The sequence below is a fragment of the Myotis myotis genome, unplaced genomic scaffold (genome assembly GCF_014108235.1).
Source record: "Myotis myotis isolate mMyoMyo1 unplaced genomic scaffold, mMyoMyo1.p scaffold_m19_p_15, whole genome shotgun sequence".
In the NCBI taxonomy this organism is placed as follows: domain Eukaryota; kingdom Metazoa; phylum Chordata; class Mammalia; order Chiroptera; family Vespertilionidae; genus Myotis; species Myotis myotis.
Genome location: NW_023416319.1, coordinates 1,371,118 through 1,938,888, shown reverse-complemented (window position 1 = coordinate 1,938,888; position 567,771 = coordinate 1,371,118). Strand labels below are relative to the sequence as shown.

The window sequence follows — 567,771 nt, the reverse complement described above, 5'->3', positions numbered from 1 at the left end:
CTGCCCCCTGAGACCCCCCTCAGGCCCGCAGAGCCTGCGCGTCCCTGCGCAGTGCCCACCCCTCGCCGTGGCTGTGCCCGGCCTCCCTGCGTGAGTCCACGTCTGTCCACGTCTCTCTCCACACAGAGCCCCCTGCCCAGGGCTCTGCCCGAGACACAGGCTCCGGCCGTGGACACCGAGGGGTAAAGTGAATTGTTTCCTGGGCTTTGGAGAGAAGAACAGCAACCGGCCCACAGCGAGCGCTGCACGTTGCTTTCCCATTTATTTTTATAACGAGTTTTCTCGGGGCCTTGTCTCGCGGGCTCAGCGGCCGGAGTCCTGGCCCCTCTGGAGGCGGAGTGGAGGCCACGTGATAATTAATCTGAGTCTTTAAAGACAGCGATCATGCCCGTGACTGAGTCTGTGCGGACGGGCTGAATCCCAGACAATCTAAATAGGGAAGCATGGCCCTGGCCGGGTGGCCGGGTTGCCAGGTGGTTAGAGCATTGTCCCGTGCACCCAAAGATTGTGGGTTCAATCCCTGGCCGGGCACTTTTGGGAGGTAACTGATCGGTGTTTCTCTCTCTCAAACCAATAAACGCCAAGGAAAAAGCGATCAGGTGGGGCCTTAATTCTTCCTGCAGGCTGTGTGCCTCTGAGCAAACGACTTCCTCCCTGGGCTGGGGGGTGGGGTGGGATCCCGCAGCCCTTCCCACCCTCTCCCCTTTGATGGGATTAGGAGGTGTAGGGGGTTGGCGGGGGCAGGGGGCGTGGGAAGGATTCATTTCCCCTAACGGGCTCTGACCTCTGTCCTCTGGCCGGTCAACTCTGAAACCCCATGGCCTGAGGGACAAACATTTCTTCTTGGAAAATAATTTCTCGCAGCTGCCTTTTCAGTTCTGGGGTGAAGCTACCAGCGAGCAGGGCCCAGCTCACGCAGCCCCAAGTGGGCAGCGAGTGGGAGGCACCGGCAGCCCCAGGAACCTCCCAGGCCAGGCATCTGCACTCAGGCCCCCCCCTCCTCCACACACACACACCCAGATTGCACTGCAGAGATGGGTCTGAAACCACCCAGGTCAGTTCTCACCGGGCACTGAGGCCACAGGTGAGTGACAGGCGATAGGGATCGCTCCCTGTTTACCTGTAAACACCCCCAGGGACCCCTGGCCCTAATCCCTTCCTCCCTGCCCCCTCCGAGCAGAAGATAACAGGATTAAAGGGCCAGGGCAGGGAGGGGGGCTTGTCCTTTCCTGAGGGAGGCCGGGGTGCCTGCCCCCCCCCCACACACACACATAGGGACTTGATTTCCCTCTGTCCGCTCCTCTGCACCAGCCCGGGGAGGGTGCGGGGGCCCGGCCGGGAGGAAGGAGCGAGCACACAGACCGTGAGATGTCAGAGAACAGCAGAGACATGGCCAGTCCCGGGCGGAGCTGTGGCCCCAGGAGTCGGCGGACTGGCGAGATGGGCAGCAGCCGGAACGAGGATGGAGACAGCGGGATGCAGGGGTGAATCCCAGGAGGAGAGGCCCCGTGCGTCTCTGCACCCCACCTGCCTGCTCTCCGCTGGGCCCACAGCCATGGGTCTACGCTGGCCTCGCCACCCCAGGGTCCAGTCCGAACCTGCCTTCAGCTCCATTGTCTCTCTCCTCCCGTCCGAGGCCCAGCCCCGGGTGGGCTGAATCCCCAAACCCAGACATGTGGCCCTGGCCGCCGTGGGGTGGGGGACGCACACAGCTCACACCACACTTTCCAGGAAATTCTCGCTGCAGTGGACGCCCCGTCAGCTCAAGCCCAGGGTCCCCCCAAATCCACCCAGAGCGGCCAGGAGCTGCCTCTGAGGAACTCACTCACCCCAGCTGCGCATGCTCGGGGCTGGGGAGCCACTGGATTGCTCCCGGGACAGTGCTCCCCCCCCACCCCACCGCCCGCTGAGCCCTGAGCTGGGGAAGGGCCCCTGCCCTCGGGGCCCCACTGGGGGCGTGATTTGCGGAGCCTCCGTTCAGGGCTCGCGGAGGCTTTCCCAGCCTGCGGACCCGAGGCGATTGAAGTTCTCCAAACTTTCCCAAGGGAAATGGTGAGATTTTGTGATTTTTAAAACGTCTGTCACTTCAGTAAGGAAACCGCACTGCTTGCGTCTTTGAAAGCAAAGATGGGGCTTCCGGCGCCCGTGAGGGAGGGAAGCCCCAGGGAAGAGGCGGCCGCTCCCTCTGCACAGACATGGCGGGCGCCTCCCGGGACCACAGCGGGGCCCAGTCCCCGAGCGGCGGCCGGGAGTCACCTGGGACAGCCCCTCGGTGAGTGAGAAGACGTGGGCACCGGCACAAGGCCTTCCAGTCTGTGCATCTCGTCCGTCCTTTGCCGTTTGAATCAGCACCAAGACGAGTGTGGACGCCAATCACATGAACACAGAACAGGCCCGAGTCCTGCTTTCATTGTGCAGCTGAGGGCGGAGGAACTGCACCCTCACACACTTGCCTCCCGTGTGCGTGTGCGTGTGTGCACGTGTGTGCATGTGTGCATGTGTGTGTGCACACGTGCACACGTGAAATGACCATGCGATACCAGAGGGCCCTCATGGGTGGACGCCAAGCCGTCTGGTACTTCTCCTGGGACGTGGCTCTCGGCACACGGCCTCCTCTGTCCTGTTTGGCGGAGAGGACAGGTGGCTGGCGGCCTCTCTAGGGGGAGGAAGCACCACCTCCCCACCTGTGCTGAGGGTCTGCCTCCCCGTCGCCCCCATCTTCCTCCCTCCCCCCCCCGTCTTAGGATTTTTTGGGACGAAGGTGACAGGTGGTGACATGGTGACAGGAGTGTTGATTTCAGATGATGCATGAGCTCAGGGCCGTTCCCAGGCGTGTGTCTGCCTGGCCCTGGCCCTCCCCGCCTGCCCAGCCAGTTTCCCAGGCGGGAGGTTTCCCGAGGCCCCTGCTGTCACCGGTCACCATCCTGATCAATGAGGGAGAGTTTGCCCGGGGGCATCGCTCCTCCACTCAGTCCTGGGGGCAGAGGGCTCCCCGCATTCCGCAGGGGCCTGCGCTGGCCCTGCCTGTGGGCCCCACGGGGATGGGTGCTCTGGGCTGCGTTCCTGGCTCCTGCCTCCTGCCTCCTGGGTCCGGCCGGGAGGGGACTGGCACTGGCTCTGTGTGTGGACCCACAGGGGTGGACAGACGGCTCGGGTTGCCGTTCCTGGCTCCGGCCGGAAGCCAGTGCGCTCTGGCGCCTGTCGGCGTCACCAGGTCTGAAGCGGGGAAGGTCAGTGCTCTGCCCTCAGACTCCTGAGCGTCCTGGACACCGAGGCCAGCGTCACGGCCTCACTCGGGTCGCACAGCCAGGAGCTCAGGCTTGGGGCCGCCTGTCCCCATCTGCCCTCGGCCGCCACGAAGCCAGGAATGGCGCCATCACTAGGTAAAGGAAGGCCCCACTGAGCTCCCCCCGATGCGCCCTTCACTGTGCGGACTGGACCCCGAGACCCGGAGGGGAAGGAGCCCCGGTTCCGGTCTCCGGGAGGGAACGATGGAGGAGGCGAGCGGCAGGGCCGATGAGAACATCGCGGCTCTGGAAGTCTCCACGCGCCCCCAGGGTGCATGCCGGGCAGGAGTGAAAGGGGGGGCGGTGGGAACAGTGTTCCCAAAGGAGCGAGACACCTCACGCCGGTCAGAGTGGCTGCCATCGAGTCAACAAACCACAAGTGCTGGGAGGATGCGAACAGGGAGCCTTGGGCACTGCTGGTGGGCGTGCAGACGGGGCAGCCACTGTGGAGACCAGTGCGGAGTTTCCTCAAAAACTAAATACGGAACTGCCATGTGACCCAGTGACCCCACTGCTAGGAATATATCCCAAGAAACCAGAAACACCCATCAGAAAGGATATATGCACCCCTATGTTCATGGCAGCACAATCTACAATAGCTAAAATCTGGACATCACCAGGTGAGTGGATTAAAAAGCCGTGGTACATTTACACCATGGAATACTATGCAGCAGTAAAAAAGGAGGATCTCTTACCCTTTGAGACAGCATGGAGGGACCTGGAGAGCATGATGCTGAGTGACATAAGCCAGTCAGAGAAAGACAAGCATCCCATGGTCTCACTCATATGTGGAATCTAATGATAAAATAAACGGATGAATAAAATGGATCCAGAGACACAGAAGCATAGAACAGACTGAGGAATCTCAGAGGGAAGGCGGGGTGGGTGGGGAGAGATGAACTAGAGAACATGTCTGCATAAATGCATGGCCCATGGACACAGACAATAGGGTGGTGAAGACCTGGGGAGGGTGCGGGGAGGAGGGAGTCAGTGGGGGAGAGAGGGGACATCTGTGATACTTTCAACAATAAAGATACATTAAAAAGGGGCGGGGGCTCGACACGCACCTCTCGCATCACGCGGCTGAGAAGGCTGTGACGAGACGCCCAAGACGCCGCCGCCGCTGGGCTCCTGGGAGGCCTTCAGGCTGCAGGGTTCTCGCCCCCCTCACTTAGTTAAGAAACGGGGGGACTTCCGAAGGCCAGGCCACCCTGCCCTGGTCACTCTTCCTTAGATCAACGGCTTTGAAAAGGGCAGGACGTGGACGTCAGGGAGGTTACACGTGGGCTGAGAGGGCTCAGGCGTCGATTAGAATCCGGGCTCCTATCAGCACTGGGCTCGGCTCACCCCATCCTGTGGGTTTTCCTCCGGAGATGAGCTGCCAGGGCGCGATGTGCAAGCGCAGGGCCACCAGGGGCCCGCAGCCCCAGCCAGCGCCCTTCGTCACAGGGGTCACTGCAGGCGGCGGAGAGCGGGTGGCGGTCAGGCCTCCTGAGCGAGGCTGTCCCGACCCCTGTCACTCAAAGACAGGCGGGGTCGGCGGCTCCAGGGGGCACTGCTGCTGGGGGGCGTGGGGGACGTGGGGGACAGGCGCCCGTGGCTGCCAGGGCTGCGTGGGGAAGAAGCCAGCCCGCGCAGGGTGTCAGGAGGCAATTGGCGCCCGCGGCCGCCTGTACACAGACATGCTCGGCGCCGGCCACGCGGGGAGCCAGCGGGGCTTCATCGGTCGGATCTGCGAGTGGCGTCGTGCCCGCTCCCGGGAAACGGCCTTTACTGGTATTTTGTCGCCCTCTTTTCGGCAGCCAACACCCAGCTCCACCAGCTCTTACTAAAGGGCCAGCTGGTTGCTGTTTCTCAAGTGAATCAAAAAGACCCCAGACATCCTGGCAGGTAAGCCTAGCTGAGTTCCATGAGCCTTTACTGAGCGCCCACTGTATACCATGTCCCCGGTCCGATGCAGGGGCTGGGAAGACAGAGCTGAGTGTGGGCTCCGTGTCCGCCCTCAGCAGCTCACTGTGGGTGGGCAGGTGGCCGGGCCACACACGGGATAGGAAGACACACTCAGGAGCGAGTTCAGTGCCTGTCTCCCGTGGCACCGCCCCTCGCGGGACCTAAATGCCCATCTGGGAGTGCCTTTCACACCAATGGAACAGCAGGAGCTAGACTCTGCGTGAGACACACAGTGAGTGAAAATAGAACAAAAACGGTTTACATTTATGTGGTGCCCAGCCCTGGCTCAGCAAGTGGTAAGTATTTAATAAAAGTAATTACTACGGCCCTGGCTGGGCGCTCAGTTGGTTAGAGGGTCTTCCCCATACACCAAGGTTGCAGGTTCAATCCCCGGTGAGGGCACATACTAGTACAAGAAGCAACCAATGAATGCGTAAATAAGGGGAACAACAAATTGATGTTTCTCTCTCTTTTCCCCTTCCCTTCCTCCCCCCTCCTTCCCCCCTCCCTCCCCCTCCCTTTCCCCTCCCTCCCTCTCTACCTTCCTCCCTCTCCATCTCTTCCTCCCTCCCTCTCTCCCTCCTACCCCCATCCCCCCTCCCTCCCTCCCTCCCTCCCTCTCTGCCTCCCTTCCTTCCCTCGCTCCCTCCTTCCTTCCTGGTAATGTTCAGTCCCAAGAATCTCCCAGCAGAGGTCATGCTTGCCTTTGGGATGAGCCAAGGCATTTTTTGGTGGAGAGAATAACAGAACCGATCGGCCTGCGCTGCAAATGTCCAGGGTGTTCGGAGAGATGTCACATGCCACCAGCCATTGGAGGTGGGGGAGACGGTCTCAGAGTCTAAACCGTGAGTGAGCTGCGCATCGCACTCCGTAGATGACGGCACCCACACTGACGATGTCCGGAGGCCCAGCAGTGGCCTTTCCTGCGGCCACTGGATCGGTCCCCGCGCGGAGGTGTTGGCCGAGCTGGTGGTGGGGACCCCTGGACATTAGCCTTTCCTTGGGGGGTATCCCAGGGGCCCCCTAGCTAAACCGTGCTGTCAGCAGACTGGCTGCATGAGCGCCTCAGGGTGCTCTGCGTGGCCTACAGGACCTGTGTGTGTCTCACTGACCCAGCGGGGCCAGGGCTCCCGGTGCTGAGCGCTGACCCCATCCTCCTGAGGCCGGGGGCTCCATGGCGGAGGGGCGGGCGCTGAGCTGGGCTGCAGCTGCGTGGAGTCGGACCGGCAGAGGGAAGAGAGACCCCGTAGCTCAGTAAGAGCCCCAGCAATCGGCTTGGGAAGTCACGTAGGTCACTTTCCCGGGTGGCCGTCCACTTGGCTTCTAGCACTGAACACAGCACGAAGAGCGAAGACTCACCGAACGCTTCTTAAAGCCGCGTCTCCGAGCCGAGCTCCTTCCTGCACCACGTTGGCTGGCAGCTGGGAGTCAAGGTGAGGGAGTCTGCCCAAGGTCGTGCTGCTTTTAGGCGGAAGGACCTACAGGCAGACCCAGGAGCCTAAGGGAAGGGCCAGTTTCTCACCAGGAGTCTCAGCTGCCTCTCATCATACAGCTCAGCTCACAGCCCAGCCGTTCAGCTCCCCGGCCGCTAAGCAGGGCTGGGAACCCCTGTGCAACGTGTTTAAAATACAGCACTCGGTGCACGGGCAGCCGCCATTCCTACCTAGGTCCCTCCAACTCCTTTGCACTCACACACACACTCACACTCACACACACTCACACTCACACACTCACACTCACACACACACACTCACACTCACACACACACTCACACACACTCATACTCAAGACACACTCACACTCACACACACTCACACTCACACACTCACACTCACACACACACTCACACACACACTCACACACACACACTCACACACACACTCGCACTCACACACACACTCACACTCAACACACACACTCACACACACAGTCACACACACACACACACTCACACACACACACTCACACACACACTCACACACATGCAGTTACCAATGGCAACAATTTGAAAACTCTTCTTAATGGGACATATGTGTGTCTGGGACTCTGTGTACACAACTGAAGGGGTGCTTTTAATCTAGGATTTTTTATGCCATATATATATATATATATATATATATATATATATATATATGTTGATTTTAGAATGGGAAAAAGTGAGAGAGAGAGAGAGAGAGAGAGAGAGAGAGAGAGAGAGAGAAACATTGATTGGTTGCCTCCCAGTGCTCTCAGGGCAACAATTGTGACCCATCTCATTCACTGTGGCTGGGTTTCTGGAATGCCACGGGCATTTCTGGAATGGAAGACCACCGTTCTCACTTGCTAACAAGCCGGTGGTCTGAGCACCCCCTCTGGCCGCGGAGGTCCTGACCTCACCCACCGAGTGACCTTGGGAGGCACCCCGAGTTTCAGCCACTGTATTGACAGTCAACAGTGAGGAGAGCTGCCCAGCTGTGGGGCCTGTCAGCGAAGGCAGGTGTCTGATGCTGTTCTGACCGGCATCCAAACCCTGTTTACTGTAAAGCACTCGGTTGCTTCGCATCTCCTGAGCACATTCGGGAAGGAAGCCGGTTCTGCTCAACGACCAGAATCATGTCGCCGGGAAGCGATGTGCGGGTCAAGCCCTGCTCGGTCCCGGGCGCTCTCGGCGCAGGCTGGGGAGAGACGACGGCGACAGACACCCCAGCCCCAGTGTCATCGAGGGAAATGCCAGCCGGTGCACAGCCGGCTGCAGGCCGCGGAGAAATGAAGCCACCCGCCCGCCGCCTCTCTGTCATACCCGTTCTCCACGCTCAGCGAGTGGGTGGCTGAGGAACACCGTCTTGTTATCTCCCTGGAAATGAGACAGCATATTGGTGTTTACCAGGCTGCCGGCTGTGTCAGAAACCCCCACTGCCGTTCCCATGGCAACCAGATGCTCTGGCACCTCTCTGCCACATCAGCGTGGCTTTCCTGAGCCATTTCCCAACGTGCTGGAGGGCTCTCATCCCCGGACACGGCGCCTGAGGCTGCTCTTACGGAATAACCAGCCAGGGAACTCGGGAAATTCAGGGACGCTCAAACTTGGGAATTTTGCAAAAACAAAACAAAACAAAACAAAAAAAGGGTCCGTCAGCAGCCCAGGTGGAGGCTAGCTTAGCAGGTCAGGGCACTCTCTACTGAAGAGGCATGAATTCGGCCCAAGAAAACAAGGCACTGTCGCTCATGTATCTTAGATGAAGTCGCCCTTAAGAAAAAGCCAGCACCCAACACAAGGGCCTGGAGCTCCTGCCAGAAATGCAGAACCGGGGGGCGGGGGGTGGGGGGAGCAGGGGCAGCTAGAAGGGGAAAGGGAGCGTTTTCGGGGGAACAGGGGCAGAGAAGTGGCCCTGAGCACTTGGTCAGTGCTGCCTCGGCGGCTGTGGCCTTGAGCCTGATGTGGCCGGGGCTCCACAGAGGCTGTGTTAATTCTGTGGCTTTGCGAAGGCCACCTGACCTCTCTGAGCCTCCGTTCCTTATCGGAAAAGTGTGGTTCACAGTGCTAACGCCCGCGGGCTGTCTGGGGTACCAAACACCACAGTGCTAACGCCCGCGGGCTGTCTGGGGTACCAAACACCACAGTGCTAACGCCCGCGGGCTGTCTGGGGTACCAAACACCACAGTGCTAACGCCCGCGGGCTGTCTGGGGTACCAAACACCACAGTGCTAACGCCCGCGGGCTGTCTGGGGTACCAAACACCACAGTGCTAACACCCGCGGGCTGTCTGGGGTACCAAACACCACAGTGCTAACGCCCGCGGCTGTCTGGGGTACCAAACACCACAGTGCTAACGCCCGCGGGCTGTCTGGAGTACCAAACACCGCAGTGCTAACGCCCGCGGGCTGTCTGGGGTACCAAACACCACAGTGCTAACACCCGCGGGCTGTCTGGGGTACCAAACACCGCAGTGCTAACACCCGCGGGCTGTCTGGGGTACCAAACACCGCAGCGCCTGTGTGCACGGGGGCCTGGACACGGAGCGGGCGCACTGACCTCCGGGCTTTCTCACCTCGCTTATTGGGCATCGCCAGGGGAGGTGGACACTCAGGCGCACATGTGTCAGCCCTTGCCTCGGAGGAGCGGACGCCTAGTCCGCAGGGTTAGGGGGATAGGTATCATCCAATGGCCTTGCAGGGTGACCTGGCCGAGGGCAGAGGAACAGACGTGTGGCTAGCCTGCCGGAGGGGTGGGGTGAATGGCCAGGCGCAGCAGCCAAACACCATGCCTTACAAGAAGCACCGGGGTTCAGCGGGTGGGGGTGTAGCTGGAAGGCACTCCTGGCCGGGCTGGCATCAGGCAGAGGGGCTTCTTGGTGCACGGAGATGCCTCGAGTCCTTGGATGAGGCTGCGGTGTTGGGCCGTCACCCAGCGCCCTTCAGCACCGAAGCCGCGTGGACAGTTCCCTGGTCGCTGGGTGTGTTTGGGGGTTTGGGGGGTGCACACACTGCCTAAAACCAGTTCAGCTTGTTAAGAAAACCCAACCCATACCACCCCCCGTGATTACTTTTTAATTAAAATAATAATTTGATTGAGAGAGAATTCACGTATCGTTTACCCCGCCCGTTTAGAGGACGCAGCGGGGTGGTGTGTGGGCTGCCTGGCGGCCTCTGCCCCCTGCACCGTCTCCTGCACCAGGACGTGAGGGATCGGCAGGGCTGGCCTTTGCTGGTTAGCTCGCCGTGGAGGTCCTCACTTCTGTGTTTCCGGGGAAGCGGCGGCTCCTCCAGTGGGGCCGCCGCCTCAGCCACCTCAGGTGTGGTTTTGGCCTTTGGGCAAAGCCCCCAAGAAAAAATCTCCCAAGGCTGCCCCTTTACTCTTTCCTCCCAAAAAACAAACAGTCCCAGTTTCTCTGCAAAATCAACTTTGAGTAAATAGAACAAGTAACAAAAATAACAATAAAAATCCGAAAATAGTTGCTTTAGACCAGCGGTTCCCAACCGGTGGGTCACGACCCCTTTGGCGGCCGAACGACCCTTTCACAGGGGTCGCCTAAGACCATCCTGCAGATCAGATATTTACATGACGATTCATAACAGTAGCAACACTACAGTTATGAAGTAGCAACGGAAATAATGTTATGGTTGGGTCACAACATGAGGAACTGTATATAAAGGGCCAGAAGGTTGAGAACCACTGTTCTAGACCAACAGAAGCCTGTCTGTCCCAAGCCCCCAGCCTTCGGAAGGCCACATCCAGGGATTCCTGAAGACACAGGGCAATCTGCGGACACACTCACACGGCCTGGGGCCAGAGCGGGGAGGGTGTGGCATCCTGGGCTTGTGGGCAGGGGGCTTCTTAGCCAGGCCCTCCCTCCCCTGGGGGAGGGTGCGGAGGCCACGGCAGGTGTGCGGCATCCTTGGACACCGTTCCCAGTGGGAAGGCTCTGCTCAGCTCCTGGGAGATGCAATTCCATCAGGTCCCAGTAGGGGGCGCACGACCTCCCTGCTCCTTCCCCGCTTCACAGCTCTGCCTGTCAGGGCGGCCCATTGGGTGCTGTAATTCAGAGGTGCTTCTGCAATGCTCGATGATTTATTCAGTCAGCCAGGTGGCGTGTTTCACAGATGAAGGACATGCACAGATCATATCGCCCAGCAGTCTTGGTTTCATACTAAGACCCAGAGACGTCAACTTTGGCTTTAGTCGCATAGCGAGTGGATGGCGGAGCTGAGCTAGACCCCAGACCTGGACCCCCTTGCTTAACCAAGACAGACGGTCTCTATGTCTCTATGTTAAAATATATATTTTTAAATCAACTTCATAGAGGAAGGGAGAGGGAGAGGGAGAGGGAGAGAGAGAGAGAGAGAGAGAAACATCAATGACGAGAGAGAAACGTTGGTCAGCTGCCTCCTGCACGGCCCCCACTGGGGATGGAGCCTAAAACCCAGGCATGTACCTTGACTGGGAATCGAACCGTGACCTCCTGGTTCATAGATCGAGGCTCAACCACTGAGCCACGCTGGCCGGGTCAGCCATTTTTATTCTAGTTGGACACACGAGTTGCTGTCTGTGTCCACTTTTCCTCCTGTTCTGACGTTTTCTCAAGCCGGGAGGTGGAGGGTGAGTATTCTTTGACCTCCTGTCACCTTTTCACAGTACTGATCGGGCCTGAAGCTTTAAGGAAGAGCAAAGGCCCGCCACCACGTGCCGAAATGCTCTCAGGGAGACGGAGGCCCCATATCCTCGGCTTGGAGACAGTGGGCGGCTCTCTCGGGGACAGCCGGCGACCTCTCCAGCTTGTCCCCCGGCGCCCCGAAAGCGGCTGAGCCAGAGAAGAAAGCCGGTGACTGACTTTGAGAAATGAAAGCTGGAGTCCTTCAAAGACAGGTGGACACCCCACTTCTGGCACAAGTGCCTGCCGGCATCGAGTTTCAGAGGAAAAGCATCAGTAAATACCATTTGCTTTGGAGGTAAATACTGGGCTGGAGGCTGCGGAGCAGCGCTAGCTGCTGTCTGCTCGGCCGTATGCAAATGGCTGGTGCAAGTGCAAGCCACGGGCTCTGAGCGATCCCTCCCGGCCAGCACCCCTGGGCTGAGCAACCCCAGCAGGTGTGTGTGTGTGCGCGTGCATGTGTGAATGTGTGTGCGCGCGTGTGCGTATATGTGTGTGAATGTGTGTGTGAAAATGTGTGTGTGTGCGCGTGCGTGTGTGAGTGTGTGAGTGTGTGTGTGTGTGTGAGTGTGAGTGTGTGAGTGTGTGTGTGTGTGAGTGTGTGAGTGTGAGTGTGTGTGTGTGTGAGTGTGAGTGTGTGAGTGTGAGTGTGTGTGTGTGTGAGTGTGTGTGGTTCGGAAGGGGGAGGAGAATTCAATAGTTATGTTTCCCCGGAAGATGAGGGGCCCTTCTTCCCCTGCGCCCTCTGTGTCTCCTTTCTTCCTTCCCACGTTCCTTCTCCCACACCATGCCAGGTGCCTCCAGGCCAGCCGTGAGACAATGACGTCACCATCGTCCCTTTACCAACACGAGGTAGGACCAAGCCTGAGCAGGTCCCACTCCACGGGCGGGAGGTTCCAGGACAGCGGGACTTGCACGTCGCTGCTCGTCCCCGAGTCTCTGGACACCACGCGCACGTGCAGAGCGGACTGTGCTGGACACTCAGCAAACATGTGAGGAGGGAGGAAGGGAGGGCCGAACCCAGAACCCATCATCCTTCTCCTGGTGGTGCAATGGCGGTGGCAGCTGGCCCTTTCCTCAGACCCGGCTTCACAGAGTGGGTGCAGCTGAGTGGGGTGTGGTGGAGTGTGTCCTTGTCGCCTGCTCCTGCTCCATCCCCCCCACCCCCTTTTACCAGACTTCATTTCTATCTCAGACATTTATTGCGAACTTTGGCTACTTTTCCTGGGAGTCATGCTGAGGGTGAGCTGAGGGTCTGCTGGCTCTAGGACAGTGGTCGCCAACTGGTGGTCCACAGGCCACTGGTGGTCCATGAGGTGTGAAAGGTTGGCGACCACTGCTCTAGGAGACCCATCTGAGGCTTTCTTTTTCTCTGACATGAAGGCAGTGAGGAGGCGGCCACCCGGTCCTCGGGGGGCCTCCCCAGGATGAGTGGGAAGGGCCTCTGGCTGGGGTCAGGGTCCTGGTGTGCCTTGTCCGAGGCAAACTGGCCAGGTGGGGACCCGCCACATGGACCGTCGGCCTAGCTTCTCCACTCGGAAGATGGTGATGAAGAAAGTCCAGCCGCCTCACGGGGTTGCTGGTGGGGACCCAAGGGCCATTTCCGTGTAACAGACAAGTGGGTTCTGTGACTGCGGGAAGATTCAAGCCACACACTGTGGGTTCGAATGCCAGCCCCGCACTTGGTGGCTGTCCTTTTGGCAAGTGGCTCAGCCTTCGCGGTGCCCGTGTGCTCGTCTACAAAGAAAAGACAGCAGCCCGCCGGCGTGGCTCAGGGGTTGAGCATCGACCTATGAACCAGAAGGCCATGCCCAGGTGTGTCCTTCGCCGTGGGGGGCAGGAGGGAGCCCAGGAGCTGGTGCTTTACACGATTTCCCAGGAGTCACCTGACGGTAGAATAGAGCCTGTGGGCGAAGTCGCTGCCCATATTCTCTCCAGGGCACCGCAGACAGTTCCCAAAGCAAGTGGCACAGTCATGTCCTCGCATCTCTCCTCCCTGGCCAGCCCCTCTTGGCACCATGAGCGTCCACCCCTTTGCTGGGCTGCCCTGGGCACCACGGCTCACCTCCCGGCCTCATGGCCTGCCACCCGTGCGGGCACCGTGCCCTCCCGAGCTGCCACTGCCCTGAAACACGCCCACCTCTTTCTTACTTCCGAGCCGTAGGCCCTGCTGCTGGGGGACCTTTATGTTCTTGTGCTGGTTTCCACTGAAACAGCATTATGGTCACGATGAAGCAGAGAAATGGCTCGGGAAACGATCTCGAGGACAGAAATGCATTCTGCTTGCTGGCGGCTGTGCCGAGACGGGGCCCTGCGAGAGAAGACGGACCAGGAGGCAGGCTGTGCTGCCCCGCGGGCCGGGCTGGGAAGGCTGTTTATCTGATAAGCAGGAGTGTCCCTTGTTCTTCGCTGTTAATTAGAGAAGCTCTTCTGTCTCCTTGACATTCAGGGCCCGCAAGAATCGCTCCCTGAATGCCAAGCGGTCACAGCGCCTGCTGCAGCTTCTCAGAGGCGAACGCGAGCTCCAAAGCTGGTGAAGCGGGTGTTAGAGAAACGGCACGAAATGACACAGACGCTTATGACGGGTGCGCAGCAGTGGCTCCTAACGACGCCCCTGACCAGTGGGTTAAACGGGAGGGAAACACACCAGGCCTGCCCCCCGCCCCCCCTGTTCCTCTAACACAGTGGTTCTCAACCTTCCTGATGCCGCCACCCTTTAATACAGTTCCTCATGTTGTGGTGACCCCCAATTTCATTGTGACAAATTGAACATAATGAAAGCATCGTGATTAATCACAAAACAATATGTAATTATATATGTGTTTTCCGATGGTCTTAGGCGACCTCTGTGAAAGGGTCGTCCGACCCCCAAAGGGGTCGCAACCCACAGGTTGAGAACCGCTGCTTCTAACATGTGGCCGCCCCCCCGGGGAACTCGCTGGAGAGGGGTGCACCCACCCCGGCTACTTCCGTCTTAAAGGCCTCTGGTGGATTTGGATGCGAACATACCAGAAGGATGTCTTTCTTCAGCCCCAAATGCTCTCGGCTTCTGTTGAGATCTGAAGTTTAGTCTGTGCTGATCTGCTCATGAGGACACAGGCCTCCTCCCAGGCTGCAGCCCTCCCTGCGGCCGACCACACAGTCACTCGTGAGGCAGGAGTTTATTAAGCACCTACTATGCACCAGGCAGTGTTCTCTGCCGAGGCCAGGCCAGCTCGCTTTTTGAAAAGGCCACCGGAAGCGTGGCCAGCCACAGCTGGTCTCTGCCACACGTTCTTCTTTGCTTTGTTTGCTGTCTCTGTTTCCAACCTTCTAGACACGCAACAGCCATTCTAGCTCCGGGTGGTACAAGCGTCCAAACACGGCCCCACCTCAGAGGTGATGGATGGAGAGTGGGCCTGGTGGTCGAAAGGGGAGCTCAGGGGGCATGAGGATGGAGGACAGGCCACCTGGAGGCTCCCTGGAGGGGGTGCCCGCCTTTGGGTGGAAGGGGTTGTGAGGGTGACCGCAGCCAGCACACTGGGCGGAGGATTCAGGCAGAAAATGCTGTGTGTGCGACGTCGTTGAGAAGGAGAGAGAAGGAAAAGGCCGGGACAGCTGCACTGAGGGGCTGTCAGGGGTGGGCGTGGCCAAGGAGAGATGGGGCTGCGGAGCCTGCAGGCTGGGGCAACGACCTGGGCTGCAAAGGGGGAAGAGGTACTAAAAGGCTAAGCCAGGGAGGCCAGAGCCATCAGCCTGGGGCTGCAGAGGTGGGTGGGAGAGGGAGCACCGGGCAGGGGGGCAGGTGGGAGAGGGAGCAGCAGGCAGGTGGGCAGGGGGGCAGGTGGGCAGGTGCTACCCGAGGAGAAAACAGTGAGGCAGGAGAGAGCAGGGCTTGGACTCCTCCAGGGACTTGGAAGCTCACCAGCCCCTTCGAGGCAAATTGGAGTCAGACACAAACTCAGTGCTGCTTCCCACCCACCTCACAGTCCTGAAGAAGAGGAGGAGGAGGAGGGGGGGGAGGAAGAGGAAGAGGGGGAAGAGGAGGAGGAGGAGGAGGAGAAGTAGGGGGAGGGGGAGGAGGAGGAGGAGGAGGAGGAGGAGGACGAGGAGGGGGAGGGGGAGGAGGAGGGGGAGGAGGGGGAGGGGGAGGAGGAGGGGGAGGGGAGAGGGACACTGGCTACCTTCCTGGGAGAGCAAGGACCTCAAACAGAGAGACCACTTTACAACCTGTTCCTACAAGGGGGGAAATGGGACCTTCTTGTCATTTCACCCGGAACCCCTGGTGAAGGGGTTAAGATGAAATGCTCCTATCGGTCAGCTGCAGGGAGCGGCATCAGCAAGCCCACGACCTCCCGGCCCTCAGCTGCGGAGAGCAGGAAGGAGACGCGCGGAGGCAGGAAAGTGGGGTTAGAGGCAGAGAAAAGCCACCTTAGCGGAAACCCTCGCCCACACTGCCCCCCCCCCCCCGCCCCCCAGCACACTGCCTCCCCACTGGCCCGGTGGCCTGGGGACACGTGACCGCCCTTAGCACAAGCAGAAGGATCAGGAAGATTGGCGGGCGCCAGCCTGGCTGGATAGAGCCATCCTAAATGTTTCATATAAATTCAGGGGAAAGAGATTTTTGTAGCCACAGGCTTTTTATTGCGGCTGTTTATCGACCTATCTACGCGAAAACTGGGGCTGTTCTTCAGAGAGTGACATCCGGAGAAATCGGTTTTGAAAATATTTTCATTTTTATTACATTTTCTCCCTCCCCATTTCGAGAGACAGTAAAACGCGATGACACGTGTGATCTGATCCGCTCCTTCACTGCCAACGTGCGGGGGCTCCAAGTTCAACCTTGAGGTGGTTTTCAGTAAAACATCCGAAGCCGGCACGGTGCACGCAGGGAAGGGGTTTCGCCCGTCGAGTGTCGCCTGCAGAAGGGGCGGCACCCTCAGCTGCTGGTCGTCAAGGCCGACGTTGGCCAAAACTGGGTCACCAAAGCCCCCTGCGGCCAGCCGGCGACGGGTCCCCTGCAGAAGGGAACGGGGCCGGATTGACTGGGGTCTCACTGTCGGGGGCTCATCCTTCACATAAAATTAGTGTCGGGGTCTGGGGACAGGATGAACACACCTGTGCACATGGCCAGGCCCCGGGCGGAACTGGAGTAAAAGCCAAGCTCAGGACAGCGGCGGAGATCCTCTGCCGGGGAGGCGGCCGTGGCGCTGGTGACAGGCCTCCCGGTGGGAGCACCTGCGTGATCGATCTTCTTCCCATCGATCAGGCTGTTTTGACTTGCTTTCCGCTTCTTTTCGATGTGAAGAGTGTGACTGAAGCCGCTTCATCTTTCATGGCTGCACTCCTCTGCTCAGCTGACGGGCCCTCAGGAATAGGGGCCACGCATTCCCCCCACTCCGCATGCCTAGCTGCCTGCTGTTTCAGGGCCCTCGCGTCTGCCTGGCCCGGCGTGGCTCAGTGGTTGAGTGTCAACCTATGCACCAGGGGGTCACAGTTCGATTCTCGGTCAGGGCACTTGCCCAGGTTGTGGGCTCGAATCCTAATGGGGGGTGTGTAGGAGGCAGGCGCTCAATGATTCTCTCGTCATTGATGTTTCTCTCACCCTCTCCCTTCCTCTCTGAAATCAATTTAAATATATACATATATGTATACACACACACACACACTCACACCTATATATATATATAGCTCTAGAGTCTTTGCTCACCTAGTTTTTCTGCTTCCTTCCTTCTTTCTTCTTCTTCCTCTTCTTTTTTTTTTTTTTTTTTGAGAATAAGCCAATCTTTATTTCTCTTGCTCTTTAAGGCATCCGGATATTAAGTATATTTTTAAATGTTCCCCCATGAGCTGGGCTCCTCTCAGTGGAAGGGTCCGTGTTCCTGAAGGGAAACCCCGGCTGTGCTTTAGCTCTGCCCTGACATCCCCCTGTCTCTTGCGCGCTGGCTGTGGAAAGCCTTTGATCCGATCGCCCCGAGGTGAGCGTGTCCGTCTGACCGCCCGCAGCGCCGTCAGGCTGTGTGAAAACCGGTCCAGTGGGTGAGCGAGACGTGCTGTCTCGGTGCCGGCCGGTCCCGGTGCACCCAGGTCTGCTCAAGGCCCTTTTCACTGCGGACGCCCCACTAGGCCCTCGCGGGGCTCTGAGGTTGCGTCTGAATGAACCCACGTGAGACCTGAGCCGAGTGCCCCCCACCCCCAGAGGTCAGGAGAATCTGGAAACATCCATCGGACTAGTTATTTGAAAGTGTAAGGCTGTATCCTGTTAAATCTCACTTTAACTCTGTGGCTGCAACGAATGCATAAATGCGGCCTGGCTACTAGCGGGCTCCCACCCTCAAACCCTGACGACGAAGAGCCGTCCCTGCCAGCGACGGGGAAATCTCGTTGATAAAAAGGATTATTGCTGTAGATCCTTATCGTCTTCACACCGTTCATGTATGATATTCACTAACCAGGGCACTGCAGAGAAATTAAAGCAAATGTGACTAACCTCTCACAAAAAGCTTAGGGGCAACGAGTCTCCTAAGAATTGGGTAATGGGTTAAGATGTACAAAGTTCCAGCTACAAGATGCATCGATCATGAGGATGTAACGCACACCATGGCAACCACAGCTCATAACGCTGAATTGCATATTTCAAAGTTGCTAAGAGAGGAGATCTTAAACGTTCCCATCACACACAGAAACTTTGTAACCATGTGGTGATGGGTGTTCTTTAACTAGACTTATTGTGGTCATCATTTCGCAATGAGTGTCAACAAATTACCAAATCATCATGTTATACACCTGAACCTAGTATCATGTTACTTGTTAGTTATCTCAATAAAAAAGATGAAAAAAGCAATTGCATAACAGATAATTTTTTAAATGTTTTTCTCCCTCCCCTTAGAATTCCTTTCTTGAGTTGCATTGTTTAAGTAGCATGACAAAGCCTTTGGGGCCCTCCAATTAAAACACATGACGTGACTTATTCTGTTTGAGCTGAAACGGAACCTTTTAAAAATCAAAGGACGCGATGTAACGGAAAGCAAAGCAACCAGGCCATCCCGGTCCCTCAGGGTCACAAAAGAGCCTGAAGAATCAAGGGCCACCGTTTCAAGAGCCCTGACACAGGAACCTTCCATCAAAGCAGCCGCTCCACTCTCAGCAGAAGCCGCCTCCCCGCCACCTGCCCCCGGGCTTCTGGGAGCAAAGCGCTGAACACAGCAAAGTGAGGTGCAGCCAGAGGAGCGGCTCAGGCGCAGGAGTCACCGCACCCCCACCCCCGTCAGCCTGACCGCTGGGGCCGGAGGGGTGAGGGCCAGCACGGGTGATGGATTACTGGGCGCATTAGGGGCTGGAGACAGGCAGAGCCCTGGGCAGGTCCAGAGGCAGTAAAACCTGTCTATCGCACCTGCTTTGCCTCTCCCCGTCTTTGAGTTTTGTTGAGCCTCCCCTCAGCCCACCACCCCTGCAATTTCTGTCCTCAGAGTCTTCCTGCCTTTGAGGGAGCTCAGCCTTGTCCCAGATCCGGGATTCAGAGAGGGAGGGTGGCCTGGAATAGGCCCGGCGCCGCTGGCAAACAGGGACTCCTCCCTCGGGTGAAGGTGCATGTAGCTGCTCTCACCAGGTGCAGACAGGAAGGTGTCAGCGTGGATTCCGGGGACGTCATCTGTGCTATGAGGATGGTTTTCCTGTTCCAAGTAAGGAACTTATGGGGCTAACCAAGCCTTACGGGCCTCACCCCCCACTGCACCCCTGAACCGTCCCCTCCCGCACGCCACTCAGCACACAGCCCTACAGCACGGAGGGCAGGGGCCTCTGCAAACCGACACTTGTTCTCAGGGCTCTGTCTCATTCACTTTGTATCTGGAGGGTCCAGCAGAAGGCGTGGCCCCCTGCGAGGAGGAATCAGCCCCTCATAGGAGACTGGGGGGCTTATACCGGAAGGGGTGCCTCTGATGAGTGGGTGCAACTATACTCATCCGTCCATCCACTCATTCAGCTGCTCCCACCCGGTTCTACAGGATGTTACTGTGAAATGAAGCAGGCAGGCTCCTCCTCACAGAGAAGCAATCGGGGGAGGGGGTGATGCAGTCCGCCAGGGGCTGCAGGAGCGGAGGGGCCCCTAACTTTGACTTGGGGTGTCAGGGATAGACCCCTGAAAAGTGCGGTCTCTCTAAAGCCTGCAGGATGGTGTGGGGGGCAGGGAAGTCAGGGGCAGCGGGTAGGGAGGGTCCTGCTGACCCAGCTCAGTATTATCCGCGGCCTCTGCAACAAATCAGTCACTTGGTCAGTCGGAGCCTCAGTTTCTGCATCAGGAAAATGGGGAGAAGGGTGCTGGCTTCACTGGGTGGCTGTGGGGCTTAAGGAGATCATGTCTATTAAACATCCGCAGACTCTGTCCCCTTGATGCTCAGTGGGTGTCGGATGGATGAACGTGATTCCTGGCATAGGGGACGCCTCCATGACTCATCAGCTCAGTTTGCTCTCTATTAAAGCAGGGATCTAATACGTTGTGTGCGCACGTGAAATTCCAACCTAATATACAATGTATTTACCCTTCGTGAATGGAGTAAAACCCCAAATAGTTCGCATTCTTTGTGTTCAGCCGCTGATCTCAAAGTCGTTATTGCAGGTGCCAAGCCCTTCGCCTTGAACACTGTGGTTTAGCAAATGTAATACTAGACGAAGAGAGGAAGAGTTCCCCAAACACCAACTAATGGTGCAGGGATGTGCCAGAGGTGCCCCCCCCTCCCCCCAGGACTCTGGGAGGGCAGCTGGGCTCACCCCTGCCATCTCCCCTCCCCCTCCCGGCAGATCTCCTAAGAGGACAGGCTTTGCATTAAGGTTCCCGAATGGGGCCGTGGAGAAGGAGCAACTGAGCTGACTCCTCCGGCAGGGTCGGCTCCTGCCTAAACCACAGGGAAGGCGCACAGCGGAGAAGCCCACACATCCCCCTTAACCAGCAGGAGGCGGGACGCTTGGCGAGGGGAAAACCGGCGTGGGAGCTGTGTGTGTGCCAACGAGATGGCTTTGGACTGGACCGTAGAGCCATCGTTTTTGCCGGAGAGTCACGGTGCAGGCTGACCGCGCCCCTCCCTGTCGGGTCCCTGGACGGGCACAGGCCATCCCCGCGGGCCTAGCACCGAGCCCAGGACACAGCTGGCACCGGGAAGCGTAGTGAACGCAGCACATTTATTAGGACACGTGTGGCCCAGCTCCTGTGGCACCTGTGGAGCTTGCTCATTCCTCTCCACCCAGAGTCCAGTCCTGAACGAGAAAGGTGCTCTCCCAGAATCACTGGAAATCCCTGGCCTTTGCCTGTCAGGGAGGCGCTGTCCTCATCCAGCTGCCCTTCTCCCCTCCCCCTCCGGCAGCCTCGGCCTTAGGAAGCCCCCCTTGAACATTAGGAAGCCCCTCTTACACATCCCAGTGCACACAGCGGTGAGGGTGAGGGGCGGCTGAGCCCCAGCCTGTCCTCCCTTTAAGGGAACATGGGCCCAGGTCCGAGCACTGGGAAGGCAGCAGGAGCAGGGCAGCTCACCTGCCCTGAGTGGCCTCCGGGAGAGGGGCCTGCGACAGGCCAGGGCACCCAGAGGCCGGCACTGCGCAGCTCAGTGCCATTGGGACTCTGTGTCCCTCGGGCCCTGACCTCTGGGGTTGTCACCAGACGGGATGGACACTTCCATCAGCGCCTCTGGACAGGACACGGGGACAGTCCCAGGCTCCCTTCAAACTCCAGTCCCTTCCCGGCTGTAGACCAAGTGACTGACCCTGAAGCCGGCGGCCGCGGTCTGGAGGCCCGTGGGGCGGCCTGGGGAGGGGCCAGGGGGCTGGGGGCCGTCCACCGCCGCGGGTCGTGGGAAAGAAAGGTCGCCCGCCGCTCCCCCGGGGAAGGCGCCCAGGCCGCCAGCCAGGGCACCCATGGCCGAGGCGAAGCCCGAGAAGCAGGTGGCCGCCTCGGAAGCGGTCGGGGACGCGGGGGCCTGCGGGTCCGGGGACCCCGCGCCCAGAGCATCCAGCACAGGCGCCCGGGCAACTCCCGGACCCCGGGCTCCCGGGAGCGCCGCGCCCGCCTCCCCGCGCCTCCTGCGCTTCCGTCGGAAGTTCCCGTGGTCGAACATCTTCTCGCAGTTGGGGTCCAGGGTCCAGTAGTTGCCTTTGCCTGTGGAGGGAGAGCCCCGCTCAGAGAACCTGGGGTTGGGAGCCGCAGTGGGAGCGTGAGAGATGGAGGCGGCTTTGGGAAGATTCCCGGCCCCACCTATAGCCCCCCCCTCCCCTCCCCGGTCCTCCCCTTACCCTCCCTTCCCCTCCCCTCCCTTCCCCTTCCTCTAGCCTCGGGGAGGCACTTTGTGCGGGTAGGACGGGCCTCCGCAGCCGGGCTGGGGAGAGTTTGGACTTTACAGGAAAAGGGGGAAGGGCGACCCCCAGGAACTACTGAGGCCCCCTAAGCCCCGGGGCAGAGACAAAGCGCACGGGGCGCAGAGCAGGTCCCAGCGCGTCCCCAAGCGGCGCCTCCTCTGCCTGCAAGCCCCTGGGGTCGGCACTGTCTCCCCGTTTACAGAAGGGACCCCAGGCCCAGAGAAGGGACTAGAAGGGTTCCCCGCCGGCTAGCGCGGGCACGAGAGCGCGCAGGGGTTTCCAGACGCACGGAGGACCCGACCTGGGTCAGGGCCTGCGCTTCTGCCCGCAGCCCGGCTCGCCTCTCCCCGCCTCTCCCCGCCCCTCCCCGCCCCTTCCCGCTTCTCCCCATCCGGCCTCAGGATCCCCCTGGCACAGTGAGGGCTGCCCGTCCAAGACAGCCCCCCGCCCCCCCAACTCCAGGGCCGGGAGCCGGGCCGAGGGAACTGGCGGCGCCCGACGGGCAGCCCCGCCCGGTACCTGGGTCGCCCTCGCCGCGGGGCACCTTCCTGAAGCAGTCGTTGAGCGAGAGGTTGTGGCGGATGGAGTTCTGCCAGCCCGCCTGGCTGCGCCGGTAGAAGGGGAAGTTGCCGGCCACGAACTGGTAGATCTGGCTGAGCGTCAGCCGGCGCAGCGGCGCGCTCTGGATGGCCATGGCGATGAGCGCGGAGTAGGAGTAGGGCGGCCGCACCAGCCTCAGCAGCTCCTGCTGCCCCGGGAGGCCCAGCCAGGCCAGGTCCGCGCCCGCCAGGCCGCCCGGGGCGCCCAGGAGCGGGCCCGGGGCGGTGTAGCTGGGGGGCGCGTAGGGCGCGGGACCGAGAGCCGGAGTGTTCAGCCACAGGCGCGGGCCAACGCCCGCTGCGCCCGGGTCCCTGCGCCCGTAGCCCGTGGGGTGCGAGGCTGCCGGGGCCTGGCTGTGCGGGGCCGGGCAGGCCCCCAAGCCGTCGCAGTATGTGGCCATGTCCGGCCGCTCCCGGGCCTGGCCGGGCGGCTCTGACCCCAAGCTCATGGGCGCCTCATCCAGCGCAGCGCAGCCCTGGCCTCGCCCTTTAAATGCCGTCGGGGCCGGGCAGGTGAGGGTGGGTGCGGAGCCTCCTGGGACACCCGCATTGGAGAGGGCGGTCTCTGCCTCTGCCCCAGGTCAGCTTTCCGCCCCGCCCTGGTCCCCACCTGCTCCCGGGAGCAGGGAGCGGCTCCAAGAACGCCCCACCCCTTGCCTCCTGCTCCCAGAGCCAAGTCGCTCAGGACCTCTGCCATGGGCGCCCGGGGTCCCTGGATCCACCGACCCGCCTCGTCAACCCCACGGCCCCGTTGCCCTGGACACTCAGGCAGGCCCTGCGGGTTGCAGCCCCCTCGCTCTCCCATGGGGAACGCTGCCCCCCCCAATCCCTCCCCGCCTCGGGGGCTGCAGTGCGGGCCAAGGAGCCCCGATGACGTCCACTTATGTGGCAGGGCTGGGGCCACCAGGAGGGGCGATGCGGCCTGGCTGGACGGGGACTGGCACGGGAGTCAAATGGAGTGCCCGCGTGGCCTGAAAACGAACCAGACCCCTGAAGGGTGGAGACTCTGGAAGCTCGGGACCCCCACGGTCCTGAAGAACCTTTGCTTTTCCAAAGCCCAGGGAGCGGGACCCCCTGGTTTGTCTGCGAGGAGGCCTTGGGGGCTGAGCGCAGGGCTGGCAACACCCTCCACGCTTTTCCCAGGCCGGCCCCGCAGCGTGCGCCCGACTCCATCCCCAGCAGCAGCAGGACATGGACATGGACTGGTTCTCCCGCCTGCCCAGCTCCTCCGGCACCCCCGCAGCCTCTCAGGACCCCAAGCCCCCATGCCTTGGCTCCCCACGTTGCCCGCCTGGCCCTTCCCCGCTGCAGGCTCATGGAAGGCAGTCTGAGGGGCAGGCCTCTGAGCTGCAGGGCCTTAGGGCTCCAGGTTGGACCCCCTACCCTCAGGGGGAGAAGCGAAAATTCTCCCCAGGTGGGTCAGGTTCAGAGGTGAGCTGTCCCCATCACTAGCACCTATCATCAGAATTAGCATTGCCCCGGGGCCCTCCTCAATATCTCCCGGGACTGTGGATCCTCAAAGAGAATACATTTAAACTCATTTAAAGAACAACATTTCCAGCCCTCCGCCCGCCTTGCTCCCACTTCTGGCTTGGGGAGGAGGCCCGGGGGCTGGGCTAAGGACTGGACGCCATGAAAGACTTGGGAGGGAGAGTTCAGGGGCTTTAGGCCTCTCAGATTGTGATGTCAAATGTTATGAAAAACAGCCAGCCTGTGGGACAGTGTAGCAAAAGGCAGAAGGGAGAGCCCACTGTTGCCTCAATGCCTCTGCCCTTGCAAGTACCAGCCCTTTAGGAAGTGGTGTCTTCTGGAGGGTAGAGACCAGGGAGGCGTGTGCCCTCCAGTCCTGGGCACGAAGCACCCGGCTGGTGAGGGGGCCCTTCAGCCGGCCTGCACCCACCTTAGCCCCCCCCCCCCCCCCCCAGATTTCTCATTATTGTCAGAGGAGGAGGTGCTGTGGAATCCCAGGACCTTCGGAAGCCCCTCCCCAAGACCACGCTCAGGGGCGGCTGGGGGCAGAGGAGGCTCCGGATGCGAAACCTTCCCTGCACCAGCTTTTCCTTTCTTGTGCTCTCCCTGCGTTTCTATCAGAAAGAGCAGCCGGACCATCTGCCTCCCAGCATCCTGGTTTCCAACACGTCCTCACCATTTCAAACGCGTGTGCCCGTGGGTGTGACTAGACTCCAGGGGCGGCGTCATGCAGAGAGGGTCTCTTGTCAGCCAGGGGACTGCAAGCTGGACTCAGATGTGTCGCTGCTGGCAGGCTGGGCACCAGTGCGTGTGGCCTACAAACAGGATGTAGTCTGCTGTCCTCGAAGTGGGTCCCACACCCGGCGTTTTCAAGTAGCTGCTGGTGAGCCCCCAGCTCTCCAGAATCCGAGCTTCAGGAGGATGGAGAGTCCCCGAAGCCACACAGCCCTGCCTGGACCCAAAGGACAGGCATCATGGAGAAGGGAGTGCAGGTGGGAAAGGCAGCTGGTGGGAGGGCTGACCTGCTGGGCTCGCCTGCCAGGCTGACCCCCAGGACCAGCCTTTGTTCCGCTGCCGCCTCACTGTGGGGCGGTGCTCCTCCTAGTCCAGGGCTGGGAAGGCAGACGACGCTTCCCTGGGAGTGACCCAGGGGTTTGGGAGAAAGAATGACCTTCATCTGCAGTTGACGGCACGGCTGTGTCACGGGACCAGCGATGCTGAATGTTAAAGAACAGCTTGTGTCACCTCTTACAATGTAAGGGGGTAAAAGGATGCCAGTTCCTTCCAATTCCCTTTAATTTTAACAGCCGTCTTCCTGTTCAGGCTGTCACACTTGTGAGGTCTGGAACCTCTCAGAAGATCAGGTGAACCTTCATGTAATTGCCCTCAATTTTACTTTATAAAACATCAGTACAACCAGCGCCGGGCAGGAATGCACATATTTTAACCGCACCGAGCCCCGGATCCCTCTTCCATCTCCACTGCGGCAGCTTCCTTCTCTCTCAGCAGATTGGACTGAGTCGTTTTTGTCTTTCAAATTATGTCCCATGTTCAGGAATTGTAAGCTCAGGCTGGGGAGTCAGCCCGACCTTGGCTTGAACCCTGCTTCCAGCAATGGACCCTGAGTCAGGGATCCCATCTCTGAGTCCCATTCCACCCTCAGCTGGGAAGTGCTTTGACGTATTAGATTTATCAACTAATCCGTATCCTATTTCCTCACCACCCTGCGGTAGTTCACAACTGAAATTTGCCTCAAACTCTTAAAAAAATTAAAGCAACATCAGGGCATGCAGACTGCCAATAGTTGTGGGGTTTTTTGTTTGTTTTTAAGCTGGCGAATGCAGAAGGTGTGAGCTTCAGCTACAGGTGGACTTGGGTTTGAATTCTGGCTCTAGTCCCAAGCTGCTGGGTGGCAGGCTGCCTAACCCCTCAGGCCTCAGTTTCTCATCTGCAAAGTGGAGCTCAGAGTGCCCATCTTCACCATCCTGGGGCTGAGATAACGCACGCACGGCAGGGACTGACTGGGTGGTGTGGTTGGTACCGTAACCGCACAATGCTTCTTTTCCTGGGTGGGTACATTTAACAAACAGGTGTGAGGGAACGGATGAAGGGCTCCTTGAATGTCAAATGTAGCCACTGGGGTCACCTAAGGGCGTTCTAAGTGTCATGGTTCCATCTGCTTTCTTGTACCTTCACAGAAGGCAGACTGTCAGAGCCTGCGTGGGACCACGCTAACAGCGGCCGTCGGCGTTGGCACGAGGAACGGCGTGTGACCGGCCAGCCTGTGGTGTCAGACGGGCTCCGGTTTGAATCCCGGTCCTGCCACTTACTCACCGTGTGGCCCTGGCTGAGTTCACTCGACCTCCGTCTCCTCCCCTCCCCACGGGGGTGAAACGAATTATTGCACATAGGGCACTTCGCACACTTCCCGGCACAATACACGCCAGCTCATGTTATCAGGGTGACAGAGAAGGTTGCGTTTCTTCCTCTTTACTAGTCTGTTTTGATTTTCAGGAGTTACACTGCAGCAAATAAACAGGAAGCTTCCGTGAGCTGGGGGTGCGATGAGGTACCACCTTAGGGTCACGTGGTGGGTCTGGGCATCGGTCATTCCTCCCGCCACCCCTCTCCTTAACTGTGACTGTGACGCCATCTAGTGGGAAACGGTAGCTTATTTCCTCCAGCGGCCCCACTTGCTAACAAACACCCCCTTATTCATGGTACAGAATGGGCAGGTTAAGTCCTGTTCCTCGCCCATGAAGAAGGTAATGAAATAGATAAGAGGGAAGAAGTACTGAGAATCCATAGCTATCAGTGAAGATGTTTTGGAATAAAAAAATTTTTTAAAGATGTGACCTTCCCTTTACAAATGAAACATTTGCTACCGACGGTGTGTTTTATTATAAAGCTTTAAAAAATATTAGAAATTCTAATGCCAACGTTTATGAGAATTCTACTGAGTATTTTTAACGCAATGCTAGTAAAAACACAAGACTTTATAGTAAGTGTTGGCATTTTATTTAAGAAAAAGCCCTGTTGTGTTCAACACCATGAATGCTGCCTTGATTAAAAAGAGAGAGCCCTGGCCAGGTGGCTGGGTTGGTTGGAGCTTCATCCCGTCACCGAAAGGTAGCGGGTCCGATCGCTGGTTGGAGCGCGTAAGTCGGCGCACGCATGGGAGGCAAACGATCGATGTTTCTCTCTCACAGGAGCTCCCCGAGTTAAGACTCAAAGGCTGCTTCTGCACATTAAGAAACAGGAGGACAATTCGTGTGGGAACCAAACAGTGTACGGAGTAAGCTTCTCGGAGAGGGAGGTGCATGGCAGCCCTGGGTCCCCGAGGAGGAAGCGAGTGGGGAAAGACTCCCCCTGTGTGTCGGGGCCACTGACTCCTAGTCTGACTCCCCCTGGGGTGCAGCAGGGGTCGGGGGGGGGGACACCTTGTGTCAGGAAGCGGCGGGCGCCACCGCCCAAGCACTTAGCCGCCTGTGGACATGTCAGCGCCATGACACAGGTGTCCCCAGTGGGGACCCAGCATCAGAGGCGAGCAGCCCAGCCCAGGGAACTCAGTCCTGCAGATGCCTTGACTGAGGAAGCAGGAGACTGGAGCGCGACGTGCTCCCACTCAGACCCGCCCTCTGCTGGCGAGCTGGTGCCCCAGATGGCCAGACTCCCCTTTCCAACGATGGATCACTCTGGCGGGACAGGTGACCAGGTCATCAAGTCAAAGCCAGACGGATACAAAGGTTCCTGCAAGGAGTTCCCTGGGGTCCGGAGTCTGCCATGAAGGGATCACAGTTTTATTTTCCAAGTCCGTCCTGTGGGCCAGTTGCCTCCCTCTGTGGGGCGACCGTTGGGGTGATCAGGGGCGTTGGGGGGGCCCGCTGGCACCTGCCTTGGCTGGCCTGGGGCCTGTGGGCTGGGGGCAGCTCCTGTGTTGAGCATCTGGCCCCTGGTGGTCAGTGCGTGTCATAGCGACTTGTTGTTACACGGGTTGTTCCACCTTTTGGTTGATTTGCATATTAGGCTTTTATTATATAGGATTATTGACTGTATTCCCTACGCTGTACATTACATCCCCATGACTATTTTTAAAAAGTGTGTCTAGAGTAATTTTCCTGGTGAATAAGTATGTGAAATTACTGTGAAGGATGATATAATCAGTGCATTTTATGAGTTTAAGGGTAAGCACGGAAATATGTTTTTTCCATGGATTAGTTGTATTAGATCAAATGATTTTTTTAAAACACCGATAATACTTCTTAGTGTAAGAGACTTGCTATTTTTTTCTTGGACTGAGTCATTGGAGGGCAGTTTAAATTGAGCTGGTAAAAAATTACTCTTATTAAAAAAATTGTGATTTTTTAAAAATGTTCCATAGACTTGTAAAGTGGAGTGGCTTTCATTGTAGAATGGTGTACATGCTGTTAGTGACTCCTTCGGAAAAAATATGTTTTCAGAAATAAAATGCCCCAAACTGTTGGCACACTGCATCTCGGTCACAGAGGGTCGGAGCAAAACAGGAAGCAGCGGCATCTGCACCAACAGGAGCATGGGGGATGGACAGGCCAACCTCCCTTAGGCCCAGCACCCTGGACAGCTCCTTCCACCTTCTGGATTTGAACAGATCCCTGCACGCATGAGTGAGAAGTTAGAAGTCACATCTGTGCTGAAATTGCTTGAGAGGTGCATGGGCTTCTAATCCGTTCATTAGGCTCTGACCCCAGAAACCTGTGGTTCCATGGAAACCAGAACCCTCCTGTCATGGGAAGCCCTGTGAATGGCGTGCTTACTTGTGAATGTCAAACCCGAGAAGCCCCAGCTGGCCCCTGCACAGCAATGCCCAGGCTTGCCTGGGACGGCGTGTTACCCACCCCTGGGCGCTGGGAGAATGAAGGCTGATGAGCAGATGAAGGCGGCAGCATCCTCCCACACACGTCTTGGTGGACAAGAGGGGCCTTTCCGTAACAGAGTTCTTAACATTTGAACTTCTACCATTTCTTGCATTTCCAGGTCAAAATTGGTCACGGACTTTATGCTAGTTGAGAAACAATACAAGCATGGGCAAAAGTAGGTTTACAGTTATATGGAAAAATACATACTAGAACAGCGGTTCTCAACCTGTGGGTCGAATGACCCTTTCACAGGGGTCGCCTAAAACCATCGGAAAACACATATATAATTACATATTGTTTTTGTGATTAATCACTATGCTTTAATTATGTTTAATTTGCAACAATGAAAATACATTCTGCATATCAGATATTTACATTACGATTCATAACAGTAGCAACATTACAGTTATGAAGTAGCAACGAAAATAATTTTATGGTTGGGGGTCACCACACCATGAGGAACTGTATTAAAGGTTTGCGGCATTAGGAAGGTTGAGAACCACTGTACTAGAAGAGTGAATAATAAGACAAGAATAAGCCCTGTGTTTCGCATACTCACAACTGTAACCCTATGCTTGCCCCACCTGTAGAGTTTCATGGCGAGGCAAATGGAGGACACAGATGTCTTCCAGGTCGATCTTTCAGGAACCAAGTGCAGCTCAGGGTTCCAGTGTCTCAGACAGCTGTCTCCCCTTGTCTGTGGTTTTGTTTCCCGTGGTTTTGGTTACTCACAATCAACCATGGTCCGAAAATATTAAATGGGAAAATCCCAGAAACAAACAAGTCATCAGTTTTAAAGTGTGGGTTGCTTTGAGTAGCATGACGGCACCGCGCTGTCGGGGCCGGACGCCCGCTGGGCCATGCTGTGCACACCGCCTGCCTGTCAGTGTCTTAGCAGCCGCCCCATGAGCAGATCGACTGTCGCGGTATCGCAGTGCTTGTGTTCCAACCACCCACATAGTCATGTGACCCCGCGTCACCGTGCCCGAGTCCCTCACCTCCTCCACTCATCACAGAGGCGGCATCAGTTCACACCATCACCAGGACAGGTGAGCACAGCATCATAAGACCTTGGGAGAGAGGGGCCACATCCACGTAACTGTGACCATAGTCTATTGTTATAATTGTTCCACTTTATTACTGTTGTTAATCGCTGGCTGTGCCTGACTCAGTGGTCGGCAAACTGCGGCCCCTTGAGTCTGGCTCTTCCACAAAATACCACGTGCAGGCGTGCACGTACAGTGCGATTGAAACTTCATGGCCACACTCAAGGGGCCAAAGAGCTGCATGTGGCTCGCGAGCCGCAGTTTGCCGACCACTGGCCTAACTGATAAACGTTGTCATAGGTAGGTACGCATAGGAAAACAGCACATACAGGGTTCAGTATAGTCCGCGGTGTGAGGTCCTGGATCGTATCCCCCCGAGGATAAGGAGGGACGATGGGTAATATTGGAGTAAAAATAAGGCATTTAGCCAGGGGAGCCCTCTGTTTTGTGTCTAGACGGAGCAGGACCCTGCGTGGCTGGCTGTAGTTCACGGGCATTTTCAGTCAATCACGCCTCGCTCTGAGCTGTCGGTGCCCAGCACAGGGCACCATCCATCTTCCCGGCCAGTGAGCTACGCGTGATCGATTCCTCTGCAAAAGACGGTCATCGCATTTTCGGAGGTGACTGCAGAATTCTCATCTTGCACAACGGCACAGCGTGATGCACTGCGACCAACGTGTCATCAGAGACGGGAATGACAATGTGCAGCCGGGGCCCAACCCACGACCCACGGGAGGGCCTTCCTCACTCGCTACTCCGGCTAAGCAGCCCCGAGCAGGTCCAACTGGTGCTAATGGTCCCGCCTCTTCATCCCAGGGCCAACTGGTGCTAATGGTCCCACCTCTCATCCCAGGTCCAACTGGTGCTAATGGTCCCGCCTCTTCATCCCAGGTCCAACTGGTGCTAATGGTCCCGCCTCTCATCCCAGGTCCAACTGGTGCTAATGGTCCCGCCTCTCATCCCAGGGCCAACTGGTGCTAATGGTCCCGCCTCTCATCCCAGGGCCAACTGGTGCTAATGGTCCCGCCTCTCATCCCAGGTCCAACTGGTGCTAATGGTCCCGCCTCTCATCCCAGGGCCAACTGGTGCTAATGGTCCTGCCTCTCATCCCAGGTCCAACTGGTGCTAATGGTCCCGCCTCTCATCCCAGGGCCAACTGGTGCTAATGGTCCTGCCTCTCAACCCAGGGCCAACTGGTGCTAATGGTCCCGCCTCTCATCCCAGGGCCAACTGGTGCTAATGGTCCCACCTCTTCATCCCCAGGCTCCCATGGAGCGGCTGCAGGCCTCATTTGACACATCCTCCCCCTCACTCCGCCCACCCGCTCTACCCAGCCTGCCCTTGTCGGGGAAACATCACATTAGCAGGGACCCTTGTCTCTGCTGGGATTCTCTGGCGATGGGGCTTGAACTCATGGGGCGCAGGCTGACTGCCCATGTTGGAGCTGCAGGTGGAGGCGAGATGCCTGAGACAGCCCGCCTCCAGGAGGATGCTCTGCGGCTGCCCAAGGTCCAGGCAAAGCAGTGGCATTTTCTCCTCTACAGTTTTTAAAATATGTTTTTATTGGCTTTAGAGCAGCGGTTCTCAACCTGTGGATCGCGACCCCTTTGGCGGTCAAACAACCCTTTCACAGGGGTCGCCTAAGACCATCCTGCATATCAGATATTTACATGATGATTCATAACAGTAGCAGCATTACAGTTATGAAGTAGCAACGACAATAATTTTATGGTTGGGTCACAACATGAGGAACTGTATTTAAAGGGCCAGAAGGTTGAGAACCACTGCTTTAGAGCGAGAGGAAGAGAGAGGGAGAGAGAGAAAAACATGGATTGGCTGCCTCCTGCATGTCCCACACTGGGATGGAGCTGGCAACCCTGGCATGTGCCCTGACCGGGAATGGAATGAACCAGTGACTTCTGGGTTCATGGGTCAATGCTCAACCACTGAGCCACACTGTCTGGTCTCCCTCTACTGTGTGTGTGTGTGTGTGTGTGTGTGTATTAGAGAGGAAGGGAGAGAGAGAGAGAAGTATAGAAACATCAGTGATGAGAGGGAATCACTGATTGGCTGCCCCCTGCATGCCCCCTACTGGAGATTGAGCCTGCAGCCCGGGCATGTGCCCTGACAGGGAATCGAACCGGGACCTCCTGGTTCATGGGTCGATGCTCAACCCCTGAGGCACACCAGCCAAGCATAGATTAGTATTTCAAAGTTGATGAGCCTCTCACTGGAATTCCATTGTTGAGGCGAGTATTTTTTTTTTAAAAAAAAGAAAGAAATGTATACTTAAGCATTATCTACTATCACTGAGTATTGTCTGTGCCTTTGAATTATATTTCGATCGCATAGTTGATAAAAATTATGGTGGGTGGTATTTTTAAAAGCTCGGTAACATTCCTTTTAGTGAAAAATAAAATAAATCTGAAATGCCATTTTAAAGCGCTAGTAGATACACATAAAAATCTATGCGCATCTATTTATAAACACATGTATATAAACACATACATATTCATAGACAGGCATTTGCATGGACATAAATGCATATGTACACAGACCGTTTTAAGAAAAATTATGCCTATTACTTGGCATTTCGGTTTCTTGATTTCACAGGGCCTCAGTCATCCGTTACCTTTGCAGGAGCGCGCTGGTTTCTTAGCGCACTCCCCGGGGCTTACTACCTTGTATTTACCTTATTTTCTCTTGGGGCTGAGTTTGAATGTAAATTAAAAATCCTAACCATCAACGGGGAACATGGCTCGCGTCCCCCTCAGATTTCCAGACGCGATTTTATTTTACTTCGCTTGGTCTCTGATTCCTTCCCACCTCCATGTTTTCGCTCATCCTAACGAGAAGCAGGCCTCTCTTCTAAATAAAATGTCTGTGAACGCTCATCGCTAATTGAGCGGCGTCCCCCCCGGCCTCTCACCGTCCCCGCGGCGGGCGCGCCTGCATCTGGATAAATGTCAGCGCATAAACAAACCTCTCGTGCTGGATGAAAGGAGCCTCCTCGGTGCACACGGAGCTCAGAGCTGTTTTTAAGTCTGTAATCATTTAAAGAAGCTCTTCACGCCACGATTCTAATTTCTAGCCCCTTTCGGTGTGATTGACAGGTTTGTAGAGCGTTGGTCACATTCGTTTACGTAGCGAAGGAATTTATAATTATACCATTACATTATTTTCCATTGCATTTTAATGTCCAATTAAAATCACTCCCTATTCCGTAGACCTTCCTATTGCATAACACGGGAATTATCGTTGTGATATTTGAAATGTGGGCTTGGGAAAAGCAGTGGATGTCACTTCCAGGGGAGCCATGGCCTGGGTATCTAACGCATTTCCTTCTATCTCAGAGTGTCGCACGTTTACTGGGCAGAGCGCCGGAGAGGACGCCTGCAGCCATGGCATGAGAGACGATGGGGACAACCTGAGTTCCCACAGGGACTCTGACAGCAGGAAGACGGCACGTGCTGCAGCCAGACCATCAATTAATGTCCGCAGTGAAAGAAATTGAGGAAAAGGCTCACAGAAGGGGACTGTCGGAGCGTAACACCTTTACAGCAGTGACTCCTTGAGACTCATCCTAATAGCTGTTAATATGTTAAATGAAGTCTCAATAATGAACACAGTTTGGTGCTAAAAAAGAGATGGAGGTCATAGTGGACCAGAGCAGCAGATCCACAAAAGGATCAAACTCAAAAGTTAATTCGTAATATAACATATGCAAGCACTTCAAATAAATGGGAAAAGAAGGATTATTTATTAAAAAGTATAACTGAACCACAGGCTGGCCTTTAGAAAGAAAGTGTGAGAGAGAGGGTGGGGGAGAGAGATATTCCTATGATGTACTTTTTTACATCATAATCAATTCTAAACAGATTGAGTAGAACATAAATAAAATAACAATAAAATGAAATAAAATCAAGTCATAAAAGAAAAAAAAATACCCCTACACATGAAATGTTTATAACTTGAAACTTGGAGAACCTTTTTAATAAAAGCAGGACATGAAAATAAAAAGCCATAGAAGAAAATTGAGAAGTTTTATTACTTATGTCTGAATAAACCCATTGTAGGTTGAAAATATCGTAAGTCAAAAAGGCATTTAATACATCTAACTTACCCAGCATCACCCCAGCCCACCTTAACCAGCTCATAACACTTACATCAGCCTCACATCAGGCAAAACCATCTAACACAAGGCCTACTTTATAATCAAGTGCTGAATATCTCATTAATTTATTATGTGTATTGTTTCCACACCATCATAAGGTCAAAAAGGGGCTAATTTCACTAATTTACAAAAAATAAAAACCAAAACGAAAGAAAATAGAGAACTCAACAGAAAATCAAGCAAAGGGGATAAACATGGAGTTCGTGGCAAAGAACGTCTACCGATTAAGCTAAGAAAAATCTTACACATAAAGAAACACAAATAAATATAATGACACAGTATTTAAAAATCTATCTGGTTGTCAAAAATTTGACAGTACCTGATATTAGCCTAATTTTGAAACCTGAAACCTTAGTTACGTTGGTCAGACTATAAATTAGGACAATAATTTTTAGAGGGTTATGTTCTAATGTTCAAATAATTTTTTAAAATATGAATGAACCAAAATTCCTGCTTTTGATAATGGTGGGGTTTCAGACTAATCCACATGTAACAATTAAAAATATTTTCTAGCCCTGGCTGGTGTGGCTCAATGAATAGAGCGGCGGCCTGCAGACTGAAGGGTCCTGGGTTCAAGTCCAGTCAAGGGCACATGCCTTGGTTGCAGCCTCCATCCCCACCCCTGGTTGGGGCGCTTGCAGAAGCAACCGATCAATGTGGCATCGATGTCTCTCTCTTTCTCTCTCTTTCTTTCTCCCCCTCCCTTCTACTCTCTCTGCAAGTCAATGGAAAAATATCCTCGGGTGAGGATTAACACACAACGATAATAAAAATAAAGATTCTCTTTAAAAAGATATTTTCTAAACAACTAATTGAATATTCTAGAAAAGGACTCTAAGAAGACAGGAAGTGGAGAAGGTAGAGCATTGCAATAAAAGACAGGCATTGGGTAAGATTCAGAGTTGTTTTGCTTGAAGCCACTCCCCAGTGTTCACCGCATGGGGGAGCCAGAAAGGACCCAGAAACCCAGGGACTCACTGCCTGGGCCGCTCAGAGGGACGGAAAGAGAAAGCGGGGGGTGGTGACCCTGAAACAGAAGGCGCTGCCCGGGGAGAACCCAGAGTCTGAATGCGAACTCCACTCGAGTCCTTGGCCGACACCTGAGCCGGGGGCGCGTGGGGAAGACACGGGGAGCCCTTGCAGAGAGCGACAGGTGACAGGTTGAGAAATGAGTGATGGCTTCCGCCTCAGCCACCGCCAGAGCCTGCAGTTTAATTGAGCCAAGTCGATTGCACGCCGGGAAAACATCAACACTCTTCGAAGAAACATAACAAAACGGAGACTGCTGCCTCCCTCCCCTCGAAGATGTCCTGGCCTCGGGTTAGAGGCTTGGGGAGTCCAGGGTGACTGAATGAATGAATGAATGAGCACACGCGTGCACAAATGAATGGATGAATGAATGCACGAGGCGCCTCTTAGGGAAAGCGGCAAGTGGCCCTCTGCCTGGGATGTCCAGGCTTTAAGATCTGACCAAGACTCAGGGCCACCAAAGGGTAGCTGGAGTGTGGACAGAAAGGGTCTCCTGGCCTCCCTCTCCCCAGCGACCCCAAGCACTCCGCGTTGTTCTCGTCGGTGGTGCTTGGTGCTTGGTGCGTGCTGCCTCCGAGCAAGGCGACCCGCTTCACGTGCGGGCCTTGACGTGCCCTTTCGAGAGCACCAGCAATCAGTTTGCTTCCTGATTGCCTCCATCCATGAATAATTAATATGTTATTAGACCTCAAGTGTGACTAATAAACAGCCCTCTTCCAAGGCCTCTCACATTTCCCATCGAGTCCTCCCGGGGCTGTTGACATTAGGCTGAGGAGCTGTGACTCCTGCGGGACGTTGTCTCAGGACTGGAGAGGCGCCTGGCTCCTTAGGTGGCTGCTAAGACCTGGCTCCTCCTGCAAGGTCAGGCGTGGTAAATCCTGGTGTCGGACGCGTTCAGCATGAGCCACGCGTTTTACCTGTGGGTCCTCGTGTAACCTGGTCAATAGTCCACCGGGATGGAGGGGATCCGGTCATTGCCGATTTAGTGGAGGAAACAAGGAGAGAGCCTGCCCCGGGGCACGTGGGAATGGGTGGCCGATGTGCTCGCTTCAGTGATGGAAAACCAAGCGGTTTCTTTCCCACTCGCACACCTCATTGTCTCCAGCACGGCACCCCTCTGCAGAGGGACGCGTCTCCTTTTTATCAAGTAATAATGGGGGTGGGGGAGGGGGAGGGATGGCAAGACAGGAGAGAGTTGTCTTGGATTCAATTGTACACAGCTCATCGCCTGTGTTCAATTCCGCTTTTCTTTCTTTCTCTTTATTTTATTTTATTGATTTCAGAGAGGAAGGGAGAGGGAGAGAGAAATAGAAACATCCACGATGAGAGGGAATCATTGATTGGCTGCCTCCTATGCTGGGGACTGAGCCCCCAACTCAGGCCTGTGCCCTGACCAGGAATCGAACCATGGTTCATAGATTGATGCTCAACCACTGAGCCACACCAGCCGGGCAGTCCTGCTCTGTCTTAGCACGAAAGGACCCCGGGGTTGGGTTCTTTTATAAATGCGGCCAAAACTGCCCAGGCTCGGTTGTTGAGCTGTTTCTGGAAGCATTTTCCCCCAGAAGCCCCCGCGCACCCCTTAGCCTGACGTCAGAGAGTATCTGAAGGCAGATCTATAACAGAGAAGCAAAGCAAGCAGATCCGAAGAGGCACCAGACACATAAATCATCTTTAGCCCGAACGGCAGTGATAACTCAGTGGGTAAAATTTATACTGCAAGCACTTTTACTTGCAAGGGAGCCGCAAACTACCTGAGACGTTTTTCAGGGGAAAATCCCTTCAGGAAGAAAGTGGGTCTCGTCTGCATTACAGGAGCCCAAGCCAACCGCGAGGGCCTGCTGTGGTCAGCGTCTGAAGACCACGGCCTCGTCGCCTGTGCCTGGAGGATGCTGGGGCGCAGGTAAGTGAAGTCGGGCCTCCTCCCTGCGGGATCTGAGTGTCAGCACCTTCCGAAGTGCAGGACCAAGTGGACAGAGACCCCGAAGCCCCATTGCCACCCTCGCCGCACACCTTTTCGTGCTGAAATGAACGTGTGCCCAGTGGATGCCACGTTGAATGCGCCAAACACTTGGCTTCATTTTCAACCCTTGCCAGGCTGTCTGTTACAGAGTCATCTGGACCCGAATCGAGCTGGGCAACGGCTGAATCGACTCATTCCGCGGGACGGAGATCTATTCTGCCGCACGTCCTGGAATTACACCTTTTAGCTCATATTTTACCGCGAGCCGCATAACTAGGAACAAGCCGCGAGACGGATTGCACTCTCGGGCGCTTTTTGAAGGGAAAGAAGTCAAGGACATTGCTCGCCAGGAAAATGCCTTTGCAGGAGGCAGAGTCTATCTGTGCGGTTCCCTGCCCCTCCCTCCTGGCTGCAGCCTCCTCTGAAAGCGCTCTGCAAAGGCGACGTCTGCTCCCTCCCCGCTGCCTGGCCCGGAGCCTTGAGGAGCCTGGACTGTGGCTGTGCGGAGTGGCTGGGGTGGGGGTGGGGGGGCTGCCTTGGTGACGGGCTGATGTAGGGGCTCCCAGGGAAGGGCCTTCAGCGTCCATGTCTGCCCTGTCAAGCTGCCTCTGACCTGCAGACAGCAAATGAATCCCAGGGCAGAAGGGAAGCTGGATGTTCAGGCCCGTCGAACCGCTGGCTGCTCTCCAAGGCCTGCCAGGCCTGGGCAGCGCTTGGGACAGGCGGGGGCAGTATCCGTGGGCAGGCAGCCTCCTGCCCGGGGGGTGGTGGTCAAGTCAGGCAGGGCCCCTGGTTGTCTAGGGCAGGGGTCGGCAAACTGTGGCTCATGAGCCACATGCAGCTCTTTGGCCCCTTGAGTGTGGCTCTTCCACAAAATACCGACTTCTGCGCATGGGCCACGAAGTTTCAATTGCACTGTACGTGCGCGCCCGCACGTGGTATTTTGTGGAAGAGCCACACTCAAGGGGCCAAAGAGCTGCATGTGGCTCGCGAGCTGCAGTTTGCCAACCACTGGTCTAGGGAGCAGCCTTCTGTCACCGACAACATGGGCCAGCTTTCAAGTAATTAAAGGATTTCAGCAAATGCCAAACCCAGGCGACAGGAGGAGAATCCCATGTTAATGCACTTGACTTTGAGCAGAGCTGGCGTACAGGAACAAGGGCTGCTGTGAGGCGGTCGCGCCCACAGAACCGGGGAATCGCGAAGTCCTCGGAGCACCTAGGGCTCCTACGGCATTGCGTGGGCGAGGAACGTGAGGTCCCGCGTGGGGAAGTGACGTGAAGGTCACATAGTGAGTTTGCCTTCCTGATCTCATACTAATTTGTTCAACATTGAATATAAGGTCTTCGGCCTTTTCCGAGTTACAGGGACCGGACGCAGCAAGGCATTGTGGAGGTGCAAGGGTAGGGCTGTACGCTGCCATGCCTCGGGGAACGGGGTGCATACAGTGCAGGGATGAACTGGCCACACACGGCCACGGTGAGCTCAGTGTCGGGAGGCGAGAGGGAGCGGTGAGGATTCGCGTGAAGCGAAGGCTGCTCAATGCACAGGACCGGCCCCGCCGGCTCCAGCCCTTGGTTGCCCCGAGGGAGGGAAGGCCCAGGTGTCAGTTCGTTCTCCTTTTCAGAAGAAGCCAGAAAACCACAACGTTCCAAAGTTTAAAATGCCAATAACAAGTTTGATCTTGAAGTTGGTGACGGGCAAACACCACCCGCCCCCTGCCCCCCGGCCCCCGCCAGCAGGCTCAGTGTGGCTCAGGACCACGCGTCCAAGATGTCCGGCCTGGAGGGCGAACGGGACTTGCCTCTCAGCAGCCCCGTGGCCTCCAGGCCTGCCCGCCTGTGGCTCCAGCAACTTTACCTTCTTGGTTCCCCAGCTGCTGGGAGTCGAGCCTTGAGAGACGAGCCACCGCCTCTCAGTTCTGCTGCTCTTTCCTCGAGCTCAGACCCGCTGAGCTGTGCGCAGGCCTCTCAGAAATGTCCATCCGTCCCACCTCAGCATTGCGGGGCCCACAGGGGCCTCCATCCCTCACGCTGCCTGGCAGAGGTGGGCTCCACCCCCGGTGCTGGGCGCAGAGCGGAGGGGGAAGAGGAGCTGCTGCCTGGTTGACCAGATGTTTCCTGGATCCCCGATCCCTGCGCTTTACATTCAGACCTTTCGCGTTGTGCCAGGAAGGCCGTGGCCTGTTGGCTTGCTCCCGCGGACCGAAGGACCCTCCTCTCTTTTCACTTTGACTCTCAAATGAGGAAACGCCGTGGGGCGTTTAGATGATAAAATACTGTGCAGACTTGGTTATTTTCCTGCCCTCCGGGCAAAAGCAGCGCAAAACCATGAAGGCGAAGTCCAGTGGCTCTCAGCCTTGGCTGCCCATTAGAATCACCTGGGAATCTTTTGAAAATCCTGATTTCCGGGCCTCGTCCTCCGGAAATTCTGTTTCTTTGTAATGGGGCGGGGGCCACAACATTCGTAACAAAGACACAGAATTTCCGGAGGATGAGGCCCGGAAATCAGGATTTTCAAAAGATTCCCAGGTGACTCTGATGTGCAGCCGAGGTCGAGAACCACTGGCGAAGTCCGTTACGTCCAGCTGTTGGCAATGCCTGGGACTCCGCCCCTCCTCATTCTCGCCTCTTCTCTCGGGTTTGTCGTCTCCCTCCCCTCGTGCGTTTTTCCTGGCGAGCAGTTCTACCTTCTAGTCACTTCGCCTGCGGGACACGAAAGCCTATTCCCCGCCCGGGGGGGGGGGGGGGGGGGGGGGGGGGGACTGGGCGCTGTTTCTACCCCGAGAGCGTCTTAGTGGCTTCAGCCTTTGTTCATTTTTTCACAGAGGTTGGAGGATGTGCCGCGAGCCCTAGGACCTGATTCCACGTAACTCAGCGCCTGCCTGTCGGGCGTGTCTGGGCCTCGCGGGGCCCGTTCTCTCTGAGGGCGGTGGGCGGCGTGGGCTGCACTGTGAGCTGCTGCGAGGGTGCCAGCCAGCGCCCCGTGAAGGCCAAGACTCCGCGGCTGGGCCAGTGCCCGCGACGTCTACTTACTCCAGAACAGATTGGGAAAGCAGCTCGCCGGGAGCATACGTGGGGAGTTGAGAAGCACAATTTTCTATATGAAAGTCAGAATATCATATTAAATATTTTATTAATATCCCACAACGAAATTACAGCCTGGCTCCTTGGGTTTAGTTTCCAGTTCATTTCATCATCTTTATGACTTTCTTATGGAGCCTGCCACGAATTCTCTATATTTCTCATATTAGTTTTACCAAAACAATTTACATCATCTCTAAATGAAACTTCAAATAGATAGAAAAAAATCACTTAGATTCCCGCAATTCAGAAACAATGATTCTCTTTCTCTATGACTAATATTTATGCACGTGTAAAAACTTCATCTGGAGATGTCGTTGGAACCAGCACTTCACGCTGTGATTGATTGGATCATTCCGTAGCAAACAAGGTACTTTTTATGCTTTCTCTTCACTTTTGTTATTATTTTCTTGAAGCTGCAGCAGCGTTTATTCGAGACACAATAGTGGGGCGTGAAGGAGACCTGGCTCTCTCCAACCCTGGCCTTGGGTGGGGCCTGGCTGGGCCCTCACTCACGCGTGTGTCCCAGGCCCTGTTGCACACGCACCTGGAGGCAGAGAGTGAGGCGTGGGGAGCGGCGGTGCGGAGCAGCCCCGCCTGCAGAGCCCCCCGAGAAGGACGGGGTGACCCTCCTCTCCTTGCAGACCTGACGCTGTGCTGCGCCTCCTTCCCACAGGGAAAGGCCCACTCAAGGCCCCATGGGGTGAGCGCCCCCCCCCCCCAGAACTCGCCCCCGGGAGCAATGTTCCCAGGGAACCGTCTCTGGGGCGGACTACCCCACTCCCTGCCCTGCTCCCCGGACTCTCACGCCCCGAGCAGTTACTGTGACGTGACGGCTAAGCTTGAGTGAGCTCGTAGATACCCGGTCACCCAAATAGCAGCGCCTTTAACGTGTGATGAGCAGCGGTCGGCTAAGGAGCTGCGCAGGCGCACACGGCCAGGGCGCCAGTGGATGGCCCACACGCGTGGCCAATAAAACACTCGATGAGCAACCCTCTGTTTTCAGTAACACGAAGCATTTGGAGGGAAGGGAGATAGGGAGGGGAGTCGATCTGTTTTCACAGAGCAGGAGGAGCGATTAAGCACCACAGGAGAAAGCCGGGCGTGTGTTCAATAAGATGGTGGCTATAGGTGATTTCAGTTATTCCAAACTAACTGAAACGTCTCCAAGGAATCCTGCTCCACAGCCTCCCTGAGAGAGAGACGTGCAGAGGAGAGCTGGCTGCCTTCTGCCTCAGAAACTCCCAGAACAAACTTCCACCTTCCACCCGCCCCGCCTGCCTCAGCGGCTGAGCATCAACTTGTGAACCAGGAGGTCAGGGTTCGATTCCTGGTCAGGGCACAGGCCCGGGTTGTGGGCTCCACCCCCAATAGGGAGCATGCAGGAGGCAGCTGGTCCATGATTCTCTCTCATCATTGATGTTTCTCTCCCTCTCCCTCTCCCCTCCTCTCTGAAATCAATACAAATATATTTTTTAAAAACTCCCTACAACAAAATTTCGCCTTCCTCTCACCCGCCAAGACGGGGCCTGCAACTTAGACGTCACAAGACACCAAGGTCACGGTGGCTGGTTGTCTGGAGGAGGCAGGAGACCTCATTTAAAGCGCCCATCTCTGCTCCCAGGAAGTGCCCATCGCGGTGCAGGCTCCTGGCTGGGTTTACACTCAGTGGGAGCCTTCCAGGCGCCTTCCCGGGGCCCAGGCTCTTCCTGGAACTTTGCGGCATAAGGAGGGCCGTCCCAGGCGTGATACAGCCCCGGGCGCGCGTGCAGATGATTACGCTAACATGTCATTAGAGCAGCGGTTCTCAACCTGTGGGTCGTGACCCCTTTGGCAGTCGAACGACCCTTTCACAGGGGTCGCCTAAGACCATCCTGCAGATCAGATATTTACGTGACGATTCATCACAGTAGCAACATGACAGTGATGAAGTAGCAACGGTAATAATTGTATGGTTGGGTCACCACATGAGGAACTGTATTTAAAGGGCCAGAAGGTTGAGAACCGCTACATTAGAGCGCCAACACGCCCCGGTGATAGGTGACACCAGAGACCCGGGGAGGGGCCCGTCTGGGGTGATGAACTGCCTGCTCGCTCTGATATGCGTGCAGCCCTGGCCGCCCGGTCCCTGGTGAGGGGAGAGGACAGACCGCAGGGCGTCTCCTTTAAAGAAGCAGCAGAGCCCTTGGCAGGGGAGCGCGCCCTGTGGGGCACCTCGGGGCGCGAGTCCATCCTGAGGGGCTGGTGATGAAAGGACGTCGTGTTTTATTGGCCAATATTGTCTTTGTAGGAAAAAATAATGATGCTCTCGTAAATTCCTTAAGAAAGGCCAATGGGTACAGAATTCTCCTAATTATTGCATGCTTACAAACACTTTTCTTTTGCTTTGATGCTGTAGGACAGAATGAATGGAAATCAAATCCTTGAATTATAATTTCTTTCCTTGAGTTTTCTTGAAAATTCCACCTAACTCTGCTTTGCAAATTACTTTTTAGAGGCATGGTATTAGTTGAATTTTCTTGCACTTGTAAATAGTTTGTTGTTGTTGTTGTGTGTGTTTGAGAACTTTTGAATTTTTTCTCTACCATTAACATCTAATCATTTTTCTTGGATGTGCCTCTGACATCATTATTCCTGGTCAATTCTCTCAACTACCCATGGAGCTCTTTTGTTATGGATGGCCAGGTCTTCCTTGATTTTCAGAGGGTTTAATTGAATTATAGTTTTAAATATTAGCTCTGTTTAATTATTTACCGTCTAACTTTAGGGGTGACAATTATATGTATGTTAGATCTTTGCCTGGCTTCCATTTTAACCATCTTCCCTCTAAACACTTCTCCTCCTCTTCCTCTACCTCTCTTTCAGTCTAATTTTTTCCCTTCTATAGTTTTCACTTTTCTTTTCCTATACGCATGTTATTAAAATTTTATTCAATATATTCTTTTGGGCGTCATGCAGAATAGTTGTCATTTCTGATACGATGCTTGTCTTCTCTTGTACTTCTTTTGTAAATTCAATCAACTCTTGTTTTATGACTCTTTTTTTTAACATTTAAAAATTTTCCATTTCATGGTGGCTCTTCATATCCCAAAATGCTTGTTAAAGGATATTTCATTCGGTTTTGAATTTTTCCTTCCATCTTTCTTCTGTTGTATGGTCACTGGCAGCAGAGAGAAGAATTGCTCCCAGCTGAAATGTTTTGTGATTATGGCTTGTTTCCTCTGAGAGAGGCTTTAGAAATGAAGATTCCTCGTGTTTTTATCGCGCACGCACGCCACGTGGCTAGGGTTTGGGGTAATTTCAGGAGCATGCTCTTCCTACCTGCTTTGCAGTTTCTTCAATGGCTGGATTCTGCTTGTTCTTTTAAGATATTTTATTGCTTTTTAGAGAGAGCGGAAGGGAGAGGGAGAGAGAAACGTCAATGGCTTCGGGTGTACACCCGAGAGAAAGGGTATACACACCTTTTGACTGTATTTTTATTTTAGTCTGTTTTACAAAACCTAAATTTCCTCCCTTGCTCCCTTTTTTCCTCCATCACCTGTCTCCTGAGCCTCTTCCTGGCTGTCCCTTTGCCTTCAGAAACACTCCTTTCCAAACTGCCTGTTCGAGCCCCGTGCTCACCTTTCAGCCCGCCCCCTGCAGCCAGCGCTCCCATCCACGAGGATTCATTCTCAGTGTCTCACGTGTCCTGTGCACGTTCTGTTTCTGAGAATCATGCGTTTCGGCCCCTTTGTCCTCCCCTGTGCAGCTGTTTCAAGGGCTCTCCCCGTTCTCCCAGTGTAGACAATTGAGAAGTAGCCCTCCGCCTGCCTGGCTGGTGTGGCTCAGTGGTTGAGCATCAACCTATAACCAGGAGGTCCCAGGTTCAATTCCCGGTCAGGGCACAGGCCCAGGTTGCGGGCTCGATCCCCAGTGTGGGGCGTGCAGGGGGAGGCCGATCAATGATTCTCTCTCATCATTGATGTTTCTATTTCTTTCTTCTTCTCCCTTCCTCTATGACAGTGATGGCGAACCTATGACACGCGTGTCAGAGGTGACACGCGAACTCATTTTTTGGTTGATTTTTCTTTGTTAAATGGCATTTAAATATATCAAATAAATATCAAAAATATAAGTCTTATTTTACTATGGTTGCAAATATCAAAAAATTTCTCTATGTGACACGGCACCAGCGTTAAGTTAGGGTTTTTCAAAATGCTGACACGCCGAGCTCAAAAGGTTCGCCATCACTGCCCTATGAGATCAATAAAAATATACGTATTTTTAAAAAGTAGTTCTGGGCCTTGATGCTCACTCTTCACATTGGTTAGAAGAATTTCGTGTTCTCTGGGGGGTTTTTTTGGCAGAAGGCATGGGACTAGTGTGGCTTTATTTGTTCTTTGTGTTGATTGGTCAAGTCCCTGGCGGATGGGTGAAGGTGTTCGTATTTAAGTAGTCTCCGTTACCTAGGCAACCAGGAAACCCCCTTGATGTAGCTGTAATTCACATCTACTCTCTCTTTGACTTTCTCTGTGGAAGTCCTTTATACTTACCGAGTAAGTGGAGATACATGTCTTCAAAATTTGATTTGTGTCAAACAATAACATCCTTGCCCCAAAGACACAAATGCTGTTTGGTAAACCTTAATGAACGGATACTATAAATTCTATTGTTAACAAAATTAGGATAGCCATCAATGTTGAGTACCCTATTGGGAAACTCATAATCGCATGCTTCATTCAAAGTTCTGAGTTTCATGACATTTGAAGTTCTGGACTCCGGGCACCGTCTCTGGAGCAGTTTAATGACACCTCAGCACGAGACGTACATGGAATACTCCAGAGCGAGGCAGCAGCCTGGGAACCAGAGGATTAAATGGGATTGAACCATGCACTCTGCGGGGTTTAACCTCGCTGAGGTTTCCTTAGCGTTACATGTTCATAAATAACGTCTGAACAGTGATGAGAAGTTTGTTTATACAACATAATTATATCGCACGATGAGTCTTCCTGTTATGCAGATAATAAAGAACACTGGGACGCGCTTTGCAGAAAATGCTGAAGTTTATTAAAGATATAAATTATGGACCCAACAAATGCAACATAATAAATCTGCACCGTATCGTGTGTGTGCCCAAGTAATCATTCTCTTATTTTCTTCTAATATCCTGTTGTTATTAGAAATTTTATGCTCTATTAATCTTCTTGGACTTTCCCCCTGAAGTGTAACGTTACTATTAAACCTACGCACATGTACAAACAAGGAGGCGTTCACGCCTGGGCATGTCCTGAAAGCACTGACTAGCGTTCAGCGTAAGTGGTAGTAAAACTGAAATGTAAGAGACAATAGGCATCTCTTCCCAGCAATATAATGACTGTGTTCTAGCTTTATTCTAAAAAAATGTGAGCAAGAAAATGCAAATTCGGAGGAAGTCCTTCACATGGAAAACCTCCGCACAGAAGCTGGAGTGGTATTTTTTGTGTAAATCTTCACGCTTGGCAGGAAGTCAGGCTGCAGTGATTTTGAACCACATCTGGCAGCCCCAGGGTTCTGAGTGTTTTCTCGGAGCCACAGAGAAATTGTGGTCACGTGGCTCGTCCTTACGGCACGTCGTCGTTCCTTGAGAGGCACAGGGCGAGTCAGTCCACGTCGCCCGAGGGAGAAGGGTGAGCTCGCGGCCTGGAAGTCAGTCTATGTGGGACATTTATTCTCTCACCACCAGTAACCAAGTGGGTGACTCCAGGATCAATCGATTCGCTTTATATTAAATCACACCTTTTCCAGAAACACTCGGAATATGTGTGACCCAGGGGGATGGCGAGGAAATGTTTGATTGCAGAGACTTTCAGGGATGCTTACACGTTCACAAGTGCACTGATGTGCGCTCTGCACCCGTCAGCTGGAATGGGGAATGATGCAGACTAGGTGTTCTCATCCCTCATTGGCTCAAATCACCCAGTAGAGCGGGACGGAGGCAGAAGTCTCCTGTCCTCTCATTCAGTGTCCTCCCACGGGTGTCTTCCCCTTCATGGCTTGCACATCGATCCCACACTCTCTGGGTGCAATGCATGTAGGAAGCTGGTACCACAGCTTTGCTCTCTGCTGAGAGACCTCTGCTGACTCCGATTCTGGACTGGTTCCACTTCTTAGAGAGTTTGGGAGATGGGTGCAAAGAGGGTGCCAGGCAGTGAAGACATGGAGACAGTTATTGGTCACTCGGTTGTGGCTGAGACCTTAATCCTCACCCGAAGCTGAGGTTTGGATGCTCATCAGAGAACCCAAAGTCCTTAACACCTGGGCCTCCGCGCCTGTGCATGCCCGCCGACCCGTGGTCAACAGGGGGCAGCAGTCTCCGAGAAAGGCTTCAGTGGGATGTCTCTGGGTGCCTTTCTTTCCAAACTGTTTTCTGGGTCATATTTCACCTCGGCTCATAATCTGGATCAGGCCAATATGAACCCAAAGCTCACACTTTCTGACACATTCATCTAAATCATTCTTTTTCTTTTATCCACCACTAGAGGCCCGGTGCACAAATTCATGCATGGGTGGGGTCCCTCGGCCTGACTGGTGATCAGGGCCAATGGGGGCCGAGGAGGGACTGTGGGAGGTTGGCCAGCTGGCTGGGGAGGGACCGTGGGAGGGCTCTAGGGCTTGTCCGGCCCTCAAGCCCAGTCCCGATTGGCTGGAACCTAGCAGAGTCTGCCCCCCTGGAGGTCAGTCCACATCATAGTGACTGGTCGACCAATCGGTTCAGCACTTAGCATATTACACTTTTATTATATAGGATGGAAAAATCCATCCTTAAGACGGGGGTAAAATAGATCTTCCCCTGTAAAAACAGTGCACACAGAAAGTCATATTGTTTTTTGTGTCTTTTGTAATAGACACTTATTATTTTCACCCAAGGAAGTGTCAGATTTGATTTCTGTAAAGAAAGGGTTGGTAATAAGAAGATTATGAGTTTCAAATCCCTAGTCAGACTCCTTTAAGCAAGGTCCGTGCTAAAGATCTGGTCTGAACCCCAGTGAGCACACACACACACACACACACACACACACACACACACACTTAGGGAGGATTAAAATATTTTCAAGGCCTAAGAGAGACTCAGAGTCACGCATGGCTTTTTCATACTGACTCGCACCATAATGTGGGTGTAAAGACAGTATTTCAGAGACAGTATCCCGAGTGGTAAAGTTATATGGTGCTATTACTTTTGTGCTATGCCAGAGGCCTTGACTGGAAGTTAAGACCCAATTCCTAGACACAGCCTAGATAATAAAAGCCTAATATGCAAATTGTCCTCTCGACCAGGAGTTTGACCAGGGGGCAGGGCTGGCCAGCTGACCGCCCTCGGCCCTCCCCGCCCTCCGCTGACCCCACCCTGGCTGGCGTCTGGGGACCAGGGAGGCCCCGGCCAGCAGTTGGCAGCCGCTAGGGGCCATACCCGTGCATGAATTTCATACCCTGGGCCTCTAGTGGGAATATACTAGTATCTCAGATAGTTGACACACGGCATGACCCTTGATTTATTAGAATCCATTTTATGCATTTTTTTTTTTTTTGGAGGTAGCATTTTGGTATTTGAAAATTTGGGGCCAAATCCACTAGGTCACATCATTGCTTGCTGCATTGTAATGGCGGCTGTATTTACTATTTTTAAATGTATATATTTTATTGTTTTTTACAGAGAGGAAGGGAGAGGGATAGAGAGAAACATTGATGAGAGAGAAGCACTGATCAGCTGCCTCCTGAACGATCCCTACTGGGGGTCAAGCCAACAACCCAGGTACATGCCCTTGGCCGGAATTGAACCTGGGACCCTTCAGTCGCAGGCCGATGCTCTATCCACTGAGTCAATCTTGTTAGGCTGTAATTACTATTTTTAAATGGGTCTCTCCAAAATGTCTTTAAATAATACCAATATTTTGATCTACATTTGTAAGGATAAAATGTCTGTTTTTGCACTGGTCTTAGAGTGAGGACAGCCCAGCCAGCGTGGCTCAGTGGTTGAGCATCAACCTATGAACCAGGAGGTCACGGTTTGATTCCTGGTCAGGGCACGTGCCCGGGTTACAGACTTGATCCCAAGTGTGGGGTGTGCAGGAGGCAGTCGATGGATGATTCTCTCTCATCACTGATGTTTCTCTCCTTCTCGCCTCCCTTCCTCTCTGAAATCAAGAAAAATAAATTTTAAAAAAAGTGAGGACAATTCCAATGCATTCCTTTCTGTAAGCACCAGGCTTATGACACAGATATGCCTGCTTTTCGGTATGCATTAGGTTTACCTTCCAGAACAGGGAAGCTTTCGATGTAGGCCAAGGTCGAGAAATACCTTCGCCAGCATTCCACATAGTTCTTCAGGCCCAAATGGAATCACTGAAATTTCAGAATTCTAGCTGAAATTCTCCTAATCAAGAAAATGCATTTCCTGGGTGTTGGACCTCAGCATTCTGATCTATGTGACCAGCTAAAAGTGGTCTTTAAAAAAGTGATAGAAATATACCCTTGCGTTCCAGCAGGTGGGAGAATGTAGACCTTTCAGGGTGTCCTTTTCCAGCACTTGATGAAACTGTGTGCGTGTGCGTGTGCCTTTAATTTAGATCACCCCAACCTGCTGTTTTCTTCTCTGGCGGCACTGTGCGGCCTGGGTAGGTAGGTCTTTTTCTTCAGCCTCCTTGAAGTGTTATTATAAATTCTGTTGGAATGTTCCTAACTTTGAACTTTCATATTTGCTGTAACTCCATTTATATCGCCGCTCTCTAAGTTAGCAACTTCCAGCGTTCCTTTTGCTGAGGTCATTTTTCTTCTTTCCCGACTTCATCCTCTAACGGAGTTTAGAGAACTGGACCCAGTTACATTCATCTTCTCAAGGCTCGGAGACCCGCCTGGGCCTCACGAGTACCTTTGAAATCTGGCTGCCTGTCCTCAGGGCCCACCCAGTGTTATTCTAGCACCTGGAACCCCGATCCTCTAAGTGGGTCCCCAACTGATTTGGCTCACTTACCCAGCCCCCCCCCACACACGCACAAAAAAAAATTTTTGTAAAACAACCTACCCCCTAAAATACTTTTGATTCCACATCCAAATGCTGTCATCAAGCCTGTGAAGGATGCAAACAGGCAGCAGTTCCAGAATACTGCAAATCTTTACATTTACGAATAAAATAGTCTCATCCTTTTTAACGGATCTAGTGGAATTTGATACCATAGTGATTCGATATTCGTCATCATTGGAGAAATACACAAACTACCCTTTAACAGTTAGAAATTTTATATTTTCTTCTATTTGAACTTGCATGTTCATTCCACTTCTGAAACAGAATTTTCTTTGTTTCTAATAATAGTTTGGATGCTTTTTTGCAAAAACAAAATGTGTGTGTGTGTGTGTGTGTGTGTGTGTATCTTAATTTTAAAAATATTTTCATTGATTTCAGGGAGAGGAAGGGAGGTAGAGAAACATCAGTGATCAGAGAGAATCATTGATCCATTGCCTCCTGCACACCCTCTACTGGGCATGTGCCCTTACTGGGAATTGAACCGTGACCTCCTGGTTCATGGGTCGATGCTCAACCACTGAGCCACATTGGGCGGGCTATATATATATATTTAAATTTAAAAAAATTCATTGTGATTATAAGGCTGTTAGACATTGTTGCAGCTGAGACTGCAGTGAGGTCGGTTTATAACTAGAGAAGCATAACATTCTTTTCACAGATCACTTATTCGGCTGTGACCCTTCTCTCTCTCTCTCTCTCTCTCTCTCCCCGTATATATAACACTGTGAGTTTATATTGTGGCTTTTTAATCAGGTATTTTAAAAACTCAGTTGAGTAGTTGATAGTTCATCATATTTTAAATTTGTAGTTGGCTATAAATTAAATTTTTACTCAGTAAAATTTCAAACCTGCTTATTTCATATATTTGTCATGGATATATCTTGTCAGGAAAATAATAAATAATAATCATAGTATTTTATTCCCACAGTCCTGTAATTTATTTTAAATCTGAGTAATTTCAAATTCCACAAACAAAACTGAAGAAGGGCCCTGCGTTGTTTGAAGTCTCTCTGTGCACACTCAGTGATCGGACCTGTGTACACCCCGCTCTCCAGCGTGGAGAGCCCAGGGAAGGGCTGCTGCACACACAGACGGGGGGCACGGTGCTGTGTGTGCTAGAAAGGACGGGTCCCACAGGACAGCCCAGCACATAGCCCCGCAGAGGGCGCCCGCCACATGTAAAGTGAGCAAAACCACCTGGCATGTTCTACATGCGCCCTGAGGACACCTGCACGGTTAGCGGCCCCGTGGGCCCATTTAGAGTCAGGCAAGTGGTCAGAGCGTCCCCACCCTCTGCCGGGCACTGCCGTGCAGTGTGCACGCGCGGTCAGGGTGGCCTGCGGGGCGCTGACCGTCGTGCTGGCCGCACACCAATATTTCCCCTTGAGCTTTTCTTTGCATAAAGAGATTTCAGTGCATGTAGACGTCACGCGTTGTAAGCTGCTTACGCCGCTCAGTGCAAGAGCTTCGATGCCAGCGTCTCTTTAAACACCACAGAGTGCAGGTCGGGCTGCTCACAACTGATTGAATATTAAGCAGTTTTTCAAAGAACAAGAAGGAAGAAGAAAAAAAAAGCCCAAGGGAATAAAACATGAAATCTATTCTCCTTTGAAAATGAAAATAAATTCTAAAATGAGGCAGAATGTGAAAGTAATTACTTTTTAACAAAACTAAGCAGCCGCACTGTCCTGATCAGCCCTTAGGACGAGATGATGAGAATCACCCGCGGACATCCATCGGGGGACGAGGCGCCCCAGGCGGTGAGGGCTCTAAGGGGCGGCATTCGGGAGCATCTCCCCCAGTGCCAGGGGGGCCACGGGTCCTGAACTCAGGTGCCACAGGAGCCCGCACAGGCGGCTTCTACTCAGATTGGAGCTTCCGCTGCGACCGCCATTATTTCTCATGCACAAGGCCCCAGCCTCACATTTCACACGCATTCCAGAAAGGCGTCCGTCCCCCGAGAAAAGGGACTAACAAGGGGGCACTTAAACACCTCTCACTGGCACTAAAAGAGGGTCCCCTGAGCCTTTACCGCGGCGAGCAGTTCCGTGGTCACACACAGAGCCCGGGCCTGGCGTGCGAGTCTCTGCAGCGGAGCCTGGCGTTTCCTCTCCGGAACAGAGCCCCTAAGTGCACAGTGACTTCAAACGCCGCTTGAAGCGATGGCTTATGTTTCCTATTTCCCACGCTGGTGAGGTTGTAATGTCCCATCCAGCTCCAATTTTAGGTTTGCGTGTTAACATTGCTTTGTGTTCACTCTTTGCACGTGCCGAATATGACCCTGGTTCAAAAGCCCACAGGGCATGGTCTCGGAGTCGGACATCCTCGGCCCCTCCATCACTTCCCATCGTCTTTGTCCTGCTTCATCCCCACAGCCTTGGCTTTGGGCAGCCTTGGGTTCTCTTCCCTTCTTCCTTTTCCACATGAGCACGATTCGCACCCTGCTCTGCCTTTCGCTCTTTCGTTTGGTAGCTCATGGAGACCCCTTCATGCAGGACAGCGATGCCTTTCTCATTCGTTGACAGGGCTCCGTGCTGTTCCTGTGGGTGGGGGGCCCACAGGGCTGTCCACCAGCCTCCCGCTGAGGGATATCTGGGTTGTGTCCCATCCGCTGTCATTACAAAGGATGCTCTAATCAGCAGCCTTAGGTGTGTGTTGCTTCAGACTTGAGGAGGTACCAGTATATCTTCCAGGTAGACTCCTGGAAGAGGGGTTTCCGGGTTGAAGGTGAATGCAGATGTGCTTCTGATAAATGTTGCCTATCAGAGGGTTCCTGCGACGCTGTACCCCCATTCGCAACCTGTGAGAAGGCCTGCTCCCCCAAGGCCTCGCCAGCGAAGACTCTGATTGTTTTGTTGTCACGGAAATGTTTTCTGGGACTGCCACGTCACCACGGTACGGACGATCAAAACCCGCCCGTGAACCTGGTGATTTAAGGACCTGTGTGTTATCATTTAATAAGGTGGTTAAGGCCTATTCCAGTCCGATCATGTAACCAAGTATTTGATTTCTTTTTACGTCATTTCTCACTGTGACTAAAAAAAAAAAAAATGTTTCATATTTTCAACTTCTCGGTAATGAAAAAGTAAAATAAGCTAGTTGCTGGACAGATTGGGCTTTGGCAATATATCATCTTCTTCTTAATTAAACATGTAGGAAAAGTTTATGAAAATTAATGGCTTTGCTGCTGACTTTCTGTCTAATTTATTGAATTATATTCAAGAGCCTATGAACACATCACTGGAGCAGGCCAGGCCTTCGGGCCTCACTTCGAAACTGACCTGTCATTTCAGTCTCAGGTTAGTTAATTGTTATGTATAATTACTTACGGTTGTAGCTGCACATAATTGTATTAATGCGACCTAAGTGCTGAGACATAACACGTTGACTTATCTCGTTTAAAAAATGAAAACAGGTCCGTTGCCCATTTCTCAGGCGTGTTATTATTACTAGAGGCCCAGCGTGATTAAATCGTGGGTGTGTAGGGTCCCCCAGGCCTTGCCTGCCATCAGGGCCATGTCCGCCGCCCCGAGACGCCTCACATGCTCCGTGGACGCTGCCGGCGCCCCGCCCACCGCGAGCCGCTGCTCGTTTGGTCATGACGGTCCCGACCGCAGGCCTTTAGGACATATGTTACTGCTACTGAGTTGCATGAGTTCCTCAGATACTGTGGCTATTAACCCCGAATCCGATACGTGGTTTGCAAAAATGTTCTCCCGTCCTGCAGGCGGCCTTTCCGCTTTGTTGACTGTCTTTCAGATTCGCCTTTCCTGCCACCCCCTCCTCCTCCCTGTGCAGGGTCCTTTCCACCCACTGGGGCCGAGGGGGCCGGGCTGGGGCGGCCGGGAATGCGGTGGGTTTTCCTGCAATTCTGCAGGGGGCCGGGCCCGGCCAGGCGGGGGGCTTGGACGCCTCACCAGCTGTTCTGCACGCTGGCTGTGTCCACCCAAACGCTTCGCAGTGCGTCTGTGAGCAGGAAAAACCGAACCCTGAGCCCGAGGAATGAGTGATGCATCGAATGAAGAAACCAGAATGCTTGGGGGAGAACCATGATTCAAGGGAAGCACCGTGAGAGAACACATTGCCTCAGTTTAAGAAAATCTGATTCTATGCAGATAAAAATGGCTACCGTGTTCCAGACCAAATTAGTTAGAGAGCAATTGCATGCTTGAATGAGATAATTAAAGGGAAAATCCGAGACGCGCCTTACGTAGATAAGGCATGCTGCTCCTAAGAACAGAAACCAGCCATCTCAGGCTCCTTTGAAAAACCGCAGCCCAGAGAGCAGGCTCGCTGGCCGCGGGCCCCGGGGCGGAGCTGGGAGGTCGCGCTCTATCCACGGGCACATTTTGATCATGTGCAGAAATAGCGCGACGATCGTCCCCGGCGCGTGGGCTGAGAGGCAGGTTTTAAAACTCACGTTGACACACACCTCCTGCCCACAGAGAGATGTGGTCTCATTAAATGCTCAGGTTGGGCAAGTCCTTAAAGAGCAGCTGGGGAGAGGCAGGCCAATTAAACAGGCGGCTGCGCGGCAACCCTTGGGCCTGTGGTTCTAGGAAGACTGTACGAATAAGTAAACATGCCGACACCACAGAGCCGCACATAGGAAATGCAGCCGGTGGCGGTCATAACTACGTCCTCAGACCGCAAATATGCTAAGTTCTTCCTTTTTCCTGGGCAAAGAGGAAGGAGAGAAAAAAATCAAGTCTTGAGAGTGTGATTAAAGAAACGCCGGCTCAGATATTTCTGGGAATGAAGTTACACTCCATTAGTATTAAAAAACAGATGGAGAAACACTGACCAAGCAGCCGATGTAGGAAAGAAAGTGAACGAGCTGAAAGGAAGCCATGCGCAAGGCAGGGCGAGGGCAGCGCGAGGGTTGCCAGTGGGGCTGTCGGGCGGCGCTGTAACCAACGATTGCTGAGCCGTGTCCTGTGGGCGAGACGTTTCAAAAGCTGTTTCCACAATTAAAATGCAGATGCGGGCCCCACACTGGCTGCTGGGTGAGAGCAAGGATCGCTGGCTGAACTAATTTCCCCGGGAGTTCCGCTTGAGACCCTCCGTTATTGAATTCCGGGAGTTTGGATTAGATTTAAGAGTGTCCGGCTGCATGCTGCCTAAAGACCCCCTCCCCCATAAAACTAAGATGGAGTGTTAAAGAGACAAATATAATCATAGAAGGGAGGGGCTGTATTCATCTCAAATACAGTGGAATTTAAGGCCGAAACCATTAAATCGGAAAATGTAGTTTCCTATTGATAATATGTCATTCCCAGGAAATGTAATAATGAGTGAGCCATGTTAAAATGAAAAGATACATAAAACAAAATACTAAGAAATGATGGCAGTCCTTAACTTTTCTCTCTTTCCCTCTCCCTTTCTCCAGTATCCTTTGTAACTGAAAACCAGTAAACACTTGCAAAAATTAGGAGTATATAATATATAATAGAAACAAACAAATGATCACTTCAATGAATTCTAAAATAGCAAATTACAGTCCACATCATCAGACCACGTTGTCATTAAAGGAGAAATGACTAGAAAGATGCTTTCAGCTACCATCCATTGAATTTCAACAATGCAGCCAGGTATTAGGATGTCTGCATTACAGGTATTATTTCCATTCTTACCCTAAGTTTTCAGGAAAGTGTATTGTATTTGCTTAAGAGATTAAAACCTGTAAATCAGAAATGTTACCAAGTTAGCCCAAGGTCGCTAAGAATAAGAGGGAGGCCTTAAAGCTGGTCGGCCAGACACTGTGACTCATCCATTCATTCATTTAACCCACGTTTCTCGAGCACCTAGAATGTGTCAGCCACAGCTTAGATGCCGGAGCCCAGCTATAAACAAACACTGGGCATTAGGATGTGGGACGGGTTCTCCCTTTGCTGCAACCTTAACTCACATAGTAGGTCCGAAAATCCTAATGCAAACCTGCACCTCCCTCCCACCCAGCCAGCCTCCTGTCCTGGGAGGGGGCCCAACACAGGAGGCTAACAATCCAACAAGGTGGTTCCAGAGGCGGCCACCGAGGGTCATGGGAATGGAAAACCCCAAGGCCGCGCCCGCTTTAGGCTTCGGGTAGACAGTGTCCCGGCGCTGCCCGCTTGGCTCACCGCCAGTGACGGCTCTGATCCTGGAGGGCGAGGGCTTTATCACCGAGCCTGCCCACCCCTTTCAGCCTTCCTCACAGACCAAGACAAAGGGCCTCTCCAGGAAGGCTCTGATGGGCTGGGCTGGCCATGTGCCCATCTCCCAACCAATCACAGTGGCTCAGAGGCCTGGTTTGCCAGCTTGGGTCATGTGCTCATCGCAGGGACCAAGGAGGTGTGTTTAGCCTCTCTGAGCGCAAAGGGATGGAATGAGATGGATGTGAAATGGGACAGGATGCTGATCCGAGAACCACAGCTTCGTAGTGCTGATACTGCACTCACATGCCCTCCCAGAACCTTCCAGAAGAGGAAGGGCGGAAGGAGGGCCATCAGCCTGGCTACACCTCACGCTTAACGAGCAAAGGGTGATGTCTGATGCCGGGGATTCATTCACTGCTCAGTCAGAGCAGGGCGGGCCCAGCAGAGGGCGGCGCTGAGGGCCTCTGGGTGATCCTCCTCCCAGGTCGTGTCAGTGGTCGAAGTCCTTCCTTGCTAGGCCCCAGTGAGGAAGGACCAGCCTGCTTGTATCTTTACAAAGCAAAGCCCAGCTGCCAGCTGTACAGAGTGGGGTCACCTGGGGGAGGGAGGTTCACCAGGGAAAGCCAGCAGCTGGCCCAGCCTGACGTGAGCTCCTCCCACCTCAGCCATGGTACAGGGCCGTGGCTGTGCTCGCAAGCTCCTGACCCCGAGTCCACAGGAGGCAGCTGCTGGGGAAACAGCTGCCCCTCCTGTGTGGGGACGCGCCCTCCACGCGTTACTAACAGCCCCTGCCCGGGTTCCGGGGCAGGTCAGACCCTGCACAGGGGCAGCCTCCACAGCTGTCCTTGGAGCTGGCTCGCCTGACCCTCCCCTGCAGCTGCTGTGCCCAGAAACACCATGGATATCTCCCCTCCAGACGGTCTCTGTCCATCGCGGCTGCTTCGCTGGCTGCTTCGGCTACGACCTCGGCACCTGGGCATCATAATGGAACTGTTACCCTCAGCGGCCTCCTCTCTGCGCGTCCTTGGATGGTCCAGGCACCTGGGAAGGAAGCATGTTGCCCGTCTCTGTGGTTGCGTCCGTCATGATTCCTTGTCGCCGGCGCTTCATCTTCCTCGTGGGGTTTAGGAGGCCCGGGGTGCGCAGAGCGGAGCTCCCTGCCAGCGAGCAGCCGTGACTTCCCCGCGTGGCCGCGCTTTTTATTACGGCGGCGCTGAGGGGGACGCAGGCACTTGTCTCTAAGTGCTGCCATTGGAGACATGGAGAGCACTCGAGTGCGCTGGTTTTTCTTGTGTGTGGAGCTGTGAATTAGTTCGAATGATTCCCCCGCCCCGCCCCCGCCCCGGTAATATAAAAGGGACGTTTCCCATGTCCGAGCTCCGGAGTGATGGTGTGTGCTGTCTGTCTCAGCAAGTTAGCCGCCCAGTTCAGTGAGAGTTTACTGAGCACCTACTAGTCCGGTGGTTCTCAACCTGTGGGTTGCGACCCCTTTGGGGGTCAAATGACCTTTTCACAGGGGTCACCTAAGACCATCGGAAAACACATATATAATTACATATTGTTTCTGTGATTAATCACTATGCTTTAATTATGTTGAATTTGTAACCATGAAAATACATCCTGCAATCAGATATTTACAGTATGATTCATAACAGTAGCAACATTACAGTGATGAAGTAGCAACGAAAATAATTTTATGGTTGGGGGTCACCACACCATGAGGAGCTGTACTAAAGGGTCGCGGCGTTAGGAAGGTTGAGAACCACTGTACTAGTCTAAGCCTTCGTGTCCCAGGCGAGGGACATTCAAGGTGAATTGTCTACGCCCCGCCCTCAAGGAGCTTGCCGCCCAGGGAGCAGGTCAGACAGGGGAGTAGCCGCCCAAAGCAGAGCAGGACCTCCAGGTGACTGAGTGGAGAGACACCTGCGACCCCAGCAACAGGCACCTCGGGGAGGCTCTGAGGAGGCGGCATCGGAGCGTCCGTAGGATTGAGGTGGGCAGAGAAGGGGTGGCGGTCAGGAGCTCAGGCAACAGGGGTTCGGGGCGTGCGCAGCAGACTCAGTGGAGGACACGCGGTCGCTGGGGCCACGCTGGGAGAACCTGAGCCCCAGCTCAGAGGCCGAGCGCTTTCCCAAGACAGTGGGCTCCCTGTGCTCCGCTCAGCTCCGGCCCCTCTCGGAAGGACTTGGCCGGAGCACCCTTCTCCGTGTCCTCGCTCTTAGGAGGCGCGTGGGTGCCTGTTGGGATTTAGGAGCGAAGCCTCCTGGTGTCTGTCATTTATCCCCAAATAGTCCAGCAGAAAACGCGAGAGAGTGAACATCAACAATGCCCCGTCAAGAAGAAGGATCTAGGCGCGCTCACTGCGCTGCTTTTACTTTAACTTCTGAAAGCCGGCCAGTTCTCACGATAAAGCTGGTGAATAAAGAAGGGGTGCGGGTGGGGGAGGGCCATGAGGGATCATTGGGAGAAAAAAGGGACAAATGTAATACTTTCAACAATAAAGTTTTTTTTTTTTTTAAAGGATTTTACTCCCCCCTCTCCCTCCATTCCACCAAAACAGTGTAGGCAGGTTGGCAATCCCTGCCGGCACCTCAAGTATTCTGGGTCTAGGGATTTAGCTCAGTGAGCAAACACTCCGTCCTGACAACCCCACTGCCCCCGCCCTGAGCCTCAGGCAGGACACAGAGCCAGTCCCCTGTGAGCATCTGGCCCGGGGACCTGTCCAGGGGACACCATGACAGGACAGCCTGCCCCCAGGCTGCGGGGATTAAGTGAGAGGATCGTGCCCCCCTGCGGCCCTGAGCGGGGGCCTGGCATGGTCTGCGGCGCAGGGAGCGAGGCTGACTGTTGATATCACTAAGCCTGTGCTTACACCTCGCCGAGTCCTGTGCCCCCTTTCCTGCCCGCCCCCAGGATCCATGTGGCAGCTCGGAGCAGCACCCCACTCCCCGCTCTGCTGATCCACCTCCCCCCCGCACCCCCATCAGCTGGGCAATGAGACACAGCACCCACACTGGGAAGTGCACGCCGCCCAGCCTGGCCTCGAAGGAGCTTCGAATGACCCCGGTGAGCAGGTTTCACTGTTCAGGTCAAATGTCAGTGCCCTCAGCAGAGTAATCATTTGGTTTAAAAAAAAAATTAATTGATTTTTAGAGAGAGACAGAGAGAGAAACATCGATGTGAGAGAGAACTATCCATCGGTGTGTCCTGCACATACTCCAACTGGGGATTGAACCCGAAATCCAGGTACGCTGCCTGACTGGGAATCGAACCCGCCACCCTTCAGTGCACAGAAGATGTTCCAACCCACTGACCCACCAGCCAGGGCCGCATTCGGCTTAAATAACAAAGCAGGCGAATGACGGGTGAGAAGGTACCGTGCCCCCGACCGCATCGCAGCCGCGCTGCCCTCTTTACGAGTTATCGTGTCTAAAGACAGACAGCATTTCACGTGGCCAGAAAGCGTCATAAACACGACTGATTCGAAGATGGCCCGAAAGGCTCAACAGTCATCGTGTCCCCGCACGCGGGGTCTCTTCCTCGTCCCACGTGTCCCTGTAAAACGGCTTTCCCCTGAACCAGGGCGTCTGCACTTAAAATAGAACACTGAGTGCGCTCACCCAACGACTCAAAGGGAAGCTGAAGCAGTCGGCATCGAAGCCGTCGGTGTGTTTGCCTCATGCGTGTGAGTGTGACAATAGACGTATGTGTGCACAGGTTCCGACGTTCTACGCACAACCAAACAGGAGCGATTCAGCGAGTTTGTCGGTAGCGTGACCGCAAGTCTCCAAGGAGACACGGCAGTTACACCAGCCACGGAAAACCGCTGTGGGCAGCCGCACTGGCTGTAGGTCCCGCCAAGCCCTCTGCACCGGCTCTACTTTTAAGTGGAATTTCTTTTTGAGAACAGTTTTAGATTCACAGAAAAAAATGGGGAAGCTAGGACAGTCACCAGACACCTCACACCCAACTTCCCCACTATTAACATTCTTACATGATTTGGGTACATTTATTACAGTTAAGAAGCCAATATAGATAAATATTATTGTTAACTACAGTCAGTATTCAATCACATTTCCTGCCTTTTTAAATATATTTTTATTGATTTGAGGGAGGAAGGGAGAGGGAGAGAGAGATAGAAACATCAATGATGAGAGAGAATTATTGATTGGCTGCCTCCTGCACGCCCCCTACTGGGGATCGAGCAGGTGCCCTTGACCGGAATCGAACCCGGGACCCTTCAGTCCACAGGCCGACGCTCTATCCACTGAGCCAAACCCGCCAGGGCCATATTCCCTTCCTTTCTACCTAATGCTCTTGTCCTGCTCCAGGCCCTCACCCAGGCCCCCACCCTGTCCAGCCCCCCCACCCCAGACCCCCACCCTGTCAAGCCCCCCCCTCGCCTTGTCTCTGAGGCTCCGCTTGGCTGTGGCCGTTTCTAAGCTGCCCCTTGTGTTTGAGGACTGGAGAGTTTTGAGCCTTCCCATCTTGTTCGGCTTCATTTCTCAGCCTTCAGTTTCTAACCACTTTTCTATATGACGCTAGAGCCCCCGGCGTCGCTAAACATGGCTGCACGCTCTCGGAGGCCTGTGCCGGGGAGAGGGACGTGTGATACCAGGTCAGGGCCGCTGAGCTTGGCTATAGTTACACTTTCACTACGTGCTCCTGTTTAGCAACAGACGAGGGCATTTGCAGGCGGGACTGCTTTCTGGTGGTGAGATATTTTGAGATGGGTCATAGAATCCCAATTTTCATCATATTTAAAATTACAGTTTGCTGTACTTATGAATATAACCCATTTACCCAGGACGAGTCTGGTAGCCATTATGCATTATGGGCATAATTACCACTCCCCTGCATTCACGCCTCCCTCATGCTATAAAAATGTAACAATTGCCACAAAGCTAGAGTTGGAGGGGAAGTCTTAGAGGGAAGGCCTGATCCGTTCCCTTCCGCGCTTCCCGGTCACAAACTGCAGCCCCACCGCCTGTGCCACGGGCCTTGCGCCCCGAACCCCGCTCCCAGGGCTCTGAGGGTCACGGCTGCTTCTCCAGTTACCCTAAAATACACCCCAAGCAGCATCTCTCAGCCCAGCACGCGTCACAAGAGGACAGACACTCGCCCCGGCCCTCGGGGCTCAGGCCGTCCAGGGAGATGGGCTTCGAGGGGTTACATCACTTAAGACGTGGTCTCCCCAGAGAACACATTTGCCAATGAAACACAGCTAAGGGGTTCCCACCCAAAATGTACAAAGAACTCAGATAACTCAACACCAAAACCCGCCGACTGGGCCGATGGAGGAAGAGGCCAAGGACCCGAATAGACGCGTCTCCAGAGAGCGCACAGGCGGCCGAGGGGCACGTGAGATGCTCGGGGGCGGGCTCCTCAGAGCGTCCCTGCTGCCCGTGCCCGCGCTCCGGTGGACCTGCTCAGGGAGCCCCGCCGCCTTGGGCGTGAACACCGGTGGCCCTGCCTGGGCGGGGAGGGGGCGCCCGGTTCCAGCTCTGCCTGGCCGCCCTGTCCCGCCGAGAGGGGAAGACAAAACAAAATGAGCGGCACGTGTGGCGGCCACTGCCCGCGACGCCGGTTCACAGGACTGAGAGCGGACCCCCCCCACTCCGCTCCCCGCTCCATGCTCCCCCGCCCCCCTCCTCCCCGCGCCTCTGGGGCACGGGGGGTTACCATGGAAACACCTGCCCACCTCAGGCCTCTGAGGAAGAATCTCTAGAGCAGTGGTTCTCAACCGTGGCTGCACATGAGAATCACCTGGGGATCGTTTTAAATCCTGATTTCTGGGCCTCATCCTCCGGAAATTGTTTCTTTGTTACTAATGTTGTGGCCCCACCCCATAACAAAGAGACAGAATTTCCGGAGGATGAGGCCCGGAAATCAGAATTTTAAAAAGATTCCCAGGTGATTCTAATGTGCAGCCAAGGTTGAGAACCACTGCTCTAGCCCAGGGGTAGGCAAACTTTTTGACTCGAGGGCCACAATGGGTTCTTAAACTGGACCGGAGGCCGGAACAAAAGCATGGATGGAGTGTTTGTGTGAACTAATATAAATTCAAAGTAAACATCATTACATAAAAGGGTACGGTCTTTTTTTTTTTTTTTTAGTTTTATTCATTTCAAACGGGCCGGATCCGGCCCGCGGGCTGTAGTTTGCCCACGGCTGCTCTAGAGTCTAGAGAATCCCAGACAAAGGGAAAAGCACCACCGAAGGAGGCAGCCTCCTGCGTCTCCAGCCACACAGACGTGAACACAGGCAGCTCCCGGCCAGGTAGACGAGGCCTGACCACCTGGCCTCCCGTTCCCACCACGTCGCCTCCCCTTTCAGCAAAAAGGTCGAAAGCTCACTAGGCAACAAACAGAAGCAACAGAGGGACGGGAGGAACATACGTGCACACATAGTGGAGTCTCACCTGGCCTTCCCGCTCCCACGGCTCCCGGGCCAGCCACCGGGCGCCCTCCCTCCGCTCCGGCCTCCTCCGGGCCTGGTCTCGGCCTCCTGGACAAACAGTGTTTCTCCTCGGGCCCTGCAGGCCAGGAGGCCCGAGGCCGCCTTTCTCCTGCCGGACGCGCTGGCGCCAAGAGGCGTGGCTCGCGGGCTCCCTCCTCCTGCGGAACCTTCTTCACTCGAGAGCCAATCCAGCCCGTGGAGACCCAGCTCCAGCGCAGGCCTGCCACCGCCCTGTCTCCTCCTTCCAGCCATCCTGGGGGAACAGTCCTTTCAGACCCCCTCCCCGCCCCTCCCCACAAGTGCGAGCCACTGCATCAGGGCGCCCTGTCTCCTCCTTCCTAGCCATCCTGGGGGAACAGTCCTTTCAGACCCTCTCCCCTTCCCTCCCCACAAGTGCGAGCCACTGCATCAGGGCGCCCTGTCTCCTCCTTCCCAGCCATCCTGGGGGAACAGCCCTTTCAGACCCCCTCCCCGCCCCTCCCCACAAGTGCGAGCCACCGCATCAGGGCGCCAGGAGAGAGGGCACCTGGCTGCTGCCTGTGCCTCACACTCGGCCGCTGTGCCCAGGGCGCAGGCCGCTTGTGGCCCGAGTCGCACCTACTGCCACAGGCTCTGCACCCGCCGCCCTTGCGGCACCGAGCAGCTCGTCCACGGGCACAGAGCAAGCGCTCCAGGCGGGCTTTCTGAACAGCCGCTGCTTTGCGGGCTCACCCGTTGGATGTCTGTGGGCCCAGGCCACCGTCCGGTCTCCCTCCGCCACGTCCAGCGCAATGTCTGTCACTGCGCGTTACGGATGGGAACTTCTGTGAGCAAGACCCATCTCCAGGAGCAAGTGACCATGGCGTTATTTTCTAGCGTTTTGTTTTGCTTTGTAAGCAAAGCAGCATGAAGTGGCTTTTTAAGTATTTTAAGGTGAAATATGAGTGAATGGTCCCTTCTGGTCAGTAGTTGCATTGCAATGTCTTTATTTACTTTCCGTGTCAGGCATATTCCTGCTAAAAGGCAGCGATCATGTGAATACATAGCGATTTCAGAGACACCCAGATGCCAACTAATCGGAATCTCAAAGGTACAGATACTCACGGGCACCTGATAGGATTTTCCTAAAATTACTGTATTTGAGGAATGTAAACTGTACCTTTTTCAAAAAATATATTTTTATTCATTTCAGAGAGAAAGGGAGAGGGAGAGAGAGAAACATCAATGATGAGAGAGAATCACGGATCAGCTGCTTCCTGCATGCGCCCTACTAGGGATCGAGCCCGCAACCTGGGCATGTGCCCTGACCAGGAATTGAACCGTGATCACCTGGTTCATAGGTTGATGCTCAACCACTGAGCCATGCCGGCTGGGCTAAATTGTGCCGTTTATATTAACCCTTTACAGAGCGTAAGCCCCAGCTATGGCTTTTATTTCAGTCTCCACCTCTATCACCCATGTGCCACTGGCCTTCCCTGCCCGGATTTTACCTCCAGCTCCTCAGTCTGTTGCCATCGAATTGCCCCTTATGAGAAACTAAAAAGAATAAGTTAACTCTGGTGTATTTGTACAATGAACGGCTTGCCACTCAGCAGGCAAAAGTAATGAGCTTTTGATTCATGGAACAATATGGGTGAATCTCAAAAACATTCTGTTGCGGAAAAGAAGCGAGACACAAAGTGATCTGGATGATTCTGTTCATGTGAACTTCTGAGCAGCTGCATGGGAATCTACGATGATCTCAAAGTAAAAACGTTTACTTAATTTTTACAAAAAAACTGTAGCAGAAAATGCCACTGGCTGCCGCCCACCAGCTCGCCTCCGCTGGGGGGTCTGGGGGGTTCTCTCTCCAGAAATGCTTTGTTCACACAAACACCAGGACAGGGCTCAGGGCCGGCCACAGCGCGTTCCCGGAAACCAACTACCAAAAAGGGGAGAGTCCGCTCGGCACTTTCCATTTGGCGTTTGCAGGGTAATGACTTGATTACAAACGTATTCCCTTTGCGTGTTTTTTTCTCTCTTGTTACTGTCATCGGAGGCTTATTCGAAGGAAGTGAAGACACGTCCGTGGTGCAAACTCTCACACTGGAGGCGGTTTTCCACGCGCACGCGTCCTCCCCGGGCCGGTGTTCGTTACAGAAGAGAACCCTGACCTGCCCAGCCAGGTTAGCCTCCTGCCATGGCTGTGTCGGCGCAAACATTTTGTTGGCCAAAATGCTTCGTTGCCTGGTTGCAGCTGCAGGGACGTCTCAGGACGAAAATGCCCGCAAACTCCGCCCTGGCCGGTCAGCGGTCAGCGGCCGGCTCCATCCGCGCTGTCAGCCTCTCGGTGAGGGTCAGACCTCCACGTGGGAATGTGAAACATGTTGCTTTCAAAAGGGAAGTCCAGTGGTTCTCAACCTTCTGGCCCTTTAAATACAGTTCCTCATGTTGTGACCCAACCATAAAATTATTTTCGTTGCTACTTCATAACTGTCATGTTGCTACTGTTATGAATCATACTGTAAATATCTGATTGCAGGATGTATTTTCATGGTTACAAATTCAACATAATTAAAGCATAGTGATTAATCACAAAAACAATATGTAATTATATATGTGTTTTCCGATGGTCTTAGGCGACCCCTGTGAAAGGGTCGTTCGACTGCCAAAGGGGTCGCGACCCACAGGTTGAGAACCGCTGTTGCAGACGCACCTGGGAACAAGTAAGACGACACCAGGAGAAGGAGACACTCAGGCCTGTGGAGTCTCCAGGGGTTGAGACCACAGACCTTGGTCTCGGAAGCTCCCTGCGGACTGCGAGGAGCAGAAGGCACCCCGCAGGGCGGGCACCCCACATGCGGAGGGCACCCCACGCAGCGGGCAGCCGGCAGCCGGCAGCCAGCAGCCAGCAGCAGCCGCTCCTCAGGAGGCCTGGGTCTTCCTTAGAAAGTTGTTTCCGAGATGAATTTTCCAACCGTGCAAAGCAAACACGCGTAAATCTCAGTGTCTCCTGTTTAAGGAAACGGAATAATAAATTACAGAAGGCCGAGACCGTAATGGCGCGCTGGAAAACAAACCCGCGGCTGGAAAGGAAACCCAAGGCTGTTTTGCACCTGGAAAGGCCAAAAAGAATGAGTGAAAGGGACAAGCAACTGAAGCTTAAAATGAGAAGTCGCTCGACTCTCCCATCGAGCTTGGTTTCAGAAATCACGTGCGCAGCGAAACTGGCTTCACAGGAGCCGCGTGGCCGGGGCCGGCTTCATCCGTGTGACTGAGTTCCACCCGGCACAGTCAGGCTGCCTGGCCGGGGGACGGCCTTCGCCGACGGCGGGACACGAATGACTTCATTCTGATGGAAAGTCACTCTTTGCTAAGATAAACAGGAGACTGAGGTTAACGCAACCCTTCGCCCTGCAGTCGGGCGATCCGTGACAGTGATCAGGGCTCACAGCGCCTATGATCTGGGCACCTGTGGGCACGCACTGAGCCGCACAGCTCCTGATGGTCAGGTAGGGCACGGGCACGTTCAACAATGCGTGAGGCGGTCTTTTTACCATTTCAGGGTTGTCCCGGGGGAAAGGCACATTTGGATGTACGGATGGGGCTAAAGTGATGGCGGCTGATGTTTTTGTTCGGGTCCCTGAGAGCAGCTCCCGGGATGAAGATGTCTGGGAAAGTCGTTTATCAAGAAGTGATCCCAGGGAAACTGGTGGAGGAATGGGGAGGTGGGCCCGGGAGGCCAGGAAGCCAAGTCAGGCTGGGCCAGGCTCCAGACCTACAAATTTGGCCTAGCAGCCCTCCCCCTCCCCCGAAGCTGTGGAGATAAGCACTTATAGGATTGGTTAAGGGCTGATTCCGGGGGTGGGGTGTGAATTCCCAATCACTTCCCTTCTCTCCCTGTAGATGAGCAAAGGGCACTCCAGCAGCCTGGGGCAGCCTCCAACGAAGAGACAAGTCCATGCCCAGTAGGAGTTGAAACCGGACACAGTGGGTCAGAGGCCGCCTGTCACTACTTGAGCCAAATTAAGCTGAGACAGGGTTGAATCCTATATGAGCGTTTATTCCAATAATGCCGGCAGTGTGGGAGAGTGGTTGGTCACCCTGAAAATTCTGCTCTGAGCCCCCTCGCCGGTTGGCTAGTCGTATACACACGAAGGAGAAGATAGCTGCCTGCAGCTGTGAGCTGCAAATGTAACAGGGAAAGGGGAGGGGAGCTCTGAGTGGATAACAAGGCAGCTAATCCTATATAACAAAAGGGTAATATGCAAATTGACTGAACGGTGGAATGACTCGTCGCTATGATGGGCACTGACCACGAGGGGGGAGACACTCAACACAGGAGCTGCCCCCTAGTGGTCAGTGCACTCCCACAGGGGGAGGCCGCTCAGCCACAAGCCAGGCTGAGGGCTGGTGAGTGCAGTGGCCTGCTTCCGCAGCAACGCTAAGGATGTCCGACTGTGGCTTAGGCCCACTCTGGACATCCCCCCAAGGGTTCCCAGACTGCGAGAGGGCACAGGCCGGGCTGAGGGACACCCCCCACTCCAGTGCACGAATGTCATGCACCAGGCCTCTAGTCTTCTATGATGTTACAGACAGCTCAGCCTGTTCCTGGGACCGGAGAATGGTCAGCGTTCCTGAGGCAAATGCCTGGAGGGGGTCAGGCTCCCGGCACAGCAACCAAATCAAAGTGTCTCCTGTCCCTGCTCTGTTCTCAAAATGTATTTCTTTTCTGAGTCATGGACCCATCGAGGCATCTTGTCTTTTTACAGCCTTGTTTCATCCTCCAGTTCCCCAGGTTTTTAAGAAAACGTCTCATCTATAGTTAGCAAGGTGAGTAATTGTCAGACAGCGGTGGCTCTGTTCTCATTACATGCCCTTCCCCATGATCAGAGTGATGGCAGGTGTGCACAGAAATGGTGCAGGGTCAGGGGTGTGAGCACTGCTGATACAGCTGCTGTAGTCCATTGCACTGGCTACGCGCGTCAAGCCTTCTCCCCTCAAAGAGCCTGTTCCTTCGTTTCGAAGTGTCTGTCCAAGTCCTCTTGTAGCCTAGGCAGCATCTATTACCCTTTTCCTGATTGGGTTGCAGGCACAAGATAATCAGCTAAATCAGACACATTTCCAGACTCTCTTGCAGCTAGAAGTGGTAGATGTGCCGCTCCTTCACTTCTCCCCATTTCTTTTTTTTCTTTCCTGCTTGATGCCAGGCTGCAGGGGTCAGCTGTGGCAGGAGATGGCAAGCATGATGGTGATGAGGATTGCCATAAAGGCAGTGGCATGCAAAGATGGGAATGTAGACTGGCCTAGGTGCTAGGGGCACCTGTACCAGCCCCAGGTGGCCAACTCCTACATTATTGTCTTGTGGGTGAAACAAATTCCAAGCTAAGCTTATTGATGGCCATTATTTAAGTGTTATTTACAGCTGGAAGTATTCTAAACCAAGCAGTAAATAGAGAGATAAAGATGATACATTGAATAGCATGGTGCTTTCTTGCTTATTTTTGGTTACATTTTAATAAAATGGGAAGTTGCCTTAAATTGTTGTCCTGATGCATGCATACTAGCTGACTTGGGTGGGAGAAGGGACTGGTCAGAGTTTCCTGTTCACGGCTGAATTACTGTTTTTCTCTGAAGAGGGAAATTAACCGCCATCACTTGGATAAAGAGAACAGGTTCATGGTTCCCCCAAACATTGAAGATGGGCTCGCAGACCCACTCTATTGCAGCAGACGGTTAACCCCCTTAATCAACAACCGCAAGGGAAAATGGGACACGTTTATTGCCGATGACAAGATTGTTGAAGATGAGTGTGGGGCTTGGACGAAGACTATTGATCATGAAGACCATTAATCAGTGCAGACTGTTGGCTCATTTACTTGGGATAAGATTTACTGCATTTGTTGCAAGATAAAGTACATCATCCATCATCTTTCCTTGCCGAGAGCTGGTTGCGATGACCTTGTGGAGACTACCCAGGGTGCACGCCCACGTGTTTAGCCCCAAAGCCCCGTGTGAGTGACAGTGGGCGCAATTGCCAATGTCTCTCCCCCCACACCCCCCAGGTCCTGCCCGCCAGGGGGGTCGGATGCATCTCTCGTTCCTTGTTTGATCCCACTCCTTGGCCGCCGATGGACTCGCAGCTTCCATGGCATGCCTTGTCACAGAGAGAGTCAGCGACCCCTTCCGTTGGCAGGTAAGTGACCTCCCAATCATTGAACTTCCCACCAGGGGCATCGCAGACAGCGCCCGACACTGCTGTGGGCAGCCACAGGGGCATCACTCGTAGGAATTACTCTCGTGTGGGTGGGAGAGAAGTGAGCAGCTCCGAAGCCGTTGGTCTTCACGCACGGACGCCAGCCAGCCTGGGCTCTTGCAGCACTGAGCGGCACGTCAGGAGGAGCGGGCTGGACACAGAAGCCGGACGCAGGGGCAGCGCTTTGCAATTCCGTACAGATTGTGGGAACTGGCAGGATCCCTGCACCCGCACCTCATGCGCTGGACAATGAAGCAGGAAGGCGCGCCTTTGTTCCCTGCTGGCATAGGTAAATGCTCAGTGTTCACGTTGGAGCACGCGCCGATGCGGATTAGCGTGTAGGTGCGAGGGGAACACCATGACCTCCGCGAGGTACTTCCGGGGAAGTGAAGGCTCCGGGCAAAGACCCCGGTGCGTGTGCATGCGATTGTGTGTGCGTACATGTGTGCATGTGTGGGGAGAGAGAAAGAGAGCGGGACAGTGCAAAAGGTTCACAGTTGGTGAATCTAAGCAAAATGCTCTTATACTATTTCTACTTTTTTCCTGTGGGTTTGAAAATTTTCGAATAAAAATTGGCCCAGAAATATGTTCATCTTTGTCATGGACAGTGACTCTGCAGCAGCTTATCCGAATGCAGTCATTAAAGCTGTAGGGAGAATATGCTCAACACCCCAACGTCCATGAAGCTAGGAAGTCACAGTCAGATGCCCGCCCCTCGCGGCCCCTGACACAGGTGGCACTCGGCACATTTTCACCGAAAAAATGAGCATTTGCATGAGAGGGTGATGGGTAAATACGTTAGAGTGTAATCACATCACGGAATACTGTGCAAACATTCCATGTGTTTTGCTAAATATGTGATGACATTGAAAAAGCTTTTGCTATGTTTAATGGAAAAAATCAGGCTACAAAACCGGCATAGACGAAGGTATTTTCTAAAAACACATTTTTAAAAGATGTGGAAAAATAAAAAAAATAAAATAAAATATCTGGAAAAGCCAGGGAGAAAATCACCTAAAAACTTAAAGCAGATTGTCTCTGGTGACAGGATTTGTGTTTGTTTACACTTTGTCTTGTTTCCCGATTTTCCACACTGAGTGCACTTATTTTATTTCACTTCCCAACATCTGAAACCGTGTTTGTGTTTAGCAGTGCAGTGCATGGAAACAAAACACATCTATGAAAATCCCTTAAATCAAGTATTTTAGGGGATATCATACAGAGGTAAGTGAGAGCCACCTGTGTGATGAGTTCAATAAATGCTTGATTAATTAATTGAGTCGCAATTATTTACCTTATTATGGCCAAGCCTCTGGACTTCACTTGAGTTGGTCTCTTGGCTGGGAAAATATTGCAATAGGTTAATAAGTATGTGTCATGAAATGATAGCCCTTCCTAGTTGTGTATGACTCATGCGATGGAAACCAAATGAAATGAAACCGTGGTGGGAATGCAGACTGGTGCAGCGACTATGGAAAACAGTGGGGAGTTTCCTCAAAAAACAACAACAACCAACTAAATAGGAAACTGCCGTTTGACTCCGTGACCCCACTTCCAGGAATATAGCCTAAGAAAACAGAGCACAAAGCACCCCGTGGTGGGAGGCGCTGGGAAGGGCCACCCGAGGCCGCCCTCCCTCATGCTGTGGTCGCTGGGGCTGAGGCCCTACGCAGCCCCTCTGCCCCTGCACCTGGCTTCCAGGGGGTCCTGCATCAGGGGGGCTTCAGGGCCAGGCATCCCAGGCCCTTCCCTGCAGCCAAGGTTCCCTGACCCTGAAGGTCCACTCTGCCGCCTGGAGGAGGAGCCCGGACTGCGCCCCACGCGCCCCACTCCTGCCCCCTGCTCAGCATGCGCCCTTGACCCAGGAGGACCCCTCCCAGGGAAGGGCGCGGCCACACGCAGTGACAGTCCCCTGCTCCCGGCCCGCCACCCGGGATGCGTGTCGGTGATGGCGCTCCTGCTCTGCAGCTCGGTTGGCTGGAGGCCCTGGGGTCTCGTTCCTGCTTCCCGGGTGGCGTTGCTTTGATTTTCTTCTTTTCTGCTGCTCTGTGTGGTAGCACCTGAAAAAAACCTCAGGCCACATACACGTGCTCTACAGCGAGGTCCTGTGGAGTGGAGCGTGTCACGCACAAACGCAGAGGTAGCTGGACCCTGCTGCCCTGGGGGAGGAGGGCCGCCCCCGAAGTCCGGAGGTGTCTGGGGGCCCTCATCCCCCATTGCAACCGGAGGACCCCTGCGGGGTGTCGGGTCCCGCCCGGGCCCTCTGACTTGTAGGGAAGTGAGAAGCCTGGTGCCTGTGAGTCACTGGACGGAAGCCGCGACATTGGGCAGTTCCCACGGTGACCACCACCGGGCCTCCGAAACGCTCCCCGTCCGGACCCCACGCGGGGGCGGGAGCACGGGTTTTCTCGGGTCTCTTCACCCCGCGAGGGACTGAGTGTGACAGGCATTGCAAGAGGCCATTAATTTTTATGAAAAGAGGAAAAACGTCCTCTACTCGGAACTCTCCCTTTTTAAATGAAGGGGAAACGACTTGCTTTTTTTCACTCAATAAAAACATAGTCAGCGCCATTTATTAACCAGCTGGTGGCAGTGTTTTCATTAAAAAAAGATAAAGTGACATTAGGCCCACTTCCCCTCTAATCCATGCTATTAAGTGTTTCAGAGGGTGGATTTTTCGCTCCTTCTCACTCAGATGCTGGAACGGCAGCTGAGCAGTGGGGAGCCGAGTTTCTGATCGTTCCTAAGTTTCTGCCACCAGGAACTGGCATATAACGCACGAGGCAACATTAAGATGTCCGGTGTCTTTTCTGTGGCCAGCCCCCGTCTCAGTGTGTCCGAACGGACGGCGGAGCTACCTGGCTGGGGCTAGGCTTCTGCTGCCGGGTTTACCAGTTGCCCTGAGCTGCCTGCTGGGTGCGTCTTTGACGGGTGAAGGCAGCGATCCTCTTCCCTGTGCTCTGCCGAGGGGAAGGGAGTTGTATTCCGCTTTCTCCTCTAAAATTATCCCACGGCTCTTCCGCACGCACTCCCTGCAGGCAGCGCCACTGAGTCATACGTCACAGACACGCAGAGCGCCGGCTGTTATTTCTGTAACAGGATCAGGTGGCAGCAGCCACAGCCCTCCCGGCCCACATTTAAACCCCATCACGCCCAAGAGGGCTGCCGACCAGGTCTGGGAATGACGTTGTCCTCCAACTCAAAGGACCAAAAATACCCACGGCCTTGACCCCTCCATCTGGGAATAAGATGTTACTCCTTCCCCGAGAGACGGAGGCCCCCCCCCCCCTCCCCATACGTGTGTGGCTCCATCTGCCCGTCTCCATCTGGGAATCGAGTCCTGAGCCCACAGAGATGTGCTCAAAGCCAGTGCCTGTACCCGCAGCCGCCCTGACCCCTGGGCCCGCAGGCAACACTGAGCAACGCAAAGCAATGGTCCCTCCTCAGAACCCAGGTCTCCTCACTCTCCCGGGGATCAGAATTGGGCTTGATGGTGTCCAGAGTTTTATTTCCAAGGGCATGTTGTTCTAATTGGCCCTGCATTTAGGCTGATCTTTACTAATTAGTGTTGCAAAGCTCCCCTGTCCTTTGAGGATACCCACCAATGAAGGCCCTACACACACACACACACACACACACACACACACACACACGGAGGATGCGGGTTACCGACCCAGGGCTGCACACACAATGGAGAAGTTACAGGAAAATGGCAGCCTCGGATCTGCCTTGTGTGTGAGCAGAATGCACTTTGTTGAGTGAAATACTAGTAAGTAGGTGTGCAAAACCTGCCCCAATATCAAGGGGCGTGGCCACGAGCAAATGGGCCATCGGTGGTCACTGCTGTCTTCACACTGTTCAAGCTCACACAGGTGTGCGAGGATGACTAAGTGAGCCCAGCACTTGTTACCAAGGCTGTGGCAAGGCCATCTGAGGATCTGAGAGCCCAGTGTTCTGTGGGTTCAAGGAGCAGCCCCCAGAGAGAAGACAGTTTCCAATGCCCTTGAACTTGACCTTGGCCAATGACCCAAGCCCCTCATCTCCTCGTGGGTGCTGGTGCCCTGAAAACACGGCATTTGAGGTGGGAATGGGGGGAATGGAGTCTCAGCTTCAAGCCGCTGGAGGGGCAGCTGTCAAATGTTCGAAGGTCATCACATCAGAGAAGTGACTTAGTGAGTGGCTGATCCCAGCTCAGGGCCGGGGGGAGCTGGCTCCCCATCCAACCTGCTCCGCAGAATCGCACAGGCGAGAGCGTGCCTACACTGCCCCCAGGTGGTTCCAGTGCCGGGACCCACGTCTTACTCACCGGCCGGGGGACCTGGAGATCACCTGCTCCTCGCTCTCTGTGTTCCCTGCTCCTCCCACGTCGGGGTTCCCGTGCCGGCCACGTAAGGATGTGTGTGATGGGTCCCCATCGAGCCATACGTGGTCTCACCTGAAGTGGTCACCTTGTCAAAAGAGAGGTGGAGACCTCGCTGGTTTGGCTCAGTGGATAGAGCGTCGGCCTGTGGGCTGAAGGGTCCCAGGTTTGATTCCAGTCAAGGGCACATGCCCAGGTTGCAGGCTGGATCCACAGTGTGGGGTGTGCAGGAAGCAGCCAATCAATGATTCTCTCTCATCATTGAAGTTTCTATCTCTCTCCCTCTCCCCTCCTCTCTGAAATCAATAAAAAATAAATAAAAAGAGAGGCGGAGTCCGCGGTTGCCAGGGCCACAGGTGAGGCAGTGCAGAGGGCAAGAGCAGCCACTGTGCTCCGAGTGTGCCTGGCCTCAGGTAACCCTCGGGACCTCTGAGAGCAGACGGACCTCACCTCGCAGGTCAGGCCCAAGTGAATGGCAGTCCTGAGCTGCGGACCCGAGCCCAGCGGGCCTCTGGGCTCCCCTCTCATTCGGATGCTCATTCATCTGCCCCTTTCCGTCAGTGAAGGTCGACGGGGATCCAGGGATCCTGGCAGGGTCGCCTGCAATACAGAGGGGAGGATGGTACAAAAGCGGGGACACCTCCCCCCGTCTCCTCCCTCTGAAGGCAGATAGCACCGGGCGACCGGCATTCGGTTAGCGGTCCTTTGCCTCTTACTGTCCCACCGAGCAGCCAACCGTCAAGTGTGGGAGGCAAGTGTGGGAAGATCAAAGGCTTGCCTTCAACAATCTGTTCTAAGTCGCTGCAAACCTCTCCTTTAATCTGAAAGCTAAATTCTACAAACAGAGCCGTGACCTCCCACGTGGGTCACAAATGTGTGAACAGCCGGGCAAAGCCACGTCTAAAAACGCTCCTCACCTTACTCGCTCCACTTTACCCTCCTTCCAAAGCTGTCAGTGCCTCTAATGATCGGACCCTTGGAGGGAAATGTGCTATAAACCAGCTTAACTCTAACGTCCCCACTGCCAGTATAGGGTTAAGTTTTCTAGGTTCTGCGAGGCCATTTGTCCAAATTTTACTTCTGTCTCTCATTCTCCTTTGCCGCGATTCTAGCGCCATTTCTGCAGGACATAGACAGGGACACGTGCGTCCCACCTTCCATCTTTAACTGTAGGGCCCGCTAACATTTCCCCGATAAAGGTTTTAAAAATCAATGTCACCAGAAATTACTCTCTTGGGTCTACGTCAGACATCCTATATTGGTGTTTAACTCACTTCCTCTTGGCGCATTTCCATGAAGGTGAGAGACGGCTAACAAATGTCTTCCTTGTCACGCTGCCGAGGGCTCTGTGAAGCCACTACCAAACCAATGGAAGTGACGCCTCTTTCATTAAGAACCATATCAATTTTTAATGTGTGTTTAATTGGAGTTTATGACCTACTGTGATTCCTGGGGTCATTTGCAGCTCTACGTGCTCCTGGCTAGTCATTTCTTTAGCATAAAGCGAGGCGTAAGTAAACAACGAATTCGTTTAGTGAGCAGGTGCCCATTGCCTCCCGGTCCCCGTGTTCAACGCAAGGCCTGCAGCAGGAAGGGAGGGGGGGAGACTCCGTCCGCGGGGACCGTGTGGTGGAGCAGCCACTCCGAGGCCGTGGTTCAAACCGCCCCTTGCGATCTGGCCTGACCCGCGTTCTTCGGACCAACGAGCTCCCCGCAGTGTCTGTGTCTGTGCTCACTTCGCCTTATCCTCTGAGGTCCTTTCTGCAGCCCAGCGAGTGCCCCACTCCTGTCCCCAAAAGTCACCGGAAATGAACAATCACTGTGAAGCCTCTGGGTGGGAATTAAATTCTAGTTGCCATCAACTTGCAGTGGGGACATCACTGCTTTTCCGGGCACATAGCTTTCATTTATTGTTTTAAATATATTTTTATATGCTTTTATTGATTTCAGAGGGAGGAGAGGAGAGAGAGAGAGATAGAAACATCAATGATGCAAGAGAATCCTTGATCGGCTGCCTCCTGCACACCCCCTACTGGGGATGGAGCCCACAACCTGGAAATGTGCCTGGGAATCGAACCGTGACCTCCTGGTTCCTGGGTTGATGCTTAACAACTGAGCCACACTCGTGTGTTAACGGTTTGTAGAGCGACTGACTCATTTGGCTTGGATGCCATAAGACACAATATTCGTGTAAAAAATTGTGTTGCTTGTCGTACTGTATTCTGACTCCTGTGTGTGGTGCCTGAGGTATGATATCCAAGCATATCACACCTGACCTTCAATGGGAGACAAGCAAGGTCGTGGGCCCGTGGAGTCAGGGCATGCGATTGTGAGAGGTCACAGAAGATGGATGACCAGAGTCCCCAACAAGAGTCCTAACTTCGTTCTGTGTGTGTGTGTGTGTGTGTGTGTGTGTGTGTTCACAATAATGCGGATGCTGCTGGTGCTGAGCTATGCTAAGAACGATACTAAACTGGCAGCGGTATTCGGTAAGTACTTACTGGTATGAGGCCTCCGACTGAGGTTGTCTATGATCACCTCATTTAATCTTTATAACCCTGTAAAAGAGTTATCCTTGTTAAGCACATCTTACACAACAGGCAACTGGATCCTAGAGAGAAAAGCAACACGCCCCAGCGAGGAACGGTGAGCTGGGGCTGCCCCTGGTTACGGCACGGAGCCCAGGGTCCGGGGTCCATAGGGGTCCCCGCTTCCCGACCTGCGTGCTCCTGTGCAGGGATCCGAGGCCAGGCTCTGGAGCTGCCTGCCCACCTCGGTTTGCAAGGGCTTCACTGCTCGTTGTTCATCACCAGGGCCCAGGGGCCTTGTCATCTTGCAGATGTCTGTCCCTCCCATCCGATACGATGTGCTGCTTCCGCGATGATGACGCTAAGGAGACATCGGCTGTAAGAATGATTTAAACCTTCCAGGAGTTCTTCTGAAGTATTGAACGTAGCCTCTAAAAGTTAATTGGTTTTAGGGGTTACTAATGAAATCCTGGCACCAGCTGAAACGCTGCCAAGTGCTTCTTGTATCGGGTGGCAACGTCTGGGATCCCGGACAAGGGATTCCCGTCGGCGGCGAGTCCACGCACACTGTCCTGGAATACCACGCTAAACCACCGTCTCTAACCAGAAAACAGAGAACCCACGGAGGGAGGGAGGCCACGCCCACGTCCAGATTCATAACCAGTGATCTCCCCTCGCTCGTTCCAGCATCTCAGCGTCACCCGCCACAAACGGGAAATGACCACATCTTTCCTACCATGCCATTCAGATACAGACGCGAACATTTTGGGGAAATAAGAAGAAAACCGAATCCGCAGGGAAGCCATTATGTGTTATGGGCACACGCACAGAGGAAAACAAAAGCGTTTGTCAGCCTCCTCGCGCCCTCCCTGTCCGCTCCTCCATGCGGTCACCTCGCAGAGCTCAGCGCAGGCTGCCTAAGGGGAGGTGCCACTGCCTCCAGGTGCCTCGCTGCTCCCAGTTTATAGGCGCAGCCATTCAGGGCCCATTGAGACGGAGGGAAATGCAGAGCCTCTCTCTCCCCTCCACGCCTGGGAGGGCATTAGCGTTTACTCAGAGCTGGGAAGGAAGCCCCTGCTCACCGAGGAAGGAGAGAGCGGGCATTCGTTTAGCTTGGTGAAAGCTTCACGTAGTACTTCCAGTGCATCAACACCCTCAGGCGGGTTCCGCGGGCCAATGAAATGCTACAGCCAAGTTCCTAGAGAACCCCAAAGTCATGTAGTGGAACCCAGGGCCGGGAGGGAGGGCTGACCCCTGACTTCGATGGTAATAAAGAACCATGAAGCCCTTGCTCAGGCGTCTGGGATGCAGAAGTGTGTGTGCGGGGGAGGGGGGAAAGGAGGGGGGAGGAGGAGCATGTGTTTGCAAGCTGCAGAGGACTCGGCTCAGAGCCCTTTAAATAAAAGGGGTCTGTGTTAGCTCACGTCCAGGGAAGGCATGGGTGGACATGCACAGGCAGGACAGACTCCAGGACCCCAGCCCCTGTGTCCAGGGCCTGGTGTCTCCCCAGTCCCTGCATCACTCACCACTGGTGAAAGTCTTTCCTCAGCATGACAACAGGGCTGCCACAGCGCCGGTCCTCACAGCTCAAGCCCATTGACGAATGAATGACACCTACTGAAATCTGTCCTGGTAAGATTACCAAACTTTGAAGAAACTCAATGAATCTTACAAATATTTAATAGGAAGAAATAGGTGATTTATAAGCAAAACCAACAGCAACAACAACAACAACAAAAAACAGTAAAAGACTTGTTGGAACTTCTCAACAACATAATATTTCAGGGGAAAATGGAGCAAGGAAATGTCTATAAAATTTGAACAGAATAAAAATGCTAACGTCCAATAGTATACTGAACAAGCTGTTATTTAGATGAGAAGTCAGCCGAAGGGCATTCTAAATATGCAAAGAGGATTAACGCACCTTTATGAGAGTTTAACTCGGCCAGAGACGACGTCCTGGATCAGAGATTTAAATAAAACCTGAAAACCTTTCATTATCTTGGAACAGGACATGTTTTCTTCCCCGTGACCCAGCAGCCAGACACTGCGAAGGAGAAAAATGAGCGATATCCATGCTAAATACAAACAAAGTAAAACGTAATTACATATGTGACAAAAGTGCTTAGTATCTTATCACACACCAACGTTTTAACATCAACAAGAAAAGATACCCAGCCGAAAACAGCCACGTACATGAAAAGGCAGTTCATAATGGAATCTCAAGTGTGTGTGTGTGTGTGTGTGTGTGTGTGTATACATACATATACATATATATGTGTGTTCTTACCAGTAATTTAAAAAATTACAAAATTTCAAAGTGAAACCATGCTTTTCACCAAGTAGCAACATTAACAAACAAAGACAATGCCCAGTCCCCGCAGGGATCCGAGTGTCCAGGCTGCAAGTCAGCAATAGCGTTGAGATTGTAAATGTGCACACCTGTTGGTCAGCCTCTCCCCTTCCAGAACTAGATCATTACGCAGCAACTGGACAGGCGTACACAAGTATGTACGGTAGCGGTTTCCCATTCACACTGTACTGAGTGACCTGGAAGTGCCCATTAATAGAAGGTGGTTTAGCTCATTGTGATACACGCATGTGATTGGACACCGTACAGACATTCAGCCAATGGGCTGTTTCCATGTTCACAGACATGGAACGCTGTACCCATGCATGTGGTGAGATTGAAAACAGAGATGTAGAAATGAGAATTGTGTGACCACATTCATATAAAAAGATGTGTGTGCACACGTGTGTGTGTATGTTCCCAGTCACATCGCCCAGATACCTGAAAACACAGCGCGGTCACCGATGGGGAGTGAGACTGAGGTACTGTTTTTGTTTCCTTGTCGCTTCTTTGCCTAAATTTTCCTCAATGTCTAATTTTTAAATTTACAGTAAGGGAAATAAATAAAAGTGTCCTTGTTTTAAAAAATAATTCAAAGTGGCCAGTGTGGTTCAGTGGTTGAACATCAACCTATGAACCAGGAGGTCACGGTTCGATTCCTGGTCAGGGCACATGCCCGGGTTGCGGGCTGGATCCCCAGTAGGGGGTGTGCAGGAGGCAGGTGATCAATGACTCTCCCTCATCATTGATGTTTCTATCTCTCTCTCCCTCTCCCTTGCTCTCTGAAATCAATAAAAATATATTTTAAAACATACTTTAAAAAGTTCATACCAACAGATTTTGACTTTCAACAAATATTGTGGAGTTCCTTAACGCAGGCGAAGGTCTTCTTAATGCAGGCCGCCTCGATCACATCAGCATTGCAGAAATAAACAGACCACCCCCCACCCCCCAGTGAGAAGGCGCAGGCCGTGCGCCCAGAGCTGCCACAGCCAGGGTCTCGGCCACCATCATGGTGTTTGGCCGAGACTCGACCAGCAGGCAGAGGGACGCTTTGTAGGGGAACGAAGGCCTCAGGTGGGCCCTGATGGAGGCTGCCCCTGGGGAAGCTGGAGGCGGGCCGGTAGAAGCAGGGAGTCCTGAGTGATGGGCCTGGGAGCCTGTGTGGAGTTCTCGGTCGGTTCTGAGTTGGAAGTGGGGGCGAATGAGAGAGAATCTGGCCGCGGTTGACCAGGCGCAGACTGTGTGGGGCCAGTTGCTACCGAGCTTGACTTCTGGGACCGGTTGCCTCATGGTGGGTCTATGCTATCACCCGTGCTCTGGCCACACGTGTCTCTCTGTCCAGCCTCTCTATGTCCTTCCATTAATCTACAGGTTCGACCACACTGTTCCTCAAAACACGGACATTTTCCCGGGACTCAGCCAGACAAGCATCTCCATTAGCTCGGCAACACACTGGGGATCGGACCCAATTTATATTTCCATCAGCGAGCAGTAGCGGCCTCCAATTCTTTACCGACTTAATTTGTGAGTGTGAGTTACAGGCCCGGCTTCCATGCCATCGTAACGTGGGCTGTTCACAGCCCTCCTGCAGCCGCCGCCCCCACTGCGGGGATGCTGAGACCAGCCCTGTGCCCCGTGCCAACATGCATCATCTCCCCCTCCCACCCACCTCAGCATGGGGTCCGTCTCACAGAGGCGGCCACCGAGGCTGGAGGGCCGGGCGCATGGCCGCAGTCCCGTGCGGGATGCTATTCGAGCTCAGACGTGTCTACATCCAAAGCCTGTACGTCTCAAGCGACACGCGGCCCCTTGGAAATGACTCGGCCGCACACACGGCTCCCGGAGCCAGAGGCGGCTGGAGAGGGACCGGCCCGATGCTGAGCCACGGACCTTGCTTCTTCGAGGCTGTGAAAGCACCAGAACCCGTGGTTCTTTCATGGACCCGGAGGTCCCATTGGCGACAGGAAACAGAACTCCGGGACCTTCCTCCCCGGGCAGTGACTGCAACTCGTGTAAATAATGACCAACAGCTTGCCCATGGATGTGGGAAGTGCTCCCCCCTCCACCGTGTGTGCAGGGGACGGGGCACAGCCTCCTCCGGGTTGGCTGTTCCAGCAACGCGTTCGCACCGGGACAGTCGTAGATGGAAATGCCCGTCTGTTCTCTCTGGGAAGGTCCCTGACAATAGCCCGTCGGCGCTGACCCAGGGCAGAGGCAGCGCCTTCCCGATGGCCCAGTTTCCCCGCTGGAGCCGCATCCAGTCGCTCTCGGCTGCTGCTCTCTCCGCTTCACCGCGGGCGCGAACTGCAGGCACACCTTCCTTTAGGCCTTTCCTACTTGCCTGCCCTCTGAGAGCCCCCCGCCCCCCGGACTCGAGCTTGGCCAGCTCTTCTTCTTTTTTTGTAAAAAAAAAAAAAATATTTTGATTGATTTCAGAGAGGAAAGGAGAGGGAGAGAGAAAAACATTGACCGGCTGCCTCCTGCACGCCCCACACTGGGAACCGAGGCCAGGGCCCGGGCCTGTGCCCCAACCGGGAATCGCCCCATCTCTGTGGCCAGACCACCTGGATCCCCTCTTGGTTCTGCTGCTAAAGCGGCCCTGGGCAGGCACTGACCCCGCTCCTAAGGCTTACCGGGCCCAGGCGGACAGCCCCTGCGGAGAGGGAGGCCTCTGTGTGTATGGCAGCCGAGGGGATGAGCCTGTTCACACACACCCCCCTTCGCCCGGGGCCTGGCACACAGGAGGCTCCCAATACTTACTTTTCATCACGTGCCTAAACCAGCACGTCTGAGTCTCAGCTCCAGGCTGCTCCACGGGACACGGGGGGCAGGCCGGCCACATGAGGGGAGGAGAGCAGGCCTGACGGGCGTGACCCTGCTGGTGAGGCCCCTCGCAGACTCTCCCCACCAGCACCGCCCCGTGGGGTGCGGCTCCCGGGTGCCGTTCCTGCTCCGTCCTCTGCTCCAGGGTGGAGACAGGTGGTGGCCTCTCACAGCCGGGTACTCCCCCACCCCTCCTGTGATGGGCAGACTCTAAAGGGGCCCCTGTGACCCCCACCTCCCATGGTAAACCCCTCTCCTAGGGGGATAGGACAAGGGTGACGGGATGTCACATTCACAATTATGTTCCACAGGATCCCGGGGCCACTGGCTGGATGACTCCCCTGGCAGGTCTGGAGGAAGCGGGCATGAGGGGGGCACGCCACGGGCTTAGTGGGCGACATGGAAGGTGCTCCCGGAGAGGCAGACCCCCTGACAGAACACGGTCCGGGAAACGGGTGAGCGTCCAGACGCGCGCAGTGAAGAGGAAAGGCAGCGGCTCCTTAGGGTGCGCTCGCGTGTCGCAGAGCCGAACATGCGTGCGCACGTTTATTAATGTTATGTTCTGAAATAACACCTCCACAAAGCAGCAGCAGTATTTTAGAAAGGGTGTCAGGGGCTGCTATGGGGGGGTGTCAGCTTTCCTGGGGGGCGGGGTGTAGATGGGGCCGATCAGCAAAGTTTGGGGAACTGGCTCCCCAAAGATCCAGTTCCAACCCACCCACCACCGGGCACCCAGCCGTCCGTCCGTCTGTCTCATGACCTTTACTGGCGAGATTTCTGTTTTAAGATTTTGAAACGGTGACAAATTTCCAAGACAAAACATTGACCCATGTCTGAATATGTTTGCTAGGCAGGCGGCTAGGGTTCCCTCAGCAGGGCAATGCCGCTTCTGGCCTCGATGGCGAGAAGTACGGGGGGCCGCGGCGGCGCACTTTGGTGAATGTCACCAGGCTCTCAGAAAGGGAGACAGCGCGTCCCAGAAGCACGGGCCTCGCTAAGCCGTTCCAGAAACCACATTGAAAAGAAAGTGATTCCGGATCATGCTAGCACAGGATCACGGGCAGGGAAGGAGTCATAGCACTGCCATTTGGGTAAAAAGACTCATCCTTTCCGGCCAATTGAAGATCACAGCGAATGTGTCCACTGGCCCTCGGGAAAGCTACTAACGGGCCCCAGGAATGGTGTATGTCTTGCAGCGGAGGCTGGAGACGGTTAATGCTTTTTAAAACCCCATTTACTCTAGACCAGGGAGGAGGGGAAAGGGGACTCAGACAGCAGACCAACACGCAGGGGGGAAGGTGTGACTGATTTCTCGCCCATGAGTCACGCTCTACGGCGCTGGAGGTGCAATCCCAGCGTCCTTTGCACACGCCTTCATGACTTTGCTCTTGGGAAGGGAGTTTTTTTCAGCCCCGTGCCCACGCCGTTGCGGAAGGACCTTTTCGCCAACGCCTCCTCCAACAGCGGCTTCCAGACGTCCAGTCCCTCGCCCGGCCCCGCCCGGGCCCGGCAGCAGCCCAGCAGGAGGAGGGCGTAGTCAGGGGTCCCGGACACCTGGGGGCAGACGGAGGAGGGGGGAGTTACACGTGTGTTTCCACAGTAACCGTTGTCAGGATCTCACGGCCATGGACCCAAGAGACTGCTGTCAAATAGGACGTAGAGGTTCTCTAGACTCAGCGTCCTATTTGCAGCCGCCTGCCCTCCTGTCTGAGGTCACACCCCGCAGGTCGCGTGGCGCTCCGGCATCGGCGTCACACACCGGCGGAGCCACCTTGTCACGACCACTTTATGGGGAAGCTTCTGAGCTGCGATAATGAGCCCGGGAAACGCTTTTTAAATTTCACTGAGAGAAGCGATCCCTGACAACCCAACTCCAGCTTGCAGTTGGGACGGCTTCCCTTCGGGCAGGTCCTGGCCGCTGGCCCGGGTTCCCCCTGAGGCGTCGCCCTACCTACACGGAGGCGTCTGTGCCTCTGGCCTTGGGTTCGGGTCTTCGTCTGGGGCTCCCCGGTCAGTGAAGGGGGCGCTTGGTGGGGAAGAAAGAAGTCTGGAGTCTCAGAGCCCATGCTGCCATCGCGATGCTGGGGTTCAGCCCTGGCCTTGTGGGGGAAGAAGCCACGTTCAAGAGCAAAGGGCGTGTCCCAGGACACGGGGCGGGCGTGACCCAGAATCCGGTGAGAACTTTCAACCCTTGTCCTGTGTCCTCTCCTCCGTGGCCTCAGAGGCAGCACAACACGGACAAAGCACAAAAGGACACACTTTTCACTAACGGGAGGGCGAGTGCCTGGCCTGGTGCTGCGCGCTCTGGGTGCCCTCTCTCCGGTCAGCCCCTCCGCAGGCTCTGTGAGCGGTCGCCGCCTCAGTGGCACCCGCCCTGGGATGAGGAGGTCACATGCTCGGAGGTGAAGAGGGACTGGAGTCAGGGCATCTGACTCCAAGCCCACGCTTTCAACTCGACGACGGACAAGGGGGGAAGGGGAGTGCGCGCTTTTATTACAAATGAAACAGACTACAGAGTACTGATCACACACTGTCCTTTCCTGGGGTTTGGGGGACTTTGGAAGTTGAAATGGGACCAGAGGCATAGAAGCTCCCGGCCCTCTGCCCATGACTGGGAGGAGGTGGGGGGGGGGGGGGGCACGGGGTGGAAGATGAAGGCTCCCCAGTCAGAGCTCCCAGGAAAACCACGTCTACGTCTACGGGCTCCTGGGGAAAGATGGGCTTTTTTGTTTTTTGTTTTCCTTTGATCTGGGAATAGTCAGAATCAGAAACACTGAGCTCGGGAAAACCAGTCCACAGCTGCCATCTGACTGCACTGTGTGCCTCCCGTTAGAGAGGAAATCTCAGCCAGACCTGAACGCCGCCCACTGTCCGGCCCGCAAGGCCAGGCCCGGGGTCACTTCAGGAAAGGGGTGCGACCGCTCTTCCCAGAAACACCCCCGATGCCACCTTCACGTTGGGAAAGAGACGCATCGGATCTGGTCATGAGACCCCGAAAGCCTCCCTAACAGGAGCCGGTGCCCTCTGGGCCCGAGGGAGCCTGCCGAGCAGACTCATCAGTGGCCCTTATGGGACAAGCCCCCCGAGGGTGGACTTGGGGACGGACGTTCCTGCAGAAATTCCAAACGCCGGAGCCGCCGTCTGCTGCACAGTCACCTGAGCCGCCAGCTCACGCTGTGGCTACACGATGGGTTTATCATGAGAAGGGAGGGCACGGCAGAAGCAGAGGCGGACACGCGGGGGGCAGAGCTGGACAGGGGGCGCTCGCAAGCGCGTGAGGGGGACGTGTGCGCTTCATTCAAAAGGAAAACTGCACACAGTGCCTCTCGCTCAACCGGAGTGCCGGACCGCACCTTCGGGGGGAGGACAGAGAGTCGTTAGGAAGACGCGTGAGGAAATACGCCAAGTTATGGCCGGGGACTCAGCGACTCGATCGGGTGGGGCCTGACAGAATCAGTGACTACATTTGGGCGGAATGCAGGCAACACAACAGGGAAAAGGGAGCTGGAGTAATGAACACAAACGCAAAGATTAGTGAGAACGCCAATGATATCCATGACGACTGGGCATGTATTTGTTATTGGCCACTTACGTGGCATCTAAAGGTAGTTCCATAATTGCATCGACTTTAGTAACCCCAGGGTGCCAGGGGATGTTTAGTGACACAAAGTTAAAGCACGAAACACTAGGGGACAAAAACTATTTTAAAAATGCAAATAAAGAACTGACATAAAACAACAAAGGTCTCATGTGGAGGTGGTATAAAAATTCCAAGAACGCCGTGCGGCTTCTGACGTCCTGAGCAGTTGGATGGCTACAATTAGGAGCTCAGTCGATATTCTTGAATAAATACAGGAATTAATATTTTATGTGATATTTGACTGAGATCTGACATTTTATCTACATTCTACACCTGAACAAGTTAACCATTATCGCAAAATTAGGAAATTCACTGTTTTTGAAAAATGAACCATTGTATTTTTTCTGTTTTGTTTTTTTTTTTAAGTTGAATCTATTGGGGTGACATTGGTTAATAAAATGCTACAGGCTTCAGGTGCACACTTCTATAATACATCATCTGTACATTATTTCAATGATCACATGTTCACTTTGATTATGTGTGGATGCTGTGGAATGAGTAAATTGTCATGGGCAAAGCAATTTACATTTTACAGTGAAATAAATACTGTCCTATCTAGTGGCCAACTTCTAAATAATTCCAAGCACACTGTGCGATATTCCGGTATTGCCTATCGTCACATATATGCTTATTTTTACTAATTTCATGACTTTACTTACATACTTTTTTCTTTAGAAGCTCTAACAATAAGAAAATTACTTTCCTGTCACATCTCCCTGGCAATTAGTTTGAATTGGCACTGTGCAGTCCCCGCATCCACTCAGTTCTCAAAAATGGAGGCGGAACGCTCACCTTCGGCGATGGGGCGGGGTAGCACCAAAACACGGGCATCGCGGAGACGGACAGGACGAGGACAAGGTTGAATTTTAATGAGCTGCAAAGTAGAAAAAAACACCTGGGATCAGTATCGCTCAGGCCAGCACTACCTTCGAAAAGCATCTCTAAACAGCATGCACACAGACAGCATTTTTTGGGGGGAAATGCAGTCTTTTACCTGATCATCTCGGACGCTCCGAATCGCTGCGGGCCGGAGGCTTCCCTGGCGAGCCCCTCGCACTCGCTGTCGCGTCTCCGCGTCTCCGCGGCGGCCCTTTTATAGCGGGAACGTTCAGGAGTAGAAATGCCATCACGTCTCATCCTCCGTGACTAATGGGTCCGGCCGCGGCCTTTTGTTCTTGTCAAGTTCGAAAAGGACAACCCTGCCCCGGCGTTGGCATGAAGCTGCCAGCGGTTGACTCCCTTTAAAGGGCGCCGTTAGCAACGGTCCCCCCGCAGCAGCGCCTTCTGGGCGGCATCGCGGTCTCCAAGGAGCCGGAAGCCCGCTCCCCTCTGAGCACCAACACGCCTGAGGGGGACATGATCTCTGTGAGCGGCCCAGGCAGAGACTAACGCAGAGGGAACCCTGGCAAGACGGAGAGCGCACACCACACAGCCCCTGCGCGGAGGGGTATTTTCCCCAACAGATTTCCTTCTTCTTTTTTAAAAAAAATATATTTTTATTGATTTCAGAGAGGCAGGGAGAGGGAGAGAGAAACAGCCATGATGAGAGAATCACTGATCGGCTGCCTCCTGCACGCCCCACTCTGGGGATCCAGCCCAGAACCTGGGCAGGTGCCTGAACCGGGAATCGAACCCTGGCCTCCTGGTTCACAGGTCAGTGCTAACCACTGAGCCACGCCGGCCGGGCAGGCCTCCTTCCTTAGGACTCGGAGGCTAAAGCCGGGAAACAGATGTCGCCCCTGCTCTTCGCCGTCAGTCGCTCACGTGAAGGAAGGGCGCTGTCTCTACCCCCCTCCACGCACATCCCCCACGACCCAGAGTCCTGCCCCCTTTCCTCCAGGCTGTGGCCGCTCCGGGGGAGTCTGTGGAGCTGCACTGCCGGGGGTGCTCACAGGAGCACACTGATGCCGGAGGCTGCGTGTGGACGGGTTGCTGAGGCTCACGGTGGAGGGAGGCGTCACTGGCGCGCTCTGCTCGGATCCCTGGTGCTCCCGGGCCGGGGGGAGGGAGCCGGCATTTGTTGAATCCAAAGCAACCGAGGAAAATCCTTGCCTCCTCAAGAGGAGCATCTGGGGGCCAGAGCTGCCGAGGTCTGAGGTTTGCTGCCTCCTGGTCGGCCCGCCCTCCCTCTCTCTGGGAACTGCCACTCTGGAGGGTGTAGCTGTCAATCACCGAGGCCCAGGTCGCCAACCACAGGTGACCCGGACGCTCAAGGGACCCAGGCCCCAGGATGAGTGCCAACGGGGAGCAGGGCATGGGATCCAGCCCTGTGGTCACAGTCCTGCTGGGGACATGGTGTGAGATGACATGATGGCGGGGAGATATGGAGCCTTTAAGAGACCGAGGGCCGGAATGCCCGCATTGATGGCAGGGCTCCCCCTGAACCCAGACGCAGTACACACATCAGAACGAAAGGGCACGCGGGGAAGATGGCAGCACCACATCTCGTTGCGTGATGAGCAGTCGACTGAGGAGGTCTGAGAAAGGTGCCTAGTGGCGTGGTAATTTAGTGACGGGCCCACAGCAGGCATTCGCGGAATCAGTTATATTCGGATATGCAGCAGGTGGCACTAGAAAGAGGAGGATCCTTTGGAAGGTTAAGACTCAGTTCAGTCCCATGTCCCCTCCTCACCTCCCCCTAGAGCCCAGAGATGAAGAGGGAGGGGGAGGGAGGGAGGGAGGGAGGGAGGGAGAAGGGGATGCACCTGAGACTGATGATGATGTGGCCAGACGCTGGGATCCAACCGTGCTTGAAAGTAATTTCTCTCCTTGACACCCCAGTTACACAAGCCAAACACCCTTGTAGACAAAAACCAGTCATTTTAACCAGAAATGCTTGACAAACACGCCGTAGGCCAAATACAAGAGAATGAAGATCAGCCTTCATCGGGTGCTTGCTGTCTGCTGACCCCGCACAGCTGCTGACGGCGGGTCAGCTCACCGTCTTCCCCGCTGGCCCAGGTCACTGAGTGCGAAGGGCAGCGCGAGACTTTGACCCCAGCCCCGTGTGGCTTCAGAGGTCACATTCCCAACCAGTGTGTCCTGCTCCCACTCACGGGCCCAGAACATGGCCCATCGCTCAGGCGCTCAGGTCTGGCAGAGACGGCGCCTTTTCCCACCATCTCTCTCTCTCTCCTGCCCCCCCCCCCCCCCCCCCCCCCGTTTTGTGACTCTCTTGGAACCCTTTGCCCACCCTGTCACCTGAGAGTTCTCACACATCCTCATCCCCAGCCCGGCCCCACGCCCGGTCCTTCCGCTGGACCTCAGCGAGACGGCGGGTCCCCCTGCTCCCCTGCTCGTCTCCCCAGTCCTACGGCGTCTGCATCGGAGCTAACTAACAACAGGCCCAGGCCCAGGAGGGCAGCCCCGAGAGAGGGCCGGGCTCGGGTCCTGTGCGTGGCCCTGACATCCGAGGCAGGGCCAGAGCTCCGGCGTCTCGGCGTCCTTCCCAAACTGCCGATCAAGGCCTGGCTCCCGAGGACCCGAGCTGAGCCTTTCCTCACTTCCTGGGGGTCCAATCAGGACGCCTGGCTCAGCAGCTCCCAGATCGCACGCGCCTTAACCCGTGACCGTCTAAACCAGGCTTCGAATGTGGGGAGGGGATAGATGCTGGGCCCTGGATGCCTGAAACTGTGGGGTGACTTCTGGGCCTATGATGGGGGGAGTGGGTCTGGCGTCAGGGGCCTCCAGCACAGCTCCCAGGACTTTGCCCCGGCCTGGGCCGCCGCCGTGGTGACGGCACCTGCGGTGTGATGTCTGTGACAGGTATTTGTGATGCGATTAGAACATGCGAAGACCCACTGTCAACCCCGAAAGGGCAGGTCAGCATTCAGCACAGTCTTGGAATTTAAAGGACCTTCCTCATGAAAAGTTTACCCTCTTCTTGGTCACGCTGTCCCCGGCTTGGAGTCACCCACGCCCTTTTCACAGGCTCCCTGGCGACAGCCGCGTGAAGGCGGAGTGAGAAGACACGGCCTTCGGGACCTTTGCTTCTCGTTGGCCGACCCCGAGATGAGAGACATGCGGAGTCCCGCCTCCGAGGTTCAGGCACGTCCGTCAGACGGACTTTGGACGGAAAAGATCCAGAAGGCCCTCTCGTTCCTGATTTCCAGAGCTTCCTGCAGGCGCCGCCGTTCCTGCTGCCGGGCGCGCTCCTGGTGGGAACGGGACCGGGACTGTGTGCCAGCGACTGTGAGGAGGCGGGCGACACGCTGGCGAAGGTCGTCGGTTCAGGGTGATTTTAAATGTTGGTGTCTTTTTAAATAAAAACTCCACCTTTGAATCCCTCGCTCCTAATTATGATGTGCAGTACGCCCTGCAGCTCTCAGCATATGTGGGAAATCAATTTACTTTTACTGCTTCTTAATTCATACAACTGCTCCCCTCGGAAAGGACGGTTAAGGGAGAAGGCGGCTCGGTGCACTGGCGGCTTTCCTGCGGCGTCCGGAAAGGGAGGCTTTGCAGACGCAGGTGCATTTATGAAAAGAAGCTTTGCTCAGGCTCACGGCGACCCCGACACGGTGCGGGTGGGGTTGGCACATGGGCATCCAGAGTGGGCCCAGCGCTGAAGACGCAGGTTCTGTGGACACGAAAGGCGGAGACACCGGCAGGGGGCTGCCGAGCGTGGGGATGCGGCGACTTTCCCCGTCTGCTCGGCCCGCGGGTCCCAGCGGCGGCTGAAGGCATGTGGGCTGAGGGTCCCAGGGGTCGGGAGCTGCCGGGGGCGTGAAGGATGCTCAGCCGCATCCCTGGCCTCTACGGACGAACAGCACTGCCGCCCCCGCGTGAAAACTGCACGTGCCCCGGACACCACCAGTCACAGTGTCCCCTGGGATGGGAGCTAGCCTGCCCGCTGGTAACTGAGAGCTGCTTCTCTCTCTCTCTCTCTCTCTCTCGTAGATTACTGCCATCAGCCTACAAACATATTGTTGCACTTTGTATCAGAAAAAATGTCTGGTTGTTTTACTTCTTTTCAATGAAAGGCTGGTTAAGACTTGTCTGATTCAGCCCTGGCCAGTGTGGCTCAATGGATAGAGCGTCGGCCTGCAGACCAAAGGGTCCCGGGTTCGATTCCGGTCAAGGGCAGGTACCTGGGTTGCAGGTCGGGGCGTGTGCAGGAGGCAACCCATCGCTGTGTTCCTCTCACATCGATGTTTCCCTCGGTCTTTCCCTCTCCTAATCTCTCTAAAAAAATCAATGGAAAATATCCTCGGGTGAGGATTCACAACAAGGAAGAGTAGCCTGATTCAGCCGATCTACACATCAGCACGGCCCCAGGGCAGGTCTCCACTGCCTCCCCCTCAGAGGGGCTCTGGGGGCTCTGGGGGGCTCTGGGGGGCGGGGCGTGCAGCAGGACAGCGTGTGTCTGCCTGCAGCGTGGATCGCGCTTCCCGGGCTGCGCGGGGAGGCGCCGAAGGAGCCGCCCTGAGAGCCGTGTCAGCGTCACACAGGGACGCGGCAGAGGGGCCGTTCAGCTCGCTCTGGACAAAGAGCCTCAGCCGAGCGGGTGAGAAACACGTCATTTCCCAGCGCAGCCGCCAGACTGAATCCCGGGGACACTGTGGCCGGCAACGTCGCGGGACACGCAGAACACAGCCCCTGACGTGGAGCCCGAAGAGCAACCTGCACCCCGCCCTGGCCGTCCCTTTTAACACGTCTGCGCCGGGAATGGCCAAGAGCAGCTGGCGTCCTCACGTGCTCGGCTCCTGAGAGCTTCCCTTTGCTTTATACCCCGGACCGTTCCCGGCGGGAGGGCAAAGGCAGGGCGTGGAGACCGGGCCCTGTAGCCGGGCCACCAGGGCAGAGCCTGCCCATCAGCCGGCTAAGGCAGGTGCCGTCCCCTCTCCCCGCAGGCGGCCCCTGTCCTGTGGGTTGCAGCCGGCACCTTCTGCCTCCCGAACCCACTGCCCTGCGGGTGAGCGGGAGGGCATCACCGTCCTGGGACATTCAGTCCACCCCTCGCTCGGACCGGCCGCCGTCCTCCCGCCCCGTCTGTGAGAAAGTGTGAAGATGGACGGCTGGGACCCGGGGCAGCTCAGCCAGGACAGCCCACCGCCTCCCAGCCACACCCCTGATCCAGCCCCCACTCATCCCGGAGTCCAGGGGAGAGGGGGTGGGGAAGCACCCCGACAGCTGAGAGCACTGACTGTCACCGCCTGTCACAGGCAGCGATGCTGAGTGTCAGCCTGACTCAGCGCACTTCAAGGGGTAGTGCCTGTGGGTTCCAGGCCTGCCTCCCTCCCTCCCCACCCTGGACCGGGTAACCCTGCACCTACACCACCTGGTGGGTTCTTAGCTGACCAGGCAGGACCTGTGGGCGAGGCAGCCGGGGAATAGACACGCCAAAGGGAGGTGTGGGGAGAAGTCAACGGCGTCGATTCGTTGGGGACGTCATCTGCGAGCACTGGTTAAATACGGGGGATCGTTAAGGGAATTTCCTCACTGCAATTTGCATGGTAGTCAATTCATTCCTAACGACAACACGGTTAAGATCTGGGATCGTTATTTCTGCTAAATCCAGAGTCGCAATTGCCACTTCATGGGCACCCCGTTCTGCCTGCACGAGTCAGAGATACGTAATAAAACCTCCCTTAGCGGGTGCGTGCATATTCACTGTGGTTTCCCCAAATCGCTAACTACCCATCTTGCTACTCAATTTAGAGACGTTTTCCTCGGAATGAAACCTGCACGCAACACGCGTCGCACCAGGAACAGGCGGCGGCCTGCGAGCGTCTAAGCCCTGACAGGCGAGCCAAGAGGGCTGCGGGGCCGGACGGGCCGGCAGGTGACATGGGCGACACAGTCCAGGGGGTTCATGTACCCACCTGCGCTCTGCAGGGCCAGGAGGGAGGAACCCAGGGGCCCGGGAACACGCAGGAGGGAACCCAGCTTCTTCCTCAGCCAGTCCGACACCCTGAGAGCGAGAACGTCGGTCTGGAAAAGCCCAGCTATGTAGGCAGCGCTGTGCTGAGAGCAGGGACTCCGATCAGTCAGTGTCCTGGTCCCCGTCCTGCACAGTCACAGCACAGCGGGGAGGGGCCTGCACCAGGAGATCGGGCAGCTCAGGGCTGCACAGAAAAGCCAGCAGGACACCCAGCTGGTGTGGCTCAGTGGTTGAGCGTCGACCTATGAACCAGGAGGTCACGGTTCGATTCTCGGTCAGGGCACAGGCCCGGGTTGCACGCTTGATCCCCAGTGTCGGGTGTGCAAGAGGCAGCTGATCCACGATTCTCTCTCATCACCAATGTTTCTTTCTCTATATCTCTCCCAGCCTCTCTCTCTAAAAAAAAATAAAAATAAAATAATAATAATAATAATAAAAACATATTTTTCAAACTAGGAAGGAAGGGAGGGAGGGACGGAGGGAGGGAGGGAAGGCTGATGAGGCCTGACCCCTCCCTGTAAGTAACCCTAAAGAGGTGCAGCTTGCCTGGAAGGGCCCTCGCTGGGCTGAAGCGTGTTCCTGGGTTAAAAGGACCTCCATGCGGCGGGTATGCTGTGACCTTGACAACCAGACGACGGAGAAGAAAGTGGGACTCGCACGCTGCAGCACCGGCGGCCAGGAGCTGTCAGAGTGACAGATCGCGGCCCTCGGTGCGCAGATGTTTCTCTCCAGAGCAGACGCTGTCTGTCGTTCATCCAACACACCCCCGAGGGCCTCCCACAGGCACACACCCGGAGGCTAACCAGGCCGAGGCCGAGGTTCGCAGCCACTCGGGAGAGCGCTCCTCCCCCAGCCGCGTGGGGCGTGCGCTGGCTGATACTGGATGTATTACGAGTTACTTTCCTATTGCGGCTGTGTCTGCGTTACCACAGTGTAGCACTTGGAACAATTCAGATTTATTTCCTTAGAGGCCAGAAGTCCCAAACGAGTCTCATGGGGCTAAAACGAAGATGTCGGCGGGATGGTCGGCGGGACGAGAAAGAAGGAAACCCTGCCATTGGCCCCACGACATGGGGGCCGGGAGGGCATGGTGCTCAGTGAGGGAGGCAGACAGCGGAAGGCAGATGCGGTCCGATCGCCCTTGTAAGTGAGGCCTAAAGAGCTGAACTCTTGGGAACAGCGGAGAACGGTGGTTTCCCGGGCTGGGCGGGAGGGGCTGGGGAGATGCTACTGCAGGGCACAGACTTACCGCCTGAGGCTGGGTGAGTCCCGAGGGTCTGATCCGCAGCTTGGTGACCAGGCCCAACAACACTGCAGTTGAAACGTCCAGTGGCCAAGAGACGAGACCTTCATTGTTCCCCCCACAGAAGAGAAGTGATCGTTACGAAGCGACGGAGGCATTAGTTAGCTCACCCCACAGCGGCAGCCCTCTCGGGATATAATCACATCAACACATGAGCACATTAAACTCACACAGCTGTATCTGCCAATCGTATCTCCCTAAAAATAAATAAATAAAAGCACCTCTAAGAGAAGAAAGGGGAAGTGGGCCAGGCTGTGCTCCCGAGAGAACCCACCCCCTCCCCGCTCCAGCCCCGAGGCTGCCAGGATTCCTCGGCTTGTGGCCCTTCCTCTGTGGTCAGGGCTCATCACTCCACCCATTGTCCCCATCGTCCAGGCTCCTTGTTCGGATTCACCTCTCCTGCCTCTTCCACATGGACCCGGTGATGCCACTGGGCCCGCTCCGATCGCCCAGGGAACCTCCCCACTTCGCCCCCTGCCAGGTCCCTTTGCCCATCAGGTGGCTCCACCGGCTGCAGGGATCAGGACCAGGATGGGGTCGGCTTTGGGGTCACAGTTCGGCCCTACAATAACGACTGTCTCTTTCTTCCTGAGTGCCTTTCACGTGCTCCCTCCCTCCACTATTCCAGCAGCAAGAAGGGCTTTCCCTGTTTCCCCACCCCCTGCCCAGAGCAGCGATGAGGGCTCAGAGGAGCCGGGAGCAGGCGGGGTCACGAGTGTGCAGAGCTCTAGCACAGGAGGCGCTCTCTCTCTCTCTCTCTCTCTCTCTCTCTCTCTCTCTCTCTCTCTCTCTCTCTTTCTCAGCTCATTTGCATTCCAGGGACCTGCGGTTGGAAAATCAAAAGCTGACATCTGATGTCTGAGGGCTGAGGGCTGAGGGCGCTGAGCTACTCCATGTCCAGCAGGTTAGAGAGAGAACTCGCTTGTTTTGTCCGAAGGGGAGAACGCGTTGCCCCGCTGTTCACGGCTTCCGAGACCACGGGCAACGGGAGGGCATTTAGGAGGCAAGTCCCTGCGGGTCGGTACCCTGACCAAGGCTGAGGTCGGCACTCCAGAGCGAGTGTGGGGGGGTGACCCTGACCCCCAGGGTGGGTGGCACTGCCCTTGGGCCCCTTGGCATGCAGGGAAGCCAGGTGCAGGCACCTCAGGGCTCTGGTCCCGGACCCTGGAGTTCTGTGCGCCCCGCGCCTCCGCCCGTCCCATCCCGTGGGCCAGGAAGGCACCTGAGATGTGCTTGTCCCTCCGGATGGGAGTGGACGGGCCTGACAAGGACCCGAGGGCCCCGTTTAGGGAGAAGAGGAGGCTCCGCCCGCAGGGGGGGACACACAGGAGGGACCCAAGGCCGAGCCCACCCAGAGGAGGCAGCAAGGACACAGGCAGCCTCGCCCAGCCCGGCCCAGGTCCCGGGACCCAGCAGCGCCGGGCCCTGAGGACTCTGGTCTGGAGCCCGGGAGTGGGATGCAGAAGGAGCGGGCCTTGAGCTGCTTAAGCAGAAGCCCCGTGTGACCATCTCTACAGCCGGAGGAGCTGGGCAGCTTTACTGGGAAAACGGGGGAGGGACTCGGCCGCAGAGAACACGCAGGTCGAAGGAAAGCCAGAGTCCCGTGCGAACAGCGCGAGGTGCCCCGGGGAGACGGGGGTGGCGGGTCAGAGGTCACCCTGGGCGGCGTGTGGCCCGAGATCTGCCGTCTCCGTCTCCACGCTGGCTCGCAGCCACCAGCTCCTCGACCCCTCTTCCTCCTTTTCAAAAGGGTCGACCCCGTGTCTCATTGGAACCTCTTACCAAAATGTTTTCTCTAAAGTGAGATTTCCGTCCACCGTCCCTCGCAACCTGGGCACCTCAGCGGCTGCCAGGGAAGAACAAGGACCAGGCAAGTCCTCACGCAGCGGACGCGTCTGCAAAGCCAGCGGAGAACCGTCCCGCCCCGCCCCGCGCTGCTGAGGAGACGCACAGCGAAGGACTGGCTGATTCTCTCTAGTGCTCATACCTCACACTGTATTCATTTACATATACGCTCCCCGAGGACCCACCAAGCTCACGTTGGGGTATTTACCTGAAGAAGTCCAAACCACTAATTCAAACAGACATACGCACCCCATGCTCATTGCAGCATGATCTGCAATAGCCACGAAGGGAGGAAACCTAAGTGCTCATCGACACCAGGGAATATTAGTCTCCCAACGAAAGAACGAGATCTGACCATTGTGACAGCATGGGTGGACCTGGAGGGTGTTACGCTAATGCAATAAGTCTGACGGAGAAAGACCGACACCATATATGATGTCACTTACATGCGGAATCTGAAGAACAAAATAAACCAACAAAATAGAACCAGGCTCATAGGTACAGAGAACACACTGGTGGGTGCCAGAGGGGAGGGGGTTGGGAGGCCGGGTGAACAAGGTGAAGGGCTTGAGAAGTACAGATGGGCAGTTACAGCATAGTCACGGGTGCAAAGGACCGCACAGGGGATACAGTCACTATCTATAATAATAAAAGCATAATATGCTAATTAGACCAGATGTCCTTCCGGACAACCTCCCAGACGAAGCCGGGGCTGTGAGGGAAGCCCAGGTCCCGGGTGCCAGAGGGAAGCCGGTGCCAGCAGCCGGGGGAAGGGAGGCCTGCTCTTGCATGAATTTCATGCATCAGGCCTCTCGTTATTGTACTAACGATGCATGGTGCCAGGTGGGCGCTAGACTTCCTGGCGGGATCACTGTGTGAGTTGTATAAATGCCCACCCACCGTGGTGTGCAACCTGAAACTCATATAATGGTGTGTGTCACCTGTAACAAAAAAAAATTAAAATATGATCTGGAAAGAGAAAAACTCATCAAAGACAAGCTGTTAAGTGAATCAAAGTTTGCAAGGAAAGAAATAAATGACTCAGGGAAAGAGAGAAAACAAGGTAACATAATATATGCACATTCAGGATCCTGCTTTCCAATTTCCCGCAATCTGCAGCGCTCTGAACCTAACGACACGGGTGTAATTACTTCTGTCTGAACTTTGCAGCATCATAACTCAGGATCACAGATGAGAAGCAGATCCGTGGTGCTCACAACACGGCAGTCATTATGTGCCTGGGTTGGTACAGCTCGGTGCAGAGTAGTCACGTTATATTTTTGGTGCAAAGCATATTAACCTGTGGAAATTACAGCCCATGGAGTGTGAGAGACGGCTGTGTTTCTGATGGGAAAACACCGAGGTTGGCCTGCGAAGAATTCCAACCCGAGTGAGGCAGCGGGAACCGGGGGGTGTCCCCGAAGGAGGAAACCACGGGTCAGCTCACCAGCTCCCGCGTGGACAGAGCGAGCACCCGTGGGCCCGTCAACACAGGGACGGGCCTTTTGCTGTGCAGAGCGCTGGCGCGCTGGCCGTCTGGCCTCCCATCCGGATGGGGCTGTGGCTTGAGGCAGGCGGTGGCATGGCTGGATGCTCTGCTCCGTGGCTGCACCACAATTTGTTCATTAAGTAGCGGTTGCCTCTGGGGAGTGGTGGGGGTGAGTGTGAGGCTGAGTGACGTGTGATCGAAGAGGCGTAGCCAGTGGGTTTCCACATTTTACTTATTTAAAAAGAAAATTAACTATGTTTTTATTGATTTTTGGATAGAAAGATAGAAACATCGATGAGGGAGGAACATCACTGATCGGCTGCCTCCTGCGTGCACCCCTACTGGGAATTGAGCCCCACAACCTGGGGATTGACCTAGACCTAGAATAGACCCGGCAACCTCTTGCTTCCTGGTTGATGCTCAACCGCTGAGCCACACCGGCTGGGCTATTTTTTATTTATATTTTTAGAGAGAAACATCGATCAGTTGCCTCCCACATGCTCCCTGACTGCGGATGAACCCGCAACCTAGGTAAGCGCCCTGACCGGGAATCGAACCCGCAGCCTTTGGTGTACGAGATGATGCTCCAACCGACTGGGCCACCCGGACAGGGCAGTTACTTAATCTGTCCTCCCGCCCTTTGTCCGATGCCCGTCCTATTTCTCCTCGCATGTGAGTTCCAGGCCATCTCTCTCAAGTTTGCCTCCGGAGCCAGTTCCTGTGGCTCCTCCCAAGTTCATGCTCAGCCTTCCATCCTCACAGGGTCGTGTCTCTGCCTCTTCTGGTAGCTTCCAGTTCCCGCTGGAATCCCCCTCCGAGGACACCACCTCGGGGCAGCGTGCGTCTGCGGAGTCTGCCCTTCCGTATGCAATAACAGTTTCTCCTCAACCTTCTAAACTCTGCTCCCTACTGTTTTGTTTCCTTGAGTTTGTCCTTCGAATCCCCCTGACGCCAGTTGTAGCGGATTCGGCATCGATTCCCGCGATTACTTGCTTTTCCTCTTCCGCTTCTTCCCTCAGCCCCTCAGGTGACCCTTCTGCGCCGTCTGTCACCTTCTCGTCGGCTTTGAGTTTCGGGAGCTCGTATGTGGTGCTGATTCAGGGTCACCATATTGTCATTTGTTTGTTTGTTTGTGTCACAGAGAAGTGCTTGTCCACAAACAGCCGCTGTCCCCTGGCCTCGCTCTTCGTCGTGAGCCTGAGCCGCCCTGGGGTCCGTGTCTCCTCCGTGGCACGTTGTTTAACACGCCGACCGCTGAGGCTCACGCGGGTGTCATTTGATGGCTACTCGTCTTGATGTGAGTCCCGCGAGGCCAGCCCTTTGCTTAGCGCAGCCCGGAGGGTGGGCAGGACGGCGTGCTGGACGCAGACCCAGAGCCTTGTTCTGCCCACGCGCGAGCCGCCCTGAGGACCCGCCCTGCCCGGGCCAGCAGCGGCCTGGCCGGTCACGGAGCAGCGGGTCACGGCAGGTCCTTCTGGCGGGACCTCACGTGGGTCTCAGCGGGGCTGGTCAGTTACAGGGCACAGACCTTGGAGGTGCCAGACGCCCTGCCGGGGCCCGTTCTCGGCCTCAGACCCAGGCCCTGCAGCATGGACTTAAACTCCTCCATCTGAGGGCCACGGACTAAGAGGGGACGCGCATGCAGGCCCGGCCCAGCGGGCGCTCTGAGGATAAACCCAGGCCCCGCACCCTAAAAAGCAATTACACTCCCTCTGCTGCCAGGCAGGGGCTGCGTCTGTCCTTCCTCCACCCAGCAGGGCCCGGTCGCTGGGGAGCTGGCTCTCGTCCATGAGCCTGTGACGTGGAGCCAGGGACAGCGCAGGAGCATCAGCCCTGCTGACCCCCGGGGGACGGACAGGCTTCTGCGTGGACGTGAGCCAGGGACCTGACCCGGACGGGAGCCAGAGTCCAGAAAGCACAGGTGCGTCGCGTACAGCAGATGTAGGTCCTGCCGTGACGCTGATGGAAGCACAAGGAATCCAGCGACGGCCACAGGTACCGGACACGCCGTCCAGAGCGAGCGGTCCCAGGACACGGCGGGAGCACAGATACTGTGACGGCGGGTACAGAACGTGCACAATCACATACTAACACAGCAGCCCTGCACGCCCCCCAGCGCAGGCGTCATACCAGGGGCTCCGGCAGGAGGCGGGTGGGGGCCACGGAGCTCTCTGTCGCACTGCTCAATTGTTCTGTAACCTAAACTGTCAATTAACAAAATTAGCGCGGCCGGCGTGGCTCAGTGGTTGAGCATCCACCCATGAACCAGGAGGTCAGGGTTTGATTCCTGGGCACCAACCAGGGCACATGCCCAGGTTGCAGGCTGGATCTCCAGTGTGGGCCGAGCTGGAGGCAGCCGATCCATGATTTTCTCTCACCATTGATATTTCTGTCTCTCTCCCTTCCTCTCTGAGATCAATAAAAAAAACCCACATTTTTTTAAAATTAAAAGGCAGCCGAAAGGACGGAAGAAGATCCACTGACCTCCTCATTCGCAGGTTGAACTTGACCAGGTTATGGTCGTAGAGAAGTGGCCTCCTCAGCTGGTGACCCCGTTGTCTCGTGGTTCCAGGATAGGCCTATGTCCCCCCCTCCTGTTAGGAAACCTACCCCATATGTGGACATGCACTTAATCTACAGTAAGAGCGGGAGGTCACGGTGGGAAGGGGGTCCGCGGGGGGTGGGGGAAGGAGGAGGAAGGAGATGGGAGCTCCAGCAAGCCCTGGGTCAGCTGAGAGTACATGACCTTGACCTTGAACGGATGTGATAATCTGCACCACTGGCTCCCGCAGACCTGCACTGTGGTGTGTGGGGTGCCGGCTCACAGACGCAGAGGTGTCTGCACCCCCCAGGGCTCACACCACATGGAGGGAAAAGCGACACTGTCCGCAAACAGAGGCGGGATGTCGGGGTCCCCGCCTCTGGAATTTCTCATCCAAGGAGAGGAAGTGGGGAGACCATATGGTCATCCACGGGGCTGCCCAACAGGCATTTGCTGAAACTGCCCCTCTGCTTCAGAGAAAAGTCCTAAGTAACAGGGAGAAGAAATGAGTTTTCTAACATGAGGGGGAGTTATTAGACACACCCAGCAAGTCCCAGCCGGTTTGCCTCAGTGGATAGAGCGTCGGCCTGCGGTCTGAAGGGTTCCGGGTTCAATTCCAGTCAAGGGCACATGCCCGGATTGCGGGCTCCATTCCCACTAGGGGTCGTGCAGGAGGCAGCCAATCAATGATCCTCATCCTTGATGTTTCTATCTCTCTCCCTCTCCCTTCCTCTATGAAATCAATAAAAATGTATATTTTTTTTTTAAAAAAAAAAGAAAGAAAAAAAAAGAAACACCCAGCATTAGCTAATAAATCATTAGGCATCTCTGGTTGAAGCCGGATGGCAAAGTGACAAAAATGGCCACACGTTCTCCCTCCTGGCGGGCACAGTCCCTCTGAGAGCTGCTTGGCCGCTGACCCCGGAAGTGGAGGGGACCGGGCTGGGCCTGTGACGTGCTGGCACCGTAAGTGGAGAGGACCCCGTGACACGCTGGCCCCGTGACGTGCTCTGCCCTGCAATGAGGTGGGGGTACAGTGTGTGTGAGTCCGAGCCGAGGTGTCCACCGGAGCCACACGGGGCAGAGCGGTGGCAGCCTCCCCTGCGGAGTCGCTGTGCTCGGTGACCTGGCATCCGGTGCAGGTAGCGTCCCCATCCTGCTGCTCGGAGGGAAGAGGGGGCCGACGAGGAAGATGGACGATGCGGGCAGCCCCTCCCGTCGGCTTCAGAAGCTCTTCGCGCTGTCGGTGGGCGGTGTCTGTCCACACGCACATCAGAAATCAACGCGGGCTCTTTCCACGCGGTATCGGCGTACAGAGCCACTGTGTGGGCCCCTAAGCACGGTATTTTATAAAAAGTAGCTCTATTTTTCAAAACAAGAGGAAGAGCCGAGACGCGGGGCCGGTGCGCCTCCCTCGGTACCGTCTGCTCCGTGGGGGACAGTGGTGCTGCTCCGGCTGAAGGATGTGAAGAAAACAGCGCGCGCAGAGGCCCCGTTGGAAAAGGCGGCCGCGTGTTAATAGTCTCGCCAGAAAGTCGCGGGTTCTCCTCCCACGTGACGCCGGCCCTCTACAGATGCAGGGTCTTAATGGTTACTCGCCCCGTCGAGCAGGAACCCCGCCGCCCCGTGAACTTCCCCAACGTCACCCCATCGAACGCACCGGTCCCTCCGGCGCTGTGACTGCATTCTCCCACACGCGACTCGGTGCCATCACGGACTGGCCGTGTGGAAAGGTGTGGGCTCGCCGGCCCCGGATGCTGCACATTCCATTACGGTCACATTTCCCAAAGGCACACCCGTCTCGTCCGTGACGTGTTCAGGCCCGGGAGCTGTAGGCTCGCGGTGGCGGATGCAGAGCCCCGAGTTCCGATTTCCGCTTGAGAGCTCACATGTCATTGCTGTCGTGAAGTGACAGCTCCCTCCGCTGGTTTTGGAGGGGATGTCTAGCAGGTACGGCGTCTGGGGGCCACCATGTGGGGGCCACACGCTGAAGCCTCGCGGAGCTCCCAGGGAGCGGGACTGGGGGACTGGGGGCAGGGGGGCAGGGGCAGAAACGCTCTGGGCTCCTCCCGGGATGCGAGGCTGAGCTGTAATAGCATTAATGGCGCTGCCTCGTCAGGGACTGCTCGCGAGCCTGGCTCTTTGCTTTAAAGTGACAATGACCCTCCCTGCAGGTTCAGCCACTCTCCCCACCCCGAGTGCAGTGACCAGGGAGAGAGGGACATGACACCCAAGGATGATCCTGAAAAGCCCCTGGACCTCACAGACCCCCCGAGAGAGTGGGGGACCCTCGGGGTCTCCTCGGGGCGCCCTGCCGTGCTGGCCCCATGAAACGAGCTCACGCTGGTTCAGAGATACCTGCTCAGGGGCGTCCCTCCCAGCGTTGTTTGAAACAACGAAACCTTGAAAATGACCCGCATGGTTCTAAGGCGGACACAGCTGTTTAATTAAAGGTGGGGTCGCCCATCTGGGCAGCGAGACGCTAACTAGCCGCCTGGGTGTCCGGAATGAGACCCACGCAGAGGCTGCCCCCTGGAGGCGCGTGGGGACGGGCACTGGAGAACAATCCCATAAGGACACGGGGGTGGGGAGGCGGGAGGGAGGGAAGGGGGTGGGAGACAGGTGCCTGCTCCTGGGGGTCTGGGCGGCTCAGCACCCACTGAAGCTCTGAAGGAGGCGCGGACCCTGAGCCTTGAACACGCGATGCCTTCACGTGGAGCATCGGTGCCAGCACCGGCCACGGTCCACACGGGGCTGCATCCCCGGGGCTCGCTGGCGGGGCAAACGAGCACAGGGAGCGTCCTGCTGCCCCGGAGAAAAGCTGGCGGGGCAAACAGCTGCCAGGCTCCTCTCTGGGGCAGCATTGAAGGGAGTGCTTTCCTTAAAAAACCCGGTCCTTCTACATTTTAAACAGCGAGCACACATTCCCTTTGTAAACAACCAGGCAAAGGTTCCCCGATTGAGAAAATAGCGCGAGAAGGAAGCGCTCTGTTAGCCTCAGCTTCGCGAACGCAGACGGGACGCGGCCAGGAGCTGGCGGAGCGAGCGGAACGTGTGGCGACAGGGACTCGGTGTCCAGAGCACAGGGAGCGTCCGTGTCCCCTGGGGCTGGAGTCCTGCCCTCCTGTCCTGTCGGCTCCTTGAGGCCTAGAGGTGAGGGGGGCGCCCGGGGCGGCCCTGTGACATCATAGCTGGTGGGGACAATGACAGGCCTTGGAAGCAGGGGTGGGGTGGGGGTGGGAGAGGCCGGGAGCCGGTGTGGGGGTCCCTGTCCCTGTGCAGATGAGTCAAGCGCAGGGAGGGCGGGGCTGGCAGGGCCTGGGCAGCACCGGGCACCTCAGGGACCTGTCGCGGGAGGGACAAGCAGCGGGCAGGCAGGGGCCGCTGGGAGCGTCTGTGCGAGCGAGCCCGTCATTCTGGGGTGGAACCTGCACTGGCCCGGACCCTCCTGATGCCCAGGACCCGGCCCCCGGGCTGGCCAGGCGGCGGGACTGCGTGAGAACCGTGCCCATGCGGACGGAAGCCAGGCCTCTAGCAAACTCCAGTCCACGTCAATGCTGATGGGTCAGGAAGCCTCAGGCCAGTGGTTCTCAACCTGTGGGTCGCCACCCCTTTGGGGGTCGCCTAAGACCATCGGAAAACACATATATAATTACATATTGTTTTTGTGATGAATCACTATGCTTTAATGATGTTCAATGTGTAACAATGAAATTGGGGGTCACCACCACGTGAGGAGCTGTATTAAAGGGTCGCGGCGTTAGGAAGGTTGAGAACCGCTGCCTCAGGGGAAGATGAGAGAAGGTGGAGCCCGATGGTGCGGACAGCGTGGCGGCCTTGGTGGGATGGAAGGGGGTGGTGAGGGAAGAGCCCGGACCGCCCCAAGGTCCCAGCAGGCATGTGGGGGTGCGGTGCCACTCCCTGAGCTAGGGGTGGGAGGGCAGGCTGGGCACAAGGGACAAGGTGGGCGGGGGAAGGTAAGGACCAGTGGGGACATCAAATGGTCAGCCAGGGGCCGAGGTCACACCCATCAGGGTGACCCTGGGGACAGCAGTGAGGCGCTAGTGACATGATGGGCAGGGTTCAAAGGGCAACGGGGGTGGGGAGGTGGGGGTGAGGCTCCAGGAAAGGGAGACGAGGAGGGAGCACCCCCTGGAGGCAGAGGAGCGGGAGCCCCGGGGCCTGAGCCAGTGCATCGCTGCATCCGCCGGGCCGGGACCGAAGCCAATCCCCAGCCACACGGGGAGGAAACCACCAACCTTGACCTCCTGCGACCCGCCAGCCTTGCCAGCCCAGAGGGCGAGGGAGCAGCTGGCTCAGCCCCGCAGCCTCCTGGGCATCGGCGGGTGGAGGGGGTGGGGAGGGTGGAGAGAGAGAGAGCAGAGCAAGGTGACCGTGAGGGCCCAGGGCAGCCCAGGGAGCTGTCCCTCAGGGTGGAGGGGGGGCGGGGGACAGGTGCCTCTGAAGCCAGGACAAGGCCTGTGCTGCACACATGCGTGTGAGGGGCCGGGAGCCGGGGCTGGGGTGGCGGGGAAGGGCCCACTGAGGCTCAGGAGAGGAGCCATGGAGGGTGGGAAGAGAATGGGAGAGTGTGTCTCCCCGAAGCCCCAGTGACCAGGGCTCCCGCCGGCTTGGGCCCAGATGAAGCGCTGGGGTCTTAAACAAAGGCCGGCCGAGCATCTCCTCTCCTCTAAGCCTTTCATCCACGCCGAAGGGGACGGGGGACGGAGCAGCACCTTCCTGGGCCGCACTGGGGGGGTGGGGGGGTGGAGGAGGCAGCCTTACAGGAACAGCGCACTGACCGTGTCCACACATGCCTGCGGCCTGTCGCAGCCAGGGTGCTATTAGCCACCAAGTGACACGGCCTGGAGGCCATTCCGGACCCCCAGGTCCCTCCCTGACTTCACCCACTATCGGGAGGTCGTGACACCCCTTCCGAGTGTGGTGGCGACAGTTAAGTGGGACGACGACTGTCAAAGGCCAGAGGGCCTGGCACACGCAGGCGCCAGCACGTTGGCTGCTTCTCTCTCTCCATCCCGTGCGATCGGGGAAATGCGCGTCCGCCTCTCCCACCTCGAAGACTCAGAACCTAGAAACTCCGGGGCCGCCCAGCACCACCCGGGACGCAGGGAGGAAACAGCTCGCCTGAGAGACGGGCGCGGCCACGGGCCTCCGGGGAGACGCTGCCGCCTCCGCTGACCAGGGAGATCTTGGCGCAGAGCAACCGAGACAGATCTTCCTGGGAGGGCACCCCCTGGCCTCGGGCAGAGAGAACGAACCGTTCCGTCCGGTGATTCGATCCCGAGTGCCGGCTGGTTTCCTTGGCTGGGGCTGGAGCGATCTGAAATCAGAGCGAAGAATGAACCGGAGCTTTGAGACAACCCTCAGCCCCCGGCAACGAGTGGAGAGGGCGGGGGAGGGCGTCCTGTTTGCTTAGCGTCTCCTCACGGTTCCGTCCGACAGGAGCTGTTTTGTTGTCAACAGACTTGTTATAAATTTACGAACCATTTTAACCTCTTCCTGTGGCGGGGGGACGTTTTCTGGTGAGAGAATTTGAGGACATTGTCCTAGGCTGGCTCTCCCGTGGCATCCCCCACCCTCCTGGAGGGTTGGCGGGGATGCACTCGTGTCTGTGGACGGGAGCGCAATATTCAGGACGCCTGGAAGTCATCTTCGTAATATAATCAACAGGACGACCATGAGATTATTCATGTCTACTGACCTGGGAACGTGACAGACATGGTGTGACCACCTTAAAAAAGGAAGTAAAGTTCCCTTTATGAAAACATTTTTTAAAACACTTTACATTCTCTCATGGGCCCCAACACCCATGATTCTTCTTGGTTAAACTCCTCTTCTTAGTCCAAACTCTCCTCTGCCGGCAGTGGGGGCATAGCTGCGGGTCTGCGCCGCTGGAGCTGATACCAGGAGTGACCGACCACGTGATACTTGTTGCCAGCAGCTTGAAACCAAGAGGAAAGGGTCCCACCTCCCACTGTTGGCTTATGCTGCACAGCCAGGTCGATGGAAACATTTCCCTTCATGTACAAAGGCGGCCATCGCCCAGATGAGCTCAGAGGACGCCCATCAGAACGCGACCATTTGGCCCAAGAGTCGCCCTTTCTCGTCTGCAGAAGGAATGCAAGCTTTCAGCTCAACTTGTCCAGCAGCGAGTAGACACGTTCTGTGTGCAGCGTCCCTAAGGCTGCCCTTCACGGCACAGGCGGCCCAGTGAACACTCAGGGGCTCTGGACGGCAGCAGTCTTTCAATATTTTGATTCATGGGCACTTTTGCAAATTAAAACAATTTCAAAAGGAACTTCTGTGTTTTAAAAATGTTGAAAACAAGTAGCATAAAGAAGTTACAACCTACGCTCCTGCTAATGAAATATTATAATACTAGAGGCCCAGTGCATGAAATTTGTGCACGGGTAGGGTCCCTAAGCCTGGCTGGCAATCGGCGCCAATAGGGGCCTTCCGACTGCCGGCTGGGGCCTTCCTTCCCCCTTTCTTCGTTCTGCACCACCCCCTGGTGGTCAGCGCACGTCATAGTGAATGGTCGAATTCCTGGTCAGTAGAGCTCCTGAGAGGACAATTTGCATATTAGCCTTTTATTATATAGGATCCACATAATTGTCCCCATATGGCCTTCAAGCACAGGCGAATGCTCTTTCTTAGGGAAGATGCTGCACAGACCACGTGGTACTGTGCGTGTAGCACACGGAGCAGCAGTGAGCAAGCATCGGGCCAAGAGCCACGAGGGAAACATCTGATGACGCCACACCTACTGTGCGCAGGGACCCCACAGGCAGTGTGATCCACCTGCTCGGCTGCCTGAGGAGCCAGGCGGCCTGGGCGGGCGGTGGACATCTTTGATGGAGAATAATGAAGCTGGACAAGACGAACCTTATAAACGTGTTTAAGGGCCCTGCCACAAGGGCTGGGTTTTGACACAGAGGTAATATTGTGCTTCGATCGAAAAGTCGGCCAATCTGCATGTTTTTCTATAAAACAACACTTCGTAGAGCAAATGTGTGCCCAGCTGACACTAATCATTGGCTTTGAGATACATTATTCAGTAAACATTTGGGGATACATTCAAATTGTGGATGTAGATATTTGAATAATATCTTATTATTATTATTATTATTTTAAAATATATTTTATTGATTTTTTACAGAGAGGAAGGGAGAGGGATAGAGAGAGATAAACATCGATGAGAGAGAAACATCAATCAGCTGCCTCCTGCACACCTCCTACTGGGGATGTGCCCGCAACCCAGGTACATGCCCTTGACCGGAATAGAACCCGGGACCTTTCAGTCCACAGGCCGACGCTCTATCCACTGAGCCAAACCGGTTTCGGCAGAATAATATCTTAGTATTATTTTTTAAATCCTCACCCGAGGACATTTTTTCCATTCTAAAGAGAGGATAAGGGAGAGGGGAAGAGGGGAGAGAGAGAGGAACATCGCTGTGAGAGACACATCAGTTGGTTGCCTCCTGCACGTGCCCAAACTGGGGCTGCAGAACCTGCAACCGAGGTACAAGCCCTTGACCTGGAATTGAACCCATGGCCTTTTGGTGCGCAGGCCGACGCTCTATCCACTAAGCCAAACCAGCCAGGGCCTGAATAATCTATTATTTAAAAAACTCTGTGTTTCAAGCACAGTGCCAACCCCTGGGGACGTGAGGAGGAGGCACAGCAGCCCTGAGCCCAGGGAGGAAGGCAGACACTCCAGCAGTCACTCCAATGAGCCTAGACCGAGAGCTGCGGCCCAGAGCTGACCTGGGGAGCGGCCCCCCTGCCTGCAGCCAGGGACGCTCTGGAGATGAGCTTGGTTTCATCTCTGAAGGAAGACAGAAAGTGACAGGCTGGGGGAGGAGGGGAGGTATTTGCGGTAGAAGGGCCAGGTGATATATATTTTAAGTTCTGTTAATATTTTTGTATATTTATGTATATACACACACATCTACATCTAAATCTATAGAGGAATACATAAACACACACAACTTTATACTCTGGAGGTAACGGACATGATTTCAAAGTATCCTTGCGCCATGTATAAAAATTAAAAATATTCTAAAAGTAAGGAGTGTTGAGGTCACCTTCTCAGAGCACAACGTTGTAAAATTACAAATGTTATGATTAAAAAATCCACCGCTTGGAAGTCAAACACGTCAGTCCTCGCGCCGACACCTGAGCCCAGGGAACGGGGACGGTGACGGCGGGGTTTCTGTAAACGGCAGCGGCAGCGCCGGCGGCGAGAGCCTCCGTCACGCGCCCATGTGCTTCTTATAAGCCAAGGAGATGCAACGCTTATCATTCAGTTAAAGACGCGAAAGAGCCAGGAACCCGAGGAGAACCCGATAAAGAAACTTGATCAAGATAAATAAGAAAACAATGAAGCTGGGACGTATAAGAAAGCTCAAAACACTGACAGCCCAAACACCGTTTCTATAAAAAGCCACAAACCAGACGAGCCTCCGGAAAATCTCATCAGGCAAAAGGACAAAGCAGCCTGGTTACGCGGGAGGGAAGGACAGCAGCACCGACATCATCGTCCCCGGGGCCGAGGAGGCCGCGCTGTGACGATATTGGCACTTTAATGGAGTGGGTGCTTTTTTCCTACGTTTATAAGGAAACCAAAATCACTTTTGTAAAAAAGAAGGAAGCAAAACTAATTTTTAACTCTCTCAAGGAGGGATCAAGACGTCAACAATCCACATAAGCCCAAGAGAAAATTTAAAATCTATCGAGAATCTGCCCTAGCCAGTTTGGCTCAGTGGATAGAGCATTGGCCTGCGGACTGAAGGCCCATGGGTTCGATTCCGGCCTCTCTCACATGGATGTTTCTCTCTCTCTGTCTCTCTCCCTCCCTTCCACTCTCTCTAACAATCAATGGAAAAATATCCTCGGGTGAGGATCAACAACAACAACAAAATTCTACCAAGAATCTACTTCCAAAATTCAACAAAGGAACAAAACCTGTTGTTCTAAACGAATTTGTAAGTGAATTCTATCCAATAGATTTCCATGTGCTTTTAAACACCCAGAGCATAGGAAAATCGGAAAAGCCTCCCAATTTATTGCTCCAAATAACAGCCATATTACTTAGCCGTCGCTGCAAATATGGTACCCCTAAGACCCAGTGGCTGTGAACAGCATTTCTTATCAGTTTCTGTGAGTCAGGAATACAAAAGCCACGGACTTAGGTTCTGCCTCACCGTCTCTCCTGAGGTTCATAAAGGTGTTGGCTGGGGCTGTAGTCATCCGAAGGCTCGACCGGGGCTGGAGGGCCTATTTCCAAGATGGTTCACTCTCACGGCCATTGGCAGACACCACGATTCTTTGGCTCTTGGCAGGTGACCTCACCTCCGCACTGTAAGGCCCCCCATATGGCGGCTTGGGTGTCCTCAGGACATGGCTGGTGACCTCTTACAGAATGAGTGACCTGAGGGAGAGGACAGGGGAACGTTGCAATGATTTTTATGACAAAGGCTGGGAATTCACCATTCTGCTTTGTTCTACTCAATAAGGGGAAGCCACCAAGTCCAGCCACACTAAGGGGAGGGGAATTAAGTTCCACATCTTGGAGGAAGGTGTATCAAAGAATTTGTGGACATAATTTAAATCCAATGCAGTCTGCCTTCTGGCCACAAAAATCTTTCCATTTCTCCCACGTGCAACATACACCGACCCCTTCTGAGGGCTGCTTCCCAAAGTCCATTGTCTTAGCGTTTGCTCTAAACCCAGGACCTCACATCGAAACCAGGTCCAGACCTGAGGGTCCTCCGCTGGCTCCTTGGGTACCAAGTCCACTTCCTCTGGCCGATGACCTGGGAACCACACGGAGCAGTGACCTGCCCCTCGCACACCCGACAGTGATGGGGTGGACACGGTCACGGGTACGGACACCCCTGTTCCCAAGGGGAGAATGAGAGCAGAGAGAAGTCGCATCCCCATTCTGAAACCCAGCCAGGCAGACGCGGGAGCTTTTCTTGTTCCTCCTCCTGTCTGAGCTCTTGGCTCTGTCCTCTGGACTCTTGGTTCTGCTGAGTCATCCTTTCTCTTTCTGGAAAAGATAAGCATGTTTCATGGCAAAACTCTCCACTAGCTTCCTGCTGGCGGGACTCTGGGGGCCCACGGTCTCTCATCATGGTGACCTTTGGCCTTTCAGTCCAAGCTGGTGCTCCTCACGTCGACACACTTCTTTTAAGTGTGTGTGTGAGTGTGTGTGAGTGTGTGTGTGAATGTGTGTGAATGTGTGTACATGTGTGTGTATGTGTGTGAGTCTATGTGTATGTGTGAGTGTGCATGTGTGTAAATGTGTATGAGTGTGTGTGAGCATATGTGTGGGTGTGTGAATGTGTGAGTCTATGTGTATTGTGTGTGTAAATGTGTTTTTGAGTGTGTGTGTGTGTGTGTGAGTGAATGTGAGAGTGAGTGTGTGTGTGTGAGCTCCTTGTTTGATACTAAGTGCCTTCCTCCCCAACGCAAGTGTTCAGAATGCTAAATTACCTGTTAACAAGCATGTAAAATAGCACAGTTTATGCTAATTCAGATTATCATGGTTCCCAGAGCGCTTATTTTTACCTTTGAAATCGCTGCTCTCTGAGCCAGTGGCGGTGGCGTCAGGGCCTGTGATCGAGCATCCGAGTGGCGTCTGTGCTCCCGGTCGTGGCCACGGGGGTTCCCACGGACGCGTGTGCACAGCCTGTGCACCATGTGCCGTGGATCTGATCTGCAGGTGGAGTGAATTTCAGGAGCTCGGCAGCCACCTTCCCTGTCCTTCCAGGCCTTGGCGGGGAGAGCCGTCCCCCCTGCCCTCACCCGTGGGGCACTGTCCCTCTCCTGCTGCATTTGGCCCTGACACCCACGGCACCCGACCCCCTCCCCCGACGTGGATGCTTCCCTTGCTCTGTCTCCGATAATGACCTTGGAGCTGAGCTGCTCAGGAGGGAGAGGAAGGAAGAGAGAGGAGCCAGGCTTTACCTTTTGGGCCAGGACATCCCGGGGAAGGTCCTCAGAAGAAACCAAACGCCCCACCTGGCCCATGAGGAGGAGCAAGCCTCCTGGGAGAGACGGGGCCCTCGGGAGGTCAGGTCCCCTGCAGGCCTGTGACCGCACTCGCAGGCTCATCAAAGCCGACGACGGACAGCTCGGCCTCTGCACAGGCCCTTTCCTGTCGGTGCAGCCGAGGGTCATTGGGAAACCACGGCGAGGGGCTGGCCTGTGGTGCCTCGTAGGCAGGCCCCCCAGGGGCACAGGATCCATGACCTGCCCTTTACCAGCCGGGACATGCTCTGGAGGGCTGGCGAGTCCACCAGGATACCCTGCAGCCTGGCCTCCCTCCCTCCACACTGGCCTTCAGTCCCGATGTCCACCTGCTCCCTCACTCCCCGTCACACTCCTGTACCCCACCAGGTTCCCGTTCTCCCCATTCCTCCCTCTCCATCATGCTCTAGTCAACAGTTCTCAACCTGTGGGTCGTGAACAATGAAAATACATCCTGCATATCAGATATTTACATTACGATTCATAACAGCAGCAGCATTACAGTTATGAAGTAGCAACAAAAATAATTTTATGGTTGGGCCACAACATGAGGAGCTGTATTAAAGGGCCGCAGCATTAGGAAGGCTGAGAACGGCTGCTAGATGCTCCATCATTCTTCTTCATCCTCTCTCACGCTCCGGCACCCTCCATTCCACTCCAATAGGCTCCTTCCTGCTCCCCATGGCCCCTGGGAGCCATTCCCAGGAGTACTGACCGGGGCTGTGTGTCCTCCTGGGCGCACAGGGCAGAGCCCAGGGGTTTCATGGCCTCGAAGAAGCGTGTGCTGCCGCCTGGGTGCTGCTCAGCCCCTGCCCCCTCAGCCCGCTCCTCCACACTGGACCGTCCTGCTGGTCCTCCGGAAGTTCCTTCTAAGCACGGGCTCCCTCGTATGCACCGTTTCCTCCACGGGAACACTCCCTTCCCCGCCGCACCCCTGTCCCCGTCTGCCCAGGTCTCCACATTCTCGGGTGTCTGTGTTAAAGGCCTCTCCCTGCTCTGTCGTGTTCGGAGCTCCCACGTGGCTGTGGTCAACTGAGCTGTGGACACTCCACATTCTTATGAATGGCCCACCCAGTGACGAGAAACGATGAAGAACAGATGACATGCAGCCCTTCTCAGGCCTGAAATAACCCTGAGGCGGCAGGGAGGCCGAGCAGCGGCACCAGGCGGCCGGGCTAAAGGAGGCCGAGGCGAGGAAGGAGGCTCTGCAGCCGGCGGGTGAGCGGGCCTCCGGGTGGGAGGGCAGCCGGCGGGTGAGCGGGCCTCCGGGTGGGAGGGCAGCCGGCGGGTGAGCGGGCCTCCGGGTGGGAGGGCAGCCGGCGGGGGAGCGGGCCTCCGGGTGGGTGGGCAGCCGGCGGGTGAGCGGGCCTCCGGGTGGGAGGGCAGCCGGCGGGTGAGCGGGCCTCCGGGTGGGAGGGCAGCCGGCGGGTGAGCGGGCCTCCGGGTGGGAGGGCAGCCGGCGGGTGAGCGGGCCTCCGGGTGGGAGGGCAGCCGGCGGGTGAGCGGGCCTCCGGGTGGGAGGGCAGCCGGCGGGTGAGCGGGCCTCCGGGTGGGAGGGCAGCCCGGTGCTGCAGGCCTGGGACTGAGCGGTGAGGGTTCCGCGTCCAGGGGCCCTGCGCGCCTGCTCAGCCTGAGCCCAGCATGGGGGTCATCACAGGGCCCGGGGCAGCCCCTGCTGTTCTGAGCTGGTGACAGACACACACGGGGGCACGGGGTCAGCTCATTTGGGAGCAAAGACGAATTGGCCCAGCAGGTCCCCTGTAAGTGCTGCTGAGCCACCATCAACTAAGCAGATGTGTAAATAACCCAGGAAGGGCAGATGGGAAAAATAAGGAAGGTGAAGTCCCCGAACAGACTTTAAAAAGTAAGCCAATTACTGAAACATCACGGGAGATAAAAACTAGAAAGCAAAGGCTGAAATGCATCACACACCAAAGGCTGCGGCGGAGATGAAAGCAAGGCCCGAACCCGCACAGAATCCAGGGCCAGAGATAATGCAAGGGATCAAATCTTCACATAAAAGCACAGTCCCAGCGTTGATTAAAAATAATTTCTTTAAATACCAGGAAGCAATTTTCAAGCACCAAGGGTGGTTTTAAAGAAGCAAAAGACTTTTCTGCTTATAAAATCTAGCTTCCATACGCCATCTCCTTTTTTTTTAATTTTATTTTTAAAAAATATATTTTATTGATTTTTTTACAGAGAGGAATAGAGAGTTAGAAACATCGATGAGAGAGAAACATCGATCCGCTGCCTCCTGCAAACCCCCTACTGAGGATGTGACCACAACCAAGGTACATGCCCTTGACCTGAATTGAACCTGGGACCCTTCGGTCCGCAGGCCGACGCTCTATCCACTGAGCCAAACCGGTTAGGGCTATACCATCTCCTTTTAATAAAGATTTGAGATAAGCACATATGAAAGGGCACGGCTCAAATAAAGATGAATTTGTAATAGATCACCAGGCATTTTGGAAGGCTGCAACATGAAGCCCCAATCCGAATGTGTGGGAGCCAAGTTGGACTTTGAGCTTCCCGGCATCCAAAGCAAAAACAGACCAGAAGCCCCTCCCGGTGAGCGATACCGAGGAAGGGCTGCGGCCCCCCGGGGGGGGGTCACACAGCGCTCAGAGAAGGTAAGGAGCAGGGGGCAGCGCTTGTGTGTTACGTCGGGGATAGAAACACAATCTGCGGACACCGTGAGTCTTTTAAAATAACATTTTATTTTTCATTGTCAGTGATTAACTCTGGAGCCTACTAGAAGGGTATCATGACTACAGTGAATAAAAAAATATAGATGACAGCATAAAAATATTAGGTTACACAAAGTTAGTTTTGTTTTTTTTTCAAAATCATCATCCAGCGACATTTTCAGGACATTGGAGCTTTGAAAAAACAACAACAGAGCTTCACGTGGACAGTTTATTATTTTTTTACATCGGCAGGAACTGAAAGTGAAGAGCCCGCATGGAGAACGCCTGCGGACACTGTTCCAATAAACGCAAGGCCCACAGAGACGGAGACGCGCCCCGAGAGCCATCGTATATACGCAGTCTGTACAGAGGATGAGAATTCACCCCGTTCGGCCACCTCCTGGGGCTCACCCATTCTTTATTTAAAAAGAGAAAGAAAACGGATCTTCCTATACGCAGTTATTTTTCCACTTGATCCAGGATTTGTAAGCGTGTTTCCACTCCATAAATTAGTAGCTGTTCAGTAGCTGAGAAATATCCTATTTTAAATTATCCCAAAGGAGACAGACAGGACCTCCGGAAAGGGCTGATGTTACGATGTCGGTGGAAGAAGATACGTCCCACCAGCCAAGGTCCCCGCGAGCCGCAGCGCGGAGGGAGGAGGGCTGGGCCCCATCCCGCGGGGAAGCTGGGTCTGGCCGAGGAGAAGGCGTGACGCCCGACGCCCAGCGCTCTCGGTTCTCCGGCCGATGGGCTAACCCCGGCCGCGCTCACGTCAGCTCCACCTGCTCCTGCTCAGGTGGCATTTGGCACCGAAAGGAAGGGCTTTGAGGCAAGACTTGGGCTCTCAGGGAGGCCCATCGGCAGCCCCCGATGTGGACACACGCCCAGGACGCCCCAGGCCCGCGTCCACCTCGCTCCCCACTCCGAAGGGCTGCGCATCCCATGGCTGAGAACAAACTCTTTTTAAGGAGGAGCAGCTGCCCCGAGTGTCAGACATCACGGGTCCGATGAGGTAAACGCCAGACAGAGGGGACAGGGAGGGGGACGGCTCGCTCACTGCACGATCCCGGAGTCCACGGACGTCTGCTTGCGCGTGGTCTTGGGGGGCGGCGGGGGCGGGGTCTTGCTGGGCAGCGGGGGCGGCAGGTGCTGGAAGACAGAAGGCCAGGGGGGTGCCCGTTACTGGCGGGGATGGGAAAGCGAGGCCCGCAGGGGGCCTGGCCTGGCGCAGGGCAGGGAGGGAGCGGACCTGCACCCCTGGTGGGGCTGCCTTCTCCGCGTGGCGTGGGGCTGGCAGGGCGGCCGCGCTCAGGCCTGGGCTGCTGGCGTCTCTGATGAACCGCTCCGCACAAAGCCCTTTGGCATCTGCACAACCCCTGCTCTTTGCATGGTGGCTTTAAGTCTGGGTGCTCTTGATCTAGGGCCCCAGAATGAACCGACTACGGAACTGGGCAGTTTCACGGTTAAGAGCCAGTCAAGAGGGGCCAAGCCCGTCTGATGAGGACCCACAGGTTCCCCCCCCCCCCCCGCTCTACTTCCAGGTTCAGGATGTTCAGCCCCGGGGTGTAGGCAGGCCTGCTTTTCTGGTCAAATAAAGGCACGGAAATAAAGATCTGATTGGTGGACTAAGCTGCTAGGAAAACAAGAGGCCCAGCCAATAGAGTGCGCAGACGGTTAGTCAAGGCCCTCCCGGGAAGAGTGTCATCGCACACCTCAGAGCCCCGGGCGAGAGAGTGTCCACAGAGGAAGGAAAGCGTGCAGAATTCACAGGGGGAAAAGCACGCCTTCTGTTATCAAAAATCTGCAGCCACGTGAGCCACAGGGTCCTGTCGTCACGTGGTCACTGTGGGGGCTGAGCAGACACAGATGTGCTTGTGGTCCTTCCCTCCACACTGCGCTCATCTAAGCGCATCGGGAGGAACCTGGACGGGGCTCTCCCGGCCGCGGGCCATTCCCTGTGCGGCCCTGCACTGCGCGCTGATGTTACGATGATGTCGGTGGAAGAAGATACGTCCAAACAGCCAAGGTCCCCGCGAGCCGCAGCGCGGGGGCATCGCTGTGGTGGAGCAAAGACACTGACAACGTGGCCGGGCCACGGAGCCACGGAGCCCCGCGTGAGAGTGCCTGGAGAGCCAGAGGGAAGCATGGCGGATCTCACAGGACTGCCTGGGACTGCCGAGGGCGAGAGCACTGGTTCAAAAGGCTCGGAAGACTCAGCGCTAATATTTACACTAGCGGGCAGGCCGCGAGGCCACTGCACATGAGCCCTCAGAGGAGATTAAGGACTAAAGTAGTTGCAGGAGGTGCCGGCCTCGGGGAGCCAGTGCTGATAAGGGCTCCAGCTGCTGGCAGCCAGCTCCCCAGATCGAAGTGGGGAGGGGCCCGGGAGGCACGGCCGGGGGTGGGTGGCCTCGGGGATCTGGGCTTTGCCCAAATTGGAGACAAATCCTGCAGGTGCTCCGAGTGGCAAGGACCCGTTCCCCCAGGAGCGGCCAGGGCGAGGGAAGCTCCTGGAGGAAGTGCTGGCGTGGGGGTCCCAGGGCGGGTGGTGCACGGGAGCCCGTCCCCATGCAGCGTGCCGGCACCAGCTTCCTCACAAGTCGGACCACCCTCCCTAGAAAAGCCACTCTCCCAAATCAAACCTCCACGAGGACTGCACCTCAGGGCGGCCCTCCTGCCCCTTCCCTTGTTCCAGGGCCACATCTGGACGTGTGTCCCCGTGACAGGTCCACAGATGACCCAGGCCAGGGTCGCGATCGCCGTGGCCTTTTCCCCAAATCCAACCCTGGCCAGGCCCGCAGCCACACGCCGACGGGTGGAGCAGAGACACTGACAGCGCCCGGCCGCCTCCGACTTACCCTGTGGTGAGGAGGGGGCGGTGGGGGCGGGGGCGAGCCCAGCAGGTCCTGGCTGTCCATCAGGTTCCCGTAGTCCGCCATGCTGCCCTTCAGGGGCAGCGGGGGCGGGACCTCGGCCATGTCCATCCCGCTCATGCCGTTCAGCTCCAGACCTGGGGAACGGGGTGGATTTAAAGCAAACCCGCGCCCGCGCGCTGCTCCCCTTGCCCCGGAGCCGCGGGAGGCAGAACCACTTTACCCCGAGCGATGCCGGCCAGCGGGCAGGGAGGAGAGCAGGAGGGGGAACGGGCAGAGGGCGGCCCCTCCTACAGGCATGTCCCGGGAAGAGAACGTAAGGAGCCTCGAGGCCCCGAACCCAGGGCTGGAAGCCACTGTGAACACAGCCACGTCACCCGGGATCCTTCCATCCCTCCCCGGGGCCCTTCGCCTCCCGGGCATTGAAACAGCTGGGGGTCAGGAGACGGGTCTCCGCCTGCCCTTTGCAAAGCCCAGCAGGACTGGGCACCAGCCCGCCGCAGCCGCTGCCTGGAGAGCGTCGCTAAGCGAGGCCTGAGGTGCACACAGCCGCCCGCCGCTCAGCGCTCTCCACGGGCAGCCGTGGCTGCATGAAATGAAGTTATTAGCAGGAGCGGGCCTGGCTGCTGCCTCCAATAAGCCCAGGGAAGTGGATTGATTTTTAAAGTGGACGGAAGAAGTGGCAGCTTGCAAATGGAGGAGCAATCGTCAGGGCGTCCCACCCTCCGCCCGGGCGAGCGGCTCAGACAACACTGGTTTCCTTTCGGGCTAAAGAGGAAGACGGACACGTGGGCCGGCGCGTCTTCTCTACAGTTTCCCCGATGACGCGGCGGCTGAGGGAAGGTCCCTCTTAGGAAAGCTCTTCCGGGAAGAGCCGCGTGGAGAGACCCGGAGGCCTGGCCGGTGGATGGGGAGCGAGAAGGAGGCCTGGGAACTAGCGCTTGCCCGGACTGGTGGGGTGGCTGGCTCGTCCCCGCCACCATCACTGTCTTGTTCTCAAAACATCCTTATCCCCCGAACGCAAAGCCTCCACCCAGAGGCACCGCCCTCCCTCTCCCGGTGCCAGGAGGGCCCGAGAGCCGGGGGCGCACCTGTCACCCACAAGCCCGGCTGCACTTTGCCCTGCGGAGCCCTGTCCCCGGGACCCGGCCCGGGAATCAGGGGCTCACGGACACAGCCAGCTGCCCGGAGGAGGCGGGTCTCACTTCAGGGACATGGACCCCGGGGGAGGCACAGGGTGCCGGGTTCAAAGGCGGACAGCGCCCCACTCACTGGACTGCAGGCTGAAGCTGAGCTTGGTCCGGGGCATGACCGGCGGGGGCGTCTGCTGGGCGGTGGGTGACGTCGGGGACACGGAGAAGCGCCTCTCGCTTCCGATGGCGTTGATCACCTGGCTCTTCGGCCTCTGGGGCCGCAGGGGGCTTATCTGGAGGGGGGGCGGAGAGAAAGGGGAGTTCGGGTCTGTCTTGGGCTGCGGGTGCCACCTCAACATTCAGCGGGAGCCAACGGGACTCCCTGGGATGTTATTCATGTCAACGTACCAGCACGTGTCACGTTAGGTGCCTGACAATCCCCTCAAGAGATGGGAGTGGGGCGCAGAGGAGGCGGGTGGGTAGCGGGGGGCCACGTGCGTCTGTGGAGCCGAGGGGAGGGCTCGGGGGCTCGCTGAGCCAGGCGGGCCACCCGCAGTCACCCAGGCGGCCCAGAGGCGGGCGGGTTCCGGGATTTACCGTCTCGGACAGGATCACGGCCTCGGAGCCCTGCGGGGCCGCGTCCACGGGCCTCAGCTCCTTGTCGAATATCTCCTGGTGTTTGCTGTTCCGCTTCTCCTTCTTCTTGTCCTTCTTGTCCTTGTCGGGGTCGTCCTTGTCCAGCTTGTCCTGCGACCGGGAGTGCATCTTCTTGGGCAGCAGGGGCTCCAGGGCGAACCTGGAGGAGAGGGCTCTTAGGTCAGGGGCCTCTCCATAGGCGAGTGGCTGCTGTCGCCCCAGATGTGCGGGGCGCAGTCCCTCCCGGGAAACCTAAGCGCTGCCTGGGAACCTCGACTTTTACAGGAAAGGAGGGGCTGCAAAGGGAGGCGGAGGGAGGCGAGACGTGTGTTAACCCATTGCAACAGATGGACTGCGTTTGCCCCTCAGCAACAACAACCTGGAGGGAAACCCGCAGCTGCAGGATGATGGGGGATGGAGTCTGACGCTATGAGGGATTTCTGTCGATCTGCGAGGGGAGGGGGCACTTGAGTCTATTCCAAAGGCAAGCCCTTACCTTTTATTTATTTCATATATGTCATATATATAGTATATATATTGATTTCAGAGAGGAAAGGGGGGGGGGAGAGAGAGAGAGAGAGAAACATCAATGATGAGAGAGAATCATTGATTGGCTGCCTCCTGCACGCCCCACACTAGGGATGGAACCCAAAACTGGGCATGTGCCCTGACCGGCAATCCAACTGTGACCTCATGGCTCATAGGTCGATGCTCAACCACGAGGCCACGCCAGCTGGGCGAGCCCTCGGCTTTTAGCGATTAAGACCGAATACGCATGCGCAGTGGGAGGGAGCAGGCGGGTGCAAAGGTCGCAGAGGAAGGTCGCCTCCATCTGAAAGCCTGTGCTGAGGGCCCAGCTTGCAGGTCCCAGGTGCGCTCAGGTGTTCAGCCCAGAGCTGAGCTGCAGACAGAGCCCCCGGGTCCCAGCTCGGCCACGGCGGCTGGACATCCTCAGTCACAGGGAAGGGAGGACACCACACCTTTCTGCTCAGTGACACCAGCCAGACGGTGGGAGAGCGTGGCAGGGACACCCTGTCAAGTACATGGTCTTGGGTAGCTTCTCAGGCACGTGGCCACACCGAGCACGCACACGCGCCTGCACAGTCGCCACCTGCTATTTTAATGTACGACTCGGGGAGGGGGCATCCTGTCCCTGCCCCCCGCAGTCACATCACAGAGGGAAGGAGCGGTCCCAGGAGACGGGGACCTCACTCCCTGTGGCAGGAAGGCGGAAGGAGACAGGCCAAGGTGTGCTATACCAAGGTGTGCGCAGGGCGGACACGGCCCTACAGCCTCTCAGCGCTAACGCCCACGTAAGGGTCCTTGTCATCAGCACCTCATGTTTCTGAAAACATGGCCCATGAAAACGGTTTCACAAGAGATGGGGTCTCTTACACGGCCTCGCCGTCCCGCAGTCACAGAGGAGAGTGTCCTGCACTGTGATTTCTGAGAAATGGCACATCGCTGCCACACGATTGAAAGAAACCCACTCCGAAGCCAGCAGCGTTCACACTCCCTGACCAGTGTCCAGCAGGCCCCGAGCCCGGCGGGCTCACTGCAATGTTCTGTCCACTTGGTGTATGACTGACCTTTTCCATAGTAAGAACTTAGAGATGATTGAGGAACTCACCATGTGGCTTTCCACCACCGAGGCATTGTGGGACACCCAGCCTCCCGCTGGATCGCATTCACCCATAAACCCACATTCATTATGCTACATGGTGTGTCTGTTATATTATCAGCAATAATCAACATGTTCATAATGGTCTTCTAGGTTTTGCAGAACTGAAGACAACTAATGTAGGAAGGAAGGTTTTAGTGGACGCTGTCCACTTAGACCAGTGGTTCTCAGCCTTCCTGATGCCGCGACCCTTTAATACAGTTCCTCATGTGGTGGTGACCCCCAATTTCATGGTTACAAATTGAACATCATTAAAGCATAGTGATTCATCACAAAAACAATGTGTAATTATATATGTGTTTTCCGATGGTCTTCGGCGACCCCTGTGAAAGGGTCGTTCGACCCCCAGAGGGGTCGCGACCCCCAGGTTGAGAACCGCTGGGAAGGACAGGCATCCCTACAAAGCACCGAGGGAGAGGCAGGCTGAGGGTTACATTTTTCACCGGGAGAAGCAACTGCCGGCGGCGCCCTGTGTTCTGCAGGCAGCCTGTGCCATCTGAGCCCAAAGCCCCACTTCCTCCCCACCAGTCACCTCGCTAGGGGAGGAAACGCTGAGAATGAGCAAAAACCTGGCCTCTATCCAAGATGCCTCCAGTTCAAGGTTAAACCACGGCTCCCAGGGAGGCCAGGCCTGCCCGCGCGCGTGCATTCACACGTGCAACACACCGCACTTCTGATCCAAACCTGCAGAGCCACGGCACCCGCACCCCGACCTTCCTGGGAACAGGAACCCTTTCCATGCCTAGCCCGGGGATTTTCTGGGGGAGCCGCCGAATTAAATTTCTCAAGCAATCTTGTCGCCGGGAACAAGCACACATGATTTAAATACATCCAAATTGAGACTTTCCACACGGACTTGGCCTTAAAAATAGCAGCCGCTGATAAAAATTGCTGTTAAGGAAAAAAAGAAGTGGGTACAGTTTTCAGTTCCCCATCGGGCACACCAGTCGCTGGCAAGAAAGGGCGCCCGGGAACGTCCTGTCTGCGCGTTGCCGGGGCCGGAGCCCGCGGGCTGGCAGGGTGATGGAGTGGCAACCGGACGGGGTTGGACAAGCACACAACGGTGCAAACTCCACAATGAAACCGCTGGAAGCCCTTCGCGGCTGTTTAAATTGCAACATTGTTTCTTGTTGTTTAATAAGAACAAAGGTTACATGTTTGCTACTCAAAAGCGCAAAAAGTATCAACATGGAGGTTCTCTTTGAACAATGAGGCAAAGAGAGAGAGAGAGAGAGAGAGAGAGAGAGAGAGAGAGAGAGAGAGAGAGAGAGAGAGAGGAGGCTCGGCAAGGGCTCAACTGTTCACCAGCCTATTAGGTCCTTGTTCCCTTCCTGGCGGCTCTGTGCTCTGACCTCAAGAGCCAATGTGGCTCCCAGAGTCTCGCAGGTGAGGCGGCTCTCAAGGAAGCTGAGCGACAGGTGTGACCCTGGAGGTGAGCAGAGGGGGAGGGTCCCCGCGCACCTGGCCAGGGCGCACCCTGCTTTCTCCTGGACGTGCTGAGCCGGACAGAAGGCTCATGGGAGGTGTTAACATTGGACGGAAACCTTTCTACCCAAAGTGGTTCCCGAAGGGAGAACGTCTCTCTCACAAACTCACAAGACCCTGAAAGTCTCACTGGGCACTCAGTTCGTAACATCATAAAGGGTCTCAGTTTCAAAGACAGTTTTGATTTTTAAAATATCCTCAGGTGTGAGCAAACCCACCCAGGGCCCCGGTGGCTCCTCCGCACCCCTCCCTGCTGCCGAGCCCACTCACCCATCCGAGCCAGGCCTGGAGGGGGTGCTGTCCGATGACAGGGAGGAGACCGAGGCCACCGACAGGGGCCGGGATGCGGAGGGCATGGTGAAGGACCGCACCATGGACCGCGGGCGGCTGCCTCGCCGGTCATCCAGGCTGGAGGGCTGCAGGGGAGGGAGAGGGCGGGACGGAGAGAGAGGCTCGTTGGATGTTCGTACCAATGGGCTTCCGGTCTGGCGGGGTCAGAGTCCTGGACCACGTTGTCTTAACAGCCTGGAATCTAGATCCAAATTGTCAGCACCTCTATGTACAGCACATGTTCCCACTTGGAGTCAAAGATGAAAATGAAGATGATTTGGTTTTAGAAAATTTTAGATGCAGATTGATTTTTATTTTTACTTTTTTTTTTTTTTTTTTTTTTTTTTTTACCAAGACCACGATCCATCAGCCTCTTCCAAAGTCCTAGCAGGAAGCACTGACCAGAAAGCCTGGTTTACAGAGTAACATCTGGAACAAGATGAAAGAACCTGCAAGACCTTTGGATGAACTGGGTACCACTCTGCATGTTGACAAAACGTGCCCATCAAGGACGCGTGACCACTGGACTCCTGTTGACTAAACACGATGCCCCTGCTCTTAGTTAGGGGGCTCCTCCCCTGCGGAGCCAGGCCCGGTGGGTTCGGGGCAGCTCGCTGGGCCTGCCGCTCGTCCTCCCCAGGGGAGGACTGGGGGTGCATTTCATTCCCCAGAAAAGTGGTCTCGGGACGGAGTTCTCCATCCTCTCTTGGATGTGTCTGTATGTCACCAAAAAAGGTGTCCCTGACAGATACCACGTGTCAACCTCTATCAGGAGAAAACGCTCGTGCCTGCGCCCGAGCCAGCTGTCGGCACATCCGGGACCGCAGCTGCCGCCGAAGCTCCTTCCTTGGCCCGAGGACGCGGAACCCCACGCCTGTAGGGCACGTCCTCTCTGTGTGGCTTCAGCCGCCACCCCTCACCCCCACGCCGACCTGCCACGGATGACAGATTTATAATCACCACTTTCACATCTGAAAAGTGGGCCCGTGCCTTAAATATGTGTTTTGCATACGAGTTAAATTTGATTGGCTCACTGTCTCTTTAATAAGAACAGGAACAAAACTGCAGGAGGACCGTTCAGAGCAGGAGACGGGGTGCCTTTTCTGTGAAGTGCCAGACAGCCCGGCCAGTGGCTCCGTGGTTGAGGGTCAACCCATGAACCAGGAGGTCACGATTCCATTCCTGGTCAGGGCACATGCCTGGGTTTCGGGCTTGATCCCCAGGAGGGGGCGTGCAGGAGGCAGCCTATCGATGTTTATCTCTCATCATTGATGTTCCTCTCTCTCCCTCTCCCTTCCTCTCTCTAAAAACAATACAAACATATAGGAAACATGTAAAGGGCCGGATCACTGGTACGTTCGGCTCGCAGGCGACACAGGCTCTGCACCTCAACACAGAAAGAGCGGAGGTGACTGCTTGCCAATAAAACTTTATTCACAAAGGCAGGTGGCGGCCTCAGCCTGCCAACCACTGGCTCGGAGTGATATGCGGCTGGCAGCGGGCAGTAGGGGGTCTGCCCAGGCCTGGGCTTAGCACCAATCATGGGGCCAGAGCCACCCACTGGCCTCGGTGAGAAAACCAAAGAGGCAACAGCGACTTGCAGCCCAGTCCAGGCTGTGAAAATGCTCCTCAGACAAAACCTAGAGCTGAGCCTGCAGTGTCCTCTCCCGGCCTCTGCAACGCCCCCGGGCCGGCCTGCGAGGGTCCTGCGGCTGGGCCCGGAGCCCGGCTTCTGTCCCTAGAAACTGAGGATCAGGACTTGACTTTTCCATCGGAAGCAGCAGTTTCCGCAGTCCTGACAGACGGGCCTCTGGGGCCAGGACGCGTGAATGGATGCTGTCTGTCCCGCAACAGGGCTGGCAGGGCCGTCAGAACCAGGCTGGCCAGACCATTGGAACCAGGCTGGCCAGGCTGTCGGAATCCGGCTGGCCGGGCTGTCAGAACCAGGTTGGCTGGGCCGTCAGAACCAGGTTGGCTGGGCCATCAGAACCAGGCTGGCGCCAGGAGCTAGAACCAGGCTGGCACCGGGAGTTAGAACCAGGCTGGCTGGGCCGTTGGAACCAGGCTGGCACTGGGAGTTAGAATCAAGCTGGCCAGGCCATCAGAACCAGGCTGGCTAGGCCATTGGAACAGGCTGGCACCGGGAGTTAAAACCAGGCTGGCACCGGGAGTTAGAACCAGGCTGGCTGGGCCGTTGGAACCAGGCTGGTGCCGGGAGTTAGAACCAGGCTGGCTGGCTGTCGGAACCAGGCTGGTGCTGGGAGGTAGAACGAGGCTGGCTGGCTGTCGGAACCAGGCTGGTGCTGGGAGGTAGAACGAGGCTGGCTGGCTGTCAGAACCAGGCTGGTGCTGGGAGGTAGAACGAGGCTGGGGTTCTGGCTCCAGCAAGGCTGTGACTTCGCATAAAACATGGACTCACGCTGCGCTTGCTCGCTCCCTCCCGAGCACACGGAGCAATCGTCTGACCCAGGAGGCCGTGAGGAGGGGATGAGGGAAGCCGCGGGGCTGGCGGCTGCAGCTGTCCTCGCTGTGTTGTTACCGTGGCCTGAGCACCAACTCCCCTGGGCTCTCACCAGGCTCGCCCTCCCACTGGCATCACACCCGACGCGGTGTCGCCAGGCTGAGCTGCCCCCCACCCCCGGGTGCTCCCTGCAGTGTAAGCGCAGAGAGCAGCGTTTCATGGGCTGAGGCGCAGGCAGCGCAGGAGCTTCTCGATCTGTTCTTTCCACACACCGCACACATGCCCACGTGGGTGGGAACTTCACGGGGTGACATGCCCGCCCTAGGAGCGGGCTGTGGCGGTGGGTCTGGGGTTGGGGAGGGAGAGGTGGGCCGTGGGCTCCATCTCCTCCCGACCACCTCCAGGGCCCTGCTTGGCCTCCAGCAGGGACCATCCTCCCACAGGCGAGTCCCCACTGACCATCTCAGACCTCGCTAACCCCTCACGCCTCCCTCAGTGACGGGGACTTGGGCCGGGCCCGGGCTCCCCGCTGACCTGGGACACTGTGAGCCGGCGCCCTGCGTGACATGTGACTGATCCTGTGTGTGTGAGTTTCCCTGTCGCTCCCCCACGAAGGGGAGTCGGAGATGCAGCCACTTCATGGACGTTACCGTCGCCATTTCCCGTGGCTGAAAGGAGGTGCTGGTTTTGCTGGCCGACGAGCGACACAGGGGACCGAGGCCCGACGCCCCGCTTCCTAAGCAGGCGTCCCGTCTGCATCTTAGTTACCCCGCCGCGTGAGCCTGCCACGTGGAACGCCCCCCCCCCGCCCCCCACGCGGGGACCGCTCACCATGGCCCGGACGCCGTACTGCTTCTCCACCTTCTCCCGCAGCTGCCGGAAGCAGGCCTCCATGCGCTCGTGGAAGGGCCGCAGCGCCTCGGTGATCTTCTCCCCGTGAATCCGGATCCCTTCGGCCAGGTACGGGATCTGGAAGACGAAGGGGCGACCCTCCTCGTTTCCGGTCCGGGAGAGGCGGGCACGCAGGGCGGGGGTGGCACCGCCACGGGGACCTGCTGTGGCGTCCACGCGGGACGGGCCGATTAAACACATCAGCAGGCTTGTCACCCCCAAAGGCCAAAGTGGAAATTAAAATCGTCTGCGTTGTAAATCGGCCGTGTCGGGGGCGGGGCTCAGCGCTGAGGGCGCCTGGAGGCCTCCCTTCCCGGACTCGCCTTGGACTCCCCTTGTCCTTGCACCGGAATGCCCACCTGGCAGGCACTGGCCTTGGGGAAGAGCTGCATGCGAGTTTGTTTACATGCAACCTGATCTGTTAGCCACGGGCCAGGTCACAGGGCAGAGGTTTTTCTCAGCGAAGAATATTCTATGGGATACGAGAGCCCAGCTCCCAAACGCAAGCATCTACCTCTATGGGACTGTGGTCCTGAAAGACATGCTTTGGAAACGAATCCACATCTTTTCTTCCTCAAAACTAAAAATAGTCCCTTCGCTGCCAACACGGCTGTCACACAGTCTCCCGCCAGCACTTCCCTTCGGAGCGTGGAGACGCAGGTGACCTTTAAAAGTGTCACCAAGAGACGTTCCCTCCCCAGCACCGACCAGGACCCTCCGGCCATAGCTGTCGGGGGTGGGGGGAGTGGGGGGGGTGGGGGGGTGGGGCAGGAAAGGCTCGCTCCCTCCCCCTTCTGCTGCCAATCCCACCCGCCCCTCCCTCGCCGACAGGGAGCTCGACACTCCTCACCGCAATCAGGAGAAGAGGCTCCCTCTTAATAATTTATAATTAAATCAGCGACTGATTAGAAACAGATTTCCTCGTAGAGCAGATTACCAAACTCGAGGAGCAGATTTAGAAGACGGGTAATAAGGACACAATTGAATTTCAAGTGAACAAATTCTCGAAACCTTGTCAAGACGAATCACGGCCTAACCTGAGCTTGGCTGGCATCGATGGCAGGCAGCTGTGGCCCTGGGCACTCCAGGAGGGAGGCTGGGGATGTGTCCCCCTACCCGCTCCCCTGCCCCCCGTTTGCAGCCCTCTGGCTGCACCCACACAGTGTGTTTTGCTGACAGTCGGGCCTGACCCCGCCAGGCACCCGCTTCCCGCGGGGACTGCCAGCAGGACAGTGTGCAGTGGGGTCCCGGCCAGCGGGTGTTTAATATTCCGTGGGAATCGCTCCCGGCTGCTGCGGTCTGTTCGGGGGCAACAGTAGTAAACGCTGACGGGAATCCTGCTCCCCGAGTCCCCCGCAGAGGCAGGCTGTGGGCAGCCTGGGCGGCTGGTAGAGGCGGCGTGTCTAGCTGGGTGCGAAGGCCAGCATGGGGGTGCGGCCTGCAGGTTAAAGCACAGCCTCTCTGCACACTGAGAACAGTTCGATGGAGCAGGGTCCTTCTGGAATGTGCAGAATGCAACCCAATCCTTTCCGTGTGTCGTGCTGGTTTGATAAAAGCCTGCATTGGGCAGAATCTTGACACCAAAGAAGCTACTTGCTGAACTAACGTTAAGACCACGAACTGCCATCTGGCAGGTGACATTTATGGGGCGTGAAATTTATCCCCCAGGGAGGTGCCTGGCCTGCGTCCCCTAGAACCTTCTTCGAGGGCGGGGTCTGCGTCACCTGGGGCGGAAGTGCAGCCATGAATAAACACCCTCTCCAACTGCTCAGGTGCTGAACACACGAACAGAGGCCACGGCGCGAGGCCTGGTGGCCTTTAGAGACCTGTCAATCCAGGGGGATCGACCTGGCGGAGCATCGAGATCTGGGGACAGACTGCTGACTCCCATGTGGGCCCCGATTTGCTCTAGGCCGGGGCCCAGGAACCTGTCTTTCTAAAGAGCCTCCCAGAGACGGGAGAGCCCCCTCGCGTGGCTCACACTGAGCAGGAGGCCCTTCTACCAGGCAGCGCTGCCTTTGAGGCTGGCCCTGTGTGTCCAGCCTGGCCTGCTGGCAGCAGGGAGCACTGGGAGGGCAGCTCCGTGCTCAGGGAGCGCCACCCCGGCCGCGACGTCGCACCTGTCACCAGCTGGGGACCACAGTGAAGCTAGCCTCACATTTCAAAGAGAAACACGGACGCATCCCAGCGGGTTCATCTGAGTCTGTGTGGGCTCACCTCTGGACAGTGAGCAGGGATGCTCAAGGGGACAGCTGCTCTGGGGAGCGACCCAGCTGGGCCCCTGGGGAGGGGGCTGGCGCTCACCGGCAATTACGAAGCAGCCTGCGCCTGCCTCCAGGCCCACGGGGGAGGAGCAGGCCCTGGCACAGAGCCGGGAGCTGCCCGGCATCGATCACCAGCCTTCACCAGCGGTTTTAGGAACGAGGATGTGCTGATGGCGCCTCGGTGGTGGGAATCGTGCTGGCAGGCCCGGGGATTCCCGGGGGGAAGCTCATTCCACCCACACGGAGTCTCAGAAAAAACCAAGCAAGCAAACCAACAAAACCAGCAGCGAACATTCAGAGAGCCCCACACTTCTTCATGGCTGTGAGGCTCAATTAGGGAGCGGAACACATGGGTTTTCAAAACATTGCAAATGAGAGCGAAATCGCAGGTAATGTCTGAATATGAGTTTCCAGCGCTTTTGATTTAATGAAGTTGCTAGAAAACAGATGCCTCCTTTCAACTCCCCCGCGAGCGGCGTTAAAGTCATCCTTTAATAAAGTTATGAGGGGCCATGACACAGTGCTGACACACAGTTCTCTCTGGGGGACAAATTATTTTCCTCTGTAGGACTCGAAACTCTTAAAATCCAATTTGCTGTAAAAGCTCGCAGGGAACAAAAATCAATAGAACTTCTGCAGACCAAACCAGTTTTTGTGTGGCAATCGCTGCATCGCCGTCAGGAGGTCTGAATTGTGCACCTTTGGCTACAGCAACATCTAAATTGGAATGTTCCAGACACTTCAACTCTCTCCCTGTTTTTAGTAACAGGAAACCACCCACAGGAGGCTTCCAGCCTAGGCAGCTTGGCCCAGGAGGTCCCAACATTCCTTTCTTCCTTTCTTTCCTTCTGACTTTTTTCTTTTTAAATATATTTTTATTGATTTCACAGAGGAAGGGAGAGAAAGAGAAACATCAATGATGGGAGAGAATCATGGATCGGCTGCCTCCTGCACGCCCCTTCTGGCCTCTCACTGGGGATCGAGCCTGCGACCAGTGCATGTGCCCTGACTGGGCATCCAACCATGACCTCCTGGTTCATAGGTCGATGCCCAACCACTGAGCCACACTGGCCAGGCCCAACACTTATCGGAGTAATTCCAAGCCAAACAGATGTCAGGTGCGTGCATGCGATGTGCGGCACCGTCACACCCACTAGGATGGCTATTTCAACACTCGCACACAAACAACAGAGACGGAAAGCAGCAAGTGTTGGGGAGGATGTGGAGCAACGGGGACCCTGTACATGACCGGGGGCGGGATGACAAAATGGTGCAGCTGCTGTGGCAAGCCGCCTGGTGGCTCCTCAAAGGACGGAAAGTAGAGTTAGTGCATCAGCAGCACCCCACTTCTGAGTGCACCCCCTACGCCGCAAAAGCAGGGAATCGAACAGGTTCACGGCAACGTGATTCACAGTTGCCAACAGGTGGGAACAACCCAGTGTCCCTCGGTGAGTGAACGATTAAGAATGTGGTTGAGAGACACAACGGAATGTTATTCAGCCTCAAAACGGAGGCGCGTTCTGACGCGTCACAACACAGATGAACTCGGAGACACATTGCTAAGTGAAATAAGCCAGGTGCAGAGGGAAGGATGCTGTGTGATCCCACTTACGTGAGGCTCCGTGAGTAGGGGAGTTCACAGGGACAGAAAGGAGAAGGGGGCGCCAGGGCAGGAAGAATGGGGAGCTGTTTAGTGGGGAGAGAGTTTTAGTTTTGCAAGACGGAGAGTCCCGGAGATGCTGGTGTAATGCCACTGAACTGTGCATGAAAATGGTTAAAGTGATAAATTGTGTGCTCTGTAAATTTGACCACAGTCAAATATAACATAAGCCCACTCCTCCCTAAGAGGCCACACTCGCTAATAGGCTGATGATGGAGGAGCCACGCAGGTGAGGCTCGGACTGGCCAGGACAGAGGGGTCCCCAGAGGTGTCTCCTCAGGAGGAGCCGACCATGTCAGGGACCCAGTGTCGGCCTGGGAGCCTCGCTTGGCAAGGTGGCCAGGGGAACCACACCCGGTCAGGCGCAAGGAGACCGGGCTCCCTGACATCCCCCAGCCTGCGCTCTGCACCCAGCCAGCTGTGGGTTACACCAGCCAGCACCCTGCTCGCCGCCCACGAGAGAAAACAGCTGCAAGAAGTGAGCTGCCCAAAGTGAACAGAGCAGGTGGACAGAGCTCCCAGGAGAACCGCCCCTCTGAGGAAAGACTCAGAGGTCTCAGGAGCACGGGTAGAAAAGCAAAGCAATGAGCTGCAGTGGAGTTGGGAAACGCAGATGTGACACCCCCCGCCCCCCGCTTGTGCCCCGTGAGGCTGCATTCTCACACTCACCTGCCACGCGATCAGGTCCTTGAGCTTCTCGATCTTCTCATGAGCCTCCGGGTGCTCCTGCAGGTACCGCTCTGTGAAGAAGGCCTGGAGGGGTGGGAGCCACTCAGTACCGCAGCACCCACTATGCGCTCTGCACACCTACTGTGTGCCAGGCCCCGGGGACAGAGCTGTGGGTAAAACAGACTCACACTCCTGCATTCACAAGGACAGGGGGCGGCTTGTGGTAGGAACACTGGGGCCAGACCACACCGCTGTAGGTCAACCCTGCCCACTCCCATCGAGATGCTTCCCGGGGGCCAGCTGGCCCTCTCCATGGAGCCGGCCCTGACAGACTCGATTCTGTGGCCTCAGTGGTCCCAGGGCTCATGAAAGCCACGGGGTCCCTCTTAGAGCCAACCTGGGGGGACCGTGCCCCGCCCATGCCTGGCCATGGCGGGCCCTTGACCGTCTCTAGCCTGCAAGGGCTGCCCGGGCCCCCTGGCCTGGCCTTAGGCCGCTTGGGAGACCAGGGTGGGCTGTCCCTGGACAGGGCTGTGGCGAGCTGGTGGGCCACCTGCCTTTTCGTAGTTGGCGAAGCCGCCCATGACGGCCGGGTCCACGATGCCGTTGAGGAGCATGGAGAGGGGGTTGATGGGCAGGCTGGGGTCCTCCAGGTGCTGCTGCACCATGCCGTCCAGCTTGTCGTTGGTCAGCTGCATGGTCTCGATGGCGTTCTCCAGGGGGCTGATCTCCACCTGCGGGGGCCGCACAGGCATCGGGCCGGCTGCTTCCATGCCCGTCGCCGCTCAGGCTCCCGGGACCTCGCCGGGGGGAAGCACTTCTGAGCAAGGACCGGCTTCCTCCTCCCGTGTTCCTGTCTTCCCAGCAGCCTTTTGGGGCGCGGTCCCCGATTGCCCGGACGCAGGCAGCCAGGTATTTCCGTCTCATCGGGTGTCCACAGGTGTGGTCCCCACGGGCCAATCCCAAAGGAACGGTGCCCGGCCGCCTCCTGGAGGCCGCCTCCCCCCCCCCCCCCCAGGGGTGAAGCTGCTGCTGGGGCACCTGGCAGCTCCCCGACAACAACCCCGAAGTCAACAGACTCATGGACAGAGGCTCCTTCAGAGGCTGAGCGCCCGGGGGCGGGAGGGCCTCTTCTGCCCCGTCTCACGCGGTGGTGCCCGCGAGGCTTGCGTGCTGCCACTTGTCTCCTGAGCCCCCCCCCGCCAGGCCCTGCCTGGGTGCCATGGGCCCACGGAGGGCGCTCCCAGCACAGGAAGTGAGAGGGGCCAGGGTGGGGACAGGCACGGAGCCCAGGGCTTCGGAGCAGGAGGGTCACCTGGGGTGGGGAGGGATATGGTGAGCAGCGCACGCTCTGGGGTGGTCCAGGGCTCAGACTGGTGAGGATAAAGGACTGGAGGGAAACACAGCCGGGAAGAGAGGGTCCCATGTGCCCTAGAACCACATCTGGACTTTCAAGGGGATTCGCTGGAAACTAAATGGTAGCCAACGCCATCCGGCTAAGACCCTGCCAGGGCACGGCAGGCAGGAGACACCACAAAACGGGCATCTTTCAACCGGACCGCATATGCAGGCCATCGCTGCTGCCACGCATTCACAGGGAGCCTGTGGCCGACAAGTCCCTAAGGAAACTGCCTCACAGCGCTCCGCAGGCAACGCAGGGTTAGCTAAGGAGATGCAAGTCTTTATTTCTTTAAAAGATGCTGGGGAGGTGCCCGGCCAGTGTGGCTCAATGGTTGAGCGTCATCCCATGCACCAGGAGGTCACTGGTTCCATTCCAGGTCAGGGCACATGCTCAATCCCCAGTCGGGGGCGTGTAGGAGGCAGCCGATGCATGATGCTCTCTCATCATTGATATTTCTCTTTCTCTCCCTCTCTCTCTCCCTCTCTGAAATTAATAAAAGAACATTTTTTTCTTTAAAGTGCCAGGGAGGAGTAGCAAGCTATCTTGGCTTGAAATGAGCAAGTGCTATTAATCAAGGTGTTTGTCATGCAAATGGCGATGAAATCATGGGAAGGAGCTGGGAAAAGCCCTATGCAAATGGGACCTGGCCCTAGGCCAGTGATGGTGAACCTTCTGAGCTCTGCGTGTCAGCATTTTGCAAAACCCTAACTTAACTCTGGTGCCGTGTCACATATAGAAATTTTTTGATATTTGCAACCATAGTAACACAAAGACTTATATTCTTGATATTTATTTTATCTATTTAAATGCCATTTAACAAAGAAAAATCAACCAAAAAAATGAGTTCATAGGTTCGCCATCACTGCCCTAAGCGCTCCCCGTAGCTAAGAGGGGGGGCTGGCAGACCATGGGGAGGCTGGTGCCCCACCTTGTGGGAGGCATGAAGCTGTCTCCATTTCCCATAAGTTCGACCGGCTGTGCTCACCCATCTCACTAGGAGGTTTGAGGACGAAGAGACGGGGAAGGGGGGAAGTGCGATGTCGGGTTCAGTCTGTCTGATCTGGGGGCGGCGTGCGCCCGGGCAGTGACCACAGGGCACACGTGGGGAAGCGGGAGCGAGGGCCACAACAATCCCTCCCGGGCGTGTCCTTACCATGAAAACGGACTTGACCTCAAACCACCTGAGAATTCCAGGCAGCTTGTACGCGGTCGTGTAGACGGTCCTCTCGATCCACATGTTCTGCGAAGGGAACACACGCCCGTGTGAGCAGGGTCAGCAGCTTGGCGGCTTCTGCCCCAGCGGGACTTCCGGCCCTCGCAAGGCCAGCCCCCAAGACGGGGTCCCCTGGGAGAGAGGACGCTCGGGGAAATGAGGGGGTTCCCTCGGAGCAAACAGGTTTCTGGAAAGGCTGCCGTGAGTGAGGCCCGGGCCTTACGGAGCCGCCACGTCGAGTGAAACTCAAAGGCACGTGCATCGAGGACAAGGGGGCTTCGTCAAAGTGACGCTCACATAATAACAAAACCAGTGCTTTACGCTTTAGTATTCCCACATAACCAGCACATGTTTACGTTCCAAAATAAAGACACGGAAATAGGAGGGAGAGCCATCACCCACTGCTCAGACACGTCACTTGCACGTTCACTAAGCATTGAAAAGTGTGTACAGTTTCAATAAAAACACCACTTCACAATCTCCATGTTTTGTAAAGGCTGCCTTACATATGGGAGGAAACTGTTCCAAGCCAACAAACACGACTCCTCACCCCACACTGAGCGGCTGAGTCTGTGTGCAGTGGCCCCGATACAGACACAGGGCACAAGGGAGGCACCTGTGTGCTGTGAACTCAGACACTTTCGCAGCCCGTCACCTGTCACAGCCTCCTGGGGACTGGGACGTCGTCTGAGACGCCATTGTCTATATTTGAGGGGCGCTATGCTAGCGTGTCTGCACGGCAGGGCCTTTGAGGCCATACTATCCCACAGGCCGTTTGGTTGGGGGGTGGAATGAGCTTTAGGGGTGTGTGTGTGTTTACCGCAAATTCATTGTCTGGGTTTTTCTCTCCCTTACGGATCGGCCGAGAATATTCAAATCGCTGGACCTCGTTCACCCTGTAAAAGCTGCAGAGAGAGAAATCATTAGGCGTTTAACCCCCAAAGCAGTCGATTTCCTTTGCGGGGCGAGGCCGTGCCTCCCAACGGGACACCTGTTCCCTAAAATATCCCTGACCTTGACCGGAGGCGCTAGCTGAGCCTTCTCCCCAGCAGCGTCCACGCGGACGTTGGCAGGTGGAAAAATGAGCTGGAGCTGCCTCCTCCCCGTCCCCCAAACCCTCAGGGAGACCAGATGCAGAGTGACAGAGAGACGCACAGCGGCGAAGGTGACTCGGAGGAGAGGGAAAGGCCCGCCGCCGCCACGCCTGTGCTTGTTACGTAAAACTGTCAATTAATAAAGGATCCGTTTAACTTAGTCTTTCAACAACGAACTTCTTAAAATAATTTCACTTAATACTTTATTATTCTGAAAATAAAAAATGACATCTTTATTATTTTTGAACAGGTCTTACGTGCGTTACTAGTAGTTTCAGATCTACACACGGCAGATCTGCAACCACCAAGAGTGGCATGGACAGACCAGCGTGCCCCCTCACCTGGGGGCAGGGGGACCTCTGCATGGAACGCAGGTGGGCTCCCCACATCGGAGGGAAATGTCTGAGCCTACACTACGGTTCACTCTTTGCTTTATGTTTCTGAGAAGAAATCGCACCACTTAAAACGCATGCCCCGTGGACGCTACCATTTGCAATCAGCAGAATCCCAGCCTATTTGTCATTACTGCTGACAAGAGGTTAAGGATGGGAGTGAACCCACCCAACCTCAGGCTATGAGGTAAGCGATCCTGAGCACTGATAAGCCATCCAATAGGTTAGTTTTTTGTGTGTGTGTTTTTTTCCCCACCAGAACATGGATCAAATGGAAAAGAAAATTCTTAACATCAAAGAAACATGGGAAGCAGGCTGTGTCCACAGCATTGCTGAGCCAGGTACAACTCAAGAGGCGTAAAATCTCACTCAGATTCGGATGCCTGCCCTGTGAGTTTTGAGACCTGCCTCACAATCCCACGTTATGTGATCGCTGGGTACAGTTCCCCACGGGGAGCGCGCCTGGGACTCCCTCTTCCTGCCTCGCAGAACGCAAACACCCAGGCACAGGGCACGGGGCACGGCTGAACACTTCCCAGGATCCTCTGCCCAGGGCGTCGCCAGCAGACCAGGTGCCTCCTCCCGCTCCTGTTTCCTTGGGCTGCCGACCTCTGAACCCCGGAAAGAAATAACCCGGCACCCTCCCAGCCTTGAGTGTCGACTTCTTCCTCCACATCCTTTACAGGTGATCCTCGAACAACGCGGTGTGATGTGCGCAGGCCCACTGAACGTGGATTCTTTTCCGTAATCGGGTGGCTGTTTGAGGGCTGACTGTGCGCATCGGTCTGTGTCGCGGTATAGAGAGGGCCTGAGCAGGGGGTGCTGGAACCAACGCCCTCAGATGCCGCGGGACAAGGAAGGTTTGTGGTTGTCAGAACTTATACAAAGGCTTTTGGACCGTGGCAGCGGGCGCCCCTAACCCAGGCGTTCTCCGTGGGTCAAGTGCACCTCCTGCACTGCACCCCACTTCCTTCTTGATGCTGAAAGGAATCTGCTCCCCCTCGCCGAGGCGAAGCCTTTCCCAGTGAAATGGCCGATGAGCTGTCCGTCCCCTCCCGCCCTCGTCCGGGCAGGAAAATGGGGGGCTTACCTCACGATCTGCTCGGAGACCGGCCTGTGGAATTTCGGGGGCAGATCCAGCTTGGGCTTCACCGTGAAGCACTGGATATCTGAGGGGGACGAGGTCAAGGATCACCCCCGGGGAGGCAGCCCCAGGGCCCCAGCCCTCCCCCTGCCGGCCTGGCGTTGGCCCGGGTGCGCCTGGCACTGTGTAAGGATACACTGGCCGGGGGAGCTTTTGATCTCCTCGCTGGGCGGGGACGTGGTCTTCATTTTCTCGGCGTTTGGAAACTGAGTTAAGAGCCGAGCCTCAAAGTCCTCCCGGCGCTCGTACTCCTTCCCCCGGTAGATGAAGACTTTGCCCTGGAAACGGGACATTCATTCGGTACCGGGAGGGGCGGGGGGAGGGCCTGGGACAAGTTCACACACGAGGGTCCTACCCGTCTCATTGAAAGGACAAGGCTCTGCCCCGGCCGGCGGGGCTCAGGGGTTGAGCGTTGACCTAGGAACCAGGAGGTCACGGTTCGATTCCTGGTCGGGGCACAGGCCCGGGTTGCAGGTTCGATCCCCAGTGGGGGGTGTGCAGGAGGCAGCCGACCCATGATTCTCATCACTGATGTTTCTATCTCTCTCTCTCTCCCTCTCCCTTCCTCTCTGACATCAATAAAAGTGTTAAAAAAAAAAAAAAAAGAAGAAAGAAAAAGGCACTGACCGTGTAATTGCATGGTCTTACCCAGCAAGAGCCCAGAGCCAGGGCCGCGTGAATTAACCCTGCGTCCTCAGCAACGAGCACAGGGCACGGAACTCAGGTCACGTGCTGCAGGCTTCGCAGCAACAACCAGTTTACAAAACCGTGAAAAGCCAAGTGCACAGCCTCCAGGGGGCGGGACGCGGTTAGAAAGGGAAACCCAGCGCCAGGGCCAGTGGGTCATGGTGTCTCGCACATGGGGCAGGGCCAAGAGGGACACAGCTGTGAATATGTGAGACACAAGCTTACTCTGGGGACCTTGGGGGAGGGGAGTAAACAGGTCTGTGTGACCTTGGGGGGTGTAAGCAGGTCTGCGTGACCTTGGGGTGCAAGCAGGTCTGTGTGCCCTTGGGGTGTGTGTAAGCAGGTCTGCGTCATGCCTTACACAGGCTGCCTTGTTGGGGCCACTTCTGCCTGCATGTGACACAGCCACCCTGTCAATGCATCTGTAAGGAATGTCCTGACTCCAAGATGTACTGGGGCTCAGGGCCTTCGCGGCTGAGTGTCGGTCACACGAAGGTGGCAGTGGGCAGACAGTGTGATGCCACCATTGGGCCCTGGCCTGCCGCCTCCCTCCACCCCTCCTGCCCCATCTCAGAGCTGTGAACCCAGAGGAGACTGCGCCAGGCGAAGGCAGCAAAAGCGGCCCGGGGCCTCAGTCACGTGGCATCTCTCGCTGGTTCAGCCTGGGGGGTCTGGGCAAGGGGCTCTAGGCTGGCTGGTCCCACGTCAGCTGCAGTCCTGCCAGCGGCCGTGACCCTGGACAGATGCCAGAGAGGAGGAGGGGAGAGACAGGCGGACGGACCGAGAGCAGCAGCCCACTGTATGTTTTTACATGTAGTTCCCTGAGACTCGGCTCCAGGTCACATTAAAATGGGTCTAATTAGTGAGTTTTCAAAAGATAAAGAGAGATCTCCTGGTATGCGCTTTATCTCCTTCCCTAGTCTCACCTTATCCGCTGCTCCTGTAAATTATTAAAGAAGGAGCCGTTTAAGAACTGAACATTTCATTCACTTTGTGCTGAGGTCTGTCATACAGTGCCCGTTACAGATGAAAAATGCTCTCTCTGAAAACAAAATGTCACGCAGAAACCACAGGAATACGCAGTCTTCGTCGGAAATGTAAGTATGTGCGTGGACATCTCGAAAGGCTAGATAAAGCCACACGCCTCAGGAGCTCAGGGAGCTTTAACATGTAACAGGTCCTATGAAATGAGCGGGGGTTTATCAGGCTTCGCACCAGAAGGAAGACTTAATAATAAAAAACATATCAAGGCTCTAACAGAAAAACAATGGTGAGTTTTAGGTGAAAACACTGATAACATTTTCTAGAAATGCCACTTACTTTGCATTCTGACTCGGGCCCTTCACACATGAAAACACGGGGACATTACAGGCCAAGTTAGTCGTTCCTCGCGAGGAACGTAACTAGGAATCGGTTTACAAAAATGAGGTAAATTCCTGCAGAAAACGTCAGTTCCAGAGGCAGCCGCAAGCCCTGCCTGCAGTCGCCCGTTTCTGTAACAACTGCTCACGTCATCGCCAGAGGCCCCCGGCAGGTGGCCTGTGAGGCGGGTGAATACATCGCCACAGCCCCGCAGGATGACTGCAGTTCACACTTTGCACGTGTCCCTCCGGTGGGGGGGTGCCCCGGGCGGACGTGGACCCTCGGACGCGCAGCCCCCGCCCGCCCTCCGCGTGGAAAGGGCTCTAGAGCAGAACTCACCCGCAGGAACGTGGGAAATCCCTGCCCGTAGTAGCCGACAGCGAAGTAGTCCGGCTTGGGTCTGATCACCTTCACGATGTTTTCGTAGAACTGAGCTTGTTTTTTCTGAAAGGAAGTAGAAACTGCGTTTCGGGTCTGAGCAGAGCATTTGGGGGTCTGTTCCGGATGCCCCCAGCGGGCTCCTCGGGCCCTGGCAATGCCAGGAGGGCGGGCGAGGGGCATGAAGCTGCCCCGAGTTGAGCTCACCACCCCGGCTGAGGGCTGACGGCATTTCTCACTGACCGTCCGCATTCCCAGGGAAATCTGACCCAAACCCCACATTCAGCAACCGGTGTTCTCAACAACCACAAAACAGGTGTTTGTCTTCTGATTAAATGGCTGGTCTGTAGTATTTTTAAAAAATATACATATGTTTTTATTTCAGAGAGGAAGGGAGAAAGAGATATAAACATCAATGATGATAGAGAATCATTGATGGGCTGCTTCCTGCACGCCCCACACTGGGATGGAGCCCACAACCCGGGCATGTACCCTGGCTGGGAATCCAACCCTGACCTCCTGGTTCACAGGTTGATGCTCAACCACTGAGCCATGCTGGCCGGGCTGGTCTTTAGGATTTTAAAAATGGCGTTGATCAGATACTGGGACACATTAAAGAAGGATTTAACGGCAGAATTCAGTGAGTGCCATGGTTTGAGAAGGCAGGAGGGAGGAACTGACAGCTTCGGTGGCAAGAGAAAGGTCTGGGCTGCTCTCCACCCGCCCCGTCGGGGCTCCTGTGCGCCCGGGGTCAGCACTGTTCACATGTAAACCCTCCATGGGAGCCCGAGAGCTTGGTACCTGAGGGCCAGGAGCAGCCGGACACAGGGATCCAGGTGGGACGCTGCCCGAGGCCACGGGAGAATCCCCACGTGGAAAGGGAGAGGGAAATGCCACGAAAGTACGTTCAGATGGTCCGGGACCCTTTATGTAGGAAGAAGGAAGGACCTACCAGCAGTTTGCTGAGCTGCTCATAATCGAACATTTCGTTTTCGTACTGTTCGGCCAGCTCCTTGCCCAGGGCGATGGCCTCCTCCCACATCTGCGAGGAAAAGGGAGAGAAACCCAAACCTGAATCGAGCGGTCAGAGCGTAACACAGTGACACACCCGTTCCTGGGAACACAAGTTGGAAATCAGCTTAAGTCAAAATACGACGAAGGGAATGTCGGAAAGACCACAGTTCCAGAGGTTCGTGTCCTCTGGCCGCGACTGGCATCCGCTGAGCACCCTGCGGCCTCTGCCCACCGTCCTGCTGACCCGCGTGGCCACCAGCCCATCTGCGTGGTCAGCCGAGGAGCCAGGGAGGGGGACCGCAGGGCGAGGACAGGCTGTGACGAGCCTGATTTTGCTACTTTCCCCAATCGTCCCGTTTCATAAATGCTCTGTCTCAATGGTCAGAAACACCAGACCAGTGATGGCGAACCTATGACACGCATGTCAGAGGTGACACGCGAACTCATTTTTTTGGTTGATTTTTCTTTGTTAAATGGCATTTAAACGTATAAAATAAATATCAAAAATATGTTTCATGAACAGAACAGAAGGCTGTTGGCTTAGAATCAGGAAGGACCCCACCATCCCAAATCCGGGGTCCTCAGGCACCAATCGCCTACTTCTCCGCCCACCATGGCCGCAGACGGAGCACAGATCCTCGGGGCGAGTGATCTCCTGCATCCGAGAGGTCCATCCTCTTGTGTAAGTCCTGCACCTGGCCAGGTGGGTCTCTTGTTATACCCATTTTGCAGATAAGGAGATTGAGGGTCGAACGCGTAAGGGCACAGAGTGGGTAGACTGGGCCCAGCTTGGTCTTTTCCTCAGTTCCTGCTCATGATGACTGTGAGTTTGAGCTGCTATAAAAACCACCACAGACGGCGGCTTCCCCAGCACAATTCCTTGCTCACGGTTCTGGAGCCGGAATCCAAGATCAAGGTGCGGGCAATTCGGTTCAGTGAGGACTCTCCCCCTGCCGTGCAGACAGCTGCCTCCTCGCTGGGTGCCCCGTGGCCCTGAGCTCGCTCTCTTCCTCCTGTATCGGCACTGATCCTTCAGGGGCCCATCCTAGTCATGACCCTGTCTGGACAGAGTTCCTCCCAAAGGTCCGACCTCCTGACACCATTACCTGGTGGCTGGGGCTGCAACATCTGAATCGGGGTGGGCTGGGGGATGCAAACATTCAGCCCTTACACGGACCACGGGGGGCACTTGCAGCTGCCCCAACCCTCCTGCTGGGACGGTGTGAAAGGTAAGTCTACTGAGACCACAGGCTGCCAAGCCCCACACCTGGCATTCCCCGGGCACCGACCCCTCACCTGCCGGCCAGTCATTGCCTTTTCTTAGCCCAGTGGTCGGCAAACTCATTAGTCAACAGAGCCAAATATCAACAGTACAACGACTGAAATTTCTTTTGAGAGCCAGATTTTCTAAACTTAAACTATATAGGTAGGTACACTGTTATTAACTTAATTAGGGTACTCCTAAGGCTTAGGAAGAGCCACACTCAAGGGGCCAAAGAGCCGCATGTGGCTCTCGAGCCGCAGTTTGCCAACTACGGCCTTAGTAGAACGACTCCACCCAGGGCCTTACTTACTACTGAGTCACCCAAGGGATTAAAATACGTTCACACAGCCACGGCCTAAAGAAACCATCTGCTGTTTTTGCTGAGAAAAGAGCTATTCTGATAAGAGCTGCATTCTCGCACTTGGGAAGACAAAATGAAAACAAGCCCAGAGTGGAAACAGATTTCGGGGAAGAAAGCGTTGGCGAAGAGCTTCCCACGGAGGACACACTTGCTCCTCCCAGCACCGCCCCCGCCCGCCCCGCCTCCTTCTTGCTCAGGTGTCCAAGTCTCAGGCATCCCCCCCGTCTCTTCACGGGCTCCCGGGGCCCAGCCGCATCTCCAGGGGGGAGCGCCCCTCCTTGCCACGCTTCCTCCAGGCGCCTGCGTGTTTCCACTTCAAGGAAAACGATACCCTCACCTGCGCGCTCTCTCTGGGCTTCACTTTTCTGCAAACTCACTCACCCCTAAGCTGCCCAGAGCCTGGGGGCTGCCCGTTCCCTGCCTAACGTGTTCTTGCCCTAAATGACGGATGAGATGCTTTAGACACATATCAAAGCCATTGTGTTTAAAGCAAGTCTTTTTAAAAAATATATTTTTATGGATTTCAGAGAGGTAGGGGGAAGGAGAGAAAGAGACAGAAACATCAATGATGAGAGAGAATCATGGATCGGCTGCCTCCTGCACACCCCCCACTGGGGATGGAGCCTGAAACCCAGGCCTGTGCCCTGACCGGGAATCGAACTGTGACCCCCCTGGTTCATCGGTGGATGCTCAACCACTGAGCCACACTGGCCAGGCAAAAGCATATGTGTCTTGAATAAATATCTTATCCAACTCCTCCTGAGGTTTCCCGGTTGTGTTTTCTGTCAGATTTTCTATACGTACACCCACCCTCCACCCAGCCTCGGCGAAAGGGTTCCGCATGGAGGAGATCTTCACCCGCCTTTGGGGAGGGCGGGGCACTCCCTTTTCCAACGTGAAAACCTCGAGGAACAGCCTGAGCCAGAGAGAACCCAGGTCAGTACGATCCCCACGTAGTTTATCTCGGCGAGGAAATCGCATCAACTTGTGCGACTGAATGGCCGGCCTGGCTCGAAGGGCTCTGGGCTCTGCGGCTCCCATCTCCACGCACAACCCTATTTTCTGGTGTGAAATCCTTAATCCGTCGGGAGCATTCTTGACATTGTGCGTTCACTGGCCACCCCGCGTGGGGAGCGGTGAGGGTGCTGACTCTGAAGACGGGTTTTCTCATGCTTCCGTAGTAAATGGTTGCTTTTCACAGGAGCGGATCAGAACGGACGCTCAGGCCAAGTCCTGGGTGATGGAATAGATCCTGGAGAGTATCAGGATTTTTCTAAAACGTAGGCAATGCTGGCATGAACCCCAGAGAGGGTGTCATTACATTTGTACCTGCAACTCCTCTTAGTCACCACCGTGGTTTTCAAGGGTGAAACTCACAGGATGAGGACATTCCACCCCCAATTCTTAGAAAAGAAGGCCAAGCATTTCACCAAAAACAGAAACTGGCTCCCAAACCCCTATTTTTGGTTCACGAGATGACGCAAGATGCCTCGTTCCTCGACTTGGGCACGAGGCGAAGTGCGGCTGTCAGGGCGAGGCTATTTTAAGAGGGGAAAACAGAGCTGGGGTCGGAAATAGTCACGGCTTCCCACGTCACGTGGGCTGCCAAGCAAGCGCCCCTCTGTGGCTGCTGCCCGTGGGCTGCTAAGCAAGCACCCCTCTGCGTCAGCTGCCAGGGGCTCCGGGTTCCGAGGGGGCCTCGTGGTGGTGAGTGCGGGGTGGTGAGCGCGGGGTGGTGAGCGTGGGGTGGTGAGCGTGGGGTGGTGAGCGCGGGGTGGTGAGCGCGGGGTGGTGAGCTCGGGGTGGTGAGCGCTGGGTGGTGAGTGCGGGGCGGTGAGCGCGGGGTGTTGAGCGCGGGGCGGTGAGCGCGGGGTGGTGAGCGTGGCCCTCCCGACCGCCGTTTCCTGCTGCAGGCCTATTCTGGACTCCTCCTCCGCAGAGAAGCCGGTCATTGTCAGCGGCGCGCCGGTGTGAAAGGCTTTATTGGAAATTACTAGGCCTCCACGGAGCACAATGAGACAGGCAATTCAGAGCGTGTTCAGGGAGGAGCGCGCGCCCGCCATGATTACACCCGACAGGAGGCATTCGGGGGACGCTGGCGCGGCGGCGGTGACAGCACAATAGGAGAGGGCTGGGAGCGACTGTCAGCCCGGGAAGGAAGAACCGGAAAAGAATGAAAGGGGACAGAGATGGAAATGACATTTTATGGAGGGAGAAAGAGTAAAAAACAAAACAGAAACAGGGGCTGAGCTGAGAGACACTGAAAACTTTTTAAAACGGGGGAAAAGGCACAAAAATAAAAGAATGATTTTACGTGGAAGAAATATAGGAAGATAATTCAAAAGCCGGAGGAGTGTCCGATATAAAGAAACAGACCATCCTCTGGGCTGCTGCTTTTGGGGCACAAGCTAGAGGAAAAAACTTTTCAATAAATACATCGTTTACTGACCTCAGAGAGGAAGGGAGAGGGAGCGGGAGACAGAGACATCCATGATGAGAGAGAGTCACTGACTGGCAGCCTCCTGCACAATCGGGGATCAAGCCCGCAACCCAGGCATGTGCCCTGACCGGGAATCAAACCTTAATCCTCCCGGTTCAGAGGTCGACGCTCAACTACTGAGCCACTGCGGCCGGGCAAGCAAGAAACACTGCTAGCACCCGACCCAGCTTCCTGCCGGAACTGTGGGCGTCTCTGCAGCCACCACGCAGTCCACAGCCACGCCACGCCCACGGGCTGCCCGAGCGCCTGCTCCCGGTCTTTGCAGGCAGATCCCACCTGGGCCTGTGAGCCCCCTCTCCCCTGGGAAGCTGCGTACGTTTAAGGCAGTGAGAGCAGCTCTGGGTGTGCCGTCTCCCCCACCGAGGACAGAGTGACGGCTCCTCAGTTCTGCAGGTGAGCCTGTGTCCATGAGCCCGAGCCATCCTTTGCCCACTCGTTTTCACGTCTCAGTTTTGTGACCCCAGCAGTGGTTGGTCTCACGTTGAACTGTGGCATTGTTCCCTTACTGAATAGATGGCTTTAAAGAACCGCAATTTCCCCCTAAAATCAAATCGAGCCAAAGTCCTGGGATTTGAACACTCCTGCGCCGCAGAAGTGACGCCGAACGCAGGCCGATGGAGCCGTGTCAGCAGTTCCCTCCGCGTCTGTCCCGGCGCGGGAAGGCCCTGCCTGCCTGCCGGTCCCGGCTCACACCGGGGACTCCTGCGATCGCTCTGAACGAGGACGGCTATTTCTAACAGGCACGCAGGAGTCGGGGCAGGAAAAGCTGGACCGTTCTTGCAAGAATCTGTGTTTGTCTAACCCAGTGGTCAGCAAACCACGGCTCGCGAGCCACATGCGGCTCTTTGGCCCCTTGAGTGTGGCTCTTCCACAAAATACCACATGCGGGCGCACGTACAGTGCGATTGAAACTTCGTGGCCCATGCGCAGAAGTCGGTTTTCGGCCTGGGCGAGTCTATTTTGAAGACGTGGCGTTAGAAGAAGTGGGGGGTGTCAGTTGGTCGGGCCACGGGAGACGCGGCGCAGGCAGGCGGGCCGCGGGATACGCAGCGTGGGGGAGGCGCGCGCGATTCATGCACGAGTTGGGAGAGCCAGTCAGTCAGCAGTCTCATGTGCAGTGGTTAGTGCTAGTTGCATCCGCAAATCGCGCGCGGGTAACAAAAGTACCTATTCGAAGCATAAAGTTACCTGTATGTTTCCAACCAGCTGCAAATCCTACAGGTATTTTTGTCATCAATTTAAGAATTGTAATTCTTTTGTGTTGGTGGCTTTATTATTATACAATGAGGACGTGTTTAGCGAAGGCCAGCTTAGGAGCACCCTAATTAAGTTAATAACAATGTACCTACCTATATAGTTTAAGTTTAGAAAATTTGGCTCTCAAAAGAAATTCCAAACGTCGTACTGTTGATATTTGGCTCTGGTGACTAATGAGTTTGCCGACCACTGGTCTAACCTACGGCCTCTGCAAGAAAACCCTCCAACTCACAACTTGTAACAAATGCCGGGGCCACAAGCACGCAGCTCAGAGGTGTGCACGTGGCACGGGCAGGTGCATGCGAACAGGTGCACGGCAGGTGCACGCAGGGGCCCTGGGGAGCAGCGCCGCACGGCCTCACCTTGCCCTTGTCGAAGTAGTGGATGATCTCCTGGTACAGCTGCTCCTTCAGCTGCCCCTGCGTTGTTGCCTGGTACCCGTCCCGCTGGGTGAGGTGGGCCACGCACACGTCCTCCGACCACTGAGGAGGAAGCAGCATGTGAGTCCTGCCACCGGGACAGGGCATGGCCAGGCCCCGCTGCCCACCCTCGGGCAGAAAGCGCAGGGAGCTCGGCATTCAGAGCCCTCACGTGGCAGCAATGCCGGGACGCTTGGCGCTGCTGTCACCAGGCTGCCGGGCCTGGAAATGAGCAGCGCCCTGTGCAGAGGCCCTGAGGAGGCAAAGGAGGCAAAGTGGGCTGGAGTCCAAAGGAGAGAAACTGGAAGGTCTGGGAACACAGACCTGGTAGCTGACGGTGCCCTGTCACACCTGGAAAGAACAGGGATGGACTCTGAGCCCTGTCACACCTGGGATGGACTGGGATGGACTCTGAGCCTGGTCACACCTGGGATGGACTGGGATGAGCTATGAGCCTGTCACACCTGGGATGGACTGGGATGAGCTATGAGCCTGTCACACCTGGGATGGACTGGGATGAGCTATGAGCCTGGTCACACCTGGGATGGACTGCGATGCTTTTCTATGTTTAAAAAAGTGAGGCTATAGCTAGAAAGATGCTCTGATGACTTGCTCATGTTCTAGAATGTGAACCTGGAGGTGGTGTGGGATCCCCTCCCCCTGACCCGGGCCTGGGACTCTGCCGGGGTCGGTAAGGGTGTGCCTCGCCCCTCCTGCGGCTCCTCCAGCCCCGACATGCCTCCTCGAGGACGCCCTTCCCCACCGTAGCTGCGCCTGGTTGGCGTGACGAGGCCCTGCGGGGTCTCTCCCTGCCAGCTGACAGCCAGTGATGGGCGTTTACGTGCTTACGACGCTGAGTGACAACTTGCTGTGACACCCTGTCAAATCTGCCTCCACTGGGGCCAACCTACCGTCCAGGCATTTCCTGAACGTCTCGGTTGCTGCCACTGCATGTAGCCAACACCACAGAAGGAATCTTACCGTGTGGTTTCCTGACACGGCCCTGAGAGCAGCTGGACGCGGCGCGGCGGTGTCCTTACCTTCAGCAGCTTCGCGTGGAGCAGCAGGGTGTACGCCGCCTCCGTGTAGTTGTCACACTCCTTGTGCAGGTCGCACAGTTTGTACAGGTACCTGAGGCGAGAAAACACAGGCGCATTCTTACAATGTCACCGGATGGTTTCCGTCAATGACGGCGAGAGCTACATCTTCCTCCAGCAATAAATCGAGCTGTGCTTTCTTTACACAGCGCTCTCCGCCCGCCACGCCGACGGCGCATTTGCTGCAGGGAGCACTAACCCCCACAGGGTCACGGGCAACCGTTAATGTTTCAAATCCACGTCGTCTCTTTTCGGGACAGAACTGGAGACGGAACAGGGAGGTAGACGGTACTTCAGGCGCTTCCAGGTTTCTCATTCCTTCCACCTTTCTGAGTTGTCTCCGTCCGTGTGAAATGAGACGACACAGTGCTTGACTGTGATTTTCTTACGTGACTATGGAATCCATAGGCCCCCCAAGCCCATAAAAACACAAATCGGTAAGAAAAAGGACTCGGGGGGTGACGGTGACTGTGACCCAAAGGAGGTCCTGCCATACAGAAATCAATGTGAAGCAACCGACGGTTTTGGAAAAAAGGAACTTGGTTGTTTTCCCAAAAGTGTATTATTATGTCATGTGGCACTTTTTTTTAAAAGGAGAAAAAAAAAAGAAAAAGTAAAAATCCAAAGTTGGAAAACCATGGGGGGTGTAATAAACCCATCGTTAAACACCAGTGCCCGTGGAGTGCGACCCTAATGGGGGTCTTGCTGAGGGTGTGATGCTGGCCCCTACAAGGAGGCGGGCGATGGGAAAAACCCAGCAGAAAGTACAAAACACGAGGCGATGGGGTCAGAATAAGAACGGACTGAAACCTTTCATGTTGCCTGTTTCCGATAAAGTTAACCCATGTGCGCCGTAAGCATCTGTAGATGTAAGCGGTGGACTTTCCCCACACACTACACACGTCTATAGAAAAAAATGTGTCCCTAAGTGGCAGCCCTGACCAACTTTAAAGTCATTTTCTGTGAGAATTTTCAGCTGAAACTATTCAAGAACACCCGAATGGTGAGTTCTATATTTATTTTTATACTATTCATTGCAAATTGATTTTTTAAATTAAATTCAAGATATCTTGGCATATGGGATGGTTTCCGTTTAGGCCGCGTGGCAATTAACGGGTTAAAACTGGCCTTTTCATTTGATCCTGTGGTCAAGAAGTACAAACCCCAGTGAAATAATCATTTGTCTTTCTTCTGAGCTCGCTAAGTATGACGACCCCCCGCACCCCAATCTCCGCACAGGCCTGGACGGCTGCACACAGGCCCCAAACACATATGGGCGCTCCCCAAATTCAATCTCTAGGCTTCACGACTCCCACACGATGAACCTGTGGTTCTTCAACATTTCCTGGCGTGGGCGTGACCCACGGAATTGTAACAGACACGCAGAGGGCGCGACACACACGGCACCTACATACCTGATATACATTTCTTCTCTTTCAATTTCTTTGTAGAAATTCTGAAAAATCGAAGCACAACATCTTTAAGAAACCTGTTCTAGAAAGGGTGTGACATGCACAATGAAATTTCACAGTTCCTCAACGTGTGTCCAGCACAGCCACATGGGCCCAGTGCTCTGCACTAAGGCCACAGGGTCACACGTGATGCAAAACCAACGTGCACACGCCTTCCCTTTTTATGGGGGGGAGGGGTTGAGGAGGGGCAATCCTAATGATCACAGTTCCTACACTTTGCATCCTATTCAATCCTCTACTTCACGACTGAGGCAGATGCTCAGAGTTTTAGAATTCCAGTCGGAACCACCGTGGAGGGGCCTCGAGGAGAGGAACCGCGTCTGTAAAATAACCGTGAGTCGGCCACTCTCGGATGGGCCTGCTTGGCGAGATGGCACAGAGGAGCGAGGCCACACAACAGAGTTCCCGACCAGGAGGTGCAGGCTGCGGGGTTACCAGGCGGCGGAGGAAAGGCCACTCAACCCCACACGTGCATTTTCTCTGCGGGAACCACAGTGGCTATACAGGCCCGGAGACTGCGGCGCAGGCTTGTCTGCCGGGGAAGCCGGGGGCCAGAGGTCACCGGGGTCAGAGGTCACCGGGACCTGGGGAACCCGGGGGTGGGGGGCTCGCTCACCAGCACGTTGACGGTGCAGCTCATGCGGTTCTCCTTGCTCTCGTCGTGCATGATGGTCCTGTAGTCCAGCAGCCGCTCCATCAGGCGCACCACCAGCCGCACGAACGTCTCGCCCGTCTTCGCCAGGTACTTGTGCTTCCGGCAGTGCTCCAGGAGGCTGCGGGAGCCGCACGTGTTCACCCGTGTTCACGCGGCCCGAGCCCCGCGGGGGTGCCGTGCAGGGAGCAGGACTTCCCATCGCGGACCCCGGGGCATCACTGCTGGGCTGCAGAGCTCACTGTGGGCTCGCCGCCTCCCCCGGCTCCGCCCTGCAGCACCCACCGCGCCCCGCCCCGCCGCGGAGCAGCACTCACATCTTGTCGAAGAGCACTTTGTACTGCTCGTCCCCGCGGCCACCTTCCACCTCGTGGTCCAGCTTGGTGATGATCTCGTTTTCGAACTGTAATTACACAGAGAGCGCATCAGCAGGCAGCGTGGCGGGCGTCGCATCCTGTGACAGATGCCAGCAGCACATGCATCCACCATGTCGGCATCTGCTCATCAGTGAGCCGGATTTCACTTCGGAGTTCCTGTCCCCCAGCCCCCGGAGACTGCTGACGGTCTCCTATCACCGGGGACCCCTCCATTTCCTTCCCCGGTTAATGGGGTCTAAACGTGTGGATCCTGAGAGCAGGAACAGGAGCCAAAGAAGGGAAACTGGAGGGAAAATTTACAGTGTGACATGAGGACATGAGACCACGTCTCGAACTTCATTGTGAGGAATAAGAAACATCTAAAAGAGCTCCGTGGCTCCCGGAGAAGGACGGATGGAGGAGGACAGATGGCGTTTGCTCCCCAGGAATCTGAACACATTAGGGCCCTGATGGAGCCCCAGGGAACTCCTCCCTCTGGTTGAAAGAACGTTGTAAGACAAAGAGAGGCACTGTCGCCAGAGACACACCCGCACGCCTCCTGAAGCCTGGGGTGGGGCGTGCAGAGACCATGGTGCGAGGAATGGTCACAACCCCTGCCTGGCCCTCAGACCCGTGCTTGGGGAAACTGGGATCTGTGAGGTGCGAGTCTGTAAATGTTTTCAAGGCTCCATGACCCCCTGTAGCTGATCGAACTGGAAATACAACCTTGACAATGACACACGTGTCCCTATCCTGGCTGCCCAGCCCCCTCTCCCTGGCAGAATTCAGAGCCCTGAGGACTGGGATTCCGGCCAGGTGACCACCACGTGTAGGGGGTCCTGAGGTCAGCCACCGACCCTGGCCAGACAGGCATGAGGGGCAGGAGGGCCTGAAGGAAACACGGCTGAGTTCAGGCGCCGGAGGCAAGCACACCATGGACTGCATATATGTAAGGGTCGCTGGGTCCCGTGAACATATCTGCTCAGACACTGCATCTCCAGGCAACCACCCCAGCCTCCCCCTTATTATCAGGATCCCACGGAGTTTAAGCTGCGGGAGACGAAGACGTTCCTTCTCTCTTGGTCACGGCTGTGTCCCCAACACCTAGGACAGCACCTGGCGTGGGTGACGCTGAGAGGACCACACGTGATGTGCATGTGATGTGCACGTAAATTCCTGGATAGAGTGGGTGCTGCATGCAGCCGGGGGGGCTCACTCTGTCAGTAGAGGGTTTGGCTGGCAGGCTGCTAAGACACGCCTGCTCTCTTGGCCATGCAAGCCACGCGTGAACACATGTGTCCGAGTGCTTGTCACAGGTCCTGCCCTGGGGACTCTGGGCGTGGCACGTGCAGTGGCAGTTGCCTGTGGCTCCCCATGGAGCAGAGGGCAGGGGTCTGGGCAGCCCCAGGAGCAGCCTGGATGCAGTCCCACCCACTGCACATGAAACGGAGCTGCCCACAGGTCCACAGAGCAGCACTGGTTCCCGCTCAACCTCAAGCGCTCAGCAACCTCGTGAGGGCCCGGGCCTCGGCGAATCCCCACAATCCCCCTTGATCTTCTCCCCCGACAAGCGCCCCCTTTTGGTTCTGTGTAGCCTCAGCAGAGCAGGGACGGGGCAACACAGGAGCGAGGGATTTATCGAAGGAGAAAGGGCGACCTGCTTTTCATTTCCACCTGCAGCCTCATGCGATGGCTGTTATTGTAAGTAGCAGCCTCTGGATAACCCACGACCCCTCTGCTCTTCACAGGGTGCGTTCTGCAAAGGGCGGGTCCTGCAAAGGGCGGGTCCTGCGGGCTCCCGTGCGGGATGTGGCGCTCCCAGCGGGGCTGGCATGGGGAGGGCTGATGCTTCAGGAGAAATCACTGAGATACAAAATGAGACTCCATGTCATGAAAACGCACGAGTCAATCCCACCCGTGTTGCATGAGCACCCAACACGGAAGGCAGCGGGGGCGCAGAAAAACACGAGTGACCCTCACGCAGGCAAACGCACGTGAGCATTCCAGACAACTCGTCCTATCTCATCAGACGGCACTGAACTGGGAGTCTTCCTACTGGACACGGCATGTTTTCTCTGCTCCCGTGTAAACCGAGCTGCCACCAGGGAGGACAGCAGGGGAGCCCGGCTCGTTAGGCTGCCGATCAGATTGAGACTGAGGAGGCTAATGTCTTCCAAAAACAGCCCGTGAATGATACGTAAATCGGAGTACCCAGCTAAGCCTCGTTTGACAAACCTCCGGTCTACACCAGGCCATCCGCACCACCTGGCAACCCCGTGCTGTCCGTCGGCAAGGACTCAACCCACAGACCCGCAGCGAGCATCTGATCCCAGGGTCCTCGGGGAGTTTTCCAGAAGGTGCTAGAAGCCACTGGCTGGAGACAGGGTCCTGGGGAGGGTTGTAATGAGAACGAAGTGAAGCTGCCCGACGGAAGGGGAGAGAGTGCGTGTAGGCAGAGCAGAGCTGGCTGCGTACGTCACGTGGATTATGCCCGGACCTGCCTGCCGCTGGGTCATCTGCAGCAGGTTCCCCACGGGCTGAGGAAATCAGCAAGTTTATTTACTGCTGGAAAGGGGGCGGGAGCTCCCTTGTGTGATGAGTGAAATCAGTCCAAGCATTTCCCTCTCTTTCTGAATAGTCAATATCATACAAAAATACCCACAGCAGCCTGGCTGGCGTGGCTCAGGGGTTGAGTGTCCACCTAGGAACCAGGAGGTCACAGTTCCATTCCCATCAGGGCACATGCCGGGGCTGCTGGCTTGATCCCCAGTGTGGGGCGTGCAGGAGACAGCTGATCCATGATTCTCTCTCATCATTGGTGTTTCTCTCACTCTCTCCCCCACCTCCCTTCTGCTCTGAAATCAATTTTTAAAAATTTAAAAAACTACCCACAAGGGCCTGGCTAGTGTGTCTTAGTGGTTGAGCGTCAACCTATGAACCAGGAGGTCACAGTTCGATTCCCGGTCAGGGCACATGGCCAGGTTGTGGGCTCGATCCCCAGCAGGGGACCTGCACGAGGCAGCCGATCCATGATTCTCTCTCATCATGGATGTTTCTCTCTCCCTCTCCCTCCCTCTCTCTGAAATAAATAATAATAAAAATACCCACAGGGCATCGGACTGAAACTACTGCACGGAGCACCCTGTGCGTCCGAGCCAGCTGCCGTCCGAGAACATGGAGCGGAAGAGGCCACGTGAGGCAGGGCTTTTGGAAGGTGTGGTCACACTGAACGTGGAGGAGCAGGCTGCTCGCAGGGGTATGGACATCGTTGTTAATTAAGTTAACGTGGAAAGGAAGCCTTGCTCAGTGCCTCGGCTCACCTGGGGTTACCGGCTCCAACGTAAGCGGTCCTGGGGCACAAGGTCTCCGCTGGGGATAATCCAAAGCCCCTTCCATTTGGTTTAGAAGCAGGTCCGTGTTTTGGGTGAAGGCCGTCATCTGGCTGTAAGTGCGTGAAGTGTACGAAAGGCCTACATGCACCTATAAATGGATGCAGCCAGGCCTGCACTTGGCAGCCACCCGCCTGGGATATGTGCGAGCAAGTTGGGCAACTGGGCTGGGCAGGGGAGGTTTGCCTAATACTTGCCCAGCGGATGCAGTGCCTACAGGTTGCCCAGAGCCGGGGCAGCTGATCTGGGAACATGCCAGGCGTCTGCGGCAGGTGAACCTGAGCGGCGGCGGCACTGACACTGCCCAGCGCGCTCCGCTTCCTCCTGGTCTTCAAAATGCTCATGAGCTACCGGGCACGGGACTGAGGCCCAGGGCCCCCCTGGCAGCAGGGAGCGTCCAGGAGTCCAGGAATCGGAGTCCCGGCTTCTGCCCCTGCAGGCGGGACCAAGCCCGTCCCGGGAGAGGGCAGGACCACGCCCCTGGCCGTGGCAGGGACAGGAGGGGTGGGCGGGAGGAACCACTGAGCCGTGTCTGCGTGGAAAACGTGGCCCGAGAGAAGCAACGGGCGTGGCTGGGCAGAGGGCAGCTGCTCGCCACCAACCTGGGTGCAGGCTCGCGTGGTGACACCCACGGAGCATCGATTCCCGCAGCCTGTCACTCTGCTCAGACACACTCATGTTTTCCTGTGTCCTGCAGTCCTTGCTTAACCGCTCGTAAACTTAATGACACACTTAATTAGTCTTTGGCGCTCCACATCCCACACTCGAACATCTCCACGTCCTTCCGTGTCCAACGAGCAGGCGGCTCGCTGGCCTGGAAGCTTCTGTGAAATACTCAGGAGGCCAGAGGCTCTGAGGCCCCAAACCCGGGCGGCCTGGCCGGGCCCCATGCTGCCAGCTGCTCACGTGGCAGCACCTCAGGCAGGTGCGTGACTGGATCCTGCAGTGACGGCCCACGCTGGGAATACGCCCCACAGGGAGTCCCATTCGATTTGGTTAAAGAAGATGCAGGGAGTGTGGGCACCTGTGGACCGGAGGGCTTTTAAGAACAGAATTTAACGGGATTAGAACTCTTGGAGTCAAGGGTAAGGGTTTCCATGATCTCTCCAACCGCTTAGGGTCTGTGCTTTAATGAAATAACAACCTAATCTTGTCCGTGTTTCCCCTTTAAGCATCCAAAACGACAGACTCGAGAGAAACTAAGATGGCGGCATAGATAAACACTGGGAAATTGCCGCCTCCCACAACAATTGACCTGGAACTTTCAAGAGAAGGCCCAAGGCCCCGCAGCAGCTTGCATTGCTTCACAGCTGAGCCTCTTCGTGGCTCCTGCTGTGTGGACTCAGGCAGAGGCTGAATTAGCACCTCCTTAGATACAGGAGCCACTGTACCCAGTGGTCAGAGGGGGACCATCCAGATTGCAACTCCTCAGATCCATAAGGGACACACTTAGGGAGTAGACTCGTGAGCACCAAAGCCCCACTGAAGCAAGTCTTGCCCCAGAAGGGTGTCTTCAGCACAGAAGTTCTCCCACTTCAGACACAGCTGATTCTCACAGCCAATTGGCCTGGAGGTCAATTCCTCCCAGTGATCCTACAACAACCAAGGCACCAAGAGTGCACCAAGAGTGTCCACCCCAGGTAACTGGGGAGGCTGAGCCACTGGGCCCTACAGGACACCTGGCGCGCAGGGCCACTCTATCAACACAGGGAAGCAGCCAAAATGCGGAGACAAAGAAACAGGTCACAAACGACTGGATATAGAGTTCAAGGCCACGTTTATAAGGTTTTTCAAGAATTTTATGGAAACCGCCGATAAATTTAATTAATCCCTCAATAAGGATAGTGAGACCATGGAGGACATGAAAAAGGACCAACTAGAAATTAAGCATACACTGACTGAAATAAAGAATAATTTACAGAGATCCAACAGCAGACAAAAGGATCCCAAGAATCAAGTCAAAGATTTGAAATACAAAGAAACAAAAAATACCCAACCGAAAAAGAAAAAAGAAAAGAGATTCCAAAAATATGAAGATCGTGTAAGGAACCTCTGGGACAACTTCAAGCGTACCAACATCAGAATTATAGGGGTACCAGAAGGAGAGAGAGGGCAAGATATTGAAAACCTTTTTGAAGAAATAATGACAGAAAACTTCCCCTACCTGGTGAAAGAAATGGACTTACAAGTCCAGGAAGCGCAGAGAACCCCAAACAAAAGGAATCCAAAGAGGACCACACCAAGACACATCATAATTAAAATGCCAAGAGCAAAAGATAAAGAGAGAATCTTAAAAGCAGCAAGAGAAAGACAGTCAGTTACCTACAAGGGAGTACCCATACGACTGTCAGCTGATTTCTCAACAGAAACCATGCAGGTCAGAAGAGAGTGGCAAGAAATATTCAAAGTGATGAATAGCAAGAACCTGCAACCAAGATTACTTTATCCAGCAAAGCTATCATTCAGAATAGAAGGTCAGATAAAGAGCTTCACGGATAAGAAAAAGCTAAAGGAGTTCATCACCACCAAACCAGCATTATATGAAATGCTGAAAGGTATTCTTTAAGAAGAGGAAGAAGAAAAAGGAACTCTTACCATTTGCCACAGCATGGATGGAACTGGAGAGCGGATAAATACCACAGGATCTCACTCATTTGTGGAATATAATGAACAACATAAGCTGATGAACAAGGACTGATCCAGAGACGGAGAGGCATTGATTGGACTGTCGGGCCTTGGAGGGAAGGTAGGGGAGGGTGGGGGTAAAGGGGAAAGATCAACCAAAGGACTCACATGCAAGCATATAGGCCTAATCAATGGACATGGACAACAGGGGGGTGAGGGCATGAGCGGGCGGGTAGAGGGTAACGTGGGGACAAGGACACATATGTAATATCTTAATCAATAAAAAATATATTAAAAAAAAAACAACAAAAAAACAAAACGACAGACTCAGGTATGACTCTGAAACTGAAATCAAAATACAGCAACCAGCACAATCCCAACGAACGGAGAACAAACACGATAAAATCGCCACCAAACGCGTTCACATGCATCTTCCAGACCGAAAGGCATCGGCTCCCCACCAAGTAGCAAAAGCCGCCCACACCCACTCGGGTCATTTAACTACTTGCCTCTGGTTCCCGGCGCGGGCGCGGCGCGGGCCGGCACTCACACGGCAGCGCGGGCACAGCGCGGCACCGAGACCACTCACGTGCGGAGGCCTTACCGCCACCGGGAGTTTCGGAAGTCCTGGCGCACTTTCCGCACCCGCGCGGAGATGGCCGGGGCAGCTCCGTGACCGGGAATATTATTTTGCTGTGCAGCCCTTTCCGGTCCCTTTTTATTAATGGCCTAGAGCCCCCACGGTCATTTGCAGCCACGCTCGGCTGTGAGTTCTGTATTTTCCAAAGACGTAACAAATGGGACTCTTTGAGCAGGTGCCAGGAGAGGAGAAGTGTGCTTCTCGCAGGAAGCAGAACCCGGTGAGTCTGAGACGGGAAGGGGTACTCACTGGGGGGCAGGGGACTCAGGGAGGTGGGGCGAGGGGAGCCACGGGGCCCCATGGCCCGGCAGGTCTGCATGAATGATCTAAGCGCTGCTAAGACTCGGACGCCCAAAGCTCTCAGGCTGGCTGAGCAGATGCTGAAAGCTCACACGGAGAATCTCCCCTTTGAAAAAGAAAAAATCCATATCCCCCAAAGTTCTAGTTTAAGTGTAAACAGCCCCTCTGGGCCCAGGGGACGGTGAGCACAATTGCTGTTTTCTCTGCAAAGGAAGAGACCAGAGAACGTGTCCGCTGGGACTCGGGGACAGGAGAGGAGAGGGGCACGGGCCGCTGTAAGAACAGGGGGTACCAGGGCAGACTGAGTGTCGGAGAGGCTGGGAGGCCCAGGGCGGCCCAGGGTGGCCGGAGCGTCGGAAGCTCTCAAGGAGAACGGAAGAGGCAGAGAAGACTTTTGCTGCGTGGAGACGCAGGACAGAGGGGCGGATGCACGGGACAGAGACATCGCCGTGGCCCCAGGAACAGGGCAGACAATGGAGGGGGGCTGTCGTCCCTGTGGTCAGTGAGGGCAGGCAGGGGTCACCCCGGAGGGCACAGCCAGAGTGGACACCAAGCTGAGGTGGGCACGCACACACACCCACACCCCCCCACACACACCCCCCCCACTCCCACACCCCCCAGCCACACCCACACACCCCCCCACACACACACACCCACACACACACACACACACACCCTTACCATCTGGAAGCTGCGCGTGGAGTGGAACTCACACTGCATCATGTCGAAGAAGATGGGGATGGTGGCCTTGCGCAGCTCCGTCTCGGGGATCAGCGTCATCTCCAACATGGGGCCGACCATTTCCGGAATGAACTTTATCTTGTGCTGACCTGGAGTAAAGACACCATTCGTTAGAAAGTCTGTAAAAAGAGTTCTGGAATGGGCGTCAGTGGACACAAGGACACAGGCCACGCGATGTGGGTGCCAGGGGCGTGGGAATGAACGGGCATCCATGTCATCTGGGGGCATCATGGACGCGCCCAGCCTTGCGAGGGAGAAGTGGACGGTGTCCTGATTGTTGTAACTGAAGCCACTAAAACATCCAATACGAAGTCTGTAGCCCTGACTTCTGTTAGAGGAGACCAACCCCGTTTCACAAGTACACGATGTGAGCCCGCAGCTAAAGGAGGCGAGCGGCTCATTGCACGGAGCGGGGCTGGAGACACAGCACCCGCATCTCAATGTGTGGGCAGTGAGTACGGGGTGGGGCGAGGGCGTCTGAGCAGATGGTCCCGTCCTCTCTGGCTTTGGCGTCTTACAAAGAGGAGGTTTCCACCCGGCCGGGGTGGCTCAGTGGTTGAGCACCGACCTATGAACCAGGAGGTCACGGTTCAATTCCTGGTCAGGGCACAGGCCCGGGTTGCGGGCTCGATCCCCAGTAGAGGGTATGCAGAAGGCAGCCCATCAATGACCCTCTCTCATCATTGATGTTTCTGTGTCTCTCCCTTTCCCTTCCTCTCTGGTATCAGTAAAAATAAATAAATAAATAAGTAAGTAAGTAAGTAAATAAATAAATAAATTTAAAAGTTCTACCCTCTTTAGTGTCAAAAATCTTGGAATATTTTCATTTCACCCCATTATAATTTATGTCATTTCATTTCCAACATATGCTGGAAGAATGCGCAAGAATTAAACGCTTGAATGAATTATTTGATGCATTTTGTGTTATTAACACCAGCAATTTATCCAGTTAATCAACCTTAACAGTAACTTTACACACTCAGAAAATAGAATCGATAGTCTAAAGAACTTAGTTTCGTTGATAACTCTGCTATTTGACACAGATTTCTAGAAAGAGAACCATTAAACAAACCTGGCTCTTATCCATAACTATACCTAACAGGCTACATAATCCTCCTCTTCATCTAACTTAGCATAGTTCTAACATTTGAATGGGGTGGACACAGTCACAGGCCATCGCCTTTGATGAGGAATCCGAGTATAATAAAAATCTGAGGTTCTGCTTTTACTGAATAATTAATATTGTGACTAAGGCCAGACTCAGGGGATTCTCATCAGTTCCCAGACGCTCCTTGCTTCTGAAAGGCGTGTAACAGCTGCGAGCCATTCTCTTAAAAACGCCATTATCCCCAGTCTCTCCGGTGACACTTTTCTCGTGTTTCGCCCAAAAATGTCAGAGCCGATGTTTCAGAAAACAGTTGACAGTGACAGTGAGTTGTTCATCAACCACAACCTGAGTGTCACGGAGCGCGGAGCGCTCTGCTGGTCACGGCGGCTTTGACGCTCCCGGCTGGAGGGACAGGCGCTGACAAGTGGCTGTGGGCACCGGGGTGGAAAAATACGCTACTGGGTGCGGCGCCTCACCTTGGAGACACCCTGGCCCTGAACACGGGGGACTTGGCGGGGCCAGCGCCGAGCTCCGTGGCCAGGGCTCTGCCAGGACTTAACCGTCCAGAAGGAAGGCCCTCGAGGTGGGCAAAGTGGGGGCTGGTAGGGGCTGGGAAGACAAAGGCAAAGGGGGTAACGGGGGGTGCTCTGCAATCCTATCAACAAGAAAAAACAAACAAAAAAACACCAATAAAACATACTCTCGCCCTGACCGGTTTGGCTCAGTGGATAGAGCATCGGCCTGCGGACTGAAGGGTCCCAGGTTTGATTCCGGTCAAGGGCATGGACCTTGGTTGCAGGCACATCCCCAGTAGGGGGCGTGCAGGAGACAGCTGATCGATGTTTCTCTCTCATCGATGTTTCCAACTCTCTATCCCTCTCCCTTCCTCTGTAAAAAATCAATAAAATAGATTTAAAACAAACAAACAAAAAGCAAACAACAAAACCATATTCTCAACAACCAATATGCCAAAGAAGAAATCAAAAGGGAAATGAGAAAACATCGGAGACAAAAGACGAGAACACAACATACCCCAACTTGCGTGAGCGGCCAAAGCAGTACCAAGAGGGAAGTGAATAGTAATACACGCCTACATGGATTCCCTACCTTCAACGCGCATGTCCCTATTGCTCTGATGGCGTGAGCATGCTGAGCTGCCACCACTTGGTGGCAGCGGACCTAAAGCCGGGGTCGGGTTTGGAGTGGGGACTAGACCAGCCGGGGGCAAACTACGGCCCGCGGGCTGGATCCGGCCCGTTTGAAATGAATAAAACTATTGAAAAAAAAGACCGTACCCTTTTATGTAATGATGTTTACTTTGAATTTATATTAGTTCACACAAACACTCCATCCATGCATTTGTTCCGGCCCTCCAGTCCAGTTTAAGAACCCATTGTGGCCCTCGAGTCAAAAAGTTTGCCCACCCCTGGACTAGACCCTTGGGAAGGCAGAGTCGATGACATGAAGCCCATCTGATGGCACGTGATTCAACAGTAGGATGAGCTACGTGATTGGATGCATGAGGCGGTGGGGGAATGTTCCTGACGCCCAGGGCTGAGCTGTGGACGCCTGACACGGGGGTGCTTTCCAGATGCTTCCATCTGCCCCACCCACCAGATTCTCCTCCTTTCACTTGGCCTCCCAGCTCTTACTTCCTGAAAAGAGTTCTGGCAACGAACAGCAATTTTTCCCCAAGGAGCAGAAGCCTCGGACATTTGTAGATGCCCCAACGCTGACGAACAGGGCCAATGCCGCCTCCCACCTCGGACGGGAGACGGCCCCCGATGGCGGAGACCGCGGCGACTCACCGAGGTTGTACCACATGTCCCTGATCTCGAAGCCGATCTGTCTTCTCATGTCTCCATACCTGAAAGGCAGGAAGGGGAAAAGCGCCCGGTCACTCTCAGGGCACGCGAGAGTCAGACCCGGTTATTTGTACGTGCGACCCAGTCTTCCATCACTGAGACGCGTCAAGAGAAAACGGCGCTCCTTCCTTCGCCACCAAGGGGATGGAAGGAGCTGGGATCCACACGTACTCGTCACCACACACTACCCCCCCCCATCCCGGCCCCCCACCGTGGGACTTGGGGGAGGTGGTGAGAGTAATGAGAGAATGTCACTGTGTCACTGTCTTCACTCTCCAAGGGCAGGTGAGAGAGCCCAGCTCCTTGGCCCAAGAGGGGGGCGGGGGTGTTTCTGTGCCCATTGTTAGCATCAGGGCCTGCAGACCCTCGTGACCTCCCCCACCCCGAGAACAGAGAGCCCTGGAGGCTACACTCAGAACAGGGCCGCCTCCTCCAATGCCCCACCCCCCCTTCTTCATCAAGTTCAGTGCAAGGGAGGGCTGGGCACCTCCTACTCAACAGATATTCCCCCAAGTTTTTGTTTACCGGGAAAACAAATGCTAATTTTCCTCCCCGTGGGCGGGGAGGGGTGTATGTTTCCAGAGTAAACAGAATCCCGAGGCTGCAGAAGATGAGCCTTTATGAGCTGGTGAGCAATTTACCTTTCCCTTTATTGCCCGAGGAAAAGGCTGATCGCGTTCAACCTAATAACTGCTGGAATTAGCTACAGCTTTTGGTTTCCCAGCCCCTCGTCCTCCTCCTGTCAGCTGACCGGCAGGGCCCTCTGAGTGCAGGCCACTGCATGTGGTGCGTGTGGCTGGGAAGTCACAGGGGAGTCAAAACCCCAGCCCGCGGCCACCTGAGGGTGAGGCCTCCGTGTCCGACACCCCTGCCCATCCCGTGCAGCAGGAGAGGGCGGCTGATGCAGGCCAGTCCCGGATGGAGAATCTGAACATGACGCCTCAGCCCCTCCCTAGAGGGACAGGCTGGTCCCCCAGGGATATTACCTTCCAGCCCAGCTCCACGACCCACCTGCGTTTTCCTGGGCTCAAGCCTCTGGCGGGAAGACACACACTCACAGAATCCAAGGACGGCTGAGCCGCTGCCACCACCAAGACCCCCTCTGAACCCCTCACCACAGTGAGTGGCCTGGGGGTGGCAAGGCCCGGGGTCATCGGCCTGCCCCGGCGGACTCACTTGTTCAGGATCTTGGCTCTCTTGGCGCTTGAGAAGTTCTCCAGCTGCAGGGACTCCTGGGTGAGGAACGCGACCGCCAGGTGGAAGTAGTTGTTCCAGAGCTGGAAGCGACGGGGGCAGAGGGTTAGCAGCTCAGCCGCGGCCGCCGGCACCTCGTCTGCCCAGCGCCTGAGGGCAGTGGCTCTCAGCCTTGGCTGCACATTAGAATCACCTGGGAATCTTTTTAAAATCCTGATTTCTGGGCCTCATCCTCTGGACATTCTGTTTCTTTGTTATGGGTTGAGGCCACATTAGTAACGAAGAAACAGAATGTCCGGAGGATGAGGCCCAGAAATCAGGATTTTAAAAAGATTCCCAGGTGATTCTAATGTGCAGCCAAGGTTGAGAACCGCTGCCCTAGGGAACGTTTCAAACCATGGGCCCACTCCCCAGCTGCCAGCCGGCCGCCCCGGGTAGGGCTCCGGCTGAGCGTGGGCTCAGTCCACGGCACGTGCTCCGACGCCCGCTCTGCCACACGCGTAGGGCAATCTCTCTCCTGGGTTTTGTGCCTGGGTTTCACGCTGAGCTCAAGGGTGCAAAGCCACTTGCCGGCCTCCCACCACCACCTTAAAGGCTCTGAGAAAATCCTGGCAGCCACACTCCGAGACCCCGTGGCCTCCCTGCCGAGTCCCTCCTTGTCCCCGATCCAGTACTTGCTCTTTGCCATTGTTAAACGGAGCAAATACCCAGAAGGCACAACGTTCAAGCCTGGGTGCCAACAGGACACATTGTAACCACCATGTCCACACCTTGGACGGGCGACCCATTAAGTGTGCGGATTAGAAAGAAAAGATGGCGCTCAGAGGAGCAATTTGCGGTAACACGGCTTCCCGACCAAGGTCATGTCCACCTGCCTTTCTTCTCTCACCTGCAGCTCGAAGTTGGCTTGATCCAGGAATTTTTTGTTCAGCATATCTGCATACTGATTAATCGCTCGCAGGAAGACTCTGAAAGATCAAGAGGAAATTACATAATTACACACTCCGCTCCGGCCCCTCTGTGGGGCTGGCATTTCAATTAGACCCAATCCGAGGCTGTCGGGAGGTGAGCTCTCCAGGTCCTGGGGAAGGTGGCAAGGTTTTGCCCATGAAAAACCCAGACAATTACACGCAGACTTAATCGGGGGACATTAGCGTGTGCAAGATAAGAGAAACAGACAGAAATAATGGTGTCTGAATGTAACATATGAAAAGCATCACCGGAAAACCCACTTTCAAAAAGGCGCAAATGAAGCCCTTTGCAAGTCGCAGTGTCTAAACGTTACATCTTACACTGGTCTTGGCTCGGCGGGCTTTGCAAAGTTAAGCTCTGACAACGCTGTACCCCCTGGCGTGGCAGTACGTTTAATTTCAGTATCATTTGTCCTATAATTCAAATGCTAATCTTGGTCACTGTTTACTTGTTTAAATAAAAACTTTTAAAAACCTTTAATAGCAATGAAAGTGCTTTAACAAGAAGAACTGTCGCAGGGATGCTGACTGATTAATGATGTACCATTTTCAGCACCCAGAGCAAAACATCGCATCCTTCCACGCCCTCACTTCTGTATTTATGATGAAATATGCAATGTGGACTCTCGTACATGACTGGACCAAGCCCTTCACCAGCTTGTTCATTTAGATTTTCTTTATTTTTTTTTAAATATGTTTTTGTGTTGTTTTTTTTTCAGAGAGGGAAGGGTGAGGGAGAATGAGGGTAGAATGATGAAGAGACTCATCGACCGGCTGCCTCCTTGCACGCCCTACGCTGGGGATCCAGCCAGAAACCTGGGCATGTGCCCCGACCAGGAATCGAGCCCTGACCTCCGTGTTCATGGGTCAATGCTCAGCCACCGAGCCACGCGGGCCGGGCTGGATTTGTTTATTACTCTTGAAAGTGTTGATGATAACAAAGCTTCCTCCGGATACAGCTTTTTAAGTGGCCCCTCTCTTTGCCCACAGTCAGGATGCAGGAGGAATGCGCATGAGGGAACAGATACTAAAGCAACCTAACCAGGCAAAGAGAAACCTCAACAGGGGATCCCTTAGGTAAGAATCTCCATCAGCTGCTGTCGTTCGTGAGTTAGTCCTGATACGTGTCAAACTAGGGAAAATAAGCAGGGAACGCATTAGAAGCTTGTGTACAGTCTGCTTCCCGTCACAGGGAGCATGAAGATGATCACAAGCAGCCACACGACCACAGCAGGCTGCCTGCTCTTCAAGAGGAAGGCTCAGACTTGGCTCAGCACAGCTCAAGATCCAGCCTTCCTGCTGGGAGCCTGAGAGCGGGGGGGGGGGGGGGGGGGGGGATGCGAGTGGCAGGGCTCTGTCTGTGCTGAGCACAGTTGGAGGTATGTTCAAAGACAGGGAAGCCCCCTAGACTGTTCCCAAATGGTCCTGTCTGCTGACTCACCCTCGTGCCCGCCAGGCCAAGTCAGCATCTGACAGACTGCATGTGCTCTCTAGGCGTTAGTCACAGGAATTAACAAATGGGTGAATGGATAGATGGATGGATGGATGGATGAGGGATGAAGGGATGGATGGATGGATGGATGGATGGATGATGGATGAGGGATGGAGGGATGGAGGGATGGATGGATGGATGGATGGATGAGGGATGGAGGGATGGATGGATAGATGGATGGATGGATGGATGGATGAGGGATGGAGGGATGGAGGGATGGATGGATGGATGAGGGATGGAGGGATGGATGGATGAGGGATGGAGGGAGGGATGGATGGATGATGAGGGATGGAGGGATGGATGGATGGATGGATGAGGGATGGAGGGATGGATGGATGGATGGATGGATGAGGGATAGATGGATGGATGGATAAATGGATGGATGAATGGATGAATAAATGGATGGATAGATAGGTAGATAGATGGATGAATGGATAAGGGATAGATGAGCTGGCCCAGAAGATCAGGCCTGAAATCAGAGGGCTCAGAGAGGCTAGAATATTTGGTAGCCTTTTGCTCTCCCTGGAGTCCTTGCATTTCGAGTAGGTTTTCCACTGTGAGGTTCTGCTCTTTTGAGGTTCTTGTTAACCGAACTTCTCATTAAACACTTGGCACTTACGGCTGGGCACGGTCCCCAGTCTCCTCCCCACCCCCAGAGCTAGTCCCCTGAAGGCAGAAACCTTGTCTTTGTCCATCAGAGCCCCCCAGCAACTAAAGAACCCCCACCACCGTGCGAGTCCTGAAAGGTTCTGACTAGGGAACCTTTGCTCGATCACCACACCACCACGTCCCAGCATCGGGGGACCAGGAGCTCCCGCCTGCCAAACAAGGAAAGCAGCAGGCCCGGCCCGCGCCTGCGCTGGTGGAGAGACCCCACCCTGTGGCCTCGAGCTCGCTTCATTCTCCGCACCCAACGTCACCGCACAGGAGCACAGGGCACAAGAACAGAGGCCACGCACAACGCTGGCAACTTTCCGAGGACAGGAGAACAAGGTGCTGCAGGAGACGGGGAAGGTGGGAGGTAGGTGCCAGGGAACAGGACACGGCGACGCGGCTGGTACCCGGCCAGAGTGAGGGACTCGCAGAAAAGATCCGTCGCTCTGTGCTCCGTGCACCAAGCCACTCACGTCTAACCCCAGAGAACCAGCAATTTCTAAGAAACAAGGCTTCGGGTGTGAGAATAAAAGCCTTCAGGAATGCCCCCCATTGTTCAAAATGACACTGAACTTCAGTGAGCTACCCTCTGAAAAAAATGCTGTAGTGTAATTCCCGCTGGTGCTGAATATGCATCTAATTGTTGTCTACACACACACACACACACACACATACTTATACACACACACGTACTCACACACTCACACTAACTTACACACGCTATTCTATCTCTTTTATCTATCATCTATCAATCTATCTATTTACCGACCTATCCACCTGATGTCCACGTAATCATTTAGCTCCATGACCTTCAGAAAGCTGCTCAAGTTATTGAGATTCTCATGTTTTCAACCAAGAAATGAAAGTACAGGGCCTCTCAGCTCCGTGAACTGTGGATCGAAGGGTTGTCAGTGTGTGTGGGTTTGTAACTTGGAGCTTAAAGGTTGGAGAGATGAAGCCACCAAATACAGTCCTTTCAGCGCCATCATCTCGGCTGACACTTCACAAAATGTCAGGGGACACTGGCAGGAAGGCAACACGTTGGCCCTACGACTCCCACACTTTGCTTTTCTGTAGGCGTCAGGCTGGGTGTGGTGGGGGCTCTGCCTGCAGGAGGCACAGGTCCTTCACCCACACACGTACAGAGGTCTCGCCAGCCCCGCCTCTCGGCCCACATCCCCGCTGTCTCCCCCAAAACACCGTGAATGCCATGTGGGAGACCATCCCCCAAGTCTGCCTGGTGGAGCAGAGCAGCGAAGGCTAACCTTACAGGGGGAACCCGGCCTAAATCCGCATCTGCTACCTGCAGAGGGGACCGGCGAGGGCAAGGTAATCGGACTCTTAGTGCCAGGCACTACGGCGACTCCGTTCTGATGGCGCCGCGGGCACTCCTGGCATCTCTGCTACTCGGCGTTGCTGCCAACAGCCGGGATGGCGAGGGGCCTCCTCGCTGCAGGGGAGGCAGGAAGAGGCCTCGGACGCCGGCGGAGGTCAGCGCCCCATTTCCCGCGTGGGGAAGCGGTTTGTTGCTGGTTTTTTATTCCTTCCCTAAACGTAATGTTAAGTTCCATAATTAGACTGTACATTTCACTGCGAGGGCATTTAAATACCTCTGGCATTAAAACAAGAGTTGCTTTTGGGGGGAAATGCATCTTTTAATAAAATGTTCTGCCCCACGTGGGTGGAAAGAAAGGAAACAAATTGGAAGTGACAAATTCTATCGCTGCAGACCCACACGTCAAGGGACAGGAACTGGGAACTTGCCTTGAAGGGATTTCCGTGTCATCGGGGACTGCTGGGAAGGAGAAGCTACGGAGGTGAAGCGAGGAAAGGGGTGCCGAGAACACAGGTGAGACGGGAAGGCGAGATGAGGCTTCCGCAGCGGCCGGCCTCAGGCCCCGCCCTCACTTGGCCACGTGGCTCTTTGTCAAGGGGAGGGAGTGGGGGGGACCCTGAACACTGGAGCCGGAAGGAGCGGGAAGGCCAACAGCGTCAACTGCCATTGTTCCCGACACTGAGAGGCGTCTCCGTTTCCCAGATGTCCTGGTTTCATTTCCAGATCACCAGGCGTCAGCACCCCTCACATGGCTAACTCGGGTCCACAGTGCTCCCAGCCTCTGTGCGGCGCGGCCCTGGGGAAGCAGGCTCGGCCTGTGGTGGCCCCGGGAACACAGCATCTGGGGAGCGGCCGCCCTGGCGGGGACCGTGCCCTCCCTGCTGTGGGGTCTCCTGATCACAGCCCTGGCCCTGGGCGACTCGTCTGACTCCGGCTCCATAGAGAGGCCCGCTGGATGCACTGTATCCGGTTCCCGCCCGAACAGGACTGGTGGCCAGTGAGCCACCGCGGCTGACGGCGAGGACTCCTGAGAGTGACAGCGTGACCAGAGCTCTCCCCTCCCCTCCCCTCCTCTCCCTTTCCCTCCCCTCCCCTCCCCTCCCGTGTGACCAGCCCTGGCTTCGGCTGCTTGGCTCACAAGCATGTCCTGGGCACCTGGCATGTCCCACGCACGGCTGTGACCTCACGCAGCTCCAGCTGTTCACTGCTCACAAGCACTCGGGGACGAATCACCTCACGTTTTACAAGCGGGGACTTGCCGCCCTGTGCTTCCCGCCCCCCTGGTGGGCTCACCTCCCTCCTGGTGCACCGACCTCGCACCTTCTGCCTGGGACCCCTTTCTCCGGCTGCTCTCTGCTCTGCAGCCCCACCCCTCCCCTAGCTCTGACCTCATTCTGGGTCCGTCATCCGGCCCAGGGCGTCCGAGCTGATGCTATCAAACCTGACACGCTCCGGCCACGTGGCCACGCGGGAGGGAGCCCAGGGCGTCTGGTTCTACTTACGCAACTGCTCTCTGTCTGCCCGGCCCTGCGTGCCGGCCGCCCCGCCCTCCCCGCCAGCCTTCTGGAACGGCTCAGAATAGATGTGTGTTTTTAAACTAACTCCACATCTGCCTCTGCTCCCCCTGGCAGGCTCCTCTCTCCTGTTTTAAATGACCCTTTATTCCTTTCATGCTCTTCGAATCGCGTGTCTGCTACAGAGGAGAGGTGGGAGTGGAAGCGTGAGAGCCCGCAAAGCCAGGCTCCGGGACCTGCTGCGAGGAGACGGCGCTGGGAGGGAGGGCGAGAGAGGAAGCCGGGAGGAGCCGGGAGCACGCCCGATGCAGAAGGCGCTGCTTTACTTACTCCTGGATGAGCCCAGAGGTGGGTCTCTTACCTGCAGGAGATGAATGGCAATGGGCCACCCGAGGAGCTGATGGAAGATGAGCTAAGATCCAGGAGGAATGGACCAGGGCCCGTGTCCTGTCGCCCCTGCCCCTCGGAGCCCAGGCAGCAGTTTGCCCTGCTGGACACGTGGACGGCAGACCCCGGAGCAAGGCGAAGTCTGTCCGCTCTGAAGCCCACGACCCCGAAATGCGATCAGTAAAGCTAAGCCGCGCAGACACGTGGCCATGCTGGGATCCGCCTCTGGAGGGGCTGGCGGCCACCATCCCCAGACGTGAGGGAGCCGGGCATCGCGTGGGCTGAGCGGGAAGGAAATCAGGTTTCCTTGTTCCGTCTAGAAAATCACATTCACCAACTCAGCATCCACGGTCCACGTTTCTCCAGTTGTACCACCTGCACGCGGCCACGGGCCGGGTCGTCGACGTTGCTGTCAAGGAGAGACGGGGTGATCATGGGCGCTGCTCGCCGATCGCCGACTTTCTTCATGCCGGGCGACGGGTTACCCATAAACACACACAAATGCTCCGGAAAGCGCCCGCAGCCGCACACTCGCGCGCTAAGCTTCTTAATTGAAAATATAATCTGTATTGCAGAGATTAAAATGTATTGGATTCATTTTGCCTCTATTCTTCCCCATTGTCCCACATACATTTTCTTTATGCCACACAATCAAATTAGTTCCCTTGCTATGGAAATTATTCCCAGACAATAAAACAAGCTTATGGCGGGGCTATGGCTGCACATCCCATTTCGGGGGGTGGGGAGACGATTTCCTCGCTGAGGCGATCGCTGTCATAGCTGCTGGTTCCCTCCCTCTAGAGTCCTCGGTTTCTCCTCTTCCCCTCGCGCATCCGTGGGGAGGCGCCGTGCTGGTGGGTGGAGGGGGCAGGTGGGGTGCGAGGCTGCGCCGGCACCCAGTCCCCCGCCGGGAGCAGCACAGCCTCCCGGGCACTCACTAGCCTTGTCATTTTTTCCATAACACGTACTGGTCGCTGACGTTATATACACGAGTGACACGCCTGCTGGGTCTCTGTCGGAGCCCCGCTCAGTGGAAGGCAAACTTCATGAGGACATTAGTCGCCCTCAGCATGAGGTCCCAGCTGGTACAACAGGGCCGGGCACAGACGTAACCCAGCACCGCACACAGTGGAGACGAGACAACGTGCCCCGTGGAGGCTGAGGCGCGGGGAGCTGCCTGCTCGCGGAGGTGGAGGCAGGGGAGGGGAAAAGGGATGGTGCTCATGCAAGGTGGCCTGGAGGCCCTGGCGCATGAACCTGAGGATGGGCACAGTGCCAGGCCCTCTGGCTTCCTGCAGTGCTTTCCACGTGCAGGGCCTTTGCACACGCTGCCCCCGCTCCCAGGAGGGCGGCCGCTTCCTGCCTGGACACAGCGGGTCCTCTCCTTCCAGTTCGTCAGCTCCCAGCCTTCCCGTCGCTCTAGGCCCTCCCACAGGCTCCCGAGAACCAGGTACCTCGGCACGTGGTGCCTGGGCCCCCTCTGTCGCTCTATGCTCTCTGGCCTGGTGGTTTGTGGGCGATGCCCAGTCTCCTGCCCACCTAAGTGGTCTCTCAGCTCTCTGACGGCAGGTCCCCATCTGCTCTGGCTCACATGCAGCCCCTGCGTGACCCTTAGGAGGCACTCAACAAGCCCGTGCATGGAGAAGGCATGTACAAACGTTACTGAGAAACGGAGGCGGGAGCTCATCTATCATTTTCGATTTGGACGCCGTGGAACTTGGCCAACCGGACTCCCGCTGTGGCCTTATGCCCACGTCCGCCTCGAGGTGGGGAAGGACCGTTAATAACTGCTGAGCACGCTGTGCCCACGACATGCTTGCTGTGCAGGAGACCGGCCTGCTCTCAAGGCCACCGCCTTCCCCGCCCTCCAGCCACGCGGCCACACGGCCCACGGGCGCCGGGACAGCGCACACTCCACAGGCGGTGATGGCTAAGAACCTCACGGCTCGCTGGCTGCGGTTGTTTAAACACCTCGAGGGTCAGGGCCAGAGCACACGGCACGCCCAGCAGCTGGGAAGATTTCATGCCAGCTTTTCTAAGCCTGCCAGCTTCCTCATCTCCACCGACCGCGCCCAGAAGGCGGCTCTGAGCCCCACCATGGGTTCCGCTGCCCTCCGGGAGGCCACGGTGCGATCGGGTGTCAGTGAATCACCGCCTCCCTGGGACCAGCCAACGAACCCACACTGGAACTCGGGGTCCTGACTCCAGGCACCTTGTGCTCACACCACCTCAGTTCTGGAGTCACAGGTCATTTTGGGGGTGCAGAGCCACAGTGCCGGCTTGAGGAGGAGACACCCAGTCTGGGTGGCCCCCTGAGCGGCACCTGTAGGCACATGGCAGGCAGGTGGAGAGAGAAAAACCTCCAAGATTTTGACAAGCCAGAGGATCCCCTATTACCCCAGGTTTTACAAGGCACATCGTTTCCGTGCCTTTTTGGAAAAGAGTGTAGTGGACCCAGCCTGTCTCTCCTGGTCCAGCGTCAGGAACGCAGAGAGGGCACGAAGGGGGCACAGAGAGGTCATGGAGGGGACACGGAGGGGGCGGCTTTTTCTGCTTGAGATGCTCGAATAAAACAGCGCGTGCCACCCCGCCCGACCCACAGGCTCCTACAAAAATACACATCTAATGAGGTCACACAGCTAGGACCGAAGCGGCTGAAACCCAGAGTGTGGGCTCAGAGAAGCTGTCAGCAAAGTCCAAAATAGCTTCACTAAGGTCTGTGGAACGGGGGGGGGGGGGAGAGGGAGGAGAATAACCCAGGGAAAGGATGCCGCGTGGACACAGAGGCAGCCGCTCGTTTTAGCCAATGGCGGCCCAGGGAACGCCGTGTTGGGTGAAATGTTTGATTATCGAAGGGAGTTGCTATGTTCCACGCTGACACTTCCCAAGGCATCAGGATGAGGGTCCTTGTTCTTCGTTCAGGGGGTCATTTCCAAGTCCCTCCGACCTCCCTGGGGAGGTAGGGAGGGGCGGGCAGAGGGGCAGCTGCCAGGGGACCGTGGGGCCCCGTCTCAGGCCCCAGGCTGGCGCACCTGTGCACCTGGCTCTTCTGCAGGCAATGCCGGTTCCTGGGCCCACACGCAGCTGTCCTGCCAACACCGGATGCACGACTGAGGCAGCCCTCGGGGCCGCTGCGGGGAACAGGGCGGTGCTGGGCGGCTCGGGCGGCCACACAGAGCTCCACAGACGGGGGCTCACACCACAGACACGTGTTCCTCACCGGCCTAGAGGCCAGACAGCCGAGATCACGTGTGGGCAGGCGGGTTCTCCCAAGGCCTCTCTCCTTGGCTGTAGATGGCGGCCTCCTCCCTGTGCCTCTGCATGGGCTTTCTCCTCTTCTTAAAAGAGGACCAGTCATGCTCAGCTGGTGTGGCTCAGTGGTTAAGCGTTGTCCTATGAACCAGGAGGTCACGGATCCATTCCCGGTCAGGGCCCAGGGCCCAGTTGCGGGCTTGATCCCCAGTGTGGGGCGTGCGGGAGGCAGCCCATCCATGTTTCTCTCTCATCACTGATGTTTCTCTCTCTCTCTCCCCTCCTTTCTCTGAAATCAATAAAAACATATATTTTTTAAAGGGGGACCACTCATAGAGGACTAGCGTTGACCCTAATAATCTCAGCTTAACTTTAATTATTGGTGTGAAGGCCTAGCCTCCAAATGCCGTGGTGTTATGAGGTCCTGGGGATTGGGCTTTGGCACGAATTGGGGGTTGGAGTGCATGATGCAGCCCATACAGATTCGTTCCCCTGGAATCTTTCTTGTTTGTTTATTTATTTTTCTTCTTGTCTAGTTTTAACAGCCCACAGGACAGGCTGCCCAGGAGGCACCCGCGTGGACATTTGGTGTTAATTATGTTTCCTCGCCAACACCCGTGGCACCAGATCCCATCCTCTCTCACGGAGGAGGGCCCGGCCTCCCACGGTGCCACCTGGATGACCCCTGGGCATAAGGAAGGAGGAGCTAGAAGAGGAGGCACCGGGGACCAGCCCCAGCCGCGTGGGAACGGGCACTCGCATCTCCTCCACGGGCACTGCCCACGCTGCCGTGATCGCGGCTGCTATCTGCTCATCTGCACGGGAGGTGCCCAGAAGCGGAGCCCAGCCCCTCCATCTCTGAATCCCCAAGGCACAGGGCACGGGCACAGCACACACTTTCCACACAGCCTGCCCTCCAGAGTGGCGGTACCCAGGAATGCTGGGGCCGACAAGCCCCGTGCCAGCCCCAGCCGCGGTGAACCGGGCCAGGCCTCACACAGATGAACTTCCCCAGGGCACAGACCAGGTCACTGCCCACAGCCCCTTCCCAGAGGGATCTGGGGAGACCCTGACACCAGCCCCTCTCTCCCCCCGAAGTGCTGCTGGGCTCTCCATCGGAGAGAAAGGGCTTTCGTCACGTCCTGACTCCTGGTTTTCAACAGAAACTAACCGTGGAGCGGAATACAGGGGTTTGCCCGTCTGCACACGGCATTCACAACCACTCGGCGAAGCGGCCGCTCCGGGGCCAGAGGGCGCTCAGAATCACCCACAAGGAGCAGCGCCCATCGCTAAGGGCAGTTGTTAAGGTTGGTCTGGGCTTTTCCCAACAGCAAAGGGATGCTCATCTCCGACGCCAGCAGGTGCAGCTGACCCACGCTGGTCCAGACCCTCCTCAAGGACCCGCCCCTTGTTCCTGTCCAGGTCTTTGGCCTTTGCTATTCCCTGCCGGGAGCCGGTCCATGCTTGCTGTTTCAAGGGACCTGGCATATATGGCATACTGTTCTTAATATGTTTGCTCACCTTCTTGGCACTATGTGTTTTAACCAAGGTCACCTCTCTGAGAAAGGTTGTTTCCCCAGGTAGGGATTTTCCCCTGAAGTTAGGGAGGGAATAAAACCTCTTAACTAGTGCCAGGTGGGTAATTAATCACTTTACCTACGAACAATCATGCTTAAGCTACATAATCTTTACTCCCTGGAATGGAGATAAGAAACGCCCTAACCTTTGTAATAGAGATTGATAGGATTGAATCAACTGGTATAAATACAGATGTAATAAGACAGCAAGACAGAACTTAGAATACGGAACCAAGAGAGACGGGACCTAGGCACAGAACCTACACAGAACGTTCTCTAGAGACAGAAAAACTTCGCTGGAGAGAACATGGCAAAAGATACTGGACAGAAACTGGCCTCAGAACCTAGAGACAGAACCTAGCGAGAGAACATGGCAAAAGATCCTGGACTGAACCTGACTACAGAAATTGGCAAGAGAACCTGACTAGAACCTGGTGACTGAACCTGGCTGGAGAACCTGGACAGAACCTGGCTGGAGAACCTAGCGAGGGAACATGGCTACAGAACCTGGCTGGAGGACCTGGAGAACCTAGCAAGAGAACATGGACACATATCCTGGCTGGAGATCCTAAGCAGAACCTCTCTGGAGATCCTGACCAGAACGTGGCTAGAGAACCTTGCTATGATGATCATCTGAACGCCCTCTCCATGTCATTCCTTCTTCGCTGACTCCGTCCACACCTTTGGGGACCCCTGGACCTGCTGGGGTTGGACCCCGGCAATTCCCTTCTCCTTTCTTCAGCGTGTAGTTGGGGAAATAATCTATCAAATCACACTTCAACGCACGTGCACACACACATACAACCCCCCCAACCTCCAATTCTAAACATTCCACGCCATGGAGAGCATGGCTAGGGCCCGTCCTCTCTTGTTTTCAGGTTGCACTAAAAATAGACGACATTCCCGTAGCCCAGCCCCTGAGGAGTTCCTGTCATGAGCAGGCTCATCAGCCGAAGTGTGAGAGCAGGTGCGTGCAAGACGCTCCCCAGGGAGGGACGCGCTTCCCGTGTTAGTATCCGTGGGCATGGCGAGCCCAAAACCACAACGTGAAATTGGTCCCACATAAAACCTCTCCCAGGACAAACCAACTGTGTACATCAGAGGGAGCTGCTATGCAGAATCACACACACACACATACACACCCAGATCGGATGTACACACACCCAGATGAGATGCACACACACACACACACACACACAGATCAGATGTACACACATACACACACACACACAGGTCAGATGCACAGACACACACACACCCAGATGAGATGCACACACATACACACCCAGGTCATGCGCACACATGCACACACACCCAGATCAGATGCACGCCCGCACCCAAAGGAGAACGGTTAAACAGCGTGGTCTATTCGTACAGTGGAGTATTACTCAGCCTCAAGAAGGAACGGGCACACAGGCTTGTTGCTAAGCAAAACAAGCCAATCACAAAAAGACAAACACTGTGGGATTCCACTAACACCAGGTTATCTGGAGCCGTCCCATTCTCGGGACCGAAAGCAGGGTGCTGGCTGCCAGGAGCGGGCAGGTGTGCGAGGGTGAAATGGAGAGTGAGTTTGACGGGTGCAGAATTGCAGTTCTGTAAGATGACAACGTTCTGGCACGACCCATGGGGATGGACTGCTGAACTGAGCACTAAATTCTGTGTTAGGGGTATTTTACCACCATTAACATTTTTTAAACATTTTAATGAAAACAAACGAAGGCAGTCAGCAGGCTACGACACAGGAAGGGCTTTGGCGCTGCGCCAGACAGCCCATCGCTGCTGCTCTTCGTGGCCACCTTTCCAGCTGCGTGGACAGCGGGTTAAGGAACCCCTTGTCATGCTGCGAAACTGGGACCGCCTCTGTGCTGTGGGTGCCCGGGGAAGTGGGCAGAGGTGAATTGAGATCATCCGAGGCTGCCAACCCGCAGACCATCCCCAGATCAGAGAGTTTGCGGGACCAGCCCTGCCACAGGGACAGAAAGACTCAACGGGAGCCCGGGCCCCTGGAGAGGACGAGGCGACTCAGGCCGAGGGAAGCTGCAAGGAAGCGAGGACTCAAGGAGCTTCAGTAACTCCCGGACCCACCTCAGCAGGGAGGGCACCATTCTCGTTGCGGAGTCCGGTGCAAGAAATGGCCTCGCTGAAGAGACACAGAAACCCTGCGCAGGGGAGGGGGGTGAGAGGGCGGGTGCCAGGTGGGGTGGGTGCTGAGGTCACTGAGTCCATGGTGGCAGGAGGATACGGGGGATGGGGGGGCGAGCCTCTAGAACAGTGATGGCGAACCTATGACACGCGTGTCAGAGGTGACACGCGAACGCATCTTTTTGGTTGATTTTTCTTTGTTAAATGGGGTTTAAATATATAACATAAATATCAAAAATATAAATCTTTGTTTTACTATGGTTGCAAATATCAAAAAATGTCTATATGTGACCCGGCACCAGAGTTAAGTTAGGGTTTTTCAAAATGCTGACACGCCGAGCTCAAAAGGTTCGCCATCACTGCTCTAGAAAGGCGGCCTGCACTGGTTTGCGAGCAGCTGGGATGGATGAGAACCTGCCCTAGGAGAACGGCCTTGAATGCTGGCTCCAGGCCCTCCCTGGCTCTGGATTGGAATCGAGTCTGCATTTTACTGAGCGCTCCGGGACATCCGTGTGCGCTGGGCCAGCACTGGGAGGGCCCCCGGGTCCAGGAGCTGGGTCCCAAAGGAGAAACCCCACTGAAGAGGCGTGGGGCCAGCCTGGCCCCGGCACAGCATCCCACGCAGCCCTGCTCGCACTCGCTCCAGCTGCGTGCTCTGGCTGCCCATCTTCCTTCTCACCCTGCATCTGACAGGAGGTAACAGGAGGTAACTCAGCCTCCTGGTCCGGGCAGTCGGAGGCTGTGGCCATGGGCGCCGGCGGCTGCGGAGTTTATTTCCTCCTACTTCATGGCAACCGAGGCATTAAACAGCCTTTAATCGCCGCTGTCCCTTGCCGGCTCCGTGGCCACTCCTATGGCTTTGGAAATCCAATATGAGAAATCCTCCTTTATGGCAGCCTCCGTAGCTGGGAGCAAAGCAATTTGGAGACCGTGTTTATGAGGACGGCTTGTGCATCCTCTGCTTCTGTTACAAATTAATTCCTCGCTTGGGCGGCACTTACAAAACGCACAGTTTAAGGAATATAAATGGGTTATCAACCCGCCGCCGGATAAACAGCCAGAGAAGGTGCCGCTCATCGACGAATCGATGGGAACGCGCGAAGGAGCCCAGCTCCGCGCAAACGTGGCCCGAGCAAGGAGGGAGCAAGACCCGTGTCCTCACTTCCCAGCTCACGTGCTTCTGCTACGGGGGAGGCGGGCCGGGGCATGTGGGATGCAGCAGGCAACACGCTCCCACTCGCAGCCGATCCCACGCCTACTTCTCAGTTTTAACGCTCGCCGGGGCCTCGACAAAGCGCGCGGAGTGAGGGATCCCCCCGGCCCCGCACAGGAGCCGCGAGGGAAGTTCCTCATGTTGAGAGCTGTCTCCTTGACTGAGCACCTCCTACCTCCACGTTAAATCAATCTCAGATGGAGCCCAACGGCTGTACGTCATGAAGGTCCACCAGCAGACCCACGTTTAAAAAAAGGCATTAGCCCTACGTTTAAGAAAAAAGCAAAAAAGGGAAAAGTACAAGAGATGCATTTATATAAAAATAAAGTGATCAAGGTGTGTGCTAATGATGAAGACAGCTCCGCTGCTGCAGCGAGGCACCGACTGGGTGGACCCCACGAGGGCCCTTCTGCTTCACCGCATCACAGGGACGCCAGAAACCCCAGGGCGAGGCTGGCGTTTCCTGTGAGTGACGAGCGAAGATGCAGAAACTCCTAGAGTTCTGCTCCTCACCACAGAGGAGCTTATCCTCTGAGGCACATGAAGGACCCGCTAGGGTCATCTCGGGGCTGCATGTCGGCCCGCGAGGGCGGCGCCCCACAGAATCGCAGTTTCGATTCGTCTGTGCGTGCCGGTCCCCCTGCCTGCTCTCCACGCTCAGCTCCCGACCCTCCGTACCCCCGGGGCGCAGACGGAACTGTACGTCCTGGGAGGCAGGGGCTTGGCACGCGTGGCTCCCACACCCCGTGCCCTTCCCACTCAGAGACGCTCTGCCCAGCACACTGTGAAAACACGTGAGAGCTATCCCCAAAGTGGCGTCCACACCAAACTGCCCTGGGCCAGGCTGGGCCAGAGCGCGTCCTTCCTGCGCGAGAGCCCACACTGTGGCTGGCTGTGCGTATGAATTGTGGTCCGACTGGTATACAAGGCTGTATATGTATGTGTGTGTGTGTGTATGTGTGTGTGTATGTGTGTGTATGTGTATGTGTGTGTATATATGTATGTGTGTATGTGTATATGTGTGTGTGTGTGTGTGTGTGTGTGTGTGTGTGTGTACACACACTAGAGGCCCAATGCACAAATTTAGTGCAAGAGTAGGCCTTCCTTCCCCCGGCTGCCGGCACCGGCTTCCCTCCAGCAGCAGGGACCTGGGCTTCCCTCGTAGAGGGAGGACCGGCTCACCTGCCACAGCCCGCCGGTCAGTGGCCTGGGCCTCCCTCTTTGGGGCGATCGTGGAGCCCACAATTGATCGCCCCACTGGCCAGTGGCCTGGGCCTCCCCTGCGGGGCGATCATGGGGCGATGGCCGGACCCCCGACCAATCGCATCGCAGCCTCCTTGGCTGGCCTGGCGCCAGTGGGTGTCATTGCGTGGTCCCGGATAGTCGTCCGGATGGTCGTTCCGCTGTTCGGCCGTCCTGTCTAATTAGCATATTACGTATTTATTATTATAGATTTCGGGTATATGACATTACAATTGGATATTTGTAATCCACAGTTTTTTTCTTTCATTGTGGTCCGACTGGTATACAAGGTTATATAGATCTCAGGTGCGTGACGTTACAATGGGCTACCCGTAGCCCACACTGCATTGGGCGTGGCCCCGTCGATGCACTGGATGACACGATACCCGCTCTCCATCCTACACTAAGTTTTGTTTTAACCCCAGCACCTTATCCACATGTCAGTCACTGCTGAGCAAGGAGACTAACTCAAGTGCGGACGAGGGCTCTGTCCTTGACCAAACGTTAGCCATGCGCCCAGGAGCCGTCTTCTCGACTCAGCCTCAACGTTGGCCCCCACCCCCCACCCCAGTTGGCCCTTCACAGCCCAGTTTTAGCGAGAACCCCGCTGAATCCATCAGAGGGAATCGCCACCCTCAATATCCTATCAAGTTCCTCTATCCTCCACTTCGATGCCTAAGCTCTTGGCCTGCCTTCAGCAAGAATCCTGTTAGGTTGGGCCCTGGATGTCTCCTGTTAGTAACTGCCATCCACTGACCCTCCTCCCCACCTGCTCTGAGGGCATAAAACCCCTCTTGTCCTTGTTGAATCCCTACCGAAGCCCAACCTCGCTCCCTCACTGCAATCGCCTCGCCCCTATCCTGGTGGCCCCGATAGGCTTCCCTGCTGTTGAGAAGTGTCTGAGCCGTTTTTAAATGGTGGACAGTGTTGCCCAGCCCATGTGGTCCAGTGGTTTGAACATCATCCCCTGCACCGGGAGGTCACGGCTCGCTTCCCAGGCAGAGCATGTGCCTCAGGTGCTGGCTTGATCCCCAGTAGGGGGTGCGCAGGAGGCAGCTGATGGGTGTTTCTCATCGACATTTCCATCTCTTCCCCTTCTCCCTTCCTCTCTCTCTAAAATCAATAAAAACATGTTTTTTAAAAAAGAAGATTGGCTTCCAATTTCCATTTATAAAAACAAACAAAAACCTCCAACAGCAGAGAGCAGTGTTCTGGGTTTTCACTGCAAACGTGAACACCAGAGGGAATCAGGCGTCAGTTGGTAAAACAAATCTGCCACCACCGCGGTGCTTCACGGAGCTGGAAATGCAGAGAATGACACAGCCTTCCCGGTGACCTAGACCCGCGGTCCCTGCCCGGGCTGTCCCACTGTGCGCTGTCATGACAACTCGCTCGGAAAGGCCTCCTTCTCCTCCTTCCCGCGGCGCCTGACACGCTCACAGGCCTCCTGAGTCAGAGCCGGGAAAGCTGCTCCGCGGACAGAGCTGCGCTCCTGCCCACCGTCCGCGTCCCCGCAAAGGCCCCGAGCAAAGGAACGGGTTAGAAACAAACCTGTCCCCAGTGTCCCTGCCCCTGCGTCCTCTGAGCCACATGTCCGCGCAGGGGCCAGAGCTCCCCACACCCACATCGTGCCCCGGAGAGTGGATTCTGTGTGCGTGTGTGCATGTGTGTGTGTGTGTGGGGGGGGTATGGGGGGGACACACCATTGCTGTCCTCAAATCGCCTGTATTAGCAGCCACACTTCAGCTCAGAGGCCGGCAGAGTGAACAGGAGCACAGATCAGGCTCAGAAGCCCCTCAGAGAGGAGGAGGGGATGCGTCCCATCTTCTCTACCTCGACCGAAACCCGCGGCCTTGGGTTCTAGACGGGCCCATGGCCGCAGCAGGAGGGGATGCCAGTCTCAGCCACCAGAGGCGCCTCCGGCTCGTACAAACCTAAACCTGTGATTAGCACCGGGCCCAGCAAACGTCCTCTGGGGCACCTGTCCAGCCCATGGCAGCTGTGTGTGCGCACCTGTGCGCGAGCGGCTGGAGCGGCCTCTTCTCGACAGCCCCACCGGCACAGGCCATGCCCTCCAGTGGTTAGGACACGGCGCCACCGCCACACTATGGAACAGGGCTCAGCAATGAAAGGAAAAACCCCATCAAGACAGACAATATCTTGGATGTCTCTCAAGGAAATGAAGCTGAGCGGAAACAGCCACTCTGGGAGGCTGCGTTCACAGGACTCCATCTCCAGAACGGTCCCGAAATGAAGGCATTACGGAGCGGAGAGCGATTAGCGTGGCCAGGGCTCGGGGAGGCGGAGGGGAGGGGGCGAGCCGCTGCGGCGGTAGAAGGGACCAGGGACCCTGTGGTGAAGCTGTCTGCTCCCTGGTTGTGCTGTTGGTCATGCGACTACACTTGTGACCAAATTGCACAGAGCGAAATACACACACGTACACACAAGTGACAAGTGCATAAAACTAGGGACATCTGCATAACATCCAACGTGTCTGTGATATCGTGTGCCGGGTGTTACCACTGGAGGACATTGGGTAAAAGGCATACGGGGATCGCTCTGTACTATTTCTTGCAACTACACGGCAATCCGCAATTATCTCAAAATAAAAAGTTCAAGAAATGCAATTAAAAATTGTTTCCCACTCAAAACCGCCTTCGTCTTCATTCTGAATATCACAGAAAAGGAGCCTGGTTGCACTATATGAACATGTGCACGGCACTAACATACGAAATAACAAGAAAGAGTAAACCCTAATGGAAGTCGACATAATTCACAACCTCCATTAACTCCTTTTTTTTTTTTAACCCAGGATCTCTGGCATTCATGGTAATAAAATCCACGCAAGACATACAAGAAACAAGACATAACCGCAGCCCAAGACCTCCCTTCTCCCCAAACGATGGTAGAATCAGACCCATCAAAGCTGTTAAAGGGATTCTGATGAGGAAAAATCACCCAGTAGAAATTCCACAAGAAATGAAGAACACAGCGCCTGGTTGGCCAGATTACACGACAGAAGAAAAAAACAAAATGGAACTTGAAGATATTGTGGAAAAAATATCTACACTAAAATACAGACATAAAATGGATGGAAGAGACAAGTTCAAGAGACATGGGCCATCTGATAGAAGGGCTAACACAGACGTAACTGAGCTCCGGGGGAAAGAGAGAAAGGGATGAGAGAGAAGCGATAACAAGAAAGACACGGCTGAGCCAAGCGGTGTAGCAACAGATGAACAAGAATCCACACACCTGGGCACACAGAGCTACACGGCGACGCCATTTCTCACCGGGCAGACCGGCAAAAATGCATGTTTTGCAACTATGAGGAAATGCTCACTTACAAATAAAGAATGGAAAAAAGTAAAAATTCTATAACCCTAAATTGGAATTGCAAAGACCACTATGGATTCATGTTGTTGCTTTTTCTACTGAAAATGTATTCCCCAGCTCTGCCCACTACAAGGCTAGGAAACATGACTAACTCGCTTGCAAGGAGCACCATTACTGCCCAGCACAGGATCTCCAAAAACAATGCCCATGAAAGGCAACTCCAGTTCACGGGTTAATTCCAGGTTGAGAGCAGGAAAAGGACTAGACCAGCAGTTCTCAACCTGTGGGTCGCGACCCCTTTCGGAGTTGAACGGCCCTTTCACAGGGGTCACCTAAGACCATCAGAAAACACATATATAATTACATGTTATTTCTGTGATTAATCACTATGCTTTAATTATGTTCAATTTGTAACAATGAAAATACATCCTGCATATCGGATATTTACATTACGATTCATAACAATAGCACAATTACTGTTATGCAGTAGCAACAAAAATAATTTTATGGTTGGGGGTCACCACAACATGAGGAACTGCATTAAAGGGTCGCGGCATTAGGAAGGTTGAGAACCACTGGCCTAGACCAGTGGTCGGCAAACTCATTAGTCAACAGAGCCAAATATCAACAGTACAACGATTGAAATTTCTTTTGAGAGCCAAATATTTTAAACTTAAACTATATAGGTAGGTACATTGTTATTAACTTAATTAGGGTACTCCTAAGGCTTAGGAAGAGCCACACTCAAGTGGCCAAAGAGCCGCACGTGGCTCGCAAGCTGCAGTTTGCCGACCACGGGCCTAGACCAACCTGGGACATGAAGTCGTTACCCACGATGACTTGGGCTGTGTGACCAGGAGGACAGGGGAGAGTCCCACAGGCCCAAGATGGGACAAGGTAAGCAACAAAAACAATAATGATGACAACAGATGATCACGCAGGACGAGTGGTAATAATAACAAAGAACACCCACATTGGGCATCCTTGCAGGATGCCAGGGAACCAATTCCCGGCTTGGAAAACAGGTGAGCAAGGGAGGCGAGCATGTGTCCCTCCTTTGCTGTGAGAACCGCTCTCCGGGCTCACCAAGTATGTTGTGGAAAAGCTCCCACTGTGTGAAAGGAAGTGCACTGGCTACTGAATGCAGATGGAATCACAGGATCAGAGCCAATGTCTACAAGCCCAGAGGAAATAACGGACCTGGTCAATGATCGCCAGTGGCTGGCAGAACCCTCAGGTGAGAAGCGACTATGTTTTGATTACATTTGAGTGAATAAGTGCCGACAGCGCGTGAAAACCCTCCGACCTCAGCATTCTGAGACGGACACAAGGGACCGGTGTGCTTCCCGTGGGCGGGACGCAATAGAAAGAACACCAGACCACGTAGGAGGTATTCTTGTCCAACACCAACCAAGCAACCAAAATTACCGTCATGGAATCTGTAGGCTCATCAGTTCACAGCAGACACAGCCGACAGAGGCCCCTGTTCATCCCACAGGGAGCCAATCTGCAAACACAGAAAGTGCAGACTCCTGTAGGACACGCGTCGCCATGTTTGCAATCCATTCATTGTGAGGGTAAAAGGAGTGGAAGGTTGAACCTAAGATTCTAAGGAACTGGCTAAACATAAAAACCAAAGGCAGCATTTGTACCTGGTCTGGATACCGATTGCAGCAACATCTAAAATATCTGTAGGACAAGGTTTCTAGGTCTGGCCGTACACGCTGGCGGTGTTAGAAAGTCCTTATTTTTAGGAGATGAGACGGAAGTGTATGTGCGGCCCTGAGGGTGAGGGGAACAGCACGTGGCCAGAGGGTCTACCTCCAACAATCGGCAAGGTCACCTGTGGGTGACGAGCAGTTTGCTTTTCATCTTCCAATGGTGTCCACAGGAACACGGTTTCCTCTGCAAATGAACGAGACCCACGCAGCACGCAGCCCGGCGCCGTGAGGCCTGCCTGTCTGGACTCTTCCCTAATGCGGATCCAGCCGGAAGGTGAACATAATCATTCGGACGGGAGACTAGATCGGATGATTTTAAATTTCATTTGGTAGAACCACGGGTAGCACATGAAAGCAAAGTCACAGACACACGGAGAAGGGAGCCCAGCTGCGGCCGGACAGCGAAACACACCCCCCAGCAGCAGGGGTTACAACAATGTGGTCCTGGCCCAGGAATAAGCGATGCTCCCACTGACCACACACATTGCCCAGAAATGACCAGTCACGGTACACCGGGGAAAGGAACCCTGTTTTAAACCACAGAGGGTTCTTTAATAAGTGGTGCTGTGATAACCAGTTTCCATTTAAAAATAAATTCGGATACATAGAGCACAAAAAGTCAAATTCCAGCTAAAACTAAGGGTGTAAATATAAAATAATAAAAAAGAAACTGAAATCTAGAACTGAGCGTCAAATTTGTGGGTGAAGGCTGGGGCTCCGGAGGATGACAGAGGAAAAGGTGGAGAGATTCGATAAGTTAGAATTTTGTATGTGAATTAACAAAAACAAACTTAAAGAAAATCACATCACCAAATGAGATAGCAAACAACATGGGGAAAAAAAATATTCTTAGAAATTTTAAATGGGTTCATATGAACCCCGTATAAAAATGTTAGTAAAATTCTCACGAAAAAACATTACAAGCGAATAGCTCAATAGGCCAAGGAAGTGAACAGTTTACAAAACAGACGCGGTTAGAAGGAAAAGGAAAATGATTACATGTAGCAAATGATAAAAAAAAAATGCAAATATAACCAAAATGAGGCAACTTTGTGCCTGTGAAATTAACACAACTTTTTAAAAGATAATACTGAATTCTGGCAACGGTGCAGCGAAAGGATCCGTCAAATCCTTCCGGAAAGCGATCTGACAATATGTGCCGAGCCCCAGTAATCCCACTTCTGGGAACAAATCCTAGGAGATAATCCAAAACACGGGAGCCGGATGCATGAAGCCACCCACCGCGGTGTCTCCTACACGAGCTACAAGTCGAGAGCCAGTGGCAGGCGCCAACCCGAGAGACCGCGGCGAGCCACCGGGGGTTCTGTGGCGGCCAGTGAGGAAGCTGGCGACGAACATGTGTAGTAACACGGAGAAGTGGCTGTGACAGACGCGTAGGTAAAAAAGGCAGTGGCCCGAAGACAGTTACACAGGGTTATCAGAAAGTGAAATATGCGCGTGAAAAGATCAACCAAACTGAGAAAACCGGTGATCGCGTAGGGTTACACGGCCGTTTCCCTCTCGATGCTCCAGGAGCTGGGGAGCAGGTGACATGCCTCCTGGAGGCCTCTGCAACCTCCGTGGTGAGAAACCAGGTCGAGGCCGCACACCTGGGCTCAGCCCACGCGGAGGGTTTTGCTCCCACCTCCCCGGTGCTTGGCTGGGAGGCAGACACACGTCCTTCCCTTGACTGACCGTGAGCTTCCAGCAATCGCTGCCCTTGGCCAAGGAATCTGAGGTGGTTCCACCCCAGGGCACAGCCAGGAGGAGAAACGCTGCATTCCAGGCAGCGAGCAGCCCCCATGCTGCTCTCTGTGACCTTCAGGGCCTCGGCCAAGGGCACCGCAGCCCAACACAGACCCAGCCACGCTCGGTGTACTGGCCAAACACGTCCCACGGACGCCCTGCTCCCCCAGGATGCTGTAAGCTCACGGTACACAGCCCTGACGTGGACAGCTCCCCACGCACGTGTCCTGGGGTCGCGGCAGGAAAGAAGGGCGGAGCGGTCGGCAAACCCACAAGTCTCGTGCTCCCCTGACAGGTCCCCAGTGTCACTACAGAGATCGCCTTTTCTTCTGTGTGTTTTTGTCTAAAAAATTAAAGGTCTGCCCTCAGAAATGACGGCTGGATGTAACGGGAGCAGGGCCTGCTGTCAGGCTCAGGGAGATGTGGGGACAAGCGGGGGTAAAGGCAGAGGTAGCCCCTGGAGTGTTGCCGCTGAGGAAGCCAAGAAAAACACACAACAGACACAGGCTCCTCACGAGGCCCTGGCAGGGGGCTGAGCACTCTGCGAGTCACAGGTCCGCCCTGGCTCCTGCCCACCACGCCCACCCGCTCCCCAGCCCGACTCCCAGATGCACTGGGAGGATGCTGCCTGCACCCGCACCGCATTCCCTCCCCAGCGCAGCGTGCAACCGGGGCTGCTTCATCCTCCCCGGACAGGACCTCTCCCTAGAGACAGAGGGAGAGGACAGGGAGAGGCACGCCCACAGCGCAGGTAGCTGCAGTGCCTGCTACAGTCCGATCCCAGCAGCAATGCGCCCTCTGCCACCTAGAGGGTGCCCGGTGTCCGCGTCCCTGTACACCTGGCACCTGGATGGTGCCAGGTCACCCCTGCTGGTCCGAACTCCGTCTGTCTCCCCAGGGTCCTGCTCCAATCGGCAGCCTTCCCAGGGAGGAGAGGGCAGGGCCCAGGAGGAGTGGGCTGTCTTCTGCCAGCCCTTCCTGCTACAGGCCGTCCGGGTCCCATGTCCGTAATGCCAGGGGACACCCCGTCCAGGCCGTGGCAGCCTGGGCAGCGCCTGCTCCTGTTCCCTGGAACAGCACCGATTCCTGGCAGGTGCGGGACTTTGCCCACCCTTCCTGGGATGATCCCTTCCACGTCCCTCTGCAGGGTTGGCGCTGTCCCAGGACACACGTGGCCAGCAAAGGCGGTCTCTGTGGCTCGCCGGGCGCGCACACACTGCATTGTGCATTGTTTTCCCAACAAGCCACAGACCCGCCGGGACCACCACGGTTTGGGGCTCGACGAGCTAATCCCTCTCGCTTGCTCACTTTCCACCAATGATGACACTGGCAGCGCATCTGAGGAAAGCGCAGACTTACGCATTTGCTTCTGGAAGGATATGAAATAAATCTGCTTTTCAATTTGAAAACGAAACCGTGTTGGAGCCGCAAAGCCCCCACCCCGTGCCTCCACTCCGGCCGCGGGGAAACACAGAGACACCGGCTCCGGCCCAAAGCAAACAAGGCGGCGGGCGGCTATTTAAAACAAACATGCGCCAAATGGAAATCTATTAAGTGAGGCTCTACTGTAAATTCCAGCGGAGCCACTGGCTAAACTAAACAGCGTCTGTGAGTGGCTCCTGTAAGGGATACACTGTGGACGGTGGGGCTGGGCCAATCTCCATTTCCTCCGGGCTAGTCTACAAATGGTGGGAATATTATGGGCAAAAAGCTGAAAATACTCTTGATTTTCCCTTGGCTTGGCCAAAAAAGAAAAGGAGGGGAAAAGAACAGAGACACCCCAGTCCTCAGCCACGCAGGCCACGGGCGCAGTGCTGACCGCTCTGTGGGGACGCGCTCTGCATGGACGCGCTCTGCCTGTCTCCTGCGAGCCCCTGGCTCCCCTGCGGAGCTCAGAACAGAGAGCAGACGGGGCCCCAGCAGTTGTCAGGGCCGGGGCCGAGGGAGTCCCCGACGTGGGCCTTCCCTTTCCCAAGTGCCCGAAGCGGTTGGAACCAGGGCGTGGAGAAAGGGTGGGGGCGATGCCATGTGAAACGCGTGGTAACTCTAAGCTAAAGAAACGAAGGTGCTCAACTGGGACTCAGAGGGGGACGCCTTGGAGAGCAAGTCACTGTCTGACCACCACGTGGCACTAAAACGGCGACTGATTAGGCTCCAAACGAGCTGGCCCTGGACCCCCTGCTGACAGGGACCCCTTTGTCGCGGCTGACATGGCCGCCCGGACCGCAGAGACGATACACCCGTATGTGATCAGACACATCCAGGCCATTTGCTGTCCGAGCTCAGGGCACCCTCACCGGCTGCTTGCTGGCACCAGGGATGTCGTCTTAGGTCACCCAGGAACAGAGAGGGGACGCTTGCTGGGGTCCAACCCCAGCAGGTCCAGGGGTTCCCAAAGGTGTGGACGGAGTCGGTGAAGACTATCCACCCTCTTCCTACGGTGGAGTCCTATCCGTCCCAAGTGTGGGGAGGCTTACCTAGGGAAATGGGGGGCTTACCTAAGGGTCCCTATTCGGGCGCCAGATGCTGGGGTCCAACCCCAGCAGGTCCAGGGGTCCCCAAAGGTGTGGACAGAGTCGGCGAAGAAGGAATGACACAGAGACAGTGTTCAGTTGATCAGCAGCCTAGCCAGGATCTCTAGCCAAGTTCTGGTCAAGATCTCCAGCCAGGTTCTGTAGCCATGTTCCCTCGATAGGTTCTCCAGCCAGGTTCTGTCCAGGTTCTCCAGCCAGGTTCAGTCACCAGGTTCTAGTCAGGTTCTCTTGCCAATTTCTGTAGTCAGGTTCAGTCCAGGATCTTTTGCCATGTTTTCTCGCTAGGTTCTGTCTCTAGGTTCTGTCTCCAGTTTCTGTCCAGGATCTTTTGCCGTGTTCTCTCCAGCGAAGTTCTTCTGTCTCTAGGTTCTGTGTAGGTTCTGTGTCTAGGTTCTGAGTCTAGGTTCTGTGTCCTGTTGTCTTGTTACATCTGTATTTATACCAGTTGATTCCAATCCTATCAATCTCTTTCCAAAGGTTAGGGCGTTTCTTATCTCCATTCCAGGGAGTAAAGATTATGTAGCTTAAACATTAAAGTGATTAATTACCCACCTGGCACTTAGTTAAGGGGTTTTATTCCCTCCCTAACTTCAGGGGAAAATCCCTACCTGGGGAAACAACTTTTCTCAGAGAGGTGACCTTGGTTAAAACACATAGTGCCAAGAAGGTGAGCGAACATATTAAGAACAGTATGCCATATATGCCCGGTCCCTTGAAATAGCAAGGATGGACTGGCTCCCGGCAGACGCTGGCAGTCGGAACTCGTCCATATCGCTCCCCATGTGAGAGCTCCCATCCCTCCCCCACCTCCCTGCCCCCGTGCATTCGGGACAGAGAAGCTGGAAAGTCAAGGCCTCACGGAGAACAGAGTGACAGCCATGATGTGGGGACAAGGTGGTTCTCAACATGTGTGCTGCCTCCCAGGCTCCTTGGGCCTGACAAGGACCCTCGGTCCGAAAGCTCCACCTGCCAGAGTGCTCCCGGGGCCTCTGCTCTGTGGTCCTCAGGTCGGGGCGGTCAGGAAGGCGGGAGGACGAGATGCGAGAGGAGGAGCAGGGCCACCGCCTTCTGGAAATTTCTAAACCGAAGCGGCAGGAGAGGAACATCGGGGCGCATGGTATGGAAGACACCCAGGCAGCAGGGAACGCAGAGCCGCGAGACGGAGAAGAGGAAGCGGCCGGGTGCCCCCAAGCAGGTGCTGCATGCACCCCCTTTCTCCGCCGGGAGCCCCGCGCCGGGAGCCCGTGGGTGGGCGGCCCCGGAGCCGGGACAGCAGCAGAATGGCCGTGGCCGGACGCCGGTCCTGTCCAGGGGCCCGGCTCCTACTCCCCCGCCTCACCCTCCCAGCCTCGCCGTGGCCACAGCCCGGGCGCCGTGGGGGGAGGCGGCGGGAGGACGGCTATTTTGAGAGACCAGAGGGTTTTCCTGGCTAACAGGGTTTGTTGAAGCTGAAAGACGAGATCCATCCAGAACTGTTCACAGCAGGGTGATCTCGCAGGAGTTATTTAAAGCAACGCACCCTTTCGGACGCGACCGGCTGGGCGGCGTCTCCCGGGCTTTACATAAGAGGGGGGCACGCGCCGCAGAGCCCTCAGCTCGGCCTGCGCCCCGAGAGCGTGTGAGCAGGGCGCCGGGGGCGGGCGGAACCACTGGGACATCATATCCACCCGGCCTATCACCGACCCTTCCCCGAACACCTACTTGCTGATGGCCTGGCTTCCCTCGTGGGTGAGAAAATAGGAAGAAAACAGTTTTTCTCATCAGCCGACCCCGACATCGACACCCGTGCTGACATCTGCATCCACGCTCTGTCTCCTCTCCTGTGACAATGCGCCCACTGTCCGTGTCCCTCCCCTCCCCTCCCCTTCCCTTCTGGCCTCACTGCCTCCACACTCCCATGACCACTCACCCGCTCTCTCCACCAGATGGCTTCCATCGTGCTCCGTGTCCACAACACCCAGACCAGCCCCGCCTGAGTCACACCTGCCTCCAGACACCATTCCTCAGCCGCGGCATCACCGAACCCCAAGGGCAGTGCCCACGCCCGGTGTGCCGCATCCCCCCAGGTCCCCTCTGCTGGTTTCTACCTCGGCCACACCAGGGACACGGCTAGGGTCGCCACCAGCAGTGACCGCCACGTGGCCAGAGCCTCCGGCTGCTTCTGTTACCTTCCACGTCCTCCCCTGGCCATTCCGCGCCATCTCCTTCCCTCTAGTCTAGGCACTCGGAGTGCCACAAGGCCCCCTGGCCCTGCCCCAAACATTCCCAAGTCCTCCTCACGTCCCAGTGGCCACAGCAGCTCTTGCCCAGATTATGCCAAAGCTCCTACCTGGCCCTCCCATTGGCACAGGCTTCTCCTAAGCTCTCTGCCACACCCCCCACCATGCCCCCGGAGGGCCTCTCGCGGAGCCCGGGTGTCCGGTGGGCCACAGCCTCGCATCAGAGTCTCCGCAGGATCCTCAGTGCCAACCCGCCACGCTTATTTCCTAAAACACGTTAAAGAAAGTTACATCTGAGAACAGATTTACAGAAGGGGGCAGAGGGTTCGGGCATCCATTCCGTACCCAGCTTCATTCCATGTCGGCGGAACAATGCCTGTCCCACAGCAAACTGTCAATGGCCGACCGCGCCGACGTACAAGCAAGAAGACACACGCACTCCCCACTCCACGCCCATGAAACGGGCAGTGGATTTTCTCACGTCACGTGTCACACAGAAGCACGCACGCACGTCTGGGCCTGAGGCTCTCACGGGTGAAGGACGTTCCACGTAGTGAAGGTAAAAGCTTCTCTTCTGTCGTGTGCAGCTTTCTCTCCTGTGTCTCCGTGGAGACCCGTGCACTTTAGAAAAGTGCTTTCTTCGAGGTGCCCCTTCTCAGCTGTTATCTGGTTGGTTTTGTTTTGATTTTTCAAGAAAAAGCACCGTGTGAAGCCAGCGAGGAGAAAGGTTTGTGGCTGAGACCCCGCCCCCAGCTCTGTAAACTCAACCGGACCCCGCGTGACGGCGTTTCCTTCCCCCACCCGCGCAGGCGGAGCGGCAGGTGACCCCACGGCCGGCAGCACGAGGAATTCTCCCCTGGGGCCCGGTCAGCGTGGGTCTGGCTCCCTAGGATCCACCGTCACCTGGGGTGGCAGGGCGCTCAGGCTCAACGACACCAACACCGTCAGACAAGAGGAGGTGGAAGCAGGCGGAGGGTGGGGCCTCATTCACCCTGGGAAGACCACAGTGGGAGGCACCCCAAGGATGCAGGGAGCAGCATCCCCGACTCTCAGAGCTGGCCGCTCAGGGTCACGATGGGATGGACCCCGAGGATGCAGGGAGCAGCCTCCTGGACCCTCAGAGCTGGCCGCTCAGGGTCACGATGGGATGGACCCTGAGGATGCAGGGAGCAGCCTCCTGGACCCTCAGAGCTGGCCGCGCAGGGTCACGATGGGATGGACCCCGAGGATGCAGGGAGCAGCCTCCTGGACCCTCAGAGCTGGCCGCGCAGGGTCACGATGGGATGGACCCCGAGGATGCAGGGAGCAGCCTCCCGGACACTCAGAGCTGGCCGCGCAGCAGTGGCTGGACCCTGTCCCCATCGCCCTCGCTGCCAGGACCAGAGGCAGGTAGCCGATGCCTCTGAGTCAGGGAGCTGGAGGCCCCATTCTCACTATACACAGTCATCCCAGCCCAGGCAGGGGCGCAGGGCCAGTGCTTTCTAGGGAAGGGGACACCCACTGAACCACAAAGCTTCGCGCCTGTGGTCCACACCATGGATTCATCTCCACCTGCCCACCAGGCCCCAGGCACTGAGCGGGCTCGATGCGGAGGGCCCGGCAGCCTCTCCTGCAAGGCCATCCTGACCGACCCAGGAGAGAGGCCTGAGCCCATGGGCACCGGATCTCCAGGCACCCAGCTGCCCTTCGTGTTGGTGGAGTGTGGCTCGCCTCCGGGCACTGGGCACACACCGTCCGCATCCTTCCAGGCTGCCATTCCTCCACACAGGCCTGGGAGTCCACAGCCCAAGGCCCCAACAGTGAGGGGTGTGTTTGACCCCTGGCCTGTCCAATCCCAACGCACACAGGCCACTTCACCTACGAAGTGACTTCACCTTGACCTTGGAGAGGTCATTACGGATCAGCACTTACGTTCTGGTCCTGACCTTCACCCGGTGACCAACCAACAGGAGAGAGAAAAAGGCTGCCAAGTCTCATCACAGAAACGGGGAGCCCAAGAGGCTCCCCGACCTCCTCTCCCAACCTCTGAATCCCAGGATGCCCCACGTTGAGGATGCAACGGCAAGTCAGGCCAAGTGGGTAAAGGTACTTTTTGCTACGACAAATGCAGGAACACGGGATGTTTACAGAGCTGCCCAGCCCGACCGGCATGGCTCAGGGGCTGAGCATCAACCTAAACACCAGGAGGTCACGGTTCGATTCCCGGTCAGGGCACATGCCCGGGTTGTGGGTTCCATCCCGTGTTGGGGCATGCAGGAGGCAGCGGATGGATGATTCTCTCTCATCATTGATGTTTCTCCCTCCCTCCCTCCCTCCTTCCCTCTCTCTTCCTCTCTAAAGTCAATAAAAAAATGTCTTTTAAAGCTGCCTAGATGGTCAGACCGCTAAAGAGCGCCGTCCCCTTCTGGGGGCGGTTAATATTTACAGCCACAAGCATCAGCATCTCACACAGTCTCGCCCTCCTAAGAGCCTGTGTATGGGACATGCAGGCAGGGGTCACTGGGCTGGCGCAGGCCCCCAGGCGCCCAGCGGCTCAGACACGGCGGCGTGGGAGCGGCCTTTGGTGTGGGTTTTGTTTTGAACCGTTAGAATTCACTGAACTGCAAAGACCAAGCTGTCAGAGTCCATTTTCCCCCTAAATCACCAAACGGCAGTGTAGCACCAAATACTCCACGTTACAATATAATTTGCGGCCTGGATGGACTCGCAGCGCTGGGGACTTGACAGGTGAGCACCGAGGACAAGCCTCCCCCGCAGTCGGATGGGAAAGGTCACCCGGAGACGGGAGACGCCATCTCAGCGGGCAGCGGCCTCCCCGCGGCTCAGCCCTCACGCGGGTGCCGGCTCCGGGTGCACGCGGAGCTCCCCCAGGCGGGTTTTGTGCTAAATGCAGAACAGCTTCCCAGGAAGGACCTGCACTGGCTGATGGTCTTGAAGCGAACAAGGGGTCCCCTTGCTCATGTGGACCCACATCTGGAACGCCCTCTGCCTGGACCCAGACGTGACGAGGATGACTGTCCTTCATTCCTGGAAAGAACTGAGACAGAAGTAGGCCCGGCACTCCCTCGCGGGCCGTGTAATAGAGACCGATTCCCCTGCAAAGTCAGGCAGCCACGCGGCCACTGTTGGCTGAGCACCTACTGTGTGCCGGGCAGTCACCCGGCAATGAGCAGCCACTGAGACAGTAAGAAGCGATTTCCGCATCGCAGTCGCATCCCAGGGCCACGCACAAATCTACAGAACGCCACCCACACACAGCAAGGGACACATAGACGTGTCTTATCTGTATAGGAGATGCCACAATCCTGTTAACACGGATTCCATGGAGAAGTTACACGGAGCAATAATATTATCTCTTTTTGGCTCGGCACACGCACTACATAGGCACATTTTTTTCAAACTTAAGTCTTCCCCTGTCAGGCTTCCCTGAAGACGGAGACGAAATCTTCCACTTCATTGCCAACCCCGCATCCAGAACGCAGAGGAGCGTGACAGATACAGTGTAACGCCACGGCCCGTCTTCCGGAGACTTCATTTCCAAACCCGCGTTTATTGGAGTTTCCACTCAGAGCGCTCCGCCTCCCTGTGTGGGCGGTCACCGTGCCTGACAGCGAGTTCATCGGCGGGAATCCACGCAGCTTCTCTCTGCCGGAGTCCTTTCTCCTTTTTGTTTTTTATTCCATTTGTTACAGTGGTTCCATTAGAGTTGACATACAATAGTATGTTCGCTTCAAACATACAATGGCAATTAGACATCCATGTAACTTACAAAGTGATCGCCCTGATAAGTCTAGTATCCATCTGTTAGGCAGTGGTTCTCAACCTGTGGGTCGCGACCCCTTTGGGGGTCGAACAACCCTTTCACAGGGGTCGCCTAAGACCATCGGAAAACACATATATAATTACATATTGTTTTTGTGATGAATCACTATGCTTTAATTATGTTCAATTTGTAACAAGGAAATTGGGGGTCACCACAACATGAGGAACTGTATTAAAGGGTTGCAGTATTAGGAAGGTTGAGAACCACTGTGTTAAGAGTCTTCACAGATTAAAACAATTTTTTTTAAAATAAAAAATGTCAATGTCAAGAATGAACGGGCCAAGAGCACATACACACTGGAACACGACTCGGTCATGATAAAGAAGGAATCCGACATGTGCTACCTCCTCTGTGAATCCTGAGGGCAGGAGGCTAAGTCAGAGGAAGACAAGTACTGTATGATCTCACCTACGTGCAGAATGGCAAAACAAAAAGCAAATTCCCCCGGAAAGCACCCCTGCTGATACCTTCCTCAGGGTCCTGCCCGCCAGGTGCTGGTGGGAGGCACAGCCCCGGGTCAGTTCCTATCAGTGTGAGCCCAACGCTCACCTGCCTCCTGTCACCTCGGGAGCCTGAGCCACGCCCACAGGCTCTGCTGGGAGCAGGGAGCCCTGGCTGGCATCTCAGGGCAAACTGCCCCCGATTCCCAGGCACCGGCCCTGGCAGCTCAGCCCTGGCAGCTTCAGGGGCGGCGGCTGCTGTTTATTTCAAGCTCTGCTGTCTTTGCTGGGTTCACGTGACAGGGATGTGGAATGTGGAAATAAACATAACAGGGTCACTGTAATAGACGCATAGATTACTATTCATTACTGAACAGCACGGAGACTCAGTGTCTCCATCCGTCAAGTCTGGGTATCACTAGCATTTTGAGTCTGAAGATACTGTGTGGCAGGAGCCTCCTGGGTGTGGGGCTGGACTGAGCAGAATCCTGGGTTCTTGTATTTTATTTTTTTATCTTGACACGCACAACAGCAGAGGGTCTTCCATGCTCAGCTTCCTCCTGAGCCAGGAGCGCTGCGGGGACATGTAAACTGGAAGGACCTGCAGAGCAGCCCCATCTCGATCATGTACCCCGTTTACTTTGCTGGCTTTGCACTGAAGAGCTGTCCACGCGTCCGACGGAGAGGCGTGTGGCTCCATCCCGCACGGAGGGAGGAGGGCCTCCAGCATCGCGTGCCAGCGAGACTGCGTCCCCAGCAGCAGGAGAGCTCGAGGCGAGGTGTGCGCCCACTCGGAGGGGATTCTCAAACACACTTGGCCCTCCCACACCTTCCTGCAGAGCTTCTCTTCCTCGCTGCCTCCTGAGCGCCCTGGGGGGCTTCGTCCCGGAATTAAATCCGGGGCCATTTGAATATAACCCGACTGCGTGCAATGCCTACGCTCTGGTGAGACGCGGGTGATAAAGGGCCGGGAAGGACCTGGGATTCCTGTTTGACCGTCAGGCCAGGCTTCATCAGCGAGCAAGGACCAGAAGCAGGCGTGCCCCCAGGAACTGCGTGGGAAGGATTAGCACAGTCTGTGGAAACACCGGCAGGATGAGGGGGCTCCCACGGTGGCGCAGCTCCGTGCGTGGGTTTGGCTCTGCGTGGGGCCCAGGGCCATACCTAGATCCAAATCCAGGCCCATATGGAGGTCCCGGGGCCTCGGGACACAGCTCCGCCAAAGGGGGACATGTCCTGGACTCCTCGGGGGACCAGCCAGAAACGTGCCCCCTGCAGCCAGGGTGGGCCCAGCCGCGTTCCTGGGACCCGGGTCTGAGCCACAGAACAGCTCCGCGTGGCCAGCGTCCCGGGAGAGGCGGCCAGCATCCCGGGAGAGGCGGCCAGCCTCCCAGGAGAGGTGGCCAGCGTCCCGGGAGAGGCGGCCAGCGTCCCGGGAGAGGCGGCCAGCGTCCCGGGAGAGGTGCAGGGAGGAAAGAGCGGAATTACAACGCCTCTGAGCCGGGCAGACACAGGAGGCTGAGCTCCAGGGAAAGTCTCACTCAGCATGTGTTCACCATCCTGATGCGAATTCCTGTGCCTTCACTCAGGATCCACATGTTCACATGTTCTCTTTGCCTTCCGGTCCTCAGCTGGCAGCCCTGTGAAGGCGTTTATGTCCGCACGGCCGTAGAGGCGCGCTTAACATCTTCAGGCCGTGGGCTATGCGAAACCTCAGCAGGAAGCGGCAAATTTAAAAAGTAAAGCAAATCCCTCGCCGGTCTGGTTCAGTGGATAGAACAGTGATGGCGAACCTTTTGAGCTCAGCATGTCAGCATTTTGAAAAACCCTCACTTGACTCTGGTGCCGTGTCACATATAGAAATTTTTTGATATTTGCAACCATAGTAAAACAAAGACTTATATTTTTGATATTTATTTTATATATTTAAATGCCGTTTAACAAAGAAAAATCAACCAAAAAAATGAGTTCGCGTGTCACTTCTGACACGCGTGTCATAGGTTCGCCATCACTGGGATAGAATGTCGGCCTGCGGCCTGAGGGGTCCCGGGTTCAATTCCAGTCAAGGGCACGTACCTTGGTTACAGGCTCCTCCCCAACCTGGGCCCTAGTTGGGGCATGTGCAGGAGTCAACCAATCAATGTGTTTCTCTCACATTGATGTTTCTATCTCTTTCCCTCTCTCTAAAATCAATGAAAAAATATCCATGTCCTGAGGTGGCTTTACATTTTAAGTAGCTGGCTCCAGGGGGGACATAAGCGGCTGCAAACACCCCCTGAGTCAGCTGCTAGACACAAATATTGTTTCCTTGCCCGGGAGGGAGCAGCATGTTGGGCAGTGAGACGGGAAATGGAAATGAAATGGTCGCCACCCACACGGTGGTCAGTGTCCACAGGCCTCCTTCGTGATGGTCTCTGGCTAGTCGCGCTGGCTTGGGGACTGTCCCCGCAGACGTGGCAACTGCAGCAGCAAAAGCAGATCTGTCTGAGTCAGAAGCTCTGACATCAGCCCCGGCCGGGTAGTTCGGTTGGTTAGAGCGGCGACCTGATATGCCGAGGTTACGGGTTCCATTCCCCGTCAGGGCACATACGAGAATCAAGCCACTGATGCATAAATAAGTGGAATGACAAATCAATGTCTCTCTCTCTCTCAAATCAATTAAAACAATAAAAAACTAGACGTGCAACCCAACCCGGCACCCTGGGCATTGGTGCCGGAGAAACAGAGACTCACATTCGCACAGAACCTGCACATGAATGTTCACAGCAGCTTTCTCTGTATTAGCCTCAAACTGGCAACAGTGCTGATGTCTGCCCTTCAACAGGACAGCGGTTAAAGCACCTGCGGTTAGTCCACACCGCGGGACAGACCACAGGCGACAAAGGGAACAAACCTTCGACACAACAACCCACCTGACTCTCCAGAGAATTACGTGTTACCTATCCCACAGGAGATAAAATTTTCAAAATGACAAAATGGTGTGAATGAAGAAGAAATTAGTGGTTGCCAGGGACTGGAGAGGGTGGGGTGGAGGGGAGAGGAGCGCGGGTTATAAATGGACAATGAGGGAACCTGTGTGGTGACAGAAATGGCCCGGCCTTCACTGCGATGGAGTTGAGAACACTGGCCACCTGCGAGGACCAGGAACGGGGGGGAAATGGGACGGCCATGGGCTGCATCAGTGTCATGCTCTGGTTGAGGTTTGGGGCTGCAGTTTTAGCAAATGTTCATCACTGAGGGAACCTAGATCAGACGTACACAGCCTCTCTCTCTGTTACTTCTTACAACCGCTCTGCCTGTGAATCCCAGCGATCTCCGTAACAACTGCAATAAGAAGGAAGGAAGAAGGCGGGCAGCCAGCAATTCCTTCTAGGAGTCCCATGTGACGGAGTGCCCAGCGACCACGGCTGCTGCTCAGAGAAATGAAAAAACCCCAGGGGCTGGAAATTAACCGGCGCGGCGATGGCACACGCGGGCTTAAGAAGGATGAAGAAAATGCTCATGACTTTTCTGAAGCTGAAATATATGAAAGGCTAACACCTTTCCCAAACCTGGTATAGAGCTGAGAACCGCTCTGGGCAGCAAACAAAGGTGGTTGAAATGAGACGGCGAATGGCACCTCTGTGGGGCGCGGGTACGGTGTCTTGGCCAGGTTCAAGCCTCGGACTAATGAAAGGACAGGGTCCTCTCATTGCCACGTGCAAGTCCCAGCTGGGGGGCAGGGCCCTCCCAGCACCATCATAGCCAACGGCTGTGGTTGTGAGCTTGAACCTATGGTGCCTTGTGACAGAGTTCGGGTGCATGTAGTTGAGTGAGGTTGAAACTCACGAGAATGCTGTAAACAACGTGACCACGCCCCTACTTTGCCTCCTGGCACCTGCTATAAAATAAGGACACGGCTTGTGGGCGCTGGCGCTGTCTCCTCAACAGGGAGCAGAGTCCCACCGAGACCCAGCTTTCATTCTCCTGTCTGTCTTTTCTCAACCCTTTCACCGCCCCCACTCAGGGTCACCTTTGGCCGTAACACACCTCTCTGCCCTGGACAAGGGGAGGGGGCTCCTGCTCAGGTTTGCTCCTCTCCGGGGGGCAGAGCCCGGGTTCTTCGTACCAAAGCCCCATCTTGGCACAAGGGCACCACCCAACCTCCGGGCGCGTTTCTCCAAATAAGTATTTGGTCACAGAAGGGGGAGGACGTGTACCGCGGGGACGTCCGTGGTAACCAGGCAACCCGGACGCCCGGGACGCGGAAGGGGCGCCGGGAGCAGGGGCGCCGCGCCCGGGTACTCACTTGTTCTGCATCATGTTCATGATCACCCAGTCGAACGGGTACACGTTCTTCCCAATGAGGTTCTTGAACATGATGAAAGTTTCCATCAGGAAGTCCTGAAACAGAACGGAAACACTGAGACCGCCCGCGGGAGCGCGTGGACCCAGCCCCGGCCGCCCGGCCCGCCCTGAGGAATTACAGGATGAATGACCGTGCCCTCCGCCGCTGAATGAAAACTTTCCAAAAAGTAACGCAGGTGTATTTACCGGGCGCTGCGGACTATTTCTGTCTTTCTGTTTGCGCAGCACCTCCCATTGGGGGAACTTTTCCAAAGACGTGATTGAAAACAGCCCCCGGGCATGTCTTCCTAATAGAAAGAGTGCTGTCCCCAAAGATTACAGGTATGTTGTATTCACACACTTTCTGCTTACAGAAAAACACTGTTTACAAACATAACATGAAGCTTATTAATAGTTCTTATAGTGTCCGGCCGGTGTGACTCAGTGGTTGAGCGTTGAGCTATGAACCAGGAGGTAACAGTTCGATTCCCGGTCAAGGGCACATGCCTGGGTTGTGGGCTTGATTACCAGTAGGGGGCATGCAGGAGGCAGCCAATCCATGATTCTCTCTCATCATTGATGTTTCTCTCTCTCCCTCTCCCTTCCTCTTTTATACAAAAAAATAATTCTTATATTTACTCTACATCCATTTCTCATTATCAACAGGCCCTATCCAGCTGAATATGGGACCTTATTGTCCATTCTCTTTCCTTATATAACTTAGCAAATAAAAGAACTCCCGACCACCTGTGCCTGGTCAGCTCGCCCCGAACCATCGAGCACGCGGTGGCACCGCCAGCCCTTTCCTACGGCAGCGACAGCCCACAGGCTACTCAGCCGTGACCCGCTGCCTCCCTGAGGGTCCTGTGCTCTCCTCAGTCGCGCTCCACTGTCCGCCCGGCATCCACGCTAGGATGCAGCCTGGCATCGGGAAGAGGCGCCCATTTCCTTGGGGTCCCCCCTGTGCCTGCCAGGATGAGAGCGTCTCGAATCTGACAGCTTGGCATGGGCTCTGAGCTCACCAGAACCAAACAAGTGGTTACCCCGAAGCGCAGGCATCTGGGAGCCCTCACGCCCCCTGGAGGCCTGGGGAGGAGGAGGAGGAAAGGCAACAGAGTCACTTAGAAAGGCACGGCCCAGGTCAGAGGTGGCGAACCAGTGCCCGCCGCTCATTCACGTGACCCATGGAATGGGGATCCGGTGCCGTGGCTGTGAAGACCCGGGAGGTAAACGGAATTTCAGAAGCCAAGAAAGCAATTCCCCACACAGAGCTGCAAGGACTTCTGGCGGAGAGACACGAGCCAGACTTGAGAGCAAGAATCGCCAAGGCCCAAAGTTCAGACACGCTCTCTGCAGCCTTAACACCAGAGCCAGGCCGTCCCACGAACGAAAACTCAGGGAGCGCTGGCCGGTGTGGCTCAGTGGTTGAGAGTCAACCTATGAACCCGAAGGTCTTGATTCGATTCCCGGTCAGGGTTTATCCCAGTGGCAGGGGAGGTGGGGTGGCACGGGCGTGCAGGAGGCAGCCGATCAACGATTCTCATCTCTCCCTCCCTCCCCTTCCTCTCTGAAATCAGTAAAATAAATTTAAAGAGGAAAACTCAGGGAGCAACTATGCTCACCCTTTTGACAAGAGGCCACCAGTTGAGGGGACTTTAGGGACCTGGGCACGGTCAGCCCGCTGTCCCCCCAACCCAGCTCCCACATGTCCTGGCCACCAGCCCTCCAAGCAGGGGTGCCTCCCCCACACCACACACGGCTCCTCTCCCCGGTTTAAATATTGAAATTCATATTTCACTACTTCAGTTTCCCACTTTCTCAAGAGTTTCCCATTTTAATGACCAGTTTGCAGATTCCGCCGGCTGAGTGCGGTAATTTCGTCGCGCCTCCATTTGCATGAAATTGCCCGCTTTCTTGCTGATCGCTCCTCCGAGCCTAATAATTGAGACACAGGGTCTGGTTCTTATTATTCCGGAGGCGACGCCTCTTTCCCCAACGCCTTCCGCTCCTCTCCCGGGAAACCGCCCCCCGCCTCATTAGCGGGGCTCAGCTGCTCCACGCCCGCACTTTGCTGATCACACGGAATGCTGTGTCTTGTGGGCGATGGGATCTGCTGGGCGTCCGTGTCGTCTGCATCACTTAACAGCCGTGGCCGCGGGCCCCGCCGTCGCATCTGCCTCGCACAGGGGACGTGGCTGCACAGATTGTGACGGTGGCATTTCCAAGTCCACAAGGGGAGACGGGGGTGCATAGGAGGTGTTTGTGAATCCATTCTTCCAGGCCAATCCACGCCTGCAGCGTTTCCTGCTTTGCTCGTGGGGAGGGTCCCACCGACTAAGTGGGCAGCTCCGACAAGAGCCATCACTGTACTGTACGGGCCAAGCCTTCTCGTCACACACCCAGCTGCTTCTGTGCGTCCCGTCCCCGCCCACTGAGCCAATGGCCTCTCTCACCGCCCAGCCAGAGGGGAATCCCAGCCCTTCTGCCGGTGTCCACTCTTGTCCCCCGTGGTCCCTACACGTCACCCAGAGTGATCTGTTCAGATTGCAAGACTGGTCCAGGCACCCACCCTCCCCCCATCTCCCGCTGAACCCCCGCCCCAGTGTTCTTAAGGATGGAGCCTTATGACGCTTAGAAGCGGAAATCATCACTGCTTCCTGGTCCTGGTTCCAGACAAGGACCCTCGAAGGATGCTAAGCTAAGCTCGTCAGATGAAGGCTTGTTGGGGGTGGAGTAACTGCCGACTAACTGTGGATGACCTGACAAAGGGGTACCTTCACCACGGGGAGACCTGGCAGGGCCCCCCTTTTGCCCAAGAAATCAAACCACCCATCACCCGTAGGGGCCGGCTTGGCGTTTTCACCCCTCAATGCGCACAACAGGGAAGGACTCTTGCAAAAGGAGGGGCCTGGATTTCAGACAAAGCTTCCTGTCGACGTACAAAGCAGCACGCAACCCTTAAGAACGGGGGTCGTCTGCAAGACCGTTGGCCTGGTGTCTACCCAGAGCAATGCCTTGAAAGGAAGAAAGAACAGGAGACGAGAGGCGCCACAGGCACATGGCAGGGCCTGGACTGGGCTCTGGTCTGAGGCAGCCCCCAGGGAGCACGGAACATCGGGAAGTGAGGGGGTCGGAAGCCTCTGGAATGAGGGTCGGCTGCCCTGCTCCGGAAGGGCCACGGAGAGGGCTTCTTCTTGAGAGATGTTGGCGGAAGCTCTGAGGGGGAGGCAGGTTTCTCACAGGCTCCAGGGATCTCTGTACAGACAGAGCGACGCAGAGGAGGCCGACAAGGTGAGTGCTCGCAGCGGCGGAGCTCAGGTGACAGGAGTCATGGCGTCCATGGTCCCGGCCTTCTCACGTGCTCGCACGGGCCATCGCTCCCGATAAGCACTTGGGGGCAGAGCACAAGGAAAACCGGGGAACGGGAACGAGGTCAGCGACTGCGTGGATGTCGATTGCAACAGCGCCGATGATGCCCCCGGTGGCCTTGTGAGATGCTGCTATTACAGGAGAAACCGGGAGAAGCCTAAGGGGCCTCTCTGCATTATCTTTTACAGCTGCACGTGACTCTACATTGATCGGAAAATAAAGCGTTCACTCAAAGAATCAAGGCTTTGAAAGTCATTTTAAAACAACTAAAGGAAAAATAGCAGATAAATGATTTTTTTAATAAATAAAAAGAAAGCAAATAAATAAATAAAATATAACAAAAACAACAAAAAACACACCAAACCCACAAAAAAACAAGCAAAGTGCACAAGGCTGCTCAGCCCGGCATCGAGTTCCAGGGGCCTCTATGCCCCACCCTCCCCCAGGCTTGTAGGGCCCCGATCCGCTCGCTGCCCCAGCGAGGCTCCCGTCCATGCTGCACCCTCCGTGCTCCCCTCCCTGCGCGGCTCTCCCACCTCTCCCTCCACATCACAGAGGCTCCCTGGCCGCCGCCTCGGCCAGTCTGGCTCCTTATGAGGTCCTTCCTCTGCGGCACAGGTGACGTGGGCTCGCTGGGAGGGCTCCCTGCGTCCCGGGCATGCCTCCACCGGCCTGCGGGGACCCCAGAGCAGGTTGTGCCTGCCTCACCCCATCCTTCCTGCCATGGCGCTGACAGGGCCAGTGTCTGAGAGTGACCTCCCTGTCAGGGTCCTGCATCCCAGGCCCACTGTCCAATGGAGTGAGCCTTCATTAAGCTTCGTTTACACCAGTGGTTCCCAGCGTGGGCCACACGCCCCACAGGGGGGCAACTGGATTTTTCAGGGGGGCAATACGAGAATGAGTTATTCACAGTGAACTCTGTGCATTTCTTATGGCTCTAGGGGCCTCATATACAGTCTATAAATATATATTGTGACATATGCATGCATTTCAGTTCCCTATTATGTATTTGAAACTTTATTTCCTATGATTCCATACCACTTCACATTATTATTTTTTTCACAATTTCTTAGTGGTTTCTTCCTCAGAATGTCCACTGTCCTTTCGTTCTTTTACGTTTATTTCATGGCTGCCGTGTTCTTTGGAAGCCTGTGTAGACCCTATTCATGGCCCTTTAGGCTGCCTCCCCGTGAATAGGGGTTCACTTTTTGAATGATAAGAATTCTATGTCACGGGGTGGTGGGGGGATCAGGATTTTAGAGGCTTAGGTGGGGCGTGGCCAAGAAAAGGTTGGGAACCACTGGTTCACACGGATGGTCACAGGAACACAGGAGAGGTGCTCAGCCCGAGGCGCCTGCTCCCACTCCAACGCTCTCACAGGCTTGGAATCAGCTGGGGGCTGTCTCGCGTGGAACTCCAGGCTCTGAGCAGGAAGCCACTGGCAGGATGTCTCCCAGCCCCGCGGTCAGCAAACTGCGGCTCGTGAGGCACATGCGGCTCTTTGGCCTCTTGAGTGTGGCTCTTCCACAAAATGTCAATTTTGCACATGGGCCTTGAAGTTTCAATCGCACTGTATGTGTTTCAATCGCACTGTATGTGCGCGCCCACGTGTGGTATTTTGTGGAAGAGCCACACTCAAGGGGCTAAAGAGCCGCATGTGGCTCGCGAGCCACAGTTTGCCGACCACTGTCCCAGCCTGACAGTCCCCGGCTGACATTCTCCCTATCACCATGCCCATGAGCACGCTCACTCCCCACTTCCCAAGTGAGAGACGGCACCTGGACCACCCAGGACACCTGCCTGAGGCCCTGGGGTGTCAGGGGGACCCCTGCCTGAGGCCCTGGGGTGTCGGGGGGACCCCTGCCTGAGGCCCTGGGATGCGGTCGTTAGGGAGGGAGCTTCTGAGCGATCACTTCCGCTCCGTGGCGAGTCCCGTCTGGTTGCATTAGAGTTTTACTGAGCAAGTGCTGACGGGCTCCGTGATCGCAGCTAATGGATCAGGGAGGAGAAGTTAAGCCAAAAGGCTCTCTGGCTCCTGCTGTTGCAAGTCAATCAGCGGGTGAAGAGGAGTGAACGGAGACTCTTCCTGGGCAGCACCCCCAAACCTCCATGACCCCGAAGCCCATGAGGGACACGGACAGGGTAGCCCAGTCACCCCTCGCCCAGCACGAGCAGCAGGTCTGCGTGTCAGGACCCTCATCCTAGGAACACGGCTCAGGTGGACCCTGCCAGGCGGCTTCTCAAATCAGCCGCGGGAAACCCCGGTGCAGAACCACACGTAAAACAACGACTCCAGTGTTTCCCCAAAATGCTGGCCCCCAAACACGGGGATGGGACAGGGTCAGAGTGACACTCACCACCACGTCTGTCCTCATCTTCCCGAAAGTCGTGATCAAATGGGCATAATGATAGTCTTCCATCTGCCGTAAAATCGCGGTCATGCAAGCCACGAAGTTTCCCTGCAGAGGAATCAGAAGACACAGTTAGATGGGGTGGGGGGCGGGGAGAACAAACCCTTGGGAAAAGTGGGTATCAACCAGGAGTCTGGGCTGGAACCGGCAGCGCGAAGCCGCCACTCCCGCCACTCCCGCCACTCCCGCCACCCCTGGCGGCCACCAGAAGGCAAGTGGTCACTCCACCCTCACAATCTCTGCTTTTCTTTTTCTTCCCTCCCCCCGCCCTCTATTCCCTTCTCTCTCGCTGCATTAAATTAGTGCTTCCTGACCAGGGGTGGTCCAGGCCGGAAAAACAAGCTTTAAGTATTTTTGTATTAAACAGACAAAAGTTAGAGACAGGACTGCAACCACCACCTCCTCTGTCCTGTGCTCTTGGGCACGGCTGCCCTAACCGCAGGATGTGTGTGAGCCCTTGTCCTGGGGCCGGCCCAAGTCCTGCCGGCGCCCCTCGGAGGCGCCCCTCCCGCTCACAGTGAGCCACGGCCCGGCTCTCCTCCACGGGAGGATGAGGAGCGTGGGCTCCGCAGCACGTAGCGGGGCGACGGGAGTTTCTCAGGGCGGACGGGGCTGGAGGGAAAGAAGGGGAGGAGGAAAAAGGAAAACGACAAACAAAATCAAGACCTGGAGAAGCCAGGGGCTGAAGCAGTTAGCAGACGGAGGCAGCCAGCATGTATGTGGCGGTGCGCGTGCACATGTATGTGTGCAGGTCTGTGCATGTGCATGTGTGTGCACGCAGGTCTGCGCAATGTGTGTGCACGCAGGTCTGCACAATGTGTGTGCAGGAATGTGCATGTTTGTGTGTGCAGGGATATGCTTGCGAGTGTTTGTATGTGCAAGTGTGTCCATGCGCGTGTTTGCAGCTGTGTGTGTGTGTGTGCTGTTGTACAGGTCTGTGTGCATGATGTTTATGTGCACCTATCTGTGCATGTGAGTATACATGCAGGCCTGTGCATGTTTGTGGGTGTGCCTATGTGTTCACATGTGCGCGTATGTGTTCATGTGTGCAGGCCCATGCATGTTTGTGTGTGCGGGTCTGTGCATGTGTGCATTTGTGTGTATGCATTGTAGGGGATTTATTTGGCAGGTGGGCAGGTGGCTAAGTGGTCCCATTGCCATTGACTGCCATGTATCACACTTTGGGGTTCATGGCTAACAACATCTTAAAAGCCTTCCATGCTCTTCAGTATTTCATCCTAAATTAATGACATTTTAAGAAATAGAGGACATACATTTTCTCCCATTAAACCAGTACAAGTGCAGTAAAATTATAGGATGAGAAATACTTTCAGACATGCCTTAATTTTGCCTTATTAAATGAGTTCCCAAATTGCATTCTTTTACGAACTCTACTTTTACAAGCAGTATATTTGAATGCCTAAATGTCTTCTGCATTAATTTGAGATTCACTCTCTGCAGTGAAATGCTGAAGTCCAATCTTGTTCCAATTCACTTTGCATCCGCAGTACACACACATGCTTCCCAACGAGTCGTCCACGGGTGCACTCCATAAATTGAACAAATACAGTGATGATAGGATGGTGCCTTCCATTTGCCCAGAAATGTAAATTATTTGTGAACAATAATAATTGCTGAGGTTTAGATTCCAAGTTGGGGTTCAGAAAAAGAGCTACCTGATGGGTGTTTTCCACTGGAGGAATGAGTTCTGACACGGCAAAATGTCTATTTATGAATATAAACTTTTTAAAATCCTCACAGGAGGATATGCTTTTAATGATTTTTAGAGAGAGAGAGGAAGGGAGAGAGAGAGAGAGAGAGAAACATCGATTGGTTTCCTTTCATATGCGCCCCGACTGGGGATGAAACCACAGCCTAGGTATGTGCCCTGACCAGGAATTGAACCTGCAACCTCCTAGGGTATGGATGCTGCTCTAGCCCCTGAGCCACACAGCCAGGGCTGCAGACTCTCAAGATCCATAAATACTTGGGCTCCCGTTGAGCTCAAGAGAAGCCGCCTTTGCAACTTCTCTGCGCTATGAGATGGGGTCCTGGTCTTCACATGTTGATCAAGCACAACGAGGCCGTCGGAACCACGGCCCATCAACGCCCCACAGTCTCTGCGTCCCCATCTGATGGGCCGTGACCCTGAGCTGCTCCCTCTGAGAGAGTGAACGGCTACAAGGCGTTGCTTAGCAGCCCCGCTCGATCCTTCCCTCTCATCCGGAGGCACATGCCAGTCCTGGGAGCTCTGAGGCCTCTGCTGGTGGCCCCCGGAGGCAGGGACCCGCGGTCCTGCCCCTGCAGGCGGCGAGAACACTGGCCGAGGGAGAGGAAAGGTAACGGCCGCCACAGATCATGCCCAGCTTCGGCGCTGATGGAGGGAGCTGGCCGTGACCTGGACTCCGCCCCGCCCCCCTAGGGGAGCTTTACTAGAGCAAGAGGACGCCCGTGTTGGCCACAGTGCCCCTCACACGGGCTCACGTTCATTTTCATGTTAAACAATGGCGACTCGCACTCTACAATCACCTGCCTCACAAGCCCGCTGTGTCCGAACGGGAGCGATATGCGAACTGCTGAACCTGAAACACCCAGTTCAAAGCAGAAAAGCCAGAGCTCAGCGCGGACTTGAGGATGCCGAGGGCACGGGAGTGGGGGCGCGGCCGCTCTCACCGAGGGGCAGGCGGCCTGGGGTGCTGAGCGACCCCCGCGAGGCCAGGCGGGAGCGGCCGTGGTGCAGAAAATGACACACTAACGCTAACGGGGCGATTTCCATGGAGCAAGGCCCGCGAGGGCGTCCGCGGCCGGCGGGAAGTCTGCACAGGGGCGAGGGCGTCAGCGAGAAGGCAGCCCAAGGGCCTTAGCAAGGACGGGGGCCACTAAAGCAGCCCCGGGAGAGGGGCCGAGACGGCCATCACAGGCAGAGGTCGGAAGGCCGGGCGGGGCAGACGTGCTCTTCACTTAACCGGAGGGAATGTTCCAGAGGATCCGAACTGTTCAGGCCTTCTGAGAAGAAGCGAGTCTTGCAAGTTCAGCTCTTTTCTAACCTGAACCGATGGACCCGCTGGGCAAGGGGCCAGGGGCCTGGTAACACGCCCAGAGAGGCGCCTCCCGCTCTCTGCGATGGGCCCACCCCGGCGCCAGGCTTTTCAGGGAGAAAACACCGGGCACCGTGAAGTTTCCCGCCACGTGGCCCCACGGCGGCGAGGGCAGCTAATGCGAGCAGCCACGGAAGCGCGTTTGACGCCGATTACACACTGGAAGCAGAAATGGGAGAACTGTGAAAAGTTTTTGTTTTTAAAATATATTTGTATTGATTTCAGTGAGGAAAGGAGAGAGAGAGAGAGAGAGAGAGAGAGAGAGACATCAATGATGAGAGAGAATCACTGATTGGCTGCCTCCTGCACGGCCCACACTGAGGATGGAGCCCGCAACCCGGGCCTGTGCCCTGACCGCGAATCGAACCGTGACCTCCTGGTTCCTTGGTTGCCCCCAAACACTGAGCCACACCGGCTGGACATGTGAAAGGAAAAGTTTTATTCTGCAGGCTCAGAAAACAACATGACTGTGTGTGGCTTCGCATTGATTTATTTGAAATGCATTTAGAAGTCAAATGAAGCTTTTACTTTACACAACGGGGAGGTTGGCAGCTCAGCTGGTGGCGGGTGCGCAGCCTCCTCCTCGAACCTGAGCCTGGGCGCCTGGTCCCAGCCCCCAGGGCTGAGCAAAAATGAATAAATAAATAAAACTCAGACATTTTCCTTACGACTTCAAAGCAATGCAAAGTCGGGGCAGGGAAGGCAGGGTACGGCTGCAGGAGACTTAAAATTCAGGACACAGGATGCCTGATAAACAAAAAATGTGAACTTCATTAGTAATCAAAGACGAAGATGACGCCGCGTTATTTGCTCGCCAAAATAGCAAGAAGCGCCGAGGTGAGGAGGCTGCTGGCGAGGGTGCGGGCGCTGAGCACTCTCACGCACCGCTGGTGGGAGCCCAAATTGCTGTAACCTTTTTAAAAAGTGATTTAGCAATCGCTGTGAAAAGTCTTGGAAAAAAGACTCAGCTCCTCCGTAATTCTACTTCTCAAATCCACCGAAGGCACAATTTGAAATCGGAAACTTTGTGCCAAAGCTGCCCATCGCATCGCTGGGAGCATCTGCGTGTCCGGCAGCAGGGCCGGTGCACACAGGGTGATGGTGTGTAGGATTGCAAGATAAACCACTGAAGAGCGAGTCCACTCGGGTCTCAGATGAGCAAACAAAAACAAGGAGGTCCCAAATACTGCAATGAAAACACCACACGGGAGATCCGGCTACTAAAAATCTATGTGTTGTTCGGCCTGAACCAGGAGGTCACGGTTTAATTCCTGGTCAGGGCACAGGCCCGGGTGGTGGGCTCGATCCCCAGTTGGGGACCTGCAGGAGGCAGCCAATCAGTGATTTTCTCTCATCACTGATATTTCTCTCTCTCTCTCTCCCTTCCTTTCCCTGAAATCAATAAAAATAGGTATTTTTTAAAATCTATGTGCTATTTACTGAAGTTCAGATCGAACCTGGTGTCCTGTATTTCTCATTTGCTAAATCAGTAACCATACCAGAGTGTTGTGATAAAATACTATTCCAACGTTAAAACATTAAACGTCAACCATGCAAATATGAAGTAGTTTCCTAACACGAGGAAACACTGGGAGAACAAAACTGGAGACGATCATCTGTACATTCCACACAAAGAACACAGCACAGGAAAAAACGAAAAGAAGAAACGACTGGAGAAAAAGACCCCAGAGAGTCATCAGGGGCGGGAGCATGAGCCCAGATTACATTTATAAACCGCAGATCTGTTCATATTTTATAAGGGAGCCTGAGAGACAAAGATCTCACCTGGCAGCAAGTCCCCCGTTCCTACTCCCTTATCCTCAAAAGTCTCCTTCCCAGCGCTCCCCCGTCCACGTGGGCCTGGTCACTGCTTTGCACGGCCCCTCGGCCCGGGGCTGGACTTGCCTCTGAGCACTCCTAGATGCGGAGTGTCAAACCTGGTTGGCCCCCAGTGCACTGGGCCGGTGGACAGAGAGAACAGCGGCCAAGTAGAAAGGAAGACAGACAGAGCTGAGCTCATGGAGAATGGAGGGCAGGTAGGACTGAGAATAGGGAGAAGGAGGACAGAGAGCACGCTGGGCAGGGGGGAGGAGGGCAGGGAGGAGGGGGACAGAGAGAACGCGGGGCAGGGGGGAGGAGGGCAGGGAGGAGGGGGACAGAGAGAACGCTGGGCGGGGGGAGGAGGGCAGAGAGAACGCGGGGCAGGGGGGAGGAGGGCAGGGAGGAGGGGGACAGAGAGAACGTGGGGCAGGGGGGAGGAGGGCAGGGAGGAGGGGGACAGAGAGAACGCTGGGCGGGGGGAGGAGGGCAGAGAGAACGCGGGGCAGGGGGGGAGGAGGGCAGGGAGGAGGGGGACAGAGAGAACGTGGGGCAGGGGGGAGGAGGGCAGAGAGAACGCGGGGCAGGGGGGGAGGAGGGCAGGGAGGAGGGGGACAGAGAGAACGTGGGGCAGGGGGGAGGAGGGCAGAGAGAACGCGGGGCAGGGGGGAGGAGGGCAGGGAGGAGGAGGGCAGAGAGAACGCGGGGCAGGGGGGGAGGAGGGCAGGGAGGAGGGGGACAGAGAGAACGTGGGGCAGGGGGGAGGAGGGCAGGGAGGAGGGGGACAGAGAGAACGCTGGGCAGGTGGGAGGAGGTCAGGGAGGAAGGAGGACAGAGAGAACGCTGGGCAGGTGGGAGGAGGTCAGGGAGCAGGACAGAGAGAACGCTGGACAGGTGGGAGGAGGTCAGGGAGGAGGGGGACAGAGAGAACACTGGGCAGGTGGGAGGAGGTCAGGGAGGAGGGGGACAGAGAGAACGCTGGGCAGGTGGGAGGAGGTCAGGGAGGAGGGGGACAGAGAGAACGCTGGACAGGTGGGAGGAGGTCAGGGAGGAGGGGGACAGAGAGAACGCTGGGCAGGTGGGAGGAGGTCAGGGAGGAGGAGGACAGAGAGAACGTGGGGCAGGGGGGAGGAGGTCAGGGAGGAGGGGGACAGAGAGAACGCTGGGCAGGTGGGAGGAGGTCAGGGAGGAGGGGGACAGAGAGAACGCTGGACAGGTGGGAGGAGGTCAGGGAGGAGGGGGACAGAGAGAACGCGGGGCAGGTGGGAGGAGGTCAGGGAGGAGGAGGACAGAGAGAACGTGGGGCAGGGGGGAGGAGGTCGGGGAGGAGGGAGGACAGAGAGAACGCGGGGCAGGGGGGAGGAGGTCGGGGAGGAGGGGGACAGAGAGAATGCGGGGCAGGGGGGAGGAGGGCAGGGAGGAGGGGGACAGAGAGAACGCTGGGCGGGGGAGGAGGGCAGAGAGAACGCGGGGCAGGGGGGGAGGAGGGCAGGGAGGAGGGGGACAGAGAGAACGTGGGGCAGGGGGGAGGAGGGCAGGGAGAACGCGGGGCAGGGGGGGAGGAGGGCAGGGAGGAGGGGGACAGAGAGAACGTGGGGCAGGGGGGAGGAGGGCAGGGAGGAGGGGGACAGAGAGAACGCTGGGCGGGGGGAGGAGGGCAGAGAGAACGCGGGGCAGGGGGGGAGGAGGTCAGGGAGGAGGGGGACAGAGAGAACGTGGGGCAGGGGGGAGGAGGGCAGAGAGAACGCGGGGCAGGGGGGGAGGAGGGCAGGGAGGAGGGGGACAGAGAGAACGTGGGGCAGGGGGGAGGAGGGCAGGGAGGAGGGGGACAGAGAGAACGCTGGGCAGGTGGGAGGAGGTCAGGGAGGAAGGAGGACAGAGAGAACGCTGGGCAGGTGGGAGGAGGTCAGGGAGCAGGACAGAGAGAACGCTGGACAGGTGGGAGGAGGTCAGGGAGGAGGGGGACAGAGAGAACACTGGGCAGGTGGGAGGAGGTCAGGGAGGAGGGGGACAGAGAGAACGCTGGGCAGGTGGGAGGAGGTCAGGGAGGAGGGGGACAGAGAGAACGCTGGACAGGTGGGAGGAGGTCAGGGAGGAGGGGGACAGAGAGAACGCTGGGCAGGTGGGAGGAGGTCAGGGAGGAGGAGGACAGAGAGAACGTGGGGCAGGGGGGAGGAGGTCAGGGAGGAGGGACAGAGAGAACGCTGGACAGGTGGGAGGAGGTCAGGGAGGAGGGGGACAGAGAGAACACTGGGCAGGTGGGAGGAGGTCAGGGAGGAGGGGGACAGAGAGAACGCTGGGCAGGTGGGAGGAGGTCAGGGAGGAGGGGGACAGAGAGAACGCTGGACAGGTGGGAGGAGGTCAGGGAGGAGGGGGACAGAGAGAACGCGGGGCAGGTGGGAGGAGGTCAGGGAGGAGGAGGACAGAGAGAACGTGGGGCAGGGGGGAGGAGGTCGGGGAGGAGGGAGGACAGAGAGAACGCGGGGCAGGGGGGAGGAGGTCGGGGAGGAGGGGGACAGAGAGAACGCGGGGCAGGTGGGAGGAGGTCAGGGAGGAGGGACAGAGAGAACGCTGGGCAGGTGGGAGGAGGTCAGGGAGGGGGACAGAGAGAACGCAGGGCAGGGGGGAGGAGGTCAGGGAGGAGGGGACAGAGAGAACGCAGGGCAGGGGGGAGGAGGTCGGGGAGGGGGACAGAGAGATCGCTGGGCGGGGGGAGGAGGTCAGGGAGGAGAGAGCCCAGGTGGTGAAGCAGGGGACACCTGTGTGTCAGGCAAGTGAACATAAGACGTCACTGCAGGACACAGAGGCAAAAGGTTAAAGGAAGGACGGTATAGAGAACGGGAATCGAGGGTGAGACCTACCGTCCCACAGCGTCTGTGCCAGCTTTGCTTGGTTGAAGGTCTCAGAGTGCGCGTATGAAGCAGAAGGAAAAACCCCAGGGAGCGGCCTTCCCAGCCCGGAGGGGCTGTGAGCGAGCGCGTGTCCCCGATAAAGGCAGACCCGGCAGGTGCCTGCAGGGAGGGGACGGCCTTGCCCTGGTACGTCATCACCCAGGCAGGATTTCCCTGGGGCCCCGGAGCCCACACTCTGCTCGGGGCGCACCCGCTCTCTGGGACATGGGCCGAGAGCTTAACTCTCTGAAGTGCTCCACAGGCCAAGGGCTTGGGGGGCAGCTCCAAACCCCCAAAGCTGTGGGAGCTGCCACCAGGGACCCTGGAGCCCCGAGTCTGGAGGGCAACACCAGGTCTGGATCAAACACTTCCACCTGTCGAATCGGGGACGCCCTCCAGGGCTGTCAGTGAACTTGTACTAAACATGCTTCCACCAAGGCAAGTACTTGGAAGAGGAGCTCTCCTCGATACGGCGAAAGGTCAATCTATTGATGAAAACAAACCTGCCTCCTAATCGTCATTAAAAAGTAAAGAAAAGGGAACCCTCCCGTGGCATTTTCAATATATCGCTCGAGGAAGCCAGGCAGGAACTGTAGTCAGGGGGGAGATGTATGAGTTGGTGAATCCGAATGACTTTCACTGGGCGGGGGTGGGGGCGGGGGTGGGGGTGGGGAGAGCATTCAAGCCGAAGAATCCACAGTGAAAAGCAACCCTATGAGCTGGACAGGAGGGGGGTGTAGCTGAGGGTCGAGTCCTCCACTTAAAAGGCAGATGGGACTTGAAATAAATCCCCGGACAGTGATTTAAGTTTGTGGTGCGGACGCGCCGAAAGCCCCGGAGAGCACAAGACCTTCGTTTTCGAGAGAAAAGGCCGATGGCGACAGGTTCAAGGGCTCGGCGGCTGTCCTTGGCAAGGGTACTGCCCATGCTGTTAATTCAGTACTCGACTAAGCGCAAGGCAGAGTAAAGAGGCGAGTCAGGCTCCCCTGTTACAGCGGAGGCTCTCGGGAAGCTGAGCCCTGTGCTTGCGCACATCATCTGAGCGCGCTCGACTTTCCCAGAAAAACAGTCCCTGGTAGCACCGAGCCTGCTCTGTTCCCTTCTCCTTTAAGGATAAACGCAGTCCCGTGGTGCTGTTCTCCAATGTACGGTTAATTTCTACTCACTCAGTTTCCAAACTATTGCGATGCCTGTTTTCATAAAGGACCATAAAGTAAGAAGTGTTTGTAGAAGTAAACTACAAGGAATTAAAAGCAGAATGGTCGATCAGCTACACTAATGCCGTCTATTAGCGCTTTTCAACTACAAGCAATGAAATTAACCCTAAAACTCAAACGGAGCGCTTGCTGGAGTTCAGGGAGTACTAGTGTTTTACATCACTGCAGACAGTACGAGGAAAGAAATCTAATTTTAAAACGAAATCAATTACACTTTTACAGTGGCAGTAACTGTAAGAAGACGTTTATGGGCCAAATATACCGAAAGGGCTTGTTTGGATCCGAAGGCACCCATAACAATTATTTGGTACTTATTCAACGTAATACATTAAAAACACATTCACTTTGCTGTGAAAATAAAAATAAACAATCAAATTTTATATATACAATTATACTTTATGGTATAATGAGGAATGTGTCTTTATATGCAACTTCTTAAAATAATTCATTTGTTGCTAACCACGTAAAGCAGAAATTTTATATTTTTCATAAACTCAGTAAATAAGATAATATTAGCGCCTTAGAGAATTTAGAATCTTCAAAGTCTTCCCCCATGATACACAGTATCTTTAAGTATGCTGTGATAGAAACAAGAGTAACTCAGTCTTAATACAATTTTACCATGGGAGGGAGGATCAATATGCCTTTACTTTTTTTTTTTAAACTGACTTCTGCCCATAAAGAACATTACTGACATCAGAGCTACAGATTCCAGTTGAAACTCCTCATTGAATGAAATGAAACTCCTCTATATGAATCATAAAAAAATCCTGTCCACAACATCATTCATATTGGATGGAAGAGCTGGTAAAGAGGAAACCATGTCCCATGGCAGGTTTAAAATTAAATTAATAAATCATAGAGAAGATATTGAAATAGGTTATTGTATAACTAGAGGCCCGGTGCATGAAATTTGTGCATGGGGGTTGGGGGTTGGGGTCCCCTTAGCCAGCCTGCACCCTCTCCAATCCAGGACCCCTTGGGGAGGTCAGACTGCCGGTTTAGGCCTGGGGATCGGGCCTAAACCGGTAGTCAGACATCCCTCTCACAATCCTGGACTACTGGCTCCTAATCGTTCACCTGCCTGCCTGTCTGGTCACCCCTAACTACCACCCCTGCTGGCCTGATTGCTCCTAACTGCACCCCCACCGGCCTGGTCACCCCATACTGCCCCCCCTGCTGACCTGGTCACCCCCAACTGGCCCCCTCTGCCAGCCTGGTTTCCCCAACTGCACCCCCGCACTGGCCTGGTCACCCACAACTGCCCCACCCCCGCCGGCCTAGTTGCCCCTCACTGCCACCCCTGACGGCCTGGTCGCCCTCAACTGCCCCCCCCACCCCCCGCTAGCCTGGTGGCCCCACATAGCCTGCTGTTCAGTCGATTGGTTGTCCCTCACTAACCCCCCTGCCGGCCTGGTCGTAGGCAGCCATCTTGTGAGGATGTGAGGGTTAATTTGCATATTACCTCTTTATTATATAGGACAGAAACAGAGATGACCTAGGTCAGTGGTCAGCAAACTCATTAGTCAACAGAGCCAAATATCAACAGTACAACGATTGGAATTTCTTTTGAGAGCCAAATTTTTAAAACTTAAACTATATAGGTAGGTACACTGTTATTAACTTAATTAGGGTACTCCTAAGGCTTAGGAAGAGCCACACTCAAGGGGCCAAAGAGCCGCATGTGGCTCGTGAGCCACAGTTTGCCAACCACGGACCTAGGTCATGCGATAGTATTCGTAGGAAGCATTTATACACAAATATACAAATCACGCGATACAGTAGAAGGAACTGATCAAAGGGGAGAGAGGGCACACACTACCGAAGCTCAAGACTTAGGATGAAACTAGGTATCCAGATAGTGTGGCAAACGCACAGACACACAGATGACAAACTGACCACACTCATACGATCGGGCTCACTGATTCTCAGCAAAGGTGCCCAGAAAATTCAGCGAGAAAAAAATGTATATCTTGTCCACAAATGGTATTTTCAAGTGGTACAATGTGACACCGTTTTGAAAAGACAGGGAGAGAAGGAAGGGAGGAGGGAGGGGCGGTCCATACCTCACACCACACACAAGAATCAACTTCGAGTGTATCACAGGCCTAAATGCAAACCATGAAACAACAAAACTTCTAGAAGAAAAACACGGGAGGAGCCCTTGTGACCTTGGGTTGGGCGTAAGTTTCTTAGGATAAAAATAAATTAAAAAAGAGCATGAAACATACAAGGAAAAAAAAGATAAATCCTACTTCAAAATGAAAAACGTTTGCTCTTGGAATGACATTGGAAAGAAATTGAAACGGCGACTGCCACGTCAGCGGAAACATTTGGAAAATGCGCACCTGGCCACGAGCTTGCATCTAGACCACAGAGAGAACTCGGAAAGCCAACGGCAAAACAAACAGCCCGTCAAAAAACTGGCAAAACAATTCAATGGGCACTTCACACAAAAGGAGATAAAAATGGCCAAGACACATGGAAACATACTCATGGGCAGTCGTCCCTAGAAAAATAGTGCGAATTAAAACCGCAATCAGATACCACTACAAACCTGCTAGAATGGCTGAATTCTAAGAAAAAAAAAAAGGGATTCAGAGCAACTGAAATGCTCCTCCATTGCTGGTCTGAAGGTAAAACAGCACAGCCGTTTGGGAAAGCAGGCCGCTTCCTGCGCAGGGAACCCAGGGCTCGCCCACGACCCAGCCGCCCTGCGTCTAGGCAGCTTCTCGTGAGAACTGAAAGCATACGCCACACGAAGACCTCTGCCAACAGCGCGGCCAGCTGCGCTCACAACTGCCAAACGGGAGACACCCTATTTTCTGCTGTCGAGTAAATGGATCGAGCAATTGTGGGGCACGCAGAGGGGAAACGGCCCCGAGCGCGAAGCCAGAACTACTGACCACTGGCGGGGACCCCACACTCCGCTCCAGCCAAGGAGGCCGGGCACGGAAAGACCACACTGCGTGCGGATTCGCGTGTGTGACATTGTGGAGATGGCAGCAACGGTGGCCGAGGGGAGGGGCTGGCTCGGAGGGACGCGGGGGACTTTCTGGAGGGGATGGACATATTTTTAATGTTGCTATCCGTGGTAGGGACGCAACTGTACCTATCTGTGGAAATGCAGAACTAAAAAGTCTGATTTGACTACGTAACCTAGAGCTAGATAGAGAGAAGACAATTTGAAAGTCATGAAATTCCCCGTGGGTGATAGCCAGCGAATACTGACATTTGAGTGGGTTGCTCCTTGCGCTGACAATAGCGAGACAGACCGGTTTTAATCAAAGGGGGATCACGCTTTAATTACTGCGGCGGTGCCCACGGTTTTGTTACGAGGGAGTCCGACATGGTTGCATTTGTCTTCACATCTTTCTGGAGCACCCATGGCGATTTATTCTTCGCATGAACTTTAAAACCGCACTGTTGAGTTTGAAACCGGTCCCGCTGGAATTTAAATTGAGATTCCACTGAATGCCTACATTAATTAGGAGGCCCGCGCCACCAGCCTCGCGACCGCCCGCACACAGTGGTTCTCCGCCTGCCCGCGTCTACGTTCATGCTGTTCGGGCATATTTGTGGTTTCCATCATCTGGACCTTAACTGGCTCTTGTACTGTTGTTCCCATGGGGGGGATGGTTCCTGTTGTTTTTCCCCAAAAGACTGAAAATTTTCTCTATATTTTTATTTATATATTTGGGAAAACTATTGAATTTGAAAGGGGAATGGTCCGAAACAAACCAAAACAAGAGCTGTCAGTAATTTGGGGCTGCCCTCTCCCGCCGCTGTCAGCCTTACTTCAGTCAGGAGACCATCAGCCTGTCTCTGCCAAGACAAGGTCAAGTTGGAGTGGTAACAGCCAGTGTCTTTGTTTTCTTAGAGATTTTAGTGGGCATGCCTTTAGGGCCTAATTTTTTAGGTTTATTTTTTTTTATCTTATTGCTTATCCTATATAACAAAAGCTTAATATGCTAGTGTCCAGCCATCATTCAACCAATCAAAGCGTAATATGCTAATGAATCTAAGGCCACTCAACCACTCACTGTGACGTGCACTGACCACTAGGGGGCAGACGCTCCGACCGGTAGGTTAGCCTGCTGCTGGGGTCCGGCCGATGGGGACTGAGCGAGATGGGCCAGACATGCCCTAGAGCCCTCCTGTGGTCCCTCCCCGGCTGGCCAACCTCCCGCATCCATCCCCGGCCCCGATTGGGCACCGGTGGGGTCCCTCAGTCTGGCCTGTGCCCTCTTGCAATCCGGGACCCCTCTGGGGATGGCAGAGAGCCGGTTTCGGCCCGATCCCACAGGCCAGGCCAGGCCAAGGGACCCCACTGGTGCACGAATTATTTCTCTGTTTACAGACCCCGCTGGGTGCACCAGGCCTCTAGTATCTCAGTAAGACGGTAACATGGCATAAGTTTAAGGGGTGCCACATGTTGATTCGACGCACATAGATATTACCATATGATAATATGGTAACCATACCTAACACCTCTATCAAGTCTCATAATTACCATTTCTTCTTTGTGGTGCGGACATTTAAGAGCTAGTCTCTTAGATGTTGGTTTAAGATAGACTGTGTGTAAGGAATATAGTCGATAATACTGTAATCGCTACGTATGGTGCCAGCTCGGTACTAGGTTTATCGGGGGATCACTGCATAGGTTATATAAATGTCTAACCACTATGCGGTACACCTGAAACTAATAAATTATTGACTGTCAATGTAACTGAAAAAGATAGACTTTATGCATCATGTTAGGGAAGCATTATTACCTAGAGACCACTATTAAAAATAGGTGAAACTAAACAAATGCAGATATGATTACAAATGAAGAGTTTGTAAGAGCAAATGGATCTAGAATAAAATTAAGCATCAAAAGAACACATAGGGATGCCTTTAAATTTTTACTGATAGGGTGAGAAGGGTACTTACCTCCCTCAGACATAATTACATAAGGGCAAGCTATAATAAAACAAAACTTAGAAAAGCAACATGTTTTTATAGATCTCATTTCCTAGGAGGCGACGGGAGCCACATTGTCTACTTAACAAACACTCACAGAGGTGTCCTGCAACCAGGCCCGGGAGCTCACATTCCGCAGCAAGCATGTCAAACTCAAAGGCTAACACAGGCCAAATAAATGAGGCATGTGGCCCGTGGATGCGAGTTTGACATGCCTGTTCTATAGGCTGGAGTGGGAGGGGGCTTATTGGCACCTAAATGTAAACATCAGGCTGGCGTGTCAGAGGTGAGGTACGTTCGTGTCTTAAGGGGACCCTCTGGTACCTGGAGCAAGGTAGCATCGCATACCTGGTACGTATACCCTGTAGATATTTTCCAATCACATTTTGCAAAATCGAAACAAAACAAAAAAGCCCTCTTGGATGATGACTTGTTGAGAAAAATCATTTTAGAAGATGCCAATCAAAATGCATAGCAGTTACTCCGGGGGGCGTGGCTCCGCGGGTGAGCGTCGAGCTATGAACCAGGAGGTCACTGTTTGATTTCTGGTCAGGGCACCTGCCTGGGTTGCGGGCTCCATCTCCAGTGTGGGGCAGCAGGAGGCAGCCGATCGATGACTCTCTCTCATCATGGATGTTTCTCTCTCTCTCTCTCTCTCTCTCTCTCTCTCTCTCTCTCTCCCTTCCTCTCTGAAATCAATTAAAATATATATTTAAAAAAATACATAGCAATTTACCCAGAGTTACATAAACATTATTCCAATTTCTGCACAGACATAATGAAAACACTAGAAGCCATTCCACTAATCTTCCCAACATTCAGAGTGGATACTGTAATTTTCAAATTACTTAGCACTGATTATGACGGTGACCATTATAATTTTAATTAAGGAATACAGAACCTTGGTTGATAGAGATTAATCTCCTTGAACAAAATTCATATATTGGAAAGATTAAGTTTTTTACTTATGACAATCATAGCCGTTTTCAGTTACTGCCTCCCACACACAATTAAAAAGGATGCGTCACAAATCACACCGGACTCCCTTCACCTGAACCCCAGACTCTACTCCCATGTCACACACACAAGAAGCAAACTGGAAGTCACTTTGCAACAGATGTTCAGTCAAGATAATTTATCTTTTGATTAATTGCGATCTCCACAGCGTGGAATGGAAGGTACATCCACGGAGTGGTACCTTAATCACTAATTTTAATTATGTTTTAGAATCACAACTCGTTTGCAAAATTGAGTATGTTTTTCACCAGTTAATTATCTGGCTGCACAGTGAAAGTTTGCAAAATGCAAGGCTCCTGGTTCCCGTCTAAACGAGCAGCTGCGCGTAACGGAGCCCACAGGGTTGAAATTGAAACCAGCTGTTGCGGCGTCAGGACGGGGCAAAGGGAGCCGCCCAGGCTGATCAGTTAGGCCAGTGGTCGGCAAACTGCGGCTCCCGAGCCACATGCGGCTCTTTGGCCCCTTGAGTGTGGCCGCGAAATTTCAATCGCACTGTACGTGCGCGCCCACACGTGGTATTTTGTGGAAGAGCCACACTCAAGGGGCTGCAGTTTGCCGACCACTGAGTGAGGGGGAAGCTCGGTCCATAGGAGGCACGTGTCCGAAAGAATCAGGAACCCGAGGCATTGCTACATGGGAATTCTGGTTAAAAAAAAAAAAAATTTATATATATATATATATATATATATATATATATATATATATATATATATATGATAAAGCCATTACCAGAAATAAAAAGCAAGTTTCAGGACTACAGTGGACAAATTCACAGCCCTGCAGGGCCACCATGAGTTGCTCCAACCGTCCCCAACATCCCCCTGAGGGCGCCTCTGAATTACGCCCCCCCGGCCTCCTCCTCGCTCCGAATTCCTAGGTTGAGTCCTGAAGTCCTGACCCCAGAACCTCAGAACGTGGATGGATTGGAGCAGGGCCTGTGAAGGGGGAGTAAAGTAAAAGAGGGCCTCGAGGTGAAGCCTCATGCCGCCTGACTGCTGTCCTCGTCAGGAGAGACACATGCAGAGGGACGGCCAGCGATCAGAGGAGACCCACCTCCAACACCTTGACCTTGGCCCCTGGAGGAAATGCATTTCTGGGCTTACGCCGCCCACCCTGTGGCACTGTGTTGGCAGCCCTAGCACCTCACATAACCCCTCCTCCCTCCTGGATCCATACACACTCTCCAGGGGCCCTAGAACCACCCTGACTCCAGACACCGTCCTGCCTGGCCCCCAAGAAGGCTCCTCCCACGACCGCCTGACTCCCTCCCTCCTGTCCTCCTACAGAGCCCGGCTCCAGGGCCTCCTTTTCCAAGTGCAAAGCCGGCTACAGCCCATTGGAGGCTGTGCCCCATCTCTGTCCCCTCACCCCTTCTTCTCCAGGTCCCCGTCACCTCAGTCTCCTCACACACAGTGCACTTTCTGCCCACGCCATTAGCACCCCATTGTCATGTCTCCTCCCGAAAATAAACCCCACGAGCGCGGGTGTCTCTGTTGAACTCCAATGGACCTCTCGTGCCTAGAAAAGGCCAATCAATCCATGACCAGGTGGCGGGATGCACGTCGTTAAACATGTACATATGTGGACATTTACATACAAAGAAGGTCAAAGGGAAGAAGAAGAAGAACTGATATCAACACGTAGAAAGGGGAATTAGTCACACGGAGACTGGCTCCACGAATGAATAAGAGCATGTACTTCCGACGAGGGCTCTACTTATTTCCTACCCCTTTCAAGGTCCCCAAGCCTAGAGCTAATGGTACCATTCTAAGTAAATTCCAGCACCAGAGTATCTATACTAATAAAAGGGTAATATGCTAATTAGACGGAGCATCTTCTGGATGATTTTCTGGACAAAGCCTGTTGGCGGGGCCGAGGCAGAGGTGGTTAGGGGGATCAGGCTGGCAGGCAGGTGAGCAGTTAGGGGCAATCAGGCTGGCAGGGGAGAGCAGTTAGGGGGATCAGGCTGGCAGGGGAGAACAGTTAGGGGGATCAGGTTGGCAGGCAGGTGAGCAGTTAGGAACTGGTGGTCCCAGATTGCGAGAGGAATGTCCGACTGCTCTCAGGGGGAATGGACCTAAACTGGCAGTCGGACATTCCCCAAGGGGTCCTGGATTGAAGAAGTTGCAGGCCGGGCTGAGGGACCCCGCCCCACCAGCCCCGTGCACGAATTTCGTGCACTGGGCCTCTAGTTTTTAAATAAACCCGCAGTGTGTGTGCTGAGACGCTGATGATACCACAGTCGTATTGTATTAAGAAATTATAAGGACTGACTTCACATTTCCAGAGTCTCCCCAGGGGGGCTGCGGGAGGACGTCTGAATGTTAGGAACACCCTGGCTTCCCACGCTAGCTTTTCTCCAGAGAGCGCTCTCTGCATGTCATCTTTCTCAAAGCCACGCAAAGCCCTGCCCGGACTACACCACGGCCTGAGGAGTCTTAAAGCGCCACTGCCCACCCGTGGACTGGGAGTCTCATTCATCACGATGCTCCCAACGTCACCCATGGAGCCCCAGGAGAGGGCTCAGGCGTGAGGCAAAGGACTGTCTGCGAGTCCACTCCCTGGCGGGGTCAGGGCTCCGCTCAGGGCAGGAGAGCGGCTGCGGCTTCCATGCTGGTGGCCAGTCGCCTCGGACCCTGAGCCACAGGGAGACCTCCGGGTCAGCCCCACAGAAGAGCCGTGAACCCAAGGAGGCCTGTTCCCGCTGCCAGCATGGAACCGTGGGCAAGGCTCTCGCTGCCTGGAGCCCGGCGGCCGTGGGAGGTGCCCCTGTGGCTTCCCCCTTTCTAGGCACAGCCTTCCCTCATCAGTGAACTGCCATGCATCCAAAACGGAAACCATCTCCAGACGCAACAATATTTTGAATTTAATTTTAAAAAATCAATTTGCAATGACCATTATAAAAATAAACATATTACTCACAATTCGGGTGTTCTTGAGTAGTTCCAACTGAAAATTCTCACGAAAAATGATTTTGAAGTTGGTCAGGGCTGCCACTTAGGGAAAACATTTTTTATAGATGCCCGTGGCGTGTGGGGAAGGTCCCCCGCTTACGGCGGTGTCCAACGGGCTAACAGCTGAGCGGTCAGCCTCTTGCCATCAGTCAACATTCCGGATCGAGAAGGAGGAGGGGACTTGGGTGTCGCTGAGTCTACAGCCCAGTGTGATGGGTCTGATGGGAAAGTCCGTGTTAGAGAAACTGCAAACCTCCCCCAGCTCAGGGGCTCACTTGGAAATGCGCATGTTGCGTTCACTGCCCTCGCGGGCGACAGCTCGTAACTGGCTTCCTGTCTGCACGCTCTCAGGCACAACTGCCACCCTCTCCCGGCAACTGCAGCGGGAAAAAGTGAAAAGACACCTTGGAAGCAACTCCTAATCCTCTCCGCTCAGCCCCCAGCAGTCAGAACTCGGGCGCCAACTCCCCATGCAGACACAGCTGAGCAGCCCGGCCTTCGGGGGCGGGCAAAGGACGGGCTCCTGTGTTACCTTACATCTCAGGGGGCTCCTAGGAAAGCGGGGTTCAGAGACAATGCCAGGTCACAACCCAGAGGTGGGCCATGTGCAACTGCTCCTCACCGGGAGGTCCTGGGGACATTCTCTCCTCCTGACACAGTGGGGTTCCCTCTCCTCCTGACACAGTGGGGACTCCCCTCCTCCTGACACAGTGGGGTCCCCTCTCCTCCTGACACAGTGGGGACTCCCCTCCTCCTGACACAGTGGGGTTCCCTCTCCTCCTGACACAGTGGGGACTCCCCTCCTCCTGACACAGTGGGGTTCCCTCTCCTCCTGACACAGTGGGGTCCCCTCTCCTCCTGACACAGTGGGGACCCCTCTCCTCCTGACAGTGGGGACCCCCTCTCCTCCTGATGCAGTGGGGACTCTCCTCTCCTGACACAGTGGGGTTCCCTCTCCTCCTGACACAGTAGGGACCCCCTCTCCTCCTGACACAGTGGGGACCCCTCTCCTTCTGACACAGTGGGGTTCCCTCTCCTCCTGACACAGTGGGGACCCCTCTCCTTCTGACACAGTGGGATTCCCTCTCCTCCTGACACAGTGGGGACCCCATGCTCCTGACACAGTGGGGTTCCCTCTCCTCCTGACACAGTGGGGTTCCCTCTCCTCCTGACACAGTGGGGACCCCCTCCTCCTGACACAGTGGGGTTCCCTCTCCTCCTGACACAGTGAGGACCTCCTCTCCTCCTGACGCAGTGGGGACCCCCTCTCCTGACACAGTGGGGACTCCCCTCCTCCTGACACAGTGGGGTTCCCTCTCCTCCTGACACAGTGGGGACCCCCTCTCCTTCTGACACAGTGGGGTCCCCTCTCCTCCTGACACAGTGGGGACCCCTCTCCTCCTGACACAGTGGGGACCCCCCTCCTTCTGACACAGTGGGGATCCCTCTCCTCCTGACGCAGTACCTGGGGACCCCCTCTCCTCCTGACGCAGTGGGGACCCCTCTCCTCCTGACGCAGTACCTGGGGATCCTCTGCCTGCCTGAGGACCGGGTTCCTCTCCTGTCGTCACCAGCAGGACAAGCAGGTAGGAAACAAGCTTGGCTTAGCACTTAGAAAACTCAATTATGGGCCTGCTGGCAAATTACAATCCTTGTTCCCCATCAATTACTTTTTCTATTTTTGACACATAATCATGTGGGACTTCCAAACCTCACTAATTCATATTTACCCGCAGAGAGAGAACAAAGTGGGGGAGGGGGGTGTGCATTTCAGGATTCATGTCTTACAAACAGATTTTATGTGTCTATAGCAGCCGTGGGCAAACTACGGCCCGCGGGCCAGATCCGGCCTGTTTGAAATGAATAAAACTAAAAAAAAAAAAAGACCGTACCCTTTTATGTAATGATGCTTACTTTGCATTTATATTAGTTCACACAAACACTCCATCCATGCTTTTGTTCCGGCCCTCCGGTCCAGTTTAAGAACCCATTGTGGCTCTCGAGTCAAAAAGTTTGCCCACCCCTGGTCTATAGTCAACATATTCAGGTTCATTAAAATGTACCTGAACTTTCTACTGTTTTGAGTTCAAATAATTTTTATTATAAACACTCTTCCTTGCCGTTTCCTAAAAGTCCTGCTTCAAATTTTCATCTGAAATTATCTCAAATAAGTTAAGCCATGGTGTGTGTGTGTATAAAGTTAGTATTTATTAATAGTCTTCCTCCATCCTAAAAAGCATGCTCCCAAGTTATCTTTGGATTTAATGAAAACAGAATCTCTCTTCTTAAACAATGAGTGGCTTTGTAGAAACTGATCTTCCAGGCACAGAAAGCAAATACATGCATTTGTAAGGAGCATGTAAACCCAGGACATGCTTACAAGCACCCCAAAAAAACAACCGTATCTCATACTTGAGGCCCGGCGCACGAAATCCGTGCATGGTTAGGTCCCCAGGCCTGGCCTGTGACCAGGGCCATCTTCCCCGGCTGCCCGCAGCAGGCTCCACCCCCCTCCCCCCGCCATCCCCCCCCCCCGCCCCCCACCAGGTTCCCAGTTTGCCATTAGGCAATCGGAGCCTGACAGCCGGGAGGGAGGGACCGAGAGGTGGTCAGTGCACCTCACAGTGACTGGTCCAGTGGTCGTTCTGGTGGTTCTGCCGTTCCGGTTGCTGGGCTTTAATTAGATAGGATGTGTTGCAAGCCCCCAGCTTATTTTGATAAGCTAGTAAGTAGCAGAAAACAGATGCAGCGAGCAGGATTCTCAGGGTTATGGCAGCCCGTTCTCATGAGACAGTTTGCTGAGCCCCATTTCTCTTTATCCCTCACCACGGGGGAGGGGGGTTTGGGGGGAGGGAGAAACACAGCCCCGCCCTGATTCTCCCTGCCAGTCAAAACCAGCAGTTTTGGGCCGCGCGGAGAGGGGAGCTAAGGAGAATGGCCCCATGTCATTAAAATGCCACCGCTCTGTAGGGACAGACATCACCCCCAAAGGAGCTGAGCGCCCGTCCTGGCGGGCATCCCTCCTTCGGCTCCTGGGAGAAGCATGATGTTAATAGTTGACTCCCCTGAGTAGGAATTGAAGGCATCGTAGCGAAATGGAATTATCAGGCTCAAAAAGCGGGAGTTAAATAATAGCATGTTAGGAAATTAACGGGCATTAAAAGATGATTTTGATAGGACTAATTGATTTTTAGCTTTCGGAACATACAACATCTAATCGTTCGCTTTTGGTAGACATTCCCAGACCTTCTTTCAAAACCTCCCCACGGGGTGCTGCAGTGCGTCGTTGCCATTTTTTTACAGATTGTTCACGCCAACTCACCAAACATCTCCACAGCCTCAGAGCGGTTTTCGGGGAGGACCACTGAGCGGAGACACGCGCACGGTAGTCAGGAAAGATGCCAGCAACGGGGAGCTGAGGGGTGACCTGTGACCCCGGTGTGGTCCGGCAGCTCTCCTGTGAGTCTAAAGGACTCCGACTTAGAAAGCTGTGTTTCTCAAAACTAGAAGCGTGCAACACCAAGTAAAGGGGGCGCGGGAGTCCTGTCTGGAGGAACTATAACGCACATCTACGAGGAAGCGTGTTTATCACGCGAGGGCTTCCCACCAACAAGACGAACAGAAAGACCTGTGCGTCAGCCCAGCCCGCCCCGCCCGTCCTCCCGGGGTCACTCTGACTTCGCCGGACGCATTTTCAACCTCAGCCACAACAAAAGAACCCGTGCTGGCAAGGAGACATTTAACCCCACAGAGGCAGTATTTGCAGGGATGCGGAGCACCTCTGCGGTTCCTAAAAGCTTCTTAAAAAAGATAAAGTCTGCTGATGCGGGAGGGATGCCAGGGTGAGGCTTACTGCTCAGCGGTGGGCGGAGCCAACGGCACAAAGGTGACTCAGGGAGCCAGTTACACGTGGACCTTCCCACAGGCCGTCTGTAGGCACAAATGCCGCATAGAAATAAATGCCGGAGACATCAGCTGCCTCTCCGCGCTGCTGCAGGTGCTCAGGCAGCCCGTCCCGCCCTGCACCCACGTCCACGGCCTGAAGATAAAGGCCTGAGGGCTCTCAGAGCCGCCTCTCCCCGGTGGGACTTCAGAGACTGACGGTCCCGGTGGGACAGCCACCCCAGGCCCTTGTCGCCCAGCGGCTGGGTCTGCACGCGGCGCGCCATCCACCCTCCTCTGAGCAGGCGGCAGCTCTGTCGCTTTTCCCAACAGAAAAGCTGGACATCAAAAGATGCAGAATGTCCCCGACGCTGAACTTCACTGTTTTTAACATTAAATTAAGGACATGAGAGAGAAAACCCGTGAGGATAGGCTGTTGTGAGCAGGTCTCAGAGGAGATCATCCTTTGGGGACACATCCTGACGCTGGGACCGCCTGCAACGTCCCCAGGCGGAAGGTCCGCTGTCCAGGGAGCCCTCCGGAGGCTGGCCCTGCATCAGAGGTGGTTCACTGAGTCCTCCATCCCACGTGACGCCTGCGTGACAGGGACATCACGCCTGGAGGGGGGACGGACATTTGGACACCCCTGTTTTCACCCTTGGTCTATTGTGAGCCCCGGACGGCAAACCTCAGGATGAGAGCAGGTCACGCTGAAGGGATGCCAAAGGGGAGAATGCTGCCTTAGAATTCGATGACTCCCTTTTTCAAAAAGTGTTCTTATTGATTTCAGAGATAAAGAGAGAGGGAGAGCGAGATAGAAACATCCCTGAGAGAGAATCGCTCATTGGCTGCCTCCTGCACGCCCTCTACTGGGGATGGAGTCCACAAGCCGGGCAAGTGCCCTGACCAGGAATGGAACCCTGACCTCCTGGTTCATGGATCCACCCTCAAAACCGCTGAGCCACACCAGCCGGGCTGATGATTCAATTTTGAACCAAACTTTTGATCTGGCTCCACTATTAGTGATACGACAAGGAAATCAGCAGATTCTATCCCGACACAGAAAGATTTTCAATTGTGCAGCCTCACCTACTGCACATGAAGTCAAATTAGGCTTGTTTCTGTGAGGGAAATCCCCAGGTATTTCCTTGAAGATCCTCTCGGATTAATAAAGGTATGTCGATTCCACGACTTTTGCATGCCTTAAGAACACTGTGCACAGAGCATTTCTGCCTCAGACAAAGGTCGCCGGCACACAGGACCACTTTTTTGGCAGTGGGCAGAGGCATGCGTGGGCATTCCCAGAGTGCCGTGGGGTGGCCGTGTACCCCTGCAGCATGGCTTGTTGTAATTTCCATGAGGGTCTTCAAGCAGATAGGAACCTGCTCATTGGCCTTAAAAGGGATTGGCTGTGCCGGCTGGCGTGGCTCAGTGGGTGAGCATCACCCTGTGGACCAGGAGGTCTCGGTTCCATTCAGGGCACAGGCCCAGGGTTGCGGCTGGATCCCCAGTAAGGGGCGTGCAAGAGGCAGCCGGCCCATGATTCTCTCTCATCGCTGTTTCTCTCTCTCTCTCTCTCTCCCTCTCCCTCTCCCTTCCCCTCTGAAATCAATAAAAAAAATTAAAGATAAATAAATAAATGACATGTATCAGCTGAAAATCTTTCTTAAATGTAACTTTGCTTTGTTTAGAGTAGCATGGGGAATCCCAGGGCGCGGCGACCACCCTGGCCAAGCACAGGGCACGCCACACCTCCCAGAACACAATGTCACTCAAGAATCCCTCAACCGGTCCCCCCAGCTCCCAGGTATCAGAGATGCTGGCTCGCCACTCGCTGTCAGGGACCCTCCTGTCGCAGGTGAGATGAGCCTGGCCACGAGTTCACGGTACAGGCGGAAGGAGCAGGGAGATGGCTCAGCGGCAGGCACACATGAGTGTTCACAGCCACCTCTGAACAGAAGCAAAGAGGCTCCTTTGGGCTACAGGTGCCGGGAGCTGAAAGGGAAACCTGGCTCTCGCTGCCCACGTGATTCTCACGCTCCGGCTGCTGCTGTTTCCTGGGAGGGGGTTTGGTTCGTGTTTGCTATAAAAAAGTTGGATTGAGACGATTTTGAAAATGTCCATAAATCGCCCCGTTGAGGTCGGATTTCCCAGCGTCTCTCTTCTTCGGCTCTAGATAATTTATCTGGAAATCGACCTTACGGAAGCACATTCTAAGCCTGGGGATGGGATTTGGTTACAAAGAGTGCCCGTCAGTTAAAGAGCATTATCAAAGCCACCCTGCTTCTTCCAGGGTCTAAAAGAACAAGACAAAGCAATCTGCTCGCAATCCATCATGAGGCGTCCCTGCTCGTAGGGATTCAAGATAAACAGGTGACAGAATTTAGCTGAGTTTCCGTTTTAAATTGTGCTCATTAGATGCCCCGGGCTGCCAGGGGAACCGGAAGCTGCAGACGAACTGTGGGGGCAGGGCTCAGGCACAGGTTCCCATCACACACAAGGCACACTCGGGTATTTAAAAGTACAGTACTCTACGGTCCGGCTGGCGTGCTCCGTGGTTGAGCATCGACCTATGAACCAGGAGGTCAGGGTTCGATTCCCAGTCAAGGCACTTGCTCAGGTTGTGGGCTCGATCCCCAGTGCGGGGCGTGCAGGAGGCAGCCGATCAGTGATTCTCTCTCATCACTGATGTTTCTTTCTCTCCCTCTCCCTTCCTCTCTGACATCAATAAAAACATGTTTTATAAAAAGTATAATTTTGGATTAGAAACAGAGAGTGAGGGGGACTCCTAGTGTCCAAGTCTAAGACTCACTATTCCTTCTCCGATCAGACCCCGGGGTGGGGGTGGGGGGTGGGGGGACAGGGAGCTCGGGACTCTCCGTGCCGACGTGTGTGTGTTTGCCTTAAGGAAATGGTAACCCAGCATTCCCCCTCCCCCGGGGTGCTTAACCCAGAAACAAGCACAGGTGCGCCAGGAGAAGGTCCCAGAGATGATCTCCAGGGCACCGCCCACATCCCCCCTCATGAAGGGATAACAGCCCTGGTGCAGTCCCGCAGCTGGAATAGTAGACAGTAAGGAAAAAAGACAGACCACGCCGCCCCGTCAGCGTGCTGCTGAAATCAAACGCCTGCCACAGGAAAGCAGGTGCCGTGCAAGGTTGCTTATAGGAAGGGCTAAAGCAGGCAAAACAGAAAAATACGGGAAACACAAACATGTGCCTAAATGATAAAAACCTTTTTAAAAAGCAAGGGGATAATTACCAGCTTCGAGTGCCTTGCATTCACCTCTTCAAGCAGGAAAACAGCACTGAATTTTCTCCACAGCGCGCTTAAATTGGTTTGCGGGTTTAAATCTTTCTAAACGGCACTATTTTCAAACGTGGGATGTGGGCGCACGTGGCAGTGCTCCGGGACACCAGCAGCTGCTCACACGGATATGAAGTGATCAGCCAGACACGTGTCCACGTGAGAACGGCCAAGGACCCCGGGCAGGAATGGCCGAGAGTTCCAGGGACAGCTGGCATCTCAGGGTGGCCCCCGGGGGCACCCGTGCCCCACCCAGGGGTGGCTCAGACCATAGGTGACCACCGTCCACCCCTGCCATGCGATCGTCACTTTTCACCAGTCACGTGCATTACGACTGAACATATTTTTATGGAAATTATTGGGTCTGAACTTTGCTATTTAAATTGTGTTCATTAGATGCCCCGGGCTGCCAGGGGAACTGGAAGCTGACTGTGGAGACAGGGCTCAGGCACAGGCCACCGATGTGTTCCCATCACACACAAGGCACACTCGGGTATTTAAAAGTACAGTACCGTACGGTCCGGCTGGGTGGCTCAGTGGTTGAGCATCAACCTAGGAACCAGGAGGTCATGAGCAGAGAGCGTTCGAGGGCAGGGACGCCACTCTGCGTGGCATGAGGACGGTGGGTACACGTCCCCTTACGTTTGTCCAAACCCACAGGAATCCCGGCACCAGCAGTGAGCGCTCGGATGCTCCATGGACCGGGGGCGGGAACGACCCACGGACGCAGGTGCATTGGTTAAAATGCTTGCACCATCTGGTGGGGACACTGTTGGTAGGGAGGCTGCGTGGGGAGGGAGGCAGGGGTTTTATGGGAAAACTATCTTTCCCTCAATTTCGCTGTGAACCTATAATGGCTCTAAAAAATAACATCTGGATTTAAAAAATCAATTACAAAAACTGCTAAATGTCAGCGGCAGATATGACAATAATAAAAGCATTGCCCGGCCGGCGTGGCTCAGTGGTTGAGGGTCGACCTATGAACCAGGAGGTCACTGTGCAATTCCCGGTCAGGGCACAGGCCCAAGTTGCAGGCTTGATCCCCACTAGGGGGCGTGCAGGAGGCAGACAATTGATCATTCTTTCTCATCATTGATATTTCTATCTCTCTCTCCCTCTCCCTTCCTCTCTGAAATCAATAACAATGTCTAATAATAATAATAATAACAAAAGCATCCTCTAAGGCAGTGGTTCTCAACCTTCCTAATGCCATGACCCTTTAATACAGTTCCTCATGTTGTGGTAACCCCCAACCCTAAAATTATTTTCGTTGCTACTTCATAACTGTAATGTTGCTACTGTTATGAATCGCAATGTCAATATCTGATATGCAGGATGTATTTTCATTGTTACAAATTGAACATAATTAAAGCACAGTGACTAATCACAAAAACAATATGTAATTACATATGTGTTTTCTGATGGTCTTAGGCGACCCCTGTGAAAGGTCGCGACCCACAGGTTGAGAACCGCTGCTCTAAGGGAAGGAGGGCCAGCTGCTGTCAGATCACAGCTCAGGACCTCACATTTACAAGCAGGGGTGCCAGTCTCTGGAGACGCCCCTGTAAAGAGGGACAGGAGGCAGGAAGGCTGCCTGAGGAAGGGTCGGCGCCGAGGCAGGAGCACCTGCAGGGGGAGGGCTTCCCCTGTAAGGGCCGTTGGACCATGGCCTGTAGCTGAGACTATTAACCGGCTGAGGAGATACAGAGACACGTCCTGCCCGACAGAGACAGGAAAAGCCCTGTGCCCGGCGCGATGGACTCGGCTTCCCTCCGCCCTCCTGCCTGGGTGAGGGCTCGCAGCTGGCCAAGCTCTGAACAGGACAAGAGGTACCAGCTGTCCTGCACGAGTCCCTAAGGCCTGGCCACACTCAGACATCAGCCCTCATGCTGATCTTCATCTCACCTTTCACAGAAACTGAGGCCGCTCATCAGCCAGGGGGAGCCTGCATTGGCTTTAACCTGTGCAGTGAGTGAGGGAGCCTCCGGATGGGGAGAGGGAGAGGGAGAGAGGGGGAGAGAGAGAGAGAGAGAGAGAGAGAGAGAGAGAGAGAGAGAGAGAGAGAGGCTAGCAGGGGTGGTCCTGCTGCTGAGTGCACCCCCAGGCTGCTGCAGGAGGGCAGGGCCAACAGCTGCCTGTGCCATCAGCATCTCCAGGTGCATGGGGGACAGACAGGAGACCTAGGGCCAGGGACACAGGGGAGGAGGGAAGAGAAAGAGCCGACGTGGCTCCTGGTGGGTTTGCCTTTCTGGATTCTGCATCATGGAATCCCAGAAGCCCCTCTGACTGACGCCCCATCGCCCATGCTCCTCCGCGCTGCAGAATCCACAGGCAGGCCCGGGGCCCTGGAGGGCGCCCTCTAGCCTCCTGTCCCCTCTCTGGCACCCCACAGCCTCACAGGGATGAGGCGGGCCATCTTCCTGGGATGAGCGCTGGGGGCACAGAGGGGCGCCGTTGGCCATGGGAGCAGAACGCAGTCCAGTCGTTTCTGCAGGTCACGGGACGATCTCCACCACATTGAAGACTCATAAAAAATTGCATTCTCACTCCCAGGGAACCAAGGAATGAGAGAGAGACAGTCTCTGCCCTCCCTCCGGCCCCCGATTCCAAATAATGAAGGACTGGCATGGCAGGGGAAGGTGTGAGACCATAAAGCAGGAGCGGTGACAGGGCAGCCGCAGCCGCCAAGCTTGGTTTCCCGAGGCCAAGTCTCCGCGTCCTTGGGAAACGGCACGGCGGGCACGGGAACCCAGCCCTGCCAGGGGCGCTGACGTTACAGGAGAGTCGAGGAGAGGCCCCGCTGAGGTCCTGGCTCAGGGCTGCAGCAGGGGTGGTCCTGCTACCAGGAGGAGGCGGGCAGAATGGCAGCTGGGACCCCTGGCTCTTCGAAGCTCTATTTTAACACACACACACACACACACACACACACACACACACACACACGAGCGCGCACACACACGCACACGCACGCACGCACACATTGATTTCAGAGGGGAAGGGAGAGGGAGAGAGAGACAGAAACACCAATGATGAGAGAATCACGGATCGGCTGCCTTCTGCACGCCCACAATTGGGGATGGAGCCCACAACCCGGGCCTGTGCCCTGACCAGGAATCGAACCTCCTGGGGCCTGGGTCAAGGCTCAGGCACGGAGCCAAGCCCGATGGGCTTCGAAGCTCTTTGATAAACTCTTCGCGACACGACAGGTGGGGGACAGAGTATTTTGCAGCCTGCCTGAGGGGCACCTCCTGCTGTGACGCACCTTCCCGCGCTGGGACTCCCTTCCTCTTTCCCAAGCCGACCCTCGAGGAGAGAAGCCCGCCGGCCCGGGGAGAACAGGCCTCCATGACTCGCTCGGAGCTCGCCCCTCCAGGGCTGCACAAACCCTGTTCCGGATTTTCACTTCAGACCCCGGGACCAGATCGACCCTCACGCGTGTCCAGGAGTCTTGAAGCCAGCGGCTCCAGGGTTAGGCCCCACACCGAGCTCTGCTCCCTCCTGGCTCAGCACCCCCCTACCCCCACCCCCCCCACCCCCCGCCCCCACTCCTAACTTCAGCCTCAGAAAACTGAGTAAGATTTCCCCACACAGGACCACAGATCCTGCTTTCTTTTACAAAAACCTAAATCAAGCCTGAACACACACACACGCACACACACGCACATGCACACACTCACACACACGCGCGCACACACACACGCACACACTCACAGCACACTCACACACACACTCACAGCACACTCACACACACACTCACACGCACACACTCACAGCACACACACACTCACATGCACACGCACACACACTCACACACACTCACACGCACGCACACACACTCACACACTCTTGTGCTTTTGTTCTTCAGCTCCCAGGCAAGCTCAGCTTCTCCGAACTTCTACGAGCTAAACGTTCTGACTCATCAAGTGAAACCTTCGTGGAAAGACGAAGACCGGCCCTCAAAGCTGCCCCTTGATGGCGCAGCCGAGTAGGAAACCCGAGAACTGCCTGCCTCCGGGTGGTCCAAGGAAGCCCGGGCCCCCAGGGGCGATGTCAGGAGAAGATAGATTCCAAGCTGCTTCCTGAAGTTAACTCAGTAGAGGGAAGTGCGTGGAGATGACACACAGGCCGGGCACACACAGGCTGGCACGGAGAGAGATGGCAGGGCCGCCGCGGGCAGCTCACAGCGACGCCCCAGGGGCTCATTTTACCTGATGAAGGAGCCCCCTGGCCCGAGCTCCGGCAGCACGACCGTGCTGCTACATAAAAGTAACTCAGCCGGCCGGCGTGGCTCCGTGGTTGAGCATCAATCTATGAACCAGCAGGTCCCGGTTCGATTCCCGGTCAGGGCACATAGCCGGCCGGGTTGCAGGCTCGACCCCAGTGTGGGGCGTCCAGGAGGCAGCCGATCAGTGAGTCTCATCATTGATGTTCTCTCTGCCTGTCCCTTTCCCTTCCTTTCTGAAATCAATAAAAAGATTTAAAATTAAATAAAATTAACTTAAAAGCTTATGTGTTTAGAGGCTATCACAGAGTGCTAGGAGAAGAGTGCTGACGACTTTTAAAGTGGGTGACAACTCGATGAGGTCTGTTGAAATCAATGCTCACTACGTCACATGTTTAAAAAATGACCCAGGGTCGTGAAATCTTGGCTCACTGGTAATATTCAAATCTGAGGAATTAAATATAAAACAAGCAAGGTATTGATGGGTGCATGGATCCTTATTTGAGAGAAAAACCCATATGAAGCTAATACTTGACCATTTTTTCAAGTGGGGATAAAGGACAAGGACAGAAACGTAACTCCTCACCTCGGTTGTTTGGAAATGGCCAAAGCAAAAAACATCCCACAGCCCTCACCCCCATCGCGCCACCATGGAAAGCTACCAAATGCCATGTGGTCTCGTGCAGCACTTAAATTAGTAGATCAGGCCGAGATATAGACCCAGTAGTAACTGTCCAGTCCTGTCTGCTCTTGGCTTCTGCGATGCTCTCTCAGGGGGAGCGGGAGGCCAAAGCCCCCAACACGCTGGCTTTCCCTCGGAGGCGTGGCTGCGTTTCAGCTCCCGTGACTACAGTGTTCCCGAACCCGCGGAGCGAGACTCTCCCGGACACAACGACCAAGACGGGCCATTGCGGGTCCGTGTAGTTCTTTCCCCGGGAGGTGAATTCTGAGGCCTGGAGTTATTGGTGGCTACCACATACTCACAGGCTGACAGCCGCATCGCCATGTCCCTGCCCAGAAGTCACCCCGGAGAGAACGCCCGAGCGCATTCTGCCCGCAGCTCAGCGGAGGCGGGTGCGGGTTACCTCGAGTCCACATACATGAGCAGCAGGAGGGAAACCTGGTTCTTGTGATGCATCCCATGCTTTCTTAATTCACCCTTAAAGCTGAGATTGTATATGGTATCAAAACTTCAGAACAGCCTGGCCGGTGTGGCACAGTGGTTGAGCTTCAACCCAGAAGTCACTGGTTCGAATCCTGGGCAGGGCACATGCCTGGGATTGCCGTCAGCCCGGATCCTGCCCAGCTGTCTCACTCACGGAACACGTGCAGGGCCCCATCACTGCCGGTTCTGGAAAGCGCCAGTGTCTGTGCATTCACGCAGGCACACACACCCCGGGATGCACGGCGGACTGCACCTGAGGAAACGATGCCTTCCTTCTCCACACAGCCGTGGTTTAAGGCACTTTGACACATGGAATCCATCTAACTGCACGAGGCAGGCTACCAAAGGGAGCTGTGTTCGCAATGCGCGTTGGGGCACGCGACACCTGTCAGTTTGCTTGTTGCTAAGCCCTACATTCAAGTAAGGAGTTTGCGTAGAGGGAGCTCCACCCCTGGATAAATAACTTGAAGAATGTCGATTCTGCATGGCATTCACACGCAGAGACTATGCATGCTCGTCGAGAGAGGAAGATAGGACGTCCACGGGAGATCTCTGCCTTCTGCGTGGCCTGCAGACTGCAGTTCTGCCCTAGCCATGAATGTCACGTGAACACAGCCACGTTCCTGCACCCGTGTGCATCCCACCGCACGCAGATTGCACTCCAGCGGCGTTTTCCAATGTCCTTTAAGGATAACGAAGTATGTACTTCCGCGGACAAAGCAAGAACGCAGCAAAGAGCTCTCCCCGTGCCCCCAGCACGAAAGGAACACGCTGCTGTGGGCTCCTGCCTCTGTCCATTCAGGGCCCGGAGGGGAGGGGAGGGACCCACAGTGCGGCTGTAACCCGCTCACCCTCCTCCTATGAGGGGTGTCTACAATATCAGACTGAATTCATGCGGATGGCCCACCACAGCGGGGCCCGAGCTCGGGATCCCCGGGGCTGAGGCCCGGAGCCCGCCCCAGGCAGCTGGAGACGGGGACAGGGATGGCTCGGAACCTGAAAATGCTCATTAGCACCCAGGGACCAAAAGGGAAGGAGCCAGTAACGTCTGAGTCGCAGGTGAGGATGTTGCCGCCTCACTATTTCAGGGTGTGAATGAGTCACACGTCTTATTTTAAGGGACTCAAAGGCTCATCCGCAATTTCATGTGACACCATGTTTACTCAGCCGGGAAGGTGGGGAAAGTACCACCAGAAGGAATTGCTTCATTTTCATAGAGGGGTGCAGCGAACCAAATAAATCATCGCTAAATTCCACCTTCTACTGAACTTTTGGGCATAACGCTCAGGGCCCGAGACAGCCCGGCGGGAAGGTGGTTCTCCAGCTGCTGGTGCTGATCCGATGGGACAGGGTGATCTCATTCAATGGGCAGACGGACGCGGAGAGCGAGATGGCCCGGGAGGGATAAATCACACGTAATGGCGACGTGCTGAACTGCGGCCAGAGGCAGCCGTTTAGGGCTCCATCCCTCGCAGCCCGGGAGCCCTCATTTCCTGCTTCACTGCCCAGCCCAGGTGGACACCGTCCATCGTTAACAAGCTCAGAAACCAGTGTCGGGGGTCATGGTGAGAACACACATAAAATGAATTAGGACCTTCTGGAAACGGCTCCCTGAGTAACCGGTGTGTTATAGTCTCAAATAAAGAGACTTCATCTTTTACGGTGACATAATGTTCAAATTTACATCTGAAATTTAATTTTTTAAAAAGCACACTGATTTTGCCTGGCTGGTATGGCTCAGTGATGGAGTGTCAACCTATGAGTTTCCGGTTTGATTCCAGGTCAGGGCACAGGCCCAGGTTGCAGGCTCGATCCCCACTAGGGGGCGTGCAGGAGGCAGAGGATGGATGACTCTCTCTCATCATTGACGTTTGTATTCCTTTCTCCCTCTCCCTTCCTCTCTGAAATCAATAAAAATACATTAAAGAACAAAACAAAACACTGATTTTCAAGTTTCCTCCTTGAGCCACTGAAACAGTGAACACAACTGACTGAAAGCATCGGCGGAGCGGCCTCCCTCACTGGAATAAAAGCCATGTTCTAGGAGATCAAGACGGAGAAGGCCTGGGAGCCCTGGGAGACTCCTTCCAGGGGAGGGAGAGAACGCGCCACGGAGCCGGGACCTGGCAGAAACAGGCATCGGCGTGAACCGTGACCACGTGAGCCACATTCTAACCACATCAATGAGAACCGCGGCGCACTGCACTTCGCACAAAAGCATTTTAAAAAGAAGAAAGAATCCTAAACAACATTTAAAAATGTCTCCTTGCCCTAACCGGTTTGGCTCAGTGGACAGAGCGTTGGCCTGCAGACTCAAGGGTCCCAGGTTCGATTCCGGTCAAGGGCATGTACCTGGGTTGCGGGCACATCCCCAGTAGGGGGTGTGCAGGAGGCAGCTGATCGATGTTTCTCTCTCATCCATGTTTCTAACTCTCTATCCCTCTCCCTTCCTCTCTGTAAGAAATCAATAACAATATATTTTTTTTAAAAAATGCCCTCTTGCCTTTGAACCCGGGGAGAAACTGCAGTTGTGCGGGCCGTGTGTGCGAATACCTCCTTGATGAACACTTTCCCGGTAGTTACAGGTCCCCGGGGAGGAACAGCCGAGAGCAGCAGAGAGCAGGCAGGCGTGCACACCACAGAGGGCAGCGTGGACCCACGGGTGCCGAGCCTCAAATTAGGCAGACGGGAGACGGGCGGTCTACAAGCCCCCAGCGCAGTGGCATGAACGTCATGACCTGTTTCATTCCCCAAGGAGGCAAGAACACGGGGAAAAAGGAATATTTATGAAACTATCTATGGAGCTGGAAACCTGTGTGTGACCCTAGCGGTCATCAAACATTAACTGGAGGTGTTTTCTTAAGTCCTGCACTCTTCCCATCGGGAACTTGGCATTGAAAACAAAATGCTCGCTTCCCACCGACAGCAGCCTGCTGCCCCATCCTCCATGGCCCGGACTACTGTGACCCCGTGAGTACATTTAACGTCAAATACATTTAAAGGCCGGTGACCAGAGCATCGGCGGGTGTTCAGGACCGTTGAGGACCACGGTGACACAGTGTCACTGCCCCGGCCGCAGCAGAAGGCGAGCTGGTCTTCTGTGGTGTAGACGGAATATATATGGGGCTGGATGATTTTAATAGCCGCACGTCAGTGAAGAAAATGGGCGATAATATCACTGAAATGATATCGCAGGAGCAGAAGGTGTTACCTGAATATGCGGTGCTGATGGTCTATTGCCAGCCCAGCGACCATTTTTACGTGGAAGTATCATCGATCCAGTAATGAGATGAGGCACGTGACAGAGAGGAGGCTGCCTGATGGAGACGCCTAATGAGCCCGCAGGAGGTGCCAGCTGCTTTATGGGAGCTCGCCATTTGCAGGTAGCATTTCCGGTCTGGACCCGTCCCATGTGAGAGCCAAGCAGACCCCCCGGAGCCTGGAGGTGTACGGTCCACGTGGGACACAGGTACCTGGTGTGGCTTGGGGCCAGGTAAGTACCAGGAAAGGATCTCACTGGTCCATGTCACTCCTCCAATGGGACCAGAATGCCCGAGTGGTGGGTGGGAACTTGGAGGAACACTGAATTATGAGGTGTGTTCTTGCGCCAATGTCAAGTTCCCGTCAACAGCATAAACCTGGGCGGGGTGGAGGCGGGGCGGGGTTGCACCGTGACGTCCTGCGGGCCAGGGCTGGACTCCAAGCTCAGCCACTTCCTAGCTGTGTGACCTAGGAGACATCACTTAACTCTTCTGTTCCTCGTCTCAAAGAGTATAATGGTATTTACTTCATGGTTGTCTGGCGAGGACAAACGGAGACCCTGCCGCGGACCGGAGGCCGGCAGACTGTAGGCACAGAACGAAGCGACCATGGCAACGGTCAAGCAGCGTTTACGGGAGCGAAGGACTGGCATCGGGAGGTTCTGTGCTCTCCCCCTCCCCGGTCCTCCGTGTCTGTGAGGCCGAAGGTGGGGATGGAGGGCCACCAGGAAGTCCTGCACTGAGACCCAGAGCACTCGGCTCTGTGTGCCCCAGGGCAGACGGGCCATGGACAGTGTGCAGACAGCACACGGGGTTAGCAGAGCAGGCACTGACATTTCAAAGCCATTTTTATCCCCTCTTGGCCTAATTCCGGTCAGAGGTGTCCTCCTTGGGCCTGGGCACATCACCTGTTTCGTGAGGAGTGCCCTTGGCCGGCTCGGAGGGACGCTGGCTTTCCGGCCCCTTAGCCAGCCGCACCTGGAAGAGTCTGCTCCCCCCTGGATTAGATTTGGATCCTGAAGGTCACAGCGGCCCCCTACAGGAAGGAGGCGGCGGCAGGCGACTCGCCCACCAGCCCCCAGCACAGCACCGCCTGGAAGATAATGACCACCAACCTCGCCCAAGCGGAGCGCCTCTCTAGAGCCCAGGAACACGGAAACTAACTCTCATCGACACTTACGCTTGTGAAGCGCAAGACTTGCAGTCAACCAATCCAATGGACTAATGGTTTCTTCCTTCAAAAAGGGAGGGGGAGTTACCAGCGATTTTAACAGACTCAGAAAAACAACTCTAAGTCTCCTAGCCCGCTGAGCAGCTAATCGTCTTGCTGAAACTAAGAAGTTCAATCCAACTCCCCTCTCATGAAAGTGGGTTTCCGACCCTGCCAACCCAGCCTTTCATTTCCTTCCTGGAAGCATGCATCATGGGGTCTCAAGTATCATGGTCCCTGGAGCCACTGTGGCTGGCTCACACTGCCCCCGGTGGCCGTGCCCTGCGCTGCGGGACACACACCCACGTTTATCTGTCCTCACTCCTGGCCCCTGAATAGTCAGCTCTCCTTACTCCCAGCACAGTCCCCTGTGTCCTGGTGGCTCCATGCACAGCGACATGTTTAAGAGGTGGCAGGCAGGCTTTGACCTGATGGATTTGCAATAATGCAGGGTTTGCAGAGAGTCCCCTAGACGTCTGGGAGAATGAGCAACAGAGCATCCTGAGAGATGATGGTGTTGGAGGGAGCTCTGGGGATGGGCCCTCCCACCTGACATTAATGGCCCCAAGTCCCCCACTTCCCCCACCTGAGCCCCCTTCCAGGAAGAACCATGAGGTAGAGGGCTCCAGGCTGCTCGCACATCACCTCAGATTAGCACGAATAGAACCCTATCTCTCCCTTCAGATGGCACAGCATTACTGGCCATCCAGACAGTAAATGAGCTGGAACTCAATGCGGGGGACAGGGGCTAAGAAGGGTAATAAATAGACGGGGTGGGAAGAGTTTGGGGGCACAGGCTCAGGAGTCCCTTCCTGGGCGTGTGTGGATGCCCGGGGATGGCACTTGTGCCCCAAAGGATGCTGAGAGGTGAGAGGAGAGAGGAGGAGAGTTTAGGATGTTTTCCTTCTGGAATATCTGGACACATCGCCACAAGCATCCACATAAAGACGCAGCATCTCATACGAAGCCATTTACAAAGAACCCACACCCTGTAAAGCCTTCACTCAAAGCCAAGGACTGAGCCATGGCTGGGTCCCAGCCGCAAGGGCCAGCGATTCGGAGCTGTGCCTGCAGAGGTGAATGCCCCTGTGTGTGCGAGTGAGTCAGGGGGCCTCCCCACGGGGCCTCCCCACTCTTCCCTGAAAGCCTGCCCCTGACCGGGGCCCACCATCACTCTGCCCTTTCTTGACAGAGACTCCGACTAATGACCGTGGCTACTTGCGAGTATATCAATGGAGAATGAACTTCAAGCCCCAAGTCTGGGAAAATTTAGGAGCCATGAGGCCTGTGGCCTGCCCTCCTCAAGCTCAGGCTCAGGCTCAGGCCCAGGCCCAGGCTCAGGCCCCAGGGCCTGCCAGGCGTGGACAAAAAGGGGCCACATGCTAACGTGACAAGCTCAGGCGAGGCCTGCATGGCGGTCTTGCAAACTCCAAGTAACCACAAAGATGGTCTCAAATTAAAACTTTAACCAAAAGCAGTTATGGTGGGCACTCCAGTCCTAGGCCAGTATCTCCCCCGACAAAGGTCCGTGTTTACCTTCACCAAGTTTATCGTCTTTTCGCATCAATGATAACATGTATTTGGAATGTCCAAGTAACTCCCTTTCTCTGGACCTGTCAAAGCACAGGCACCACTCAGCAGAGACCACAAGTCCCCTCACTGTTGTTAACTGGAGGTTAACCATCCTGCACCCACCTAAGTAAAAGAAGCAGGTGTCTATCATTTTACTTTCATCCAATCCCAGAGGTTTCCCTGCTTGGCTTTCTCCCGCCTCCCTAATCAATCACCAATGGAGTTCATGTGACCCACTTATGTCTCCTCTTTTGATGGTAAGGTATGAAACAAGGTGAACAACAACAACGCCATTCTCTCCAGCACCATCCCAATAGGACGAGATTCTCCTTCCAGGCAATTGTCCACAGTTTGGCTCAAATAAACTCACCAAATTCCTTACAGGTTTGCATGCTTCCTTATGTTCACCCAGGAATGAGGGAGGCCCCTGGGCCAGGGGCTCTGAGCTCAGGATTCCTGCTCCCTGGTGGGCTTGGGGGAAAGGGCCCTGAAGCGGATGCAGAGTGAGCCAGGCCACCTGCAGTGCTGGGGCGCACGGGGGCGGTGCTGGTTCCAGGGGCCATGGCGCCCACTATGGGCTGTTCCTAAGTATCAGGGGCAGCAGACCTGGCAGGCGCCTCCTTCCTCAGGCCGCTCCGGGCTGGCCTGTCAGCCTCCATTCACCACCGGGGCTGACCCTGGGCTCCACAGGGCAACTTCCCCGGACCCCACCTCCACAGCGGCCCCCAGGTGCGGCCCGGGGCAGGCGCTGCTGGCTTTCAAAGCCCCAAGGGCTGGGCGGGCGGGCCTAGCACACAGCCACCCCCTCCCTAGAGGACACGCAGGTCCCAGCCCTCCAGCTGCTCCAGCGGCGGCTCCAGGGCAGCAGACTCAACAAGTTCCCGGGCTGCACAGCGCCGCCTACAGCCCAGAGCCCCCGCGGACGCACCCCGTGCAGCCCCGTGCGCAGGCGGCTGCCGCCGGCAGCTCCTTCCACCGCCTCCTCCAGCCTCGGCTGGGGCTCGGAGTCCACAGGCGGGGGCTCCTCCACTCCCTCCGGATCCCCAACCCCACGCACACGCGGCCGGCGGGCCCTGCGCCGCCCCCGCCGCCACCCCCACGGGTCCAGGGCTCCGCCCGCCTCGGTGCCAGCCAGGCGCACGGGAGGCGGCGCGCGGCTCGGCGCCCTCTCCTCCGCCCGCTGCTCCCGGAGTAGCTGGGACCCGGGGCCGCGGCAAGGACTTCCCTCCGGCTCCCTCCCCCGCCCCGCCCCCGCCGCCCGCCCCGGCTCCGAGATCTCGCCAAAGACAATTGCAGTAAATGAGGACATCGGAGGAGCGCGGAGCCGGGCGGCTGGGGCTGGCTCCGCCGAGCCGCGAGCGAGCCAGCGCGCGGGCGTCCCCGGAGCCCGCCGAGCCTCTGCTTCCTCGTGCGAGTCGCTGAGCCGGGCCGGAGGGACGCGAGCTGCGGCGCGGGGGCCGGCGGGCCGGGCGCGCCAGGCCGGCGGTGGCGGAGGGGGCGGGGGACGGGCGCGGAGCCGGCCAAGTTCCCGGAGCGGAGCCTTCCTCCCCGCGATCCCCGCGAGCCTCCCCGCGGATGCCCTGCCCGGAGTGCTCCGCGCCGCGCCAGGCTCGCCCGGGTCCGCGGCGAGACATGCCCGAGCCGGGAGCTGCACCGACCTCGACTTATCTGTAAGCAGCGGAAGGTAAGCGGAGCCCTGCGCGCCCCCTTCCCGCGCCCGGGTGCTCCCTGCACTCGGCCACGGGCAGCGCCGCCAGGATGGGCTAGGACCCCCGCTAAGGCGCTTGCACTGGCCCCCAAAAGGGCTTCGCTGAGGACTGGGCGCTCCTGGAGCCAGGACGCTCCTGGGCATCGCAGCTGACTAGGTCCAGGCGGTGCAATGGGGGGCGGGGGGCGAGGTTATGCAACCGCATCTGGTGTGGCTGGAGAACTGGGGGGCGTCCTGCAACTTTGCTGACTGCCAGGGAGGCGCGGGCTGCATGGCTGCGAGGTGGGTTCCAGACAAACGCCACAGCCTTGAGCGCCCAGTAGCCCTAGCCTGGCATCAGTGGAGGGATGGGGGCGGCAGGGTCCCTGACTGTGTCCAGTTTTTAAGTATTCTCCAAACTAAAGCGAGCTGGAGAGTAAGGCTGATTAACTTAGGGGGGATCAGTCCAAGCAGGGGGGCCCGGGGACTGGCCACGGAGGGGAGGCACTAGCAGGAGTAAAGGCAGATGCCCACGTGAAACGCCTGTCTCCTTCCTGGGCGCCAGGGCTGGCTGGGGTTGGCACCTTCCCGGGGCTGCAGGCTGGGGTCGGCGCCTGGCATCCTCACAGGGGTAGGGCATGAACCAGTGCGGCAGCCCCAGCCTGGGATTGCAGGCGAGGGCGGAGGGAGGAGGGCATCCTCGGCCAGCCAGGGCCAGGGCACTGCCTGGAGTCCAAAGTCAAGAGCTAGAGTCTGCGTCTTGCTGGTTCATGCCAAGCGTCCACATCTCTCAGATAAAGAGCCTGTCCCCGTGACCTCGGCGTGCTACTCCCCAAAAACGTGCCCCAGGGAGATGGAGCCAGCAGCTTCGGGGGCCAGGAGGCAGGCTGGAGTAAACAGGGAGAAAATGGGTGCCTTTGGCGGGTGCACAGAGCAGGCTCAGGCCGACCCTCTCCTGCTGCAGGTCTGAGCCTCTGTGCCTGGGGGCTGGGAGCCGGTCAGGCCCCTGAGCCAGAAGCAGCGGCGAAGCAGTTTCATTTGACCTTGTCTGCTTCGGCGCTGAAATTCCGCGGAAGCCTCCGGAGGGGACCTGGACGGAGGGGACCTGGACGGAGGGGAGGAACTTGGGGTTGGCCCTGCCTTGGCCGGAACACATGCCATCCTGCCCCAGCCTAGCAGAGGGGGAGTTCAGGCGCCTGCCTGCACGTTCTCCCGTGGACCTGGATGGGGGGCAGGGGGGCTTACCTGTCTGTTCGCCAGGGGGGGACTGTCAGGCTTATAGTGCTGGGACCGATTGAAAAATGCCACCCGTCACCCACCTGGGCCGCCGGGGAGCAGGGTATGTAATGAACATGCTTTCACCCTCCTCAGCTTACGGAGCACAAAGTAACATCGCCTCGCTCTGCGCTCTGCGGAGGCCAGGGCCGCTCACCACCACACTGCTGTCTGTGGCATGCCGATCCTGTTGAATGTTACTTTCCAGAGAAAAGTTCATGTTTATCTTTGCCCTTTTTTTTGCAACAATGATTAGCAAACGTACTTGCAGCTCAGGGGAGAAATGGAAGTCCTGCCATCTGCATGCCTCGCCAGATACTAAAGACTTCCTCTCGCTGTTTACTACTTGCGTTAGGGGGCACTGCCTCTCAGGATGGGTGTAGTAGAGGTGCATGGGGGGGTGCCCAGCACAGCCCCCCCCTCGGTGCATGGATTTGCATAGATTATGTTGGCTGCCTGAGGAGAGAGTGTGGGCTTCCCTTCCCTTCCCCAAATTCCTCCTGTCCTTAGAGATAGAGCGAGGCCCTTTCCTTTCTGTAGCTACACAAAAGGCCGCTCCTTCCAGGCAGGGTGCCCTTGAGAAGCTAAGTGCGCCTTTGAACTTACTCCGGTGGCCACGACTCCATTTCTTAGTATCGTGGCCGAGACTTTGAGCTTTTGCTTAAATCAGGCCCATCCGTGTAGTGAGGAGCACCACTGGCGGCTGGGAAAGAAACAGGCTCACGAGGCCAGAGCTGGGAAGCTCCCGTGGGCACAAAGGGCGTTTTGCAAGCCCCCTGTGAGGCCTGCTCCCTGCCCCATCTGACGGGGGCTTCTGGCTTCCAACCAGGGCCTCTCCTCCCCGCCGCTGCCCCCCTCCCCCCACAGGAGAGGGTGTTTTGGTTTTGTGTGTCCCCCTCGGTGAGGAACAAGAGACGGAGTAAAGAAGTAAATAGATGAAAGACCCGTGCACGGAAGGCGTGCATCTCCCCGGAAGCCTCCCCCACTCCTGGGAATAAGCACTCAGAGAAGAAAGACCAGGCTCAGAGCTAACGCTGCGCACAGCACAGCAGCTGGGCAGATGTGCTCACTCCGCGAGGCCCTGGTATTCTCCGTCTGCACACCCCCGCGCCCCCCCCCCCCCCGCTCCCCCCCGTGGCTCTGGGTGAGGCAAGCAGCGCCTGAACCTTCTTGTATGGGAAGCAGGGTCCAGGCGCCTCTTGGGGGTTAATGATAAAGAAATCGCAGCCACAGGACACCACGGCCCTCCTAGAGGCCGCCTGCCCTGTAGGACGGCAGCGACAGGGTCCCGGGCGTGTTTATTCTAAAGCTCTGGGCCACCTCCACGCAGCTGAGCAGGTGCCCGTCCAGGCTGCCCCTTGACCAAACAGGGGCCCCCGGGCGCTCGGGTAAGCACACACATGAGCAGATCTGAGGCCAAGCACAGTCACGTGGAAAAGGGGAGGTCATTACGACGCCTGCGGACAACACTGGCATCGTGCGAAGAATCCTCTCGTAGGTGGGGAGACCCGCACCCCGTCCCCACCACAGTGCCACTGCGCCCTTCGCCCCCAGCCTGAAATGAGCCGCGCGCCGTTCAAGAGGCAGAGCCCTCCCAGGGTTGATTTGAATATTTCATAACATTATTGAACGACTTCAATATTTTAAAGCAAAAACTTAGTGTGATTGACATGACACGGCAACGCTTTTCTTACCCTGAAATTCGCAGGCAAATGTTTGGGTGAGCCTTTATTGGGTATTTGAGCTAACCCTGAAACTCAAATGCAGGGGAACATTGTAACTTTGCACCGGTTTATCTTAAAAGTCTATTTCACTTACTGATTCAGGAGAGACTAGCGATTTGGTGCCGCATTGTGGGGGCCCTGATTCATACAAACAAGCTGTTTAGATGCCTTGTCCTGGGGAAGCAGGAAGCCACAGGTATAGGTTGGAACCTCTGGACCAGGGACGATAATGCCTGTTTCAGATCCAGAGGTGCTGTGAGGTCTCCAAGCAACCAAGATGCTACTACCTCTCAGACTCAGAAAAACCATCACTTCAGAATTTCCTGGTGGCAAATGCAGTTCCTGCCGTAGAGTCTTTCAGAGGCCTCTGGCCCAGAAGCCACCAGGGTATTCGGGCTGAGCCTGAGTCACATGGACCCCAGATGTCACTCAGGCCGTGATGAATGAGTGTGGGGACCGGGAGGGACACAGAGATATTATCCAGTGACACTCCAGCGATCGGAACAAAAGCAGCCCCTCTAAGCGCGGCGCCGTCTTCCTGCCGCAGGCGACCTAGTCCCAGCGCGGCCTGGGGCTGGAGGAAGTGAACTGGGATGCAGAAAAGCATCTGTGAGGGACAAGAAGGAATCGCGCCTCTAAATCATTAACCTTTTGACCATATTTCAAAGGGACTGGGAAAGAGCCGTCTCCAAAGTCATTATTTGCAGGCGTTGCTCTGACCGCGCGATTATCCGAAGCGCCGCGTGTCCACACACACACGCGTGGTTACCGTGTCCTCTCTGCCAGGGCGTCTATCGGAAAGGCCCGGAGGGAGGGCCCTGCTTGCGCACGCAGGGTCCCCGAGCGTCACTCCCGGAGCCACGGCAGGGGGAGGACACTTCTCTTTTAAAATTAATATTGAGAAATTAGTTGCATTTTATTTTACGTGTTTTTTATGAATCCTCACCTGAGGATATTTTTCCATGGATTTTTAGAGAGAGTAGAAGGGAGGGAGAGAGACAGAGAAACACTGATGTGAGAGAGACACACGATTGGTTGCCTCCTGCACGCGGTCCAGGGCTGGGGATCGAGTCTGCGGCCGACGCACACGTGCCCTAGACCAGAATCAAACCCGCGACCCTTCAGTCCGTGGGCCTACGCTCTATCCACTGAGCCACACCGGCTAGGGCGTGAAGACACTTTTTTAAAAATCTTAACAGCCGACACAATGCTGGCTGAAGTTGATGTTGTAGTTATTCTGGAAAATTCCAATTCAGTCCTTAATAACCTAGCCGTGGGCATCAAGTGAAGTACAGTAGCGATAGCACATGAGACGTGAGGAGGAGGAGACGGCGGGGTGCCGAGAACGACAGGCGGCCTTGCAAACAACTCCCTCCTCCGGGCTCCGAGGAAGGGGAGGCTGAGGTCTGGGGGCCTCACTGCCGCTGCTCGGCCGGGAGCCGGCGGGAGGCCCCCGGGGTCACGGTCCACCTCAGTGACACTGGCCAGTCTCTGGGTTCCTCCTCTGTCCTTTCCCCTGGGAGGGGGCTCCCACCACACCCCCCCGGGGGCTGTGCCCTGGGAAGTACCTGGGATTGCCAGCTGCCGGTTTCTGTTGCTGCCATAGGCCCCCCAGAGGTCAGGCTCAGAACAACGCATGCGATCTGCATGTGCTTCATGAGGCCTGCTGCTCTGGTGGTTGCGAGGGGGGCCCCTGGGACTGTGGTAGGACGCGAATGCGGGGCTCGGAAACAGGCGAGCCCAGGAGGGGCCTGTGCAGGAGGGGGGCTGTCTGTGGGCTTGTGCTGAGCAGGAGCCGCTGTGGCCAGGCCGTGCATGCGGGGGTGCAAGTCCAAGTGGGTGGTCAGGAGGGAGCGGAGGCGGGAGAGGCCAGGACAGAACCCAGGGCCTGTGCTGGAGGCTCCCGGAGAGGGATGCCCTCGGAGACAAGGGTTGAGACAGGCCCTCTGGGCCCAGCACATGCAGGTCCTGGGGCTTGAGCCCCGTGGTCAGGTGCTCAGAGCAAAGACGTGCATGGAGAGGAGGAGAGGTGACAGGGCAGAGGTTTCGGGGGGACTGGAGAGTGGAGAGGTGGCTGGAGCCGGTCTCAGGAGGAACCGGCAGGGCAGGCCGTGGGTCACCCATCCCCGAAGGTTTGGACAGTAGCACCCATTCCCGGGAGATCAGGTCTTTAGAGCTGGAGACAAAGCAGAGAGGGGGACTTGGAGACCAGGTGGCGGGTGTGACAGGTGAGGACTAACGGGTGCCCAGGGGATGGACCCATGGCCCTGGGGGGGGTGGAAGGGGGCGGCTGTGAGAGAAACTCGGGGTGGCAGGTCTTTGTAGCTCGGCCCCGGGAAAAGGGATGAAAAGATGGTGCCCCGGGCCAACGGGGGTGGAGGGCGACTCACTGAGCCCAGAAGTCAGGAGGCAGAGGGCTTCTGGTGAGAGACGTGCTTCCTGTTAGAAATCCGGGCTTGAGATTTTAACTGGGAACATTGTTTTTTAAACTGAAGTTTTTCACCATCTTGTACTTCTTACAACTTCCATAAGAAAGACTTCCAAACAGGAGAAAAACGGACCGAAGGACCCACAGCACAGAAATGATGAAAGGCCTTCGTACTCTCCAATCACATGTTCCTAATCAATACTGAACGAGGCTGGCTGTGCACAATAAACCCGGGCGGTGGTTTTTCTAGAAATTCAGGGGATCCAGGCTGGGCAGTAAGGTTTTCCCTCCCCTGTCCACGTGTCCCCTCTTCTAGCACGAAGGACCAGGAGAGGCTGCGGAGAGGGAGGTGGCTTATCGAGACGGATGGTTCTCACACCCAGCCCCTCCGTGTAGGGGGGAAATCCATCAAAAATTGGGTTTCCGACCATCAAACGCAACCGCAGAGTTTCCTGGGGTGACAGTTCACGTGGTGAGCTGGACGGGGAAGAAAACGCGCTGCGGTCACTGACGCTTCCTGACAGCATTAGAGTAAAAACGGCACAAGAAGCCACGAGAAACGCGCGCTGCCGGTCAGAGAGATGCTCGGACGCCCAGGTGCTGGCGTCTTCACTGGAGGGCGTTTCCACTGGAGTTTTACCCAAATGCTGGGGAGTCACAGGGCCTCCCAGACAGCCAGAGGGGCCTGCCTCAGCCTCGACCTCACGTCTCAACCTGACATTGTGACATCAACCCCAGTGACCTATGCGCCGTATCCATCAATTTATCTCTCCTCCTCCTTCTCCTCCCTCCTCCTCCCCCTCCACTTCCTCCCCCTCCACTTCCTCCTCCCTGATTCTCCTCCTCCTCCTCCTCCCCCCCCTCCTCCTCCCCCATCTACACTGGTACCTAAAGGTTTGCTTTTATTTTTCTTCCTTCCTTGTTGAAATCACGTGGCTCAGGAGAAAGGCTGCCTGTTGGTCATGCATTTGAGACTCAAACAGCTCGGAGAGTGCGGCCGGCATTCGTCGCAGGGAAAGGTCACACGCGTGCAGGCAGGCGTCGAGCTTAAAGCAGAGAAATTCGGCGCAGGGCGAGTTTCTCCCTGTCACACCCTCTTCTCCATTCCGCTTCCTGGGCCACCGAGGAGCCCAGGACAGCGGCTCTCCTCCGTGACTCGCCGGGTCTGGTTTCTTAGTGGTTAGCTCGATGCTACAGTGTAACTGCTCTTCCCGACAGTCTCATCCCCCCCTCCCAGCCCACAACCCCGGTGCAGGAAGAGGGTCGAGCCAGGGAGGTGCCGAGAGAAATGGAAACACAAAGCCGAGGGACCGGGTGGTGCCTGGGTGTCACTCCGTGCCTCACGGGGCGGGAAACCGGGAGGCCCTGCCTCGACGCCCGCCCTGCCTGGGGTTTGTTTCGCCCCAGGACGAGCTGTCAGGCTCCGTTCTGGACGGAGGAGATGGGCTGTTGTAACCGCCCCCGGGAGAGCAGTCAGGCTGGCAGTGTGGCTCCATCTATCAGCAGGACAGGTGCCCGGGCCACAGCAGGCGGGACCATGTGGTCCACCTGGACCTCCGTTCCTGAGCCCGCCCTTGCCTCTGTACCTGTGCCTGTCTGTCCGTCTGTCTGTGTGGCTCTCAGTCTCATTCCCTGCCCCCCGCCCTTATCTCTCTTTCTAGTTCCTCATTTCCCTTTTTCTTCCTCTCCACGTTCACACGGTCGCACAGAATTACATTTCTAACTATTAATTCTATTTATTAACGACTTTACATTCCGTGTTCTCAATTCAAATAAGGAAAACCTGGAAGACATTCGTTTCATTCAAAACCTTCGTGCCAAACCACATTCCCCTCAGAAGTCGCCCAACTCACAGGTGGGAGCTGCCCCGAAGGCCCGCGGCTGCCTCTGCAGCAAGCATGTCAAACTCAGCCCGGGGGCCGCATGCCTCATTTATTTGATCCGCGTTAGCCTTTGAGTTTGACATGCTTGCTCTACAGCGAACACCTGAGTCCGATGAGAAGGCGGGGAATAGCCGAGATTCCACACTCTGCTCTCCTTATTCCACGCTACTGAGATTTTTCAGTTAAATTCTTAGTTTATTTCTCCACAACTACATCCCACCCCCAAGAAGAAAGCTGGATGACTTAACAGACCTATAGGCAGGCCCCATGTACTTCATGAGTAAATATAAAACAGACATCACTCGCACCATCTTCTCACTGTTCTGTGGACCACCTCTCTTCCCTCCATCTACCAGTTCCTACCAAGAACATTCGCCCCGTTCCCATGTCCACGGGGACACGCTCGCTCTGCCAGGTCGGGTCTAGACTGGTCACGGCGCCTCCAGGTGATGGGCGGTTCCCGAGGTTGCCCAGGAGACGCAATGGAAGGAGAGACATGCTTCACCCACGCCCTCTGTTCCACTCAGATCAGACCATCCCTGTGCCATGTTTAGCTCAAGTGTCAGATGTAAGTCCAGAGAAGTCAAGCTGTTCCCACACTTGACCTGGCTGACGGGGTGTGGGGCCCGCACACTCACCCTGCCGCTGGCCACACACGGAGAGAGGCTGGCTGTGACACGCTCACTCCTCCCTTCTCCCTGGCTTGCTCCCTCCGCATAAACCCAAGGCCCTGCCGGTCCCCAGGGGGCTGGGCGCAGGGAGAGCGGGAGGGGCGCTACGATGGGTAACCTGGGGGCCCGCTCTGGTGGGAAGAGACAGGCAAGCACACGGGCCGTGTCAGGAAGTCCGCTGCGCCTTGAACTCTGACCTCAGCTGTAGCGAACGGGTCCGTTCCGGCGGAATCCTGCCCGGGGTCCCTCCCGAGATTCAACCGGGAGAAGCAGGGGGGAGACGTACTCTTTTGACGTAGTTATTTCTTGGAAAAAATCAATGTTCTAATTTTAGCTCCAGCTATATCGTGAGTCAACACGTGCCATTTAGTAAAAACCACGCAGATGCGTCACAGACCATCCGAAAGGCGAACCGCTCCCGACACTGGTTCCCTGGGTGGGTGTCTTCTTGGGAGTGAGCTCCCCGAGGGCTGAGGAGGAGGCAGCGCCAACCTCTGCGGCCCCCACCGCCGGTGATGGCTGCTAAGTCACCTGGAACCGCCAGGGAGGGAGCGAGGCGGCATTGGCTACGGTACCGGTAACGCAGTGCTCCCCTGAGCTCCTCGAACAACTACAGGCCCTGTCTGCGCGCCCCCGGGAGCCCCGGGAGAGGAGAGAGCAGGAGTCCCTCAGCTCACAGAGGCATTCGGGGGAGTTTCTGGGACCAGGCTTTTTGGATGTTGTTTGTTAGCGGCGCCAACTGCTGCAAATAACATTAATTCCGCACACTCTGTAACGTCCCATTAGGAGGAGGCATTTTTCCACTTGATTTTCTCCAATATCATAAAATTTTGCTAATTCATGTCTACTCATTTGCATTCCATTTGGACAGAAAATGAGCAAGGGTTACTGTCAGTAGAAGCTGAGAATCAAACACCTTGGTGAAACGCAAACAGAGAGGAAAGGCTGGTCATTTCCGGGACCGACAAGCCCCCCACCCCACGCCCCGAGCACCGCGGAGAGCGTGGTGGGTCCTTGCTTTGTCCCCTCTGGAAGCAGGCCAGCGTGAGTCCGGGGGGCAGGACTGATCCACATCACGGGGCCGCAGTAATGGACCATGTTTTCTGCCGGTTAGAACATGTTTTCTGAAATCACGGGCACGGATGAGTTAGGGCCCCACCGAGACGGTTTTTCTTCTGCCTCTAATCCTGCTCTGACACCCTAGGAGTGGCCCCACGCCTGCTTCCGGCGGGATGGCCATCGGTCCCAATGAGGGCAGGCTCCCCGCAAGACCCCACACGGGTTGAACGGGGCTCGGACGGCTCCCTCCGACGGGCTGCCACGCTGAGATGGCTGCATCCTCCCTGAATGCTCCCTCTCGGGGGCAGTATGCATCTAGTTCCCCATTTCTGTCCTCATAACCAGACGCGTGGCAGGAAAAACGTCATTTCAGTGAATTAAAGAGAATTAAGCAGGATAATGAATCTAACTGAGCCAGGGTCCTGATCTATAAGCAGGGAGCAGCCTGAGGGCAGGGCTTCCGTGGGCGGGGCAGTCCCTGCCTGCAAAGCAGGCCCAGGGAGCCCTTTCAGTGGGGAAGGCGCTCACTCCTGGGGGGGCCCGCCCCTTCCCTGGCCCCGGAAGCTGCATGTGAAAGACCCACAGTGTCCTGTCGCCGCCCCCCACTCTGCGTGGCCTGATGTCCAGGCGTTCCCTGGGCGTGAGGAAGAAAATGCTGACCCACTTATTCTTGAGTTCCCGCCAGCACCTCCAACTCCAAGGTGTCTAGGGCAGGACAGCCACCAGAGAAACCAGTAATATTACAGGGCCCTTCCCAGGCTCGCCGCCTGGCTGGCCCGGCTCCTCTGCCGTCTACCCAGGCGACGGGATAGGGGGGTGTGGGCAGGACAAGCCTGCCCCCGTCCCCGCCCCCCGCCCCGTCTATGGGCTGCATCCCCCCCATGTGGACCACATGCAGGGCCACACCGGGGCCTCTCCGTCAGGGCAGGCTCGGTCCGAGGGCAGCAGGTCCTGGACTTCTCTCGGTGCTGCCGGCATCCCGCTCCCTCAGACCCTCAGTGAGGCTCCCGGCCACCCCCTTCTTTCTTCTGGTTAAAGCAGACGCACATCCCCCCCCACCCCCGGGATTTGCTTGCACATGGATACTTCCTCCACTAAGCACGCTCTGGCTGCCCAACGTGTCCCTCCACATCTGGATCCACACACACGTCGACCTGTGCCCAGGAGCGCGCGCGCACGCACGGTCCATACTTTGAAATTCATTTATTCATGCAAGGCTCCCTCTTAATAACAAGACGACTTGTGGGAGACCGCTTCTCCCCAAATCTAGTTATTTCCGGGGTGTTCTTACTGGGATGCAAGTTCTAGTACTGTCCAGAGCCCGATCCCGCCATCTGCCCGGCCGTGGGCTGACGCTGCCTGCGTTGCCGTAACTGGCAGACGGTCTAACACTGTAGCCCCTCCTGGGGCACGGGGTGGGGGGCATCGCTCTTCCCAAGGGCGCTGTCTCGTCACGCTGGGGACCACGTCTGTTCACAGTCTCCAGGGCCACTAGGCAGACGCTGTCACTGAGCAGTCTCTCTGTGCTTCCCTGTGCGGCTGCACCCTCTCCACGATGGTCATCTGAGTGGCCGCTGTGAGCGGACGGAGACCGGAGGTGACTAACGTCTTGTTAGGCATTCGGTTCTTCTCCGTGCCATGCCCTTGTCGCTGGAGTGTGTACTGTATAAGCCATTCATTTACAGCGGCTCGCGGCGACGGCCCTCGCCACTCATCTAAGCATATGGCGTTTATATATTGACCACTCACACTTGATTATGAAATTCAATTTGGAGGAAATTAAGACGTTTCTATTCCAAATAGCTCCCCGCCACCATGCTCCCGGCGCCGGACAGGCACGCCATGACGAGCCCGTTTCCCCGGAACAGCGCGGTCCGGGGAATCCTACAACCGTTTCCTTAGGAAACATAAGCCTCATGAGCTCCTGCGGAACTTCAAGGGCCAGAGTCCATGCTCTCGGGGACCCGCCAGGCAAGGCCGGCGGAGACACCACGCGGGGTTCCAGGCAGCCTCCGCGGGGCTTGTGCTCTGGGCCGGCGGGCTCCCAGGACCCAGCAGGACGTGCTCTGCCCACCTGCACCCAACGCTGGTGGCAAAGGGAGCTGGTCTCGGGCCTGAGATTTAACGGCACACAGGAGGCCCGTCAGGAGAGGAGTCTTGTCTCTCAGCCTCTCCATCGGAGGCTCGAGAAGGACAACAGGACCTGGCCTACGAGGCAGTCCAGGGGGTCCAGGAGGACCCGGGAGGGAAGCGCGCAGAAGGCTGGCAGCGGTGAGGACACAGAGCGCACGGCCTGAAGGTGGCGGCACCAGGAACAGGGTCCGTTCCTTTGCCGAGTGAAGGCACGAGGCGTGAAGGCGGGTGCCGGGAGGTTCCGTTTGACTCCCGGGTGCTCATCTGTCACACACCCCGTTTTCTTTCACATCAACATCACTTCCTTAAAGGGAGGGATGTGCCCGCCTTCCTATGGAAGGAATTTTCAATGTGCAGAGCTTTCCGTCCTGAGTGTGAGAAGCATGTCAGCGGGCCACAGACAGGAATTCACTGCAAAACCTCCCGGCCTCCCTACCCGTGCCGTGGGGACAACTCGATCCCATTACTTAAGAAAAGGATCAGCGAGGCCTGGCCGGCGTGGCTCAGTGGTTGAGCATCAGCCTATGAACCAGGAGGTCATGGCTGGATTCCTGGTCAGGGCACACGCCTGGGTTGCAGGCTCGATCCCCAGTGTGGGGCTGTGCAGGAGGCCGCCGATCCATGATTCTCGCTCATCATTGATGTTTCCATCTCTCTTTCACCCTCTCCCTTCCTCTCTAAAATCAATAAAAAATATTTTTTTTTAAAAAGGGTCGGCGACAACTGATGAGAATTCCTATTTGTTACCATCGTTTTTACTTACAAGGAAATGATTTCTATCATTAGCAGCTTCCCTGTAAAACAGAACAGCTTAGGACTTTTGATTATTGTGATGACGATGTTGCCCCTGGCCATTCATTTTTCTGATTTGCTCTATTAGTGTGATGGTTGGGCCCAAGACTCTGGGCATCTTTCAAACCAGCAGACTGAGGTAAGAAAATTATTTCGGTGCAGTTCCTGGCAAGCCGCGATGATGAATAGTGTGGCAGGACAAACTTATTCAGACACACATTTTTCAGGAGTGGCAGGGAAAAGGCTGAAAAATTACTAGTAAATTGCTTTTTGTAAAAATGCTCTCCCTTTCCAATTTCCCCTCGGCGGACGGTCTTCTGCGGGAAGATGGCGCCGCGTCTCCCGGAGCTGGACCGCCGGGGCAGGTGAAGGATGAACAGGAGCGGAGAGTCAGGGTTACCATTTAATCTTCTTGCTGGGCTCCCCCCCTCTCCCCCACACTGGGCCTGTCGCGTGCATCTTTTTAACCAGTGGGGATAAGTGCCTCTAAAACCGCGGTTCTAAACCTGTGGGTCGCAACCCCTTTGGCGGTCGAACGACCCTTTCACAGGGGTCGCCTAAGACCATCCTGCATATCAGATATTTACATGACGATTCATCACAGTAGCAACATGACAGTTAGTAAGTAGCAACGAAGATAATTTTATGGTTGGGTCACAGCATGAGGAGCTGTATTTAAAGGGCCAGAAGGTTGAGAACCACTGCTCTAAAAGAGACGTATTGTTGCCCTGGCTGGTTTGGCTCAGTGGAGAGAGTGTCGGCCTGCAGACTGAAGGGTCCCGGGTTTGATTCCCGGTCAGGGCACATGCCTGGGTTGCGGGCTCCATCCCCAGTGGGGGGCGTGCAGGAGGCGCTGATCCATGATTCTCTCTCAGCACTGATGTTTCTATCTCTCTCTCCCTCTCCCTTCCTTGCTCAGAAATCAATAATTTTAAAAATAAGTAAGTAAATAAATAAAAGATACATCGTGTCTGTCCTTAGCAGCACTCCGGAGAAGTCCAGGCCCCCCCAGGGCAGCCCCAAAGGTCTGTCATCAGGCGGGCGGGGCGGCCGGAGCCTGATCTAGTCCACTCTCCGGGCTCACGGCCCTGAGCCGCTGACCATGCCTCTCGGGGCGCCAGGCTCTGATGCCAGGGCCCTGCACACCTAGATCCTCCCCGCGGCCTCTCCCGGGAACACACGGGGAGGTGGGAGCAAATGCTCAGTCCACAAACAATACACTAACTCTCTTCTCAACCCTCAAACAAGTCCTTCCACACGCAACTGACAGCTGCGGATCTGCCGACCAGCACCAGCGAAGGCGTTTACCCCCCTGGTGTCCCCGAGAGGAGTCCGGGGCCACCTGCATCTTTTTAGCGGCATTTAATAATTCAGCCCAAGATGAATCTGCATGATGAACAAGCATAAAGCCGCGTGATTTTATTTTCTCTCAGGATTTAAAGACCGAAACCACCACCATTGTTTTCATTTCCAGGGGTTGTCATCAAAACACAAAACTTGATTCTAGAATGAATCATTTTTTTTAAGTATTTTCAAATACCACTCTGGATGGAATGTGGGGGCGGGGGGGGGGCAGCTAACGGGGCCTTTGCAGACGCAGGGAAGACGCGCTGTTTCGGGGCTGGTGCTAACCCCCCGGGACCAGCCGCACCGCGATTTGTCCTTCATGGTCCCCCATGAAGTGGCGGCCCACTCTCCCCCGGCGTCCCGAAAGGCTCACGTAAATAGACTTATTTCAGTTCCTCAACGTGGGGCTCTCCGCGTTTATCTGATCAGGAGCCAGACAGTCCAATAAAAGGCCTTTAAGAGAAAACAGCAATCCCCTTGCATTCCAGTAATAGATTAATCACGTCACCCTCAAAAAATAGTAAAAACCCAAACCAGATAAATCGCATTCGGAGGACCATCTGCCTGGGAAGCGGAGCTGTGCGGGTGGGAACGGTAATTTGCAAGGCAGGAGCGGCGCGGCCCCGGTCTCGTGATGAACACAGTGAAACGGGTTTGTCGAATGGGGAGCACGCATTTCGATCAAAGGGAAAGCGAGCATCTCCCACGTGGACGAGGAGGCAGGCGTTAGGGTCAGGCCACTTCAAGCTGTGCCTGCTGGCGATGCAGGGCCCCTCACGGGCCACCTCACCTGTTTAAAAATAACCAGGAAGCCCAGCTGGCATGGCTCAGTGGCTGAGCATCGACCTATGAACCAAGGGGTCAGGGTTCGATTCCCAGTCAGGGCACATGCCCAGGTTGCCGGTTAGGTCCCCAGTAGGAGGTATGCAGGAGGCAACCGATCAATGATTCTCTCTCATCATTGATATCTCCCTCCCTTACTCTCTGAAATCAAAAAAATCTATTTAAAATAAATTAAGCTCTAGCTGGTTTGGCTCAGTGGCTGGAGCGTCGGCCTGCAGACTGATGGGTCACGGGTTCGTACCTCAGTTGCAGGCTTGAGCCCCAGCCCTGGTTGGGGCGCATTCAGGAGGCAACCAATTGATGTATTTCGCTCACATGGATTCTCCTCTCTCTGTCTCTTCCCCTTCCCTTCCACTCTCTCTAAAAATCAATGGGAAAATATCTCCAGGTGAGGATTAACAACAAAAAATAAAATCAAAAGAATTAGGAATCCCCAGGAGGCGGGCACGGTCCTGCCGCGGTCTGTGCCGCCCTGTGTGCGGTGCCGTCTGTCGCACTGACGCCTCTGTTGATGTCTCCGCCTGCAGGAACCATGGTCAGCAAGGACGCGGGCCAGTGCGCACTCACGACCTCAGAAAGCGACGTGGAGCCCGCCGCCGGCCTGGCCCTGGAGATGAAATACGCCCTGGACCCCAACCGGCAGATCAAGAAGCGCAACAAGGCCCTGCAGGTGCGGTTCAAGGACATCTGCGAGGCGCAGATCGAGCAGCGGGACCCGCAGCTGGCCGCGGGGCCGGCGGCCGAGAGGCGCGAGGCCAGGGCCGCGTCCTACCGGGCGGCCTACCGCAAGTACATGACGGTGCCCGCCCGCCGGTCCATCCCCAACGTCACCCGGAGCACCGGCGTGCAGACCTCGCCGGACCTGAGGAAGTGCTACCAGACGTTCCCTCTGGACCGCAAAAAGGGGACCCTCAAAGGCCTCCCGGCCGCAGACGCCTTTAAAAGTCAGAACAACGGGTTTGCCATCGACGCCAAGGAGAGGAGCGAGGCGGGGCCCGGGGCGGAGGCCGTGCCGTGGGCGGCGGGCCGGGTGCAGAAGACGGCCGCCCTGGTGTTCCGCTCCCACCAACACATGGACGTCCTGGTCCAGCCCACGGGGCTCAGCTGTGCAGAGCTGTGCAGGGACCCCGGCGGGCACAGCTGCCCGGGCAGAGCTCTCCAGAACGCCCCCCGGCCTCCCTCCCAGGAGCCCGCCCACCAGCGGTACCGGACAGCCAAACCGGACCGGGCCGCCCCGGACACGGAGGAGCCGGCTCCCTCGGCCCAGGGCCGGGTGTTTAAAACGGAGGTGGCCGCCGTCTATGCACCTGCCCCCGGTGCCACGGCCCCCGAGCCTGCCTTGTCGAACTCGGCCGCCACGAGCCAGTGGTCCCTCTGCCCCGTGGAGGATGAGGGGCGGGGCAGGGCCGCGCATCTCAACGGGCTCCAGGCACCCACGACGCAGTGCCTGTCCCCCGAATGTAGTGACCGCGCCCCGCAGCCTCCGGCTCCCGCGGGGCGGGAGCACCAGCCTTGCCCGGCAGGGGCGGCCGGGGGTGAAGAATGCCAACAAACCGTGCCTCCCACGGAAGTGGTGGACCTCAAGGCACAGCTGCAGGTGATGGAGACCCTGATCAGCTCCAGCCAGGAAACCATCAAAGTGCTCCTGGGGGTCATTCAGGAGCTGGAGAAGGGCGAGGCCCACCGCGAAGGGTACGTATGCTTACGCGCCTCTTACCGCCCTGCCGACGCCTCACCCCGCGCCCCTCTGTCGCCCCGGCCCGCACGGGGAGCAGGCTGCAGTCGGAGCACAGAGCAAGCCCGGCGGGTACAGGCGGGTTCGACGCCGGACGCCACTGCATGCCCTCCTCCTAGACCGCGGCGGGGAAGCTCTCCGCTAGCTGCCCGCCTGCACTCACACCGCCCTTACTCTCTGGAGGTGCGGACGGCTCTGCTCCTTTATGTCCGAGGGCTAAGGGTTGATGGTGATGAGGGAGGACAGCTGTGCTGGTCCCGACATGGGCACTGCCTGCCCTTCGGATAGGAGAGGAAGGAAAGCTTTCAGGTGGCCTTTTGAAAAGCAAGTGCTGCCCCACTTATATGAGTAACGGGAATAGCGCTGGTATTCAGGCCTGGACAGGTTTTATGCGTTTCCTTCCCTTCCTGCCACCCGGAGAAGCAGTCCCCGTCCGCAGACAAGCCCTGTCCGTGTGCGACGGGAGAGAGCTGCCTCCCGCACGCGCTGCCCCCCACGCCCAGGTGTACAGGGAACAACACCATTAACAGCCAAACGGCCTGGTATTGGTAACAGGTGCTGAACTTTGTGGTTTGTTTTTATTGATTTCAGAGAGGGAGGGAGAGAGAAACATCAATGAGGAGAGAGAATCATGGATCGGCTGCCTCCTGTACACCCCACACTGGGGATCGAGCCTGCAACCCGGGCCTGTGCCCTGACCAGGAATTGAACTATGACCCCACTGAGCCATGGCAGCAGGGCTAGATGCTGAGCTTTGGTTCCCATGTTGTGAACTTGAAATTGGGCAAATTTGAAAACAAGTGAACGAAAGCTAGGATGCTAGTGTTGAGCCTGGCCGGGCAGGCTGTGGGGGGGGTGGAGGGGGTGCCGGGTAGGCTGGGGGGGGGGGGGGTCTGAGCAGGCTGTGGGCAAGGTGCCAGGTGCAGGTTCTGCCGTGGGCTTCTGGCCTCTCTGTCTTCATGTGGGGCGTCTACAGAGGAGCTAGTCCTCATTCCCGCCTCCTGTTACACAGCGGGGTTTGCAGTCACTGGACGAGAGCAAACGCACTTCCAGCCAGAGGCCGGCTCCCAGGAGACCCCGAGTGACCGGCGTTAAAGGTTTCCAACAGGCCTCCCACCTCCATGTCCGCCCCATCTCAGTCCTTTAGACTTGAGCATGGACACACCCCAGGCCTAACACCAGGGGGGTCCCCGGGGCGTGTTGGTCTGTAGACCACAGGCCCACACTGTCCCTAAGACCCTTCGTTTCCTCCTCCTCTCCGAGCCCTCTGGACTCGGATAACGAAAAAGCAGGTGGCTGCAAACTTCAAGGCCACCTGGCAGGTGACCTTCGTGCCCAGTGCCCAGGTCATTCATTTGGTCCAAACTCAGGTTCCCACCCCCTTTTCCAAGTCGGGATGTGGGAGAGGACCAGCCTCGGGGAGCTCCTTGTGGTCCCTCTCCAGGCGTCGGGCAGGGAGACAGGGGCTGATGCTTCCTTAGTGGCTGGCGTTGGGGCGGGGGGGGGGGGGTGAGGGGGGCGGGAGTAGCGTCTGCTGATTTCCTTGGTGTATTTCCACCAGCACGCAAAGCCCTGCACATTAGACATTCCAGTCCTCTGAGCATGGGCCGCGGGGGGCACGCTCCAGGACCCCCACTTCAGAGGGAGGAACCCCAGGAATGTCCATCTGAGCCGGGAAATTGGTGCTTTCGCTGCATCCCAGGGTAGAAAACAGGAAAGTCCCTCTACTTTATGTAGATGATCATACATTATGTAACGCCATGCAGGCTTTCACGGCCAAGTTCAAATATCAATGGCGTTTTCCTTGGGAAACACGCTGTAGTTTATAATAAGAGTAGAGGAGGCTCAGAAGCGGGGTAAAATCAATTTCTCTTCCCCCCCTTTCACCCCCTCCCTCCCCTCCCCGCCCCCCTTTCCCCAAGCCTGGAGGGCCTGCTTGGTACAGAATCTCACCTCCTTAAGAGCAGCCAGGGAGGCAGGCAGCTGGTGGGCCCCTCGGAGCCGGGACTTTGAATCTAGTGAGAAATCCTGCCCCCAGCCACTCGGCACAGCAGCTGCAGCAGGCCCGGGGCCGCGGTCTCTGCTCTCCGGCACATGCTGGCGCGGGACACAGTGCCTTTGATCTGGGCAGGTGGCCGTGGGCCAGTGCCTGCTGCTCAGAGCCTCAGAGCGCAGCGAGCCGTTCTTCACTCGGGGCTGGTGTCTGCAGCCTCAGGAGCAGGCTGTGCAGACCACATGGCTGGGCTGGGGGACCGCTCGCTGCAGCAGTGCCTGCTCTGAGCGGGGGCACCTCACGCGCGGCCGCTTGGAGGAGCTTCCAAGTTATTTTGCATGAGAGGCCGTGGCAGGAATCTCATGACTGGCGTAGAGCTCCGAACGGCTCAGCCGGGAGGTGTCCATCTCGGGCCAGTGCCTACCCCATCACAGAGGGATGGTGGGGCGCTCCTGGCAGGGACAGGCCGCCAAGGCACCGAGGGAAGGGCCTTGCCTCACCTGGCGCTCCAGGAGCACGCATTCCGTACGTGGGCAGAGGTGGACAGTATGCAAAAACCTGCCTTTTAGCCCCTTGTAAAGTGTCTGGGCAATTCACGAAAATCACTCCCTTCAGGCACAGCGCGAGGAAGGGGCCCTTGCTACAGCTGTCCATTAGTAAACGCACCGCGATCCGATCCCACAGTTCTGTTCCTTGTTCTCCTCTCCATCCCTCGCCCATTCCTCATCCTTCCACCACCGTCCATGCCAGGGATGGCCTCTGTCTTTTTCTTCTTTTTCTGCTGCAACGGATGACTTTTGTATATCTGTGATAACATATTCCATTTCTGAAGTCCAAGTGTGTGTTGTCATTTCTGATGCCTTTGAAATGGAAGCCCGCATCCTATTCTTTCTAGCATTTTCTTCCTTTAATGCACAGGGCCACGGGGAGTCTTCTCCGTAGCTTGTGTTTGTATAACTTTGTAAACACTATTTTTTAAGTTCCTGAAAAATAATAGCCTTCCCACTTTTAATGTGAAAAATGAAGCCAATATCTTGCTAAGACTATAAACCACGTTCCACATTCTTGCTTTGGGCTCCATGTAGGATCACACACGCTTGGAAATGTAATTTAAATAATCTCGCCCCGCAGAATGCCAATGCCGATTCCAAACGCCTCCCCAGCCTCTGAGGTCGGCAGGTAAACAGAGCGGACGCCCATCTGCCGGCGAACGAGCGACGCCAGGCATGACACGAGCGATTATGGAATTTATGCATTTGTGTCCTAGAATTCAGATTTTTTTTAAAAGGGATGAAATGCAGGTTCTAGTTTTCAATGCTATTTAAAATCCCATGCAATTTCCACTGAGCTCTGCAAAAACGGTTTATCATTCCCAGCGGATCTGGGGGAGACTCCCTGGGAAATGTGCTTCTGGGCCGAGCACCTACAAAGCTCCCCTCTCCTCACCCCCCCAACATGCCAGCCATTCTGCACCGTCTTATTTCATCCTCACAAAATGCGAAATGTAGGAAGGATACGCCAAGTGCCGTTCCCCAAAGTCGAAAGGCGGGTGAGAAATGGGGAGGAGAGAATTCCCATCCACACCCCCAGGCCCAGGTCCCCTGCTTCCCTTCTCGGTAACGGGCGTCCTGGTGTGTGTAGAGAATTCAAAAGCGGGCCCTTCTGTGGTCACTGCAGGTCTGGGCTCCTCCTCCTGCTGGAAGGGGTGACGAGGCCTCCGCACCCCAGACCTGGTGCCCTCCAGGCAAACATGTTCTGGAGAAACCCGATGCCCAGGTCTGGAGACCCAGACACCCCCTCCGGACGGGATTCCAGAAATAACGCCTGTTCCTAAGGAGTCCTCGTCAGCGAGGGGAATGCCCTGGGGGAAGGATTTCAGGAAAAGCAAGGACATTGACCTTGAAGCACAGGGACCTGAGGGCTCAGGACAAGGCCTGCCTGTGAGCAGCCTGCCTGGGTCACCACCCTGGGCCCCGCCGTACTGTCTGCCATGTGGGTGCTCATCCAGGGCCACCTGCTCTGTTGGCTCTGACTTCAAGTGCATGTCCACGGTCATGTGAGTAAGAGGAAGGACTGTTTCCCACACAACACGAAAATAAGCACCCGTGATCTGAAAGGTCATAGTTCAAAGTATATTCAAATTTGGATCATCATTTCCTAGGCAAAGATGCTCTGACGACAGGCATATTTTGACTAAATATGGAATAAAAGTTTTTCTATTGCTATTTCATTGGTTACAGCAATAGGTTATCTCCCCAGATTAAAGTGTCACCATTGGTGCCTGGCTGATGTGGCTCAGTGGTTGAGCGTCAACCTATGAACCAGGAGGTCAGGGTTCAATTCTCAGTCAGGGCACATGCCCCGGTTTCAGGTTCAATCCCCGGTGTGGGGGGTGCAGGAGGCAGCCCATCCATGATTCTGTCTCATCACTGATGTTTCTACATCTCCGTCTCCCTTCCTCTGTGAAATCAATAAAAATTATATATATATGTGTGTGTGTGTTTAAAAAGTGTCGCCATTGAACACAATTTTGTAAACAATGACACCAACGTCGAAAGAGTTTCTTCTTCGGCTACAAGAGCTCGGAGACAATTGTTGAAAAAACAAACGCAAAGTCAGGCTTTTGGGACAAAGTTAAGTCCTGGTTGAAATGTGTTAACTAAGCTGCTCAAAAGAAAGCCTCAAAAGCAAGGATCAATCAGCAGCCTCTGCGATGCTTCCCATGGGGACCGGTGGCGAAGGCACAGTGACGCTTTCACATGAAAAGCTCTGCGAGCGGGTCCGCAGGTGACAGTGCGGAGCTGACGGAAAACCCGGCCCCGGGAGGAGCGCCTGCGTCTGTGTGGGACGCTCCCCGTCCTCTTTCCTTCCTCGCTGGGCAGCCAGTGCCACCAAAACTCATTCCCATTCACTGTCAATACATGAGAGTTTAAACCCTCTCTCTCCTCCAGGAAAAAAACAAGCTCATCACCGCAGCCTTGGCTCAGCCCCACGAAGTCGTTCTCCTTATGAGCAGCCACTCCTGGGGCCCCTGGGACGGGGGACTTGGCGTGACTGTCATCCTTTTGCAACTTGGAGTCACCTCGGTTTCGGAGCGGACGAAGGAAGCGGAAGCTTTGCCCGCTGTGATACAACCAGCCGTCCAGGCGCAAAGTGATACCGGCTGTCGCCCCGGGTCTTACCTATTGATTTTGTATCAGGAAACATGACTGCGCTAAGCACAGAGTCCTGCCCTAATAACAGGCTCATCTCCTTCCGAATCTGCATGCCCTGCTGACAGTGGTCATGTCTACGCCCTGGTAATGACACAGTCTGTCTTCTCGTCACGCCACTCAGGCCTGTGGAGAGCCGAGCGGAGCGGGCAGGGAGCGGCAGAGCTCAGGAGACCGGTGCTGGGGTGAGACGCTGGTGTGAGATGCTGGGAGCATCATTTGTAAGTAATTTGTTTGGACCTCGGCACACTTTCCAATAAGCCGAAGTTATAGGTGGTGTTGGGGCTCCCAGGCCAGCCCCCCAATTTTTTTCGGCTGCATTGCGACTCGGAGAGCGCTGTAAAATCTAAGTCATGTTCCTAGAGGGACACCCTCCAACACAGGTTCCATGAATAGGTCTCCCTTATGGGGCCACCTAAGGGACAACTACTTTATGCACCTTCAGAACCGGGAGGAGTCCCGGGTGACAGGGAAATGACGTGCTGACGTGTTTCAATCTCAGCGAGAGCTTTGCCTCTGACCAGAGAGCCCGGCGGGATCGGGACCAGTGGTTGATGGACCGGCTTTATCGCCTGACCTCCCACCTGCAGGCAGACAGAGGAAGAGAAGCCAGGCCCCGCAGGAAACGATCGTGATGGCTGGTTACATTTCTCTACAAGCAAACACCTCAGCCATTACTATACAGCGAGGCGAAGGCTGGCACGGCTCTGCCCTATTCACGGTTCTGCACAAAATACACGTTTTATGGGGAGAACAAAGGTCAGACCAGGCTCCTCGGCCTCCCACCCCAAGTGGTTTAGGACGAGGCCCGAGGGCAGGTGTTCCTGTCGGGGAAGGTTACTGAGGGAGGTCAAAGGGCACCGGGAGGACAGGGGGCTGCTCCCGAGGGTGCGCCCTGAGAACCCTAAGAAAGCTTCACAACGTCGTCAACCCCCTCAGGCACCCCTAAGGCAGGGGAAGCGGGGGGGGGGGGGACATAAAGAGGGACGGTCGCTGTTCCTTTGTTCCTCAAAACACAACCTCAGTTAAAACAAACAAATTGCTTTGTCTGCGTGGGGACCCCTGGCCACTAAGGGACACAGAGCTGCTCAGCCTAACACAGTGGGTCCGCCGCTCCAGTCGGCTCCCGGGACACGGGGGACGGTCATACTCTCACCAGGGGGCGCCAGTACTGCCCTCCATTGACCAATGGATGACATTGAGTTTGTTAGGAAAATCGACGTCAGACTGTTTTAACAAGGTGAGCTCGGATGTTCCCCAAATCCCGTCATGAATGGTGCATGGGACAGATGAGCAGTTGCATGCACGGATGTACGGGGAGGGCCTAACGCACTCGCTACTGCGGAGCTGGTGCTGAAGAGACCACACTTCCAGGGCACAAGCTGGCAAATTCCTAGTGAGAACCCAGACTCAGGAACCAGCCCAAACTACAGCTGGGGAGGTGGGGGGGGAGAGGGAGTTGCTCCACCCCTGGGAGGGGTCTCGGAAAACAGCTCTGTCTACGTTTTGACCTTTAATTCCTCCCAACAACAGGAGTGGTGCCACTTTACGCCTGTAATTAATGCTGTGTTGAGCCCATTACGTGAGAAAGCCCTTGAAGAGGCTGAAATAAATGATGGCTCAGTTATCAGGACAGGGCAGCTGGCACGCGACCCGGGCGAGGCTGCGGAAGGAACAGCCGGTCTCTGGCACCAGCGAGGACGCGGAGAGAACAAGCACATCAGGGTGAAGGGCATAAATTAAACAGGCGCACGGCCCCCTCCCTGCGCAGAGCCGCTCCCGCCAGCAGCCCCCGCCTCGCGCTGCGGCCTAAGGCTCACCTTCGCGTGAATTCGGAGCGGCGGTGCCCGTGATCTTGGTACCCAGTGTTCTGAAGCCCACAGTTACAGGAGCGCGCCTCGATTTTACCCGTGTCCCAGGTGCCGTTTGCTGGAGACTCTGCACTTGCAGAGAATCACCCTGTTGTTTACAAGAGCAGAACCTCAGCACTCAGCAGGGCCCAGACGCCAAGCCCCGGGGGGGTGCGCATGGAGAGGAGAGGGCGTCTCTGAGTCCAACATCACAGGCCCCAGGGAGGCGAGAAGAGGATTTTCAGTGGGGAGCGCGACGTTTTATTAGAATGGGGAAGCCCAGGCTAGAGCTCCGCAGCCCAGGCTGTCTCCCAAACACGTACTTTCATTGAAGAGGAGCCAGAGCTCCTGAAGAAGTCCGCCTCCCTCCCCAGCAGGAGTGGAAGTGACCTTCAAACTTGACTGAACCTGCATAGTAAAGTCAGCTTGTGCAGTGCCTCCTGCCTCAGCAGATGGGGATAACCCCACCTCTATGCGTGTGTCCCTCTCTTAACTCCAGAGCTCACGCCCAGCCCCTCCACCTTCCAGTGAAGGCCCCCAGGACCAGTGAGTGTCCCAAGGGCATCACGCGAGGAGAGGTTCAGGGTCCCAGATGGGTCCTTGGGTGGGAATGGTGCCCTGGAGGGATGGCGAGTGGGGTGGGGGTGGTGAGGGTGGGAGGACAAAAGTGAAGGGATCAAAAAAGTCCTGTTAGGGTGAACTGGGACTCTCGGCACTGTCCTTGGTGCTGAAGGTTGTTTTGTTCAAGTTACAGGCATCTCAAAGACCAGGAAGTCATGACAAAAGGCAAATTACAGTCACTGCGCAGTAAGGGGTGGGCGCTACAAAGATGGACGCATTAAACACCCACATTTCCCCTGAGCACGCTTCTCACTGGGGTCCAAAGGGGTTCCTATTGGGAACCAACGAGGACCGGAGCTTTTCACAATTTATACTTTTCATTTGCTTTCTGCACGCAGCTGGAATGTTTCTCATTAGATCTGTCTCTTACCGAACGTCAGTCTGAGAGCACAGAGACCGTCTTACTTGGTCACATTAATATTAAGCGAACACCAGGGCGTGCCGGGCATGGAGCCGGGCCCCGGATGATGAACCTGTGCGGTAACGAGATTCTCAAGTCAGAAGGGAAGAGATCTTGGCCAAGGGAGCCATTCACTTGCAAGACTGAACATCATGATTTTTGATGGCGACTTTCTACCCCTGCAGCTTTCACACCAATAACCCAAGCTCGCTCTCCTCGCTTCCCGCCACGGACAGCGCCGGCCCTGCGGGCCCTGGGGACGCACCTGTTAGCGCCTCTGGATGGCAAAGGTGATTAGAAAGATCATCATTCCAAGTCCTGGCTTTATGGCTTGCTTCCAAGTGAGACGCTAAAACCAGGGGAAACCCCGTTGTGTAGCAACAACTCCCCCGTTTGGTCTCTATCCGGAGAACAGTTCCACTCAGATGCTACAACACAATGATTAACGTGACCATAAAATTACCAGCGAAGCCAGCCCTACAGCTTGGAAGCTCCAAGGACAATTAGGTGGATCATCGAAGCACCGAGCCAATGGACTGCAGAGGGTACGTCCTCGGGGGAGGGCACCTCCTGCTGAATAAAGTGTAGCAGGCCCACCATGCCGGAGGCAGCCTGGGACGGAACCACAGGACAGGAGGCGACACTTGAAACTTTACTCACAAGTTAATGTCTCACTGACCTCCATGTCCACAAACTACTATGGACTTCAAACATATGAATCCTCTTCACAACAGAAAGATCCAAACGAACCCTGAGGCCCATGCCGGAAGATCATGATAACGGGGTCCTGGAAATACCATCAGGCCTGGTGGGAATGTGAAGGGGGGGGCTTGTTCGGAAGGGGGGAGGCGTGTAGGGACAGGGGGCTGGTGAAGGAAAAGGGAAGGTGTCAAGCACAGCTCGTCCCTCTTCCTGTCTTGCCAAAGTCCGGGGCAGAGAGAAAGGCCCCGGGCGGGTCCCGAAGGTGCCCCCAAAGGGAAGTGACGGTGGATGAAGGTCAAAAATGCTGCCACAGACCACCACTGCTTCTGGCTCAACCAGAAGGGGTCACAGACAAGGACGGCCACGCGTGGGCAGAATGTGGTCCCTCGTCCCGAACTCACGGAGACACCAGGGCGTCGAGGGGGAAATCCTTGGCCAAGTGTTTGCGTAACACGAAATGTAACAAGGGAAACAGACGTCGGTTCCAAGTCGGACTCTGGGTGCGTGCAGAGGCTTGCACAGCACGGGGGTAACACGTGGATGGCCGTGTGGACGGAAAGCTATGTGAACTGTTTCACTGCCAAGTGGCCCCACAAATGGAAACTTGCCCCACGAGGTTGGGGGGCAGAAACGGCTCTCTGGGCAGCATCCGGGGAGCTGGTTTTCTCTCAGGGTTTCCTGCTAACACCATACATACAAAGCCGCACAGAAACATCCCGATCTCCCTCCGCTCATAACAAAACCAGATTATTTGCTTCATCGGCAGCTTGTGTTCACATTCCGAACGTAATTTAAACACCGTCTTAGCTGGGGCTGCCGCGCGGGCTGCAGCAACAGAGACAGGAGCAAGATGGGACACGCGTGAATCACCCATCGCTGTGGAGTGTGGGCACTGGGATGGCGACACAGCCCCACCTTTCACCTCTCCTGTTCTTATCTTGCAGGCTCTCCTACCGGACTGGGCAGGACACAGCTAACTGTGACACGTGCAGGAACAGTGCGTGCATCATCTACAGGTACGTTCACGTCTCCTCGCCCCCTTGTATATGAGTGAGGATGATGCCTGCCCACAGATGCAGGGGTCCCCGTGCTGGGAGGGTGACAGCGGTCAGGAAGGAAAGGGCATTACCCGACCCTAATTCAGCACTTCTACCCCCGCAACCTGAGCTGTGTGGTCACGGGATCAGGGAGAGCTTGAACTCATGTATCTCATATCTCGCACGTGTGTCTTAGCGGTTTCACAAATTGGTAGGAGTTTGATGGCTGCTCCCTTGGGATCGGTAGTCAGGAGCCCTGCACTGCATGCTGCGGGGAAGCTATGGGGTGTGAGCCCTTTAGCAGGCACAGGCTGAAGGCTCTGGGTGTGCCAGGAACCCACGGGTGACCCACGCTGCTCAGGGTTCAGTGTGTCTCCTGGGAGCTCACAGGCGTGTGTCCGGGGTGTAACCCCTCCGTCTGGAGCCCCCCAGCTGGTCACCGAGTCTTTGCCTTTGAAGTTCGCTTCGGTTCCTCACAGTGGCAAGAAGAGCTGAAACTTCCAGCAGGCAAAGCCAGGGCAGGTTTGGGCAATAATGTAGGGTTTCGAGACATGGCCACAGCCCTCAGAGGTTCCTGTCATTTTGGTTTTTCTTTCTGGAAATGTAGTTTTCAAAAAACAAGACATGTAAGACGTGTGACTTAGTTCATGTTTAAAAATGAAGCCGGAAGAACAATTTCAGTTGACTTGCGAAGTTACCAAGAACACTTCTAACTGTGCAGTCACCTGCCTGAAACCTAAAGGAATTCCTAGCTGCCCCCAAAGCTACCTTCTAGACAGATCTCCAAAGTAACCCTGTTCTCACCCAAAGGGAGAGACGGGGACAGGGAGTGAGTGGCTTAGACATGGCGGGAGCTCGACTCCCAGGGCCTTGGACCCAGGCGCGTCTCCAGTGGGAACAGCACTGCCCAGAAGGGCCCACCAGGTCCTTTAGAAGCAGCGCCGCTCCCTGGGGCCTCAGTGGCAGCACACACAGGGAGACGTGAGCCCCAGTGTCACACGAGCCCACTCCTTCTGGCAGAAGCTGTCCCAGAGGGAGGCTCTGCCCCCCAGGGGCCCCAGCCCAGGCTGGAGGGAGACATGTTCAGGTGTCACACGGGGCAGGTGCTCTGGGCATGGGGAGGTGGAGGAGGGGATGCTGCCTGCATCTGAGAAAGCTCAGGACTCGGCCACTCAGCCCTCAGACCAGAACCTGGGCGGAGCTGAGGCTGAGAGCCGCCTTGGGAACCATCCCCGGGTTAAGGTCTAGGGAGAGCCCAGCATGGAGGGCTCCTGGCAGCCCGCGCCCAACACGCCACCCCCTCTGCCGCTTTGGTTCTCGCTGTTCACAAAGGGGCTGGGAAACCCAGCACCTGGGCGGGCAGGTTTCCTGTGTCAAGACCTACAAAACAGCCCGGCCAGCGTGGCTCATTGGTTGAGCATCGACCTAGGAACCAGGAGGTCACAGTTCGATTCCTGGTCAGGGCACATGCCGGGGTTGTGGGCTCCATCCTCCGTGTGGGGTGTGCAGGAGGCAGCTGATCCACGATTCTCTCCCATCACTGATGTTTCTATCTCTCTCTGCCTCTCCCTTCCTCTCCCAAATCAATAATTTTAAAAAATAATGAAAAAAGAACTACAAAATGCAAACGATCGCCCCCGAGACAACAGGGGTCACAGAAGTGTGGTCGGTAGGACCTTTTTCACTGTGTCCACACTGTGGAAGGGAACTGAGTCCAGAGTGAAGGGTTGTCCCTGACATAATCACCTTCACATCAGGCCATCAGGAAGTCAGGGAGGAACGGGGTGCTCACACATGTCCTCGGGGTTCACCTCTTGCTACTCTGGGAGCTAACGCTGAGACACAGAGCAGACCTGAGCCACGGTTTCCCCGAGAAGGCTCGGAGCGCATGGCGAGCCCACACCCATTTACCATTCCGTGCGAGATGGAGAAAGAATTTATTAGGACTCTGCAGTGTAGCCGGAGACATCTGAATCCATTCGGCTCTAAATCCAGGAGGAACATACATGAAACGTGATATGAAAGGCGACTTCACAGCCTGCGGAGAGCAGGGATTTCTCTTTCTCGGGATTTACCCTGGAGTGGTTACTATTCAGAACCGGCTCAGCTGGCCGGCCTCCTGGGCGACTCCCTCCCACCAGCCACCGGCCCGCGTTCTGGAGAACCTCGAGTGCCCAGCACACGGGAACAGGCCAGAATTTGCGAGGGCCCCAGGCGGGGGAACTGAGCCACTGGGTCCCTCGGCGGGAAAAGGACGTCTGTGCACAGGGACCTTTGTATCGCGGATGTGCCCTCCGGTCTGTGCAGTTGGTGACGCGCAGCTTCAGGAGCTGCAGGGAGCTGAGCGGGAGGACCCGCGGTCAGCCCAGGAGCCGCGCTTCCCGGGAGCGAGGGGGGTGGGGGGCAGAGAGTGCCTGCAGGGTCAGGACTCCCCTTCAGGACAGTGTTTCGGCGTCTCCCCGTCAGTGATGATAACACAGCATCGTCCCCCAGCCCCGCCTTCTGCTGTGGACAGACGAGGCCGTAAAATAATGCCACAAACAAGCGGCTGGAATTCAGGGCTGACATGCCTATGAGAAAGGCTTCTGCGAGCCTCAATTCAAGACCGAATGGAAGCAAGAAGGAAAAGATCAAAATCACGCAGATTCCGGTTCATTAAATAGGATCTTCACCAGAATGTGAGATCTCCCTGTGAAGAGTGAGAACTCCTACCCTAGTGACAGGAGCCCACGCAGGCCTCGTCTTCTCCTCAGGGCCCCGCACAGCTGGCCCTAGGGGCGCGCGAGCGGCTGGGTCCCTGGGTGGGAGGGCAGGACGCCCGTCTCCCTGTCACTGTGTTCCCAACCCCAGAGAGAAGGAGCTTCCAGAATGCCTGATGTCTGCCGCAGTTTCCTCATCTGCCATGGCCCGTGGGGGGTCAAACAGGCAGGGCTTCAAACCACCACACTGACAGAGGCCCGACCCCTCCCTCTGATGCACATGCACTCCTCCAGCCAGCATCTGGCCCGGGACGCCCAGCAGGTGACAGGCGCTGGGAGACAGGGAGGAACTTGTCATCTGGCTGCAGCCAACCCAAGCACCCCTGCCATCGACTCTGACAAAAGGGAACCTTGTGGGTGGAAGGGGGGGCCACAGACACAGAGGCCTGGTCCTCAGAGCAGCATCCGGGCTCCAGAGAGTCCCAGCTGAGACAGACCGGGATGCGGCTTCGGGCAGGCGTGGGAAGAGCAGGCTCTTCGGCAGGGCGGTCTAGCAAAGCGCCAGGCGTGGTCAGAGAGGCCGCCGTCCACCTATGCCGCTCTCTGCCGATGACGGCTGGGACACAGGCTGATGTTTGGGGCTTTATTTTGTTCTATAACTGCAATGCTCATTTCCTTGCCACAGCCCACCAGGAACAGCATCGGCCGGATAGTTGGGGCATTCATATTCTTGAATACCCACCCCTGGTATTTTAAATCTGTCAGGGATCCTATGAACTCTGATTCTGTGCCTCCCACGTGAAAGAGCAGTGAGGGAAGGACTGAAAGCGATGGGGAGTCATTTCCATGTTTAAAGCGATAAAGGACGGTCGTTACCTATTGTTAACATTGGCTGCTACTGGAACAGGACCCACATACATGTGCTATAGACATGCACATCTGGTACGTCACACATGTCCCCGGAGACACACACGGCACGTCACACGCAGGCGTACTTGGATGCACGCGTTCGTTTTGGTGAATTCGTTATCCATGGAAAACAGCAGAGCAGGAGGAAGAGGGTCAGGGATCAGTCCGTCTGTTTATTTCCATTCCGTAGACAGAGCCAGCACTCCGAGCCTGGCACTGCACTCAGTACCCCACAGGCGTAACTGAATGAGCCCGCTCCATCCCTCCGAGCTCGCTGAGACGGCACGCTACAGTGAACCGTGCGAGGGCTGTGCGGGGAGGAGTTCGGACAGGACGGAAGGGGGTGCAGACTCCCAGGGAAGAAGGGTGACAGGCGGCCAGCTGTGAGGGAGCGGGAGTTTGTGGGAGTCTCAGGGTTTATGAAGGCGCCTCTGGTAACCTGCCCTGTTAGGCAGGGGAGGGGCGTAGGGCCAGGCTGGCCTGGCTGCCCCACTGCAGGCACTCCCCGCCCCCCACTCCCCTCCAGGACTCACTGCTCGGGCTGCAGCCTCTTGTAATGGAGAAGTGCCAATAGGAATCAACTCGATAGATCAAGTCCAGTCCTTCCGTTAACAAGGGCTCAGATTAGATTTCTCTGTGATTACATGGCTCCGCGGTGTGATAAATTGGTTAATAACGGGATTCCCAGTGTAGTTACTTAATGGGAATTCGATAATTACAGGCACCCAGAGCCGTCGTGCTGGCCAGGGAGCCTAATAATCGCACCCGCGCAGGGCTCCTGCCGTGGTTAGGATGTGGGGGACACACTTTCAACGCTCACCAAGCGCCCCGGGAAATCACTTCTTGCCCCTGACATGCCATATCGGACACGGCATCTCGCAGGCTCAGTAGGGAGGGTCTGTGTTTCTTGTTAAATATCCGTGAAGAACCCCCCTTAGGCATTGCCCTGATCGCTGCCGGCTCCTTTTCTCACTGCAGAATTGATGGGCAGCTGATAAGAAGGAGAAAGTGAGGTTTGAATTTCATGTGACAGTTTAGAAAACTTTTTCACCGACTTTTATTTTTGGGGAGATGGAGGGGTGAGGGATCCTTACCTAAATCAGGGAGACAGTCGGGGCAGTAATGACTATATCCCTTGAAGTGAAGGAAACTAAGCCCTAAGGAGGATAAGGCGCTTAGGGGAGCCCCCTGAACCCCCCAATGTCGACAGGACAGATACCATGTTTCTACAGCCCCTGATAAAGGACCCGAGGGCTGTCCTCTCGAATGCAGCGCATTCTGAGATTCGCACCTCTCACTACTGTCCTTCGAGCATATGCCCACTGTCACATGATCCAGGTGAGGCAGTATGCCCACTGTCACATGATGCAGGTGAGGAGCTATGTCCATTGTCATGTGATCCAGGTGAGGAGCTATGTCCATTGTCATGTGATCCGGGTGAGGAGCTATGTCCATTGTCACGTGATCCAGGTGAGCAGGACATAAGTCCATGAGGTCTGCCTCTACCCCCTGTAAACAGCAGCAAAACTCAGATGCCTTTCAGAATGAGGGCAAACACTCCTTCTTGTCTTGGGAGCAGGGGGCAACTGGCCATCAACTTCTTGGCAATATTTTTAACTTTTTCCGTAATAGTACATAGTCTCTGACAATAAGAAAAATGGGACAGCAGACGTAAAACCCAAAATGGTCCATTCCATGGGTCTCGAGCTTGTGTTTAGAACTGCAGGTAACACGGCTTGGCTGTTTCTTTCCACAATGTCAGAATCTGTCTAGGATTAATGGACCTCTAAATCAATAGGGCTTCATGTTTATAAATGGGTTATGGCTCCACTGGATATGAAATGCTGGGAGCTCATGTGTTATCATGGTCACTGAACCTTTACTGAAAGCTACTGACATTTAGCCGGGCATCCAGGCCACACGCGGAAGGGGCACCGAGCGGAGCTCTCCGGGGCCTGGCGGGCGTGACGCAGGGTCCGACTCGAGGATGCCAGGGGCACAGGGGAGGCAGGCGGAGGGGACACCAGGCTCGGTAATGCGGGATCCTTACGGAAAAATTACACTGGGCCCGGTGTCTGGTCCCAAGGCCAAGGGGACCATAAAGAGTTAGTGACAGGGCATCGACCTTGGTCTTTTCAACACGAAGAAGAGAAGGGAGGGCTCTAGGCAAGGTGCATTCTCTGAAGAACTTTCCTAAGAAACGGCATCTCCTTCGAACAGCCCTCTCTGATCCTGCTCTCACACGCATCAGCACGGCTGTCCTCCCGCGGCGCTGCATGCTTGCACACGATGGCTTCGGGATGCCATGGCCGTTTGGGGTTACTTTTCAGCAAACACTCAGTACACCACAGGGAGGTACAGTCTTTGCCGGAAAAACTGCCTTCGGTAACTGTAGCGTTCCGTGTCGGCGGGAGAACACGCCACCTTCGCCCACGTCGGCATCTCGGGTCCTCGGTCTTCAGGCGGCTCGGGCTTTACAAGAGAACGGAATCAAGGCCTTTCATTCGCCGACTGATTCAGGTGAGAAGGTTTCCGTGACCTTGGGAAAGTGGCCCAGAACAGAGCTCGCACCCGGCAGGTGTGTGCTGAGAGGCCTCCTGAACACGCAGACCGTCAGTGACCTATTTATCCCGCGCGCAGTCCACGGACAAGCCAAAGGGTTACTCCGACGCCACGTTCTCCATTCCAGCGCGTTACAGCCACGCACCCGTACCCACGGGGGTGCGTCCGAGAAGCGTGTCTGTGGGCAACTCCGCCGTCGTGCAGGCATCGTAGTGCACTTACACAAACCTGGCTGGCACCCCTCCTGCACACCTGGGCGACATGGCCTGGCCCATGGCTCCCGGGCTTCACGCCTGCACAGCATGTCACTGTACCGAACGCCACGAGGTTAAATCGGGCACAGGAGGAGAGGGTGCAACCAGAGGCTCGGTGAACACGAGGCTGCTGCCGGCGTCACGCTGCTTTCCACAGACAACACTGTTTCATGAGTAGGAAGAACCCTCTAGAGCAGCGGATCTCAACCTGTGGGTCGCGACCCTTTTGGGGGTTGAACGACCCTTTCACAGGGGTCACCTAAGACCATCGGAAAACACATACATAATTACATATTGGTTTTGTGATTAGTCACTATGCTTTATGTTCAATTTGTCACAATGAAAATACATCCTGCATATCAGATATTTACATGACGATTCATAACAGTAGCAAAATTACAGTTATGAAGTAGCAACGAAAATGATTTTATGGTTGGGGGTCACCACAACATGAGGAAACATATTAAAGGGTCACGGCATTAGGAAGGTTGAGAACCGCTGCTCTAAAGCGTCGATGAAACGTCTAGCGCAGCAAAGCGTAAGCCAGCAGAGCCACGTGGTCGCTCATGGCCATTATCAAGTATCATGTACATAGCTGTGTGGGGTGCACTTTTATACGACGGGCTGGGCAGGGGTGCCGACACCACATCCCCACAAACACCTGGGTACCTGCTTGCTGTGATGGCTATGGCGTCACTAGGCAACAAGAGGGGTCAGCTCGGCCTTTACCCTCTGGACCACCGTCCCACGTGCGGCCGTCCTTGACCGAGACGCCATTATGCAGGACTGGATGTATTTGACGCCAGCTGTGTGTGTTGGCACCTCAGAGGTTCAGAGTGAAAGCAAATCAGTTGTTTTTCTAGGAAAATAAATCTATTTGAAATACAATCGACCCTGAACAACACAGGTTTGAACTTACAAGCAGATTTTTTTTTTTCAATAAATACCATGAGTGTATTTTTCTCTTCCTTATGATGTTCTTGATAACATTTCCCTTTCTCTAGCTTACTTGATTGCAAGAATACAGTATATTACACATGTAACCCACAAAATACATGTAAAGCAACTATGTTATCTGTATGGCTTCCGTTCAACAGTAGGCTATTAGTAGTTAAGGTCTTGGGGAGTCAAAAGTTATACACAGACCAGCCAGCATGGTTCAGTGGTTGAGCACTGACCTGTGAACCAGGAGGTCATGGTTCAATTCCCGGTCAGGGCGCATGCCCGGGTTGTGGTCTTGATCCCCATTGAGGGACGTGCAGGGGCAGCCAATCAATGGTTCTCTCTCATCATTGATGTTTCTATCTCCCCCTTACTCTCCCTTCTTCTCTGAAATCAATCTAATAATAAAAACATAATATGCTAATTAGACCGGACATCCTTCCCTACGAAGCCGCGGTGGCGGGAGCCAAGACAGAGACGGCAGCGGTGGGGGCCAAGCCCTTTGCACAAATTTCGTGCACTGGGCCTCCAGTAAAAAAATAAAGTACAGTTTTAAAAAGTTACACACAGACTGCCAACTGCTAGGGAGATCGGTACCTTTAACCCCAAGAGTCAAGTGTAGCTGACAGTGACGTAGAAGAATACACTGCACCCAGCTGCTTACTATGGAGCCCTAGGCTGACGGTATAAACACGGTAGGAATGATCGCTGCCCGGGCAGGATGCCACCCAGTCGTGTCACTCGGGGGGCCTTTCTACGGGAAAGACCAAGCACTAACGGCATTCCTCTCTCCCCTTTCCAGCGTGGAGCTCGACTTTAAGCAGCAAGAGGACAAACTCCAGCCGGTTCTGAGGAACCTCCACCCCTTTGAGGAATCTCAGGTTGCCCCTCCGCCTTACTCTCAGGAGACGCACTCCTCGACGCCCAAGCAAAAATCCAAAACGGAATCTAAAAAGCACGGGAGGTGGAAACTCTGGTTCCTTTAACACTCGTGGTGTGTGGAGTCGACAGGCCGTCTTTAGAGCCCACGGGGGTTCAGCCCGTGCTTTTCCGAAACGAAGAGGACCCAGGGAACTGTGCCACCGCGGGAGCCCCCCTGTTTACCAAAAAGGCCTTCGTACTAACGGACCACTGACAGCGAGGGGGTCCTGTCACCGCCTGCCGGCGGCTCCTCGCCGTCCTCGGATGTGGGACGTGAAACCCTGAACAAAGCTTAAGGCAAAGAGGACAAGGAGCGATGCTGCCCCCACCCGGCTCGCGGAGTGTTACCGTCAGCCTGCGGTCGGCAGGCTGGCCCCTGTGCACAGCTGAAACCCATCACGACTTCCAAGCCTTCATTTTAAAGACAGAGAGAGAGAGAGAAGCAAGCCTTATGTTTGCAAAAGACTTCATTTTTTACCTTTCATTTTGCAACTACGCAGGGGCAGGGGGCCGTTTTCAGCACATCAAATTCCAGAGAAAGCACAATTTTTTCAAGTGGTCGGAGACCATGAATCATCTCTCACATGGGACTCTATGTGTATCTGCCTTCACGTGCTGTAGCGCTAAGCCAAGCGACCCCATCTCGGGGTGTCTCTGACCCCTGACACTCAGCATCCCCCACATCGCCACACCTGCACCATGTTTACTGCTCACTTCCCAATGGCCAGCCGCCAGGAGCCCCCCCAGCGTCAGGTCAGGCCTGTCGCCGCTGCAGGTGACCGGGCCAGAGAGCTACTGGACACTGAGCTTTCTGAGATCTCGTTTTTAATCTTTTGATACCCAAAGGCCAAATGCTGAATCTGCCGCGGGGAAGTGTCTCTGTGAATCAATCTACAGACATGGTTCCTCAAAGCGCAGGCAGGCGTCCGGTACAATCTGTCGCGCTTTGTAACAATGGGGCGGCCTCACCGCCTCAGAGAGCACCAGTGTGTTTAGTTCAGCTGCTACTGTCACCCGCTAGGATCGCCTACACCTAACCTAGTCGTCACCTGTACGCCCTGACATGCCTAGCGGGAAGCTGTGAATCAGATGTTTCTAGGTATTTTTTCAATAAGCCAGGACAGAGGTCTCTTTTGATTACACATTGCAATACAAATCTGAGTTCCTTTATTTTTTCACTCATTCCTTTGCAAGTATCTTTTGATAGAAATCAATACCCTCTGGTCTATTGAATGACTTTGTCTATCAGTGTTTTTTTGCTTTTCACATGAAGAAGAAGAAGTAGGGATCTCCTTTTGCCTTTTTTTTTCCTTACAAATTAAATTTTGAATAGTTTGTGAACATACGAGAAAACCGAGTCTTCGCGTTTCTGTCCCACCGTCTGACATGTAAGCTACTGCCGACACGCACACGTCGCGGATCAGCTGCCGGAACGGAGCGGTGCCCCCGGGCAGGGCCGCCGCCGGCATCGGGCATCGCCGGAAGGAGAGCTGCTCCTTGCCTTGCGTTTTCCTCCTGACCCAGCAGCGAGTCTGCTTCTGTCCCGGGTGTGTCCCTTCTACAGGGACCTCGCGGTGGCCAGCCCTCAGAGCAGAGCCTGAAACCACGCAGGCAGCCATCCTTCGGGAGTTCCTCCCGCGGGCCCTCAGCCGTCCGTCCGCTTTAATCGCAAGAAAACACACATCTTTTGTGGAAACGCCGCACAAGGGACGCGAATCCGTGGAGATCAGTCAGCGGGACTGGGAGCTATTTTTGTGCGAAAGAAGGACGCAGCGGAGGGTCCTGAACCACGAAGGAAGAGCGACTGTGTCACGGAGACGTGGAATGGAAAACATGTGTTTCATGTCTTTTATACTGTTTTTCACTAACGTTTAAAATGTTCGCGACACGTTGTCTCTCCTGTGTCCCGAGCACCCCCAGCTCTGGGTGACCGGAAGCGAGGGGCTGCGCGGCTTTCTAACGAGCCCGGTAAATCCGCCCACACCGCCCTCGCAAACACAGCGACGTCCCTGGTGAGAGCAGTCTAGGTTCAAAACAACCACAGATAAAATGTGCAGAGTCTGAAGGAGACTGAAGATATGCTCACTCCTATTTAAAAATAACACCTTCTTTGGAATAGGAAAAAAAAAAAATATTTCCAAAGGCATTTCGTAGTTTAATCACAATGTGTCACTAACATGATGCGTCTCTTAGAAAGATTTAAGTCAAAACTTTGATACAAAAAACAAGGTAAACAGTCGTGTTCCTTCCTATATAGATGTTCCCATGGCATTACGTATAGAGACTAAATTATTATACTTGTCACTAAGTTCTTTATTAGTTTTTAAATAAAATTAAAAAAAAAGAAAGGTAATGTTCTGTGTGGCTATTTAACTTATTTCATGGTCGCGGTAACTTGGGAAAATAGAAGTCAATCTAAGAAAATAATGACAAAGGAAAGAGCTTCATTGGGCTGAGAGAGAGAGAGAGAACACCGTTAGGAGGTGCGGCCTCCCAGCAGGATGTCTGGCAGATACTTGGTTCTGGAAGGAGCTCGCAGACAATGGGACTCGGTGTCCTGCCACGGCCCTATGCCACGGCCAGCAGACAGCGTCTCTCCAGCTCATCATCTCTCAGGCTCCAGGGCCAGGGGACCAGCCACCTGCTTCCCCCCCTCCCTCCCGATGGAATTCTGACGCCTCAGGGGGGCTGGGTAGCCCGCCTCTCCATGGAGACTAGCCCCGTGCTGAGCCCTTCACCAAGGTGACTCCCACCTGGACACCCAGGAGGGCAGACGCCCCCTTTCCTGGTCTCTGCAGGCAAAGGGTGGCGATCCCTGTGGCTGAGATGGGGCTCCCCCTGGGCGCAGGGTTCCTGGGGAAAGGCAGGGGGTGAGAGTAACCTCCGTGCAAACAGGCTGAGTCCCAGAGGACCACCCACAGCAGCCGGGACACGCACAGCAGCCGGTCACTGTCTCTAATACCTGTGAGTCAGCCCCCATGGCTGGTGCCCCCGAGGTCCCCTGCTCTCAGTCACTGGACACAGCCAAGGACACCGTGTCCTGTAGGGGCCACCAGGCCCTCTGGCCCGGGGCCACTGGCCTCGGGAAGGTCCCAGGACCCGTGTCCCTGCCCTTGTGCCCTCAGAGCCTCCCCATCCCCAGCAGCAGGTACACGCTCACCGTGTGAGGGTGTTTTTCCGAAAGCCACGTGTCCTCTAAGTGGACTGATTACCAAACATCCCTCAGAGACACGGTGACGGCTCTAGTACAGGAAACCCGACGCTGCCCATTTGAGGCTTTTATCGGGTGCTGCTTTCTTTGGAAAATAAAATTAAGAACAGCACTTTTTAAAAGCACATTTATTCATGAGCTCCATTAGCATAAATACTGCAAAGCTCATGTTCACGCACGGAGACAGGGTCTTTGTGAAAAGATGTGGTGAGGAGTCTTGGTAGGAGGGGTGTGTGCACTGAACGAGCATTTAAATGACACTCTTTCCAAATAGCAAAGCAGGCGGGTCCTCCAAACACCCAGCAGAAAGAATGGGTGCCCCCAGGTCCATAGCAGCATAATTACCATAGCTCAGATCTGGACACAGCCCACATGCCTATCAGCAGATGAACGGATCAAAAAGCTGGGGTACATCTATACCATGGGATACTACGCAGCAGTAGAAAAGAAGGATCTCTCACCCTTTGAGACAGCATGGAGGGACCTGGAGAGTATCATGCTAAGTGACATAAGCCAGTCAGAGAAAGACAAGTGTCACAGGATCTCACTCATATGTAGAATTAGTAAACAAAATAAACTGATGAACAAAGTGGACCCAGAGACATGGAGCATGGAACAGACTGAGGAATCTCAGAGCGAAGGCGGGGAGAGTGGGTGGGTGGTCATCAGCCCGAGACCTTGTGTGCACCTAAGCATGGCCCATGGACGCAGACAATAGGGTGTTGAAGGCCTGGGGTAGGGGCGGGGTGGGCTGGAGGGGGTCGATGTGGGGAAAAAGGGAACATATGTAATACTTTCAACAATAAAGATTTTTTTAAAAAGGAGAAGAAACAGGCGGGTCCCTAGGACCCAGCCAGGCTCACAGCAAGCCCTTCGTGTCCCATCTGCCCCCCCAGGGACACTGTGGTGACAATGAACCCCTCCCCACCCCATCGTGTCCCCCACAGCCCATGCTCAGGGTGGCAACCAAGTCCCTGTCCTCACAGGCTCGGAGGGAGCCAGACGGCCTGTGGTCAGAAGGACGAGGGCACCGTCGGGGGAGTTCCCTGTCCTGAGTGGCTCCTGCATCTGCCCACAGCTGTCCTGGGAAGGGGCCACGTTTTCCTTTCAGAGAATCGGCAACTCCCAGTCTTCTCAAGGGCACCCAAGCCACAGAGAAACCTCTCATCCTTCTCACTACATTACATCCTTAAAGGGCCCATTCACAGAGGGAAGTCTGACCACTGGGAAGCAGCAGCCAAGCTCCCAGCAGGATACCGTGTGCTGCTCACAGCATCTGCTCGCTCCCCACCCAGCTCCGAGGGCAAGCGCGACTCCAGCGAAGGGACATGGGGGCGGGGGCCTGGCCTCCCACCCAACCGCTGACCAGGCCACCTGCCCCCGGGACAAGGGCATCTGACCCCGGTGGCCACTGCCCAGAACTAACGGGAACACTAAGCCTGCTCCTAAGGCTGAGGGCCTGGAAGCCGTCACCACACGGAGAAGGTGAGGCTGACAGTGGATCGCCTGTCAGCTGCTGACGCCCGGCCAGGAGAAGTGCGCGGTGAGGGGCGGCTCTCGCAGCCACTGTCGCCTCTAATTGAGAGCTGAGCCACGTCCATACACACCTGGGCCACAGGCTGGGAAGACACCGTGCTCCGTTCTCCCTGCCTTACACCCACGGCTGCGCCGGGAGCAGGTCCCACAAGCTCCCCAAGTCCAGGGCCCCTCCAAACTCTCAGGCTTCTCCCCACCTCCCTTCCTGTACTCCCGGTTCAACTGCCGGCCAGGGGGCTGTGCCTCGAGGGCACACAGCCAGGGTCAGCCCCACCCAGACAGGACGAGCTCTCCAGTCACTGGCCATGTCCCCATCTGCCATGACAGCCCCGCCCTCACTCGCCGTCACCCCCTGAGCCATCAGCACCCACAGCCTGGCTGACCCAGCCCCTCCCAACAGGGTCCCAGCAGAACGTCACAAAATGCAGTGTGACTTCAAACCACACGTCCTTCGCTCCCTCAAGCACTTCCCCAGCGTGGCGGTGTCCCCGGGCACCCCTGGCACGGCCCCCACCAGACAGGGTCACCAGACCTCGGGGGTGCTGCTGGAGCCACCCCAAGTCTCGCTCTGTGAGGCCCCATCTCCCCCACCTCTACTAAGGTGTTTCAAATGACAGAGCCAGCGATGGTGGGGAACGTGAGGAGGCCGGCACATTTACGTACAGAATGGAGAAGCCCGCAGCCAATGAACCCGATTCACAAGAAACACTTTATGTCCTGGTTTATACACGTCACAGTCCCATCCTCAGTGAGATACACCCTGAGAAGGAAGCTGTGAGCGTCCGTGCCGAACTCTGAGACGAGACTGGACCATGTCGCTGGCGGGAAGCACACTCAGACAGCCATGAACCCACTTCTCCCCCGGAAACTGCGTCCTTTGTGGCAGGGGAGGGGGACGTCCGGCCCGCGGGCCCCCGAAATCACATGGTCTGGCTGTGCCCAGGGATTGGGGTGAGTTAATCAAATGTCTGACCACACAGAGCAGGCGGGTTTGTGAGTTAATCATGTTGTATGGCCCGCGGGTGATGGTGCAAATACCCAACTGGCCCCACCCCCGTTTCACGGTGACGCCGCCGCCAACACCAGCACGAGCCCCTGCTGCGCTCCGGCTTGGCCGTGGGGGGAGACGTGAGTGTCACCTCCCGGTCGACGCCGAGGACCCCAAGGCAGCGGTCACACCAGGAAGACGATGTGCCATCGGGTGGCCTGGGAAACGCCCGCTGCGTGTGCTGGTCTCTGATGGGAAAGGGACTTTTGGGAAAGGCCGTCCAACAAGCTTAGGGCAAGGGCACCAAGGACTAGACAGGGAAGAGATGAAATGGGACCCGCGTGCGTCCCTCGCCGCAGAAACCACACTCAGGAAGACGGGGTGAGGACCAAGGGCTCAGTGCTCGGAAGCAGGCACGCTGACCGGGGTTTCATATTATTCTTAGAAACTCCCCCCAAATAGACGCCACTCCGTGCCGCGATGACCCGTATGGAGAAGCGTCTACAGTACATGCGAGCAGAAATGAAACAGCTGAGCTGCAGGACCTCCATTACTTGTTAGTCCTGGTATAAAACCTCATTCATGGCATCTTCCGTGTAAAAAGGTGGAAAGAAACTGCCCGCAGAACGAGGGCGGAGAAGAAAGCACGCCCTTTGCTGGAAGGAAGTCACGGGAAACCAGCACCCAATGCTTGTCTCTAAAATGTCCCACGGCTCACCCTCCCGTGTCCACGCGTGCTCCCACATGGTGGGAGACGAGCCCATTTTACACACCAGACGGCAAAAGAGGGCAACCCAAGCGCCTCCCCGCTCGCGAATTTGTAGGAAAAGAAGTTCAGTTTCAAGTGACAGTGTCAAAAGCAAGGCCCAGGCGGGCGGTCAGCGGAGAGGAAAGGCCGCCGGGCGGGAGAGGCCCCGCCACAGGCGCGCCCGGCGACGCCCCGCACTTACGATGAGCTCCGAGTCCCGGCCCATGGAGATGACCGTGCGGTTCACCGTCCGGAGGAGCCGCTCCATGATGACCTGCACATGCCGCTGGGTGGGGCCCTGCGGGAGGACAGGGCAGTGAGGACCGGCGCCCCGACAGGCAGCCACCACACGCGTGCCGACCCCCGGAAGGAGTGAGTCGGCTCTAACCCGCGTGAGAGGAAACGCTGCCCCGGTCAGAGGCACAAGCCTCGCAGAGAAAGCTCAAGCCGTGTTATTAATTACCGTCCATGAACGATCATTTGTTACATAAGCATGGACATGTCATGGAGGCAAACCTTACAAATGAAAGCAAATCTGTTGAAACAACACGGGCGTGGTCCCTGGCCAGCCCGCCGCTGGTTTCCAGGCCGTGGCCTCAGGCGGGTCCCACCGCCCACAGGCCTGCGGGCCAGTCCCGGGGCCCGGGGCCAGCACTGGACGGAGTGCGCACACGTGCTCAGCGAGTGACCGAAACCCAGAGGGCACGGCCTCGCCACCGCAGACAGGCGGTCTCCCACTCAGCGAGTGATGGGGTGCGGGACTCTCCTCAGAACTCGGAACGTGCGCAAGCAGGTTCTCCAGTCACTTCCGCACAAAGCCAGGGTGGGCACCCCGTCCTCCAGGAGGTCTGGCCACTGGAACCCTTTCCTCCCAGATTCTCCCCAACAGAAACAGGGGAGCCCTGGACTGGAACCAGGGGGGCTGCTACCCTGTGGGTGGAGGCTTCCACCCTTTCAAAGCCACACGTGGTGTGGCCATCACCCCGAGAACGAGTTCATTCTGATCTCTGCGTCTGAGGGCACGAACCAGGCTCTGAAAGAAGGAGCCGGGCAGGAGGAAGTGGGCAGGCAGGAGTGTGTGTGTGTGTGTGAGAGTGTGAGTGTGGACTGGGAAGGTGCTGGAGGTCATGTGGGATAGAGCTACCAGCCAGCCCTGCTGACTTCAAAATCCCACCTGTCTGTCCAGGGCTCAGGGCAGACAATCAAGGCCCTGCACGTGTTTCCAGACACACCTGGAGGACCAACGATGGCACATGTGTGCATACGTGTGCGCACATACATGTGGTGGGTCCGTGGGGATGGGGAAGGGAAGGGTCAGACTTTTCCCCAGGGGCTGCACTAACGGTGGATTAGGGACAGGTAGTGGAGTAATTCGACATGCAAAAGGAAATCCAATTTACAAAACACAAGCTAGCTACAGAATCCCAGGAAGAAATCGCCCCGGGGAGAGGGGCCGGGGAAGAGGGGAAGAGCAGACAGCTGCCCCCTCAAAACTCTCAGGCGGCCAGTGACTTAAACACAAAACGCAAGCACCTGCGTGCCTGTTTGACGCTAACAAGATAAGAACGGAAAGAAAGCAGACAATTAGCCTCCACCTGCTCATTTCTGGTTTTTATCATCAAGGCCTTTGTCAGACGGTGAGAATTAAAATCTAACTCTTGAGAGACATTTAGCTGAGAAGTTGTAGGAAAGAAATTAAACAATAAATATATTTAATGTGGAAGGATAAGCATTGTAGTGTAATGTTTATTAGATAAATCACATTATGTTTATAATTATATTTAGCACACCTCACACATGGAAAAAAGTAATTTGAAGGTGCAACTTTATAGACAACCCCTTAAATTAAGGCCATTTCTTTAGGAATGAATCCGTGTGCCTTTGTCCCAGGAGGGGTGTGCATGGCCCCCGGGACGGGGCCTCCCACCGTGGGGTTTTTGGGCGGATCCCAGAACCAGGTCTGCAGGGCGGGATTTGTGTGGGCCCCAGGACAAGGCCTCCCACCGTGGGGTTTGGGTGGATCCGGGACGAGGCCCGTGGGGTGGGGTTTGGGGGGATCCGGGACAGGGCCCGTGGGGTGGGGTTTGGGGGGTCCGGGACGGGGCCCGTGGGGTGGGGTTTGGGGGGTCCGGGACGGGGCCCGTGGGGTGGGGTTTGGGGGGTCCGGGACGGGGCCCATGGGGTGGGGTTTGGGGGGTCCGGGACGGGGCCCGTGGGGTGGGGTTTGGGGGGTCCGGGACGGGGCCCGTGGGGTGGGGTTTGGGGGGCTCCAGGACGGGGCCCATGGGGTGGGGTTTGGGGGGATCCGGGACGGGGCCCGTGGGTGGGGTTTGGGGGGCTCCGGGACAGGGCATGTGGGTGGGGTTTGGGGGGCTCCGGGACGGGGCCTGCTCACCACGTCCTTGCGGGACAGCACCTCCAGCACGTTGCTGAGCAGCTGGCAGCAGGCCTCCAGGTCCTCCTGACGCTCCAGGTGGTACTTGAGCTGGTCCGTCATCATGGGCAGCAGGAGCTCCCTGCAGTCTGCGGGGACAGGGGTGCGGGTCAGCAGGGCCACGCGATGCACCAGGTCGGCCGGAGCTCGTTCCCGCACGTTTACGGCTCTCAAGGGCGTCCCACGTACACTCCGCCCACCGACGACGTCTGGGGACGTCAGGCGACCGGACGAGGAGGAACCGCTTCTATTGCCACGTGACTGACTCATTCACACCACGCTCACAGGTGCGTGGATGCAAACGGGAGGCTCCGTGCGGCCGCACAGCATCACAAACACGCGCGGCGCCCTTACCCACACGGCGCTTTCCCGGTTTCAGTGACCCGTAGTCAACCACGGTCACTGAACAATGCGTGGAAACTCCCAAATATAAACAACTCACACGTTTTAAACTGCGAGCTCTTCTGAGCAGCAGGGTGAAATCTTGCACCTGCTGCTCCTTCCCACCCGGGACGTGAACCACCCCTTTGTCCAGCGGAGCCACGCTGTCGGCACAGAACAACGCGATATTCTGAGGGAGCGAGACCGCACTCACATCACCTTTGCTAGTACATCGTTATCATTGTTTGATCTCATTGTCATTGCTGTTACTCCCTCCCTGAGCCTAACTTATAAACGGAAGCTCACCACAGGAAGCATGTGAGAGCATGACACGCCCACGGGGGGCCTGGAACGCAGCCCCCGCGGATAAGACGGGATTATGCACATGCCTGCAAGCACACATCTCCCACAGTGTGCACACAGACACGCACAGACACCGCGGGTAAGATGGGATAATGCACATGCCTGTGAGCACACATCTCCCACAGTGCGCACACAGACACACACAGACACACAGACACACACACACCGCGGGTAAGACGGGATTATGCACATGCCTGCGAGCACACATCTCCCACAGTGCGCACACAGACACACACAGACACACAGACACGGCGGGAGCTCTAACTACGAGCTGTGCCTACCAATTCAGTGCCTCACCCCCTGCCCAACATGCGCTCCCTGTACCCCCCGTGCTGCGCTGTGGAGCCAGCCCGGCCACTGCCCTTCCTCGGTGACGCCAAACCGCCAGGACACCTCACAGGGAGAAGTCAGGCCCATAAAGATCTGAGCAGGTGCAGAAAAACGGGCCAACGGGACGAAGGAACACAGCCACTGTGGAAGCAGGGAGGCTGTTCCCAAAAGCTCAGCAGGGACCCAGGGAGGCAGAGGCCTGGGGGGCTGGCGGCCCCGGGGAGGTGCCTGCGCCCTGTCCTGCCACATCGAGGAACCCCGCTCCCGACTCAGCTAGTGGAAGTGGCCACTCAGGCTCTGGGGCCCACATGCCCCGGCCAAACTTTTTTTCTTTGTTTTTTTAACCTCACCTGAAGATATTTTTCCATTGATTTTTAGAGAGAGTGTAAGGGAGAGGGACTGGGAGAGAAACATCGATGTGAGAGACACTGACTGGTTACCCTCACACATGCCCTGACCAGGACCAGGGATCGAGCCTGGAATTGAGGCCCCTGCCCTTGACTGGAATTGAACCCAGGACCCTTCAGTAGCAGGCCGATGCTCTTTCCAATGAGCCAATTTGGCTAGGGCCCCGGCCAGACTCCATCCCTCACCGCCCCATTCACCCGTCATGCTGGACGAGCTGCCGGGGACCTGCCTGCTCTCAGAGGTAATTGAGTGTGTTTGTGTCATTTGTCAGGATTACTCCGGGTGAGGAGGCCACGGCTGCCCTGTCCATCTTCAGTGGGAGACGCTGTCGGCCAGCCGGGCTCCCTGGAGGGACCGCCCCCCATGCCCAGCCCAGGGTGAGCTGTCTGTTACCGGCCTCTCTTGACGAGAAACAACACAACTTTAGGAAATGTCGCTGCGGTTGTCCTGCGTAATGACATTTCTTTCTCTGAGCCCCTCGAGAACATTCAAACTCAAGCGTGACAACCTGGACATTTTTAGTATCCACCCCACCGGCGGGTGAAGACGACGTGGGGAGATGGGGAAGTAGGACAATGCTCGCAGGAGGACTTAGAAAAGCAGCCACCACCTCCCAGGCTACGGACAGAGCTCCAGTCCCGGACCACACACCCCAGGACAGGTCACCGGAGGCCCAGGCTTCCTCAGGTGGCACTGACCTCACCCGGCATCTCAGGCAGGCCTCCAGGGACAGAGGGGCCCCGGCGGCCCCAGCGGCCCCGGGTGCCGGCTCCTGCTCCGCTGTGAGTTGCCATTGGTTCTCTCATCTGCTTCCCCTACTGGGGTGCAGTCTCCGTGAGAGAAGCCTGCTTCTCATCAGTGCCAGCAGCCCCTACACGCACACCGAGACCCACACACGCGTGCACGTGGCCTGCACACGGCCGTCTGATCAGCCTGGACGCCGGCCAGTGAAACTGGGTCACCAGCAAGGCCAGGGAGAGCTCGTTAGGATGCTGTTGTGCCTCTGGTGTCTTCCAAGGACGGAACAGGCTGTCCGAGACTGCAGGTCCCCCCTCGCCACATAACAGGTGCGCGGCTTCAGGATGAAAAATGAACGTGGGCAAAGGAACCATGCAAACTCCGTCTGGCCGGGAAGAGAGCTCTTTTCCTCAGTGAGCATGCACACATGCATGCACACACACATGCAGACACACAGACACACACATACACACACAGATACATAGACACACACAGAGAAACACAGATACAGATACACACACACGCAGACACACACAGAGAGACACACAGAGACACACAGAGACACAGATACACACATAGATACACACGCAGACACACACAGATACACACACACAGAAACAGACACATACAAATACACACAGAGACACACAGATACACACACGTAGACACAGATACACACACAGACACACACACTCAACAGACATACAGACTCAAAAGACTCACAGATACACACAAACACATATAGCACACACACAAAAAGAAACACACACACTCAACACACACATGCATACATACCACACACATTCCTACCTGCCATACTCACACACATACCACACACATGCACACACCACCACTCACATGCACACGCACCCCTGCAGTGGCCTGTGGGAAAGCATGACGCTCCGTCCCAGCAGGCGCGGACAAGCTCCTGTCACTCGCCGAGGCCCCAGCTCAGTGTCCTGAATGCCCTTCCCCTCCCCCCATGAACAGAATGTCGTTTCTATGTGACGATTTGTGTCCATGGTCCCTTCAGGCACAAAACAGATGGCCTGGGAATCTGACCATCACAAGCAAAAGCAAACCTTGTATTTCAAATAAATCGCCACAGACAGCCGCTTGGAAAATCTGCAACAACTGCTCGACCAGTGGCCAGAGCCCGGGTCTCCACGGGGCCGGGGAGCTCTCAGCACACTCGGGGCGGCCCGCCACCCCCGTCAGGAAGGGGCAGAGGCCAGCCGCTCGCCCTGTGCTTTGGGTCTGGGGCAAGTCACTGAGAACGCTCCATGCCTTGATGCTGCGGATCTCGGGGGGGGGGGGGGGCTGCTGTTCCCCTCTTGGGGTGCTGTGAGAATTCCATGGCAATGTGTGTCTGTGGCAAACAGAGAGCACCCAGCAACTGCAGCTTCAATTACAATAACAGGGATAATGTTACACCTGTCAGCCTTTCCCACCCAAGTGCTCCAATAGGCTAACGCCGGGACCCAGCGGGCAGTGCCCCTGAGGAGGAAAATGTGTCATTGTACTGACTTTTAAGTCATTTACATTTAAATGTAAAAAATGATACTTGGTTCAATTTTGGAAACAACTATTTTGAATAACTTGGGTATGTAAATCTTTCTTTCTTTGGTCGATGGTATTAAACGTATTTTAAATACAGATCAAGTACCTCTGATGGAAATGGTGTGCCTGGCCAGGCCGGTGTGGATCAGCAGTTGAACCAAGAGGTCACAGTTCGATTCCCAGTCAGGGCACAGGCCCAGGTTGCAGGCTCGATCCCCAGTGTGGGGCGTGCAGGAGGCAGCCGATCCATGATTCCCTCTCATCATTGATGCTTCTCTTTCTCTCTCTCCCTCTCCCTTCCTCTCTGAAATCAATAAAAATACATTTTTAAAAAAAGAAAGAAAAAGCAAAGGGGGCATCCAGACTGACACGGGCTGTGAGCGTAAAACTGCGTTTCAGAGACTTGGCGTGGAAAACCCAAGGTGACGGATACATTAGCCATTTCTAGACGGAAGTCCTGTCGCGGTGATAGCTCAGACAAAGCGCATTATTAAAATTAACCTCAGCAATGCTCCTGCGCTTGTGTGTAACCGCGGCCTCCGGGACATCTTAAGCGGCAGATGTGGCTCGCGCCCGGCTGCTGTCGGCGGCGCGGTCTGGAGCGCGCCAGGAGGCAGATGTCACAGACCTCGAGTACCATCACTCACTCTGATGGCCTGGTGCTCAGCACGGAAGGCAAAAGCCAGGCTCCGCTGTCTCTGAACAGACCTGTGACTTCGGCACTTATCACTGCCGCTAGCTAGGAGTCGAGGCACAGACATAACCCATGGGAGCAGGACCAGCTAGGACAGCGGTCCCGGCTGCCTGCAAGAGAAGCAGCCAGCCCGGCGGGCCATCTCCACGCATATCAGCTGTGGGGACCGGAGGTTCTGCAGCCCCCGACCCCCCTCCACACCCCCCAGCGTGACCCACTGTGATCACAGACAGCAGCAACTCGACATCTGCTCCCCCTCAGCTGTGCGAGCTGGAGCCCCGATGATGAATGCTCTGGTAATGGACACAGAGTATAAAAACGTTCATCTTTACCAAAGGTATTCAACAGGCGTCATCAGCTTCTAAGCGCCCAAGCGGGACATCGGTCTATAACCTCCTGACGGCTCTGCATCCGGCAAGGTGCAAAGACGAGAATAAATCTGTTCATTTAAAACATTTGTTTTATGAACACTGAGTCATGTGCTCCTTAATTTTTAGTTGGGTCCCATTAAACAAATGATCCATAAAGTGATTTAATGACCTTGAGCCTGTTACGCAGAACTGAGAGGCCCAGAAACGCTTTTAATGAGGATTACACAGGAAGAGCCATGTAAATGGGGGGTGCTTGCTATTCATCTTCCCCAGACAACCATCTTATTTTTCAACTCTCGAAGAACTCTGTGTCCTCATGATTCAATGTGCTCCAGTGACTTCTTCCCTCCATGCAAGTCTTCAGGCAACAGAAATGCACCAAACAGGGCCAGCCGTGGAAGGGGTCAGAAGGACCGTCCAGTTATGCCCACGTGGCATGGATGTGGGAACCGGAGCCGGAGGGGAGGGAGGCACAGGATGGCACCCCAGCGTGGCGGCTGAGCCAGACTTGATGCCTGCTCCCGAGCCAGAGCACCGCAGGGCAACGGATCCGTGCATGCGCACATGCGTGTGGACATGTACGATTCTGGTATCTTTACATGTCGAACGCAAATTAAATTTTTCTTCATGCAACAAGTCATGATTGTCAACAGTACCAGGAGGAAGCAATCGAGCCACCGATGCAGGCAGCTCTTTCCTTTCTGAGCGTGTGTCATACAACAGCCCTGCCCTGTGTCGCTATTCCTGTCGACAAGTCGCACCGCCACGTGTTCTGGTCAGAAGATCCTCTTGGGCGAGTGCTGAAATGGACAGAGACAAGGGGACCTGCCTTCCAGCTCTGAGGTACCAGGGCCATGGGGTTTTAACTGCGAGGCCGCAAAGCAATGAAAAGTGCCCCAACCGCCAGGAGAAGAAAGAAGCTACGACAAGTCTATGAGCACATGAACACAACACTACGTGCTTCATTTGCATTACACTTTACGAACGTGCTATTTATTCACATACTTGCATTTTATCTTGCTACGTACGGCATTTGGAGTGAATTCAGTTTTCAGAATGCATTTCTCCTACGGCGGGTGTGAGACAGTGTAAGAGTAGGTGATGGATTTGTAACAAGACAACCCCTTAATCAGCACCAAGGCAGCGGACAGCTCCCGGACTGGGCTCCTCACAGACTTGAACTAGTTACTTAACTCCCGGGCCCTTATCTGTAAATTAAGGGAATTACTCTTTTCTCATTCTACGGGGTTTGCTTTTTAAGTGGATGGCTCTGAAACCCTGTGAGAAGAATTAAACTTGCTAACAAAGAGTCCTAGGCATACGGTCGGTGCTCAACGAATAATAATGGAATTGATATGGCTATAATTAAGAAACCGAAATGGACTTCACCCTCCTGAATTCAATAAACCATTTCTAAAAGGCTGCATTGTTTTAACAAATGGTCTTTTCAAACACACCTATAATGAGAGATGTAGAGTGATAGGTAGAATGAGGGATGAGAAAGGTGCAGCAATTTCCAGATAAAGATTAAAATGTTCTCCGGGCGTGAAGAGACGGACGAGGGGAAAATGCCGGTCATGGCCCCCCATTATTTAACATAACCAGCTCTGGGGCTCGCAGCTGGTGATGCCCATTAGTCGTCGTCAGCACAACTGTCCAGAGGACCCAGCGTGATGTACGCGAGGTCCCTCGAGTGATTGGACACCCGGGGGCCCCAACCCCCATTTCTCTTTCGGCACAACATCCATCAGGTCAACAGAACTACTACAGAGCAGCTCTGTGCTTCCGTTTCCTGTCAATAAAGGACAGGCCCCTCCATTTCCCACAGCGGAGAAGCGGAAGAGATTTTATGTTGATTGTTTATGGATCAAAGCATTAAACTCTATTTTGTTAAAGGTCCCTATTAAGCACAGCTTTTCTTTCCACCACATGAAGCACAGGGGTTTGAGGAACAGGGTCATTTGGGGAGAGATAAATTCCCTACCTGGGATCTAATCGCCATGGAAGTAGCCTGGCGCTCTGGCTTCAATATTTCCTAACAGGAGTCCCCTCAGGGGCCGAGGCCTCTGCCCTCGGGTCTCGAAGGGCAGCTGTAACTAATGGCCCCGCCATTAAGAAGGAGCGTTTCCCTGGCTTCAGAGCGGGAAGAATCATTCACCTTGAAACGAAGAATGAGGACAGTAATTTAAGCTCGTTATGCCGGCAGTTTTAAGAAGCTCTGTATTGTTCAGAAATGGGACTCGAATGAAGTTTTATGACGAGCCGTCTGTAAAGGTGCCTGTTTGCTGGATTGAAGAAAAGTCTCAAGAGGATGGCCAGGAAGCGAGGGGATGGCCAGGGACAGGAGGGATGGCCAGGGACAGGAGGGATGGCCAGGGACAGGAGGGATGGCCAGGGACAGGGGGATGGCCAGGGACAGGGGGGATGGCCAGGGAGAGAGGGGGTGGCCAGGGACAGGGGGGATGGCCAGTGACAGGGGGGATGGCCAGGGACAGGGGGATGGCCAGTGACAGGGGGGATGGCCAGAGAGAGGGGGGATGGCCAGGGACAGGGGGATGGCCAGTGACAGGGGGGATGGCCAGGGACAGGGGGATGGCCAGGGACAGGGGCGATGGCCAGGGACAGGGGGGATGGCCAGGGACAGGGGGATGGCCAGGGAGAGAGGGGATGGCCAGGGACAGGGGTATGGCCAGTGACAGGGGGGATGGCCAGGGACAGGGGGATGGCCAAGGACAGGGGGGATGGCCAGGGACAGGGGGATGGCCAGGGATGAGGGGATGGTCAGGGAGGGGAATGACACGGTTCTACTCCTAGATTCCAACCATCTGAGAGAAAAACCCAGAAAACAAAAGGTGCCCATGAACAGTGAGCTTCCAGCAAAGGAATCCACCACGAGTATTAAACTACTGTCAAGACCACAGAGCTACTGTCTTCCATTAAATCTTCAAATCTTCCCTCGCAAAGCTCACCCCACCCTCCCAAAACATCAGCACTCAGCGCGTGGCAAGCACCACAGAAAACCTGTCCACTGCTGTGGTCACTTCCAATCTGGGGGATGGAAAGATGGGGTTGTGAAAGGTAAAGAAATGATCCCGTATCAACTGGAATGATCTTTCCAGAGCTCTCAGGATCAGAACCGCAACGTTAAGGGGCCCAGGTGGGGGAGGGCATGTGGGGGAGGGCACATGGGGGCACCTGGGGGAGGGCATGTGGGGGGACATGGGGAGGGCATGTGGGGGGGCACCTGGGCGAGGGCACATGGGGGGGCAAGTGCTTCTTGCAAGTCCAATGCTCTTGACTAATTTCTAAGATACAGCGGCCTCAGCTGATTCCTTTTATTCCCATTTCTATACTATTAATGCAAAACATGTTGTGATGACAAATCCTAGACCTTGGCCTCCTAGTGTTTATTTTAATTTAATGGCAAAGAAACTTCTCACTCCTCTCCAGGATCCAAGCTGTCATTCCCACAGCTTCTGTCACATCCCTGGGCAGCACCACGACCACCTGGGAACAAAGCCACCCACGCACACGCTGTGCCGCGCTGCCGGTCCGGCTCCGCGTCCTGCCTGGAGAGCCCGCTCTGTCCACACCAGACTGCGAAGAGTCATTTCCGTGTGAAGCCATAATCTTCCCAGCCGGCTCTCAGGGAGTCAAGTCACATCGCGAGAGGCGCGGAAGCCATCACCGCCCGTTCCCGGCCCCGTGCCCAGCATGCTAACGAGGCGCAGGCCCTGCATGCGGCCCAGAGCCAACGCGGGGACAGGCCAGGTCAGCTCCCACACCGGCAGGGGACCAGCCCCGGGCCCACCCCCCTTTCCTGCAACAACGCCGTTCACTCGGAGCCCCCACACCCTGGAAAAGGCACCCTTGTGAAGTGCGGGGGTGGCTGCGATGTGCTTCCCAATCTCCAGGGAAAGCAAGACCGGCCAGAGCTCGAATGCGAGGAGGCCCAGGATACTTTGGATTCACACATTCCGTACAATCTCATTTACTATGTTGGTGGATGCAAGTTGCTGTTAAAAAGATACAACTTGGTACTTAAAAAGATGCAACGTATCCTACAGAATTATGTATCCTGGTAACTCCTTATTAAGCAAAGCTATTGCTTCATAAAAAGCTATAAATGCTTAATAAAAGCTATAAATGTTTAGTTGCATGGGGCATACTTCCGAAACAGGCTTTGCGTTGGTCGGTGACAAAGGACTTGTAGAACAAGAATGAGAACAGAAATAGGAAGAGAAAGAGAAAGAGAAACACACCACCACTTGGCACCTGGGCGACATCATCACCAGAAATAAACAACTTTCCCGACGAGGTTTCTATGGCCTGAAGCAGCGGTGGCCAACCTTTCGGACCTCACAGACCACTAGCGGTCCACAGACCCGGCTGGCGACGCTGGGCTGAAGAACTAGAGTAAGGCCTGGCTGGTGTGGCTCAGTGGTTGAGCATCAAACTATCAACCAGGAGATCACGGTTGATTCCTGGTGGGGGCACGTACCTGGGTTGTGGGCTCGATCCCCAGTAGGGGGTGTGCAGGAGGCAGCCGATCAATGATTCTCTCTTATCATTGATGTTTCTCTCTCTCTCTCTCTCTCTCTCTCTCTCTCTCTCTCTCTCTCTCCCCCTCTCCCTGCCTCTTTTTTTTTTTTTAAAAGAAGCCTGTCCTCTTCTTGCCTTGAGGTTTTTCCTCCAGAAGAACACCCAGAGGAAGTCTTCACATTTCCTCGGAGCATGAGCTTAGCTCTAAGTGTAGGCTCCAGTGCATTTTATGAAGTTAAATCAGGAAATAAGAGGAAGGAGAGCAGGCACACAGAGAGCCCAGTAACCCAGAAGGTTCAAAGGACCGAGCCACACACACACTGGTGGTCAGCCCAGCCAGGACCTCCGCGAGCACATCCCCGCGCCCCAGGCGTGGGCCGCCCCAGCCCCTCATCCACGCGTGAGGACGCAGGAAAATGCAGGCAGCAGCCCGTGTCTGGGCCCCACGGAGCAGAATCAAGCTGTGTCTTTCAGCCAGAACATCCCTCGATAGGTTTCACGCCTGCCTCCGACAAATGAGGAAGGTGACGGGATTATGCAAAGGTGTTACGCTTTCAAGAACACTGCCTGACAAGGGCAACGTATTAATTCAGTCGGTCCAAGAAGAAAGAAAATGATTACTGGAAGGGGTAGGGAGATAATGCGGGGAAAGGTAAGGTATTCCTCAGGTCGAATGCGCGGAGAAATCATTAACATTCTTATTACTTGGTGCGGGGCTGGAAGAAAACCGTCCGAGGATAAGACAGAACCGTTAGGTCTACATTTAAAGAGAACCTGAGATGCTTCTTTGCAATCCTCTCCACAGAAGCCAGTGATTGCCTCCCCGGACGGACAATCAGGCGTCCCGGAGGCGACAATGCCGCTGATTGCCGAGGGCTCGGTGCGCACCTGATGGCAAACCGGGAGGCTCCGCCTTCCCTTCGCATGATCTGTGGCCCCGGCTAGATGTCAATTACCACCCTCCTCGTAAGGGCTCCATCTTCCTGTCTTGTAACGGAGCTGTTTTAATTGGGTGCAGCCTCCACTTCTTCCGGCGAGGAGGAGAGAGTCCAGAAGGGGCAGGGCCTACGGACCGCGACTCAGGGGACCGTTTAACGGCTTTCAGGTTCCGCTCACCGTGCTGTGTGAAGAGGTCCGTGTGGATGATCTCGATCAAGCAGTACAGCTTCTGGATGGTCAGCAAGCCCACGGGGACGTTGAGGATGAAATCAGTGAACATTTTGCTATGAGAATGAAAAAGAAAAGCGTTTCAGGGAAAAACAGCGAAACGGTCAAAGTGTCAACGAGACGGTGTGGAGACGCAAGGTCATTCAGGAGCCATTAAATGCCACCAGAATGTTGGCTAAAGCCCATGATACAATATGGGGCAAAATCTTGTCCCAAAAATGATACTTTAAAATGTCACTGTTTCATTTCACAACCACTGAAATGGCTGTGGTATAAAACAGCGGCCGCCAACCGGTGGTCCGTGCACCACTGGTGGTCCGTGAGGTCCGAAAGGTTGGCGCCCGCTGGTATAAAAGACAGGCAATAACGAGTGTTGGCCGGGATGCGGAGACACTGGAACCCTCGGACCGCGCTAGTGAATGTAAGACGGTGCAGCCACTTCAGAAAACACGTGAGCAGTTCTTCAAAATGTTGACAAGCTACCCTCCGAGCCAGCGTTTCCACTCCTAGGCACGTGCCCAAGAGAAAGGAAAATGTTTATCTACACAAAACCGTGCGCATGAACCGCAGCAACACGGCTCATGGCACGGGGGGAGGGGAGGCAGCAGCGGGAGGGTGCACACACTGCACGCAATGCACCCCTACAATTCCCCCCTTGCAGGAATGAAACTCTGACACGGCCCCCAACGTGGATGTGCCTTGAAAACATCACGCTAAGTGAAAGGAGACACTCACAATGGGCCCACAGTGTACGACCCCATGCGCCTGAAATGCCTAGAAAAGGCCCATCTATCAATGCAGACAGCAGCTGAGCGGTTGCTGGTGGGAGCGGGGAATGACTGGGAAGGGGCACCAGGGGTCTGACTGGGCAATGAAACTGTTCTAAGATCCTGTTATGGTGAGGGTCCCACAACTCCGCAAACATACTGGAAACTGTATAATTGAATGCGCTAACACGGGTGAACTTTATAGCACATACATCACATCTCAGTAGCAAGGGTGTTAAGAGCTTACTTTTACAGATGCCAAAAATACTTCTGAAGGAGTGTTAAAAGAGTTCTTGTTAGTAACCAAAGAAAGGCAAATTAAAACTGTGCGATCCTTCCTCACCAATCACGTTGTCAGAGCTTGATACAGTAATAATTCCAAGTATTGGCAAAGTTTAGAAAGACAGATGCCAATACATACAGGTTTAGTATGACCTTTTCGAGGGCAACTGGACAATAGCCATTAAAAATCTTTTAAGAGCATGCAAGACCTAGTAATTCCACTTCTGTTTGTGCTAATGATGTAAATAAGGGCAGATGCTACAATTAAGCTATAAAAAATTGTATCCTAGCATATTTCACAATAATTAAAAACTGAACAGCCCTAGTCAGTTTGGGCTCATTGGACAGAGCGTCGGCTTGCAGACTGAAGGGTCCCAGGTTCAATTTCGGTCAAGGGTGCATGCCTGAGTTGTGTACTTGATCCCCAGTAGGGGGCATGCAGGAGGCAGCCAATCAATGATTCTCTCTTATCATTGATTTTCTCTCTCTCTCTCCCTCTCCCTCTCTTCCCTTCCTCTCTAAGAATCAATAAAAAAATATTTTTAAAAAATAAAATAAAGAATAAACTGGACACAGTGTACCACCCGTCAGTACAGCCTGGCGGCCTGTCCTCTGTGGTCACGAAGCCTGCGTTGGCCTGGAAGCAATGCCGCTCGCCAACGAGGGCGCCATGAGCAACTGCTTAGCACAAAATGGGGCTGGTGATAGCGCCATGTCACGCCACTGCTGTCACGATGAACGGAACACCAGGTGGAAAGGGCTCTGTGGGAGCCTTTCGCGTGTGCAGGAAGCACACAATCGACGTGTCTATTGTTGGTACTCGGATAAGTGACGGCCAGTGGAGGGGGCGCACCGTGGAAGTCATCAGAGGTGATGACGGGACGATGATCCGTGCGATGGGAGAGCAGGACGTCTTACCCGCAGGGGCCGACGGGAGACAGTGACCACGGTGCTGGGCGTTAGGGGTGCGTGTATGTGGGAGCACAAAAGAACGAGAAGGGTCCAGGGACAGTAAGTGTGATTTGTTCTCCTGTGATCTCGTTTCATCCAAACATGAATCAAGTGTCTAAGCAGGAAAAGCACACACACAGTCTTCAGTGACTTCTTCGTTTTTAATCAGCCGAGGAGGTGTGCGTCCCGTGGACCGCACACACTGAGACGGCCGGCGGGGGGGGGCGGGGGGGCGGGGGGCCAGATGTCCTGCGGCCCCGAGCTTCCTTACCTGAGCTCTTTGGGATCAAACACCAATTTCACGTCGTTGACGATCGTTGGCAGGTACTTCAGCGCTGCCCCCTGCAAACCAAGACCAAAGGAGACCGCTGAGCCGCGTGTCGCTGGGCAAATATTAACACAGATTTATAATTACTGCGCGGAGCCACACGCCTCCCGCGAAGAGGACGAGCGCGCTAGGTGAGCGGCTGGTGGCTGATGAAAGAGCAGAGAGAAAAACCGCTGACCCACACACCGGCGATCTGCTACAACCTCAACACAGAGCGCTAACGGCAGTATCAACAGAGGCCCACACTTGGCGCCCGCTGACCGGACGCCCGCACTGGCGTTTCCTCCTGAGCCCGGCACGGCGACGGCACGGGAAGGCCTGTGCCCTCAGCAGGACCCTCGCCCGTCCGATGCCTGCACGCTCTCGTGTTCAGCAATTAAAACGGCTGTGTTTGTTCCACTGCAAAACTGCCTTCCCACATCCGTACAGCCCTTACGTCCGTGCCTCCTATATCCGGCCGCCCTTAAGTAGGAGCCATTTTTTCCTGTAGTAATTTTACCCCCTATATTGACATTATGTATCTTCTAGAAAACCTACACTTGCAAAAACAACAGAGTGACGGTAATAATGGTGCGAGGCACTATGCCAGGACCCTGCTACAATGTATCCTTAACCCCCTCGGGCCGCCTACAGGAAGTGAGCAGTGTTGGGAGGCGAGGAAACCTCAGTTACTTTGCCCCTGATCACACCGCCAGGACTGAGCGGAGCCGGAGTTAAAGGCAGGTCTGTGGGCAGCCAGGGCCTCAGCCTCCAGGTCTCTATCCGGTTGGGAAAAGTGCCTGATTGTAAGTGTCCTGGCCGGACGGGACGGCCCGGCCCGAGCTGTCACTCTCGGTGACCCCCCACACCAGGCCCGGCCCGAGCTGTCACTCTCGGTGACCCCCCACACCAGGCCCGGCCCGAGCTGTCACTCTCGGTGACCCCCCACACCAGGCCCGGCCCGAGCTGTCACTCTCGGTGACCCCCCACACCAGGCCCGGCCCGAGCTGTCACTCTCGGTGACCCCTCACACCAGGCCCGGCCCGAGCTGTCACTCTCGGTGACCCCCCACACCAGGCCCGGCCCGAGCTGTCACTCTCGGTGACCCCCCACACCAGGCCGGGCTCCCCGTCCCTGAATGAAGGGGAGGAAGACAGCATCAGGCCAAGCACTGCCCGGTCGCAGTAAAGCGCAGAATCAAGCTGAAAACAGAACAGGACGGCGATCCGAACGCGGAGCACGCAACGCCCTTTACTTCAGCGACCTCGGCCCTGCTTCCCAAGAGCAAGACCCAAGGGTGAGCACAATCCCTCCTTCAGGGCGCAGCTTCTGACGAGAGCACGAAATGGACCATCTCATTCCGGTTTCAAACAGTCTTGCTTCGACGACCTTGAAGTTGCTTTGAAAAACTAAAAATTACTTGCCGTGACTTTTAATAATGAGCGTGCGCACGGGCGACTGCTCGGACCCCAGAGCGGCTCCGTGAGTGCGTGAGGGCCCCGCGGGCGGGGAGCACCCCGTGTCCTGCATTTATCCTGAACCCGCAGAGCGTCCCTGCCGGCAGCAACCCGGTCGATCCCGGCACAGGACCAAGCAGACGGCGACAAACGAGCTGGCCGCTCCCTCTGCCCGAGGCCGCCGGGCGCTGTGGGAACCAGAGAGGCCGACGTCCCCCCCAGTGTCAGGTCGGTGCCCACAATCAACAGTGGGATCCCTGCCCAGGACCCCGGACACCTTAGAACCTGCGTGACTCACGCACAGGCACTGAGAGGCCTTCAGTCACCTCTCGATTCTCAAGAGACACCCCCACCCCTTCCTTTCAGGCGTCCGCATCCTTGGCTCCCGGGAGCTGGGTCCCCTCAGCTGGAGGAGCAGCCGGGACACGGAGAGGGACAGACGTGTCCCCCCGCCCCCCACAGGCTCTGACCTTCTCACAAAGCCCGTTTCATCTCCGTCGCCCGCGGGCCACAGGGCTGTTCATCCAGAATCTCAGGTTGGGGATCCGAGGCCCCGCTTTCCCTGGGGAGCCTGTGGCTTCCCTCTGTGTAGGTCGCTTCCCAAGGTGGACAGGAGAGCGCCCCGCGGATTAGGGGGGGATGTGTGCTGATACCAGCGAGAGAGCAGCATGCAGGCTCCCAAAGGACCTCCACTCGGTGAAGCCCCTCGCTTACAAAGGCCCCAGTGAGGTGATGAAGTATTCGGTAGAATCATTCGGCAAATCGCACGTCAGGAAGGAGTCAGGATAATGGGAACAGAGAGTAAATGAGAGCTATTTCCCCCCGTTTTCGTCTTATTTTTTTGTAAATCCGTTTTTTATTTAATAAAATCTTACTCAGAATGTGATATTCTTTTGAATGGGGGGTTGTGGGTTTGTCCCCCAGTGGGGGGCATGCAGGAGGCGGCCAATAGATTATGTTTCTCTGTCACTGATGTTTCTGTCTCTCTATCCCTCTCCCCTCCTCTTTTTAAAATTCAGTAAAGGAGCCCTAGCCAGTTTGGCTCAGTGGACAGAGCATCGACCTGTGGACCAAAGGGTCCCGGGTTCGATTCTGGTCAAGGGCACGTACTTTGGTTGCAGGCTTCTCCCAGGCCCAGGCCCTGGTCAGGGCGCGTGCAGGAGGCAACCCATCAATGTGTTTCTCTCACATCGATGTTTCTCTCTGTCTTTCCCTCTCTCTAAAAATCAATGGAAAAATATCCTCAGGTGAGGATTAAAAAAATAATAATAAAGGGGGGGAAAAAAGAAAGCAGAAAATGCGAACATTTTTCTAATTGCTGGCATAGTTCACATTAAAGAAATTAAATAAACTTTATACTCTTTTCTAAGCAAATTTAAGTGTCATGCATCTCATGAGAGTGCCAACTTAATCCAAACCGTAAACCAAAATAAAAAATAAAATGCACTTTCCATATAGTAGCGGTTTAATGGTGTAAGTGTCTCTCTGGCTAAAAATATTACCACTGATGATGATTAATAGACACTATTTTCGGGTAATGTTCAGGCTAGATTATTCAGTATAATTATTTTAATTAAATCCATTAGCATATCTTTATATAAGATTACAAGAGCTATCGATGATACAAAATAAGTTTTTCTTGAATAATGTATGAAGCAATTATTAATTTACATATTTCTCGGGAAAACGCACGTTAAAAGGATTCCACTTGGAGGTTTGAGCTAAAATATATAGGCCTGCCATCCTCCGCTTGGACGGAAGTGCTCCGTCGCTGGGAGGTGCAGGCACCGCCTCGGGAGAGCCAGGACGGGCCTAGAGGCCTCCGCGGCCTCCAGATGGGCAAACACTGGTCACCTCTCCAGACAGCCCGGGGGGAGGCGGCGCGGGTTCTGGATCGGGGTGGTTTTCCACAGCACCCTGGTCGGACGTGTGTGTTCGGTTCTTTTGGTTCAGACCCAGGACTGGGACGGCTGGGTCACCTCTGCGTTTATAAAGGTCCTGGCTGCGAAGACACTGGAAGCGAAAGCAAACTCCTGTGGAAATGCAGGCGTCAGCGGAGGGGGTCCCCACCAAAGGCTCCCCGAGACCCCGAGCAGCAGGGAAGCGGTGACACAGGACGGGAGCCCAGGCCAGGCCACGCCTGCGTGTCACTCCCGGTCCGAAGGGTCTCCCGCCGCCTGTGAGGAACAGCAAAGGCAGGGGGGGCTCTGAGGGGGAGGGAGGCAGCAGGAGGATGCCCACAGCCACCTGCCTGTCACTCGTACGCAGGACCTGCATCACCCCCGCCGCCCCACCCACCTCAGACAAACCGAGAGCTGCTGGGCAGGGTGTGGAGAGGCCCTTTGGGGAGAGGAAACTGCGAAAGCAAAGAGGGCCGGCCGGCTGGGACCCCGGCATCCCCATCCCACTCCCATACCGACCTCAGGCCACATGCACATGCACCCCGGCTGCCCTGCACCCCAGACACAAACCCACCCGCAGCGGGTGGAACCGTGCCCGCCCCGCCCCCCCCCCCCCCCAACATGCCTGAGTCCCACCCCGGCCCCCGGGAACGGGAACTATAGGGAAACAGAGTCGCCGCAGATGAAGTCAAATTCAGATGAGGGTGTAGGTGGGGGGCCTCCCGCCCAGGGCAGGGTCTCCCACGGGGAGCAGGGGGCTGGGCGCAGAGGCGCCGGCAGGAGGGGCGCCTGTGAAGGCAGGTGGTGGGGAGGCCAGCAGCCCCTGGGCTGGGAGACGGAGAAGCCCCCCAGAGTCCTCGGAGGGCACACACCCTGCCGACGCCAGGCGCCCGAGGGGGCGGTGCCGGCTGGTTGAAGCCGCCCAGATCGTGTCCGTTTTGAGGGCAGCTCTGGGAGCTCCTCCCCGGTCCCAGACCCCAGGCAGGTCCTCCCCCCGCCCGTGTTCGCTTTCCCTGCCAGTCCCTTTGCAACAGGAGCTTCGTACATACACACACGACCAGCCGCTCCACCCCGGGTCTGAGCCAGAGGAGCTGAAAACACGCGTCCCAACCAAAACGGGGACAAGAGCGTCCCCAGCAGGGCTACTCCCACAGTCCCACGGGGGGCCCACCCGCTGTCCACCGGCGGAGGAATGGAGGGCGCGCAAAACGGGCGCTGGAACGCGATGCCCATCAAACCCAAGTACCGGCACCTCCACTACATGCTGAACCTCGAAAACATGCTGCGGAACAGAAGCCAGACACAGGACGCCACACACTGCGTGACGTCATTGAAATGACGTGCCCATGGTTCAGGGGTGGCCAGGCTGGCGGGGATGGGGGGGTGGGAGAGGGGCGGGGGCTGGCCCTCAGGAAATGGATAGAGTGGTGACAGGGGCAGGACACGGAATGCACTAAATGTTCATTTAAAAAACAGTGAGAATGACGCAGGTAGGTTATGTACATGTCACCACAAAACGTTCCATTAACTGGGGTGATAAAGAGCATTCTTCTCGTGGCGGCTAATGACACTTTTCATTACAACAGTCACAGACCTAGAAGCATGGAACAGACTGCGGACCTCGGCGGGAAGGCGGGGGAGGGAGGGCGGGTGGGAAGAGATCAACCAAGGCCCTTGTGTGCACATAGGCGTCACCCGTGGACACGGTCAATAGGGTGGCAAAGGCCTGGGAGGGGGGCGTTAAGAGGAGGGGTAAGAGGACATACCTAATACTTTCAACAACAAAGATTTTTCTTAAAAATAGTCACAGAACTGCTCTTTGCTTCCTGACTCAGAGGCACCGTCTGCCCCGGGAGCTGCAGGACGAGTGACTGACCACACAATGGTTTCCAGCAGCGACGATCAACACCCTGGAAACCACGCTTCACACCGTCTCTAAAACGAGATGAGTGTGATAATGACACACACCCCCCCCCCCCAGCCCCCGCCTGGCCACGGGGAGGGCTCCCGCTCCCCGAGCTTGTCAGGTCAACGCCAGGGCCGGAATGAAGGCAGTTGGGGTGCCATCGACGGACAGCAGGGAGGAGAGCCCCACCCCCCACCGCCCCACATCTCCGTGTCCCCAACCTGGGCCACTGTCCCAAACTCCACCCCTAAGTATGCCCTCACACTTTCCTGTAGAGGCCTGTGCAGGGCAGAGAACGTATACTACAAACAGAAATGAGTAACTTCTAAAAAGATGCTCCCAGTGGACAATGGGGTGTGCCTGTACATGCTTCGGACCGAACGAAGGCTTCGGAGGGTGATTAGCATTTTCTGCATTTTCCGCGGGTCAGACGGCCTCTCCTCCTCCAGGAGCAAAGCTGGTTGGGGAAGAGAATCACCGCTGTCCCCAGCAGCAGCCATGCAGAGTCACCCGAGGCCAGCGCCTCAGCCCCTGCTCCCCAGGGCGCACCCTCGGCCCCTCGGCCTCATGCAGAGACCCTGTGACCTGCAAAGGCAGAAGCCAGCCTGGGGCCCTGCTCCCCTGGGTGAGTTGTCTGTCCTAGTGTCTTGGATCGGGGAGTGGGGGGGGTGGGGGGAGCAGGGAAGGGGGTGCAGAATCCTCAGTTCTCCTGAGCCCCGGAGGAGAGGCAGGAGGTCACGGGGGAATTGAGTGATGAGGAGGGAGTGAGGTAAGAGGTCAAAACGGAGCTCAGGCAGCTCATTGGTTTGGGGAGTTTGCCGGTGATGCTGTAACACCCGCAGGTCAGGAGGTCAGGGGGATGAGGACATCAACACACAAATGTGGGGGCACAGCTCACAGATGGGGCTCCCAGAGGCCCCAGGTCACGAGGTTGGGAGGATGAGGACCCCCACATACCAATGTGGGGGCACAGCTCAGTCCCTAACAGGCCTGCTCCTGCCTCCCCCTCCTTTAGGCAAATGCGTTTGTTTACTAATCGGAACGATGTCTCCCACCTAATGGCCACCTCGGCGGCAGATCCTGGCACAGGGCACCACAGCGTCCGGTGAACGAAAGGCAACCGGGAGCCGGACAAGTTCCCAATCTGCCGCAGACAGGTTCCTTCAGAAGTTCCCGCTGCAAGCACCCCACCAGCCACCGCGACCACGCGGCCCTGAGGACTGCCAGGACCCCCCTGCCCCACAGACGAGCGCAGGGGCCCAGCCACAGGTTAGGAAACGGTAGGCGGTCGGTCCCCTGAGGACAGGGACCCGTCCCGTCCATGACTGTGTCCCCGCACCTGGCCCCGCACCTGGCATCTGAAAGACCGACAGACGGACACGTAGAATGATCGATGAAGGACCCCACACTGGGTGGTTCCATTGTCCTTGGTGGCAGCGGGAGAAGGAAGAGAGTGGAGCCCAGAGCATGCTGGGAGCAAGTGAAAAACCAAGAGTGAGTCGGGTCACCACAGCCTGGCCACGCCCCAAGGACCTTGCCGGCCCCAAAGCGATGCTCCGGGCATGTTTTTCCGCTCCGGGTTCCTGAGGAAGCCAGGCGGGCCCCTCCTCCCCTGCACCCCCTCCCTCTGCTCCCTAACTCACTCGCTGAGCCCTGACCAGGCAGCCGCGACGCCCCTGCACGGGGAACCCCCACCCCCTCCTCAGATACACACAGACACGCCCAGGTCTAAGCCTGACCACGCCTGCGGTGCGGGCCACGGTCTGTGCAGGCCCGGCCCGGCTGGTGGTCAAGCGTTACTCTGGGCGCCTGGGAGGCGCCTGCGGATGTGATTGGCAGCCGCAGTCAGGGGACTTGGTGTCAAGGAGAGTTTCCTGGATGAGCTGGGGGGCCGGATCCAATCAGAGGGAAGCTGTGAACAGCAGAACCAGGGTTTCCCTGGGATGCGTGTCCACTGGGCCTGAGTGTCCGGTGCCCCGGACTTCATCATCGCGTAACCAATTCACTGTAATAAATAAATAATGTGCACCCCGCTGGTTCTGTCTCCTATTGGACTCATACACCTCGAGGCACAGCAGCCCTGCGTGGGCGCACTGCGTTCACCTGGACCACACGCACCTGGAGGGGAAGGGCCTCCGCTAGTTCCGTGGGGCCTCCCAGCCTCTGCCCGACCCCAGCAGGGCGTTCCAGAAAGAACTGGGGACGAGGACGGACTGCTGCTCCACAATCACAGACAAGAAATCCCCCCCACTGATGCATTCATTCACTCATTCATTCACTCACTCATTCATTCACTCATCCATTCATTTACTCAGTCATTGGCTCACTTGCTCATTCATTCCCTCACTCACTTAGTCATTCATTCACTCATACATTCACTTATTCACTCACTTATTCATTCCCTCACTCACTCACTTATTCATTCCCTCACTCACTCATTCATTCATTCACTCACTTATTTACTCACTCATTTATTCACTCACTTATTCACTCACTCATTCATTCATTCACTCACTTATTCATTCACTCACTCATTCACTCACTTATTTATTCACTCATTCACTCACTCATTCATTCATTCACTCATTTATTCACTCACTTATTTAAACAAAACGTACTGACTGATTGAAAAGATGTTAAAATTCCAAAGAGGATGGCTCATAGGCCGTGGAAGAAACCTCCCAAATGCAGGGCTTTCCCTCCCTGTTTCTCAGGTGTGACCAGTGAGGACAGAGCAGCCGCCGACCCCTGGGCAGATCTGGGGCTCAGTCCCTTGCAGGCCTGCCTGCCTCCCAGGTGTGATCCTATTAAACAGAAGGATCACAGGAAAGGCAACTTCCGTTCATTTAAGGTGACTTCTCCCGCAGCCTGGCTTCACCTTTGTTTCCCAGGGAACACGAAGAGGAATAAGATGTACCTGCCATGTTCTCTCCCCTGGGCACGGTCCGAATCAATGGGAGTGATTTGCAAAGTGCATGATCTCTGCTCTTTTCAGATACAATCACAGACGTGAGAGATGAACTTCAGCCGAAACAGGAGTTCACAGAAATACACAAACCAGGGCAGCATTTGTTATGCCCAGATTTCAAGATCCCCCAAGACAGACCACTAGGGAGCTGAGTCCGATGCAAAAGCATAGAGTCTTTTATTCAAGCCCGGGACTTGGTCCCCCTCCTGCCTCCATTACTGGATGCAAGAGAGAGCCCCGAGTCCCAAGGGAACAAAGAATTTATACGGCTTTGGGTCGGGGGGTGGGGGCACACTCTGACCACTGATTTGGCCGATTCCGGTTGGTTGAGTGAGGGCCGGGGGCTAGTGACGCAAGGGCAGGTGCAGCGAGGGTCTGGTTACACACAGACAGGGGGGGTGGCCAGCATACTTTTGGCCTTGGGCTAGTTCCCCCGCTTTCCCATTGGCCGAGATAAGGGCAGGCTGAGTAACTGATACATCTGCAGCTTTTTCTTGAAGAGGGGATAAGGACACAGCTATCAGTCCTGTTCTGTCCTTTCAGCATTCATAAGTAACATCGAGGCGTCGACTGTGCGCATGAACAGTCATCGGGTGGATATTTCTTAATAATCTCCGACAGGTGTGTTTAACGCAGACACAGAAGCGACATCCCCGCTTGCGATCTGGGGGTGGGGTAAGGGTATTTTTGCTCCAGAAAACAGAGCTTACTTCCCAAAGTGACTGAAGGACAGGGACATTGTCAGGGGAAATGGCAGGAAAAGGTGCGATAGCAAGTGAAATTGATCAAAGTTTGGGAGAGTCCACAGGGTGCTGGGACCCGCGATAAAGGAACATCTCAGGCACCGGTGGCACGCGGGCCAGCAAGTGGAATGGAATTCGGAACTCATTGTCCCTTCCCTCTTGTAACTGCCACACACGGGGCAGCAGACCTGCGGGCTTTCACTCCACATTTGTAAAGCATGAGTTGGAGTCAATTGGAGAAAACTTTGAAATTAAACACAAAAGCAGCCGCCAGAAAATAATTGCATTTCTTGAAAAATGGACCGACCCGATCATCAGAGAAAATTAAATAACTCGGCCCTGGATCTCGGAAGATCTGGAATTTGACAAACACAACAGGACGTGAAAAATAGCATGAGATTCCCCATTTATTCCCAAGATCTGTATGGGTGGCCAAAGGGTCATTTATCTCCTTAATGACCAATTAATACCCAAGTTATTTTGGTTCTGCGTTAAGTAGACAGCCCCAAACGATGCGAATTTCTAGCTCAGCGCTGCTACTCGCAATTCATCAGCGTGGCCTCGCAAACACTTCGCGGCAACCCCAAACCCCCAGCACGCTCGACCAGGAGGAGAAGGGCGATGTTTCCTGGGAACAAAGTTCGTCACCCAAGTTCCCTGGTGCCTCACACTCAGAAGCCCCTGGCTCCTACCTCAGGTTAAGCTAACTGGGTTCTGGAAGAGAAATCCGGGATTTCTCAGGGACTGCCACCCCGGCCACTCCCCCCGACTATGATTCATCCTAACAGCTCCAGGAACCAACGCCCCCTTCAATGTTCTCCCCAAGAGGCTCCACAGAGCAGCCCTGCCCCTCTCCACCCCCTGCGCCCCATGGACAGCGCCCGCACACATTTCTGGGGCTTGGTCATTGTCGGGTTAAATCTGACACAGCGAAGACCACCTTAGTTGAACGTCTCAGCATGCCCTTGAGAAGCTGGCGTTTCCTGGGATGCTTGGAAGATAGGAGCCACCTTCTGAAAGCTCCGATCGCTTTGGCAAGTATCGTGTGGATCCAGGGCGCTCACCGCGCAGGGCAGGTGTCTCCTTGCAATGCCTCACTCATGGCCCTGTGCCTCCTTCCTGGCCTCACCGTACGGCCCTACGAACGGGGAAATATTTTGGTCCGCTCTCACACTGCGTGGAATGATCTTCTATTCACTCTTGACCATGTTCTCAGCCTCCATCATCGCTCGCACACTTTTTTGGTCACCATTTCACATGGATCTGAAATGGTCACAGCAGGGCACTGCTCAGGGGCCCTGGTGAACGGTGTCCCAAGCCACACCCCCACCTGCCTCACAGCAGCACTTCTACTTTCCTAATTTACGTGCCAGGTGCATAGTCATGAGCTGCCCGATCGCTGCCATGTAGCCACGTATTCTACCCTTTACGCGACCTTTAAAAGGGTGATTACAATGACAGCTACACCTGTGCCCTGGCAGCAGACAACTGCCAAGTGCGGCCACATTTCCCTGCTCCTTTTGAATCAGTTCTGCCTGTGACTTCATGGCAAACTGGCATCGAGGTTTCCGGCTAGCGCGGCTCGGTGCCTTTGCAACATAACATGATGAGGAAGTTGCTATCGGGCCTCAACGGGAGGCATCTTAGCTTCGAAAGGAGTTGGCCACTTTGGGAGGCAAACGCGGGGTGTCCCAGGCAGGGCGGCCTCGTTTTGGAGGGCGGCCAGGTGTCCCTTCCTGGGTGGGGTTTCTCAGGTCCGGTTCGTAGGACCCTCACAGTATGACCCAGGACACAGTACCCGGCAGCCCCGCCTCCCAGCCAGGTGTGCAATGGAGGCACCTGGGGGGCAAGGGCAGCGGGGCCATGCCAGGAGCCACGGCTCTGAGAGGAGCTGCCGCAGCCTGAGGACAGCCCAGCAGGGAGAGGTCTCCTGTGCGCTCCTGGACTGGGTGCTTAGCGTGCGGGGAGAGGGGCTCGGAGCCAGCTGTCCTTGCCACCCACAGAAACCGGAGGCAGTTGTAGCGAGGCACCCAGACGCCTCTCACCCCAAGTTCGTGGAGGACATACCCATTTAGCCAAAAATGGCTTTATATACATCACCTTCCTAACTGCAATGTATAGCAGTCACTCCTAATGAAGAACTGATGAATGATAAGCCACGAAACTCACATAATACGCCCAAGAGATGATGGGTGAAAGATTTCAGGATAAAGGAGGTAAAAGAAAAAATATACATAGCATTCTTTAGTCAGCAAATGGCAGAACAATATAAAGTACTGGGGTTCTGAAAGGTTTAGAGACATTATGAATTCTAATTTGGGGAGGGGAGGGCAAAAGAGGGAAAAGTCTGTAATTTTTAAATCGACAAACTCATCATCCTACTTGTGACAAATGCCAGCCGTGCCAACACTGTGGCCAGAAAACTGCCTAGCAAATTGGGCCCTGGGCACACAAGGCACAGAGAAGCTCGTCTGTAACGCGTTTCCTCTCCTATGCCCTAACATCATAAAGGGACGGCTCCAAGGCGCGGAGCCGCTCCTTAGAGATTTTAAGTAACTTTTAATGGGTTTTCCTTTCTTCTGTGTGTCACAGGGATGCGTCTGGAAGATTAAGAAACCACCCCAGGAGAAACGGAAGACAGAGCTCGCCAATCATCTCCCATTTAGCCTCGCCTATGAGTAAACAGGGAAATCATGCAGAATCACATCCACGAGAGAGAATTCCCATTATCGCTCTCCGCTTGATTAGCTATCCGCGGGAAGCCCACCCTCCCTGAGCAGGACACTGGGCGGGTGGCCTGCAGGATGGAATCCTATTTCAACAGCCAGAGGGTTTCTCAGATCAAAGCAGGCAGGTCAGGGGTCCCAAGTCCAGAGGCGGCCGCCCTGGGCACAGGGGCACACACAGCCCAGCGCGCAGGGAGGCGGCAGGGAGGAAGCGGCACGGCCCAGGCCCTTCCCCTCCCGCGAGGCCAGTGCAGGTGCGCGCAGCTGGACCAGGTCACATGTCACAGTCCTCTGTTCCGGAGGGGCCAGCGCCGCGGCTGCCAGGCCAGGTGTTCGAGAGCCAAGCGCTGGGGTCTGCTGGCCACGCGGGAAGGGCAAGTGGCAGTCGCCAACACACCTGCTGGTGGGGCTCTAGCAGGCTCGTGGGGGCTTTGCGGAGGCCTCTGGGGCAAGAGCGCGAAGTGCAGGATGCGGGGACAGATGGGAACCAGCAGCTTCGCACTGACTGGCAAGTCCCCTGAGAGGGATGCGTTCCAGGGACAGAAACCTCCATGGAGCCAAGGCTGCTAGCCAGGCAAGGACAGTGTGGCCGGAAATGGGGCAGAGCAGAGATGAGGGGGAGCACAGAAGAGCAAGGGGGGACTGACAAGTGCTCAGAGCCAGTGAGGGGGCGTGCGGGGAGCAGGCACATCTGGCTCCGACGCTCCAGCCAGACAGTCACTGCCGCCCCCCCGCCCCCCGCCCCCCCCCCCCGACGCTCCCCCTTAGGCCTCTATTTGCTCTCTCACTGTGACCCCCTGGCAGGGCTGGGAGGACGGGGTGACAATGCGTCCACCTGCGGACCTCAATACGTCCTGGTGACCACAGTTAGTTAACCTGCCCTGGTCTGCGGGGCCAGCGCCCTCACGGTGATGGAGAAAAGAGGAACTAAAACAGCAGAACCCATCCCACCCTTCACCGAAGGTGAGGACACGCTCGGAGAGTGGCCGTGGTTCCCTGGGAACGCCTTTCGCGTGCGCAGGCTGTCCCCTGCCTGTCACCACCTCTCTGCCTGGTGGGGCACCCTGAGCGAGGAACAGCATCACCCCCAGTCCCTCTGGGGTCTTCCCTCTGCGCTCGAGATGAGGCTCCACTGACAGTCACACAGCGTGGAGGGGACATGCCAGACACAGGAAAACACTTTCCAAAAAAGACAATATCCCTTTAAAATGTAAGAGAAAACGTGATCCCGTGACAAAAACAAAACCACTGATAAAGAGCTTCACGAGATAGCATTCTAAGGGCTCATGCAGTTTTCATATTGAGAGACTCCCGGGGGAACAGTCCCTGGCCCCCTATCTCCTCCCTGGGAGATCTGGTCCTTTTCTAAAAATGTAATTTCAAGATTAAAAAAAATGAACGCACACAGCACTTATCAGCGAGTCCCTCCAGGCGTCAAACACAACCATCTGGTTATGAGGACATCCCCCCCACCCCTCCCCGCTCTGAGGGCCCAGGGTGGGACTAAGGTGTCCCCAGGTGCCCCCAGGTCCATGTCCCCCCTCCCAACACAACCCCCAGGCAGCCCCTTGCCACTCTGTTTCCAAAACCCAGCGCAGGGCCCACCCCAGCTTGCTGCCCCCACGGCTGCCCTCTGTCCCGAGAGCACCTCCGGCTGCAGCAGGAGGGGTGGAGCCTGGAGTGAGTATCTGACACACCAGACACCCAGAAGGGCCATTGCAGCACGGGAATCGTACCCCCTGGAGCTAACTCCTCTCGGCTGCACCAGTGGGCTGCCCTCACGCCCACTCTACTGACCTGGGAACCTACAGCCGCAGAGAGGAGAAGGGCCAGCTGGTCGACCGGCCATCAGACAGGGGGCTACCGGGTCAGGGACGCACAGAGTCCCCTCAAGGAGGCACAGGTGGGAACGCACCCGCGCGTCAGGACCTGCCCGGGAACCGTCACAGACGGTCGGCCTGACCAGTGGCAGGAGGGACAGCATTTCCCCCCATCGCACCAGGAAACGAAACATTTGAAAGAGAAACAAGGAGAGGCTTGGTGGTCACCTCACTTCTCCGACGATCACCTTTGCGTTTCATCTCGAACGACGACCACACAGGATGTGTCATGTCCCAACACGACATTCCCAGAATCCTATGAAAATATCATGTTCAGGAATTACTTACTCTTTGGTTACGTTTTAGCCAAACAGAGGGTCAGGACTGTTGTTCTTCCTTAACCACTAAGCTGGAGAGAAGATAATCCAGGCAAAAGAAACTATTTCTTAAAGCGTCTCTGACGAGGAACCAGTCACCGAATGCAGAGGTCACACAGGCAAGACTGGAACCTGCCGTGTTAACAATTCACGCCGTTCACAGCCTTTTCCTCTGTCCCTTCACCTTCCCTAACTCAACGCACGTGGTGGATGGACAGGGTTTCCCAGGAGAAGAATCGTTCCAGTGAACGATGGAGCGCCGCGCTCACAGGGCACAGGCACCGTCTGCTCGGCTGCCCGTCAGGGTTCTAACGGAGCCCGAGCCACGCACACGCCTGGGATCTGGCCTGGGACGACATGCGAAGGCAGCGGGCTGAAGCAGAGGACACGGGGGACTTTTGGGGGGAGAGCCTGAAAAGACTGTGGGCGTGCCCACGCCTCAGTCCTGACTCCCCAAGGCTGACCATGTGAGTGCTTTTGAAATTGGACCCCGCATACAGTCCATGACCTCATCGATGATATACAAAGAACTAATTCCACCGGAGGCCTGCCGGGCTGTTCCCATGAAATTTGGTAACTACTCGGTGTAACAGCGGCCATGATTTCTGACATTCACGCGTGAAACAGGCCTCTCCCACCGGCTAACACGGCAGCTCCAGCCGACACGCTTCTCAGTAAAATTCTTCCCGGGCACACGCAGGCCTGGTCTCCCCGTGGCCGCCGCCTGGCTGCTCACACGCCGGCGGGAGCTCCGAGCCGACGTGCGGCTTCAGGTACCTTTTCCATCACCAGCCCGGCAGATGGGGCCGCGACAGATGAGGCCCTCATGACACCGAGTCACAGACGGACAGTGGCCTCAGTGGCAGGAGCACACAGGACCCAGCCCTGCTGCCAGCCCCGCCTCTGGGCTCCCCCGCAGCTCCCTCCCCTCTCCTCCTTGCGGGGCTGCCGCCTCCTCTGCAGGAAGCAGGCCGATGAGGGTCCGAGGGTGATACAGCCTCCAAGAGACAGACAGGCTCTCCTCCCCCAGGGTTAGAGGCAGTAAGAAAACTGCAAGCCTCTCACTACGGTGGCCACCGTCCCCTCAAACAGAGAGAAGCAGCTGAGCCAAGAGTGAGGACATGCGCCGACCCTATGAGCATGGACCTGTGAACCAGGAGTCACGGTTCGATGCCCAGGGCACATGCCCAGGTTGCAGGCGGGATCCCCAGTGTGGGGCGTGGAGGAGGCAGCCGATCCATGATTCCCTCTCATCATTGCTGTTTCTATCTCTCTCTCCCTCTCCCTTCCTCCCTGAAATCAATAAAATAAAATACTAAAATAAAATAAATAAGATTAAAATAAAATAAAATAAATAAGATAAAATAAAATAAAATAAAATAAATAAAATAAAATAAAATAAAAAGAGGGAGGACATGCTTTACCCCTTGGACCCTATGAAACCAGCCCCGGATGCTCCACCTCCATGGATCCATGATCCCCTTCTTTTGGCAGCTCAGTGAGCTGGGTCCAGGCAGTCCAATGACCAGCTTTATGGTCAGACCTGAGGTCACGGAGTGTCAGGCCTCGGCTTCCACCTCCGCCAACATTGTGCTGTGTCGTCTGGGTCTCCGGCCTCAGAATCAACGTGTTGCCCTCCCCCACTGACTTGCTGGGATTCCGGATTACACGGTGCTGAATGTATCATGTTGGAAAGACTGGACAGCCTAACACCACCGGGTCTCCTCATCCATAACATGGACTATCTTTCCACCTGCTTACGTGTGACTGGAGGTTTATGCAATTTGCAATCAAGAGACCTCGATCCACAGGAACTCAGAACATGCAAAGGATCCACAAGAACCACAGCACGTGAATGTACGAACAGCTTTCCCCGGGGGAGGGGCCCCCAGCCCTGGGGACCCTGCTTGCACTGATCAGGCTGGTGGAGACCCTCTGCACGCCCCCCTGCTCCCACTTTCCTAGAGAGAAATCTCTGGGAAGGGGCTCCCCAGAGCAGCGGGAACCTGAAGATCCCAGAGAAAAGCCGGGGGCCGTGGGCACGCGTGTTGCCATCGACGACCCAGCTACTAGAAGCACAGCCCTTGCGTGACTGTGCCCCCTGCCCGGCCTGTAGGAAGCTTTTCCATTATTGCTTCTGACAGACACCGCGGCAGCGCGGGAGGATCAAGGAGATAACCGGATCCAAGGGCTTTGCGGGTGAGCGCGGCACAAACACAGGATTAGGATGGTTCCCGCTCCGCCGTCCATGTGGATGGGGCGGCAGACGGCTCTCCGACCGCGCGGGGGTCGGGCTGGCGTCTCGCTGCGCCGCGCTGCGTAACCAAGCACCCACCGCGGTCGGACACCCGCAGACCGGCCAGCGCCGTGGCCGAGGGGACGGCGACACGGGGTGGACACTGGACACTGTCCACAGGCCAAAGGGCATGAGAACCTGGTCCGAGCCGGTCCTGTGCTAGAAACGGCAGGTGGAGAACAGGGACAGGCGTCCAGAACGCGGGGGACAGTGAGGGGTCCCAGCACCCTCGAGCGGGAGGCGCCCTCCGGGGCTCAAAACACCCGTGGAGCTCCTCCTCCGCTGCGAGGAAGCCACCGCGTGATTTCTGATCTGTATCCGTCATTATCCCTAACGCACTCAGACAGATTCCCCCGAGGCCAGAAAACAACTCTAAGCTTATGCGTTTGTGAGAGGCTGCATCCCAGACGAGAGCTCAGAAACAGTCAACAAGCAACAAAAACTGATAAGGAAGAACTGAGGGTAAGATCGAAGGCGAGGACGCGGAATTCACTTCGAGCCAGGTTATGCCTTTCAAGGAAACAGAAGCTGTGCTTCTGGGTGAGCAACACTCGCCCAACAACGTATTTATTGAGATGACACACAGCTTGTGGGAACACAGTGCCTTCCGGTGAGGACGAGGCAGAAATGGCACCAGGAGGTGGCGAGATGGAACCCCAGGGACAGTCCCGGAAGGAAGCCAACCCTCGCCATCTGTGCGCCGCCCGCCCCTGGGGGCTCAGATTCAATTAATCTGCACCCCAGGCCCCATGCATGCCCGCGGGGACCATGGCCAAGTGCCGGCTGACAGCCCACAGGACAGTGGAGGAGAGAGAGGACCAGTCTTCCCATCCCGAGCTGAGCAGGAGGCACGGGAAGGAACCTAAAGGGCAAAGAGCGGCCTTTTCCTAACATGGGTTGAGACACATGAGTCGTTAGGAAGTAAGTGTAGTGCCTGCCAACCAGGATCTTGTTAGTGAAATCCGGGGGTTCAGAATAGACCAAAGGATACTGAGGACAAAAACGCCCAAGTACATCACATGGAACCAAGGTCAGAATGTACACAGCAGCCACACACACGCATACACACAGTCACAGACACACACACACACTCATATACAAACCCACACACACGTCCACCAAACATACACACATACACATATTCACATATACACATACTTACACAAACTCACACATACATACACAAACTCAACACATATACCAAACATACACACACACTCACACACACATGCACATGCTCACACATGTATACACATAGCACATACATGCACTTATACACACATACATGCACATACACATACACACACGCACCAGGAATCTCTCTCTCACCGTAGACCATGGTCAGCGCTTCCCTCTCCAGAAAGTTCTGGAATGCTCAGCCCTAGACAGAAGAGGAGACTCCACGTAAGTCCCAGGACAGTGTCTGTCAGGATCGCCCCAGAGTTGGAAGTAATCATCGGGGAACTGAGGGAAAACTGCCTGGGCCAGTTCTGACCGCGAGGCCCCAAATGCCCCAAACCCATCTCAGCCAGAGCTCAGTGGTCAGGGCAGCCCCCGCTGCCAACAGTGGTCGTGCCCGCGACCTTGGCCCCCAAGGCCTTCATGGCCGGCCCCATCTCACCCCTTACTCCCCGCAGGGCACACCCAATTTGGGGGGATGCAGTCGAACTTTTGTCATTGCCTTAGGAACAGACACTCCAGTCTGATGTCAGGTTGGTGCTGAAGTTAAATATTAGCTGAAACTCCTCTTGCCTTGCCCTTCGATGAGACATAAAACACGGCCGACGGCTCACACCTACCGGTGGATGGGAGGCGGCTTCAGTTCTGAGAAGGCGACTGCAGGGTGCGGGCTCCCTGGGACACAGCAGCTCTCCACCTGCCAACCCTGAATGTGGAGAGCGGCTACAGCGTTCGGACAGGTTCAAGCCTGGGGCTAACGGGAGGGCACGACCCTCTCGTGGCAAAGCCACGTGCAAGTCCCAGCACAGTTACAGCCAAAGGCTATGGCTGTGAGCTTGACCTTATGGTCCGCACCTGTGGGCCCACGTGTCTGAGTGATGTGGGCTGCGGGAGGGGCAGCAAGTAAACAGAGCTGGACCAGGTGCATGTAACTGAGTGGATTCGAAACCTGCGAGAACGTGTGACCACGCCCTTACTTTGCCGCATGGAATCTGCTATAAAATAAAGACTCGGCTCGCAGGCCGTGGCGCTGTCTCCATCAGAGAGCAGCGTCCCACCCAGCCCCAGCGTTCTTCTCTCGTCCGTCTTCTCCATCCTTCACCGCCCCCTCTCGGCTCCCCCATGGCCGTGCTGGCGCCGCACAGCAAGGATCACACTGAAGGTCACGCCAAATAAAGCCGAGAAGGTTCCAGAGCATGCTGACCACCGAGTTGCAAATGGGGGACGGGGGGCAGTGGATCATCTCAAACATCAAAACAGCCAACAAGGGCCACCCCTGGGAGCCACGTCTAACCCGAAGCCATGCCAGGCTTTGCACGTTCTCTCTGAGCAAGATGAGTCACAACTGTATCTCCATTTCCACAGAGCAAAACTGAGAGTTAACACAAAACGCCAGGACCCAGGATGGGAACCCTTCATGCCAGGTGTCGAGAGCACACCGACTGTGAAAGAACAAAATGCAGAACGAGCAGAAGCAGGCAGCGTTCCAAGCAGAACTCAGTCACCCGTGCTGCAGGCAGAAGGTCCCATCACGGCGCCGACGTCACGGCAGTCACGCGTGTCTTCCTCTGAACCGCTCAGGACGGGTCTGACACGCGGGGAAAGGAGCAGACACGAGCCAAGCCCCATCAAATGCAATAACATGAGAAGAGACTTAGGAATCTAAAAGCACAGGCCCAAACTCCCCGCGATTTCTAGCTATTCTTACGCTCCCCACCCGTTCCCCGAACAGCCACAGGGGTTCGCGGTCAGCGCACTGAGCACTGCTCAGCTAATCCCCGGGGCGAGGCGGGCCCACACCTGCCGCAGGCCCCGCTGCCAGCCCCGGCCCGGCCACAGGCGTCCGTCCGCCACGCGCCCGTGAAGGTGGGGCGTCGCGCTGAGAAAGGAGCAGCCTGCCGACAGCGGCCGCCTCGGAGGCGAAAGGCTCCCGGGACTTCCTTCCTGCCGGCGACCCCGGCTCCGGCCTCAGCAGCCCTGAGGCACACGGAGCGTCTGTTCCCACGAGGTGAGCGTTAGAGCTGGGAAGTCCCTTTCCCACGACATCTTAAAGACACAGATGTGTTCGGAAGTCACCCATCAACAGGACACTAACAGGGAAGGTGAGCACAGAGGCAGGGACAGTGCTCAGCCGAGGGAAAGCCACCAGGAATCACGTGGGAGATTCCTCCCCTTTGAAGGAATTAGCACGGGCGGCAAACTGCTCACTGCTCAGGCAGCAAATCGCCCACTTCACGGGCGGCAAACTGCTCACTGCTCGGGCAGCAAATCGCCCACTTCACGGGCGGCAAACCGCTCACTGCTCGGGCAGCAAATCGCCCACTTCACGGGCGGCAAACCGCTCACTGCTCGGGCAGCAAATCGCCCACTGCTCGGGCAGCAAACTGCTCACTTCACGGGCGGCAAACTGCTCACTGCTCGGGCAGCAAATCGCCCACTTCACGGGCGGCAAACCGCTCACTTCACGGGCGGCAAACCGCTCACTGCTCAGCTCCGTCTGCAGTGAGCCAGCGCCACAGAAATCGCCAGAACAGGGTGCCCGAGAGCGTGCAGGGCCAGGGGCTGCCCCGGGGGCCTCCTGGCACCTCCACACCAGGCGGCCCTAGGAGCACTCAGAGCCCTGGAGATGAAGGCATCTTTCCTCCAAGGGCCAGAGGGTGAGAACCGGTCACCACAGGTGGTGAGAACAGCGGGAACATGGGGACCCGGATCCCTCTCTCTCCTGCGAAGGTGAAGGGTGCATTCACGGCTGAAGACAGGACACCGTTGGCTAGGCGTGGCTGATGCCTTGGCACCGACAGCCCCACCTCCTACACCTCCTCAGAGACTGAAGCACCTGTTCCCTTACTCTCATCAAAGCCCCCATATTCACAAATAATAAAAGGGTAATATGCTAATTAGACCAAACGTCCTTCCGGGCGTCATTCCGGACATCCTTCCGGATGAAGCCGTGGCTGGAGCGAAGCAGCTCGGTCCCGGGCACCTGCCAGCGGTGGCCAGAGCGAAGCCCGAGTCCCGGGTGCCAGAGGGAAACCGGTGCCAGCAGCTGGGGGAAGGAAGGCCTACCCTTGCATGAGTTTTCGTGCAGCGGCCTCTAGTATTTACAGAGCGAGAGTGCAGAACCTCCCGCCTGGGAGCAGATACAGCAGAGTCAGCATTTAGAGGCCCCACAGAGGACAGCACCACCCCTCACACAGGGGGCAGGGTCATGTGTGCCACAAAAGCCAGCCGGGGCCTCCGCCCAAGTCCAAGCCTGGTAGGATGAGCAGCCGCTCCTCCCAGTGGCCCAGGAACCCTGCAGCCGGGGGCTGGCCTTGAGCATGGCCATGGCGGCGAGCGAGGGCCTACCTTCACCCTGAGGGTCTGGTCCGACATGCTGCTCATCATGGCGCTGATGGACCGGAACAGCTGCAGGAGGGACTCCATGAAGTCGGCCTCGCCCTTGTTCTCGTACAGCCTGCAAAGGAACACGCTCTGTGGGGCCGCGGCGCCTCACCCCCAGGGTGCCTGCGTCTCCAGCTACCAAGGTGCTGTTCGGGCGGCCGTTAGAGTGTGAGTGACCTTGGGACACCCCCGAGCCAGGAGGCGCTGGGAAATGAGATTGCGCTGCACCACAGGCCACGGAGACGCCTGCGCCTCCAAGAAGCTGGTTTTCAATCCCACTATGTACTGTTTTCCTCACTGTCACATGACCCAGTGTGTAAACCTGAAAAACACAGAAACGTCTGGAAAGGGGGGAAGGAGGTAAATAGAGAGAAAGGGTGAGAGGAAGGAAGGATGGAGAACTTCAGCTTTAATTCTATCCCACAGAAGTTATAGGATTAATATTCGGGTGTATTTCCTGCCAGTGGTTTTATTTTATTTTTAAATATTTTTATTGATTTTAGGAAAAGAAAGGGAGGCATAGAAACATCAATGATGAGAGAGAATCATTGATCAGCCACCTCCTGCATGCCCCCTACTGGGGATCAAGTCCGCAACCCCAGCACGTGCCCTTGACTAGAATTGAACCCGGTAACCTTCAGGCCTCAGGCCGATGCTCTATCCATTGAACCACACCAGCTAGGGCCTGCCAGTGGTTTTAAACTTTTAATATTACATAATTGAGTCACAGAGACACTTAATTGCCTAAATTTAACATAACCTTATAACCACTTGAAAATGATACCATAACAGTAAGCTTGAAATCACTTTATTTTAAAGAAATGATACCAGACAAATTCATTCATCACAGAACTGGTGCTGATGGGAAAACTTGCAAGTGGTGGCGCCTAGTCAGGAAATGGATAGATAACGAGTAAGTATCGCATGGGTTTCATGTATGCAAATAAAGGGTGCTAACTGTAAGTTTCATCTATAAATTACTTATCAGCCGTTACTTCAAGTTACTGTGTCATGAAGAAGCAATGCATTTGCATTTTAAAGTATTGCAACTCAGATGCTTTATTAACAGAGATGAGCCTCCTGCCTAATTAAAAGCACCTCTTACCTGAAGACTCGTGTACAAGGCAAAACTTTGTAAACTGATAATTAATTACCCTGGAGGTATTTATCTTATATTTAAATGAGTCCCTCTGCAAAGTAAGCAACTGTCTAAAATGGGGAACTGTGACCTCGTCTGTCTGTAAAGGGTTTTCAAGCAGGCGTTGGTTTCAATGGCGCACCGAGCAATTACAATCACGGAGCCAGGCCAGGCCGGCGAGCTCAGTGGTTGAGCATCGACCTATGAACCAGGAGGTCATGGTTAGATTCCAGGTCAGGGCACAGGCCAGGGTTGCGGGCTCCATCCCCAGTGCGGGGCGTGCAGGAGGCAGCCGATCAATGATCCTCTCTCATCACTGATGTTTCTATCTCTCGCTCCCTCTTCCTTCCTCTCTGAAATCAATAAAAATATATAAAAATTTTTTTAAAAAAATCACGGAGTCATGCGCGTCTGCTTGCAGGTGACAGGGAAAGGTGCTTGGGGGCTGATAGAAACGCTGGTGAGTCGGTCTGCACCCTTCAGGTTACCTGCCAGTTCCTGCGACTTTATGGGTCAGGAGACTAAAAGCAAAAGTGAAAACGTCTGTAAATGGGAGTGGAGTTTTTGTCAGTCTCCAGAGATAAGGAATGGAGTGCTGGAAACGCCAGGGAGATGGCCCCAGAGGACACAGCTGGCTCGATGCTGAAAACCCAGGAGGATGAGGGGCCACTACTGTAGACCGAGGCTCAGCGAGGCCACCCGCAGGCGCGACTGGGAACAGCCTGTCCAGCAAGGGCTCGGCCCGCTGCTCTGCCTGGAGGGGAAGGAGGGGCCGCTCTGAAAGGAGGCGGCGTCACCTGGCGCCTCTACACGCTGACATACAGTGTCCTGCATTCAAACAAAAATGACTACGCACAGACCCACGGCCACTCAAGGAGGGAAGAAAGCCAGTGGCCACATCCACAGTGATCAAGACACTGTAGTTAGGCAACCAGAAAGTCAAGTAAATATAATGAGTGTACTTTAAAATAAAGAGCAAAGGGTAAACACATAGGAAGATGGAAACATGGAAAATAGAGAGAGGGACAGAAGAGAAGCTTAGGTGGAAAATTTTAGGAGAGAAAAAAAAAATCGAACTTGTAAACCTAAGAAATGTAAAAATGATGGAAACCGAGAGAGGGCAGAACATCCGGGGGAAGAAGGCAGCTGCTTGCCGAGACCTCACAGGAATGGAAATGTCCTCCACACACAAGGACGAAGTACAGGACCTGCCGGAAGCAGCTTCCTGGGATGAGAGGGGGGTCTCCGCTCTCCCCTCTCGGTCTCACCGGACAAAGCCAAAGGTCCCCTGTTGACCTGCCTGGAGGTGGAAGGAGGGAGGGGGAGCCAGAGGCGGTCGGGGCCTAAGTCGATGAATAAAACCCATCCTCATTCCTCGCTCCACGGAATGTCCTAAGGATTCATTCACAAGGAATGACGAGATCTTTGTCTACAACCCGCATCTTACTTTCGTTGCCCAGGAAATGACACAACATGACAAATCTGGGGCAACTTATCCCTGACCAGTAACTACGCACAGAGCTAACACCAGGGGACAGGTGGACACCCCACAGCGCGGGAACGCCGGCGGGGAGCCCGCCAGGACCCCTTCAGGAGCGTGACCCGGGGCCTGACCAGGAGGTGGCTGTCTGTGGCTTTCCGGTTCATGGGATGCGCCCGCCCACGCAGACAACACAGACAAACAGAAACCCCACAAGTGCCCCTGCTGTCAGCAATCTTTCTGTGGTTCCCCGGGGAAGCAAGCGTCTCCTGGCCAGAGATTTAAAGCCGCTGTCCTCATTTCTACACAGAATGAGCTTTCGGAAAACAACAGCCAGGAAGGACGCGCATCGCGAGGGAGGGAGAGAGCGGCGTGGTCACGGTAAGTTCAGTATCTTCATCGCCAAGGTGCTCCCTCCTGTTCTCTAGCAGAATAGTTACTGCCAAGTGCCCGGGAATTTTGCGAAGCTGCTGCGTTCCATGAAAATACAGCAGGCCCTTCACGAAAGAAGGCAAAGAAGACCTCCGCGTTCCTGCCGAGAGCCCCGCTGCTTTTCTCCCCAGGTAATCCCCGCGCTGCAGCCAAGCGATGGCGGGCCCTGTCACTGCTCTGCCATCCTAGCCCCAAGGCAAGAAGGAAAGGGGAGAGGAAGAGGGAGGAAAAGGGAAAGAGGGGGGACAGGAGCGGGAAACCCAGGAGCACCCAGCGGAGCCCGCCCATCCACCCCGCGACACCTACTGGTTGAAGAGCACGCGGGAGCGCACGATGAACTTGAAGATGTACTCCAGGGCCTTCATCGCTTTGTACAGCTGCTCGTTGACTCCCGGCTTCTCGGCGTTGTCCACGTAGTTCCGCAACACTTTCGTCAGCTTCCTGTTCACGATGGAAACACAAATTAATAAGTTCCCCAAATCACAGCCCTCGGCGCGGCCCTGGCCCAGAGAGATCCCCCGGGGGGTGAGTTTGATTTGGGTTCACACCTCCTGGCGTATGCACATTTGTAAATGCGTTCTGAATGGATGGAAAGGGACCCCGAGAGCAGCTCTCAGAAGAGTGCGATGGGAGCACTTCCTACGTTTGAGATGTTGCCCTGAGCACTGGAATGTATTCTGTGACTCACTCCTCACAACAGCTCTATGAGGCAAGTAGTGGGTATTACCGCTGATCGGCAAGGGAAGACGCCCAGGTGCAGATGTGCAAACCAGCTTCCCCGGCGTGAAATAAAAACATCAAAGGATTTGCTTTCTAGCCCACGTGAGGCACCAAAGAAAATCTCTGCAAAAGGACATTAAACTGAAAATGGTCTGTAACAAGATAATGCTCGCACAACATTGGATTCACTAAGTGCTAAAAGTGTATATGACCTGAACACTTGAAAACGGTTTAAAATGGTACCTTCTGTGTTATGTGGGTTTCACCGAAATTTTAAGAAGGCATTGCACGAAATAGTATTTGTTATTGGGGACCCTTTCAGCCACCTCTAGTTCGTTTTCTAAAACTAGGCTATTTACACTCAAAATGAAAATTTTACAGCCCATTTTTCAAATAGCAAATATTCTTAATTTTTGATGAGTTTTCTAAGAGGCTTCATATAAAAGACTATAAACATTTTATGAGAACATGGGTATTACATGAAAAGTTTTGTGAATTTTATTTTACATTTTCTAATAGAATTGCACACATTTAGTTTTAAAAGTATAAGGACTCTACTTCTCTTAGAGAGTCGATATCTTTATAAATTGTCATCCAAAAACAAGTGACTCCCTAACATGAAAACATTTCAAACCTTTTGTCATGATAACAGAAGTTTACAAAGTTTATAATATACCAAAATTGGTCAGAATTATTCTTAAATTTTTCCATACCATGACATAAGTAATCATAGACAGTTGGTACAAATAAAGTCCATATGGAAAGTCTGATTTTAATTCACAGCTTCATAGGTTAGATGAGTGCTTAAGCCAAAGGTCGTTTTTAAAACAATCCCTGTTACAAGAAAAACAAAGAGCATCAAAACTTTTCTATTTTTCTGGAATTCAGAAAACAAAAAGGTCAAATGGTAGTAAATTTGCTCCAAGTAAAAAAGTATAAGAGAAAGTTAATTAGAAACCAAACAAACACTGGTGGTGTAGGTTCTCAAAACATGAGACGAATATTCCTTTTCCACAAGGTGAAGATTTCCTTTTCGGCCGAGTACAGAGACTGAACTAGGGCAGCGGTCGCCAACCGGTGGTCCGTGAGGTCCGAAAGGCTGGCGACCACTGAACTAGAGCGCGCTGATTCGCAGGGAGTGCATCATCGCTGGAAGATAAAATGATACTTTCTGCTCCTCCCACTGACTCACTGGCCACCAGGCCCACTTTCCTAAGGCCCCTCCTTCCCCCAACGACGGGCCGCGACAACACACGGATCCCAGAGCAGCGGGGCACGTGGTTCAAAAACCAGAAATGAAGTTCCCAATCTAATCAGAGAAGAGCTGCGTGGCCACATTTCAATAAAAAAGCAGAACTGCCAAAGTGACGCACGCGAAGGTCACGTCACATTCAGGCCACTTCCCTACACCTGCCCGACTCCCGCCCGCTTGTTTGAGGTTGTGTTTGCGTTGCCACAGCGAGGGGGAGGGGCGGTAAGGAACTATCCAAAGTGCAGGCAAAGGGCCTCGCCACCGACAGACCACGTGTTGTGAGCACACGTGTGTTAGCAAGTGAGCACAGGGCTCATCCAAGCTGGCTCAGGGTGCTTGGCCGGGCAGCGCTGCCCACTTGAGGCACTGCCCACGCCACAGGCATCAAGGCCTACACGAAAGAATCCAGGGCCAGGACTGCGGCGTCAGACCTCTGACCTTGAGTGCAGGGCTGTACCCAGGCAAGGACTCGGTCCAGGCACAGATGGGAGCTTTGACCAACTTAATGGCACCAAAGATAATTCCCCCCCAGGGGATGTTGTGAACGAAAGGAGGTCAAACCGCTATGCTGTACACCTGAAACTAATATAACCTTGTTTGTCAAACTATAATGTTTTAAACGAATTTTAAAAAGACATTATTTAAATCTCTTTTCTCACTGAAACTCACACAATTAAAATTTTGAATGTCCGTGACCCCCACTGTGAGAGACAGAAGGTAACTAACTCGTCATAGAATGCTAATAATACTGAAACCTCACACACCTACGATCGTGCCCATTTTACAGATGAGAAGACTGAAACCCAGAGGGGTGAAGCACCTGAGAGCTTCCAGGAAGCCCAGGTGGCTGGGCTCCAGGACTGCGCCACTCGACACCAGGTGAGCAGGGTCTGGGGCCCGGCCTCCCCCCGCCCTCTGGTGTGTGTGAGACCCACAGGGGCGCCTATGGGGGTGTGGGGGCCGGTCAAGAGCAGTTGGGTGGGCACGAAGAATCCAAGTGAGTCACAGCTGAAGCTTCGCAACAAAAGGGAACGCATCCTTTAAAGAGCAAAAAGCTATAATGAAAAGCACCACACTGACTTTTATTCCCACGAAGCAAGCAATGATGTCCAACAAGAAAACATGCATTTATTCATTCATCCAAGCTGGCGGGGAAGCCGCACAGGGGCAGACCCTGTCCCCGTCTCTCAGGGTCATCGAACAGGAACTGAAAACGTCAGGTAAGTAGAAGATGGGGGAGAAGAGAAAGAACGTATTCCAGAAGGACCAGGATGTACTACGTAACTCCGCTGGTAAGACTTTTAGCTCTCTGAAGAGGGAAATACTAATAAAAATTCCCCCAGCAAATTCAGAGCTGTGAGGAGGGGACCGTACAGTCGTAGATAAAAAGGACATGAAGGTGACCCTTTACAAGAAGCACACGCAAAAAGCGTCCTGGTTTTAAAACAACCCAGAGAACTTACGTGTAGGCTAGCGTCGCACTGAAGTGCTTCTTAATGTAGGTTTCCAGCACGGGGTTGAAGTGCTGGAACTTCCTGTCGGCAATGAGTCCGATGATGAACACCTGGAAGTGAACCGGCCGTGTCGTTAGTAAGATGAGGCCAACCCGCGGGCATCTTCACCTGATCCTTCCGCCCTGGGACCCAGGGAACTCCGAGACGTTCGGACAGAAGTTGGTCAGCCAGCTGCCCTCCTCCTGCCCTAGGAACGGCATCTGCCCAACCGGAGCTACTGAAGGAGACCTCCTAGCTCTCCCTGATTGCTTGGATGGGATGCACGGGGCAACGCTTTCGAGGTCACCGCGATGGGTCCCCTACGGACGTGCCTCTAACGTCTGAGTGGAGGACAGGACAGGCCTCTTACCAGAGCATCGAACACGAGCGTGTCGAAGGTCTCGCTCTCCGAGTTCTCCATCATGATGTTGAACAGCGCGTCCAGGGTGTCCTGGAGGAACTGCGGAGACACGGCGTGGGGTGGGCTCGGCGCCTCGCCAGCCGGGCTCTGAGCCCTGGATCTGCTCTCATGCCCACCTGGGCCGGGCGCCACCTACGACGCTGCTCACTTCGGGGATATTTCCAGCCAGTAGAGGCCGAGACAAACACCGGAGATCAGTGACCACAGAACAAAGATGCGGGTGAGCTGAGTCCAGCGATGGGACTGGCCGCAGGGGGAGGCCCCAGGGCCCCGCCGCGGGACTTTCCAACCCTCTCCTGCTTTTCACTGTCTGGTGACCAAGGGCTCAACAGCACCTGCTTCTGTATCATTTGTCCCCATGTTCAGATTGTAAGATCCTTGCAAAGGTCAAAGCTCTGCCATCTGTGAACAGCCCGATGTGACTGCCAACAGCCTCTCCAGCTGCCAAGCCCGGCTCGTCACGGTTCACCCAGTGTCCCTGCAGCAGGTCCACCAGAAAAGGGACATCATCACAGCACAGAGCGTGACAGCCGGGAGCCGTGGCCGCCTGGTTCATCCGCATGCAGCGCAGGGCTGCGGGATACGAGCACCGCGAAGGGGGTCCCGTACACGGGCTGCGAGAGGGCTTCTCTGGACAGCCACCCTCCGCAGACAGCCATCCTCTCTCTAAGACTACCCACTGGAGAACCAAAATCACCATTTTCCTGTTACACCAGAATGGGAGACGGTATCTTTTGCTAACTGAGCAAGGACCTTCCTCAGTCTATCACAGTGTCATCACTCTACTACTCCTTTAGGTAGACAGAAGGAAGGCCTTGAATAAGTGGGAATAATCCACAGTCTATGGGTGTCCTTAAACAGAGGAGGAGGAGCCCCGCTAAGTAAATCGGGGACCCCCCCCCACCCCGGGGCCTGGCTCCCAGTAACGCCATGTGCCTGAGACAAGTCGGTTACAGGCCTACAGGGCACATAGGACACGCTGGCCAAGGCACCGTCAGGCCAGCGAGGGGAGGGGTGGACGGGTCTCCTGGCCTGAAGGGTCCCCCAGCCTGAGGGGTCCCCAGTGCACAGGGAGCAGAGGGAGAGAGGCGAACGTTCCCAGGGATGAGCAATCGGATCTGAAAACAGATTAGATCGGGGACGGGAGAAGAAGGCGAGACGGCTCCTGATTTCCCCTGGTGAGTGTGACCAGACCAGCAGAAACACACTGATTCCTGAGGTGACGAGGGACTTAAACATGACGGGGGACAAAGTTTCATTAACTGTGCGACTCCTGGAGTTACGTTAACGTACTCCCCCGGCTCCCTGGGAGTCGGGGCGCTTACAGAACCAGGGAAACGGGTTAGGGTGCCTTTAACAGGGTCAGCGCCGGAGCCGGCGAGGACCTGGAACGAGGGCCCAAGCCGGGGACGCGTGGGGATGTTTCAACGCCTGCGAAGTTCGGAAAGTGGACGACGATATTAATTTGTACCGACATTGACCATCTCGTCATTTATTTAAGGCCATTTCATGTGATTAATTTTCACAGAGATAAGACAGTCGTCTCTCTGAAAGCGGGGGGCTGTGTGTGTGGGCGGGGGAGGGGGGTAGTCGCCCCGGCCCCGCCCGGCCCCACCCCACTCACCTTGACCACCTCCCCGCCATCCACCTTCATGAGCTGGCGCAGGTTCTGCTGCAGCAGGTTGGTGTTGGAGCGCCACTTGAGGAGGCCCAGCAGGTCCACTGGAACAGAAGCCAGGTCAGCCCGGGGCCAGGCCCCTCCCCTCGCCCCCGAGGCCCTCTGCCGGGTCCTCCGCACGCGTCTCAAACAGCGAACTCAACCCCCTCGGAAACCTCCCAGCTGAATGTGCCGCCGCGCCCTCCGCCCCGGGCAGCTGGATTCGGGATTCCCAGCTCATTCGCCGAGAAGTGAGCTCCACGGAACAGCTCCGAAAAGCCACTGGGGGCCTGCGGGCCACCCTGGGCTGTCACCCACAGCAGGCCCGGGAGGGGCCCGCCCCCTGTGCCTCCCGGCCTCCTCTCCCACGTCTCTGAAGGAGACTACTTTTCCATAAAATAATGCAAGAGAGCTCCATCAATTCAGGGCCTGGGGCTGCGAGCTGACAGGACTGAGGGGGGGGGGGGGGGCTGGCCCACGGAGACCCTGCTGCCCTGAGCTCCTGCCCTCACGCAGGCCTGGCCGGCCATGGCTGGGCCTCACGGCTGTTTCTGTTTTCTAGCTGCCAAATCGCAAACTGAATGTGTGTGGGCCTTACAGACTGAAGGTGGAGGACGCAGGACGTCCAGAAAGGATTTCCGGACAGCCCACGGCCCCGGCAGGCAGGGAGGCAGAGTCCAGGGCCCCTCTGGGCAAGGTGAGGTGTCTACGCAGTTTCACGTGAAGTTATTTCACTACCCGTCTGCCGGGAGCCAGTCCATCCTTGCTGTTTCAAGGGACCTGGCATATATGGCATACTGTTCTTAATATGTTTGCTCACCTTCTTGGCACTATGTGTTTTAACCAAGGTCACCTCTCTGAGAAAGGTTGTTTCCCCAGGTAGGGATTTTCCCCTGAAGTTAGGGAGGGAATAAAACCCCTTAACTAAGTGCCAGGCAGGTAATTAATCACTTTAACTACGAACAATCATGCTTAAGCTACATAATCTTTACTCCCTGGAATGGAGATAAGAAACGCCCTAACCTTTGGAATAGAGATTGATAGGATTGGAATCAACTGGTATAAATACAGATGTAACAAGACAACAGGAGACAGAACTTAGAAGACAGAACCAAGAGACAAAGAACCTAGACACAGAACCCACACAGAACCTAGACACAGAACCTACACAGAACCTAGAGACAGAAAAACTTCGCTGGAGAGAACATGGCAAAAGATCCTGGACAGACTGGAGACAGAACCTAGAGACAGAACCTGGCAAGAGAACATGGCAAAAGATCCTGGACAGAAACTGGCCCCAGAACCTAGAGACAGAACCTAGCGAGAGAACCTGGCTGAAGAACCTGGATAGAACATGGCAAGAGAACCTGACTAGAACCTGGTGACTGAACCTGGCTGGAGAACCTGGAGAACCTGGCTGGAGAACCTAGCAAGAGAACATGGACACAGAACTTCGCTGGAGATCCTGACCAGAACTTGGCTAGAGATCCTGGCTAGGCTGCTAATCAACTGAACGCTGTCTCCGTGTCATTCCTTCTTCGCCGACTCCGTCCACACCTTTGGGGACCCCTGGACCTGCCGGGGTTGGACCCCGGCACCCGTCACGTGACAACACACAACTGGCACAGTGCACCTGACTATCGATGCTCACAGCCAATGAGTTTCAGCTAAGAACTGTCTCTGTGAGAAAAACCCAGGAAACACCGAAAAGGCCGATATCATTTGGACAATAGGTGGAATGTCCGGGAACACAAGACACCAATGGAACTGAAAAATAAAACCACGCAACAGGCATACATGTGATGAGCCCCAAAACATACATCTTCGCCCTGACCGGTTCGGCTCAGTGGATAGAGCGCCAATCGAACCTGAAGGGTCCCAGGTTTGATTCTGGTTGGGGGCATGTACCTTGGTTGCGGGCGCATCCCCAGTGGGGGGTGTGCAGGAGGCAGCTGATCGATGTTTCTAACTCTCTATCCCTCTCCCTTCCTCTCTGAAAAAAATCAATAAAAATATTTTTTAAAAAAACAGCAAAAACAAAACATACACCCTCATTCACGTGACCTTACCCCATGTATAGCTGACAGTTAAAACGGCGACATGAAAAGGGCACAGCACCCCAAATAGTGGTGGACATGCCAAGCACAGCCTCCAACATGCCGCCCCGGGGACATTTCCTTCCCACGGAGCTCCGGGGACCCCTTCAGCCCCAGGGTCCTTCCCTCCCTGGAACCGAGGGAGAGAGGCACCCCGGTCCCCCCACAACTGTTGCTGGGCAACATGGAGATTCCAACATGATGCTGCTCACTACGGAGAAGGGGGGCCCCTTTTGGCTTTCATGTCCCCCAGCGAACGGCTCCTCCTTTGGGGATGGTGGCATGTCAGGCGTGTCCACACGGGCCACCCCAGCATTGCCTGCGGACGCCCCGGTTCTCCTTTGAGAGCCATTTCTCTGAAACGGTGATTTGTTCCTGGGAAGTTCCATCCCTGAAGGAGAAGCCGTGGCTGAGTTATTCATCGGGGTTTGTGGTACACATCCCCGCTCTCAGCACCACACTGGGTGCGTCGGGAACAAAGAACGACTCAGGGCCTGGCTGCGGGCTCCCAAGGAGTGGCCGCGGTGGCCGGGGCAGGGAGGGCGGGCCAGCTCTCGTTTCTGAAAACAGGCTCTCCCCTGCTCAGAGCCGTTCTCCCACTGTCATCTGCCTGGCTGGACCTTCTCCCAGATGCCCAGGGCAGAGGGACCCTCAGCCTCCAGCACAGCCTCAGGCCCGCTCCCTCTGCAGGGATGGGCTCCGCATCGGTAACTGTCCATTAAAACACCGCCGGCGACTCCTGGGGGATGGAAACCTCCCTAGGCCCTGGGACCCAGAGCACGTCCGGCAGGAGTAGCCTTTCCCGTGATTTCACTTTGGATCACAAATGAAAACATGTTAGCTGTCCCCATGAGCGCCCACATCTTCAATTCCTGATCGTCTCTTTGGTCCTCATTCTGGGTGCTGTGCTGTTTCCTCCTGGCCCTGCCGCTTCATCCTTGCACCGCCCCTGTGCGTCTGGTAACCTGGTACCCGCAGGGGCCAGCCAAGCATGGGGTCACAGGACACCATCTGAGGCTGGGTCACAGCCACGCTTTGATGTGTGTCCACCAGCAGGGGGCGCCTTACCTCCCTGTTGGGGGGACTAGAAATGGCATCAAACCAGCTTTTAAAAATAAAGGGAAATGGTCATTTTCCCGAAGGCCAGCTGGGGGAGGCGGACACACAGAGGGTGGGCGCCTGGCACCCTACAGAGGCCTCACAAAGCCCTTTGAGGCAGACACTGTAACAAAGGAACATCGCCACGCAGAAAACAAGGTTTGCAGCACCAAGTTCAAGGTCATTCCAGGGTTAGCGCAGGGCTAGGGGTCAACCCCGGTTGTCGGTCTGACTCCCAGTCCTGTGGATTTGACCTTAGGCCATTTTTCTCCCTTTGGCCGAGAAAAGCTTTTCTGAATGTAAATCCATGGCTTGATCTCTCTTTAAGGTTAATCTCAGATCAGATTCAGAGCGTGGATTTTAAATCCGAGGGATGTCACCCCCTCTCCTTGTCCCTCGACGACCGCAGGGACCGCTACTGAGGAGAGCGGGAATGACCGGCTGGCCGTGGTCACCCCTACGGAAGCCCCTCGGCCGGCCTGAAGCAGGGCCAGGGTCGGCGGGGGATATGGTGTCGGGCGAGGCGCTGCCCACACTCACCGTTCTGGGTGAGCTTTGTGGAGCAGACGAGGGTGCTGATCTGGAAGGAGTCTTTGCTGATGGTGCAGCTGCCCAGACTCTGCATGCCCTTGCCCGTGGCCGAGTGGCCCTTCTCCTCCAGCTCCGCCTTCGTGGAGGGCAGGCTCAGGTACGTGGCCACGTCTTCCAGCTTCTTCGCTTCAGCCTGCGGGTCGGGGGATGGACGCCACCATCAGCCGCCCACGGCTTTTCTCTCTATCCCTCCTCAGCCCTAATCTTTCTCACGTGCAATTTGCTCTTTATCATCTGCTAAACTGTTTATCCTAATGATTCCTCTAATTCCTGGAGATTAAACCATGTTAACAAGAGCGTTTCTTTACACAGCACCTGTACCTCCTCTCCTCTCAGGAGGAGCAGCCGCAGGACGGTCATGGGGTGTGTGTGTTTGCATAATTCCATGTCCCTGGACAGCAGCTTCCCCCGAAGGAGATGTCACTCAGGCCAGGCGGCCCGGGAGGGAATGGAGCAGTAGCCTCGGCAGCCCCACCTGTCCCCCGCCTCCCTTACCCCATCCCCCCGCCTACCGTATTCTGTCCTCAGCCTACCTTATCCTGACCCCCGGGCTACCTTATCCCGTCCCCCCGCCTACCTTATCCTGTCCTCCCGGCTACCTTATCCTGTCCCCAGCCTACCTTATCCTGTCCCCTGGCTTACCTTATCCTGTCCTCCCGGCTACCTTATCCTGACCCTTACCTACCTTATCCTGACCCCTGACCTACCTTATCCCGACCCCCAGCCTACCTTGTAGACGATGAGGTCGTGCTCGCCATCCCTCAGCGTCGTCCCGTCGTATCTCATCAGCTTCACAAACGCCAGAGCAAATATTTTCTCGGATTTATCCTTGGCTGCAAAGAAATCGATAACCATCTCCCACGGCTGCCGTGGCCACGTGACGTCAGAAACGTCAGATGCCACCAGGGCTACCTTCACGGACAACCTGACAGAACTGCCCTGAAAGGAAGCGTAAGTGGAGAGAGACCAGGTCACCAGTAGGAGACGCTTCTCCTGCCGGGATGGGCGGTGCCCGAGTCAACCTGAGTTCCGAGTGAGCGATCCCCGTCAGAATCTCAGGGAGGCGCCAGCTGGGGGAACAAGGAGCTGACTCGAGAGGGAAGGACCCAGGGCACCAGAAGGATGTGGAAGAAGAGCCTGCAAGACCGGAAACCAGGAGTGACGCTGGGAAAGTGATACTAAGGAGACCGCGTGCCCGTAGCGCACAGACACACACGGTGGGAACGGGAAGGGTCTGCGACACAAGGCCATCGTCACCGGCAGCCGGGGGGCAGCCCACTCACTGCGGACACCGGCTCTCGATGAGAAAGACAAGATTGGTCGATTCCTACCGGGCCCCGCGCACTGACATTAACCGCAGGCAGACTGAGCGGGAGCTCTTCTCCTGGGCAGGGACGTGCTTCCGCCAGGCACACACGCGAGACGTGTCCCTCCCCGCCAGCCAGTGTCTGCTGGTCCCGCGTGCGACGCAGGGACCAGCCACTGAAACAGCGAGCGAGTAGCCTGGTCACACGCTCCCCTCGCCGGCCTTGCTGTTCTTCACAGTTTATGGACTGAATGGCGTCCCCCAAGTTGGTAAGTTGGGGCCTAACCCAGAGGTGACTGTAGGGGACAAGCCGGTGAGAAGGTGTGAAGGTTCAATGAGGCCCTAAGGCTGCAGCTCTGACCCCCTCGAGCCGGCCCTGATAGGGACAGCAGGGCTCCCCCCTCCACGTGCGTTCACCGCCAGAAGCCGCCTTCTGCCCGGAGGGGCCTCCCCCCAGCCGGGCTGTGCTGACAGCCGCGTCGCAGACGTCCAGCCTCCAGAACCGGTTCGCTACGCCCCACAGCATGCATTTGGTTCTGGCTGCCCGAGCTGAATCAAACAGCAGTGCTTGTCACCACATGACCAGGCACACACATGTGTGTGTGTGCGTGCGTGTGCGTGCGTGTGCACGTGTGTGTTGTGGTTGCTGATGGTGAGTTTCGCCTGCTGGACCGTGAGGGGCAGGGACAGTGTGTGTTTTCTCTCTGCCGCTTCCCCAGGACAGCGGACGGTGCTTGCCGGGTATAACATGCACAAGAGAGGCCTGTTCTACTCGGGGAGACGCCGACAGACAAGTTCTTTCAGATACAAAGGAAGTAAACCGCGGTGCTCTGTCAGGGGTGGCAGTGGGGGCGGGACGACCCCTGCACGGCTGGAGAAGGCCTCCCAGGGAGGACGAAGGGCCAATGGGCCAAGGTGTGAATCCTGCAGGAAGCGCGATGGTCAGTGCAGGGTCCTCAAGGGGGACTGGGTCTGGCTGGTCGGGGGACAGACAGCCAGGGTGGCTGGTGAGGAGGGGACAGGGAGGCCCCACGGCAGGCAGGGGCCGGGTCAGCTGGGGACGCATAAGGAATCTGGACGAAGAACGGGATTCACGTGGATTCCTCAGGATGCGAACCGAGCGCAACATGGAAACACGGAGGCTCAGAGCTAGAAAACATCTTGAAAGGGACGTATCCCAGACTCTCTTTTTAGAGAGGAAAGGCCAGAGGTCAAAGGGGAGAGGAGCAGACTCCAGCCAGCCTGAGTCAGGAGCTGAGATAACACGTCTCATTAGCCTTGGCATTCTGCTGCCCGTCAGTATCTGGCACAGAGTAGGTGCTCAATAAATGCCAATTAGATAAATGAATAAGGATGGACTAAGCAAGTAGAATAAAAGTAAGAGAGATGTGCCCTAGGAGTCGAAAAAAGCACTCTGTAAAAGGGCACTAGAAAACATGAAATATCTTAATTCATGTTCAGGTGAAAAGATCAGATTCTTCAAAGTGTGAGCTGATGTGAAAAAACATAAAGCCCGTCTCTGTGAAAGCAGCCGCGAAGGGCGAAACCTCGTGACCATCCCCGTCAGCCGGGGGCTCCCCCTGATCTCCCTGTCAAGTGGCACAGAGTAAAAAGGGTACTTTTTTTAGAAACATTGTACATCTTCCCTGCGAGGGGACCGCTGCACTTGTTACATGCTCATTAGCAGCGATGACGGGGCAGATACAAATGTTCCAAAGTGTCAGGGGCCACAGAGGGCCAGGTGCTGCAGAAGCGGGCTCGGCGGCCCCAACCTGCAAGACCCCCGACCAGCAGGGGACATTAGCTCCTCGCAGGCTGGGCCCCAAAGCCACACATCTGCTGGCGCCCCTGCAACACGGGAGCCGCTGGCTCTGGAGCTGCTAAGGAGCTGCTGGAGCATGTCAGATGGTCACATCAGCAGCAAACTTCCCAACCCCGCGGGCGGGCGGACCCCAGCCTGAGAAATCCCATCGCCTGCTCCCCTGAGGGGGAGAGCAGCTCACGCTGTGCTGGGAGGGAGGTGCCATGTGGCCGCGGGTTTTCCCACTCCCGACCCCAAGCGTCTGCAGACGGGGCCGCCGGGGAGGCCGGGGCCACCATCCTCCCGGCAGCTGACAGCCCGGGATTTCATCGGCAGACGCTCTGGATGCGCCACATGTCCCCAAGCCCCCGCACGCTGTGGCCGGGGAGACTTCATTAATTATACAAATGTGTCATACGATGTCGGGTGATAGCATCTTGTCTATAATGAGTGCTTAAAACTGACAGGAAAAACAAGGATTCTGAAAATTAAAATGCTACGGAAGATACCCCTCCGCCCTAGTGTGATTTGTTAATTAGAGAGAATGAGCTCGCTGTAAGGGGGGGGAGCGTGCTCACACTTTGAGACGAGACCGCGGTGGATTCGAGAACCGTGCCCCTGCCCCCCAGCGCCCCTCCCTACCTGCTCCCCGCAGCCCACTCGGCCGTGCGCCGGCCAACTCCCGCCCCTGCTATTCCACGCATCCTGGGAGCCAGCCCCCACGGCCTTGGCTGAGAACATGCCTGACCCCAAAGTGCCCCCCATGCATGTACCCCCCTCTGCTCACCACACTCCTCTGCTCACAGGATTCCCCAAGATGCCCTTCTCTACTTGGCTCTTACAAGCTGGCCTCGGCCCTCAACTCAAACCTCAGTTCTGCAAGAGAACCCACTCCTTGAGTTGTGTATACAGCAGGCGCCAAATAAAGACCAGGTGATGAAAGTGGCCTGGCTCCTCCCGGAGGCGTGGGAGCACGATGCTCAGGCACACAGGCCGGTCTGAGCCACAGCCCTTCCCTGACCGACGAGGTGACTTTGGGCCCCTGTGGAGGGGTCTGAGCCTGGGTTTCCTCATCATCATGTGGAGTTTTGATCACACGGAACCATGTGGGATTGCTGTGAGGACTAATTACATGACACAGAGACCTCCGTGCCAGCAGCACAGTACGAGCACAGCGAACGTTGGTGAACATCCATTCGTGGCTGTGCTTACCCAGGCCGGCCGGCGGGAGGGCCGCACACAATTAGCAGAGCCCGGCCGGCTGCCGGGGGCCAAGACATGGCCCTACAGCAGGCTGCCATGGTGGGCAGGGATGCCCAAGCTGCCAGCCTTCACCCCTGCTTCTCCCACTGGACTTGAACCCTGACCCTTTTAGCTGGACCCCAGCTCTGCTTCAATACCGGGGCCGCCCCGACAGGCCTCAAGGGGTTCGAGGCCACACGCAGAGCAGGAAGAGCCAGGTTGTGAGATCTCCCCCGGCCTCAGTGACTTTTCTGATGGGTGGACCAGCATTATAAGCCAGAATGGATGGGAGGGATTCAAAAGAACAGCAAGTAGCAGCACCTCCTCCGAAATATTGGAGAAGAAAATGAAGATCTCCCACGATGGGCTCAGGGAAATGTCGTTAACACTCCCCAGGGCATGAGCTGAAGACTGAAGACCTCATTGTTTTTGGGGAACCAAGTTCCAGAACTATCCAGAACTTTCCAGAGCAGTCTAGAACCGTGGTCGGCAAACTGCGGCTCGCGAGCCACATGCGGCTCTTTGGCCCCTTAAGTGTGGCTCTTCCTGAGCCTTAGGAGTACCCTAATTAAGTTAATAACAATGTGCCTACCTATATAGTTTAAGTGTAAAAAATTGGGCTCTCAAAAGGAATTTCAATCGTTGTCCTGTCGATATCTGGCTCTGTTGGCTAATGAGTTTGCCGACCACAGGTCTGGAACATGGGCAGCCTCCTGAGCCTGCCCCCTAGTTTCCGCTGACCGACCCGGGATGCACCGTGGTTACTCACAGTCCTGCGAGGAGCGGTGGCGGAAGGTGAAGCGGAGGTGACTGCGGTTGACGTCCTCGATGGGGATGGCCACCTTGCGAAAGTGAAAAAGGAAGTGTAAGCACCGCTGGGGCCGTCCCCTCGCAGGGGCAGCGCTGTCCCCGGGAGCGCGGGGGAGGGATGCCTCACCCTCGGGTGCCGTCCCAAAGGCCTCGGCCTCAGGAACAGGAGGTAACACTGTGAAGGGTGCACGGGACTCTGTGAGGGCCCTCAAGGTTCTCCCAGGCTCTGACCCTACGGCTAAGATTCTGGGTTGAAAGCCGACTTTTCTGTCCTGAGCCCGACCCCAGGCGTCCGGCTTCCCCGGCGGCTGCAGGGCCTGCCCCGGCGGCAGGGTGAAAGCGTTCTTGTTGTGACTGACAGTGAAGCAAAAAGGGCGACTGCGCGGCCGCTCGGCCAAGACTGCCCTCGCCCTCCCATCGCACATCTGCAGCCGCAGCTGCCGCGGGCCCGTGAAAGGCCCTGCCACGGCCTCTCACGGCCGCCCTTCCCCGCCATTTGCTGTAAGGGCAGCATTTCCTACATAATCCAGACCCGGGAGGAGAAACACAACAGCTGTCGTTCAGGGACGCTCTCATTTGTCCCCATGAAAGTCCCACTTTTCTGTTAAAAGGAAATGAGAGGGAACGTATCCCAAGAAACGCCGCGTGGCTCCTGAGCGACCTCGCGTGACTTGGCGGGAGGCTCAGGTGCCCTCGCGGGCGGCCCCTGGGGTGGGAGGAGGGGACTTCCCTAGGCTCAAATGAGCGTTTCACCGCGGACCCCGCGGGACGAAACGGCCACGTCAACGATACCTTCACGGTCTCGAACCAGCGCGGCTGCTTGACCTGGTAGTAAATGACGGACTTGTACTCGGAAATGGCCCCGTCGCCGGCGCCCGGGAAGATGACGTGCTAAGAGAGAGGGCACAGGCCTCCATCAGGCCTCAGAGCTCGGCCCGCGTCCTCCCCACCTCCCGCCCCGTGAGCCGAGCCCGAGGGAGGAGAGAGCGCCCGGGAATGCCAATCACCCGCTGCCCATGGCGCGCTCCCAGCGATGCCGGGCACATCCATCCGATGCCCGCGGCCAGCATCAACCCACTCCCAGACTGTAGGGGCCAAGCCACCTGGGATTGCTGTCCCCCACCCTTCTCACCCTCACCCCTAACGACGCCCACAGGAGGACTGCAGGAAGCTGCCTGATTCCCTCAGTAGGGCCCCCCCAATAAAGGGCTCCAGACAAAATGTAGGAGGCAGTAACACTCCCTGCAGGTGGTCCCCAGCTTGAACACTGACCACTCGGCACTGCCCGCTGGGACAGGACACAGAGCCACCCAGAGAGAAGGGTGCCCTCCTCCTGGCAGAGCTGGGCCCCAGGTGCCCTCACAGGGCACGGCCCTCAGCCACGGTCCACAGAGCCAGCTTGGCAGGGGCTGGGACACCTGCCTTGGCTTGGCCTCCGGTCACAAAGGAGGCCTTAGCTTCTGGGCACTTCCCAGGGCCCCGAGTCCTGCAGCTGCTGTGGCCACTCAGGAGGGGGCCTTGGTCCCACCACCACCTGGATGTCTCCATGCTGTTACAGGTCAGACGTCCAAGTTCAAACCCAGTTCCACCTCTCGCCTGCGCTCTGACCTGAACAAGTGAATTGATTTCTCTGGACACCAAGTTCCCTCATGTCTCCAATGAGCTAACAATGGTTTCTGAACTTCCAGGCCGCTGCCAGGGCCCCGCGGAAACCCGCGTCCAGGGCAGCAGGAGAAGGGAAGGAAGACCAGGCCCCGGGCGCCCCCAAATCAGGAGCAGGTCTTTCCCAGTCTGTGCAGAGCAGAGGTCAGAGGTGAACACCTGGAAGCAACACTAAACGCTACGGGTTAACTTCGCAACAGTCAGTACCTCCAGCCGCTTGCCATCTTCATCGTAAACAGACACCGTAACCTCCACGTTCTTCGCCGTGGTTTTGCTTCCTTTATCGAAATCTCCTTGGACTAATGTCACGTAGATGTCATTTCGAACATCACCTGGCGGGGGGAGGGGAATTACACCTTGAAAACCAATCAATCCGTCATCCATTGTGTAAACGGGAATTTTGCAAAAGGGTCTAATGCAGGGGTGGGCAAACTTTTTGACTCGAGGGCCACAATGGGTTCTTAAACTGGACCGGAGGGCCGGAACAAAAGCATGGATGGAGTGTTTGTGTGAACTAATATAAATTCAAAGTAAACATCATTACATAAAAGGGTACTGTCTTTTTTTTCAATAGTTTTATTCATTTCAAACGGGCCGGCCCGAGGGCCGTAGTTTGCCCACGGCTGGTAATGCGTTGCCTCTCCTAGCTGAGCTTTACGAATACTGCGTTAGAGGGTCACAAAATACTTCCCACGAAATAGTCTCCGCCCATCGAGGCACGACAAGGGCAATTTCATCATCGTGGTGAGAGTGCGAGAAAGAGGGAACAGGCCAAGGCCCCTAACTATCTGCTGGGTCTTGTCTTGCCCTGGGCAGAGGCGCCCCAGCCCTCTGGGGGGCCCACGCCCTGAGCAGACCGAATGCTGGCGGTGTCTGCAAGGGCTCAGCCCCTCTGTGTCCATGGCGCCCTGGGCCCCTGTCGCCACCCGTCAGGCCACTGGCTGTGGTCATAGACTCGGTGCCAAGGAACATCACTGACATCAACCAGGACACCAAGGACAGCCATCGAGGTGGCCTCTTGTGCGTTCTACTAGGAGCTGAGCAAAAAGCTGACGAAGAATTCAAACCACAAGCCCTGCCCCGAGTGGCCTGGGATCAGGGATCAGGACCAGGGATGCATCAGGAGAGAAACCTTCTGCCTGGTTCTCCCTCCCTCCTGGGGGGCAGCTGCCGGGAGCCCGAACGGGGACCCCAGGGAGCAGGAGAACAGACCAGTGGGTCTTTTTAAGGGAGAGGGAGGGACAGAAACATCAGTGATGAGAGAGAATCACGGATCGGCCGCCTCCTGCACGCCCCACACTGGGGATTGAGCCCGCAACCCGGGCCTGTGCCCTGACCAGGAATCAAACCGTGACCTCCTGGTTCATAGGTCAATGCTCAACCACTGAGGCCAGGGATGTCTTATTTTATTTTTATTCAAATGCAGTTGGCATTCAATACAGACCTGTGCATTTTAAAGTGAGATGGGACATAAATTGTGCAAAAAAAAAAAAAGCAACTAACGAGCTCAAGGCATCCCTCGCACTGAGCACAGAGGAAGCCTGATAGGGGCCCGACCAGGAGAACTTAGCGAAGCTTCATTAGCAGCGTGATGTGGGGGAAGCATCGCATCCGGGACTGCTCCTCGCTGTCCGGTGGCCACACCCGGGGTGCCCCGCCCTGTCCCGCGGGGGACACGGGAACAGCTTCGTCCCAAGTAGCAACAGCCCACTCTGGGCCAAGGACAAGGATCCCTTAAGAAGCCTCCTTGTTTTCTGTGTTGTTGTTGTTTTCTGCTCTATTCTGCTTTTCATGGATCCAAGGAGGAAATTAAGCTTTCATTTCAAAGTCGTTATGGTACGAATCCCAGCGGTCGCTAGGGCAGCCGCAGCAGCTGCTGGGGACGGAAGCAGCGCACCAGGGCCCTGACCCCGAGCGGCGTTGGGAATGACGGGGCGCAGGGTGGGGCTGGAGGCACGGCTGCGGCCCAGGACCTGCCACCAGTGAGCTGTGCGACCTGGGATGGTCACCTAGCCTCCCACCCACTCAGCCCCCCACTGCTGACTGTCGTCCGTAAGGCAGGGTGGGCTGCGGGGTCCCTCCGCCTGAAAGGTCTATCAAGGCACAAAACAACCCCGAAGGGGGCCCATGGCCCACAGAGGCCCCGCCAGCCAGAGGACCACCGCGGCTGGGAGGTGGGTAGACGCCAAGTCCCCTCTCCCGCTGGCCCGGAGACGCCCACTGCGGGGCCCCCAGAGGAAGACCCACAGCCGGGCGCTCCCAGGAGGCTGCGGCTCCTGCCTCCAGCTCCAGGGCGTCCTTGGAGGGAGGGAGGCCGTGGGAGGAGGCTGGGGGCCTCTCAGAGAGGCTGGCTGCGGTGCCTCAGGCCCTGAGCTGATCCCTGCGGATCCTCGGGCTTCGGCGTTGCTGCTCCTTATCCTGGCAGCTCAGAGGCCAACCGGTCCGACAGGCGGGGACTACGTTATTCTCATTCTTCAGATGAGGAGACCGCAGCTGAGAGGGGTCAGCACGTGCCCGGGGCCCAGCGCCAGGGAGGAGTGGGGTGGGACCGCGAGCCGGTTCCTGACCAGGTCCTGCCTGTCAGCACTGGGGACACTGTGGCGAGAGGCAGTGACCACAACCTCCCCCGGGGCTGTCACACAGCCGGAACCTGACAGGCAGTGTTTACTACACTGAGCTCCCTCCACTCGGCCCACCGTCTGGATGACTCAGCGCTGTTACAGCATCAGAAACCAGGGGAGCCCAGGCCACCCTGTGAACCCACAAAACCATCAGAAAGGATCGCCTCAGTCCTAAGGGACCCACTGAGCCTGGGACAGTCACAAGCATCGTCACCAACCCACGAGCCTGGCAGTGCCTGCCACACAGCTCCCCGCAGACCCCGCCGGAACTCCTGCACCCGTGACCGCGTGTGACCCCACCTGACGCACAAGCGTCCTGCCGGGGCCGCGGCAGCAAGGACACGTGCTCGGCCAAGGCTGTGCCCGCAGAGCCGTGGCACCTCCCCAGCTGCTGACAGAAGGCTCGGGCTCTCGGGCTGGGATGGTGGCAGAGGTTTATTTCACCCTCTAGTCCAGCCGTGGGCAAACTACGGCCCGCGGGCCGGATCCGGCCCGTTTGAAATGAATAAAACTATTGAAAAAAAAGACCGTACCCTTTTATGTAATGATGTTTACTTTGAATTTATATTAGTTCACACAAACACTCCATCCATGCTTTTGTTCCGGCCCTCCGGTCCAGTTTAAGAACCCATTGTGGCCCTTGAGTCAAAAAGTTTGCCCACCCCTGGTCTAGTCCCTGTTCTAGCACCCTGAGCAGTCGCTCCCCGCACCCTCCCAGGTCGCTGTAACCAAGGGAAGCCGCCGCCCTCGGCCTGGCCCGCAGCACCTGCCCCCTGCTTGCCGGAGCTCCCACGGGCGCCTGTCCACGTGGCGCTCGGCGGCCAGCTCTGTGACGTCCCCAAACGCCAGCTACCTCCGCACCACGGTCAGCAACGCGGGAGGAGGCGGCTCTTACCGGGCATGATGATCTCGGGGAACCCCGTCTTCCGGGCCACGGCCGTGGTCCTGTCCACTAAGTGAGGAAACTCCTTCCTGATCTGATGGACGTCCCCAGGGAGCAACTTCAGAGTGACCCACAGGCCTAGGGAGACAACAGGTGCGTCCGTTACGTTTTATCTCGTCCGCGTCTAAAAGAAGGCATCACAAAACCAGCTTAACGAAGGAGCAACTCCTAGTTCACGGCCTAAGGCTGTAAGAGAAAAGGTCGTGTATGAGGAGGAGGGGAGGGGAGGGGCCAGGAGGAGGCGGCCGGCCAGGGCATCACCTGCGTCGGGATGGCTGGGTTACACATCCCGCTCAGCTGGGGCCGCCGGACAGGCATGCACGCGGGCAGCCCGGAGCGCCAGCTCTGCCCAGGACCAGAGGCTTCTGAGCTCACATGCACTGAAGGTAAACCATGAGTTAGCATTTTGGGGGGATGGCTGAAAGGCTTTCGCTTCTCATTCTCCCAAGGGAGACAACAGAGGAGAACCTGGGCGGTGAATTCTCAGCTTCGCGAACCCAAAGTTCCAAACTGCTGAGCAGCACCCAAGCTCCGCAGAAGGCGGGTGGCAGAGCGCTGGGCTGTGGACCACCACCCGGCCGGCCCCACGGGACAGGGCAGGACCCACCAGACAGGGCCGGCCCCACTGGACAGGGCAGGACCCACCGGACAGGGCAGGACCCACCGGACAGGGCAGGACCCATGGGACAGGGCCGGCCCCGCTCTTCGCTCTTCCTGTGACTGAATAGTACAAGCTCATCAACACGGAGGACTCTAGGAGCAGGAGAGCCGAGGGCAGCCAGGGTCCTGGGCCCAAGCTGACAGTGGCTCCAGAGATACAGCTGCCATTGGACCTCCCCATGGTTTGTAAAGGGCTCTGAGAAGATGACTCCTGGGTTAGCTAGACACGGCTCTGTCTGCCATTGGTGATGGTGGTAGTGATGATGGGGATGATGATGATGGGGATGATGAGGATGGAGATGATAAGGATGGAGATGATGGGGAGGAGGGAGAGGAGGGGGATGGTGATGATGATGGTGGCTCAGTGGTTGAGCCTGCACCCATGAACCAGGTGGTCATGGTTCGATTCCCGGTCAAAGTACGTGGCTGGGGTGCAGGCTCAATCCCCAGTAGGGGGTCTGCGGGAGGCAGCCGACCGATGATGTTTCTCTGTCACCAATGTTTCTATCTTTCTCTCCCTCTCTCTTCCTCTACCTCTAATACAAACATATTTTTAAAAAATACAGGTGCCTGGGCCCACCCCAGAGACTGACTTTAAAAAAAGAAAGAAAAGGCTCCGTCTAGAGAGGTTGCATTTCATGACGTTTGGGTTGCGGATTTTGCTTCAGGGATGGTTGCCAGGGAGGCGGTAGTTCACAGCCAAGGTCCCTCTACTGCAGAGGGTGGGCTCCTCGGACTCAGTTCACCCTCCCTGAGAGCAATGGGAAGGGAACCAAGGGGACTGTTCCTTACACGCTACCGACACAGCTCACTGGACGATGCATCGGGGTTGCTCCCTGAGCGCCAGGAGCTCACGGGAAGACTCCCTCGAATCAGGGGCTGAGAAGTGGACTTCCCCGGGTGCGAGAAGCAGCCTCAGGCAGGAGGGCTCTGACGCGCCTTCCCCTCGGCTGGGCAGGGCCTGGGTAAACAGTTGTTTTCCGGGGCCTCCCGGCCGCCGAGTGCCAGCTGTCACCAGCCGAGGTGACTGATTCATTGCCTCTGCCAACAGAAGGGCAGCTGCTGGGAAGCTTGTCAGTGCGGGATTAAAAATGAGGAGTGTTAGACGGGCCGCGGGAAGGAGAAATCCCTCCATCACAAAACCGAAGGGGAAGGAGGGCAAAACGAGCCCACGATCTCGGGGGGCGGGAGGGGGCGTCTCAGAAAACAAAGTGGAGCGATTAGGCCGACACCAGCAAGGAACGCTGCGGCAGGAGCACGTGCGGAGGTGGGTATGTCGAGCATCTCATGTTTCTCTAAACAGCAAGTGAAATAACAGCCGGAGACGGTTACTGTATGCTCCTGTGAGGCCATTCAAGTGCTTTTCAAAATGATTAGGATGAAAGGAGGGCTGGATAAGACTGGGGAAGGCAAACAGATGAGTCGCTTCGTCTCAGCAACTCTGATTTCCAAAGGCTTAATTGTTTCCCACTCTGTGGAACCCTCACATCGAGGAAGTTGGCTCTTAGCAGAGCTTACAAGGGTGATCAGCAAGAAAACCTTCATAATGCTGTACACCAGGCAAACGACTACAGACATCATCCCCGGCTGCCAACATCACCATCATCAACATCATCATCACCACCATCATCATCATCTCCATCACCATCATCTCCATCACCATCAACACTATCCTCATCTTCTTCCTCATCACCACCATCACCATTACCATCACCACCATCATCATCATCTCCATCATCATCTCCATCACTACCACCAACATCACCATCACCACCATCCTCTTCTTCCTCCTCCTTGTCACCATCATCATCACCATCACTATCATCATCACCACCATCATCATTACCACCCTCTTCCTCCTCATCATCACCATCATCACAACTGTCATCATCTTCATCATTGTATTTATCATCATCATCATCACCATCGTCATGATCATCATCAAACTAAAATGCAAACCACACGGCACTGTCCAAACTCAAGCCAGTGGACATTTACAGAAACAAGACAACAGAATACGTACCTTGGCCCTTGTGGTTGACTTCTTTGGCAGCAATGACTTTGTTTATAACAGTCTGAAGGAAGTCATTCTCCCCTGCCACCCTGGGTGAAAAACGGGATGACATGTTCAGCGGCTTGTGTCGAATGGCGTCGTCCAACGCGAGCCTGGAGGGCACGGGACGACCAAGACCACAGGAGACAAAGGGGCACAGAGACCCAGAGGTCACGGTAACAAGGGAACACAAGAGATCATCGTCACCGAGTGCGAGAGAGTCATCGTGAGTCAACGCACGACAAAGGACAGGATAGGTGACAAGAGAGACAGGGGAGAGCATTGATCAGGAAAATGCCGAACCACACGAAAAAAGTACAGCAAACGAGGTCAACCCTATCCCTGGGAAACAAGCGGGCACCAGACCACACCCCCTTCTCCTAAGCAGTAAAAGGGGAGCTAATCGGAAAGTACGCAGTTAGGTGGCATTTAATCCCAAGGACATGTATGGACATTCCTTCCATTTCAATCACTCTGAAGCCTAGCGTAGGGCAAGGGGCAGGTGGTTTGAAGGGAAAAAGCAAAATCAAGATTCTTTAAAAAGGATCCCTGCCACCTCATTTCTGAGGAAGCTGGGGTGGTAGCCACTTGGGTGGCGCTCCAAAGGGCCGTGTGCTCCATGGGAAAAGAATGGCACAGTCTTGGAGACTCCAACAACCATCCCTGAAACGTGAGATCGTGGCGCAATTATGAATGTGAGCCCTGGCCGGTTGGACCAAAAGGTCGGGGGTTCCATTCCCGGTCAAGGGCACATACCTTGACTGTGGGTTTGACCCCCGGCCCTGGTCAAGGTGTGTGTGATGTCTCTCTCTCATGCACATCAATGTTTCCCTCTCTCTCCCTCCCCCCTCCTCCCTCTCTTCTATTCTCTCTCGAAATCGATGGGAAAAATATCCTCGGGTGAGGATAAAATAATAATAAGTATGAATGGGCCCATCAATGTTTTCAGGGCTCATGAATGAGGACCCGTTCATAGACGTGAGCAGAGAGAAAGGGTGTGGCACAGCCAGACACTATGCAACGAGCAAGGAAATCCGTCGCGTGCACAATGTTTAACCTCATTTCTAGAACCCAGGGCGCGTGCTATTCATCACTGAGCCCCATTGCTCAGGAGAGCTAAGGACTGTTTACACTGGCTCCCCCGGTGACCAGACAGACAGCGAGAGAGAGAGAGAGAGGGACTGCGCTTCCCTTCCCTAAACTCACCCTGCAACATCATACATCAGTTTTAATGGAGCAAAAAAACGGTGTCATTAGCATGCATTTCCCCAAGAGCGGGATTCATCGCTTATTCTGCACCTAAAAGCGTGCTGCGGTGTGTTCCTAACGCTGCAAATATCCATCTGTAGGTGATCAGCCTGCCTTTGGTGGAGCAAGGAGTTTCAAGTCACAGGAAGAGCTCGCCTGTAATAACACTCCGTAAAGCGGATGTCTCGCTAAAAGGCAGAAAAGGATGGTGGCGCTTCACTGTCCTGAGTAGCTCGTAACGCGTCCCAGTGAAACTGAGATCAGCGCGTCTACAACCAAGAATCGAGTCCCGTAACTTTTCAGCCGGGAACCCATGTTTTGTTTTGTTTTCTTTGACTTTTCCCAGAAGTCGCGGGCAGGCAATGGGCGATTCCCACTAAAGGCGACAACTGGGCCTCCAGACACTCCCCGGTCTCATATACACAACAGCATTAAAGAGAACTGGGCAGCCCGGCCGGTGTGGCTCTGTGGTTGAACACCGAACTATGAACCAAGAGCTCACCGGTTCCATTCCTGGTCAGGGCTCATGCTGGGTTGCGGGCTCCATCCCCAGTAGGGGGCATGCAGGAGGCAGCTGGTCAATGTTTTTCACTATCCTTCTCTCTTCCTCTCTCTCTCTAAATATCAATAAAGGCATATTTTTAAAAAATAAAGTAAAAGAAAACTGTCCTGAGTAGCTCGTAACACGTCCCAGTGAAATTGAGATCAGCGCGTCTACAACTAAGAATCGAATCCCCTAGCTTTTCAACGGGCGAAGGAAGCAGCTTAATATCATCATCTTATAAAGGTGTGTCTTGTATTTTACCTCCATAGCTGCCCGTGTTCAAAAATGACATCCCCCCTGTGCATGGAGGAATCTTCCAGATTGTGCAAGGGCTCCTCTGTAACTAGATGCACTGGGTGTGATTCCAGAGCAGCTCCACCCCATAGAACAGGTTCTCAACCTTCCTGATGCCGCGACCCTTTAATACAGTTCCTCATGTTGTGGTGACCCCCAATTTCATTGTTACAAATTGAACATAATTAAAGCATAGTGATTAATCACAAAAACAATATGTAATTATATATGTTTTCCGATGGTCTTAGGCGACCCCTGTGAAAGGGTCGTTCGACCCCCAAAGGGGTCGCGACCCACAGGTTGAGAACCGCTGCCATAGACTATTCTGCAATGACGGACATGTCCCATATCTTTGCTGACTCATATGGAAGCCACAGCCCTATGGACACGTTAGCATTGGACACGTTAAAAGGGATGCGTGTGACTGAGGAGCTCAATATCTAATTGCATTTCCATTCACTGAAATAGCCCACATGGCTGGTGGCTGCTGTGCTGGACAGAAAAATAGAAGCCACATCGGACCTCGGCCTCCTGTGGGGAGGTTCATAGAGGGGAACCGCCCTCCAAGCCAGCACTGCAGGGTTTCCTGCTCTTCTGTAGAAAAGACTGCAGAGCTGTCTGCTGAGCCAGGCTTCCGGACACTGTCCGACCAGATCACCTGCCTACAGAGCTCGCCCTTCCACTCTCAGTTAGAAGCCAGGGTCAGTCCTGGGCTGAGTGGGCTGGTCTGTCGGGCAAGGGTTGCTGGTGCCAACGGAGGTGCACCCCACATCTGCTGCCCACCCCACCCCGGCCCAGGACAGGCCTCCTGCAGCCACCCACCTGCCTGCAAACCCCCGCAGCCAGCACCTGGAGACAGTGTGCAACTTCTACAATAAAACCTGTCTGGGGTCTGAGGCCACTAAAGCCAAACCAGAAAAGAGGAGAAGAGACAGAACCGGGGCAGGCCCTGTGCCGGTCCTTCCTTGTCATCTATTCTTCCGAGAGTGCACCCCGGGGGCAGCTGTCTGACACGTGGCCTCGCCCATTCCAATTCCTCCTCCTCTCTGGGCCCCGTCTGAAGGGCAGGGTTGCCCGCAGAGTGGCGGCTCCCCATTCCCTGGACACCCTCTTGCGTTATCTCCAGGGAAATGACACCAGGCCTTTCAGCCTTTTCTACGGGATCTGCCTTCACATCGGAGCATCGATCGAACGAGTCTCCTCCGGGCGCCTCCCTACAGACATCTGTCCGAACCAGACAAATCCTTCAGAGTGGGTGCGGATCCAGGCCGCTGAGCAACAGCCGGGACAGGAGCGCCCGCGGCCTGAGCACGGGCGTGGGGGAGTCATTCCTCGCTCTAGGAAAGCATCCATCATTCGCTGGTTTGGTCTGCTGTTTTAGGAACAGCGGCCTCCTGTGAGGAATCTGAAAGCACTGTATTTGGAGAATGTGAATCGCTACGAGAATAAATCAATTACATAAAGAAACATCCACGCTCGGAGGGGATCGAAATTCTGCATGTCCTGCGTGACAAGGCGATTCCGGGATCAGATGGAAAGTATTCTACCTGCAGGACCAACCTCGAACCCAGGGTTCTCTTCTGGCTACAAAATTCCATGTGCTACTGCAGTGACTACACGGACTCTTCGTTATTTCCAAAGAACCCATCCCTGCGTGTGCTGAACGGACCGACTTAACCATGAAGATCACTGTCACCAGCACACGCTGCTCTAGGGCACCCGCTGAGCATGCTGAGGGCTCCATACTTACGGCTGGAAGGGGATGAAATGCTGTTTATCCTCGTCGTCCACTTTTCCATTTATTATATCTGTTACATCCATCACTGGGGACAAGAACAGAACAGAGACTGTTTTGCTGACATGCCATCATCAGAGAAAAACAAACAAACAAAGGCACACCAGAGCGCCTGCTGACACACGGCGGGGTGAGCCGCGTGGCGCACGTTTCCTACAGTCAGGTCACTCGCCTTCCCGTTTGAAAGATGAATTACAGTCTCTGAAAACGCTGGCCAAGGGGGGGCGGGGCTCCAAGGACAGAGCTCCACGTAATCAATCCCTTTGCCTGGCATCCGACGGGGCCCCTAGCGGGGTACCTCCCCGGAGGACTTTGTGGGTTGGAATGTTCTAGAAAAGCGAGCACCTAAGCCCTGGCATGGGTAGTGGAGGACCTGATCTGGGACGGTGACTCCCCGAGGCCACCTTCCCACCTGTGGCTGTCGCAGCAGGTCGTGGGGAAATACAGCTGGTACGTTGGGGTCTTTATAGTCTGGCCAATGGCAAATACGTTCAATTGTGTGTGTGCGGAGGGATCTGCGATGGAAGGGTTCGTAGAGGGGAGAGGCCACAGGGGAGAAGTGGGGCTCAGGGAGAGTCTGCGGGGAAAGGAGGCTTTGACCTTTGTCTTTACAAAAAATGTAAATTAAACGCACAGATTGTACTCTAGTTCAATGAGTTTTGAAAAATGCACACATCCATGGAAACGCCACGCCAATCAAAACATAAATCGTTTCATGCCACACACAAATCCACATGTGGAGGCTGGGAAGATCCCACTGTTATCCACAGGGGGGGAAAGCTGCCCGGCCAGTGGGCTCGATGTTGGAGTGTCCACCCCGGCACCAAAGGGTCATGGGTTCCATTCCCGGTCATGGGCATGTACCTGGGTTGCAGGTTCGATCCCTGCCCTGGTCAGGGTGTGTGTGGAAGGCAACCAATCAATGTGTCTCTCTCACATCGATGTTTCTCTCTCTCTTTCTCTCTTTCTTTCTCTCTCTCTCTCTCTCTCTCTCTCTCTCTCTCTCTCTCTCCCCCCCCCCTCCCTCTTCCCTCCCCCCACTTCCACTCTCTCTAAAAAAAATCAATGGGAGACCTGACAGCCGCAGCATTCACAGCAGCGGTGTGGGAGGGCCCATGTACACACACTGTCAGCGACTTCCCTGGTCACTTCAGGGAAGCCCAATGCATCAGAGGGAAGAATAAAATATCTCCTTAAAACTACCCTAGAGGTGGGAAAGAGAAATAGGGATCCTGAAAAATTACAGGTGCTTCAACCATAATATGAGATTACCCGTAAGAGGTGCGACAGGTTCTGAAAAAGAGAGGTGCAATGTTCGTGCACGTATTCAGGAGGTGAGGAATGGAAGCCTGAATCCGCGCTCGGGGACCTCGCAAAAGGCCGCCGTACCCTCAACATTTCACTCACCACAGAGTCCAGTGCAGACCCCACGCCAGAGCTGACCCCACGCCAGAGCTGACCCCACGCCAGAGCTGACCCCACGCCAGAGCTGACCCCACGCCAGAGCTGACCCCACGCCAGAGCTGACCCCACGCCAGAGCCGGCCGGAAGTAAACAGGGGCATGTGCTGCCTCAACGCATGTTACCGAATCTTGGGAAGGAGTAAATCATTTACTTAAATGGCTGGATATGTTTTTCCAGAAAAATCCAGGCAGAGCACAGAGGGCTTCCAGGGCAGTGAAAACTGGGTCTGATACTTAAGTGGGGGGTACAAGTCATTGGACATTTACCAAAACCCACAGGACGGGCAACAGCAAGGGGAGCCCTGCTGTACACGTGGCTCTGGGTGGCGAGGGCGCGGCCATGGGGTTCATCCGTGGCAGCAAACGGAACGTGGGGTGGGGGGCTGTGGGTGGTGGGGAGGCGCTGCCTGTGGGAGGAGGGAGGAGGCAGAAACATTCTGAAATCTCCGTACTTTCTGCTGAACTTTGCTGTGAACCTAAAACTGTTCTGGAAACGAAGCCTGCTTAGAGGGGGTTAAAAACAAAACGACAAAACGATGCTGGGCCCGAGCTCCCTGCTGTTCCTGTGAGAAACCCGGCCACGCGTCCGGGAGAAAGAACTCCACCACCCCGGCCGGTGTGGTTCTGGATAGTGCGCCAGACTGAGGTTCAATTCCAGTCAAGGGCACATGCCCGGGTTGCGGGCTCGATCCCCACAAGGGGGCGTGCAGGAGGCAGCCAATAAGATTCTCTCTCATCATTGATGTTTTTATCTCTCTCTCCCTCTCCCTTCCTCCCTGAAATCAATGAAAATAAAAGAAAAAGAAAAAGTGAAAGAACCCTCCCCACGGACACATCGCAGGAATCCCAAGGCGCACAGAAAGCAGGAGGACAGACAGACAGAGGGCTGGGCGGGGCACTGCCCGAGCACCCCCCTCTGCAAACGGTGAGAAATGAGTGACAGCCAAAGAGGCGACTCGGCAGAGCTGGGCCACGGACAGCTCTGCTCGGCAGGGGCAGCCGGGCGCTCCCTCCTCCTGGGCGGCCATCGAACAAGACGGAGCCCAGCACAGACATGGAGGCGGAGCCTGTGTCCCCCTGGCTGCTGGCCACTCGCTGCCAATTCACTCCTAAGCCAATCCATGGCCAGGTCCAGCAGGCCTGACAACCTCCAAGGCCAGGCTGCCCTCCAGGCTGAGCATGAGGGCCAGGGTGCCCCTAGGAGAGGGGGCCACTTTGAAACCAAGCACCTGATTGGCACGCGCCCCTCGGGCGGCACCCTGCGCAGCCCCTGGCCGTGAAACCACCGGGGACAGAACCGACGGGTTATTTTCTCTCCCACAGAGGAGCTGACCGATGCAGCAGCAGCTCCCCTCGGGGTCAGTGTGATGGCCTTGAGACCACAAGGACAAGGAGACACGGTTACCGGCCACGCCGAAGGGCCGCCGCAGGCCCGAGGTCAGCTTCCGCGTGTTGTTGTCCCTCAGCTCCATGCGGCCCACACGGACGATCTGACAGACGAAGCTGATTTTCTCCCTCTTCAGGTCTTTGCTGCCGAGGTCCTAGGAACATGAATTTCCATACGTTATCCGGACCCCGTCCCTCAATGCGGTTCCACTGGGACAGAGCGGGAAGAGGCATCCAGACGCATTCCTGAGCAGCTTTTAGCCTTTTAGTAAGTAGCTCAGGACAGGAAGTAGCTCAGGGCCAGAAAGGAGCTGGGGAACTATAGTCGTCAGCGTCGGGGGAACCTGCGTCCGCGCTGGAGAGATGTGTGCTGGTAACGCCGGCGGTCTTTGCTCGGGGATGCTACGGGAAGCTAGGGCCCCAGAGGACTTCCGGGAAGGGGTCATTATGACGACATGACCATGCATGATGGGCATACCAAGACCCACGTGCCCACGTGGGGAGAGGTCAGAGCGGGGGTCATTAAACACAGTCATTAGAACGCTGAGCGACTCAAGCCAACATCGCCGGACGCACTTACGGTGAAAACAGCGCGCAGATTATGTAATCTGTCTATATCTTTAGGCAATCCTGAACTTGACCAGCGAACCAGGTAGTTTTCACTGGAAAGAGAAAGAAAAGCAAATTAATTTTTCCATCGATAACAGGGCGCTCAGTGCTCAGCCACGCTGGCTTATGGTTAACACCACGGAGGTTCACAGAGCAGACAACCACGGGCATTGAGCAGTGTCAACGCCAAGCACCGCGGCCGCTCCGCTAACGGAGGGCAGGAGCGACTGCCCGCACGGGGGCATCTGAGATCCGCCTGAACACAACCCTGTTCAACCCCGGGCGTCTAGGGTTATAGTCACAAAGGAACTGTCTGAAAATGGCATTTCAGCATTTACTGCTTCTAAAGCATGTTTGTCATGGAGAATGACTACAGTCTAAAATTTACCATTCAACCGGCCACTGTGGCTCAGTGGTTGAGTGTCGACCTATGAACCAAGAGGTCCAATTCGCAGTCAGGGCACATGTCCAGGCTCCACCACCAGTAGGGGGCATACAGGAGGCAGCCCATCGACATCGCTTTCTCTCTCATGGAGGTTTCTCTCTCTCTCTATCCCTCTCCCTTCCTCTCTTTCTAAAATCAATAAAAATGTGTTTTTTTAAATAAATAAAATTCCCCACTCACTCATTTACGGTAGGAAATAAGCACGGCGTTGTTTCACAGCCTGACAAGCCAGGTATGACGGGGCCTCTGTCCGGAGACACAAAGCCCGTATGTGACGTGAGCGTAAAATCCACTCACATGGCCTGTTTCCAGGTGCACACTCACTTTTTAAATTCTGAGTAACACGCGTGAAGATACTGGAGTTTTACACACACACCACACACACACGCTTCACACATAACTCAAACCATCCTTCTTTCCATCTGGACAAAGAGAAGGTCGTACTGAGGGACAAAAGCAAGGAAGTGGGAAAGAGAGGACCACACCAGCACGGACAGCGTGCCAGACGGGGTTTACTGCGTTTCACTGCATAGCGATTAACTGGGAGGCTCCACGGGGCAGGCCCCAGTCTAGACACTGCCCACAGGGACAGTCACAGAGAAGGGAAGTTCAAACAAGGAGATGAAGAGGAGGGTAAGAGTGGGGGAGCCGGGTCTATCGCCCCCAAGAACAGAGGAAACAAGTGTTACTTCCATCTTCAGTCGCTGGGCCCCTGAAACTTCGCAAGGTAAAGGACCCATGAAGCCCGGCTAGTGTGGCTCAGTGGTTGAGCATCGACCTATGAACCAGGAGGTCGGGGTTTGATTCCCGGTCAGGGCACAGGCCGGGTTGCGGGCTCGATCCCCAGTAGGGGCCTGCAGGAGGCAGCTGATCAGTGGTTCTCTCTCATCATGGATCAACAATGGTTCTCTCTCTGAAATCAATAAAGATATATTAGAAAAAAAAGTACCCGTGTACAGAAGGCTGACCCTGGCCCAGAGCCTGGGCTGCTGCCACCACACTGTCCCGGGAGAGCAGAGGGGTCAGCCGCTTAGGGGGAGTGTGGCCCGTGGGGCCCCGAGGGCTCTTTGCAGGAGTAAGACATTGGGACGGCTCGGGGCTGCTGTCCCAGCATCAGGATGGCACCGACCTGATGAACTTGGACTCCACGGGGTCATAGAGGGACATGAGCACCTCGGCATCCTCTCCGATTTTGCACACCACGTTTTTGAGGTTGACGAACAAGGCCAGGGAGGGGGTGGCGGCGAACTTCGCCTGCCGGCTGATGTCCATGTTCTGCTTCTGGGACTGGAAGTGGAAGCAATGTGGAAAGGCAACATTAGCAGCACTCTTCGCCAGCCCTTGCCCTTTTATTCATCTCCCACAGAACAGAAAGCCGGGCGAAACCCGCCAGCACACGGGCACAGTCACTTCCTTGTCCCTGAGTTCTCATAACCGGCAAGCAGCCAGCGGAACGTAACAGCACCCCAGGTGGCAGCCACAGCCACCGGGGCGCAGACGGAGTACTTTCCTCAGAGACCCGCAATCATTTCACAGACCCCGAAAACCTACTCTCTACTCAGGATGCCTCGAAAGGCCACGGAAGATGAGAAAGCTCACTAAGACGTGTGTTCCTGCCCCCGTCGGGCTTAAAATGTCACCCCGACACATGGCCAAGAAGCTGTGCAGAATCAAGTGTCGTTTCCCAGGAGGTGAGAACAAGTGTCATTGGAATCCTGCCTCCCACCCGGCTGGCGTGGCTCAGTGGTTGAGCGCCAACCAATGAACCAAGAGGTCCCCGGTTCAATTCCCAACCAGGGCACATGCCCGGGTTGCGGGCTCGATCCCCGGGAGGAGGCGTGCCGGAGGCAGCCGATCGATGTCTCTCTCTCTTTGATGTTTCTCTCTCTCCCTCTCCTTTCCTCTCTCTCTAAAATCAATAAAAACATATTTTTAAATAATAAATAAAAAATAAATATAAAAAGGCCCTGCCTGCTAACACCCTGCACAGAGAGGGATGGAATCCTTCCAGGCCAGCAGCACCGCGCCTGGCAGCAGGCCCCACTCCGTTCACCACCGTGTGGAGCACGCTGTGGGCTGTGCTGCGCGGGTCCTTTCCGGTGCGCAGCCTGGCTTGGCCGGTGCTGGACTCGTTAGAGCTGAAGCTGCTACTGGGAGCAGCGCCCAGAGGTGAATGGCGGACTGCGGAGCGCTGCGCGCACCTTTTCTTCCTGTAACCTTTCCTCCACTTGTTTGGACGCCACTTCATGAGCTCTGAAGAGGCTGATGGTGCTGGTTAGTTCCGGATCCAAGATGTTCCCATCCTCGTCTCTCACCACCAAGTCCAAATCGAGAATTCTGGAACAACAAGAACTCAGAACTTCAGGCACAACGACCAAGGGCTTTGACTTCTCCTAACACACCTTCAGGCCAAGTAGCTGAGCAGAGAAAAACACCATCGAAAGTCGGGGTCACCCACAAATATTCAGGAAACGTAATTCTGCAAGGTCACTTCCCTGGGAATCCAAAAAATAAATCAGTAACAAAAACTTCCATTGTCTTACGGTGAGAAATGTCACAGATCTATCCGCCCAAGTGACAAGTGCATTATTAGTTGCTATATGAACAGTATCAATGGCTGAACGCACCCACACGCTGTAACTGTTCCCACCGCACAGCGTCCTTCTACTTCGAGTCAGTTCTAATCCCTACGCTAGCCCATCAGAGGATCTGCAAGGAACAGGTTCCGTGTTTCAACGCCAAACAGATGGAAGTTATCCACGACAGCAGCAAGCAACTTTCTGGCCAGACGGTGAAATACAGTAGCCGACGGAAACCGTGAGCAGCGTCTGGCCGATAGAGCTATCCATCCACAGCTACATGTTTTTTTTGGCAACATTCTCTCTCTTTTCCCATATCCAGCAAACTGGTTTGGTGATTTTTTTTTTTTTTAACCATCATTTCTATTTAAGGAACAAAGGTGAGTATATAAAGAAAGGGTTGTGCCACGGTGGTACGAAAACATGAGGATTTAGACCAGTGGTTCTCGACCTTCCTAATACCATGACCCTTTAATACAGTGCATGTTGTGGTGACTCCCAATTTGTTACAAATTGAACATAATTAAAGCATAGTGATTAACCACAAAAACAATATGTAATTATATATGTGTTTTCCGATGGTCTGAGGCGACCTCTGTGAAAAGTTCGTCCGACCCCCAAAGGGGTCGCGACCCACAGGTTGAGAACCGCTGATCTAGACCATCGATGACTGACACTTTGCCTTTGAGACTTCCTGCCTGCCATTCACAGGTCTATTGAAGCAGAAAACTGTCATACGTTTTTAACCATAGAACCTAGGAAAGTCTGTTTAAAGAAAGACAATTTCCACTAGAGAATGTCTTTCATGGGCACAAGGTGAAGAGGAACGTGGACGTGGCAATAAAGACTCCATCCCGACACATTGACCCCCGGCTTCTTTCCCTGAGGGCCACCAGCGCCCGCTGTGATGGGAGTAAGACCACCCGTCAGGCACATTTAGAGTTCACCGTTTGGACAGCAACCACAGAAATCTAACTTTTTCCTTTTAATACCAATGAAGCAAACTCACTGATGGTGAAGCAGGACCCATGGCGGCCTGTCAGGGGCACGAGAGCACACAGGCTTTTAAGCAAAGAGTCCCTGTCCCGCGTGGACACAGCCTCGGTCCCTGCAATGACTACGGCGCCCCGAGAGGAACAGAAAGACGATTTCTACAGCAGCCATGTCAGCTCTCATTAGTTGTCTTTGCAAATTCTACTGCTTCCCCCAGCCCTGCAAGGGCCCCTGGACAGTTAGTGCTGTGTGGGCGGGGTCGCTTCCAGGTGGGTGGAGTCCATGCTAATGAGTTGGGGAGGGGGTCCACTGGGGTGTGGGCGGAGCTGCTAAGCTCCTGGGTTTAGGCCTGGCCAGAAGGTCCAGGCTGACAAAGCTCCCCGCACAGAATCAGCATCCTGCGGAGCGGACCCAGGCCGGTGCCGACCTGCTGTGCACATCCATCCTGCCACCGACGCCTCACCACCTCCTGCCAAGGCAGATGGCCAGACCCGCTTCCCAAAGGAGGACACTTCACCTCAGGGAGCCACCTGCAGGAGCCCAGAGCCTGGATTCTGAGCCAGGACCCTCTCCTGGCGGCACCCACGCTCCTCCCAGAATGCCACGTGCCATTACAGGGAGTGGCCTGCCAACCATTCTTTGTGGCTTTCTCAGCAACCACTGCTCAGAGGCTCCGAATCACTAGCAAGGAGCATCTTAGCCGAACAAGAGAATCCAGCCGTGGGCAAACTACGGCCCGCGGGTTCTCTTGCTCTCCCCTCCGCTCCTTCACCAGCAGCAACGTTAACACGGCAACGTCGGGAAACACGGCCGCAGCTCCTTCTTCTGAGTCCAGTTTAAGAACCCATTGTGGCCCTTGAGTCAAAAAGTTTGCCCACCCCTGATTCTAGCCCGTCAGAGACGAACACGCTGGACGCCGAAGCTCCACTGAGGAAAGGGGGCTGGGAACGCCCAAGACATCATATGCAAAGCCGTGCGTGCGTCGCTACATGCGTTTTCCTAGAAAGAGGGTCCTTGACTTTAATCAAATGGCCTTTGTCAAATGTTTCCCGGAAGCTGCTTTAACATCAATGTTGCAACACTGTGATTCTATTTTATATCGTTTTCTCCCTGAAGAAGGACCTAGGGAGCTATGTGCGGCGCCCTGGGCTAGAGAGAAATGGCGGCGCGCACTCGAGTTCCTCGGGCAAAACACTGTCTTCCCAGCGACTGTGCTTCCCATCAAAGGAGTAAATCCCCGTTGGAAACACCTCCTTTCTTAACCGCGTTGTCCCCGCATTAGGTACTCTGGCAGCTTCCAGCAGCCAAACTAGGCAGGTGGTCTCTGGACATAACTTGGAAACACAATGCTCTCACGGAAAATAACATCAAAGCTCCACAGTGTGGGTTTTCCAGGCAGATGGCCATGAAATGGGTTTCACGTGACAATGTCAAAGATCCTGTCTCTAGAACCCATGGGGTTGGGGCGGGGGGGGAATCACCAGGCCAAGGGCAGGCCCCTCACCCCACTTCCTGAAGAGAACAGCAGGTTCTACTGCGACTCGGAAAACCCCTGGTGTTCGAGATGCAACAGAAAACGCTCCTCCCTTTAAACATGAAAACCACGCCACTGCCCGGCCGTGGGAAGTTTGGCTTTACGGTAAAACAGGAGTTTAGTCTCCTCCAGGCTTCGATCGACGTTATCGCACCGGATCGCTTAAGCGTGAAATCATCTCCCAGACGAACACACCTGTTTCCATAGTCGATCTTGGCGGTGACCTTCTTCTTCAGCTCCTTGAGCTCGTCCTGGGGCAGCGTCCCGGAGAGGATCTGCGACCGCCACTCGATGAGGTCGTAGATCATGTGCCGCACGCTGCGGAACATCTCCCTGTTGTCTTGCTGCACGGAGGGGGCGGAGAAGCCAAGGTCAGCGCTCTGGCATAACCCAGCACTGGGGGGTGGGGGGTGGGGGGGGCATGTTTGCCAAATACACGTGCAGTGAATGCCTTATAGGACAGAATGTAACTTATGTCCGATTAAAAGGCATTTTAGCCCGGCCGGCCTGGCTCAGTTGTTGAACGTCACCTATGAACCAGGAGGTCAGGGTTCAATTCCCAGTCAGGGCACATGCTGGGTTGTGGGCTCCATCCCCAATGGGGGCGTGCAGGAGGCAGCCAGTCAGTGATGATCTCTCATTATTGATGTTTCTCTTTCTCTCTCCCTTCCTCTCTTTGAAATCAATAAAAATATATTTAAAAATTTAAAAAAAGACGTTCTATGGAATGTGGTTCCTACCAGACACTAAAAGATGAAAAGAATAAAAAAGTAATGCGTGACCCTCAACATCGTGTCTGCATTGCAACGAGGCAACTCTGACTCAGCAGGCCGACCAGAGCCGGGTGCGCCCCGAGAGCCTCAGAGCCAGCCCACTGGGTAACGCCCCTCGGGGCAACCACGGACCCCTTCGGAGTCAGTCCGAGCCTACAGCTCCCGCCTGCCCGGACTGGCATCTCTGCGCAGCGGCCCAGAGCACCGAGGTCTTGCCGACACACAGGCGGGAGGCTCCTGCAAGAAGCAGGATCTCAGTCGATGAGCCAAAAGGGAAACGCAAGGAAGGTGCAGGATCCACACGTCCTCTCACCGTCCACCCATCTCCAGGGCGGGACGGTACAGAGGAGAGCCACAGTTTTGCACCTGCGAGAGGTCAACTGGCCAAGGAAACTAGGGACCGTCCAAAGGGAAAATAGCCCCGTGGTTCTTCCTGTGAAAAGAAATCTAGGGGACACCTGAGTCGGTAAAATTCTAACCTACGATCCCTATAAAAGATTTAAATGTGATCATCGCTGCCTGTTAAAGTAACGTCTCCTCCACATCCCTGAATCTCTCGTCCACTACTTCCAGTACGTCACCTCCTTTCAACGAATTCCTAAGACCCCCACCTCCATCATCATATAACACACTAACATCCCATGAACTCTCTTTATGGTATGATCCTGATGTTCATTTATTAAATGAAAACCAAATGGTCAAAATTAATGGTTTACTGAAAAATTGTTTTTGTTCCCCTCTTATTAATTCTCCCGGCCCATTTTTCTAAAGCCTTAGCAAATAGCTAACATCCTTAATATTTTGCTAAATTGTCTACAACACAGTAATGCAAAAAGTAATCACAAAAAATAAAAATAAAAATAGCATAATAGTACTAATGGCTTTGTACAAATCCCACAATGTAGGTCCATAAAAGGCAAATATAAATTCTTTAAAAGGAGACCAAAGGAGCCATTGGAATGCCTGCTTCAGGGCAATATGGCTAAAACCCTGTCCACTGCCCAGCCCACGTGGCTCAGTGGATGAGCATCGACCTATGAACTGGGAGGTCACTGTTCGATTCCTGGTCAGGGCACAGGCCCTGGTTGCAGGCTCCATCCCCAGTAAGGGACGTGCAGGAGGCAGCTGATCAATGTTGATGTTTCTCTCTCATAGATGTTTCTATCTCTCTCCCTCTCCCTTCCTCTCCGAAATCAATAAAAATATTTTTTAAAAATAAATAAATCACATAAAATCGTGTCCACTAACACATGAGGCAGCATCCACTCCTGTTTGTTTTGCTGCATTATTTTGTTTAAAATTTGCTAAGTCAAATGTGAAACAGCAACGACAAAATTGCTCCGATTTACACAAAACATTCGTCGCCGCTAACTGGACGTGTTGAGGTCTGGGAGAACATGTGATGAACAATTACGGCAACTGCTCATTACTGTGCGTTTGCAGGAAGCGGCTGCAAAATGAAAACCAAGGAGCCCGCCTGGGCGCAGCTGCGGGGTCTCAGGAAGCGTCCAGATCCCCAGACCCGGGGGCTGCCGGCCCTGCACAGCCCAGCTCCCAGCTCTGAGCTGACGGCATTAGCATATGAGAAGAAAGCAGCAGCTGGAATAGAAATAAGGGCTAACAAAAGGTAATCTTTGCAAATATGAATTTTTGTGCCCTGAGGGAATAGGAAATGGAAGATGCCATGGCCCCAACCTCTCTGCTTTAATAAGAAGACTTTTTCCACAACCAGCAGAAACGGACAAAGAAGCCAGTATGGAAACGATCCCCACCTCTAACAGTCACGCTTAAATCCACACGGCTACTAGTTTCCTCCAATGGTAACAGCCGAGTGGCAAAAAAAAAAAAATAGTAATCATCTCCTACCAAATCCCTAAGTGAGCACCTATTGCAGTTTAAACGCAGGTTTTTGTCTTCGAGAACAAAATATAAACATTGAGGGTCCGTCACAAGCACTGCCCAGTCCTTCTTGGAAAGCAAAGCAGCCTGTCCCTCTTCCAACACAAGGAAGCTGAGACCAGCCGCACCCCAACACGGAGCAGGTCAAAGGGCGCACGACCCCCCAAGGCTGAGCAGAATCCAAGCCATGCTCCTTTCTTTGCCTTTTCTGCCTATCGCCTGGTCCCAGGTCTGCTTTTGAGGTTCCGAGGGGGGTTGGGGGGGAGGGAGGGAAGGGTGGGCACACATCGATGGGGACAGAAAAGGCCCAGCGAGACCGCTGTCACTCTTTCAGCTGCGATGCCACGGGCTCTCACCACGTAGAGCTGCCGCCAGATGGTGGACCACTCCCGTAGCGTCGTGGTGACCTCCTGAATGAGCGGCAGGTCGCCGGGGATGACCGTTTCATCTTGCCTGGGGAGAGAGGCGGAGAGGCAGCTAAGTTCACGGCTCCGTAATCCCTGCGAGTGGAAACCTGTAAATTCCAAACCCAGGCCGTAGACCAAATCAGCACAGAGAGAAGATGCACACAGGGCTGGAGCCACACGTAAGACAGCATGAGTCTCTAAGGGCGGCAGGTGGTGCTTGGACAAAGCCCGAGAATGCTTGTCTGTTACCCGCAGTGCAATCCGCCCACCTCCAACGTCAAGCCCAGGCCAAGCAGGAGGGTGATACCCGCAAAAGTCTTCCGGGCGTCAAGGTCTGGGATGCGGAAGGTGCCTTCATCACCTGTACCCATCTATCTCAGACGTGCCCCAAATTACAACCAACCCGTGCGGCATTGAAACGCAGGCTCGGAATAGGATGGCTTCTACATTTCCACGGAGCATAAAACTCATTATGTGATAACGCCGGAGCGGTTACCCGTGGCGAACTCTGAGCCAAGTCACTGCTTTCAAATGGCCACAGGCATTCCACCTGACCCCAGCTCTGATGAACCCCTTCCCCTTTCTCTCCACCCAACAGGTTAACCCTCACTTGTCCTTAACCCGTGACCTAGGTGAGTGAGCACTGGGGTTTTGTTTTGCCTTGTTTTGTTTGGGTTTTTTTTTGTTAGTCCTCGCCCAAGGATTTTTTTTCCTGTTGATTTTTAGAGAGAGTGGCAGGGAAGAAGGGAGGAGGAGAAAGAGAAAGATAGGGAGAAACCTGGATGAGAGAGACATAGCGATCAGTTGCCTCCTGTGTATGCCCGACCAGGACCAGGAGAAGGGAAGGCGAAGGAGGAAGGAGGAGGAAGGAGATCACCCGTGCGGTCTGAAGGCAGGAGGCTCTGGGCCCGGAGGGAAGGGAAAGGCAGGTGGGATTGGGAGGGAGCAGTGGAGGGGAGACCGGCCGGTAGCAGCATGGAGAACAGTGACAGGCGGCGGGAAGCAGCGGCAGGGACCCTGTTTCTAAGCTGCCAGTTTCCTCCAGTTCTCCATCCACCTTCCACCAGCCCCAGGCACAGGACAAGGGTGTCTCTGTCCCTCTGTGCCCGTCTCTCTGTCGGGCAGGGTGCGACTCTATTTGCTGAGAGCTAAAATAATCTCTTGTTCGCTTTACTATTATGCCTCATAATTACAGTTTCCATGTATTTGCTTGTATTCATCAAAATATTTTTTAAAAAATTAATCATCTACGATCTGACTGCTACCCTGTTGCCTATGGAGACGGATGGAAAACACAAATGGCGTCCCTTATTCAGTCATTTCCACAAGGGGGTGAAAGTCCCACAGCCTGCCTTCTTCATCGCCCCTTTAATTTATTTACTTTCAATCCTGCATGCAAAACATCTTGTCTGTATAAAAGAAGACCACACTCCGGCCATCACGTGCATGCCTCTCAGTGGCTTTCTCCGCTTTAATGGGCCTCGGGAGCTGAGCTGGTGCCCTCCGCGGGGGGAGTGCGGGGCTTGGAGAGGCAATTTTGCAATCAGCCAGAGAGGCGTCATTATGCGGCAATCATCTGATTAGTAATTTGATAACCTACATGTGTGACTGAGAGTGAAGATGTAGCTGAGACAAACAAGGAAAACATCTGAATGTCCCTCTCTCCCCCCGGGCGCACCTGGCTCGACATTTCTCACTCCTGCCTCCTGGGTTCCCCTGCTGCAATACCCTTGTAATGACCTTGTACATCCCTGGGATGACCTCTAAGAAGCATACGTCACAGCCGGACAAACTGTAGATGTTACATGTCCCAGTTTAACAACTGGTTGTTCCCCCGAAACTCCACGTGTACCAAAAACTGCAGAGTCTTCCGGAAATGCCTGCCGAGCCGGGGGGCCACGCGGCCTCTGCCTCGTCGTGAGGCAGCTCTCCGAGGAAGCAGAGGGCACTAGGATGCTCTCCAAAGTTGACAGCAGGTTCAAGGATAGTGACTGCAGGTGAGGGGCTGACTACAGACTCTTCAAAGGCTCACAACCATGTTGCACACAACCCTAAGTCCCCCTTCCTCCCCCAAACTCCTGTCACCCACGGCCAGGCACACCCACTGCCCAAGCCCCTCGAGGACCCTGCACGGGAAGGGCAGCAACGCCGAATGCTGCCTCCTTCGTGGAAACATCAAACCCAGGCTCACCCTTTTCCTTCAACGATTGCTTCTTTAAGATGAATATATGAGGCAGGAAATATACCCTTTGGGGAGGAAAAAAAAGACAGTTTTTAGTATCGATATGATTACTGACTGTCAATCAAACAACTGTCCCCAGAAAAGGTGGGGGCGATTGGGTCTCTATTAATTCTGCAAACGTAGGGTACGGTACGCCTCCCGGAAAAGAGCCAAGAAAACAAAGCGTGAAAGACGGCAACGCACAGCTTGCGTTTCAACGAGGCCGCTGATCCGTTAGGAAGAAACAGGGTGATGTGTTTGCAAAGACACGATGCCAGAGGGCGGTCCTGTGCCGTCTCCACGGGCCGCACCCCACCTGCACTGCTGACCGGGACGCAGGCCGACCATCAGCCGACTGATGCCCACGTGCAACTTTTGGTGACGGTCGCTGATGGTTCCTGACCTCACAGTGCTGAGATGACCACCGACAGCTGCCTGGCCCACGGAGACCTTCTCAAAGGTCTGATCCGGAAACTGGTGCGGTTCGCCCAGTTGGCACTAGGGGAGCACGGCTTACAGGGCTCTCCTCTCCTGGGTGAAGCACGCACCTGGACCCCACTGAACCCTGAACGGGGCCCAGGAGTCAGCGCCTACAGAGGACACTCAGGGCCGGGCACAGACCAGAAGTGCCAGGAGCCTCACCAAGGAGCGCAGACTCCCTCCTGGAGGGGAGCAGAGGGGAGCACTGAAAGGCAGGGCTAGGCCTCGGGCAGCGCCACGCCAGCCGGGCACGGGTTCCTGCGTAATATTCAGGGCGCACAGCCGCAATCCACTCAGTGGCACGGGGGACTTTGACGCACCTGATGTGGGAGCAGGAGCTTCTGGTCGGGTGGCCCTGGCCCCTGGCCCCAAAGGGGTCGAACAGGGCTTCCAAAAACACAGCACCTGTCGTACTGGGCACGTGCTCGGCCACCACGATTCCTGGTCCTCCTGCCGACCGGGAACACGGCCGGATTTCATATAAAAAGGAACTATCAGCCCGGCCGGTGTGGCTCAGCGGTTAAGCTTCGACCCAGGAACCAAGAGGTCGCCGGTTCGATTCCTTCCAAGTCAGAGCACATGACCGGGTTGCGGGCTGGATCCCCAGGAGGGGCCTTGCAGGAGGCAGCCAATCAATAACTTCCTCTCTCATCAATGTTACTATCTCTCTATCTCTCCCCGCCTCGCTCTTTAAAAATGAATAAAAATGTATTTTTTAAAAAGAGACTGGGAATGCCATCATGTCTAACCCTTTAAAAATAAAGAAATAGATTTATCGCCGAGCGGGAAGGAGGGGGCAGAAAGACTGCAGTCCGTGGGGTCCAGGATCCTCAGATCAATCGGGGTTGCTCTGGCAGGAAGGCACTCCCATCACAGAAGGGGCATCCATGGACCCGGCTTCCCCTGGGGAAATCTACCCCACCACCCAGCCAGTTAAAGGCTGGTCCCAACCTCCAGGCCCCCGGGCACCGGCTGGGTGGGGACCCGCCGCCCAGTCTGGGCTGGCGGGGTGGGTGGGAAGGCCTGGCTGGAGCCGCTGACTGCGGAAGCCGTGGTTACAGGCTCCGGACCGCGAGCGGAGCCCAGCCCAGCCAGGAGATAATGAGAGGCAAGGTTAGGAAAGAGGAGGAAGATGAACCCTCTGTCAAGCATAATTAGGCATGAAAGCACACAGCAGCGAATGTGGCCGCCTGACCACAGCCGGGAGGACTCCACGTCACAGGAGGACACAGGAGAGCCATCCCTGGGTTTACGGAGCTAAGAATGGAGAGGCCACCACAGCGACCGAGCTGTAATGGCAGGTCTCGGCCTCAGAAGCTCACACACACACCACGCGTGCAGGCTGCCCGGGGCACAGAGGCGCCTTCGTCTGCGAGCAACACAGCGGCATAAAACGGGCGTCATTCAGAGAAAAGCAGGCCTGCGTGGGCCTCGCAAATCTATTCATTTGCCATCGAGGATGATACACCATTGAAAATCGGGGCACGTTCTCCGCCTTTTGTCGCTGCTGTTTTCTGAAGTCCTTCTACCCAGATCATTCCTTTGCTGAACGAGGATCCAAAATTCTACCAGGAAAAGAAGAGGATTCACGGGTCACAGTGAATCAGTCCAGCAATTCGCTCGGGGACACGCAGCTGCAGTTCCTACGCACACACACTGGCCAGAATACGCTGGAGGGCGGTCGGCACTGCACCCACAGCGTTTAAATCCAGAGAAAGAGGCACGAGGAGAAGGCGCAGACAGGGACGAGAGGGAACTGGTTTCCTCTCACGGGTGATGTAGGGAGGGACGTGCACTGGGTTCAATGAGAAGAACAACTTACCTTCTTAGACTTTTTCCTTAAGGTGTAACCTCTGTACCAGCCTAAACAAACACAAAGGGGAGAGGTCAGTGCGAGGAGGCGTCCTGGGGCCCTGACACCGCACGCAGAGGAGCGCGCATCGCTTTGCTGACCCTGGAAGCCACCAGGACGGAAAGATCCCAGCGCTTTGGGATGTGCGACTGGGCTGCCCGCAGACTGTGCTGGTGGCCTGGGAGGGCCTGAGCGGGCAGCCACCGCTCCTCCCCCGCCATCTGCCACAGGGGCCTGGAGGGCGTCGCCCGAGGCTAAGCAGCACGCTCCGGGGAGGACCCTGTGCCCACTTGGCAGGCTCCTGAGAACGCGTCCTCCCATCCCTCCTTCTGTCTGACTTGCGCTGGGGTCGCTGCCAAGTGCGAATGCCCGCATCCTCGGATCGAGAGCTGCCCGACAACAGACGTGCCATTGAGAGCGGACTTCCTGCCGCTTCCACGCCGAGGAGCTGGGCCCCGGGGCGGCGACGGACGCACAAAGTGCTTCTGTGGCCAAGGCCCCGACAGGAAGCAGCAGCCCCGGCACCAGCCCGACCCCCTCGGGGTCCTGGCCCACACTCAATCCCCGTCCCTCGGGTGGGGAGGGGAGACAGCAGCGAGGGCGGAGGCGGACATGGGGCAGCTGTTGGCAGGATTCCGCATTAAAGGGAAGAGTCCTTTCAAAGAGGGGCCAGGCCGGACCACACCCTCGGCACCGCCCTCGGGCTGAGGGCAGAGGCTGTCCCTGTAAAGCCCGTGGGTTCGGCAGCACCAGCTCCCTAGCCCCCCAGCACCCCAGCCGCCCAGCACCCCACACAGCCTGACGTCAGTGTTTCCTCAGCCCCGTCGCCCTGAGGTCACTTCAGGCCACACACTCAGCTCACATGCAACTCCACCCGCAGGAGCCCAAGGACCAAGCCCAGAACCCCCGCCTGCATGGGGAGGGTGCGTGCTGGGCCAACCCCCACATGGTAACCACACGCCGGGTTTTGGCTGCACCAAAGGCAACCCTTAGAAACCGGGGTGTCGGAATTAGCTCAGAAACAGGAAGTGGCCACAGGCAGGAAGCTCGGGGTTGGGGGACCGGGGTGGTGGGAAGTGGAGGCGTGGGGGCGCCCAGAGGGCAGAGAGTGAAACGTGGGGCCGCCCACCAGCAGCGGGAGCCGCGGACCGGGTACCCCGAGACGGCAGGAGTGCACCTCCGCACAGGCAGGAGCAGACGGGAGCACGACCACAGTCACGTCCACGAAAGCCAGGGGCACGCCATCGGGGAGGCCAGGAGCGGACACACCCACTCACACACAGCCGCAGGCTCTCCACGCGGAGGGGGGCAGTGAGCGGGCACCTTTCCTCTGCTCGCCTGGCAGGGGCAGCGCATCTTTTAACGGCCTTCCCGAGCACAGCAAACCCCGGGGTTTCCTCCCGGGACTGTCGCTGATCCTCCCAGCGCCTGCGCCCACATGCCATGCGCCAGGCACCGCGCTGGCAGAGCTCGGCTGCAGGCAGATCACACCCAGCCTCTGCCCCCCAAGAGCTCCCAGGCGGAGGGCTCCCTCAGACCAGCAGGAGGCAAAGCCCGAATCTTGCTGCAGCAGAGACTGTGGTTTCATCAAAAGAATAATTCCCAAAAAAAGTAATAACAATAATAACGCCCTGATCTCCGTGCAATGCCTGCGCGCCCCTCGGGGTCAGCATCCAGCCCCTGGGACCCGGATGGCAATGAGTGGGCAGCAGGCCGGGCACTCCGCAGCCACGCGAGGGTCACTTCCTAAGCCTCTGTGATCTCGGGTCAGCCTGGCCCTGGACACTCTAGAGGCAGCGGTGTCCTCCATGACCCCTCACAGCGCCTTCCACCTCCAGGGACCTACACTTCCTTTTCCTGTCCGAGTCCCCAGCCTTCAGAAGCCCAAGACGCAGAAATTAATCATCGCCTGAGGGCAAATCCGTTTTTTTGAAACTTAATATAAAGAGCGATCCTTGCGAAATTTTATATTCTCTGGAGCAATCTCAGTAATATCCTGAGAAGGATCACATAGCGAAAGAAAATCAAATTTGACAAACAGAAATAAATTTTCGTGCAGGAAAAGCGGGAGCAGGTGGGGAGGAACGCGGGGGGGAGACCGAACTCGCACACGCTGCGCGGAATGCAGACAGACCACGAGCATCGGGCAGAAACGCCGTCCCCCCTCCGTGTGATGGTAATAACATCCCCGCGCCTCCCGGGGCCCAAACTCCCCCCAGGCGCCTCTCTCCCACCGGGTTCTGACTCAAACCCAAGGCCGGTTTCCAAAATAAGGGGGTGCATTGCCCGTGAAAGGTCTTTACAAAGAGTGGAGGATTCTAAACAAACCCTAGAAGATGCTTTTTAATATATTTTTTAATATTTTTATTGATTTCAGACATGAAGGGAGAGGGACAGAGGGATGGAAAGAAACATCCATGATGAGAGAGAATCATGAATCGGCTGCCTCCTGCACGCCCCCTACTGGCATTGAGCACGAAACCCGGGAATTGAACCCTGACCTCCTGGCTCATAGGTCGACGCTCAACCACTGAGCCACACCTCCGGGCAAAACGGGGAAGAGTGGCTAGCCCGCCAAATACAGGCTCACTGAGGGTCCTTTCTCAGGATGCCAGCCCAAACATCAAACGCCTGCTCTCTGGCTATTTTTTTTAAGTTAAATGTCTGACAGGGATCACGGACTCGAGGAGGACCTCCCGCTTCAACAAGGACATTCCTCCGATGAAGGAAGGACAGGAAGTCGCAGTCCCCACGCACCCGCTGCCCAGGAAACGGCTACCTGCTCGGGAATGATGTCACTGCCCGCGTTCCTTAACCAGGATCCCGCCACCGCTGACCCGGGGCCAGAAACCAAGACGCCCCTTCAGATGAGGCACATGTCTGCGAGGAGAGGTCCGATCCTTAACCTCGACTTAACTTCTCTCCGTTTCCTCGCAGCCCGTTAACAGGCGCTGAGCGCAGACAAGGCGAGCTGACGATCGGCTGTAAACACTGCAAACCCGCCTAAGGCGTCCATCACCAGGACGCCTGCCCCGAAGGAGGACGGGCCCTGTGTCTGTGGGGGAGCATCTGCTCCGAGGAAGACGCTGCTAAAGCCTTTTCTTTCTTTCCATCGGACGTTAGTAGGGAACCAGGTGCGAGCGGAATGGGGTCTAAGTCTGCGTGCAGCGCCTGGGGGAGGGTGTGTGGCCAGGCCCGCCTGTCTCAGGCGCCTCCCGGGACATGGGTCACGGAGCCAGTCGGGGCTCGCCTGGTGCCTAAAAGCCCAGCGCGCTCACCGGCGTGCAGAGCGCATTTCCGAGCCTGCGTCCCAAGTTCGCCAGTTGGTTCCAATGGGACGGCTGCCATCCTCTCCACCCCGCCGCCCCCTGGGAACGGTTTGGCTAAACCCAACCTGAAAGCAACTTCGCTGTTGAAGCATTTGGTTTTCATCGCTGCTTCTGGTTCCTGTGCTATTTGGGAGCCACTCCTCCGAGCAGGACATAAAGCCGCCAACCACTCAAACTCCATCTTACCAAACGCCCGGATCTAAAGAACGTCAAAGTCGAGCCTGACACTGCGTCTCTTCTGTGCAACAGTAACCATAGCGCCAACTAATCTAGAGACACTCCACAGGGAAAACAATGGTCTGGGAACCAGGGCCCGGGCCACCCCCCGGCACCGGCTCATCTCTGGGGTAACCGGAGCCGCCGCCTCCTGGGCCCCGCCCCGTGCGGCTCTGACCAGCTCTGTTGCTCCTCAGAAAACGGGGTCACGGATTTAAAAAAGAAAAGGAAGTAAGAAACGACAAGGCTGGTTCCCCTGAGGATGTTACTGACCGATCGAAGCGAGAGCATAGAAAAGTCTCCATTCCCATCCCACACCTCAAAACAGTGACTTAAACACTAAACTATCGTAATGTATTTTTTACATTTTCTCCGGTTGGTATCAGTGAGGAATGACACGCATCTGCAAAAAAGGAACCAATGAGGTGTGTCTTTTTGTTTTGTTTTGTTTTGAATGAAAACAGTTTTTTCAACAAAACAATTTTAGAGGTTAAAAAAAAGGCATTTTTTTTACCCCGGCTGGGTCGCTCCCTTGGTTGGAGCATCGTCCTAATACACCAGAGCTGCAGTTTCAGGGCCCATACAAGAATCAGTATGAATAAAGGGGATTTTCCGTTTTAATTCCATCTTAATAAAGCCTTCATCAAATAACGAACCGCCTTACTACTATCCTCACCCAGCCTTCCGCCACGCAAGAAAACCCACCGCACGAGGAAGGCGTGAGTACGCGCTTCCGTACCCAGGGAACGCTCTGCCCACGGGCACTGGGACGCCCGCCAAGTGCCCGGAACAGCACGCGAAGGGACGCCCGCTGGATACGCACCTTCGTACGTTTCCAAGATGTGCACGGTGTCTCCGATCTGTAAGGAAAGCTCGTCCACTCCCCGGGCGTCGTAGTTATAAAAGGCTGTGGAGGAGAAAGGGGGGAGGTGTCAGTGGGGGTGGGAAGACCGATGCTGCTTTTTTAAACATTAACGCAAGTTCCGCCTTTGTCTGGATCCTTCTCTCCGACACCCGCAAGAGTGGCCTTTTCTTTCAAGAGACAAAAATAAAGGCTCATCCTTTACGTAGGGGAAATGCATCACTGCTCGGGGTACCAGACAACGATGAAGTGATTTTTTTATTGTGGTAAAATATACATGATGTAAAAGTTGCCTTCTTATCCGTGTTTAAGTGTACAGTTTAGTGGCCTTCGTTAACCGTCCAATGTCGTGCTACCATCCCCGCTATCCATTTCCAAAACTTCCTCATCGCAGCAAACAGAAATCCCGTGCCCAGTCAGCACCTGCTCGCCACCCTCCCTCCCCCGCCCCACCCCGATAACCTGGCGACCAGCTACCTCGCATGAATGGAATCATACAAGATTGCCCTTTGTGCCTCCCTTCTTGTGCTTAGCATGCTTTCAAGGTTCCTACACGTTGTACCTTGTCTCGGGACATGATTCTTTTTATGGCTGAATAACATTTATAATGGGAAGAAAACTGGGGATCCTGTTAGCATTCTAATTATCGCTTGGTGGACTATCTTACATTTCCATTAACACGTGTTTTCATCAGATGACTTCTTCCTAACTATGGACTGAAAACTCGGGAAACCAACTTGGTGTTAAACACATCATATAACCAAAGCTGACAGTAAGAGCCACGTTACACTCACATACGCACACGTACGTCCAGCACTGAGAAGACCCTGAGCACTGGCCATCCGGCACGTCTCTGAAACCCGTCCTCACCCCGACATGAGGCAGTGCCTACTCCTGCAGATGAGCGCCCGAAATGCAGGCCACACGTGCACTCGCACATCAGGGGGTAAAGAACTGTCACGGCGAACAAAAGACGTTAGAAAGTGTCCGAGACCCAGAAATTATTCACTTCGCCGGCTCTCGATTTAAAAACCACAGTCAGTGATGTCCCTCCTTCGCAACCGTTCCACCTAAAAAGACGTCGGGCTCCATGTAAAACCCATCTCCAAGTGCCCGATCAACTTCTCGTCCATCCATCCCGCACGCCCGCCAGAGCAGGCTCCGTAAGTGGCACCTTTCCTGTGTCCATCCCTAAACTCTCCTTGTTCGTATCATGTGCGTGCCAACTCCCCCGGCAAGCATGGTGCGCCCCCAGCACCTGACCATCTCACCTCGCTTCCCACCTGAGAGAAAGAAGCCAGGCCCTCCCACACCTGTGTGCACCAAGGTGCCCTCCCCTCGCCATCTGGGTCGCCCCTCCCCCTGGTGCCACCTCTTCCACAAAGCCAGGTCCAAGTATGTTTGCTCTTTTTTTTTTTTTTAATCTTCACCCAAGGATATTTTTCCCATTCATTTTTTAGAGAGAGTTGGGGGGGGAGGAAACAGAGAGAGAGAGAAACATCAATTGCTTGCCTCCTGCTTGCGCCCCGACTGGGGCCAGGACTTGAACCTGCAACTGAGGTACGTGCCCTTGACCGGGAGTTGAACCTGAGACCCTTCAGTCCTATGGCCAATGCTCTAAGCACTGAGCCAAGCTGGCCAGGGCTATGTTTGCTCTTTCAACCCCTTCTCCAAACATCCCAGCCCCACAGCACATGGGTCCCTGCTATCAGCTCCACCACGGAGGCCCAGACTGTGACAGCAGTCCCGACTCACAGCCCAGGCAGCCTCCCTGGCTCTCATGCTCCTGGCATCGGAGCCAGACAATGTGCAGGGGACGCCTCTGCCCGCAAAACTGGCGACCCCCAGCAAATGCCCACCCTCTCCGCTGTCAGCTCCCCGCGACCCCCCGCAAATGCCCACCCTCTCCGCTGTCAGCTCCCCGCGACCCCCAGCAAATGCCCACCCTCAACGCTGTCAGCTCCCCGCGACCCCCAGCAAATGCCCACCCTCTCCGCTGTCAGCTCCCCGCGACCCCCAGCAAATGCCCACCCACTCCGCTGTCAGCTCCCCGCGTCCCCCCGCAAATGCCCACCCTCTCCGCTGTCAGCTCCCCGCGACCCCCAGCAAATGCCCACCCTCTCCGCTGTCAGCTCCCCGCCTGCAGAGTAAGGACCTGGATGCCTACACCTCACTGCGTGAGTGCATGTTGTGCCTCAAAGTCACGCCACAGCCGGACCTGGCAACGTGGCGCAGTGGCGGCCCCGCAGCGAGCACGCAGTCCGTGGCCAGGGCTCATGCCGTGGTCGGAGTTTTTGTTTTTACTGCAGTAAAGGCTTCTATTGCTACCAGAATCCTTTTTATAATTTTTAAATATATATTTTTATTGATGTCAGAGAGGAAGAGAGATGGAGAGGGAGGGAGAGAAGCATCAATGATTGAGAAGGAATCATTGATTGGCTGCCTCCTGCACACCCCACAGGGAAGGAGCCCACAACCCCAGCATGTGCCCTGTCCAGGAATCAAACCATGACCCCCTGGTTCACAGGTCGCCACTCAACCGCTGAGCCACGCTGGTGGGGCCCAGAATCCTTTTGAAAAAGCCAGAGCCGGCACAATGTCACATGTCTGCAGAAATGCTATCACAGCTAAAGCCATGTACATGCAGAACATTCCACTTTCACAGGGATTTTCCTATATGTTCACCAAAATTCATAAAAATTTAATGTCCTCCACTGACATAAACGGTTATTAACAGTTATGTCGGTTTATTTAGCATTTTATGGTGAATCTTTTACAGGAAATAATGGCATCAGGTACAGGAAGCTCAGAGCATATGCCAGCCCTTCCCAGATTGGCATAACCGTATTCCCAAGCCGGGAGGGGCCATAAATGCATTTAGCACCGCTTGAACAGCATCCCTGCCAGCGTGCCAATGCGGTACAGACGTGGGGAAAAAACACGTCAAAAAGAATAAAAATGAAACAAAACGAACGCACCCACTGTAAGTACATCCGGGCCCGTGCGAGTCTGTGCGGCAGAAGCCTGGGGGCACCTGCCTCCCTCTCTGACGTAGGCAGACCCCAGGTGCTGAGAAATTCTCACACGTGAACACAGAACTTCCCTCTTTAACTGAGATATGAGCCTAAGACCCTGCTTTATGGGTGAAGGAAAAAAGGGCCTCCCAGGGAGTATGCATGTAACCCCAAATTACAGAGAAGAGGTAGGGCCACAAAGCAGGCTGCCCAGCCGCAACCCCAAATTACATAGAAGAGCTTAAGGCCACCACGCAAGCTGCCGAGCTGTGACCCCAGATGACCCAGCAGAGCTTAGGGCTACACGCAGGCTGCCCAGTCCCCAGCCTCTGTCCTTAGATTCACCGCCTAAGCAGTCCTCTACTAAAGCCAAAATGAAGACTCAACTTTCGCCCGACCGGCGTGGCTCAGTGGTGGAGCGTCAACCTATGAAGCAGGAGGTCACGGTTCGATTCCCAGTGAAGGGCACACGCTGGGGATGCGGGCTCGATCCCTCGTTTGGAGGCAGCCAATGAATGATTCTCTCTCATCGTTGATGTTTCTCTCTCTCTCCCTCCCTCATCCTTCCTCTCTGAAATAAAATATATATGTATATTTTTAAAAAACAAAACTCTTTCTAAGATTATTGGACAAGGGAGTGGGAGTAAGGGGGGAAGTGTGGTAGGTAGCACAATGGCCCCAAAGTCATTCACGTCCGAATCCCCAGACGCTGCCAGGATGGCACCTTTCATGGTGGCTGTGAGGAGGTGAAGGGCCTTGAGGTGGGGGTGCCAGTCCTGGATGACCCACCTGAGCCCAGTGTAACCTCAAGGTCGGGTAAGTGGGAGTCGGGGGGGGGGGGGTCAGAGTCAGAGAGGAGACACGGTGACAGCAGCCGAAGTCAACGTGAGCAAGGAGGGGGCCGCCTGCAGGAAGAGGCACCACATGGACCCCCAGAGGCTCCAGAAGGAAGCGGCCCGCCCGCTCGGGGTCAGGACTCTGACCTCCAGAACTGTGAGCTCAGAGCGTGTGCTGTGGACGCCCCTGAAGCTGTGGGGTGGGTCCCAGCAGCAACAGGAAAGCATGCAGGGAGGTGTGTGACAAGCAGCGCAAGTGGAGTTCTGTGGTTTATTCCTTCACTGCGAGGGCAGCGGGAGCGGGACCCCTGCAGGCGTCTAACTCGGACAAGTCTGTGACCGGGGTGCCCCAATTCTTGAGGTGATAGAAAAATGAGGAACAACGTTCATTATTTCTTAAATAAACCCAAAAGTGTTCCATGGAAAAAGCTATTCCTTATGCTGATTCCTTGACCTGTCGGAGCTGCCCCTTTCTGGGGAGGGAGGGCAGGGAAGAAAAAGCATGGAAGCGCCCTCGCCTGTGGGAGGGCGATGAAGATGGATGGCATCTGGGTTTAAATGTCTTCCCTCGACTGAAGCGAAAGATGGCGGCCTCTTTGCCAGGTGCCCAACTTACCGTCTTTATTTTTGTGATCAGTTGAGATCTGAGAACAGCTTCAGGAGAGAATATGTCCATCCACCACCCCTTGGAGAGCGTGGGCTTCACCACCTCTGTCCGGTGAGCTGCGTGTCTAACGTATTCCTCCTCCTCCTCAAACCCCCTCACCCTTCTAACAGCCTGGCTAGAGACGGCGGCCGGGCCCACCTGCATGGCCAGGGGAGCGTCTCGATCCCGGACTGCAGACTCGTGCGCAACGTGACCCGGGAAAGGATGTGGCGATCAGCCAGCACGGAGGCTCTTTCCCAGGATGTGCTGTTTTTGTTTCCGGAAGAGCCAGCAGCAGCCCTGGATCCTTTTTTCCCAAACTTCTGCCCACGGAGCTCACATGCACCAGAGATGTGAAGAGAGAAAGGCCTGGCCCCGGCTCCATCTGCTCGCCCTGTAAACGCCACCCAGGGGGGTAAGGAAAGACCTGCAGCTCACCAATCACAGAGGGGCTTCCACGTGCACCCATACTGTTAACAGTACTGATGGTGAGGATGCCACGAATGATGCTGCTGTGGCTGATGGTGTGACGGCGGAACCCCAGGAATGATGTGAAGGTGGCGATGGTGATGGTGATGGTGATGGTGAGAACAGTAATGGTGAAGGAAGTGATGATGGTCGTGATAATGATGATGTGATGATAATGATGGTGGTGATGGTGATGGTGGTGATAGTGCTGGTGATGGTGATTATGATGATGGTGGTGATAATGATGGTGATAATGATGATGATGGTGGTGATGGTGGTGGTCATGATGATGGTGATAGTGAGGATGGTGATAATGATGATAATGATGCTGACAGTGCTGCTGCTGCTGCTATGGTACTGGCTGACATTTACTGAGTATATTCCATGGAATAGGCACTGAGGTAAGTGCTTCACATGCTCAGACTAATTTCATCCTCACAAGAGTCCTGTGAGGTGGACCCAGAGTTTTCCCCATTTCCCTCACCAGGGTTTCCAGCAGCTTAGAGTCTGCCCGGGTGTGAGCAGCCAGTGGAGGGGCTGTATGGCGCCAGAGGCCACAGTGATAAAGCCCTCCACGGTCTCATCCTCAATCCTCGGCCAGAGTCAGTCATCTCTGGGCCTCAGATTGACCTCCTGATGGCAAAGGACAACATCCAGCTTGAAGTTGCCTGGCAGGCAAACAGGTCCGTGCAGTCCTAAAGTCCACCAACATCTAAAGCCTGGTGCTAATGAGGTCTCATTCCTTACACAGAAAAACCCAAGTTGGGAGTCATTCCAGAAATGCAAGGTTGGTTTGACCTCCGAAAACCAATCAGTATAATTCAACCACATTAACAGAGTAAAAGATAAAAAAAACAATCACCTGTCATCTCAATGGGTGCAGAAAAAGGGTCTGAGGAAACATAATTCCCTTTCGAGAAAAATAATAAGACCTACTTGACTACTCTGACATTAGGAAAAAAACATTACGAGCCATCACCGATGTCACAGAGTCCCACGGAGAGGAGTGTGACTTGCTCGAGTGGGCACAGGGAATTCCGCAGCCCTAGGACCCGGTGTTCCTTTCAGACTGTCTCCACCACCCCACTGTGCCTGGCCCACATTTTCACCATCTCTCACTGAAATGAAAAATAACATTTGGCTGGTCTCCCAGCTCAATTTATACTAACTGTATAAACGCTCTTCTCTCCATCACCAGAGTTATCTTCTTTAACTCTGGCTCGAAAACACTGCCCCATTTCCCTTCGCTTTCTCATTAGTGGCTAAATTCTCCGGCTCAGCATTCAGAATCCTAGGTGGTCCGACTTCAACCCACCTTTCCAATCTCACCTCTCTCCCCACCCCACCTCCCCCCACCGCAGGGCCTGCTATAAGCCACTCCACACTCTGGGAAGGCCCCTCCTCCCGTCCTTCTGGAGACCCCTCCTGTCTGCCAGGCCTGCCTTTAATTTCCCCTTCTGCAGATCCTCACTGAATTCTGACTTTCTCCCTCAACCCAAACCAGGTACGTGCACACCTGAACTAATTGCCCACTACCAACCTTCCCTGTAAGCGCTGTGACACCCCACAGCCCTGGAGAGCTGCTTATCTCTCTATTCCCTCTAGACCAACGGTTCTCCACCTGTGGGTCGCGGCCCCTTTGGGAGTCGAACGACCCTTTCACAGGGGTCGCCTAAGACCATCGGAAAACACATATATAACTGCATATTGTTTTTGTGATTAATCACTATGCTTTAATTAAGTTCAATTTGCAACAATGAACATCAATTTGCAACATCCTGCATATCAGATATTTACATGACGATTCATAACAATAGCAAAATTACAGTTATGAAGTAGCAACGAAAATAATTTTATGGTTGGGGGTCACCACAACATGAGGAACTGTACTAAAGGGCCGCGGCATTAGGAAGGTTGAGAACCACTGCTCTAGACCAGCGGTCACCAACCTTTCAGACCCCGCAGACCACCGGTTGGCAACCGCTGCTCGAGACCAAACTCCTTGGGGAGGGCAAACATTTATTCATCACTGGATTTTCCACATGCCTTGTGGGCACTCAACAAAAATTCACTGCATTTGACCAGATCACAACATATTCCTGTGTGTGAGGTTGGTGATGGAGTGAAAGCAAAAATCGTATTAATTTGTTCCCCTTCAAAATGATCTTGTCCTTCACAGAAAGATCTAGGAGACCAAGATTCTTTAATCAATAGGAAACAGAGACACAAGATGCGCTGTCCAGGCCCTGGTTTGGTCTCTCCCATGTAATGAGATAATCTGCCGTCAGTGCCAGGCCTCGTGGAAGCGCCCAAGGCGCGAGCCTGACCCCAAGTCCCTCCTGGCGTCTGCTCAGCGACGTTCCTCCACCCCAGGCCCATCCTCCTGAAACACTGCAAGCAGCAATTTAAAAGTTAATTCATTTTTTTAAAAAGTCAGTTTGTGAAAATGAATTGCTCTGCCTGTGATCTCATTTGCTCTGTCTTGCCTTCAGTTGGAAAAAAAGTGGCCAATAGCACCCAACTCTCAGGGCTGGGGAAACGCAGGCCCCGCCCCCAAGGAGACAGGGAGGGGGCGTGCCCCGCCTGCGCCCCAGCCTGGTTTCCTTCTAAAGGGCTGTCCTCTGCTGTGCCCAGGTCCAAGGGGCCTACACAAGCTCATCTAGTCCCTGCCAATACACCCTCCGCAGTTCCCGGGACTCCCGCGGCGCCTGCTCTGCCCAGCGCGGGCTGGGGCTGGGGCCAGAGGACAGCTGAGCGCGGTGCTGCCACAGCCGGGTCTCTGAGGAAAAGGCCTTTCACACACTGGCCGCACCCGGCAAACTCAGATTGTACAGACGCCCCTTCTGGGTGTGCACCCAAAGGACTCAGGGCGGGACTTGGATAGATGTTTGCACAACGTGTCCAGAGCAGCAGCGTCACAGTAGTTACGTGGTGGAAGCAGCCCAGGGTCCATGGGCAGGTGAGTGTCAGCACAATAGGGCCTATGCCCCCGATGAAAGCCATCCAGCCTTCAGGAGGGATCTGACCCGCCCGTGCTGCCTGGAGGGCATGGCGCTCAGTGAAATAAGCCAGACACAGGCCAGGCATTGTGCATGTCCATGCACAGGGAGGACCGGAATGGCCATGTCCACAGGGACAGACGGAAAGCAGGGCGGTGACTGCCAAAGGCGCAGGGGAGGGGCGTGGGGAGTTAATGTTTAATGGGTGTAACAACAACAACTAATATTTCATGGGTGGAGCGTTTCAGTGGGGGAAGATGGAAAGTCCTGGAGGTGGGTGGCTGCCCAACAATGTGCATGTGCTTCACGGCACAGAACCAGTCACCTCGCAGTGCATAAGCAGCTCACTTCACAGCACATCTATTTACCATCATAATAAATAAGATGCAACGGCTCAGTGGCTAGAGTGTCAGCCCTAGGACTGAAGGGTCCCAGGTCCGATTCTGGTCAAGGGCAGGTACCTCGATTGCAGGTTCCTCCTGGCCCTGGTTGGACCCATGCGGGAGGCAACCAATGGATGTGTCTCTCTCACATCGATGTTTCTCTCTGTCTCTCCCCCTCCCGTCCATTCTCTCTAAAAAATCAATGGGAAAATATCCCTGGGTGAGGATTAACACACACATACACACACACACACACACACACACACACACACACACACAGACAAAGATGCAATGGATAAAGGAAAGGCTGGTAAAGTAAATTGAGGAAAGTTCCTTATGGGTTTAGCATCTCCTTGACTGTGATGGGAAACACTCAATGGTTCCACATACAAACCGAGAGAGAGAGAGAGAGAGAGAGAGAGAGAGAGAGAGAGAGAGAGAGAGGGGGACACCCACATTTCTAAGGAGGATACCACTTTCAAATTCACAAAGTCACTCCTGCAGGTTCCTATCTTTCTTTCTTAGGAATAGAGAGCTTGTTTCTCTGCCAATAAAATCCCCCAAGGCAGGACTTCCTGCAACATCTGGATATTAGAATCAAGGAACTCATCTAAATAATTAAAGAGAGGGGGCAGGGCACGGTAAGATAAGTAACATCCCCTGTTATTCAACAGTCTCTCTGCCTTTTGGACGGAACAGGTGGGAGGAACGGTGGAGATAAATGTGAAAAGAAATATTTAAAAGAGTCTTTTCTCAGATTCTAATTGAAGTGATAGACACAATTCAATGATATTTTAATATCTTCCCTCAGAACAAAATAGCACCGCATGCCTTATTCACAAGTAGCCAGAAGGTCACGGTGCCCAAAACATGCAGGTTTCTTGGGAAATACACTGGGTGGTGGGTGAATGCTGGCTTTACGGTTTTCCGTGGCGGGGAAAAATAAGACTCCGCTTTCAACGCTCTTTGTCTTTCATCAGGTCAGGGCTGGGCGAGAAGCCACTGCCCTCATTATTGACAGTCTTTGCAAATCCGCCCACAAACAAGAATAGCCTGAGCTGACCTGAAAATGACCTCTTTTCGCGCTTACTTGTGTTCAGCAGCAGAGGGGTGTAGAGCTGAGATGGGGGAAAGATCCGATCTCTTTAATCATCCTTCTCCAGGTAGAAAAAGTATTGCAGTTTCGGAGAACGCATGCTGGTGGAGTAGCCAGAACCATACCGCCACCGCCAACCCCAGGCAGGGCACGCCACAGGACCAGGGGGCTGGGCGTGCAAAGCCTACCCCTCTGGGCAGCTGGGCCGGCCAGCCAGGTGGGTGTGAGCTCAGTGGTCCCACACCCAGGGGCGGGGTCCCTGAGGCTCCAGGTGCAGACCTGGGCAGCCAGGGCCTGCTGAATGCTGGATGCCAGGCAGGTCTTACTGTCTCTGCTTTAAACCAGGCCAGGACTCGCCCTGCCCCCCACTGGTCAGACTGGTTCTTCCTGAAGGGCACCTTCAGCTGGGCACAGTGAGCACTGGCACCTGGTTCAGTCCCCGGTGTGGGGCGTGAGGAGGCAGCCAATCCATGGTTCTCTCTCATCACTGATGTCTGTCTCTCTCTCCTTCTCCCTTCCTCTCTGAAATCAATTTAAAAATTAAAAAAAAAAATAAGAGTCTCGCCCTGGCTGGTGTGGCTCAGTGGACAGAGCGCTGGCCTGCAGACTGAAGGGTCCCAGGTTCGATTCTGGTCAGGGGCATATGCCTGGGTTGCAGGCTCAATCCCCAGTGGGGGGGGGGGGGGGAGGCATGCAAGAGGCAGCCAATCAATGATTCTCTCTCATCATTGATGTTTCTATCTCTCTCTCTCCTTGTCCTTTCCTCTCTGAAATCAATAAAAATATATTTAAAAAACAAAGAGTCTCCATCGACAGGTGAATGGATAAACAATATGTGGTTTACACACAGGATGGCTCGCTCTTCGGTCTAAAAAAGGAATGAAGTCCGACACCTGCTACAACGTGGATGAACCCCGAGGAATAAGCAGTCACAGGGCAGATACGGGATGACCCCGCCTCCGTGAGGTACCCTGAGCAGTAAAACTCAATGGGACAGAAGGTGGAGAGGTGGTGCCCAGGGGCTGGGGGACTCAGTGTTTAATGGGGAGAGTTTCAGTTTTGCAAGATGAGAAACTTCTGGAGATGGATGGTAGTGACAGCTGTGCAATACTGTCACTGTCCTGACGCCCCTGAACTGTACACCTAAAAATGCCCGGAACTGATCAGTTGATGTTATGCATATTTTTACCATGATTTACAAGAGAAAAAGAAGTCAGTGCATGGGGTTGTGTGGCCACAGGTCTCAGGCCTGCGGATCTGACTGCGGCTTTAAGATTTCACGTCCAGAACGAGGCGCCCATTCTGCAAGGGTGGGGCTCCCCAGGCCGAGTCCAGGCCACGCCTGAGAGCTGTGTGATATTTTAATAGTCATTTCAATTGACTACAAAAATACAGAGTCATGTCATAACATTGCTTTTGCAGCGTGGTAGAAATACTTCGCGAGATGAGCAATGCTTAGCGAGAGGCTGTGAGACCTGTTTGCTTGCTGACAGCGTTGCTGCTGAATAGGACAAAAGCAGCAGATGGTAAAAGGCAGGCAGCGGAGATTCCACCCGGCAAACGCAGCCACGGCGGGCCTGCCATGATCCTCAGCAAGCAGGATCCGCTCAGGCTCGTTTTGAACGCGTTGAGCAAAAAACTGACCCTCTCTCTGCTATTTGTTCCTGTGTTTCACTGTTATGTGTAAAGCTCCACCAGATGGGAGATCAGCACACGCTCATTTCCCTGCAAGGCCCTGCCGCTGCATCTGGCCCGCCCTGTGTGCTCCAGAGCAGCGGTTACCGAATGGTTGTCCGTGGCCCACTGGTAGTCCGTGAGGTCAGGTTGGCGATCCTGCTCTAGATAACACCTCGGCTGACCACTGCAAAGCCACAACACCCCTCCAACCCAACACAAATTATTTCCTCCACCAAACAGCTTCCTAGGAAAATTCCCAACCACAAATGAGGGTTATCCTACTCACACTGTTCCCATGAGGTACCATCACCACCATATCATCACCAGCAGCAACAATAACACCACCATCACCTCCACCACCATCCCAAACACCACCAACACCATCACCAACCACCACATCACAATTATCACGACCATCCATACCACCGCCAACACCACCATCACCAATAAAATCAGTACACCTCCATCAACACAACCATCATCACCAACACCACCATCATTACCACCACCAACACCATCATCACCAGTATCATCATCACAATTATCACAACCACCCATATCACCACCATCACCACCAACACTATCACCACCAATAACATCAACACACCTCCATCGACACAACCATCACCACCAACATCACCATCATCATTACTGTCTCCACTGTCACCACCATCACCACCAACAACCACACCATCGCCACCATCATTGCAACCATCATTATCACAGTAAGAATCACAGCTGACGTTCATTCTGCACTTACTAAGACCAGCCAGTGCACTCAAAACTTGCTGGACTTCCCCCTTTCACCCCATACCAGCCCAAACAGCTTCCCCATTTCTGCACATAAAGCTCTGATCAAAGACCAGGGGAGCAGGCCGTGGGCAGCACGTGACCTGTGCTGGGAGAACAGCCCTCCCTCCCTCCGCTCCTTGCAAACAAAGAGCAATTATGCCGCCGCCTAGGATGCCTCCTCGAGAGCCAGTTCCCCTTGGCCTCAAAGGGGCTGTGACTGTGACAATCGTGGACAGTGTCAAAGGCCCCACAGCCCTGACGCCAGGACGCCCTTGAGACATCATGAAATTACAATCCCACTGAGCCCACAAACGGAACCCCGTCTAGGGGAGACACTGTCCTTCCCGGTCACACCTGGCTAAGCTTCCCCTGCAGGCAGGTCTCTCCCAAACCTCCAAGGCCATCAGCCACCCAGTCCAGATGTCCCCCCAAGGCCCCAGGTGAGCACCCAGAGGCAGGTGGAGACAAACAAGACAAGATTCCTAGCAGAGAGCTCACAACCTCAAACCACTTCCCTCGGGCCAAAACGGGAGGTGTGACTGATCCAGAACCCAGTTTAAGCCAGGTCTCCAAAGGACACCGCCTCCAGTCCACCATGGAGCTATCAACCCGACCAAGAACTGCCCCGCTGCATGCTTCTCCAGATTAGCTAATTACCAACCACCCCACGGGCAGGTATGGTCATTATCTTCCCATCTCACGGGGAAGAACGGAGGCTTAGCGATGTTGGGCTGCCTGGGAGGCGGGGACGTGGGGTTTGGAGTGAAGCATCTGGCGAGCGTGTGTGCGGCAGCAGCACAGCACACGGGGCCCCGGGCACCCGCTCCCTCCCTGGCGTCGCTCCCTCTGGCATCGCCTGAATAGCTCTTGTGAAACCAGGTGGAGAGATGTCACAGCAAAAGTCACACAAAATATCATCTAGCATCACACAAGGACGTCACAAGCAAAGCTTGTCACCGAGCCCTTTTGAGGTGAAATATTCCCTAGTAATATTCCCCCTCCAGGTCCTTCAACCATCAGTCAAACTCCCACCTCCTCCCGCCTGACGGGAATTGATGGTTATTGCACGAGAAGGACATTCACTACCCCATGCTCCTGTCACACGGGGACCCATCCGTGTCCTGGCTCTGCCCTGCGCCTCTGTGATAAAACGGGGAGCTACCAATCCTCGAGGCAGGGGTCCAAGAGACCAAACCAGGCTGGGTTCAAACAGAGTGCTTCTCTGCATCCATTTTCCCAGACAAACCACACAAACGACAATAAAAATGCGATCGACACTTCGCTACTTGAGAGCACAGCCCAAAAAAACACACATCTGCCTTAAGAGTTAAGGCTTTCTCACTGGGGCCATGTATAGACCCCTGGGGAAGGCCAGCTGGGGAAGGGGGACTTCTATGGCACCTGAGCCTCTGCCTCCCCTTCTTGTGAGGCCTAGGGGTTCCCTTCGTGAAGGGCAAGGGCAAAGGGCCAGGTGGTCCCCACGCCCGAGCGTGGCACCATACACAGTGGGCAGAGGTGGTGTGGTGTAGAGGTGGTACCCACCTGCCCCCAGGCTGCCTTCTGCACTGGGAGCCACCCTGCTGGGACCAGACCAGGAGGGGCCACCTGGGATGGCCTGCAGCCAGGGACTGGCTGATAATAAATAAATAAATGATAGATAAGTGGATAAATGGATAGATAAATCGATAAAAAAAATAATAAACAAACAAGCACACACACAAAGGTCAGGCCCCGGCCCCAGGGACCAATCCGAGGGGCTCTTCACAGGGTGGAGCTCCCCGTAGGGTCAGGCTGAGGGCCACCCCCTCCCGCGTCTCTGAGAGCCTCCCCGCGAGGCCCTGAACCCCGTCTCCGGCTCTGCTTCTGGGAACCAGCTTTGAAGCGGGAATTCTCCTGACAAAGAGGGAGACGCAATAAACGCCCCCAGACCCCTACGGGAAGGAAGTGTGGCTGTGGACTGAGAGGGAGGGAGGGAGGGACAGGGGCGCGGGGAGGAGAGGCCCACCTGTGCACAAACCCGGACAGGGGAAGGCCTGGTCTGAGGTCACCTTTGAGACGCCCACCATCAGGAAGGCAGGGCCCGCCCCGCCACCCTGCCCTCAGAAGCACCCTCTGGTCTCCCCTGGGAGCCGCAGCTTGGACAGGGAGCCGCAACCTGAACTAACATGTGGCTGGTGACCAGCCTGAGAAGCATCCCGGGCATCTCACGGCTCATTCCAGGGCCAGGAGCCCGCAGCCCTCTGGCCTGTCGCCGGCGGGAGCAACCGCTTATCTAGTGACAGGACAACAGCGGAGACGTGGTGGCTGTCCCAGAGAACACTCAGCTGGGCTGTGAGAACATGGGGCTCCTCGGGCCTCACAGCTGTGGCCCCAAACATCCTGGGGGGGGCGGGGAGCCTGGGGCATGCACCCCACACCCCACACCCGCAGGGCAGGGCAGGGCAGGGCAGGCGACCTGCTCCTGATAACCCCGCACACCCACCCTGAAGCCAGGATGCCCTGACCTGCGTCTCCTGAAGAACCACCTTCCCCTCCCCCGGCGGTACCCCCACTCAAGTACGATCACCCCACCCACGAGGTAACCTTTCTTTTCCCACAGGGCACCTCCTTTCCACCGCAGCGCCTGCGACATGTGGGTGCTGTGTGCTGGCGCCTGTCCTAAGAGGGTCCCCAACAGGGCCGTGTGCTGGGCACCCCGACAGCCTGATGGGATGGGGTCCCCAGGACATCCCAAAGGTGAGGACGTGAAACTCAGAGACTGGGAGAGACGGACTTCCAAGAAGGCCCCCGACCCCCTCCTCCCGGGGCCCATGCCCTGTGGGGCCCCTCCCACGAGTGTGGGCTGGACCCAGTGACTGCCTTTTAGCCAACAGAGTATGGGAGACGACAGGATGTTGCTTCTGTGATTGGGTCATAAGAGGGGGGCTCAGTGGTTGAGCAACGACCTATGAACCCAGAGGTCACAGTTTAAGTCCTGGTCAGAGCACAGGCCTGGGCTGTAGGCTTGATCCCCAGGAGGGGGCGTGCCAGAGGCAGCTGATCAGTGATTCTCTCTCATCGTTGATGATTCTCTCTCTCTCCCTCTCCCTTCCTCTCTGTAACCAAAAAATGTATGTCTTTAAAAAGAGGGTCTGGCTTCTCTCGCACTGTTTGCTCAGGTTGGCACAAACCAGCTGGAGCGTGAGGTGCCCCAAAGTGAGGCCCACAGGCGAGAAACGCAGAGGCCTCCAGCCACGGCCACCCAGCCCCTGCCCACGGGCACTGCGGGAGCCTGGAAGCGGGTCCCTCCAGACCCCGGGGAACCCTGGGAGGACCTCAGCCCCAATATAGCCTCAGGAGGGGCCGGGGTGCAGGGCCCAGGGAAGCCACACCCCGTTTCGACCCGGAACTGAGACACTGCAGCTCGTTTTAAACCCTATCTCGGGGAGTGTGTTACTAAGCAGCACTTGGTAACAAGACAGAGCTGAGCTGGGGGAGCTGGAATGCCTCAGCCGGACCTCAGCCCCCCCCACCCCACCCCCACCCACCGTGCCTCCGTCCAGCTCCCTCCCCTCCCAGGACAACCGCTGACCCGCCAGCGCCCTCAGGTCCCAGCACTACAGGTCAAACACCTCCTGGCAAAGGACACCTTCTGTCTGTCTTCCCTCCAGGCCTCCTCCTCTCCCCGCCCCCCCGCCCCCCCCCTCCAGGCGGAGGACCTGGCTCTCTCTCCAGGCTTCCTCCCCATCAGTCCCTTCAGATGATGTTCTCGGGGTTCTGTGACCTTACTCCTCCCTCCTCAGATGCCTGCATAGTCCCCTGTGCCAGCTTCCGTCGCCCTCCTCGACTCCCCACTCTGAAACCGTGCCCCGGTCAACCCAGCCGTCCGTGGGTCTGTCCGTTCGCCCTTCCAAAGGGAAGCAACTGCTCCTCACTGAGCACAGCAGGCACCTCCCGAGTGTGGGTCCCAAGCAACGCCCTGTGCCCTCCGGGAGCCGCCCTTCCCAGGACCCGGCCCAGACTCAGCAGCACCGGCCACCTTGACCGCATGCCTCCCTGCCCCTCTCGCCCCACCATCAACCAGTCACAACATCCTGTCCTGTCTCCCTTCTATTTCTCAACTCCATCTGCTTCTCCCAGCTCTCCCAGCCATCACCCCGTCCAGACCACCACGGGGTCTCACCGGGATTGCTGCCTCCTGACCTCCCACCCCCGCTCCTTCCTCCTTCCTGTCCTGCACGCCACGGCCCACGGATCCTCAGTAACTACTCACTGCTCTGGGGAGAGAGTCAGATTCCTCGGAGAAGCTCATGAAGACACAGCCTAACTATCCTCCTCATCATGCACCTCACTCCCGCCCTCAGAAGGATCTAGACCAGCGGTTCTCAACCTGTGGGTCGCGGCCCCTTTGGGGGTTGAGTGACCCTTTCACAGGGGTCGACTAAGACCATCGGCAAACACATATATAATTAATCACATATTGTTTTTGTGATTAATAACTATGCTTTAATTATGTTCAATTTGTAACAATGAAAATACATCCTGCATATCAGATATTTACATGACGATTCATAACAGTAGCAAAATTACAGTTATGAAGTAGCAACGAAAATAATTTTATGGCTGGGGGTCACCACAGCATGAGGAACGGTATTAAAGGGTCACGGCATTAGGAAGGTTGAGAACCACTGATCTAGACAAAACTTCAAAGTCGAAATCACTCTGTGCCTCCAGATACATTTATGCTACTCCTGCCTATCCTTCTTCTCATTAATTCACACCTATTCTTCAAACCTCCCACTAAATGCCCCCTTCTGCCAGGAAGCCTTCCCTGATTGCCCTTTCTCCCTCCTAGCATGTACCACATGGTACCCCTGAGCTTAGCCCAGTGACTGGCATTTGGTAGGCAATTAGTAAATATGTACTGAATATGTAAATTTAGGCAAAATCCATTAATGGCCGGAAACGTAAATAAACTTAATAGGTGCTTGCTCGTGCTAACGCAGCCCTCTTGCCATGACCACTATTATTACCTCCATTTGACAAAGAAACGGAGGCACAGGAAGGCTGACCTGCCGAAGGTCACCCCGCTAGGAAGTGACGGAGCTGGGATTTCACCCCTGTCAGTCTGGCTCTGGAGTCTGCCTCTGATCCCAGGAAAATAGCCCCTCAAAGAAAGTAAAGCCATCAGGTTCAAAGAAGGTCTTAAACCTTTTATTTGTTTGTTTTTAATGAACATTTCAAGATGAAAAAGGAAGGGAAATCAATGTTTTTGAGGAGAGTAATTAAAATCGCCAGTGCTCATGAGAGCGAAATAATCGATGCTGAGGTTGCGAAACATTTCATCTACGTAAGTACTTTCTGGAAAGAAACGCCTTGTGCATAAAGACCCGGCCAGAGGAACCATCGCTGGCTGCCCCCGTCCTGTCTGTCGAGAGCTTCCCAGAAGGCGAGCGCGTGGCTGTGTGTCAGGGAAGCGCGATGCCGACCGAGTGCATTTACAGGAACAGTAGGCGGTGATGTTTCTCTGCTTCCTGGGAGGCCCAGGTGCCCAGAGGCAGCTCATTCCATTAAGGCAACTTCCTGCAAGTCCGTATCACCCATTACTCTTCCACGCTAATGCGTGCAGGTCTTTCAGGTCTTATTTCCACGGTAACATCAGGCCACCTGCTCCCAACCAGGAGCGGGAAGTGGCCTTCGCTCCACAGCCCAGCTCTCCCAGTGCCCATCGCCCAGGTGGCCTCAGGAAGCACAGGGGCCCTGAGCAAACATCGCGTGGGCCAGCCGCAGCCTCCTGACCCTCCACTCCTCACAGAGGGCCTGGCATCCACACCCAGACACCAGACAATGGGGTTCAAAAGACATGCACAGCCCGGCACACGTGGCTCAGTGGTTGAGCGTCAACCTAGGAACCAGGCGATCATGGTTCCCGGCCTCAGTCCCCAGTGTGGGACGTTCAGGAGCCGCCAATCCATCATTCGCTCTCAGCAATGATGTTTCACTCTCTCTCCCCCTCTCCACTCCTCTCTGAAATCAATAAAAATACATATATTATTTTTAAATTAAAATAAAGAGAAGACATGCATGGAACCCCTGCCTGCGATGTCCTCACCTGCAAAGGCGTTTCCCAGGAAAGACGGCTGCATGGAATCAGGCAGGTGAGCCCACACATCCCGGGGACCTGTGATTTCACCTGTTTTGTTGTTCTTCTTGGTGGGTTGATTTTGTTGTGTGTTTGTGTTTAAAAGGATGAGTACAGTCAAAACTAGCACCATAAAAGGAACACTGGGGGAGGGACGGACATTTTCATCACGATTTAGATATATGCAACCTACACACAAAATGTCATCTCTTTTATCTGTTACTTTTTTAAAAATATATATATTTTTATTGATTTCAGAGAGCGGAAGGGAGAGAAATAGAAACATCAATGATGAGAGAGAATCACTGATCGGCTCCCTCCTGCACGCCCCACACTGGAGATGGAGTCTGCAACCCGGGCCTGTGCCCTGACAGGGAATAGAACAGTGACCTCCTTGTTCATGGGTTAATGCTCAACCACTGAGCCACACAGGCCAGGCTGTCTGTTTCTTTGTGGGGCTTCTTTACATGGAATAGCATCTCCTCTCACAGAGCCAGAGTGCCCACACCCAACTTTCTCTTCCTCTCTGTCCACTGGATCCCAGTAAAACCAAGAAGCTCTCAATGGTTTCTGGGCGGCCCAACTGCAGACATGCCCTCTGGCCTCGTCGCAGGGCAGATAACCCAACCCAGGGACATTATGAAGACTGTCCCTCCAGACAACCATCCCAACACATCACTGGACCGGCAGGGCCCGGAAACGCTGCGCTGGAGAGAGGTGAGCCCATAGCTACTCGGTGGTTCACCCATCTGTGTTCTCATATAGACGGTCTCAGGGTCACCCTCCGAAGAGTGAGGTTGGTGAGTTCAGGGAGCCACATAACAGAGCCCCTGCCATTCAGTAGACACTTTGGTTCCCTGATAAGACAACTGCTGTTCGTTATGGCAACTGCAGTTCTTGTCAATAAGACTCTTCGTTTTACATGAGGCGCTCATTGCGCGAGCCCTGGCCGACCACAGAAGCTGGCACCCTGGGTTACTGGGAGCGAGAGTGTGTTTGCTGAAACAGGGACTGAAAAACTGCACGGAGTATGAAATGGCCCGGATCGCCTGTGCTGTGTCATTAGGAAAATCGCGCTGGTTTGAAAGAACAGGCGCAGTGGTGGCGGGGCCTCCTCCTCGCGGCCGGCTTTCTCTAAATCGTTCTCAGGCAGCTCCGGTCCATTCAACCGACACCGGCACGGAGCCCTCAGAGGCCCGGGGTGAGCACCGGGGCTACAAATGTGCTGAACTCACTGGCTCCATTTCCTGCAGGTTACTAAGGCGACCAGGAAATGTCCGAATTCGAGGCAAACATATCCCAGAAGGAAGCCTCCAACAGCAGAGGACGTGAATTGTGCCCACATTCGCCTCTGTCTCGCCTCTCAACTCTGTCTTCCTGAGACTCTGCTGCTTCAGGCCCAATCCAGGGTGGTGCTTGGGCCAACCTAGGCGTCGCGCCCGCCCCCCGCCCCCCCGCAGGGCGATGGACCCAAATACAACTATTCTTGCCTGACCAGGGGTGGCTCAGGGGTTGAGCGCAGACCTGTGAACCAGGAAGTCATGGCTCAATTTAACGGTCAGGGCACATGCCCGGGTTTTGGGCTTGATCCCCAGTGTGGGGCACGCAAGGGGCAGCCAATCAATGATTCTCTCTTCGTTGATGTTTCTGTCTTTCTCTCCCTCTCCCTTCCTGTCTGAAATCAACAAAAATATATTTTAAAAAATTACAATAAGGCAATTCTTTATGCTTGGCCTTGATTTCACACTCATGGGTCTTATTCTTTGTAAGTGGGAACTCCCGCCTCTGTTGGGGAAGAATTCGAACACCATCTTAACCTATAGTTCGCACAACACAGCTCTGAGCGGTTCGTACATGTTAAGCAGTTGCAGGGGAAACTCAAAAATATGTCATGACGCGCAAACATGTTGCAGAACGCAGCTGCTGGTGGGCGCCAATCAGCTCCCGCACGGGCCCCATGGCGGCTGCGTAGGGCTGTGGCGGCAGCAGGGATCGCTGCAACAGAGGCGAACACCTAAAAATGTACCGTCATCCGGCCTTCCGCGGACAAGGTTTCCCAGCTTTTTCTAGAACAGCCCCAATTTCACACCTTCAACCGCAGTGTTCCCACAAATTACCCGAAGGTTTGGGAATTTTAACGTCAGCCTCGTCCATTCCACGCATAGGTAACGACCAGCCCTGCGCCGGGAGGTCGAGCCGGGCAGGCAGATGCGGTCCCTGTCCTCCCGGGGTTTCCACTTTGACGGTGGACACGGCCCAATACCCAGGCGGCCGCAGTGCTGCCTGCAACCTTGGACTCTCACACACAGGATGCCGTGGGCCGCGCACAGTAGGGCTACTTAACCAGACTGAGGCAGTGTCCGGAGCTCCCCACCCCTTGGGAGATCAGAGGAAGAGAGGCAGAGGGGAGAGGGAGAGGGTGGAGGAGGCAGGAGGTGCAGGTGAGGCAGGTGCACGCTAGGCCAACAGGACAGGACCCCGGCCGGCTCACCGAGAGCAATGCCAGGGGCAGCCGCGGAGGCCGGCCAGGCTGGGAGAGCCCTGCAGGCCCTTTGAAGAACCGGCCCCCACTCCGCCTCCCCAGGCAGCTGCTTCCCCTGAAAGGCGCCAAAATTCCTCAGGGCTACGGCGATCAGAGCTCCAGCCTCCTGTCCCACCCAGCGGGCTGCACAGCCCACCACACCCAGCGCAGTCCACGCTACAGCCACACGAGCGCTAATCAGAAACCAATGACACATATTAATAGTACGACCGCTCTTCAGCTTCATGTTGTTTAAGTAGAAAACCCCAGATGAGAATCAGCAGCATCCCATCCAAGGCTGTCCATGTGGCTACGATGTGACCGTCCACATTCCTAAGGAAACGTGCCCACTTTCCACGTCCTTATCGTCCCCTATGCCTATGACGGCTCCACCAGGCACCAGGCAAATGTAAGCCCTGAAACCACGAGGCTGTACACCTGGAGCTGGTCCACTACTGGGTGTCAGCTGACACTGAGAAGTAAAAATTACACCATTCAAAATTAAGACTGAAAACGAAAATCAAATAAATTCCACACCAGCCACGCGGAGCTCCGGAGCCACACACCACGGCGCCCCAACAGGTGGACAGACAGATAAAGCCGACACCCGCGCGTGTGCAGGAATGAAACCCGGGACCCGCAGCGTGGATTTAGAGTCGCTGCCCAGGCTTGCTCCAATTTATCGCTCCACGCCAGCTAACCTGATTTTTCTTAAAGATAAAGTTAAAACTCATCTTCAGGCACTTGCAGAATTTATCAGGCGTGGACCCTAAATGCCGCCCGTGAAGATCAGGAAACATAAATCCAGTGGCCTCTCTCGGAAGCTGGGGTCTGTCAGGGAGCCGCGGTGAGTCCGGTGCTGTCTGCTCAAGGTCAGAGCTGTCTGCTCAGGGTCTCGGCTGAGCATCTGGGTTGACCACACAGAGGCATCCCTTTGCCTCCAGCTGGGGTGCTGCTCCATCAGACATGCCCCTGACCAGGCGAGGGCCAGGCCATTTTGATTGGGGGTGGGGGGGTGGGGGGGAGGGAGGTTGGGGGCAATGAAAACCTAAATTCTATGAAGATGCAAAGATAATGAAACCGGGGCTCATGTGGAACGAAGGGCACAGTGTTAAGAGAAAATGCAACCCCTTCAATTTCACGCATCCGATCATGCATGTGCCATGTCTAGAAACGTGCCCGTGAGCCCCGAGTGGTAAGGAAGGCACCCAGGGGTCAGATGAGAAAGTGGAGATATCAGGAGGGCCCGGCCAGCACGGCTCAGGAGTTGAGCATCAACCTAGGAGCCAGGAGGTCACAGTTCAAGTCCCAGTCAAGGCACATGTCTGGGTTGCGGGTTCCATTCCTAGTAGGGGCATGCAGGAGGCAGCAGAACTGAGCTTGGAAGAAGGCGGCAGGTGAGTGAAGGGTGTTCCCAGGCAGGCAGAGAGCATATGCAAGGGCCCTGGGGCCTGCCAGGACACGCAGGCAGAGTGCCTCAGCGTCTGCGTATGAACATGCCATCCGCTGTCACCAAGGCAGGTCAGCTGGACGGAGTCCCACCCCTCCTGCAGGCCGGCATCCCCGGTGTGGGTTTCCGTCCCCCTTCATCCTCCCCTTGGCTTCCCCAAGCAACAGCCCCGAAAAGCCATCTGAGGAAGCCAGGCAGCCTGGCCACGGCGCCCGAAGGACCGAGACGCTTCCCTCCCGCCTTTGAAAAATGAAGGACTTGAAAGTAAATCTTGGGAAGCGAATAGAAGCAGAGCAACTTGAAAGGAAAATAACCACATCCCCCTCCGGCTAAATCATGGTTGGCCCCGGAAAAGTCAATTACACCGAGGAAAATAAAGGATTATTCTAGAAAGGGGGGACGGAGGCTTGATCACTGCCCTTATGGCAGCAAATAAAACTCAAGAGCAAAAGCGTGAGTCCCTGTGTTCCTCACGTGTCGCGGCAGCCGGAACGTGGCTTCTCAGACCGCATCCTGCGGACGGTCCATGGTTTCCCGGTACCCAGTGCATCCTTCCTAGGACCGGACCTCTCCGAACCGGCTGACCCATAGCCGCCCAGACACCAAAGCCAAGGCGCTCGCGCCACCCATCGGGCTTCCTGGCCACCTCCTCCCAACCCTCTCATCCACCACCGCCTTCAGGAATCAAGCCCTGCAGGCTTCTTCCGCTTCTCTAACGTGGCCAGAGCAGGAAGAGTGAGCAGCCAAGAGTGTGGCAGCTGCCAGTGGCATGGGGACCCTTTGAAGTGGCCCCCCTAACCTTCTGGCCCCATGTCCAGCGAGGCTGCGCCCTGCACTCTGCAGAGGTGGTTCTTGGGGGCCCTCCTGCCTCCAGGAAGGCGGCAAAGTCAGAGCTCCCTGGGGTCGTCCCACTGGGGGTCAGGGCTGGGTGTGCTCCTTGCTCTGCTCCCTGACCCGGGCCTGGGATCTAGGGTGTGGATGCCAGGGATGCTGCTAAGCACCCACAATGCACCGACAGCCCCTCAGGACCCCAAATGATCCCATGCAGAATGTCATTCGTATGTAGGTCAGACACCCCACCCTCACCCCGTGCATCCCAGCCTGGGCACATGGTCCTGGCTGCTCCCAGGCAGCCTCCAGGGCAAGTTCCTTCCTGGCAGTGATCCTGACCATTCGGAGGACAAGGCACTGAGCCTCAGACAAGGCACCTCCGGGGCAGCAGGCTACCAGGCAGAGCTGGCCCCTTACTAGGAGCCACCGACCACTGACCACACACCCGCCTGGCCACGCACAGCTCCATCAGCCCAGGGTCTGCTTCAGGGACTCCAGGTAAGAAATTAAGAAGGGAACCCACAGTGCTGTGAGCTCCTGGGGGTTAAGGGGGGTCGGGGGGAGGCCCCTGGTCTCCTCAATCCTGACCCCCTCCTGTGCTCTCTCCACTCCCTTCCCTCCCCCATCCACCCTCTTGCCTCAACACTCCCAGGCATGCAGGGCCATTGCTGCTGGGCCCTTAACACACTTGTGTGTTCTCTCTCTCTTTCTCCCTCTCTCTTTCTCTCTCTCTCTCTCTCTCTCTCTCTTTCTCATACACACACACACACACACGCACGCACACACGCACGCACACACACACGCGCACACACACCTGTCCCCATAGCCCGGGCTGGGAACAAAGGGGCGGTCTCTTCGGGAAGGAAGGGCCAGGAGGGCCAAGGGATGAGGCCAGCGATGGTGGGGGCAGGCGAGGCACGAGCCCTAGAAGCCCAGGCAGAGAGGGGAATCAGAGATGGTGACCTGGGGCCCGCCAGGTGCCCAGTGGACAGGAGCGGGGCCAGAAATGGGGCCAAAAGATCAGGAGGACCCTTTAGAGGGTTCCCCAGACCCCGGTGGTCACCACAGTCTGAGGAATCTGATCAGAAAGCAGGGCCGGGGATGGCTGAGCTGCTCAGAAGCACACTGGACCTGTCGGATGAGCGTGAAAAACTCAACCAGATCCACATCCCTGCAAACCCCGATGCTCCCAAACCTGCAAACCCCAACGCTCCCAAACCTTAGCATTTCCGGCTAGAAAGGAGCCTGAGTGAAGATGAGGCTGATTCCAGGCCACTGTCCTCAGGCCCAGGGCCCCATGCGCTCACCACAGCTACAAGGAAGATGGGGTGTTACAGGGGGTGGGGGTGTTCCACACGTGAGCCCCTGTGAGGGCCCCACTTTCTCTCCAATTTGAGACAAACCTGAATTCTGAAGGACTGCTGACCTTCTACCAGAATATAAGCTCCATGGTTTGGGATCCCCAGTGTCTAAGAAGGAAGCTGGGAGCAAATCAGAAGGAAGGAAGAGGGAGGAAGGAGGGGAGGGGAGGAGGGGAGGGGAGGGAGGAAGGGAGGGAGGGAAGGCGTGGTCTAAAGCTCAGTTTCCCTTTATCTCTCATTTCTCTGCGGCCCAGGACAATCTCAGGTGTCTGGGAAGCTGAGTCACCCTTACAACCTTCGTCACCATTCACCTGTTCGTAGGGTAACTGCCCAGGTTCGCTGCTCATGCGGGAGGCTGTCTGCTCAGCGTTAATCAATTACGAGACAACTTGTGTATAACAAACACAATAAACGCCAGAGAACTGGAGGAGCAGCAGAGCACACTATGCCCGCTGCCCTTTCCATCAAAAAGCCGTTCACGCCGTCACCGGAAGCTGCAAACTTTCTCCCTGGCAAGGGAGCAGCAGCAGGGTGAGCCGATGCTGGTAACTGGGGATGGGCAGCCCTGTCCTTAGGGCGCTTCCGCATCCATCAGCAGACAGGACCTGGCTCCCGCCTCCAGGGAAGGGTCCTGGCCGGGAAGTAGGTAAGTGCCCCCCAGGCCGGATTCCAGGTGATTCCAGGCATTCTGGCCCCCAAGCCAGGCCTTCCCAAGCGCACCACCTTCCAAGCCCAGGAGACTCCAACAGAACAGGAGTGAGGTCTGGGGGCTGTGACCATTTAGGACAACAGGATCCCACTGGCAGCCACGGGGGGGGGGGGGGGGGGGGAGGCCGTCAGAGAACGGCCCTCCCAATGCTCCCAGCTCCACAGCCCACCCCCAGGAGCCCCTCTGGGCTAAGGACACAGTGAAGAACATCTGACCTCACAGGACACCTACGCACCGTCTGTCCTCACTCACATCTCGCCACCTGGTCGCAGGGTCTGGACACCTGTGCTGCCAGGTGACTGCCGGGACTAGCAGGTGCGGGAACCTGCATCCCTGTGCTCACGGCCTCCAGGGCTAAGGGTCCCTCAGGACTCGGCCCGACCAGGGGAAGTGAGCGAGACGGGGGCACGGGGAGCTGATGCCCACCCTCCTCTCCGTGCGGAGCCCCAGGTGTGCTAGGTCTGGCCAGGCACGGCGCTCTGGGCACAGAAATGTGAGCAGGAGGATGGGCGCACCCCCAGCAGCCAGCCCTAGCTCAGAAAGGAAATCGCGACCGTCACGCTCACACATGAAAGCAGACCTAACGTATCCAAGGAAGTTAAACAACATCGCTCCAGACGGCAGACATCTTCTATCGCACTCCCGAGGCAGAGCAGCGGCACTGCACCCCCCGGAGACTCGGGGTGACGTTTCTGATGAGAGATTTACCCAGGGGAGCTTCAGGGACCTGCCCCCTTCAGGACCCTGGCCTCCAATGGAACGTTAAAATTCTAGGAAAGCAATGAACATCTCCACGGACCCGCCCAGTTCCACAGCAGGGCTGCCCCAGCAACAAGGCCCCAGTGACTTAGTCCCAAAGGGAGCCTGGGGGGCCGGGGAGAGGCTGATGCAGCTACAGCTTCAGGCTCCTCAGGCAGCACAAGTCTCCTCCTGCAATCAGTACAGAAGGAAGGAAGCTGACATTTCCAAGCACAGAGCAGGGCCCGGCGAGGGCTCCGCGATCTCTCTTTGTCCCCAGACCTGCCCAACAAGGCGGGTGTCGTCACCGATCTTCCCAAGGAGAAGGCTTCAGGGAAACCACTCGCCCCAGCCACTTGGCAGCAAGGGGACGGCGCCGAGATCCCAGGAGCCACCTGTCCGCCTCCGACCTGTGGCCTTCTGGCATCTTCCACATAGTCCCTCTCCAAGGCTCCCAGATGAGAACTTAACAAGCCAACAGCCATCTCTCGAGTACGAAGCCGATGCCTTTAGAGGGCAGAGGGTGGCTGTGTGTACACACATGCAGCGCCCACCGGCACGCAGGTCACGGTTGAGCCTTCTCCTAGGAATCGCTGCAACTTCCTGCCCGGGCCTCCAGCCAGCCCCTGGCCGTCCAGTCCGTCACCATCCGATCACAAGGAATGTCCGGGTTTCAACACAGAAACCAACGCGAGTCCTTAGGTTAGAGTCCATCAGCCTGGGGACGGAAGTGGGTTCTACGCTGCCAGCTTCCACCTCTGACCTCTCACTTCTCACCTCCCAGGTGTCCCCAACGCACTGGGAGCCTGCCACCTGACAGAAAATATCGCCCAGGGAATTGGGAGGAAAAGCTTTACATCGAGATGATCAGAACGTTATGGGCCGAGTCGAGCCCCCCCGCCCCCCCAAACACAAATGTTGACGTTCTAACCCCAGCACCTCAGAACGGGGCAGGATTTGGAGAGAGTCTTTAAAGAAGTTATCAAGTAAAAGTTTAATAAATAAAAATAATAAAAAACTTAAATAGCAGGAATTCCTGCTTTATACCCTTGCAGATACCTAACAGCAAATGTTAACATTTCTGGCACTTGAATTCAGTCTGCCGCAGCTCAAGGGCATGTAGTCAAAGTGGAATAATAGAAACTTCCAGAAAACCCGAGGAGAAACCACCTGGGTAAAGAGGCTTATGTACAGTGAAAAGCGTTTTCCACTTGTGGGCTCAGAGCACAGTTAAGCATTCAGACTACACACACCAACACAGGCATGGGAGGGAATCTGTATTAAACACAGCAAAAACATAAACACCTTCGAATCAAAGTGTGTGTCTGTTGCCTTTATAAGGGGTACTCAAAATTCAGATTTTTCTAGTAACTGCAAGGGCACTGCAGAGATAATGTTGCCAAGAGACACCTGTTGGTTTAGTCGCATGTCACTCACTGTTCCGTGGGGCTAGGAGTGAATCTCCTTGACAACGACCTAGCTTTGGGGGGTCTGGAGAATGAATGACCCCATTTCACTGTGACATTGTTCGACGTTTCATCACAATTCGGTTTTCCCATAATTCTGCCCCTGGAACTGAATGCCCAATTAAAACACTGCTCTTCTGTTTTTTAAGAGGTTAAAGGGAAATGGATTCACAGGCTGGGCCCTGATCCAATAGGACTGAGGTCCTTACAGACACACCCAGAGGGACAACCAGTGAGAACAGCCCACTGCAAGTCCAGGAGAGAGGCCTCCTGGGAAACCCACCCTGCCAACACCTGGATCTCGGAATCCCAGCCTCCGACTGTGAGAAGAAAGAATTCCTGCCGCTCAGGCCCCCAGTGGTCCTTAAAGCAGCAAAAGAACACACATACTTCACACCTGGGTTTGAAGGACCATCCTGGAGTGCTTCCCACATTAACAAAAGCAAACTTAGGAAACATTCTACTGGTCTCTGCATAAGGAATTTCCCAAACTGCCTATAGCAGCGGTTCTCAACCTGTGGGTCGCGACCCCTTTGGAGGTCGAACGACCCTTTCACAGGGGTCGCCTAAGACCATCGGAAAACACATATATAATCACATATTGTTTTGTGATGAATCACTATGCTTTAATTATGTTCAATTTGTAACCATGAAATTGGGGGTCACCACAACATGAGGAGCTGTATTAAAGGGCCGCGGCATCAGGAAGGTTGAGAACCACCGGCCTAGAGGCACACGGGCCCCTCCCATCAGCCTGGCCTCTGAGACAGGTGGCTCACTAGCATCCCATCGGGAAAGGTGGGAGCCAGAGCTGGAGAGGCTCAAAACCGGGCACCAGGTCCCGGGAATGAGCAGTGACCATCGAGTCAGGGCTGACACTCAAACCCCTGCCGCTGGCCGGGTCCCCGCCTCCCGGCTGGACTCTCTGAAGACCTTCTCAGGACCGAGTGCGGGGGGAAGTCCCCCGCTGGCCTGGAAAGCAGGCTTCTCGCCCCGCTGGACCTGCCGACTGGCCGCCGCTCCATTCTCTGCTCTTCACACTGGGCTCAGGGCCCTTCCGTGGACAAAGTGGACAAGTTCACCGCTCGGCGGCCCTGGTCCCGCTGCCCCTCCCGCCAGCACCACCTCCACCAGCAGCCGTCCCTGGCCCCACGGCACAGGCACCTGCCGAGGGGTCACCTCCCAAACTAAACCACGATGCCCTTCAAGGATGGGCTGCAAATCCAAGCCACAGCGACACCCGGCCCGCCTCCCGGGCGAGCGGACACAGACCACCGGGACACACCAAACGCTGCTGGGGCGGCGGGTACTGGCTGCTGGCAATGCGGGACGGGACGGCCGCTCTGGACACGCCTGGCAGTTTCTTAAACAGCTAACGTGCCACGGCCACGGGACACGGCATGCGCGCTCCCGGGCGTGGAGCCCAGCAGAGGAAGGCTCACGGTCACACGAAATCCCATACGTGAGCGTTCACAGCAGCTTCATTAGTGCTCGCCAAACCCGCTGTCCTTCCGCGGGTGAGTGGTCCAGCCACACCACAGACCCCTCATGGACCAGAAGGACCATGGTGTCCATTCGTACACAGGCTGTTGAGAATCCAGAGACTAATGCTGCCTGGGGGTAAAAAGAAGGCAACCCAGAAAGGTTACCTAACACGTGGTCCTGTTGATGGAACATTGTTGAAATGACAAAATTACAGAAATGGAGAACCCATGAATGTTTGCCAGGGGGCATGTGGGGGGCAGGTGGGTGTGGCTCCAAAGGGGCAACAGGAGGGGTCCTCCGGGGATGGAGATGCTCTGTATCCACGTATCCATGTCAACATCCTGGTTCTCATAGTGAACTCGATGTGCAACACACAACCTTGGGGGACACTGGTGATGGGTACATGGGGTCTTGGTATTAGTTCCTACAACTACAATTACCTGAAAATACACAGTTAAATGAGAGAGAGAGAGAGAGAGAGAGAGAGAGAGAGAGAGAGAAGGAAGGAGGGATGAAGGAAGGAAGGAAGGAAGGAAGGAAGGAAGGAAGGAAGGAAGGAAGGAAGGAAGGAAGGAAGGGCACACCACGTGCTTGGGCACTGACACCCTGGCAGTCGCCAATGTACCCGGCAAAGGCCTCGCCAACTGCCCTGCTCTCTCTCCATGCTTTCACACCTGCATCCTCAGGGGTGACCGGAGAATAAGAGAAAAAGCTAGTCCCACACTAAGACAATCCCAATAAGATGTCTGATGTTCTAGGCCCGTGGTAGGCAAACTGCGGCTCGCAAGCCACATGCGGCTCTTTGGCCCCTTGAGTGTGGCTCTTCCTAAGCCTTAGGAGTACCCTAATTAAGTTAATAACAATGTACCTACCTATATAGTTTAAGTTTAAAAAATCTGGCTCTCAAAAGAAATTTCAATCGTTGTACTGTTGATATTTGGCTCTGTTGATTGAGTTTGTCGACCACTGTCTAGGCCCGTGGTTCTCAACCTTCTGGCCCTTTAATACAGTTCCTCATGTTGTGACCCCAACCATAAAATTATTTTCGTTGCTACTTCATAACTGTAATGTTGCTACTGTTATGAATCATAATGTAAATACCTGATATGCAGGATGGTCTTAGGCGACCCCTGTGAAGGGGTCGTTTGACCACCAAAGGGGTCGCGACCCACAGGTTGAGAACCGCTGTTCTAGGCAAACAGTGGCACAATAAATTTTAAATTTTTTATAATGTCTCCAAAGTAAAATCCGGTTTGTAGAAATATAATATGCCCTAATTCGGTTTTTCCTGCAACTGCAGTGCACGAAAATGTCTGCATTTCTATTTACTTACGATGCAATCTAATTTCCCTCCCCAAAGTAGCAGCGTGCTTGCTGCTCTGGATAACAAAAGAGCTCTCCCTGCAGCTCCCACGCTCCCCGATGTACTGGGTGTCACACTATTCCCAGCAATTATCGTCACTCAGCGCTAATCCAAATACGCTGAAGTCATCCTCCCCAACGCCAGGCAAATGTCACTTCCCCCAAACACAGGGGCAAAACACACCATTAAGAAGTCAACTTCTGAACAAAGGCACTCTCTCAGCGCCCGGGACGGAAATCCAAACAGGAAGTCACTTGTCGCCACATTTCTAAGCTGTGCTTTATTAAGTAAGAAATTAATGACGCGACACTCCGTGCTTATCTCAAAAACCGCTCCGCCCTGTGCCTGCTTCATCTCCAGGAATCCTCGCTGCTTTCCACAGGTTTCGCTCCACGTTCCGGACGAGGAAACCGAAGCTAAGAGGGCGTGAGTCACCTGCTCAAGGGTCACCTAAGAGCCGGAGTGACGGAGTCGGGGTGCCCGGTGACAGCTCTGCGTGGAAGGGCCAGAGTGGAACGCGCACACTCGGCTCGCGGCCGGCCGATCTGCTTCATGACGAAGTTCAAGGCTGGGGAAGGACCACTCCTGGCCACGCTGCTCTCCCCACACCTGTGCCTTTCCTACGGCCGCCGTGACAGACGGCCACACCTGAGCCGCCTCACTCCGCCCGCACCAGCTCCGCTCTGCACCGGACACCTGGGCCCGGGGCTGCGTCAAGGTGTGCGCAGGCTGGGCGGCTCTGGGCGCATCTGTTTCCAGGCAGAAGCCGGCCGGGCCGGGACTGGAGCACTGAGCTCCTGCTTCCCGGCTGGCTACCAGCTGGGGGTCGCCTCAGCTCCCAGGGCCCTCTCTCTGGTCCTTGCAAGGGAGCCCCTAACTCTCAGGGCCAGCAACTGCTCCCTGAGCCCTAGCCAGGCTCGGCACCTCTCGGACGCGCGTGCATCTTTCTTCTGGGTCCCCCTTCCGTGACCAGGGAGAGGAGTCCCCGGCTTATGGGGCCCGTGTGACTCCTGCAGGATCACCTCCACGTCTCAGGTACATAACCTCCATCATCTGCAAAGTCCCCCCGCCGTGTCACACACACACACCCCAGGTTCTGGGGATCAGGGCTCGGACATCCGGAGGGCACTGCCCCCCACGCCAGCCTCAGGTGTGACTGGAGGACATGCTGCAAATTCCTACCCAACCTTAGGATCCACATGAGCATCACTATATTGGTGTTGGGACAGAAGACCCTGCCTGCCTGGGGGAAGGGGAGGGGGTGGAAAAGTTCCTCTAGCCCAACCACCCCTAGGTCAAAGTTCATGCCTGTGCTAATGAGCCAGATCCCTAAACTGACCCTCCAAACTCAAGTCCAAGGCGAGAAACTCAAAGACTGGTCAACCTCAGGGGGAACCCCCCCTGGAATAATGGGGGACTGTGGGGCAGGGAGGAGGGACCAGCATTTCCTGTGGAAGCAACGGATCAGCTACGTCCTCCTTCCCCGATCTCACCAAATAAATAACTCAAGTGTCTCATCTACAGACAATGCCTCTAACAGAGTCCGAGCCCTTGCAAACAATGAGCTGTGATTCATGTTTCCAAATGAGATGGAGTTTTATCATTTTCTTTCCCCTCGTGATTCACTCATCCGCCAAGCCGGTGGCCAGGGTGGAAGTGTGGCCCACGCTCAGGCTCACCAGGGCCGGGCCACGCAGCCCGGCTGCCGTGGGTAAGGGCGGCGGCCAGTACTTTTCCCTTAGGCTGCCGCAGCCAGGGAGCTCCTGGGCCAGGATCCTCCAGCGGGACTCATGTCTGTCCCTCAGCGCCTCCTGGAGAACCAGAGGGAGCCCCCAGCCCCACCTCCCAACACATGCGCATCCGCCCTCCTCCCTGCGCTCTGCACAGAGCTCTGCACAGAGCTCTGCACAGAAGCGGAGCCCCAGGCCTGGGGTGCCCCCTGACAGGGGCCTCTAGTCGCCTTCAGAGACTGCGCGAGTTGTGCTGGCGTCCACGCAGGTGAGCCCTCATCTCCACCTGGTGCAACCAGGCAGAACAGCCCACTCCCCCACCTGACAGCCATTCACACCCTCCCTGGAACCAGAACCGCCTGGAAAAACCATCCGGGATACTTTTCTTTGGCAACTTTCCAACACAGAGTTTTCTTAAAACCAAAGCATTAGCCAAAGCTGCAATGTTAGAAGCCACCACAGTAAACGGTAGGGAAGCTTCTGGAAGAGTGGTTCTCAACCTTCCTAATGCTGCGACCCTTTAATACAGTTCCTCATGTTGTGGTGACCCCCAATTTCATGGTTACAAATTGAACGTAATTAAAGCATAGTGATTAATCACAAAAACAATATGTAATCATATATGTATTTTCCGATGGTCTTAGGCGACCCCTGTGAAAGGGTCGTTCGACCCCCAAAGGGGTCGCGACCCAGAGGTTGAGAGCCGCTGCTCTGCAAGGTGTGAGACTTGATGCAGAGGGACACAGCCCTGCTCTCACCCACAACCGCCTCCCCAGCAAGGAGACCCTGTCCCCTCCACCTGCAAACCTTCCCTCTGGTGGTCTGTGGACACGACAGTCAAGCTACTCACAGGTGTCAGTACCTACAGCATCCTCCCTGGCACCATCCACCTGAGTGCCAACGAAGGGTATGAAGGGTCTGAGAATGTGGTGCCCCAAAGAGAAGCCGTCCCCCAGCTCCTGGCTGAGGAGCACACGGGGCAGGCCTGAGCGCTAGCCAGGGTCAAGGCCAGGTTCAAATCCAGAATGTAGCCATTCCTCCTGTGCCAGAGTGGGTGAGCCTCAGTGCAATGGGAGGGCGCAGTTCCCTGCACAGGGCTGAGGGACAACCCTGCCCCCGCCCTGGCCCTCAGGGCCCCCCCTGGCCCTGGGAGAGGGGCGCCACAGCTTGCCTCCTTCTGCCCCCACCCCCAGGGCCCCAGCTCCTCCTCCATCTGGGGGTGCTGTGTTCCCAGTGGGTTTGTGGCAGCTCTCTCCTCACACATCACCCAGGCAGGCTCACCGCAGCCACTCCCTGGCCATCATCCGCCCCAGGCAGTCTCTGTCCCAAGCCTCCCTCTTCCCAAGCAGACTCATGGGGACGTTTCTATCAGGAGGTGCCCCAACTGAACCCCCGGGAGGGGCCCGGGGTGCTGCTTACTGGCTCAGCTCCCAGCCAGGACGCCCACTCTGCCGCTGGCTCTGCACGAGTCGGAGCCTCAGTTTCCTCATCTCTACAGCAGGCGTGGGAGGGGGCTCGGCCATCCTGTCCTGCAGCAAGGCGGGCCCAGCTCCAGGTGTGGAACAGCGGTGTGGCCGGGGCTGCCTCAGGGCCCCCCACCACCACCCCCCCCCCGCCCCCCAATGCCGCCCGCCACTGTTCAAGGGGCCCACTGCAAGTCCCAGACACGGAGCAGAGTTCAGCAATGGGTCACAGACAGGAGAGGCCTGAGGCTTCCTATGGTCAGAGGGTCAGAGGGTCAGAGGGTCAGAGGGTCAGAGGGTCAGGAGGAAGGGGCCAGCAGTGGGCCAGGGCCAGACACTCCTGGGGTCTGGGATGGGCTGTCAAGGCTCCAAGATGGAGGACAGGGAACCTGAGGAGGACACCACCTCGCTGGAGGGGAGGCCAGGCCAAGGGCAGAGGCCATAGGTCAGAGCTCTTGGGGCTCCTAACAGGAAGGAGAACAGTGAGACCCAAACCCGCAGGAAAGATACGGAGACCAGGGAGCAGCCGCCCCAGACTGGAGGCCCTGGGGCAGAGGGCAAGTCAGAGATGGCAGGAGCCCAGCCTCCTCGCCCCCCCAAACCCCGTTCCCCCTCCCCCCCCCCCCGCCCCGTCCCCTGGGAGGACAGCGGGGCGCACAGGGGCGCCAGTTGGCTGGCCACCCAGGAAAGCCAGGCTCCCTGGGGGCGCGCGGGGGTCCTGGACCTAAACTTGCGGCCAGCTCCCCCTGCCCCCCAGGAAGTGACCAAGAGCAGTGGCGCCGCCCCCCAGCCCGGCCCCGCGGACACAGGCGCGCTCGGCCGGGGTCGGTCCCGCAGGGTCCCGCGCGGTCGGGGCTGGGCAGACGCGCGAGGGGCCGCCCGGGGGCGCGCGCCACTTCCCGCGGGGGGAGAGCGCGGGCTCCGCTCGGGCCACGGCCACTTGAGCGTGTTCCCCGGCGCCCCGACCCCGCGCAAAACTTCACCCCAAGCGGGCAGGCGCGGCGAGCAAGGACGCGGGCTCCGGACGGCCCAGCGCCCAGCGGGACCCCGAGTTGGGGGCGGCCCGCGGCTGGAAGGCTCGGTCACCGGGGCGCCGGCCCGAGCACCGGCGGTCGGAGGGGACCCCCGGGAAGTGACACAACATCCCCCGCCCCGCGTGCCCGCAGCCCGGCCGCCCAGGCTCTCGCGGGGGCAGCGCCGCCGCGGGTCCGAGTGGGTAGAGCCCGGCGACCGGGCGCGCTCGGGCCAGGGCAGGGGGCGCACACGCTCCCTCCGGGCGCCCTTTCCGGCCGCGGCCCGGGCCCCCCCCGCCCGCCCCCGCGCCCCGGCCCGCGCGCTGCTCACCGACGCCGTACTTCTCCTCGCGCTTGGTGGGCACCCAGCGCGTCATGGCGCCCCCGCCGCCGCCGCTGCTCGGGCAGGAAACTCGGCGCCTAGGCGGCCATTTTCCATTCCTGTCGGCGGCAGGATGGGGAGGAAAAAGTTTGTGGCGGAGGCGGTGTCATGTGGGACGGGGCGGGCGGAGCGTCGCGGGCCGGATGGGAAAGGCCGGGAGCGCCGGCGGGAGGCGGGAGGCGGGAGGCGGGACGGCCCCGGGCTGCGCGCCGCCCTCCGCCCCGACCCGCGGCCTCGGAGCCACGGCCTCCCGCCCTGGCGACCCGCGCGCCCCCACCCCGTCCTCCACAGGCGGGGCCCACGGACACCCCCGAAGGGGCGTCGCCTTTTTAGTGCTGGTGTCGGTTCCTCCATTCAGTGAATCCTTGGGGACTGGATGTCCCACCGCGAGTGAGCGGCTAAGCCCCCGGCGGGGGGGGGGGGGGGGGGGCGGGGGGGGTTCTGGGCGATTCAGAGGCAGGTGTGTGGTTTGCTGGGCGCGGGGCTTGGAGGGGAGCCCGTGATGTAATGCCACTAACTCGGGTCCCGCCTCCCAGGAGAGTCCGGAGCAGAGCACACCTGGGAGGTCCCCTGGGAGGAGCCTTCCCGAGCACGTGGCTCATTCATTCACTGACAGACACTACCCCAGCGCCTGCCCCTGCCTGGGTGTGCCAGGAGCGCCAAACCAGCCAGGCCTGGGTGGGAGGTGGTGACTCAGGTAACAGCAGGTAAACAGGTCGCCTCCTAGAGGGTGGGCAGGACACCTGGGCCCGTGGGCTCCCTGCTGGTCAGAGCGCCTGGCAGGGAGGGGGCCGCTTCCTGGAGTGTGAACAGTTCCCCCCAGGGACCAGGAGAGAGAGGCAGGCGGGGCCTGGAGGCCTCAGCCTCCTGGGGTCTGCAGAACTCTGAGGTGGGTGAAGGTGGGAGAGAGGGAGGAGGGGGGGTGCTGGCTGGGCAAGGGGCTTGGGCCAGGCCCCGGGCCATGCTCGGCCCCTGAGGAACCTGGCCTTCGCCCTGGAGGTCAGTTCTCAGACTTGCACGGTTCTCACTCCAGTCAAAGTTGGGGCTTCAGATTTCCGCAAGGAAAAACTCAGAACACACTCACACACACACCTATTTCTTTTTACCATAATTTCAAAAAAGAACAGAAAGGTCAGAGAAGATGGCCTCAGAATGCAGGCAGCCCATTACATGGAGTAAATCTGGTGCCATGGAACATTAACTGACTGTCTCATGCCCCGGAACCAGTGACTGGAGGAGGCCTGGAAGCCGTCAAGGATTGGAGGACGGGAGGTAAAGAGGATGGAGCAGGGGCAGTCCTGGGTGGGGAGCTGGGGAGGCGGCTGGGAGAGGCGAGGGCCACCGTTCTGCTGAAGAACATGCCCGTGTCCCAGGTAACCTCTGACTTGAGAGGGGTGGTGACTCAACCACAGGCTCCTAGCCAGTTCCAGACTTGCCTTTCTGATAAGGAACTTACGTCCCACAGAGGGAAGGAGCCTGGGCCCTGGTCACACGCACTCAGAGCCTCTGTGGAAACTGGAAACCTCAGAGGTTCGGGCCCTGAACCATGGCCTGGTGACTGACCCCTTGAGGGACAAGCAGCTGTGAGGGTGCCCTGCAGGGGGAGGAGGGTGCTCTGAGACAGCGACCTGCTCTAGGTCAGGGCGGCTTCCCCAAGAACACGATACGGGCCCTGGCTTTCAGGATAAGCAGAAACTAGCTGAGGGACCAGCATGTGCAAAGGCCCTGGGGTGGGAGGAACACACGCCTTCAAGGACCTGAAAGGCGGAAGCATCTGGAACCACGGGAAGGGGGCACCGAACCAGCCTGCACTAGAAGGGCCTTCTAGGTCCTGCTCGAAATTCCGATTCTGCAAAGAAAGCCTGGAAAGCAAACCCTGACTATACTCACCCCCTCTTCCACGCCCAAGTCTGCTTGCGTGGCTGTGTTACCGACGGGCGTGCATAGAAGCCGATGGTGTGACGTCGCCTTTGAGAGAAGAAAGAGCGATTCAATTAATGCCCAGTCGGCTACCAAATCTGCCTCTGGGATCCAGGGTTCGAGCAGGCTGAAGGGGTTCCGGGGAACAGGACTGAGAAGCGCCAGCCGGCAAGTTTTAATTGCAGGAGCTTGAAACTGGGCCAGGTGTCCGGACAAGGGCGCTCCCCCCGGAAAGATTCCGGGGTGCAAGTTCCGCTTCTGTCCCGGCCCTTTGGTTCCAGGAGGCGGGAGGGGGCAGACTTTGGTTCCGGGGCACTGGAGGTCAAAGGTCGCGCCTCTGCGCAGGCTTTGTGCTCCCAGCAGGGCTGGTGGTGAGGCCTGTGGCCTCTGAAGAGCAGCTCAGGATCGCCTTAGAGCAGCGGTTCTCAACCTGTGCGTCGCGACCCCTGTGGCTGGCGGTCGAACGACCCTTTCACAGGGGTCGCCTAGGACCACCCTGCAGATCAGATGTTTACATGACGGTTCATCACAGTAGCCACATGACAGTGATGCAGTAGCAACGGTAATAATTGTATGGTTGGGTCACAGCATGAGGAGCTGTATTTAAAGGGCCAGAAGGTTGAGAACCACTGGATTAGAGCGAGGACGGGACCCCTCGGAGCTGGTTCTGCAGTTACAGCCCCGCGGTGGGGGCCGTGGGGACCGTGGGGACGTGAGGACAGTGGAAGGCCAGGCCTGGAGGGTCCCGCCCGCCCCGCCCGGAGGCCCGGCCTCGCCACCGCAGCTGTGTGGCCATGCGCTTGGCTGCTGGCCATTCTGCTCCCAGGCCTCCGGGGCCTGGTGTTCCTGCGTGTAAACGAGGGGCCGCTCCTGAGGACCGCAGGTAAGACTCCAGCTGCGTATCTGACCCTCGTCCACGTTCCCTGAGACGCTCAAGTTCACGTTTTCCAGAACCCTTATCTCTTTCCTTCCGATGAAGCTGACCCGCTGAACACACCAGTGTACTGGTTAATAATGCAGATCTCGCAATGAAAGAAAACACGATAATTTCCAGAGAAACATCAGAAGTGCTTTATTCAAAGTAATGTCCGTCGCTAGCTACCGTCCCAATAGAACTTTTCTTGTTTTGAGGCAGACCATGCAGAGACCCAATTTTCCACGTCTCCGTACGTGTTGAAGTGCTGCTCAGAAAGTGCGTGCGCCGTCGATCGGAACAAGTGTCATCTGAAGGAGCAAGGTCTGGTGAACACGGCGGGTGGGTTCATACTTCCCAGGCAGGATCTTTTCACGTGTCTTTAACTGGTTTTGAAGTGTGTGATGGTGCGTCATCATGAAGCCAAATTACTTTGCCGTGTCTTCTGGCCCATTCTGGTCGTTTCACAATCAAAGCGTGGTTCAAATTGATTATTTGTTGTCAGTAGTGATCAGTATTAACGGTTTCACCTGGTTTTAGAAGCTCATAACACACCACACCTTCCTGGTCCCACCAAACGCAAAGCAATGTCTTCTTTCCGAAGCAATTTGGCCTTGCAGTCGATGTTGATGGTTGACCTGGATCAACCCATGATTTTGTGCGTTTGGGATTCTCAACATAAATCCACTTTTCATCCTCAGTCACAATTCGATGCAAAAAAGACTTTCTTTCGTGCCGTTGAAGCAACATTTTACTGATGACTTTTCGCTTTTCCATTTGTCTTTTGTTCAGTTGATGTGGGACCCATTTTCCTTCCTTTAAAACCTTTCCCATTGCTTGTAAATGATCGGAAATTGTTTGCTGAGCAACGGTTAATCCTTCTGTAAGGTGTTTTTGAGTTTGACACGCACCTTCATCCAATAATGCTTGTCATTGTTGGTCTTCACACTTTTTCGGTTGACCTGGACGTTCTTTGTCTTTCACATGGAAATCATCACTTTTAAAGCGTTTGAACCAGCGCTCACAAGGATCTTGAGGTGGAGCATGTTCACCATAAGCTTCCCGAAGTATACGATAACTTTCAGCAGCGCTTTGCTTCAAAATAAAGTAATGAATTAAAACTTCCCCCAAATGTTCTTTTTATGGCACGAAATTCGACATTTTTAAGCGTAAAAATATCTATGATGTTAACACCTTCAGAAAATTTGACATGAAGTTTTGAAGCTTGTTTTCAATACAACAAAATAGCATACATATCAGATCGCATATATATCAACATACATGTAACTCCATCTATTGGGAAAAATCCACATTATTAACCGGCACACCAAATATAAGCTGTGGCGCGGGATGTGTGTGCTGCGTGAGGCTGTCAGAGGCTACGTCTCTAAATCAGAATTAAAAACCTCCAGATGGGCCCTCCTGAGGGGGCAAAGCCGTGCCCCACCCCCACCCCTTTCCAGGTGCGTGACTCCACCCTCTCTCCTGAGCTCCAGGCCTGCCTTTGGCCTCTGTTATCTGTCCCCTGACCCATTTCTTCCCCAGGTCTGCTACCTCTGTGACTTTCTAAATAAATTTTCTCTTTGAAAAATAAATGAAAGCTAACTCCGATGACCCAGGGACCACGTGTTTGAGACAATGAGGCCTGAGGTGGCCCAGGCTTGCCCTGGAGTCTGGGTTCCCAGCCCCCTGGGCCTCAGGAGCCTCAGACAGACAGGGTAGCCATCCTTAGCATCAGCCAGACATGTGACCAAGACCTTGGCAGCTGTCTGACTCTGGGCAGGTTACCTGGCAGCTCTAAGTTTCCTTGTTGTTAAGAACACCTGACTTCTCAGGTGCCGTGAGATTAATGACATGATGGTGGCAGAGCTTAACAGGGTGGGGGCTCCAGATATCAGGCACTTCCCAAAAGAAGGGAGATGGACGAGGGGAGCCCCATGGGGGTTGCCCAGCTGGCTTCCAGGAGGCGGCATCTGGAAAGGAAGCTAGAGGGAAGCAGGATGAACTGGGGCGTCCTCACAGCTTAGTAACAGCTCCTTCACGGAGAATGTGCCACTGATGCACTAGGCCAGTGATGGCGAACCTATGACACCTCTGACACGTGAACTCATTTTTTTGGTTGATTTTTCTTTGTTAAATGGCATTTACATATCTAAAATAAATATCAAAAATATAAATCTTTGTTTTACTATGGTTGCAAAGATCAAAAAATTTCTATATGTGACACGGCACCAGAGTTAAGTTAGGGTTTTTCAAAATGCTGACACGCCAAGCTCAAAAGGTTCGCCATCACTGCACTAGGATAACCTATGCGTTAGGCGCCATGGTTGCCCCATTTTACAGATGGGGACACTGAGGCCCCAAAGGTTCTCTGGAGAGTTCATAGCTAACAGGCAACAGAGATAGGCTTGAACCCAGTCCGACAGAGGGCCAGGCGTGAAGACCCCGGGAGAAGACGGCTCTCAGAGAGCCAGGAGCGGCCTCCCGAGAAGTCGGCCCTGCTGACCTTCATTTCCCCCCTTGCGGGAACAATGTGGGAACAACGTGAGGAAAATCACAGAGGAGCTGGGAACTCGCAGGTGGATCCACCTAAATATGACCCGGAAAACCAGCGAGTGATGAGAAAGAAGATTTAGCAAAATACAGTGGGAAACCACCCCTGGAAAAACTGTGAATAGCCTCCGTGACTTGAGACTGTGAAATGAACCATAATAGGAAGTTATCTGAATGCATCAGAAAAGTGGAAGAAAGAAGGACAGCGTGTGACTGTCTGTGAGCCCCGCGTGCCCCTTGGGGCTGAGACGTCCGAGGTGCAGGGCCTCGTCCCGACCCTGAGAGCCCGGCTCATTGTCAGGTGTCAGGGAGTGGGGCGCCCGTTTGTGTTCTGCTGGGTGTGTCGGTCTGGCAGGCGCACTCCTCTCACTTGTTCTCAGGCTCCGGTTTGGGCGGATGCTCAGATGCTCTGGGCGGGAGAACGGGGCAGATTGGGCGGTGGGGACGCCAGGGCCCGTGTCAGAGCGCACTGACCTGCTTCCTCCCCGTGCCTTGGCGTTCCTCGTGCCCGCCCGCCCCTGGCCTTCCGGGTGGCCCCTCCTCAGAGGCTCCCTCTCTGCTCTGTGCACTTGGCCTTTGTGGATTAATCCTAAGGTGATGCTAACCGTATAGCCCAGAGCTTTACTCCCTGCTCTCATTCACATTCACATGGAGGTGACCCCCCTATAACCTGGGGTGTGTGTGTGTGTGTGTGTGTGTGTGTGTGTGTGTGTGTGTGTGTTTCACCCTCTCTGTGTTTATCAACAGATTTGTTTATCCCATTACTGGTCTTTGGAGCTCAGTTGATTTCTTCTTAAACCGGTCAGGGGTTCATGGTAGAAGAAAAGACATATTCTCCACCTCACATAGGGGGATGTATTGCTCAGAGCGTCAACCACTGTGTCAAGGACCTTATAACTGAGACAGCAGGGCTGTAACCCCGCCACCTACCCTTCAGTGGAGCCTGCGTGTTTATGTTCCTGAAATGCTGAAAAAAGGGGGCGGGGGGAGGGGGTAAAAAGATTGAACCCAGTCATTCTAACATCAGAGTTTTAACCAATTGGGAGTTGCAGCAAGCAGATGAGGTGGGTATGGCAGGGGGTGTTCTGGTGCCACCTTGCAGATGATGAGGTAGGCAGGGCTGCTGGGGCGGCCGGCCAGGCCTCCAGACCTCCCATCCTCAGGGACCGGGCTCCTTGGATCTCCCTGCCTCCCCACACCCCCCATCTCAGCAGCACAAAGGCACATGTAGAAGGGAGTGAGCTTCCGGTGGCCACCTTGGCCGTGCCGTTAGGCAGGTGACACCACCCCCCGCCCCCCCTCTGGCGGAGCTTCGGCTGCAGTTGTTCATGTCTTTAGAGTGAATAGAAATCCAGGCCCAGGGGGGCAGCCAGGGGGCCCAGGGCACCCCTGCTAGGAGCTGCCTCCAGGCCAACACTGCATCTCTCAGCTCCCCTCCCCCCCTCCACTCACTTCGCCCCCAGGCTAAGCCAGGGGCTCTGAGGGCCTGCACCCCTCCACCTGGCTGCAGCCACACCTAACCTTTCCGGTCCCTGGACAGACAGCTTGCTCACGCCCTCAGAGCACCTGCACAGAGCCTTCCTGGGCCAGTCCTCTAGCTGCCCTCCTGCCCCTCTGGCCAAGGCTGGTACCAGACCTCCCAGAAGGGCCCAGGTCAGCCAGGGGACCTTCCCCATGCCCCGGGCATTGCCACTCCCTCTGTGGTCCTCTCAGAAGCCCTTCCCTCTGGGACTGCACTCACCTCCACTCACCTGGTCCTGTAATGGTGTGACTGCCCCCGGCACTTGGGGCTAATAGCAGTGAGGAGAGAGCACTAATAATACAAAGAAGCAGCCCCTATTGAGCTCTTGGGTTAACTCGTGTCATTACAGCCTCTTGTTTGACTGTGGGAAACATTGGTGCACTGCCTGGAGTGTCTTGCGTGTGCAGCCGTCACCAGCTGCTGGGATCAATAGATGTTTGTTGAGGGAATGAGCAAGTGACTAAAGGGGGGACCACCTCCCTTCTGGGGGTGGCTCCTGCAGGAGCTGGGCACACAGGCAGTGTTAGGGTGACACCAGCTCGTTTCCTGCCTGTGGTCTATGTGAGGGTGCAGGGGTGACAGTGGGGCACAGGACCAACCCCAATGAATCCTTTTTAAATCTCCCACAAGCCACCGGAACCTCAGCATCTGGGAAGGCCACTCCCGGGTACTCTGCCCAGAAGAGAACAAGGCGAGACCCACAGACGCATTGGCCAGCAAGCCCTCCCCATCCCGGGCCCTGACACAGGCTCTGCCGAGCCACCCCCCCACCCCAACCCTGGGCGGGTGGGGACCTCTGGGGCAGGGGTCACGGCCAGATGCAGGCAGGCATACACCCTGTCTCTGCTTGGCTGGGGCCCGAGGACCAGGACCCCGGGCCATGAGGAAGTGGTTCTGGGATGGGGCCCAAGAGCACACAGGGCTCAGCTCGGGCCGGAAGCGCTCATGGCACACCCTCTGCATGCGGGCACCACGCAGGCCCCGGTCCAGGCACATCTACAGCTGAGAGCCAGCAGTCCCCAGCCCGCTCTGCGGCGGGATATTTGAGAGAGCGAGGTAGGCCGTTTGCTGGATCCCTGGCTCTGTGACCGCAAAGACAAGTTGCGGTGGAAAAATCGTTGGCCGAGCATGCATCAGGAAGCTGCTCTAGAATTAAGTGGCCAAGTTTTATTCGCGGATCTAAGCGAATCGCAGTTCCAGAAACACCCAGGCAAATCCCGGAATGTTCCGAGGAAAAGGAAGATTTGAGAGCGTTTATGGGAAAAAGCAGGTTCCTGGGAAGGATCCGCCCCGCGCGCGTAGCCTCTGCATCGGTCCGAGGTGGCGCTCCTCCAGTGTCCGGTGGTCCGGGCGGGGGCATGTCCTCACCTACGTGTTTCAGGTTCTCTAGGACGTCTGTCCATCTACGCACGGATGCATGACTGAAAAGTCCAAGAGATTAAGGTCGCAGGCTGAAACCAGATTAAATCAATTACTCGGATTAAAGTCGTTTTGTCAGCTTGGCCGTAGTGACTCCATTTTGTTTCTTTTTTAAAAAAAAATATGTTTTTATTGATTTCAGAGAGGAAGGGAGAGGGAGAGAGGGATAGAAACATCAATGACGAGAGAGAATTATTGATCAGCTGCCTCCTGCACGCCTCCTACTGGGGATCGAGCCCGCAACCCAGGCATGTGCCCTTGACCGGAATCTAACCCGGGACCCTTCAAGTCCGCAGTCTGATGCTCTTCCACTGAGCCACACCGGCCAGGGCCATCTTGTTTCTTTAGTCCCGCCCAGCTGCCTGCTAAGGGCACGGGGGCACATGTGCAGGGGCCAGGCATCTCGGGAAGGCCCTCCACGCTCTCACCTGCTGAGATCCACTCAGGGGTCTGAGGCCGGGGGCCCCCGCCCAGCTCGAGTCCAGGCTGGCAGGGATGACCTTACGTGACCAAATGGGGCTCCTTCTAAGGAAATGACAGCATCGCGGACTGCCTCTCGGTTCCTCTCCGCAGATACTAGAGAAGCAGCTCTGGGTTCTCTTGAAGACACATGACTCGGTCCTCTGCTGAGAGCAGGAGCGAGTGGGTGAGTTTCTCCCTCTGCGGACCGGACACGCCCCACAGCCTGTGAAACAGCAAGGAGACGGTGCTGTGTGCACCCTGGTGCCGGGGACACGTTCCCAGGGTGGCTCTCAGGACGCCTTTGTTTTATAGAAATGGCTACGTCCTAATGTAATAGACCAGCACGTAAGACAGAGCCGGTTTTAGCTTTTGCTTCTAAAAACCTTTTTACTGGAAAATAAATCACAAATACAGGAAACTTCACAAAAATCAAATATATGGCTTAGTGAATTATTTCAAGGCAAACAGTATCAGGTCAAGAGAGAGAATTCTAAGGACACAGACAATAGTGTGGTGAAGGCCTGGAGGGGTGAGGACGGGGTGGAGGGGGTCAGTGGGGGTGAAAAAGGGGACATCTGTAATATCCTCAACAATAAAGATACATTAAGAGAGAGAGTGAGAGAGTCCTAGCTGGTTTTGCTTGGTGGTTAGAGTGTCAGCCCGAGGACTGAAGGGTAGTGGGTTCAATTCCTGGTGAAGTGCATGTACCTTGGTTATAGGCTGGATCCCTACCCCAGGTCAGGGCACATGACTGGAGGCAACCAATCGATGTGTCTCTCTCACATCAATGCATATCTCTCTCTCTCTCTCTCTCTCTCTCTCTCTCTCTCTCTTTTCCCCCCTCCCTTCCTCTCTAAAATAAATTATAAAACACATTTTAATATATAAAAGTATGTGTGTGTGTGGCCTATAATCAGACATTTGTTTATCCCATGTTGAGTGCACAGCAAATTCAGAATAAAAACACTAATCCTAATACAATCATATTTAAAATATTTTTTGCAAACTTTCCCACAATCTCTCCTCCCCCATTAAAAAAACAATAGTTGTCTCCATCCACATTGGCACAGAGCATGCTCGTGACTCCCCACAACCTCCCTCTCCCCCTCACTTAGTCCCAGTCCTGCAGGTAAAATGTTTGTTGCTCACCCCCAGTCCTGAGGCCGATGACTGGCTAGTCGTTTGGGGGCGTGAAGCTTAGCCTCTATTAAATTTCTCAGGAGGAGCTCATGGGAACCCATTGGTTTCCTGCATGTTCATAGTAACTTGTGCTTATATTTGAACGTCGGTTTTGCTGGGTATAAAATCTTATGGCGTACAGTCGCTTTCTTTGAGTTTCTTCATCTATGCTCCCCTTTCTTTTGGAAGCAAGCATTGCGGTTACAAAGTCTAAAGGCTGCCCAATTTTCTTTCCCTGACAAGTCTCACGTCCTAATTTGTGTCAACTCGGCGGAGGTATCAGACGATGCCTTGGTGTTAGTCTTCGGGTCAGCACGCTCAGGTGCGCGGTGTAATCTTTCAACATGCAGCTTCCCGTCATTTGTTCATTTCAGGGAGTTTTTCCTTCATTATGTTTTTAATATTTTTCTCCCCTGGCTTTGGCTATCTTCTTAATGGACTCCAATTATCTGTGTGTTTAATCTTCTTTGCCTCTCTTCCGTCTTGGTTACTTTTTTCTCAAGTCTTTGTTTTCCATTTCTTTTGTATTAATTTTTTTAGATCTGCTCTTTCTTTTTGTCTGTTCACTACTGTGTTCCTTCTAATTGAGTCTTCATTTTTTTATGTGAATTTTTATGACTTCTAATTCACCTGTGAGTTCCATTATCTCGTTTCTGAATTTTCCTAAATGTTTAGTCATATGTCCTGTCACTTCAGCTTACCTTTGGAACAATAGGTTCATTCTGATTTTTCCCTGTGGTTGTCCCTTCCTGGCATGCTTTGACTGCCTGTGGGGATGTTTCTCAGCCTCTTACTCTCTTGTTCCTATAGTCACTGTGTATGGGATTTGACCTGGATACGTGCCTGTTGCTGGCTTGTAAGTGGAATTAGTTCTTGGGGAAAGTTTTCTACCCTCACAGAGCTCCCTCTTCTGTTGTTCGTGTGAATTGTTCATAAATATGGCAGTTTCCTGGATTCATTCCTCCGCGCCCCCCCCCCCCCCCCCCCGCCACTGCGCTCTGATAGTCTCTTATCTATTGTCCCTGTCCTGATCAACTTTTATCCCACCCCTGAGGTTTCTCCTGTGTGTGCCCTGACCAGGACAGCCCCTGCAGGGCAGTGTTGAGGGGTCACAGCACCTGAGCTGCCCCAGGCCCTTCGGACCTTCCTCCCAGACGCCCCTTGCAGCCATGAGCTGTTGGAGGGGACAACCCCTCCTGACGTCAAGTGCTCCACTCAGACTTCCCCTCGACCGTTGCTTTTTGACAGCTTTTCACCATGGCCCCCTCCTTCCATCATTGCAATGTCGTCACTGCCATTTGCTGTGACAATGAAAGGCAGCAAAGAGAATATGCTCTAGACGCCCAGGCATAAGTCCAGGGTGATCGGCAACCGAGCCTCCCCTAAAAATTAATGGTGTGTAATGCGGTTGAACGAACACTCAAGATAAACAGCAGGTCGACGGTCTGTAATTATATCCTGAGCTGGAAGCAGCGATGTTTATTTTAGTTTCACATCTTAATTGGGAAAATTTTGACTTCATTGTCATTTAGGCGCAATTAATAATGTTAAAAGTTCTCATTAATATCAATAATAAATGCTAATTCTAAGACATTAATTGAGTAAAGGATAAAGTCTTCAATCTTGAGTAGGTCTGTTCATCTCCGTATTCAAATAGAAATGAACTGAAGGATTATTTTAAATATCGCTCTAGCGTTGTTAGGGGCCGGTTTAAGTTTAAAAATCAATCTTTAAAATGAACTGGAAATTCATATTGTGTGACCGATGGGGAAAATCAAGTTATAAATCATTCATAGTCCACAGTGAACGAAAATTACTATAGAAAGAACAATCTTTTCACAGAGTGTCATTTGCATTCTGGGGCTGAATACTGCGGGACCATGAACTTGGGGCTGAGGCTTGAACCGAGGTCATTGCGAGGGTGCTCCTCAGGGGGGATAGGAAGGAATAAACTGTCAGACAATTAGCCTCTTCTGGAGAATGCAGGTGATTGTAAACGTGCGGCCTGGGAACCTGAGGCCCCCTGGTGGAGCGTGTTCCCAGAGCCCGTGTGAAGTCACCTGCCCACCGGGAGACCAGCCCCAACCGGGGAGGCTGAGTCAGGATGGGCCCCTGGAGAGAGGTAGGAGGAAGACTGGGAGGAGAGGGGGCAGGAGCAGGGAAACCAGAGCCCTGAGAAAGGGGAGGGGCCGAGAGTCGACCCTGGATATTAGGATCAGACAGAGGAGGAGGCGCCAGCAGAGGGAGCTGGGCAGGAGCACCCCAGAGATCAGGAGGGAACCCCAGACAGAGTGAAGTCCCAGCAGGCGGTGAAGAGGGCGTGTTGGGAGGAAGGAGTGGCCCCAGGGAAGGTGCGGAGAAGCTGGGATGAGAAGGAGGAGGGGCCCTTTGAGCGGCCACCTGGAGCTCAGGTGTGACCTGGACATGGGCGACTTACTGGCAACCTGGGGAGTGTTCGGAGTGAGGTCAGCGGTGCGAGGCAGGGCGCACAGACATTGATGCCAGCCGGTTAGCAGGCTGCTGGGAGAGAGGGCGGAACACACAGCAGCCCAGCCCAGCGTGGGGTTCAGAGCACCGGGGCTGCGCCCTGAGCTGGGAGGAACCGAGAGTGTGGAGCCCTGGAAGCCAGGAGCAGGTGGGAGGGGAGGGGCGGCTCCGCCCTGGAGGCCTGGGTGGTGGGAGGGGCCCTCTGAGGGCCTCTGCAGCCTCTTTCACAGGGACAGCTCTGCCTGTGCCTGGGGTGCGGCCCTCGCCGCCTGGGCACACGCTGTCGCTGTCTTGGGGTTCTGCTGGGCAGAGCCTGGTGACTGGGTCCCGTCACCGTGGTGCTCCCAGCGGAGGGGGCAGGAAGCAGGTCGCGGGTGGTTTACTGTGGCTGAAAGGAGAAGGAAATTGTGTTGGTCTGAATGCCTCCCGGGGGCCCGGACATTCATGGGGAAGGACTGTCCTCAGCAGCAGCAGTGGGGCGGGAAGCGGCTGACCTCATTGCTGGCCCTGTGCGGGGTGTGCCCTGGGGGCTGGAGCCCCAACCTCAGTGCTGGTCCTGGGTGCCCTGAGGGAGACATGTGCACTGGGGTGCAAAGCTGCTGACCTCAGCACTGGTGCAGGCAGCCCTGATGGGGGTGTGCACAGGGGGTGGAGTCTCAGAGCACCCCCCCCCCCCCCCCCCGTGAGCAGGTCCCTGGTTCTCTGGGACCCTGTGGGTCCTTAGTCTGCACGTCCCTCATTTCCTCCTACACCTTCACCTCTCCCAGCTCTGCTCTTCCAGCCCCCGCCCCTCTGTCTTCCTTCTGCCTCTCCAGGGGCCCTTGTGACTCACCCGCCGGCTGGCCTGGCCTCTTCTTGGGTATGTGCGCACATCCTTTCAGCCACGAAGCTGGGCATGCACACCCCTGAGGGGCGGAGGAGTTCGGTGGGTTTCCTCTGGGGGACCCCGTGGCTGTCAGCATCTGTGCAGCGCTTCCTGGGTGCGGAGGGAAGAGGCGGGGACCTGTGGCTGGGCTTTGGGGCAGAAGGTGAGGGTCCCTTGCTATCATTTCCTGGCGTGGGAAGCCGTGGGGGTGGTCTCCCCTTTCTCACAAGGGCCCCTCACCCTCACGTGGGTGCCCAGGCTGCACCGCACAGCCCCGGAGGCTGCACAAAGGGCGCCCCCAGGGGTGTGCTGGGTGCAACAGCCCCAGCCCCGGAGAGGCCCTGACTCCAGTCTGTTTCCTTCCATGTGAGACAGAGCCGATGGTCGAGTAGCACAGGGTCTTTGGGGAAGTAATGCATGTGACCCTCCTGGCTGCACTGGGACAGGCCTGGTCAAGCGGGCGGCAATGCTGTGTGAGGGGGTGCCTACAGGTGCAGGAGTGGCCTTAGTCCTTGCACAGGTTTCTAGTCTATGTTGAGAGGCAAGACAAAACTCTTAAAAACAGCCCCTAGGCCCGGCCAGTGTGGCTCAGTGGTTGAGCGTCACCCATGAACCAGGAGGTCACAGTTGGATACCCAGTCAGGGAACATGCCAGGTTGTGGGCTCGATCCCCAGTGTGAGGCATGCAAGAGGCAGCCAGTGGATGTTTCTCTCTCATTGGTGTTTCTCTCTCTCTCTCCTTCCTCTCGGAAATCAATAATAAAAACGATGAAGTCTGTCATTTTATTACAGGTTCTGAAGGAGGAGCACGTTGAAGATTCCGGCTGAGGGACTGCCCTCTCCTGTTCTCTGAGGACACGGATGTCTATGAACCACCAGACCGGATGTCCCTGTGTGTGGCGAGGCCCCGTGGAGCCTGCGGGCGTGGACCCTGGGGGAGGACCTGCCTCCTGGCAGCAGCCGCTCCCTGCGTGCACCCAGCACCGACCTGAGGTAGGACGGTGTCCACGTGCCCCCTCCTCTGCGGCCTGACTGATCAGGTAACCCTCTGATTAACACGGTGCGTGGCCCCAGTTGGCATTTCAGTTCCCTCTTCCGACCGTCTGCCTCCTGGTGGTGACAGCAGCGGCTGACAGGTCTCTGCCTTGCGTTTCCATGGCGACCCCGCCCAGGCGGGCAGCTCTTGCTTGCCTTCCGGTGGTTCTGTCCAGCCTCCCCACATGTGTCCTTGATCTCTCGGTGCCTCGGTTTCCTTCATGGGAATGTGGAGCTGGTGGAATATGCTGACTGCGTGGTTATTGGAGCATAAACGAGACAGTCCACTTAAAATGCTCAGCGCCGTGCGTGGCACCGAGCAAGGGTCCAATCCGTGTGAGTCCTGTTGTCACGGCAAAGCCATGGAGCTGTGGCCTGCCCTTCTGCTTGCTCTGGGGTCCTCTCTGCAGTCCCCCCCCCCCCCCCCGGAGGCCTTGCATGAATCGTGCCGGACCTTCAGGATGACCTTGCTTAGAGATCCTCCTTTCCATCCACTCCAACCCCTCCCCCCGGTTCCCACTGAGGAACCCTCTCCTCCTGCCCCTCGTAGGGGCACTGGCCCCATCCAGCTGTTTTCCCTCTGAGGCAGCGTGAGGGCTGGGACCATGAACACGTGCGGGCCTCTCGTTGGGGCCCAGTCACAGCTCAACCCTGGGCCCAAAGCACAGGTGCAGGGAGCAGCAGGCAGCTCGGGGGGAGCCCCGGGGGCCCATGGACAGCCCCTCCTTCCTCCTGCCCCCCAGGCTGCCTTTGTGCCTGGAGCCCACACCCCAGCCCTGGAATTGACATGCACTGCGTCCCGTCTCCAGTCCATCTTTCACACGACGCACCCCCAGGATCCTGCGACAGACATTTTTATCACCACGGCCAATGTCCCCGACGCCCGGGCACAGGCTACCGCAGTATTTACGCGCTGTGGTTGCAGAGCCCGAGGAGGGAGGGCAGCCGCGGAGGTGAACCAGATGCCAACAAGGCCGAGCGGGGCCGGGGAGGGCTCGGCTCCCGTTAGCATCTCCGTGAATCACCCAGCTGCTTCCGGATGCTCACTCTTCCTACTCGTCTCCATCTTCCAGGGGAAAGTGCTCCGTCTGTCCAGCCGATGCTTTACACACGGCTGGTCGGTGGTCAAAGCCTGGGGTGGGGTCTGCAAGGACCTCTGACCCTATGGGAGCAGGGGGGCGTGCACCTCTGGTACCATCCCCCGTAGTCCTGACGGATCAGCACAGATATGCTTGGCCCCGGCCGTGTGTCCAGCTGGGCAGGGAGCTGTGGCTACAGAGCCCAGTGGGTACCAGGCCTTCCTCCCTCAGGAGCCCCATCTGCTGAGGGAAGCACCTCTGGGCAGCTCCGTGGTGGCAGACGGCAGGCTGTCCAGAGGATCGCTGAGTCCATCAAGGAAAGAGCAGAGTGTTCTCCTCTGATCGCCTCTGCTCTCCATGAAGTAAAGAGGGAGAGCCATGGCTGGCTGGGCTCAGTGGTTAGAGCAGGGGTGGGCAAACTTTTTGACTCGAGGGCCACAATGGGTTCTTAAACTGGACCGGAGGGCCGGAACAAAAGCATGGATGGAGTGTTTGTGTGAACTAACATAAATTCAAAGTAAACATCACTACATAAAAGGGTACGGTCTTTTTTTTTTTTAGTTTTATTCATTTCAAACGGGCCGGATCCGGCGCAGGCCGTAGTTTGCCCACGGCTGGGTTAGAGCATTGGCCCCCTGACTGAAGGATCTTGGGTTCGATTCCCAGTCAAGGGTACGTACCTGGGTTGTGGGCTTGATCCCTGGCCCTGGTCAGGGCACATGCAGGAGGCAACTGATCGATGTATCTCTCTCATCAATGTTTTTCTCTCTGTCTCTTCCCCTCCCTTCCACTCTCTCTAACATAAATCAATGGAAAAAATATCCTTGGGTGAGGATTAACACACAAAAAAGAGGGAGGGTTGTCCACAGAGATGAAGAGGAGGAAGGAAGGAAGGAAGGAAGGAAGGAAGGAAGGAAGGAAGGAAGGAAGGAGAGAGAAATGGTCACGTAGGGAGTGGGTTGGAGTCACTTTTCTAAAAGGATCATCGGAGGGGTGCACAATGTTTTATGTGTAAGAATGTTCCTAACAATATCATTTGAAATAGTAAACCATCGGGGACAGTGGAGTGGCTGGCAGTTATTAATTGAAGAAATGTGTTCTATCTGTGTGGCCCTGATGGATGACTGCACCTTGCACACCATGCTTCAGGAGGCCGCTTGATGAAATAGGACAACGTGCTAAGTGAGAGCAGTCACAGCACAAATATGTACAGAATGCAGCCAGTTTTGCAGAAATAGTGTGTGTAAGTGCACATGTAAAAAGACTGGCAGGAGATACATAAACACTTAAGTAATGATTAGCTCTGGGTGCGGGAATTACAGACATTTTAATTTAGCCTTCATACTTGTCTTCGTGTTTACATGAATTAGAATTTATTTTTATACTATATGGCCCCTATATGAGCAGAAAAGTGAATGGAAAAATGTGAAAAAGGGAGAATTTGGGCCCTGACCGATTTGGCTCAGTGGATAGAGCTTCGGCCTGTGGACTGAAGGGGCCCAGTTTCAATTCCGGTCAAGGGCACATTCCCGGGTTGCGGGCTCAATCCCCAGTTGGGGGGCATGCAGGAGGCAGCCGATCCATGATTCTCTCTCATCATGGATGTTTCTTTATCCATCCCTCTATCAGTGGACACTTGGGTTGTTTCCATGTCTTGGCTATTGTGAATAATGCTGCGATGAACATGGGGGTGCATACAGTATGTCTTTTCAAGTTAGTGTTTTCATTTTCTTTAGACAAATGCCCCAAAGCGAAGTGGCTATTTTTAATCTTTTGAGGACCCTCCACACTGTTTCAGAGGGGCTGCCCCTGTTCGCACCCCAACAGCAGTGTACTCAGGTGAGGGGACTGAGGGCTGCTCACTGCTTCCCTTCTCGGCTATGTCCATTGAGGGCACCCCGGCGGGTCGGCTGCTCCCTCCAGGTGAGGGCTCATGAGTAACTCCTGACCCCAGCGAGTCCCGGCCTCTTCATCTCACAGCACACACAGGCTAATACTAAAATTCTCAGCGACAACCGAAAAAAATATTTTTTGCCCATCTGAACAAAAAAAAATGGGAACAATTTTGATTCATTCACACTGGGCAGCTATGATTGTGTTGGCTGCTGTCGTTTTTTATTTGACAACCAAAGGGGGCAGAGGCCAGGGCTCCTGACTAAAGTAGGTACTGCACGTTGTAAAAATTCCCGCGGCACCACGGGTGCCCCGGCGCACCGGCTGAAAACCGCTGCCTGAGCCGTGCCACCCCGCCTGCCTCCTGCGTCATTCTCTGTGAACAGCTTTCAGTGCGCCACCTGCGAGGCTGGACGGGGCAGCCCATCTGTCCCCAACCCCGTAGACCGTCTCGTCAAATCCTCTCACCATCTGTGGGTGGGCCAGTGCCACCCGCCACGTGGGTGGTGGACACATGCCGGGCCGGGGGGTAGGGGGGCGCCTTGGACACATGCCGGGCCGGGGGGTAGGGGGTGCCTTGGACACATGCCGGGCCGGGGGGCAGGGGGCGCCTTTCCGAGTATAATGCACAGAACACAGATTCTGACACAGCTCGGTTCCAGTTGGGTGGCTGTTGTGGACACCTCCTGCCTCGTCAACGCTGCTTCCCATTATCATGCTCACAAGCTGCTCCGCTTCTCATGCGTTTAGGGGAGTCCAGGCCCATGGTCAGACTGCCGTGATTGCCCTTAAAACGTCTGATTCTGAAATGTTGTATCTCAACAGCCCGAATAGCACAGCGGCGAGCAAGCCCGCGGCCTGTTACCCCGGACGCTGCAGTCACAGGCGTGACGGCTGCCCACACGGGGCTTCGGTGTCATGAAGAGAGACCCCGGAGGGCGGGCTCCTTAAAAACGCATGTCATCGGGAGACCCAGCATCTACTTACCCTCCCAACGCTCCGGGCTCCCTCTCAGCCCAGTTTCACCGATTAATTTGGATGGAGGAGGAGTTTTTGGAAAAATGCTTTCTCACCCAGGCGCCCGGAGGAGCCCCGAGGCAGGGGTGCTGAGCCAGGAGAGAACGGCGCGTCTCTGCAGACCCCGTTTTTGTGTGCTTTTAAAAAAATATTTTTATTGATTTCAGAGAGGAAGGGAGAGAGAGAAACATCAACGGGAAGCAAGCCCACAACCCGGGCCTGGGCCCTGACCGGGAATCGAACCGTGAACCTCCTGGTTCATAGGTCGATGCTCAACTGAGCCATGCTGGCCAGGCCAGGCCCTGGTTTAACCTGCCTCAGCCACGAGGGTTTCCATCTTTCTAGAGGACTGTGGACATGACGAGGCTTCACACTCTCACATAAGTTCGTCTTAGAGAAGGTCTGTCCGCCGGGAATGAGACAGGGAGGATGGAGAGGGTCTCAAGGGGCCAGGGAGACTGACTGGACCTTAGCGTGGGAGGCAGGCCCAGGTGGCACCAGGGACCTCCCTCTCAGTCACCGTTAATGCCCCGACTTCCCAGGTGCACGGCCAGCTCTGGCGCCTCTGGGCCATGGATGCTGCCATTCCCTTAGGCATTCACTGGTCCTGCATTTACTCGTGTGTCCACACATCCGCCTGATTTCTTTCCACCACCGAGTGGTCCTGAGTCTCTGGAACGAGGCAGGTTTGACATCAGGCGGAGGGACAGACTGCGCAGGTGCGGACGGGGCAGGTGGTCAGGCACGCCTGCCTGCAAGATGCGGATGACAGAGGAGCGGGAAGATGAGCCGATGAGCCGTGTGGGACAGAGACGCCCTGCCCCAGGTAGCAAGGAGTCTTCCTAATAGGGAAAGAAGAGACCAAATGAGGAGGGGCTCAAACGGGATGGGGGAGGGGTGTGTTTTCCGGTCTAACCTATTGCAAGACCTGCCGAGATCCAACCTCTGATCCCCTCACTCCTCTGCTTGGGACCCCCGCCCCCGCCCCCCCAGGCTCCCTGTTCCCTGCAGATTGAGGCCTGTGCAAGTGTCCACGCATTGCATGGTCCGGGCCCCTCCTACCCTTCTGGAATGATCTCCCCCCTCTCCCTCTGGCCTTTTATGTCCATCCTGGTGGTCTCACTCTCTATTTCCCGACACTGGCTCTTCCTCCGTCTCCTCTTCCAAAAGACTCGCATGCCATGGCCCCGCACGGCAAACCCAAGCACATGTGCAGCGCGGGCTGGAGGTAGATGACTGCAGCGCCTCCAGTACTAAGTGGCTGACATCTCACTAAGCAACTTAAAAAGGAATGTTGTCCCCATGACAGCGATATTTTCGATGCTGTTAAATAAAACCTTAAAGGTGTTTCTTTAAAATTAAACATGACAGGAGGCATGTGGGTGTATGAGGGCTTCCCTGGGCAGACACCGCGGGGGCTGCCGAGGTGGGGGGCATAGTAGCAGCACTAACCACACTCCTGGCCTATGTGTGGCTGTTCCCACAGGACCCTCGAAACCCCCCTATTCACATCCCACACAGTGAGGGGCGGTTACCAGGATCCCAGAGTGAGTCCTCGCTGTGGGGCACTGAGAGGTCCTGTTGGGAGCTCAGCACGGCCCTTCCTGTGCTCCAGGCCCACCACCCCTGACCACGGCCCAGCTCTGTCCTCTCCCCTGGGCCCCGGGGTGTCCAGAGGTTGTCCTCACCCTCCTGGCCTGGCCACTGGGTCCCAGGAGCCCCACCCAGAGCTGACTCCCAGTCCAGGCTGATACTCAGCTGCATGTTAATGAGAAGAAACATGACACCAGTTTCTTAGATGACCTTGTGCAAACTAGTCCTTGATTCTAAAACACCTGGGACATGTCACATGGGAGGCAGTGAGGCGTCCAGGTCTGAAGAATTAGCAGGAATGGCCGATGCCCGAGCTCTGGCTCCAGTCCCCACCAACCCCGCTCATCTGGGAACTCAGGCAGCCCTCAGTCACCCGGGAGGGGTGGCCGCCGTGGGGCGGGGCCTGGGACTTCCCTGCAGCTCAGACCCCACACCCTCCAGTTGGGGGAAAGCCCTGTGGACCCCCAGAGTTCATCAGATCCCCCTCTTCAGGAAAACCAAGAACAGCAATCCTCAGCTGGCCTGTGGGCATAGGGCTGCTACAGACCCCCTCGTATCATAAGAAGAAAAGGTTATGATTTCTTTATATAATAAAAGTAGTAAGTGCTCATTCAGGAAGTCTGGCCAGTACCGGAAGCAGAGCAGAGACTGCCTCCTAACCGTGTCGCCCTTCTTGGTCTTTTCTCCCGGCGTTCAGTTAGAATTCTCTGATTTTTAAAAAGTGCATTTGCCGTAATGGCCTTCCTGTAACGTGATGTGGTGCAGACCATTTAGTTCCCTGCTAATGTTCGATCATAAGAAATTCCCCGTGTGATGATGAGCGCGGCATTAATATCATTTTAAATGGCAACGTGGAACATTGCAATTCTATTATTTCCCCAACTGTTTCGCGATTGCTGGGCATTTACGCTATAGGTCATTGTTTCTGGCAATAATAGGCGAGTGAACGAATGGAACCTCCAGGTGATGTGCTAGGAAATTAACCGTCACCCATAGCAGGAGCGCCTCTTCTCGCCTCAGCTTCCAGTAGTTTCTATGCGGCTCATTAGCGCTTGGATTTCAAGGTCAAATATTCGTCCACCTGCGCCCGGCCCGCAAGGCTCCGTGGTTGAGCCTGTACCTATGAACCTGGAGGTCAGGGTTCGATTCCCGGTCGGGGCACGTGCCCGGGTTGTGGGCTGGATCCCCAGTAGGGGGCTGTGCAGGAGGCAGGCGATCAATGCTTCTCTCTCATCACTGATGTTTCTATCTCTCTCTCCCTCTCCCTTCCTCTCTGACATCAATACAAAAATATGAAATATTAAAAAAATATATTTAAAAAAACGACTTCACGTGCCCAGTGGTGCCATAGTGGAGGGCTCACAGCATGTGTTGAATTGCCACTTATTCGATCGTTCACTTGCCCACTCACTCATTCAACAATTATTGTGCCCATCTGTGCAGCCGGTGACACCACGGGAGCACACGGAGGGGGCTGGCCGGTGGTCAGGACATCCCATCCCATCTCTGTTGGCATATAAGGCGAATGGGGACCGGGTAACTGGCCCCGTGCATGTGGCTGGTGCCCGCTGCGTCCCCCAAGGTGTAATTAAAGAGATGCATGCTAATTGCTCACTTGGTTAAGGAATGTTCACTGAGACAAATGAGCCTCTGCTTTCCCAATAATTAGCTATGCAAACCAACACCCACTTTCCTCCCCAGTGAGATGAATGGGAACTTACACCCCGGAGCCGGTTTCCAGCCGCCCTATTTGTTAGCGGTTTCCACTTCAGCGCCTTCGCCTCACAAAAGCAAATGACGCCATAAAGACGCGGCGTAAAACCATAACTGGGAAACGTCCTTCTGATTTTGGAGGGCACGCCACGCTCTCTTACGGTTGGAGACAAAGACGCCATTCGGCTGGAGTGTCACGCTGTTTCCGAGAGAAGAGGGTTCGAAGGGCTTAAGGGACAGTGGCTTCCAGTGGCACATTTCACAGTTACTTATTTTTAGTCCTCACCTGAGAATGCTTTTCCACTGATTTCTAGAGAGAGTGGGAGGGAGGGAGGAGGGGGAAAGAGAGAGAGGAAGAGAAACATTGATGTGAGAGAGACACATCGATTGGTTGCCTCCTACGTGTGCCCTGACCAGGGACAGGGACCGAACCTGCAACCCAGGTGCGTGACCTTGACCAGAATAGAACCCAAGACCCTCCAGTCTGTGGGCTGACGCTCTAACCCAGTGGTTCTCAACCTTCTGGCCCTTTAAATACAGTTCCTCATGCTGTGACCCAACCATAAAATTATTTTCGTTGCTACTTCATACCTGTCATGTTGCTACCGTTATGAATCGTCATGTAAATATCTGATAATGCAGGATGGTCTTAGGCGACCCCTGTGAAAGGGTCGTTCGACCGCCAAAGGGGTCTCGACTCACAGGTTGAGAACCGCTGTTCTAACCACTGAGAAACTGGTCAGGGCTCCAAGTTATTTTTTATTTAAAGTAGTAATGCCTATCCCTTTGGTATATAAAGAATAAATTCTATCAAGCAGAGGTGACTTTTTCTTAAATTATAAAATTGGTGGAAGAAGGAAATACACTTAAAGTTATACTCTTTGGCCAGCGATTCCCTAAGTGTGACATGTGTTCTATTTACCATCTAACTATATCTCTCTATTATCTATTATCTATTTATCTATCTATCATCTAGCTATCATCTAGCTAGCTACCTGTCATCTACCTATTATCTACTTACCTATCACTTATCTATTTATCTTTTAAACCTCTGCGGCTGTGTGTCTGTGGCACGCAGCACAGTGGCTGCACGTAGTAGGTACAGTCAACCTCTGTCTCCAGGTACCACATATGTCATAGATGATGAGGCTCAATGAGGCTGGACGGCCGGCTTGTCAAGGGGCTGCAATGGGAGGGGAGACCGCCCCACCCCTGAAGGGCTCCTGCGCTCCCCTTGGGACGAGGCTGGGTGGGGGCTTGCGGCTCCCTCTCTGCACCTGCACCACCTCCCCGCTTGTCCAGGGCTGTGTCAGCCCCGACTGCTGGCCGCCTGACTGCATTTCCCTGGTGACCGCCATCCAGGCGCCTCCCTGCCCAGGAGCCCCTTCAGACCAGGTGCCAGGGAGAGACCCCACTCTCCTCTCAAGAGTCCGGATTCCCTTTGGTGTCTATCAAACCGGGCTGTTTCCGACATCAAGGCTCGGTCTCCCCGACCACGGTCTCCATCGGCTTCACCTGGGCTTAGCTGTGACTCCACAATCCCCCCTCCCCCCAGCGCTATGTACTGGTCACGTGCGAGGCCACTTGCTGGAACTGCACATTCTCCAGCCCTGCCCCTGACCCCCAAGCAGACGCTGGTGCAGCTGCCGTCCCGATGAACGGGCCTGCAGGTGGCTCGGTGCCCCCCTGCAAGTCTCCTCCCATCGGCTCCGGCGCCCGGGCCTCCTGCCGGGACTTGGGGGCCCTCTGATTCCCACGCTCGGGCCCCTCACCTGGAGCAGGTGTGCGGCGGCCTCGGGGAGAAGCAGCGGTCACAAGCCGAGGCCCGCGGCTGGGCCTCCCGGTAATTTTCCATGGGGTTTGGAAGCGACAGCTCGCTCTGTCCTCGGTCTCTGCGGCAGGCCTGTCGCCGGAGGGGGTCACGTGGGCGTGTGGCTGCCAGCTCAGCGGCCTGGCCGCCTGCCAGCTCCCGGGTGTGCCCTCGGTCCCCAGAGGCATTCCTTCCTTTGTCTTCTTTTCTAGTCTTTAAAACATGTTTATTTTTCAGTTACAGTTGACACACGTACTCTATTAGTTTCAGGTGCGCACCCGGTGAGCGGGCATGACATACCTCACCGAGCGCCGGCCCCATAGACCCCGCACCACCTGGCACACACGCAGTTTTAGAACATCACTGACTGTGTGCCCTGTGCCGTGTTTTCCATCCGTGGCTTTTCTGTCACTACCGATTCCTACTTCTTCATCCCTCCACCTTCTCACCCAGCCCCAGTCCCAGCCCCTCCCCTCTGGCACCCGTCACAGGGGTCTGTGTATCTGAGTCTGTTTCTTTTCTGCTTGTTTATTTTGCTTTTTAGATCCCGTTGTTGGTAGATGTGTATTCGTTGCCATTTTACCCGGAGACGTTGCGTGAGCCGGGACCTTCTATTGGACATCGCGTCATCACATGCCCACCCTCTGGGCTGCGGGGTGACCTGGGCAGCATTTTTGTCGGATGCGGCAACAAGGGAGACACACAGTCTGATCTTTCACGAGGCACACGCTCCACGTCTGGAGAGCGGGACGTGCTGCCGACGCAGCGTTCGCCTCCTGGCCCAGCTCCGACCTCGTCTGCGGGGAGCAGGTGCCCGAGAACCGGTGGCGGAGCGTATGCCTGCTCTGCTGACCCCGTGTGAGCATAGACGCCTGTGTGTTCACGACAGGCTCTCGTTTGTAAAATCACCCTCCTGTGAGCAGGTGGGGGGCTCTGGGGCCCAGGAGCCCTTCGCGGGACGTTTGGCCCTTGAATAACTGAAGCTTTAAAAATGTCCAGAGTAACGCTCACGTGGAATGTAGATCTCACAGCGACCGTCACTGTGATTAGCAGGAGATGACTGTAACGATACAAAAGACACAGTAGCTTCATAATTTATGATCCTCCTGGCCCCAACGCAACATCTTAAAAAATGCAACATTTCAGCGCCATCTGGGAGACGTGCCCAACCAAATTATGTATAAACAAAGTTTTTTATTGACTTGCCCAGATCCGAGTGGAATCAATTATACGTTATTGTTGTCTTTGCCGGCACTGCCAAGTGTGGGACAGCGAAGGGCCTGCGCTCCATAAATCATCCGAGCGTAATTTCCCAGGGGGCCGAGCTTGGTGTGGAAACAAAGCTCTGTTGGTTTTTCTGTTTAGATATATATTTTTTCCTATTCCGAGAGCAAGGCTCTCCGTTCTCCCTGCATCCCAGGGTGGTTTTCCAGGCTCTCGGAGCTGGGCCTGGAGTGTGGCACTGGGGGTTGTGGGTCCTTGGAGCACCTTGGGGATGGCGTGTAGAGAAGGAGAGGCGGGCCCAGGTGATTGCCCTGAAAGCTATTCCTTTAAAAAAAAAAAAAAAAAAAATATATATATATATATATATATATATATATTATTGATTTCAGAGAGAAAAGGAAAGGAAGGGAGAGATAGAAACCTCAAGGATGAGAGAGAATCATGGATCGGCTGCCTCCTGCACGCACCACACCGGGGATGGAGTCTGAGACCTGGGCATGTGCCCTGACTGGGATCGAACCGTGACCTCCTGGTTCACAGGTTGACGCTCAACCACTGAGCCACGCCGGCCGGGCTGCCTCTTGTCCTTAATGTGTCCGTTCCGCCCACACCCTGAGCATCCGTGTGAGTCTGCCCTGGGCCCCCTCGGGGCTGTGATTGTCCACATCCGCTGGTCAGAGCAGGCGGACAATTGTCAGTGAGGTGGGTTCCTGGTGGAGAACCAGGGAGGGACCCGGATTCTCTAGGGATGGGACTCGGGCTGGAAGGATGAGAAGCCGCCAGGCAAAGTGAGAGGGGTGGCGGGTCCAGGAGGGAGCCTCGAGGACCGAGTGGGTCTGGGGCGAGAAGAAGCGGGTGGGGGAGACCAGGCAGGACATTCAGCATCTTCCAGGGCCTGCCTTCACCCCGAGGGCCCGCCTTCACCCCGAGGGCCCCGGGAACTGCTGATGTGCTCACTCAGCGGGGCCGTGAGGACGTCGGCTTGTTAACCAGTAATGTTCCCATGGCAGAGCATGGGGAGAGGCAGTGAGGAAGCCACCGTCACTGTCCCACAGCGAGGATGATGGCCGGGGGGGGGGGGGGGGGGTGCAGGTCCCACAGAAGGTTCCAGACAGGCGAGTGCATGTTTGCAATATTCGACCTCCACAGAATTCTCAGCGGCAGACTCGCTCCTTGCAGGGGTGTGGGGTCAATGCCGATTCCTCCATTTTCCCAGGGCGAGCCGTGGTTCACCTTCCTTCTGGAAAATGATTCTCTCCCGCAGTGACTTCCGGCCTCGCAGACCGGGCCTTGCCGTCCTTTGGTAAAAGATGTGCTTCCACCCCTCGGGGTCCCTTCTCAGCCCCCCTCCTTGCCCCCTCCCCAGGGTGGACAGGACCTGCTCCCTAAGCCCGGAGGGGCAGGGGGAGGCCACTCTGGTCCGCGGCGGCCCAGGAGGACTTCTGACCACGAGAATCCAGCGTTGTTCCTTGGCTCCTTGTAAGCCCCCGTCATTTTTCGCTCTTGGGTTGAATATATGCTTTTATCAATAATAATATCGTTAGGCCTGTAATAGATGCCCAATCCATACTTGCTAAATATTTCAGAATTAGACGAATGGGGATTGTTCTAATTGCCGTAAATTGTGGCTTAATGATTTACTTACGCGGGGGTTTTTCTCCTGGTGAACTGCCGTGTTCGAGGAACGATGCATCTCTTTCGAGCTTGTCAAATGGAGCAGCTACAGGAAATCGTGGCTCTTCCATTCGCGGCCCTCTGAGTGGGCGAGGCCGACACCTGAAGAACGCGCCCCCCCTTACACCACGTGCGGGTCCTACAGATAATGGAGCCGTTCTCTGAGGCCCGGGAATCCGCAGGCCCAGGAGGCTTTGCCAGGAGCAGGAAGCCGGCTGCGTGGAGCCCTTCCCCGAGTGACAGCCCAGTCCCAGTCCTCCACCTTCATCAGCTGTCGCTGCGAGAAGCAATCCCAGGGCCCCAGCACCCGCCACCCACTGGGAAGTCGCGGGTCCCCGGGTGCATCACCACGGCAGTCCCCCGAGCATGGACGTGAGCGTTTCTTTCCCAAACAACGGAGACGCTGCCTCTTACGAAAGGTTGGGAAGCATGTAAACTCTGGGTTTCCCTCGCGACTAGAACCCCGGGCGTCAGGGCTGTTTTGGTGAATCGCTACAATGCTGGGGTGCCGACCGGTACTATTTACGCTGTATCTCTTACGCTAGCCAGCTCTTCTGGGTACAGTTTCTAAGGCAGGGGTGGGCAAACTTTTTGACTCGAGGGCCACAATGGGTTCTTAAACTGGACCGGAGGGCCGGAACAAAAGCATGGATGGAGTGTTTGTGTGAACTAATATAAATTCAAAGTAAACATCATTACATAAAAGGGTACAGTCTTTTTTTTTTAGTTTTATTCATTTCAAACGGGCTGGATCCGGCCCGCGGGCCGTAGTTTGCCCACAGCTGTTCTAAGGGAATCTTACAGCATCCCTACAAGGGCGATGCTCTGACCTCTTCCTAGCCCCGCTTTACAGACAGGAAACAAAGGCCGGGTGAGCTGATTGGCTGGGCCCAGGCCTCAGGCGGGTGAGTGACAGCCTCAGCGAGGACCTGGGAGCAGCTCTCCTCCGTCCTCGCCTTGCTGCCTTGGCCGCTGGCCCCAGAGCTGTGTTCTCTGTAGCTAAGAGGAGAACAGGGAACGCTGCATTCAGTCTGCTCTGAGCGACAATGGGAACTGTGCCTGGAAGTGTTATTTGCAATATACACTGAAACCATTAAACTCGGTAAATATTTATGTAAACACAGCCCCCACGGAAGATTCAGAAGTTCTTTGCGAAGACTGTTCCTAAAAGTTAATAGCTCTGAATAATCCTTCTTGCATTAGAAATGTATATTATTCGCCCTAACCGGTTTGGCTCAGTGGATAGAGCGTCGGCCTGCAGACTGAAAGGTCCCAGGTTCGATTCTGGTCAAGGGCATGTCCCTTGGTTGCAGGCACATCCCCAGTGGGAGGTGTGCAGGAGGCAGCTGATCGATGTTTCTCTCTCATCGATGTTTCTAACTTGCTATCCCTCTCCCTTCCTCTCTGTAAAAAATCAATAAAATAAATTTAAAAAAAAATGTATACTATGGCCCAGCCGGCGTGGCTCAGTGGTTGAGCGCCAACCTATGAACCAGGCAGTCACGGGTTCAATTCTGGGTCAGGGCACAAGCCTGGGTTGGGGGTTCGATCCCCAGTGTGGGGCGTGCAGGAGGCAGCCCATGAATGTTTCTTATCATTGACGTTCCTTTCTCTCTCCCTCTCCCTTCCTCTCTGACATAGATAAAAATGTATATATTTAAAATGTACACCACGAGGTCCAGGCTGAGGAAACAAAAGCGGGGGAAGGGGTTGCTCTGTGCTCCCTGCATTAGGTCAGTTTGACCGGGGCCCTCCTGAGTCCTGAGCTGAGCAGGAGACACACGGGGAATGAGGTGCGTCCCCATCGTGTGTCCCACACAACGGACCAGGCAGCGGGAGGCGTCCCGGCTCCTCCGGCAGCTGACGGGGAGGGAAGTGGGGCTCATTGAGCGGCTGGGCCACGTGGTGCACGTCACACACCCTCACGGGAACCCTTCCCGGTGACCGTTGGTGCCTCTGCTTCACAGATGGGGAGCCCAAGGCGCTCACCCCAGGTCACGTGGTGAACTTGGCAGAGTCAGGTCACACCGCGAGCCCCCTTCTCCCCCTGCCTCCCCTCAGGGAGGGCCAGGGGGGCCAGGGTGGAAAGGCAGGCCTGGCACAGGGAGGGAGAGGGGCGCTGGGGGAGGGCCAGGGGGGCCGGGGTGGAAAGGCAGGCCTGGCACAGGGAGGGAGAGGGGCGCTGGGGGAGGGGTGGGGGCAGAGACCTCTGTGGGAGGGGGATGTGGCCTGTGAGGTGGTTTAGAAGGAGGATTCCCCATCAACACACTTGGCGGGGGGCCATTTTGCAGGGAGAACAACAGAAGTGAAAAGACAGAGGCAGGAAAGCATAGGGCGTTGCTGGGAAGGGACGTAGTAATAGGGGGTAGGCCCAGGGCAGGTCTGTGCGCTGGGTGGGAGCCTGGACCCGTGTTGGAATCGGACCGGCGTGAGTCTGAGCCCGGGCTCTGGTGTTACTTAGCACTGTGACGGGTCAGGAGCCTGTCAGAGAAGCCCTGGGCGGGGGCATGGACTTCACGCCCACGGGGGCCCTTCTGGGGTGTCAGTGGAAACCTGGGTGATGGCCGAGGCCCTCCGACTTGGTAACTCAGGCTCCAGGCGGCTACTGACACCCCTGCTGGTCTCGGCCAGCTCCCCTGTGGTCCAGTCACGCCCTCCCCCTGCCTGGGGTCCATCCACCGCCTGTGTGCTCAGGGCTGGCCGACCATCAGCGGGCGCGGTTATTGAGTCACAGGCTCCGTGCACATATAGGGAGGGGGTGGGTGGGGGAGGGGCTCCCTTCTCCGTGCCCCCCTCCCTTATCGGGTCGCCTCCTGGATTCCCAGTCCCCCTCAGCCCCAGCTCTCTCCTGGAGCCCTCCCGCCGGGAGGATGGGACTTCCCCTGAGGCCTGTCCGGCCGGCACCGTGCGGAGTGGAGCGCTCTGAAGGAAAAGCAGTGAAGCGGGGACCACACCCGGTGCGCCTCCTTTCTCTCCTTTCTCTCCGGTCGGCTGCCTCCAGGCCGGCCTGGCTCCTCTGCTCTCCGGGCCGCACACATTCTTTCCGGAAGGCCTGTCCCCAGCCTGTAATGACCACCCCAACTCCCCGCTCCCAGTCCTGGAAGGCAGGGCCCGCGCCTTGAGGGCTGTACCTTTTGCATTTGTTTGGCTCCTGCTACTTTTCTGAACAGGAGGTTTTGGTGTTTGCAGTGTGATTTGAATTCTTCAATGTTTCTGTTTTCTTAGATCTTCCAACTCGCTTATCTTCTCCCCAGGCCTCATCACACCTGCTTTGAACCTTCCCGTACCTTCTTTGATCTCTCACCCGAGAGAATCAGTTGGCCTGCCGTCTTCCACCGCCTGGGCTGCGGGAATGAAAAGACCGTCCACTGCGCGGCTTGGAAACGAGGGGCAGAGCATCCTTCTCACAGTTCCGGAGCCTGGGCGTCTGAGGTCCAGGGAGCGGAGATTGGGGGTCTGAGGAGAGCCGCTCCCTGGTCACCGAGGGGGTCTTCTCCCTGCGTCCTCACTGGGCGGAAGGGGCAGGGCTTTGGGGGCCCCTTTTATAAGGACACTAACCTCCCTCACTCTCTAAGCCCCGCCTCCTCACACCATCGCGTGGGGGTGAGATTTCAGCATGTGGATTTTGGGGGACGTGAACACTCAGCCGTGCACCTTGCTGTCTTTGGTGTGAAGGAGAAGTGCTGTCGCAATTGTTCCTCAACCCAGAGCTCAGTGGCCATTTATGAAGTCCGTGGCCACAGCCCCTGTTTCGTGTCTGGCCATGCTACCCGCCCCCCCCCCCCCCCCCGGCGATTTCCCTCCCCGGTGCTCTGCCCACCATGACAGTGCCGCCTCCTCGTGTTTCTCCTCCCCACGGACCTCTTCTGACCACCCAGCACCTTGCCCCTCGAGTGGCCAACCCTGTTGGAAGGTCTAGTCTAGCCCACGGCTGGGGCCTGGCACCGCCTCTCAGGGCCCTGACACTAACTTCCGTGGACATTGGCTGCGAGTTTCCTCGTTGAGGTGCTTGTGCACACGTCTTTGAGATGCATCCGAGTTTCTCAGTGTATCAGCAGTTGGCTCCTTTCCAGCACCCACCATTTTTATGTTAGTTTTTAGAGCCGAGTGATAGGCCGTTGTGCGGACGGACACATTTTACGTCGTCCTGGAGAACATGCCAGACGAGCACAAGAAAGGCCGATTAAACGGTATTTGTACAGCTACCAGATTTCAGCTGTCACAAAATAAAGCTACTCTGAATATCTGTGCACATGTTTTTGTGTAAACATACGTTTTCTTTTTTTTTTTATCTCGGGCAAATCCACAGAAATGAAAGATGGTTGGGTCATGGGAAGCCGCGTGCTAAGTGAATGTTTAACTTCAGACGCCGCCAAGCTGTTTTCCCGCGACGCTCCCCTGTGAGCTCCTCTCCTCAGTGAGAAACGCGGCCGCTGCCTCGCGTTCTCGCCCGCGCTCGGCGACGGCGGTGTGCTATTTCTTCAGTCCTTCTGGTGCGCGTACAGTGGCGTTTCCTCACGCGTTAATCTGCTTTCCCTCGTGGCTGGCGGGGTAAACGTCCTTGCTGTGCGTGCGCGCCGTCCTGCTGCGGCGCTCAGCCCGCGGCCGCTCCCGAGGAGAGCTGGGGCGTTTGCGCGCTTACTGTGCGTGCCGAGAGTTCTTCCTAAGCTCTGGACGCAAGCCCTCGGCGGGGCGTGTGATTGGTGAATACTTTCTTCCAGTCTTCGGCTTGGCTCTTTATTCTCTTGATCGTCTTTTTTTGATGAGCACAAGTCTTAAGTTTTCATAAAACCCAGGGTATCAATGATCTCTCATTTTCGTTTGTGGACGCCCGCCCAGCTGCTGCTGCTCGGAGTGACGAGGGCCGGGGCTCCTGTCCCACCGCCGGCCTGTGTCCCGTCAATGATTGTTCAACAGGTCACGACTCTGCTCGTTTCTGTGAGCTGTTCACTCAACCCATGTTTTGATGGTTTTCCTCTAAAAAGTTTTATAGCTTGTATTTTATATTTAGGTCTCTGATCCACTTGATTTAATTTTTATATAGTTCAAGGGTCTTTTTTTTGCATATGGATGATAATTGTTCTAACATCTAGGAACACCTTTTTTTTTTTTTACTCTCTCTCTCTCTCTCTCTCTCTCTTTCAGTAAAAGTACGTGGTGTACGCAGTGAAAAGGTGCATTTCTCTTTCACCACAGTGCACTAGGTCTCTGCTTACCTTCCCGGAGACAACTGTTACAATTTCTCGTGGATTCTTCCAGTGGAACTGTGTGCACACCCAGGTATACAGACATCTGTCTCCTTTCTAAAAAATATCCCACAAACCAGAGCATACTATTCCAACCGTTTCTGGCCTTGCTTTTCTCACTTGATAGTATGCTGTCTGGGAGAACATTCCATATTAGAACAAGAGATGCCCGTACTTCTAGGTGGCTTCCTAGTGTCCCATGGCACGCGGGCCGTCACCGTCTAACCCGCTCCCGCTGGCGCGTCCTCAGGGTGTTCCAGTCCCTCGGCGTCTCCTCCTGGTTACCGCAGCCACGGGAGCTCCCGGGCCCCGTGAGAGGCCCGAGCAATCGGCAACGTCCCTCCCGTTTAGAAAGAACGTCAGAACCCAGCCAGGGTGCTCATTCTTCAAGGAAGAAAGAAGAAACGTTCGCAAAGCATTAGCCTCAAATAAAAATCAGACAGAAATACATCAAAACGAGACCTCAGTGAAACTTCGCTCCCGGAGAACGAGAGGCGGTGAGGCGCACAGCCGCTCCTGGCGCAGCTTCACGATGAGGGCAAGGCCCGCGCCGCCCCAGGCGCCCGCGAGAGAAGCCACCGGCATTTCTGACAGGCCTCTGTTTCTGTCTTCCCACCGGAGGTGCCCACCCGTCCAGCCGACCTCTAACCCTGGCCACAAAGGCGTTCCCACTGCCACCCGCGTACCTGTCTGTCCAGGCCCATGTGGGGGTCAGGGGTGCGGAGACCCCTGGTGCTGAGACCCCGGCGCTGTCCGCAAGGCTGGGCACTTACATTATTTAGCCACACGTAGGAAATACGATAATGATGGGAAAATGTGATGAAACTTGGGCACCTTGTCATATGCCCACAGGCTACAGGCACCTGAGACTAGGATTTAAAATGAGAAGAAAGTCCTTGAGTTGAGGCGGAGAGAAAAGTCCTTCTGGTGGGCGCAGTGTGGCCGGAGGGCAGGGAAGGTGAAGAGGGCTTCGCCGCTATTATCAGTCCCCGACTTAATCGGAGGCACTGTCTCCCTGAATGTAAAGCAGTCGGCTCAGGACGCCCCAAGTCTTCAGCGCGAAGCGTTCCATGAAGGCGAATGGGTGCTGCCCGCGTCAGGGTTGCGCCGTCATTGTAAGTGCAGGGCGTACAATCGAAGTGGCAGACGCTTCTGGAAGGAGGAGCCCTGGCTGTGGTTAGGCCGGCTGGGCCATTAGGTCTCCAGGCGCTCACGGAGGGCGGCTATGATAGAACGCAAAGCCGCAAAGCCGCTGTGTTTACCACCGAGGGCGCCTTCCGCTAAGTGGGAATGATGGGGTCAGCTCAGCGACAGTCACCCCACTGGGCTCCAGGGCAGACACGGGTTGGCCCTGCCGGTTTAATCGCTCCTGCGACTTCCTGGCGCTGCTGAGCCTGCGGTGGGTAAGCAGCTTCTTCCTGCGGGAGGAGCCGTTCTGCATCCTCCAGGCCCCCTGCCCTGAGCGGCCCAGCGCCCGTGGGCTGTTCAGCGGCAGTGACGGGGCTTACAGGTGCCCAGGAGCTAACAGCAGTCACCATTTATTATGCACCTACTGTATTTGAAATGAATAAAACTAAAAAAAAAAAAAAAGACCGTACCCTTTTATGTAATGATGTTCACTTTGAATTTATATTAGTTCACACAAACACTCCACCCATGCTTTTGTTCCGGCCCTCCGGTCCAGTTTAAGAACCCACTGTGGCCCTCGAGTCAAAAAGTTTGCCCACCCCTGCTCTAGGCACAGCAATAAGCTAATGACTGTATTGCTAACATCTATTGAGCACTGCTATGTGTGAAACACGTTCTAAGTGCTCTCCCTGACCTCACCCCTTCAGTCCTCGAGGGAACCCTGAGGGATGGTTTATATTCACCCTCATTTTACAGACGAGGGGGGCGGGGTTGGGGGGCGGGGAACTCAATGTCCAAATACCTGGGGAGTCAGTGCTGGGGAAGGCAGTGACTCAGGCAGCCTGTTCTAGAGCGTACGGGCCCAGCCCCCGCGATGAACCCCTTCCCAGTTGGCAGGTGTACGTTTGCACACACAGTGGCCCCTGCGCCCACCCACCCCTGAGCTGGCCCCGTCACGATGCAAAGCCAGGTGTGCGAACCTGTGCCGACGCCAGGGCGCCTGGAGGCACTGGTTCAACCCCTCACTGTGGCGCTGTCTGCCCACCTGGGCAACGATCCCTCGGCTGCTGGGTGAGGCTGAGCAGGAAGCAGCCCGCAGGCCCGTCCGGTGGGAGTTAGAGGTGAAGAGCTTTGCGAGGGCTTTGAGGGCGAGGGAGCCGCGTGGGGAGGGGAGCTGAGAAGAGCCTGCGGGATGGGTCAAGCCCAGACCCGGGACGCGAGGCAGGGATTTCCATATGAAGGGAGCGCGATCATAAGCCGCCACCGGAGGCTGCGTCTCGGTTTCCTTTCATGAAAATCACAGGCAAAATGAGGACGTTAACTTCGATGGCCTCGAAGATCACTTCCGTGTTTGAAAGCCTGTGATTCTCTCGCTCGAAGCCTCGTGGGCACCGGTTAATGAGCCTTGACCGTGCACCCAGGGACTCGACGGGAAAGCCGCTTAATTGCGTCTCAGCCACAGCCACCCCACAAGCCAGCTGCCAGCTCTTATCTGGGCATGTGGGCTCCTGACTGTCCCTCCCTGTGGACTCCCCCCTGAGCCCCTCACTCATTTACTTCCCCTCACGCCCCCAAACTTGCCAGTCGTGTCAGAAGTGGGGGTGGGGACTGTGCGCCCCCAAACTTGCCAGTCCTGTCGGAAGTGGGGGTGGGGACTGTGCGCCCCCAAACTTGCAGCAGGCTAACTTCTGCAGGGTGGTCAACATGTTTAGGGGATGACATTCTCAAAAATTAACTTTAATGTCAGAAATGTAATAATATTTGTTATTAAAACGATAGCAAATTGAGAATATGTCGAAGTGAAAATCCCACCCCCCGAGGCAGAGAAGGGATTTTCTTTTGCGGGAGGATCAGCTGCTAGAGAAGCAGGTGCGGCCATGAGACTGCGGCAGACCGTTCCCAGGTCAGCTGATTCTGGGGGCGGGGCATCGGGGGTCGCTCCTTGTCTCAGGGCTCACGGGACTGGGCTGCTGCCAGGCCTCGGACTTTCCGGAGCGGTTCTCCCAGCCCTGGGGGTCCCGGCGGGAACGCGTGGCTGCCAGGCCCGAGGGGTGACCCCCGAGCTCCCCATTACCAACAAATTCCTCGCGGGCCTGGCCACTTGCCCAGGCAGGAAGCGTAGAGGCTTTGAAGCCGCCTGGAGGCCCCCTGCACCCCAAAGTGAGGACTGGGAAGGAGGCCGGCTGGGAGAGGTCACGTCGGGGCTGGCTGAGGCCCCCGGCTGCCTGGCTCCGGGTTGGAGGATGAGAATTCGGTGGGCAGCCGTCGGCGGCATCGGCACTGAACAGGCAGAAGGTGCTGGCTGCTCGGTAAGTTGGCGTTTCAATTAGCAGCCTGGGTGTAGCTGTAATGGTCTATCACACCGGTTGGTCTTTGCCTCGAAAGATAGGATTATCTTTGTTTGAAACCTTCTGGGTATGGAAAGCAGTGTCTTTAAAGGAAGACTACTTAGGAAAATCACAAGTTTGGGGCAAAAAAAAATCACTTTCCCTCTGGTTGACAAATATATCAGGGGCTGTTTGTGGGGTGCGCTGCCTGCGGCCGAGATGTGGCAGGAGGGCCCCTGGGGTGCCTGGGGCGCCTGCAGAAGCGTCCAGACGCCGCCGTAGTCAGGGTGTTGGGGTGGGAATTCACCCCGTGGGGTCACAGGCCTGAGGCCAGGGCGTGAGCCAGGGTCCTCCTGCTTCCAGCTGCAGGTACATCCTGGGACGTGCAGTCCAGCCCGCACCCCGACTTCCTGTGTCCCTGGTGCTGGGGTTCTGTGCCGCCCGGGGGGTTCCCTTTCCCTCCCAGCAGCCATCACTCGGGGACCGGGCTTCCCTCTGACTTCCTGACAGTTCCGGGGGCCCTACTGCCTCTGCAACTCACAGCCCCACCAGTCACACCCCAGAGAGGGGCTTCCCTCCGTCTCTTCGAGGGAGAGCCACAGAGATGGGAGGCCGGCCTGCCGGGTCACACTGGCCGTGGTTCAAAGATGCCAAAAACCTACCTCAGGCAAGACAATGAAATTAAGATCAGAGAGAGATTAATATGGAAATAAAGTGTCAGAGAGCTTATAAGATCGAATTCATAAAATCGATGACTTCTATCTGTAATGCAGTTAAACTGCCAACCTCGCTCGCTAACGGCTTCACGGTAGGACCTTCGCTTCCTCAAAGCATGTTCCCCCCAGCCCTGCCCAGTGTGGCTCAGTGGCTAGAGCGTCGGCCCGTGGACCGAAGTGTCCGGGGTTCAATCCCCAAGGGCACGTTGGAGCAGGTGAGGGAGGTAACCATCAGCGATGTTTCTCTCCGTCTCCCCTCCCTTCCACTCCCTCTGAAAATCAGTGGGGAAGTGTCCGCAGGTGAGGACTAACAACAACAGGGTCTTCCCCCGACACCCGGCGCTGCTCCCGGCGCTGCTCCCGGAGCCCGGAAGCCTGGGGGAAGCCCAGGGACCAGCGACTCAGGTAGAGGAAGGGTCCTTTAGTGCAAGGATGTCCCCTGTAGTACTGGCTTTTCTTGATACTAAAAAGGGTTCATTGTTCATCTGGAACCAAGAGTCTTGAGGAACCCCCTGGCCCTGCCCTGGTCATCCACCCTGGCCGGGTCTCCTGCCCCTCGGGCTCCCTCTGGGTCCCCCCAACAGGCTCCTCTGTGGGTGCAGCCGCGGAGGCTCACTGGGCCGGGGGCAGGGCTGAAGGCTGGCTCCTGAAGGTGGCCATGTCTTAATCCCAAACTCGTGGGATGTGCCTTCCCTGCAAAAGGGACTTCGCAGTCGGATTAAGTTAAGACCCACCCTGGGGAGTCCGGACAAGCCCCTTCACAAAGGGTCCTCGTAAGAGGACAGGAGGGCAGGAAGGTCGGAGTAGAGGTGCAGATGTGAGGGCGGGAGGAGAGGGAAGTCATGCGGCCTTGGGCCAGGACTGCAGGAGCCCTGGGGCAGGCGGGCCTGTTGCCATGCCCTCCCAGACTGAAGAATCTCGCAGAGCTCGGCCGGCGTGGCTCCGTGGTCGAGCATTGACCTATGAACCAGGAGGTCACGGTTAGATTCCCGGGCAGGGCACATGGCCGGGTTGTGGGCTCAATCCCCAGGAGGAGTCGTGCAGGAGGCAGCCGATCCATGATTCTCTCTCATCATTGATGTTTCTATCTCTCTCTCCCTCTCCCTTCCTCTCTGAAATTAATACAAATATATTTATTTTTTTTTTAAAAAAAAAGAGAAGAAAATGAGCCGTACAGAGGCCCCCCTTATGTGCCATTTCACTGTTTGTGGTTTCAGTTGCCCGCGCTCAGCCTCGGTCCGAGAGGGTTACGTGGAAATTCTCCGTCTCATCATTGTGTCGTCCCACGTCACGACGAGAAGAAGGGTGAGTACAGCACAGCTCGATGTGTGAGAGGGAAAGAGAGACAGAGAGAAAGCATGTGCACAGAGCTTTCATCACAGCACATCGTTGTAAGTGTCCTATGGCTACTAGTTATTGTTGTTCGTCTCTGACTGTGACCTTATACAGTAAACATGGTGAAGGTATGTGTGACAGGAAAGAACGAAGTCTTTATAGGGTCTGGTGCTATCCGAGGTTTCAGGCATCTGCTGGGGATCTTGGAATGAATGTCCTGTGGAGAAAGGGGGGACACTGTGATGTCAGAAGCAGACCCTCCCAGGCCCCCAGGATCTGGGAAACCCCTAAGTGAGTTCGGTGTCTGCTTCCACCGGACCAGGTCTCGGGTCCACGCTGTCTGAGTGGACAACGCTGCTCTTCCCAGATTTCCAAACACAGGGTGTGTGGGCAGCAGGCATGAAAGGTTGGGGAGACGGAGCTGGTATATCCATCACAGTGAGATGTTAGCCATTCTATCTCAGAAGCCCTGGGGGCACCCTGCTTCTTACCTGCCCTCCTCTCCTCTCCTCTCCTCTCCTCTCCTCTCCTCTCCTCTCCTCTCCTCTCCTCTCCTCTCCTCCACTCCCTCTCCCCTCTTCTCCTCCCCGCTTCCCTCTTCTCCCCTCCTCCTCCTCCCCCCTTCTCTCTTCTCCCCTCCTCCTCCCCCCTCCCTTCCCCTTCCCTTCCCTCCCCTCTTCTCCTCTCCCCTCCCCTCCTCTCTCTTCCCCTCCCCTTCCCTCCCCTCTTCTCCTCTCCTCACCTCCACTCCCCCTCCCCTCTCCTCTCCTCTCTCCTCTCCTGGCCCCGAAGGCAGGGCAGCTGACCCATCTTGTGTTGACCTGTTTCACGCCGAGTGGAGCAGGAGGGGCTGACGGTGAGGCCCGTGCGTGGGTTACCGGGGTGTTTTCCTGAATAGCGTGAGCACCGTCCCGAAAAGAATGTCGGCGTTTCCTTTAAGACTTTCTCAACCTCACTGCATACATAACACAGCGTATTTGTACTTTAAATCATGTACCATCAGAATACCTTGTTTGGCCCTGGCCGGTTTGGCCCAGTGGATAGAGCATTGGCCTGCAGATCAGAGGGTCCCGGGTTCGATCCCGGTCAAGGGCACGTACCTTGGTTGCAGGCTCCTCCGGCCCTGGCCCTGGTCGGAGGCAACCAATCGATGTGTTTCTCTCACATAGATGTTTCTCTGTCTTTCCCTCTCTCTTCCCCTCTCCCTAAAAAACCAGTGGGAAAATACCCTCGGGTGAGGATTCGCAAACAAAGAAACAAAAATACCTCGTTGGCAACGTCTGTGCAAATTCAGGCTTGGGCTTGCTCAATACCCATTTACTTGTTATTTTCCTGTTAATAACGTGTTAAAAAGATTCAGTGAGGAAGGGCAGCCTGCACGGGGCCATCCGTGACCCTTATTAAGTATTTCCTGAGGACGTGATAATTATTGCGGTCGCACTGTCAGCGCCAAGATGAGACACAAGACAAAACGCAGCGAAACCTCCGGTCCCTCCAGCGCCGGCGTCTCCCTGCGAGACGGCTCTCGGCTCCTCTAATGAACGAGGTGCTGCTGGGTGCAGGGTGAGCGAGCCCTCGCCGCGGGGTCCGTGTAAGCGCCCCGGCGCGCAGTGGTGGGCCGTTCACGGTCACAGGATGTCACTTTCTAACAGGGAACAGGGCGCTCTTCAGGGGCCGGCGGCTGGGAACCTGCAGCCAGATGCCCGCTGTTTGGAGAGAGTGTCCCGCGGGGATGCGGGCACCGGCATGGCATCGCCGTGCATGGACCTGCTGATCCCACACGGAACCTTCCCTTGAGGACCCCGTGGGAGAATTCCCTTCTTCTCGGGAGGAATCGTTCCCATAAGCGCCACAGAGGCTGCTGACAAGAGAAGAGTCGCTTGTCTCACCTTCCCTTGTGCAGCTCGCACGCCCTCCCGCCCCATCGAGGGATGTTGGGTGCATGGCAGGGGCTCTGTGATGTTGCCACCTGCTCCTCTGACCCCAAAGGCCCCAGACCAGGACCCGCGACCGGATCCGCTGGGCTCAGTGCACAAACGGGTGCTGGGCTCCTCGTTCAGACACTGGGAATGTCCGGATGGTGACAGTGGAGCCGAGGTGAAGCCCAGGTTCTGGGCGTGGCACGTGCGGGATCCCTGGGGTGCCCCCTGGGGTGCAGCCACCCCCTGGAGGCCGGCCCACTGCAGACCCAGTTTGGTTCTCTCTCCCGTCACCTTTCCGTCCAGAACTCTTCCATCTCAGCTGCGGAAATGAGCTCGTCCGCTCTCCTGGCCGCAGGGCTACAGGAACCATGGGGAGGGAGAAGTCAGGAGAACGGCCTGCTCCTAGACCCTTCGTTTCTCTACGTCGGGTTCACTGCGTGTTCAGGCGGCACCTTCCTCTTCCTGGGGGCTTGTGGTTCCCACCCGCGGCCTCTGGGGAGCACTGTCCGGCTGCCCCGTGTGGATCGGGGACTGTTCTTCCGCAGAGTTTCAGGTTCAGCACCAGGGTCCCCGCGAAGGAAATCTGTGTAGCGGGTTCAGAACGGGACTCTCTGGCCTCAGGAAATATTTCTGAAAATATCAAGAGAGTGAGAGCATCTGAGGCAACGGTTTCCGCCCCGCCCTCGGGTCCCCTGGTCGGAGCCGCCCTGTGTGGCGGCCGCTCGCCACGCGTGCTGGTGCTCGCGACATGTGGCCGGTGGAGTGGAGGTGGGGCTGTGAGTGCCACCTGCTCCCTGACGGTGAGGACAGTGAGGAGAGTGATGGTAGCATATTCCATCCACATGTATCATTTTATATGGACTTCAGGTTGATATGGTAATATTTTAGATAGATGAGCAAAATACATTATTCAGATGAACTTCGCTTATTTCTTTTTACTCTTTCATATGTGGCTATTAGAACATTTTAAATATATATATACTAGAGGCCTGGTGCACGAGATTCATGCACTGGGAGTGGGGGGTCCGTCAGCCCAGCCTGTGCCCTCTTGCAATCCAGGACCCTTCAGGGGATGTCCACCTGCTGGCAATCAGACATCCCTCTCGCAGTCCAGGGCCCTCGCTCCTTACTGCCCGCCTACAGCAGAGGTAGGAGAGGCTTCCACCACCGCTGCTGCACTTGCCAGCCGTGAGCCCAGCTTCTGGCTGAACGGCGCTGCCCCTGTGGGAGCGCACTGACCAGCAGGGGACAGCTCCTTCGTTGACCATCTGCCCCCTAGTGGTCAGTGTGCCCCATAACAACCGGTTGTTCTGCTGGTCATTCTACCGGTCGGTTGATTTACATATTAAGCTTTTATTATATAGGATTTGTATTGATTTCAGAGGGGAAGGAAGAAGGAGAGAGAGAGAGAAACATCAATGATGAGAGAGAATCATTGATCGGCTGCCTCCTACATGCCCCACACTGGGGATCGAGTCACAACTCAGGCAAGTGCCCTGAGCAGGAATCGAACCATGACCTCCTTGTTCATAGGTCGATGCTCAACCACTGAGCCCCACCGGCTGAGCGCTAGTAGAATATTGTAAATGACATCTGTGGCCCATGTTGCCTTGTATTTCATGTCAGTTCAACAGCACGGCTAGAAATAGCCCGAGAGCAGGCCATTCTGCTGAGGGTCCCTCGGGTCGGCTTCTGGGCCCGGGATGGGGGAGGGGAGGAGAGTGGATCTGTAGTGTCACAGGGGACACCTCAACACAGACACCTACTATGTGCCAGGAACGGTGCTAGAGGCTGAGAATGAAGCAGCAAAAACTGAGGCAGTGAGAGATGTCAGTGCTTTGTGGGGGCCGGGCAGGGGTGGGTGGGGGGGAGAGCAGGGATAGGAAGGAAGGAGGCAGAAGTGACAGACCTTCAAAATTGGACAGGGACAGAGAGGAGCCAGGTTTTTGGATCGAGTGACCTGGTGGACAGTGAGGCCATTTCCTGAGACGAGAGAGGACGGATCCCACGTGGAAACGATGAGCCGGCCTGTGGGCCTGGTGAACGCGTGGGAACAGTGCAGGAAGCAGCGAGGCCTGGGGAGCTGACTGGGGAATGATCAGCACCTGCTACACATCACTGCATCGTAAACAGTTCTGACATCAGTTACTGAGACATGGACACTCTGTCCCCAAACTGTCCCGGTCCACTTCCCAGTTGAAGAGACACTTTAAATTACAAGGCGTCGTCGTCCAAAGACATTCCAGGAGAATTGTTGGTATAACGACAAAATTGTATCTATAACATATTTACGATGACATAATCATCTATAACGACATCTTACAGACGTCAGCAGTAGGAGTCCAAAGGGCTCCTATCTGTGCCGCTCCACGCAGTCCTGAATCCGGGAAATTATGGGCCCGAAATGCTGTGAATGCTAATCGGCCCCTCGTTATGCAACAACCCAAATGGCTCACGAGAAACGAAAGTGCTAATGATGAGTCAAACTAATAAAGACTTCCAATTACAATGGGAAAACAACGCAAGCCCAACCGCAGCCACTCCAGGCCACGCCGAGGACAGCTAATGACACAGCCTCGCCCCGAGCACCCCAAGGGCTCATTGTCTAGGAATTCGGGAGAAGCGATACTGCCAGGGAGTCCTCAGTAACTTCCGACACGGGGCTCGTTTTAGGTAAGGGCTCCCCATTTAGCAGCGCATTTATGGGTGACTCTTAGTCCTACGAAAATAAAAGACTTCGGAAACACACGCTCCTGGTTCATAGGCCGATGCTCACTCATTAGGCTACACAGAGCTGGGCGAAAGCTTGCATTAAAAAAAAATCCCACCTAATAAAGAGCTAATATGCAAATAGTTGTCACACCCTCACACCATCACATAGTAACAGCTCAGACACTCAACACTGGGGAGAGAGGAATGGGGACCATCCAGGCTGCAGCTCAGGAGAGGGACAAGCCGCCCGCCCCGCGGTCCTGGGCACCTGTGACTACAGCCGGCACAGGCAAAGCTGGTCCAGGTCCTGGGTGCCTGCGGCCGGCCGGAGGAGGGAATCCTGGGTCCTGGGTGCGGGGCAAGGTAGAGGCGGTTAGGGGTGATCAAGCCAGCAGGGGAGCAGTTAGGGCAATCAGGCAGGCAGGCAGAGGGGTTAGGGGCTATCAGGCAGGCAGGCAGGCGAGCGGTTAGGAGCCAGCGGTCCCGGATTGCGAGAGGCAGTTGGACATCCCCTGAGGGGTCCCGGATTGGAGAGGGTGCAGGCCGGGCTGAGGGACGCCCCCATCCGTGCACATATATACATGTTTTTATTGATTTCAGAGAGAGGGAGGGAGAGGGAGGGAGACATCAATGTTAGAGACATGGATCGGCTGGCGAAGACCCCGCAGTGGGACGTGGCTGGTCCTAGCGGCCGTGCAGGCACACAGGCAGGCGCAGGCATTCAGCGCTTTCTTCCGGAAGGGGCATCACTTCTGCTCACACGCCATCGGCCACAGCCAGTCCCACAGGCACGGGCCATTTCGGGGGCAGCTCCGTGCAGTGCCCCCACGTGCCCGGCTCCCACCTCTCATCAAGTTGCTTGAAGACTAAGAGACCTCGGAGCTGCGGCTCTCCCGCGCGACAGGAGCCGCACACAGAGCTGTCACAGTGTCTCGTCTGTTCGGATGATGACCTTGCGTCCACAGAGAGCAAGCTGAGGAGCGAACTGCGTCTCCAGGAGGCGGCCGAGGGGGGCCCACACCAGCTTCCTCGGCTCCCAAGTCCGTGTTCTCCCACTGGGCAGGGCCGTTTTCCTTCACCGCGGGGCCTTTTGCCTTATTTTTTCAGGAGAACCTTCTAGAGCAGCGGTTCTCAACCTGTGGGTCGCGACCCCTCTGGCGGTCGAACGACCCTTTCACAGGGGTCACCTAAGACCATCCTGCAGATCAGATATTTCCATGACGATTCATGACAGGAGCAACATGACAGTGATGAAGTAGCAACGAAAATAATCGTACGGTTGGGTCACAACCTGAGGACCTGTATTTAAAGGGCCAGAAGGCTGAGAACCACTGTTCTAGAGCCTATTGCCTTGTCTGTAGGTTGGCAACTCTCAGTGTGGCACGCGGGCACCAGACCTGGGCCTGGGACTCACTCCTGGCCTATGTCTAAACCTCGATGGCTCTACTCTCCCTTGCAAAGCTCTTCCCCTGGGCCTCCCTGCCCCCCGCCATGCACCCATCCGGGTGGCCTTGGCCTTCCATGGGGCCAATGGGAGCAGCATGGGGTGGCGCAGTGCAGGGAAAAGCAACCCCACCAGAGGGCGCTGTAGCCCTGAGCGATGGGTACCCAGAGGCCACAGCCCCACCCACCCTCCCAGCAGAGAAAGGTGGTCCTGAGAGGTACGCTGCTCTGGCGCAGACGTTTCCTGGGGAGGGCACATCACCTGGGCTGCTGCCGTCCGGAAGCCTGTGCGCTCGGTTGGCACTTTGCAGCAGGACGTACCTAGTAAACGATCCATTGAAGGTACCCCCTGCCCCAGCGTGGAACAGTGATGGATGGGGATCTGAGGCCGCTTTTCCCGGAAGCGCAGAGCACGCAGTGGCTCCCCTGAGAGGAGCCAGCACCTGAGGAGAGCGAGCGGTGCAGGGGGAAGGTGGCAGAGTGCCCGCTGGCACGCCAAGCCCCGGGACCTTGTGGGTTTGGGGGAAATGCAGAGTTCAGGGGTCAGCCAGCAGCTCCGAAAGGCGCAGGCGAGCTGTCGCTGGGGATGGGGAAGCCAGCAGCTACCGGCATTTCTAGTGTCGATGGTCTTTATTTTTTCTCTCTGTCTATATTCTATTGATTTCAGAAAGGAAGGGAGAGGGAGCGAGAGAAACATCAATGATGAGAGAGAGTCCCTGATGGCTGCCTCCTGTGCATTCTGTGGGCCTGGACACAGGTGTGAGGACATGCATCCGTCATGACATGTCATACAGAGCAGTTTCACTGCCAGCCCCGTGCTCTCCCTGCCCGTGCTCCTTCCCACCCGCCCCAACCCTAGGCGGCTGATCGTTCTTCTGTCTTCGTAGTTTTTAAGCCCCTGAACTTCTAACTATATTATGCGTGATGTTGATTAAGAAAAATTCAGTGGTTTTCACCTAAAAAAACAAGTATCTGGCATCTTTTGAAAAACCAGATAATTCGGCAACTCAGGCCGCCACTGTGCCCAGCAGCACTGGGTGGAGCTGCCCCGCTGCGGGTCCCTCTGGGTGGGCGCTGTCCCTCCAGTGCATCCCTGCCTCAGCACCAGCCCAGGCTCAGCCCCAGCCCCAGCCCCAGCCCCAGCCCCAGCCCTCAGCCCCAGCCCTCCGCCCTCAGCCCCAGCCCCAGCCCCAGCCCCAGCCCTCAGCCCCAGCCCTCAGCCCTCAGCCCTCAGCCCCAGCCCCAGCCCTCAGCCCTCAGCCCCAGCCCCAGCCCCAGCCCCAGCCCCAGCCCCAGCCCCAGCCCCAGGCTTCAGCCCTCAGCCCTCAGCCCCAGCCCCCCTCATTTCTTCACAGCCCTTGAGTTCTTTACAGGCCTTGAGTGTGTGCCTTGCAAAGGAGTGAGTCACCTGTGCACCCTGTTCACCTGTCGACCTGGCGGAGCCGGTGTGTGGGTGACCCATTCGTCACAGGGACAGGCTCTCAGGTGCCAAAGCTGAGGTTGGCGCCAGTGGTTCCCCCTCTTGGAGTCACGTCTGCTACCCTCGCACGGCTTCCACGTGGTGGGTTAGGGTAGGTGCACAGTGATGGGGGGGACCCCACTCGGAGGGGCTCAGCTCGCAGGCATATGCACCCGGGGTGGGGTTGACCCTTCTGAGCAGATGGCACACGGCCCCGCGTGCTGCTCCCAGGCTGCTCCCAGGGCAGAGCGCCAGGTGGGCCAGGAGCAGCCCATCTGTCGAGCGCTGTCGGCAGGAATGACGAGGCATGTGTTTCCCGCCCGGGAGCCCACACGGATGTTCGGGAAGCACCACATGGGTCTTTGATCTCTCGGCGTGTTGTTTAAAGGGCGACTGTCATCCTCGTAAAAGGAACTAGGACTCACAGAGCCCTCGACCGAGGTGGTCCTGGCATCGGGAGACCGGGGGGATTGCTGCTCGTCGAGAGAGAGGGGTTGGCATCACATGGCGGCTGCGGCAGGTGCCGGCCGGCGTCTGGGCCTCCATGTGAGAGGAGCCCAATGCCAACCCTCTTCCTCTTATCAGTGGTTCTCAACCTTCTGGCCCTTTAAATACAGGTCCTCATGTTGTGACCCAACCATACAATTATTTTTGTTGCTACTTCATCACTGTCATGTTGCTCCTGTTATGAATCGTCATGTAAAAATCTGATCTGCAGGATGGTCTTAGGCGACCCCTGTGAAAGGGTCGTTCGACCGCCAAATGGGTCACGACCCACAAGTTGAGAACCGCTGCTAACTTCGCGTGCAAACCGAGACCCCAGTGGGAAGGCGATGAGTGTGAAGCCGCCCGAAACGATGAAACAAAAAAGCCAGAGTGCTGGGAGCCACTGGGCCTGCGGTAGCAACCCCTTCCGCGCCCCCTCCCAGCCGACAGAATCCTTCTCTGAACCAGGGGAGGGAGGGGAACGGGGAGGCAAGGAGGGTGGTGCCGATGACGGGCTCTGGCCCACAGTGTCTCCACGCTCTTGCCTGCTGTGTCAGCTGCAGGCCCAACTGCTGTTCTTTTTTTAAAATATATTTTCATTGATGTCAGAGAGGAAGGGAGAGGGAGAGAGAGAGAAACATCAGTGATGAGAGAGAATCATGGATCAGCTGCCTCCTGCACGCCCCCTACCGGGGATCGAGCCCGCAACCCGGGCATGTGCCCTGACCAGGAGAGGAACCGTGACCTCCTGGTTCATAAATTGATGCTCAGCCGCTGAGCCACGCGGGCCAGGCGCTGAACTGTCTTAAGGCAAAATTGCACGAGCGGAAATCCGTGGCTCAGAGTGAGAGGAAACCCTCTCTCATGGCATCCGAGTTCCTAAACCGGCCGCAGTGCCTCACCCGGTAGCGCACGGGACTGTGTCCATCGCGGGCGCGCGGGCTCCCGCCTGGCAGGTTCGTGCCTTTCCCTTCACTCATGTATTCCTTTCCCCGAAGCACAGCCAACTCCCCCAAGGCGAGCATGCGTGTGGCCAGTACGAGGGACATGGAAGGGTCGGCCCCACCGTGCAGAGAGGGACTGAGGACATTTTGGAAGCAGAGCGGGTAACGATTGGCTAAGGCCTTTGGGGAAAATGAATAGGATTTGCATGTGGGATTTTTTTTTTTTAAGGCAGGTTGTTTAGCAGGAGTTTCAGGAAAATGTGTGTAATTAGCCGTTACAACAAGCTTAAGACACAATTATTTTTAACGATACATGCGTGCAAAGGAATATCTTGTGCTTAACACACGGCCGCCAGGGGTATTCGCTCTTGCTGGAAGGGTCAGCATGGCTCGTGGACCGCGGGAGCCTGCACGCCAGCGACGCGGGTGACTCCGTTCTGACCGTTTTGGCGGGTGAGGGAATGGCTCGTCGGGGTCAGTGGCTTGCTCCGTGGCAGAAGCAAGCTTGGTATCTGAAGCTTTATCATCACACATATCACATTTCTAGAGAAACATCATATAAAACCATACCGGGAAGTTCTTTATTTTCATCAGTTTATTAAAACCATCGGCTGCAGGAGACTTTGAAACGCAGTAATTTATGTCTGTTTACTGTGTATCCTTGACTCTCTCTGGATGTCTCCCGCCTCATATTGAGAAAACCCAGTGGAAATCTGAAGAAAGACCTAGATCTTTCTGACTATGAATCCGCGGGGACCTGTACCTAACGGAGGGAAAGCACAGTGAAGTGAGCCCGACCCTTTTTCCCTTTTCCATGATGAGTGGCCACGATTCCTTGAAATGGAAGATGAATGTCCGTTAGGTGGGACGTGTAGGTAATGGCGTGTGTAAGAGGGTGTCACCGGGGACCCAGGACCAGTTTGGTTTCCTGAGAAGAAAGGCATTGCCGTCTAGGTCTCATTCTGTCCGTTTCCCTCGAGACATCACTAAGCTGGTAAGAGCGGCATCTCCGCCCGGCCAGCGTGGCTCAGTGGTTGAGCATCGACCTATGAACAAGGAGGTTGTGGTTCGATTCCCAGTCGGGGCACATGAATGGGTTGCAAGCTCCATGCGTGCAGCAGGCAGCAATCAATGATTCTCTCTATCCTTGATGTTTCTATCTCTCCCTCTCCCTTCCTCTCTGAAATCAATAATCTATAATAATAAAAGCACAATATGCTAATTAGACCGGATGTCCTTCCAGAGGAAGCCGCGGCTGTGAGGGAAGCCTGGGTCCCAGGTGCCAGAGGGAAGCCGGTGCCGGCAGCTGGGGGAGGGAAGGCCTACTCTTGCACGAATTTTGTGCATCGGGCCTCTAGTAATAAATAACCCTTAACCTTTAAAAAAAAAAAAAAAAGAGAGCGAGGCATCTACAAGTGGATGGTCTTGTGCCTGACAGTGGGGTTCAATGTGGGGGGTCCCTTCGCCCATGCTCAGTATGAGCAGCGAGTCCTGGCTAGTGAAGGCCCCCGAGTGGGAAGGGTGGGAAGGCACACGAGGCCAGACACGGCGTCTGATGGGTAGTGCCACCTGCCCCCCTCCCCCCCTCCCCCCCGAACCCTGGGCTGTGGCTGGGGATTTCCCCGCAAGGACAGCCCTCTCTAGGGGCTCCTGGCCTCGCCGGGCCCAGTCCTCCTTCAGAGCTCTCAGCTCAGGAGACTGGGACGCTTAGGGCCTGGCGCACCGAGCGCTGTCCATCGCCTGGTACCGGCATGGCGTCCCCTAATACGTGACCACATCTCAGCTCACCCTGTTCCTTTGCCCCGAAGCCCCCCGTGTTCACACCTGGACTCTGATGCCGCGGCTCTACCCCACGTTGGATACGCCGCGGCCCCGCCCCCCGTGCCTTCGAGCTCAGGCGTGTGTGCCCCCACGTGCACGCAGCATCCCCGAGCATCTCCGAGCACCCGCCGTTCGCCAGAGGCCTCCGGACACTGAGCTGTCCCGCTGAACGTGACTCTCCTCTCCCGCAAGCTCTCGCTTTGTTGCTTTCCCAGATTGGAAATGATGAGAACAAAGGGGACCCATGCGCACATCACAAACCTGGAAGCAGACCTCCCGAAATAGGGAGACCGGATGCGGCACATGTTTGAAACACCACATCCTAGCGGTATGCAAATTAAGGTGCGAAGAATCCTATTCGTTGAGACACATTGGTAAACATGCCTCCATACACAGATCCATATGCATTGCTGCACACCATGTTTAACTTGTTCTTTAAGCTTAAATCTTAGATGTCTTTTCATGTCAGCACCATAGGTCCATCTACTTTATTATTCCCTTTACTGTGAATTGAATAATAACTGGAAAAATCATAAATGCGTGGAGGAAAGCATACAAATACATTTATTCATTCCTGTGATGAATATTCATGGAGTGTCGTCAACATTGCAAGGCGCTGGCCTTGGTGCTGGAGATAAGGAAGTGAGCAGAAGTCCTTGGCGTTCTAGAGGGAGAAGCAATAAGCAGAGGGAGACATGTGAGCAGGTCGGGGAGAACCACGTGGGGCGAGTGGGCGAGGCCGCGTGAAGGGAGGTCCGTCTTCGCGGTGGGGTCGGGAGGACCCTCCCTCCAAGGAGGGTGTGTTTGAGCAGAGACACGAAGGAAGCAAGGAGGTGAGAGGACAGGTCGGGAAGAGGGTCGGGCACACAGGGGCCCTGGCAGGTGACCAGAAGCCAGCTCTTAGAGCAGCGGTTCTCAACCTGTGGGTCGCGACCCCTTTGGGGGTCGAACGACCCTTTCACAGGGGTCGCCTAAGACCATCGAAAAACACATACATAATTACATATTGTTTTTGTGATCAATCACTATGCTTTCATTATGTTCAATTTGTAACAATGAAATTGGGGGTCACCACCACATGAGGAGCTGTATGAAAGGGTCGCGGCATCAGGAAGGTCGAGAACCACTGTCTTAGAGCCTTTGTTTGCGGCATTGGCTGCATCCCACCGTGTGAGCCGCCCACCACTGCCCATGTGGAGCCAGCCACGTGATGCCACTGAAGGTGGCTTCTTAGAAGCGGGGTGGCTCGGGAGAGGAAGGGTCCCTTGTGCCGGCGGATAGATGAATGCCATCTGCAACCTCATGTTCCATCCTCCAGGCCAGATCATCAAGCACTTAGATATTCAAAGCCTCCAATTAGCTCCATGATAACGGTAACATGCCCCGTCCTTCACCCTGATAAGGAGAGCAGTGAATGAGTTTAAGCTAATGCCGAGGGGACCTGCTCAGAATACAGAAGGGAGCTCTCCCCCTGAGGCCTGGCCGAGCCGTGCAGCCTCCCCCTGTATGGGCGGGGGGGTGGCCTTGAACAAGGCCGGCGACAAGCAGCACTGAGCCCTGCCTGTCCGCCGCCCGCCTGTGTGGCTGCCGGCTGCGCTGCAGTCCCTTGCGGAGTCATCCACCATGCGGGCACTGCCGGTCACGCACCTCACAGCGCCACCGCTGGGTCCACTCACCATCTCATGAGCATCATGAATCAGCTGTTCTCAAGCAGGAAACTGAGGCACAGGATGCTTGAGGGGCTGTTTTGACACCTCAGTCCTTTGGGATTTTTGGAGGGCACGTTGACCTTGTGTGTTAGAGTGAAAACAGGCCGGACTTTGCCCTGGGCAGCACTGCTCAGTGGTTAGAGCGTCAGCCCCACCCACTGAAGGGTCACAGTTTTGATTCCCAGTCAAGGGTACAGACCTGGGTTGCAGGGTCGATCCCTGGCCCCAGCCGGGGTACGTGCAGGAAGCAACCAGTCGATGTGGCTCTCTCACATCGATGCTTCTCTTTCACGGCCTCAGCAGCTCCTCGTCGCCTCCCAGCAGGGGGGGTGATGGGCATGGGAACGAGCCCCGCCCCCCCCGCCCCCAGTTACTGACAATGCAAGTGCCCAGGCTGCCCAGCGGCGGGGCTCTGAGACCCATCGCCACCTCTGCCCGGAGGCCACGCCTCCCATGGGTGGCTCTCGGCCAGGAAGGCAGGGTGCCCTGGGCACCGAGGCAGACCCTGTGCTGGGAGACACAGGGCCGAGCTCCAGCCGGGTGTGGCTGAGGGCCCCTGCGGGCTTCGTCACCCTTCCTCAGGCAGCACCCCGCCTGGGACGGCTCCTTTCTCCCGTCAGTCCTCACAGGCTCAGTGTCACCTGGTGGTCGTCTCGGAGATGCTGCTGGGTACAGGTTTCTCCTCTGTTTTGTCAGCTGCCCAGCTGTTGTCGGTGGGACGCTGGTCGCCGCCAGTGACCCCAGGCCATTTGGAAGTGAATATCTCAGTAACAGTTTGAAGCATAAATCTGTGTTTTATTCCCAGCGTCTTTCTAGTCCCCCTGAACGTGTAGAGTTGGAAAGGTGAATCTGGCCAAAATGCAAAGAGAATGAAGCACAGGCTTTCGTTCAGAAGTGGAGGCGGCGCTGTAAGTAGGATTGGAAGAGGCCTTGAGAAGCCGATCTTCTTGCTCTTAGAGAAGGAAGGAAATTGCCGGGTGCTGGCTGCAGAGTCAGGGGGAGAAGCCAGGGGTCTGAAAGGCTTGTTCCCTGCCCCTCCCTGCCCCGAGGAGTTTGGCAGGACTGCAAGGAAGAGGGAGGGTCAGACCACTAAAGAAGCCCGGGGCCAGCCAGCATGGCTCAGTGGTTGAGCATCGACCTATTCACCAGGAGGTCATGGTTGGATTCCTGGTCAGGGCACAGGCCCGGGTTGCGGGCTCCATCCCCAGCAGGGGCCGTGCAGGAGGCAGCTGATCAATGACTCTCTCTCATCATTGATGTTTCTATCTCTCTGCCTTTCCCTTCCTCTCTGACATCAATAAAAATATATTTTATAAAAAAAGAACCCTGGGTATCGTAGAGCAGAGGTGGGCGGAGCCTGGTGCCTGGCTGGGCCCAGCAAATCGGCCAGCCTGGCCCCCACCCTGCGCAGTGAGGCATCAGGGGGGTAGGTGTCCGGGTGAGGGTGGGGGTGGGGTGAGTCTAGGCCGAGCAGGCTTGACCCAGTCCCACAGAGGCCTCTGCAGCCCTGGAGCCCCAGGCGAGAGCCTTCAGAACCTCCTGGTCCCTGAAAGAGTTACCCACGGAGCAGGGCGCCCTGTACTTTTACCTGTTCAGCCTGACCACCCACTGAAGGCGGACGGAGCAGGTGGCAGAGAAGCTGCTTCTCGGACAAGGGGCCCTTTGAGCTGAGGCCTGGTCCCCAGGGGAGTTTCCCAGCGGGAGGTGGGGCGGCAGGGACAGGGCTGGAGGCCGGAGCGCCATGTGCAGGGGACAGACAGTCGGGGCTTTGTGTCGAGACGGGGAGCGGTGAGGGTGGCTGCCGCCTCTGGTGTTGGGGGTGGGGGTGGGGATCTGAGTTGCCTAATCCTGGGATGAATTTCCGGCTTGTGTTTTTCTGAAGTGTTAGATAAAGGTTCTTATCTTTCCTTTCCCCCTAATTAAATAATTATGGCATTGGCGCTGTTTTCATTATTGTAACTCAATTCACGCCTCTGCAGACTCACAATCACGTCACATTATATAGACTCGACTCGCATGGTGCCCTGAGCAGAGAGCATCTCTCTGTGGGAAGCGCAGGACCCGCTGAGGGTGGGGGGAGAGCTGACCCTCCCGTGACCTTGGGAAGCTGGGTGGGCACTTGGAGGCCAGGGCACCAGGCCGGGGAGTAGCTGTGGGAGCCACGGGCATGTCCTGGGTTTGCATCTCAGCTCGCTGGCCTCCTGCCGCTGCGCTTCGCCTGAATAATGGCTTTTTCCATTGTTTGTGGCAGATTTTTCTTCATCTTTCTAATCTGTGTTATAAGAGAGCAGAAATGTAATTTCCCCGTTAGCTTGCATTTTACATGAAAAATGGTCCCTTTGAATCAGACAAAAGGGAAGGCATCTTTCAAAGGGTAATGACCCCTCTTTAGTCAAATGGCAGCTCCCTCGTGTCCTTGGGGGAGGAGGCAACAGCCCATTTCCCCTGAGCCCGTTTTCCATGGGGTCTCGCCCCCCACGAGGGACACATCTGACAGCCTGTGGGCGGGACAACTCGGACCCTCCGGCCTTCAGAATGGCTACCGCCCATAAATGAGCAAATCAGCATGCGCGAGGGTGTGGTGATGGCCGTTCAGACGTTCCCAAACCGGGAAGAGAGACTGAGTAACTAGCCATGAGAGACGGGCGGGAAGGTGCCACGGCCTGAGGCGGCCCTGGTGGGCAGCCACGACAGCACCCTGTCCGTGGGACGACCAGGGAGGCTGGGCTGCGGAGGGGGCAGGAAGCACAGATCCGGGGAGAGAGAGAGGTACCCTCACAGGCTGCGTGTCCCGACCGCATTGAGGATCCAAGGAACGCATTTCTGCTCTGCCCGGGACTCCCACGGCACCTGCTCTTAGGAATAGACGTCCATACCTGGCAGTGAGCAGCCGCTCTGGCCAGGAGGCCCTGGACAAGGCCCCGCCCCTCGCCCACCCCTGTCTCAGCACCGCAGCTGCTCCGGGCAGCCCGCCTCCCTGGCTCTGCTGCCTCCCCTTCTTCCTTCCTCACGTGCCAGCCGCCCATGGGTGGCCGCTGGAGGGGACATCAGGGACACACTGCCAATTATCTTCGAAGAAGCCCAAGTCCCCAGGACGGGAATATCCAAGGCTCTGCCTGCTTCTACCTTGGTTGAAAAGCATATAATTCTCCACTTAAAAAGGAACTTTATAGTAAAGGACCATATGGCCCACATTTGCAAGATCATCCTGATTTCAAATATTCTGTTCCACTTTCAACTGATCGGTTCTTGTGTGCATTTCAGAGCAGCGTTTTCCTTCCTTCTTCTGCTGTGGGGAGAGTAGGTGTGGGCCCAGTCGCTAAGGCCAAGGAGCTCGCGGCCCAGCGGAAGGTTAACGGGAGCAGTGTGTTAGGATTCCTGGGGTGGCAAGTGACAGAAACCCACCTGGACAACGAGAGGAGCCACTGGCTCCAGGAGCCCGAGGGTGGATCCAAGAAGCCAGCTGCCAGAAGGAGCAATGGATTCCCTGCCTGGACGCGTCCTCTGCCCAGGCCACGGAGCCACCCGGAGACGGCACCTCCGCCGGTCAGATGGCTGAGCTTGGCCGGGACCTCTGCCCTCACCCGTCATCTGTGGGCAGCGGGGTCATGCGATTGAAGGCGCGCTCCTTCAGTCGGTGAGCTGTCAGCTGGAACACGCTGCAGGAAACACTGCAAGGACTTGCACTTGGGGCGACCTCTGTAAGTAATCAATATGCCCACAAGCTGTTTGGGAGCAACTGTAGCAAACCCGTCAACACCAGTTTATTTAAAAAAAAAAAAAAAAATCCGGGTCCTTTTGTGTGTTTCCTGCATGACCCAAACTCTAACATTCTTGACGCGTCCGGGGCTTTCCAGGAAGACGGCGGCGTGTGGGGCGGCGGCCCGAACCCCGCGGTCGGCCCTGTCTTGCCCGCGGTGCTTTACGAGGCTGCCAGCCGAGCTTTATGCCGACGTAGCTCCCTCTGACGAGGTTGTCTGTTTTTCTAATTTAACGCGTGTGGATTTGGTGTAATCCTGGAAGGAAGGGGAAAGAGCAGCCGCAAGATGAATGAGCGCGGGCTTCCGGCGACGGAGAGGAGCGGCTCCTGCCTGTGAGCTCGCTGCTCCCGCAGAGCGACTTGATGGATAGGACGGCGGCAGGGCGCGACAAGATGAGATAAAAACGGGGCTTACACCTACTCATCAGACTGAAGATCTCGGTGGAGGCGTCACCCTGTGAGCACAGTGGACTGCGATATGAGGAGACAGCGAAATGTCCCCTGCCCCCCAGGAGACAGGCAGGCGAGATAGGGAGACGATGAGGCAACGAGGGGGGACTGAGCGAGGGCAACAGGTGCTCGGAGCGATGGTGCGGGCTCTCCCCTCTGCTCCGGGTCGGTACCCGCGGGGGCTCTGGACGCTCCCTCCTGCGGCCATGGCTGGGCTCAGGTCCGGGCGTGGAGACGTGGGAACGATGCCAGCGCCGGGAAGTGCCCGCCTGCCCTCCGCAGGGGTGCCGGGGCCACCCTCCCAGACCGGGGGCTCCAGGCCACTTGCCCTCACTCACCCCCACCAGTGGGGACTTTTTAGGGTGCTCAGCTAGGAGCCCAGTTTTCATCTCTGCGCTGTGACCCTGAGCTGCGGTCCTGATACAGTATATGCAGCACTTTAGTTCTGCACAGATGTTGGAAAAGATGATGTAAAAATAAGGAGGAAGCAGAGTCGCCGTCTTCTTGTCCAGCACCCCCCGGACGCACAGTGTCTGCGCCAGCGCCCAGGCCAGCCTTGGAGACCGTGTCCCGGAGCCCCCAACTCCAAGAGCCTCGAGGGCAGGGATGACTCATAAAAAATATATATGTTTTTATTGACTTTAGAGAGAGGGGCAGGGAAAGAGAAAGAGAAACATCAATGCATCAACATCGCTTGGCTGCCTCCTGCACGTCCCCCACCACCCGGGCCCGTGCCCTGACCAGGAATCGAACCAGGGGCCTCTTAGTGCATGGGTCAGTGCTCAACCACTGAGCCACACTGGCCAGACAGGGACTACTTTTATTTAGTTAATTATTTTAAAAATATTTTTTATTGATTTCAGAGAGGAAGGGAGAGGAAGAGAGAGATAGAAACATCAATGATGACAGAGAATCATGGATCGGCTGCCTCCTGCACGCCCCCTACTGGGGACTGAGCCTGCAACCCGAGCCTGTGCCCTGAACGGGAATCGAACCTGGGACCCTCCAGTGCGCAGGCCAAGGCTCTATCCACTGGGCCAAACCAGCTGGGGCGGGACTACTTTTTAAAAATTAATTTTAATTGTGATAAAATATCCACAACAGAAAGTTTGCCATCAGAACCATTTTTAAGTGTATGATTCTGTGACGTTAGGTATATGCACATTTTTGTACAACCATCACCCCCATCGGTCTCCAGAACTCTTTGGTCTTACAAAACAGCAACCCTGGGTCCGTTAAACACCAGCTCCCCCCTCCCCTCTTCCAGTCCCTGAAAGCCACCACCCTACTTTCTGTCTTTCTGGACTGACTATGTCTGGTACCTCGTACGAGGGGACTCACAGCACACTTCCCTCTCGTCTCTGCCTTATTGCACTCAGCAGTGTCCTCAGGACGTGTCCTTCCATTTGTGGCTCAGAACTGTCCCCTCAGAGGGACAGACCGCATTTGTTCGTTCCCCGTGACGGGCGCTGGGGCCGCTGCCCCTGCTGGCTGCTGTGGGTGATGCGCCATGACATGGTGCGGGAGATCAGTCCCTCTTCAGAAACCCAGAAGCTGGCATGCGGGTCCCGTGGCAATTTCACGCTCAGTTTCTCGAGGACCCGCCACGCGCTCTCCACAGTGGCTGCCCCGCTGTGCCTCCCCGAGCAGGATGCAGCCGGGGCTGTGTCTCACTTCACTCGCCTTCCTGCGCCCGGAACCGCGCCTGCCGCTGGGGTGCTCAGAGGGTGTCCGTGGGTGAACCCCGACGGGGGGAACTGCCTGGGCTGTGGCTGGGACCAGCGGGGTGGACACTGGTCAGCAGGAAGCGCCACCCAGGACCACCCAGGGGCCTGAGCTTGGACTCGAGTTATTCATTTTCCAGCTGACATGCCAGAGGGTGGGCGTCTGCTGCCTCCTTACAGGACGGGGGCTACACCTTCTCAAACCTTGTCAGCCCTTGGCTGCCAGGACGGATTCTTCACGTTTGAAAACAGCCCCATGCTCGGCTGGCGTGCTCAGTGGTTAGAGCATCGGCCCTCGGACTGAAGGGTTGAGGGTTCGATTCTGGTCAAGGGCTTGGACTTCGGTTGTAGGTTTGAGCCCGGCCCGGTCAGGGTGGTGCGGGACGTAACCCACAGGTATGTCTCTCTCCCAGCGACATCCCCCTCCCTCCCCTCTGGCTGAAAACCAAGCGAAAACATATCCTCAGGTGAGGATTAAAAAAAGTAAAAATAGAGAACGCCCCCAGGTGTCTGCTTGTTCCCTGGAAAGCGTTGGCGGGGCTGGCCCGTGGTCCTCGCTCACTCCGCGTCTCCCTCGCCTAGAAGGAGGGCTGCCCGCCATGTGCGTTCCAGGGGCAGGGACAGGAACCCAGAGAAATGCTCGCAGGGCCGGGCGGAAACCAGCCGGCGGGGAAAGTGGCGGGAAACCCGCGAGGCCAGCGCTGGTGGCCGCCCGCAGGAGGAGGAGCGGAGCCCAAGGCTGGCCCGAGCACAGGCTGGCGCAGCGGCCAGAGTGAGGGACCCAGGCCGAGGCCCCGAGGGACCCCGGAGAGCCCAGAGGGCGGATGTGCGCAGGGAGGGGCCTCGCCCTCACCGGTGCCCGGGCTCAGGAAGTGGGCAAAGGAGGCAGTGCGTGCGGGACACAGACCTGGGCAGACCCGTCCAGCCGGTTCGCCCTCCTGCTCAGAGTCGCTGCCGTCCATCTGCCCCCTGGCACAGAGCGGAACGCCCAGTGGGTGCTGCATAAACGAGCATTGATGGCTCACAGGAGGGGGAGCAGAGGAGCCTGTGGGTGACTCTGCAAGACAGTCTGTGCCACTTCCTTCTGGGACGTTGGAAAAAAGCATCCAATTACCGCGGTTTCCAAACACTGTACAGAAGCAGGAACACATGTTCCATTTGCAGGAGAGAGAGAGGCATCCGTTTCAGAAAAGATAGATGACCGCTTTGCATCTCATTCATCTACTGAGCAACTACTATGGATATAAAGATCGCTGCTCCCTGGGGTGATGGCCCTGGCTGCAGCCTCAGGTCACCACCCAGCACCGCCCAGTCCTTTCCAGGGCGCGGATTTCGTCGGCAACGGCCTTCTCCTAGCCTGGCTCCCCTGCCAGCCTCCTCGTTCTCAGCCCCTTTGTTTTGTTCTAGAACCCGGAGGGGGAGGGGAATGTGGGGACGAAGAAGCGGAGAAAGATGCGGCCTGGTTCTGTGTCCTGCGGCCTGGTTCTGTGTCCTGCGGCCTGGTTCTGTGCCCAGGGCCTGGTTCTGTGTCCTGCAGCCTGGTTCTGTGCCCAGGGCCTGGTTCTGTGTCCTGCGGCCTGGGTTCTGTGTCCTGCGGCCTGGTTCTGTGTCCGGCGGCCTGGTTCTGTGTCCTGTGGCCTGGTTCTGTGCTCGGCAGACTGGTTCTGTGCCCGGCGGCCTGGGTTCTGTGTCCTGTGTCCTGGTTCTGTGCCCGGCAGCCTGGTTCTGTGCCCGGTGGTCTGGGTTCTGTGTCCTGCGGCCTGGTTCTGTGCCCAGGGCCTGGTTCTGTGTCCTGCGGCCTGGTTCTGTGCCCAGGGCCTGGTTCTGTGTCCTGCGGCCTGGGTTCTGTGTCCTGCGGCCTGGTTCTGTGTCCTGCGGCCTGGGTTCTGTGTCCTGCGGCCTGGTTCTGTGTCCGGCGGCCTGGTTCTGTGTCCTGTGGCCTGGTTCTGTGCTCGGCAGACTGGTTCTGTGCCCGGCGGCCTGGGTTCTGTGCCCGGCGGTCTGGGTTCTGTGCCCCGTGGCCTGGTTCTGTGTCCTGCAGCCTGGTTCTGTGTCCTGCGACCTGGTTCTGTGCCCAGCAGCCTGGTTCTGTGTCTGGCGGCCTGGTTCTGTGCCCGGTGGTCTGGGTTCTGTGCCCGGCAGCCTGGTTCTGTGTCTGGCGGCCTGGTTCTGTGTCCTGCGGCCTGGTACTGTGCCCAGCAGCCTGGTTCTGTGTCTGGCAGCCTGGTTCTGTGTCTGGCGGCCTGGTTCTGTGTCCTGCGGCCTGGTACTGTGCCCGGCAGCCTGGTTCTGTGTCTGGCGGCCTGCCCTGTCACCTGTTTTGGGAGGGGGCTGTTTGGACGTTCTTGGCACGCGCTGTGCCTTTGGGAGGAGAGAGGACATCAGCTCCCACTGAATGAGCGAAGCACCATAAATAAAAATGTCACTTCCCCCGGAAAGGAAGCCAAATCATGCATTCAGAAGTTCCTAGTCATCTGCCTTCATTGTTGCCTCCTGCTTCCCGGGTCTGTGCGGGCCCTGCCGACAGTCAGCTCTGGAACGCGGCATAATCAGGGCAGCGTTCGGGGCGCGATGCCAATCCCGCTGGAGAGCAGGTTAAGAATTCAGAGGCGCGTTTCTGGCACCGGGTACCTGCGAGCTCCTGCTTTGTGAATAATTCATTATTTAGGCGCCGCGCCGCGCCTCCCACACAGCCCGGCCTAGGGGCCAGGGGCACGGGAGGAGGAAGAGATCAGTTCCACAGACCTTTCAACACGCACCCATTCAAGGCTCATTTCTGTTGATTTGGTGCCATCGGACGGCAGCCCCGGGGGCCGGGTTGGGGAAATGGAACAGGGTCGTCCGCTGGGCGTCAGTGAGGTCAGTGGCCGACGGAGTGATTTGTTGAACGAGGACAGCAAAGAGCCCTTTTCCCTGCAGAGCGATGTCGTTTGGTGAACATGGCTGCAGGGACCGCCCCCGTCTCCCGCTGGGCCGGCGTTGTGACAAAGTGCGGGCGCGGAGCGTGACGGGGGCCCTGCAGTGGACTCTGCGGGAGGCGGCTCGGCAGCACAGCAGGCGTCCTTCAAGGCCGCCGGCGGGGCTCAGGGGATGAGCATCAGCCTAGGAACCAGGAGGTCACGGCTCGATTCCCGGTCAGGGCACCGGCCTGGGATGTGGGCTCCGTTCCCAGGAGGGGCGGCAGGAGGCAGCGGGTCGATGAGGGTTCTCTCTCATCAGTGATGTTTCTGTCTCTTCTCCCTCTCCCTTCCTCTCTGAAATCAATAATAAACAAACAAATAAATAAACGATTGGACACCGTGTCTGTCTCCCAGGAGGGCCTCTCGGGGTCTCCATCGTGTGGCCAACCTCCCCCCGGCCGCATTCGCCGTGCCCGCTGCGTGTGGAGGCGCGGGGCCCTCTGTGGGCAGTGACCTTCTCAGGAGGGTCATTTGCAATCACTTCTCCATTTACCTGCCCCCATGGCTTTCCAGGTGGGGAAACAGAGTCACTGGGGGCCATCTCTGTGGGGGGGGAGAATTCCTGAGGGGAGGACATCTTGGCCTAGAGCCCCAGGAAGCCGCCCCCAGAGAAGAGCTGTCTGGGGCCTGGGAACACAGCCCGCTGCTCTCGTCAGCCCTCTCCTGCCCAGCCCCTGACCCTAGGCCAGCAGTTTCCGCCTCCGCGTGGGTACTGGGCTGACAGGGGTGGCACCCACACATGCCATGCCACGCGAAGGAGTCTGTCACACACCTGCATGTCTACATGATCACAGGTCAGGACCCAGTCATTTTCAGCGCCGTGTGAATGTCCACTCCTGACATTGACACGTCGGAGGCAGCCCAGCACCCAGCACACAGGCACCTGCCCTGGGAGGCCTGACCCTCTGCCCTTGCCCCTTCCTTACGTTTCCAATCGGTGCCCCATCCCCCGACAGCCCTGTGATGGCAGGTGCTATGATTCCCACTCTCCTCCTGGGAGACTGAGGCTCAGGGGGCGGGGGACTGCTCAGGTTTGACTGGGGACCCCCCAGCCCCCATCGTGTCCCACCCTCCTCGCTCAGCCCTGTTCCTCTAAGGCCCACTGGCCGCCGGCGCCGCTCTGAGCCCAAGTTCTCTTTGTCACGTGAATGTGTCTCTTATCTTCCCGGGCTGAGGTCACCCTTTGTGTGGCCGGAGCTGGGCTGGCCTCTCCCAGCCCCGGCATGGAAGAGCAGGAGCTGTAAGAGGCAGCCATGGCCACTTGTGGCTCCTTGGCCCGGCGTCCTGTAAATCATTTATGTGGGTTGGAGGGCCGGAGCCGTAACGCACGGAGCCTCCCGGTCACCGGTCACCGGGCGGATTCTGCCTTCAGGACGTGAGCGCAGGGACCCAGAGAAATGCATCTGAAATCAGAGAAGAATCCAGGCAGCCGGGGAACGCAGGTGGGAGCCTGGGAGTCGCTTTATGGCCCGTGAAGGTCACCCTGGAGAGCCCCGCGCACACACCTGTACCTGGGGCCGCTGGGGCATGGGGACAGGGAGCTGTGAGCTGGAAAACACTGGGGCAGGTCGGAGTCGGGCCACTTCCCCGGTCCCTCCTGCTGCGCTCAGTGCCCGGGTGAAACAAAGAAAATTGTGTCTGCCAGGCTGGCGAGCCGGAGTCACAAGATTGCGCGTGTCATGCAGCACCCTGGGACTCCTGCAGGGACCCGTCCGCTCGGGTCCGCCGCCCGCCACGCGGAAACCGCCGGGCGCCGGACCTTCCAGATCAAAGCCTTCAGCACGGAGTTGAAAAACCATGTGATGGCCATGGATTTCGTGAAGAGCCACTGGTTTCCCTCCCAGAGAAGAGCCGAAGTGTGTATCCTCCGTCTGTACCGCGGCCTGAAGCCGGCCGAGAGGAGCGCCAGCAGCTACGAGGTACCGTGACCTGGGCGGGGAGCAGGGGGCACGGGCCTCATCCGGGGACACGGGGGGGGGGGGGGGGGGGGCGGGGGGGCGCGGTGTTCAGCAGACGGACAGGTCAGATGCTCCATCATTGGTGTGGGGTTTTCCCCCAGGAGGCTTGGAAAAGACATTTCAGGTTTTGAACTAGGGGGCGGGGAGAAGCACATGGGATGGATGGGGTTTATACATGGCACATGCCTGCGTTTGCAAACATGTATCAGTGCTACAAGGAGTTGGATACATTGTATCCGCATGTAGTGACGCAGCCTTCCTGTGAGTTACATCTTCTGGGCGCTATACCTGTGCAATCATCTGTCTTTAAAAACAAATTCCTATTTGTTTCCGGATGTGGTCGGCAGCAGGGTAAACAGGGCTTGATCGAGGTGAAAAAGGATGGTTTCAGTTGGGCCGGTGAGAAGGGTCTTTCATGTGTGAGGGGAGCTCCGGTTTTCAAGCGGACGCTGCCTCTGGGGGGGGCGGAGAAGGAACCCCGGGGATTTCGAATGTCAAAATGAGGGACACAAATCACCCCGAAGCATATTTGCATTCTGCAGCCGGGATGAGCCCGCAGCAGTTACCGCTCCGAAAGTAAACACGCATGAAATCTGATCGCTCTTTATTGCACCGGATACATTATGAATGACATTGTAATTGACTCCCCTGTAGCTCACTTACCCATCTCTTTTGAAAAATGCAGCATGCAAATTGCTCATGTTTTATGAAAAGGGCACCTTTCTGAATATCGATGCTCTCATCAGGAGGGGCCCCGTGAATGCTGGCGCCTGCTCCGGCCTTTTGTTCCGCACGCTGGCTTCCTTCCTCCCGGGCAACCCGAGAACCCGCCGGGCCGGGTGCGAGGCCGGCTTCTGCAGTCCGAGCCGGGCTGTGAATTTCCATGCTCACAGCAGCGGTGGGAAGGCCACGGCCATGTCGGTGTTAATCAATCCAGTGGTCGCCGTCCGTGGCCCGGCGACCCAGGGCCGAAGGTGTGCGATGAGAGCACAGTGGAAAGAAGCCAGAGATAAAAGCCAGAGATGTGGTTCTCGCCACGTCATTAATTAGCAGGTGGGGACAGGACGTCATTGTGGGTTCTCCCTGCGGTGGGGCTCAGCCCTGGGGGAGGGAGACTTGTCGAGTTACATCCTCTTGCACTTGACAGAAGGGTTCATGGCGACCTTTTAAACCCCAACTGGCAGACAGCAGCTCTGTGTCCCCATTTTATTTTTCATGCACAAAACTTTACTTATTCCTAGAGTAACAGTGAAGATAATAGTGTGGTAATTTTTAAAAAAGCATCTTTGCAGGAGGCTGTAAAAAACTTCATCGTGACAGTCATCATTTTTTTGTAACCTGTTTCCCTGGCCTGCACCCCCCTCCCCCCGCCCCCTGCGTTACCAGTTACAGCCCACTGCAGAGGCTGCGTGCCTGCTGCCTGACTGGGGCCTGGAGTCTAACGTCTATGGTAAAGTGGGAGTGGGTCCCAGACCCTCCCCACCCATCAGGCGGGTCAGCTGGAGGGGCCTCACTGTGATTGGAGAAGTGGTCCAGGCAGGGCCTGCATCACCCGCTCAAGGGCAGGCCAACCTTGAGCACTGTCAGCGAGGACCCGTGCTTCCTGCCCCTCTGAGTCCCCCACTGCTTCAGGATCTAAGCGGCCCTTCAGAGCCTGAAATCGTCCCCACGCTGAACCGGTCGGACCCTTCCCGTGGGCGGGTCGGCACTATTTCCATTAGGGAACCGGGAGAGAGGCCGCTTCCCGGCTCACTTCCCACCCCGAACTGAGGGCGAGGCCAGTGCACAGCCGGGGCCTGTTCACCGCAGCCCGGGGCCCCTGTGGTCTCGCGGGCTCCAGGGCCATCGGTTCACCTGCGGGCTTTGCCCATAAAGAGCTCGATGGGCTGAGAGCGAGCCCAGCCCCGGACGGGCTCCCGGTGCACAGAGGTGCTCCGTGAGAGGCAGGCTGGTTCTCCCGCACACGTGACCTGGGAGCGTTCGTTTCTGTAAACGCGTATGGATTCCAAGTCCTTCCCGCGAGGACCTCCAGGTTGCTTGCGTTGAGTTTAAGGTCTAAGGCGGGCATTTTCCTAAGGCCGTGGCCTCGGTCCGGAGCTGTGTCAGCGCTCGGAGATGCTGCCTCTTATCGGAGATCGGAGATGAACCACGGCCCTGCCTAGCTCTGCCGCCCAGCACACTCCTTCTCTACTGACACCGTCCTATTGTTGTTGCTAATCCTCACCCAGGGATATTTCCCATTGAATTTTAGAGCAAGGGGAAGGGAGGGGAGGAGGCACACAGACAAAAGTCCATCGATGTGAGAGAGACACATTGATTGGTTGCCTCCGGGGACTGAGCCTGCAACCGAGGTACATGCCCTTGACCGGGAATCGAACCCAGGACCCATCAGCCTGCAGGCTGACACTCTATCCACTGAGCCAAACCTGCCGGGGCTGAAACTGTCTTTTAATAGAAAAGAGGAGCTGACCTGTTGTGTCGTCAGGTAACCAGGGTTGGATGCCGACGGTGGCGAGGGCCACCAGGGTCGCCTATTTGCAGAACCTGGATCCTTCCTGGTCCCCAAATGCCTCCCTCCCCCCCCACAATTACAAACAGCGTGTGAGGGCTCCTACCCCTGCACATACTGACAGGTGTCCGACATCCACGTAGCTGTAACGGACCCGTGTTTGCATGCTCGCCGCTGTCAATGCTGGGAGCGGGGCCGCGCCCTGGGATTCCCGGGAAGCAGAGCCTGGACGCCTCGCGGACCTGCGGACGGAAGGCCACGGGCACTCAGATGCGTGTGCGTCTCCCGGGCCTTGAATGGGAGTTGGCATCTCCTGATTGATGGTGGAGCCCTTTCTGAGGACAGGCGCGGGCGGGGGCAGCCAGGCTCCCCATCCGTCTGCCGAGAGCTGACAGTTCCTAATAGTGCGACGAGCCGGGGAACATCTCTGTGTTTGGTCCTTGCCACTTGGCCATGCCTCTCGAGGCTTCTCAGAGCTTCCATCATTTTCATCTCTCCTTCCCACTCATCTTTCTGTGGTTGTTCTGTTTTCGGATTGAGCTGGCGGTGCTCAATTCTGGCTGAATGGACCAATCAGGGCGCACCTTTATTTATTTTTTCATGTACAAGCATTTCCCGTGTTTAACCTATGCATGTTGATGAGTTTGGGCCGTATACACACAGGTGATACCGTCCCCACAATCCAGGGGCTGAACTTATCCACAAGCTCTAAAGTGTCTGCGCGTGCTTCTGTGGGCTGCTTTCTGTGTGATTTGGGACATCCCGTTGGCATGTTTTGAAGCGCAGTGGCGTGCCGTTCCTGTGGGCGCTACATTACAGCGACTGCGACAACCCACCCATCCCGCCAGCCGAAGCTTTATGCCCTCGGAGCCGCAGGTCCCGCCCCCACGGCCTGGCCCGGCCCGGCAGCCCCGTGCCATTCTCCGCGCCTAGGATCAGCTGGTCTGGATCCCTCACGCAGGCGGCCTCCTGCGGCGGTGCCCTTGGCGACGGGCTTGCTTCACTCAGCGGAGTGCCCTCCGCCCCGGCCGCGGGGCTTTCCTTTTTCCGGCTGAAGAGCGTGCGCTCAGTGTCTGCTGCGTCCTGTCAGTGTGTTCATCTGCGGACGGACATCCGTTTCCTCGGGGCAAACTCTAAAAGCTCGTGTGATGGAGCCCGGCCCAGGCCACGGGCAGGGCAGGGGTCTGTGTTGTGTCCTCGACCAGCCTGGGCCTCTACCCGAGCGGGCGGCTGGGGCTTGCAATCAGTGGGGTCTCTTGAGGCTTCTCAGCGGACGTGTGTCGGGGGGCAGTGGGTCTCGGTCAGGGGTGGCTCCCCCAGCCCAGGGGAGGTTTGATAATGTCCGGAGGCATTTTGGGTTGTGACAGTTTGGGGGAAGATGCTACTGGTACCTACGGGGTGGAGGCCAAGGATGCTGCTGACGACCCTCCGGCGCCCAGGGTGGCCCTCGGCCCAGCAGCCAGGGACTCCCCAGATGAGTCGCCAAAACGGCCCTGAATGGAAGGCCCAGCACCCCCGCCCCTCCCCCCCTCTCCCCCATGTTCAGCTGCAAATCTGACATTCGACAAGAGGACACGGAGACCGTGAGCTCAACCGCGTCACAGTCCCGCCCACGGGCCCAGCGGCATTTTTCCTGGGGGCGCATCTCTCTCGGAGGAGCTGTGAGGACCTTGATTCAAGGATCAAATGGCCTTCACGCTCCAGTGGCCTTCGGAACCCTCAGGGGAACATGTTAAGAACACAGAGCCCTGGGAAGGGTGAGTTCCAGAGATCCATGTTTTTAACGTGAAAACTCCGTCATCCTGTTTGCTTTTCCTTATATATCCTGGAGCCTCTCCCCTGATTGCAAGCCCCATCCTGTTTGCTTTTCCATATATATATATATATATATATATATATATATATATATATATGTGTGTGTGTGTGTGTGTGTGTGTGTGTGTGTGTGTGTGTGTGTGTGTATTTGTTGTTGTTGTTGTTGTTGATTCTGCCGCGGGTCTGACACCGGATCTGGAAGTTCCAGGCTAGTATTTCGGAACCGCGTGCAGCCAGGAGAAAACGACAGAGACGCCTGTGGTGCTGCCCGTGTTGACGCGGCCGGTGTGAAGGTCATGGGCGGGGAGGCAGGACAGAGAGGGCAGTGCCAGGGCCGGGCACCGAGTGCAGGACAGTGGGAGGCGGGGCTGGCACGGAGGGACGGGGTCGGAGGATCCCTGAATGGCCCCATTGATCGCCGCAGCTGTGTCAGGCACATGAGCCGTTTCCAAAGAGACACGTCTGCGAGGCCCAGAGGGTGAGGCGGGCGCCCAGGGGCCCCGTGAGCAGCGGCCGGAGGATCCACGCTGGTCATGTCCTCGGAGGCTGTGCTGCCCGCGTGGTGCTGGCGGGTGGGGCGGCGGGGAAGCAGCGGGAACCCACGGACCTCAGAGGGGAGGTCAAATGGCCCGAGTCCAGTGGCGACAGGCACGGTGCCGTGTGACTTCCTCTCTCCTCCAGTCCCGGCGCCTTTCCTTCCCATGGCCCCTCCTCCCCGAGGCCCTTTCCCTGGGCGCCCCCTTCGTTCCTAGGTCTCATGGGGGTCCCGCCACCCTCCCCCTTGCTGCCCAGGCGCTCTGCCGCCCCGGTGGTCACAGGACGCAGTCCCCACGTCCTGGATGCCTGTCAGCCGGCACCCTCAGCTCCTTGAGCTCCAGGGCCTTGCCACGTGGGTGCAGCCCCAGGCAGTTTACATTATGTCTGTTCACTTTTTCTTTTTTAATAAATTTTTATTGATTTCAGAGAGGAAGGGAGGAAGGAGGGAGAGAGAGAGAGACATCAATGAGGAGAGAAAATCATTGATCAGCTGCCTCCTGTAACCCCCCTATCGAGCCTGCAACCTGGCCTGTGCCCTGACCAGGAATCAAACTGTGACTTCCTGGTTCATAGGTTGATGCTCAACCACTGAGCCATGCAGGCCGGGCTGCTTTTTCAAGGATGGCAGGATAGTTTCTGTGCTTGAACCAGTCTGACTCCTTTTTAAAGACACACCTGATGGGGGCAGGCCCACCTGGGAGAGCCTCCCTTCTGAGTGACTCAACATCAACTGATTAGCAACCTTAATGACACCTACAAACCCTTGTGCCACATAGCATAGTTGAATTGTGGAAGTGCCAGTCCATCATGTTGTCCGGTTCTGCTCGCACTCAAAGGAGAGAGAACATCTAGGACCTGGGCACCAAGGGGTGAGAATCTTGGGGGCCACCTGGGTCTTCTGCCAACCACAATCAATAATAATGAAAGCGTAATATGCTAATTAGACCGGTCATCCTTCCAGACGACCTTCCAGACGAAGCTGGGGCCGAGGCAAGGTGCCGCAGCTGCAAGGGCCAAGCCCCTGGCATGAATTTCATGCATTAGGCCTCCAGCATATTTTAAGTGTTCGTATCTTTGCAGAAAAGGAAATGAAAGGACTTGCAGGCACATAGGTTGGAGCCTTTGCGAGTGTCATGATGAACGGTGTCCCTAGTCTGCTCTAGCTCACCACTGCGCCCCCAGCACCAGGCCAGCCCTCAGGAAACACCGGGTGGATGGATGGATGGATGAATGGATGGATGGATGGATGAACGAACGAACAAAAGTACCTGAAGTGTGTTTGGATAAAAACTTGAGGCCGGAGGGAATGACGGTTATGACATCGTTTATGTAAGAGATCTTCAGATTCGATACTGACGTTAGGGTCCCGTAAGAGCCACTCACTTTCCAGTGATTGACAGACACACAGACAGACAGACAGATGAACATCAGCTCCAGTTCTCCCACGTGAAGCCCCCAAATGGAGGCCACTCACTGTGTTCCTCCCACTTTTCCTTGTTGTTGCTAATCTTCACTTGAAGATATTTTTTCATTGGTTTTTAGAGAGAGTGGAATAGAGAGGAAAAGACAGAGAGAAACATCGATGTGAGGGAAACACGTCAATTGGTTGCCTCCTGCACGTGCCCTGACCAGGGCCCGGGCTGGGGAGGAGCCTGCAACCAAGGTACGTGCCCTTGACCGGAATCGAACCCGAGACCCTTTGATCTGCAGGCCAATGCTCTGTCCACTGAGCCACACTGGCCAGGGCCGTTTTATCCCCTTCATTAATCACATCCCAAATGGAGCGGTTGTTCGGTTTCCTCTCTGTGCATCTAATTTAAATCGCTCCTCCATCCAGAAAGGACTTTGAGGCGGCTCCCAGAACGAGCACCCTGACAAACACCAGCGTTTCGGGGTAATAATGTCTCAGAGAAACAAACAGGGCTGAGGGCGACGGGGAGTTATTTCCTTCAAGTCGACAGCAAGTTGCTCGCCACACTGCATGGATGACTAGGCACACCTGCCAGCAGAGCAGCCTGCAGCCCGTGGCGGGGGAGGGGGGTTGGGGGGCGGCCCCCAGGGGCTCCCCTGCTGCGGGGCCCAGATGCCTCCGGTCCGGCTAGGACAGAGTTCACAGCACTCATGACGTCAGCGACAATGTGCTCACGTCCCCGCTAACGAGTTCTGGACATGCTGGCTTCTCAGACACGCCCATTGCACGTGCCTGCTCAGGAGCACAGCCCGCCGCCCCATGGGACTTCACTTACACGACAGAGTCCAGAGATCACGTGAAAAAGTTCAAGGTGGTGCCCGGCCAGTGTGCTCAGTGGTTGAGCATTGACCCATGAGTTCGATTCTCAGGTTGCAGGCTTGATCCCCAGTAGGGGGCGGGCAGGAGGCGGCCGGTCGATGTTTCCCTCTCACATTGATGTTTCTCTCTCCCTTTCTCTCTCCCCAACTCTCCCCCTCCCTCCCTCTCTTCCTCCCTTCCACTCTCTTGGAAAAGCAATAGAAAAAATGTCCTCAGGTGAGGATTAACAAAAGAAAGCCTTGTACAGGTATCATTTGCATACATTAATATTCATACATTTTCAAGTGTACAGTTCATTTTGTTTTGACAAATGTGTGTAGTCCTGTAATCAGAACCAAATCATGACGTAGGTGTCCTACCTGCCCAGGAAGTTCCCTGAGCCCTTTATACCCAGCCCCTCCTCGTCTCCCCTCCCCCTGCCCCCCCCACCCCCCCCTTCCCGGCAGCCGCTGATCTGCTCTTTGCCACTGAGTGTTACCGGTCCGGCATGTCCCATAAGTGAAAGCTCAGTGCGTGGTTTCGAGACCATGGTGAGTCTCTGTGACGGCCTTTGGCATCTTAATAAGCAGTCGGTGTTGTACTGAGACCGAGGAGGAGGGAGGCCTCGGGCCGATTCAGGTGGATTTGCGTTTTCATCCCGACTCTGCTGTTCAGTGGTTCTGACCCGGCACCGCTGCCTCATATACAAATAGAGCTCATCAGAGTCCCTGCACCGGGCAGGTGTGGAGGGTGAAGAGAGGGGCGGACGGAGGGAACTTGGGCACCGCGTGGCTCATGCAAAGAGCTCAGGAACACTCCGGAGTTTATCCTATTATGGTTGATGGTATTATTAACACTAATATCAAGAACAACGTTCCCTTACTTTAGAATGGGGTGATAGTGGTACCTCCTTCTCGGGTTGCCATGGAGATTACGTGATGCCTGGGAAGCACAAGGTGCCTGGGCCACAGTGAGCTCCCTACCCTGCAGTCTTACCGTGATCCTGTCACAGAACCGTGAGGGCCTGCGATCGCTCACGAAGTCGCAGCTGTCATTCCCCCTCGTTCTGAGGAGGTGAGAGCCAGCTGTCAGAAAGGCTCCATGGCTCTCCGGGTGAACAAAGGGGTTGCCAAAGCAACCAGCTGAGAGATAAGGTCTTTTCCCTGCCGGCCGGGATGGGACGGAGCTCCTGTGCACAGGGAGCCAGACAATAGGAAGTCCCTGCGTCCCTTTGTCTTTCTGCCTCTGTGCCTTTGAAAGGAGAAGAGCGACAGCCGTTGAATGAAAAGTTGGTGGGTCGAGTGGGTGATCGGACTCTCAGGCCTCTGCGGGTTTTCCGAAGTTGGGGGAACTGAGTTCCATCGGAAAGGATGTCAAGAGTTCGGGGCTCTCACCGAGGGAGACAGGAGACGGCAGCCGCGAACAGTTTCTGGGGGGAAAAAGGAGTTTCCATCCATTGGGCACAAGAAACGGATCTGTTCTTAGCATCATCGTCTCCATTTTCAAGATGGAGAAGACGACAGGAAGCAGAAAGGAATCTGCCGGGAGGAAGGCTGAAGGAAGCGGGGACTCTGCTCCATCGGACTGTGCCGCGGGGTATTAACCACCCTCTCTCAGCGTCCTTCCCCACAGACATCTCCAGCCCAGTGTGTCCTCCTGGCTGTCCTCACTCACCCCTGCCAACAGGCAGGGGGCTGGGGTCCCCCTGGTGAGCTCTCCATGCACCCCTCTCCCGAGGCACCCGGGAGGCTGTCTCCCCACGTGCGTCTCGCCCACGGACGCGTCCTCAGAATAACACATCCTCTCCCCCCCCGCCCCCCCGACCTGCCTCGTTCTCACACCAGCGTCCCGCCAGGCCCCACCCTTGACCACAAACGCCAAGGAGAAAGCAAGGAGACCCCGGGAGGCCGAGTCTTCCTTCGCATCCTGACACGGGAACGGTCCTGCCATTTGCAATCGAGAAAGGATATTATCTCCGTAATGAAAGGCAATTGAGAATCCAAATGGAAAATCCGACGTGCTCCATGCTGATTTATTTTCGATCAGGAGACGTGGAAGCAGATGTGAGCACGAGGAGCCGGTGCATGAAGGGGAGGCCGGGCGGACGGAGAGACCGGGTTTGAGTTACCGCAGGTGCAGGTCGCACTGACCAGGAAGGACACGGTGGATCCGCAAAGGCTCTGATGTGAGTTCCAGCTGCAGAGGAGGGCTCAGGGGGTGGATACCTGTGATGGACGGAGACCTGCCGTGCCCTGGATTAGCCCTGGAGAGGGTGTCCCGCCCTGACAGAGGCCCCGCTGGCCCAGCGGCAGTCCAGCCGGGGCTTCCACCCATCGGCTTGCTCTCTCCCTCTAGTGGGGTCTCCCGCGTCCCCACGAGGAGGCACCAGGAGGCTGAGAACACCTGGCGCTCTGTCCTGCCCTCCTGCCGGCTGACACCTGGCACTCTGTCCTGCCCTCCTGCCAGCTGACTCCAGCGACGTCTCCCCTCATCCCGGAGGGAAGGCCTAGCCACATGTGCCCCTGGCCTGTAACCACGTGGGGCGCGTGCGGATGCGGGGTCTCTCTTCTGGCTTCTTCGCGGTTCTGTGTCCAGAAGGGGCAGAGGGGAGGCTGGGAAACCCTGTTCCCTCCCTCCTTGCCTTCCTAGGGCGTGGAAAGCTCCAGACCCTGCTCTACGCCCGCAGTGCTTTACGGAGCCCAGGAGCCATCCCTAACAGTTACCTCCACCACCCTGCAGACACACACGCGCACATGCATGCCAACACACACACACACACACACACACACACACACACATGCATGCAAGCACACACGTGCGCACACACGAACACACGTGCAAACGTACACACAAGCGCATGCACACACACAGAGAGACTAACATGGGGGATGCTGAGAACACGCCTTCTAGGAGGACAGGGCCCTGGCATTCAGCAGCTCTGTCACTAGGGGGAACCCCGACTCCCCTCCCCAGCATCCTTGTCCATAAAAGGCGGAGAGAAGGCCTGTCCTGAGGGGCTGGTGAGGGGCTGATGGAAAGCCCTCACCCCGAGGCTGGTCAGTTCCTTTAAAACATATTTTATTGATTTTTTACAGAGAGGAAGGGAGAGGGATAGAGAGCTAGAAACATCGATGAGAGACAAACATCAATCAGCTGCCTCCTGCACACTCCCCACGGGGGATGTGCCCGCAACCAAGGTACATGCCCTTGACCGGAACCGAACCTGGGACCCTTCCGTCCACAGGCCGACGCTCTAGCCACTGAGCCAAACTGGTTAGGGCTGGTCAGTTCCTTTAATACTAGTATCTGCAGCGCCCAGCCACCATTCTCCATCCACAACGCGGGGGCCCAACGTGATTCCAGCACGACTTCTTAATTTTGTCTCAGAAAGGTAACACGGCACGGCATTCCCAGCGGGATCCGACTAGCGCCCTGTAATGAAGCTCACTGATGCTTCCGCAGTAAAATGTATGAATATTCACACTCAGTGCAATCCATTAATTCTATAAACAGCCGCAGGGCAGTTCGAGGAAGGCTTTGCCGTCAGATCAGTTTCCTGCAGACTCAGTGAGGAATACGCTCGCCTTCACAGCTTTATGGGCTCAGCCTCGCAGGGCAGGGCTTGGGGCCCAGGGAGGGCACACGGGTGTCGTGAAGGGAGAGTCGGCAAACAGAAGGCACATCAGCACCAGCCGCGTGTTGCTCAGGGCCCGGCGTTGAAGGCAGGGCCTGGGCGGTCGGAGAGGATTTGAGGGCTCTCTGAGGAGCCACTTCCTGTAGGAGGAAGGCTCTCAGGTTACTGGGTCTATAATGCTCAGCTCTCGCTGGGGCACAGCCTCTGGCTGCCAAGGGTGCAAACAACAAAAGCAGCCCCACCCTGGGTGCTGATCCCGCCTGCAGCCCGCGGGGCATGTGGTGTGTGCGTTAGCATCTCCACTGCGACTTCTGAGATTGGGTCCCTCGTGGTTAATCGATGTGTCAGTATCTAGTGCAGGGGTGGGCAAACTTTTTGACTCGAGGGCCACAATGGGTTCTTAAACTGGACCGGAGGCCGGAACAAAAGCATGGATGGAGTGTTTGTGTGAACTAATATAAATTCAAAGTAAACATCATTACATAAAAGAGTACGGTCTTTTTTTTTTTTTAGTTTTATTCATTTCAAACGGGCCGGATCGGACCCGCGGGCCGTAGTTTGCCCACGGCTGACTAGTGAATGTCCATGTTTAACCCAACGCCCATCCAGCGATCTGACGGGGTGGAAAGGGAACATGAGGTGGGATTCTTTGACCGACCAGCAAAATCCGCGGGAGCCGGTTATGGCTTCTCCCTCCCGCCGGCCTCGTTGTGGATTTAAAACCACCAGGAACCTGCCCTTTCCGCCTCGGCCGAGCGAGCACGGGAGACCCGGGAATAAGTGTTTGTCGCAGCGCACAGTCCTTTCTGGGGCACGGAGCGGTCTGGGCTGGTTCTTGATTTTCTAAAAACAATAAGGTGCCTTCTTGACTGAAGGTGACCTCCCGGCAAATAAAACTGTAAGACGGGCAGGGTTCTGTCTACCTTCCGGACCCACAGCCGGCTCTTCTCACCCTGCAGGTCACTCTGCCTGGACAGAAAGGAGTCTTTCCATCGCAGGGAACTCGGGGCTCAGGGCTCGGCCCTCCTGGGCGATGGCGGTCCCTCTCCCGCCCCCGCTCACCCCCTGGGCTTTGCTTTTATCAGTGACGCCATGTGCCCCGGAGTCTTTCCTCCTCGGACAGGAGAGGGTAGCTCAGGGGCTCCGGCTGAGCACACGGGCTCTTAGGCCGGCCACGCCTGAGAAAACCCACACGGCCGAAACCCGGTCGTCTACGCAGCCGGGACGGGCGAGGGTGGCTGAGTGTGCGGCTGGGGCGCGGGCTGTGCCGGGCATGAGTAATGGGACCAACGTGAATCCGCTCAGCTCGGAGCGGGCGCAATTAAGAGAGGCGCGGTGTCTGTGCGCCCATAAATCACTTTTTATGAAGCTTCAATTCATAGCCACTAAACTGTAAAAAACACTGTGTGAGATGGTTACAGTCGGCGCTCTTACTAAGTTTGTTAACTTAAGTGATGTGAGCACAAGTTTTTTTTCTTCTCCCTTTCATGAGAGAAATGACATGGGTTTAGGTCGGATTTTCGGCTGGGGCTGTAATAAGACTACTGGGTTGATAGAATAGATCCACTTAGACCCTCTGGCAAAAGTAGGTTCTAGAAGAATGTTTTCATGTAGCAAATTTCGTCTTTAATCCCCATTTTAGTGTTCCTTTGTCAGTGTGGCAGGTCAGTTGGTGTCTATAACTACGTGTGTGTGTGTGTGTGCGTGTGTGTGTGTCCATGTGTAGGCGTGTGAGTGTGCACGCATTGACAGCTTCGCTCGCCATGAACCAGCACCACCTGATCTCAGGGACCCGGATCCCTCCCTGGAACTGACAGTCATTCCCAGATGACAGGGTCATTTCAGAGTCGCTTCCATAGTCCCTCCTGCTGCAGCCCCACGCGAGGCTTCTGCTGACTCTTCCACAGTGACCGATGCTGCGTCTGGACCCTTTAGCCCCAGCCAGGAGCTGCGTGTGGCGAGGACGGAATCGCTGCTGCTGGTGTGAGCGCGGGCTCAGGGCTCAGGGCTGAGGGCTCAGGAGCGGGTCTGGCCTCCTGCCCCTCAGAGCGCGCAGGCGCCCCTGGGAGCAGCCCGCTCCGGCGACCTCCATGTGGACACGTGGGGTCTCTTTTTGTACAACAAGCCCAGCTCAACATGGGCCTCACGGGCACTTCCACCGGGTGCGCACACTTAGCAAGGCACTTAGCCGGGTAATGACTCAGAAACCGGGCGCCCGCAGCCCGAGGCCGGGCTTAGTGTCAGGCTGCTGAAGGCACCCACGTGAGCCTGTGCGAGCAGCTGGGGCACCTGCCTCCTGCCCCCCGCTTCTCTCTCTCCCTCCCTCTCTCTGCCCTTCCCTCTCTCTCTCCTTCCCTCTCTCTCTGCCCTTCCCTCTCTCTCCCTCCCTCCCTCTCTCTCTGCTCTTCCCTCTCCCTCTCCCACTCCCTCCTCCTCCCCCTCCCCCTCCCCTCCCCCTCCCCTCTCCCTCCCCTCCCCCTCCCCCTCCCCCTCTCCCTCTCCCCCGTCTTCCTTTCTGCTTAGATCCACCTGTGTTTCCAAGTCCCGATTATGGACGAACACCTGCCAGGGAGCTGGGGTTCAGGTAGGAGGCGAGTCCTTGTTAAAGGAAAAGGGCTCGTGGCGCCCGTGACAGTGGTCGGGGGTTCTCTCTGGGGAGGGTTTATCCAGGGGCCTGCAGCAGGGGCGGCTGGGCTCCCCTCGATCACCACCAGGAAAAGCGGGAACTAGAGCCGAGGCTCAGGGCGTCGGAGGAGGGGCCACTTCTAAGGGGAAACCCAGGGCCAGGGTCTGTGTCCGATGGACTGACAGGTGCTATGAGGAGTCTGATCAGATCTCGGGGGGCAGGATTTTCTGGAAACAGACCCAGCAGGGTTCTTGCTAAAATTGGATCAAATGGGCCACTGACGGAGCCTGAGGGTGAGGCCTGGTCCCAGGGAGTTCTCGGAGGAGCCTGCACGGTGGGTCGGGTGTGGGCAGGGCAGGGCACTGAGCCATCGGAGGCTGGGAACTGACTTATCAGGCGGTTGGGATGAGGGAGACGTGCGAGAGGGTCCTGGGTGGACAGATGGTGCTGACAAGAACGAGGGGGGGAACCCGGGATCCCGGAGGCTTACGGGGTCCAGGGGTGGTGTCAGGGGAGGACCCTGAGTGTGTGAGGCTCGGACAGTGCGTGAGAGAGGTCGCCTGCCCTCCATGCCAGGGAAGCCGCCGGCCGCTCGGGGCTGCGATCAGGAGACGGTCAGGGTCATAGATCTTTTCTTTTCTTGTTTGTTTTTTCTTTTTCAATCCTCACCAGAGGATATTTTTTTCCATTGATTTTTAGACAGAGTGAAAAGGAGGAGAGAGAGAGAGAGAGAGAGAGAGAGAGAGAGAGAGAGAGAAGCACCGATGTGAGAGAGACACAACCATTGGTTGTCTCCTGCATGGGCCCGACCAAGCCAGGATCCCTGGTGACTGGGACGCGGGCAGCACGGAGCGGGGAGCATAGAGCCGGTCCTGTCTGGGGTGCCGAGGACGGTCGGGCCAGATGCCCCCCCTCATTAGCGGTCATCAGAAATCGTTACCAGGGGCCTGTCTCATGTGCTGTGAACGTGCGACATGGGCTTCTCCTTCCCGCGCCAGGAACACAGAGCTGGCATCGAAGGAGCTGCCGCCACGAGTGGTCACCCTTCCCAGCCACTCGGGGAGAGGGCGGCCATGGTGCGTCCTGCTGCGCGAATCCCCAGTGCCGCCACCGCGAAGGCTGCCTCTGCCCCTGAGCCCAGCGAGGCTGTCTCGTGGGGAGCACGGGCGTGTGCTTGGCAGGGGCATGGGGAGCCCCGTGGAGACCCCAGCGTCCACACAAGGGCCGTTCCGAGGTCTCTGCGGAGGCCAGGGTGAGCCTGGGTAGAGCAGGGGCAGACAGCGGGGACTGCTGCTTGGGGGTGGGGGGAGTGGGGACCATGCAAGCACTCACCTCCTGGCCCCTCCATGGTGACGGGGACCACGAGTTGCGATCCACCCATGAGCAGCGTGGAGGCTGAGCGGTGGGCAGTAGGTGAGCCTGGTCTCGGAGGAGCTGCGGGGACCAGATGGAGGACAGGAAAGGGTGTTGTGTGGCCAAGGAGACCGTCAGGTGTGGTGGCTGCCAAGTGTTCAGAACTGCCCACTCAGCAGAATCAGCCCCAAATGACTCTATTGAACGGCTTCACGCGGAGAGGCAGGAGCCAATGAGACGCATCGTGGGGACTGACCTCGGCAAGGTCAGCGCCTCCCTTGGCTCAGGTTCCCGGTGGCAGTCGGACTCAAGCAGGGGGCTCGTGTGGGGGCAGGAGTTCTCTGAAACCAGGAGCCGGGAAAGCATGACTACCGTGGCATCATGGCATTCAGTCGCCCACCCTCATCCCTTTCCTCCTCCCTCCCTTTTTCCCTTTCTTCCTTACTCCCTTCCATTCATCCATCCATCCTTCCATTCTTCCATCCATCATGCATCCATCCATCCATCATACATCCATCATGCATGCATGTATCCATCTACCCATCCATTATGCATCCATCCGTCCATCCATCCATCCATTATACATCCATCATGCATGCACGTATGTATCCATCCACCCATCCGTTATCCATCTTATCCACCCATCCATCCATCATACATCCATCATGCATGCATGTTTGTATGCATCCACCCATCCATTATCCATCTATCTATCCATCCATTCATCCATCATACGTCCATCATGCATGCATCCATCCATCCACCCACCCAACATCTAACAGATGACCACTTTGAGAAAGGCCCTGAAAATACATACATAAATAAGACCGAGACCTTGGCATTTTGAATTCACCACAACAAATAAACACCCGGAGACCCCAAGAACATAAAAGCCAAAGAGACCCTTACAACCTGGTCCTGTTGGCCCACAAGAGGACGGAGTCACAGAGCAGCTCCGACCCAGCCAGGCCGGTCGAGGCCCCAGGCCTGGCAGCTGCCCGCGGAGGGGCTTTCCCACCCACACGGAGGCACCGTCTTAGGATCGGGAGAAACTGGGCTCCGTGGATTGGGCAGCGTTTGTGCTTTTGCCTCCCATTGAGGACCATTGCCTGGAGGACTGTGAAATCCAATTATATTGTTAATATTTCATGTGAGGCTTCCCACCTGTGCTACTTAATTTGTATGCATGCATGAAAAGACATGCTTGCCCATGTAAATGAAATGATTTTATGTCAAGTGGCCGTCTGAAGGGTTGTTGAGTTCCTTTGCAGAGTAGACATGTGCGCACCTCTCCTACTAGAGCGTGGTGGGCGCGTTGGGGCTGGGACCACGGCTGCAAGCAGGGGTATCTGCCACCTCGGGTGCAGTGCTCTCGGCCACTGAGGCTCAGGGGAAGTGGTGACTGCTGAGGGGGGCACAGGGGTGCCCGGGAAGCGGGGAGGATTTCATAGAGCAGGGCTCTCGGCCTCAACCTCTTGACGTTGGAGCCAGTAACTCTATAGTGGGGTGTCCTGGGCACCGCAGGGTGTGAGCTGCGTGCCTGGGCCCTACCCGGTGCCGGCAGCACCTCCTCCCGCAGTCAGGAAACCCAAAATGCCTGCAGACGTTACCAACTGTCCCCTAGAGGCTAAAACGGCCCCAGTGGGGAACGCTGTCATAGAGCTTAAACACAACATTCATGGAAAGAGAATTCCGATTCAGGGGAGGAGAGAGCAGAGCCTGACAATGGGCAGGGCCCGCCGGTGTGTCTCAGTGGTTAACCATCGACCCATAAACCAGGAGGTCATGGTTTGATTCTGGTGAGGGCACATGCCCAGATAGCCAGCTTGATCCCGAGTAGGGGGCGTGCAGAGGCAGCCGATCAATGATTCTCTCTCATCATTGGTGTTTCTAGCTCTCTCTCCCTCCCCCTTTCTCTCTCTGAAATCAATAAAAACCTGTTAAAAACACAGTAGAAAGATAGGTCTGGGTGTCCTCTCCAGCCTGATAAGATTATTCATTAGGTGAGCTAGAGAAGGTTGATATACACCGAATTTATTTCAATTATTTTCATTCACTCCACAATAAATCTTTCACTGCGACTATGTCCCAGGGGCTGAGATAGATTCATGGATGAAGGATGGAGTGAGCATAAGAATGAACCAGAGACAATCCCTACGGACAATTGTAATACTTGATGCAAAGTGGCAATGATCGGGGGGAACATTCGGGGTGCTGGAAGGAATGAGTGAGGGAGCACCGCGAGCAGCCAGAGAGGGAGCGGCCATGAGACAGGGGGTCGGGAGGAGCTGAGGCTCAGTCAGCGAGGGGGCGGAGACGGAAATGACGGTGAGTGACACGTTCGAAGGCCAGCGGGCCAGTGACTGCCGCGCACCCCGGGCCCGGGAGTTCAGTGGCGCTGACACGCACAGTCGTAGGCTTTGCACAGCTGTGTGCCCGTGAGTTAAAGCAAAGCCGGGGGAGCTCTCTCTAAATGTTCATGTTTATAGCACATTCATCGCAGAGAGGAATTTTTTATTAATACCAGGAAGTATTGGAATGGCCCATCCATAAGGTTGTCAGACTGAAATAACGGAAGCGGGGACTCTTCTCCGCGACAGATGCCGCTAAAAAATAAATACTCCGCATGTCATCGTTACCACAATCAACATCCACGTCCAGTCCTCCCCCCGCGCACGGAGCACAGATGGCAGCCGCGGGCGGGAAAGAGCGCTGGACGCACACAGGACGTCATTCGCTCAGCAAATATCGGTTCAGCGCGGGCTGCGTGCTGCCAGGGGCCGGCGCTGCGGGTGCGAGGCGTGTGCCCCGCCGCCCCGACCTGGAGGAGCGCAGGATGAGATCTAACAACGGCAGCGCGAGATCTAACCACGGCAGATCGCTGCTGGTTTTGGCATCCGAAGATGTGTCCTGCCGATTGATGAGAAAAAGGCGAGACCTCGCCGGGTCCCGATGCACCAAGAAAAGCAGCTGTGGCTAGAAAACACGGAAAAAGTTCAAACTATCGCCCCGGCCTGTGTGGCTCAGCTGGTTGGGTGTCCTCTCTCACTCACCGAGACATTGCCAGGCGGAGGCAACCGATCGGTGTCTCTGTCTCACATCGATGTTTCACTCTGTCCCGCTCCCTTCCTTTCTCTCTAAAAAATAAATAAATACATAAATTAAATATCTTTAATGAAATAAAGTTAAATCAATTCATAACGTGTCCATTGAGTAGAGGCTGAACACCACCAGCGGTCATATGAACGAGTAAAGGAAAGCAGCTGTGAGGGAGGCCAGGGAAGGGGTGGCAGAAGGAGAGCCGCGTTACACCTGAAGATGTTCACCGCAGTGTTGTCTAGTCTAAGAAAAATCAGAAGCAACCGAAAAGCTTGATAGTAGGAAAAATTATGTCAATTTTGATACAAAAATACTTCATCAGATACTGTGTTCATTCATGACAGGCGTTATGAAGTTGCAGTAATGCAGAGCATACTATCATACTTATGTCACATGAAAAAGTGATGACCAATTAAACATGGGAATTAAAGACCAGGCTGGAACACATTACGTTTATAATTGTTGAATTAGCTGGTCCTGTAGCTCGGTCCCCTCCTGCCCTTTACCGAAATTTAGAAAAATATTTGTATGGCGCCTAAAGCCAAATGAAGTAAGGGCAAGTGATTGACAGTGAGTCCCTGTAGCCTTTTCTCCTCTCTGATCGGTCAAAAGACTCCGGGCTTACCGCGTTTTTCTTCCCTCCTCCCCCTTCAGCTCCAAGGAGGAGGGTCTTCTATTTTTTCCTGGCTTCTGCGATGCCCTGAGTCCATTGAGAATATACAAAAAAATCAGTTCCAGGTGGATTGTAAAATGTGTCACCGAAATATAAAAACTAAAACAACTAGATTTTAGAAGATAACATGGAGGAATCTCTTCACGATTGTAGGAAGGTAAACTTAATAAACAATTCTAAGGGAAAGATTGGGTTATTTAAAAAGTAAATTACAATTGAGAACTTTTGAACATCGCAGACACCATGTAAGATAATAACAAGGCAAGTGACAGAGTGGTGGAAGATAATTGTGACAGATAGATGATAGATAGGTAGATAGATGATAGATGATAGATAGATAAATCTAACAAAAGATGAATATCCAGTACCCAGAATATATAAAGGGTTTGTCTAAATCAAAAAGGAAAACAACCCAAGTTTTAAAGGGCCAAAGACTGGCACGGGCCCCGCACAATGGCCAACAAATACATGAGGAGGCTGGCAGGATCTTTAATTGTGCGGAAATGCAGATTGCAACCAGACTGAGACGCCACCCACCAGAATGGCTAAAGTGAAGTGGACACTAGCAAGTGTTGGCGAGGACCTGGAGCCGCTGAGCTCATGCTTTGGGTGTGGGAGTGGGAACGGGCACAGTGACTCTGGGAAACCGGTGATCACGTGCCTGCCCTGTGCACTCCGATGCCACCCTCATGTGTAGTCCCAGCGCGATGCGTCCGGGAAGAGCTATTTAAGAAGATCCGTGTTGGCATCGCTCGTCACAGGCATGAATGGGAACGAACCCAGTGTCCATCAGGAGTGAGGTGGGTAAACATATTGTGGCAACGGAAAGGAGCAAGCCACTGCCACGGACACCCGATGGTGTGTGTGAGGCCGAGCAACAGGAACCAAACGCAGGGCCTGTGTGCTGTGTGCCTCTATTTCCCCACAGTGCAAAGTGAAAGGAACCTGTAGGTCTGACTGGGGTCCGGATGATCCCCTTGGAGGTCAGGAACGGAGAGGGAGAGGCATGAAGGAGGCTCCTGTTTTTTAAAAATCAGAATGGTGGTTTTTCCAGATGTGTTTATTTTTTTTAAATATTTTTTTTTATTGATTTCAGAAAGGAAGAGAGGGGGAGAGAGAGAGAGAGAAACATCAATGATGAGAGAGAATTATTGATTGGCTGCCTCCTGCAGGCCCCCTACTGAGGTTCGAACCCGATACCCAAGCACATGCCCTGGCTGGGAATTAAACTGTGGCCTCTTGGTTCATAGATCGACGCTCAACTGCTGAGCCACACCTGCCAGGCTGCAAATGTGATCATTTTATAAAAGTGATCAAGCTTTCCCTTTGCGGTCTGTTCCTTTTCTGTGGGTGTGTGTCGTACGTCAATAAAAAGGAGTGGAAGCTGTTTGCCTTACGGGAGAGAAGACAGGAGTGCTTGAGTCTTGTCTTTAAGCACATGCAGCGTCTTATTTAAGATAAGGAAGGAGCAGTCTGGCTTGTACCAGGTGGGTGAAGATCAAACAAGTATAAATTGAAGCAATCGGGAGTTTGGCCAGGCAGGAAGGAGGGCTGTGGAGAATAAGAACGACTCGCAGGCAACAGCAGGTCGTGGGGGGTGGACCCCGTTTCAGAATCTTCACAAAGGACACAGAGTCCGGGCACCGAAGAGTCTGGTGCCAAAAGCGGGAGCAAAGCCGGATAACAACACAGCTCATCCATTCGCAGATGCGCGTGCTGTCACCTTCCAGCGTGGCCGAAAGGGACGCAGCACGCCATCCGCCGCACTCGGCAGTTATCGGTGTCTCTCTTCCTCAGGTCCAGGGCATAACGGCACGTCCGCATCAGACGGTGGGGCCGAAAGGCACCCTGCTTGATGCAATGTGGACCGAGGCTCCCTCTAAAGATCCCCCTGGCCTCGCAGGGAGGGGGGCCGGTTCCCGCGGGAACCAATTTGCTATTCCTCCCGAGGGCTGTTCCACAGGAGGTCAGGAGGGGCCGCCTCCATGATGGGCACTCAATAAATATTAAGCATCGCCGCGGCCCGCAGCCGGCTCTGAATACCAATTGGCATATGTTAGCATTTACTGCTCATGGATTTTGTGACTGATGATCCCTCACGCGCGTTGTCTCTCTCCCTCCTCCATCTCTCTCTCTCTCTCTCTCTCTCTCTCTCTCTCTCTTTCCCTCTCTCTCTGACTGTCTAGAATAGTCCGCGTTCATAATGGCAAAGGTAGGACAAAGGGCGAGCCCGTGGTCAGTGATGCTTCTCTGCCCACACTAAGCGTGGGACGAAGGAGCAGAGAGAGAGGTGCCCAGGGCACAGGCAAGGACAGAGGCCTGGCCGCCAGAGCTCCTTGGCCCAGCGAAGGCCTCAGAAGCCGTTCAAGCAAATGAGGGACGGTGCTGGGACTGGCTCTCCCGCAGAGAATGAATCGGGGGCTGTGTGTCTGTGTGTCCACACCATACCAGGACACACACACCTGGTAGTGAGCCCGGCTTGGGGCTGGAGGAGTGTCAGGCCCCGCTCCCTGGCTCACCCAGAGGTTTGGCAGGATCCGCTGGGAGGCACCGCACTCGGCAGGTATGCGGGGCGTGGTGTTGCCATGGGGCGTGGTGTTGCCTTGCGGAGTGGCGTGTCCTGGCCCATGGGCAGGTGAGCATTCTTCCCTCTGGCCTAGGGACACGGGGTGGAGTTCAGCTCCGGTCCCAGGACTCGCCCTGCTGGGGAGCACCCGGGAAGGAATGTTCCACCTCGCCTCGTTTGGGGCAGGGTGCGGGCGTGTGGAGTGATCTGGGGGCACGGAGCTCAGTGCCACTCAGTTGTGCAGTGTGCTTTGCACTTGACCCCTCGCTGGGTTACTAGGGAAAGAGAAGACTCTGGGTGGGAATTGAGTCGGTTGGGTTTCCTGACAGCGACCGGCGCCTGGCAGCTATGTCTCCATGTCTTTCAAGTTCGATTAATTAGCTCCGGCTGGGAAGGGGGGTGCAGGCAGCAAGAGGCCAGGCCCCCAGGGCCAGGGCACCGAAGGCCACAGCGTCCAGCGGGGAGACTGGCTGTTATTTTTCTTTCTGCCTGAGATCCAATTAGAAGGAGACCTGCAAAGAGCAGGGATCAAAGGTTCAGCTCTTCACGTGGCATGAATTGCCACAAGCTGGGCTTTAATCATGAACGGCTATTCATTAGGAAGATGGATGGCGAGACCAGAAGGACTAGGCTCAGATCCCAGAGCCCTGCCCTGACCTCTGAGGTTCAGTCAGTGGACAGAGAGCCACCGCGGTGCTGACGGAGGGAGCGCCGGAAGCTGCCGGAGTTCATGTCGCCTGTGCCCACATCTGTGCCGCCTTCCTGCCTCTGGAAACCCTCCCAGGGCCCGGCCCCCGCTCCGCCTCCTCCCGGAACATCTGTCAGAGGATGCTGTTCCCGGGCGGGGCTGTCTGTCCGTGTTGACTCCCGGGGGGGTAGATGTCAGGGCCCAGTCCTCTGCGTCTCATGGGGGACCATGGACTCGGCCCATATGTGAACGGCGAGACCCTCGGGGCCTCATATCCGGAGAACAGCGCACCGATGCCCTTCGGTCTGCACTGGAAGGTCACCTGGTTGTAAGTTTGATGGATGCCCACTGAGAAGTCCCCGCTGCCTCTTTCAAACAAAGCCGGGCCGGAGTTCACGGACCCATAGTGGTTCAGAGGGCGGTGGGGGCTCCGTAGAGAATGTGGCTGCTCAGTTGCCGTCGTGGCTTTTCAGGTTTGGGCCAGCGACTGCAGACGTCTGCACCAGCGGATGGAAATGCCCCCTGAGCTTCGGTCCGGGGGCAGCGCTCACCGGGTGCAGCGGCGGGGCTGTGACCTCAGAGGTCGGGCCAGTGCCCCGGGGGTACGCACACGGTGAGGAGGGCTTGCCTGTGAGCAAGCTCGAGGGCGTGTGCCCTGCACATCACCACTGAGAAGGAGTGCGCTGGCCAAGGCCTGGACGCCTTCCCAGGTGGTCGCCCCGGGTTCAAGGCGGTCGCGGCTTTAGGGGGCGATGCACCATTTCTGCTCCAGGCAGGTTTTCCTCTGAGAAACCACATGGTTAGCGCTGTCACAGCTGGGAGCCGAGAAGGGCCAGTGGCCTGCCGACCACTAACAGCACACCTACCAGCGGATTTGCGCTTCTCAGAGACGCATGGGTGCTGGCAGTCCTTCCGGAAGGAGGTCCTTGTAGACGTGCAGTGTTGCTCATCCCAGGCCTGAGGGTTGGCTGGTGGGACCTCGAGGAGGGAGCAGAAGGGCTTCGATGTCGCTGAAGTCACTGGAAAATGTGACAGTCCCCCTGCGAGGTCCCGAGGTCTCACCCTCAGTGTATCTCCCTCAAATACACACGCCTCCTGCTTTTCTCTTTGATCCCCAGGAATCCCGAGCCTCTCGGACGGCTGGCAGATGGGTCGTGGGGTGTGTGTCCTGGGCAACTTAACTGGGGGTCCGGAGACAAAGCCACTCGGGGGACACTGCTCCCAGGGTGGTGATGTGCACGGCCTGCCCTTCCTCTCGGCGCTGACCAATGAACCTCCACAGGGAGGGTCCCGACCCGTGTGGCTCAGTGGTTGAGCGTCATCCCGTGTACGGAAAGGTCACGGGTTCGATTCCCAGTCAGGGCACAGGCCCAGGTTGCAGGCTTGATCACCAGTAGAGGGCGTGCAGGAGGCAGCCGATCCATGTTTCTCTCTCACGTCAATGGTTCTCTCTCTCTCCCTCTCCCTTGCTTCCTCTCTCCCTAAAATACCAATGAAAAGCCTTTAAAAGAAAATGAAACAGACTTCTACAGCGATGGAGACGTGCTATAGCCACGTGCGGCCCTTGAGCACTTGAAGTGTGGTCAGTGTGAGGGAGCAACTGTTTCATTTTGTTTTAACTGATTTGGGTTAGAATGGCCTCATGTGGCGAGTGGTCGCCGTAGTAGACAGGCCGCTCTAGAGCGTCAGAATCCATCCCACTGCGGGATCTGTCCGGACTATCGCTGTGCTGCTTGGGGCCACACACACTCAGTGCCCTGGAGCCTGGCTAGAACTCCAGAAATTGTGAGGGGAGGGGGGGTGGGGGTGGGACAGTTCTAGACTCGCCCCTTACACATGTGGTCACTTAGCGGGGAGTCCAGGTGTCTGCTAGAAGCCTCTCTCAGAAGTGTTTTACAGTGAGTACAGCCCCAGCCGGTTTGGCTCAGTGGATAGAGCATCAGCCTGCAGACTGTAGGGTCCCAGGTTCGATTCCAAAGGCATGTACCTTGGTTGTAGTCTCCTCCCCTGCCTGGGCCCTGGTTGGGGCAGGTGCAGGAGGCAACCAGTCTATGTGTTTCTCTCACATCAATATTTCTCTCTGCCCTTCCCTCTCTCTTCCACTCTCTCTCTAAAAATAGCCTCAGGTGAGGGTTAGAACAGCAAGGAGTACAGAGCTGTTGTAAAAACACAGATAATAATATGTGTTGGCGAGGGTGTGGAACGCACGCAGATATCTATCAGCTGAGGAGTAGGTCAGTGAAATGTAGTGTTTCCACCCAGCGGACAGCGGCCGGGCCATAGAGAGCCTGCAGGACCGGCCCACGCCCCAGCGCGCACGGATCTGGATAATATTGTGCTAAATGAAACTAGCCATCAGGAAGGGCCACGTGCTGTATGATTCCATTTATATGAAATGTCCAGAACCTGCGAATCTATAGGCAGTGGTTGCCCAGGGCTGGGGGCCGGAGGCGAATGGGGGAAAAAAGAAATAAAGAAAAACAGAACACATATAGAGACCCCCCTCTGCCCCTCACAGCGCGTGTCTGGGGTGCAGCGTCCGCGGGGAGAGTCCCAGAGGCTCTCCTAGCAGCGATCTTGCGGTTTCATTTATTAGCTGTGGGTGGGTGGGGCTTGATTATAGCTATGGATTAAAATAATGACTAGGAGAGGCAATTAATTCCCATCCTAAAGTGTGTTAAAGCATTTGATTTAAAATGTGGACAGAATTGAAATAAAAATCCATTTAGCATTCGCTCATCCAACAAATATTTAATCAGCGCCACAGTGTGTCTGGCCGCTCTCCACCTGGAGAAAGCAGGAACCGGACGAGGAGGCCCCGCCTCCCTGAGGGCCATCCACGCCCAAGGGGTTGGGTTCGGCCTCCTGCCCAGCCCATCAGCCGAGGGCCTGGAGGAATGAGAGCATATTCTATTTGGGTATTGTTTGTTTTGTTTTGTTTTTAAATATATTTTTGTTGATTCAGGGAGGAAGGGAGAGGGAGAGAGAGAGAGAAACATCAATGATGAGAGAGAATCATTGATCAGCCACCCCCTGCACACCCCACACTGGGGATGGAGCCTGCAACCCAGGCATGTGCCCTGACCAGGAATCGAACCGTGACCTCCTGGTTCATGGGTTGATGCTCAACCACTGAGCCCGTCAGCCAGGCTTTTTGGGTAATTTTAGGAGAGTTTGAAAAGGGACCATGGATAACAGTGGGAGGGGATGGTGTGGAACCGAGGACTATGGTTACAGAGGGTAGAGAGGGAGGTGGAAGGAGACAGAGCCACCAACAGGACTCAGCCAGCCCAGGGAGGGCCCGGGAGGGGGGCCAGGGAGTCAGTGCCCCACCATCTCCCCCTCCAATAACCTGCCCGTGTTCCGTTGGGTGAGCCACCGGGAAGCCAGAGGCCAGGGAGCTTCATCGTGTTCTGTGCCGGGCAGCCTGCCGGGCCCACCCATGGGTGCAGAGGGACGGAGCGGGTCTGGAGAGGTGGATGGGAGATGGCCAGTCCCGGGGAGACAGGGTGAGAGGATGCACTCCTAGCCCAGACCCCATGATCATTAGGGCGATGGAGGAGGACCGAGGTGACCTATTTCTTGGCTCCTGGGAAGGTTCCAAGTGAAGGCCTGTGGTGAGCAGGGCCTAAGGATTGCCCAGGCCGTGGGCTGTCCGGGAGGCGCACGTCCCACCGTGACCACGTTCAGCCGTCAGCCGGATCCCATTCAGCTCTGCCCAGCATCTCCCCAGCCTCGCACCTCACTTGGAAGGTACCCAGAGTCTTGCCAGTGCCTGCAGAGCCTGCGTGTCTGCCCCACTCGCTCCCACCCCCGCTGGGCTCCTGCTCCAGCCCCCTGGGCCTCTCGGGCCATCCCGCAGCGCCATGTGGCGGCTCCTCGCCCCCTCTGGCCTGCACTCACAGGCAGGGTTGTCGTGGGGGCCGTGCTGAGAAGGCAGATGTGCGTGCGGGCGCCCACTTTTGAAAATGTCCTCGTTCAGCCTCAAGGCCATCGCGCGCTGCCCCGATGGCTGCTGGCCCTGGATGTGTTCTTCGCCCCATAATTGAGTCTGAACATCGGGAACGGGAATCCAGGAGTTAGATTTCTTCTCCCGGGCCCGGCAAGCTCTTCACGGAAAGACAGGGGTATCCCCAGGAGATGTGCAAATCGTCCTAAATAAACCCCCGGCCAACAGCCATGTCACGGGGATTATGGAACCTGGTTCAACCAGGAGCTGAGCTATTCCTAGTTCTGCTCCCCCCCCCCCCCCCCCCCCCCCCGGCTCCCGGCCTCCCGCCCCCCGCCCAGATCCTAAAAAGCTCTGCTGCTCAGCTCTCTCCTAACAGCGAATGTAAGAGCTCCTCAGTCTCTCGGAAGTAGGCAGACACAGCAGGTCGAGTGCCTGGAACGGTTGTGTGTCTGCCGTTAAACTACCGGGTTTTGTCAAGAAAGTCAATAGTATTGGGCCACTCACTCCCAACGAACCTCCCGTAACAGCGTGGCTGACCTGAGCTTCTTCATGTGATTCGAAGAGAAAGAGAGGGGATGGGCTCAGGTCCCAGGCGGCCCGAGGCACCGCGGCCATGAGTCAGAGCCCACTGAAGGACGGCGTCAGCGTCATGCGCCTCCATGTCCCCCCCGCACCCACACCCACCGTTTTAGAACCCAGACCGTTTCTCTCGCCGGTTATAACCCGCAGGAGTGCCATTACTCATCTCTTTACTATCATCTCCCGTCTCGAAGGACATTGTTTTGATGACAACATCAGCCCAGGCCCCGCCGGGCACGCTCCTGTCCTGGTCGTTGCGCTGCAGACAGAACCCTGGGCCTGGCCGGGTACCGGCCGGAGTCGGCCCTCTGACCCTCTCCGCCCGCCCGGCTCTGAGTGCGGCTCTGAAGCTGGAGCTCGTCCTTCCAGTTAATTCGAGGCTGCTGATGTGGGTCTCGGGCGCTGCCACTCTCCGATCCATGGATGGAATTTTAAACGTAAGGATCAGATTTTGTTAGAGAAGCGACTTTAAAAGCCACTGCAGTCGAATCTGTTGTTGTTGTTGCTGCTCTTGGAAGTTCCCCTTTGCACCTCGCATCCTTCTGTCTCCCCAGGAGCCACTTTTTGGGTTCGGTTGTTCCTTCCCTCTTGGGCTGAGGGGTCCCCAGTTCTCGGGCTCCAGTCACTCTCGGGCTGCGGCCCAGTTCCAGAGGCAGCGCTGGCACCGGCACCCTGGCAGCGTGCTGGGCAGCGTGCTCGGCAGGGTGCTGGGAAGGGTGCTGGGCAGGCTCCCCTTCTAGGAGCAGGAGACCCTGGAGCCTGCCCTCTCCTTGCAAAGGCAGGCAGGGAGCCTCCAGGGCTGTGGGCTGGGGTGCAGCCATCTTTCCTCTGTCCCTGTATGTCTCCCCCCCCCCCCGCCCCCCCCCCCCACCTCCCCCTGCCTGTCAGGCGGCTCAGGGTGGCCAAGGGCTATTCTGCAGGGACAGCGGACCTCCAGGGGGAACTGTCTCCGTTTGCACCTGCAAGCCTGGCCCCGCCCACTCCCCAGGGCCTGCGTGGGGTGGAGGGGAGGTCTGTGGGAGAGTGTGGGAGGCCCAGAACCCACTCCCGCTCCGTCCCTCCTGCCTCTGCTCCGGCCCACGCAAGCCCACGCTCCATCCACGGTGTTGATGGATATTCATGCGCTGTTGGCCGAGCTCTGTGCTGCCTGGAATTCATTTGCAGCCATTTTTCAGGAGGCACTTTTCCTTGTCTTCATTATCAGGTTAAAAAGGGCCATTAAGTGATTAGCCTGACGGACGACCTGGGGCGACATTCTTCTGAAAGTCAAGTCCTTTTCAGTCCCCGATCCACTTGATCCCACGCTCCTGCTGCTGGCTGGTTTCCCTTCTCTCTGCCTTCTCCTGGGGTGGTGCCCGATCAAAGGGTCCACGGGAGGGCAGTGCCGACATTCCCTGCAGGGGCCGCGTGACCGAATCCCAAGCCCGTCAATGGGAAAATCTGAGTGCCTCCTGCACCCTCGTCTGAAAACGGGCCTTATCTCACCCGATGAAGCTGTCGGCTCCTGTGAAAACAGACCCCGCATTCCGGCGGGAACCTGCAGAGACGCGTGGCCACCTCAGTGACATCTGTGTGCGCGATGGCCGCCCGCCTTCCCGCCCGCAGGATGCTGGGTAACGTGGGAAGGACCCGTCGTCTCCCTCCAGGGCCTCCGAGGACTAGCACCCGGTGGCGGGGAGGGAAGATCCACCCGCGTTCGCACGTCCGTGTTTTGTTCATTATCCTTCGTCCGGAATCGCAGGCGCGAGGCCCTCCCTGAAGACTGGGGCTTCCTGCTCGAGCCGCCTTTGATCTTTTAAGAAAGTGCAGAGAGATGGTTTGTAGTCAACGAAAGATCAGCCCTGAGAAAGGAAGGATCGGGACAGCCAGGCGGTTCAGGCAGGATCTTACCTGCAGGGAAGAAGCCAGGACAGAAGCCCTAAGCCAGTGGTTCTCAGCCTTCTGGCCCTTTAAATACAGCTCCTCATGTTGTGACGCAACCATACAATTATTTTCGTTGCTACTTCATCCCTGTCATGTTGCTACTGTCATGAATCGTCATGGAAATATCTGATATGCAGGATGGTCTTAGGCGACCCCTGTGAAAGGGTCGTTCGATCGCCAAAGGGGTCGCGACCCACAGGTTGAGAACCGTTGCCCTAACCCCTGCTGGGACCGTGACCGCCCTCCCCTGCCAGAGGCGTCCTGACCTCAGGGCGGGCACCGCTGCTCCCAGGAGCCAGTCCTCTCTGTGTCTGAACTAAATGGTTGCCTGCAGGGCCAACAGGAAAACTCCCGGGGAAATGAGGGACACGTAATGCTTCTCTCCCTCCCGCGCCTCACGTCCACGCAGCTTTGCTCCGAGAAGAACGCACCGGCCCTCCCGATGGGGAACCCACACAGACGCGACCCTATCAGGCCGCACTCTCCAGTTCCTCCTCTTGAAGTAGCTGGTGTTTGTTGCAGAATGAAAGAGAAAAGCACTTTAATTAATATTAACAGGCAGAAGGGGATTAGCAGCCAAATCCCCTATTACCAGCTTTCCTAATCCACCACTAATTGTGCACGCGGCTGTGAGTGCGGCACTTAAAACCCTGCAATGCAGAGAGGGCCACCAGAGGCCGGAGGTCGTCCACTCGAGTCTGGGAGGAGTGCGCGTGGGCCCCGGCCCGCCGTCTCCTGGTCTTTTCACCGCGCTGCCCGTGGGTTCACCGACCAGCGCCCTGAGCTGCACCCAGGCCCGGCCTTCCCAGGAGGGGCCCCCAATGGGCCAGCACCCTTAGCTCCCAGCACACAGGAGCTCGGCCCCCCCGCCCCGGACGGGGCGGGGGGGGGGGGATGTGATGGGGTGACGGGGCGGTCTTACCAGGAAGATCCAATGTTGGGAAAAGTGAGACAGGCAGAGACAGGCTCACTGACCCAGAAATGACTTCAAGCTCTGAGTTATTGTCAAAGAAGTAGCAACTAGAAGTTTGCCAGCCTGTGTGCCTGGGGAGGGGAGGAGAAGGGAGAGAGAAAGAGAGAGAGAGAGAGGACAGCAGGTCTGCTTTTATCTTCCCCTCCCATGCCAGTGCTGCCAGGAGGAAGCCCCTGTGAGCTGGTCATTTCACTCCGTCCCGCAGCTGCGCCCATCAGCTCACATGCGTGTGAATATGCCCAGACGTGACCACGGCCTCCCTCCTGGACACCAGCTCACACGCCGACTGCAAACGCGATGATTTGCCGAAGGAGCGGCTCCGTGGCAGGTCTGGTGCAGGGAGACACGGGAGCGTGGAGGAGCGGAGAGGCTGCCGGCCGGGGGTGTGAGGCCACACGGTGTGACGGGTGCTGACATCACAGCCTGCTGGTGGCCTGGCTGGGGGACAAGGCGTGTTGTCTAAATACCCGCTTCCGGTGGGTTCAGGGTTCCAGGACACGCACCCCCCACGGTCGGTCGGATGATGGACATTCAGAAAAAAACGACGGAAAGGTTGCGTCCCATTCTTTTTCTCTCTCTTCCAAGCCGAGCGCGTCGGATGTGGTCGCGCCGCCCGGGAGGGTCGGGGGCTGGTGCTGGTGGGCCTGTCGCCTCAGTGCCGGGGCCGCAGGGGAACGGGGTCGGGGGAGCGGATGGGGTCCGTGTCCGGGTGCGGGACCCGTTCCGCCGCAGGTTGGTGACGGTGCGCGAGGGCCACAGTGGGCCCTTGGAGAGCCCTCGGGGCCAGGGCAGCGTACAGAAGGACCAGTCCTGTTACGCACACTGTTCTTCGTCCTCTGTATGCAGTTCAGGGGAACGCCGTGGGAATGGCGGCCTGGGTGCGGGGGCCCCTGACCAGGTCTCTGCGACGTCCCGGGAGGAAGAGTGGGGAGCTGGGCGGCCTCATGGCTGGTGGGGCGAAGAGCCCTGGTCAAGTCCATGGGGCGGAGGGCGTCTCTCGTGCTGTGAAGCCCCCGTCCTGGGCCCATGCTGGCCCGGCACAAGGACGCACTGACATGGACAGACGCGGACCCGAACGGCGAGCAGATGGCAGAATCTAAGATGAAGGGCGGGCAGCCGCTGAGAGGAGGAAATGCCATGGGGATAAGAAGGGCCATTTTCCCAATCCAGCCGGCCGTCAGGTGCTGGAGACAGACTCTCGGAAAGCTTTCTAAGGCACCCCCCCCTCCATCACCATCTCCACGTCCCAGCCCGCCCCGGCCGCGTCCCGTCTCCCGGCTGCTGTCCAGCTCTCTGCTCTCGCACCTTCCCGGTCAGCTCTTCCCAGCAGCCAGCCATCCTCCAAACACGCAAGTCTGACCCCGTCCACGGCTGGGTCGCTTTCTCGGCCCGTGAAGGGATCGGTCCTGCATCTCGTCTCAGCAGTCTCTGTCTCTTTCTCTTTCTTTCTTTCTTTTTCCAAAAATACATTTTTATTGATTCCAGAGAGGAAGGGAGAGGGAGAGAGAGAAACATCAATGATGAGAATCTTTGATCAGCTGCCTCCTGCACACCCCCTACTGGAGATCGAGCCTGCAACCTGGGCATGTGCCCTGACGGAGAATTGAACCCTGACCTCCTGGCTCATAGGTCGATGCTCAACCACTGAGCCACGCCGGCCAGGCATCTTTCTCTTTCATTGTGATGAGAAAAACCAACTCAAATGCCCCTTGGGAGACATAGTTTTATTCAGGAAAGAGACAGATCTCCCAGCATCCAAAGAGGCGCAGAGAAGGCAGGTCTCAGGAGGAGAGAGCCAGGGCCCCAGCCCCGGGCCAGCAGTAAGGAGTCGGTGGTCCTGGCTTCCCCCCATGTGCTCACCCATCCCAGCTCCCTCCCATCCTCCTCCTCGGTGCCGATTCTGGCGCTGCCAGCACCCAGGTGGCTGCCCGCGGCTCAGTGTCTGCCCTTAGGAATGGGCCGCGCTGGGAGGAGGCAGGTTGACGCAGCACCAGACACGCAGGCTCACGCGTGTGGGCGGATCATCCTCAGGCAGAAGGGGAGCTGGGAACCAGGCTCCTGGCTGTGGGGCTCTTCAGCTTCGTAAGCGAGATCCGTGGCCTTGAACCCGCAGTTTAACCACAGGCTTCCCTGTCTACAATTGGAGCGAGTAGTCACCCCGCCCAGGGGTGTCCCCAGGACGCCCAGGGGTTCATGCGCCACTGCACCGGCCACTGACCACTGACTGCAGTGTCCTCCTGGGAGACCGAGCCCCGTCAGCATGAACTCCACGCCGCCCGCCGTGAGCGCGCCGGGTAAGAACCAGCCCCTTTTCCATGACTTCGCCGACATGTTTCCACGCGGCCGTTTGCAGCCAAACGCTGGTAGATTTCCACAGGAGATTGCGCCTGGAGAACTCGTGTTGTGCTTGTCTTTTCTCGGGCTCTGAGTAACATACACGCAAAACGTTGTGCGCATTTCAAACGGTCTCTGATGTGAAGAGGGTTTGGTGGAATCCGCTCAGTGTAAAGTTGCATCGAGAAAGAGAGATTTGCGAGACCCTTTCAGAATGAAATTGCATCAGAGCGCCCGTGTGCAGGCGGCTGATGCGTCTGGTGGGGGCGTGGGGGGGCCCGGCTTCCTCCGAGGGCTTCCTCTCTCCTCCCCTGAATCCGATTTCTCTTTCCATGAGTGTTGTTTTTAAGCTCTATGTCAGCGTTCCCCACTGGGGCCGTTGTAGCCTCTAGGGGACAGTTGGTAATGTCTGCAGGTGTTTTGGGTTTCCTGACTGCGGGAGGAGGCACTGCCAGCACCGGGTAGGGTCCAGGCACGCAGCTCACACCCTGCGGTGCCCAAGACACCCCACTAGAGAGTGACTGGCTCCAACGTCAAGAGGCTAAGGGAACAGGCCAGGTCGGGGTGTCTCTTAGGAGCCCTGGGAGGCTGTCCCCAGCACGGCCTCCTCTGAGGGGTGCAGGTTCCCTGCTGGGCTCCGGGGGCGCAGGGCTCTGACCACCTGAACCGCGAGCATGTCCTTGGTGTCTCTTGGGGCTCGGCAGCCAGAGGCCTGAGGTCTCAGGTGTTTTTCCGCCTGGTGCCTGGGTCCCCGGCCACCGCGGAGGAGGTGTTCCTTGTGCGTTGCCGGTAGTGAACCTCTCAGAGCTGCGTGGAGGTCAGGCCAGCCCCGGGCAGGGGCCCCCTTCCCACGTCCCCCACCCCCTCCTGGGAGGCCGTGCTTCTCCTTTGCAGCCAGGAGCAGAAGTGGGTGCTCCATGTGTGTCCTCAGGCAGGAGCACGGGCGATGCAGGTGAGAGCTCACGGCTGCGTCCCTCCTGGCCTCCCAGGGCAGGGACACCCTGAGGACGAGCAGCAGCCTGGCCTCGGCTTCCAGAGGGGCTGGTCCTGTGACTCAGGCCACAGGGCTCCGGCCAGCCCTCCTCAGAGAGGGTCACCTGGGGCATCTCACCCACCCCTCGGCTTGCATGAGGTCCTGGGAGCCCCTGTGGGGTGAACACCAAGGATTTCTGTCTTGGAAACGTGAGCCCACTCCCCCTCTTCTGTAAGAAGATGCCATGTTCCCAAGGACGTCGCTGGGCCGTCGCTGGGCTCATGGGGCTCCCGGCTGTGCCACCTCATTGCCTTTGCGTCCCGGACCCCCGCTTTTTACCGGGGACTGGCCCCAACCCAACCTGCGCTTCCCTGGCGATGCCCGCAGGCGAGTGCCTCTGGTTTCTTATTTTTCTTCGGTAAAATGTCTTCAGTGAAATGGTAAGAAACGGCTCCCTTGAGGCTGCTTTGACGGCAGCTCCACAGCCCTGTCCGGGGTTTCCCAAAGCCGATCTCAGGAATACTTCCAAGTTCCCGGGGACTCAGCACGAATCCTGGCAGTCTGTAAATTCTCCTAATTACGTTCTCAAGTTAACGCCTGTGATGGCTTAGAAAGCATGAGCACCATATTAGAGCAGCATGAAATAAAACCGTGCTGCCTAGGAGGTAATATATTAACCTCAAGGGGTCCATGTAAATGCATCGGATTCCTGCAGGTTAGAGAACCAGCAGGCGGGGCCGGGGGTGGGGGCTGGAGGAGGAGAGCGAGGCGGTGTACAGCGTGGCCTGTGCCCCTGCGCCCGATGGAAATGAACATAACTCTCCGCTGATTGACATGTTAATGTGGTCCCCGCCCTGAGGACTGAGCCTGCGGGCAGAGGGTGTGCTGTGGGGAGCACCCACGGGAACCGCGGCCCACGAGGAAGCAGCTGCCGGTGCCCCGGGCGGGGCTTGGCGGCATGAAGCTAGGGGCTCGCGGGGGTGGGGCCTGATTTGCTGTGTAAAGGAGTCTTTTTTATTTTCTATTGTCCTTAAATATATTTTTATTGATTTCAGAGAGGAAGGGAGAGAGAGATAGAAACGTACATGATGAGAGAGCATCATTGACCGGCTGCTTCCTGCACGACCCCCACTGGGGATGGAACCATGACCTCCTGGTTCCTAGGTCGATGCTCGACCCCTGAGCCACGCCGGCTGGGCGAAAGGGATCTTTTAGATGCGCCACAGAATCAGGTGGCACAGCCCCTGCTAGACAGAAAGGTCACTTTTCTCCTTCCCTTTTCCTTTGTTTGCAAAGAGCTTGGAGGTGACACAGGTCTGCCTCCTGCCTGGCTTAGGGGTTCTCCAGGATTTGGGGGCCCCGCGACACTTGGTCGCCCCGTGCCGAGGGCTGACGTTAGGGAGCAGTCACCAGATCGCCCGCTCCGATGTTGTTTTGGTTGGTGAAGCATCTGGACACAGTGCCATCGGCACAGGTTGGCGCAGACACCCAGCCGGTGGCGCTGGGATGGGACGCAGTGCCTCCTCACGTACACATACACGCCCCTCTCGGTCCTGTTCCCGGGGCACACCCTTCCCTGCCCCGCCTGCCTCGGTGCTAACTTTCTATTTTATTTCCGTGCCTGTTTTCAGAACACTTGCAAAGGCACCCCCCTGGCTCACACCCGCTGTGGTCTGTCTGGGTCTGGCTTATGTGAGGATGGCCGGCCGGGGGTCTGCCTCCGGCCGAGGGATCCTTGCAAGAAGGGCCCGTGTCGGCCCCTCTGGGCTTGGCACGGAGCCCGGCAGGGCTGGGGCGAGCGGCTTTCCAGGTTAGAAGGAGCAGAGATGACTTGAGTTCCTTCACCAAAACCAGTTTATTGTAAGGATTTGTGGTGCCAAAGGGAGCGGGAACCTCAGGGGCCCAGGAAGAGCGGGCCCGCCCTGTCTGAGGTTACTGACCGCCCAGCCGCAGAGCACAGTGGAGTCTCCCCTTTAGGCTCAAGGACTCCACCTTCTCCTGGTTCCTCCTCTTCACTGCTCCAGCCACAATCTGTCCAGCCCGGCCTGACCCCTCTCAGGTCTGGCCCCTCTCCCTGGGATCTCACACATCCCCAAGGGTGAGAATCTCCCCTTCACGCAGAGAGTCCCCCTCCGGAGCCCCTTGGCCACTCAACGCGAGTCTCAGTCTGGACACGTTGAAATGCAATGCCCCGCCCCCTTCGTCCTGCCCGCATCGTGTTTGCAGTGTCCCTGCCTCAGGAGAACTTTTAGAGGTCATCCCTTTCCCTTCACCAAGTCCTGCCTGTCCCACCTTCGGTGCGTGTCCCTCCCAGTCTCCCTGCCTCGGCCCCGCCCTCGGAGGCACCTGTCCTTCTGGAAACATCACAGTCTCTGCTCCTCGCATGGCCCTCCGCCCACAGCTCCCCTCTGCGCTCTCAGGCGCCCGGCCTTCAGGGTCCCGTCTCCAGCTGCTGCCCCTCCTGGGAGGCCCTCGCCCTGTCTCTGCCGCCTGCTCCCTTCTCACCTCTCCACCGGCTCGCGGAGGGGCCAGCGCTGTCCACGGGGCCCGCAGGCCACCCTCGTGTCCCCGTGTCAGCCCCTTGTGTCCCATCGCGCAGCTTTCTGAAATGCACAGAAATGCTTTATGGTTTGACGCGCGCGCGCGCGTGTGTGTGTGTGTGTGTGTGTGTGTGTAAAGGGAGAGGATTCGGTCCAATTTCTTCACTGTTCCAGCCCCAGCACTTAGCAATGCCTGATGCATGGGGCCCTCGAAGAATATTAGTCGAATAAAAAATAATAATGAACAACGTCAGTTGTTGGCTCGCTACCTTCCGAGCACAGATACGCACCGGACCCGCTCCGTGGCCTCCTCACGCAGGCAGCGTGCTCATGAATATTTAAAGCGAAGGGAACCCCGTCGGAGCCACGTGAAATCATCCACCGCAGGTCATCCTTTCAGATGCCGGAGCCGGACTCGGACGGGCCCTCTGGCTCCGGCTCCGGCCGGCCTCTCGGTCCTGCCCCCGGCCGAGGGCTGTCGGCTCCCAGGGCGATGGAGGGAATTCGTAGCTCATGACTGGAGAGTCGTGTATACGTCCTCAGAGCTGCGGGGAGGACGCTGGCCTGCGATGTGGATGTTGATTCGGAGGCAGACACGGAGGGGCAGGCAGCGCCTCCTTCGTGGCCCCGAATCCACCGTAGGGCCTCGGCTCCGTTTCACAGCAGGAGGGGCTGCTGGGGCCCGCCTCGGTGGAGCGGGGCCGGGACGCCTGTTTTATTTTCTGTTCCCAGTTTGGGGAACACCAGGGAGCTTTGAGGTGCCGTAGACCAGCCAGTGCGGGACCGGATTCCTGGGCAGAGAGGGTTCCTGTGTCGGACGCTCATAAAGAAGGCGCCTTAGAAGGCAGAGCTCGGGTTCCTGCAAGTGCCTCGCTTTACGCAGCGAATGGATGGGTGCCCAGGTTTGGAAGTTTGTATTGATATTCGTATGTGTGTTTATATGTGTGCATACTTACACATACACACATACAGACGTGTATTCATATTTAAACCTTGGGTCTAGAGTCTCATCCCTGAACGTAGACGTGAGCCAGCACGACCGGGCTTCATTTCACTGTTTAAGCAGATGGATGGGAGCCGGGGGGAGGGAAAGGCACTGGCAGGCCCACAGCACCGGGTGGGTGACGGAGCAGGACACAGCCAGTCTGCACACGGAGTGGACGTGGGGCAAGCCGGCCACCCCTCCGGGAGAGGGAGGAGGTTGCCATGGTTTTAGGCGGCGACTTCCGTTGCTCCCGTCCCGGACTCACCCGTCATCTTGCAGGAGGAGCAATGTTGACGGGTGTCTGTCCTGGGCAGTGCTGCCTCTGAGCTTCATTTTCACCCCAGGGAATGGGAGGGCAGCCAGGCGAGTCCTAGGATCCAGGGAATTGCAGGTGCTGAGGCCTGAGCTCCCAGAGGCTGAGGGTACAGAGGCTGAGCTCCCGGAGGCTGAGCTCAAGGAGGCTGAGCACTGAGGCTGAGGATAGAAGCTGAGCTCACAGAGGCTGAGCTCACAAACTGCAGGATCCCTCCCTCCTTCTCCCCCTCCATCAGACCCCCTCTGGGCTGTGCTAACAAAGGTTCCCAATCCACCTGCAGGGGGCTGCTGTTGGGGGGGCTGCCACCTCCCCAGGGGCCTGGCCTGCTGTGCTGGCGAAGCAGAGACCATTCTGGCAGCAGCTCAGCCGGGGGTAGCCCCTCCAGCTCTTTAGCTGCCAGGAACCACTGCTTCAGCGCAGGCCTCAGCGCTTTCGGATGTAGTTTAATCCTGGGACCTTCCTAGTCACAGCGTTTACTCTCCTAATTCAGCTCTCAGCGGGGGTTTCTCACTTAACGTTCAAATCTGCGCCTCTGGCCTCTCCCTGCACTGCTGTCTGGAGGTGTTGATGGTGCTTAGCAGGCCGCTGGGGCTGAGCTGGGATGGGCCCAGGCTCCTCCTCTGCCTCTGTCCTGCTCTGCCAGGGACTCTGCCTGGGCTCTGAGTCCCCTTCTTCAATTTGCAGCTGCAGATCCGGAGGTGACACCCGTCAGTCACGTCCAGGCTGGTGGCAGTGCGAGTGTTCGTGGCTCCCTGCAGCCCAGAGCGAGCGCCTGCATTTATTTTCCTGCAGGGACCCCCGAAATTTCAGGCGCACAGCGGCGCCTGAGAGCGAGCGCACTGTGATGAATTCTGGGCAGTGTACACAGCAGTGCAGTGTAACTGCCTCGACCTCACACCCACACTCGCCGGCCGTCCCATCACCCGGAGCCACGCTGCTCAGGAATCCGAGCCTCGCAGACGCTGGAACGGAATGTGCGCAGCAGTTCCACCAAATCCCCCAGCAGAGGGGACGCGCTGTCATTAAGATTCATTAGGGCCCAGGGCCCACGCGTGGGGACCGGCTGCAGGCGGGGAGTCACGCTCCCGGGGCACTTTTTGAGGATTCTTCCCGGATGCCTCCCCGTTTCCTTCCGACGTTCCCGTACCTCTGACAGCACGTGTGGACTCAGTGTTTGGTCCCCTCTGACACCTGGCGGCGAGCAGCAGGGGTGAGAACCAGCGCTGTGCTGATGTCTGACATCACCTGCGGGCTGTCCGTTTCCGCCTAAGGCAGCGGTTCTCAACCTGTGGGTCGTGACCCCTTTGGCGGTTGAATGACCCTTTCACCGGGGTCGCCTAAGACCATCCTGCATATCAGATATTTCTATGATGATTCATAACAGTAGCAACATGACAGTGATGAAGTAGCGACAAAAATAATTTTATGGTTGGGTCACAACATGAGGAACTGTATTAAAGGGCCAGGAGGTTGAGAACCACTAAGGGCTTAGGGACGCGCGTTCTATGTGGGCTTTGCGGTGCCAGCAGATTCCATTCTAGATGATGACATTGCCTGTCCCGGCAAGAACTCTGAGCTAAGCATGTGTTTCTACCCTCTGAGGCCTGGGAGAAAATAAAAGAAGAACCTTTTGTGACACACGAAAATGACACGAAGCTCACGTCTCAGGGTCTTGGAGTTTGGAGGAGTAGCCAGGCCGTTCACCTCCGTGCTGGCCACCCTGCTCTCGTGCGGCAGTGCCGAGCTGATTAGCGACAGGGACCCTGTGGCCTGCAGAGCCCATGGTGGCTGTCTGGCCCTTTGCAGAAAATGTTAGCGGCCTTCACCGGACGCCTGCTGTGGGGCGGGGGCACGGCGCTGGGTCCTGGGTATAGGAGGGGCCCATCCCAGCCGGGGAGCCAGCTCTGTGTGGGGAAGAGGAGGGAGGAACCCATCAGTGTGAGCCCCCATGGGAGAAGCAACATGGGGGACACTGAGGACCACAGAGTGGGGGGCCCAGCTGGGATGGGCGCTCAGAAAAGACCTCCTGAAGGCGCTCAGGGGAGTTGTTCAGGACCAGTCGACAACACTGGCCAGGCTGGGATGGGGGGAGAGCACCCGGCCAGGAGAAACCATGGGGGAGGTGTGAGAGTGCGGGGCCAGACTGGAGCATTCCAGCAGCTCTTTAAAAAAATATATATAGAGAGAGATATAGATATATATTTAAATTTATATTTATTTCAGAGAGGAAAGGAGAGAGAGAGAAATATCAATGAGCCCTAGCTGGTGTGGATAGAGCGTGGGCCTGCGGACTGAAGGGTCCTGGGTCCGATTCAGGTCAAGGGCACATACTTTGGTTGCAGGCTCCTCCCCAGCCCGTGCCCTGGTTAGGGCTCATGCAAGAGGCAACCAATCATTGTGTTTCTCTCACATCGATTTTTCTCTCTGTCTTTCCCTCTCTCTTCCACTCTCTCTAAAAATCAATGGAAAAATATCCTGGGGTAGGATTTAAAAAAAGAAAAAAGAAAAAAACCCACCAATGATGACAGAGAATCATTGATGGGCTGCCTCCTGCACGCCCCACACTGAGGATCGAGCCCACAACCCAGGCCTGTGCCCTCACCAGGAATTGAACCGTGATCTCCTGATTCATAGGTCGATGCTCAACCACTGAGCCACACGGGCCGGGCTCAGCAGCTCTTTCGGGTGGATGGGATGAGCAGATGGGGGAGGATCAGGTGGCGAGGAGTCTTACCCATGATGCCTCAGAGTTCAGATTTCATCCCGAAGACAATGAGAAGGCACTGGGGGAGTTCTGACGTTGGAGGAGGGTTTGATACGGTTCGGGTGTCTGGTTCAGAGCAGTACTTCCGGCCGTGAGACTAGAGCCGGGAGGCCAGGGACGAAGCTGGTGAAGTGACACCGGACGGAGATGGTGGGGCCTGAGCTGGGACGGTGGCAGCTGGGATTCACAAAGGTGGCCTTGCACTAGGGCAGAGAGAGGCGCCGAGGCCGGGCAGACCCGGCACCCAGGCCAGCACGGAGGCCGGACCCTGACGCAGGGCCGTGCGAGCGAGGGGGAGGTAAGAGAGGGTCTGAGAGGTGGCGGAAGGGGGACCAGCAGGACTGGGCCATTGGCTAGGGGGGTCGGGGGAGGTTCCAGGCTCCCCCTCCATGCTGTCACTCCCCAAGGGAGGGAGCGAGGACAAGGGGGAGAGGGGGCTGCCTCCCCTTACAAACCCTGTTCTTCTCTGATGGTGAAAGTAATGCATGTCCGACGCGGGAACTGTGAAAAGTGCAAAACAAGGAAGAGGCTGCTCATGTCTATCCTACCTGTGGCAAGGACTCAGCTGGAGCTGCGTGTGCTGATGCGGGTGGGTCTCGAGTGAAGTGTGGTGCAGAAAGAGCAAGTTCAGGGAGGGCACGGGCAGCGGGGAACTGTCTATAGACGCCTGCACACACGCGAGGCCCGCGTCTGGTTAAAGGACAGAGAACCACCCGCTCTGCGCGGTGCGGCCTGCGGAGGTGCCCTTGGGGAGAGGCCCCCGGGGTTCAGTGGGGGCGGGGATAGTCGGGGAAAGGCAGCAACTCCTTTGGTAACATGTGTGCTCTTAACCCGAGTGGTGCGAACGCCCCTGTGAAATTTGTTATTTCTTATCCTTCTGCATGTCTTAAATATATCGTGACTTTTAAAAAAGTCATCAAAACCCCATCACTGGAGACCATCATTTTAACCCATTTTCCAAGCCTGGCCAGGTCACCTTGGATTCCTGGTCAGGGCACATGCCCAGGTTTTGGGCTCAATCCCCACCCAGTAGGGGGTGTGCAGGAGGCAGCCGATCTATGATGATTCTCTTTCACCACTGATGTTTCTATCTCTCCCTCCTCCTCCCTTCCTCTCTGAGATCAATGAAAATATATTTGACATCGTTTCCAAGAACAACCCTCTGTCATGCTCACATAGAGCCTTACGGAGTTACCCCGAGCCCTACAGCCCTGCCGGTGCCCTCGGGGTCAGGGCGTGGGACTGTAACGGGTGGGACTGTAACGGGTGGGGCTGTAACAGGTTCCTTGTCTGGGGTCACAGTTGGGTGCACAGGTGTGCCCGTGGCATTTGACACCGCTGGTGGCTGCGGGATCTCTCCACACTCTCCTTTTCAGAAATCACGCATCAGATCGAAGACACAGGGTGTCTGGGTTGCCACTGTCAGTTACAAATCCAACTCCACGCTACAACCCAGCGGGCATGCATTGGGACGCACCCCTGACCCCACAGGGTCAGTTCACCTGGGGAGAGAGACCCCGCGGCCCCGGTCCTACCGCTGACAGCACGGCCGTGTGTTCGGCTCAGCTGGAGGGGCCGCAGACTGACTGGCTCGTAAATGGAATTTCATTTTCCGAACCAGGATGGAATGAGGAAATAATTCCACCTGCCGCACATTTATTTAAATCACATCAAAATAAGCACTGAAGGACATTTTCTCTTGGCGAGATAATTTCAAGGATCATTTCATGAGTTCGCGGCTGGAAACGCGTCTGGGTTTGGTACCCACAGGGAGAGGCTGCGTCGCTCTGTTCTGATCGCGAGAGAAGGTGGGTCACCTTGGCCACCTTTGCTGCGTCCATCGTCCCTCCTCCCGTCCCTGCGTCTCACATTTCAGTGCCTCTTTCCTTCCTGCTGTCGATGTTGTGCGTTCATCCACCGCACATGTCAGACGGAGGGCCTGGGATCATTCCCAGGGGACCCAGCCCTGAGCCAGTGGGCACTTTGGCCCATGCGTCAGGCGGGACCCGCTCTGTCCCCAACCCAACCTCCCGTATGTAATCTCCGGGTCTGCAGGTAGAGTCCTACGGGCAATGCACACACCCCGGGGGGCGTTGTTTCTTTCGCGTGGACGGGGCTCAGGTGGTCTTCAGGGTGAACACTCGGAGGAAGGCGAGTGGGGTGCGAATCGCAGCAGCAGCTCGGAGGGTCTGCGGTTGCTGTCCGCTGCTGCGTCTGAGGGGCAGCGTCCCCTCCACCGCTGTCCTTCCCCTGGACGCCGGCTAGGCCGGCTCTCGTTCTGCTGAGCATTCGCCTCGGTCTCATCAGCAGAGAGCTCATTTGAAACGAAGGTGTCTGTGACTTTCCTACACATTCTCTGAGACAAAAGTGAGCTTCTTGTAGGTAGCAAATGGTGGAGTTATGTTTTTGCATCCACTCCATGAGCCCCTGTTTTAATTTGTATTTAGACCATTTGCATGTGATGGCGTTATAGATATGTCAGAGTGTAAGCCAACCATTTGTGGTCTGTTTTTCATTTCTGTTTTCTTTTCATGCCTTCCTGTGAATGACTTGAACATTTTTAAAAATATATTTTTATTGATTTCAGAAAGGAAGGGAGAGGGAGAGAGAGAGAGAGAAACATCAATGATGAGAGAGAACCATTGATTAGTTGCCTTCTGCATGCCCCCCACTGGGGACCAAACCTGCAACCTGGGCATGTGCCCTTGACTGGACCCTTCAGTCCACAGGTCGATGTTCTATCACTGAGCCGAACCAGCTGGGGCAATTTTTAACATGTCATTATGATTTCACTCTAGTGTTTTTGAGTATGTCTTATACTTTAAAAGATATTGCTCTTTTAGTAGCTATTCTAGGTATCACATTATATATGTGATACATATACATATAAACATATACATACATATATATGCATATATACATGCACGTATATGTCACCATATATTCTTGATGTCATCATTTTGCCAGTTCAAGTAAAGTATAGAAACTTTACCTCCCCTGTTCATTATATAATTGTTTTAAATGCTTCCTATACATATATTTAGAACCACATCAGACTGTGTTACAAATTTTTCTTCAACAAACAGAATTTACAAAACTCAGGAGGAGAAGAAACCTATGTGTTTGCCTGCACTTTTGCTCTCTGAGTTCTTCCTTCCTTCATGACAGTCCACGGCTCTTCCTTTCCTCTCTTCCTTTTGGTTTAGAGAACTACCTTCAGCCATTCCCTCTGGGCCAGTCTGCTGGCCACAAATGCTCTTCGTGTTTTGTTTTTTGTGTGTGTTTTCATTTGAGAATGTCTTCAGGTACCCTTTATTCCTGAGATATTTTCACTAAGCATAGGATTCTGAGTTGAAGATTCTTTTCTTATTGTCACTTCCTCTGGCCTTCGTGGTTTTAGGAATTCCAGTCAATGGATTTGCCAAAGGGAGACAAGGAGAGAGATCTGTTTAAATATCACCAGCGCTGTCTGCCTGCTGGTTCTCTAGCCGTGTCAGACGCCAGGCAGTGGGCAGAGCGAAACCATCGCCGCAGTATTTTGATAAGAATACGTGAATAATTTTAAGGACCTCTCCGTGGCCACAGAAGTGAAGCCTTCATGTCATCCACGTGGTGTGAGGTCCAGTGCCCTCCTCACCTTCGTAAAGGAGAGGACGAGGAATTGCATGAGGCCGCCGAGACACCTTGACCAAGAGGGGTCAGGACGCGGGAAAGCCAGCCATGGCTTGTCCATTTTGTACCCAGATGGTAGCTTATGGGATATTGTTGCTACACTCAGTCTGGTCTCCTGTTCCAGGTTCCCTGGGGATGGGAAGCTGGCTCTGGGGGAGAGATGACAGGCTCAGGCGGGGAGAGAGGGCGTTAGGAGGACAGCACCCCTGCAGGGGTGGCTTGGGGTGGGGGACGCATTAGGCACGGCCTCAGCCGGGCTACAGGTCACAGTACTGCCCAGGGCACACGCGGCACATCTTCTGCGTCACAGGCAGCCTTTATCTCTTCTAAAGCGACTGCGTGTTTCTAAACCACTTCCCACGCAGGGGGGCGGAGATCTAGCCTGCGACTGGCTTCAGCATCAGTCCCCCTGCCGATGCTGATTAAGAAGGAGGGAGGACCCCTGGCAATGGGCAAGGAGACACCTGATTGGTGGTGTTGCTCTTAGATCAATCAGGGGCAAAGCAGATGTACACTCCTTAGCTCATCCCAGCTTGATGCCTGTGTCGGTGGCCAGAGCTGTTTCATGCCTGAGGCACATAAAATGAAAAAAAAGGAGGGGGAAATACTAAAAATCACCAGATAATTGAAGGCCCTGCACCCCGTTGGCGATGCGTGTGGCAGGATCGATCGGGCGAGGCAGGGGCAGGACGCCGTGGGGGAAGAAGGTTTCAGAGTGACTCCCAGGCCGTGCGCACGCGATTACTCACTGACCCCACTTAAGGAAAATCAATTCTGCTCTGGCTTTGCCTGGTGGCTGTGTGGTTTCTCTAACCTGGCCCCGCCGTTCCTCTTTATATTCATTTAAGGTAATCTCTCTATAAAAGAGCCACCGATTCTGCTGACGCGTCAAGTGGAAGGGGAAAGCAAAACTCTCACGTGTGCGTTCTCGGTGGGGAATGCATCTTGCAATTTATTTTTGTCAAGCGAGGTGTGTGGGAAGCACTGTACAAAGTTCCAGGTGTCCTCTCACACCATGACCCCGCGATGTGGCCAGGGCCGGGGGCAGATGATTGACAGGCTGGGGATGGGAAACCGACTCACACCCACTAATGGGCTTTATCAGCCCTGGCGAGTGTAGATGTTTTTCTGTGACACCCACAGCCCTGGTCCATGAGCACCTTTGGGCGTACAGTTTCCAACCTCCAAGGGCAAGCCTGTGTCACAGAAGTTACCGCCCAGGGCCCTTGGACCAGGTTCATCCCACAGTAGTATTTGGTTGGGCCCCAAGAATATTGCCTTTGTTGTTCACTTTGAATTTTTTAAAATAATTAAAAAATTTGGACGATTTCAAATAAAAATCTGGCATAGACCTCCTCTTAAAACACTGGGAGGTCTGGCATACGGCCCTGCGCATCCATCAGCTGAACTGAGGGGTGCCCACCCCGGGGTGGGGGGACTCTCTGCTTACCCCCACCCCTCCCGGCCTGCCCCCAGCTTCCACGGCACCTGCTGGCTCCTGTCGGAGTGTCCGGGACCGAGACAGGCAGCTGAGGGGCGATGACAGCCCTGGGTCCCAGCACACTCCTCCGCCAGGGAAGGTCAGGCTGACACCAGCTCTCGAGTGCCCTTGACGCTTTTATTTGAAAAAGGATTTTCTTGAAAGTAATTGCACCGCTAATGAAAATTGATTTTTCTTTCCAACAGTTTATTTTCCAGAGAACAAACACAGGAGCGCTTGGACGTGCGTGCTAATGGTAGGGACACCGGCGTGCAGAAAGGGCATCTGTCCTCTGGGCAAAGCAGGTCCCTGTAGGTCTCAGCCGGGCACCGCCAGCCCGTCTCGGGGTGAGGGGGCCAAAGGGCTGGGCAGTGGCTTCCAGGTAGACTGAGGGGCGACGGGGAGGGACGTGCCCTGCAGCCAGCCTCTCTCTCCTGTGCCTGCGCCCACAGCCGGGAGCCCTCATCACCTGGGGCACGTCACATCGTCTATGAATGACCTACCAGAATGCAGCCCCGCGAGTCCCTGGTGATAGCCCACATTTGCTGTGCTTAACCGGTGCCTGGGCAGCGCGGGCCCCTCACCTGCGTGCACTCCCCCCCGCCGCCTCCCGCTCAGCGCGCCCCTGGGAGGTGTGGCACCCCCACTTCTCAGGCGAAAGGACCAAGGCCACGGGAGCACCAGGCAGCGGGCGGGCAGCGATGTGACTGTTGGTGAACGTGTGGCGTGTGTCTCGCAGTGTCACACTTGAATGACTGAATTTTTAATGCAGCCACGTTGTGGAACTAGAGTGTGCGTTATCGGGGAAATTGTCTATTCTTCCGCCTTATTGCTGTGCAGCGTTGTTTACACACATTGCATGGAATTTATGGGCGATTTAGGGGCTGTTCAGGGGCAATTGGAGACCAAATGGTCCTCCGGGTCCTTCTTCCAGCTCTCCAACCAGCAACACCCATTTGCCAGGTTTTTATTTCTTATTTTGTTTCCTTTTTTAAAAACCAATAAAGTGCGTTCATGCCTACCTCAGAGCGAGTGCGGAACGGAGTCCTGTGAGCGAAACTTGTGCCACAAACTGTGTGCGTTTTCCGCTTTGACAGATGCTGCTCGGTCTCCATCCCCAGATGCCCTGCCGGCTTCCATGTGAGCCGCCAGTGTGGACAGAGCTCCCCTGCTCTCGTGCCGACACTGGGTTGTTATAGGTGCGTGTGTGCGTGTGTGTGCATGTTGCATGTGTGTGCGTGTTGCATGTGTGTGCCAAACGGAAAAAAAGATGAGGTACCTCCTTGTCCATTTTTAATGAGGTGGAATGCACATGACAGACAATGTAGCCATTGAGAGTGTGCAGCTCGGTGCGGCCACCCCTGTGTCTCCTTCCAAAGCGTGTCACTCCCGCGAAAGACCGCCCTGTGCCCTTTAGGCCAGTGGTGTGGTCCACGGACCACTGGCGGCCTATGAGGTCCGAAAGGATAGCGACCGCTGCTTTAGGCAGTCACTTCCTCCTCTCTTCCCCAAGTCTGAGCCACCATAACTGTTTATCTAGGTGGATTTACCTGTTCTGGACATTTCATGGAAAGGGAATCGCATAATAGATGACCTTTTGTGTGCAGCCTTTTTACATACATGATGTTTGTGTGGCTCCTTTTACATACATGATGTTTGTGCGCCTTCTTTTACATACATGATGTTTGTATCTGGCTCCTCTTATATAGCATGATGTTTGCGTGGCTCCGTTTACATACATGATCTTTGTGTGGCTTCTTACATCGCATGATGTTTTTGAGGATGGTGCCGCAGGTATCTGTGCTTCATGCCTGTTCATGGCTACACAGGACTCCATCGTGCAGATGTGTACCCATGTGTTCATCCGCCCGTTGGTTTGTGGACACTTGGGTTGTTTCCACTCTTTGGCTTTTGTGACCAGTGCTGACATGAACATGTGCATGCAAGCATTTGTCTGAGTAGTTTTCCACTCTTTGGGTGTACACATAAGGTCACATGGTCACAGGGGAATTCTACGTTTACCTCTTTGAGGCTGTCAGACTGTTCTCGCAGCAGCTGCGCCCGTTCATTTATCTTCTCACCGGCCGTGTCTCCACATCCCCACCTACATGTACTGTTTTGTCTTTTGTTAGTTTTGTTTTGGGTTTAGTTATAATCACCTGGCGGATATGGAATGTTGCCTCCTTGTGGTTTTGGCTTTCATTGCTGTAATGACTGATAATGATGAGCATGTTTTCATGGGCTGGATGGCCATTTGAATGTTTCTTTGGAGAAATGCCCCTTCTAGTCCTTTGCCCATTTTTAAATCGGGTTTCTTGTCCTTTTGTTATTGAGTTGTGAGAGTTCTTCATATATTCTGGATTCTAGATCCTTATTGGTGATATGGTTTGCAAATATTTTCTCCCATTCTGTAGGTAGTCTTATCACTTTCTTTTTAAAAAAATATATTTTATTGATTTTTTACAGAGAGGAAGGGAGAGGGATAGTTAGAAACATCAATCAGCTGCCTTCTGCACACTCCCTACTGGGGATGTGCCCGCAACCAAGGCACATGCCCTTGACCGGAATCGAACCTGGGTCCCCTGAGTCCGCAAACCGACGCTCTATCCACTGAGCCAAACCGGTTAGGGCTTGTCACTTTTTTAATAATACCCTTTGATACACAAAGTATAGTTTTAATTTGTTTTATTTAAACATTGGGCTTTTTAAATTTATATTAACCTCATTGCTGAAGAGCTCCAGCATCGTTTAATGTCCGTGATCTCATTGCACTGCCTTTTCTGTGGAACCGGGTTCACTCCTTACTCCCTTTCCTAAAGTGCTTCCTGTTAATATACTCTGGGGTTACCTTTCTTTTTTATTGTGGTGGGGATGGTTGCACAACAATGTGAGTGCATCATGAGTCACTTTTATAGCCTGGGTAGTAATCCTTTTAATATTTCCTTCCAGTCTGTTGCTTGTCTTTTAATTTGCTAAGTAGTAACATTTGCCATATAAAAGTTACTGGTTCTTTTATCGTCAGATGTTCATCTTTTATGGCCTCTGGATGCTTTGTCTTCTTCCAGAAGACTTTCAATATTATAAAAAATAGCCTCTATTATTTTCTAATGTCACTCTTTTATGTGTATACATTTAATTCCTTCGCAGTTTAGTTTTGCGTATGGCTTTGAAGGTGGACCATACTATGACTTTATCCTCAAACGACCAGTTTTATGTGCTAGTCTCTTCCCTTTGATTGGAAAGGTCCCTTTCGCAGTCCCAAGTGTGTGGGGGCATCTCACGTGGTTTCACTCCACTGGTGGGTCCGTCGTCTCCTCTGCTGACACCACATTGTTTTAGTTGAACGGAGTGCGTTTTGGTAGGTAGCATGGCACTATCCCATTCGTATCAAAATCATCTTGGCTGGTCTCTCTTCCACATACATTTATGACTCAGACTGACAACTGTACTTCACTAGAGGCCCGGTGCACGAATTCGTGCACGGGTGGGGGTTCCTAGGCCTGGCCGGCAATCAGGGCCGATCGAGGCCGTCTCGCCCAGTCCTGATCAGGGCCTGTGGGGATGAGGGTGGGGGTGGGGAGGGAAGGACAGAGGTAGGGACCGCAGGAGGTTGGCCAGCTGCGAGAGGTTGGCTGTGGGAGCGCACTGACCACCAGAGGGCAGCTCCTGCATTGAGCATCTGCCCCCGGTGCTCAGTGCACGTCATAGCGACTGGTCGACCGGCCATTCTGTTCGTTCTGGTCATAATGGTTGCTTAGGCTTTTATAAATATAGATTATTTTATTTATTGTCAGGTGGGTTTTTTTTTTAATCGAATCTGGGATGGATAAGTTAATTTGGGCAGCATTGACTTTACAATTTTCATTTTTTTAAAAATTCAGGAACATGTCATACCCCCCCACACCCCACCGTTCACCGAGTTTTCCTTTTATTTCCGCCAGCGTAATTCTGTGCTTTTCTCGACACAGGTCGGGAATATCTCGGGTTCGATGTGTTCCTGGATACGTTGCAATGTTCTTGCCGCTGTGAGCTGTTCCCTCCCGGGGTTTTCTCACTGTGTAATGCTGCTCTTTGCGGGAGCTACTGGTTCTTGGTGCTTTTGGTGGTAGTTAACACCTTTCGTACCGCATAGAAATCTCTAAGACATACGCCAGGGACCGCATGTTTTTGGGCAAACTGCACGCTATTTAAATCATTATAACTACAGATCATAATGCACTTTAGGTGTTGTTTTTCAATAATTATAACATTTTTTTAAAAATATATTTTATTTTTTTATTTTTTATTTATTTATTTTTTTTTACAGAGAGGAAGGGAGAGGGATAGAGAGTTAGAAACATCGATGAGAGAGAAACATCGATCAGCTGCCTCCTGCACACCCTCTACTAGGGATGTGCCTGCAACCAAGGTACATGCCCTTGACCAGAATCAAACCTGGGACCCTCAGTCCGCAGGCCGACGCTCTATCCACTGAGCCAAACTGGTCAGGGCAATAATTATAACATTTTTATTTACAAAAACAATTAAAAAACAATTAAAGTTCCTAGTACTTTTTTAACGTATGGTACTGCGTAAAACATTTTCTAAAAGCGCCAGGAACTTGAAGACGAAGACTATTCAAATGACCAAAATACAATGTAACTGCAATGCTTTATGGGCTCGTGCAATGATATAGTTTCTCGTAGATGGACCTGCACGGTTTCCACCAATGAGATCGCCTCATTCGCTGTGGACAGGACAGTGTGTTGACAGCTAAGGTCCATAACAGATGGCGCGTGAAACACGAGAAAGCTCGTGAGCGGTCCGAAAGGTGTTAAACGGCTTTCCTTGGAGCCCTAACAGTCCTCAGCTTGAACCGTTGAGCTTGCAGGTGGATAAGTCATGTTCCCTGAAATGATGAGGGGGGCGCCCCTCTATCCCAGGGCCCTGCCTCTTGCTGCTTCATCTTCCTGTGCAGGCAGCACCCGTGACCTGGGGGCGCTCACTTGCTCCCAGCTTCCATCTAAAGTGTCCTTGTTTGGCACTTTATGTTTGTCAGGAGAACTCTCATTATTTCCAGAAATTTCAAAAAATTCAGAAGTCCTGTAGCATGTTTAATGGTGACACACAGGAAAGACTTCATGTACAGGCCTTTCCAAATATATTGGTCTCAGACATGTTGACCGTTTTTATAAAAATATCACAAAATAAGCACGATTTCTTTTTCTTCCTTAACATTTTTGTGTCAGATTTCTCTTACGCCGTGTTTACGGGGTGAATTCATTTCTACGGCGTCCGGCAGAAGGTCTGTGTGAATGTGGGCCACTGGGTGCCTGTGTCCATCTGGTCTCCCCTTTTCCTAGTGGAGCAGACGGAGTGTTTCCTGGTACGAAGCCTTCCCCGTCGTACGTGGGCACCGCAGAGACGCCGTGAACAACAGAACCCTTCCACTCCCTCCCCCGGCCACTTTGTTCCCGAACCGGGGGCCCTGGCCGGTGGCATCAGTTCACCTCGCCTGCCGGGATGGTTGAGCCTCCGCTGCACAGTGGGCCCTACAGTGGCGTTTGATTCCATTCGCGGCAGTTTTGCTTTTCCTGCTAAATGCGAACTGCAGTGGAGCTGCTGAGTACGTGAAAAACGCTCCCGAAATGCTGGCTCACCAGTGGGGTGCAAACTCCCTCCCCCGACACGCACACACACACTGCCTTGCTCAGCTCTGGGACTGCGGGCTCCTTCTCCCCCAGGCCCTGGAGACACGCAGGTTTGATAAACTTCAAAGGTAACTTCGCTCCAGGCTCAGCTTTCTGCAGCAGACGACCGGCTCCTGGCTGCGGCTCAGATGGCACCGTGCCGCCCATCCTCACGCTAAATCTTTCAGGTGCCTCGGCCTCAGCTTCCCCGGCCCTGTTAGCAGCTGGCTTTCCTGTTGGTTATTTTGTTTTGTTTTTGGTTAATCCTCACCCCAGGATATTTTTTTTTTTCCCATTGATTTTCAGAGAAAGCGAAAGGGAAGGAGACAGGAAGGGAGGGAGGGAGAGAGAGAAACATCGATGTGAGAAAGACACATCGATTGGTTGCCTCCCACACATGCCTGACAGGAGCTGGGATCGGGCCTGCAACCCAGGTCCATACCCTTGACGGGAATCCAACCCCAGACCCTTCTGTGCTCAGCCCGATGCTCTAACCACTGAGCCCACCAGCCAGAGCATTTCTTTCTTTTCTGCAATGTCATCGTCTGGGGTAGCTGCTATGCTAGGCTTCTGCTGGCACCTCTGTTGTCTCAAGAGTTTTGTGAGATTGGCATTATTTTCCCTTAAATGTTTGATAGAACTTATCTTTCCCAGGTATGCCCAGGGCTGCCTGGGAGGCTTGGCTTTCGCCCAAATAAATCGTTTTGTTCCCTCCCAAGCTCGCACTTCCCTGCCTCCGGCGGGACCGCCTGGGCCCTGGCGTTTTTCTCTCCGAGGAGGAGTTGGCTCCTCTAATAGCAGCAGACACTTAAGATTTTCCGTTTCATCTTGGGTCGGTCTGGTCTTTTAAAAGCCATTTGTGCTTTTTTTTCTATGTTGGTGCATCCGTTCACGTAACGCTTATTTATAATATGTCCTTACTGACCCTGCTCGGGGTGTAGGCCCTGCAGGAATAACGGCTCCTTCGTTCCCAACGACGGCCGTTCAGTGTGTTTTCACCGCAATGATGTCACTGATCCCCCCGCAAGCGAGCCTGCGGGGGGCCCGGCCGGCGACGGCTTCCCCTGCTGAGCTGCTGACCTCAGAGCAGATCGGCGTCTCTGGGCCCCGCAACCTCATTTGTTGGAGTGGGTGTTGCTGCAGTTGAGAGTCCTTGAGGCCTGGCAGTTTGGTCTCCACTCAAGTTCATGCTCAGCCCCGCCCAGTCCTGCCAGACCTGTTTCTCAAGCAGCGAGAGCTGCCCTGCTCTCTCTTCCCAGCACCCCTCCCACCTACTGCTGTCCCTTATCTGTCCTCACGCTCCCACACCCCTCTCGGTCTGCGTCTCTGTCTCCGCTGTGCCCAGCCCCCAGGAGCTGCCAACCTTGGTTGGCTCCTATGGGTGCATTCCTGCGCCGCATCCACCACTAGTGCTTCCTGGCACCTCCCCTGGGCCTGTGCCGGCACCACCCTGGGGAGCCGGCAGGAGAGCCCTGATTGGCCAAGTGCTCTCTCCCCAAAGTCCAAGTTCCTCAGTGAAACATCTTTTATCTTGTCAGGCTAGTTTCTGGTTTCTGGTTTTGCAATCAAGAGTAAAACTGTTGCATTATCATTAGCAACACGACCTTTTTTATGTATTTCCTAGAGGCCCAGTGCACGAAATTCATGCATGGGTAGGGTCCCTAGCAGCTGCCGGCTGGGGCCTCCCTTTCCCTGCCTGCCCCGTCGCCGAAACCTGCCATGTTCTGTGCCGCCCCCTGGTGGTCAGTACATGTGTAACTCCCGGTCAGTCAAACTCCCACCTGTAGGGACAATTTGCATATTAGCCTTTTATTATATAGGATTATTTGTTAATTCTCACCCAAGGATGTTTTTCATTGATTTTTAGAGAGACTAGAAGGAAGGGGGGAAGGGGAGAGAGAGAGAACATCAGTTGGTTGCCTCCCGCATGCACCCTGACCTGCGCTGGGGATTGAGCCTGCAACCAGGAACATGCCCTTGACTGGGAATCGAACCTGAGACCCTTTGGTCTGAGGGCCGACAGTCCAACCACTGAGCCAAACTGGCCAGGGCAGCACCAAGAACCTTTGCTAGAATGATAAGCAGCACATGAGCTCCACGAGGCAGACATGTTGCTTATGGTGCTCATTGCTGTGACTTCGGTGACTAGACTGGTGCCTAGCCCACGGTCGATGCTATAAAAGTGCATGCTGGGTAAATGAAGAAAGACATATTATTGGGTGCTCCCTGTATGCTGAGCTCCAAGCTAAAGATTTATAGTGTCTTCTCTCTTAGCTCTCATGACAATCCAGTGAAAGGGGTCGCAGAGCCTTGCTTTGCAGATGGGGAAACTGAGGATGGAGAAGTTAGGTGACTTGTCAGTCACAGTGTTTATAATAAGTGGTCAAGCTGGGCTCAAGTCCATGTCCGGCACAAAGAGCATTCTCTTAGCCTCTGAGCGGTAATGCCGCTCTCAGTGAGGGAGGCAGGTGTGAGCTGCTGCCTGCCCGGAGGCCCCGAGGCCCCGCTGCTCCTGTCATTCACTGAGGTTAGCGCACTGGGATGTGGTGGCACCCTGGGCCCAGGCCCAACCCAGGCTGCTCCGCCCGCTTTCCAAAGCTTCAGAGCTGCTGTCAGGGTCTCCTTCCTCCCTTTCACGCATGTGCAGGGGTCGCTAATATTGCAGACTCTCGGCGTGAGGCTCACTGACCGGGTGACCTGGGCAGGCTGCGGAAACGAGGCTCAGCTTCCGCATCTGTAAAATGGGTTCATCGCCGTGCCCGCCACGTAAGGCCCATCCCTAACACAGACTCACATCCGACGTCCGTCTCACAATGACGCACCAGTGGCACTGGCCAGGCTCAGAGCCTTGGGGTTATCGGTGACATTCACATCGATACTGTGTTTACGAAACTGCTCACGAAAGGCTGTCCCTGCACTTAACGACCCGCGTTTCCAGGGCCCGTCCCAGGGGGTGAGCCACTCTCGGCACGAAGCGGTGCCCAGCATTCCAGAGGCAAGGAGGGGTGCCCTCTGCCTCGCCCCCTCCAGCCGCGGCTGCTGCGAGCTCACCCTCGCGCCGGATCATCTCTGCCAGGACCGGCTGTGGCGCAGGCATCACAGTTCAGTGACTTCTCCAGTTCATTACTTGCTACTTTTCCAAAAAAAGTCACAGTTTCACCGGTCTTTATGTGTGTTAATGATAAGCTCCCTCAGGGTGTTTGGGTCTAAATGACAATGTTGCTTATAATTTGGTGTCATCGGTGTTTTAGGAACTCGTATGGAAACCAATCGGTCTGGTAACGGCTTGCAGGTGAGCAGCCTGCTGTCTGGCCCAGGTTTCCAGACGAACCGGTTTGCAAACATCAGTGCCATGTGCTGCAAGTAGGTTACACAAGTGGCCATGATGCCGCCCGGGTGGATTTTAACGCAGAAACTCACACGGTGAAATGCTGCTTGGCCTGAGAACCGTGTCCTCAAAAGCAGGTGGGAAATAAGTCCCAAGCAGTTGGGGAGAAAGAGGAGAAATGTGTGTCTGAGGGAGGCAGTGGATGCACTAGTTCTTTGACACATCTTCTTTTAAAAAATATATTTTATTGATTCCAGAGGGGAAGGGAGAGGGAGAGGGAGAGAAACATCAATGATGAGAGAGAATCATCCATCGGCTGCCTCCTGCACGCCCCCTACTGGGGATCGAGCCCACAACCTGGGCCTGTGCCCTGACTGGAATCAAACCAAAGACCCTTCAGTCCGCAGGCCAACACTCTATCCACTGAGCCACACCAGCCAGGATGACACATCTTTGAAGTAACGGCTGTGGGCTGTGTAAACTTTGTTTTGACTTGTCAAAGGAGCCTCAGATATAAACGTCAAAGTGGCGACTTCTGTCCCTGCTAAGAAGAGACACGGAGGCGGAAGCCCGCCCCTCCCCCGGGGGGGCCCCCGACATTCTGGTGACGTCATCACAGGGGGTAGAAGGCCTGGAGGTTCTTCAGCTCAGGCCGGAGAGGAGCCTGACTCATTCCGAGGGCGGCGACGGCGTCAGGCAGCCAGTTTCTCGCTGAGCTGAGTGCATCCTGCAGGGCAGGGCCTTTGGAAGGAGGTAGAGGTTTCAGAAGCCCCACTGAAACCTCAGCAGTGGGACACACTGCTGAGTCCAGGGCGCGGGGGGGGGGGCGCACGCTGTCTTCTCCCTGCAGGCGGGACTCTTATAGAAAGAAACGCATCTTCGTTCAGCCAGCGCTGGGCCCGGGTCCTCAGGGCAGGCGCTGTGCTGGCCGAGGGGGCGCTGACGAGGGCATCTCCCAAAGCCTCGCTCAAGGTGTGGGGGTGACTCGGGAGCAGAGAATGACAGGACGTCAGGAAGGACGGAGTGAGCGATGCGGCTGGGAGAGCAGGGAGCTTACAAACTCAGCCGCGCTGCCGGCCGGCCATCCCCGTGATCCCGTCCGCACTTGACGCTGACCTAGGTGCCGATGCCGCTGGGCGGCTGTCTGCAGGGACAGCTCCGGGCTGGGCGCGGGACCCTGTGGTCCTGTGCCCTGGCCTGTGCTCGGCCCAGCGTGCTCCGCGGTCCTCGGCGTCGGCTGGGTCTCCCTGCCTCTCTGCTTCCCCCAGGCCACCTCCTCCTTTCCCTCGGACCTCCGCGTGGGCTGCACCTCCTCCCCGCCCGCGTCCACGGGTGTCTAAACCCACGCCATCCTGCAAGGCCCTTTCCAGTGTCCCCTTCCCAACCCCTCCGGGGTCCCTCGGCTGGCAGGTCCCTCTGTGGCTGGCAGGTGGCCAAGCCATGACTTCCTCCCACTTCGTGGTGGGGGTGGGGGGGGAGCATCTCACCGGCCACTGCCTCGCAGCCCAGGTCAGGCAGGTGCTGGGGACCCCGAGGCTGCGCTCCGGTGGGGGCTGGGGAGCTGAGAGGCAGTGCAGGAGCCTGTGAGAGCTCTGGGACCGACCCGCCCCCTGCCCCCCACCTCTGAGGAGGGAGGGAGCAGCTGGGCCGGCTGCCTCCTGCCCTCGCACAGGGTCTCCCAGGAAATGGAGGCGGGGTGCAGTCTGGCCCAGCTTCTGCCGTTTCCTGTGTTGGAGACGCGAACCCCTCCCGTGAAGCAGCCGTCCTGCTGCTGGGAACGCCAAGCTCCTCCTGGCCTTGCTCTTGCTCACCTGCCCCAGGTGCCCACCAGGTGTGTCTTGCCAGGCGATGCCCGTGGGGGCTGGTCACCCGATGGCAGGGGCCTCTGTCCTGGTGACAGCCATGGGGGCAGGTGGGCGGGGCAGGGGGCGTGTCCTCACCCCCGGCCAGGCCCTGCGCTAAATTCTCCATATTCGTCGGCTCATTCCTCACAGTCACCCTAGGAGACGGGTCTTCCGTCGCCTCTGACACGCGGGCAAGTGAGACCGACAGTTTAAGTGACTCGCCCAAATGACTCAAATTGTGCAGACGGCGGGCAGCAGAGACGGACCTGAATCGGCGGCGTCCTTTCCCCAAAGTCCCCGCTCGCGGCTGCCCTGGGATTTCGCTCCGGGCGCCTTTGGGAAGCATGAAGGGATCAGGACCCTCGTGTGCCTTCCGTCCTTCCTCAGCGTCACTAAGAACAGGTTTACGACTCTAAGTCACCATGCGACCAGTTTGGGGAATTCGCTCGCACATTTAAGGATTTGTTTAATGTTGCCATTGGGGTTCATACGTTTCTGTTTCCTTTCTTTCGGAAAGCGTTGCATTGTCAGTTCTTTCTCGTGCTGCTACATAAACTCTCTAGTCCTCGTGTTAAAGGCCCTGCATTTCATCCACGGCATCTCCTCTGTCTCCCAGCTCGTCGGTGACGGGTGCAGTGATGGGTCCCTGACAGGTGTCCACGTCCCAACCCCAGGACCGAGGACACGTACCTCCCACGGCAGAAGGGACTTTGCCAGTGTGACTCGGGACCGTGAGATGGGGCGCTGGCCCTGGATGACCCACTGGGTCTAGCACAAGGGCCCTTATCAGAGGGAGACAGGGGTCGGGGAGAGAAGGTGTGACAAAGGCAGTGAAGGTTGGAGTGAGGTGGGGCTACAAGCCAAGGAACGCAGGTGCCTGCAGAAGTCGGAAAAGGCCAGGAAGGGATCTTCACCTTGACGTGAGCCCAGTGGGACCCAGGTCAGGCTCCTGACCTCCGGAACTCTGAGAAAATGCCTTTGTGTTGCCTAACCCCAAGCGTGTGGTCATCTGTTACAGCGGCTGCAGGACGCCCATGCACAGCCCCTGCCTGTCCGTCCTACAGGTTCCCTCCTCCCCGCCGGGAAGGCCGGCACGTCCCACAGCTTGTCAGCTGCACGTTGCCGGGTTCTGCGCATGTGCCAAGGGCTAGTTGGGGCACTTAATCTTTTTCAAGAACTCTAGGAGGCAGGCACTGCTGTTATCTCCATGTCACAGCAAGAAACCAAGGATGCTGAGTAACTTGCCCAAACGAGGCTGGAGACCCTGGGACTTTGGGGTCTGATTCCAGGGGCCACTGAGGCTGGAGTCGGGCGGGGCAGCTGCTGCCTGGGTCCTGCTTGTTAACAGTTATGCTGAGCCATCACCCGCAGGAGCCCCACCGCGTCCCACCCAGCCCCCGACTTTGTGCTGTGCCCTCAGTGCATGGACGGCACGCTGGGCAGGAGGTGGGGGCTGCCTCGGTGAATGAGGGCACTCGGGTGAGCTGGGCCGAGCTGGGATGTAGACCCGGGCCCGGCTGGCCCAACGCCTGTGCTGGCTCCGAGCCGGGGGAGTTCCGTCCGCCTCAGCGTTGCTGTCACTTGTCATCACGCGTCGATTCTGCACAGAAGCCATGAGATGCTTCAGGTCTCATATCTGCGTTTCACAGAAAGTAACGTGTGCACGTCATCTTGGATGTGGGGCCAGCAGGGCAGGTGTGGGGCGAGCAGGGCAGGTGTGGGGCGAACAGACAGGTGTGGGGCGAGCAGGGCAGGTGTGGGCGAGCAGGCAGGTGTGGGGTGAGCAGGGCAGGTGTGGGGTGAGCAGGGCAGGTGTGGGGCGAGCAGGGCAGGTGTGGGCGAGCAGGCAGGTGTGGGGCGAGCAGGCAGGTGTGGGGCGAGCAGGGCAGGCGTGGGAAGGAATGGATCCCCGAGATGGTTCCTTAGAAGTGCCGTCGTCACCGCGCTAGCGATGGTGGAGCCAGGACTAGAACCCAGGCCCCCGCTTCCTGGCGCGCTCCTGGGCACTCACTCGGATCCTGACACCGTTCCAGGCCCTCGCTGGCGGGGACGGGGGGCTGCCCACCGCGTCTCGTGTGTCTTCACAGTTAGCACAGAGCCCTCCTCAGCTCCTCCACGGCAGGCTCCATGTTTGTGCCCGAGCGGCTCCTTGCTCCTTGAGAATGGTTGCGGGAAGAGGCCGATGAAAGCTGGGCTGGTTCCTCAGTCTTCCCTACTCGAGGGGGGTTGGGAAGTCCACAGACAATCGCGATTCTCTCCTCTCCTGGGGAAACTGCGGACACAGGCGAGTGTGAGAACCGAGCCCGCTCAGTTGTTACCAAGTCTAGGGACATCCCCAGCTGCACAGAGGAGGGACGCGTAGCTCAGCCGCTCTCCCCACGGACCCAGAGGCCGGAGGGAGGGTGGCATGAATGGGGGGCCGGACGAGGTTTTACCTGAGTGGGCGGTGCTCAATCTCATGGAGTCACGCCCTCCATTTCCCCTTTTCCTATACTACGAAGTAGCAATGCTACCTCCTTTCGCCTCCGGTTATGGAGCAACCGAACGTGCAAATGATCAAATTGCCCTTAGAACTCTCCAATCTGATGTTGCAAAGAAGAAACCTGCCTTCCCCGGGTAACGGATGTTTCCAACGTCCGGGATCGTCAGCAGAACGAGCCGACTAAGGCGCGTGGCCTCCTCCTGGCGTGTTCGCGTTTGCTCTGCTCAGCCAGACGCCGCGTGCGCGCCGCGGGAAGCCTCCCGCGATGACCGAGGCCTGTGCGTCCCGGCTGACAGTGTCCCGGCTGTCACCGCTGCTCCCTCCGCTCCGCCACAGTCTGTAAACTCGCCGCGTCGCGGGAGGTACGGGGACGGCATCTCGGTTTTAATCCCGGTCAGAGCTGGAGACAGACGGTGCCATGCGCATGCTGCAGGTGGAGAACCGGGCGCGCAAGTCGAACAGCAAGTGTCAGTGGCCTCAAACTGGGAAGAAGTTTCTGGATGGAGAGGGAGGAAAGCTCCAGTGTCCCCATCGATCTTAAAACCCTCTTATCCGATTGCTACAAACCGGAGTGAGCTCAGGCGCTTGGAAATTCTCTCACAGTCGGGACGGAAGGCCACTGAGCTGAGGGGTGACCCGGTGGTGTCGGGAGCCCCAGGCTGGCGGCTGATGTGGAGGTGACTATGGCGGGGAGGGGGCAGAGGCCCATCTGGCAAATAGAGCTGTAGGTTGCAGAGCAGTGATGAAAAGGGGGATTGTCTCCTGGAGGAAAATGTAGATGCCAACGCTATAGATTCAATTAGGTGCTTATCCTTTGGGGAAATAAATGGCTACGGAAACGGAAGCACCCTCACTCCGGTGGCCCAGGGCCCGCTTTCTCCGACCACCTCCTGCTCGCTCCCCCTTCCTTCCACTTAGGAATCGGAGCCCTTCTTAGCAACATGCCTTCAGGCTGGAATATGCAGTCAGAAACAGTGAATCAAGTGTATGAAGCGGGGAGAGCTGTCGCCAGCCCGGCCAAGTCACGTTCGAGACATTGACGAGGAATCAGAATCTCCAAGCAGCGTTTAAGGGAGAGAACATGGGCCCGGGAGTGGGTGCTGCCGGCCAGGGCCTGGGGGAGCCAGCAAAGCAGGAGACTCATCCAGCTCATCATCCCACCTCTCGGACCTCGAGCGCCTGCTTCAATTCTCACATCAGTTTCCTGCCTTTAGAACGAAATCTCACATCAGTTCGTTTTATTTCATATAAAAGGCTTCTGTTTTCAAAGCCACGCTCAGTGAACCCGTGGGAAGGACAGATGGGGTGACGCACCGACATCGTCTAATTGGGGAAGGTATTTGATGGAAAGGGTGTGATTGCTTTTTAAGGAAAACCTGCCCGATTTTAAAAATAGTAGCCCCAGCCCTGGCCGGTTTGACTCAGTGGATAGAGCGTCGGCCTGTGGACTGAAGGGTCCCAGGTTTGACTCCGGTCAAGGGCACAGGCCCGGATTGCGGGCTCGATCCCCAGTAGGGGGCGTGCAGGAGGCAGCCGGTCAATGATTCTCATCACTGATGTTCCTTTCTCTCTCCCTCTTCCTTCCTCTCTGAGATCAATAAAAATATATTTTTAAAAATTAGTAGCCCGCCTGGGGAACGTCAAACAGCTCCCCGGTCCCCTCTCTTTCCCAGTTTCCCAGCCCCAGAAGACGAACTGGACACAAAGGGATGTATTGCAGGCTGTTATGGGCTACACTGTGTCCCCCAAATTTATATGTTGGAATTCTAACCCCCGGGACCTCTGAAGGCGACCGTGTCTTTTGAGGGGCGAGTGAGGTTAACGAGGTCCCTGGGGGGCCGGGATCCCATGTGACGGGCGTCCTTATGAGAAGGGCATGGGCACAGACAGGCCGGGGAAGAGCTTGTGAGGACGGGGAGACGGCACCCACCAGCCAACAGACGACGACGTGAAGGAACGGACCAGCCGACACCTTGACCTCGGGCGCCCAGGCTCCAGGACGGTGAGGAACCAGTGCTTGTGGCTCAGGCCCCGCAGACTGCAGCTCCTCGTCCCGGCAGCCCTCGCACACAGAGACGACTTCCGAGAGGCTGACATGATCCTTCATCACTTCCTGGGTCTCAGGAGAAAACAGGGTGTGGTCACCAGAGCTTCCCGACCAGCCGGTGCCGTGCATCGAGGAGCAGAGTGTGGTGTCCCCTCGTCGTTCCTCCCGGCTGGTTGGTTGGGGCTTTTATCAAAGCCGATTCTGGGGAAGCCCGGCCCGTGTTGCTCAGTGGTTGTGCATCGGCTGATGAACCAGCAGGTCACGGTTCAATTCCCGGTCAGGGCACAGGCCCGGGTTTTGGGCTCAATCCCCAGTGGCGGGAAGCGTGCCGGAGGCGGCCGATCGATGATTCTCTCACCATTGATGTTTCTACCTCTCCCTCCCTCTCCCTTCCTCTCTGAAATCAATAAAAATATTTAAATAAGGGGGGGGGTGCTGTTCACGAAGTGTGTTTAGATGCCAGCCTTGCACCGTGTGCCCATAGTTCACGATTGTCAAGACCGGCCTGTGGGCTGTGGGTCTGACCCAGTGCTCCCGGGCCTGTGATTACGGAAATGGGACGCTCCCCTCCCACAAACGCCATAATAAACAGAGCGGACACACCCGGGGGAGAAGAGGATTCCGCAGGCAGCGGGATGCACCCAGAACAGCAATCAGTCCGCACACAGGTCCGGGCTGCATGCGCAGAGGCCGCGTCAGGCGCGGGGTGCAGGCCCCGGACGAGAGCGCGGGGCGCAGCGCCCTGGGGCCCGTGGAGAGCCTGCGCCGGCGCTGGGACGGATGCTGGAACAAGTGGCTGGAATAACTCCGATCTCTTTCCATTTGCAGGAGACGCTGACATCACAAAACACGGAAATGATTTCGTCCTTAGTCATTTCGCAGCTGCTCGATGAGAACAAGCCCCCGGAGAAGGGGGCCGCGGTGCCCGCGCTGTGCGCCGACCCTCAGCCGCCCACGTGGCCCGGGAAGCGCGCTCTGGCCAGTCGCAGCGGGGTCACCATCAACAGGGCCTTCGCGTTCCTTCCCGGCCAGCTAGGCCCTCAGCCACCGGCCGGGGTGCAAGGACCGGAGCCTGCGCTCACCCCCAAAGAGGAGAAGCAGCCGGGCGGCAGCCCCCAGAAGGGGTTTGCATCCATCACCATCACGGCCCGGCGTGTGGGCCCCCCAGCCAGGGCCCTGGTGTGGGGCACCGGGGGGGACCCGCTGTGCAGCCGGTGCCGGGCCCAGGACCCTCAGCTCAGGGGCTGCCCTGCTCTGGCCAGCGGCGCTGACCCAGGTCGGCACCACGGACCTCTCGCCTGCACGGAACCCTCCGGAAGCAGCCCTGTGATGCGGCTGGGGTTCCCGGAGGCCCACGCACGGCTGTGTGACGGACACCAGTACTGGGTGGCCAGCGTGGACCGCGGGGAGGACCGGTTCTCCCCAGGCCGCCCGCGGTCGGGGCAGGGCCCGCTGCTGTTCAGCTCCTGTGTGCACCTCAGGGTGTCTCGGCGGTGCCCCAACGCCACCTGCTCTCCGGAGAGGTCCCCCTCCGTCCCCGTGGAGCCAACTCAGCGGGCCGGCCCCCAAACGCACAGGGCCGTCCTGTCCCTCAACCTAAACTGCAGTTCTCACCGGCTGACACCAGATGGGGCAGACGGCCCGGCCACCGGAGGGCCAATCAGCAGCAGCCTGAAGCCGCAGCTGGCAGAGGGCTCCGGCCTCCAGGGCCCGCGCTGGGCCCCCGCCCTGCACCCCTCCTTGGGGCAGGTGCAATTGGGGGCTGGCACATGCCCTTGGAGTGGCCCCCCTCCGGCGGAAAGCACAGAACTCACAGATGCGGGGACTCGGCAGATCACGGCGAGGAAAGGGATGGGGGACCACGGGACACCTCGTCACACGGGCGGCCACACCAGTGCTCACGCCAACCAGCTGTCCATCCACATTCCCGGCTGGAGCTACCGGGCAGGTGAGTGACACTCGCTTCCCGGGTGGGGCTCCAGCACAGACACCCCGCCCCCCCATAGGCCAGGTTCCAGGGTGAATGCCGGGCCAGGTGGACGGCGAGCTTCTCCCTCACTCACCCCCTCCCAGGAGCAGCTTTCAGTCCACAGGCCACACCCTGCGGTGTCTGTGCTGGCGGGCTCTCCGGGGTGAGATCCTGGGATCAGGAAAGGCTGGCCCTTCAAGCTTTGTTCCAACGACACGTCCAGAGCATGTGCAGAGGCAGAAACTGTGGCCCAGGTCACCTTAGGGTCGGGTGGGCTGCGTCATCCCAGAGCAGGCGAGGACAGGCCCCCCCCGCAGAGGTTGTCTCTGGTCCCAGCGTCTGCACATCCCACGGTGCCCAGAGCCTGCCCTTTCACTGTCAATCAGACGGCTGATATTTGTGGGTTGGCTCCATAATAGAGCGTGTGTGTATGTGTGTGTGCGTGTGTGTGCATATGTGTATGTGTGTGCCTGTGTGCGCACATAGGTGTGGATGTGTGTGAACGGGTGTGCACATGTGCGTGTGAATGTGTGTGAACACGTGTGTGTGAGTGTGTGCACATGTGCATGAGTGTGTGCATATGTGTGAGTGTGTGTGTGAGTGCACATGTGCATGAGTGTGTGTGCATGTGAGTGTGTGTGAGTGTGTGTGAGTGTGTGTGAGTGTGTGTGGGTGTGTGTGGGTGTGTGTAATGATTACAGGACATTTTCTAAAGGAAGCAAAGCTGGGCCTCTCCAGGCCGGACAGCAGCCGAGTTTTCTGTCTCCTCGGCCGTGTTTCGTGGAGCAGTTTGGCCAGGAAGTGCTGCTGTACCTGTGTCATGTGGCAGGCAGGGTCCCCAGGCCTGCTGGGCGCCCCCCCCCCGTCCTCCCCCCATCCCACTCCCACTCTGGGAGGCTGGGAGGGGACGGGGCCACAGCCAGAGGCCAAGCTCTTTCTCTCTGTGCAAACTTCGATTTTCTGCTTTACTCTCTGCGAGAGACTCTGGCGTCTGAACGAGCGCCTTTCCACTTGGGGAAGATATTTAAAGGTAACGGCAGTGAAATAGGAAGGGCAGCATGTGGGTGATAATTTCCCGGTGCGATTCCCACCCATTAGCTCTGTGTTAATTAACAAAAGTGGCTGTGAAATATGTCAAAGCTGGAATGCGCGCAGACATGAAAGGATGTAATTAATTTGACAGGTTTATGTCTAGCCAAGGCTCGGGGATCTGTGAGGCCTGGTGACACACTCCCACAGGGATCACACCGTCGGGACGCCTGAGCCGTGCGGGCGGGGTGCAGGGGGGAGACGGGCGTGCATTTGGGGTTCTCAAAGAGCCCCTCAGGCTTGAAGAAATTTCCGCTTCATCTCCCGAAGTGAAATGTGTGAGGGCAAGAGATTCTGTGTGACTCTGGGCCCCTTAGCCCCGAAGTTCAAAGCTGCAGAGCCTGGGGCTCCCGTGGGGGGCCCACGCCTCAGCTACAGGTGGAACAAAAGTAGGGTTACAGTTGTTCCCATGAAGAATAGCACAATGATCACTAAATAATAATACAAGAATAAACCGTTTCACATACAGCTGTAACCCTACTTTTGCCCCAGCCTGCACACACAAATGTGTACACACACATGCACACGCACACACACACATCCCTGTCCTTCGGGGCTCTCTCCCTCAGAATCTGCTGTGCAATGGGACGTATTTCTTCCCAGGTGACAAGAAAGCCCTTCGTGGCCACGCTGTGGACTCCGTGCCTGAGATTTACAGGCACAGCTCCCACGCTCTAACCACCCATCCGCACTGTCCTAGTATAATCTACACCAAGCATGTCAAACTCGCGGCCCGCAGGCCACATGTGGCCCACAACGAATATTTTTGCAGCCCAGCCAATACAATGGTATGTAAGAAACGTTTTAATAAAAATTTGGTAACTTAATTTTTACAATATCCTATTACACATCATTATTAATAATGAACTACAACGTTCACTAATGACGGATGACTATAATCGTGTTGCATTCATTTCCCTTACGCGCCTTAAGGCGCGCCATTTCTCTCCACTAACACTAGCAGCGAATATTTTAGCAGCCGATGGCCATGTCATTAGTCTTGTAATGGCTTGTTTGGTGCGTGCAACTGAGGGATTCCCTGCCAGGTCCCAGCAGAGGGCTGTGTCTGCCCGGTGCCGACAGTAGACTCCGCCCAGCAGGGGCCTGTGGGGTTTAGTTCACGGAGCACGTATACCGCCTGCGGGAAGGCGCCACCACAGCCAGCACGTGTCTGTGTCCGGCCCACCAGACCGTCTGCCTTAGACTCAGCTCCTCCAGTCCCACGAGGAGCCCTTGCCTTACAAACGAGATTTGTCTTAATGATCCGGAGCCAGCAAGCTTTCTTTCTTAAAATATGTGTTCATTGATTTCAGAGGGGAAGGGAGAGGGAGGAAGAAACATGAGTGATGAGAGAGAATCGTCAAACGGCTGCCTCCTGCACGCCCCGCACTGGGGATGGAGCCTGCAACCCGGGCCTGTGCCCTGACCAGGAATTGAACCCTGACCTCCTGGTTCATAGGTCAACGCCCAAGCACTGAGCCCCACCAATCCCGCAGCAAGCTTTTATTTTTATTTTTATTTTTGTAAAGGACCAGATATTAATGATGAAGTATGGCTTTGAGGGGGCCAGATGGTGTCTGTAGCAACTACTTAACTTTTCTGTTGTGGAACAAAAGTAGCCACTGTTACAATGAATGGATGAGCGCGGCTATGTTCCAATAACACTTTATGTATAAAAACAGGTGGGGGCCCATGTTGGTCCCATAGGCTGTAATTTGCTGATTCTGAGTCATCCGTCCTCCAGGGTAAACTCCATCCTGTTTGCAGTCCTGCACGTCGGATTCTCTGGGAATTCAACTCGGAGATGGGTATTTACGGACTTCTGTTGGGCAGTGGTCTTGGGAATGGTCCCGTGGATGGGAAGGGAAGGGAAGGCAACAGGTCCAGGCAGAGGCAACTGAGACCATCGTACATTAACACATGCTAGGCCCCGAGAACAGCAAAGGGCAGAATAAAGAAGCGCAGAACCCTGAAGTAAGCACGGCTCATTTTTAGTGAACTCGCTCCCCTTCCCTCTCTCTGCGCGTCTGTTTCTTTCTGTGAAGGAGTGGAGCTCCAGCTGCACATGTCATTTCCCCCTGGGTCTCTGCCACTTGGCACCGTGTCATAAATGTTTCCGGATATTAGCAGGACTGTGCAAAGATAATGTTTATGGGCTTCCAAATGATGTGCCTCACGGACCGATCAGAGCCTGGCGATTTCCTCACTGCTGGTCCTTCGCGTTGCCACTCGTTCTTCGCTTTGGAGATGATAGTCATGAGGAAACTTGGCCAGGAGACTTTTCTGCAGCTGGTGATTTTCTTTTAAAAAGAAATCCTTGAAGTGGAATATTGCGATCAGAGCGCAGCCGCCTTTGGAAGGTTCTTGTACATCTTTTTGTGATTGAGGGGCGCCATGTACATTAGGCTCCCGGAGAAACCCCCTGAAGACCCTCTCTACGCGGGCTCGGCCAAGAGGATCTTCTGTCCCTCCTGTAGAGGAGGGAGCAGGGACCCCGTTGCGAATATTCCCGGGGAGTGAACCCTGGCGTGGAGAATCGCTGGTCTAGACTGAGAAACCAATGGTTGGTGCCGGGGGAATGCATGCTTTGTCGTGCTGAAGCTGGCATTGCTACGGTTGCTATTAAAGGGGAACATTTTGGTTTATGTCTGCAGCTCACCTTGACCTTGGCCATAGCTGACTCAGTGGTCCCCACCCCTCTGTTGCCTTCTCCCTGGAGGCCCGGGTAGTGTCTGCATTTGGGCCGATCATTTTCTGTGGATTACTGTAGGATGTGTGCAGTATCCCTAGCCCTCACCACGCGCCCCCCACCCCCACCCCCATGTGAGAACCGCAAATGTCTCCAGACACGCACTGGGTCGGGGAGAGGACAAAACCACTCTTGGCTGAGAACCACAGCCGCACTGTGCCCTGACTCCTTGCAGCCCATGGCTGGGGACCACCCTGCTCAGCAATCCTCACTGCTCACTGCGCTGACCGCTCAGTGCACCCTCCCAGCCTCCTCTCTCATGCACTGGTGCCCAGAATTCTATGGCCTCTTCATGTGATGTGCTTGCTGTGTCGTCAGGGTCATTTGCTTCTTCTCGACAGCACGGTCACTCAGTGAGGATCCAAGTCCGATTCATGGGCACTGACCTCGGCGCGCCCAGCCGGGAGCCAGGGGCCTGGAGCACCTGCTCAGGACCTGGGTGCCAGGGGGGACAGGTCATCCTGATGACCCAACAAAGCCTTGCTGATGTCAGGGTCACGCAAAGGCCTGCTGCCTTTTCTTTCTCACGGCACCTCTCCCCAGGGCCACACTCGAAGCCTCTCTGCTCGGAGAGGGTGGGGCGCCATGTGACATTCGCAGTCTGGAGGTAGGTGGGGGAAAGTAAAGGGAAATTGCAGCACCCCCACACGGTTGTAAAGCTGAGGGGAAAAGGCCTCAGAATGCCGGTTCCCTTAAAGAACTCAGTCAGAATAATCAAGTATTGGCATGAAACAACTTTATTGTCCTTCTGATGGTCCAATGTAATACAACCCCCCCCCCCCCAGAAAATGTATGAAGAATGTTGCAGAAATATTCTGAAGGTGTTTTGACTTGTTTAGCTCTTGGTCAAGGTGGATGAGATGGGGTCCCTCCCCCATGATCTTGAATGTGCTGCCCCATACTGCCCAGAGCCTGTGGTCTCCCGAGGTTGCTCCGGTCAGCCACCCACTGTCACTGTGGGGGAAAACGCTTGGTCCTGCTTTCTGAGTCACCCTCTCGATGGCATGAGTGGGTCGAGTCCCCACAGTTGTTTAGGGAACAGTCATTCTAATTGGCCTCTCGCTCAGGTTTGCCACGTGAGGTAAGAGAAGTGGACTCGAGGCCTGTACTGGGCTGATGGGGTAACGGCCGGATTTGTACATTGGAAACTACAGAGCACCCCACGAATGAGAGCAGTGACCATCAGGGGGACCAGGCAGAAGCACCCTGGGGGTGGGAGTGGGGCCCATCTCCGTTTCAGTTCCGACTCTGCCTGTTGCCGACCTGGTGTTCTCGGTGAGGTGACTTACCCGGAGCCCCGCACACGGTGGTGCGTGGTGGGAACTCAGCATGCTGCAATCGTCGTTGGTCCTCACCTGAGCTGTCTGCAGGAAATGAATGTAGACGTGATTTGGGAAAGAGGAAGTGATAATAGCGTGGTGAATTCCGTAAGGAAAAGGTGTATGTTTCAGATATAGATGACGCTGGAGAAAAGAAAAAAATGTGAGAAACAGGGGATGTGTTTAATTCCTCTGGCTTAATGTTTTTTGTTTGTTTGCTTTTGCTGTTTTCAAGGTTATCTTAAAGCAGAGGCTCAGATCTTTCTAAAATGTGTGAACTTCTTTTCAGTGTTTCTGACTAATGTTGGAGAATGAAGTGAATGAAGGTGGTAGGACTAGCCGTAAAGTCATCTTATACTACATTGTGCAAGGAGTTTGTAGTTAAATGCAGACATCTTTTTCACGTTGCTACCACAGGGTCATGTATTTCCCATGTTAGGTCTTAGCCTCATGGTAATGAAGGCGTTACTGTGGGTGAAGGACCACTGCTCTCATCTGTGGATCCTAGTGATCTCACACGGTCCAGTGGCTGTTATCAGAGACCGTGGAAAGGTGTTCTTAAGCAGCGGAGAGCATCAGACACATCAGGGATGTGTTTTCACAATGTCTGTGCTGAATCCTATGCTGGAATCTGAGTCTGTGGCTCCCTAGTTAAGAGCCCCATTCCCGAGGACGTAGGGGATGGAAAATGATGTCCCTTCCACCTAACTTCTTTCTGGGGCTCGTATAAGAAAAGGCCCACTTATCAGGAGAAAAACAAATATGTTTATTAACATGTAGTGTTCATCTGTATGTGGGTTCTACCCAGGGAAAAAGAGTAACTCAAAGTGGTGGCTTAGAACTCTGGCTTGTATGTCTCATTTTCAACAAAGACTAATTTTGTGGAGAAAGGACAGGACAAAGGCGAGCAGGTGTAGGCATCCAAGGTTGGCAGAGTAAGAAGATAAATATATGAGAGGAAAGTAATGGGAGATAAAAGCTGGTAAGCCTTACATTGATTCCTCTGGTGACATCTACAGGCTGATAGGATCTATAGGGTCTCCGGTGATTATCTTCTGTCCTTCCTCATAGAGAAGAGAGAAGGGACCCCTTTGTAAATTTATGCCTTGCTGTTAGACAGATAGGGGGAGGGCAGAGAGCTTTCCTTGTATCTGCTTCTTTGCAATTGCCTTCGCCTCAAAATAACCCTTATGCCAAATGTGCCCTGGGGAGCAAAATCCCCCCCAGTGGAGGATCACTGATCAGACTAAGGAATCAATGGCTGGTGCCACACTGTTAACTGAACTGCAGTCTTTACTCAGGTCTCACCAGTTTTCCCACTAATGTCCTTTTTCTGTTCCAGGAAACCATCCAGGACACCACGCTGCATTTAGTCATCATGTCTGTCGATGGTAATTTTTGACATTCAGGTGTTATTCTTTTCTTCTTAACCCCTTTTCTTCTTAACCCCTTTGTTTTCACTAGCAGGCTCAGAATGGCCTTCTCTGGCTTCCATTCCTCTCTGGTTCCTTCCTTTATGTCTGTCATCCCTCTGGATAGAGTTCCTCCAAGGGTGGGAGGCCGGGATCTGTTTTTCCTAAATGCTTTACCCGATGTCCACAGACTGTTGATGAGATAATATTCCTCTACTGGTTGAAAATGCCACTCATCTATCAAGTTCGTGTTTCTACAAGAATTTCCCTAATATATGTCATCATTTTGTTCTAGAAAATGTCATGCCTCTTGAATCTTATCGGACTCATAAAAGCTGCTCTGTTACTGCCTGTGAATTTGAAAGGTGGAGAATATATTAGACCCTGCTAGGTGTGAACTGTCCGCATTAGATGCAGCTCATTCTGGCAGGAGTCAGGCTGTGAGAGACTGGCTGCCCTAAGGCCTTCACAGATTTTGATTATTTTACTTTAAAAATGTCCCCTCAATTGAGTCCCCATCTCTCTGACCTGGAATACTCCAGAGACCTCCTCTACATGCAATCATACAGTATTTGTCTTTTTGTGGTTGGCTTCTCTCACTTCCCATGATGTCCTCCGGGTCCATCCATGTGGTAGCCCCGTCAGCATTGCCTTCCTTGTTAAGGCTGAGCCGTACCCTGCTGTCAGCGCAGGCATTCATCTGTCGGGGACGCTGGGGCTGCTGCCACTTCTCAGCTTGTGTGAATCGCGCCGCTATGGACCCGGGTGTGCAAATGTCTGTCTGAGTCTCTGCTTTTAATGCTTTGGTTGTACACAGACCCGGTAGTGGAATTGCTGGGTCGCATGGCAGTTCCGTGTTTGACTTTCTGAGAACCCGCCACTCCATTTTCTTTCCTCTTTTTTTTTTTTTTTTTTTTAATATATTTGTATTGATTTCAGAGAGGAAGGGAGAGGGAGAGAGAGAGAAACATCAATGATGAGAGAGAATCATGGATCGGCTGCCTCCTGCATGCCCCCCACACTGGGGATCGAGCCCACAACCCGGGCCTGTGCCCTGACCAGGCATCGAACCTGGGACCTTTCAGTCCTCAGGCTGATGCTCTATCCACTGAGACACACCGGCTAGGGCCCACCACTCCATTCTCCACAGCAGCCGCACCACGTCACATCCCCACCTACAAGGCACTAGCTTCCCAGCTTCCCCACACCCTTGCTCACACTTGTTTCCTTATTTTTCTGATAACAGCCATCTTACTGCCTGTGAAGTAGTATCTCGTGATGGTTGTGATGATTCCCTACGGATGTGGAGTATCTTGCTGGGTGCCTGTTGTCCATTTATACATCGTCTTTGGATACATGTGGATTCAAATCCTTTGCCCATTTTTTATTCAGGTTATTCCATTGTTTCCATTCCTAATTTCATGAATGCTTTTTTTTAAAGTGTGTGGATGTTGAATACTGACATATGTTTTGTGTACCTATTAGGATAATACTGGGACTTTTCTCCTTTATTTGGTAAGCATGGGGAATGACATGGATTTGCATATGTAAATGAGCTATATACTTCTAGGTTAAACTCTAGTCATCATGATGCATTATACTCTTGGTTGCTGTTGTTAGTCCTCGCCGGAGGATGTTATTTTTTTCCATGTCATTGTGGACCTTGACGGTGAACCCCACCCGCGGGGCTCGAGCATAGAGACCCCCAGGTCATTTTGAACTTGGGTTTGACATTCCCACTATTGTCCTCTGACTTCCCTGCCTTGAGAGACGAGGAGTCATTGTGGCACCACCTAATAGTGGTGGGTCTGGAGGGAACGGGCGGGTGCATGGAGAGACCTGGAAAGCAGAAATCACACATTTTAAACTCCGCCGGAAAACAGAGTAGAGGTGAACCACTGTGCCCCGTGCTGCTGGGGACACTGACAGAAAAGGTAACTTCCTCTGTCCCGGGTGCACTCGGGCTCCAGGGCAGAGAGAAACGCGCCAGTCAAAGCCAGTCCCGTGGATAATCGGCCTGCGCTGAGCCTGTAGAGCGAGCCGGGATTCCCAGGGTGAGACCTGCGACGTCTCCGGGGGAAGGTGGCCTGAGCCGGATGGAGCAGGACGTCCCCGGGGGCGGGAGCCAAGGACAAATGGGACATGTCCTTGGGCCCCTGGGGGCTTGCAGGGCTGCAAACAGGATGTGGTCGTGGAAAGAGGTCAGGGCCAAGGGCTCTCCATCGCACTCGGGCCATGGGCCCTCTCCCCGCTGCGCGAGGGAAGGCACGGGCCCTGCCTCCAATCGGTACGAAAGCTGTGTCTACGGAGCTAACGCGAGGCTTACTCTGAAGATGCCCAGTGGAACCTCGGTCCTCGAACTTAATTCGTTCCGGACGGCTGTGCAAGAGGCAATTTGAAAACCGAGTCATTTTTTCCCGTTAGAAATCATGTAGAGTGAATTAATTCGTTGCAGACCCCAGATGACCCCTGTTTTTACCTTCCTCACAGGACATGTCTAATGCGCTGTGTAGTCCATCAGTAGACACGTCTTTTCCTAAATGTATGGAACCGCCCCCTCGTAGCCAAAAGGAGTCACTCTCCGCGCTCACCCAGGGGGGCAGAGGCAGCATTTTCGCGTGTCACTGCCTCCGAAATGCTGTCACCGCTGACTGCTCTCCTTTATCCCAATCAACAGCAGTTCTTCTGCCTCGTCAATGGCCTGTGGTCATTGTTTCCTTCACACCCTTTGCAACATTAGCGCTCTTGAGGCCTCTTTAAAATTGTGCTAATTGTCCATTTCACCAGCAATCAAAGCAAAACTATATATATGTTCACAACACAGCTCCTGAGATGTTTACAACATGGGTTATCTGTAAACTGACCCGTCTTGGCACGTTCTCTCCTTTGTCTATGGCCTGAGACCCGCTTCTTGCCATGCTGAGGGGTCGGCGTGAAAGGGTTTTCAGGTCCAGAATCCAAGTTAACCACGACACCTTTCCCCCCGTGAACAAGCTGGTCGAGAACCGAATTGCCCCTGATGGGAGGCGTCCGGGAGCCAGGGTTTGCCTGCACGCCTGTTTCCTGGGGGTTTCCTGGTAGAACCCATCGGTGATGTCGACCCACACCCCAGAGGCTGGCATTTCAGACAACCTGCACTGGACTGAGACGCCGCCGAGCTCTGGGGCCCGGCTCCCGGCTGGCAGGTGAGCGCTGGGCCTCTGTCCTCAGCACCGAGCGCGCCAGCACACGGGCACGAGTCCGCGGTCCGCAGGGGAAGGCGGAAGAGGGCTCTAAAGGGGATGTAATTGGATGTGAAGCGTCGTTACGTCCTGAAACTGAATGCGCACAGCCCGAGTCCCTGCCGCCGAGTTGAATTAGCTCCTCAACCCGAAGACATGGGAGTGTAAGTCCCAGCACCAGCACAGCCCAGGATGCCAAGTGCCCAACAGCGGAGTTCACTTCGGCTCCACCTGCTAAGCACAAAGGGCTGTCGGTCTGATACCATGTGACTCCCTGGGGTCCCCGCCCGTTCAAATCTGCCGGCCACATGCCTACCAGCGTGGTGAACGGTCTTGCCTTTTTAAAGATGCATTTCACGATGGCTTCACTGGGATATGAACCACATGCCGTGACTGCTTCAGCCAACACCACCTCCCCGACGGCCATCCCGGAAGGCAGTGAACTTGTGAACGTTGCGTGTTGTTCCGTGTTATTCTGCAAGAGTCCCTCGTGTCACGGGGCAGGGCCCTTAAAATTAAAGCGTCCCCCAAACCAAACTCATCCCTTAACTCCTTTTCCAGCAGAGAAACGTGCATGTAAGACGCGGGTGATGTTTCCTGCCAGGAAATGCAACCCCCTTCGCGTCGCAGGCGGCGTCTGCCCGTCTCGTTTTCCCTGATGACACACGCGCCGGGGTTTGCTGTCTGGGCCGCGTGGCCTCTGAGGCGGATCTCTGGCTTCCTTCCTGAGAATTCCCTCACACGGCGAGGCTGGTGGTCGCGTCAGGGCTGCGAAACGGGTAATTTCAAATCCAGGGGAAAGCCGTGGCCGCGAGGGCCGGCTCCGTCGGAAGGAACCGGTTTCCGTCAGAGTGTAATTGATCTCTGCTTCTGTCTGCACTCCTCCACCCACCTGGCTTTTGTCTAATTGTCTACCCATCTGGCCGTCTGCTCAGCCGGAGTGCAGAGAGCACGGGAAGTCGGAACCGCTCAAGTTTCCTACTTAGTTCATAACCGCTTTCGGAGCAGAAAAGGGTGGAACTGATGTCCATGGTGAAGTGGCCGTAATGAGCTCTGTCTGCGTGAGGTTTCCCTAACGCCCATCCCACGGAGCGGGCGCACACAGCCCCACGGTCCCCTGCCCCTGGGCCCTTGCAGCCCCGTGGCTGGCAGCACCTGCCACTGTGCCGGCCCAGGGAGGGCCAGGAAGGCTCCCGCCAGCCCCTCAGCTGAGTGAGCATCAGGCAAACAGGCCAGAGGCGCGCAGACGAGGCCAGGCCAGTCGGGAACGGGCTAAGTCTCCAGGTCTCCTCGAGGCCACGGAGGTCCAGCACCGGCCCCCTGGACTGGCATGGCTTTGCCATCATGAGGGCGAGGGTGGGAGGGCCCCCGGGTCACGGCATCCCCCTCCTGCCTCACATTCCGCAGACGTTGCCGCTTTTGGGAACACCAGCTCGGGGAGACGAGGCAGCCAGAAGTTGACGTGCGGTGTGGCTGTGCGGTGACAGGGTGAGCGTGGCCCGCGGAGCTGTCAGGGTTTTGACTTGTGTTAACACTTTATCGCCGTCTTTCCTGCCAACACGGGCTTTGAAAGGACGTGGGTGTGTCTGAGTGAGATTTTATGCTGCCCGAGGGGTGTCGTCTGCTTCCCTGCCGTACCTCCTAGTACCTGCACATGTAGGACGGGAGTCATCGGGACTCTGTGGAACCCCCTCCTCCGTTATCTTCTTTACCGGCCACGTTCCGGGACCACAGCTCTTGTGTGGAACCTCAGTACAGGACCTGCCCTGACAACTCACGTCCTGGCCACCAAATGAGGGAGGGGGGGAGTACTTTCCAGGGACCACAGGGCGTCCCCGAAACTGCCTCGCCCACACCTGGAGCGGCAGCTGCTGCTGTCCGGCCGCCAGGCCTGGCGGGGACAGGTCGCCCGCCTGCGGGGCCTCGGGAAGGAGCTGGATCTCCCGGGCAGCCACTCTCTGTCTCCTCTGGGTTTGTGTTTTTACCATCGCAAATAGAAACAATACATGTGTTTTTCTTCAGCGCATTTTATTTTTAGACAATCTGGAAAACAAAAGGCCGTCCGTGTAGCCACTTGGCTCTCATTAGCGTTCATGGGAGAAAGGCATCTTCATGGAGGAAAAGGATCCCCCGCCCCCCCCCCCGCCCCCCCGCAGTGTATAAATAACCACAGGCTGTGGCCTCAGGAGGCCTGGCCGCCGCGCACGCACGTCCTCGCTGTGTCCTCCCGGGGTGGGAGGGGGCTCCCCGAAGCCCTCCAGATGTGGACAGGGTGGGCTCTGCCGGCTGGTGGGGACCCCCCTGCCTTGCTGATTCTCGCTGCATTCTCCTCCCCCCCCCCCCCCCCCCCCCCGTCCCAGGGCACACCCCTGTGACCCCAGAGCTGGTCCCACCGCGACCGGGCTTTTCTGAGAGGTTCTGAGTGTTTGTACGCGTGCGCCCACCTTGAAGACCATCAGGGCGGAGCAGAGGTTTGGCAGGAACCCCACGGATGCCCCAAGGGTGCCCCCTTCCCAGTGCAGATGTTAGCATCCCCCTGACCTGGCTGAAGAGTCGGGGCCCTTTGCAGATGAGGCGGCTTAACACGAAGGCTCAGAGGGCTGGGCCGGGTTGCCCTTCAGGCCCCTTGTTGCATGTGAAGGTCACCTGAGGGTCGCAGATCTTCCGGGCCCTGCAGTGACCTCCGCATGCCTCCCTCTGGCCTGCTTCCCAGTGGAGAAGCCCGCACAGGGCACTAGGTAAGGGACAAGACCAGAGGAGAGCAGAGCCCCCCTCCCCTAGAGCTCCCGCGAGCCCAGGAGGATGGCTGGGCTTGCCCCACATAATGTGGGCACAACCTCCAACCCACAGTGCCCCTCACGGGCCTGCATCCAGTCAGTTTAACAAAATGGGCAGGAGAAGCAGCCTGGGGCCTGGGGCAGGGACCTGGTCCAGGAGGGAGCAGACTGTCTCCCGCCTGTGTCTTCCTGCGTGTAATTCCTCCTGCATTTGAAATGAGGGTCTACCTGTCATAGGAGGGATCACATTTATAAGGCTGTGCCTTACCTACGGGCTATCTTAGGGCTGGTTAAGCTGTAACACTCACCTTCACACAGCGCACTCTTCTTTTTCAGTTCACAGCACCCATTTCCCCCTCCCAGGACAGGATGGTTATCATCCCATTGTCCAGATGAGTAAGTTGAGGCCAGATTGGGCTGGGTGACCTGTGCATGGTCATATGGTTAGTGGGAGGTGGAGCCAGGCGGGAGGAGACCCAGGTCTCGGGGGGGATGGGGGGGCGGTTCCAAATCCTCTCCTTCATTTGTATTTGAAATACCTTCCACCTTTCTGAAATGATGTCATGCTGCACACGTGGCCATCCTGGGAGAGCCCGTGCCCTGCCCGCTCCCACGGCCCACACAGGTGCTTGGGGAACGGAGCTGACCCGGGTGTGAGTCCGAGTAGCTGATGGCCCGTCTCTGCCCAGCAGCCGATGGCTGGAACCGTAAACCGGGCCGAGCAGCATCGGATGTGTTAACAAATGCAGCACAGGAGTTTGCCAACATGTTTGTGCCGTGTCTGGTGGATTGACAGATGCAGAGAGAGTGAGTCACATTTCAGTTTCTGGGAAGCGACTTTCAACTCCATGAAAAACGACCCCTCTGTCAAGTTTCTTCTCCCCCGTCACCAGTGACCCTTTACAAACCCATCTGAGCTTGAACTGTTTCAGACTCACAGACACAGGGCAAAAACAGTGCCAACACCCCGCTCCCCCTCAGGCTCACATGCAGGATGTGAACAATGGCCATTCTAATAAGCATTTGTCTTCCATCAGCCAGCGCCGAGGCACCCTACAGACAGTCTGTGCCTGGAATCGTGCTCTTTAAAGGGCACTGTGTTTCCAGTTTGGCCCAAAAGATCCCTTGGAAAGGGATCAAGATGAGGAACAAAGGCGGCAGGAACCGGGTAGAACCCGAGGGTGTGACACCGGGCGTCTGGCCTTCCTGAGAGAAGCGTTAGGGACATGCGTTGGGGCACTGAGAGGTTTAAAAGCAGGATGAGAACGAATGAAGGACCCTTTTTCCTTCTGTTCTGAAATCACACATAAGCTGGGTAGTCTATCCCCAAAAGGGGGTGGGGTGGGCATAGGAAAGAACAGTGCACGCCCCCTCCCCAAGTCATCTGTGCAACTCGCTGCCCGTGGTGCCCGGGATGTAAAACAGCCTCAGCTGCATGGGCCAAACATTTGTAAATGCTAGAAGGAAGGCGCTTCCTCCCCAGCCGACACGAGACAGCTCGCAGGAACGGAAGTGCCGGCCTCTCTCCGGTCCCCCGGCGGATGGAGGACACATTGTCTTGGGAACAGCTGGTCATTTTCAGTGACTTCTTCCCATGGCTCCAAAATGATGATTTTCTTTTTTGTTTTTAATATATATATTTTTATTGATTTCAGAGAGGAAGGGAGAGGGAGGGAGGGGGGGGGGAGAGAGAGAGAGAGAGAGAGAGACAGACAGACATTGATCGGCTGCCTCCAGCAGGCCCCACACTGGGGATCGAGCCTGAAACATGTGCCCTTAACTGGGAATCGAACGGTGACCTCCTGGTTCATAGGTCGGCGCTCAACCGCTGAGCCACACCAGTCGGGCCAAAATGATGGTTTTCAGTAAGACAGTGAGAAGTGTATCTCCACAGAGACATCCTCCCCTCTGCGGGCGAAGGGGAAACGCTGTTACTGGACTCAGATGCTTACGTAGCATTTGAGAGACAGTTACACACATTTCCGTTTTCCTGGGGCTGAGGGCTCTCTCGGGCCAGCTCACACACCAAGCCTGCTTGCTTTCTATGACTTGCTCTCAGCGACCAGCGAGGAATAGCTCAGGAAGTCCACACGAAACGGGGCGACGGGCGTAGCGTCCGTCTGCGGCGACACAACCTGTTTCCTTCATCAGGACATGGTGGTCACCTGGGGAGGGGACGGGACGGGACGGGACGCGACGGGACAGGGAGGACGTGAGCGGTGTAAGCCTCGAGGTCCGGTCCGGGGCGAGGGAGGCAGAGACCAGCCAGCGCGGGCTCTCGCTCTCTGCAGCCGCCTGTGGTCTGGCCGGCCGGCCGGGATGCCGCCTCGCTTGGCCCTGAGACTTCTCCTTCGTTGCTATTTCCATGCGCCTGTGCTTCTCCTCAGAGGCCCAGGGAGTGTCTCGAGTCTGATTTTCAAAAATCGTTCTTCAAAGGGAGCGGCGTTCTTAGCAGAGGCCGCACACGGGGCCGCGGTGTCCAGCGGGGTGGGGGGCGGCATGATTGAGGTTTGTGAGAAACGCAGAGAAAACCAGAAAAGGGATGTGCGCCAGGCGAGGGGCCTCCAGCGGCCCGCATGGCTGAGGGGCGGAGCCCGCACCTTTTCCACGGGGTTCCACGGCTTGCAATCCGCTTCCTTTTCTGACCTGGAACCCTGGGAGGTATTTCTATCTCCACAAAATGGGGTTTCCAGACCTTGCTCAGGAAATGAGGGTCTGGATGAGGGTGGAGGGAGGACCAGGGCCAACCTGAGAGGCAGGAAATGGAGGTGTCCTGGGTCAGGCCTGTCTGCTCCCTGCCCGGCCCCACACTGGGGACTCCCCAGCCAGAGTCTTGAGAGGCACTGAGGAGGGGGTTCTGTGATCACAGCTCCCAACAGCGGGGACTCCCCGGCCAGAGTCCTGAGAGGCACTGAGGAGGGGGTTCTGCGATCAGCGCTCCCAACAGCGGGGACTCCCCAGCCAGAGTCCTGAGAGGCACTGAGGAGGGGGTTCTGCGATCAGCTCTCCCAACAGCGGACACTCCCCGGCCAGAGTCCTGGAGGCTCACTGAGGAGGGGGTTCTGCGATCAGCGCTCCCAAGGGCGCTTTGCACCCCTGACTCTGCATCTCACACCGCAGGCCCCATCTTCGGTCGCATTTATTGGGCTCTTTCATGTTGCTCACTTCCTTCACGCATCTCCGCGTGGAGCCAGCCACGTTCGGGCTGGAGGCCAGCGGCCGCCGAGCGGAGGCCAAAGATGCGCTTCCCCCAGCAGGTGCGACTGCAGCGTCCCCGTGGTCGCGTTCAGCGAGCCCCTGGCAGGCTCACTGCCCGTTTCCCATTGGTGCTGGTCAAGACGGGGAAACGCGGTGTACCGTTCCAACGACTGCCAGGCAACAGCGGTCCCAGCCAGAATGACACCGACGCTGCTCATGTTTTATTATGCCATTAGCTTGATTTCAACATGTATCTTAATAATGCAGATATGTTCTCCTATAAAATATGATTACATCAAGTATATACATAGCTTGCTTATTACATACAGAGGTCAATTTATAAAAATAGATACTATCCTAATAACGAAAATAAATAAAAAATATGGGACATTATTACCTCATCCTAGTGGTGACTTGCCTTTCCAGATGGGGCTGAGGGCGGTGGAGGAGGGATTTGAACCGGGTACCTGGCCGGACTCCACTGCCCGGCGTGCAGAAGGTCACGGGCGTCCCTAAGGCGCCAGCGAGCCAGTCCCTCTAGAGCAGGGGTGGGGAACGTCCGGCCCGCGGGCCGTTTAAGGCCCGAGAAATCATCTGTTCTGGCCCTGCCAGGCCATTAGGGGTGAGTTCCTGAAACGTTTGACCAGAGCAGCTGGTTTGTGAGTGGATCATTTCGTACGGCCCGCGAATGCTGTGGCAAATATCCCCGTGGCCCTGGGCCGGAAAAGGTTCCCCACCCCTGCTTCAGAGCCAGGGCCTGGGAGCAGTGGAGGCAAGGGCTCCTCGGTGAAATGGGGGGTACTTGGTGAAAAGGGGGGCTCCTCGGTGATACAGGGGGCTCCTCGGTAATACAAGGGGGTCCTCGGTGATAGTAGGGGCGCCTCGGTGATACAGGGGGTTCCTCGGTAATACAAGGGGCTCCTCGGTGATAGTAGGGGCTCCTCGGTGATACAGGGGGCTCCTCGGTGATACGGGGGCTCCTCGGTGATACGGGGGGCTCCTCGATAATATGAGGGGCTTCTCGGTGAGCTCAGGGCAGTGCCGGCAGGGGTGAGGGTCCCTGTCCCGCGCTGAGAGCTGTGGGCTCCAGTCCCGCAGGCAGCTCTGCAGCCCAGCCGCCCGTCCCGGGGCATCGGATGTGGGGGCGTCAGATGTTTGAGCGCAACTCTCCCTTTATTTTTAGTAGCAACGAAAGTTTTCTGGAAGCGGCAGGAGGCACGTGAGGCTGTCAGCGCTGGCGGAGCCGCGGCTGGTTAAAGAGTTCCTTCCCGTGGGCGCAGCTCTCTGCCCGGCGGCTGGCGCCCAGGGACTTGCTGAGATGGCGGGGCTCCCCAGATCCCTTCCCTGAACCTGGTCCTTTGCCCCTTCCACGGCCTGTGCCCGGCTCCACAGGGAGAGGCTGTGTCCACTGGAGGCAGCGCCCAGAGCGAGGCCGAGGGAGGCGGGCTGACTGCTTCCTCCTGGGTGTGCCGGTGGGATCGTCCCTGGTCCACGCGGCCCTGCCTCTCCCGGCTCACCTCCCAGCTGCCCCTCTCCCCCCCGTGGCGGGAGGGGAAGCAGGACCGGCCGTTTCCACGGGAGCGGGCTCTGCCTCCCGCATGGAGAAGGCCGTCCCTCTGAGGCCCTACTGTGCGCAAGGCCAGCACCCCCGAGGCTGAGAAGGCCGCTCCCAGGGGCACCGCAGCTCTCAGGCTCAGCCGGGGCGGGTGTGCGATGCTGCTCCGAAGGCTGCGGGTCTGCAAGGCCGACCCCGACCCTCTGTAACTGAGGCCCAGGGTGATGGGTGAGAGGCGTCGGCCCCCCCTGTGCCCTCCAGGCAGGTCTGAGCCAGCCGCTCCCACAGAGGGAGCCAGTAGCTCAAACCAGGCCATCGCTGCTCTAAAGAACATGAGAATAAAGCAGCAAAAAGGCAGCGGGGCCCAGCATGTCCGCGAGAAAGCAGCGATTTTCTTCCTCTGCGGACTCTCCCCGGAGCTCTGGGTGAGGACAGACCACCTGCCAGGGAAGAGTCGGGCTGTCACCGTTAAGACGTTTGTGGTCATTGATCAGAACAGTGTCCCTTGGGCTTCAGAACGGGGAGGTTTGGTGAGGCTGTTGGGAGCCGGGTGGGGAGGGCAGGGGCTCAGACAGGAGAGAGGCCTGGGACAGACGGGAAGCACTGGTCAGGGAAGGAGCTGGTCAGTAAGGGACACTGGACAGCATCCATGCACCTTCCACACCCAGAGGCCGCCGGCCTGCAGGGCTGGGGGTCAACCCACTGCCTGCCCTCGTCCATGAGGAACGTCCCCGTGGCTCCGGGACGATCCCGAATCCAGCGCTGAGATGGGACCTCCCAGGGCCAGTGTCGCCAGCGGTCGTCGTGGCAAATTAAGGGGAGGGATGGATAATGAACGCCACCCCCCTCCCCATCTTACATCATGATCATAGCAAACGTAAGATAAAGCCGTCGTCTGTCCCCACACAACAAGCAGTGATGACTTTGGACACAATTACCTGCAGCGGGGAACAGAAAGGGTCTTCTCAGCGTGGGGGGGGGGGGGGAGCAGTTGACCATCGGCAGCCTAGGGAACACGCGGCGGCATCGTTAGCGGGTCGTGAGGGCTGGCCGCCCACGGGCACTCCTCCCCGTGACCAGGGCGGCCGGGGGTCTGTGATGAGCCGTGACATCCTCGGCTTAACCAGGCCCTTTAATAACCCGCTGGCATTTCCATTTTCAAAATGGTCTTCCACGTCTCACGGCGGCAAGGGGCCAGGAGAAACGTGCTGGCGCCACTAACTGGACTCCCCCTGCCACTCCCCCTCAGGAGACGTCACCTGCTGCGACCTGGTGCTGCAGCTGAAGGAGTGCCAGACGCGGGAGGCCGCCGCCATCCCCGGGCCTGCGCTCAGGCCCACGCCCACGCCCACGCGCACGCCCACGCCGCCTGAACCCGCGCCCACCGAGGAGCTGGAGACTCCTGACCTGCGGGAGGGCTGCTCCGAGTGCCAGCAACCACCAGCCAGCCCCTCCTTGACCTTGCAGGTGAGGCCCTCAGCATGCCACACCCGACTCCCGCCATGGGAGACCACTCTTGGGGTCACGTGACCTCACTTTGGCCTCTGAGGCTGGAGACCTGTCTCGCCTTCGTTGAGGCTGTGTGCCTCTGGGCAGATGCCCTAACCTCTCTGGGCCCCTGTGTCACAGTGTGAGTCACAGAGACCATGACGTCCGTTGGGCACGATCGCTGTTTCTCCTGAAAAGGCGTGTGTGTGATGCTGGTGGACAACCTAGGTCTCAGCTTCCTCAAGCTCCCAGTCCCCCACCCCCCACCCCCACCCAGGAGCGAGGGGCTCAGGATGCTCCCATTCCTCCCCCTCAGGTCCTGGAGGATGGATTTAGGGCGTCCGCTTTGGGCCTGTGGGAAATGAACGAATGGGCAGGGTGGCCAGTGGAAGAAAGGATGGTAGATGGTTGCCTTTGCTCTCACAACCCTGATTGGTTCTAGTCCACTGTGTGCAGGGGCCGCGGGGCCTGGGGGGGCCTGTGCCATCCGTGGGGCTGGACCGCCTTTCCGTGAGCCAGTGGGAAGCAATGGGGACCAGATTACTCACTGACACTTTCGGTCCCTGAATTGTTCTCCTGCTCAGCTCCTTGGCCAGTCAGATGGATGTGCCCCTCCCTGTGTCCCTTCTCTTAGCAATGCCTGGCTCATTAGTTGAGCAGCAACCTATGAACCAGGAGGTCACAGCTCAATTCCTGGTTGAGGGGCTCGATCCCCAGTGTGAGGCATGTAAGAGGAAGCCAACCCATGATTCTCTTATCATTGGTGTTTCTCTCTCTCTCCCTCTCCCCTCCTCTCTGAAATCAATCCTATATAATAAAAGGCTAATATGCAAATCAACCAAATGGCAGAATGACTGGTCGCTATGACGTGCACTGACCACCAGGTGGCAGACGCTCAATGCAGGAGCTCCCAGAAGCCATGGGGAGTGGGCCTAAGCTAGCAGTCGGACATCCCCTGAGGAGTTCCGGACTGCGAGAGGGTGCAGGCTGGGCTGAGGGACACCGCCCCCCCAACCCCGCCAGTGCATGAATGTCGTGCACTGGGCCTCTAATAAAAATATATTTAAAAAATAATCTCTTTTCCCGGCTCCCTCAGGAAGCACTGGAGGCCCGGAGGCCGCAGTTCATCTCTCGCTCGCAAGAGCGGCTGAGGAAGCTGGAGCTCATGGCGCAGCAGAGGCGGGCACAGCGCCAGGAGAGCCCGGGGCCGAAGCCGGGCCCCCTTCCCGTCCGCGCCAGCAGGAGGCAGTTCACCGTCCCCCATCCACTTAGTGGTGAGCTCGGTGGCTGGGGGCGGGGGGAATGGGGGATCCTCGGCTGGGACCGGCACCCCAGGTGCTGGTCCCATGCTGCCACCATGTCCACGGGACCGTGTTCGCGCTGAGGACCTGGGTATCACGGAGCCGGCCCTAGGAGCCGGCCCATTTTGGAGAGTCTATGGGGCACTGAATTTTCAGAGCTTCCTTGGGCCACAATTCACCACGAGAGCCAGGAAAGAAGCCACAGGACCTTGCTGTCAGGGGAGCAAGTTCACATTCTCGGCTCCTGACAGACACTGCAGGAGGCCCCTCTGCCCTTGACAGATGTTAGGGTGCGAGGTGGACCCCGCTCATTGGCATCAGCATTCGTCATCTGGAAACCCCTCGCCTGCTGAGCCCTGAGGGTGGAGGGCGGCGTCCAGGTGGAGAGGCCGGGTCGTGCTGACCCTACGGGGGGGCCTGTCACTTAGAGGAGGGTCATCAGGAGCCTTCCCGGCCGGCGCCGGGCTGGACCCTGAGCAGACGGGCCTCGGTCCTCTCTCCACGGAGCTTGTGAACAGACTCCTACACCAGCAAGGACAGCAGGAGGCGAGGGCAGGAGGGGCCCCGGAGCCCATCCTGACGGCCGCAGCTCGGATCCGGAGGCCAGGGAGCCTCAGTTGTCCTAGGGTGTTGTCCTGGGATTCCTGTGCCCACCCCCCCTCCCCTGGTCCACAGCAGGCTGGGCCCGCATCCCCCAGAGCGCTGGGGGAGGGGGAGTTGGTCTCAGGCGCTGGCAAGGCGGAGGTGAATGCAGCCTTCTCGGGGCGAAGGATTAATCAGTCACCCGCCGCGCCTTCCCGGCGACACTCCCACGTGCTAAGGACAGGAAGTCGCAAAGGGAGGGGGCCTCGTGCGCTCTGCAGGCCCCATATGGTCCGGGCACTGTCCCCTGCAGTACCCGAGGGCCGCCTTGGTCCTGCGCCTTTGTTTCCGGGCTGCTGTACAGAAGGACCGCGGCGGGGCGGCTGGGAAATCAGCAGTGGGTCCCCTCAGAGTCTGGAGGCCAGATCCAGAGTCCAGGCGTCCGAGGTCCAAGTGTCTCAGGATTGATTCCTGCGAGGGTCTCAGAGGAGAAGCCATCGGGGCCTCTCTCCTGGGGGCTCTGGGAGCTCCTGAGGGGGGGCGTTCTGGGGGCCTCTGGGGGTTCTGAGACTCCTTGCTGTTCCTTGGCTTGTAGATGCATCATCTTCAGTGGCCTCCCCCTGTGTGTGTGTGTGCGTGTGTGTGTGTGTGTGTGTGTGTGTGTGTGTATGTGTGTGTGTGCGTGTGTGTGTGTGCGCGTGTGTATGTGTGTGTGTGTGTGTGCGCGTGTGTATGTGTGTGTGTGCGTGTGTGTGTGTGCGCGTGCGTGTGTGTGTGTGTGTGTGTGTGTGTCTTTGTGTCTGAATTTCCTCTTCTTCTAAGGACACGAGTCCTTGGCTCAGGGCCCACCCTGACCCAGCGTGACCTCGCCTTACCCCGAGGGCATCCGCAACGGCTCTCCTTCCAAACGGAGTCACAGCCACGCGCCCCGGGGTGGAACGTACCGTTTTGGGGAGACGGTCCTAGGCGCTGCGTCACCCTGTGGTATTTTGCCCGAAACAGATACCCTTCCAGGCTCACATTCCTTTACAAGGAGATCTTCAGACCGTGTGTGCTGCAGGGGTCGGAGCCGTCACTAGTTTAAGTGCCTGAGGCAGCTTTTCATGACCAGGTGTCTGGCCCCTGCATGTCCCCGGTGTTCGCGCTCTCGTGTCTGTCTGTCCGCGGGCGAATCAGACACGTTCTGAAGCCAGAGCCGGTGCGGGCGCGGAGAGCGGCGGCGGAGTCCGGCCGCTAAGCCCGCCTGCAGCCGGTCTGCCTGCGCCTGTCCCCGCAGGAGGCTGAGGGCGGCGCAGAGGTTCTCGCTGCCCAGCTGGCTCATCACTCACAGAGTCAGCCGGCTACGGTGGCCGACTGCTAGCAGCGGACGGCATGGCTCTCCGAGCAGGGCGACTTGACCCCTGAGGTCAAGGACAGCAATGAGACCGACCAGGAGCGGGAGAGGGCAGAGGCAGGCGGCACGGGGTCCGGGCACAGCTGAGGTTGCTCAGAGGCTGGGCCCAGCCCTGTGGGGCCCGTGGGGGCCCGGCTCAGGGTGCGGTCAGAACAGGACAGAGACATCAGCCTTGACCCCAAACAGACTGGGGAGGTTCGGGTGGGAGCTCTGGCAGCTGGACGGGGGCAGGGGGACAGCCGGCACCCGACGTGCAGGGACAGTGACGACGGGGCCGGGGGCCAGTTGTGCCTCCTGTTGGCTGATGAATGCTGAGCGGTCTTTGAGGCCCAGGGCAGTGACACGCGTGGGCCTGCACACGTATGTGAGGGTAAATGCGTTCCCGTGTAGAGATGAGGGAACGTTTACCCCTCGTAGGTATCACAGAGACCGGGAGGCAGTGTGACACAGGTCCTGCCCGCAGCCCCCTGTCCTTACTGCCGTCCCAGCAGCAGCCGCCTGACTTCCCAAAGCTAATGAGCGCAGACTCCCCTCTCCCCTTCCCCCACCTTGCGGGGCCCCCGCAGTGACGCCGGGCAGGTCTGCACCCGTCTCTTAGCAGGCCCTTCTTGAGACCCCGCTGTGTGCCCTGCCCAGTCCCTGGTCTCACAGGCCTCCCCACATCACGGGGGAGACGGGCAGGCACAGAGCCAATGACCTTGGGATTTGCTAGGTGTCCTGGAAGGAGTTGTCCTGGGTTGCCATGGAAACCGCAGGAGGTGGCTTTGTTCTCACCTGGGGGATAGGGCAGGCTGACGGAGGGGGGACCAGGTGCAATAGGATGACTGGCACCTGGTCGGGGTGGGGGTGGGAGCCCAGGGGGGAGAGGGGGCTGGGGTGCTCAGCCAGCTCCGCTGGACCGTGAAATGGGGTGTGGAGCACAGAGGGAGGTGGGGCCAAGGTGAGCCCTAGGAAGCTGCGAGGACTTGCGTGCCGCTGCTTCCGAGGTTAACCTTGTCCCGGGGCCAGAGCAGGGGCAGGATTTCATAGCAAAGCTCCCGGCTGGATGTGATGAAGGCCAGGCTGGGGCGGGGCTGGAGGCACGCGGGGACAGAGGCCAGGGGCTGTGGGCGACAGAGTCAGCGGGAGCTGGTGAACCCCAGGTTGTGGGGAGGCGATGAGACTGCGGAGCTGCAGGCGGCAGGCGGGAGGCAGCCTCTGCACGCAGACTGAGGACGGAGTCCCAGTCCGAGGGCCTCGCTCTCCCTCCTGGTCAGGGCTCCCCGCTCAGTCACCAGCTTTCCCGGGGCGTCACCCCTGCAGGCCTCCAGGGCGGGGTTCCCAGGGGTGGGCCTGTTCCAAGGCCGGCCATAGCCCGGAATGAGGGGGTTTCACCTGCGGGATGAGCCGGGCAGGAGGGGCGGCAGGCCGGTGGGAAGCACAGCGGTGGCACCACAGGTGGTAGCGCCCACGTAGGGCCCTCACTGCCCTCCGCTGAGCAGTCCCTGTCTCTGTCCTGTTCTGACCGCACCCTGAGCCGGGCCCCCACGGGCCCCACAGGGCTGGGCCCAGCCTCTGAGCAACCTCAGCTGTGCCCGGACCCCGTGCCGCCTGCCTCTGCCCTCTCCCGCTCCTGGTCGGTCTCATTGCTGTCCTTGACCTCAGGTAACAGCCGGATCAGGGTCCCCACGCCCCTCGACAGGCTTCCCTGTCCCCCTCCCTCTGCCTCGCCTCACTGGCCTGTCTCTAGTCCAGCCTCTTAACCCCCAGGTGCCATCCTCTCATTCCTGGGAGGAGCCCTGGGCTGTGAGGTGAGCTGCACGGCTCAGTTGAGCCCTTTGTTCATCCGCTGCTACCACCTGCCTTCCATGCCACAAGCGGTCGGGGGCCTGGCCTGCTCACAGCCCCAGCGGCCTTGTTTCTGTCTCCATCTGTGTACCGCCTGCCTGCCAGGTCCTCCTCATGGTGCTTCCATGTGGTCCTCTTAGCCTGTGAATGAGTGGAAAACCCATCAGGAATATCCCCTTCTTCCATGAAGCCCTCCCTGACTACTCCCATCCAGTCTCTTCCATTTGAGGACTCATGGTTCCTGTCTCCCTCCAGACACCCTGCCTTCTTGCCATCTTCATTTTGGAGTATAGTCTGAGGGTATTTGCTAGGAACGTCTCCCTCGATTGTAAGTGCCCGTGGGAGTGCATTGCACTGAGTCCCTCTGGGAAACCCTGCCGCATGCAGCAAAGCTGATGGCATTCATCTGAATGGCATTGGCCACACGTCCTACGTCCGAGGTGAGCCAGGTCAGAGAGCCTTATAAACCATGGCCCAGGGGAAGGACGGAATTCTCCGGAAGGCGCTGCAAACTCCTGCCCCCGCAGAGCCGCCTCAGGGACGGGTCTTGGCTGGAGCAGGTCCTAGTACGGATTTGCATTCCCGGAGCGTCTCCCTGGAGAAGTGACCCAGCAGATCTGGGACGGAGGGGACAGCGCCAGGTGAGAGCCCTGAGCTGCCCACCACGCAGCTGGGAGCACCGGCCACCCCTTCCTCCCCTGTCCGGTCTGCTCTCATGAATGCTTTCCCATAAAACATCTGAATAAATATCTGGGGGCAGTTTTCCCAGGATTACTCACAAAGGAATTTTAAAATGTGCTTATCAGATAACAGTACATTGTTACTTCATCAGCCCCCGAGGAAGCAAGAAGCCTCATTTAGCCAAAGGATTGTTTCCCCGATTCAAAGACATCTGCATGTCCAGTGCTATTAGCGTCCTTCCCAGCCCCAGGAGGAAGGGCTTCTGTTGTGTGTTTTTAGGAAACCTGGGGGAAAACAGACCAATTTCTGTCCGTGACTGGAAGTGGACCTAAAGGACAGGTTGTTTCTGACTAAGTTAACGTAGGTGAACGCAGAGTTGCAGAATGGTGAGGAATGACTTCATCAAGGGTCCCTTCTCCCCTTACCTCGATCTTACCTTCCACGTGATCTCTCTCCTATGATGCACGTCAGTGAATCCACTTGGCAAGGAGAGCGGATGTTTATGCAGCATCTACAATCACCGTATTTTGTGGTTCTTTACAAAACACGGGAACCCCTGGAATCGGGGCACAAAGTCTCCTGCGCTTGGGTGGTCGTTCAGACGCAGAGGAGACGTGGCTGCTTTGTGGAGAAGGACTGGAGCCACTGTTAAGGTTAACGTCCCTTGAAATGGGTACAGACCTTCACATTTCTTAGAAAATGTGGACCAAGTACACCAGCTTTTCTCCAGATGCACGGATAGACTAAACCCTGCTTTATAGTCAGAAATAACTTTGAAAACTGAGAACTAATCAGAGCTATTACTCTGCACTTGTCACTTTTCTCCTTAATGTCCTCAAGCCTAGAACAAGCAAACATGCATTTCAGAGAAAGATCAGCCCGTCAGATTCCTCTGAGAAATGTTTCGCACGCTGTGTTCTTTTCGAGGTTTACAACGCCTGGTGTGTGTTAAAGGCACTGACAAGTCCTGCAACAGTGACGACTGCTTAAGTTTATTTAACCCTATTCTTCCTAATTTTTTTTTTAACCTGGGAATGTTCTTATCTAATTCTTAAGAGTTCACTTTGGAAACATTGCTCTAGGAATCTTTGCTCGTAAATAATTTACCTCAGCCTACCACGCTTTGCTAAAGAAACTAGCGTTCCAATCTGCCATTTACTCTCATAGCCCTTTCTTCTGGCAAAGCCAGGAAGCGAAGTCGGAGAGCCCCTGGGACCTGTGGGCAGGGGGATGGTGTTGGTTTCCTCCGTGTAGACCAAGCCTGGGATGATCAGGAGCCCCTGAGGGAGCTGGGAGTGGGGGCTGGGGACAGTGCTCCTGGGTCTGAGCAGAACGGCCCAGGCGTTACATTAAGACTATTTCTTTCCAAACGTGTTTCATAGACATGGTTGACTTGGGGGTCGGTTCCTGTAGGGGGAGCGGGGGCCTCGCCTGCCCATTGGCATCCAAGGTTCTCCATCAGCAAGATGGGAGGGAGGTGGGCGGGCTCCGGGGCGCATGGCGGGGCCTCCTCATCGCCGGCTCCGTCCGGAGGGGCGTGCCCTGGGGAAGTCCACCTCTGAGCTCCCGGCCCCTATCTTTTCTCTCTTGCCTTCTTCTTTTTTGTGTGTCTTTGCGCCCCTGTCTTTTCATGGAAGGCCCGAGCTGGCATTCTTGCTCTGAACTCGGGACACATGTCTGTGCCGGAGTGGAGAATGGTTCACCTTCTGTGCCTGTCCCTGTGTGTGTGTGTGTGTGTGTGTGTGTGTGCATGTTTGTACACGCGTGAGATGAGGGTCATAATAAATACCGGCGGGTGTTTATCGAGATGAATGGCTGGCGGGACTGGCTTTCACTCGGCTGCACCCCCAGAGCAGCCTCAGAAGGACCCCCTTCTTGGGAGCTGGTTGTCTGCTGACTTTCAAACAGGCAAAGGCGAACGCAGGTCCGGCCTTGCCATTGAAATTAGCAACAGGCCCTGGAGTTCGGACACAATAAAGAGGCGAACGCCAGATACACAGGGTTTTAAAAAATAAACGGATTTTCCAGCAACACAGAAATGGCATTTCCTTTTCATTTTATTGAGAAGAAAGCCGCCTCTACGTAAGCGGCGATGGGGGAACAGCCACCATCCCCTCCCCTGTGAGTGAATGAGGAGAAGCGGAGCTCCAGGGAAAACGCGCGCAAGACACGCACGTGGGCCGACAACGGCTGTCCCCGGTCACGTTCACTCTGTAAGGCAGCGTTTCCAGGCAAAGGGACGCGTGGTGGGACCTCGCCCTGTTCCTGAACAAAGCACACGCAGGGTGGCTGTCGTCTCCCACCACGAAGCGTCCTGGGCTCCTGTCCTCAGAGGCACCAGCGCCTGGCGTGGCTGCTCCGTTGAAGGGGGGGAGGGGGGTGACTGCTCATCGGGGCCCTGCAGCCGGGGTGACGCCTGGTGCCGCCCTCGGAGACCACGGCTCTGTTTCTAAAATTGAGGTACGGCCCGGCCGGCGTGACTCAGTGGGTGAGCGTCGACCCCTGAACCAGGAGGTCAGGGTTCAATTCCCGGACAGGGCCCAGGCCTGGGTTGCAGGCTTGATCCCCAGTGTAGGGTGTGCAGGAGGCAGCCGATCCATGACTCTCTCTTATCATTGATGCTTCTCTCTCCCTCCCTCTCCCTTCCTCTCTGACATCAATAAAAGTATATTTTTAAAAAGGGAGGTCACTGTCCATGAAGTATGTTAGATGCCCACCTCATGCCCAGAGTGCACTGTGGCCAAGACCAGCCTGGGGGTGGGGTGGGGGGGGAGGGGGCTCAGTGGTGTGAGCATCGGCCGTGCCCTCAGTGTTGGTGATGGGCCGGCGCTTGGAGGAAGAGCCGGGAACAGCGTGTGCGGAGCCCCCGTGCCTTCTGACATGAACCCTCCTCTCTCCTTTCTTGCAGATAACTTGTTCAAACCCAAAGAAAGGTGCATTTCGGAGAAGGAGATGCACATGCGATCCAAGAGGTACCTGGTGGCCGTGAGGGGGGCGGGGGGAGGGCGGCTCCGTGGGTCCCGTGCTGCCCCGAGGGGCCAGTTTCTGGTCCCCATGTAAGGTCTGAGGTCATCTTGGCCGTGAACGTGGAAAGCTGGCGCAGGGAAGTGTGGCCGTGGGACTGTGCCTCGGTCTTCATGCCGTTCGTGGAAAATCCTTAGGAAAGCAGTGGGTCCTGGATCCTGAGCCGACCGGTGACTGGTCTCTCAGCGATCGCCAGACTCCTAGGGCCGCTCCTGCAGGTCCCGCGTCGCGCTGGGCGGGTGCTCTGTGTCCCTGCGCCTCTGAAGGTCATTTACGCAGAGGAGGGAGCAGCTTCCTGAGGGCCTCGGTGCTCAGGGCTGCGGAAAAGGGCCCACATATGGGGGCCGATGGCACGTGGGGGCCGCAAAGCCACTGAGGGCCACGGGCCTGCTCCCTGGCGCCCCCTCCCTCCCTCCCTCCGTCCCTCCAGGCCGGGCCGGGCCGGGCTGGGTGGGGAGATGCCAGCAAACCCGGCCGGCTGCTATTCTAGACGCCCACCAGCTCTCCCCCACCGGGTGCACACAAAGGCGGCCATTCTTCCCCGGCTCTGGCCTCCTCATGGAAATGTGATAGCTCGGCAACGTTGGCCAAGCTCACGCAAGCGAAATGCCATTAGCTTATAACGAAGTACCTCGCGCTGGGAAGAATTATAATAATTAAGCCAGATGGAGAGGGCACTTAGAGAGAGCACCGGGCAGGCCGGACCCGGCTCCCCCGGCAGAGCCCCGGCCTCGGCCGTGATGACGTTGTCCCCGTGACATGAGCCAACTTGGACGAGGCGAGGAGACCTCTTTGTAAATAAAGACGCGAGCGGCGGCGAAGGGGGACCGTCCCATTAACGGCCTGCTCTGCTCCGCGGCGTCCTAGCGGGTTTTTAAAGGGCCGCTGCGCTGCGAGGCTGGCTGGGTTAGAAGTGCGAAGCTGTGTAGACCTCACGCCAAAAGCATTCCCTTTCAATTTAGGGGGGAGATTCCGCCAAATCCTTCCCTCTCGGTCCCCAAACCCAGCGCCGCTCTCAGGGCGCCGTCCGACTGAAATCATCGAGGTCAGGCCAGCGTCCGCGGGCAGAGCGTACAGCCCCAGCGTTTTGCTGAGGTGGAAACTGAGGCTGGGACAGGACAGACCAGCGAGGGGATGGCCCCCGAGGCCGCTCCCCTCGCCAGAGGCCGGTCTCCATGGAGTCGGGACCGGTTCCCTCTCTCTGGGCTGCCTGGGTGGGCTCTGGCCGGGCCCCGAGACCGCACCCCCACCCCGGGGCACACTGGTGCTCTTTCTTCTGCATCCTTTGTTATGAATTATATTGCTACGTGACATTTTCATTTAGAAAGTTCAAATAATGGAGCTGAAGCTCAAGTCCCTTGTGACGCGCTAGCCCCCCCACACTCCCCCACACCAGCTCTCTGGGTCCATCTCCAGACACGCCCAGGTCCCAGCCCTGCGCACCCTCCCCGGCGCCTCTGCCATCCTCTCTCTGTACCGACCCCGCGACCTAGCATGAGCCCTAAGTGGGACCACGCTGTGGTTCATCTGCCCGCGGCCTGCTTTTATGTTTTCACTTTGTAACACGTCTGTGCGAGCTGCCCGTGTCAGGAGATATGAACGCGGATGGCTCCCCTCACGGGTTTTAACTCTGCAAAGTGGTCTATTACGTGGATGAGCATAGTTCACTTAGGAAGGTCTTTTAAGAAAACACGGCATCAGCCCTGGACGGTGTGGCTTAGGGATAGCGCATCGGCTGCCCGAAGAGTCACAGGTTCAATTCCCGGCCCCAGGCAGGGTGTGCGGGAGACAACCAATCCATGTGCTCTCTCACATCAATGTTTTGCGCTCTCTCTCTCTCTCTCTCTCTCTCTCCCTCTCTCCCCCTCTCCCCTTCTCTCCCTCTCCCCTTCTCTCCCTCTCTCCCTCCCTCTCTCCCACTCTCTCTAAAAATCAATGCAAAAAAATACCCTCCAGTGAAGATTAAATAAATAAATACATAAAATGTAATAAATTCTGCATCAGAGGCCCCAGGGTGAGTGGGAGGACTGTTCCCTGAAATGGCCCTCGGGGTTCAGACGCTCAGCGTCCGGAGGACGGGTCTCTGTGGAGGCGACGATGGCTCCTGTCTTCATTCAGACCATGCGATGCCCACAGTGAGCCAGGCACCGTGCCAGGAGCCAGTATTCCCGGGTCACTGTGCTCCGTGGCTGGGGGACAGTGCTGGGCCAAGTCAAACCGACGGAGGGTCAGAGTCCCGGCTGAGAGGCAGTCCGCGAGTCTCCTGACCTGGCTGGGGCCTGGGTTCCTCACCCCGTAACTGCGGGACCCTATGCCTCTCCCGACAGGTGAGGAGTATGAGACAGTCCACGTCGCGCCGTTAGCCGAGCGCCCGGGAACCACGATAGCAGCAGGTGCTTGCTTTGTCAGCATCAGCCTTGTTCCACTTGGCGAGGACTGTGTTACCCATGGCAGCACCTGGTCAGCAGAACGTGCCTGGCTTTCCAACACGAGAAAGAGCTGTTTGGGTTTTTTTTATATTGATGTCAGAGAGGAAGGGAGAGGGAGAGAGAAACATCAGTGATGAGAGAGAATCATTGATCGGCTGCCTCCTGCACGCCCCCTACTGGAGACCAAGCCCGCAACCCGGGCATGCGCCCTGACTGGGAATTGAACTGTGACCTCCTGGTTCCTGGGTAGAAGCTCAACCGCTGAGCCACACCCATTGTTTCACCAAGCGCCATGGGTGGCAATGTAAAAGCCAGGCACAGGCAGCACGCCTGCCGTGGATTCTAGAGAATTCTGTCTGGCATCCGTGCGGAAACTCTTCTGTTGGGAGGTAGGAAAGAAGCGTCCGGAAGAGGCACCCATGGGCCCGCCTGCCCCTTGGAAGCGCCCGACATGAGCACCCTCCGCTCGCCTGCACTGTGTTTGGAAGCAGGTTACGTAGGAGACAGTCTCTGAGGGGCAGACACACACACACATGCACACACGTGTGTGTGTGAGTCCAACGCAGTCCTGCTCCTCCGTCCATTGCTGCTGCTTTCCTGGGTCACAGGGCGGCAAACGCCGAGGGGATGGTGGCGTGTGGGGGCAAGCTGGCCCTCGGCGTGGCTAGGCAGTCGGTTTGGAACCCCTGGTTTTAAAGGAAGTGTGACTTTTCATGAGAAGCCGTGAGTGGAGCTCCCCTTTGAGATGGAGGCGCCTGCTGACAGCCGGGCTGCAGGCCCCTCTGACACACATTGTTTTGCTACCATTCACAGTGTTTCCTGGATCTGTTTCAGAATCTACAACAACTTGCCGGAAGTCAGAAAGAAAAAAGAAGAACAGAAGAAAAGGGTGATCTTACAGAGTAACAGACTCCGAGCAGAAGTCTTCAAAAAGGTAACGGCCCAGCGCCAGCAGGTGCGACCTGTGTGTGGCGCCCAGGTGTGCTATGTGTGGCCAGGTGTGCTGTGGCCGCCAGCAGGTGTGATGTGTGTGTGGCCAGATGTGCTGTGGCCGCAGCAGGTGTGAGGTGTGTGGCCAGGTGTGCTGTGGCCGCCAGCAGGTGTGAGGTGTGTGGCCCAGGAGTGCTGTGGCCGCCAGCAGGTGTGTGATGTGTGTGGCCAGGTGTGCTGTGGCCGCAGCAGGTGTGATGTGTGTGGCCAGGTGTGCTGTGGCCGCCAGCAGGTGTGATGTGTGTGTGGCCAGATGTGCTGTGGCCGCCAGCAGGTGTGATGTGTGTGTGGCCAGGTGTGCTGTGGCCGCAGCAGGTGTGATGTGTGTGTGGCCAGGTGTGCTGTGGCCGCAGCAGGTGTGTGATGTGTGTGGCCAGGTGTGCTGTGGCCGCCAGCAGGCGTGTGATGCGTGTGGCCAGGTGTGCTGTGGCCGCAGCAGGTGTGATGTGTGTGGCCAGGTGTGCTGTGGCCGCCAGCAGGTGTGATGTGTGTGTGGCGCCCAGGTGTGCTGTGGCCGCCAGCAGGTGTGCCGTGTGTGGCCAGGTGTGCTGTGGCCGCCAGCAGGTGTGTGATGTGTGTGTGGCCAGGTGTGCTGTGGCCGCCAGCAGGTGTGTGATGTGTGTGGCCAGGTGTGCTGTGGCCGCCAGCAGGTGTGTGATGTGTGTGGCCAGGTGTGCTGTGGCCCCCAGGTGTGCTCGGCACCTGACGCCTGTCTCCTGCTTCCCCAGCAATTACTGGACCAGCTCCTGCAGCGGAACGCCGTCTAACCCAGGCGGCCTGCCGGCCCCTGCCCGGGCCTGGATGGCTCCAGTGCTGGACACACCATTAAACGGCCCATCTTCACGGCGGCAAGCACTGATTTTTACTTTGGATGATTTTTTTATTTTTTGCATAAAGGAAAGCCCAGCTTCCCGAACTGCTGGCCCACACAGGCAGGACCAATGACGCTTGAGGACGGGGCTCCGCAGACGGGGGGGCGATCAAGTCACTACCCCGCCAGACCCCTTCTCCTTGTATTTCCGAGTTTTCCCTTTTGCTTCTGACCCCCACCCTCTTCCCATGCCCATTCCCACCCGGCAGAAAGGCCTCGCTCACTCCTGGGGGCTCAGATCCCAGGGGTTCTATTTTTTTAATCAAATTTCCAAATGCATCACTTTTTACAAACCAGCCCCAGATTCCGCCAGCTGTGCCAGCCCTCGCCAGGTCACCGTGTGGGGCCTCAGGGCCTCTGGACGCGGCGCCGAGTGCTGGAGGCAGCTCCGGATAAGTGGGGGCTGTGCCAGGGGGCCGGGACTCAGCCCATGACCTGGGACTCAGCCCTCGCTGCCCCCGCCCCACCCCGCACCTTCCCCGCAGCCAGAGCCTGTGTCCATGGCTGCTGCCGGGCAGCTCACGGGAGGAAGCGCAGGGACCTCCGTGTCCTCGCAGCCGCGCCCCTGGGACAGCCGATGGCTGGACGCGGCGGGCTCCCCGGCTGCCACACGCTCTTCCAACATTTACGTTTGTCATTTATCCACGTGTGTTTGGGGAATTAAGAACCAACTAGTTTTTATCGAAAGTGGAAATAAAATAAATGCAGTTATTACAAAAAGTCAAGCATTTCTCTGTTATGTCTTTTGTGTTCTGAATGGAGCAGCTCAGTGAGAAATGCCGCCCGGCCCAGCGGGAGCCTCAGAGGTGCCCTCGGCCGCCTCCTAGCGCCCAGGTCAGGGCCCGCCCTCCCGATGCCCCAGGAGCAGGCTGTTCCCAGAGAAGCGGGAAACTGCAGAGCGAGGGTCAGGATCCTGAAGACCCCAAACTCCCCGAGGAAAGAGAAGGAAGTTCGGGGGGGCGGGGGGCGGTGAGCAGGTGGCACCTTTTCCGGGAAGATGTCATTCACATGTCCTCAGTGCGACTGTGTAAAAACTCAGCCTCAGGCCCCCTCCTGAGACCTCCCCCTCCCCCTGCCCTCCCGTGGGGATCACACATGGGGCTCCTCGCACCAGAGCCTGTGCCATCCGCCCACGCGAGGAGGAGCTGACTCTGGGTCACAGCTGGGCTGTGACCTGAGGATCCAACCAGGAGCGAGAAGCCACATAGCGACTCCCACAGGGAAGTTTAATGTGCGTCATTATTAACCAGGACGGGGGTGGGTGGCGGGGGACTGGCTACAGAGAAGTAAAGAGAATGGGCCCGGCCAGCGTGGCTCAGTGGTGAAGGTCAGCCTAGGAACCAGGAGCTGACGGTTCAATTCTGGTCAGGGCACAGGCCCAGGCTTCGGTTTGATCCCCAGTGGGGGGTGTGCAGGAGGCAGGTGATCGATGATTCTCTTTCATCACTGATGTTTCTCTCTCTCTCTCTCTCTCTCTCTCTCTCTCTCTCTCTCTCCCTTCCTCTGGGAAATCAATAAAAATACATTTTGTAAAAAAAAGAAGTAAAGAGAGTGGACAGAAAGGAGGCGAGAACAGCAGTCGGAGGAGCAGCTCCTCCCCCCTCCCCCCGCCCCCCACCCCTCCTCCCCCCTGGCTGGGATCTAGATGTCGGTGGGAGGAATTGGTTGTGGCTCAGCAGGTGACAGAGATGGTCCCGGGGTGCCATGCCATGGAATTGCTGGAAATCCACTCCCTGGGGTACAAGGGAGCTGGCTCATGGAGGCTCTGCTGCTGCAGGGGTGCGGGAGGGTGAGGAAGAGTGAGGGAGGGTGAGGGAGGGTGTGGGAGAGTGAGGGAGAGTGAGGGAGGGTGCAGGAGGGTGAGGGAGGGTAAGGGAGGAGTATGGGAGGGTGAAGGAGGGTGCAGGAGGGTGAGGAGAGGGTGCGGGAGGGTGCAGGAGGGTGCGGGAGGGTGAGGAAGAGAACTCCTAGGAGCTCCCAGCTCCCCTGCAGCAGAGCCAGCAAAAAGGGTGACTTTGGAGGTGAGAGAGGATAAACCCAAAACCTGGCACCTGGAGTTCTGTGACCTCACCTCGGGGTCCTGACCTGTGACGTGGGTGTGAACGTGGTGCCTGCTTCCCAGGGCGGCTCTGGCTGGACTAACTCAGCGGGAGGCGAGTGCTTGGGAGAACCCTGGTCCAAAGCAGGCGCGACATGCCTGTTCCCTGTCGCACGTGTGCATGGGGGTGGGTGCCCTCAGAAACACAGAGGGGCCGTGGCTGCTTCCCTCTCTGCCCCCCCTCCCCCCAGCCTGGCACGGAGACCTTGAGCCAGAAAGACCGGGAATTCCCGGCTGTCGCTACAGCAAAAACCCGTCCCAGAAACAGGGTTCTGTGCAAACAGGCGGTGTTTTCTCTCAAGTTCCTCTGAGGCCCAGAAACAACGGCACAGCTCGGCTGAGCTTGCGCTGCAGGTGCACGCTGGCCCCTGACTGCCGCCTCTTCCAGGACGCTACACGGAATTTCCATTTGCATTTTTAAAATCGAATGGATGTCAGTGCAGGAAATTTGTTCCTTAGGAAAAGGTCTTGCCGTACCTTTTTTATTTGTTTTTTCTTTAACATTTTTCAACAGCTCTTCCTAACCAGTAATTTCAGTTCGGGGCCCACCCACCCCTGGGTCTGTGACATTTTCTAAGAATTAGAGTTGTGTCGGCTGCCGTCTACGTCTCTCCGTGGCCGGATGGGGCCGACGTGCCCCGGAAGAGTTTATCCCTCGGCAAACCTGACGCCGAGTCCAACAATGTAGAGAATAAATGAAAGTTAACTTGGGATGAAATGCCACTGAAGAGTGTATCTCTTCCTTAAAAAAAAGATTCGCCCACCTGCCTCCCCTTGGGAAACCATCAGCTTCTTCTCTGTCTGCGGACTCGTTTCCCTTTTGTTTATTTGTTTGCGCCGTCCTTTAGGTTCCACACGTGAGTGAGGTGTGTGGGCTTGTCCTTACTTCACTCAGCATCACGCCCTCTCGGTCCCTTCCTGTTGTTGCAAATGGCGAGATTTCACTCTTTTTGATTGCTGAGTACCATGCCCGCGTGTCCACATCTGTTCTATCCGCGTGTCTGCTGCCGGCGCCTGGCCCGCTTCCACGTCTTGACTATTGTAGGTAACGCTGCAGTGAGCACGGGTATGCATGCATCGCTTCTTTGAACGAGTGTTTTTATTTCCTTCAGATAAACACCCGGGAGTGGAGTTGCTGGGCCCGATGGCCCTTCTATTTTTACTGTTTTGAGGAACATCAGTACTGTCTTCCCTCACGGCTGCACCAGTTTCCAATCCCACAATCACCGCCCGGGCTCCCTTTCCTCCCGTCCTCGCCAGCACGTGCCGCGTGCTGACTCTTTGGTGCCTGAACCAGGTAATTCTGCGGACAGTTCTCACCGAGGTGACGGGGGTGGGGGTGGGGAGGGTCCGTGACGTCCGGCTGGAGCTGGTCTTTCCTGGGACGAGGCTGCCGAGGGGAGTTTCGGGTCCTGCTAGACGGTGGCTGTGGCGGCTGCTTGTCTGTAACGCTGGGGAGCGACCCCCATAGATCCATGAAGTTCCAGTAAGTGTCATCCGGCATATGGACCATCACAGCCATCCCCTCCTCTCTCAGGAACATTGAAATCCTACGCAGGCCTGACCGTTGGACCTTCCACCACCCAGCTCTGCCCGGAGCCGACTCCCTCCACCTGCGTGTGCCCGGCCCTGCGTGTGCCCGGCCCGGCGCGGGGCAGCCTCCGTGGTGCCGCGGCAGGAGACGCGCTGCAGCTGACACGCCCGAGCTCGGACCCGCAACACTGGCCCCTGTGAGACGTGAGACGGAAGGCACGGCTCCTGCTGAGGCCCCTCCTGCCCGCACATCCGGGAACTGCTGCCTGGCGGCCTGCCCTCTGCCAGCTGCTAACGGGATCCTGGAAAAACGGACGCTCGGCTTGTTCCACAGCACCTGCTGCCAACGCGCTTCCTGGACCCGAGCGCCCGCGTGAGTCAGCAAATGCTCGCTCAGACCCAGGCTGGAAGCCAGCCGTCCTCCTTCCTCCTTCCTCCTTCCTCCTTCCTCCTTCCTCCTTCCCCGCGGACATTCTCCCTTCAGCACCGTCGGCGGCAAAATCGCTGGCCGGACGGTCTGCGACTGGGCCAGGTGGCACCCAGGCGGGTGTGATGCAGCCACAAGGGCATGAGGGGGCGGCCCAGCACAGGGATGGGGAGGGCTGCGGGCGGGGGGGGGGGGAGGGGGTGTTCGGGGTTAAATGTGATTGGAATGTGATTCACGGCGGGTTTGTGTGAGCCTGTCGGCCTGCACATTAAAATAAAGGAAATGAGCTGCGGAGAGACTCAAGCAGACCCCCCAGCCCGCGCCGCAGGTCCGGGCCCTATGCGCTCCCACCAGGGCCTGGCAATCCCCGTGGACGTCTAGCTCAATAGGAACCACTTGGAACGGCTGTCCCTGAGCCCAGCCAGCCGCCGCCCGGGATGAAAGCTGAGGGAAGCCGTCCAGCCCCCTCGTCTGTCCCAGGCTGATGGGCCTGCAGGAAACTCCGGGAGATTCCCGGTGGTGGTGGTGGTGGGGGGGGGGGTTGAGAGGGGGGCCCTCCGCTCACAGGCCGGCTGCTGGGCAGGACCTTCCCGCAAATGTTTTCTCCACATGGAGCCAGGCAACCTCGCTGGCCAGCCCCCAGGAAGGGGTTTGCTCACGTCCTGTCTGTCTGTCGGGGCCTCGTTTCTGAGCCTCAGGCCCGGGGAGACTGTCTGAGGTCGTCGTCTGGGGCGGCGGAGAGGGAGGCGGGACTGCTTCCATTTTTCTTGCTGCGGGAGGAGGAGGAGGGTTGACACTCACCTGGATGCTGCTGTGACCTGTCAGGTGGGCTGGGCCTTGGTCCCAGATCTTGGCGCTTCGGAAACTTGGAGGGAGGGAGAGACTTGAGTGCCTCTAGCATCTGCAGCCTGCTGGGGGGGGGGGGGGTGTCTTAGCACAGCTTAAAAGGGAAGAGAAAGAGGTCATGCTCTGCATTGCAGCGGAGGAAACAGGAGGAACTGAAATCCTTTTACGAACCGCCGCCGGGAGTGAAAGACCAGAAGGCGTCCTGCTGGCGGCTTTCAGGGAATCTGCCTTTGCTCAGGTGTCCGTTTTTTCCTGACCGGCCTGCAGGGGGCGGCAGCTGCCCCCAGATCAGGGAAGAGGCAGCACCCCCACCGCTGCTCAGGACAGGGGCGTGTAATAGCCTCTCAGCTGCGTGGGGCTTGCCCACTGAGGTCAGGGAGAGGGAAGTTATAAACCGCTCACGGCTGCCGGTTTATAAAGAAATAAACCCACGCCGCGCGTTCTACCCACTGTGCTTCCTGGTGACTGAGGCATTGCGTGGATGCCAGAGGCTGAGTGATGCCGGGCCCGATAACGGTTACCTGTTGCCAAGTGTGTATTTAACACTAAGAGCTATTGCCCGGCTGCCTGGCAAGGTGGTTTGGAGTGTCGTGTGCACCAGAAGGTCATGAGTTCGACTCCCTGTCAGGGCGTGCATGGGAGGAAGCCGATCGATGTTTCTCTCTCATCATCGATGTTTCTCTCTCTCTCCCTCCCTTCCTCTCTGAAACCAATTAAAACATTAAAGAAAGAAAGACAAGAAAGATGATCTCAGGATGTGAGCTAGCCCTTCACAGAAAGAGAGAACTGGTCAACACAGAGACAAATGCTGAGCATTCCTAGTGGAAGAAATGCGATTAAAAGAACGAAACATTGAAACCCAACATTTTCCTTTTTTTTTTAAGATTAGGAGAAAATGTGCAGAACGCACAGGGAACAGTGTGTCTTCGTCCGGGACACGGCCTCCCTGTCCCTGCCCGGCTCTGACACATCTGAACCTCTGCTGCTCTCCTCCCCACCCACCGACTACGCCCACCTGCCCTTCCCGTGGAGGGCACCCCAGTGCAGGGCCTGGGGTGCGGGCCAGAGGGGCACCACGGCCAACCACAGGTTCCTGGGAGCGCCAGGGGAGGGGCCAGAGCTCAGAGCTTTGCAAAGAAGCCAGCAGCCTGGGAGGGGGGGTGGGCAGGGGAAACGGCTGCAGAGGGAGCCGCTCAGGGCAGCGCCCAGGCTCTCCGGGTCCGGGATGCCCGGCTGTGCTGCCTGTGGCGGGAGCCCCGAGACCCCCTGAGCCTGTAGCAGACCTCCTGCCCGAGCTGCACCCAGCCTGGCCTCAATGGGGGGCGTGCAGGAGGCAGGGGATCAATGATTCTCTCTCACTGTTGATGTTTCTCTCTTTCTCTCTTTCCCTCAGCTCTGAAATCAATAATATATATATATATATTTTTTTAAAAAACTAGCAATGTTCTCTAAGCCAGTGGTTCTCAACCTTCTGGCCCTTTAAATACAGTTCCTCATGTTGTGACCCAACCATAAAATTATCTTCGTTGCTACTTCATAACTGTCATGTTGCTACTGTGATGAATCGTCATGTAAATATCTGATATGCAGGATGGTTTTAGGCAACCCCTGTGAAAGGGTCGTTCGACCGCCAAAGGGGTCGCGACCCACAGGTTGAGAACCGCTGCTCCAGGCCAAGTCCTCCATCTCAGCAGGGCCAATGGAGTGGCCTCCTTAAGTCCAGCTGAGAAAGATGTAGAAGCTGAAGGCTTTTCAAGCGAGGCCCATGCATCTGCGTCAGGACGCGGGACCCGAGGGGAAGCAGCTGAAAAGGCAGAAGGAGACACAATCCCCAGGAATAAACCTCCCCCAGGTGCAGGTTTGATGTGAAAACCAGTTTCACTTCTGCTGACCGCGATCTGCGAGGAAGTGACATGTGGAGGGTCCGCGTGGGGCAGGGGTAACAAAGGCGGCCGTTATGCGGAGGGGCAGCTGCTCTTTGATGTTGGGAAGGGCGGCAGACAGCGCCCAGGTGGGATTAGGGCCGGATTAGGAGGAGGCGCTTTCAGGCCGAGGCTGGGAGAGAGTCTACGGTTTCAGACTCTGGTCTGCAGACTGTGTGACGCGTGGACTAGAAAACATAGTCAGGCCCTGGCCCGTTTAGCTGAGTGGATAGTGTTGGCCCACGGACTGAAGGGTCCTGGGTTTGATTTCAGTGAAGGGCACATACCTTGGTTGCAGGCTCAATCCCCAGCCCTGATCCAGGTTGTGTGGGAGGCAACCAATCTATATGTCTCTCTCACATCGAAGTTTCTCTCTGTCTTCCCCATCCCTTCCACTCTTTCTAAAAATTAATGGAAAAAATATCCTCAAGTGAGGATTAACGACAGAAATCTATATAATAAAAACCTAAGCGACCATTACGGTGGAACGACCGGTCACTATGATGTGCACTGACCATCAGAGGCAGACACTCAACGCAGGAGCCGAACAGTAAGGAGTGAGCAGGTGGGCGGTAAGGAGCGAGGGATCCCAAATTGTGAGAGGGATGTCCGCCTGCCAGCTTAGGCCCGATCCCAAGCTGGCAGGCAGACATCCCCCAAGGGGTCCTGGACTGTGAGAGGGCACCGGCCGGGCTGAGGAACCCATCCCCACCCCCCCCCCTCCCCAGTGCTGAATTTTGTGCACCGGGCCTCTAGTAAATAAATAAATAGATAAATTCTTTAAAAGAAAGCACAGTCGGGGCCCAGATAAAGCGAGGCCCCGGCAGCTCTCGCTCCCTGAGGGGAGAGGCAACAGTCTTGGATGTGACCTTGGGTCTGGAGAAGGGAGCGGGACCTGGCTCATCGCTCAGGTTTCAGAGCCTCAGGCTGTGTGAGCCAAGACGGATGTTGTAACCTGTTCTGCTTGGAAAAGAGCAAGGAAATGTGGCGCCCAGTGCTGGGGTCTCGGCAAGACGGGCCCGCCTGCCCTGGGAGTGAGGGGCCCATGCCTTCGTCATCCATCTGTAAATGGGACCTGAAACCTGCCTCATGGGCTGTAGGGAAGCTTAGAGATGCTACGTGGGAGGCGTTCGGACCATAAAATGCTCCATCCGTGGTCGCTGCCATGATCACAGCATCGCTGGGGACTGGATGTCCAGTCGTCTGCTACCCAGAGTGTAATTCTCTTATAAGAAAGATAATGAGTGTTTATCCCACCAGCCTCCTGTGGGGTCACCACGCGTGTGGGTTTGGGGAGGGGGAGGTTTAGAGGGACATTTGCCTCTGAATCCCGGATTCGCACACCAGTGCTCCTGCCAATAGGGAAGGGATTTCAGCAGAAAATCATCACCTAATAAATTAGCGCAAACCCCTGGTCCCCTGAAAGGACGTGGACACTTTTTAAGTACTTTCTGGCGAGGTGGTTTATTGGGGGGGGGTGGTGGTGTTGGGGAAGCAGCCGCTCCCCCTGGAGAACCCAGCGGCCGGCTTTCCGGGCGAGTCCACGCCGGTGGGTGTGCTGCCTCCTCTTCTCTCCGCAGGGACCCCGAGGCTTTGTGTCACTTTCCAAACGGAATTCAAAAGTAGGTCAAAGAATGAGCCATGAAATAGGTCAACTGCCACGCGTCTCAGCCGAGGAGGCGGCTCAGCTCTGGGGGTGTCTGTCCTGCTAAGGCCTAAGGGCACGTCGGGACAGGGCGGGGATGGAGGGGGGCGGGGATGGAGGGGGGCGGGCTGGAGTGGGTGGCATGAGACACACCCTGCTCCGTTGCAGGCTTCTGCGCCTCTGTCTCCAGGAGGCCCCTCCAGGTCAGAAAGCATGGCCGCCGGCCTCACAGCCCAGCGGGCAGCTTTGTGCCCGAGGCCCCAGGAAGCCCAGCCCAGGCCTGGGGACCACACTCTGCTTGGGGAGAATAAGCAGCGACTTGCTTCTGTCCATGCCTCGGGGCGGAAGTGGCCAGTTTTTGTTTTTTTAAAATATATTTTTATTGATGTCAGAGAGGAAGGGAGAGGGAGAGGTAGAAACATCAATGATGAGAGAGAATCATGGATCAGCTGCCTCCTGCACGCCCCCCACTGGGGATCGAGCCAGCAACCCAGGCCTGTGCCCTGACTGGGAATCGAACCCTGACCTCCTGGTTTATAGATTGGCGCTCCACCACTGAGCCACACTGGCCGGCAGGGCAGAGTGGCCGGTTTTGAATCACAAAGCCATGCTTGTGGGTAATGCGTCTGGTAGCCCTGAGCAATGCACTTGGACGTGGAATCCGTGTTACACCACCCGCCCCTGAGGGACGCTGCGGCTCCCTCGCTGCTGGAAAGGGGCCTGGAAGGACGGGGCTGCAAGGACGCTGCCGCCTCCCGTGACAGGCTCCTCCCTAGCGGCTCCCGCTTCCTCGCCTCTGCAGCCGCGTTCCCAGGGGCGCACGAGGCTGTCTGCACACCCCCCCCGCCCCCCAGACAGCGTTTCCTGGTGGAGCACGGTTTTCGTTTCCCAAGACCAGAGCTGGTAGGGTTTCCTGGCGGCTACAGGGGGAAGGGGCTCCCTGACGGATGGGATTATCGTTTTTTAAAAAACCATCATATTTGATTTTGCGACCGCGGCTGTTCCGCGTGGCACTCTGAGTTACTCCGACACATTCTGGTTTCAAATGTCCTGACTCACGCTCTTGTTTGCTTTTTCCAGGTTGGTCATCTCTCCGGGTAACCACCCCCTCCGTCCATTGTCTGACTAACACCGCCAAGCGCAGCCTGGGCTGTTTGGGGCTTTAAAAGGGGTTCATGCTGTGCTTGTCACATTCAAAAAGAGCAGCAGAAGCAACAGACTTCGCTGAAACCCGAAGTCTTTAGAAAATAGAACAATGAACCCGGTTCAGATTGCTAGCCCCGCGGAAGTCCAATGAACCCGGTTCAGATTGCTAGCCCCGTGGAAGTCTGTTCTGACAGATGCGCGATGGCGATGGGCCTTCACCGGAAACATCACGGAGGTCCCTGGAGGAAGATGCGGGAAAGTCACAGACACGTGCCTCCTGGGACCAGAAACCATCCCACTTGCCCGGGGTCACCGAGGGCACGGGGCCTGGAACCTGGACGCAAGGCTGTGCAGAGAGGAGGAGTGTTAAAGACCCGGGGGGGGGGGGGGCATGGTCACACGTGGGTTCACTTATCCAGTCGGCGGGAAACTGGTCCATTCTTTCTGCCTGGCTGCGGGGAGGTGGGGCCTGTGAGAGACAACAGCGAGCAAGTCAAGGGTCCGACCTCCAGGGGGCGCTCTGTGTAACAGGCAGACAGACTCCCACAGCGGTCACTGCAGTGCAAGGTGGTCAGCATGATGCTGGCAGGGGACACACAGAACCCAGCAAGTGAGAAGAGGCCGCCTCCATTTGCCGCAGAGGGAGGGCAGACAGCCCGAGGGGAGGCAGCTGGCGGGAGGGCAGAAGCGCGTTGACTCTGGGAGACGCATACGGAAACCAGGACGTGCTAAGCACTTGCTTTTCTCTTCTTTTAGATATGTTTTTATTGATGTCAGAGAGGAAGGGAGAGGGAGAGGGAGAGAGAAACATCAGTGATGAGAGAGAATCACGGATCGGCTGCCTCCTGCACGCCCCACACTGGGGATCGAGCCCACAACCTGGGCATGTGCCCTGACCGGGAATCGGACCCTCACCTCCTGGTTCCTAGGTCGATGCTCAACCCCTGAGCCACCGGCCGGACATAAACACTTCCAATGCAGTGTCCCATGTGGCTGAAGGATGGGCTGTGTATTGAGGTGACAGAGAGACGAGGCTAGGAGCGCGGGCTGTGGCCAAATCCCAAAGAGGGGCCAGAAGTCCCAAGTGCAGAGGGACCCACCGCCAAGAACCGGATGCCCCTGGAGGAGACGCGGTCTCTAACTGAGGCAGCAAGGCCCGGGCAGCGTTGTCCGACTTTCGTTCTTAAAGGGCCCCTGCAGGAGCCGTGGCTGGGGGGGCAGGGAAACAAGGGGCAGGACTGTCATGGGGAGGCACTGGTCCCCCAGCCCTGGGACTGGGGGGGAGGGGACAGGCTCAGGGGTGAATGGACAGGACTTGCTGACTCATGAGAAGGGCACGGCGGAGGGAGAGGGGAGGGAAGGGGTCAGACGTGACTCACGGTCAGGGCACGCGTCATCGGGGAGGAATGAGACGGAGGGTCCTTGGGGTCAGACAGGCCAGCTCCCGGCTGGCTGTACCTCCTCCAGCTTTGCCTCGGTGGGCAGGTCACCCGAGCCTTTGTTCCCGCCTCCGGGAGAGTCGTGCACAGGCCCGCATGGGGGCGATGGGCTCCTGGGGGCCTGGGCAGGGCAGCCGCAGCCGGGTGGGCTGGTAGGATGGGTTTAGGGGTTCTCTCTATCACAGGGCCGGGGTGGAGAGAGCGGGGCTGTGGCCTGTCCCTCGCCTTGGCCCAGGACACGGGGCAGCGCCGGGAAGGCGTGGTCAGCTTCTTTTCCTTATTTTTAAGTCCCACCCAGGGCAGGGAAAGCTGAGGAAGTCAGCGGTGAGAACAGCTCAGGAATAGCAGGGCAGGGGTGCTGGCGACGTGTCCCCCGTTGAGGGGTGCTGTGTGTCCCCCGACAGGTGTTGGCAGGGGGGCTGCTGCCCGGTCAGGATGTGGTGATGATGACAAAGGCCAAATGCGTGGAAACTGCTAAAAAATTCAACTATATCAGAGCCCAGACCAGAGCGTAGGGCAGGCCCCAGGCCCCCGGATGCTGAGCTGGCTTTTCTGCCTGACCCATCCCGGAGGCCCTGGGAGGAAGGAGCCGGCCTCAAAGGCCCCCCCAGAGGCTGTGGCCACTGACATCCAGGAAGTGGGATGAAGCAAGGACATGAGGGAAAAGGCTGCCTGTGCCCCAGGCGAGCTGAGGCACACCCAGCAGCTCCCCCGCCCCCCCCCCCCAGCACCACCCAGAGTCGCCCCCCCTCGCCGCCCCCCCCCCCCAGTAGGAACCAGCCTGGCCTCTGAGGAGGAGTTAGAGGCCTCAGCTGCGGGGGACCCACCGCCTAGACCAGCCTCTGCTTCCCAGGGCCTCGGGCAGGCCCCTCCCCAGCTCCGAGCTCTGTGGCCGCAGTTGGCCTCTGTGATTTAGGAAAAAGCAAGACCCTGGACAGGACCCAAAGGGGCACACACCTGATTAAAGAGTGAGAATGGGACCCCGGGGGTGAGTGAACGAAGTGGGGGATTTGCCTAAAGCGGTGAAGGGAAACGGGGCTGTGCTCCAGCGCACGAGGCCGGTGTCCAGTGATTTGCAGTTTTATTTGCACTTTCAAGAGCACAGAATAGCCCGGCCGGCGTGGCTCAGTGGTGGAGCTTGACCTATGAGCCAGGAGGTCGCAGTTCGATTCCTGGTCAGGAGACATGCCTGGATTTGGGGCTCGACCCCCAGTGTGGGGTGTGCAGGAGGCATTCTCTCTCATTATTGATGTTTCTTTTTTCTCTCTCTCTTCTTCTCTGAAATCAATGAAAATATATTTTTTAAAATGGGCTCTTTTGGGGGGGTGGGTAGTGAGCTCCTCATCACAGTAGATATGCAGAAGGACAAGTTGGACGGCCATTGGCTGGTGACACAGATGAGTATAGATGGGGGGTGGGGGGAGCCGGCCTGAGTGGCCTTTCTATCTCTTCTGACCCAGAACACCCGTGAGCCCCTCAGCCCCCCGAGATCTTTCTTTCTTAGGGTTTGGGCGGCTCCTTAAGTACTGATTCTGTGCAGGAGTGGACGGGTTAGAGCCGAGAGGGGGTGCTCTGCCTAGAGGAGCTCCCTGGGAGCAGGCTTCTGGGGGGGGGGGGGGGGCATGGCTGCTGATGTGAGAAGAGCCAGGGGAAGAGAAGTGGACCCCATGGTACTGCGGGCTGAGCGGGTCGTGAGTTTCAGTCTCCCCTAGAGAAGAAATGAGAAAGAGCTCCAAGAACTGTAATCGGGGGGCCATGGCCTGTGTGTGTATCTTGCAGCAAGCGGGGCACTGTGCCCGACAGAGGAGGCTGCCCTGTGAGCTGCGTCGGAAGGAGGCCGACCCTTTGCTGGCGCAGGGTCCGGCTGCTGCCCAGGCCCCTGGCTCAGGGAAAGCTGCCCCCACTCTTCATCCGCTTGTCCTCCATCGGGTGGAGCTCAACATCACTTGGGTAAGAAAGGAGCGCCCTGTTCATTGTGAGCGCCCAGAATAGCGCACAGGAAGCGGGGCTGCGGAGGTCTGTTCTTCCCGACAGGAAGGACCACGGGCCATCCATCTGCAGCTGTGACAGCAGCCTGGCCTCTGACCCCGCCACGGCCTAACAGTCCCGGGTAGAACGCCGCGGCCTCCACTTCCTGTGGACAGGCAGGCAGAGCTCCCACCCAAGGCCGGCTGCAGGAGCAGGCTCACTCTCTGCCTCGTGGATCTGGTGGAGAAGGCCCGTGGAGTCGTCCAGGATGGAGCGTGGGCCCCGGCGGCCTCCCCACTCAGGTGGTGAGTTAGAAGCCGGAGAAATCGAGGCGTGGCTAGGCCTCCCCATTCGGCCTTTCCTTCCCCTCCCCCTCCCTGCATGGGCTGCTGGTTTCATTTGGTCAAAAACAGCCAAGGACCATCTTGGGACACACTTAGCCCTTTGGAGAGAACTTTGCAACTACCGGGTGAAAAAAAAAACTTCTGCCGTCAAGAGCAAAAGCTAAATATTCAAAAAGAAAAGGGTGAAGGCCCGCCCCGGGCAGAGCACCTGAAAGCTCCGTTATGAAGACACGTGTGACCAGCCAGAATACTGGGGAGGGCGGCCGCGAGCTGCGCTCACCTGAAAGCAAGCCCGTCCCGCTGACCTCGAAGGAAACAATTTCTAATTCTCCTGCCCAGGGTTTCCGAAAGGTGTGAACCCGAAGTGTCAGAACCCCCGCGTCCTTGCTAAAACTCCTCCCTGACCTTCCAAGAAGATGTGCAGTGCAAATGCCAGGGGGTTTGGCTTCTTAACCCACAGACGGCCCGGGAGGCCCGGCCTCTGCTCGCTGAGTGCCCGCTCGGCCCTGGGAGGTCTGCGTCTCACTTGCACAGGATCCGTGCTGACCCTGCAGCTTGAAGTCAGAGCTACAGACACAGGCTGTGGGTCCACATCCGGCCTGGGTGCTGACTCGCTCTTCAGCCGGTGACCCCAGGAAAGGGACCAAGCCCTGTGCCCTGCGGTTTCCGCGTCCCTCCCTTTCCTCGTCCGCCCCTGGAGGCGGGGCTGTCAGTGGAATCCTGCATGGGAAGCATGTTAGCAGGATACGTGGATTTGGTGGAGGAGGCAATAAATAACGTCATAGTTAACAATCAGATTGTTATTAAACAGGGTCAGTGACCAGCTCAGACGGTTCAATAGCCGTGATCTGGTTAGTGTGTCCTTGGAAGGCAAGAGGCATGGCTCATTAGTTTGCTTTCCCGGGTCCCTAACTCAGTGTTGCTGATGCTGCTGGAGCGAGTGGGTGAACGAAGACAGGAGCCCCCAGAGCCGGGAAGTGGCAGGACTCACCTGGGCCGCTCCAGCTGGAGCGTCCAGATGCCCTGGCCCTGGCCCAGTGCCTATGGCTTTAAAAAGAATATATTTTTTAAAATATATTTTACTGATTTTTACAGAGAGGAAGGGAGAGGGATAGAGAGTTAGAAACATCGATGAGAGAGAAACATCGATCAGCTGCCTCCTGCACACCCTCTACTGGGGATGTGCCCGCAACCAAGGTACATGCCCTTGACCAGAATCAAACCTGGGACCCTTCAGTCCACAAGCCGACGCTTTACCCACTGAGCCAAACCGGTTAGGGCAATAATATATTTTTTAAAAAATATATTTTTATTGATTTCAGAGAGGAAGGGAGAGGGAGAGAAATATAGAAACATCAATGATGAGAGAGAATCATTGATCGGCTGCCTCCTGCACGCCCTCTTCTGGGGACTGAGCCTGCAACCGGGGCATATGCTGACTGGGAATCCAACCGTGACCTCCTAGTTCATAGGTCAAGCTCAACCACTGAACCATGCGGGCTGGGCTGTTGAGGGGTTTGCCCTGGTTCTTGGGAACACTGGGAAAATCTGTGGGTGGGAAGGAGACAGGGAGAACAGTTACATTCCAGGTGGAAGAGATGCTAAGAGATGGGATGTCCTCAGGTGTAGGGCTATTCAGGCCCAGCCCCTCTTCGGAGAGCCCATTTAATGA

General features: G+C 56.0%; 5 protein-coding genes, 1 long non-coding RNA gene and 1 pseudogene across 11 annotated transcripts; 3 read left to right on the top strand and 4 right to left on the bottom strand.

Annotated features, from left to right (window-relative positions):
* Window positions 1-21,057: 21,057 nt before the first annotated feature.
* FOXI2 (forkhead box I2) lies at window positions 21,058-22,688 on the bottom strand. The gene is made up of 2 exons (XM_036337326.1): window positions 22,208-22,688; window positions 21,058-21,491 (listed from the first exon to the last, which is right to left on the bottom strand). Exons 1-2 carry the CDS (start codon window positions 22,686-22,688, stop codon window positions 21,058-21,060), a joined length of 915 nt encoding a protein of 304 aa, XP_036193219.1.
* A 58,541-nt stretch (window positions 22,689-81,229) lies between these two features.
* On the bottom strand, window positions 81,230-84,632 carry NPS (neuropeptide S). The gene is made up of 3 exons (XM_036337360.1): window positions 84,490-84,632; window positions 84,288-84,390; window positions 81,230-81,409 (listed from the first exon to the last, which is right to left on the bottom strand). The coding sequence occupies exons 1-3, from the start codon at window positions 84,630-84,632 to the stop codon at window positions 81,230-81,232; spliced, it is 426 nt and encodes a 141-aa protein (XP_036193253.1).
* Window positions 84,633-111,318: 26,686 nt separating this feature from the next.
* DOCK1 (dedicator of cytokinesis 1) lies at window positions 111,319-398,896 on the bottom strand. 5 transcript variants are annotated; one of them, XM_036335664.1, is made up of 52 exons: window positions 398,718-398,894; window positions 364,186-364,269; window positions 359,788-359,828; window positions 357,456-357,511; window positions 355,214-355,310; window positions 352,381-352,529; window positions 349,281-349,416; window positions 348,209-348,366; window positions 346,606-346,687; window positions 346,045-346,180; window positions 343,132-343,204; window positions 339,266-339,408; window positions 336,535-336,660; window positions 333,226-333,350; window positions 332,149-332,247; window positions 331,316-331,388; window positions 326,927-327,030; window positions 326,147-326,330; window positions 322,380-322,477; window positions 320,705-320,794; window positions 320,305-320,405; window positions 317,176-317,310; window positions 313,784-313,892; window positions 293,027-293,097; window positions 290,705-290,811; window positions 280,163-280,290; window positions 277,970-278,065; window positions 198,975-199,076; window positions 193,211-193,305; window positions 158,210-158,288; window positions 157,303-157,403; window positions 156,070-156,128; window positions 153,094-153,242; window positions 145,420-145,505; window positions 145,067-145,223; window positions 144,394-144,434; window positions 142,922-143,012; window positions 141,825-141,944; window positions 136,019-136,108; window positions 135,028-135,132; window positions 132,776-132,917; window positions 132,586-132,664; window positions 130,830-130,914; window positions 129,950-130,036; window positions 127,952-128,128; window positions 127,395-127,478; window positions 122,742-122,879; window positions 119,390-119,535; window positions 115,915-116,113; window positions 115,457-115,610; window positions 114,170-114,321; window positions 111,319-112,460 (listed from the first exon to the last, which is right to left on the bottom strand). In XM_036335664.1, the coding sequence occupies exons 1-52, from the start codon at window positions 398,761-398,763 to the stop codon at window positions 112,365-112,367; spliced, it is 5,661 nt and encodes a 1,886-aa protein (XP_036191557.1). In that variant the 5' UTR covers window positions 398,764-398,894; the 3' UTR covers window positions 111,319-112,364. The 5 variants fall into 5 exon arrangements, with proteins under 5 accessions (XP_036191557.1, XP_036191559.1, XP_036191558.1 ...); XM_036335665.1 differs by having other exon boundaries at window positions 112,365-112,460; window positions 339,266-339,345; XM_036335666.1 differs by lacking the exon at window positions 277,970-278,065 and having other exon boundaries at window positions 398,718-398,895.
* Window positions 236,928-273,335, top strand: INSYN2A (inhibitory synaptic factor 2A). Its single transcript, XM_036335670.1, has 4 exons — window positions 236,928-237,289; window positions 251,975-253,139; window positions 262,905-262,976; window positions 271,166-273,335. Exons 2-4 carry the CDS (start codon window positions 251,980-251,982, stop codon window positions 271,347-271,349), a joined length of 1,416 nt encoding a protein of 471 aa, XP_036191563.1. The 5' UTR covers window positions 236,928-237,289; window positions 251,975-251,979; the 3' UTR covers window positions 271,350-273,335.
* An 18,453-nt stretch (window positions 398,897-417,349) lies between the features above and the next one.
* On the bottom strand, window positions 417,350-422,315 carry LOC118670267. Its single transcript, XR_004972268.1, has 3 exons — window positions 422,191-422,315; window positions 420,427-420,728; window positions 417,350-417,954 (listed from the first exon to the last, which is right to left on the bottom strand). It is a non-coding gene; the product is annotated as an uncharacterized LOC118670267 (long non-coding RNA).
* Window positions 422,316-458,618: 36,303 nt separating this feature from the next.
* Window positions 458,619-553,456, top strand: CUNH10orf90 (chromosome unknown C10orf90 homolog). Of its 2 annotated transcripts, XM_036335662.1 has the most exons (7): window positions 458,632-459,187; window positions 519,685-520,804; window positions 539,395-539,612; window positions 540,730-540,907; window positions 548,326-548,389; window positions 551,705-551,804; window positions 552,589-553,456. In XM_036335662.1, the coding sequence occupies exons 1-7, from the start codon at window positions 458,948-458,950 to the stop codon at window positions 552,625-552,627; spliced, it is 1,959 nt and encodes a 652-aa protein (XP_036191555.1). In that variant the 5' UTR covers window positions 458,632-458,947; the 3' UTR covers window positions 552,628-553,456. The 2 variants fall into 2 exon arrangements, with proteins under 2 accessions (XP_036191556.1, XP_036191555.1); XM_036335663.1 differs by lacking the exon at window positions 548,326-548,389 and having other exon boundaries at window positions 458,619-459,187.
* LOC118670374 lies at window positions 502,444-502,588 on the top strand (annotated as a pseudogene).
* Window positions 553,457-567,771: the final 14,315 nt, after the last annotated feature.

Bases quoted from the DNA above. Each gene is read 5' to 3' on its own strand.
- FOXI2 (XM_036337326.1), bottom strand. From the start codon at position 22,688: ATGGCCACATACTGCGACGGCTTGGGGGCCTGCCCGGCCCCGCACAGC. The intron at 21,492-22,207 runs GTACCGGGCGGG...CTCCCTCCACAG, and splicing joins CCGCGGCGAGGGCGACCCAG to GCAAAGGCAACTACTGGACC.
- NPS (XM_036337360.1), bottom strand. From the start codon at position 84,632: ATGAGACGTGATGGCATTTCTACTCCTGAACGTTCCCGCTATAAAAGG. The intron at 84,391-84,489 runs GTAAAAGACTGC...TACTGATCCCAG, and splicing joins GGAGCGTCCGAGATGATCAG to GTGTTTTTTTCTACTTTGCA. The intron at 81,410-84,287 runs GTGAGCGTTCCG...GTCTGCCCCCAG, and splicing joins ACCCCGCCCCATCGCCGAAG to GTGTCCGGGACCCCTGACTA.
- INSYN2A (XM_036335670.1), top strand. From the start codon at position 251,980: ATGGTCAGCAAGGACGCGGGCCAGTGCGCACTCACGACCTCAGAAAGC. The intron at 253,140-262,904 runs GTACGTATGCTT...CTTATCTTGCAG, and splicing joins GGCGAGGCCCACCGCGAAGG to GCTCTCCTACCGGACTGGGC. The intron at 262,977-271,165 runs GTACGTTCACGT...TCCCCTTTCCAG, and splicing joins AGTGCGTGCATCATCTACAG to CGTGGAGCTCGACTTTAAGC.
- DOCK1 (XM_036335664.1), bottom strand. From the start codon at position 398,763: ATGACGCGCTGGGTGCCCACCAAGCGCGAGGAGAAGTACGGCGTCG. The intron at 357,512-359,787 runs GTAAGTTGTTCT...TCCTCCCCAAAG, and splicing joins TAAGGAAAAAGTCTAAGAAG to GGTATATTTCCTGCCTCATA. The intron at 130,915-132,585 runs GTAAGCCCCCCA...CTCTCTCTGCAG, and splicing joins GTCTCCGAGCAGATCGTGAG to CTTTTACAGGGTGAACGAGG.
- CUNH10orf90 (XM_036335662.1), top strand. From the start codon at position 458,948: ATGCAGCACCCTGGGACTCCTGCAGGGACCCGTCCGCTCGGGTCCGCC. The intron at 459,188-519,684 runs GTACCGTGACCT...TTCCATTTGCAG, and splicing joins GGAGCGCCAGCAGCTACGAG to GAGACGCTGACATCACAAAA. The intron at 539,613-540,729 runs GTGAGGCCCTCA...CGGCTCCCTCAG, and splicing joins GCCCCTCCTTGACCTTGCAG to GAAGCACTGGAGGCCCGGAG.